This window comes from Syngnathus typhle, linkage group LG2, assembly GCF_033458585.1.
Source record: "Syngnathus typhle isolate RoL2023-S1 ecotype Sweden linkage group LG2, RoL_Styp_1.0, whole genome shotgun sequence".
Lineage (NCBI taxonomy): Eukaryota > Metazoa > Chordata > Actinopteri > Syngnathiformes > Syngnathidae > Syngnathus > Syngnathus typhle.
Genome location: NC_083739.1, coordinates 11,490,839 through 12,012,445, shown reverse-complemented (window position 1 = coordinate 12,012,445; position 521,607 = coordinate 11,490,839). Strand labels below are relative to the sequence as shown.

The 521,607-nt window shown below is 41.4% G+C and overlaps 32 protein-coding genes, 1 long non-coding RNA gene and 1 other non-coding gene across 66 annotated transcripts; 18 read left to right on the top strand and 16 right to left on the bottom strand.

Moving 5' to 3' along the window:
* Positions 1–10,932: 10,932 nt before the first annotated feature.
* Positions 10,933–58,393, top strand: nlgn4xa (neuroligin 4 X-linked a). 2 transcript variants are annotated; one of them, XM_061272952.1, is made up of 6 exons: positions 10,933–11,041; positions 19,359–20,029; positions 27,843–27,995; positions 52,289–52,474; positions 54,088–54,877; positions 56,303–58,393. In XM_061272952.1, the coding sequence occupies exons 2-6, from the start codon at positions 19,585–19,587 to the stop codon at positions 57,195–57,197; spliced, it is 2,469 nt and encodes an 822-aa protein (XP_061128936.1). In that variant the 5' UTR covers positions 10,933–11,041; positions 19,359–19,584; the 3' UTR covers positions 57,198–58,393. The 2 variants fall into 2 exon arrangements, with proteins under 2 accessions (XP_061128936.1, XP_061128935.1); XM_061272951.1 differs by lacking the exon at positions 10,933–11,041 and adding an exon at positions 14,074–14,300.
* An 18,289-nt stretch (positions 58,394–76,682) lies between these two features.
* On the bottom strand, positions 76,683–83,496 carry LOC133150469 (solute carrier family 15 member 1-like). The gene is made up of 23 exons (XM_061273014.1): positions 83,326–83,496; positions 83,152–83,186; positions 82,956–83,040; positions 82,677–82,818; positions 82,481–82,600; positions 82,310–82,409; positions 81,815–81,905; positions 81,641–81,724; positions 81,103–81,185; positions 80,918–81,004; positions 80,114–80,203; positions 79,982–80,026; positions 79,876–79,908; positions 79,712–79,800; positions 79,212–79,293; positions 79,009–79,125; positions 78,794–78,934; positions 78,671–78,717; positions 78,505–78,612; positions 78,296–78,410; positions 78,068–78,205; positions 77,668–77,775; positions 76,683–77,592 (listed from the first exon to the last, which is right to left on the bottom strand). Exons 1-23 carry the CDS (start codon positions 83,330–83,332, stop codon positions 77,353–77,355), a joined length of 2,187 nt encoding a protein of 728 aa, XP_061128998.1. The 5' UTR covers positions 83,333–83,496; the 3' UTR covers positions 76,683–77,352.
* Positions 83,497–84,455: 959 nt separating this feature from the next.
* On the bottom strand, positions 84,456–109,211 carry LOC133167490 (dedicator of cytokinesis protein 9-like). Of its 4 annotated transcripts, XM_061298353.1 has the most exons (52): positions 108,937–109,200; positions 107,335–107,451; positions 104,788–104,877; positions 104,309–104,391; positions 103,590–103,659; positions 103,261–103,356; positions 102,779–102,913; positions 102,508–102,682; positions 102,340–102,395; positions 102,050–102,124; positions 101,826–101,966; positions 101,392–101,739; positions 101,229–101,311; positions 100,599–100,721; positions 100,431–100,510; positions 100,153–100,340; positions 99,690–99,755; positions 99,195–99,287; positions 98,936–99,047; positions 97,905–98,023; positions 97,667–97,753; positions 97,458–97,547; positions 97,257–97,372; positions 97,111–97,180; positions 96,899–97,024; positions 96,460–96,531; positions 96,233–96,379; positions 96,055–96,138; positions 95,860–95,971; positions 95,478–95,656; positions 95,198–95,305; positions 94,649–94,742; positions 94,162–94,268; positions 93,284–93,392; positions 92,909–92,975; positions 92,785–92,832; positions 92,391–92,527; positions 92,024–92,139; positions 91,682–91,819; positions 90,750–90,932; positions 90,560–90,673; positions 89,818–90,033; positions 89,689–89,746; positions 89,489–89,595; positions 89,093–89,215; positions 88,254–88,367; positions 87,834–87,980; positions 86,915–87,125; positions 86,450–86,640; positions 86,203–86,303; positions 85,949–86,087; positions 84,456–85,465 (listed from the first exon to the last, which is right to left on the bottom strand). In XM_061298353.1, exons 1-52 carry the CDS (start codon positions 109,051–109,053, stop codon positions 85,367–85,369), a joined length of 6,177 nt encoding a protein of 2,058 aa, XP_061154337.1. In that variant the 5' UTR covers positions 109,054–109,200; the 3' UTR covers positions 84,456–85,366. The 4 variants fall into 4 exon arrangements, with proteins under 4 accessions (XP_061154337.1, XP_061154329.1, XP_061154322.1 ...); XM_061298345.1 differs by having other exon boundaries at positions 89,489–89,746; positions 94,162–94,226; positions 108,937–109,203; XM_061298338.1 differs by having other exon boundaries at positions 89,489–89,746; positions 108,937–109,201.
* Positions 109,212–113,253: 4,042 nt separating this feature from the next.
* bmpr2b (bone morphogenetic protein receptor, type II b (serine/threonine kinase)) lies at positions 113,254–131,136 on the top strand. Its single transcript, XM_061298372.1, has 13 exons — positions 113,254–114,182; positions 121,356–121,541; positions 121,676–121,855; positions 122,830–122,928; positions 123,098–123,189; positions 124,422–124,652; positions 125,311–125,425; positions 126,222–126,382; positions 126,502–126,649; positions 126,753–126,889; positions 127,107–127,279; positions 127,375–128,693; positions 129,213–131,136. The coding sequence occupies exons 1-13, from the start codon at positions 114,101–114,103 to the stop codon at positions 129,458–129,460; spliced, it is 3,171 nt and encodes a 1,056-aa protein (XP_061154356.1). The 5' UTR covers positions 113,254–114,100; the 3' UTR covers positions 129,461–131,136.
* A 3,826-nt stretch (positions 131,137–134,962) lies between these two features.
* fam117ba (family with sequence similarity 117 member Ba) lies at positions 134,963–138,983 on the top strand. Of its 3 annotated transcripts, none has more exons than XM_061271347.1 (8): positions 134,963–135,423; positions 136,060–136,269; positions 136,346–136,429; positions 136,511–136,621; positions 136,805–136,948; positions 137,106–137,319; positions 137,748–137,868; positions 138,420–138,983. In XM_061271347.1, the coding sequence occupies exons 2-8, from the start codon at positions 136,249–136,251 to the stop codon at positions 138,643–138,645; spliced, it is 921 nt and encodes a 306-aa protein (XP_061127331.1). In that variant the 5' UTR covers positions 134,963–135,423; positions 136,060–136,248; the 3' UTR covers positions 138,646–138,983. The 3 variants fall into 3 exon arrangements, with proteins under 3 accessions (XP_061127331.1, XP_061127329.1, XP_061127330.1); XM_061271345.1 differs by having other exon boundaries at positions 134,964–135,423; positions 136,105–136,269; XM_061271346.1 differs by having other exon boundaries at positions 134,964–135,423; positions 136,027–136,269.
* A 1,333-nt stretch (positions 138,984–140,316) lies between these two features.
* On the bottom strand, positions 140,317–145,884 carry ical1 (islet cell autoantigen 1-like). 4 transcript variants are annotated; one of them, XM_061271341.1, is made up of 14 exons: positions 145,715–145,884; positions 145,129–145,160; positions 144,895–145,048; positions 144,403–144,475; positions 144,192–144,315; positions 143,916–144,114; positions 143,708–143,833; positions 143,013–143,111; positions 142,853–142,935; positions 142,518–142,564; positions 141,965–142,255; positions 141,797–141,895; positions 141,604–141,725; positions 140,317–141,434 (listed from the first exon to the last, which is right to left on the bottom strand). In XM_061271341.1, the coding sequence occupies exons 2-13, from the start codon at positions 145,134–145,136 to the stop codon at positions 141,610–141,612; spliced, it is 1,419 nt and encodes a 472-aa protein (XP_061127325.1). In that variant the 5' UTR covers positions 145,137–145,160; positions 145,715–145,884; the 3' UTR covers positions 140,317–141,434; positions 141,604–141,609. The 4 variants fall into 4 exon arrangements, with proteins under 4 accessions (XP_061127325.1, XP_061127324.1, XP_061127327.1 ...); XM_061271340.1 differs by having other exon boundaries at positions 140,317–141,725; XM_061271343.1 differs by having other exon boundaries at positions 140,317–141,725; positions 141,797–141,892.
* Positions 145,885–146,261: 377 nt separating this feature from the next.
* wdr12 (WD repeat domain 12) lies at positions 146,262–150,076 on the bottom strand. Its single transcript, XM_061272864.1, has 13 exons — positions 149,898–150,076; positions 149,616–149,710; positions 148,934–149,028; positions 148,739–148,845; positions 148,548–148,663; positions 148,241–148,395; positions 148,125–148,170; positions 147,584–147,669; positions 147,368–147,508; positions 147,172–147,277; positions 146,961–147,093; positions 146,576–146,648; positions 146,262–146,491 (listed from the first exon to the last, which is right to left on the bottom strand). Exons 1-13 carry the CDS (start codon positions 149,936–149,938, stop codon positions 146,414–146,416), a joined length of 1,272 nt encoding a protein of 423 aa, XP_061128848.1. The 5' UTR covers positions 149,939–150,076; the 3' UTR covers positions 146,262–146,413.
* Positions 150,077–150,720: 644 nt separating this feature from the next.
* On the bottom strand, positions 150,721–155,203 carry nop58 (NOP58 ribonucleoprotein homolog (yeast)). Its single transcript, XM_061272044.1, has 14 exons — positions 155,011–155,203; positions 154,514–154,590; positions 154,148–154,200; positions 153,790–153,914; positions 153,573–153,709; positions 153,290–153,354; positions 152,899–153,179; positions 152,566–152,692; positions 152,214–152,377; positions 152,009–152,143; positions 151,587–151,648; positions 151,343–151,485; positions 151,119–151,237; positions 150,721–151,045 (listed from the first exon to the last, which is right to left on the bottom strand). Exons 1-14 carry the CDS (start codon positions 155,053–155,055, stop codon positions 150,995–150,997), a joined length of 1,584 nt encoding a protein of 527 aa, XP_061128028.1. The 5' UTR covers positions 155,056–155,203; the 3' UTR covers positions 150,721–150,994.
* Positions 152,765–152,857, bottom strand: LOC133150591 (small nucleolar RNA SNORD11B). The gene has a single exon (XR_009713808.1). It is a non-coding gene; the product is annotated as a small nucleolar RNA SNORD11B (small nucleolar RNA).
* Positions 155,204–155,373: 170 nt separating the features above from the next.
* nufip1 (nuclear FMR1 interacting protein 1) lies at positions 155,374–159,834 on the top strand. Of its 2 annotated transcripts, XM_061272043.1 has the most exons (10): positions 155,374–155,700; positions 156,450–156,520; positions 156,817–156,921; positions 157,010–157,072; positions 157,151–157,227; positions 157,306–157,398; positions 157,603–157,775; positions 157,998–158,138; positions 158,270–158,517; positions 158,602–159,834. In XM_061272043.1, exons 1-10 carry the CDS (start codon positions 155,478–155,480, stop codon positions 159,301–159,303), a joined length of 1,896 nt encoding a protein of 631 aa, XP_061128027.1. In that variant the 5' UTR covers positions 155,374–155,477; the 3' UTR covers positions 159,304–159,834. The 2 variants fall into 2 exon arrangements, with proteins under 2 accessions (XP_061128027.1, XP_061128026.1); XM_061272042.1 differs by having other exon boundaries at positions 157,151–157,398.
* Positions 159,835–160,305: 471 nt separating this feature from the next.
* On the top strand, positions 160,306–188,870 carry LOC133149981 (cilia- and flagella-associated protein 47-like). Its single transcript, XM_061272229.1, has 65 exons — positions 160,306–160,449; positions 161,247–161,404; positions 161,475–161,590; positions 161,791–161,929; positions 162,129–162,213; positions 162,294–162,434; positions 162,504–162,673; positions 163,105–163,205; positions 163,492–163,721; positions 163,844–164,054; positions 164,300–164,528; positions 164,600–164,752; positions 164,837–165,024; positions 165,110–165,190; positions 165,505–165,721; positions 165,801–166,045; positions 166,417–166,547; positions 167,012–167,134; positions 167,208–167,339; positions 167,413–167,490; positions 167,917–168,064; positions 168,149–168,228; positions 168,697–168,877; positions 169,116–169,135; positions 169,448–169,671; positions 169,748–169,948; positions 170,778–170,889; positions 170,968–171,068; positions 171,593–171,693; positions 172,016–172,235; positions 172,301–172,372; positions 172,476–172,613; positions 172,935–173,016; positions 173,146–173,241; positions 173,366–173,552; positions 173,660–173,757; positions 173,882–173,998; positions 174,589–174,723; positions 175,472–175,584; positions 175,985–176,135; positions 177,510–177,598; positions 177,675–177,761; positions 177,892–178,102; positions 178,448–178,550; positions 179,238–179,467; positions 179,637–179,772; positions 179,895–180,022; positions 180,488–180,553; positions 180,653–180,796; positions 181,138–181,311; positions 181,433–181,544; positions 181,631–181,684; positions 181,834–181,931; positions 182,033–182,208; positions 182,535–182,642; positions 183,020–183,131; positions 183,255–183,359; positions 183,491–183,647; positions 183,802–183,885; positions 184,467–184,593; positions 185,080–185,258; positions 186,071–186,230; positions 187,590–187,751; positions 188,209–188,377; positions 188,453–188,870. The coding sequence occupies exons 1-65, from the start codon at positions 160,306–160,308 to the stop codon at positions 188,630–188,632; spliced, it is 9,000 nt and encodes a 2,999-aa protein (XP_061128213.1). The 3' UTR covers positions 188,633–188,870.
* Positions 188,871–193,482: 4,612 nt separating this feature from the next.
* Positions 193,483–200,883, top strand: LOC133150486 (transmembrane protein 47-like). Its single transcript, XM_061273034.1, has 3 exons — positions 193,483–193,793; positions 197,925–198,065; positions 199,394–200,883. Exons 1-3 carry the CDS (start codon positions 193,565–193,567, stop codon positions 199,570–199,572), a joined length of 549 nt encoding a protein of 182 aa, XP_061129018.1. The 5' UTR covers positions 193,483–193,564; the 3' UTR covers positions 199,573–200,883.
* A 1,724-nt stretch (positions 200,884–202,607) lies between these two features.
* On the top strand, positions 202,608–297,295 carry dmd (dystrophin). Of its 8 annotated transcripts, XM_061304329.1 has the most exons (84): positions 202,609–202,855; positions 226,882–226,943; positions 228,092–228,184; positions 228,273–228,353; positions 228,949–229,041; positions 231,547–231,648; positions 232,057–232,127; positions 232,347–232,465; positions 233,308–233,507; positions 238,442–238,570; positions 239,889–239,984; positions 240,059–240,157; positions 241,108–241,289; positions 241,928–242,078; positions 242,594–242,713; positions 244,594–244,695; positions 244,870–244,977; positions 245,204–245,383; positions 245,648–245,817; positions 246,200–246,323; positions 247,118–247,196; positions 247,694–247,806; positions 248,490–248,618; positions 249,555–249,747; positions 250,507–250,652; positions 251,713–251,813; positions 251,883–251,994; positions 252,236–252,349; positions 252,417–252,572; positions 252,643–252,813; positions 253,514–253,696; positions 254,085–254,216; positions 255,326–255,475; positions 257,615–257,776; positions 258,098–258,208; positions 258,283–258,456; positions 258,534–258,689; positions 259,320–259,490; positions 259,632–259,811; positions 259,940–260,062; positions 260,122–260,292; positions 260,407–260,529; positions 260,619–260,753; positions 260,998–261,150; positions 261,608–261,778; positions 263,317–263,439; positions 263,526–263,698; positions 263,774–263,909; positions 265,300–265,475; positions 265,838–265,985; positions 266,151–266,264; positions 266,462–266,611; positions 266,689–266,787; positions 266,902–266,998; positions 267,094–267,263; positions 267,586–267,703; positions 267,941–268,152; positions 268,271–268,425; positions 268,998–269,187; positions 271,507–271,679; positions 271,778–271,934; positions 272,979–273,090; positions 274,213–274,481; positions 274,567–274,713; positions 276,123–276,174; positions 276,752–276,812; positions 278,699–278,734; positions 284,580–284,641; positions 284,784–284,858; positions 285,624–285,825; positions 285,899–285,984; positions 286,576–286,733; positions 287,047–287,213; positions 287,597–287,708; positions 289,581–289,717; positions 290,423–290,461; positions 291,384–291,449; positions 292,735–292,800; positions 293,521–293,679; positions 293,856–294,099; positions 294,245–294,359; positions 294,652–294,741; positions 294,885–294,910; positions 295,619–297,295. In XM_061304329.1, the coding sequence occupies exons 1-83, from the start codon at positions 202,774–202,776 to the stop codon at positions 294,905–294,907; spliced, it is 10,842 nt and encodes a 3,613-aa protein (XP_061160313.1). In that variant the 5' UTR covers positions 202,609–202,773; the 3' UTR covers positions 294,908–294,910; positions 295,619–297,295. The 8 variants fall into 8 exon arrangements, with proteins under 8 accessions (XP_061160310.1, XP_061160313.1, XP_061160307.1 ...); XM_061304326.1 differs by lacking the exon at positions 294,885–294,910 and having other exon boundaries at positions 202,608–202,855; positions 293,584–293,679; XM_061304323.1 differs by lacking the exon at positions 294,885–294,910.
* A 137-nt stretch (positions 297,296–297,432) lies between these two features.
* Positions 297,433–304,273, top strand: gtf3c3 (general transcription factor IIIC, polypeptide 3). The gene is made up of 19 exons (XM_061304439.1): positions 297,433–297,831; positions 298,464–298,536; positions 298,718–299,085; positions 299,178–299,301; positions 299,372–299,563; positions 299,767–299,932; positions 300,302–300,449; positions 300,527–300,674; positions 300,790–300,890; positions 300,961–301,132; positions 301,288–301,490; positions 301,559–301,660; positions 301,746–301,878; positions 301,957–302,182; positions 302,250–302,304; positions 302,877–303,012; positions 303,094–303,218; positions 303,290–303,442; positions 303,980–304,273. Exons 1-19 carry the CDS (start codon positions 297,739–297,741, stop codon positions 304,100–304,102), a joined length of 2,841 nt encoding a protein of 946 aa, XP_061160423.1. The 5' UTR covers positions 297,433–297,738; the 3' UTR covers positions 304,103–304,273.
* A 934-nt stretch (positions 304,274–305,207) lies between these two features.
* hecw2b (HECT, C2 and WW domain containing E3 ubiquitin protein ligase 2b) lies at positions 305,208–321,603 on the top strand. 3 transcript variants are annotated; one of them, XM_061304386.1, is made up of 33 exons: positions 305,208–305,689; positions 305,924–306,019; positions 308,751–308,887; positions 309,453–310,234; positions 310,547–310,654; positions 310,862–310,956; positions 311,094–311,169; positions 311,255–311,424; positions 311,492–311,634; positions 311,719–311,819; positions 312,357–313,126; positions 313,660–313,783; positions 314,367–314,540; positions 315,158–315,250; positions 315,734–315,884; positions 315,974–316,077; positions 316,179–316,303; positions 316,741–316,926; positions 317,006–317,158; positions 317,249–317,354; positions 317,440–317,536; positions 317,619–317,702; positions 317,776–317,885; positions 318,085–318,205; positions 318,282–318,395; positions 318,730–318,882; positions 319,012–319,110; positions 319,189–319,318; positions 319,387–319,533; positions 319,622–319,736; positions 319,864–319,949; positions 320,023–320,135; positions 320,495–321,603. In XM_061304386.1, the coding sequence occupies exons 4-33, from the start codon at positions 309,859–309,861 to the stop codon at positions 320,604–320,606; spliced, it is 4,536 nt and encodes a 1,511-aa protein (XP_061160370.1). In that variant the 5' UTR covers positions 305,208–305,689; positions 305,924–306,019; positions 308,751–308,887; positions 309,453–309,858; the 3' UTR covers positions 320,607–321,603. The 3 variants fall into 3 exon arrangements, with proteins under 3 accessions (XP_061160370.1, XP_061160363.1, XP_061160380.1); XM_061304379.1 differs by lacking the exon at positions 305,924–306,019; XM_061304396.1 differs by lacking the exons at positions 305,924–306,019; positions 314,367–314,540.
* A 132-nt stretch (positions 321,604–321,735) lies between these two features.
* stradb (STE20 related adaptor beta) lies at positions 321,736–325,824 on the bottom strand. Of its 3 annotated transcripts, none has more exons than XM_061304476.1 (13): positions 325,616–325,824; positions 325,299–325,422; positions 325,128–325,194; positions 324,936–325,016; positions 324,755–324,869; positions 324,453–324,574; positions 324,247–324,355; positions 324,044–324,167; positions 323,772–323,943; positions 323,597–323,701; positions 323,199–323,461; positions 323,082–323,124; positions 321,736–322,909 (listed from the first exon to the last, which is right to left on the bottom strand). In XM_061304476.1, the coding sequence occupies exons 3-13, from the start codon at positions 325,137–325,139 to the stop codon at positions 322,745–322,747; spliced, it is 1,311 nt and encodes a 436-aa protein (XP_061160460.1). In that variant the 5' UTR covers positions 325,140–325,194; positions 325,299–325,422; positions 325,616–325,824; the 3' UTR covers positions 321,736–322,744. The 3 variants fall into 3 exon arrangements, with proteins under 3 accessions (XP_061160460.1, XP_061160451.1, XP_061160468.1); XM_061304467.1 differs by having other exon boundaries at positions 325,299–325,383; positions 325,616–325,822; XM_061304484.1 differs by having other exon boundaries at positions 324,755–324,854; positions 325,299–325,383; positions 325,616–325,820.
* Positions 325,825–325,832: 8 nt separating this feature from the next.
* On the top strand, positions 325,833–336,579 carry trak2 (trafficking protein, kinesin binding 2). 3 transcript variants are annotated; one of them, XM_061304408.1, is made up of 16 exons: positions 325,833–326,004; positions 327,366–327,497; positions 327,599–327,790; positions 328,987–329,046; positions 329,767–329,843; positions 329,931–330,047; positions 330,152–330,367; positions 330,438–330,516; positions 331,064–331,194; positions 331,298–331,372; positions 331,441–331,578; positions 331,650–331,729; positions 331,937–332,077; positions 332,143–332,876; positions 333,148–333,247; positions 333,674–336,579. In XM_061304408.1, exons 1-16 carry the CDS (start codon positions 325,848–325,850, stop codon positions 334,383–334,385), a joined length of 3,141 nt encoding a protein of 1,046 aa, XP_061160392.1. In that variant the 5' UTR covers positions 325,833–325,847; the 3' UTR covers positions 334,386–336,579. The 3 variants fall into 3 exon arrangements, with proteins under 3 accessions (XP_061160392.1, XP_061160402.1, XP_061160411.1); XM_061304418.1 differs by lacking the exon at positions 328,987–329,046; XM_061304427.1 differs by lacking the exons at positions 325,833–326,004; positions 327,366–327,497; positions 328,987–329,046 and adding an exon at positions 328,811–328,851 and having other exon boundaries at positions 327,651–327,790.
* Positions 336,028–341,513, bottom strand: trim25l (tripartite motif containing 25, like). Its single transcript, XM_061304455.1, has 16 exons — positions 340,911–341,513; positions 340,302–340,397; positions 339,545–339,778; positions 339,310–339,469; positions 339,076–339,108; positions 338,952–338,984; positions 338,828–338,878; positions 338,690–338,743; positions 338,581–338,622; positions 338,454–338,513; positions 337,960–338,139; positions 337,767–337,847; positions 337,647–337,682; positions 337,502–337,570; positions 337,029–337,094; positions 336,028–336,711 (listed from the first exon to the last, which is right to left on the bottom strand). The coding sequence occupies exons 1-16, from the start codon at positions 341,511–341,513 to the stop codon at positions 336,137–336,139; spliced, it is 2,373 nt and encodes a 790-aa protein (XP_061160439.1). The 3' UTR covers positions 336,028–336,136.
* Positions 340,642–341,569, top strand: LOC133171285 (uncharacterized). Its single transcript, XR_009718730.1, has 3 exons — positions 340,642–340,784; positions 340,965–341,120; positions 341,193–341,569. It is a non-coding gene; the product is annotated as an uncharacterized LOC133171285 (long non-coding RNA).
* Positions 341,570–341,997: 428 nt separating this feature from the next.
* nudt15 (nudix (nucleoside diphosphate linked moiety X)-type motif 15) lies at positions 341,998–342,774 on the top strand (the record flags this gene model as incomplete). The annotated part of the gene is made up of 2 exons (XM_061304516.1): positions 341,998–342,250; positions 342,546–342,774. Coding segments are annotated over 2 exons (378 nt in total), but the record flags the coding sequence as incomplete, so codon positions are not given.
* A 153-nt stretch (positions 342,775–342,927) lies between these two features.
* On the top strand, positions 342,928–359,582 carry cckbra (cholecystokinin B receptor a). Of its 2 annotated transcripts, XM_061304510.1 has the most exons (5): positions 343,302–343,551; positions 348,798–349,046; positions 353,519–353,780; positions 355,374–355,504; positions 356,408–359,582. In XM_061304510.1, exons 1-5 carry the CDS (start codon positions 343,416–343,418, stop codon positions 356,995–356,997), a joined length of 1,368 nt encoding a protein of 455 aa, XP_061160494.1. In that variant the 5' UTR covers positions 343,302–343,415; the 3' UTR covers positions 356,998–359,582. The 2 variants fall into 2 exon arrangements, with proteins under 2 accessions (XP_061160484.1, XP_061160494.1); XM_061304500.1 differs by lacking the exon at positions 348,798–349,046 and having other exon boundaries at positions 342,928–343,551.
* A 5,805-nt stretch (positions 359,583–365,387) lies between these two features.
* Positions 365,388–375,890, bottom strand: nalf1a (NALCN channel auxiliary factor 1a). Its single transcript, XM_061272226.1, has 3 exons — positions 374,702–375,890; positions 369,519–369,690; positions 365,388–369,125 (listed from the first exon to the last, which is right to left on the bottom strand). Exons 1-3 carry the CDS (start codon positions 375,377–375,379, stop codon positions 368,827–368,829), a joined length of 1,149 nt encoding a protein of 382 aa, XP_061128210.1. The 5' UTR covers positions 375,380–375,890; the 3' UTR covers positions 365,388–368,826.
* A 2,201-nt stretch (positions 375,891–378,091) lies between these two features.
* On the bottom strand, positions 378,092–382,273 carry lig4 (ligase IV, DNA, ATP-dependent). The gene is made up of 3 exons (XM_061272397.1): positions 382,041–382,273; positions 379,581–381,648; positions 378,092–379,504 (listed from the first exon to the last, which is right to left on the bottom strand). Exons 2-3 carry the CDS (start codon positions 381,641–381,643, stop codon positions 378,835–378,837), a joined length of 2,733 nt encoding a protein of 910 aa, XP_061128381.1. The 5' UTR covers positions 381,644–381,648; positions 382,041–382,273; the 3' UTR covers positions 378,092–378,834.
* A 5,435-nt stretch (positions 382,274–387,708) lies between these two features.
* LOC133146084 (insulin receptor substrate 2-like) lies at positions 387,709–398,573 on the bottom strand. The gene is made up of 3 exons (XM_061269444.1): positions 395,765–398,573; positions 395,145–395,614; positions 387,709–389,859 (listed from the first exon to the last, which is right to left on the bottom strand). Exons 1-3 carry the CDS (start codon positions 398,371–398,373, stop codon positions 389,855–389,857), a joined length of 3,084 nt encoding a protein of 1,027 aa, XP_061125428.1. The 5' UTR covers positions 398,374–398,573; the 3' UTR covers positions 387,709–389,854.
* Positions 398,574–400,515: 1,942 nt separating this feature from the next.
* Positions 400,516–407,201, top strand: acp2 (acid phosphatase 2, lysosomal). 2 transcript variants are annotated; one of them, XM_061303178.1, is made up of 13 exons: positions 400,516–400,709; positions 402,085–402,180; positions 402,295–402,381; positions 403,303–403,363; positions 403,440–403,531; positions 403,604–403,702; positions 403,800–403,889; positions 403,963–404,046; positions 404,122–404,170; positions 404,636–404,724; positions 404,809–404,915; positions 405,124–405,299; positions 405,943–407,201. In XM_061303178.1, exons 1-13 carry the CDS (start codon positions 400,623–400,625, stop codon positions 405,981–405,983), a joined length of 1,158 nt encoding a protein of 385 aa, XP_061159162.1. In that variant the 5' UTR covers positions 400,516–400,622; the 3' UTR covers positions 405,984–407,201. The 2 variants fall into 2 exon arrangements, with proteins under 2 accessions (XP_061159162.1, XP_061159152.1); XM_061303168.1 differs by having other exon boundaries at positions 400,520–400,709; positions 405,860–407,201.
* gpr137c (G protein-coupled receptor 137c) lies at positions 406,249–416,367 on the bottom strand. Its single transcript, XM_061303155.1, has 8 exons — positions 415,584–416,367; positions 411,457–411,506; positions 411,219–411,326; positions 410,571–410,709; positions 410,241–410,387; positions 410,008–410,133; positions 409,084–409,202; positions 406,249–408,876 (listed from the first exon to the last, which is right to left on the bottom strand). Exons 1-8 carry the CDS (start codon positions 415,959–415,961, stop codon positions 408,648–408,650), a joined length of 1,296 nt encoding a protein of 431 aa, XP_061159139.1. The 5' UTR covers positions 415,962–416,367; the 3' UTR covers positions 406,249–408,647.
* A 488-nt stretch (positions 416,368–416,855) lies between these two features.
* Positions 416,856–425,819, top strand: txndc16 (thioredoxin domain containing 16). Of its 5 annotated transcripts, XM_061272407.1 has the most exons (21): positions 416,856–416,924; positions 417,239–417,319; positions 417,979–418,163; positions 418,249–418,331; positions 418,453–418,526; positions 418,622–418,696; positions 419,005–419,126; positions 419,208–419,298; positions 419,419–419,566; positions 419,657–419,826; positions 419,906–419,966; positions 420,067–420,202; positions 420,286–420,432; positions 420,733–420,792; positions 420,908–421,112; positions 422,109–422,245; positions 422,335–422,422; positions 422,737–422,878; positions 423,140–423,327; positions 424,309–424,499; positions 425,109–425,819. In XM_061272407.1, the coding sequence occupies exons 3-21, from the start codon at positions 418,004–418,006 to the stop codon at positions 425,309–425,311; spliced, it is 2,481 nt and encodes an 826-aa protein (XP_061128391.1). In that variant the 5' UTR covers positions 416,856–416,924; positions 417,239–417,319; positions 417,979–418,003; the 3' UTR covers positions 425,312–425,819. The 5 variants fall into 5 exon arrangements, with proteins under 5 accessions (XP_061128391.1, XP_061128392.1, XP_061128393.1 ...); XM_061272408.1 differs by lacking the exon at positions 417,239–417,319 and having other exon boundaries at positions 416,872–416,924; XM_061272409.1 differs by lacking the exon at positions 416,856–416,924 and having other exon boundaries at positions 416,945–417,319; positions 422,338–422,422.
* A 4,845-nt stretch (positions 425,820–430,664) lies between these two features.
* Positions 430,665–438,384, bottom strand: ptger2a (prostaglandin E receptor 2a (subtype EP2)). Of its 2 annotated transcripts, none has more exons than XM_061298984.1 (3): positions 437,115–438,384; positions 434,311–435,233; positions 430,665–432,710 (listed from the first exon to the last, which is right to left on the bottom strand). In XM_061298984.1, exons 2-3 carry the CDS (start codon positions 435,130–435,132, stop codon positions 432,423–432,425), a joined length of 1,110 nt encoding a protein of 369 aa, XP_061154968.1. In that variant the 5' UTR covers positions 435,133–435,233; positions 437,115–438,384; the 3' UTR covers positions 430,665–432,422. The 2 variants fall into 2 exon arrangements, with proteins under 2 accessions (XP_061154968.1, XP_061154977.1); XM_061298993.1 differs by having other exon boundaries at positions 434,311–435,229.
* nid2a (nidogen 2a (osteonidogen)) lies at positions 437,300–472,196 on the top strand. Of its 2 annotated transcripts, XM_061298961.1 has the most exons (55): positions 437,300–437,417; positions 443,139–443,366; positions 444,450–444,635; positions 445,098–445,217; positions 449,475–449,576; positions 449,728–449,867; positions 450,958–451,093; positions 451,394–451,711; positions 451,784–451,892; positions 452,348–452,387; positions 452,467–452,576; positions 452,658–452,791; positions 452,911–453,022; positions 453,122–453,322; positions 453,394–453,624; positions 456,830–456,976; positions 457,585–457,713; positions 457,848–457,970; positions 458,540–458,676; positions 458,742–458,847; positions 458,933–459,066; positions 459,137–459,242; positions 459,350–459,477; positions 459,568–459,673; positions 459,853–459,986; positions 460,056–460,161; positions 460,257–460,381; positions 460,781–460,886; positions 461,017–461,150; positions 461,229–461,334; positions 461,422–461,546; positions 461,623–461,728; positions 461,817–461,941; positions 462,010–462,115; positions 462,205–462,329; positions 462,409–462,514; positions 462,603–462,727; positions 462,801–462,906; positions 462,972–463,096; positions 463,170–463,275; positions 463,363–463,487; positions 464,868–464,973; positions 465,062–465,186; positions 465,247–465,352; positions 465,439–465,566; positions 465,669–465,774; positions 467,006–467,135; positions 467,236–467,336; positions 467,420–467,592; positions 467,669–467,798; positions 467,876–468,047; positions 469,632–469,789; positions 470,165–470,288; positions 470,379–470,491; positions 471,612–472,196. In XM_061298961.1, exons 2-55 carry the CDS (start codon positions 443,160–443,162, stop codon positions 471,620–471,622), a joined length of 6,936 nt encoding a protein of 2,311 aa, XP_061154945.1. In that variant the 5' UTR covers positions 437,300–437,417; positions 443,139–443,159; the 3' UTR covers positions 471,623–472,196. The 2 variants fall into 2 exon arrangements, with proteins under 2 accessions (XP_061154945.1, XP_061154954.1); XM_061298970.1 differs by lacking the exons at positions 437,300–437,417; positions 462,603–462,727; positions 462,801–462,906 and having other exon boundaries at positions 443,049–443,366.
* rtraf (RNA transcription, translation and transport factor) lies at positions 472,184–475,215 on the bottom strand. The gene is made up of 8 exons (XM_061299006.1): positions 475,049–475,215; positions 474,104–474,228; positions 473,886–473,985; positions 473,482–473,562; positions 473,295–473,383; positions 473,125–473,193; positions 472,687–472,735; positions 472,184–472,593 (listed from the first exon to the last, which is right to left on the bottom strand). Exons 1-8 carry the CDS (start codon positions 475,107–475,109, stop codon positions 472,439–472,441), a joined length of 729 nt encoding a protein of 242 aa, XP_061154990.1. The 5' UTR covers positions 475,110–475,215; the 3' UTR covers positions 472,184–472,438.
* A 159-nt stretch (positions 475,216–475,374) lies between these two features.
* On the bottom strand, positions 475,375–477,617 carry sap18 (Sin3A-associated protein). Its single transcript, XM_061299016.1, has 4 exons — positions 477,416–477,617; positions 476,809–476,918; positions 476,318–476,440; positions 475,375–476,222 (listed from the first exon to the last, which is right to left on the bottom strand). Exons 1-4 carry the CDS (start codon positions 477,485–477,487, stop codon positions 476,066–476,068), a joined length of 462 nt encoding a protein of 153 aa, XP_061155000.1. The 5' UTR covers positions 477,488–477,617; the 3' UTR covers positions 475,375–476,065.
* Positions 477,618–482,048: 4,431 nt separating this feature from the next.
* LOC133150291 (gap junction alpha-3 protein-like) lies at positions 482,049–483,736 on the top strand. Of its 2 annotated transcripts, XM_061272733.1 has the most exons (4): positions 482,049–482,117; positions 482,260–482,804; positions 482,953–483,226; positions 483,287–483,736. In XM_061272733.1, the coding sequence occupies exons 1-4, from the start codon at positions 482,049–482,051 to the stop codon at positions 483,734–483,736; spliced, it is 1,338 nt and encodes a 445-aa protein (XP_061128717.1). The 2 variants fall into 2 exon arrangements, with proteins under 2 accessions (XP_061128717.1, XP_061128716.1); XM_061272732.1 differs by having other exon boundaries at positions 482,953–483,736.
* A 3,702-nt stretch (positions 483,737–487,438) lies between these two features.
* On the bottom strand, positions 487,439–490,530 carry hpxb (hemopexin b). The gene is made up of 10 exons (XM_061272735.1): positions 490,405–490,530; positions 489,953–489,978; positions 489,295–489,393; positions 489,038–489,195; positions 488,806–488,959; positions 488,521–488,733; positions 488,341–488,433; positions 488,130–488,260; positions 487,810–487,957; positions 487,439–487,743 (listed from the first exon to the last, which is right to left on the bottom strand). The coding sequence occupies exons 1-10, from the start codon at positions 490,458–490,460 to the stop codon at positions 487,478–487,480; spliced, it is 1,344 nt and encodes a 447-aa protein (XP_061128719.1). The 5' UTR covers positions 490,461–490,530; the 3' UTR covers positions 487,439–487,477.
* Positions 490,531–517,525: 26,995 nt separating this feature from the next.
* On the top strand, positions 517,526–519,864 carry nhlh2 (nescient helix loop helix 2). Its single transcript, XM_061272740.1, has 2 exons — positions 517,526–517,877; positions 518,387–519,864. The coding sequence occupies exon 2, from the start codon at positions 518,419–518,421 to the stop codon at positions 518,791–518,793; it is 375 nt and encodes a 124-aa protein (XP_061128724.1). The 5' UTR covers positions 517,526–517,877; positions 518,387–518,418; the 3' UTR covers positions 518,794–519,864.
* The last annotated feature ends 1,743 nt before the right edge of the window (positions 519,865–521,607 follow it).

Sequence of the window (521,607 nt, the reverse complement as noted above, 5' to 3'; positions counted from 1 at the left end):
AAAGAAAACGTCGACAAGACAGCAAAAGTTAATTTATGCTGAAGTGAAGATTTATACAACCCACACTCAAACACATGGCCTAATTTGTGTCAGGTAGATTTGCCCTAAAAACACACTTGGATCTCATAACAAAAACAGCTCATGATCTAATGGCATTTCTTAACATAGTATATGAAAGAAAACATGCTACATTTTTCACAATCTAAATGTTTGATTGAAGCGATCGTAAATCCAAATGCATATACTTCTCTTAACTTGACGACCGGATTATTCATTGTTGACAATTTTGTTGACGATTTTGTCACTCTACAGAACAACATTTCTGACCCCCTTAAAATGCTGTTTTTTTTTTTTTTTTTTTTTTTTTTTTAAACAAGGCAACAACCAACAAAATCAAGTTTTTGTGATGGTATTGGAGATTCTGAGACTGCCTCCACAGCAGGACCACTTTTGCATCTAGACTTTATTTTAATTGCACCTGCAAGAAGCTACGCTTGGCCATATGCCCCCCCCCCCCCATATTACAACGATATAATATGTTTTCCGACAGCCTGAATATCTTTTTCTAGAACTTTCCTTTCATCCTGCAGTACAAAGGAAGATGCTGTGAAGCCAGCCATTAATCTTTTTTTTTTTTTTTTCCCAGAACTGTCCACATACTTATTTCTGTAAGACTCTATTTATCACCCTGCTGTAATCTCTTCATTGGAGCGGAAGATACGACATAATAAAGAGCTTTAAGCAATGAGATGCTGTATGGTTAGTATGTCCTGACTTGCTTTTACAACTTTTCCTCAGCATCTATCTTTGATTGCTTATCACACCTTGCTTCCTGTGCCTCAGCTATAATTTTTTCATATCCGGACACCTAAGTTGCTTGTTCGAGACAAATGATGATAGACTCTCGTTTATCTTAGGTTGTATAAAGATGGTGTTTAAATGCTACCAGTGCATTATTACACAGCCTGTGTGCTCTGTTGCAATTGTCTGTACGTTTAAAACAAATGCTAGATTAAAGTTTTAGAAAGGCAAACCTATTTTTCTCAACTGATTTGGATAAATTATCACCGTAGGGATAATATGTAAAGCCCTTAGTTTAAGTAAATGATGATGCGGTGGAGATATTGCAATGGATAGTAAGTGATGGGTGTATTGATCGCAGGCCCAAACTCATCTAAGCATTCCAAGAAAATGTCCAATGCATCCAATAACCCGTCGAGGAGACCCGTATAATTCCCTGGGTGGCTAATGACAAATCTGCAGCTATATCCTTTCGAGCCATAAGACAGGCAATAGGCAGGCATTTGTCACTGGCATGATTTTTTTTCCTGCTCATGCTTTTCATCTGAAGGCAGACTTGAGCCACGTGTGGATCAAGTGTACTTGTGCAGAAAAATGTTGGAACATACAATCAGATATGTGGTGTAAAGGGTTTGAGCTCAAGGCTCTCAAATTCTACACCATACACAACTAAGCATCCTGATGATTCTGGAACATTGCAGTGTCTCATCAACAACTAAAATAATACTTTTCATTGATAAAGTACACAATTCAGCCAACAATGATCAGTCAGTACTCAGATTTAGAAGTCTTCAATTTCCTAGTGTCATTGCCTACGTTTACAAGGACAAAATCTCTTTAATCCGATCAGATTTCAGATTGAAATTACGATTGGATGCACTAATATTTTTGGGGAAACTAAAAATATGAAGACTTGCGTGTTCATGCATCACGCTCTCGATCGGAAGAAATTATTTTGTCTTGCCCAGATTGACCAAATATAACGGAAATAGTCGTAGCAGAAGCCCTAGAGACCGTCAACAAAACACCGCTCAGTCCATTTCTACTTTCAACATTATTTCGCCTTGATTAATGAGTAAATTATGATGTATGATCAATGAGCAAATTATTATTAACCCTTCTAATGGAGACTCGATCAACTAACATCCAGGTCTAACAGAAACGCATACACTGATGTCACAGACATGCACAGTAAAGACGTTTTGTTCTAAAATGTCAGTGTTAATGTGTGCACCGATCAGATTATCAATCAACATAAACCAGCCCTCTCGTTTGGAATAAAATCTTGATTGGAATGGCCTTGATTGGGTCAGAATATTCCTGATGATGTGTGTACATGAAGCAGTTTTACTCCGATCAGGCTTTTACTGGGAATAAATGTGACCATGTTAACAAAGCCAATGTCTGTGTAACCAAACTTGTGGCGTAGAAATGCCTCCAGACCAAGGCACACAGGCTCATACAAATTCCGTTTGTTGTTGTAAGCAACACAAAGACAAATTCAATATTCAACCTAGATGCATTTGAACACATACAAGCGAGAGGTACGACGACTGACCGCTCACATTAAATAACACTACACCAGAACGAAAGGCAAGAGTGGAGCCGGTTTGCTGGATCCAATTATCCACCTGATCGTCTCCCTCACAACTGATTGGCGGGTCAATTCCCGGATGAGGGTCACCAATCAGAGAGGATCAGCTGGCACCTCCAACTGCACATCCCAGCCGAGTACTAGGATGCGTGATAGTTCCCCTTTAAGTGGTTTGGGCAAGAATCAGAGAATAAGGCATCAGTTCTCATGTCAAAACAGGTAAAGTTTTATGGCTCCTTGAATTATCTGCTGAATCAAGCTTTTGTTGATGCTGAGTTGCAGTGCATTCCTCAAAGTCTTACCCTAGTGCTGTGCAAATGCCTTTTCTAGGAGTTTGTTCCTCATTGTTTTTCACAGGGCTTCCACTGTGAGGTTTGTCAAAATAGATCCTGTTTTGATCGTACATACATTGTATGACTAAAAACAAACATCTCAAACTGGAGCTGAACTTTAGTTGTGAACAGAAAAGAAACTCTTTCCAGGCAGCAATCTTGCAACACCCGGCCAACCACGGGCAAGTGAATAATATGCTTACAAGAAATGCAAAGCGTAAATTGTCAAATGTTGATGTCCACACGTCTGTCAGAATGACACCTGAAATGAAATAGAAGGCAAATGTATAGTCACTTTTGGGACATCCTTTAGAAGAGTATCTAAATCAATTAAGTTGAGAGACTCATTTTATTCAGCAAATCATCAGTTTCAGCAAGCCGCTCTGCTTCCTCAAAACCAAAACACCATTAGCGATGAATCGGAATCATTGAGCCATAGTAAAGTTGACCAACTTACTAGTTTGTACATCAAAGGAGTGAACGTTGGTGTTTGTGCGGGTGTGAATGTGTGATGCTCATGTGCAAACTGGAAGATTATTCAATACTTGGGCATCTTCCACATTTTTCAAAAAGTAAGAAAGCAACTGTTTGATAGGTCTCAGACTCATAGGTCTGGGCTTTTGCTTTAAAGCTGTCAATTTTGTCACGTAACAATTGCACACGCACACACAAAAAAAAATCATATTCAGCATTTTAATATCAATATAAAAATATATAAATGTTATTCTTAAAACTAGATCATATGAAATTTCCTGGCTGTCCTTTAGGATCTTAATTATGTAAATTGTATCGTGGTAATCTCATTACAATTGTTGCTATAAGCAAATAGGAGGCGTGAATGTAGGTTTGAATCATTTCTGTCTCAGTGTGTCAAGTTTGTGATTGACTGGCAACCAGTTCCTGCACTCTCCTACTCACGCTAAGTCGTCTGGGATACAGTCCAACAATAATGCATTGTCTTTTTCTGTTATTTACTGCTATACTCATGTTCATTAAAACAACATTTGGCGACGTCAAGCCTCTAAGATGCGCAATTCAAGGAAGATTTAGGACCATTACTGGAAATCAACATTTGGCGACTACGATGCGCAATTCAAGGAAGATTTAGAACCATTACTAGAAATTAGTGCTGATGTAGGTTGGTCGGATTAGTTGGTCAGAAAGGCATTGTCCGATCAAATTCTTATTGGTTGAGCAATCGCTGATGGTAGTTTCACAGGATGAAAATGACCTTCGATTGTTATGGGTTAGGGAGGTGCAAAAACAGGCTATAAAATTGATTATACATCAACATAAGAATATTAAAATTGAATAAATCTGATGTATTTTTCTTAAATATAAAATTCATAGACCTGAAATCATTCACCCCGTTATTTATTTACCCATTGTGAACTGTGTAGGAGAGACCTCTGTGTTAGCTGGTGCCAGTGGCCTATCTGACGTTTGGATAGCAGACATGATTACTAAAATTGTGACTCCACCATTCTGCGAGTGATAGATTACACCCTGACGAGCCTGTCAGTACCGATATGCGTAACCAGTCCGCTGGCCCATGTGCTTCGTCGCGCCAGCGGGACCCGGTAGCAACGCAGAGCGACGCAGCTAATTTCTTTTATTCACCGTGTCTGAGAACTATCCTCTTTGCCGCATTTCATTGTTTGGTATAATTTTGTGTTGTGTTATGGACCTGTCAGGTAGAGACCACGTAGTGCACTGTAGTGCTTTCAATTAATTTTTGGGGGTTGACCACAGGGTGCAGATTGGCTGCAAAAAGACTACTTCCATCAGACACTCAGCAGGCTTTGCTTAGGCTGTTTCATTTATGTGTATGTTGACACGTTGTCCCCAAACATAATGTCTGTTATAAACATGAACAATATCAACCCCCCCAGCCCCCCGTTACGTTTCACCATGTCGACCACTGTTATTTATGTGCGTCATGCTCGGTGTGCCCAGCCCACTCTCCCCTTGCCCTCCCTTGTTTCATAAGAGGCTTTCTATGTCAGTGAATTCCGTCTGCTTGCAGTCCGCACACTAATCCCAGGAGTGCAGCCTTGTTTTATGCATGTCCTCTCCCAGTCACAATGCCCATAAATGGTCTCTTGGTGAGGAGAATTGGGCCAGGCTGCTGCATGTCACTCACGTTGGAAGCGTCGAATAACTGCATGGCATGGATGGTCTGCTGTGAGCCTCACCAAATGTGGATGATGATTCTCTCCTGAACCTGTTGAAATGAAAAAAATCTGATAATATACGTCACATGATGACTACACATACAATATATCTATGTTTTGGAAGTGCAGATTGCTGACCGCTATGGTTTTTCCAACCACGCGGTTCAAGCTGGTATCCATTATACATGACCTGACATATTTTCACCGACGGGAGGGGAGAGAGGTGGGGTGAGGAGAGACCTTTCTGCAAGTATATGGCCCCTCTATCCCAGCAGAATGGCCCTTTGACATGTGCATTAGTCTATTATTGATCAGTGACGTACGTAATAACATTTACACCGTTGAAGGGTTGGGGTGGCTGCGGATGCCCGTGGCCACTGCCCTGTCGGTCCCACCGTCTGCACGCCCATAGTGGCAGAGATCAGTCCCTACCCCCATGTGGTTTCGTTATATTGCGTATAGTTTAGTAACCATTACTCTTATGAGGCTTACTATCTTAATCTCCCTAAATCAGGGAATAAACTCCATGCCTGCATATATTTCAACTGAGCTGTGTCTCATCTGTTTCCCTTAAACATATTATGACTTGACTTTCAGACTGATCTTTTTGTTCATGTTTGTCTTTTTTGCTGTTACCCTGTTTGCCCAATAAGCTTCTTGATTTAAAAATGGGTATTCCTGCTGTTTGCCAAATATATCAGCATTTCACACTATCTCCGCTATTGAGCAAATTGTTCACTCTTGACACTCATGATGGGAAGACTGGCTGTGTTTGTCATCATTCCGTATTCACCACAATGCGCCCTATTTTGTGAGTTTCCTATTTTGTAATGCTGTTTGAATGTGCAGTAAGTACACGTTATCTCAGTGGTTCCCAGCCTTTTTAAACTGAGTATAATCCCAAAAAAATAATTGGCTCTCCAGTGTATACATATATATATTTAATGATTAGGGAGTTGGGAATGAACGAATGATTTCCAACAGCCTCTTTCTCAAAAAGTAGCCTTCCTAACCCGTCACTCTTCTTGAGCCATTTTCTTTTACTTTACCTTTATTTACCCAAGGCAAATGAGAACAGATTGTTAAAAGCATGAGTGACAGGTTTCAAAAATAACAGCAGATATTTTGAAAGATTCCATCATTATTGCAACGGAGCAAAGAGTAGTTTATAGCAGGAGTGAAAATAAATCACAGCAAAGCTGGAAAAGAAGAAACTTTAAAAGTATAGGTCGTGACAAATGTTCTCCGCAAAAATGGAAACAAAAATTTAAGCTCTGGAAACAAAAGCTTGAGCCTGGTAACGTGAAACAATCATTCTTATGACAGTGCCTTGGTCAGGACATGACAAAAGACAAAGGACAAGCGGTATATGCAGACTATGTGCACATGAGCGAATGGGACATGGGTGGTAATGATCAGTGCAAGGAGTAAAGCTTCTTAAGGGTCAGCTCAATTGCTAGAAAATAAAAGCAGACATGGAAACATGAAATTCTCTTACAAATGCTTCTAAGGTATGATGCTAGTGTCGCCTCAATTCATTTGTAATAGCTATTCTGAATCTTGTGAAGTGAAGGAAAATGTGTTGTTGTTTAAAATGTAGCACTGTCTTTATTGGCTTAATCAATGATATGAGATTTTACGCTCAGTGGGCACAATTCTAGAGATGCTTGGCTCCACCGACAGCAACCAAAAAAATGCAGTCGATCCCCTGAATTGCATCTTTGCATCACTTTTGAAAAAGATTTGGAGTGTGTCGGTCAGAGGTAACTGTTAGTGGACCTGAGGGAGGGCTTCGGCAGCCATTTTAATTTCACGCCATGCTCACTCAAGTTCACCTCTTATTCAGGAAAAGAATAGTGTTCCCACAGTTGAAAACATACTGGATGCTCCATCTGCAGTCACATAAATGAATCCAACTTTCTCAAAACAGTTGACAATACTAATAATTGATCCTTGTTAACCTACCGTATTTACCGCACTATAAGGCGCACCGGATTGATTATAAGGCGCACCTTCAATGAATGGCCCATTTTAAAACTTTGTCCATATTTAAGGCGCACCGGATTATAAGGCGCACCATCAATGAATGGCCCATTTTAAAACTTTGTCCATATATAAATCCATATATTTGGACACGCCTGCTGTAGTGGCTCAATATTGGTCCATATGTAAGGTGCACCGGATTATAAGGCGCACGCTTTTGAGAAATTTGGAGAAAAATACGGTACTTCAGCAGCTTCTGAAATAACTCTGTCTCAGTGATTTGCTAATCATGTTAGCCGGGGCGTTCCGTAAGTCAAAGTCAAAGTCTGCTTTATTGTCAATCCCTTCATATGTCAAGACACACAAAGAAACCGAAATTCCGTTTCCTCTATCCCACGGTGACGAGACATAGTACACGATGGACATACAAGTAGACGACACAAAATAAAAACAAGAAGGCACAAACAATAAATAATAAATAAATAATGAGTGATGAATAAAGATTAAACAAATACCACAATAAATAAGAGGAGCAAAACTGAGCCAGTGTGCATACAGCAGACAGTAAGCATAGCGCAAAGTACAGGACGCTACGCAGAAAGGGGGAGAGAGTTCAGGATCCTAACAGCCTGGAGTATGAAGCTGTTGGTGAGTCTGGTGGTGCGGGAGCGCAGGCTCCTGTACCTCTTCCCAGAGGGCAGAAGCTCAAACAAAGAGTGAGCGGGGTGACTCACGTCACTCACAATCGTGGTCGCCTTGCGGGTGAGATGGGAGATGTATTCTATTCTACACTATGATTTTGGCCCAATCATAGAAAGGATGTCGATGAGGAAGAAAAGTCTAGCAAGGTAGCTCTGAAATGGTGAATTAGAGATACCTATCAATCAGTGAGAGAAATTTAGATGCGTGTTTGCTATGATTGCTGACAGTGAATTAACTGATAAGAAGACACCATGAAATGATGGGAATAAAGTCATAGCCAATCCTAAATCCTCCTAAATCCTAATCCACTATCATCAGCGCCAAATACAAAGGAGAGAGGAGAGAAATAAAGTCTGAATATTTCTATGGGACTCAAAAATCTCTAAATTTCTAATGAAAACTTGCATTGAAAAGGTGACTCATCTCCAGTTCTTTTTGTACCACGACATCTCAAATTCACATATTCGTCCCTTTATTTCTTCTCCTTTCAGCTAACATAAAAATCACTCCGGCAACATTTATGCTCTATGTCCTCGTGAAAAATGCCTAGGGTGAACCTGAAATAATTTCAATGGGAGTGTGAACATTCAGTAAGGTGGCGATCTCGCCATTTCTTTCATTGTATAAGACAACATCAAAAGCTGGTGATAGCCAGCCTCAGTGAGGGTCTCAACATCATAACTAGATCATATCCTTCAATAACCTTTGGTGACCTTAGTCACTCTGTCGGCAGTACCCTTTAACGAGAAGAATACCTACACCATGTTTCCATCTAAATTAGTACAACGAATCTATCCAGCTATGCAAATTTTATTGAATTGCAATCATTGCATGGCTTGATACAATTAGGGGGAAAAAAAGAGGATGCTGCTTGGGGCAGATGGGCAGAGAATGTTACTGCAGGGCAGCTGGCAGGGCACAGTTGTGACAGCCGGTGTGCCTTCCAACTGGTGGTGACCCAAATCAAACAAGCGCGAGTCATCACAATTGTCAATTTGAATGAAAATTACAACAGCAGCCCAATGGTTCATTCCCTCCAAATACAAGGCTTTTTATTTGTTCCTACTAAAGGTACTAGAGAAAAGCATGTCATTGTTTTACCCAGGCACGGCGCCAGGTTTTGGTCTCTCCCGCGGCTGAAAAAATATAAAAATATATATAAATATACTATAAATATTTATATACATATAAATATATAAAAATACCAAACATGCATACAGAAGTGCCAACTTGGCATAGTTCAGATGCAAAGGTAGTTGTGCTTTTATTGACTCTGGTGATATTCTCACCCTGTTAACACCGGGCCTGCCGACTTGGCATAGAAGTACGACTGTGCAGCAAACTACAAGCATTTCTCTTGTTTTGCAAAAAACGATCCTGCTCACTGTGAAGGGAAAATCATTTCTGGCCCCACTGCATAATAAATAGACAAGCGAATCCTTGGCTTATCCCAACTGTTTTGAACTGCAAGCACAATTTAACATTATTTCAATTCCAAACGGTGAATATGAAAATCAAGTGCCCTGTGACGTGCTCCTTTACAATTTTAAGACTTTTTTTTTCTCAATCCAATGCAAAGCCTGTGCTTTACTTTGAAAATAACAGACTTCTTTGGGTTTCCTACTTCTGATGTCTCTTTCACTCAACTTGCTTTGCACATATTTGATGTGCCATCTGCCAAAAATAGACTGGCCTCTTATCTTCAGCTGAGGAGAGCAGAGCAGAGCAGAGAGTTTACCACTGGATCCTCACAGACAATCTTGTGTGTCACAACACTGCGCAATAATGTATGCACTCTTGCACTTGCGTGTGTGTGTGCGTGTGTTTCACTTGGAACAATAAGCCATATAAAATATGTTTTACTGCCAACTTGGACTGGTAAAGGGAAGAAAAGTGGAATTTATCTTGTTGATGATGAGAATAAACATATTCAGAATCTAGAGGGTTATTTGGCAAAAAATTCAAATCACTGATAGGTTCAAGTATTTGTTAATTCATCATAGGTGTGAGATGCGATATATACATTACATCCATGCCTGTCCAACAGACAACAGACAAACTTTTAAAGATTTTTAACCCCTATGGATTTCATGCCGCATCAGCAAATATAACACCTGATACTGTCTGTGGCACAATTGGTTATCGTTTTATTATTTGGCAAGAATATCTTTTTACTATTTTGCAAAATTAGTTTTTTCTTCAAAACACAGACACTTAAGGGATTCAATATTCCCATCACATCTTTGCCGCAAGACGACTGCGCTAAAAAATTTTTTTACTGCTGAAATTATTTAAAAGTCCACGTTCATTTAAAGAAAGAAAAATAAATAGTACCTTAAGATCAGTCCATTATCAAACATTTGCTTGCAGTAATATTTTCTCATGAGAAAAATATAAACAGACCTAGTTTCCCTCTGAGAGGAAAACCCACACCCAAGTGTTGAACTGAAGCAAATGCGGTAAATTTTGCATGACAACCGCGGTGGAATAAAGGCAGGGATTAGAAGATAATTGCCCATATTTTGGTGAAAGTTGCAAGAATCATACCTATCTTTAGTGTGGCTATCACAAATCAACAAGCACAGGATTAGCCCTCAGACAAATAACAACTAATCCATTTTAATCCGGCATGGCAGCTGTGCGACGGCGGCCTCCCTCCCACCTTGCTGTCTGCCATCCAACAGTTGGAGCTGTAATGCTTTTCTAATTAACATTAGACATAGTTTGTTTCCTCATTTCGCTTCCTCACACGACCTGGAGACCTGCGTGATTACATAGACTAATACAGCTTATGATTTTAGGTGATTAAACAAAATTCCTAAAACCAGCCAGTGAGAAGTGTGGTTCCTGCCAGACGCTAATGGGCTCTCGGTGACCCTCGCCAGTGAGCTGAACGTTCACGTTCATGACTGTCTTTACATGTCAAGGTCATAGACTGCTGTTTTGTTTCTCTATAAGCCTGTCCCAGTTTTGCTAACTTAAGTGTCAGACACTGTTTGTCTGCTTGATAGGTAGAAAAACAAGCCAGGACATCAGTGGGGCATCCACCTGCATTGCATTTAGCATCTCCCCAATGAGAGCTTGCTTGCTTTGCAATGTTTGCACAATAAAATACGGGGAAGAAAGAGAAAAAAAAAAAGGGGGACTCAGACAGTTGTTTGCATTATTTACGTAGGTACAGTTGCTGGACAGACAGTTGCTTAAGGCAACTTCTAAGTGTCCACACAGGCAACATGTTTGGGGCCTTGGGTTGTTGACCATCACCCCAATCACTTTTTTAAAGATAATTTCTCATCTCTTGTCTCAGGTAGGGCCAGCTCCGGTCCTGGAGATTCCGCTATCCTGCTTGTTTTCCATGTCTCCTTGCCGCAAGACACCTGATTAAAAAAACCTGGATCGTTTTCAAGCTTCTTCAGAACTAGCTGTTCATGCCCGCGTCCTGTTCAAGGTCACAGGTGAGCTGGAACTTTGTCATAATTTCAGTTTTGCCCTAGCTTTGGCAACGCTTAAAGTCCAAAAGTTTACTTTGGTCTGAAGCACAGATACAGATCCACCAATGCAAGGCTTATGTGAGAAGGTCATAGGGACCAGAGGTTAAGACAAATTCAGGACATTAAAATGGTTCTACCTAGTGAACTCGAGTCACACAATGGATGGAGGGGCATCCAGGATAAGAAATGAGATGTCAATGTTTAATTCGTTGGTGAGCTTTAAGTGTACGGGCATCATTCCTTTCGTGCTTGGAATTCACAGAGGCACTCTCCCAGATACAATACAGGGGTGGAATTTTGTCAATCTAACGTTAGCGACGGGTGGATGAGGAGGAGCAACATAGCTCATTTGGTAGAGTGGTTGTCCTCCAAGCCCAAGGTTGTGGTTTTGATCCTGTGACCACACTGAAATATCCTAGTAAACCCAGTTGTTCCTGATGCTGCGTCACCAGCAGGTGAATGAGGAGATGGCATTCAAGCTCTTTGAGTGTTTTGTAGGTGGAAAAAATTGGATCGAGAAAAATAGCCCTTTTAGAGTACATTACTGATCTTTGAAGCTCTTGGCAATTCTACAGACTTCAAATTGAAGTAGAAAGCTGTTCTCTTTCCTCCTAAGCAGCGATGTGCAGTATTCTTTGAGGTTTTTGTCTCTAAAAAGGAAGCCGTCTGTTTCATCAACCTTTGAGCTGCGATTTATCAAAACATCTAGCCAAACACGGACTTGTTGCCAAGCGGTCTGAGTGAAAAATCTTCTCATTCATGTGTCAACGTTACACTCCCGAGTAATCCCGTCATCATGCCTCATCGGCCCTTTACTGCTTTTTGTGTCTTTTCTCACCCGTGAGGTGATGGGAGTCATCTGTGCCCAAACACAAAGGAGAGAAAAGATCTCTCCCTTCTTCGCCGACTGCCACTGTTAGTCTTAATCGTCAGCGGCAAGCTTGTCGCTGGTGAAGTATTTAAAGCCGTGCTGCCCTCATCCCCCGGCACTGCTGTAAGTCTACGAGTCTGACAGTCTATTCACTCAGCCGGGAAGCGCATGGCTGCATCCTCCATCCTTCCTCCAGCCATTCTTTCCCAGCTGCCGGCTTCACCTGGGGCCTTCACTTTGTCTCCATGCTGTGCAGATACAAGCTGACTGAGGAAGATACTGTGTAAGGCCTCATAATGACAGCTGTGTGTCTGGGTGTGTGTTTTGAATTCAATAATGTGAATACTCCCCTTCTCACTTTCATACCCGGTGAAAATAGGTTTGATCTTCACAAATATGCATCAAACACTTCTAGCAGTGAGCAAAAGTCTTACTGGGGTTTGCTGTACACGGCTACATGAAGAGCTTTTACAAAATTCGATGCATCCGTTTTGATTATTCCGAGGAAAATGACATTGACCAACAAAATTTACAGGCTTCAATTTTATTAGCTAAGGCTGGTGTGGTATTTTGAGAAAAGGAAAGCGCTTGCATGTGGCTACCTTGATGCTTATATAGATCTTATTAAACGGAAGCTTGAGGAACGGAAGCTTGCGAACGTGCCAGCAGGAGCCGGCTTTTATTTCTTAACATAAGAATATGGCTGGTATGTTATGTTATTATGCAAGAGTATCTGTAAAAAAAAAAAAAAAAAGATGATAAATAATATTAGCATACGCTTCTACTCATCGAGGTACCCCCGTGAGCGTTGAGGTAGCCACAAGCCATGCATACCTTATCAAGGGCGGGCTGACACGACCCATTTCTGTAGCGCAGAAATACAGTGGGTTTGGTTTGCCAGACTAATACAATGAACTCCCACAAAGGTCCGACAATGGTCAGAACCCCCTCTAACGGGAAAATGCGGTATTGTGGGGGGGAAAAAAATGAAATGATTGAATGATTTTTTCTTTAGTTGGACAAGGTCAGAGGACTGGATTAAAAAGCCTCGTGGTTTGCATACGGCCTGTTTTCCCTATTTTGAGACCATTCTATCAGATAATTTTGCAGCGCACTGCATGACGGTTCAGTCATATTGAAACGTGGCACTCCGTGTGCAGCAGGCGGTATCGCTCAAACATCTTTACCTACCAGAGCGGTAAATCCCAATGATCATATTTTCTTGTAATTCCCAGAATCTCTAAAAAAAAACTGTAGTAGGCAGAAACCTCAATTACAAGGCTTCTAACTCCTGTGGAACTATATTCGGTTTTGGTCCAGGGGTATAACACGCCGACTATGAAAGGGTAGGCTTAAAACCTTGCTCTTTGATAGCTTGGATGAATCAACTTTGTCCTGAGTCATCTCTTAGTTATGCTGCCATCGGCCAAGACTGCCGGGGGATCTTCTGTGATGCACCAAGCCCCTCTCACTTCCTCTCTATCGCTACCTTTTCACATTCATATACAGTACTGTCTGTGGATATCACCGAGCTCTCACTCTTGGGAATTATACGGTTAGAGAAATTATAAACCGATCTGTTCTCTATTCTTCACGGTGAGGACAATCCGGTGTTCAAAAGCAGCTGTCGTTTTAGCAAGACATTTGAGCATCTATTCAATATACTGCTAGCGCACTGAATTACCAAACTAATAACATGTATTTGCACTATAGTGGAAGGGAGTAGTGTAAAAAAAACATCTTTAGCAATACATGTCGTTGTATTATAGTAAACCCTAGTCGTCCTACTAGTGTGCAGAAAAGTTATACATTGTGGAGAGAAATTGTGGGGAAAAAAAAAATCACAAACAAGATGTTTTTTCTGTCAGCATAGAAAACTGTTATATAGCCATGAGCGAGAGACAAAATATTCAAACCCGATTGTTACTGCATACTTGACTTTCACCTTGAAATTGGACTGTCCCATTTATATATATATATATATATTATACTGATAGTGACGCAAACAAATGTTCATTACTACATAGAGAGAGAGGGGGGAGAGGGGGGAGAGAGAGGGAGAGAGAGGGAGAGAGCGAGAGAGAGAGAGAGAGATTTTTTTTTATCGCTAATCTTGTCCCGCCAATGCACTGCCTGGCATCACAGTGGGCTCCATCAGTTTCCATTGGCGCTGCAGTGACTCAATGAAACATCCACCACTAAAATAAACGCGCAGGACAGCGGAGGATTTAGAAGAGTTGTGCTGCATCTGTGCGCGCTTTCTCACTTTGGATTTCAACACCAACGATTTCGTGAACCTGGATTTAAATGCACGTCTGTCTGGACCTGCAGAAGGGAGTTAACAAGGCTGAGGTAAGACATTTCTGGACGAGGTTACGGAGCCTTATTTTGACGCGCGGTGCCGTCATTTTATGCGCACTTTTTTACGCGTGTCAAAATGATCTATTTGCAGCACGCATGTGCTCATTTGAAAACCTTTTCATTTTGCAAAGCGAACCGTTTTCTGGCAGGCTTCAAAATGTGCTAGTGTACTTTAGTCCGAAACGCAGTTGCGATTGCGCTCAAATTGTCCGAGAAACGGCGCATCGGCTGAATGATTGAATGACAGCGCAGCGGAGGAGACTCGTCACGTGGGCGCGTGCGTTCACTGTTTGTGCGTCTGCAGGACACGGTACGATGTGCGTCATTTTCCCTTTAAATGGGGCCAACGCAACAGCGCGTTCACTTTTTTGGGAGGGGGGTGCATTGGAGGCAGGAGACAGAAACATTTATGATCCCACCCCCGCCCGAGTGTGATCAAAATGCATACTGGCACCCCTCTGCACGCACGCTTTTTGCCAAGCAACCACAAGATGGTGGTGTGTGAGAGTAATTTTCTTTTTTTTGGGGGGGGGGGGGTGGTGGGGGGGGGGGGGTCATGATTCCTCTACGTATTTTATGCAGCACCCCAGCTATAGGGGTTCAACTTTCAAGTTGTGAAAATATTGAAGCGCTGCCTCTCCCCATCACTTCTAAACATTTGTTCAGTGGTTATCATTTCTGAAGGGGAGATTCAACTGACACTCTGCTGCGTATTTTGTTTTTCACAGAACGAAATCACACCACACACATGTAGGCATGCAAGGTGTGATGTCCGACGGAAGCAGCAGTAAAGAGCGTTGTACCTCCTGCACTGGGTGTGGAGCCTTGCTCAAGGGCACCTCGGCAGTTACCAGGAAGCAGCCAAGCCTTTGTCCAATAGATCAATATTATTTTTTTAAATATACATTTTGTCAGCGCTTGAACCGATGACCTATCTGTCATGATCGTGATCTGTCACGTCACATCATCCCTTGTCCTTAAGGTTGTACCTACATACATCAGCAACCTGGCTTTTAAGCGTCTCGATTTATAAAAGCTTCTTGGTAATGATTCTTTGCAATGTCAGGATTTTGAGAATGTCTTTGTAGCTCACCCTAGGCCTCCAGTAAAATTAAATTGTGCTGTCCCTGTCCATTTTGCGGTTTTATTTGGACTTTAATGGTCTGTAATGTGGTGGCACGGTGGCACACTGGTTAGCAGTCTAGAGATTGTAGGTTTGATTCTGGCTCTGGCTTACTTGTGTGGAGTTCGGATGTTCTCCCTGTGTATGGATTTCTTTTGGGTACTCCGGTTTCCTCCCACGTTCCAAAAACATGCATAGTAGGCCAATTGAGCAAATTGCCCGTAAGTGTGATTGTCAGCGTGGATGTTTGTCAACGTGTGTCTTGAACTGGCTGGCAGCAACTTCAGGGTGGCTCCTGCCTGCTGCTGGGATAGGCTCCAGCACGCCCGCGACCCTCTCGAGGACAAGCAGTTTGGATGATGGATGGATGGTCTCAATTGTGAAGCCCCCATATACTCGCAGTTCGGCACACACAGATTCACCTAATTGCAGATTTTTCCCCCCAGTTTTTTTCAGTGCAAAATAATAGCTGCCAGTTATATGAAGATCTGAGGTTAGGGTTTAATTCTGTCCCAACCCCAGGTATTGTCTGTTTTATCAGCACTTGATGGTTTGCCAGTTTGCCGGATAGCAGAAATACACAAAAATCCATCCAACCGATTTCTATGAGCTTTATGCAGGGGATAAGAAACACCAACAAATAAAAAAAACTCCATATTTTAGATTGTTTAGATATCAAACAGCTACTTCTTTCAGTGATGGACAATTGTAAAATGCTATTTCTCAGGATTTACGCCAAAGTTAACACTTGAAACACATCAGTATCGGTGTCATGTATCGTATTTTCCGCACTATAAGGCACACCTAAAAACCTCCACTTTTCTCAAAAGCCGACAGTGCACCTTATAATCAGGTGCGCCTTACATATGGACCAATATTGAGCCACTGCAGCAGGCGCGTCCAAAGTCCGGCCCACGGGCCAAATGTATATATCTTATATACGGACAAAGTTTTAAAATGGGCCATTCATTGAAGGTGCGCGTTATAATCCGGTGCGCCTTATATATGGACAAAGTTTTAAAATGGGCCATTCATTGAAGGTGCGCCTTGTGATCCGGTGCGCCTTATAGGGCGGAAAATAAGGTAGTAAGGTTCATGTCTGATCAGGCACTTACGTTAGAGTCAAATTTACACACTGCAATTTTTAGAAAATTACTGTGGCCAGGCAGCCTAACTTTAAAACATGATAAATAAATAAAAATCTCTCCATAAGGAGCATTGCTGTTCCAGCAGTTTAGAGGAGCGTATTAACCAGTGCAACTTCTTTCTTATTCAATAGACATAGTAGGCTGCTTTGCTACACCGCGGCCCAGCTGAGTCAGCATAACCTAGATTACAAAACCGGTGAAAACAAAATGAAAGTGACATGAAGATGCGTAAATGTTACCAACACAGTGCAATAGTATGATGAGAGTGAAGAGTATTTATGTGCGTCACATGTGATCAAGTGTGAATCATTGAATGCAGGAAGAGTGCTGTGTTTGTCTGTAAAATGTTCCTGTTAAGATGATGTAAATCACCCGCCTACCCTGACCACATGTCCCTGTTAAGATTTCACACGAGTGCTAAAATGCATAATTTGTGTATGTTCCGGCGTGCACTGGTGGCTTCTACCACAGAACTTAACAGATACTAAAAGAAAAAAAAGGCTGAAGTCTCCAAATTTATTTTCTGCTTTAGTAGCTTTGTGATTGTGATTGCATGTGACAGACTTTCAAGGGCTTTTTTAATCATCTGTCTTCCATTTTCCTGGATTCAGCATGTCATTTCAAAAAGAACAATAAATCACTTGACCCATACACGGTGCATCTGTTCAGTCATTTGTGATTGTGCTCCCAGATTTGGTAGGATTTCTTTTCTTTTAGCAAAATGGAGATTGTGGTCAATGCTGAGTAACACTCTCGTCTTGTCAGATAAAAGAAGCAGCCTTACAAAGACCATGCAATGTCCAACTAAACAAGTAAACAAATTATAACGCGCATGAAATGTCATCAGCGCCAAAGAGTCTTGCCCAACTTTTCCCATGCTCATAAAGTCACAGCACATTTAAACATCAAACCAAGCTAATGTATTTTTCAAAAATACCGTAATTTTCGGACTAACATCGTTCGACACACCCTCCACTGTATGTACGTAGTATATCATGACATGTATATGTGAAGAATTGTTAGCAGCTGTAGTTCAAAGTGTTAGTAATATTTTCCAGATAAGACCAGAGCAGCCTCAGGCTGGATCATGCTGTGATTGAAATGCAAATGACAACGTGCCCCTTCGTTGGTATTCAGAAGACTTAGCTTTTATAATCAGGAAGAGTGAGAACAATGTACGCCGTCCTCATCCAAGGAGAGTGGGAGCGCTGGCGGTCTCACATTCAGCCCCCTCACTTGCCGTATTGGACAATTTATCATTATGTAGCACATTAACACAAATACTGTACAATGTCAGTTCATGAAAAGACATTTAGAAGCCTATTACCTTGCATGCACAATGAGCAGCAATTGTAACAGGAAAGTGGAGCCGCATTTATCCTTTTTTAACTTTTGATGTATTTGTGCTACCATGAGACCAAGTGTGCAGACGTGGCTGCTATCCTTCCTCTGCTGTATATAATGGTTGCTCATCATTATACAAAAACACTCAAGTCAGAAGCAATTGATGGAAGAAAGGTCGTATCAAAACTGCTTGAGGTGAATAGCATTCTGCTATAAGTATGCTGAAGGAGAAAAAAAAAACTTTGAGTACTCTCATATTCAAACGTATATCAATTACCTGTTGCATTTTTCTTTCCGCAAATGCTTCTAAATGTGAGCTGGCTGTGTTGACAGCCACATTACAGTGTAATCATGACAGACTCCGAATCATTTAAATGCTTCACCGAGTTGCATGTGTTGTATAATACGATGGCAATTTTTGCCAAAGTGACTCCAACTTGCTTGTCTTAATGGTTTGAAGTACACTTCTGGACCCAGACAAGAAATCACTTTTGTTGTTAACATTGGATACTTTTAGGTTAATATTTGTAGTTGATTCAGCTTTATGGTATTAGTCTACCAAGTGGCAACAAAGATTACAATGGCAAGGTTTATTTTACAGCATGTGAGGTCTTCTGAGGTTGGACGGCAAGAATTGTGACTTCAATACTTGGCAAATCCATTGTCCATAGTGATGCAGGAGACAGAGCTTCCCGTGTAAGCTTCAGACATCTCCAGACATCATATTCCATCAAGCTGAGTTGAAGCATGTTGAACCCTTTAGTCCCAGATGATGCTGTGGCTTTGTTCTTGCCTGCGCACAGCTTTAAATCCCACCGGGAGGCTTTCAGAAGTGGAGCGTTTTGTCTGCCCATTAATGGTCTGAGGGGTTTTAGTTAAAAAAAAAAACAGAAAATACCCCGGATGCTTTAACCCACACATGCATGCTTCCTGTAAGTTTGACCAGGCGTGTGTCAAAAATAGAGCTGCTGCATATTTTTAGGGCAGAAGGGGAGGGCCGCTGGGATTCTTTTGAAAGGCATCGCGCCACTTCTTTCGGATTCAAAGTAATTGTTTAGATTAATCACGGGTAGTTGTGGTGACTGATCCAGAATTACTCACCCAGCTGGTTCCGTTTAGCCTGTGTTCTGTCTCAGGCAGCAATCAGATTTGGAAAGGTACTCAAATGAAGAAGGTTGAGTTGGACGTTCTGCAATGTCCTGCACCGGCTTTGAAGACCACCTGTGAACATTTCATTAAAAAGTCTTTGGTGTGTGCGTTTAGGGATTGGTGCTTTTTATCGGCAGTGAGATGTCAAGTTGCCTGATCGAATGTGTTTTAGATCATTTTTTGACTCATTTTAATTGTTTAATGCATCTAAGATATGGAATAAATGTTGGCTTGTTTATTGGCATTTAACACCAACAACACTTTTGTTTTCTCCTCCTATTTCAGGCTCCCATCAAGCTGGAGCTGAGGCACCCACATCCAAGATCCTCCTCTCTTCTGGGTGTTTGGACCTGAGCGACTCAGATTGGCAAATGCTATGCAAGCCACGTTGTTTTACCAGGATGCTGTCTCTCCCTTCCAGCTTTTAGCCTGAGGAAGAGGAGACAAGGGGCGTTGAGGAACCCAAGGGTGGACTTTAACCACTACAGACTTGGCTCAACACAGAAGAAGCATGTCTGCTTGCAGAGGCTTTTCATGGATGTGTTCCATCATGGCTTTCCTGCAACTCTGGATGGGATTCGTGTCCATCTGTGCAGTCGCAATCCAGGGTCAACACTACCCTGTGGTCACCACCAACTATGGAAAGTTGCGGGGAGTGAAAGTCACGTTACCCAATGAGATCCTGGGACCAGTGGAACAGTATTTGGGGATCCCATATGCATTGGCCCCAACAGGGGAACGGCGGTTTCAGGCACCAGAGCCCCCGATGTCCTGGCCGGGCATCAGGAATGCTACTCAGTTTGCTCCCGTTTGTCCTCAGTTTTTGGAAGATCGCTTCCTACACAACGACATGCTCCCTGTGTGGTTCACGGCCAACCTGGATACACTCGTAACCTATGTGCAAGAGCAGAGCGAAGACTGCCTCTACCTAAACGTCTACGTGCCCACCGAGGACGGTAGGTCTGAGAATTTTCAGAAGGGTCTTTTAACACTTGTATTTTGCTGGGCAAAAGAATACTGGGTCTTTTGCATCCACAATGATGAACAGGAGCCAGTTGGGCCCTGGAGCGTTTACTTGATGGATTTAGCTCAAGTTGGACTACAAAAAGAACCTGTTTTGAGGCAACAGCTCATAAAGCGTGTTGTCGTAAGAACAGTGTGCCGTGAGCACATCAACACTGGGCAGAGTTCCCTGTCCGCCCTTTCCTGTGAATTTAACAATCTTTGAGATATGGTTCAAATGTTTACTGGACTAATTTACCAACCTCTCCACATGCTACTCCACCCTAACTGTGTTGCTGTCTGTCTTCTGTTGATCAATCTTGTCATCTATGACATTGAATTGTTAGTTAGGATCGTTGTGTCACCTTTGATTGATGTAGCTGCAGGTTTGCAGTTTTAGGGGGGCTGAGACAATTTTTAAGAAGCAAGACTGCCTGGTTATGATGTTAAACTGTTGTAGAAATGTAAGTATGCAGATTGAGAGTGTCGTCAGACAGTTTGCTGTTGTTGGGTCAACATTGTGGCAAATGAATGTTTTTTAAGATCAGCAGGGACTGACAGGTCCATCCCAATGTACAAGAAGTGCGCCCCTTCACTTGCCATCATCTTTTATTAACCCCACCCCACCCTGTGGATTGTCCCTTTTGAAATAAACTGTCAGTCAAGCATCAGGGAAGGATTTGAAAAAGGGCCTCATCTCAAGTGGATTGACAGATTAACTGACACGTATTCTTTATTTGAGTGTAGATTTGATAGTAAACGTGCACTTTAGAGCCAGTGCAGTGTCCATGTTAAAATAACTGTTGTCACAGTCTGTCAGACTAAAAGCCAAAAAGAAAAGCCCAAGGAAAAGCGAAAGTGGAGATAATCCTTTAGGCTGGATTTACAAAAAAGTGCTCAATTCTGATTGAATACTGTATTCACATAACCAACAAACCACATGTGCCATACTTAATAATATAATTAGTACATGTTGCATATCGTTTAGTTAACCTGGATTTATTCTTGCCTTCCTCCATTGAAAGTCACCTCAGCATCACACATGAACACACATCCACACAAGAGCTGCTGCTTGCCACAGCTCACGCCGAGACGCCTACAAAACCAGTGGACTTGCCAGCATTACACGCCTGTACGATCAGCCTCATAAAGGCACATGCACGTACACTGACGCTTCAATCACAGTAAAACTTTCCGTCAAACAAGCATGTCATTTACTTCCTGATAGTAGAACAGCAAGAAGAAGACTCCCTAAGTATACTAGCTTGCTGGCTTTATGAGTACCTACTGCATTGAAGTCAAATACTGGCACAATACTGGTACACTGTAAAACAGACAAAATAAATGTGTGAACTAAAAATGTCAAGACAACATACAAGTTGAAGTTGGCAATTCAACAAAATAAGTTAAATTTTACTCTTGTGAAAAAGAATTTTATCATTTGCAAGATTGAAGGAAGAACAACAAAGGAAATTTCTTTTGGAGCAAACAAGCATGCTTTGTTGTCAGTGGTGCCACAAATGTCAGGAATTTTTAATTTAAAGTTTCTCCCATGACTGTTTTAGCCTAAAACAAAAATAACAAGTTGTATTCAACCATACAGTTGAAGTCAATTGGAAGCAAGAAGTAAATAAATGAAAGGAAAATTGTTTCATTTGAACAATGGAGTGTAAATTCATTATTTGATGCTAACTCAATTCAAATCTAATGAAATAAGCTAAGATTTTTTTTCCCTCACCAAAATATTGGTTGAATTCTGAATTGTTTGAACGGTTCGCCAAAAGCCATTCAGGTCAAAAGCCCAATTATCATCTTTGTTGGCACAGATGCTACCAAATTTTAAGAGAGCTTCGAAAATTTACATATATTATCTCTAAAATTACTGCAAGCACTTTGACCTCCCTGTGTGGAGTTTGAATGTTCTCCTTATACTTGTGTGGGTTTCTTCAAGTCCGCCTGCTTCCTCCCACACTCCAAACAGAAAATGGCTGGGATTGATTTGATGTTTATAAAAGTCTTCACACAATTTTGCTCCAGGTTCCTGCTTCACAGACAGCATCATGTTCCAGCCGTAATTGTGATTCATTCAAAGAATCACCTGAACCAAAATACACTTCTCCCAGACATAGAAGCAAGCTGTTCCTTCAATCCAAGCAAGCAACCTTCCGCAGGATCCCCAGGGCGGCAAATAGCCACTTTATGTGAGATACAGTATTGCTGCTCCGCTCATTTCTTTTCTTTTTACAAAACCGCCACCTGAATCACTTGGTTTTTTTTTTTTTTAATGTCAGTGATTCCAAGTTACGCTCTTGTGCTCGTTCCCAATTACTTGGCAGTTACTTCCGTGCAAAATACTGAATTTGTGCAAAAAGTTGCATTTCTTATAAACTATCTTTCTAATGAATGCAAATGCACTTGAATGCTTCCTCCAGGCATAGGCATGGTAAACTGAAACACAAAAGTGTCGCTAATGTAATTGCACAGTCTAATAACATCCAATTACATTGCATGACAATTACATATCTCTTCGCACATTCTATTTTATTCGTTTATGTTTTTTCTTCAACACTAGGAGTGAACTATCACAGAAAAGGTGCAGATTTCAACAGTAATGATGGTGGAAGTGATCAAGGTATTATTCTTTTTTATTTTGCCCAGTAAAATTAAAGCCTAATGGTGTTGCAATGTTTTTTTTTCTTTCCATTACTAACTTCAAGAAAACAACTTTTTTTTTTAAAGCCTGACTGCAATGCATGGTGTTGCAATATATATATATTTTTTCCATTATGAACAACATCCCAGTCATCACGTGATGTCTCTTCTTGCTGTGTAAAATATAGACTTGCATGTTATTTTGCATTCTCCAGTGAACCAAACGAAAATGCTCACTTTCTAACACAGCTCCACTCTGCATGATGATAGCATAAATTACAGAGGTTTCTTTCTTGCATTGTTGGAACATTAGAAGACGTTTTAGTCAAACGTCACCCTCTTCAGTTGGGCAAGTTGCCTAGGAAGCCAGACTCAATGCTCTGCCAGTGATTGAGTTTAATAGCCAGTATTATTTATCTTTAAATTCTATTTAAATATGTAATTACTGCAAGTTTTTTTTTTTAAAGTACAACATTAAAAGAAGATATTTTTGGAATATAGCATTTCAATTCATCTCAATGGGGCAAAGTTACAAGCGTGATCGCGGAACAAATTAAACTACAAAACCCCAAACTAATGAAGACAATATTTTTAACTGAATACTTTTTACAACATTCAAAAAAGGTTGACTATGTGGAAATTTGGAAAACTATCGGAACGTGCGGAAATTTTGGAAAGAAAGGTGTCCATATTCAAATGCCTTTTTCTCCGACATCCATTAAATACACCCGCACTTCGATAGCCAAAGTCCATTTATGAGTGCTGGGTTACCCCCGAGGCCCATTTTGCTGTGCATGTTTTATTGCCTGTCAGTGGTAGAAGAACAAAATCAGCATAAATAGAAATGTCTTACTTATTGAAATACTCACGCAGCTGACACAGGCCGGGCATAATGTTGATGTTATAGCCTCCCGCCTGTCATCAGATGAAGGATTTAGGACGATAAATTGAGCCCGTGTCTAAGGATAGGGAAACAATTGAGGGATGTGTATCTGTGATTATTTAAGCATGTCACACAGAATGACAACAAGTACTTAATATTGTGATTATGTTGGGAAATCCCCGTGACCCTCTATACTGAAAGGCTTTGCAACCGGAAGAAGATGTAGTACATTTTGTTGTCGTGATGACAAGGACTTGCCACTTTCGCTTATAATACTTAGTATAGAAAGTCCTGCTCACCTTTAATACTTCAAAAGTCAAATGGCTGCATCTTTTGCCCATCATGTACCTAAGTTTCTTTTTGCACCGATGAGACTATGACTAGGGCAAATTTTAAATACAATGTCCTTATTTTTAGACTGGTCATTGTTTTTAAATTGTACTTATGTACATTGTACTTTTCCTTCAATACTTATCTATAATTCATTCAAATTCCTCTTTTATATTCTTTGTATTAATTGAGAAAGTGAGAATATCATTGCTCAACGCTACCGTTGTTATTGTTGTGCATATGACAAATGAACGCGTTGAATTTTGAATCGGTTTGTTTCAAATGAGCTAATAACTTTGTGGTTCTGACAAAATCATATTGACTTCCGATAGTCTGGGCTGCGCTCTCTTTATTTACAGAAGCATGTCGGCACTTACACTTCACGTCCCTTAGCTAATATTGATAGTAGAGCAGCTTTGGCCTGACGGCCTTTAGTTTGACGCCTGTGTAGTTGATCAATACTGGTAAGGTAAATGATTCTAAAATAAAATCCATAAGGATTTAACCAACTCACTATGGCACCAGATGGTATATTTCATGTGATCTTTTGTCATGCACAAAGGCTGCACTGTCAGTCTAACTTATGGAAAACTTTTTTTTTCTTCTTTAAATTGACCCGAAAGTGAAGTGGCTCACCAGGGATTCGCCCGAGTCTTCTCATTTCCCACCTGGTGGAAGGTGACACAGATGAGAATGAACTGAAAAAAATAGCACCAGACACACACACATATGAGGGCAAAAAAGACGGCAGTGGAATGAAAGTGGGCTGCCTGGTCAATTAAAGTGTAAGGGAGACGTGAGCAGTGTACGCAAATTTTGTTTTCATACTATTACTTATTTGTACCCACGGACAAGACATTTGTTTGCCAGCTAAACATTTATTTTCTCCATTTGCCTTTGTAGCCAAGAGAACGTAAACATCAGCACTATCGCTGTGAATCTTTTCACCCTGCTCCATCCGCTAATGATGATGTTTCCTTGCTTTCTCAGCTCCATTTATGAAACCGCTGTCACTGGCAGCAGGGACAAATGCTGAACACACTGATGGTGTTTTTATCCACTGAATTTCTTTTGCCACTTGCTGTAGGCGCCATGCTTTCTGTGAAAACTTCATCTGGTCCTCTTCGGGTTGAGTATGCTAGTTGAAAAACACGTCTCGATACTGTGGTTGAGGATGAACAAAATACTGAAAACGAGCAGCCTTTCCTTCTACAATGACAGCTGCCTGAGGCTCTGCCATCTTTTGCTCGCTGTATCACAGGATACGCTTTCCTCATCTCCTTTCAGCACTTGACTCATCCGTAGCGCATGTCACTGATAAGAATGTAGACACGTCATGACTCGGACTGGAACGTTTCAGTCGATGTAAATCCCAATGTTTATAATAGTTGTTGGCATTGCATTCATGCGGCATGATGAGCTCTAGCATATTTCTCAAGATATAATGTTGCCTAATGTTAGCATCATTCTGAATACGCTTCAGTAAGTTCTTCACTATGATAGGGAATAAGTGGAGAAATCCTGCTTCATCGGTGCCCCTCCTAAAAAGTCTACATTGTTTATATCATTAATAAATATACCACAAATGATATTGAAATGGTCTAATAGTTAACATTAATGTTAAAAACATGAAAAAATGGCTTACAGACGATTAGAAAAATACACAGGAAGCATTTGTGCACATGCAGAAAAGTCTCATCATTTCTTCTGCATTCTAATCTTGTCTCTCAGTCGAGCTGTACCACTTCAACATAGCTCCTTGGCGCCAATGTACTACTTTTCTATTATCTGGATATCATAGTATGCTATCAACCAATGTTCTCTGTGTTTTCTAATCGCACATGATGAGATACTAACTGTTTTGTCTGTTACTCCTTGGCTGCATTATCTTATTTTTCAGCAGCGGATGGCTCTTTTGCTCAAGGGTGAAGCAAAAATTGTTATGAGGTTAAACTAATTCGATATATAGCTTCTAAATAATTGCTTGGGCCTGTTGAAAAAAAGTACGTTTGCAGCGACCTCCGATAACATTTTTCTCTTCAGCCTGACATTTTCACCCTATTCTAGAGTCTTCCTTCTGCCCATACTCACAATTTCTTAGTGAGACAGTACAGTCGGGGTAAGATAACTAATTAGAAAACACAAGCTCCATGGATCTGAGCGGATTATTTTGAATACAAAACCGATGGTGCAATCCATCCAATCTAATATTGTACAGAGATGCTGAACAGTTAGTCTAATTTATGGGACAAGTATCTTTTTTTTTTTTTTTCTAAATCCATTTGCCCTAAAGTGAAGTCAAAGTAAATTTAGTGAAATGGGCCAAAAGGAATTCTGCAGAGGGTTCCCAGATGACATGGAAGGAAGAACTGAAACATTAGCATCAGGTGCGCCAATGAAAAGTAGTAAAATGTAAAGGAGAATAGACCATACTGCATAAAGAGCAGTTCAACGATTATGGGCAAGCTGATTGAAAAAAGCTTGGCATCTAAATTTCCACTTAAAGGGATTGTCAGAGTTGCCAGAGACATGTCAGAGAAAGGCATCGAAATGGACGTCCTTGATATATTAGTGGCTGCATAAAAATGTGCATTTTAGAAAAGATCAAAATAAGTTCATCTCTAAAGGTTTTAGTGTGATTTAGGGTCTTCCTGAAATTTCACCCAAAAGCCTAATATTGCTAAATTTATGTATCTGCATTTATTTATCTGCACATACTGTAGAGACTAATTTGTGTAATTGGTGATCAAATTTCTTTAGAATGGAGGTCACAGTGACAGATGAAGACCACCATCTTTTTTCGAAACCATTTACATGTCTTTGATCGATAAACCACTGTAGACTTTGACTGTCAGTTTTACGACACCATAAAACGAGCATATTAACAGCTCGATTTGCCTTTTTCCTTTTTTTTCCCCATTTCTCACATGAAGAAGAGCTGGCCTTAACGGACTGTGGCGTGCATTGAATCAGCTGGAGAAGATGACGCCTCATTTTATGTTGACTAATGCAAAAGACACGCTGTTTAATTTATAATCACCACCAACCCGTCAACTAATCACCAGGTTTAATCACAACTGGCCTAACTGCAAATTAAACAACAGGGACAAATGGGCCGAGCAGCAGACGAGACAGATGTCGAAATTGTCGCCTTAAAGCGGTTAGGAATGTTTATCAGTCTGGAGAAGCCATCTGAGCCATCCCATTGTTGTCCTGTAGAAATAATTATTCACCAAAAAAGAGAAGATTCAAACAAATGTCTTCTGTTCAGAGTCTGGGTTGTTGTTTTGTGACAGCCACTGCAATGAAATCCTATTTCCATTATAACGGGAAAAACAAAACAAAACAGAAGCCCGTTTATGGCAGTAATTTTTTTTCTGGCACGTTCAGGATTTTTCTTTTTTTTTTTAAAACTTGCAATGGTTTTCAATGTGGAGCACAACAACATGTACACATATCCCAAGGTAGTTTCAAACGATGCTTACCTTTTGCATGTCAACCTGTTCAGATTTTTATTGGGAACAGGCTGCCTTCCCTTCATGTAGATATATGAAAACTGGAAATATAACCAAAACAACAATCACACCTGATCGAGCTTTTCAGAGCAAAAAGCGAGCCAAGAAAATGAAGGCACAGTTTTATTTGAAGAAATCTATGAACATTGAAAATTCCTTTTTGTCTTTATGGGTCACTAGATGTAGATTAATGAGGTGAGAAATGAAAATGCGTCTCTACGCGATCTCTATGTTCTGCCGTTTGCAACGGTGCATAAACTTTGCTTTACTTTGTAATGCCAACTGAATATGCATGTTTGTCATTGAATGAAAGAATATTACCACCAGCGGCATTACAGTCAAGTTCAGCATTTCAAGCCTTTTTCTTTACATGCCTCTTATCTGCAGATATTCACGACGAGAACGGGTTGAAGCCGGTCATGGTTTACATACACGGCGGCTCCTTTATGGAGGGAACTGGCAACATGATTGACGGCAGCATCCTGGCGAGCTACGGCAACGTCATTGTCATCACAATCAACTATCGTCTCGGCGTTCTGGGTGAGTGCCCCATTGGGGACCTTGTAATTATTTTACTGATGGCTGATTGAGTCTTAAAGTGACATTGGAAGATCAATTTAATGACTAATTCACTCTCACTATTTCACCAGTGAGATGATCATTGAGGTGGAGGACATTTATAACAGTGCAAGCAATACAGACAAGAGATCCAACCCTGCTGTTAAGCTGTCTTTAATGACATTTTTCAAATATTTAATGGCTTAGTGTGTGAGCGTGTATGTTACTTGTAAATCTATACTTCTTATTTCACCATGAAAAGGGGACGGATGCACCTTCTATTGTCTTGATTGCCTTAAGACTGTTTGAACTTTATATACGTATACCGTAGCTGTTTACATGAGTGCCAACATATCACGGCTTTCACTCATTTTAGCCTAATCCCCTCTTTTTGCTCTACAAAGGAGAAACACATCTCTGTTGTGGCCATGGCAACCCTGCATGGCTCACTCGTTAACGCCTCTAATGTTGTGTTAGCAAAAGTCACACAAGAGGTTTAGTACCCATTAGCAAGATGTCAAATACTTGCTGCACGTCTTCCATGTAGAGCCATCTGAGAAGCTTGCTTTGAAAATGACCCAAATAATAATAAAATCATTTACAGTATAGTATATGTGAGATTGCTGTGCGAGTTATGCATTTATAATAATTCTGCACCGCAATGCTGAAGGCCTGATTTACTAAAATCCCAAATTGCAAATGCAAGATTGATCGTACACGTTAACAGACTGCACATGCTGTTCGTGGGCATGATTTACTCAGATTACGATTTTCATGCAAACTACAGCAACACATTGTTCTGTTTCTTATCGTCCTTCCGTGCCCAGTTGAAGTGTATGTCGCGCTTCGGTCAAGCAGCGAGTTCTCCGGGGATCTGAGAGCCGTCTGTATCCGGAATTACTTGCACGGGAGCCCAGCTCGTCATATGCATTTTGTGAATTCGCTCATTTTGCGGCCAATGAACGGCAGTTTACCTTCGGTCAAGGATCCCAGGTTTTCTCTTCTTAGACTTTATGATGAAACCCTGCTAAACATAATGTAAACAAGGCGGGCAATTTCAAAAGCATAATCGCATAAATAATTTCAATATCGAACAAAATCATTGTGATTTTTATTCATAGTCGAGCAGCCCTACCTTCTTGTGAATGACTCCAAGTCATTCCTTGGAACATTTAGAAGCTCCAGAATTACATTTAATACACAATATGTGTACGATATGATATAGTTTGTTGGTATTTGCAAAAAATGTTGACACGAATGGAAAAGTTCTTCCAGACGCTGAGAATTTTGCTCTAACTCTTCTTTGTGTCTGTTTTACACCTGCTTTTGGGATGCGCTATTTTAAGGCAAAGCCAGAGCAATTTATCTCAGATTTGATAAATCGCATTACACAGACTAATTTCATCTATTTCTACTTCTCCTACAACACGCGAATCAACTTCTTGTGGATGATACGCTTCCGTATCAGTTTGCGTGAACAATCAAGTTTGCACCTGTTTTTGCACATGCGCATTTTTATAACTCATGCTCGACATGTTCTAAAGGCCCATAACTGCTTTGTCTTTTCTCAACCGAGGTTCATTTGGGTACTGGCGATAAAAAAAAAAAAAAATCTTTAAATTAGAGGCGTTAAAGTGAAATTCTCTCACTTTAATTAATTTACCTGCTTGCTAGTACATATTAATTGTATAAATGAAATTATTTGTTCAGTAAACATCCCCTTTTCTCCATAGCTTGAAGGCATTTATCCTTCCTTAATGATGCAAGAGATTTTCTGTCACACTGACACCAGTTTGCATCTCTGTGCGCATGCTACTGCTGCTCCGCTCCGCTTTACTTGCCATTCATTACAAGGCCGGGCCTGTCTGCACCACACACTATATTTAGTTGCCTGGGAGCCAAAGGGAGAAGGTATCCTGTGAGAGCTTTACCGTGTGGAAAGGGGGAAAAAACGAAGAGATTGCAGATAAAGAAGCCACTGAAGAAGCAAAACGCAGCGGAAGATGGAACGTTGCGGGATAATGTGAAGCGTTGGGAAACCTGCCAATTTGATGCAATGCAAGCAATGAGAAGATAAGAGCCTTTCTATTGCCATTTAATTGGCACTAAGTTGAGCCACAGAATGTGTTTCTCACTGGCTTGCATCATAGGGACTGCAGTGCATTTTATATCGCATGCTCTTATACCACTCCATGATGTGACTTATTCGCTTATTCGGCTGGAGGAACTAACCATTGTTGTCATAACTGATCAACCCAATTATTTTCATTTGCCTCTACTCTGCTCTGCTTCTACATGCTTCCGGGTCTAACAGAAACACGTTTACTGACGTCACAGATATGCACGGTAAAGATGGTTTCTTCCGACATTTCGGAGTAAGTGTTCTCCTCCGCGCTGATCAGATAACCAATTGATATAAACTACCCCTCTCGTTCGTAATCAAATCTGGATCGGAACGGGCTTGTTCGGGTCAGTAAGAGATAACACGATAGGTCACAGCCACTGTAGTTTGGCTACTTTTTGTGGCTACTTTAGTATTTGTTTTGTAACCATTGGTTAATGTACATTTCAGATATATTGTGGCTTATGCATGCTGCCTAAAAGGCTTTGTATCGCAGAAGTACGCATTCCTAATGAGTTTTTTCCACTGCACCGTTGACTGCATAGCGGTACTCAACCTCACTTTGGTGGGGGTCAGTTCTCACTTCCAAAATAGCACCACAGCAAACAAAGGCATGCATTAGTTAGAGTGAGACGGGCAAACAAACAAGGATGAAAAAGAAGGTTATTATTTCCCCGTTGACCATGGTAGGGAGGATTTTTATTAGAAAGCAGATTGAAGGCAAAGTAGAGACTCCCGCTCGAGTATGGAATGTGCTTATTTTTGTCATTTCAATCTTGAAATGTGATGGGTTTTGTGATGACAAATCGGACCAATAATCATATTGTTTCGGTAGAAATTGTGCATTGTGAGACCTGGGTAGAAGCGAGTGAGCAGAATTCCGTTGAGCTAAGTAGTCACCATGCAGTGAAAAAGGGACAGCTTACATGGGCAACAATTGGCTACTTGGCACCATGTGGCCTTTTCATCTTCATAGTGTGGCCAACTACTCAGTGGTTGGCTGCAAATAGGCTCTTATGAGCTCCATCTAATTGGTAATTACTCAAATCACAGGCAAAAAATAAGGGCAAGAGTCAGAGAATTATGTCAAGATGTAAGAGAGGTGATTTTTTTAAAACTCCTCTGTTATATGTCTGAGAATGGAATCAGCCATGAACAATTTCAGATATAGTCGCTGATGGTCTTGGGGTACACTCGGCTGACTTGCGTGCGGGCAGAGTGGGATGGCGGTTTGGTTTGCGTCCCTATATGTACCCTGTGTCGTCTGCCTTCCGCCTGATGTCAGCTGGGATAAATTTCAGCGCCCCCCCCCGCAACCCTAAAACAGGATGAGCAGTGTTGAAAATGGATGAATGGAAGAATTTCAAACATATTCATTACTACAATAGCAACGAAAAAGGCATATACGATTGAGTTCTAATTCCAGCAGAGCTGTGTTGCTCGTCTTTTTGCATTGCTTTGTTATCCTGTACTGTTTGGCTTAAGCTTTTGCCAGAAAATAATCCCTTGACATATATTGGGGAAGTAGTGTGTCATGAAAATTGCAAATGCTTTTGGAATATATAGTAAGGGTAAAACCTCTGAGATGGTGCAGAGGACGCTATAGCTAGTCATGAATGGGTAGTACTTCTTTTTTACTTTAGATGAGGCTACAAATGGGATGGGATGATGGACATTTAGCTACTTATATTCAGAAGGCAGTTCATTTGAAGCACATGAGTGCTTTTACGGGTCTCGTCCAAGGTCACACACCTTGTACTTTCAACACAGTTATTAGTGTTGCTCTTAATATATCTCATGTAGAACATCTTCTAAAGAGATGAATGAATATATCTTTAAAACATATGTATTACTTTTTGTGGCATTGTTGATCATCAAGGTTGCCCATTTGTGTTCTCGGTTATATCAGTGATGGACAAGCTCTGACAGGACACTCTGTAGCATCTGTTGTCGCATGAGCGAGAGCCTACTGAGGATGAAGCTTCATTCCTCAGATGTGTCAGGGCCACATGGCTCTCATTGCAGCATCACAGGCTTCGACTTGCTAATGAATTCAACACGAAAAGATACGTCATACTGGACCGCACAGTGATGTTGCGAGAACAGCTTTGGATTCTGCGATTTGAAATCACACACTTTAAAACACATCCCTTGCTCACCAGTAAATATGATATAATGTCAACATTTTGCCAGGCATCTGTGTAATGGTGGGCGTTCATAGGCCAGGTGTGCCTTTCCCGTCTCATTTGCGCATCAGCGGGCCATCAGTGGTTGTCCAAGCAGTACAAATGATTCTAAACATGCAATAAGATGTACAGCCTATGAAGTTCACAAGAGGAAAAGGCCTTAAGTCCTTGGGAGTCCTTGTTTCCTGGTTTCTTTCAGTCTTTGTTGGTTGATTGTTGCCGTTTGTCACATGAATCCAGTCATCACAGCTTGACTAATTCTGTTTTGGCACCTAAAATATTTGTCCTCCTCGTGGTCTGCTTATGTTGACTGCCTAAAATAGCAGGGTTAAGTACTTTTTACAGTCAAAAGCAGATCAGACAATTCAGTGCAGTAGCCTTCCCCACTAAACCGCCCCCTGGGGACATATTTGCAAATTTTGAGGGAGTCAGGAGTTTCTTGTACCGTAGTACTTCCCCATCTAAACAAATATTTTCCCTTCTGCTGATGTTCTCTTTCAAAGCATGTTCAACTGCCAGAGGGCAGGTAATCGCCCTCCCCTCTCCCTCCTTTTTCTGCTCCTTCTTAGCGTCTCTGACTCTGCAAGGACAAAAATGGCTGGCAGGAGGTCACGACCACTCCAACATTGTCTCTGCCTCGTGGTGATGGACTGACAACAGCAAGAAATGTGCAGCCGTTGTCTCATGGCCATTGTCATCGGCAACTATCTGCTGTGGTCGTGATTCATATGATGAGGTGATGCCTTCTGACATGACACAGAAAGGCTACAGCTGCACTTCAGACTCTCCCTCTGAGCAGGGGAAATATGGCCGGCACACATGATTGGGATGAGAGTTGGATCTTCTGTGGATTTGGCACAACAATCAATACCAATCAAACCGATCTCAGTGTGTGCCTTCGACTATATGTGGTAAATCCCGGTTGAGACTCCACACCACTGCCGGCCCTCTTTCTTGTTTGTGTTTGTGGAGTCTTCATCTGGCATAAACATAGTTATGTGCACAGGATAGTTAAGCGAACTGCTGCACCAAATGAATTTCCTGCAATTGCAGAATCAAACCGTAGCACGCTCATCTACTGCCGCGATTCAAAAGTGGTACATCGTGTATGGAGGATAATGAAAGGGAACAAGAAATGGCTCTCACAAATGTAACCTTTAGCAAAACCTTGAAAAGACAACAACAAAAAGTTTGACATCATTTGCAAATATACTTTATTGCCTCACTAACAAAGTTGCTTTAAAGACTAAAACTGAATAAACAAAGTAAAAAAATGAAACAACTGTAATGTTGAAAACAATTCTATTATACGCCGAGTGTACAATCAGAGTGACAAGCAATCACGCTATAGCAAAACACCTTATCAAAACATTTTCATACTGTTTGAATGCTAAGACACAACCAAGGTCATTTTCTTATTGACTGGCTTTATTGTGTGACACTTTGACTGCATTTCAACGATGACTTTGTATGTTTGGGATGATGAGCAAATTCTTTCTTGAAGCATTCGATTTTCTCTCACATTCATTATGGTTACTCTTCTTCTATCGTTCCTCTATTTTCTACTGTTCTTCCATTATTCTTCCGAGAGTGTTGTGCATCTTTGCGTGTAGCCGTTGTTCCTTTTTGTTCATTAAGTCTTTCACAAACAGTAAAAACCTTCACTCGCAGTTGCTTCGGGGCATTCTTAAAAGTTCTCACAATTTTTCTGCTATTGGCTGCTGCATTCTTTATTTCAAGTTTCCAAATGGTGATATTGGCTCTGCTTGTGCAATGACTGCGTGAATTGCAGCTCTGCTATATTCTCGATGTCCACATTTACAGTATATACAATAATATAAAACCGATCCGAAGCCAAGGTAATAACATGCTCCCATCAGAATGCTTGGATTTAAGTAATAGTATTTTTTTGTTCATTAGATCCCAAAATAAATACCTATAAATTAAATCTCCTGTCCCATTCTTTTCAATCTAAAGAAAAAAAGTAAAGCGATCGGCCTCACTGTTCCAAGTCGCTTCGAGAAGAACATGAGTGTGAATTGGAATTTTCAAGTTTGGGCACGTTTTTATTATAATTTAGAGATATTCTAGACATCACTGCAAATACCACATTGATATTTTATTTTTGAAAGCATACTCATCTGTGGCCTTTCAGTTGATAGCCAGCTGGACAGTCTTGAATGACAGCTGAGGTAGAAGTGGTAATATGAAACAATAAACAGTAGCCTGGCCTAGTCGCAGCCACTCAAGTGTGACTGTGAATATACAGATGTCATTTGGGGGCTCGAGGCTGCAGATTGCACTCCATTTCTGTCCGGAGCGCACATGAGCTCGTCTGCGCAAGCTACTCCACTCCATCAATAGACTCCCCCCCGAGTACATCAACACAGCCGGCCAGGCCTTTTAACGTGAAAAGAAGGGCTGTCATGAGAGGATGTTGCAAATATTTCTGTCTGCAAGATGTCACATCCTCTTTTTCTTCACCATCCCCAACTCTCTACACAGTCACAACTGCACTTATCTCACTTGCTTCAATACCAGCAATTTTAATTTTTGATTAAATACAAGTGAAAACAAACTTCTGCCTTTACTGTGGTTTAAATAATCTCCCAAAATACACTGGCTACATTAACATAGACACATTTATTCCCAATCGAAGCCTGATTGAAATAAGAATGTTTCATGTACACACCCCATTTGGAATATTCTGACCCATTCCAATCAAGATTTTATTCCGAAGGAGAAGGGTGGTTTATATCGATTGATAATCTGAATGGCGCACATGAAAACACTGAAATTTTGGAACAAACCTTCTTGGGAAGTAGAGCTAGTAGAGCGAGGGAAACAAATGAACCGGGCTGGTCTGGAATTTTGCAGCTCCATTTGGAAGTGTTCACACGCGAAATAACATTCCTGTTTAAAATGGAAACAAAGAGAGCAATGTTTTATTGACACGCAATTTAAGTCATTCCAATATTTACAATTACAAAAAAGGAGCACCTATTGAATTAATGAAAAAAAACATGTTCATCTTTTCAGCATTTGTGTGGTCCCAGGAAAAATTTACAGCAATCTTTAAGGTGTTACCTATAGGGCAATTAAAAAAAAGGTAGAAATAGCCAAAAGCTAGTGCGAGTATTATAATGACAATGAATTTGTAATTACATTTTGATAATTTATATACACCAGTGTCTATTAAATATGCAGAGAACTTGTTAATATGCACTACTATATTGTACATATAGTGTGAAAAATATATTGCACAGTGTGCAGGAGAATTGTAATATGAGTGAATGGTCAACAATATAAAACCAGGTCTGAAAGTGTTTTTTTTTTCTCAACAGCGAACCTGAATAAGTTTGAGAAAGTGCTCCTTTGCTGCCACAAAGTGTCGCAGAGAATATGTGAAGAATGATTGTCCCCAGTGGAGAGAAGTTTACTTGCCTGATTTAGACACAGTGGTCAAGAAACAAGCAGTTTTAATAGCAGTCGAAACACTTTTTTTCCCTTGCCATTTATTTCGTGTGTGTGTGTGTGTGTGTGTGTGTGCATTGCTGAATATGCATAGCCAAAGGGTGATTTTCAAATTGGCAGCATAAGAGCCACGTGTAATAATGTAGGCTGGTACTTGGGGATATAGTATGTATGTTGCTGAAAATTAGTTTTCCGAGAGAATTGTTAACCTTATTTTGAATCTTATTTTTGGTCAAGGAGACTTGGATTGAAATATGCAATTGACATATGGTCCGCTAACGCAAAACGAGATCCATTTGTAGAATTAACTGAGCGAGCGCAACGTCTGTTTACACGTAGATTGCCTGCCTTTTCTGGGTACTCACATAACGACCATTTAGCTCAATATAAATCTTGATTTGTTTTTTTGCGGATGCATTATCAGATCAAACAAGAGGTCTCAATTTTGGAACTCAAAGGAAAACACTTAAGAGTTGTTTTTTCTTGCCATGCTCTTCAACAGTCCATAAATGTGTCATCATAAATATACACACAGGACCCAAATAGATTTTATATAACATTTATAGTGTGCTTGCTTACGTTTCTCAGTCCATTTCGATGTTTTATTGTACCATGTTCTTTGATGCTGTAATGGTAAATTGACACCGTTTGATATTTTATTGCAGTTTCGAGATCCATCCACATCATGAATCATGACTGTTTTTTATTTATTTATTCATCATTTTGTCACATTACAAGGCCGAGGGGGTTTTTCAAAACACAGACAGAAGGCGAGTACAAATCTTTTTGGAGCACATCACATTTAAGATTCTGATTCTCTTTTAAGGACATCGTCTCTGCTATGAGTACACAAGCTATGAGTTCAAAATCAAAGTTGAACTGAAGGAAAGCCTTTCAATATGTCTGGATCTAAAATTTTGATGATCATGTTTGCAACATGCACGCCCCTACAAAAGTATTGGAACAGTGAGGTCAGTTGGATTACTCCATTCCGTTTCCTTTATGGCAGGAAAAAACGGGACCTTTACTAAACGTTAATGTTTTTCCCCATGATTTTAATAACGAACAAAGCCACTGGCCTCACTACAATTCCTCATGGTTATGCCTACTACAATTTTTTTAATCTGAGCGTTGGTGTGACTTGATACCATTCGCTTGAAGTGTGGCTGTGAAGAGCAAAGTCTTTCTTCCACAATTTCCAAACAGCAAATAAACGCTGAACCAAGTCTCCTTCGTCTTTTGCTTAATGCACGTCCGACGAGCAAAGGAATTGTTGACTCTTGAGATTCATTAAGATGCCAAGTATGAAGTAAAATAACAAATACGTACTAAATGCTAGAGAACGTTTGACTTTGGAATAAATGCTGTTTGATGAGTAGAAACCTCTGAAGAGTAACATTACCTTGAGGCATTTCCTTTCACAACTCGACAGGTTTCCAAGATTTTCCGTTTCACATTCTTACTCCTCACTATGGGATGATGATTCCAGGAACCAAAGACTGACACGGGCCCTAGATAGTAGTATTTCCAATTTGCAGCAGTGACATAAAGGTTCCCAAAGGGACTTGTTTTTTTCTCCTGGCGACACATTCACCCCTCAATATCTTCCCCGTGCACACCCACTAGTAAATACCCGTCTGCGGTATCCAAACAACTTCTGAGGGCATCCTTTTTGTTGCCAGGTTGTATCACAGGCTACCACACAAGTGGGTTATGCATGGCTGAGTTCAGATTTGCCCAAACGAGGGAGAGCATCCTTCCTTCCTTAGCATAAGCAGAAAACGAATCAATAGTCCTATTCTTCCTTGTTGCATATTTTGCAGGTGGCAGGTGTGGAGTCCAGGCTAACATGATTATAATCCTCGGGGATTATATTAACTGCTTCGGGATAATGGCTTTGCAGTGCTGTAGTGTAGAATGAACTCGGTCCTTGTTGGAACATAAATACAAATGTTGGTGGCACGTGAACACATCACGCTATGTGATATGGCTGGCCGGGTGCCAACAGCCAGCATATCCGCATTGCGACAGCGTCAGAGTTTTTCCAGTCAAATGTCATCTCTTGTTAACATAAAGAATTAGAGCGCCACCTTGACTTTTTCAGCAAGTGTTAGTGTCACAGCTGTAAAGCCTTGCGGGTTCATATTAGCGTCTGCTATGAGAGTAGCTCCTGTGAGGATGACTGGTCACACTGCTTATTCAATGCCGTCAGTTTTTGCATCTTGTTTACAAGGCATTAACAGACACAAAGGGGCACGCACGGTGGGGCTCAAAAACTGCTGCCTCATTTTTAAATTACACATTATACTGATTATGATCCCCCCCCAAGGTAATTTTTGCCCAAATCATAGTATGGTATTTTTTTCATAAACACCCGCTTCAGTTCTGGATGAATGAGGTGACAAACCCTGGCTTTTCCGTTTCTCCTTAATGCCAGAGATTCCATACTCGCATAGATGTCTATCATTACTCAATGCATTACCACGATACGGTAAAGGCTGTATATAAAAGCAAAACAGATAAATGCAGAACTACTTTTCTCTACACTACCACAAACATGCCTTCGGTGAAAGCGCCATATACTATCGCATGAGGGCTAAGCCTCCAATCTGATGTATGATCAGTGAACTGAGGTTTAATCTAAGAAAGATGTTGCTTTAGCATTCCACATTTCCTTCCTTTCAACTGCATTCTCTTCTTTTATGGTCACTTGCCATCTGCATAGCTCTTCCAACAGTCATGGCCAAGAATGGTCATGCTAATGTGAAGTGCGCTCTGAAGAAGACAGTGGTATTGATGTTATACACTGTGATACAGTGTGTGCGTGTATTACAATACATGTGGAGAGCTGGGGCGTTTGGGTACGGGTGTAGCCAAAGCAGTCTGAGCGCAAGATGTTCCGGTGCACAAAATGGGGAGACATGGACCTAGAGTAGGGTTTTATTCTGTAAGTGTAATGGAAAAGAAAAAAAAGCAGTTAATATCCCCCCCCCCCTTTTTTTTTTTTTTTTTTTAAATAAAAGCTCAAACTAGTAAGAAAATAGTAAGTACCCAAAATAAAACCACAATTGTTGAAAAATAACTCAACAAGGATTTAGGGGAAATGAACAACTAAACAAAATTACAATAATAGTATTTGTTTTTTTATCAGCTACACAGAGACAATAAAAAACTGTCTGAAGAAAAGAAAAACTTGAACAGACTTGAAACTCTCTCTTGGACGGTTGAGTTGTGAGACAGGAGAGAAGAGAGACAGAGAGGAAGAAAAGCAAAGAGGAGAAATAGCAACTATTTCTGAACAATGAATGTGCTATGGTGATTGGCAGTCTTATTCAAAGCTAATACGATCATTAAGTGAGTCAAAGCAGGCAAGCACATGCGCCTACTACAATAGAAATGGGAAAAGGAACAATACATTTAGCTGGGTTGTTGTCGACAGCTCTACAAGGAAAAGGAAAGAGTTAGTGAGAAATTTGTCTGCTTAACTAATAGATCACTAAAAGACAAATCTGTACTACCTGTCCATCATCACAGAAGTCACACTGAACAATGAGAACTGTCTTAGCTTTCAATAATCACCGGGAAAAAGAATGATATCAAACTTTAGAATCAAACTTCAGTCATTGGAGAGGAAAAACAAGAAAATGTCAGAAGTGTCCATCATCACAGAAATAAATCATCAGTTCTCCAACCTCACATAAGTTGTTGACAATGCTGCTTGACTTAAGCACAAAGTAATTTTCGAACAACCATTTCTTGGGAGACCTTGCTTCTGGGAATCAATGTCCTTTCCTTTTATATCTGAATTTACAAGAAATACATTCATTTTCCTAGTATCTTCTGTTCACATTTGAAGCTTGGATAACAGATTTCATTTTTTTAAGTTTTGTTGATAAATTAAGTTGTGTGTAGTGACTTGAACCACATCATTATTTTGAATCTTCTATCAACGATTATTGACAAATGGTAAAATACTGGGCATATAAATGCCCTATATACTGTTACCGGACACTAGTCAGATAGAGCGAGCAAAATTTTAAACCTAAGGAGTTATTATTGTCTGATAAAGAAAGAACTCTACTGATAATAAGCAAGCATACTGAATGAATCTTTTCAGCTGGCTGGTTCAAGTACATTCTCCTTGACCTGTTGTATCACCAATGGATTTGATAATGCCGAGTTTGGAGGACAGATGGTATGCAGTGCGGGTGACAGTCGTGGCTTGTGGTGTGTGTGTTGTGCCCGCATGTGTGTATAAGGGCAGCTGTTGAACAAGAGGATTTAATAATGCCTTGTGACCTAGATCTAGCCTAAGCAGTTCTGCTCGATGCTGTTGTAGAAAAGAGAATAGGGATGAAACGCTGAAACTGTGATCAGATATAGTATCAATTCTAATTAAAGAACGTTAGCGTATGAGAAGGATAGTTGAGGAGTTCCAACACAAAAGCCGCCAAGCGCCATTTCGACAAAACGGAGCCACGGCTACTAGCGACATCGTTCCATTTAGCAATTCCTACTCCTGCAAAACCTTGCTAAAAACTTATTTTAGAAACTGACAAGTGCCAAATGTATCTTGCTACATATTTACGTCATCACACACTTAATTAATTCTGTACGTTATCAAAAATGTCTTTGCCAACTCACTGCGGTTGCTGCTAATGACGATTTAATTGTGCTTGAAAGTGAGCATAAAAGGGAACTGTCAACTATATTTTGCAAATATCCATCGTGTGATAATGTCTAAGAGAGACTGAAATTTCATGAAATTTAACGGCAAAGCAAATCGGCATTGCAAATGAGAATCTTTTCTCAATTGCCTACCCCAGACTATCAATTTAAGAAAAAACTACTAATTGTATTCCAAATTTCAAGTTCCAATTCCAATTCAAGGAGATCCGGCCGGGGGGGGCATCCTGTGTCTGAAAGTGCCAGGTGTACCTTCAATACATCAATTTGAAAATGAGAAATAATTAAACTCATTTTCTACATTCACAGAAAATGAGATATCTGCCTTAACATTTAAATTCTTCAATTGATGTCGTTTGAGTTCTCCCATCTGGTGTGAGATGAACGTACAAAAAAAAAGGTCATTCCTGTTCCATCTTCGATAACCCATTAAAATTTTAACTTTGCGGGTTCTTCCTTGCATGAATGTTTACTTGACTTTTTGCCCAATTCAAACCCGCTGCAATTCTTTTAGGTTCACACATCTTACATATTACGATAATATTGGTATCATTTTGATCAGTACATTCATGTTGTGAAATGTTCATAGCGTTTCATCTCCAAAAGTGAAGGAGTATCAAGTGATTCATGCCATCCCCAGTACTATGTTATCGCTTGCTGCAGCACAAATCTGCAAACACTCCTGGGTTTGAGGCAGGACATCTGCCTAGAATACAAATGACTGCGAGGACGTGACGGCAATGTGTGTCGAAGCTGCTCACACTCCATCACTGTCCCCCCTCGCTGTCTCCTTCTCAGACCAACTGTCACGACCTGGAGCGCCCCAACTTCACTACCCCTGTAGTAATGTCACCTTAAAGTAACACCATTTTTGTATGCTGTCTTAATTTGGAATAGGCAAAATACAATCTCGCTTGCAAGTGGTGTTCTCTGAGGGCATCCAAAGCTTGTAAACAATTTTATACATTTCTTTTTCGCTTTAAATTTCTTTGCCCCTTAAGTGATTGTAGTTCCCATGAATTTAATGTCCCACAATGTATTTTTTTTATTACTGGGAAAGCTTGCCATAATAAAACCAGAGATAAAAATATTCAGTTACTGCTAAAACCAATTAGATGGAAATTAAGGGTTAACACGTAAAGCCACGGTGGAGTGTGACAAAAGGTAAAAAACACAAATTGGAGTTAATTTGATACATTCATAATAATTTAGTCAACGAACGTCTCAAAAGTACTGAGACAAATATATGCTGTTTAAGATAGTCTAAGTGAAGAAATAAAGGAAATGGGGCAGAAAAGTGGACAAGTGTTTAGCATTGCCGTCTTTCTTCTTTTCGAATCAGACTTTTCAGAGTGGAGTTTTCGTCTTTTCCCTTTGCCTGTGTGGGTCCTACTCCAGCTCTCTTTGACGATCCAAAAACACGACTCTATATTGTCTGCAGATGGCAGTGGCAATGGTTCAGCCGTGTGACTTTACATGTCCTCCTCGCCTCCTGCTAGATGAAAATGTGTGGACTCGTAATTATTCCCGTCCTTGCAGGGGTAACCTCGCTGTTGGTGTGTATCCATTGCCAAGATTCTGTTCAAATGGCTTACTTTCTAAAGACATGATGCACCGAAACATTTCATTTTGGAAACCTGTACCTCTGCGTTTGCCCTCATTCCGTCCTCTGGCCAGTGCAGATCTGCCATGGCTGGCTAAGTTTGCGAAGCAATTTGAAATTGCAAGTAGGGAGCCGCCATTCCAGCTCTACTCAGTGATGGAGAAAGGCTATGTGGGGAGAGAGCGAGAGCAGACTCACAGGCTTGCTTGCGATTCCTTCATTCTGAATATGTAGTAGGCGCTTTGTCAGATATTCTTTGCCAGCCTTGTCAGTTGCTAACAGGCTGTGTTTGAATGCGTGCCATCACATGCCCATGATGATAACACTTTAATGATGTGGGTGTTGGAGCAGCAGCAGGCCGGCCCCGGGCCGGCCCATCGCGGTTGCAAATGAAAGAGCGGAGGCGGAAGACGCTATTTGGGAATGACACATGGTCAGATCTGACAACTGCTCTGAAGCTAATGGACATTCACTGAATCCTATGCCTTAGGAGCTTTGCCTCCTTTTTTATTCTTAATAAAACGTCAAGTTATTCATTTGACAGTGTAGAAGAACATTTTGCCTTGATTGCATCTCTTATTCAGACATCTACTCTTTTATCTACCACAAAAGGAATGCATGACTTTGACATTCAGAGGATAAAAAAAAGTCTACGCAACCATGTTCAACTGCTAACACATTTATGTTTAAGTGTCGTCGTTGTGGTCCCATGAAATAAAGATAATCCCAAATGGTATGCTTGCCACAATACTGTGAAGGACGGTAATAGCAGAATCATGCTTTGGGTGGTGTCAGAGTTAGCATAAAACCTTAAAGATATGTTTGAGATACTCAAGGAGAAATTTACATAGAATGTATAATTTGCACCAAAGACACCTCAACAGTAGCCAGGAGGCGGACTAACATCAATCCAGAAACTCGATGCCATTTTAGAACATTTGAACTTTTATTTTATTTGGGGTTAATCTGTGGCATTTAAATGGCTTCTACATTAGCCACATCCCAGGTTTAATGAATGCTGGGGGGGTGAAATGATTATCTTGCGCTCATTTTTAGCTCCCAAAAACCTTACATTTGAAAAGGAGGCTTTTTACAGACAAGACTGGCTTGGCAATTGGGTTCTTATCAATGAAACAGTGATGATTTAATGAAGCAAATGCAGTAGAGACAACTTCAGTTCCTCAATCTCAGTGCTCAGACAGAAGACAGACTCTATGCCCTCAAACTGCAAACATCTTTAAGATGCATCAGCAACTCCCTTCCAGCAGTTTGCCTCACTCCCGCTCTGATACTCAACATTCTCTTCTGTCACTTTCTGTCACTCTCTTCCCTCTGCCGGAGAAATCTCAGTCATCATTTGTGAAGTGCAAACTTCTACCTGTCAGCTGGAGCCTCTCAACTTTGCTTCAAACTTGTTCTGCTCTGTCTTTTCACTGTCGCCGTACATTCTCACGACTGAAGTTCCACCCAATAGCCACGATAATGGTGCAGTCCACAACAAGTTTGTGCCCCGAGGCTGTGTCCTCTGGCCTTACACTACCTCGTTTCCATTGGCAATCAGTCAAATTCTTATTCAATGCCAGTGTTGTTAAACGAGAAAAGTGAAATCCTTCTTGTTGAGTTTTACGATTCATGTTCAACAGCACCTTATCATTTTGGGATTTCGTAAATAACATCACATGATGTGCATCTATTCATCTCCATAATATTAATCGCCGTCCCCCCTCCTTCATTCCTCGTTCCACTGCCATCCTTGTTCACAGCCTTGTCGCTTCTGATGGATTATTGCAATTTCCTTCTTCTTGAGCGCCCCCGTGATACCTCCATAAACTCAACTGGTCCAAACCAAAAAAAAAAAAAACACCACATGACCAGAGTCTCAAAACTCCTTGCTGGTTCTATTAGGAACCTATTTGAAAATGTGTCTGCAGAACAGTAATCATGATTACACAAAAAACAGTGTCGTTGAGGAAACGTGAATTAAGAGTCACTACATATTATATCAACAAGAGTTGCGTACCTAATCACGATTGTCCCATACCTGTAGTATAGCAGGGTCGCCTCGTACCTTCACTAAACAATCACCCCCTTTATTGTTTTATCGCGATAGTTTCTGGGAAAATAAATCGTCCTGGCCCGCACGAAATGATGCCAAACTTTTATTTACTTGAAGCTATCTAACAATAAACCTTGTGTGCTGTAACAGCATCTTTCCCTATTTAAAATGGCTGCAATGCACATGGCTGCTTGTGCCTGTGAGTTGTTTGTGCAGCTCTGCAAGCTGTGCAAATGTCTCCCCATGGATGTCAAATAGATTCTAATTAGCTCTGCAGAATTTAATTACCATACGCTGGTGGATCACTAGGGTAGCGTCCCGGCTGAATGGATGTGTAACCAATCACACTTTGCCACAGTTGAGTGCGGCTCACTGCAGAGAAATACGTCCCCGGCACATGAATGCTCCCTTTTTTTATGGATGACCTTCCTTTATTTATTGAAATTTGCCACATTTAAAAATATGCACACGTATACCTATGGATCAATTTGAAGTATTTATTAATTTCCGTCAATGAATGAATCACATTGTAAACATAAGAACAACCTTTATGAAAGGCCCCCTCGGAAATATTTACACCCACCCAAATAGAAATTGATTTTTTTTCATGAATCAATGGCCTAGCAGACGAATAAATACATAAATGCTCTTGACAACAGCGCTTCTTTCGAGACCACACAACCATTACTGCCAGGATTACGTATTTATCAAACAAAAACAATATTGATTTTGAACGCCTCTCAACAGAGGATTGTAGTGAAGGTTATGTTCCTTGAGGAGTCCAACATGTGTCGTTTTCAACCAAGCTTGTTTGTATGTCTCGAAAAATAGCCCTATGGACTCGTAAGGTTATGTCGAACAAGGTTACGTTGATATGGGCTCAAACATTAGGCAATGACATCATCAGGCTTATTTTAGGGGGACTAACGCATTGCTTGCCTCAGCACACTGGGCGATTAGAGGCAGGAAAGATAAAAAGAACCGTGAGGCTCGACTAAAGAACGTTTTTCAAGAAAGTTTGCCTTCATTACTGCAGGTAGTAAAAATGACTTAGCTCATGCCTAACAGCACAAAGTCTCATAATACTACTAACTAGCTTGTCAATTAGTCTATAAAGCTCCAGGGTGTTTACATTAACCCGAAAGTGGTTAGTGAGTGGATTCAGAGCATAAATTCACACCATAGAACAGCTGAGCTCATTTACTACGACGTCATCAGAGGATAATTAAAGCAGCAATAATGGACTCACCATGTCACTCATCCATTCATATTGAACAATAGAAATCAGGGCATGAATTGAGAGAGTCACAAGAAAAGCGACGTCTGGAGACTGAAAGATTTCACAGAATATGTTTGATGCAGACTGCCTCGAAAGCATATACAGCTCAAGGTGGTTTTGGAATATAAAACATTTCTGGCAAGGTGCATCATTTAAGACGTGATATTACTTCATGTCATGACTAGAAAGTGGAGACAGACAAGAGATAAAGACAAGCCAAATGATCCTGTCCTAGATATTTCCACACGCATTTCTTATTTAATTTAAATATCATTGAATGATTTATGGTACGTCTACACCAAAATGTAATCCCTGTGACTTCAAAAGTATTTTGGAGCGAAGGATTAGTCCCTACACACTGAGTCACAACAGAATTTGCCAGCCTTAAATCAGACGACATTTTATAACATTCTTCCACCAAATAAGTCGTTGGTGATTGTAGTCATTAATTCCATTCAATTTCGCATTCATACCTTTTCAAAGGGAAACTTTCTCCATATTGTTATATTTATTTATTGAAAATGATGAGCTTGGCTCACTTTGTGACAATGCAGTGACCTTTGCATAGTTTTCTAGACAGTGTAGAAATGTGTATGATTTTTTTGTGGTGAATGCTGTACATACACTTCCTCTATTTGTGTACAAACAGACTCAAATAACACAACAAATGTAATGCTGACTAAAGCTTTACACTGTAGTATGAGTCTTTTTCTGCTTGTTTAATTGAGTGCTTGAAGGCTGCATTCACTCACATCTCCTAGGGGGGCTTAGACCATCATCCATAAAATGTCGAGATACCCTTGGTTAAATGGCGTGTTGTAATTCAAAGTACTTAACTCTTGTTTGTCCAATCCAAGCAGTTCCTTTACCATCAGTTTTTGTTACAAGGAACAACTTTTTGGGCGAGTTGCTTTATTTGTACCAGTGGTTTTTAACTTGGGTTCGATCAAAGCCTAAGGGCTCAGTGAGACAGCCTCAGGGGTTCAGTGGAGATGAAGACGCATTGTGTGTGTGTGTGTCTGCCATGTTAAATGAGTGTGCGTCAGTTCTATTCATCTCACTAATGATTTGTGACATCAAGCTCAGAAACAGGTCTGCCATGTATAGTGATGCGCAACCCATGTAATCTAATGAGAGACTACTAGACCTACGATTTCATTACAAAAAAAGGTACATTGATGTGATAGCTCATATATACTTTTTTTTTTTTTTGCATATTACTGAAATGAATAGATTTTTTAAAATGATTGAATACAATAGCATTGAGAACAATGTCAAGTGGATCTTCTATTCAATTTTAAATTGAATCAAAAAGTCATAAGTCTTGACTTGTACTTGCCTTAATGTAGATAATGTAGGAACCCTATTCTATCCATAAGTTTAAAAAGTATCGACTGAGAGAATTATTCAAGCATCTTGCCAAAAGGCTAATAAATGAGACATTACAAGTTACTGTGCTAATAAATGGTATATGAGAGATTAGCAACAATTTTAAGTTGAAACCCGCCCCCTGGCTCTCCCATAAAATAACAGCATAATATAGTCATTAAGAACGCTGGCATTGTGTTCTCATTTCTCCTCCAATTCTTTTCCTTTCAAACTGTTTTGACTTCTCCTCTCTATGTTAATGATAAAATGCGTCAACTTATTCTGTATCGCCTTACAAAAGTTATTATTGTTTGGTTACAATGACTGCACCCAGGGAATACCAACATATACAGCCGCACTTATTGAGCATGCCAAAAATTGCCACTTCTTATAAAGTTCTTGATATTGGCTCAAAGGAAAAACTCTATGTTGTTCTGATTAAGAAAGACTTTCATCCTCCATTGCTGACTATTTCACCAGTGCCGCAGGGGTGCTGGAGCCTATTCTGAATGAAACATTTTGTTGGTTAATTATTTATGACCACATACCAATGTCAAACCTTGCAGAAATATTCTGAATAGATGAACTTTATCCTCCAAGATGACAACCCCTCACCGCCACCCATCCGAGACCGGTTCCCAAATTTGGGAGTAGACAAAGGATAGAATGTCCTGACCTCAACCCGACTGAACATTTGTCAGATCAGCTTGGGCCTGCTGTGTGTGGCAAAGTGACTAATGCAACCACGTTGGCTGACATGCGAGAATGCTGCTAGAAGAATGGGATGCCGTCCCACAGCAGTGTGTGGTCAGGCTGGTGAGCAGCATGAGGGAGAGATGCCAGACTGTTGTGGCTGTGTAAGCACACACACGCGATACTGAGGCTCTCATTTGTTCAATGAAGAAATTACTTAATTGCCAGTGTGTCTTGTTTCATTCCGCCAAAATACCTGACAAGTCAGCCCTGTCATTTTTTTTTCTCTCGAGCATATCATCGTACTCAATTCTGCTCATCATCCTACTATAAATGTGGCACCATTCAAATCGTAGCAGCCTTTTGACAGTATTAAGATTATTGATGAGAAGCAAATTACAACCATGCAATCTAGCCAACACAAATTTCTTTACTTTCAAATAGCGTATATTTTTACTTTAACACCTAAGCAGTCAGTCCACCCCCCGCCCCCATACTCAACACACGCATGTCTACTTCAGCTGTTGTCACAGATTTCACTTTCAGTCATAGTATTGAGTTCCCATGCCCTTCTGCTGGTAGGTTAGGACATTTCTCATTTTTGTAGCATTCAATTGATGTATAATTGACCCGAATCCTGATCATTGATTTTTAGAAACAAAACCCAAATAATAATTTGTTCGCTTAATATTTGTGCTACCACAAAAAACAAAAAGAAAACGAGAAACAGATAATAACCCATTTTGTGATTTCCAGCTGCGCTAATGAAAAACAAACAGATAGGCACATAGCTGATTTTGACTTTTCAGTCAATATTTTTCAATATTTGTATATGCCAGAACTTGCTTGAACCCTAACTTGGCTCATTTATTTCTATTGAAACTTATTCATGAGCACACAAAAGAAAATCGTTATTCAGCAAATCTTTAAGCGGTTAGGGTCATGCATTTTATTGTGTTTCAAAGATCAGGCTCCAATACAAAAATAAGTGTGCATTGAAAATGTTTCTTTCCTTTTTCAGCGATAAAAGTAAATTCGATAAAGTAAAAAAAAAAAAATCTTTTTGAGTGAAGAAACGATTTCACGCCTGATTTCGTGTTTGTGTGCACGACTTGTAAGTTTCTGCTTGTTTTGACAAACACATGAACAAAAGATACACCTTTGTTTTGCTACATTGGTGTTCCTCTGCCAACATCCTGACAATAAGGTATTGTGACACCTTCAGCAAAGTAAGAACACTCATTTTGGATTTATTCAATCCAAAATGCCTGCGGTGGCTGTGTCAAAACATCAATACATATTTTCTGTCAATGTGTTGTGTCACTCTTCGCGGTTTTTAGACTGTGAGACGCAGAGGTCTGTTTAAGTTACAAAAACATTGAATTTTAGAATCCTGACCTGGTTTTAGTCTAGTCCTAGTTTTATTGCACATGCAGAGTTCAAGCATACAAGTATAGATGTGTGCATGTGTGAAAAACAGGCTTGCCCTAGATCAGCATATGAACTTGTTCTTGTTTCTTCTGATCTGATGCAGAACATCCAGCCTTGTCAAAAGTAAACAGACAACTTTTCCTTGTTACTGGAACACAAGTGAAACATCAAAGATGCTCAGATTAAATGAGAGACACACACAAAAGCATGGTGTATAATCTATTCGAAAAGAACACCCAGAAACTCATCTTTATCTACATGTACACCTGCATTGTTGCAAACATTAAGTGTGCAGAATTAACAGGGTTTTTTTTTCTTCACAGAGCTACTTCTTATCTGTTAGAACTTTGGAAGGATTCCGATTCGCGCGAGTCTCATTTTAAGAAATCTCCCCGCAGTCCCGTTGGGTAGCCCCAAGCTGGTGCCTCGCAGCTATCGTGGGGAGATCCAAAAATATCTACAGTATGTGCATACTGAATAGATTAAGCAATGAAACAGAGCAGAATGAACAGCAGCGGTGTATGAGAGCAGCACATATAATGATCCGTCTCATGTCAAAATGGTAATAATTAAAATATTTAAAGTTCAATTTTCTATTTGAAATTGGGCGAGGTGTTTAAAAAACTTTCTATTTAATTTCTAAGTGTATGTAGAAGGCTGAGTAGGGCAAACTCTGCATGCAAGAACAGCTGAGCAAACGCTAAGTGTTACTGGGAAACAATTTCAGAGTATTGCGCAAAGACAAATTTAGGGACGATGATGAAAAGCAAAACCCCAAATGCGGCATCTTCCTTTTGGCTTCGGCTGCCTTGAAATACTCGTCCGATGATCAGCAGGTGAGACACAGCAGGCTCCGCCCAATAACGCTCAGCCGGGAGACTGGAAAGGGAAAAAAACAAAGCAGCAGACGGGCAGGCAGAGAAAGAGGAACATGACAAGCAGGAGATTATGTTATATAAAAACAGGCGTGTCCCGAGGTCTCTTGCGGGTAGCAACACTTCCAAATTACAGCGTTGCTGGTCTGGCATCAACGCTCACTGACTGTTGGAGCTGAGCTGGCTTTGCTCATCATATCTCACACTTGCCTTCCCTGTCTTTCCCTTTGTTAATTAACATTTCAACGTTCAGCTATGGGGGGAATTATCTTCTGGACACAGAGCACAATTAACTAGTATAACCGTCATGTTGTCAGAGTGTGCTGTCTCTCACTCGAATAGTGTGATGTAGGAAGACCTCTGCATGGATGATGAGCAACCTCCCTGTTATATTCAAATGACGCCAAGATGAATGCTATCATCAGAAGTTTTTTTTTTTGTTTTTTTTTTTTTGCTTTAATGAAGGAAATTACAGTCCCTGGGTCCTATTTTGTTCAGAACATTCAAGAAAGGAGTGACGCACGCACACTGCTCTGCGTCACATTTTCTCCTGTGAGGAGATAGAAAGCTTTATTCAAGTTTTCCGGATAATTGATGATGATTTTGTTTGTGGAGATTAAGTGCAAATGGCACTACCTTTTTTGTGTTATAAAAAAACGCTAACAATGATTTTCTGTCTTTGGTGCCACATCATAAGCCAGGCTCTCTTATCTCCAATGTTATTTACATCTCATTAGTGTCAGAGGGAAACGGTGGTAGTTCAGGAGAATAAATAACCTCAGCTGCAGAATGGGCTGGAATGGTGCATTGTGAGTTGAGCCAAGTCTCTTGCTGAGAATCTCCTTTCCCGGAATTGTGTATCAATGTTAGTAAGAAAACCGAATTAAATATTCCTCCAGCCGTTCATTTCTATGTCATTTGTCCTCATTAGAGTGGGCTGGAGCCTCCATCCCAGGAACTGCTGTAAACTAACTTAATTAATAACATCATCATTACAAAATGGTACACTGGTAAGAGATTTACTGTTTTCTTTATTTACTGTCCTACTGGGACCCAATCTGTAACATCAAGTCAGGCCACACAATTGTTGTTTCGTTCCTTTTAATGTTATTCATACAATCTTACCATAAATCATTCCTTTTAATGTTATTCATACACTCTTAGCCTAAACATGCAGACGAAAAAATGTTGCATGGTGTTACCTACCGTGTGTTATCTCATGTACAATAGACACTTGTTATGTAGTGTCATTTTTTATTTCGCGTATTGATATGATACCGAAACTTTTTAAGCGTGATAATAACCAAGATAATTTATCCTACCATTTTGCTCCTGCAGCACTCCCCTGTTGTTTTGGCACACTGTCTCCAAATGAGTTTTCATGGAAAATATCCCAATTTTAATTATTGTTATTATTATTATTATAATGAGTATGATCTTACCATTGTGCCCGCTTCGCCATGCAGTAAGCGCATAGATATTAAGATGTTTTAACTACATGTACACTGAGAAATAATTTGGACCACCAAGCCAAAAGTAAGGTTTTGGGATGATGCTTGCAAAAAGAACTCCTCACTGGACTGCGGCGATGCGTCAGTTGCCACAGTCTATTTCTGATTTTCGCATCCTTACACATTTCCAGAAGTGCCTTGTGGGCATAAGTCTTAACACTTTTGCAAAGAGATGAGAGAGAAGAAGCTGAGAAGGTACAAAAAGCAAGTGGTTCAAGCGAGTGGAGTTGGAATACAAGAGTGAGCGCGGTCAGGATTGGTGGTCGCACCGCAGGCTAGAGAAGGCTGCCAGAGGCTATGTTATTCTCACCCGCCCATTTGCTATCATCCCTGAACCTTTCGTTGACAAACTTGAAGCTGCTCTCAGTCATTCAGCCACAGGCTACGTCTCTCCTGCCTATTCTCATCTTTCTTTCCAACCTGGTAACCCTTTCAGTTTTAATTGACGCTGTAGTTTTGTTAGGCTCACGGGGAAAGACTTTTGTCGCCAGGCGTTGCCAGCCAAGCCTTCGGGCCAATATTCAAGCCAGGGCAGCCTTTTTAATCACTTTGGGCAAGTTTGTCTATCAGTTGTGAAAGATTGTGGCTGAGCATGCCAGCAAGCTAGACAACCTCACGTTGTCATCATTTTGTCCCCTGGACACATTTGCAGTGAGCTACTTATACAAAAGTTGCACATTCAAGTATTCCCTTCATTGAATTTGTCCTTAAATCTTTGTTTTCAGGTCATTGATTAAGCCTCCCAGTCATATCCAAAGTTGCTGGGTGAATTACACCCCTAAACACCTCAGCAAACAAATAAATTGCAATAACGCTTTTGCCATGACTATTTTCCGTAACAAATTGGAATTTAGATGGAATCCTAACCATGTGATTTACTATGGCCTGTCATTCAGCCATAAAGTAGAAATATTCGCTTCACAAATTCATGCGAAAGTGCCAGTTGTAAAACGGGCCTCTGCTTATCTCCTGTTTTTATTCATTATTCCAGGCTTTCTGAGCACTGGAGACCAGGCGGCCAAGGGCAACTATGGCTTGCTTGATCAAATTCAGGCTCTCCGGTGGATCAAGGAAAACATCCAGGCCTTCAAAGGAGACCCAAAACGAGTGACCATTTTCGGCTCCGGTGCCGGGGCCTCATGCGTCAGCCTGCTCACCCTCTCCCATTACTCAGAAGGTACGTCTTTCCGCTTGCATACGCTTTGACAAGATCTGCCAACATGTGAACATGTTTCATCATTTGCTCGTGTCTGGACTTATTTTAACTCTGGAGTCTCCTTTAGAAGTTCGAATGAAGTCATCACACTGCATTAAAGCTGCAAATAGCCATGAAGAGGTCTTCTCATTTTCTCTAGTTGAAGGAAATGAAACAAAAAAAAAAAACTGACCGCCGTGGGGATTATTACGACATCATCATATTTCAAAGGTTGTTATCAAACTGTTTTTTTGTGCCAGTTTAGCAGCACGGGGTGTGGGTTAAACCCAGGGATTCATTAACTATCATATTTTACCCAGTCCTTTCTCATTCTTTTAAATTAGTCCAGACGACAAAGATTGAAGTAATAAGTAGAATTGCAGGATGCTAATCCCTGGATTGTGCTGAAAAGTACACGACGATACTGTTGTTTAGCAGCTACCACGGCACAATATTGTAATTTAAAACGGTGTCTTGTTTGACCTCATAAAAAGTATTCACAGGCCATATATGGACCATGTTCCTTAAAAGCACCCTCAAATGCGTCCTTCCTTTCAATTCTTCCCAGTGTGTGTTTGACAGGTTCTAAATGACTGCTTTTGATAAGTCCTCATTCTCTAGAGGGACCTAAATATGGTCGATAGCCGACATCTTAATTAACAGTGGCAGCAGCAAAACCTTGGATGTTGCTTAACAGGCCTAGGAGGCGGGATGGGAACGGGAGGGGGCTTGGAGGTGTCTAATGTGAGGCCAAAACGTCCTTTTGAAGTAGGCCTCGTTAAGTCAGCATTTCTGCCTGGGTATAAATAGTGCTGCAAAAATACAAATACTGAATCTGAAACAGTGAGAGTTGAGCCAACATGTTAGATTTAAGAAATTGGCTGAATTGTTGTGGTGTTACGGTGACGATTTAGTCATTTTAATATTCCATTGCACCCAGGAGTTACACGGTATTATCTGTTGCCGAGATTTTATGTGTGCTCAGTCAGTTCGATTTGGATCACATTTGGTGTTCACAGTCCATGTTTGTTTTAAGATCATTATCAGAAAACAGCTTTCGTTTTAAGAGTCAATTTCTGCCATAGATTCAATTTCATGCCTGGTGAGACACAATGTCATCGACGACTATGCATTTTCAGTTCCATTTGAAACTCTTAATTCATTACAATAGTACAAACGCATTTTTTTTAATCTGACAGAACAAATTATACCAAGTGTCTGCCGTTCTGCACCGTTCATTGAATGCGACGAGTAAGCGTTTACCTGCCGCTCTTATCATCCCACCTCATGAGCAATTCTATATATAATGGTGATATTTGTTGAGTCAAGAGAATTGATACTTTTTATAATAAGATGTCTTGGTGTATGGTTTAGATATAAGCATTGAAAACGGGCAAACTGCTTTGTGAGCTTGGGCAATTCATCATCCCATTAGGTAAAGAGCCAGTGTAAAATCTTATTCAGCGCACAACAAAAGACTTGAAGTGCCACTGTAGAAAAGGCCACTGTGGTGTTTTAAACATGACATATTAACGTACTCCGATGTGCATTGAGTGACCTGCGTGAATTGCACTGATTCTCGATGCCGTTTTCAGATATGTTCCAGAAGGCGATCATACAGAGCGGCACGGCGCTTTCGAGCTGGGCAGTCAACTACCAGCCCGCTAAGTACACACGAGTCCTTGCCGAGAAGGTGGGCTGTAACGCGCTGGACACATTAGACCTGGTGGAGTGCCTGCAGAACAAGAACTACAAGGAGCTGATTGAGCAGTACGTGACGCCGGCAAAGTACCACATTGCTTTCGGCCCCGTGATTGACGGCGACGTGATACCCGACGATCCCCAAATTCTCATGGAGCAGGGCGAGTTCCTTAACTACGACATTATGCTGGGTGTCAATCAAGGCGAGGGATTCAAGTTTGTCGACGGCATCGTGGACAGTGAGGATGGCGTCTCCGCCAATGATTTTGACTTTGCTGTGTCTGACTTTGTGGACCATCTGTATGGCTACCCTGAGGGCAAGGACACCCTACGCGAGACAATCAAGTTTATGTACACCGACTGGGCGGACAAAGAGAATCCAGAGAACCGGCGCAAGACCCTGGTGGCGCTGTTCACAGACCACCAGTGGGTGGCGCCAGCAGTGGCTACAGCTGATCTCCATGCCCAGTATGGCTCCCCCACCTACTTTTATGCTTTCTACCATCACTGTCAGAGCGACATGAAACCCAGCTGGGCCGACTCAGCCCACGGGGATGAAGTACCGTATGTCTTCGGGATCCCGATGATTGGCCCGACGGATCTCTTTAACTGCAATTTCTCCAAAAACGATGTGATGCTGAGTGCAGTCGTCATGACCTACTGGACTAACTTTGCCAAAACTGGGTAAATATTTTATGATATCATATTTATAAGATCGCCGGCAACATTCGTACAACATATCATACACCATTCAATGAAACTGTTAGTTGATGGCAGTCATGTCACTGTTATTACAACAGACAGGATTGAAAGCTTAATGGCACCGTATGTAAGGAAAGCTCAAAGTTAAGTGCACAGTGAAGAGAAGGCCCTTAGCGTAGTGTTAATGTTTGTTAATTCATCTGCCGAGGAGCGGCATATTGTCGGAGCATATGTTAAGGCTGTGATGACAGGCGTTGTCGAATCCCGCCACATGCTAGGAGCCTTGCGTGTACGCTCCCTAATGTACTCACCATTTGAAGAGCTGGCACTGTATTATGGCACACTCCACTCTGATCTCAAGCACCAATAGGTAGTTTGATCGGATCATTTGAATGATGCACTGGCTTGTCGCTGCTGGCTCGGAAACTAAGACTATTTCTGCTCAAATATTACTGGCCCATTCTGTGAAGTTGATATACGCATGAGCCACAACTGAAGTGGTCCAACTGCATGTTCAGCGTGGTGATGTTCCACTTCACTTCCACGATGAATATCATTCTGCAGCAACTCAAGCGCAAAATGTGAACTCTTGCTGGACTCCGAAAATGCTAATGCTGCGCTAGGCCCCATTTTACCCAAATTTCAGAGCGTAAGTATATTCATCCGATCGAGAGCCCTTTGTTCGATCTTGAAACACGATGACTAAAGGCATTCCATAATTCAGACAATGCATGTTGATCTTTACAACTCCTTCTGTGCAAATGCTGCAGTCTCGTCATTGGAGTGAACCCCAAACTCCTTTTTTTAATGAAACATACTATCCTGTGCTGCAAACATATAAAAACCAGGAAGTGAGATAATTGGCCACTAACATCATCCCTCATTGAGAACCTGTGGCGCAGGCTTTAAAGGAAGTTTTTTGCATCCTGCAATGAGATACAGGAACAAATTATCAGGCAAAATATTGTAGTTTCATCACATGTGATACTTTATCTAATGTTAATGTGTAACTACTTTGACAAAGATGTTTTGAGGTTGGAGCAGCCTTTTACGTATCTTATGAAATAACACCAAAGCTTTTCAAGGTTCCATACAACTGTGATAAAAATGCAGATTTTTACAGACACTTGCAATTGTCGATGACTACAAGATTCAAAATCTCACTGACTTCATTATATTACCCTAAAAATTTAGAACATAGAGTTGACACAGTTTTATAAGAATCTATTTGAGAAGCCCTTTGAGGCTTTACATAGATAAATTTGACTTCTTTACGTTCTGATCATTTTTGACTACACTACCGGTCTTACCACTTTCAATTTTTATTACCACAGTGGTAAATGTAAATCATAGCCCAGGAGTCAAGTACCATTATTCATCATTACGTCTTGCCTGTTCCTTTTTCAGGGACCCTAATCAACCAGTCCCACAGGATACAAAGTTCATTCACACAAAGCCCAACAGGTTCGAGGAGGTAGCCTGGACAAAGTATAACCCCAAAGACCAGCTCTACCTTCACATTGGTCTCAAACCTCGGGTCCGTGACCACTACCGTGCCACCAAGGTTGCCTTCTGGCTGGAGCTGGTGCCTCATCTTCACAACATTAATGAATTCTTCCAGTACGTGTCAACCACCACTAAAATACCTCCGCAAGACACCACGCCGTACCCTTACACCAAACGCTTCCCGGGAAAAAACAATTGGCCCTCTACCACTCGCCACCCGGGGGTGCCATCCGGCAACACCAAGCACACCACGGACCAGCGCAAAAGCGACGACCTCATTGACGAGTCGACCGTGTTGATCGAGACCAAGCGGGACTACTCCACCGAGCTGAGCGTCACCATCGCTGTAGGCGCCTCCCTCCTGTTCTTGAACATCCTAGCCTTCGCGGCGCTATACTACAAAAAAGACAAGCGGCGTGCTGATTCAACCCGCCACATCCCCACCCCGCAGCATAACTCCACGCCGGTCAATGCGCCCGCCGCCGCCAACGACGTGTCCCACCTGCAGAGTGAGGAGTTGATGACACTGCAGATGAAGCAGCAGCAATTGGAGCACGAGCACCAGCGCGAGGCCATGCAGGTCCACGACACGCTGCGCCTCGCCTGCCCACCCGACTACAGCCTCACGTTGCGCCGTTCGCCCGACGACATACCGCTGATGACACCGAGCACCATCACCATGATCCCTAACTCACTGGCTGGCATGCAGCCTCTGCACAACTTCAATACCGCTACTTTTGGGGGCAATCAGAATAGTACCAACCTGCCACATGGCCACTCCACCACACGGGTATAGCTCTGTTGGGATCGAACCATAGTGGATTCCCACACAAACTGATTTGACAAAGGCAAATGGAAGCGATGGACTACATGAAGCACAGACTCCAACATTTCAGATAAAAGTTATTTTGCTACGCTGCCTTCTTGACAAAGCATATATAGGAGAAATTGATGTCTTTTTAACAAAGAAAATATGAATTGTGAATGTCACTGTAGTAATAACGATTTGGAGCTAAGCTTCATGGAGCTTTATCAAGAGAAGAACAAAGACAGCAAATGACTGAGTTGCTACTTATCTGATAAAAAAAAAAAAAAAAAAAGCTAACTAATGCATTGCCACAATGGACTTACAAAGAAACCCTCTGTGATCTCCTTGTATTGATTTAAATGTTTCAGACTCATTACTGGGCAACAGGAAAGTATTGACGTCAAAAGAAAATAAATACTTTTAAGAAATGTCCTATTGGTATTTTTAGTTTGGCTGTTTTGTTATGAGCTTTCTGTTGAGCTGTAAATATTGTATATATAAGCACAGGTTATCTTTCCCTCTTCATTATTTTTTTTTCTGCACAGCCAGCCGACTAAAAAAAAGAAAGAAAAAAATCAGCCTTTGAAAGTGAGCATATAAGTAAGTAATTTTTTTTGTGTGGAATTCTTATCTGCCAATGCAGGATGTCTGCAAGGAACTTTAATCTCAATTCCTGATTAAGAATGAGGACTACTCGAATCTGCTGTTAGGTGTTTTTTTTTATTTCAGCGTTGATTTTGAATTGTATTTATATTATTTATTTCTGTCTGCTTCTCCATTGTGGCCAGAAATATATGATTCCATTTGTTTGTTTGTTTTTAAAGCGGTATCATTATTAGTTGTCAAGGAAAAATGTTGGAATATATGTTACATAGTTCAACTTTTACTCATATGCTAGCAATATGTAAAGTATTGTGTGAGGCTTGTGATATATTTTGGGTTACAAAGCAAGTGAATGAATGTAAATAGTATTCTATTTATTATTATAAAATGAAAAGAGAAGAACTCAATGTTAGTTTTGTTTTGCATCTGTTATGCTACCACTGGGAAGACGGGACGACTGCTAAATCTATTTAAGAAAAAAACTTTTGAAGATGAAGACATTTCAAAATTGATACTTTCTTATAAAGTATTAGTTTGCTATTTTGCCTTAAGTGATTATAGAAATACTATTTCTGGCTGGACACATGTATAAAATTTTTCTGCAATGTTTTTAATAAAATATCAGTATTTTCTATTGGGAGAGAGAAGGGAAAACTCATAGGCTCATATGAATTTTATTGGGTTTGTACTTTCAAAGATTCAAATTTTTAACAGAAATTAAAACAGCTGCTAGGTCTCAACAAAATGCCTGTGACATGCTTTGGTGAAAATACCTCGCGGCTCAAGAATAACAAACCAAGAAACACACACACGGCATGGTGATTAGTGAAATAAAAATAATAGCGCTCCGGACGATGATGGATGTTGCGATACACCAAATGTAAACAAATTGGCTTTGGCAGTAGAGAAAACATGTCTCTCCTTTGAGTAAATGCAAAATCCACACTTTGAAAATGGCAGACAACAGGGGTGCCACTGCAAGAAGAAGTGACGAGCACTCTACAGACTACCAAAACAAAAATCAAGACATTGTAAATGGATAGCGGCCATAAAAGAAGGCCGAGAAATAGACGTCAATGTGGCATTCATTTCATAGTGGCGGTTACCACCTGTGAAACCATCACTTCAGATCAGGTAAGTCAATTCCTCAATCAATCTAGACACGTGGCTGTAACGCATTTGTATAGTTCTTTACGATTAAATGGTGATGAAAGCTGTAAGATACATATGTATATATATCATATATACAGTATGATTATCATCATCATCCGTTTAAAGTCCGCTTTCCAGGCGCCGCTGGGTTGGACTGGGTTCTCGATATGGGCTTCTTCCACCGGGAACGGTCCATGGCCATCTCGTGGTTGATGCCGAGTGCCTTCATGTCGGCTGCCACGGTCATCTGCCAGGTCTTTTTAGGTCGGCCACTGGGTCTTGTTCCCTCTACGTTATACGACATAACTTTCTTCACCCAGTCGTTCTCGTCCTTCCTCACTACATGTCCGTACCATCGCAGTCTGCCTCTCCTCACCACATCCACTATGGCCTCCACTCCCATCCTCTGTCTCAGCTCTGCACTGGTCTTTTCTTATGATATATGATATATATATACTATATATATACTATATGTATAGTATAGTATAGTATAGTATAGTATAGTATAGTATAGTATAGTATAGTATAGTATAGTATAGTATAGTATAGTATTGTATAGTATTGTATAGTATTGTATAGTATTGTATAGTAAAGTATATATATATATATATATATATATATATATATATATATATATATATATATATATATATATATATATATATATTTGTTGTGGACAACAAAACAATGTACAAAATCTATTTGAGTATAATTTAATCATTTATTACACACACAGTAGTTAAGCCAAAATAACATGCCTCCAACAAAAAAACATGACTAATCTAATCATTAAAGTGTTACTGGGTATCCATTAAGGTTGGACACACTGTCCTTATAGTTCACTTAAGTGTACCAAATCGATTCAATCGTCTTTAGACAAGGTCTTATTCATTTTGAGGAGGAAAAATAAAATAGGTAAAAAAAAAACTAAACTTCTTTGTACCCAGACTTAATGGACACGCTGTACAAATGTTTGGCCATTGATTAGACCTCAAGTTTTCTTTCGTCTGCTACATTTTCATGATGATTGAGGACACGGAGATTACCCTTGAGAGCGTTTTTTTTTTTTATTACTGTTAAGAAATGAATTAAAAATTATTTCTGTTTGTACTTGAACTCTTGGTCATTTGGTAAACTGAAATGTGCAATAATGTTGTTGCTCTCTGTACTTTGGACCAATCAGAAATGTGCATGAACAAAATACTTTGAACCAAAGGGACATGGCAATTATGCAAGTTGTTATTAAAAATATTTTATGATGAATACCTATTTAATGTCCCCACGCAAAGAGAAACCTTTTTAATTGAGTTGTTTGTTGGAGTTTGGGAGCTGGAGCAGCACTTTGTGTATGGGTTCATTAAGCTGAAAACGATACTCCATCACTCAACAGCGGTCCCAGACCTGTCATTCAAGCATCCCAAAACAGGCATCATAAAACCTTTATGAACTGAACAAGCAGTTTTAAAGTAACATTCAAGAACCTAATGAAATATCTTTCAAAAGCATATCCTTCCACAAAGGGTTGAGTTTTTTGGGTCTTCACATGTTTTTTCATGTTGTTGTAATCTCTAAATGTTTCTTATGCTCACAATTTCTTTCAGTGTTTATCTTGCATTGTTGGTTTTCTGTTATGTATTCTTTGTATGTGTCACAGGTACTGACAGAGGCAGAGATCATTCAGTCAAAATATTCACTCCAGACCTGCAGGGGGCAGAGAAAAAACAGCCACATCACAATTCACCAAACTTCTTGTCAATTGCAAGGGATGGCCATATTGCCGGTACAAACAAGGGAAAGTATGTTTGTGAAAGAAGAAAGCAAAGAAATAAAACCCAAAGAGACTCCTCAGTTCCTGGTCACACGCAACTGGTAAGAAAATGACTTGGATGCTATAGTTCTAAATTTGGTTTATGCTTGGTTTGTTTGAAAGGTTTGGTTTGAGCTGCAAGCTGTGTTTATCTGATTTTTGAGTGGCTCAATCAATTTGAGGTATTCAAGTGGATGTTTATGTTTGACATATGCTTATGTTTAAGTTGCTTATTTACTTAGTTGCTCATGCTTCATATCTTCCTGGTATATGTATGCATTTACTGAACTTAGTTAAACTGAAGATAATGCAATGGTTTCTTTGTTTAAGGTTATCAACCTAATCACCCTCTAATTAACCTTGCAATTAACTGCAAAAAGAAAGATCTGGATTGTGAAGCTATAGTAAAGCAAATGTCAGTCACATTGTCCAACAATTTGTGGAGATGCGTGACCACAACTTTGTACAAAGAAGGAAGGGAAATGTCCGAAAAGTATCGCTGACTTGGCAGGGTATAACGGGGTTCCATGTGCTCCATCAACCGCCGAAATCCTCGGTCACTATGGAAAAAGGCTGATCATCAAGAGCAATCATCTGCATTATCTTGTTGGGGTTTGACTTTTGTGGTGTCCTTGGCAAATCTCTGGTTGAGTACCTGCTGTATTGGACTGCCGCGGATTTCGTTTTTGCTTGCTGGCTAATGTTAGTGCCATTTTTTTCCAGCAATTATTTGTGTAGATCTGCGTGGCGGTTTTTAAAATGACACATTAAATTTGTGGTGTTGAATGATTTCACGCAGCATCCTCACATTTGATGAAAACTAAGCAAAGTTTTGCGACTTTCAACATCGTTAGATTTTTCGGGTCACAAATGAAAAGCAGCTTGTCTTTATAATGAGTGGACAGATGTAAGAGTTTAATTTGGCTTGATGCTACTTTTCCTCATAATGTGACCAGTGAAATAAATTCACAGCAACAGTCATGTTGCTATACAATCTGCAGATAGTCTCCAGTCCACATACTGCAGATGCATATTATGGTCATTATAGCTTGTAGGACTTGTTAGTCACTGCCAGATGTTATTTCATCTTGTTGCAGCTGCTGCTGCATCGACAAATGAAAAAACGATGCAGGTTGATGAATGCTGGCTGGCTGGCTTGGAGCAGGGCGGTCACCAGCATTTTCATTTGAAACCAGACCATTTGGCGGACGCAGGAGGCAATATATTGGGTTCCCCTCTTTGAATGTAAAGGCCATACGTTGAAATCTAATCATGATCATCTTTCTTTCAGACAGCACTATTACTTGGTCTTAATTCTCCTCACAATAATTGAAGACCCAGAGATATGTGGGTATGTTTTAATCTTTACTTCAGCCAAACCACACACCTCAAAGTACAATCAATCAAAGGTCTGGTGTCAATCTATTCAATTAATTATGAAATAAAATGGCAGTGAAATAGATGAATCGTAAAATAAATTTGCCCACATTATGATTTAGAGAAAATGGGTTTACTGAATAGAATAACACAATGTCCTGTTGCTGGGAAAGTGGAGAATTTAGCACATCGGACTCACAGTCCCAGGCAGGGCTGTAGTCAGGTCCACGTTTGTCGAGTCCAAGTCAGATTCGAGTCACTAAAGACTGAGTCAAACCCGAGTCCAAAATGTCCAAGTCCAGATGCAATTAAGAGTAAACCTTGAGACAGACAAATAAAACTTTCACAAATTTAATCCCGCTCAATTTTTTTTAGAGGGTATGGATCTAAATATCATGACCTGGCTGATGGCTGACATACAGGTTAACAAATCACAAATGTAATTTGATAATCTGAAAAAAACTTTATTTCAAGTTTCTTTTAAAGAAGGAAATTCATTTTCAGGAACAAAAATGTATTGGTTTCAGTCAAGTCAATAAAGTCTGTCCTTAATAATGCCGACCTTTCTTTCTTGAGCATTTTGCTTTGTTTAGGAAGCCTATGAGTCTTTATCATACACATTCAGAGACTTACTGTTTTCAAAGTAAGCATGAACTCATTTGTCAGCACCACAGGATAAGAAAGCAAAGTGGCTTTTTGTTCATTGAGACAAACTATGATTGTGCCTGCTATACACTTCATCTAACAGAATTAATTCCTGCAGTGAGGGTGAATGAGTGATCTCTGGTGCCTCACACCATTTGTTGTAGCGGGCAATTTTTATTCCAAAAGTACCAGCAATGTTAGTCTTCACAGCATTTCCAGTGATAAAGGAGAAGGCATTTTATTACCTGACCAACAGTAAACAATAAGCTGTGATTAATGAGATGGCAAAACACAAGTAGTAGAAGTAACTGAATGATAGAGCATCCCTGGAACATAACTGATCTTATTTGAGGATTATTTTCATTCTATGCTTCATTTTGGGTCTGTTAACATCTTCCATAAAAGCTCCAGTTTTGTTTCATCAAAAGGAACCCGGCTTAGAAGGACATACGGAGGCGTGTCGCTAAGGTTCTAGTGCTTCTTTTTGCATCTGACAAAGGATATCTTGTATCTATGCGAGGTGCAATGAAATCTCAAGAGAATCAGCGCATGCTGGAGCAAAATTTACTGGCTAGTGTTAGAAAGCTTTGTGTCAGTCATTGGTCAACCAACAGGATAATGACAGTGGACTTCAGGAGAGACCCTTCGCCACTTCCACCCCATTGTACCCATTGTCTTTTTCCTTTGTGGTTGCAAATGGTTCGTGAACTGGTTCCGCCACTGCTTCCCGACGCAGGCTTTGCATTTTATTAATATACTAATATGAACTGGGAAAGCTTGCACGACACACATTGATCAAAAGATGCAACAATCTGCCAAAAATGACAAGACAAAAATTGGCAGTGAGCCTTGTAGTGCAACGAGTGTGTTGTGGGAGCGCTCAAATGAGCTGCCAGACATGGAAAAGACATCCTATCTTGAACACGGCCTGCATGAATCTAATCAATCCACCTTACACCTCTACCATAATCAGTTTAGAGCCCTCTGTGGGCTCCGGGGAGTTGTACTGTCCTGTGTTGAATTAACAAGAAAACATAAAGTATTCCCACAGCAGCAAGGTTAAAGCCAAAGTTCCGTTAGCCATCGATTCGATGTCATCAGGGCAAGCTGTCGGAGGCGAATTATGAATGTGCTCATATACAGTAATTTTCGGACTATAAGTCGCGTTTTTTTTTTCATAGTTTGGGTGGGGGGGCGACTAATACTCAGGAGCGACTTATATACATACATATATATGGTTTTTTTTTCACTTTTTTGGGCATTTTATGGCTGGTGCGATTTATACTCAGGTGCGACTTATAGTCCGAAAATTACGGTAGTAAGCATCATGAACATTCGGCTCCATCAGTTATTTGATTAGTATCTCATGATGGGCAGTGTACCAAGTGGATGCAAAATGAGCACACATTGCTCAAGTGCCCAGCCCCCCCCCCCACAAACAAACACGTTTTTGTAGTATTCTTCTACAACGAAAATACTTTATATCGTACATTACACAAGGTAATAATTATATCAAATAAAAATAATTACGATTTGTGAATCATGATTAAGGCACACTATTTTCAGAAAATTAAAAGAAAGCAAAGGTACTGGATCCTTCAAATGCTACCAAATGTCTTATTATTTTGGTCAATGTTGTATGCCACCTGTTTAAAATGTAATTTTGGCTTGTTTACAGTGTTGCTTGAATGCTAATTGGTTGAAATATATACGTATGTTGCATCCTGCTAAGAACGAAAAAAAACAGGCATGACACATATAGCAGTTTGGAATGGAAGTTTGCAGCCCATTTTAAAAAGGTTATATTGCTGCTTGACATAATATTGGCATGACACTGATAACAGACTACGAAATAAAGTACAGTTAAATAGAATTAGCATTTCTGGAAAGGGGGCTCCTCTGTGGTAGTGCACATTTCTTCTTCCAACAAATTAGAGTTTTTACAAATTAAATAAACAAAATCAGTTCTCCCACCTGAGCAGTGACAAGCAGGGATTTCTCTTCGCTGTCTTGGATTTGTCTCATCTTTTGTGTCTTGATGTAAGCCAGGTGTGAAGAGATTTACCCACTTGCAGTCTTGCAAATCCTCACCTTCAAATTTAATTAAATCAAATCGATTGGATCAAGAGCAGATGTGCTTGCCGAGCGGCGGTAATCAGAACAGACACGGTATATGTGAAGGATTATTCGTTGGGTTTTTCCACTGCCGTTGCCATAATCCACTCACTGTTTAATTTGCCGTCTGAAAGATCCTATTGTTTAGGACTCGTTTGCTTTGTGGATTACTGTGTTTAGGAAGTATTTGTTAGGTTTCCTTTCAGGACACCCTTAGTCGCATCTGCCAAGCGTGCCCATTCAGGCTGATGGGAGCCTCAGACCAACTCACAAAATGACATTCGAGGCATGCAGTTACGAATAAGATAAGACACGATCCACAATTTTGATAAACGTTGATGATGTCTACATTTGATGTCTACTCCAGATGACGATTGATTGAAAACGGTCCCGTTTTTTTAAGCACGTTCTGTACATAACGCCAAGATTTGGGCCTGAGAGATCTGTTTGTGGTTTTAAACTGTGATACATGTCGCTTGACTTGTAGGTTACTTTGGAAGTTTCTCTAGTAAGGGTTCTCCGCACAATAAATCGCACCTAAAAACCTCCACTCTTTCCAAAAACTGAGAGTGCGCCTTATAATCGGGTGCGCTTTATATATGGACCAATATGGATTCGTGGATGAGGACTAATTTAGTAAAGTAAGCTTTACGTGTTTATTTCGTGTGTTGGGTGATATTAACGTTTGAGCAACATTGAGTTATTGATATATTATTGTTTTCACTATTTGGAGTGTTAGTATATTGTGATTGCATTAATGTTTGAGCAAGTTTGAGTTATCTATTCTATGCGCCCTATAGTACGGAAAATACGGTACATGAAACATGCAACATTTTATTTCCTATGGTCCACATTCACGTAATCCTAGATATGCCAAAACACACCACATACGTATATGTGTCAATGGCAATAAATTATGTTTTAATCCATTGAATCCTTCATTAATCACAGATTGGTGCCTGTACGTAGATGTATAATGAGCTTCAGAAGCAACGATGAGGTTTCCGATCAGCCTGTCAGGTATAGGTGGAGTGGAATAGAAAATCCCAAAGCTCATTTTAGTCACGTGACACTAAAGGACCTTCATTTACATGCCACCGCATAATCCTCAATCCTCTACCAAATGGCCTGCGGTGAACAACCAAGGTGAATAAATTGGATGGTTAACTGGTATGGATATTTCGTTTCAGGCTCGGTGAGCCTGCTGAAAGTGTGAGTGCTAATGCGCTCACGCAATTTACAACTCTCTTCCTATTATGAGCTGCAATCAAGTCCTCTTTCTGTCCTGTCAGCTCAGTAATATACTGGCTGGTACAAATCTAAAAAGTGACAGCACTCGGCGTGCATAATGGATTAAAAATGACAAGCGGAAGAATTGAGCTATGAAAGGTTGATCTGAGAAACAAAAAAGGGCTTTGTTCAAATCGTTGTAGTGCTCTCTCCTTTGCTACCTGCCCAATAATGTCCTCGGCATGAGAGCCATTAGCCTCATGTTCCTTTCTCCGTAATCAGCGTGCGTGGTCGTCTTATGGTTCAAAGTACTTGACTAGTAGGTGAAGAGTGGAAAAGTGCTGCTCTCTGATTCTATGGTTAATCAGCGTGCCTCAAAGATTATGGTGAGTAGGATCGATAGTCCAACAAAAGACTGTTGTGTTATCATTTGACATGATTGCAGTGCGGCCATGACAAGGTATTCACTTCTGAGAGGTATTCATTCAACAAAATGTGAATTGAGCAAAGTATTAGATTGTATTGCACCAAATACTGTAGCCGGACATGTTGCCGTAGTGGGCACCCATAAATATGAGATGGGCTGGGGTTTTTTTGTCTCTATGCTTGTTGACTGCCAATTTGCTCAAGGCTGTGAAACTGCCAAGTTCATTTCAAATAACTTCCAGAATGCTGGTCGACCTCTGATTTCATCATATTAAAATTTTTTCCAGTATACATTAAGTCATGAAAATAGAAACGACCCATTCCACAGTCAAATTGTGATAAATTAAACAACAAATAATAAATGATTGGAAACAAAAAATGATTTAGGAATTCCGTAAGACGAAAAATAACTGAACGGTAATAAAAGCACTTTCCCTGTCTCTTTTCCTCACTTCTCTTTGAAACTTTGAATTGAATGTGCCAAATTAGTCCTATTCAAATGCAATGAACCTCAAGCGCCTCAGCTTTTAATTATCATTTGATATTGGCGCACCAAATGAAGTCATTTTGAATGTCATCTGTCCATCGATCTTTATGGTCGCTTGAGATGATCGACACAAGGCCTCTGGTCATTTTTTCATTTAGCTGCTGGATGTTTGGTTATCACTGAGGCAGCCCTCAGGCTGCACAATATTTTTTATTTTTTACCCAGGCACAGGTAAAGGGAGAGGTGGGGAGAGATAATGATAATTTCTTCATGGCAGCTGAGTTCTCCGTGTATGACCTACTGAGTATTGCTCCTGGCAGCTACAATTATCATTCAACTCGACTCAATGACTCTGTTTGATATCTGTCAAGGTAATTTAGTGGGAAAGATTGAATTGAGATTTTTTTTTTGACACCCCTTCTGCATCACGAATGATCCTTGCGCATGGAATGAAGATGCTTTCGGCACAGGCAACGTTCCGCATCATCTTTCTCTGTGACATTTTCTCAAGGGTTTAAGAACTGACAGATATAAAAGATATAACAATATTTACCAGACTTGATGTTAGTTTGAATAGTGGCAGCTATAGGATGCACACACGGAATGAGGAAAAGGTTGCAAATTTTAAGACCGAAGCAACTTTTTTTTTTTCTTTGTTAATGTACTGTACTTGTGAGACAACTATTGTATTATTTACGTTCTTACATTGAGAAGATAAAATATAGTCGTGCATGGTAGATTTTCCATCGCTTAGAGGTGGAAGCCCAAGAAGGTAAACAATCTATGAAGTACCCTATTGGCCCGAATATAATGTTTTCTGCATTGAAATAAAACTGAAAATGTGGGGGTGGTCTTGAATTCGGCATTATACCCATTCACAACGCTAGATGGCGCCAGATACCTTTAAAGCAAATGCTGATTTTAACTCCTCAGGCCAAAGTGAACTCCTGTCACGAAGAAATAAAATAAAAATAGCGGTAGCACGGAGAAGAAAAATAAAAAATAGCCGTAAGACATAAAAGAGAAGAAAATAAGAGAGGAGATAACAAAAGCCATTCATTTACAAATGTGATTGCACTTTAGTTTACATATTTAAATGTTCAGATATTAAGATGTGATAGACAGTTTTTGCATGATTTGAATGAGGCAAAATAACATGCTTTGTCTCTCGAATATATTGTTATAATCATTTGTTTCAGATGTACTGTAATTATTTTTTTATAAAAAATAATTTGGTGTTCAAAAAGTATTTTTTTCAAACTTGAGTCTTGAAAAAGAGGGGCTCGTCTTATTATCAGGGTCGTCTTATATTCGGGCCAATACGGTAAAATACAAGACCCTGAACTTGGTTACTTGCATTTGAATGCAATATGGTTTTCTGTAGTAAATTAGTGATTTAGATAATAAGCAGTCTGATTAGATGTGTTGAATTTCATGTGTGAATCATACAGTCCATGTAAAGGTAGTCAGTAATACATTCCAAAATATTTGTGTAACGTCAACTGCACTTGTTGTTTCCAACCATAAGCATGATAAACAGTACATTACATGGGCATTTGTTCCCTGAGCACATCCTGTGGTAATGTTCATCGTCCTCAACCAATAATCAACAACTACAAATCTGCCGCTGTTGCTTCTTTCCACAGATGCACATTAATCATTTCCACATCAGCCACCCCGGCTGCCTCTTCCGTCTGAAAATGACGCCAGTGCTCTATTTTACCGACAATGTGACTAACTTTCACCTTCAGCTTACTGTTGCACCGGAATAATATTTTGTACGATATGAATAATTCAATCAAACTAATATCATTGTTTTCTCCAATACAAAATCAACCGCAACTTTACATCACAGTTTGACCATCGCTTTAATAAGTATGCAAGTAAGCTTTCCCTAATTTGCATGTACTTTGCCAGTGCAAAAAAGGATGATTAGAATTTGTGTGAAGTGAAAAGTGCTTACCAAGCAAGCTCTTGCATCTTTCCACAAGAAAGAGAAGAAGAAAAAAAGAAGAAAACCAAAGGATGGTAAGCAGAGTCAGTTAGAATCCCAGAGACAGTGCACTTTGTGTGAAGACAGTTTAATCGTTACTTGAGACCAATGCACAGGTTACAATTACTTATTTTGCAGTTGATTGATTTCATTTTCTTTTCTATCCCGGGGGTCTTTTGTGATTGTGACGAGATGATGGACCTCTTTTGAAAGGTGCAACAGTCATGCACCAGCTGTGCGAATGGAGGTCTGACTTCTCTTCCATTATCCATGTTCCTATTAGGAACATGTCATTAAATTACAGAGTCCACTTTTTGTCTCCTTAATTCCAGCTGGGCTTTGAAAGCTGAAAATTTAAAGGCAGTGCTCCATTTCCCTTTGACGTGACAAATTGAGTCTGTTTAAAAAAAAAAAAAAAAAAAAAAAAACCACAGGTATAAAAGTTTTAAGACCCTGCTGAAAAAATTGCCAGTAACAAATGTTTCTGGAAAAGACATTTCAGCAGGGTTCTCGAGAAGGCCATCTAACTTGGGTGTGCAAGAAAACTCATTTGTGTTCTGCATCCATCAAGAGTGAGTGCTTTGGTGAGGTAAATAGCTTCAACCACGTTTTGCAAAACACTATTGAGCTCGGGTGACATTTTCTACCTTGGCAGCAGTTAGGGTCACATTCCTAACTTATACGTATGTCATGAATGTATGTCCACCTGCTTTGTGCGGCATATGCCGACAAAAGACAACTAATATACACGTCGTCCCAATGTGCACATTTGTGAATACATGGCTCAGCAGTGGTGATTTTGGTACATACAAATAGTGCATTGAACAAATCCTCATGGCCATCATCCTGAAAAGAAATATACTGCAGAAAAAAGGCAGCATTGTCAAGATCAGCGATTCATTTGCTTGAATCACATCATTTTTTATCCTCTAATGCCTGCACCTTGAGGTCCTCCACTATTTCATTAATTTGTCATTAGTTTTTCTTCACCAAGATTACTGCTAAAGTCCTTGGAAAAGACTAAATTGGTTCTTCCCTTATCGTAAAGGGCTTCTTTGCTTTAGCGCAATGTATTTGTTGAAGGGGTCGACTCAATGGCTTTTGTCCTTCAAAAATTTTGAGGGCTTTTAAAGCGGGGTGTTTTGTCTCACTATGCTGAAGCTGATTCTGTAGGGGTTTTATTTGCAAGGTTACCGCAAATTACATTTAGTATTTGTGGAGCTAGTTGGTTAGCACATCTGCCTCACAGTTCAGAGGGTGGGGATTTGATTTTCACCTCCAGCCCTCCCTGTATGGAGTTTGCATGTTCACCCTGTGCCTGCCTGGGTTTTCTCCGGGTGCTCCGGTTTCATCGCAAAAACATGCATGGTGGGCTGATTGAGCACTTCAAATTGTCCGTTGGTGTGAGTGCAGATGGTCTGCGATTGGTCGGCAAACGGTTCAGGGTATCCCCCGCCTACTGCCCGATGACTGCTGGGATGGGTTCCAGCACGCCTGCGACCCCCGTGGGGGCAAGCGGTACAGACAATGGATGGATGGAAGTTGTGGAGCTTGTGTGTCACCTGTTGGAGTGAACTTCTAACTTGGATAGGAATCTTGCTAGTTTTTTTTTTTTTTTTTATGCGGCTTTCTTTTTGCAGGACGTATTTGACCCTTCTACGTCCCTCTATCTGTCTATCTGTCTATCTATCTATCTATGGTGGTTTGTTATTGGCCCACTTTTGGTTCATTTTAGCCTGCTTCCCAGATGTGTGAAATGGTGTGCCAAAATCAAGAGTGGCTGTAAGGTAAGGGTAGTAATTGTCGTTTTTCATTGCCGGGAATGTCTATATGCACTTTCCAGTGCAATTTCCTTGAAAATCAAATCATCTGTATGCCACTGAGAGTTGGAAAACAACATGAAGATTCATGTTCATCAGCCTTCTCTTACTGTGTGACAGGGTGTTAGATGACCGACTGCATCGCTACTTCACTTTTAGTACTTGATGAATCGAGCTGTCCAAACACAACTCGACCCAGCTTCATCGTCGGGAACGAGTGTGAGAGCTGATCCTTGATAGTTTTGACTTTTAGGAACTCCTAACGTTGCCATTATCTAGTGGGGATTCACTTTTACCTTTGGCTGTCCTTCAATCAAATGGTAAAGATTTATGATCACTGATTTTTGCATGTTCATCTAAGAAATGATTCTCCTCTTGCGTCCTTAATGCAGGAAAACAATGTGACGTATCTTTTTTTAAATTTGGCACTTGTATTCTTGCTCTCTTGTACGCTGCTGTGACAAGTAAATTTCCCCGCTGTGGGATGAATAAAGTTCTATCGTCATCATCATCATCATCATCATCAAACCCTTATTTAAAACTAAACACCCATCTTGAATTTCTAATTAGAAATCTAACCTTCGGGGTTGAAACCTTAAATTGAAATCCTAACCCAAGTTTGAAACCCTACTTTAAAATCTAACCCTAACCCCAAACCCAATTTAAAACCCTCGCCCTACTTCGAAACCCTACCTTAAAAATGTAACCCCAGTTTGAACTCCCTAGTTTAAAGAATTAATTAGAAATCCAATACTGGTGTCCGCTGTGCAACCCTAATTTGACAAGCAAATATTGTTTGAAACCCACCCCCAATTTGAAACCCTTGCTTTGGTTTAAAACCTTATTTTGAAACCTTAACATGAGCCGCTAACAGTTGCCCATATGAGAATGCCATATTGTGAATGCTTGTTCATTTTTATGTGACTGACGACCAGTCGAGGTTGTACTGCGAAATTCTGGTGAATAGTTCATGAAATTCAAAAGTGGTGAAAGGCTGGATTTTGGTGAATAGTTAATGAAATTCTGAAGTGATCAAGGGCTCAATTATGGCCGCTTCTATTTTGAATTTATCGTGGGATACAATGACCAACTTTGGGTTTTTTCATTTCTCCTTTCTTCCTCCATAAGAGTCTAAACTGAGTGGCCCGCATTGAGAGTGCGAGCAGACAAGTGACCATGCTGTGGCTCAACAATTTGCCGTGATTTCTCCCTCTATTCATATTCCAGCCTACTGTTCAACAATTGCACTTCAGGAAAGTCACTACTTGGAGACAAAAGATGCTTTCAGACCTGATACTACGATTTTGCGGCATAAATGGAAGACAGCTTAGGTTGAGTGATGGACCACGGTTAGGCCAATCTAAGTCTTCAGAATAGTGCTGACTTTAAAGCAAAAGGTAAATGCTAATAAATTCTCAAAGTGAAGAACCATTACAGGGGAAGCATGCAAATGACAGGTGAAGAAATAATCTCCAAGGGGGGGTATTGATCACTCAATTTAACATGGAGGGGGGAGGGGGGGTCTGTCTTCACTCTCCCACACCAGCACCTTAATGTTCAGCGTTTAATTAGATATTGATTTGCATTGTCAATGAGTATTTCAAGCTAGTATCTTCCTTGTTGCGGCAGTACTTGTTAGGACTCAAATGTAATGTCTTCTTTTTGTAGAGGAGAAGCTGAGCATTTTTATCTTTATCTAAAGAGGTCAAAGTATGACGTAAAGTTATATACAAAGTACGTGTGTCCTTTTAGAAAGTGGAACAATACATTGGCAATGACGCCCCGTTATGCCCAATTCTACGAGCAAAATACCAACATTAAAAAAAACCCCACCATGCGCACAGTTACAGACAGCGCTCGAACTAGGATGTGAAAGTGAGTGTGAATGGTATTAGAATGTGTGTCAGAAAAGTTCCAAGACTGATTACAGTGTGGTTGTTTAATTTTTGTTTGTTTTCTCAAAAATGATAATTTGTTTTGTAGTGTATAGCTAGACATCCATTTGAGCTTCAAACAAACCTACAGTCCATATTGAATCTCTGTGTTTGACTTTATTGACTTTGCCCTGCAGAGACGGCTGCTATTTAGTCAGAGTCAGAGAGTCAGAGTCAGCTTTATTGTCAATTCCTTCATGCCAAGACACACAAAGAAATCGAAATTACGTTTCCTCCATCCCACGGTGACGAGACACAGTACACGAGTAACATACAAGTAAACAACGGGGGAGAGAGTTCAGGACGCCAAAAGCCTGAAGATCACAAACTTCGCCAGAGGCGAGCAGTGCTTGCATCCCACCACAGAGTCCCGGCACCATTCGTCACGGATGTAGATGATTTAAAGGATGCCAATGTGTTTCCTGCAAAACAGGGGGACATTTATATCAATATGCTCTTGTTCCCAAAATGATTGTGCCAGCGTCCATAAATCATTGATTTTTTTTGATGGAAATTGGCCTCTGAAATACTTGAGATGGATGACGAGTCAATTTGATGGCTGGGCTCAAGTTAAAACCCCACAGCTCAATGTGTCAATATTCATGAAGGGTCTGAAATTGGGTTTGCTTAGCAAACAAATGTGTTGTTACAACACAACATTCCTCCATACAGTTATTTCCATTTTCGTTTTGCAATTTTAGACTACCGTATTTTCCGGCCTATAAGGCGCACCGGACTATAAGGCGCACCTTCAATGAATGGCCCATTTTAAAACTTTATCCTTATATAAGGCGCACCGGACTATAAGGCGCACCATTAATCCATCATGTCAGATTTTTAATCCAAATCAAATCATTCTCCATTTTATCTTTTTTATTTCAACTTCAGACGGAACAAATTACTTTATAATCATAAAATAATGATCCATAGTCTTTTTGATTGATGATTCATAGTCTTCAGTGGGCCACTTATGATTGATTTCATGACACAATTATTCTGGCCAGTTTAAATTTAGGAATTTGGCCCATATATAAGGCGCACCGGACTATAAGGCGCACTGTTGGTTTTTGAGAAAATTTTAGGTTTTTAGGTGCGCCTTATAGGGCGGAAAATACGGTACTATGCAAGAACATCATGGTATTTGATAGCTACTACTGTAAATTTTTACAACGGATCTTCATTCTCCCGCACAATTCAGGGTTTTGTTTTCGGCTGAAGGACACGTTCACTGGAAGTTAGTACAGAGAGATCACTGACCCTATGAGGACACTAGAGGAATTTTAATTTCTACAAGGTAGCATGAAGGTTATCAATAAATCCAACCGTAAGGTTCAACCGTCAGGGGGTATTTTTGTTTGTGAGCTCCTCCTACAGGGATGAAGTCCAATTGACTGAACGTCCACCCAGCCATCCATTTTCCATGCCGCTTATCCTTTTTAGGCTCATGGCGAGACCCAGCCTATCCCCAGCTGACTTAGGGCGAAAGGTGGACGACACCCTGGACGGTGGCAATGCACAAAGAGCCAGACAATCATTCACACTGCCACTGTTAAGATACTACTCCAGGAACATTCCAAACTCAGAAAAGAGATCATTTCTTTCTGTTGTTAGATAATTGCAGAGCCCTAAAGCCATTCCTCCCAAATTCACCCTACTCAGTGAGCTCACAGACCTGATTAAAAAACACCGATGCACCAGATAGTCCAAAATAGCGAGCTTTGACTGAGAGCGTCACAACCGCAGGGCTTTTTCTTTTTTTCTTTTCTTTTTTTTTTTTTGCCCAGCAAAGCTTTTGATTTCTGTAGGTCCTATTTTAAGTATTCCTTTTGATGACTTCTTTTATATCCTTCTTCATTACGTTCTCACATATAAGCTTTTTACATCTCCAGTGGGCATGTAATTATCCATGAATCCACAGGGGGAAGAAAAAAAATCAGCAGCTCTCCAAGAGTGTCTCACATCTTGTGAAGATTTGTCTCATCCATTTTTTAAGAGTCGTCGTGGCAGGTCCCTTTTGGAATTCCCATGTGTCATCTCCCACACCGTTTGCTTTGTTTTTTTATTTTTGGTTTTCGTACCTTTGGCTTAGAGAATACTGCATTGCTGGTTACAAGGAACAGTAGTGTCAAAAATCATCTCTGTATTGCTATTGAAAATTAGCTGATGAATAAAAAAAATATATATCCTGGCCATTTGTTATAAAATCTGGAAGATATTAAATCTCCCGTTCAATTGGATTTATTCAAACACAAATGTAAGAATGTCGAAAATATTCAGTTTCAGAGTAGTTTTGACCAAATGTCTTTGCTCTAACAAAAAGTGTTTCTCAACCCTCACAAACATTTGTTGCTCAGTGAGGTACCAGCTTTCAAATATTAAAGCAAGATAGAACGTAATTATAACGTACTCAAACGCAATATAATATCGTAAATACAAAACAATATACGTATGTAATCCCCATTAACCCAAAAATACGGATTACGTAAATGCATGAAAATGAATGAAAATATTCATTGGTAACTAAATCATATGCACAAAATATCATGGGCTTGATGCTATCAATGTGAATGGTGTGTTACTTCACACACACCAATAATTTATTTTCGCTATAATACATGCACCTACTTTGATGTGCCTTCAATCTTCCATATTGGAAATGGTCTCATTCCCCCACACTGATTTATATTTATGGCTCATGTCACAGTGACTTTACCACACTAGTATTTTATTCTCTTTCTACCATGCACCACAGTTGCCGTGATGTGAAAACTTTCCTTGGCAATAAACCTAACACTTTTGTATTAACATTCAAGTACTGCCGAGGGACCTTTATTTAAGCGATGCATCGAAGCTAACACAGGAGCAGTATGAAAATAGTATGGACAACCAACTCCCGGAAATACAGAACAAAATACTTATATCATTTATGGATTTCAATTATTAGACAATGATACTAAACAGTTACATTTAGCTACAATATTGCCTTAAGGTAGAAATGAGTTTTTCTGTGTTAGTAACTCAAAAACCTCATTTAGAATCTCCTTTCCTCATTGAAATGAATGGAAATAATAATAATCCATTCCAGGGTCATTTAATATAAAAACACACGGATTTTGTGCGCAGAACTTGGCCACTTGTTGTATGACGGTAGTATATAGTATGTGGTCATGACAACACAAATGAAAAAGGTGTTTGCAACTACCATGACTAAACTGCAATGGTATAGATTCTTTTTTTTTTTTTTTTGCAGAGTCTTTAGACTATACGGACGGATGGATGGGGACTATATGCCTGTGAGTATTGTTATATTACCTGTCTGCATGGAAAATAGAGGATGTGTTTGGAAAGAATTCTGCGATAACTGAAACACGTGGGACTTCAGTGAACATAAGTCATAGTTAAAAGGCCACCCCCTTATTTCTATATTTCTATGTATGTTGGTGAAAGCAAAGAGAATGTCCTAATAAAGGAACACAAACTTCCTTCCTTCAGATTGTCATCATCTATCATGGTAAATGTGCTGAGTGGCCCTTCGTTCTTCCTCAGGGAAATAAATGCCTGATTACAGAGTCAGCTTGACTCGGGAAAGCAGGCTCATTCAAAGACTCATAAATTACATTTCTGAGTCAATAAACAAGACTCATTTTGGAGTAGTTCTTGCTCTTCATTTGCTTTTTTATTTTTTTTATTTTTTTTATTTTATTTTCAACTTGGAAGCTGACCTTATCATACCAGACCAAATGCAAAAAAAGGGGGAACTAACTTTTCAAACAAGAGTCATCAAACAACCATGGTGAGAATGTCCAATCAGTCTGAAGGCTTGGAATAAATGTTGAGTTGGTTTTTAACATGCCTGGAATGAGTTAAAGAAACGGAAAAAAATGCACCAACTTACAACTTCTTTATTCACTGTTACTATTAGCAAACTAATCCCACAATATTTTTATTTCCTTAAGATTACGATGATATTTACATTATGCTGCATCCTCTTTATCTTCTAAATTAAATCAACAGGTTCCTGTTACTTTAGTTTTTCACTTATCTTTTACCAAGCTGCACTTAAAAGACATTAGAATCCTGCCAAGTTATCCTGGTACCCCAAACTATAAAATTACCCACGTCAAATTGCTACATAAAATGGTTTCAAATGATATGTCTTGTTTGTGGCATGACATGACATCCGTATGGGAAATTTGCGTCAACATTCCAGCCCAAATGATTCATACTCCTGGCAACACCTGAAATATGCTTGGACGCCTGGTGCCAGACCAGTGATTACAAAGCGACAATGCCATTACGTGCCAGAACATTACAAACAAAAATAAAAATGGCAATGATAAGTTGCTGCAACACAGTGCAAAATAAGCCATTTGATAGTGAATTTACAGTAACAGGACAGAGTAGAATACATCTGCATAGAAACGTACCTCTTGCAAATCGTAAATCATTTTACCGAACACGGATCGGGTCACATTCGACGAAAGACAATGAACACAGAACCAGCAGCGTGTGAATACAAAGGTAAATACTGTGGGTCTGAACCTTTCCATTTTTTCACAGCTTGGTCTGTGTGATATCTTCCTCCTCATCCGAGCTGGAATCTGAATACTTTTCTTCTTTACCACGCTCAACTGAGTCCTTTCCATCCATGTTCTTCCATTTATCCTCAGGGTCCATCCTTCTGAACTGAGCTTCAATCTTGCTTGGGTCAGTGTACGTGTAGAAGTGGGCCATGATTGCAAAAGTGATGCACACCACCACCAGCAAGGATGCAAAGAGAATATACTCGGCCCACTGATGAATACAACGATTATTATTACATGTATAGATATCCTTCTGATGATTATTTACATTTCACCAAGCACTCACCTGATCTTCAAGTGTTGCTGCCTCGGCAACAATGAGCACAATGATATTACCAACAGCAACAGTTAAGAGCCAACCGGCCTGCAGCACTGATTTCATGTTGCTGGGTGCCTGAAAAGGAGTTACAGTTGGGACATAACTAATTTGAACAGAAAGCCGTACCACAAACTATCTGTGTGAAATAATACAGTAAGCAAATCGTTTAAAAAAAAAAAAAAAAGAATTGCTTCGGCTTCAGAGCCAGTGAACAATATTCTGTAGGTTCTGAAACTTATGGTAAGAACCACAAATAAATATTCTTATGTAGCAGTAAGTGTTCACTAAAAACAAGGCTGAGGTTTTATTTCTGCCAAGAATATTTCAAAATATTGTCAGCCACTGTAACAGAGAGTGCAAAGAACACCTGTGAGTAGGAGAATTCCAGGCCTGTAACAGAAAACACCACTTCTCCTGCAGTGATTAGGAAGTACTGCGGAATCTGCCAGGCCATGTGGACCGAGTTTGGTCTGATGTCTATCACCTGACGGATCTCCTGTCCGCACTGGATGACAAAAACAAATCACTCTGATGCAGAGCCTTAGTGGAGTGCTGTAGCTCTCCTGAGAACACGTGTCAATAAATATATTGTTACATTTGGTCCAAATGTGAAAGTGGGCGGGATGATCAAGACGTAAGAGCTGCCGAAGCCAAGCTGCTCGTTGTAGACACACTCTTCTCCTGTATTGTTCTTGATCAGGAACTCCGCACTGATTGTGTGAAGAGAAAAAGCAAGAATTAGAGCATTGTTTGTTTATGTTCACATATGAGCAGAAAAGAAAAGAAATAAAACTCCTCACGTACTTCCCGTGTGGTAGTGTCAAATATTTTGACATGTCTGAAGCACTAACCCCCTTGAAGTCCAGATTGCCAACTGTTATATTTAAAGTACAGCCTAGGCCATTGAAAAATCTGCAGAATGAGAACAAATTACATACATTGATACTCCAAGTTGAAATGATTAACTTGCCTTATAGCATTAGCACCCTGCTCCGGTTTGGCCGTGATGTCATCAAACTGTAGATTAAAAAATGTGACTTTACGTTCAAGTCATAGACATGCTTCCTTGACCTCACGTGCCAGCCTTCCTTACCACTACAGGTCTAGGCAGAGGCCCATCCTGAAGGATCACAACAGTACTCCGAGACCCGTCACTTGGGGTGATTGGATAAATGGCGCCCGGGCCCAGTTCCAAAGAAAATGAGTTTTCGAAGGTCAGGTAGTCATTGTTGGCCTGACAAATAGAAATTAGTGAGTGGGTCAGGTGAGATGCAATACGTGGCTCATGTCGTCTGTGCACTTAATTACCGTGAAAGCATCCAACTTAAAAGATTGTGGCCCAGCCTTGATGTCTAAAGGCTTGTCCAGCATGTTGAGAAACTTCACTTGGCTCTCAGTGCCGGATGGAAAGGTGGGCAGGGATTGCTAAAAGAAAAAAGGTGAAAAAAGGTGTGAAAATTCTAATGAGTTTCCTTCCTGTGTGTGAGTGTTTTTGCAAGTGTCAAGCTCACATCAATCTGGATCTGAACCAGGCCTGCAGCAACAAATGCCAAAGCGGCGAGGAACATCCCCACGGTCATCCTTTTCAAAGGACTGCAATAATATAGTAAGCACAAATTAATTACACTGATAGTCATCAAGCCAATTTTCCTCTTCATGGCCATGAACCAGCTACATTGGTAATTCCCAAGGTGAGATAAGCGTATCGCTCGTGGTAGGCAGTCTCCCTTTAGTGGTACGTGAAAAAAAAATCACTAGGTAAAGCTCGGTTATATTTAACTTAGAGAAGCGTATTGTGAATAAATATTGAATTATTAAAGAAAAATGAGCAGGTATATCAAATGAGGATTTGAAAAATTGCATCTCTTGCATTAGTGATGGACAAATTTGAGCTATATCGTCACCATGCAAACAAAACTCTTTCATGGAATGACGACTCCCGGAATAATGTATTTCTCATCAAGATGAAAGGAGTCTAGCAGAAAGCAAAGAACATGAATGCAACACTCACGTGAAGTTTAACTTGCACTTGGAGATGAGTGGGTAGACCACACTGTCCACGATTGGCACCAGAACCAGGATCAAGATGGGGTTGACCGTCTGGCGGGCCGCAATTTCATTTGCTTAATTTGTCGCAAATAGGTCCCGGCTATGATTATTCACAAAAGAGCTCACCTGCATCTGGTCAGGCTGGATGACAAGGACTCCCTATTGAAAACAGAAATGATCTTAATCAGTTACGTGTGAACTAAAGCAAGTATTGCTATCACTGGAGACTTACAAAGTCACCGTTCATGGTCGTTGCCTGGAGGGTCCATCTCGATCCCTGTGAAGGAGACACAGAGCTGCCTTGCTTATGTTTGCTCCCTTAATACATGAATAAGAGTGAGGCCGGTAGTAGGGGGTTAGTCACCTGCTGGTCAAAGAGAGCCCAGAACATTGGTAGAGGGATGTAGAGGAACAGCACCTTAACCACCATCTTTACTTGGGCAATCAGAAGTTTCTACAAGAGCAAGCGGGAGAAGGAATGTTATTGTTGTATGATAACAAAAAAAGAAACAACAAAAAAACATCTACGCAATAAACATTTTACACAGAGGCAGAGAAGCCAAAAGAAAAAAATGTAACGGCCTTTTGGGGTCAGGGGGTTTATTTTTCCATACAGTCAAATGCTCATATTTCACCATAGAAATGAATGGATATTCCATGACTACGTTCCATTGAGAAAATGGCAGCAAAAACTCTTGCATCGTGTTTTCTGACACTGTGAACTGGTCGTCAACCAAACACAGGGCACATGTATCTACATGACGACAATCACAATTCTTCAGTATGATGCAGTGATAGAACTTGCTCTTGGCAGAGGATAAAGAATATATACCTCTGAGTATCATGACATTATTTGTCTACGTATGTTGAATTGCTCCAAATATCAGTTGGTTAGGGTTTGTTCGTGTAGTGTTCACGTTTTGTACTGGTGTTTTTCATTGTTTGATTGTTGATCTGCCAAACTGCTGCTTGTCAAGTGTGTGAGCAAGTCATTCTTTACTGCTTACACTCAGTAGGCGGCATATTTTCATCGTATAAGGGGGAACAATCAAAGTCGTATGTTTTAGCTCAATTAATTTTTTAGTTGTTATTTGGGCTTGGCTTTCACATCCATTTTCAGGAATATTTGTGACGTCAGGTGTTTTATGTGTGAATATTCTGATCTTACATCATATTTTTCTTCAGCCCAGTCCATCCAGTGTGCTCTTTTCGGGTATGTCGAATGACGATGCCGGAAACGGTTAGCGATAGCAAACTGCAGCAGAAGAAAATGATTCCATGAAAACACATTGTGCACATTTGAAAAGAAAGAACCAAATTGTCAAAAGGTATGGCTTTTGTCGGTGCACGTACCCCGATGCAGTTGCAGACTTTTACCATGATGTTTCCTTGAGGAGCCGTCTTATTGTACATTCCACTTCCCACAATGAATACAACTGCATAGAGACACACAGACACGCACAAAATAAACACAATCATTGCCACTGAGACACTACACAAAAAGTGTTCTTCAATCTTTTCTCACATCATGCTAGAAATTGTTTTGTGGGATCAACAAAGTCAAATAAAATATTTACAGTTTGGAGGAGGAATTTAGTTGAAAATGCGGCACCTAAAAACAAAAACATTCTTCTCGGTTACGACCCCAGGTGCTCTAGGCATCTGTCTAACTTTGGCGAACTCTCTCTGACATTCCAAAAAAAAAAAGGCAACTTTTCTATATGTTTTACATATATTCAAGACCGCTATGTTCTTGCTTTATTTATTTGTAAAACAGTCTCCCAAGCAATGAGCGTGTGACCAATTTTTGTGATGATGAATATTCAACATTAAACATAGCTAATATGTACTAATAACCCGAATCAAGCAAAACAAACTGATGTGTTCTTACTCAGAGCAACAACCATGAGGGCTGCGGGTACACCAAAAGCCAGCGGGTAACATTTCTGTTGGCTGTGTATTCCACACTCCTGAGCTAGAATACAACACAAACACACACAAACATTATTCCAGGTACCAATTCACCAACTTCATTGCTGTTTTGATACAGTATGTCCAAGCATACCTCTGAGGATAGGGGTAATGACAGTGGACAGCAAGCTGCCTGCATTGATGGACAGGTAGAAAATTGAAAAAAAAGTGCTTCTCTGCTTCTCCTGATGGGGACAAAATGTTGAAAGGTTCAAGCAGTGTTCTTATGCAACATGCAGTAATCTTTGTACTTGGCCTTGGACAATGTTCTCAAGCCAATGAGACAGAGTTTCCTATTGGTAATAAACACCTCAGCAGAAAAATGCTGAGAAGCATCAGATAAGTGAGCTGGCTATAGAGATAATAGTCATCTGGTCAAAACACATTGGATGTACCTAGCAGAAAATTGGCACTGAAGTTAGGATAACATGTCATGTAGCCAATATTTCCTCAAGTGCCTCTGTTTAGCCCCAAATAAAGTTCAGATCTTCTAGTAAGCTTTTTCTGACTCTTTTTGTGTTCTAGTAAAAGCCCGAAGGTTTGTGCCATCTCAAACTTCTGATTAATATTCTACTTAAGATGACCATACCTGATGGTCTTCAAACTGGTCTCCGCCAAAAGCTGCAACACAAGGTTTGATTCCTCCTGTTCCCAGGGCTATGAGCAACAAACCCACCACGGACAGAGCTCTGCGGGAAGAATGCCACCGGTCAAGCTGATGTGTTTCGCATCTTGTCCAACACGATGCCCGAGCGCTTACACGTGGAAGGTCATGTTGTCCGGGGTCCCGTCATGATCGGTGTCGGTGATGTCATGGATGGCACTGACTGCCAAGACCACCTGCCCCAATGCGTACACAATGGACAGGTATACAATAGTCCTGCGTGGAGGAAAGAGCGATAAGGTTTTGGACTGTTGTGTTCTGATTGCTCTCAGACAAAACCCGTGAGACCCACTTGAACTTGCCGAGCCAAGAGTCGGCCACAATGGCACCCAGGATTGGGGTCAGGTAGCAGAGGGCAACAAAGGTATGGTAGATTGTTGTGGCCAAGTCATCATCCCACCTCAGAAAGTACTTAAAGTAAAGCACCAGCACAGCTGCACGCAGGGAAGGGTGAAAGAGTTCAGAACAATTTTATAACACGAGCGCGTCATAGTCGCACTGTCTGATTATAGCTTTAACTACAATGCTTGCCACAAATTGAGATTCATTGTCTGTCAACAAAAATACTCACCTCGCATGCCATAATACGAGAAGCGCTCGCAGAACTCATTGACCACAATAAAAAAGATGCTAATTGGGTAGCCGCACACCAAAGCCTGGAGGAGAAGACATTTAGATTGCAATTAGTCCTTTGTTGATGCCGGACAGATTAATTGTAGAGTAATCAAGTACCGTTGAGTACAACATATGATACTTTTAGTACTCACACTTTTTGACTTGGACTTCCCCTTTTCATCTTTTCCTGTAAAAAAAAAAAAAAAGTATTGAATAAATGAAGTTTAAAATATGAGGAAAGATTAATTTTACCCATTAAAAAGACACTGTGTACACATACTACTCATGGGTATAAATTTAAGTTGGTCATTGACGCAGTGACTAACCTGCCATGGCTGAATGTGTACGATATATTTTCCTCTCACAGCTCAAATCCCTTCATAAGTCAAGTCTCTTCAAACTTGAAGCGAACAAGGCGAGCCTTTATAACCTCCCATCTGTTGATAGCTGGAGTGCAAGTCACACACTGAAAATGCACGTGGATGAGCCGCGTATGCTCGTTATCAAGGCTAAAGCTACAGATAAGGTAGGTAATATCCTGGCCGATCATTCACAGTATAATTGTGCAAGCATACACGTATGCTTGCACTTTATGCGTGTACTTTATCTCACACGGTTATTTCAATTGTAAGAAAAATGCATCTCACAATGATAATGCAACTTTGTTTGTAACTTTCAGATGAAGAGTTCAAGTTGTGTGGGAGACAACAGGATACCTGTGACCCCACGAATCCAGAAAGAATCAATGGAGCTTTTCAATCACTTCAGCAACTTCAGCCTAGAATTTGCTTCCTCAGAAAGGCATGTCGGTGGAATGGTAGAGGACTTCCAAATATTCTCCCCACATCACTAGTCAAGGTCAGCAGCATTCCATTCCCACTATACACAGCGGTGCACTGCTTCCCCCTCCTGATACACTGAAGGGTAGAGCAGATTTTCCTCAAAGCCAAATGATTCTGTAGTGTTGACACTTCCTTTGGTGCCGTTGGGAAAAAACATCTAATTCCTTTATCTTGTCTGATCCCCACCAAAATTAAATTTCCCTGTTATTGAAATCTATTTCATTACCAAAGGTAGAAGCCATATTGGGATTTATACACTGATAAATAGTGTTGGCGGTTTGTCTAAAAAAATCTTTATTAGTCTGGTAATTGGGGCTGCTGCAGAGGGAGGAAGACAAAAAAAACATTTAAAAGTCATCCTCCAGATGTGTGTGTGTGTTTCATTCGAGGGGAAGGATGGGTAGTGTACTTATATTGTAAACATTAAGAGGAAAAGGTCAAAAGCACAATTTGTGAGTCAAGCACAACAGTAGCACAGTCCTATCTGGACTTGTTTGCACACTTTTCTTTCTGCTGGTTTTGTTTTGCATCTGTGCCCCTTTACGTGCCCCCCCCCCCCATCTAATTATCAGTTTACACCCCTGTCCTGAAGACATAAAATAAACAGAATCATATTTATTTAAAAAACACTTTATTTGAGGTACAAAATATTTTTTTGAATTAAAACAAAAGTATATCCTTATGCCTCAAATGGGGAATTGTCATGATCTGAAAAGTATTTGAAGGCATCATCAACTAGACAGAAATCAATTTGACCATGACAAGCCATCACGCACGTGTTGTGATGATCACAGCAGTTGAGTGCCGTGACGATATACAGTTTAGGTATTGCACGTGTCCGCTACACAAAAAAGGTACAATGGTGGCTTGAGACACAAGTAGAAGTTGTTACGTGACCACAGTGTACATCATAGCACAATCGGAATGTATTTTTAATAAGTGACAGATAGCACGCTGTAAAACTCTACTTTCTTACTTCATAGGACATTGTGGTGCTCCTTCTAATGTGAAGTCCTTGGCAGTAAAATACAGACATATGAATATACATGGAGATGTTCAATAAGTAAATTGCAGTAAAATTATTCATAGAGGATGAAGAATATATAAATGTGAGTATTGTTATATGCTCTGTTGATCACAAGTCAAAGCAAAAAATGCCCCCACTAAAATAATAATTCTATGAGGATCTAAAAAGGTTGCACGCATTACATGCTCCATAGAAATTATACAAGATGGAAGTATGGCTGTAGGCGGGAAAGCTCTCCAGTCTGTACTGTAGCTACGTGATCAATACTCGTAGACTGCTAAACACAACTGTTGGCCAATGGAAATTTCAAAACGTCAGTAACAATTCACTGTTGTCTCCATGGGAACCAAGAAGACAAGCACCTCCAGATTACAACAGGGGAGTGCATCAGAAAGAAATAACAAATGCCAGTTATTAGGACCGGCAATTTATTTCCGGACTTGAGTGGAGAGGTGACTGACTGCAAAGATGAGAGAGCCTGATGATTGATGTGAAATGTCAGAACATGGTAGAGCTGTTGGGTGTGCCACTAATGGCACTGAAGATACCCATTGAGTCTGACAAAGAGCTCCTCATGCCATCATTCACTGAGTTGATCTGGAAGAAATAGTTGACTATTAAAGACTAGGAAATGCGTTTGTTTTTTCAGGAAGACTATGCAGTTTAATTCGTTCCATGACAACACTTTTTATTTTGGATCATCTCTCACTTTTGAAATAAAAATAAAAATGGCAAAATAGCAACAAGTTGTTTAAAGGGACACACCACTGATTAATTTGGAAATTCTCTTTCCAAAATTTGATTAAAAACTAAAACATTAACCCTACAAGTACAACATGTATTTTATTTGCCAAACTGTCACTTGTGAGTTTTCACGTTTTCAGTCAACTCAAGCAATCATCATCAAGTGTCACTTGAATCAGGTCACTTGTATTTCAAGGCATCACTGTGAAGCATTTTTAAAAGTGTAAGAGCATATTGATGTTCGAGTCACATTTTTCAAGCAGTCTCTATTCTGCTGTAAACAAAAATAAATATGCCTCATCTTAAACGACTCTCCACCATTAGCATCCCGATTACCTGCTCATGCATAATGTTTGACAGCTCCCGGGTCAGATCCCTGTAGTTGGCCTTCATTTCATCATGATACTCCTGCTGATCCTCTTTAATCAACCGCTCATTTATATCCAGCGCCTGGCCGCAGGCCTCTGCAAAATGCCTGCCAAAGCACGGCCTAAAGTTTTAGTGCCAATTGAAAGTGACAATAAATCTATTCACAATGAAAGATATAAAAAAAGGTAATGGCCTACGGGAAGATGTCCCTCTAAACTTACCTGAAGACCTCTTTGAGCTGTTTGACCTTATTGTCTGGATATTTCTTGGCACTCGTGTCATCTAAGAAGGCTCTGGCATAAGCAAGAGGACCGGCGTTGACCTGGCGATGATTTGTTGATCATTACAGTACATATCATTGTTATTAGCAAATGTGTTATTTCTAAATCACATCCAAATTTTGTAAAAAAATTAAGTTGGACAGATCAGCCTAAAATGTTGACCAGTTATCTACAAATATACACGCACCTGAACACAAACGCTGCCTTGCAGTTTGAGCTGTAGCCGGATCATGTCCACGTCGGAGGCCGAGCACACCAAGCGCAGTTCAGCCACTTTTGCGCTCATCTCATCTATAGCAACCTCGATGGGGCTGAGGTCACTCTGATGTTGGTACATGACAGCGATTCGCTTCTTCACATATGGAAAACAGTGGGTGGCTAAAGGGGAAAATAAATGATATTGTAGAGAACTTCTACTTGTTTTGTTTGGCTTTTCTATCTATGGTGCTACATTGAGCATGAGAAACCATACTAAGGCCAACAGGACAATCGTCGATCTTTCACTCTGGAAAGAAGTAAACAGGATGAGATTTCTGATTTACTTCCATGCAGTGACCTAGGGTGAATAGCTGGGGGTCATTTTGGTAGACAAACACACAAGAACAATGTTTTTTGTCAGTCAGCACGTGGATAGAAATACTGTTCAACCTACTGGTGAGAATGGTCCGTCGTTTACACTGCTCCTCCACGCCACCCTGCTTCTTGCCTGACACCGTAAAGGGCGTCTCAAACACAAAGCGACGGATGTTGTGACTTTTTTCAAAGTCGGTCTTCCTCTCCTCCAACTCCTTGTCATCGAGGTATGGCACGACATGTGTCACCTGTATGTAGGCGTACTTGGAATCCAGGTCTTTTGGGTTTACCTGTGGGTTTACATTAGTCATCAATGCTGACAGAAATATTGGGATACCTGACAGGGACCAACTCAACCCATTTTTTTTTCTTTCGAATATTTTATTCCGTGCAGCCCAACTCGTCAAAACACAGGGTTCGTGGAATATGTATTACACAGGCAAAATCCACTTGTTTTTATCATTCTCTGAGGGCAGACATCTTTCCATTTGCTGTCGACTGAAAATGGCATCACAGTCGCCAGGTCTGAGGTCACAACCAATCACGACTCACCGGTTTTCTGAAAGTGAGCCATGATTGGTTGTGGCCTGAGCCCATGCTACTATAATGTCATTTTCAGTCGCCGGTAAGTGGCAAAATGGCCATCCCTGATAAAAATGGGTGAATTTTGTTGTTTAACTCGTATTCCACAAACACAGAGAGTAATCAGAGTGCTGTGTTTGGACTAGTGGGGGCACATTTTATTGAAAATAATATTTTGGGATTGATCTCCCCTTTAAAATAGACTCTGCACTGCAATGTGCTCAACTCAAACATACGTACTAAATCTTCAGTCAACGTGAAGAGTATCAGGGCCACGATCATGTCACTCAATGTAAACTAAAGTCACAGATTACTACAAACTAAATCCTACCAAATGTTCCCCTGGGACTATCACCCAACAGTAAGTAAGGCCCAACTGTTCATTTGTAGCGCTCTTTATGTAAACGTGTTCCCACCTTTCCTGAGTCCTGGATAATCTTGACATTCTCTTGACCAAACTTGTACGAGTAGAGCTTCACCAGCCTCTGTGAAATCTCTGACAGAGGTGTGAACTTTGGCTCCTTGTAGATGTATTCTTTGCCATCTTCATCCTCAAAGAAGCCCTACATGCAAGTGAGAGGCTGTTAGAAAACGCCGTTATCACAATTCCCTTTTGTCCTGTGCAGTTCTAAGCATGCTCATTCAAAGGCATAACATAACTAAAGCGTCTTTGGGTTTTTGAAAAGCGCTCTACAAATTTAATGAATTATTATTAATGCACATGTCTAGAATGTTTGTGCACACTTACAGCTGAGCTGGAATGGGATGTGAAAGAAATCAATAAGAACACTTTGGCACCACAAAACCATGAGTCACTCTTAAGTGTCGTGCATTACCTGTCCAAAAAAGGCCACTCTGAAGTATGTGCCCAGGAGACGTTTGCCGGTATGCATCACCTCCAAAACTTTAGTGTAGGCACGATGGAGGGTATCGTACACGTGTGTCAGTTTCTGCGGCACCAAAACACAAACACTGGATTGTTTTAGTGTTATTATACGCAGTAAATGTTTTGGTCCTTTCCTGGTTGAAGAGGCTGCTGACTGGCAGTGATAAGTGAGCTAACCTGTCAAGAACAACATTTTTTTAAGATTGGCAAGTCAGTCTTTGTCTACATCAGATATCTTAGCAATGGAGATATCGATCCATTTTCTATTCGACATGATCTGCTCTGGTTCACAATTAAGGAAGCTGGAGTAATCCTGTCTGATTCAGACAGATACCAGAAAGCAAGTACTGTACTGTACAGGGAATAAAGATGTTGTATTCGTCAGAAATAATATATAATATGCAACCTGCTGAAAATGGCAACGTTCCCGTTAATCACGCTGTGCGGTTTGTTTCATGTAGCTCAGGGAAACGGATTTTGGAAATAATTGGCACTCGAGTCAAGTCTCAAGATGGAGAGCACTCATAGCGCAGAAAGCCTTCACACCAAAAACTAACAGACTCCATGAGTCATACCGCATCTACTGTATAAACATTATTGGGTGTTACTGACAATATTTCCTTAGCTAAAATATCCATTATAGGCAGAATTAGGACTGGCCTAGGGCATCTTCTTGTTGTGTCTTCATCAGAACTTGGATTTTCAGGTAAATCTGTTTTCACTGTCCAAAATAGGGGTACAGTAAGAGTCTATTTGTCTCCCATGTAAAAACGGTATAAATTTGTGTACCTCAAAATCTCTGCGTTTTTCGTGTATGGGAATGATGAGCCTGTAGATATCAGCAATGAGCTCATAGCGCTCTGCATTCCAAAGACCATCAGCACACTCCTCCAAAAGCTCCATCAGAACCTCCTGTGCAAATGTAATCATTGCAGACTCATTTTATTGTCTTCTTAAAATTGCCCATTGAAGTGTGGTTCCCTGACACGACGCCAGAAGTGTGTGCAACCACACATGGACCACACCCTGTGTCAAAGTCTGTTTTGAGTTTCCCATCATAATTTCACAGCACAATTCACACTCTCGGCAGAGATAACGGCGATGGTACAGGCATTAGGTGACACGTGAGATAATGAAGAAAAAAATGCTGCATCAGTGCATTGGAATGACGCGTAGAACGCAGACCTCGTTAAAATGTACGTCCTGCATCCCTACGTCTTCCATCATGGCAGCTTCTTCGTCAATATTTGGAGTGATGACGCGAAAGGCTGAGCATCCGTGCTTCAACATTCCTTCCAAATGAAGAGAATGAAACAAAGCTGTACTTGGGCAATCCACAGTGTTGTGGGGGGTTCTAAAAATATCGGAGCAAACAGTAAGCTCACCTTTCCTCCACAAGTACTCGGCAACCAGAGCTGCAACGTGCACGTAGCAAATGGCTGCCTGAAAGTAAAGCAGACGAAACAGATTAGCTCCAAAGTGCAAGTCACTATCTGTTCTTTTTGTGAAGTCACCTCTGAAAGGTCGCCATTCTTGTTGTGGATCCGCGCCATGCTATCCAACCAGGTCTTGCGTAGCTCTGGTGTGCTTGTGTACGACTTGGCCAAACTATATTGGAGGTCCACCAACATCTCCGGGTCGTTCTCGTGCTCCTTCATTTGCTCGGTGGCCATTAGCACCGTTCTGATTCGTTTGGTCAGGTCTTTCACATCTGATGGAAACGCAGTGTGCTGGAAAACACAGCAGTGCACACTCAACTACATACATTAGTCCACTTAAGCATAGAAAATGTTCCTTTGAATTGATTCTAAATCTGGACTGCTACGTGAAGTAGAAGTCAACAAAACAATCAGAACTAACTGAGCTACCATTTGGTAAACTGAAATCACCCGCAGAAAGTGACACAAGACTTTAAGTTGACTACCTTCCCTTTTATACACTGCTGTTCTCATTCGGGTCAAGGGTAAGTTGGACCCTAGCCCAGCTGGCTTTATGGGCCAAAGGTGAACTACACCTTGGAATGGTCAGAAGCCTATTGCAGGGTTAATGGAAATTCAAAAAGCTGCTGCATTTGTGCTCCTGGAGGCTGGCCAGCGTGTACCTATTAGGACTGTGTACTTTATTATCCATCCAATCATTATCCGAACCGCTTATCCTCACGGCCATTTTTTAATCTGCTGTTTGTATTGGTTGTGTACAAAGCCGTAAAAACAAAGCTGATTTTATTGTATCATATATCACCAACCCACGACTGACCTTGATGCTTTGATCACCATTTGCACAGTTGTTAATAATAGACAGAGACTGCTGGAAGCGCGTGCTACCGATGCCGATGACATCGGCGATCAGTTGGCTGACAGCAATCACCACCTGAGCAGAATAAACAAAGCTGAGATACAAACAATGTGTGGACAGACCAAGGATGCTTTTCATTAGAAACCGGTACCTGCAGGTGGGTTCTGACAAACGATTTACGTCCGGTGTAGTCAAAGTTGCTTTTCATGAGGATGTAAAGGAGATTAGCGGCGGCGTTGCGGAGGGAGCTCAGTTTGGAGTTGCAACATTTCAATATCTCATAACATAGGGAGGCGCACATGTCAGCCCGGCCATCGAAAAACGCGCAGGGGAACTGGAGTTTACAAGGGAGAGAAAAAAAAGAATCAAATCAGAAACAAAAATCTGATTTTGCAGAACATTATAATGTGTGTCAGAAAGGTTCGAGGACTGGTGTTGCAAAAGACATTTGTAAATCCCCTTCAGTGCATCCAAGCAACTCTATGAAGTAATCCCGCATCGTTTGCTTCATTCAATAAACAAGGAAGGTGACTTGTGGCTACTTCGCCATGTCAGAACAAACTTCCCACTCCCCCAACCTGGCTTCATATGAGTTTTTCTCCTCTTTGCGAAGCTCAAGTAGATCAAGGGGACCCATTTTAAAAACATCAAGACGGTTGTGATGTCGGAGCTGCAGAGAATCCCGGAAGAATCCATCTAGCAGTACTTCCGCGCAGAAAACTCTTACAAAGGTCTTTTGCAATGCCTATCCTGGAACTTTTCTGACACATAGGAAAGGCCTTAGCGACACAGGATACAAAAAAATGGGCATACGTATTGAGAGGCCATTGCACATATAGTTAGGGAAGAAAATGTGGATCTGTGATCTGCGTTAAGCAGCCCACAACTCTCCAATCTCCACTTGTTCATCCCAAAAGTGTTTGCTCTCAAACTCTTTCACAGCAAATTCATTTAAATTGCTTGCTCTGTGCCCTCGTTAACAGTCATGCTGCGGTGAGAGGGAACTAGGAAGCCTGGCCTAATCATGAATTGATTCATGAATTAAAGAGTCCATGGTGTATTTGAAATGTCAAGACGGTTCACCTTGTAGATAAAAGTCCTCAGTGAGATGAAGACCTGCCTGAGAGCAGCCTCAGATTGAGCAATCTGCAGAAAGCACAGATGCACCTCAAATACTTTCTTCATCAGTGGGTTGTGGCCAAGATCTGAGTTCAGCTGGCTCTGAGGAAGGAAACAGGGGGGGTGTGAACATATTGCATGCGGAAAATAATACGATATAATTGGTTATATCTCATCACAGCCACAGAATCCACTAACAATCTGTAGAAAGAGTATTTTTGATTCAGTTTGTTTTCGAACTGATTTGAAATGTTTTAAAAGTCCCAGTCTTAGTTTTCACGTTCAAGGTATTTCCAAATAGTGTACCTTGAATCCCATGATGAAAATGCTCAGCGTGTCGAGCACAGTCAGACACACCTCTGTGGATACGTTGGCCTCCAGTAAACATTGGGTGGCCACATCGGCTTCTGTATGGGAGTACACTGATGGCAACAACACAAGGTCTTTGTAGATTATTGCTGTTTATGTGATGCGTCCTGAGATATTGCATGATTGCTCAATGTTGCTTGGAAGAAGATAAGTGTTATTGTAATTTGCGCAAGCTATCATTAATATTTGATTGCGTTTCTCGTTACAGATATGACACAACCCCTTATTTTCTTCTTGTTTTGACATGGATATCGAACCTTAGACTCCAGTAGTTTACAAGAACTTCGTCAAACGACAGTCTTACTGTTGTTGAGCGTGCACAAATTCTCCACTGCCCCAAGCTGTTGTAAGCGGGCATGCAGAATCCCTGCCCTGTTTCGAGACACGGGCAAAGTCAACGACTTCCTGTCTGGACTCAGACACATTGCCGTTTCGTGACTCCTGTTGGCAGCAAAACAAATGTGCGTCAGAATTGCTTTTACAGGAAACAGATGCGTAGTAGAAGAAAGCAATTACGTCATAAAAAGAAGCATCAAGCAATGTTAGTGGACTCTTACCCATGCAGGGGTGGTTAAGGGACATAGTAGAGCATTAACTGTTTTGATAGTTTGCTAGCAGCAGTAATGACAGCAAAAGGATTCAAGAACTCGAAAAAAATATTTCTTTATTTTTTATTTGATGAACAACATTTACTCCACCTGACAATGACTCGCTTCCCCATGTATCTAAACTGATGAAGGCAGACTCTGCGAATTGAACCGAATGAATTAAAGCATAAGGGCCACTTGCACACAGTGTTGTATGCTTTTGAGCCGTACTTACTCTAGTAGTGTCAAAAAGTCCATTAGCTGGGACGATGATGCTTTGTTCCAGTATGCATAAAGGGCATCTGAGGGGAATAAACATGAGCTGCTGTGTTCTTAATGGAACAATGCTTAGGCATCCATCAATTTCTGAACATCCTGTGCAGTCACAGTAATGGCTGAAGCCTAAAACTGGTTGCCAATCAACTACAGTGTGACAGTAATATCATAAAACACATGTATCCAGAGTCAAACACAATCAATAGATACAACCATACTATATAATGCAAGTTTTCGTCTATGCATATGCAGCAAATCAAAAGTGAGTCTGAATTGATTTTTTTTTCTAAATACTGATATATTGATACTACAAAGAAATTTGTTTTCTACGTACCATCTGACATGCTTTTGAGGACATGCAGAAAACACATGAGCAGGTTTTTGCTCTCATCTCGGTCCATTTTGTCAAAACGCAGCACGGCACTGCCCAGAGCACAATGGTTCTGATGCAAAAGAGTGGGAGAAAGTTCAATTGAAAATGAGAAAAACATATTCTTAGAAAATCAATTTCACTCAAAACCCATGAGCAGGAGGCAAAACAAAAGATGCATATTTGCTGCCAGGGGGAAACAAAAGACAAAAAAATACAGGAAGCTGAAAAGAGGTGCTGTAGCTATTTGGCTAATATAAAGCATACATGGCAAGTTTATTGAATATAACTAAACTTTAAACCTCTATAACCTAATGCACGCTTTAAACACCGGGCTCAACTATAACAAAATAAATAACTGTACATGAGGATAGATTCCGTCACTGACACTTGAATGTTAATTAAAACATTGCACCCAGATACAAGTTTAAAAACAAACAATTCGTGAAGATGAGATGACAAGAATTGAACTTAAAAGTTAAATACAACAGAAGGCAGTCATTTCTTCCCACGCCACTAGAGGGAGCTCGCATACCACTGGTATGAAGCAGAACTTGGCTTTATAAGGTCCAGGGGGGAGAGGAGCCCCATGCAATCCATTTTCTCCACGGTTTATCCTCATTAGTGTCGGGGTTGTGCTTATCCCAACCCTAGACTGGTTACCAGCTCGCAGAGCACATTGACACAGTGACTCCTACTAAATTTATCCAAGATGTTAGAGAGGTGGGGCTATGGGGCATCTTTACCTGAAGGCTAATCACACAGCAAAAAAATCTAATAGAACTGTTCTGTGTTTTGAAGAACAAGAAAAAATGCAGTGTGCTATTGGTGGCACTGTCTACCTTCTCGGAACTCTTTTCCAGCAGGCTGCTGTCAGAGTCGGTGGAGACCAGGGAACCTCTGGAGTCTGCAAGGTGAATGGCATTGGGAGTGCAGCTGTGAGGAGAAGCTGCAGACAAATCAAGGTTAGCGCACAGCTACATTAGAGGCTCAAGCTAGAATTATCAGCACTCAGACATGAACAAATGATACGATATTGTTCCAAGCTAAAAAAAAAAAAAAAGGGGAACTTCAGACAGGACTCACGAATGAAACATTGTGGTCTAAAATACGTAGACTAAGATTGGAGATGTACTCTTACCTGTGAGTGTATCAAAAATAAAGCAGGAGTCCAGTTGTTTGGTCTGAGAAAATTATCCTTAAAGAACTTGTTAAGTATTGTGGAGCTATAGCAATAAAATGGTTTTCACCATTTCAGTTATTCCGTGCTATGAATTTAAAATCCTAGTGTGCAGCCATACCCAGAAGATGGTCTCAGAAGGAACTCACTTGCTCCAAAAACATCTTTGTGAAGAGAACCATCGATGCTATGCTTTTGGGGGGTCACCAAAGAGTTCGGCACAAGTAAGTCCTCTCGTGGTTTCTGGCAATTAGACACAGCAAAAAAGACAAGGGTGCGGCTGTTTTTCTTCACAAGACGAGCCACATTTTAAAATGACAACTTTGGCTCTGTCAATAAGTTTGCTCATAATAATCACAATTGCAGCAGCACAGTCTGATTATAATGAACTCGTGCGCCTGTCTCAGGTTGGAGATTCTGGGTTCGAATCTTTGGCCTGTGTAAAGTTTGCATCTGTTTTCGTCAGCTTCCTCCCACACTACAAAAACATGCATCTTCGTTTAGATGAAAACAAAATCTTCTAAGGTGCCCTGAATGATACGCTTAAACTCACTCACGACTCAAGTCAAGACAAACACAGTGGAAAATGGCTTGACAAAAAAATAAAAGACTGATTTTCAAAATGAGCTTTTCTACTCTCTAGCGTCGTTGCACGTCTCGCTGCCGTTCCTTGTGATACCATCAGATGTCTCACTTACATTGTGGTGGCTTGGAAGGATGGACTCCTTGCTTTCCAGCCTGTGTGCGTTCTCCTGTAGTAGGCCAAACAAGGGAAGGTACAGGGTGGCAAGTCTGGCCTGATGGCTCTGGAATAGAAGTTATTAGATGAGTCATTCCAGACTTGGAGAACCAGTGAGACTTTTCAAATAATTCATGCACAAAATAAAGGAATTTACTTGTGGAGCTGGGCGTATCAAAGAATGATTTACCTGGTTTTCCGACTACTCAATTTGACTAAAGTACGAGCTTGACACTCACTTTGGCAGCGTAGCGGTCATCAAATGCGTGTTTAACCATCAGTCTCTTCAGAACCTGGATGGCGATCTGCTGGACTTCTCGGCTCTCTTGTAAGGCGCTTCCCACCTCCCTCAGCAGAAGACCCACCAGGAAGTGGTTTCGACAGAAGTCATCAGTCAGTGAGTAGTCCAATTGAAAATCTATGAAACAAAATGAAAGCAAATGAAATAATCATACTGAAGAAAAAAAATTCATTTATGAAATAAATAAAAAAGGATAATTAGCTGAAACTCTATTTCATACTTGTTAATTTGATGCACACACTTTTGGGGATTATTTAAAATGACTGCAACTCCATCTTGAAGATATCCACGGCAGTAATAAATACTGTAGTCAAATTTACCTTGGAACCTGTGTATGCGTCCTTTTCCAAGTGGCATGGGAAGATTGAGTGGGATGTAATGCTCATGGTTGCACACAATTCTCAGAAACTCAAACTTAAACTCATACAAAGTCTGGAAGAAAAATATGTGAAATGTTATATTCTGTGGCTTTAAGGCCATTCATAACAAAGTCTGAAAGTGCTGCATTTCCAAACCTTGGGGTCACCAGGTATGAAGCAGTTTGTGTAATTATTGATCTGTTTGAACACGAAACCACGGTCCATAAAGGTGAAGCAGCGCTGGTGAGGGAATAGAAATAACAAAACAATGTTTTCACACACCTTCAACAAAGGAGAAAGATAGTTTGTTCTAAATTCCAGGTTTGAAACCAACCTTAATGAAAACTGCTAGGCTGTGATTAGCATTGCGTGCCGCATCCAGGTTGTCTTTGTATTTCTGTGTGATGTGAGGCATCAGCATGTTGACCAAGATCTCAACAGCATGGTAGAAGGAGGCAGAAAAATTCTGCTTTCTTGACACCTGCACCAAGATAAGAAATTAAACAAATAGAATTTCAATTTGGGACATGGAGACCAGGGCTCTTACAATAAAAGACTTACTTTGACTCGACCACTCTCAGCGAGATAATGAGCCATTGATTTGACCAACGCTTCAAAGAAGTACCAAGAATGCTGCAATGCAAAGTAAACATTTGTTAAAAAAGAAGCAGGAAAAACAACAACAACAAAAAAGAGGATTACTTAATTTCTTGGTCTATTCATGTTTAAAGGTTAATATAGTCCAAACCTGTGGAAAACGAAAAAGTAGCAAAAACATTGTAGAACATTCTCAAAATAATCCATTTATTTCAAGGTAATTTACTTATTTATTTTAAAGTTGTACAAATACCACTATCATTGTATGTATTTTTGTTTGAAAAATGTCAGAAACTCTACTTAACCTTTCTAAAGAAATACTTTGGAACACATTGATGATTGCTTCTTCACTTCCACATGTATCAAGGATATTTTTTAATAGCTAGCTGTGAATATAGTTTACCTTCAGTAGCTTGTTTCTTGTTAGGAAATCTGTGGATGGCTTCAGAATTGCTGTCATGGCTTTTGTCACCTCCTCGTGAACATTCTTTTCATTATTGGAGGAATACGGCTCTGGTTTGAAGACAAACTGTTCAAAGGAGAAAAATATGTCATGTTTTCGAATGGAGAAAGCATTGCCGTTGTTTACGTTGTATCCACAATACACATTGCAACCTTGACATAAGACCTCAGGTAATGCTCAAGCCCTTCTTCGTGGCATTGCGCTACAATGTGCACCATTACCCTAATGGGAAAGAGAGATTGTTAAATGGGAAATAAAAGTGCAGTGTAGCCCACGGTGCAGAGGGTTGTGGCCTCGCCTCGTCACATTGACAGCCACATCTTCATGCGTGGCGCTGGTGAGGACACAGAACAGCTGGTTGAGGATGGTGGGAAGAAAGTTCACCATGATATGCCCTTCAACCGCGTGGAGACTCTGGCAAAGAAGGGAGTAGTTGGCATTTATTACGACATGAACACATGGCGAGTCTCATTGTCCCTGAAGAAATGAAATGTGTAACCTTTAGGAATTTCACCAGCCCGCCCTCTGTTGCTTGTTCTGACACTTTGAGGCTTTCACAGTGGTTGAAGAAGTTGTGCAAGTGTTGATCCTAATGGAATTCGGAATTGTTGGGGAATTTTAGAAGAAATAGTGAATGCTGAAGATCTTAAATTAAAGTTTCCAAACAGCAAGCAATGAGAGGTCTTTATGTGGTTATTGACATGATACCTGAGTGTAAATTGTGGACACAAGATGTGTTGAGACTTTGAACAGCGGCTTTCCTCCATCAACCCACTTGATGTCCAAGGTAGAATGCTGCAATGACAAAAGGTATACATGACTAGAATAGTTGGTGGTTCGTAAAGGCTCGCAATCAAATCCCACTGGGTCCTTTCAAATCGGAGTAAATGGAATTGTGTAGCTAATGTCCTTTACAAATGGACTATTGTTCATTTATTATTTTTACCTTTGTGATAGCATCCTGGCAACTGAGGTAGCCCGCAGGCAAATGAGCAGCCACGGGTAGCTGCTGTTCACTCATGTTGACCCGACCATCTCTTAGCAGAGGCCACCATGCTGAGCCCACTGTAGGAACAAAGCAGATATTTTTACCAGTCCTCTCTGGATAACAATAAGCATGAAACTAAAAGGGTGAAGAAATACCTTATGGATTTTTCATCTTTGTGCTCTTCAATATAGTATAGTATAGTATAGTATAGTATAGTATAGTATAGTATAGTATAGTATAGTATAGTATAGTATAGTATAGTATAGTATAGTATAGTATAGTATAGTATAGTATAGTATAGTATAGTATAGTATAGTATAGTATAGTATAGTATAGTATAGTATAGTATAGTATTATTTTGTTATTTATTTTGTTATTTATTTTGTTATTTATTTTGTTATTTATTTTGTTATTTATTTTGTTATTTATTTTGTTATTTATAATTCATTATTTATTATTTATAATTCATTATTTATTATTTATAATGTTATTTATGCATCTTATGTGCCCCATGAAGGCAATTCATGTGCGTCAACTTCGTATTGCAAGCATTTTTGTTACCAGTCCCTTTCTAAAGTCAAATGAAAAATAGTTGAACAATTATTTACTGGCTTCTGAATTTGTACAGTTTAAATTTTATGATATAGATTCACAGTCATAATGTACCTCCAAAAGAAAGCATAAATAACTACAATGTGGCCCGCAACAAGGACAAGTTCAAATACATCTATATAATAAGTTACCACACATTTGTTCTTGGTAATTTACTGCTAACACGTGTATCCTTGAATTCGGACCAAACGTTGCCCAGCACAAAGCCAAATAAAGTCACAAAATGAATGTTGCCTTCTAGGTAGATAGTATCATACTCTGCAAATTCCCAATTTCCCCACCCTTTGACCCACTTCCACAGCAATGGTACGAGTTCATTGTCTTTGGCAATATTTTCACCAATTTAGTACGTATGTGGTGCTCGAGGAACAGCCTACCTGGAGTCTCCACCACATCTTTCTTCTTCTTGTTGCTGTCACAGCTAACGTGATAGAAGGTGAAAAGAAGGTGGTGCTTTTGGTGCAGCTGAGTCGGCAATTCTATCTTTATCTGGGTTGCGAGAGAGTTAGCGATTTCTAAATGATAGTTTTTCATTATACTGCAGAATAGACAAGTGGCACTGGAAAACAGTCTCATCTTGTCACACGAGCACAAAGATTACTCGAGTGATCCATTGTGCTGAGACGAAAACGTCACCTCGTCATAGAATTCGGGGTTCTGGTGGTGGTGCAAAACAGCTGCGTAAGCTTGCTTGGTGAATAGAGAAGTTCCAGAACGACCATAGATGCGCTGAGGTTAATTGAAGAAAGCAGATATGGTCCGTTAGGCTAAAACAAAAAGACTAAACTCATCTGAAAACTGAAAATACATCAGACAAGGTGTATGGCAAGCATGGCTCAACTACGACATCTACAGTAATTTCATCCTTTTTTTATATTCAATTTGTCCACTAGCCACAGTAACTTGGGTTAAGACTTGAAAATCACTCATGATTTGTATCCCTCCCTCATGTTAAAACAATTTTCCATTAAGTGTCCATTTAATCAATGCCAATGAATCCAATTGTGTCATATTGCTTATATGCCAATTTCTGAACTCATATGCTGATGTATTTATTTGGTGTTTTTCTCTGCCAACTACTGACCTGGCAAATATTTTATCTCTGCAAAAAAAATCCTCATGCAAACATACCCTTAGCGGCTGGGCTTCTTCTTTGTCAGAATCCTTGAATTCAATGCAAACTGCAATATTCCTGGCCTGAAGAGAGAGGGCATACATTGAGGGATGGATGACTAGAAAATGTAAAAAAATAAATAAATCCTCAGCCTGTGACTTTCAGAGATGGGAAATGCAGTAAAAACCCTCCCATAGTTTCACAGATGATTCTACTCAACCTTCTATAGGGAGTAGAAGCACCAGTGGAGCACCTGTGACTCAAGCCAAACTGTGGCAGGGTATTTACTTTCTGGACCTGGATTTCTAATTTCTTCTGAAACGGCAAAATCCCGCTGACAGCTAAAATAAATGGAAACGGAAATGTCCCAGACCAGTGAAAAAAAAATATTGCGGAAAATGAAAGCTGCATATTTCAATAACAATGGGGCAAATAAGAAGAGGGAAGAAAACTCTTTCAAATTGGCTTAACTACACATACCTTAGCAAAAGATTTCTGCCCATCATATTTGAGGTGCTTTGGGTGTACATAAAGATGGTTTTTATAGATGGTAAAGGGTTGGGAGCACTTGGCTATGGTGGGTACAAATTCCTCCACCTCCAGAGCGGCGCTGCTTGACCCATTTACGTCAAAGTTCCTCAAAGGGATGTAGGAGGAAGTGAGGCAATCTGCAGTAGGGGGACAAGAAGGTGCTTTGATATAAAGTGTCTTTTGGTTGAGGATTACATTATTTTTGTGTCAACATTTCGTAGATTTACTGGTCACATCCGGGGCCACGCAATCAATGGTTATATCCAGGTTCCCCAACAGCACAGGGAGTTTAGCCATTTTTTCTGGTCTGTTGGGAGAGTCGAATAATGAAGGAAAACAGATGGAAGAATATCTTGGAGGGATATTAGCATATAGAGAGTGAGGGGGAAATTTACTTTCTAAAGTCAGCGAGAAGTTTGAACATGTCGTCATCCGACAACTTGCTGCTGTCTTGACGGTAAAGAGCCGAGAAGCGAGCGTTTTTGTCCAAAGTTCCCGATGCATCTTTGAATACGGGCCTGTGAGAATAGATAATGCCGCAGTGAAAATGACAGTTCAGTTTAATATCTCGGGTTTTAGTGTAAATCACGTAGATCCTCTTCTATGCAACATTAAGTCGGACAGAAATTGCAGCGAGCAATGGAGCTTGGGAGCCTCACTCTGACCTAATCTAGCTGACTTGTGGCCCACACAAATGTCATAATAATGGTACATATGGGATGCTTGCAATATATCTTATGGCATGATATCTTAAAGTGGACTAACCTTACTAAATTAAAATTTTCGAGATTCAAGGAGAACCAAAAATCCACTGCATCCAGGTGAACCCAAATTGGCAAATTGTCTAAAAATATTGAAACACTGAACCATTAGAAATAGACATGAAAAATTTAGAGAAGGTCATATTAAGTTCATTTGGAAATGTTGCAGCACATTCTAGGTTCAACCAGAAATTTCGCCTGGAATCTTAATAACCCGGAAATTTGGTAGTGTTTGGAAGTGTTCAGTGGGGGAAAAAAAATGACCTTGCAGACCAGGCGAACGGCATTCGGTACCGGCCCAATCTGCTGCAGGCCGTCTTTGCATTCTTCAGCACCCTTTGAGCCACCTAATCAGGACAGGAGATTGTTTTTTGGGTAATAAACAAATCAATCAAGGAGGTACATGCTGTCATTGTCATGCGGGCACCTTTGTAGAGTCTGAGCTCTTCATGTAGGGTTCAGTACAATGGGTGATACCCCCTTGGAGGACCTTCTCAATCCTCGCCACTAGGAAGATCTCAGGATGGGGGCACGTGACTGAAAAGATCCCCTGCTTGGGGTATTGGAGAGCTGTCTCCGGAAACCCGCTGGCCAGCCTTTGGCGGCCAAAGGGGTCCTCACCCTGACAACCGTTCATGTGCAAGTCGTGGCCACAAGATGAGCCTGGTGTCATTTGTCGGACCGAAGGGTGGTTGAGATCCACGTGGAAATCCGCTGAAATTTTTCTGCTGTTCTGAACATCAAAGAGGGACAGAACCACATAGAAAGGTTCCACCTTTCATGAGAGAAAGAAAACAATTAAATGATTCATTGAAATCTAAATTTGCATATCAACAAAACTACTTTTGTACGAGAACGTACATTGGTTATTGGTCCTGCTTCGTTCTCTGCAATGCAGCACTGTAGGTTGAACAGCAAGTCATGACAGCTGACCAAGATCCTTTTCCCGAATTTCTCCTCAAACTGATGCACATCTGGCTCAATGCGAGTGAAATCCAGTTTCTGTGAGCAGAGGCACCCTTGCCAGAAAGCCGTGGCAGCCATAAATCATGAACGGAACATATCATTTGGATTTGACACATTACCTGTGCGTCTGGGTCCAACGTAAACAACTTCAGCCTGGTTTCACTCCTCGTTTTAAACTCAATATTGCTGGCCGTCTGAAATGAAAGCAAAACACCAAAAATTCAACAGCAGCGAATAGTTGTAAAATTGAGTTTCACTCATTTTCATTCTTCTCTTGTAATGAACAGTTATGATTTTTTTTTTCTAAATTGCTGCACGGTACAACGCTAATGTGCCTGAGAGAAAGTCAGATGAGGCGCTAACAAGTAAAGCTCCACCTAATAGATGGAGCAGGAAAAAAACAACCCACCTGGAAACTGTCCTGAAAACGTCCAGAGCAGAGGTCGGCTTTTCCGTCATCCTCATCTGTGGAGAAGATCAAATAGAGTTATTTTGCTTGATAATATTATGAGGAACTTTTAGATGAATGAATGGAAGAATATTATAATATGACAAATTTGTAGAAAAAAAACCACACCATCTTCTAAGTCCATGTGATGTTTCTCCTGCATGGCCTGTTCAAAGCTGCTGTGGAGAATTTTGTTAAGTGTACTGATCCATTCCTCCATCTCCAGTTCACTCTCTGCAGCCAGCAGGAATGTGCTCTTATCCTGCATCTTCAGCTCAAAGCCAAACCTCCTCACTTTATTGTTCTGGAAAACCAAGATAAGAACAAAAAAAATATCTGACTTTTTTGGGCATATTTGCTCATTTGTGTGTATTTGTGTGAGCGGCGCTCCTCTCCTAACCTGAACGACCCCCATGCATGAGTCAAGGAAGATGGTTCCTTTCGGTTCCTTGGAGGTGTTTTCATCTTTGTAGAAATTTAGATTGTATGATCCATCTCCGAGTTGAGCCAGATGGAAGTATCTTCTCTTGAAGGACTATAGAATGACAATTTGCAATGAGGCAGTGGTGGTAAGAAAAAAAAAAGTTAGAGAAATATCTTCACACATAACTGAAGGGAACAGCTTGTGTTGTTCTATAACTCCCTAATCCATGATACCCTGACCTAGACCTCATTAAAGACAACTCCAGGTCTGAAATCTCCAGTCAGTGTCGAGACAAACCCTTTAAAGCAAAGTTGCAGGCCAGGAAAAGCATAAACATGAGCTGGAAGAAGATAAGAAAATAACGGCCTGTACTGATCTTTAAGACCTGAACAGCTAGCTCTGACCGACCCTGGAATGGGACATACACTATTTGTGAAGAACATTGTTATGGTACTCACTCGCATAGTAACACTGATTGCACCGTTCATGTTGCCTTTGTACAGCCAGCCGTGTTTAGACACTCCTCCCTTGTGAGACCCAAGAGGGTCTTCATCCTGCAGGAGGGAGTGCCAAAAAAACACATCAAGGCTTTTACAAAAACATCCTAAAATCCAAAGAAAACAAGTCAAAGCAGATATGCAGTGTCCATTCATATTCAATTACTAGGCAAATTTGCTGAATGTGCATTTAAGATGCTACTAAAGTTGATTTAGAAACAATTAGGAGTTTCTATGGGTGGTCTGAAAAGGAAGGAGGGTGGGGTGGGGGGCATTGTAAGATTTGTTACCTCATCTTTTTCCACATCTTCATCCACCTCAAAAAGATGAGTGGCCAGCTTCTCGGGTCTTAACACTTTACTGAAGGCAAAAGTAAATTTGACCTGATTTGACATATTTATTAAATAACAGCACATTTAAGAAATACATTGGTAAATGATCTCTTCATCATGGCAAAATGATTTGATACGCTTCACTTTTTCAAAGGCACTTGGTGCAGGAATGCTTGTCAAGTATTTTGTTGGGCGGTTGACTCTTTGACCTTTATTTTTTTTTTCCAAAAGCCAACTTCCTCTGGGGATAAAGTCAAGGCCAAGGCCAGTGTTTGTTCAGTCTTATCTTAAACATGACTCTCAACATCTGGAAAAATAATCTCCTCAGATTCATCTTTCATTCTGAGTTTTTGCATATTAATTAATTTCAGGTTTGAAATTTTATTGTCACCGATTTTTAATTGGAAGAGGAATGGTTGTTGTGCAAGTGAAAAAACGTGATCTAGCAACACTTTAGAACTTGTAATGAATGATATCAAGGGTTTATAGCAATATATATCAGTGGATGATAACCAATACAACCTCTATTGTTTTGAATTGTAGCTCCAAAACAACAAATTTCCCTGTGTGCTTTAAATCCGAGATAAAACATTTGCAAGACCTGCAAACTTCAGCTGTGCATCTCTGAACACATTTTGCAGATTTAACCCGACATCCATCATATGCTAAAGACTTACTTGGGAAGCTGTCGGAAGTCCCCAGAATATTCTTCATACTTGTAATTGACCACATGCCAGTCTGACTTGTATGTTTTTATGCACTGTGGAGGGACAAAGTAAAATTATGCATTGTAGAATAAATATATAGGTGCCCAAATACAATGTACCTACTTAAAGATATCTGTTTTGTCAATTCATAACATGAGGAAAGAGGCACATGTCCTGAAAATATTCCCATTTGTATGCTGTCATTTATGCCATAAACTAAGGCAAAATGTGTTTTCCACTTTCAATCATGCCGCACCCTCATCACAGTCAGCTGAAACATGCGTAGCATCAAAAACAACACCCATCTGCTGTGTATTTCACAGAGAGTGGAAAAGTTCAATCCCAGGCTAACATTTGCAATCATTTCTGTTTCATCTGAGCCGCTCGACTCTTCTTCAGCCTTTGAAACCAAAATGAACGTGTTAGCGGGGTTCATGTGGTGTTTTTACCTCTTGGACAAACAGTGAGTGTGTTTCTTGGTCTGCATTTTCTGGCACAGTGGAAAAGACAGTGCGGCCCTGGCGCTTCAGCGTGCAGATCTGATGAGACGAGCACAAAATGAAACAATCAAAATCTCCTGCTCAATTTTGCTCAGAATCAAATGATAGTTAAAAGTCACATCAAGTCATTCGGAAGCAGAAATTAACTAACGTTTTGATGTAATCTAGTAGGCCTGATAAACGGTTCCGGTTGTAGAGTCCCTGCGACTGATTTTTATGGTTTTATAATTGGAAAAACATCAACAGTATATTAATTTGCAGATTCTCCTGCTAATTCGCAGAATCCAAACCTACCACATTTTGTTCTATTGAATTACCGTAATTTTAAGTCGCACCAGCCATAAAAAGCCCAAAAAAGAGAAAAAAAACATATATATGTATATAAGTCGCTCTTGAGTATAAGTCGCCCCCCCCCCCCCCACCCAAACTATGAAAAAAAACGCGATTTATAGTCCGAAAATTACGGTAGATTCTCCTGAAGATTTGTAATTTCTCAGCATTGCCACATAGCGGATGGAAGTTTCAGTGTAGGATGCCCAGTTCAAAATCTCTTTAACCTTATTAGACTTATAGAGCCAGACAGGGGGAAATCAATGCTGGAGCCGCTGGGTTTGGGCAGTACAACACCATTAAATGTTACTCAACACACGCAAGTTGTGCTGGAAAATTGAGCTACAATGACCTAGATTTGTCATTGCTCTTAAATGACTCGTATGATGCAAGAAAGCATTATTTGCACTCATTGATGAGTAGACCATGAGCAAAGTAATATTTTTAGAATTAGCGTGGCACCGAAAGGGCTTTTTTTTTTTTTATAAAAGAAGAAAAAACATCTCAGCTTGTCATTCCAACTAGAATATGTAAACGCTAACGTGATAGTAATGCCAAACATTGCAACGGTGTGAAGACTCTATTGTTTAAGGAGTCTCGATGAAGGACGGGCACTTATTTGTCGCCATCTTGCCACTCGCGCCTCGTGTGGGCTCAAGAAGCCGCTTTGATTGGCCATAACTCAAGTCGTCTCTGACCACTCCCACAAAAGCGCAGCCCTCCCTCTCGAAGCCTTATTGATCTGCGCTCATCCACAAAATGATGAACATCAGGTCTAACCCGCCTCCGCAGACAGCAGTGCACTGTGGACAAGTGAGTTTCTAGTCAAATTGGCATGCATACTTTTGAACCGTCACAGCTCTAAACCCAGATCCTAGTAAGTAAGCCTTTTCTTGAAGAAAAGGAAATGCAAGATCATTCAAAACGAAACCTCACACACACACTCTCATCAATCAATTATGGTCCAATTAAGAACATTCCTTTCCATGTTGGACTTTGAGCAGCATGTTCCAAAAGGAAGAAGGGCTTGATGCATAAAAGAGGCACGAGAAGGTTGGTATCTTGGCAGCTAAATGAAGCAGTTCTAATTTCTTTTCTTTTTTCCACAGTCAGGCCACAATCTTCTTGTGCGCTCACATGCACTTGCATGAGGGCGGATTGTGTGCATGTAAACTCCTGAGAAACTGCCAACCTCACAGCCCCTTTCCCTTCTCCTCCTCTCCTTTATGTGGCCAGTGATGGAAAACATATGGCAGGTTAGGCAGGAGAGCACAAATTTTATTTTTGAAGCTTCTGTCCACTTGGGCTTGTGAGCACCAGCTCACCTGCGACCCTAATGAAGACAAATAGTATAGAAGATTGATAGTTACGTCTGGTTTTGAACAACCTGCACCAAAATATTCACATCTGTCTCAACTTGCCGAATAGATGTCGATTGCTGCAGCTTTTTATCTTTTTTTTTATTTTATTTTTTAGTATGAAAGGAACTCTCATACTTGGTGATGCTAAAATCACAAACTCAAAGCTATAGAGTTACAGAGGCTACTTGAGGATTTACTATGCCGGCTAAGCCCACACTTATCTCCTAATGCCAAATCGAATATGCAGCAGAAAATGGGCTGTATCATTGTGGCAGCAAATCGGCTCTGGCTGGTAACATTACATTGTTTTGCAAGTAAAATGCTGTATTGTGAAGCAAAGGGTTGAAAATATTTACAAAAGCGTGTATCAAATACAGTTTTATCTGATAATTGTGTATGAATGCTGGCAAATTAAAGAAGCCCAACAGTGGATATTATACCCATCACAGCGTTTTAACTATGAGTAGTTTTGTAATCACATTTTAGGAATCTGATTGGATGTTTGGAAAAAAATTGAGGAAGATGCCATTTTAACAATTTCTGCCCATGATCTTACGTTTGATCTATTTTGTTGCAAATGTTGCGGGGAAAACAAGCAAAAGTCTCTAGACTGCTCGCTATTATTGTTGTTGTTGAAGATAACCGAGTCATGATTATCCTAAGTTAAACTTAGTTATGGTTCATGCCCGCATTTTTGATATTTGCATGTTATGAAGAGAACAATAAACAATACAAAACTGTTGACACTGTCAATCCCTAATTAAAGTCACCGTTGATAAATAATGTCGGAGTAATGAACTTTTACCTGAAAGTCATCCAGGGGGAACTGTAGCATGTCCCGCAGAGCATCACTCATTATATGCATTTTGTTTTGTATGATCACACTCTCATAGTCCAGGGGGTCGATGACCTTGGGCTTGACCTGCAAAAGTAAATAATAGCCTGGCATTAACATGTGGCAAAACAAACTTGTGACCGGTAACTGTAAAATGTGTCAGAGAGCTTGTTGTTAGTAGGAGAGGGTATTCTTGTGTGGACAAGTTGCCATTGTTCTTTCACAAGTGGTCATCAGTTGGAACAGTTTGATAAGTGAAGGGAGCGATGGAGGGATGAGCCAGTGCGCACGGGTGCATATGACTGTACCAGTCACTATGTCATGATCTCAAATGCAAAACTGTAATTAGTGGAGCACTCGTCTCATAATTAGAACAATGGACTGGCGCCGGGGTGAAAAAAATACTACTGCAAATACTTCAAGACTCTACTTCAGTAGATGCTTCAGGAATCTGCACTGAACTTGCGCAAATACTTTTCATACAACATATCTTTACACAAATATCAGCACTCTTTTCTACTTTGTACTCTTTAGTTTGCACATTACGTTTTCACTTTCATATTTCTACTCATTCTTGTATTTGCTTTTAATTGAATATACCAAATCATTTATCCTTACTCTTCAGAGAACCACCTCGCATGTCTCACACATGCAGACGCAACGAGAGGCGAGTGAAGCTGCAAGTGTGACAAACATCTTGCCAGCCTTTACAGTAGTTGCCTTTTTTCCCCCCACAACACATTAGAAATTGTCCCCCATCTCCATCCGTCAACATTCAGATGGTATCAAATATTGTCAAAATTATTACGCAAGGTTGTTTTAAAATGTGTCAAATCTGTTTTTAATGAACTCTTAAGCCAAGGTAGTAGAGCATCCCCAATTTTTTGTGTTATGCGAACAACAAATTGAAACCTTTTGCCATTGTGTCAAAAGCATATGGTGCTGCTGCTGCTGCAGTGACATGCATCTATTTTTCTGGTAAAGCGGGTGTGCTTCAGTTACTTCTGTCTGAAAGCGCTTGCAGGCAAATAAATGCCAGCTCCTGATACGCCAATTTGCCGAGAAGATGTTGGCCTGAATAAGCCCTGCTATTGACTGGCAATCAGTTCTGGGTAAACATGTTGTCTAAAATTGGGCTGCGATAGGCCCCAGCAATTGTTAGGTACATCATCATCATTTGGATTGTTGACTGGCTATAGCACTGATACCTCAATCCCAAAACGTTTTCAAACCAGATTGCCATTAAAGACCTATTGGATGGTCAATGAGTGATATTTTTTTTCCTTGTCTGTGTGTTCAAAGCATGTGTGAAGTTTTTCAAACTTCCAGTATCTGTGGCACAGGAAGCAAGGGAGCTCTAGTTCTTAAAAATAAGGATCAACATTCAATCCCCTTTGGGAGGTATACCCTGGAGCTGCTATTTCCCTTTTCCGTCCAGTTGCTTTTTAAAGGCATCTTCAAAGCTCCTCTTGAAAGTCCATCAGAGAGATGAGGAATGTGTTTAGAAACATTCAGATTCGATTACTGTTCAGCTCACTCAATGAAGTGTATGGTGGGTGAACATCAACTTACCAAGGATACCTGTGATCCAGCCTCCGCCTCCGCCTCAATCTCAGTCAAGCACTTGTACTTCTGGGGTGACTCTATCACCATCTCCCGCTTGGGGGCTTTTCCTGCCCGGCTCTGCATGGCGCTCAGTGCCCGATACCGCCGGTCCGTGATCAGGTGTGAGCTTCACTTCCCTGCACAGGCTGTCATGTTGTGGGGTGGACTGTGAGAGCTCCAGTGAACTTTTTCTTCTGTTACAATGCCTCCTGAGCTCTCAGCGGAGGGCCCCTCCCACCTTTACAGCTGGAAAAGTGCGTGCGTGTATGCGCGTGTGTGTGTGTGCGTGTGTGTGTGTAAGTAGGAGGAGCTGATGCCCTTCCTACATTCAAACGTTTACTTAAAAAATTGACTTGTTCCTGCTAGATATAAGGTTAAAGGACAGAACATATTGTGACATTACTTGAGACCCCAAGTCGTTTATCATGCTGTCCACAGCCTCCTGCTCTGGGGATATATTTAAATAGTATCTGGGGAACCATTTGATTCCCAGTGGAACAATCTTGGACTAAAAATAAAATAACCCTTGATTTTTTTTTTTCTATCCAAACCCAGAATTACTCATGCACCATTGTTGTATGCACAAAAATGACAGCTCTAATAAAAACACTGGGTTGTAGTAGAGTTGTAATAACAAAAAAGGATGAAATGATGAATAAAATAAAAAACATTACTGAGCCCACACAATGGACAATGAAAGAATTGAGTAACCTCCACCAAAACAAAAAAAAAATGGAGCTTTAAAGGCATTTTGTATAGAAATCTTTAATGAAATGACCATCAAGTCCTGAAAACTAAATAACATACTGCCTTTTAACTCCTAAAAAAAAAAAAAAACTATTAAATCACAGCTTTTCAGCTATTGACTCTAATAACTGTGATTTAAAAACATTGAAGTGCCCGATAAATAAAGCGAGGTGAGACTATCGAGTCATCCGTCATCGTTCGACTGTTCTGTTATTCTCCTTTTGCCAGATAGCAAATGATGTATGAGGTCAGTTTTGTTGAGCTTCAGTGATGGCATAGCCAGTTGTGCATGATAATAACCCTGTTGTGAAAAGGCCTCTGCTGCATGACGTCATCCCTGCGACTTTCACCACCATCCGAGCAGCACTCCGAAGGTCATTGTTGCCACTGTAACATACAAATTGTGCATGCTAGCAGACAGGAAAGTGGAGTTTACATTAGTTGAGACAATTATAAATCCTCCTTGTAAAAGTGGAGAAAGCAGGAAATGATGATCTCCATTTGCTTTTTGCGCAGCTTGAACCCATTAGGAAGTGTTAGCTTTCCACACCCTTCCCAAGAGACTTTCATGCTCACTCTCGCATGCGGGAATGACGTTAAAGCTCTTAAACATGCACATGCGCACACTTACCAATCAGGTTGATATAATGTTTGGGAACCGACAATCACTCCATCCAGTCAGAAAGTGCCAAGTTATCAAAGTTCCTTCTTTGGCTGCAGTAGTAGAAATTCGGTTACAGCAGGTAATGCATGAAAACATGTGTCGATGAAGCAATTTGAGAGGGGAGTTCCCAGCGTCGCCATGATGTCAGCGCTCTCAGTGGTGCTAATGTCCCCGGCCGGGATTTAGTACGGTTGTAGGAGCTGTGATTGATTCACCAAGACGCTACAATATGCAGAGGTCTGTTTCAACCGTAATTTTCAGACTATAAGTCGCACCGGAGTATAAGTCGCACCAGCCATAAAATGCCCAAAAAAGTGGAAAAAAAAACATATATATGTATATAAGTCGCTCCTGAGTATAAGTCGCCCCCCCACCCAAACTATGGGGAAAAAAACGCGACTTATAGTCCGAAAATTACGGTAATTACCTCCAAAGATGTATTTTTTTTGTTGCCACCTACTTATTGTTACCACTAACATTTTACCTTGGGATAAGAAAAGTAAGATTATAAAACAGCTTTCAGAAGGATAATGTCATTTTTATTCATTGAATAGCCAGAAGCTGCGGCAAGACAAAAATATAAACATATGGACATGACCGATCAGGGTGGAAGCCGGTCAAGTGTCCACTGTAAAGATTTGTGATCTCACAGGCCAGCTTAACATCATCCACCTGTGGAGCCCTCCTTGCAGTTCTGACTGGTTTGTTTTGTCTTATCAGTTTCTCTTCTTGTGTCAAGGTCCGCGTGCCTCTCCTGCACCGATAGTAAAGGGAATGAAAAGAGCCACTTCGATTGCTAAAATACCCTGACTTGGTCTAAGCTGCCTCGGCACGGATTTCGGCCACACCTCATGTTAGACTTGCACAAAAACATGGCTCTATGAACTTTGCATGACAAGAGTGATCCTCGACGATTTGGAAGCTGCACAGACTACACATTCTTCAGAGAAATGTGAAGGAGGAGACCATTATTCTCTGCATTTTTTTTTTTAGCTCCCTGTAGGCTGAGTAATTCCCCTGCTTAATGAAACCTGCTCATGTTGTCAGGATACTTGATGGTGAGAGTCTGGGGTAATATTTTCTGACTGGGGTAACATCGGTGCTTCCAGCGGGCCGAATCGAGGCCTTTAGTTGTCACAGTGCGGAAGCCAGTCCCTTAAGAATGGCATGAGGGCATTCTTGAGGGTTTGCATGTTCTCCCCGTGCCTGCGTGTTCTCCCACGCAGGTATGGGGAGAACATGCAAACTCCACACAAAGAGAACCCTGTACCTTAAAACTGAGGCAACATGCTAGCCAGCTCACCACCATAATAAGAGGTGTTTTTAAAAATATATCCCTTTTATATACTGCAGATAAGCTGTTCTGCATCATACAGCAAAGGTGGCTGTTCGGGTGTACCTTGTAGACTACCTATTATTTTCGTAGGTGATTTATGATTGGCTGGTTGCAAGTACAGTATACATGATTGATGGACCCTTGGGTGCTTATAGCATAACATCCATTGAAGATAAAGGAGAGGTTTAAAATAGCCTGAACATGTACCATGAATGTATCCATGATATCACCCTGAGATATGATCCCACATCAATTGTGCCACTCAACACAAACCTATTAGCACACATAGTGGTGCTGTGTGGCAAAAACGAAGCATTTTTTGATTATTTAATTTTGCAACTGTTTTAATATTGTTGCAGCTACTGACAGCACAGTGGATACAATGAATGAATACAGTTCATTAAATGACGTGTATTTTTTAGTATAAATTCCTAAATATTGCTTCTCCAAATTTGATGTTTGTTTGCACTAAGCATAAACGTGTTTGTTGTTATGCTTGGTATTTCTGTTGCAAACCCTTCATTTAAAATCCTGTGCCGCACTTGTTGATTTATTTCTCAGTACAATACATTTGAAACCCGTCAATTAGAATAATTTTATACATTTATAACAATTAAAGTTTATAAATTTGCATTAGATATTTACGTAATACAGCTTGATTTAGGATCTGCAGCGTGCAATTATTGAAGCACTCAAAGACTCTTAACCAATTAGTTTCTACATCCAACTATGGACAGCGGACAACTTTTCAATCTGTTCAATGCAATCTTACACTGCCATCTGCTGGAGGACTTACAGATGTACCAAACGGAGGCTGGAAAGTGTCAAATACAGTAGAAGTTATGGAAAGACCTTTGAATTTAAATGGTCTCAAATACATTATGAGGTCAAGACATTTAAGATATCAACTCTTGATAATGCACAGCTATAAAGTGAAAGTCATCATAAAGCTGACTGAGAAAATATCAAGTTTTTAAAAGCTGCCTATAATTAAGAATATAAGAATCTAAATGATAAACATTCTGTTTTGATGATCACTTCATAATGTTGATGCCTATAAATAAAAAACATAATTGAAAGTATATAAAAACATATTGAATTAGTGTTTCAAAAATTGTGTACGTGCGTACGTGTGTGCGCGCGTGTATGCGTGTGTTTGTGCGCGTGTGTGCGTCTGCGCAAATTAACAATTAAATTCAGCTCAATTTATATATTGATTTTGTTTTGAGCAGGGATGCGCAGACAAATTGGAACACAAACATGGGTGCATGGAATTGTCCAAGATCTTTTTCCAGTGAAAGGAATTCGGAATGCTACACATACCAAGAGATAATTAAGGGGCAATTGCATGCTTCCAACTTTGAGTAAACTCGTGCAAAAATACAAGTACAGTTGTTGTTTTTCAATTAGTGACGCTATGGAGCCTGGAACCTTCCCATCCTTTCGTTCCAGGGTGTTATGCGCACCGTCTGCGGCACAGTGGCGCTGCGGTACCCGTTTTTGGCTCAGTTCTACTGTACTCCTCCTTCTCCGCCCTCCCGACGCCAACCCACAGCAACACGATACCGGACACGAGCGGTCCAAACAAGCCTGCAAATAAACGAGGCGTTCCCATCCGCCCCAGCCTGTCTGTCTAACGGAGCTCCAAAGCGTCTGGAACCAGCGCAGTCGACCGCCCCGGGGAAGATCCGCTCCAGAGATATACGTTCTCCCCCACCTCCGTTTGCAGAGCTCTCCAGCGATATTCCTTTCGTGTGTGGAAAGACTAAAAAGTCGCTGCGATTGGAAGATTTTTTTTCCCTTCAAGACCGAAAAATAAGCTGGGACGCAGGAGAGGACGAACTCGCTAGCAGTCGGCTACTAGGGAGCTTCTACTACATTTAGCTACCTAGCCAAGTAATTGGCTAACGTGTAATTACATGGGAACGTCCTGTTTGCAGAGCAGACGCTGGGGTGGACATCAGCGGATGGTGCATGGATAATTAAATGGCCTATCCGTCGTTTTAGGCGACATTTTTCGTCCTGAGCCAAGTTTTTTTGCAGCAGCAGCAGCAGCGGCGGCAGGAGACTGGCGTCCAGTGGCTAGCATGTCAGCTTGTATAGATGGCTTGTTTTCGCAATTGCGTTTTATATACGCCCGACATCTCAAGCGCATAGTTTTTATGCAGCAATTAATCACGGAACGGCGTTAACTTAAGTTGTTTACTCTCCTCTTGATGGCACGGCGAGCATCAAATGTATAGCTGTACGCCAGGAAGAGCATTTCGACCTGAGGACTGAAGGAAGAAACATTTATGTGGTGACTGCAAAACGAAGAGGACCAGAAAGTACATCGAGTGTGTGGATTAGCTCCAAGTGAAAAACCAAAGTCGATCAATACGATCATGCCTTTGGGCCGAACTACAACGATGCAGTGTCTGGCAAAATTCGGCTTTTGCCTGGCTCTTCTCCTTACCCCGGTGGCTGGTAAGTGGCTTAGTTGCGTATAGATTATTGTCTTGTAAATATTTCATGCATTTACTGTACTATAGTGTTGTGTACACCGAACACGTCACTTGATATTACTTAGTGTGGTTCCGGTTTGAAGTCTCCACAATCTCGAATCCCTTCAAAATATCATCTGCCTGCCTGCCTGCCTCCCGGCCCCCTTCTCTGGGATTTCTGCACAGTTCGGTGGATCTCATCTCATTGTTGTCTAGTAGCCTTCACAGATAACTCATCTTGAGCACTGAAGCAAATACCCACACTGGCTCTTTTTTTAATCGTTCTGTGTACAAAGGCCTGGAAAAACACTGCCAAACATACTGCAGGCCTTGTCTGCCAACTTGTGCCCCAACCCCCTCCTCCGTTTTCCAGACATTGGGTTGAGGCCAGGCTTCTGTGACACCTTGAGCATGATAAGATGCTCGCTTGGGCTGTGCTGAGATGGAGGAACAGTGTATGCAGGGAATGTGTTGGAAGATTGTTTTTAATGAGCATAGTTAATGGTACGGTCTTCGCTGGTGTGCTGGAATTATTCGTATTTTTGGTCATACATATGTGTGTTACCAGTTATCAAACGTTTAACACAGTTGTGTTTGATTTGAGTTATGCTCTGTTAATTTTAGTGACTAGAAGTTGTGTAATATAGTTACACCCAGGTCAACTTGCATTGCATTGCTTGGGGGAAAAAAAGATTTGCTGTTTTGAATGACAGGTCCATACAATTACCTTATTAACGAATTTCATGATAAATATTTCAGGTACATATTTGTAAGTAATGAGTCAAGTCTTGTGTACACTTAATGGTTAGAGTAGATAACAGTAAAACTATCGTTCAGTTGGCCAATGTTTGAAGGGCCATAATCAGTTGATTTAATCATCCTATTTAACTTGCATCTGCACTATCAATTTGAAATAATGTTATTTTATTAATGCAAAGATGGAAACGCATCTTTTTTTCTGATTCGTTGAGTAATCGACAAACTAATCAACAGATCATTAAAATAGTCATTAGTTGCAGCCCAAATGGCCCAGGTAATAATAAAACAAATTGCATGTAGTATATAAAATATCCTTGAAAAATCAAATGTAGAAGAATGTTGTGACTTGCACTTTTGTTGGACCGAGTATAAATATACTGAATTTTGTGTAAGCTCACTGAGTACTAACACTTGATGATGTGATTGACTTGGAATTGTGATGAAAATGTTTTATTTCAATCAAATATTCTTATATTGTTATTGTTTTTATTGAACACGGCCTTCTGTATAACCCTCTAGTAAAGTCTTGTCATTACAACTTCGCTACCAGAAAAATTCCCATATTAGCAAACAAAATAAACAAAACTAATCAACTAACCAAACATTCAAATAATAAATAATGCTTGTGGCAAATATGTCGTGTGTTACTTTGGGTGCTGAGATGTCACAGGTATTAAAAGCAGTGATCACATGTGGCCGGCAAGGTGACTATTGTGCTCTTGCCGGTCGATGTTAATCACAGCATTCAAAAGCAGTGTTTTTTTTGTTTTTGTGTTTTTTTGGAAAGCCCATAGCCTGCAGAAAAAATGGGAGATGAGGTATTTTCAAGGTAACAATACAGCTCCAAATAAACAAATGCATAAATAAATGTGTCTGCGTGATTAGTCAACTAAACTTGGCAGCCATTGATAAAACCATGACTTGTACTTGAGGATTGGTGTTTCTGTTTTGATATGCACCCGCATCCAAAAATGCTTGTTTTTGGATTCAATATTTGGGTTATATCACAGTTTGTTTTGGTTTAGCTTGTGTTTCCCTCCGAGCAGAAAATATATTGAGGAGATGAGTGAGATGTGGAAAGAGGAGAGTAAAACGTATTGACAATTTCTAAGCGCAAGAGAGGTCGGGTCAAAACCTATTTATCATTATTGCAAATGTGAAAACCTATTCTTATGGAATTTGAAAAAACTATCAAATTAATTTGGATTGCATATCATATGCGATATGGCAGAAAGATCTTATGCCATTTATTTTGGGGTAAGTCACAACATGTTTCTTAGCAACTGTGTTTTTATGGTGCAGAAAAAGAGTTCTGAATAACAAACGGGCTGTGCCATTCCTTCTGGCAATCGTGATGAAAGTGAATGTTCAGAAACATAAAACATGAACATTTCTTGGACAAAAGGTTCACTTCTTGGCTCGTGTTCTCATCCATGTTTACCTTGACGTACGTCTACAATGCTGACGGCCCTCCAAGCCGACTTGTCTGGAAAGTGTACACTTGACTGTATGTGACGTTAAAGTTGTATCAATATTGTTGTGTTTTTCGAGTACGAGTACAGATGTACAGCGTCCTTCTTTTCAACAGCAGTAACCACTGGAGTGCGATAATGGCTTTTTCTCCTGCGAGCAAGGCTTGAAAGGAAAAGGAAAATCTGTCTTTAGTTGATGCAAATCTGTGTGGGCCGTTTTAACAAATTTTGAACGGGTATTCATTTTTCAAATGAAACGCTCCAGCAAATTTGAATGCCTCGCAATGATACAAGGCTAACTGTTCAATTCTGGGCACCATAGAAGAACAATTGGGACGGCGCTTTTACTGCCCTTTTCGAAATGCTGTGATTTGCACATGTATGGTTTTAAAGCACCAATGTGCTTAAATGTTACGACTTTCACTCAAACTATATTTTAAACATTGCTATTCTTCTCTGATTCTCTGAACATACTTATATATTTTGCTCAAAATAGAATTTGCCGATAATTCCGTTATCAATATATATCACGATTGATATGTGATCAACACTTCATTTGTGACATTGCATGAACAACAAATGAAGTTTAATGGGACGATCAATGAGAGGGTATTGCATCTCCATATTTATCGATATCGACCTATATAAATGATATCTTGATAGAATCTTCTGCCACAAAACCTGTTTGGGAAAAAAAAAATGATGTGGCAATATTTTATGTGCTGAAGAGAGACAAATTCACCTTTAACAGAGTGACTGCAAGGCAAAAGGTTTCAAAAAGAAAGCATCTGCTCATGATCCCAACCATGCCTGCAAGGCAAGCCAAGTTGTAAAACTTGAAAATGTCTTTGCTTTGGCTTGCATGGCTTCTTCTGAGACGTGCTCATTAATCTGGAGTTGTAAAACATGGTGGCACCAGAGTGACTAGGGGAGCTTTTACCATGCAGCAAGATAATGACCCAAAACACACAAAGGACTTTGTTAAGACCAGAAGTGGAAGGTTTTTGGCTGGCCAAGTCATGCGTAGAGCTAGGAGCCTCCTTAAGAAGAGATTGAAGGGAAGTAAGCCCATCAAAGATAATCAAAAATAGCTGAAAATCAAAATCAGGTGAAGTTATTTCATACTTGAGGAAGCCATGATGTCCTTTTGTTTTCAGCGGCATGTGGCAGTCATGTGCGCTTGACAAGAAGGGTAACCGAAGCCTCCTTTTCGTTTCCCTGCCTCTCCAATTGTAAGATTCTTCTTCAAGTATTTAATAATTGAAACAAGAGTAAAGATACAGTATCACAAGAAGGACCTAGGGCAGAGTTTCAGCAGTTTCCTTTGAAGAGTAGCATTTTAGGAAAAGCATGAATTGCTGTCTGAGACATTTTATCACACTTAATTTGATTGTCTGGTCCAAATAAAGCAGAATATTTCAAAATCATCAGCTGAGCTCCATATGCTTGCTGAAAATGTGTTTAACGGAGCTATTTTCACCATCTGAAATCAAACATTTTAGATACCAAACATCATTTTAAATAAAACAATGGCTTGATTATTAAAATAGGTGTCGATTAATTTGATCATCCATTAGCTATGTATTCTACAATAAATGATTTGATGCGTTTTTTTGAGGTGCGGGCTGCCAAACGAAGGACGGTTCAATTTGAAAGTGGACAAATTAGATTTGGTCTGACTTCATGGGATTATGATTTGAGTCAACATGGTACGACTCAAATCGAACGGGTATGATGCAATGACTTTTTGGTTGACATTTGAATGACCTTTTCGTATTGTAATTGTCCCTATAAGACATTTGGGATAGACCAGCGGCGATCATCATGTGCTTTGTTCATAAATGATTTGAGACTATCCCCTTGTTGTGTAACAGCACGCCACCTCACTCATCTGTTTTCACCACATATTTGTGAAAGTTAGAATACAGAGGGTGGTTGGGGCAGCGGGGGTGGAAGCCAGGTTCTGGCACAAAAGCATTGTGGTCAGTAATTGCGGCCCTCCGATTTGAGGGCAGTATCAACTCTGGGATTAGCCTAACCGTACCAGACCCAGACAGACACAGACTGAGTAGTGGTGGCGCTTTTAGGGGGTGGTTGTCGTTACACAACAGATGGCATGGATTAAGTACGTACTTGCCCCCACTTCATCCCTGCCATCCTTAAACAAGATTGGAATATCGGGGGTGTCAGCAAAGGCCCCTGAATCCACCTCAGCAACGAGAACACACCCAAATAAAAGCTGCAGCAGGTAGATTAGCGCTGATCAATAAATAGCTTGACTTTCCGCAATAATAGGAACGTCAGATCCAAGTGGTAAGAGTAATCACCCAAAATACTGTCTTTACTTTCTTTAATTGGAGTTCCATAGATACGTACGGATCCTTATAAAGGATTTAATTGCAAATCTCCTCAGTAGGATTTCTGACACGATTGCTGCGTTTTGCAAGCTTCCCGTGAATTCAGTCCAATAACTCCACATTGCCGTCAAGTGCCCATGTGTCCAGACTTTAAGGACACCCTGTAGTATTCTAACGGCTCTGTCTTGCATGACTCCTCTGGGCCTTGGCAAATAAGGTCAGATTAGATTTGTTGTTATTCACCAATGAGGCTGAGCGGAAGGGGGGTTGTTTGTGGGGGAGGGCGGGAACACCAGCTCCGGGGAGGAGGGTTACTGGGCTAGAGTGGGGGAGAGATGGAGGGGGTGAGTTTGAACAAATATCTGGGCCAAGGGGTGCCCACTAAGTGCCAGTCATCGTCCAATGAACAAGCTTGGAAAGAGAGCCACACACAGCCTTTTGATATGACTTTGCCTTTCTCTCTCACGTGTCACGCTTGACCGGGTTTGCCAGTACAGCAGTGGAAGCTGGGCTCAAGCTCCGCAGAGCACGACCGGGAGGAGAGGCTGCCATGGCCAATCAGAGATAAACATTGGGATTGGCCGCCAACCAGAAATGTCCCCAAGAGATTGAAAGAATTTTGTCAAAGCAGCAGCAACAACAACCAATGACCTGCAGAAATGCGCTTGAAGTTGAAATTGCAAAAAGGTCACAGCTATAGTTTGAGCTTTTCTGTTTATTTGCTTTGTTTTTTATTCAAGGATCGAATTGGGCGGTTGAGTTTTAGGGCTGCAGCTGTCAAATTTTTCAACATTCGAACCACGTACTGAAAATGATCTCAAATAATTGTGTATTCGGAAACTACTGGTATATTTTTGCTCACTACAATTAATTTAATAATGCACAACCAATTGGTTTCTTTTTGTAGCTGATCAACATTTGACTCTTCAGAAACACTTTCAGAGTGGCAATTTTAAACATACTTTAACCTTAAACTTATTATTTCTTCTTTAGAAAAAAAAAAGGGCAATAAATATGAGAAAAATATTTCACTTGAGCACCTCGCCTGTGACTTAATACAAGCTGCAAGGCTGTGCGTTTCTGGATCTATGATAACTTGGACAATAATTCGAATAGAAGTTTTTGTAATGTGGAAGTGCGAAATCCATCGATAGAATAATCTGTATTGCACAACACATTGATCATACACACTTTATACGCACGTCGCGGCAATACGCTTCAGTATGGTGGAAAGGCTTTTACCCTAACCCAGGCTCTCCTCCCCAAATCAGTTATGAGCGACCCCCCGGGGGTGCTGCGTTCCCCTCCTGCCGAGATACGTATCTAAAAAGCCCTCGGATTTTTTTCAATTCTCATTGTATTATGGGCATACCGTGTTAGCTTTCAGGGATTTTGTAACATTTGGCAGCTCTATCTATTTTCCGACATAAACGCCCATTTGCCGTGTTGCATGTTAATGTGCTTGGTTAGGAACACAATGCGAAATTCGACTCGCAGCTGTGATGAGAATCCGCTTATTTCGAGACTCGGGTCACGGTACTGTACAGGAGAGTAGATGATGACAGTAGATGATTTTTTTAACATTCCAAAAGAGACGGGAATAAAACCAATTAGTGCAAAGGATAGGTGAAACTTTTGAATTCTTGTCAAACCACTAGCAGCCAACAATGTCCGTGTGTTTGTTTGACTGTCTCGGGTGTTGTCACTTCCTTCCATTGTCCCTATATATTTCCTCCATTGCAGCATGTATCCTGATGTCCGCCAGCCCTCCCTTCAGCAGGACATTTCCAGGAATTTTGAAGCGTCGTCAAGGAAATTGATTCATGGAAGGAAGGATTTTTGTCTTTGGTTACTGTATATGGCGTTAGAAGAAAATTTGGCCATTTGGGAATAAGGAATCGACAAATGAACAGATTTTACCAATTGAAGTGCCACTATGAAATAAATATGATTGTCTAACATCACACGCCGAAGCACTGCAATGTGCTGTTTACAAAATATGAATAATAATGTATTGCACCAGTGAAATAAGCGTTTGGCACCTCATTACATCTGTTTTGAATATTTTAGTTGTTGTTTTTAATATTTGCGTAAGCAATGGAATGACGCCTGTTTGACGTCTGTGATTAGTGTCGCCTGTGAGTTTACACTTGCAAGCATGCTGGATTGTGATGTCCTTTCTGTGTGAGCGCTTCCATATGGGTTCTGACCTTTAGGACAGAATTTAATTGACATTTGCATCGATTTTTGACTGAAAATAGAGAAGCGCACTTTTGCGGGGGTGGGGGGTGAGTCGAGCAACTCCGAGTTGAAATGTCTGATGTCTGGATGGGTAACAGTTATACATTTGCTTGTAACCCTGAAGAGCTATTTTCAGCATACTTTTAAATAGCGTTAGTATAAAACTTACTGTGTGCTGAATAATGTTATCGGCGTCCACGGTCTTGTTTATTTTGTAACACGTAGCGGTGTGGGCGAACGATAAAAACACACTACTGCTTATTAGATGCTCGGCAAAAGCAGTGCGCTTTTGAATAGGATTTATGATGATCTCGTCTCTCTTTTTAGCGGCACAGGGCGAAGAGCGAGAGTGTGCCTTCATTGACCAGCAGCAGCAGTCGGAGGTGGAGCGATTGGCCGGGGGCGAGGGTCGGGTCTCGCCCGAGAATACCACCATCCGATGTGCCAAGGGCAGCCATTGCTTCGGCTTGTGGGAGAAAAGTCCACCGGGCGAAGTCCGATTAGTCAAACAAGGTAGAACATGCGGCACAAGTTACAATGTATGAAATAAAGCACGCACACATATGTAAACCTAAGAATCAGGCACTTTGATTTAAATTCTCCCCTTGTAATATTGCCACATCTGTGTCATTGTCTACCCCAACCAGGTTGTTGGTCCCACCTTGGAGACCACCAAGGATGTCGCGATGACCGCTGCGTGGTGAACAATCTTTCGCCTCAGACCCAGAACGGGACCTACCACTTCTGCTGTTGCGGCACTGACATGTGCAATGTCAATTTCACAGAAGACTTGACGACTCCCACTCCCACCACTGCACAGCCAATCTGTATGCACACACACACACACACACACACAGACACACTAACAGTTCAGCATTGAAGTCTTCATACTTTGGAACGTTAACAAGCTCGGCAAGCAGCTGTATAGTCAATTGTTCCTTCCTCTTAATCGAGCAGTGAATAAAATGTAGTGTGTGTTCTGTCTGAGGAGGCGGAGCACATACATACACGCACTCACGCTGCCATTTATGTTGCCACTCCGCATTCCTTGGAATGCAAGGCGTCTGTCTGTGTTATCAGTCTGCGGGTGCTTTGGTGACTGTTCTACTTAGCAGACAGGTGACAAGGCAAACATGGGAGGAAGTCAGAATGAATGATTTCAGCATGTTGGTTTATAAAACATGTATTAATTTGTAAGCGTTTTTCTGTACTTTTATTCATTCTTACCTCATGTTTTAATTTGTAATCATTTTTTTGCACTTCTTTTCATTCTTGCCACTATTGAGGTAACGGCTTTATTTAACTTTAACTCGCCATTCATATCATCGAATGCCTTTAATTACTCGTCTTGGTCGCGTATTTCTTTAGTTACCAAAAATATAAATGTGCTCTATGTCAAGTGAAATATATGATTTTTTTTATAACTTGTGATATTCAGTGAGACATTTATACAGTATACCAAGCCCCAATTTTATGCATTATTACTTGTGCTAAAAAAAAAAAGGTAATGTTACCATTACTACACTCCTCTACAATCCATTATTGATTTTGCAAATCAATTTTATAAGGCTTGGTTTTGTTCTGGGGCTGCTTGGTTGCCTCTGGCACAGAGTGTCTTAAATACAGGGTCCAATGAAATTTCAAAACAATCAAGGCATTCTAGAGTGTGCTACTCAGTGTTAGAGCTTGGTTTTAACCGCAGGTCCTCCAACAAAAAGCGCTGTATACAGATATATATTTGTGTAGGTTTGTTGTGGCCATTTTCTATCTGCTCAATATTTTTAAACCGTTATCCGCACAGACCCGCGCTATGAAGAGACAATAAACATTGCCCTGGCAACCGTCTTTGTGTTGGCCGTCATCGTGGGAGCTGCTTTCTTTGGTTACCGCATGATGCATGGTGAGTTTCCATGGCGCCACACTGAGAGCAAGAACAGACCACATTCAGTAGCTAAGTTTGTTAAATGCTTTGGTGGAGCCGTAATCACTGTATTAAATGGAATCTGAGAGGACCTACTTTAAAGTACTTTGTGTGTGCATGTTTTTTTTTTTTGTTTGTTTTTTCCCAGGAAATAGTAAGCAAGGTCTTCACAATCTGAATATGATGGAAGCTGCTGCCTCTGAGAGCTCTTTGGACCTGGATAATCTCAAGCTTCTCGAGGTCTGTTTCTGAAATAGCATCCGTTTTTTGTTCTACAGAGAAAGCATGCCACTTATTGTATATAACACATAGTGGGACAATTTACAAGGCTGTTCAGTTTCACCACACTCCTCAGTTTGAACATTTTGGCAGAATTAATTGCGTGGGGGGCATCCATAATAAACACAGTTTAAGTACGGTAGTTCTTGTGGTGTTCTGATCCGGGTTTTATGCTGTTGATTTGATACCAATGCCAATACCGATCACAAATTAGGTGTCGAATTTGCACTTTTGAAGCTACAACTAACAATTTTTTTTAACTCATCCAATGTTGACGATTATTCAAAAACAGAACATTGCTTCAAATTGACATAAATTGTGATTCTGTAACGTGTCAGGAAAATTAGCAAATTTTCTTTATGGATTAAACACAATAAAAATGTATTAAACAAATTTAATGATTTGTTTCATTAAGTATAAGGAGATCCATCTATCCATTATCAGAACCACCTAGCCACACAAGGATCAAGATGTTTGAAGTTGTATTTTTACCTTGGTGTCAAGACACCCTGTAGAACACACAATAAATGAATTAAAATAATTAAATCAAATAAAACAAAAGTACCCACTGGCCATAAGAGGTACCAATCAGATATATTTATATGTACGTATATATGTACATATATATGTATATATATATATATATATGGATATATACGTATATATATTTAAGAACAGGAGGAATCACCATTGTTCATTTTCCAGACTCCAGAGGAATGGTTTTCGCCTTTTACTTCTTCCAAAAAATTAACTTGGAACTACCACCCACAATGATAAACACGCTTACAAAATGACAACACCACCTCAAGCTTCAAGTCTAGGCATGCTTGTTATCAAACTGATGAGGTGAAAACAGCACCAGTAACTGAATGCACATAAGAAACGACAGCATATTCAAATGATATGACTTTTATATGACTATGGATGGCTCACTATTATCCAATTCTCACTCTGAAATGCACCGTTGTCCATTTTTTTTCACCAACTTCACTTCACCACCAATAAAAGAAGCCCAGGAGGCAGATACCTCTGATTTGAATTTGAATATTTGTTATGTGTAATTTTAGCAGTCATGCTGTGGTGCACAGTCCCCCATCCAATTCATGGAATAAGGCAGACAGCTTTTGAGGCATGAATTGAATTCCTTCCATTAAACCACCCACCCCCTTCCCTTCCCTTTTTTTTTTTTTTAGCTGATCGGCCGGGGTCGATACGGCACTGTCTATTGCGGCTCCCTCGATGAACGACCTGTCGCCGTTAAGGTCTTCACAGCCGCCAACCGACAGAACTTTCAAAATGAATGCTCCATCTACCGGCTGCCACTACTGGAGCATGACAACATCGCCCGCTTTGTGGGCGCTGATGAGCGCACGGGCCCAGAGGGGCGCACCGAGTACCTGCTGATCATGGATTACTACCCACATGTAAGTGAAGTGACTAGTTTAGTCACTGTTGTTTGTATATACGTACCTTTTTCTATGAAGACAACCCAAAGCCACCTCTTGGTCATGGAAAGTATTGTAAGGAAATGACAAAGTGTGCATCTCAATCAACTGCCAGAGTTTGCGCACGTAGCTAATGTTGCTATTTTGTCAGGGATTCTAAAAGGTTGCAAATAGTTGTACACAGTTTTTCTTGACAAAAGAAAAACAGTTGACACTATTAATTACGTCTTTGCGACAGTTTGCGACTTTGAAAGGACTTTGCCATAAAAAAATCAACATTCAGGCCATGAGCGAACCATCACGAAGGTTACTTCGCTGCTCAGTGAGCCTTAAGAAGGAAGCAGTTCATGATCAAATAGAACTAAAACATGACATTGAGGGTTTTAAGAGCTACCATTAAAAAGTCGAAGTATAATAAAAGCTGAATTATTTGCTCTGATAAACAACCTGTGTCATCACTTGGATGTGGTGAAGCAGCTTGTCACTTGTTTTGAAGTGGCGGCACAGACTCAGCAATCCCCTCCGCACGTCACATCTCGTTTTGTCAAAGCTTAAGTGCTATACTTACGATTGAATTGACTTTTTCCGCCTCATCAGTTTCCCATCGGTGCTTCTTTTTTTCTGTCTTTTACCCTAGGGATCTCTAAGCCGCTACCTGAGTATTCAGACCAACGACTGGGTCAACACATGCAGGCTTGCTCACTCTGTCACTCGTGGATTGGCATACATGCACACGCAACTCTTCAAAGGAGGTGAGCTGGCAGAAAAATCACACCCACAGGTTTTTAGACCTACGAGCATTTTAGAGCAAGATTTTTTTTTCTCTTTTAGCCAGTTTTATTTGACTTATTTGGAAATTCCTGTCTTCCTGCCTGCACAGTACAGCTCCGTGTACCCGGGCCTAATTATAGATTCAAGGAAAATTGGAGAGAAGGTTGAAGTGAGCTGATGTGAATATTCCCCAGGCTTAGTGAAATCATTCTTGGTAGGCAGAAGTGACAGCTAAACAGAGCTGCAACTCCTTTGGCCCTCCTCATTCTTCGGAATCAGCAGGGGTGCTCATCACAGTGTCAGCGAGGCTTACAAGCCGGGACAGCAAGTGACAGGCGAAAAGTAGAAAGGAAGGACGAGTTGCCCGCTGTTGGTGGAGCTGCGATCAGGAAAATGGATTCAGTATTTCTAGTCAGTAAGATTGCTCAGGCAGGGGATATTAGGCAGTATGACCATATTAATAAATCTAATTTTTATCGATTTTTCTTTTTTAGCAGCTTGTACATTTTGTTTCGATAGAATGTCAAGAGGAAGCGATATGAGAGGATTTGTTTGAAGCTTTGTGGTTCAATACGGAACCTCTCAAGTTAGGGCAAGGTACCACCGTGCGTTTACTAACTAATGGTGCCAAACCTGTTCATTTTTCAAGTGGTGATCTATATTGTATTTTGTTCTAATCGGTCACTATTATCCAACCCAGTGAACTATAGAAACAGCCTAACCGCCACGGCATTGTCTGGAATTTTATATCGCATTTCTTCTTTCCTTCTTTCAAAGACATGTACAAGCCAGCAGTGTCCCACAGGGACCTGAACAGTCGGAATATTCTCGTTAAGGCCGACGGCACTTGTGTAATCATCGATTTTGGGCTGTCCATGAAGCTGACGGGTAACAGGCCAACACGCCACGGCGAGGAAGATAACGCTGCTATCAGTGAGGTGAGAGCAGACTCCTAGTTAGTTACAGGTACTCGAAGGAGAATTTAATGAAAGAGATGGTAGTGGAGTATAGCAATAAGGACTCATTTTGTTTTCTCTCATTCTTAACCGCCTTGTAGGTGGGCACTATCCGCTACATGGCCCCAGAGGTGCTGGAAGGAGCAGTCAATCTGAGGGATTGTGAGTCTGCGCTGAAACAGGTGGACATGTATGCTCTGGGCCTGGTCTACTGGGAGACTTTCATGAGATGTACAGACATTTTCCCCGGTAAGACTTCACTCATGTACAGATGCATTTTTTTTATATAGTATGAGCATAAAAAAACAGCCCCTAAATTGCACATCTTTCCTCCTGACCTTACCACCTTTAGGCGAATCTGTACCAGAGTACCAGATGGCCTTCCAGGCAGAGGTCGGGAACCACCCGACGTTCGAGGACATGCAAGTGCTGGTGTCAAGGGAGAAACAGCGGCCCAAATTTCCAGAGGCCTGGAAAGAAAACAGCTTGGTATGTGCGTATGGAACGTCTGAGTCGGAAACACAAATAGGAGTATATCAAAAAATTGAAAACAAAAAAAAATCATTCAAGTAAAAGGTTTGATGCCAGTGAGACACAGGATAAATAGGAAAGGAAGTATTTGCAAAATATTTTGCGGACTCTAAAGCCAGTTTGAGAACGATGAGTATTCTGGCAATTACAATGCGACTCATCTCTTCTCTGGCAGGCTGTTCGCTCTCTGAAAGAGACAATGGAAGACTGCTGGGACCAGGACGCGGAAGCCCGCCTCACAGCCCAGTGTGCCGATGAACGGGTGGCCGAGCTGCTCCTCATTTGGGACCGCTCCAAATCCGTCAGCCCCAAGCTCAACCCTATGTCTACCACTCTGCACAATGAGAGGTAAAAATCTTAATTAAGGTTCTCCTCTCAATGAAATGCCTGTCTGCCTGCCTGCTCTTTAAAACCAGAAATACTTTCCCGCCGTTTCCATCTAGAAACCGCGTGACACCCAAGTCTGGCCCATATGCTGATCACTCCTCCACTTATATTGAAGAGCATGAGGGCGTGGCCAAAAACGCGCAGGCCGATACTACGAGTTCCGCAGGTGTCCGAATCGGGGGTGGGACCGGGGAGAGGAACAGGAACTCCATCAACCAAGAACGGCAGCAGCAAGCTCAGGCCCGCCTGCCCAGCCCAGAGGGTAGCAGCACTAGTGGGGCTTGCTTGGGTCTAAGAGGGAGCCCCTCAGAGTCCACCACAACCACCACTATCATTTCTGAGTCTGAGGGGCCAACGGGCTGCAACACGGTCCCCGTTTGCCTCCACCTAACTCAGGACGACTTGGAGACCACCAAGCTTGACCCCAAAGAGGTGGACAAGAACCTGAAGGAAAGCTCGGACGAGAACCTGATGGAACACTCGCAAAAGCAGTTCTGCTCGCCAGACCCGCTAAGCCCGGGTAGTTCCAGCTTGCTCTACCCTCTCATCAAGATGGCGAGCGAAGCCTCGGGTACGGCCGAACCATCCGCCCCCATACCTGCCGCCGTTTTCCCTCTGCCTAAGCAGCAGAATTTGCCCAAAAGGCCGTCGAGCTTGTCCCTGCGTAGCAAGCCAGCCAAGAAGGATTCGTCGTCCTCTTCGCTCAGGTTCAAGTTTGGACGATCGGGAAAGTCCAACCTTCGGCAGGTGGAGGGATCAAAGATTAACGGCGGTGCGGTAACGGGCCCAAACGTGGATACAGAAGCTCATCGGGGCACGGGCATAAATAATATACCTGCCCTACGGGACGTGCACGCTAACGGCAGCATTAATTGCGCCATCAACGGTCACAACAGCGGGCTTGTTTCTTCTGCGGCCATTGGCGGAAATGCAGGATTCGTAGGATCCGGCGTTCCCAACGGAAACGGAGTGTTACAGTCCGATGACAGTCGACTCAGCCTGGGCATCATCACGGCCAGCCCCGACGAACACGAGCCGCTTCTAAGCCGTGAGCAGCCGGATCCCAGGGACGCGTCTTCGAGCGTGGCCGCGCTGCGCTCGGCTCGACCCAATACCAACAACAACAACAGCAACACTGGCCACGATGAGAGCGGAGGCGAAAGCGAAGGAGGCGGAGACGAGGACATGGAAGGAGGAAGCGGGGCTCCGACGGGGCCCCCGACAGATAGCGCGGGACTCGCTTCCGGTGCCCCGGACCTCCCGGTGACGGTCACCATGCGAGAAGAGTCCCTGCTTAGGCAGCCCAGAGTTCGCAGACCAGAGAGACCAAACTCCTTGGACCTGTCCTTCACCACACAGGACCTGGCTTCATTAGGTGAGACACCGGGTCACACTTCCACTTTTTTGTGTACATGAGTAGCTGTCCATATTTAAAAATGAAAATGACATCACAGTTGCCAATCTTAAAAGATTGAGGACCCGGTCGTTTTCTTGGTTTGGCTGGAGCTGGTGCTTAGAGAGCAGGAAATGAGCAGAAATCCTCAGAGATGGGTGAATGGAGACACACACTACTTTGGCTGAGGACTTGGCATTTTAACATGGCTAAAACCTCCCAAAAGTTGATTTTGCATGATTTTGCCCTTTAACGACTTTTGTTTCGCTTCCCACATTTGTGGTTTGGACTTTTCTCTGATAATTGGTTCCCTTACTAACGCTCAGGCTAGAGAAGATCATAAAGCATCAACAGCACACATCTATAGCATGCACACAATAATCAGCCCATGGTACATAAACAAGTAAATTCACCAGTTCAATTATCAGACACGAACAAACCACCTTCACATGAGGCCAGTAATAAAAGTGTTCATTTCAAAAGTGTCATTTCTGTTTGCAGGTGACAGCTTAGGGCTGGGCACCGGCGATAAGATCAAGAAACGAGTCAAGACGCCATATTCCCTGAAGAAATGGCGGCCCACCACTTGGGTCATCTCCACGGACGCGAGGGGGCTCGAGGTCAACAACAACAACAACAGCGGGTCCGGCCGGGGCCAAGGCCACAGCCACAACCGGCCCAAGTCCACTTCAGCCATTTACTTGCGAGGTGGAGACATGGTTGGCGAGCGTAGCGACACTCTGGTGTGAGTGCACGGCCACCAGCTGTTGAAGACTGAACAAACACACAAAGTTTTTGGGGGACGGGGGAGGGGTGGGGTCTGAATCAGCAAGAAGAAGCTACGTGGAATAGTACACTAAGAGTCGAGTCCCATGTACAGTACACTAATTAGGTTTTCTTGCTGCGTCTTTTCCGATGAACATCATTTGCTTTAAACGCAATCCAAGCTATGCAGCATTCTCTCCCGCTCGTCTGTCCTGTTCTAGCCGTTCCTCACAAGCATCCGAGTGTTGTTTTCTTTCCTCCCTACGTGCACTTTGAGCCGATGAGATCGGCGTTTGGTCCTGCCCTGCTCGTCGTGACGGCGCCACCGCACGGAATTCAATCATGTGCTCTTGTTTGTTTTCGTTCAAGCACAAAGACCCTCTTGAAAAGAAGAAATGGTCTTAAAAGGCAGAGCGATGTTTTATTTGTAATTTTTTATTTGATTTTTGTATGCGAGACCTGTCGTCGTGGACTATCTGCGTTCTGTACCATCGCATAAGTTTAATTGTGCAATAGGATGTCGCTTTTAGATGCTAGTCATGCTTCTCCTTTTTTGTTTTTAACCCTCAATCATATTTTGAATATGTCAATCTCCTTTGCACTTACGATTAGTCACAATCATCAACCTTGCCCCCGCCCCTGTTTGAAGTGGAAAAACAAATGACAATCCTTCGTTCTCCATCCCAGGGGCACCAACAATCGAGCTCGTTTGACTGGTTGAGAAAATTGGGACTTTCCACACAATCGCACCATGAATCTCTTTTTTTTTTATTATTCAATCTATTTCAATTTTCAATCAATTTTTAATTCAGTCTCTTGTCTCAGTGTCACTTGACTTCATGTTTGATTGAATCACAACCAGAAGACTTTGTGCTTCTTGGAACTGTACTGGAAATGAGAAGAAAAAAAAAAGAACGACAAAGAATACCAAACCCCCTTCCAAACACGCTGAATATTGTTTGTGCTTCTACTGGTCACATTGCTTAATGTTTGAATGGGTGGTTCTACAGTATGTTTGTTTGTGTGTTTCTTTAAAGGGGGAACCCCAAAATTGTCTTTACATTAATATGTTTTATGTGCCCCCATTAGTTATTCTGATTCCATGAAATATGGGTTGCCAGGTTCTCAGGTCACAACCAATCACAGCTCATCTTAAAAAAACTGGTGAGCTGTGATTGGTTGTGTCCTGAGACTTGGCTGGGCAAAATGGTCACCACCCCTGAGATGGATAAAAACTGGTGAATTTTGCCTGATGAAATATTACTCAGAGCAATGTGTTTCAACTAGTTGGGCTGCACACAACATATTATTACAAAGAAAATGTTGGGGTTGATTTTCTCTTAAGTAATTTTGTTATGCTGGAGCTCAGCACTGTACAGTGACTGTACTACAGTCTGTAATGTTGTACTCATTCTGTATTCTCTGCGCCACTTCAGGATCAATTAACAAGTTTTCATTTATGTTTTTGTAATCTGTAATTTTATGCAAGAAAAAAACCACTATTGCATTTATTTGCATATTTTTATTGGATTCTGTGTTGCATTCAATGGACATCGATGACTTTTGATTCCCTTGCGACACGTTTGCTTGATACAATTTCCCTAAACCTTTTCAAGACACTATGGAAGAAACAAATATCAATAAATGTATGAAAACTTGAGTTTTATCTGTTTGGGTCATGATAGTATGAGCTTTTATATTCAGAAATATTACATTATTGTGCGGGCCTGGCCAAGAGAAAAGCATGGCTCTCTGCTCCATCTGAAAATGATCCTGGGAAAAGGAATAATCAACACAAACATTTTCTTTATAATAAAATGTTCTATGCGCCCCCACAAGTCATACATGCCATTTTTATTATTGCATTTGCAGAACATGAATTTGGTGGAAAAATAGATCTTAGGAGGTGGCCATTTGACCATTTAATGCCAATTGAAAATAGATATAACAGTTACTGAGGTTATTACAAATAGCTCGTGTTCTCTGTGTTTGGTCATGTGACGTTTGCAAACGGAGTCATAATTGATTGTACATATAAGAAAGGTAGCAAGCTCTGCTGTGAAAAGCCATTCCACAAAGATACATCCAGATGGCGCCAAACAAAATTTTTGAGGTCTGAGCAGCAACTAGGTAAGCTTTTCAGATACTAACAAATAGATTTTCCTTCCAATAACAGCAAATATGTGAATGCTGAATGTCTGTCTGTCTGTCTCCCCGTCCGTCCATCCATCCATCCATGGAATCAGGAGGTCATCAGTAAAGGAAGAGCAACTCCGGAGTTAAAAGGTTTGATTCGGACAGCGGGACTTCGGAACGGAGTGCTCCGCACGATCAAAATCAAGTTTTTGATTCCATGTGCTTTATTGAGTGTTTTTATATGTGAAGACTGCTGATATGATTGATAGATTCAATCGGACGCAATGCAAGGGATAGCCACCAGGGGTGCCCTAGGGTGACCTGACGGCGTGGCGGCCATTTTGGAAACATCATGGTACCGTGAGTGTAAGGGACACCCAAAATAAGGACATTCAGGTAAGATAAGATAACAATGCAAGATGTTGTAATGATTAGAGTACCTTAAAAATTCACAGTAAATAAGGTACTCTGTAAGTGGGACCCCCAAATGTCAAGTACAATAATAAAATGAAATGTAATAGTTAGAAGTTTGAATTAAAAAAGAAGTGCAACATCAATAAACAGTAATTGACCAAATAAAATGAACAGCTGAACATTAAAATCAATGAGATCAAAAGTGTAGGGAGATAAATAAAAAAAAGTAAGATAGTGGATGGCATGAAGTGGATAAGCAACTTTTGACCTCAACAGGGACAAAGGACGCAGCCATATTTGAAGACACTACTCAGGGTTAAGAATATTAAATAGGTTTTGACTAATAATCGGAAATCCAATGAAGCTACGCTCACGGACGCTCGAAAGTATATCCAAATTACCTCGAGTGACTTCCGGAGAATGAGAGGTAGTACACAAGGGACCCACAAGAGGGAGGAACCTGAATGAATGGGAACCGTGAGTGTAGGAACTTTCTGAAATAGTGACCCTCTGGCAACAACAACAGCTTGACCTTCCCTGGGGCCTTGCGGTGTATGAAGCACAGGAAAGTGGAAGGAATTAAATCCAGTATCTCCTTAGGTCGTGGGTTGACATGGGACAAAGAAGAAAGAAGCTTTTTTTTTTTTTTTGTAGGTACAACTGGCAGGAGAGCACTGGGGAGGCACTGTTTAGTCAGGGCTGGCTCCAATGCTCTTGAACCCTGATCGGAGGAGAAAGGCAGCGGTTCACCGCGGCTGGTTCTCACTCTGATCGGCATGGATTGATCCCCAGCTCTTCTGCCCTGAGTGGCTTGACCTGGATACCTAGCGGTGTTAACGAAGGGTCAAGGCGACTCAGGGGGTAAGTATGCGGCCCCCCTGAGTTCCGACTCTAGGAACAAAGCACGCAGGGTGTGGTGGTCCAGAGCGGAAGGACCTTAATCGAGGCTCAGTCTTCTATGAGGGTTAGCCTCGCTCATGCAACAGCACATTGCACCACACACGTTAATATTGGACTCTAAATGGCCAATTAGCACAGGTTCCGAATTCTTACCCCTAATATTCACATCCCCTAGTCCAGCTTAGGTGACTAGGCCGAGGATGCACCGGGACCTAGGCGAAGTAGAGAAGGGTTACTTTTTCAGCTATTCCCTCCACAGGTATTGCAATACAGGTGAGTTCCCTCTAGGTACTTTGTAGGCAGATTTTCCTTCCCTGGAGCCTAGCGATGTAGGAAGCACAGCGAAGTGGAAGGAATAAATCCAGCATCTCCTTAAGTTGTGCGGTGGCATGGGACAAGGAAGATTTCTCAAGAAGAAAGAAGCGGCAGGGATGTGCGGTCAGAGGAGGCAAGGGAGGCTACGACGTCAGTGCCTCCCCAGTCTTGAACCTCACCGCACGTCGTATGTATGTGTACAGTGACTGTACTACAGTCTGTAGGTTGTACTCGTCTGTATTCTCTGCGCCACCTCAGATCAATAAACAAGTTTTCATTTATGTTTTTGTAATCCGTAATTTGTACGCAAGAAAAAAAAAATTATTGCATTTATTTGCATATTTTTATTGGATTCTGTGTTGCATTCAATGGACATCAATGACCTTTGATTCCCTTGGTACACGTTTGCTTGATACAATTTCCCTGAACCTTTTCAAGACACTATGGAAGGAAAAAAAATCAAATGAATGAAAACTTGAGTTTTATCTGTTTGGGTTATAATAGTATGAGCTTTTATATATATTCAGAAATATTTCATTATCGTGCGGGCCTGGCCAAGAGAAAAGTAAAGCATGGCTCTCTGCTCCATCTGAAAATGATCCTGGGAAAAGGAATAATCAACTTAAACATTTTCTTTATAATGGAAATGTTCTATGCAAGTCATACATGGCATTTTAATTATTGCATTTGCAGAACATGAATTTGGTGGAAAAATGGATCTTACGGGGTGGCCATTTCACCACTTAATCCCAATTGAAAATTATATAAATTACTGAGGTTATTACAAATAGCTCGTGTTCTCTGTGTTTGGTCATGTGACGTTTGCAAACTGAGTCATAATTGATTGTACATATAAGAAAGGTAGCGAGCTCTGCTGTGAAAAGCCATTCCGCAAAGATACATCCAGATGGCGCTAAACAATATTTTTTGAGGCCTGAGCAGCAACTAGGTAAGCTTTTCAGATACAAACAAATTGATTTTCCGTCCAATATCAGCAAATATGTTAATGCCAAATGTCTGTCTCTGTCTCCCCGTCCATCCATCCATCCATCCATCCAAAATTTGCAGAATAACAATGGATTCGACCACACGAGGGCGATCTTTTCCTCCAACTCTAACCCCCACCTCGAAAAAAAAAAATTTGTTTACGTCTTTGCTCTCTGCTCCCGCGCCCTAGCAACTGCAGCATCAGCGCGAGCAAAGAGCGTCGGTGAGCGACGTCAGCGCTCGATTGTCGGCATCAAAGTCAGGCAGACCGGAAACACATTTTCGCCCTTCAGCGTAAAATAAGAGGCGACTACGAGATATGACATTACCTCAACTACAATTTGTCATGTACGCCCGATGACGCCCAAGTATGCAGTATTCCATTTACAGCGCTTGTTTTGTTAAGGGTCATCTAGAATTGGGGGGAACCAATATTTTTTTAAAACTAACATATAAAAAGGTAGAATTACTATCGAGCAATTTTTATTCACCCACCTTAACCATGATTGTCCACTGCTTTAATGAGAATTTGTTTCATTTTGCTGTGTTTAGTGCAAACTTGTTGTTACTGGTACTCGGGCAAAAAAAATAAAATCTAAACTACTCAGCATTATTTCTCATAGAATTTACTGGAAATGATTGAGAAACATTTAGTAATCATTCTACAACGCTTCTTTTTATTACCTACAATGAAAAGGAATCTATCGCGAGGGTTATATCGAAAGCCGTCGCCGGAAGTTGCATCTAATTCGTCTTGCTTTACACTGGTCCTCCTCCCATCGTGCCAAGCGAAGCTAGTCGAGCATCACCGCCCTTCTACCTTCTTTTTATCCTTTCTGTCTTTCCCCGTTTCAGTAAATTTTAACCCCTTCCGAATACCACCAAATGCCAAGAGCGTCTTTTTTCCGTTTCCCACATTTTCCCTTCGATCGCAAAGCCCTTTATGTTTTATTTTTTTGTTTTTGCTAGCCGCCAGTGTAACGCGACTACCAAAAAAAAAAAAATCCAGTGTCGCTTATGTTGACGCCATACGTGTCACCAATTTGATCCTCCTTCGCCTTTTACGTGTTTTTTAAAATCGGCAAATGTCCTCCTCGTTCTGTTACTACCCTCGGTAGCATTTTAGAAGCATCAGTCGGGTGGACAACGAGATCCCATGCTACTTTGCGCACCGCGCATCTACTCACCTTTGCAGGTAAGTCACGCTGCGCACTCGATCCCCTTAAGATCCAGCTTTAAGGTCCAGCAGGCGTACTCAGTAGTAGGACACCTACAGTACATGTCACTAGTGAGGTTAATTGGTTCATTTATTTAGCTACTATTTAGAACTACTCTAAAAGGTTGCTGGCAGTCGTGGCTCAGAAAGGGTGCATGATTTACTTTTAATGGCCAGTGAGCTAAATTGATCATATATTATATTTTGCTCATATAATATTCGCATGAAACTTGTGAACTTTGGTCTAGTGTATTTGTTTCTTAAATGAGAAACATGCTGTTAATTGAATTTTCTGTGGAGAAAGTCAGAGTTTTGTCTAACTTTACGGAAGGGGGGGGGGGCGCTAGTAATTTTGGTACATGTGCTCTATGGATATCTGTTGTTTAAAATGTTGATGCTAGAAGATGGTGTCAGCAGATGCTTATCAGGGTCAGCCGAGCATTGCCCCCCTGTGTCTTCGCACTACCCCCTCCCACCCACCTTAAAATGTGTTAATGCTGGTGGGGATTAACATCAATCTGGTACCATGACGCACAAGCCGACTAACTAAGCAGGTGGGCAATGTCATGTTTACATTTCCAGGACAACCTTCCACCTCCTACTCTCCTTCCTCAGAAATCATCAGTGGCCTTAAACTAAATCATCCGTCCTCCCCTTCAGCCACCCTTGGAAGCGTCCGTCCTCATTCTCCTGTCTGTTCCTCACCATCTCGCCCAGCTGTGGCCCTCACAGGGCGCGACCGCTGGCACTCACCTGGAAGGTCCTTGGCCTCAGGACGACTGCCAGCACCAACACCTTTCCTACATGAGGGACAAGGCCACACAGGTAAACCTTGTTCAAGCGCAACTTGGAAGTCAAGGTCCTACTGTACTTGAGTGTTGACTATTATTTTGTGTGTCAGACCCCCAGGGCCTGGGCAGATGAGAGGAGGCGTGGTTCTCACAAGCGTTCGGCCTCCTGCGGGAGCACCGATCAGCTCAAGGAGGTCGTTACAAACTTTCATTTTGTAATTTTCCATTGAAAATATAAAGAGAGAATGAAAGTGAGAAGCAAATGTGTCGTTCAGATCGCCAAGCTGCGTCAGCAACTCCAGCGCAGCAAGCGGAGCAGCCGTCATCGGAGGGACAAAGAGCGCAAATCACCTTTCAATGGCAGCCATACCATCATGCAGTCGCAGGTGAGCAATAGTGCCCACGTGGAAAGTAGTAATCGGTCTCATGGAAGTGCATTGAAGTTATACATCCTGACTGTTGCAGTCATTGGACATTTTTTATCTTTAAGGAGAATGTTTGAAATCATTATAAACAGGAGGAGTTTCCCTACTTTTCTTCTTTTGACGTTTCGTGTGTGCCTTCCGCAGGGGCCCATGCCCAAGACCATTTTGATCCCCATCCCCATAGCCAAGTCCTCCGCTCCTCGTTTCCGCAACAGTGTGGAGGGTCTCAACCAGGAGATTGAGCGCATCATCATTCGAGACACCCCCGAGAAGGATGAGGCCATCGCTGTGGGTGACATCCGTCTAACACTTTGAAAAACAGTTGGACTTGCCGGCTTTTACGGCTTTTCTACGATGTCGCCAAATTCTACTGAACAAGTGTGGCACAAACATAAATCAGTCAATCTTGCCTGAACACTGTGCCTTGTTTGTGTTGGCTTGATAGCCACAGGACGTTCCGGACGGGCACCGCGCGCCACCTCCCGTCCCACCGCGGCGCAGCAGCAGTACTCGCAGCATCGACACGCAGACCCCCTCGGGGGGCGGCCTGAGCGGGAGCCACAGCAACAGCAGCAGCCGCCCCGACTCCATCTCACCATCCTACCTCAGCGTCCTCAACGACGCGGTTGGCGGTCGGGGCAGCCCCTATGAGGACAAAGGTGATGATTTGTCCCACTTCTTTTATCTTTAATACTCACTATGCTAATAGTACTGACCAGGAGGCCTTCTCAGTTTAAATATTTCATGTATGCCAGAAAGATCGAGACACAGCTGTGCAGCCTTCTCTGCCCCCACCTCCAGGATTCCTCCTCTGTGTGATAATGTGTGACCTTGTAGTCTCAACTCATGCTATGTGTGTGCAAAGAGTGTTACAGAGAAAGGAACGCCAGTAAAAGAAAGGGAACGAACGCCATAGCTCAAGTCACCGAGATAATCACATGTGCCAATGTGGCCTATTCTAACAATGAGATGTGCAGACACAAACTTGAGTAGAAATACATATTCTTGTGTACTAATTCAAGTCCTGTACTTAATTGCAGTGAATGTAATAGGTAGGTATAACCTTTTCCAATGTGTATGTCCTCAGAGCTGGGCCCCTGCTCACCGCTGCCAAAATATGCCGCCTCTCCGCGGCCCAACAACAGTTACACGTTCAAGAGAGAACCTCCAGAGGGTTGTGAGAAAGTCAGAGTGTCCGAGGAGTCTCTGTATGTGGAAAAGCAGTATGTTTTTGTTTTCCAGAGCCCCAGACATGGCCTCAATTGTTGCCATAACATACAGTCTGTGAAGTGCACACGCATTTCATGACCATGAAGTAAATACAATGTATGCGCAAAACACAAATTCTGTCATTCCTTGACAGTTGGCAAAGTCATTTGAGCACACATTTTAGTAGTGGTAAGGCGGTGTTTCCCTACCTTCATTGAGCCAAGGCACATATTTAGAAAAATCTCTTGGCACACCACTAAACAAAGTGAAACAAGAAGAGAGTTACACACCATTTTTTACAAGCAATCAAAATAATTTGCCTTTGGCTAGTTAATGCTAACGCATGATGAAAAACACTGTAGACATGCTAATGATTCACACTGATAGTTGCAAACAATTTAAGCAAATGGTGGAGCAGCACATGTATGTTTAATTGAAGCATAAAATCAGGATGCACGGATGTTATTAGTCTTTGTCATTTCTGTGGCTCTGTAGTACTGTTTCAATTTGACTGACAATCAAAGTACTAAAGTGTACTTGTTTGTTCCAGCCCCAAAAGCCTACAGCAGGTCCCGCCGTTTCTCTGTCCCGACCGCAACAAGGTCAACTTCATCCCCAACAGCGGCTCCGCCTTCTGCCTCGTCAGCATCCTCAAGCCCCTGCTTCCGGCGCCGGACCTTAACTTCCGCTCCGGAGTGGGCCTGCGCAGTCTGTCCCCGTCGCTGGTACCTCTGTCCACCCAGCCCTGCCTCCTGGAGGAGCCCGAGAGCTTCTAACGAGCACCTTCAAGCTCGGCAAAGAAGAAAATCAAAAAGGCCTTCAGCATGCTAGCTCTCTGATGTCTTTGGTCAAATGACGCTTCCCACTGCCTCGCCTCCTCCTCCTCCTCCGTGAAACCGATCTCATTGCTGTCTTATTGTTTTGAAAGGAAAAGGGCATAACGATTTTTTCACCGTATGATACCATGACGCCTTTCCACAGACATATCTTTTTTTGTATCTCTACTTCTTTCTATATAATGCCTTCCACGACAAAAGACCATGGTGCTGCCAGATTGTAGCCAAACTTGAAGGGTTAAAAGTTAAAAAAAATAAAATAAAAAATGTGCCTGACATTTTTGAGGACAGTACTCCATTTCCCAAAACTGATGTAGCGCCTCCACCTTTTCCTTAAAGTTTCAAGGGGGCGGTGCCAACCAAATTCTTTCATTTAGGCCAAAGCTAACTCCAAGCTGTGTAACTCCATCCTCATTTCACATTTTTGGCTTGACCACAATTAGAAAAAGTCCACACACACTTCTAAAAAAAATTTGACCAGCCCCTTAATTCTCATCCATTTTTCTCATTGCGATCTGCACGTCATCCAAATCCAAAGAGGCCGTCTCGGCAGTGTCCCCTACGTTGGATTAACAAACTGTGGCGCAGATGGCAGTGGTTACCATGGCAATGAACATACTCCTTGAACTGGTGTTGACCTGCTACATCTTTGGACAGTAGACTGTCATCAGCAAATGACTGCAGTGCTACACTACACCCAGCACCACTACCCTCAAAGAAAAAAAAAAAACCAGCAGAACACACAAAGAAGCCGATTATCGATGACCTTATGACACAATAACGTTCCGAGAGCACCCCAGCCCTCCATGTGCCATAGGAATGTACTGGGATGTACATAAATATACCGTATGGCATATATTGTATGAGCTGACAAAGATGTGTATCGAGTGAAAAATTGTAAAGGCCCACTCATGCAGATACAATTCAACCTTGCCCCTATCATCAAATTGCGCCACTGAGTACTGTGAATTACATGTTATCATTATTGTGAATAGTAATGTATTTATTTACCTGACTGCGGTCAAATTCAGAATAGCCAATGTCATCATCCATCTCAGGTTGAGGTGAATTGAGAGCACGCCAAGCAACAGCCGCAATGTATGTCAACAACAGTAAACACAATGGGAACGTCTAGCAGACGAGCAGTACAAGGACAACCTGATTTGGATTTTTTACATTTAGGTTTTTTTTTGCAAGAATTAAATTGTCATGTTCCAAAAATGTTGTGGTTTTTTTTTAACTTCATAACCATCATGTTTGGAATTTGTATCATGACATTTTAGGCTGAAAACTTGAGCATTTTAATACAGTATTTCCACCATGATACTATTCATCATTTTTGGACAGGGATATTTTATGGAATAGTTTTAGTTGCCAAAATAGTTTTCTACATTGCAAAATGGAAAGTGAGTTAAAGAAGCAAAATCACAGAATGAAAAGTATGATTGGTTAAAAAGAAAAAAAAAAAGACTAGTGTTGGGTATGGTAAATCTATTTCTTGCAAAGGAACAGGGGGTCAAATTTACATATAAATATTAAATGGTTATAGTGTAGGTTGAGAAATAAATGAGCTTCCCCTCCATCAGCCACCACCATACCACCAGAAGCACAAACGTTTTGCTCCAGTTTATTGTTAACCTGATTCCATTTGTAAATTCTGAAGTTAAATAAAATACGTGAAACAAAGCATATGTGATTAGATAAATACATTCTTAAAGAGTAGACAGCAAGTGACAGAGTAAACAGTAAATACTACCTTCAGTATTAAACTTTTAACTCTTTCAAGCTCAGGTAGAAGTAGTGTCCTTGTATCACACAAAAATGAGTTCAAATACAGTAGTAACAGTAATAATAATTGTATTTCACTCCACAGGCCCTTCCCTTGCAATCTTCCAGATGCACTCAGCCAGGAACACATATGGAGAGCTCATTTGGACATTTCAAAATAATTTGCTGTCATATTGTTGCAACCAAATTTAAAAGTGTAATCTTGCCCTTTAGCACATTTTCTCTAATTTGGGAGAAAACCATGTTCAATATGTAAATGTTGTATTTACATAATGTCATGTCATCATTTCAACATTCACAGTTCAGAGATAGTTGTGTATTTTCCTTTTTTTTTCCCCATCTGCATATAAAAAGGTTCAGTCCTAAACAGAAGTGATTTGCAGGTGTACTGCCATGGCACATCCTTAAAGTAAATTACAGAAGAAAAAAGGTGTGATCAATACAGGAGAAATGAGCGTAAAGCTGTACTTACCAAAACATCAATTACTGGCCCTCCTGGTGTCAAACTCAACACTGGTCAGGAGTAAACATTTTTTTATTTGTCAATTACTGATTCAAATATTAGCAGCGAGCTTAATTCATTGAAAATGACATCTCATAGAGCATATAGAGTCCGATTCTTCCTGGTTATTTCATGGTTGGTGCAATGCCCCTTTCTAAATCCTTCTACTCATGTCAGTTTGTCACATGAATAATCTTAATGTGTTGTGTATTAGTTGTGTGCTCTTCACCACATATAGCCAACAAATATTATCCTGATGAGCATTTTACACAATTTAGTAATGCAGAGGCAGAACTTTGTGGAGCTCCAATGGGCTCTGGGAATGTGCTCAGGCACATATGTACACCACAAATGTAGCCGTGTACGTGTTCAAAATCTTCTTTGGAATGTGTTGTGTATGCGATAAAGCCCAGAACTCATCCAGGATAAAAGCTGCACCCTGCAGGCACAAACACAAGAATGAAAAGTAATGGCAAACAAAAAAAGAGTCTGTAACATTATGTGCGCTGTGAGGGTGCAAAAATGTATGCAAAAGACAGACATCAATAGCTCCCAAACTAGAAAGTTGGCTTTTCAAAAGGTATCTTAAGTGTACTTCAAGACCATACACAGTTTCAGGCGTTCAGAAGCTCATCTGCGGAGCGTCCAATAGCGTCAGGGTTGGAGAGTGGGTCCAGGTCCGCAAACAGGTTGAACCAAGCAGACATATCTCTAGATCCACCTGTAGTAGCTAAACCCACGTTGACATTTGAATACCAAATCATGATTTTTATAATAATAATTACTCGGTTTGCGGTTTACCGTTGGCTACAGAAGCAGGAGCCGGTGTAGCTGACTGGTTCTGTGCGAGAGGCGGCTGAAGGGGCGGTGCTTGAAACATGGGTGGCGTCGACCAGCCTGCTAGAAAAAACACATGGGCAATGAGAAGAAGCAATATCAGCCTCTCACCAACTGGGGGACAAGGCCCACCTGTAGAACTCAGACTGTGATCAAGGAGCTGGGAAGGCAAGAAGCCAGTGGGGCTGAGGGAGGTGCACTGTGGTGCAGGGGCGGCATGACCTGCCGGTTGAGCCGGCTCAGTTGCAGCCGACCCGCCGGCAGGAGCGTCGAAGAGCCCAAAAGCATCCTGCCATTCCCCGCTGAAGTCGTCAGTCGGCCCCAAGCCGGGACTGAGCAAGTCTTTGAGGAAAGCCATGTCACCCTGTTCGCCATCTTCATCCTCGGGTCTTGACTCCATGCCAGTGGAGTTTGGAAAAACACCTTTGAGATGAGGAACAAGTCATGAGGTAACGTGAGTCATTCAGTGACTAGCAGGTTCATTACAGGGAACCGTTGAGAAAAAAAATCTTTACATATTAAATTACAATTGCGACAGCCACCCGAGTTATGATTCTTAACAGAAATTGAACGCTGTATTGGCGTAAGGCAGAAGCGCCCCCTAAAGTCAGTGATTTTAACCAGACAGTGACACATCAATATTAAGTGTACCGTAATTCATCAATTGAATAAAATCCTTCTATACCTGGGTCAGCTGCATGTCCCGATGCATCGTCATCCAAGCACACCAGACTAGGGAATATTAAAATAAGGCTAGCCTGAATAATAATCATGGATTTAAGAACAACCAAAGTAGAGAGACTCAATCAGAGAAATGTTTGTGGGCGAGAAGTCTAAACCAAACTCTGTTGGGTTCTTCCAACTACAACTTTGGTAGAAATTGGTTATCAATTAAGACACCCAAAACAGTCCTGACAAGCATTTGTCTTCACAGAATAAAAAAAAAAATCTAATCTAGACAGCCATCTATCCATCTACTGCCTTGGGCAATTTGCGTTTTAGTAGTTTGGGTTACCCCACCTTTCGGTGTTTCCCTGTAGAATCTGCTCATCTTGCTCTTGTTGTTGCGCTGCGGTTATTTGTTCCAATGGGTCCCGCAGGTCCTGCCAGGGGATTGGATGAGTAATGAAGACCGAGCGAAAAAGATGGCTCCATGGCGGCGCATCATCCATCCACCCACCTTGAGTGTGGTGAACTGGTACGGCACGTGTCCCTTGAAAGCATCATGGATGCTAGACAGGGTTTGGGCTGTCCTTTCCCAGAACTGAAGCAGGGTGGTCTGCGGGCGCAAGGGAATGTGTGTGAAAAGCAGACAAATGAAGAACTGCAGACTTTGCTTGCACTAGTGATGGGACTACGCCTGTTGCCGTTGTGCCCATTGTTCTCTTGTCCCTGCGCTGACTTTGCATCTCCTCTATCTTGCTTTATCACTGAGTCAACCTTCTATCCTTCTTCTCTGCCTCTCGGTTCAAGGCAGACGCTCACTCCACAGGTTCTGGGTTTGGTTGCAGATTTCTTCCTAAGGTGGGCCAATGCAAAACGTCATAGCCGGGCTAACAAACATGATCGGTTTTGCTGCGTTATATAAGCAACCAATATTTGAGCACAAATAGTGGAGCAGCACATGCAGCAAGACAATCTGATAAGACTCACTGGCATATATTCGTCATTCTCTGCGACAAATGAGTGATATGATTGCAGTTTACCAAGGAGGACAATCTCCTTGTGTGTTTGTATACGGGGTCAGGCATTTTTCATGGAAAGAATGATACTCTCATGGGCACTGCTGTATGTCGAGTGCAGCATTTTTATCTTTGATCTACTTAATGTGTAAGGTGGAATATCTAGTAAGTGAATTGTAGTATTTGGGCCAACCTGATAATTGCAAAGCGAGTGTGAGAGCATGTTGCAGCGACTGGCACCCAGCATGTCCACCTTCTGGCACACATCGTTCTTTAGCTTCTCAAAGTGGCTTTTGGTAGCCCTCACTTGGCCTTGGACCTGCCATGAGATCAAATTGCTTAGTCCAGCCACCGTCCACAAACAAGGACCAAAGGGGGCAATAGTGAACTTAAATCCTGACCTTGCGGAACTTTTCCAGCTGTTTGTACGTGTCGGGGTCGAGTTCTTGAGAGATGTCTTTCATCCAGAGCAAAGCTCCTCTGTACTCCGTGCGAGCCTTCTCCATGCAACCGACGGTCAGGAACGTGTCGGCAATGGCACGTCGTCGGAAAGTCTCGACTTCCTGGTGCAAACGTTTCAGCGGCGCACAGAGCGCCATCCTGTAGCGAATAGAACCAAAGCTCGTTTAAATGCCAAGTGTGGCGTGCCCTCATCTACTGATCCTCGTGCCTCTAACCTCTTCTTGGCAGAGGCGCAAAGGGCCTTGCTGGTGGCATCCATCATGTTGCCAGCCTTGGTGCGGTCGTGTTCAGATTGGAAGCGGAGGAAGAGGCCGAGCTCGTTTTCCTCCTGGGACAAACCTTCAGAGAACAAACGGTTTGCCGGCCTTTGCTATTGTTAGTTTGGGTGAACTGAAAGCTTTGCCGACGTCGGGACTCTCAACTTACGTGTGATCCGATGCTGGTACTTTTCAATCACCTTGAGCAACTCGGTGCAGGTAGACTGAACCGAGCGGAAGAACTGCAAAACCCAAATGAGAAAGATGGCTGACTATGACCGTTTATTACCAACAGGAAATAGGTTAGGGTTTCAATTGACAGCAGAGGGGCATATATACGTATAAATGACTTAACATATTCCATTTATAATGTCTGCTATTGGGAACACATCAATGTACCACAAGTTATGATTTGTGATAACAAGTTAGGGATGTTGTCTATGTTAACTTATGTTGGCTTTTAACAGCAAATATTAATTGGTATTATGGAAAATGGAATGAAAAGTATTAATTAGATATCGACCAAAATCAAAAGCAGGTCCAGTGAACGGTTTAAGTTTGTGTTTTAAAACCTTGTGTGCAAGACTAACAAATAAGGAAACAAATATTTTCTTTGACTCTCTGTGGTTGATTTGTGTCAGTCTTAGTGATCTTTTTGTACCTCAAGCTTTGCATCCAGGTCAGCATCAGATGCCACCACATACTCATCCTCTTTCTTGCCCGTGGCCTTGATGAGGACCTGTTTGGTCTTCCAGAACTTCTTCTGCATGCGTGCCACCACTGAGCTGTCCTCACCAAGCAATTCCCCGACAAACCTACGGTGAGAAAAAACTGTCATTTATAATTAATTGTTGATGACAATATATTCTAAGTTGACTATGGATGTATAACATACCCATCCATGATTGGGTATCGATCTTTTCCTCTCTGCAAGTAAGGAGGTATGACAGTACATTGATGATTAAGTTCACTAATGGTTTTGGCATGGTAGATTAAAATCAATATTTAGAGAAAGTTCATTTTCTTTCATTTCCATGGTCTTGGGTAAATTACAGCTTCTCCTAACCAAATAATCACAGGATTGTCATAGTGGCCGAACTACATTGTGTGCAATTAATATTCCTTTCAATTTCTAAAGCCATCAACCTGCCATAGTCTCACTACAATTTGTTATCTGCATATTTCTTCAACATATTCCACAAATTGTCAGCTAATGTGTAGCATCTGCTACTCGCGCACTGGCAACAGCTGGCTGTCATAGCAGGTGTTCATTTCACAGACATCGGAGTTGAGGACAATTTAATCCTCTCGGGATTTGTTTTTATAGTACAATAATTTAAACCACGTCGACGGTTAATAATCAAAATAAGCTAAATTAGTTGTCGACGCCTGCCAGAAAGGAAAACGGGATGGTGTACTAGTAGGACGGCTAGCTAGTTAGCATCTATGCTCTGTGTTACATTAGAAGTTTGCCAACTTACGTTGAAGACAGGAAACAAAAGACTCCCTTCTTATATGATTGTCATGAGTTTAGCGAGGCAAAATGAAAGGTTGTTGAATTTGTCGTGAAGTGTCAAACTAGCAACATCTGATAGGAGCTCGCCTAATGTCTTCTCGCGAGATCCATCATTGCTGTGTGTGAGTCAGAGAAACAGGATATGCAAATTAAGCCTGACGTAAAGCGTTAAACTAAATAATGACGAAAGGGACATGCGTGTCAATTTTGCGCCCTATCATCTAATACATGCGACAAAAAGATTATCGGTGTTCGGTGCGCAAGAAGAGGTGGAAGTTGTTTTAGTATAAATAATGTTAGAATATAAATACAGTATAAATAATTCTGCAAATATAAAACATTTAAAATGTGAATTTTGTGTTGTCTGTGACTAATATTCAAATTTAAGTTTGACATATATCAAACATGGGACAAAACCCTTTTTCACACCACTGTATATGGAAAAACTGCAATTGATTTAACATCATTTTTTGAGGTGGGGAGCAACTCTGATTGAAATGAAGAGACAAAGATTGGGAGACTAAATACATTTATACCTGTTAGGGAAATTACATGGCAACAACCCCACTGGAAATGTGTAAAAAAAAAAAAAAAAAAAGAAACGAGTCACAAAAGATTTTCGTGCAGATCGCATGATTCCATTGACAGAGGATCTCTGATGTGACTATGCTCCCATGTCCGTCGGATAAGCTGGGTATTGATAGGTGTACAATTTATTATCGGCTCCGCCACTTAACATCAGCTGAAAGCAGAAACATAAGAGATAAGAACTTATTACGGTTTTCCTCCAACAGTTTCTTAAAATACACATCGTCGATGATCTTACCCCATTTTCTGTCCAGTCGACACAGAACACTTTATCTTTATGGGCTGCCAAGTCATACAGAGGAGCTTTGCAGCTACAAGATAAAATACAAGCAATTAAAAATAAAATTATAAAAAATAAATTAATAGTTGCCGCATTGTCCCCGCAAACCAGACAATTGAGGACTGCACTAGGACAAAAACTGCCATCCTGTACTGGGCTTTGAGGCTCCACATTCATTACGCAATACCTTCAATTCATAAATGTTAATAAATATATTACTATATTACATACGTATTGTATTTTTATTATTATCAAAACAGAATGCAATTAAACAAGGGAAGATTAACAATTGTTAAAAAATACACTTCCAAAGTTACACAATAATAATTCCACTAATTCAGACCTTCTGGTGTCCCACAGTTTGACCAGGTTGTCCAGCGATCCGGAAACCAACTGGTGCTCGTGTGACGGGGACCACTTGACAGCGGTGACCCAGCCAGTGTGGGAGGTCAGCGACAGCAACACCAGTGAGCCATCTGAAAGAGGCACAGTGGGTTGAGTTTTTTTACAAAGATGTGGAGATTGGCCTGACGCCGTACAAAAAGTGCCAAAACCTTTGGTGCGTGGGTCCCACAGCCTGATGTGTCTGTCTGTGCTGCCGGATGCCAGCCGACGACACAAAGGAGAGTAGGAAATGCTGTTGAACACTTTAGTGCCCGTCTGCGAATGACACCGTTTCATTGCAACGTTGTCCAAAAACTCAGATTCAATCACAGGAGTTGAAGTCTAAGATGGAACTGGAGTAACTACCAGGGTTGTTTTCATCTCTCCCGTCTCCACATCCCAGAAACGAATGGTGTGGTCCCAGGATGAGCTGCAAATCTCCTCGCTGTCACACCACAACACTGAAGAAATAGCCTCGCTGTGCCCAGATAACGTCATAAGAGGCGTCTGTGTGAGGACACAAGAATGTTTAAGGGCCATGTCAGCTTCGGCAAAACCAAATTGCGAAGGCCGTGTACTTGCCCGAGTAAGGCCCATCTGCTGGGTCTTCTGTTTCTTCCGTGGCCTGTCCGAGGGCTCCTCGACCTCATCTGCTTCATCAGAGGGAACTGGGAAAGCAAGCAAATCTTGAAGCATGAAATCTGGCTTATTTAAATTTATTGACTGTCTAGTAGTGGTGTCATTTAATCGAGTTAACTTGATTCATCCAACTCTTTTTTAATGCCACCAATTTTCTTAATTGCACGATTAAGGCCTAATACAATTTGTACTCTTCACATACTGTTGCTGCAGAAAAACTACAACAGCTTACTGGATCTTGCGAGACCTGAAATCAACAAGCACGCCGCACTGGTGACACTAGTCTGGGCTTGTTAAATTGAGATTTCCTTCCACTTTAAAAAAAATAAAAGCATCATGTTCTTCATATTAAGGGTATCAAAATTTGCTAGAATAATGTGATTTCTCACAATGACTAACTATGAGTTAACAATACAAAAAATTTTGATTAATCGTGATTAAATAATTTAATGGCTTGACAGCACGAGTCTCAAGAGAATGATACCTGCTGACCATATCTTCAACATTTTGTCCCAGGAGCCGCTGCAGAACTGGAAGGAAGAAGCAAGAATGACAACCAGCTTCTGCTTTTTCACATTCTTCTCAGCATCTGGGCTGTACCTTTGAACCAGTGGGGTCCGCGGCGACCGTGTCAACGCTCCCCGTGTGTCCCCGGCAGCAGTGCCTGGCCACTATGTAGTTCTTCTCAGAGTTCCATTCCCACAAGAGGATGGTTTGGTCAAGCGAGGCAGTCAGAAGCAGACAAGTCAGGCCATCTGCACAAAAAATTTTTTTCCTCACTCAGCATGGAAATTGAAAGACAAGCCTTGATCAATGAAGCCCAAATTGTTCTGCATTACATTAGAAATTGTGAACATAATTATTGGAGTAATTGCATTCAAAATTAAAAAGATAAAAAAAATTCTACCCTTCTTAACCCAGGCGACATCTTTGACGACATCAGTGTGTCCGACCACTTTAGTCATAGTCTTGCCCTCCAAGGACCAGATACTGGCAGTCTTGTCATAAGATCCAGTCAGGATCCTACCAAAATACAAGTACATTATTCTTTTAAAACGCTGTTTGGAAGCCAGGACTTATCAGTATCTATCATCTCACCACTCAGCATCTGCATCTACAGAACTAATCCAGTCATCGTGCATCATACACTCCTCGGGTTGTGGCGCCGTGATCCGCTCCACATATTCAATCTCCACAACATCTTCCTGCAACACACACACACACATATACCTAAACATTAGAGCTTGAACTGAATGAGGGCAGACCATATCAAGCATCGAAGCTGAGCCAGACCGTTGATATTCCTTCCGTTTCCATGTGATTGAGAAGTGACGTTCGAAGGAATTGGCCCCTGACCAGGAAGTCAAAGTCCACCTTGCTATGAGATCCTGTGGTGGAGAAAACCAACAAAAGTATTTAAACACAGATTCAAAATTCACTATACATCAGAAACACTCAGTCATAGTGAAAATATAGCAAAAGAATTGAGGTCTTATTATAATTGTCCTTTATACCTCTACAGTGATAATCCTCTTCAATGTATTTCCTTCAGTTTATACAATTTATTCAATCTTTGGATGTGATTTTGGCAAGTCCGACACACTGATTTGATAACTACAGTGGGTGTAATGAGTGCACATGATAATAAGAAGTGGTTATAAAATACTAAAGCAATGTTTAAAGAGATTGTTTTAGTCGTTTAACAGGACATGGGTATCTTACTGACTCAGTCATGTGGAATGGCTGTCAAAAGCAGACCAAGGCAAAAATGTCCACCCCGCCACAATACTTCTATATTTTACTATTTGCAGTTATTTTAATAAGCAGCAGGGCTTGGCTAGTATGAATTTTAAAATCGTAACATCTACTTTAAAAAAAAGTAACATGAGGTTAAGAGGAAAACCTGCACTTTCCTTAAGACGCTGAGAGTTTAAATGACCACAGCAGTACTGTATAAAATGAAAAATGATCAAACCATTCTTGGCCTGTAGTAGCTTGTTGATGACATTGCTGAGATCATGGACTTCTGAAGTGGCTGGGATGGAGAATGGAACATCATCTATTATGTACCTACAACGAGACATTTTGTTAGACCCAAGATATACAGTAGTAAACATCAATAGAGGCAACAGTAGAACATAGCGGCGTTAGTTGGAACATATTCCCCACCTATATATTAATTTACTGTACTACATTAGTGTAAGTTAGCTATCGGGCTAGGTATGGTGTTTTAATAGCATGTTTTATGTTCTCTTACCTTGGGTTTTCTGTGTAAAACCTAGCTTGTAACTGCGACATTATTAGAACTTATATGTATGTAGTCAACAAACATCAATTTAAAACAGGACGCAAAGCGTGCTAGTTAATAACATTCTTCGGAGTAAACGTGCGGCAGACATGCCATGTGGTAGCGAGCAGGAAAAGCAACAGAGTTCAGAGCAATCGATGCGCTACGTAGTCGTCCATCCCGAAGTGCATTGTGGGAAAGGATACCCGATGAAGTGATTTCTAGCCACAATTTTGACTATAAACCACTAATGATTTATTTGACAAAGTTTTGCTTGTATTGTGACTTCTGTTTTCTTTCTTCTGTGAGTCAATTGAATGTCTGTTTAGAGCACAAGAAATAATAGAATTGTGGCTATTAGGGGGAAAAAGGAAAAGGTCTTTATTTATAGAAAGGCAAGCCATTTTAATTTGAAAATATTTAAATACATTTCTAAAAGAATAGTTTAAATTTGTCCTCAATTTGGTACAAATCCAAAGTTAAATACAGTAAATTCAAAGATTGTTTTAAAATAAAATCCAATTAATTTAATTAGTATAGACTTCTTTACAGAGAAGCCATTGTCACTGGATTGAAAGATCACATTGAAGTCATATTTATTGCATTGTTCCAAAAAAATCCAAGTCTAACAGAGTCAAAACTTGAGCTACCTTGGACAAAAACATGTAGTATGTAAAAGATGGCAGAGGCTCACCTTTCAGCAAGATCATCTTAAACAGTATACAGCCAGAGCTAATTTATGTCTCACAACAATCATTCCAAGTACTGAGAAAGAAATGAGGAGACAACACCGTCTTACTGCAATGCATTTATTGTGATTGCAGTCTTCCACTTGGTTTAGTTTTGAATTTGTATTTGATACAGATGTTCAAATACTATAAAGAAATCTTAAATTGATACTATTGAAATTAATCACATTTTACTTTTTCAGTCTAGACAAAGTTCTGTGAGACAAATCATTTCATAAATGAGACGGCGTTACAATGATATACAGGGACTAAAGACCGCTTTAATCCAGTTTAAAAAACATGATGGAAAGAAAAACACTCAAATATACACTGTTCTTTTCAATCTTCCTTCTCGTTCTTGATCTTTTTCTTCTTTTTCTTCTTTGGTGGCTGAAGATGAAAAGTTGGCAATTAGAGAAAAAAACAATTCAAGTGAAAAAGCAGTTCTGATCACAAGTTGTACCTCCGTCACCTCAGCACTCTCTTCCTCCACTTGTGGCTCTTCAGCACTATCTTTCTTCTTTTTTTTCTTTTTCTTGGGGGTGTCTTCGGTGGCAGCTGTGGACGTTTCACCTTCTTCCTCTGTTAGACATTCGGTGAAGTTCGAAAAATCATGTAAGTGAACTTCAGATAATAAAAAAAGCAGCCATTCAATCACATTGCATTTTGCCCTTACACTTCACCCACCTGTTGCTGCTTGGCGTTCCTTTTTGGGCTTTTTGACTTTCACCTCAGGGTCCTTTTCCTCCTTCTCCATCTCTTCAAGTTTCCTCTTCTTTGAAGTGGAGGGGATTAAAGAATCCCCAGATGGGTCGTATAATCTCACTTCACTGTTTTTTTTGGATTGGTAGGAGGAAGTGAGAAGATTTCCTCGGTTACAGTCATGTTGTTTGGAGAAAATGCGAAAAGTTTTGACGAATCAAGGATTTACCTCTTGTGCATATATTTGTCGGCCTGGGGTTTAACTCTTCCCGTTCCACTGATTCGTTGAATCTGAAGAATATAAGTCATTAATGTAGAAAAGATGTCAGGCACTTGTAAAGTCAAAAGATTTAACAATGAACTCAGTCGTTTAAAATATAGGCCCAAAATATAAAAAGACAACAAATGACGACCAGATCCGATTAGATTTAGCCAAGATTATCGATTAATTCTATGCATAAAACTTCTACTTGGCCGTTACATTTAAAACCATTTTACGTTTTTTTGTTTAAAAAATGTTGCTCATGAGCAAAAAATATTCTTTAGGTGTTACTGGGGGAAAAAAAAATTGAGAATTACTTCTTGAATGGGAGGATGCCAACAAAACAAGCAATCAAATAAATCCTGCTTGTAGGGGACATTTGGACTTACCCCTCTCTCCTCTAAGTACCGTAACCTGGCCTCCACTTTGGCTCGGTTTGCCACACTCATTTCTGCATTTGTGTCCTCCCCGAGGGCATCATAGCGGACGGCAAGGGATGTTTTGGCTGCTAACATTCTGGAGATCTGGACAAAAAAATAAATTCATTTCAAAGCAACCATGTTTAATGCTTCAGGCAGTTTAGTGTTACTGTACCTTGCCCTTGTTCTTGGCACTGGTCTGGCCCACAAGAGAGGCATGGTAAAGGAGACCGTACTTGGGCGTGTCTTTGCGGGTCTTAAGCGCTCGGAACAGTGCCTTTTCTGCCCCCAGGATTTGAACTGTGGAGGCTGGGTGCTTTGCCAGATTCAATAGCGAACCTGGGAGACAAAAAGTCAAAGTGAGCAAGGCGCCTGGCTCTTAAGCCAAACTTCAAATTGGATCAGTTTGAAAGCTCAGTGGAGGTAGTGACTGAAAACCATCAGGAATGTTTCAGTTTGAAGCGACAGAATGTCATTGTCATCAGTGCTCGAGCTTGCTTAAGTGTTGAAACTGGACAACGTCTCACCGGCATGCGAGATGAGACGAGCGCCAACCAGCTCGCCCACCATCACCGTCAGATTGGGGGCGATCGCCATCATCCGGTTCTTCAGGTAGTCGTATAGCTGAGCGCGGTAATCAGATATTTCTATCACCTGCAAACGACAAAAGAAAGCGGTATTCAGAAATTTCTACCGCCTGCAAAAAACACAGATTTACAGCTAAAGAAACCATTCAGAAGAGGTAGTGACTGAAAAACCCACATTGTTGTTTTTTTTTCAGGAAAAAGACATTTAGTGTCATCATCATCACCATGGCGGCAAAAATCCTAACGATCCGAATATTGCTGCGGGACATGTACCTGCTCGCAAAGGTGGCGGATATTATTGATGTCTTGCTCGGACACTTCAGTCCCCATGGAGATCTCGGCTGCCAGCTTCACCTCCGTCTCTATTTCCTCTGGGATCAGGTCCGATAGGTCGCTGCCGGCTACGTTGGTGCGGTCGCCAATTTTGGAGACTGTCTTACAGTAGGCCAAGTTGTCAGTGATGACCTTGCCAAGCTCAGGGAAGTGCCAGCCGTACCACTCTCTGCAGCGCATGATGTAATTGTTCAATTCCTTATCCAGGTCATCCAGCAGAGCTGCAAAGAGCCAAAGCCAACGTGATCAAGACTGTGTTTCTAGCAAGCTGAACTGCTCTGTGCTACTTGGTGGAAATTCAAATTGAATATTCAACTCCAATCAAACTTACATATGGCCTGCACGATCATGGTGTCCACCTTGTCAGGGCTGAACTTGAGCTTGTAGCGGGACAGACTAGAAAAAACACAACCAAACAAACCGATCCAGTAAAAATACAGTGAGGAACACAGCTCAAGACAAAACATAACTTTTGGCTTTCCCATGAAGGAAACAGCTGCCTCAGTGGTAGTGACGAATGCTGAGGAAAATCTACAGGGGGTTTCAGACAGCAATGTGTAATCATAGACAGCGAGCGGTTGACAAAACGACACCAAAAGCGCACCGACGCCCACCTGTGAGCCAAGCCGAGGGACATGGCGCTCATCTCTCGGGGAGGAAGTCCTGAGATTAGGCCCTCCATCTGGCTCCTGATGCACCTCATAAGTTCTGCAACAGCGGGGCTGTGGATGCAACTAAGTTCCAGCTTTTCCTATAATTCGAGGGAAATTCAATTTTTACAAATAATGTTGCAATTCATGACTATTACACATTTGTGGATGAATCACTTACTTTGATGACGCCACCAAGTTTGGCGTCACTGATGGCCAGCTGTTCATGGGCATCCTTTGCAACCATCTTCTTCAGCACTTTCTTCAAAGTTTTACTCACTTTACCCTCAACTAGTGCAGTGGCAGCTGAGTGGGCAAAGTAAACAAAATGTATAACTGAAATATGTACAGGGTTTTTGAAAACAAAGTCTTATTGCCAACTCTGACTACTCGATTACGTCATGTGGGCAAATGCGCAGTTTGTGGTCTCAGTGGTAATGACGCGTAAGATGTACTTCACCATTAACTCAGAATTTTTTCAAAAGATTCACAAACGATACATGCGACAAGCTTTATGATCTTAACACAGTGTCAATTACCTGCCAAGGCCTCCGTGGTGTCCTGAAACTTCTCGAAGTGTTTTAGTTTAACGCTGAAAAACAGTAAAAGACAAGTGGAAAAAATGATTGCAATTACCAAATAAAAAAACATTAAAAATAGATGCAGCAGAAGGTAACAGTGACAAAAAAGCATTCATTATACGGTGACACCTTGTCTTGTTATGAATGACCCACTTTAGAGTTTTGAAATGAGGAATCACTTGATTTTTTGGGGTTATTTGAATTTTAGTGTCCCACGGGACACTGTCCAGTGAGATTCATTATAACGCGCAAACATGAGGGATGGAAACATTGCATAACGTGCAATAATAAGGGAAAACTGCATTCCATATGCTATATACTTACATTTTATTTGCTTTTTCAGGAGTCTCAAACTCCTTGTACAAACTGTCGACCTGCTGGAGTTTGGATTCATCAAGAACCTAAAAAAGAAGCAGACTTGTAAGGACTCATAATGCACCTCTCAGACTGGCACTACAAACAAGCTTTTGTTACAAAAATAAAATAAAATAAAGTGTCTACAGCAAAAACTAACACGTGAAATGATTGACGGAACCAAATCAAGTTTCGGTTCGGCCACATGGGCTCACCCACGTGGTTGCAAGGCCTGCAGACAGCCCGTTGAAAACTTTTCATCAAATTACATATAAATATATAATACATATGTATGGAGTCCAGGGGCGGATTGCAGGCGTACAGATAACAGAATATCAGACACAAGACACATATTAAAAAACGAAATCGACGCTACAAATAATCTCGGCAACTAGCGAAAATGCTAATGTTAGCCAACACACGTCGCTACACGACTTAAGATAGAAAAGAAAGATTTTAAGACGTACTTTAAAAATGGCATAGCCAGCAGCGGTCTCAAACAAGACGAGCATTTTCGCAGCAAGGCGTGGATTGCTCCTTGATTTTTCTAAGGTCTGGCTTCTCTTTGAAGAATTTCCATACAAGTTTTGTGCAGTTCGAAGCAAATGCTGCTCGACCGCACGTATCAGCCACGCTTTGCCGTTTCTTCATTGGGTAACTAAAACACGCAGGCGTGGAGGAAAGTCAATACGTGACTGCCCTCCGCAGGACATGAATGTAATTGAACATTGACGTTCTTGTCCATTTGCCAACTCGTGATACAGAACAGACGTTCTACCAATAGGTGGCGGTAGCACATCTCAACGCTAATCGTCAACTGCCACATACCAAGTGAAGAAGAAAAAGCAAAACAGCACATGTGAGACCAGGGCAAGACGCGGACTGTAACATTTATTTTCATGTTAATCCCTAAACAAGACCTCGAGTGTGAATCATGGATAAACTTAGCTTCTATCCTCCACCTAACTTCGACTGTCCGCCTCCGAACTCCATCCAACAACCTCAGCCGCCCGCCGTTTCAAAAAGCAGCTTCCACCCCAGCATGTGGAGTTGGAACGAGTCACCCTGCGAACCTGAGCCCAGGATGGCTTACAGCGGCCAAGCGAATTGGAACTATCAACCAGCGTCAGGAATCTATGGATCTCAATATTCATACGGTGAGCGTGTTTTGATTAAAAAGAGCCACCCAAAATGCATATTGATTTGGTCCAGCAAGTTGCCAGTGTACATGAAAACAGGAAAATATGGGAGTTTGCTGAGATGGACCTTTTCAGCAAATATTGTTTAATGTTGTGTTGCACGTCCACTTAGCAACACGCTTTAGACAACAAGCTGCCATTGCATTGATTAACACAATGTTTCAGATTTATGAAATGTTTTTTATTTCACAATGACAGAGTGGGCATGTAAAGCTTTACATTTACATAATCCAACAAACATTACAAAACCAGTGTAAATGTGTAAAACGTTTGACAGACCCTAAACCCCAACTTTTCATTATTCTACATTTTCTTGATTGATTGATTGAAACTTTATTGATCCTGGAAAATTCAAGACCCAGCAGCATTCATACCACAGAGCGGGTAAATAAAAGACACACAATTCAATAGGCTCCTATAAGGCTGCCCCACAACGGCGCCACAAAGAAAGCCAACAAGTGCCAAAGTAACAGCAGCCAACCGGCCCCCCTCAAAACACACGAAATAGCCTCCACAGGGTCCACAAACAGGTGTAAGGGCAGCCAAGACCAACGGTGCCCAACGTGTGAGCAGCGTCCTGGGCACACAGTTGCGGCACGTGCAGATGGTCAACATGGGGCAGGCACGGCGAAGAAGCGGACATCTCACTGGGGTCACGGCTGTGAGGTCAAGGCGATGACTGAGTGATTGTCTCTTAAATTGGACAGGTCATCATTGGTATCAACCCAGACAACAAAATTGGAGCAATTACGGACCAGCATGGAACCGTGGGAAAAAGGTTAGTGTTGTTACTGTTGTATTGTTTTTCTATCATTTGCTGACTTTTTTTTTTGGGAGGGGGGGGTTTCCATTTACCTCCTACAGGGGAGAATCTTTTTTTTTTTTAAGGACCACTTCATCGTCCAAATACCAAATGTGCTCTTGTTACTGCCTACTTTGTGCAGTGTCGTAGTACAAAGTGCATTATTATTTATAAACATCTAAGAGAATCGGTTAGCCGTCCGGTGACCTGTCCCCCTCTGTTGCTCTTTTTTTTTGGGTCCGAACAAATAAAACTTGCCTTTTGTCTTTCAGCGTCAAAACAAGAAAGAACCGGATTATATGCATTTTTGTGACCCATGCGACAAAGGATTTAAAACCCAGGAGAAATATGAGGAGCATGTCGCTCAACACATAAAGGTATTTTTATTATTTTTTCCATTTCAGTCCCAGATTTTGATTGCTTCACAGTGTGCTGGCTTTTAATGCCCAGTCTCCTGCCTTCTAGTGTTCTGTCCCAGACTGCAGCTTTATGGCACATGAAAAAATAGTCAGCTTTCATTGGAAAAATGTAAGACACCAAAACACTTGACCCCTGTTGTATCCCTTGTTGTGCCCTTTGCTGATGTCAAAGCTTGCTGTTTTTCAGACCCACGCACCCGGAATGAAGAGAATTAAGTTGGACACCGCAGAAGAGATTGCAAAATGGAGAGAGGAGAGGCGCAAGTCTGTTTTTACAAATGGATGCTGGCTAATCTTGAGATTGGTAGTCACTGACAGCAGCTTTGACCTTTTTTGTCCCAGGAACTATCCAACTTTACAGAATATTGAGAAAAAGAGAAAACTGATGCAGGAACGGGAAGAGACGGGAGCAGTTCTGGAGACGGCTCAATTTGGGTACTTTACATTAAAATACCCTTAAAGCATTTTTCACGTACTGAATTCTAATACTGAGGGAGGACCCCATTAAACTCTGGTTTGAGATTTAATTACTGGTGTGTATCAGGGAATTTTCCAATACATATATGACGGGACGTGAGCTAATTATAAAGGTTTATTGTCTGGCTTTTTAAAAATTTATTTTTAAATGCTGTTATATAGACGCATGAGAGGCAGAGGATGGCGTGGGAGAGGTCATCGCGGGTTTCACGGTCAACAACCCCAAGGTTTGCGTTCATCCAATGCTGACCCTGCAGCAGAGAGACCGCCACCCCACACCCAGCCAGCAATTCATAATGGTGATCCACTGGGAGTTTTGGCCAAAGGTGACATTGGTGAGTTGACTGAATTCATCTCAACATTGCACTGTAGTAAAATGCATTTAGTGTTTTTGCGACAGGGACTAATTTATTGCTTGTGTTTGTTAAAAAAAGAAAAAATGATTACATATTAAATCACAATTGCAATATGGAGGGTGAAAAACAAACATGATTGGATTATGTTTCACAGTCATTCAGCCCTGGGTCATTGAATTTTTTCTCACACCTTCCCATTAGAGTCTGATAAAGATGATGCTGACACTGACTCCAGGCCCGCCGGCATTGTTGTTGCCCCAAAACAGATGAGTGCCGCACTCGGGTCTCTTGCAGCGAACTATGGCTCCATGAGTGAGAGTGAAAGTGATGAAGGAGCACAGGGTGAGCTCGATTACATTTTAAAAATTTGCCATTATTTCCACGTGCAAGTAGTAAGATTCGCATGGTTTTGATGTGTTTGCATATTGAGTGTGGTGATTTGATCATGATTCCACATTTCTCTTTGTTTTCAGACTCGACTATACAAAAAACCAAAGAACTGATCCAAGAAAACAAGGAGTTGCTTGGCCAGAACAACGGCCATTTCATAGACACCAGAACCGTGACACAGGACACGCACACTTCCAAAGTGTCATGTCCTTGGTCTGCCTCGAACACGTCAAACGACCGAAGAGGACAAGGGAGAAGAGGAGGAAGACGAGGAAGGCAAGGTCGCCGTGGATACCAAAATATGTCGCGGCGGCCCACTCTCCTTGAGATGGTGAGGATTTGTTATAGATTGGACATGCATGCAATATATTTATTTTTGAGAGATTGATGAGCGTGTTGTTGTCGTTTTGTTCAGCTTCTTGCCCCGGATATCCGCCATGAGAGAAACGTCCTCCTGCAGTGCGTTCGCTACGTAGTCCGAAATGACTTCTTTGGGCTGGAGAGCAAAACTCAGCTCAAGCTGGGGATCAAGCGGACACAAGGTGCTGGAGGTTCAGACCGGGAAGTTAAGAATGAATGCAGGACTTTGTCCGATTCCCTAGTTGATAGCAAGGCCTGTTCTGTTGAGGGTGGGACTTTAACTCAAAAAGCCAACACCATGCCAGAAATATGGACGGAGGAAAACATGGCGATTTCTCCAGCCACCGCCACAATCGATGTCATAGTTGATCACAGCTCAGCAGAGAATAGTCTGGATCAGGCGCCGCTCGGTGACCAAGCTGCTGCTGGAGTCCCTGATGACACAACTCGACTTGGTTCACTAGACACTTTGTCTGGTACAGCATGTGACCAAGCAGGCTTAAGTTTATCACATTCAGGAGCAGGCTGTGAAGCAGCAAGTGACCAAGGGGTCCAGGCCACACCACCAAATGAACATTTAAACATGCAAAAATCCAATGATCCCCCTGTGGATTCTTTTGCAAATGAAGAGCAGGTTACAGACGATAAGGAAGAAATGGCAAGTGGTCACAACCACGACCATGATTCAATAGCATCTTGTGAAAGTACATGTACCAATAATATTTATGATGATGAAATATGGGAAACGGCAATTTGATTGAGATCGTTTAGAGAATCTCAGTGTTTTTGTTTTGTACTTGCTAAATTGATTTGATCATACAACTCTTTTCAATGTACATTGATCAAAGTATTTCTTTTCCTCTAGCAAAAAATTATATACATGAAATTTTCTAACTTTTTTCCCCATTTCATATCTATTTAGGTATAGTCTTTTGTTGTCCCTTATTTCCTACCTCTGCCTGCCTTTAATTTTGGTATAAAGTTATGAAGTTACCATCGCTGTCTGCGTTTAGTTTTGGAAGAAGCGATCTACCTAAGTACCGTAAAATGTTTGTGCTTATTTCCCACCATTTTCAGTTTTGGTGAATATTAGGTGTTCTTGTGACTAAATAACAGTCTACAGATATCTGAAGTACAATTTAAAAAAAACACATTTATCCATAGTTTAGTTTACATCAGGGATTGTCAACCGTACCCTCTTGTGGTGCGTGTCGGTATTGCAGGTAGTCCGCGAAATTGGAAATGGAAAGTTATTGTAACACATCTAAAAATAAAATTGATTTCGTTATTTAGGCTTGATTTATTTCCCAACTAATTTTTAAAATAATTTATCCACCCAAATGATGTCAAATGTAGCGAGACAAGTTTTATTTTACCTTAGGCCGATAAATGTAAAGGTTAGGTTAGTGACTCGTTTCTATGGCAACAAGCGTAGCGTCGGACCTGTAAAGGTAACTACGAAGTCGAAGAAGATAGTTTATTAACGGTCTACATTTGACCCGATATTTTAGAGAAAATAATGCTCCTCATTTAGAAGACTGCCGAAACGTCACTCGCTATACGTACTGCGGCGTAACACCATTTTAAGTTGTCTACCAACGCGTGGACTATTTGATCATCTACGCAATTTGTGTTACCATAGCAATTGATAAGTTGGACGGTGACTCAAAATTTTCTCGATGTCTCTAGAACCGCGACAAGCATAGCTGACCTTTGTTTGGAGTTTTGGATCGATTTATACGTTCCAACAGACTTAATAATGGCCAAGAATTCCATTCACGTTGAACCGCCGCTCGTCGAGTTCAAGGACGTGGAAGTGGGCAAGCTCTACACGACTGTCATCACTGCCACTAATGTTGGCAGAATCACGAGGGAAATATTCTTTGAAAATCCCAAGTTAAAGGTAAAGTATTATGACATTTTGTCAGAATGTCTCAAATAACCTGTGAATTTGAAGGCCATGGCAAAGACCACTTTGTCGAGTGAAATAATGTTTGCAGCTTGCAGTGGAACATGCTGAGAATTGTGCAAATAGTTTTCTATATTTGAAGAATTGAGGAATATAATGACGGTTTCAAGAAAAGGTCGATAGACCCTTTTCATATACGACATTCCGGATTTCTGCAAAACATAAAGCTCTCATCCACTTCCCATGTACAGAGACATTGAAGGTAACATAATTTTTTATTCCCTGTAAACTTTACAGTGTAAAGCGTCTTTGGGTCATTGAAAAGCGCTATATAAATCAAATGAATTATTATTATAAATGTCACCGTGCAGCATGAGAAAAATTATGTGACCTTTTGTATTTAGTCTGCCAACCTGTTTTCTGGATTTGGTCATGTGGCATTCCACATACAGTGAATTGCCCCAGACAGACGGCCATAAATTCTTGATTTAAGAATTCCTTTTCTTTTGAAGGTGATGGAATTGTGGCCAGGCCTGAGGAAGCAAAGCAGCCCCAAAACAATGTTGCCCTGTCCACACATAGCATTGTGTCTTCCCTCCAAACAACTCAATTTTAGTTTGCATCCGTCCTCCAATGAGACCCGTTCCTGTTTATTTTTTTATTTTTTGTATGATCAAGCCATGCAGAAATCCAGGCCATTCTTAAGTGGTTCCCGTATTTTCTTTCTTGCAACTGTATGTACGATTTAGATGAGTGGATTTGTATTTTCCTTTTTTCTTGTTTTCTCACAGGTGTTTAAGTTCTCAGCACCCAGAGTTGCCAAGAATATACCGCCTGGTTTGTCTGTAAGCGGCACACTGGAGTTCATCCCCGTGGAAGAGGAGAAGGTCACAGACTACATTTATGTTCATATAGATGCAACGGAAGCCATTGAAGTCCCACTGCAGATGTAAGAAAGTATTACAGATGAAACAAAACATAGTCAAGGTGCGTGATTTCTTTTTGTCGTGTTCATGTAGTTCTCCTCGGGCTTGCTCCCTATCCATGGACTCGGAATTGGACTTTGGCTTTCTTCCTGCCAGCAGACAGATCTTCAGAAGATACATTCCTATTACCAATCAAGGATCAGCATCAGGTAATTCAAGGTCATCAGGTGGTTATAACAGAACCTATGAAATAGTGGAATCCAAACCCCTGTGTGTCATGAGAGGTTACATTGGTCTGAAGATTTTTTTTCCTACTGCTAGTAATGTGTCTTTGTTCATCTGTCCTCGTCAGCAATGTATCATATCAAGCAGATATTGTTTATCTCATGTACGTGCGTGGTGTTTGAAGGTGTGTTCCAGGTGCTGCACAATGGAGACTGTTTGGTCCGACTTTCTCCTTGCAGTGGAGTTGTAGCACCTGGCGCTACCAAGCGGTTGACAGTCGAACTGCATGCCGATAAACCAAGACAAGTTGATGAAAAGGCCCTGTAAGTTTGTTTTCATTTCATTTGGTCTCAAACCCACATGCTAATTTATTAGAGCATATCATAAAAAATCAATAATGATCATTGGAAATTTGTGTTGTAGTTTGAGCTTTTTATTTATTGCTAAAAAACCAGCGAAGGCAAAAGTTAACATAAACATTTGTCTAATTCCGCTTTGTTCCCATCATGTCTACTTTACCAGGGTCAGGCTTCAGAGTTTCTCCACTGTGATTCTCAAGATCAGAGCTCAAGTGGTTGAACAGCATCTTGAGCTCTCGGACGTACAAGTACTCCAGCCAGTTATCATCACTCACAAATCGTGTCTTCATGATAAACATGTAAATATACATGACGTTTTATTTGACAGGGGAACCCCTTGTCTCGTCTGTGTTTCGGACCAGTCTACTATGGGACGTCCCGCGTGGAGCGTGTGGTCTTGACAAACAATGGGCCTCAAGCATGCGACTGGGTCAGCTTACTTAAGGGTTCTGCTGCTGGGACCGAAAGTGTAAGTGATGTCCTTGGGAAATGAGTGTATATCGGAAACAAGTGTGATGACGATGCTGTTGCTGTGTAGGGAGCAAATCTTGACAAGAGCACAGACTTCGCTTTGCTGCCCAAAATGCAGCGGTGCAACCCAACCCCCCGCTGCCCATGTCCGGTGGTGAAGTGTATTCCCAATCAAGGCAGACTGGGAGCATATAAGAAAACTACTGTAACAGTACGCTTCAGCCCTGTTTTCCATAGGTAAACCCAAAATTATGTGTTTAGAAAATTGTACGTATCAGTCAGGAATACTGTCAGCTATACTTCATTACCTTGAATTTGTTAAACGACCGAACCAACAAGATACAGAGATGCCTTGTTGGATTTGGCAACGTTATAATCTTGAAGAACAAATATCTGAGCAGAAACTTTGGCCATAAACAAACATGGCTAATATAACAATATGGGCATATATTCTTCTTTTCATAATACACATAAATTTTTTGTTGTTGTTTGTTTTTGAGCTAGGGGGCTAGAACACATTAAAGGCATTTCCGTTCATCTCAATAGGGTAAAAGGATTTGACAAATGGCTCTTTTGCACTACACGTGTGGTCGTGGAACTTGTTAAATCATTATCTCTAGTCACCACTGTATCGGTACTTGCAGAAATGGATAAATTCCCGCCCTCAGATTACAGGTGAAGCCTCAAGGCCAAGCCAGTCGGCAGGACTACTGTCTTTTTCTACACCTGGACTCAGTTAGAAGCCAACATGGATTTGCTCACCAAAATGGTATTCACAAACACACATCCTTTTTTTCTTCTACATCGACCTGAGTTACCTCGTGACAAAATTGAAGGCACCTGTAAAGTGCAAATCTGTGAACGTGTTAGTTTTTGTTTTATTTGTTGTCAATGCACGATTTTTGATTGATGGCACGTGATTTGCAGGTCTCCTTCAGTTTTGAGGTTCACATTCAAATCTCTATGGTTCTATTTACGTTTGTGAATCACAGGTTTAGTTGAGTGACATATACTTATCAAATACAGTCATATTTTTTTTTTTCCACTCGTCTCAGGTAAAACCACTATCGAGTTGGCGGTTACGGGCACCGGATTGCCTGTGGATCTGCATCCGAGTCCCTCCAATAAATTTGACTTTCCCACTTGCGATGTGGGCCAGCGTGTGGAACACCTTTGCGTGCTGCAGAATCTCTGTCTGCATCTTCCCATACACTTCCGCTTCCGAAAGTTGGCGCTATTTGGCGCTCAGCCTTCCTGCGGCACTATTGCCCCTGGACTGTGTCAGGTAATCGTATTGAGTGTTTCCCGACCGTGAGACTTTTTTATCGTCTCGGGCGGTTATTTGAATACAACACCATATACATATAATGGATTGGGATGATTCTGTTCTTCGTCTTTCTTCATTAGGAAATAGTTTTGTTTTTCAATGCGCGGCAGCAGGGGACATTCCAAAAGTGCCAGAAACTTGATGTTTTGGGTTACGTCGCGCGCCAGAAGGCTAATGACCCCAGCGAGGATGATGCTAAACTAAGGCTTGGCAGCTTTTACACCATTCCACTACACCTATCAGCCATCTGCAAAATTGAGAAAACACATCCTTCACCTAAATTAAATCCTGGTAAATATCACAAGTTTTGGATAATGAGTCAATTTGAAGAAATGAGCATTCAGTGGAGGCCTCAGCCAACACTGAAACATTTTTTATCGCTATGGTGGAACGTACTGTAAAAATGATTATTTTTCCTTCAGCTCATAGATTTTATGGAATATTTCCAAAATGTCATCATCGTCACCAGAATTGTCAATGAGACCCACCTGAGCACATGTAATATGAGTAATTTGTAATGTTTCTTTTTTCTTTAGGTATTACACCAGAGGTGAGCAATCCCACAGGTTTACGTCCTCACGTCCCATCCAGTGAATTGGGCTGCTGCTATGGAATGGCGCGCGCTGCTGTGGTCAGCGCTCGTAAGACAAACTTCCACATGCAGGACAGGAAGAATGGTCGAAGGTTCGCTGACGAGGAGTTTCTGGCTTTGCCAAACGACCGAATCAGTAGCGTCAGACCGGCCTCACCTTACACCCAATATAGGTAAGCTCAGAAAGGGAATACTGTGTAAACATTCCCACCAAAAGATGACAAAACACCCTGTGTTTACTCAGGACTATCTTCACCGGAGTACAGCGATACACCTATTTGGATCCAGACTATAGCTTCACTCGGGAGGAGATGGAGAAAAAACGTCTGCATAAACAAAGATACACTGACTTCATCGGGCAGCTCAGACAAACACGCCTGCAGAAGATCAAGACAAAGTATTAATAAGTATCCTTGTTGCTGACAGAATGGTTAGGATTCAAATATGTGATGAAAATGTATCACTCTTGTTTTGTTACTAGACTTGAAGAGCAAGCGGACAAGTTTGGGATTATACCTGCACAAGGGCTTGAGTCACCTAAACTTGTCCTGCACGACGTGAAGCCTAATCAGAAGTCAAGTAGCAGGCTGAAGTATTCTTCCTGTAGACAGCCCAAGAGCAAGACCCCCACGGCCAGACAGGTCAGCAGCATGCTTCACAGACTAGTCAATCAATGTCATAGGTTGTTTTTTTTCTTTGCCAACTATCAAGAAAAAATTGCTCTTATTATTAATGTAGGTCTCAATGGATTCACATCCAATACCAGCTACTCACCAGGAGATGACAGACTGTGACAAGACTTTGACACCTCAGGAGCTTTACCAGGTTATCATAGGTCGGTAATAATAAAGCAGTTCTGAGGATGAATGAATAAATGGGAACTAATAACAATTGATTCTATTATTCCTATAATTATTATCTCATTGAACTGTATATCCATATATATTTCATTATTTATGCAAATGGACAGTATCACCTCCCAAAAAAATCTTATGGTCTGTCTGATTTCCCACAAAGCCCTAAAATTTGTGGAGTTTGAATTATTATTATTTCAATGAACTGTATATCCAGATATATTTAATTATTTATAGCAAATGGCCTTAGTATCACCTCCCAAAAAATCGTATGCTCTGTCTGATTTCCCACAAGGCCCAAAATTCGTGGACTTCGGCGAAGTGTGTTTCCATTCGGTGTGTGAGCAGAAAGTGGAGCTGATCAATCCCCTGTCAACGTTTGTGCTGGTTCAGTTTGAAGTGGACTGCTTTGAGCTGCAGGGCTCATGTCCTCTGTCTCACGTGCTGCCACCGATTTCCCACAACGCAGTCACCCTCACGTTTCAAAGCAGCAAGCTGGGTCAATTCTACAGGTTGGAAGAAGAACTCATATTACACCTACCTTACTTGTAACCACACCAGTCATGTTAAAATATATTTCTTGATCTCCAGACCTGTGTCTTACACAGTGAATCAGCAACATCCTGGACAGATTCTGGTCAAGGCTCAAGTCGTACGAAACTACTTGCAATTGTCCACCCACCTGCTGACGCTTACTCCCAACGCAAACTGGCTTGCCTCATCGGGCTACCGAAGCTCAGTTACTATTCGAAACCCACGTAATCAGCCTGCAGAATTCACATGGTGGCCCATCGTTCCAGAGTGTGGCATCCTGTTCTCTATTCGACCAGCCACAGGTTCTGACAGTGTCTGTGACAGATTGCTGTGGCGATCTGTATATTCGCTCCCAGGGCCTTTAGAGGGGCTTTATCTGAGTCAATCAAACTTTTTTTAATACCAGCAGTATCACATTAAAATAGAAACTAATAAAAAAAAGCAGCTAAGTGCAACAATTTCACATGGTTTGGAGGGTTTAAGAATCTATAACTCTGTGTTCAGAATAAACAAGTCAGATTGCAGCTCAAGTTAAATGGGAGTCACCACACACTTAGTGTTAAAGGTCTTACTAGCCCTGACTGTTCCCTACTGCCATTGGTTGTGTGCACTCTTTTGCAATAGGTTTACATTGGTTTAAATAGATTGGGTCCAATGTGTTCCTCTCCCCCAGGTACAGTGGAGCCCTACAAAGAAATGGATTGTGAGGTGGTGTGGCATGCCTCGTTCTCATCACCTCTAGAAGGCGACTTTGACCTCTATTGCACCGATGGCAACGTACAACGGCTACACTGCATTGCCAAGGTGCTAATGAAAACATGACTGTAGTTGTGGTGTCTGAGCGATCTTGCTCAAACTAAATGAAGTGACTAGGTTGAATATTTCCTTAACTTCCAACTCACTTCACTTCTTAATTTACAACACTATTCTTCAAAAATGACCCGACAAATGTTTAAAGTTAACTGTCATAACTATAAGGAATTACACCGTACTTAAAATGAACACGCAATTTTGTGCGGGGGAATGATTTTTGGAATTACTGAATGCTTAAATGCTCCAACATCTATTTCTTGAAGAAAATAATTTGATTCTTATTATTCACATGATTTCACAGTAATCAAAACGGTTTAATTCTTTACATTGAATTTAATTATGTTGCTACTCCACACAATATGTGACATCATCCAGATTGGGATGCTACGTTTTGTCAAATGAGAAAAAAAAAACAGAGTTGGCAGGGCTCTCTTTCACTGTTTGTGTCCTTTCAGCTTGGCTCCACTTGCATCCGACTAGCAGAGAACAGGTTGATGTTTGAGTCTGTGCCTCTCAACATGCCCTCAGTCAGAACGATGATCGTACACAATAATGGCCACAACCACGCCTATTATCGAGTAAGGCCATTGTCGTAGGTCTCGGCTCAAGTTCTCATCCACATTGAGACAGCAAAAGATCTGTCTGCTATAGGTGCTTGATGTGTGCCCTCTGCCGTGCTTGGTGGTCATCCCGTGCGAGGGAGTGGTGCCCAGCCGAGGGAAGGCTGTCTTAAAGATCCACTTCCACCCTGACTCCGTCATCAGATTTGAAACCAGAGTTTCCGTAAGAAAAGTCCGAGTAGTAACTGAGACAAAACTGATATTTTTCTCAAAGTAAATAAGTGTGCTTATTACAGATAGCTGTGAAGAACACGAAGCCCATTGAGGTGCGAGTCGGTGGGTCCGTGGAGCCTCCTAATGTTGACATCAGTGTGGTGAGTGTGTTGACTAGTGAAAAGATCATCATGTTTTTACTGTCTTTGGGTTTTTTTTTTCTTGAGGATCTGGCTGGGCTTTTCGTGATGTGTTATAGTTTTTCGATTCTTTGGGTTGTGTGTCAGATAAAACCAGAGGCGAGTATTGTTTTGGTCAAGCGGTGTCTAAACTTTTTCCTTTGAGGGCTTAATATATAAAACAACTCTGCAAGGGTTAGATCACATGACATTCTTCACTCTGAATTGAAAAAAAAAATCCATTATGTAGTAGCTCAGGGATGGGACACTGGGGACCACACTCACAGAATTTCTTCTTTCTAGGCATTAAAGCCTTGATCATTAATAGATGAATCGACTTGCATGGTACGGTGCTCCTATATGTCTTGAATAATGTGTCGTCTGGTTGACTCACTACTTTCTATCTAGTCCCTCTTCCATTTCTACGGTGTCCATACTGGTTCTGAGAGAGCGGTACCTTTTGAAGTGATCAATCACTCAGCAGCTACAGCTCGGCTCACCTTCAACCTGTCACAATATCCAGACTTCTCTCTACAGGTTCCTCAGCCTGCTTCACGTATGCTAGCAGCCACACTTAATTATTATGTAATTTTTGCAACTACATTTTTTAAATTCAATCTTTTATTGAAATATTTAGAAGAGAATTATTCAGTTGTGAGGGTACTGGAGGCACGGGGACGCCAGACAGTCAAGTGCTATCTTGTCTTCTCCCCAACCCAGGTAAGAAGCTCACAAACCGTGGAGCACAGTGGTGCCTTGAGATATAAGGGACTAGCCATCATTCGGTTACAGGCAGTTTGGCAGAGAATTAGCTCCTCTTTTGTGTGTTTCGGTTCAAGGATTTTAGTGCTCACTGAGCCTGCAGATATGATCTTTAAAATGTCGGCCTTTATTCAAATATCCAGGATTTTTTTTTTTTTTTTTTTTAATGGTGTACCACATGACTGGACAAGTAGCCACAAGGTAGCGCAAATCTCCTGGATGGTTCCATACATAGCAGCTGTCCCATATTATTAAACAAACACTAACTTTTACCATTAGAAAAAAAAAATGGTGATACGTACGGGCGATTTAAATGGCGAACGTGGTTATGCAGAATATTCAACATGCATCCTATCTCAAGGCACCACTGTATACCGTATGTTAAATACTTTTAATCAACAACTGTAATTAAATGTCTGTTTGCAGTCAGCTGACTATGACTTTGAACTGCCGTTGATGGTTAACGGAATGAGATGGCCTGTTCCTTCTCCACCACCTTCCCTGACGTCCGGCTCACCCCATTTTTCATCTAGCAGCAAGTGTGTTATGAAAGTGATTCCCTGGTCTATCAACATGGCAATGCAACAACCACGCATACAAGCCACAGGTGGGCTCCCTCATGCAGTGATGATGATGGTGATGCCTTCACATGCAATCATCTAATGAAGAGCCTTTCTTAAAACAGTTTTGTGTGCTCCGATCGAAATGTCTCCGTTGAGTCTACAGTTCAATGTGGAAGCTTTTACACAACCTTCACAGTCCTATTTAAAGGTATTTTTTTCTTTTTTCCAACTAGTTTCATTGCTCTCAAGAAGGTAGCATTTTCATTTCCAATCTTTCCTCAGGGGGCATTCATATGCTGAAGGTGATTTTGTAAAAACAATAATGCAGAATCTGCTAATCCAAATTTGGATTGTTCGGCTGTAGCCTTGGTCTGCATTTTTGAGTACCAGTGTACTGCAGCTTTGTTGTATCCATCGATAGATGTCACGGCCGTACATGAAACCTTATGTAACACTGGACATCAAAAGACTCAGTAGCTCATTCAACTAGCCTTCACCTCAAATGTGTGAAGGACAGGTCCCGTCTCTCTCGGTGTCAGACACTACACAACCAACACTCCTCTCATCGTTTATTATGGTTCTTCATTATCATGACTTTCTTATTTCACCCTCAGACAGTGGAGCTCAAAGCAGCATGCGAGCAGAGCGTCTATTGGCGCAGTACCCGAAAGGAAAGCGTGCACTGGCGGTTCAGGCGTAGCGACACAACACCGCCAGAGGGTAGAGGAGAGGGCGAGCTACATTTGTCTGTGTCTCCATCATCTGGTTGTCTGGGGCCTGGTCAGTCCATCTGCTTGGCAATCGGGATCACGCCACAGGCGTTCAGAACATGTGAGAAATGACAGGAACCGCACATTCATCTCTAACGGTCATCCTGTTCTCAATTTTCATTCATTTCTCGTCCCGGTAGACACGGTGACCAGACTTTCCCTCTCACTTTACCTGGGAGAGAAAGAAGGGGGCAAGATGGGGCATCCATTCAAAAAGCTTCCTATCACTGTGATCCACCAAGTTCCCAGTATAACCATCACCCCCCCTTATTTGTTCCTGACCCCAGTACCCTTGGAAAGCAGCATATCAGCCAAACTTACCCTGGTTGCTTCAGAATACATCAGGTGGGTTCACAATTAGAGATAAGACATGTACAGAGGTAGATGAACACTTTTTTTATTTTTATTTATAAATTGTTACATACACCTAAAAACTAAAGTATACCCACCCCGGTTCAATTGCCATTTTTTTGTGACATCAAGAATGGCACCTAGATAAATATTTTCAAAGTAGCTTAGGTAAACTAAAGAAATAATGTGGTAGCTGTGGCTCATCCGAATTAATTATTCACATTCTAAATCATGTTAAATGAAAGTCATTTCATACCTGCCACCGTTTTAAGTCGGCTGAACATCGGCACAGATGGCACGGGGGTGGGCAACGTCTGGACAGGCTTGGAGCCTGCATAGCGTATGTTGTCAAATCAAATTAAGTTATATAGACAATTTATATCGACAATTATTCTGGACATCCCCTGATCTTAACTCCCAGGAGGGCAAGGAAAAACTCACAGACTCCCATGTTCCTGTGCTCATGTTCCAGCAAAAGTGTGGGAATTTGTAACTGTGACAGAATTTTAATGAACCCTCTTCCTTACATCGCACCCCACACACACCCACACACATAGAATTTCAAAGCATGAACCATTCTTTATACTTAAGCAAACGTAGTACTGTTTTTTTAAAACTAGCAAAAGTCAGTCAGGCAAAAAAAATAAAAAAGGCAAGAACCTGCCAGTCCAAGATGTAGCCCAAACTGAACTTGAATTCGCTCCAGCTGACCTGCGAACCTAATGAGGATAAGCACGATAGAAAATGGATGAAAACGTTTTTTTGACATGTTCAGTGCAACGTTACTTTCCACTAACGCAGACTTTCAATATCTTCTCTGCAGTGGAACCACTTTAACAGCTGAGATAGATGAGGTGGATCTGGAGGACGGAACTAAGGTGCAGCCATTCTGTATCTCCTTCCCAGAAGGTAACATCATCCCCCTCCAAGACCAGGTAGGGTTTTGACTGATCAGATTTACACTATTTTGCTTGCACTCTTGAAATAATCAACCCGTCACTCATCCATACCAGGCAGCAAGTGTGAACTCACTGACCTGTCGAGTGTCTTTTTTTTCTGCGGTGACTCTGTCCATTCGCACAAGCATTACCTTCACTGACCACCTAAACAACAGGTAACTACATCCTGGTACGGTATCTTGAAAAGTGAAAATACCTTTCACAGTCTTGTAAATATATTTTTACAACGGACATTATTGAAAACAATTACACATTATATAAGGAAGGAAGAAAGGGAGGAATTGTGCGGCTCCCATTTCCACCATGTTGTCCAATAAAAAGATGATAAAATCTGTTCAAAAATGCGGGATGTACTTATGTGAGATACTGTTTGTATCATATCAAGTTATTATACAAATAACTCCATACAGCTGGTAATTTCCATAACCATATCAAAAATAACCATGACCATGACCAATTTAGATTGGTGATTGGAATTTGGTAAATTCAAAGAAACACTATTTGTTAACTTTCATCAAGTATTTGCAAACATAGGAGAGACCACAATTTATCTCCACAACAACAGAAATAATATTCTCCTGAATCCAAGTAGCGGTGAAATGATTTTGGAGCTGTTATTTTGTGGTCAGTTGACAAGGTATTTATTTGTCTTTGTTTGAATGGAATGTGTATGTTGCAGATTCAAGGTCAGGTTATGTGCCACAAGTGACAATTGTTTGTTGACTGTGTGGCCCCAAATGGCTCTTCAACGCTCCAGGCAACAAATAGTTCTCAGGGCTGGTACTGTATCACAGACACACTCACACAAATACAAACGCACGCATCCGCATTTACGAGTGGGTGCCACCTGCGTCTTCTCAGGCAAGCTATTCACTTTTTCTCTATTTGGGTTATTGCCATTTAGGGGCAGCAGTTCTTGAAACCATCACACATCACACACCAAGTCTTGGATCTGACCCAACGTCATCGTCCTCCTTGTTTGACGCCATCAGCTCAATATCCAAAACCTCATCAGCAGGTTATAAAAAGCCCCTGGTTAATTGATAAATGTAATGTTGTGGTGTTGTTGATTGTCCAACTCAGCCAAAATATTCTCGTTTAGACTCCTTTGAACAAAGCGACAGTGGGAGTCAGAGCAGCAGCCAAAGTTTACCGAACACAGAGACCCCGCAGTCTGACATCGCTGTGCCACTGTTCCCTGCTGCAACATCAACGGAGGGCCAATATTTCCAGCATGTTTTACTCGCATTGGAGAGGTGGTTTAGCTTCTTTGGCTGGGTGACTGGGCCACACCCCATCACGATACCAGTCACACTCAGAAGGTTTGTTAGATACACCCATACATATAGTTGTGTTTGTCAGTTAAATACCTTGTTTGCTTCTTTAGAATTGTGTCAGAAGATGAAGTCAATAATCCTGACGGCCAGACACAGGGAGTCAGCCAAAAAAAAGACCCCAGGTATGATACATTGGCATAAATCATAAAAAAGCACCTTATGCTTGGTTGTGGATTTAAAACTTGTATGTTTTGTAATATATATATTTTTTATTTAATTATCTAGGTCTGCAGTGGAGATGATTCATCATCTGGCGGGCAGACAGATTCCCAACATTTCTCACTGTCAGACATTTTCCACAGATTTGCACCAGCGCACTCTGCAGCTGCTCCAACAACATGAGGCCATTTTTGCTTTTCTCAGGTAAGCTCATGTTGCAACACTAGTTAACATACCTGTTGAGCATCTTCACACAAGTTGGGGGTAAAACTTCATTCAATTCAGCCAATCATATAGCGTGACGTCATTAACAGGCGCTGGCCCCCAAGCGGATCAGACAGCCCGAGTGCATGTGGTACATACAACAGTATTAGGGTTAATCTTAACCGTTACTCGAGATAGTTTGGTGAAGGTGACTCTACATTTTCTCTTTGTTCCAAAACTAAAATGCAACATGAATGAATTTTTAGCTGAAGTGATTTGTTTTGGAAGCTTTTTGGCCACAATGTTTAATTCTGTGCTCAGAGTACAAGGAGCTTGTTTGAGTCACATCCAAGCTGAATACCTACTGGATGTGCTGGAGTTCAAACACTGGTGCACCTTACAGGTATATTGTACGCACCCTCACTCAACTATTGGCTTCAACAGTACAATAAAAAAATTAACCAAAACAAATCATTAAAAGCCCCATATTGATATGATATTCATACATAATATATGCCTGTGTGTGTTTTAGACTGAGAAGAAACAGCCAGGTGTGGACTATAACACTGTTGACTATGAGTCTCTGAGCAAACGATGCTGGACCGATTTTCTCCTGCAAATATACAAGGTGGTAATGTTTTTCATTTGCGTTCCATTTTGTTGGGTTGTCAAATATTTCCAATCGTAACATTTAGGTACATAAGTTACTCAAAGGAGTGATTGCGGTTTTGTGCATGAACCATGTCACCCAGGTCTTGGTGTTGCGCCGCGTGTCAGAGTGCCGTCCCAACCTAACTAATGAGCAAAATCAGGAAGATGAAGGCGGAATCCTCAGCATCCACTCACTGCCCAGTAACCTCTACTCTCGCCACGAGCTCCTGGTTCTCTCATGGCTTAATTCAAACTATCGTCACATGAGGGACATAGTGTGGACTTCAGGTAGTACGAGCATTTCTAATCTTGCTCATTAAACCACGTCCTTGTGGATTGATGGCATCTTTTCCCCAGATGTGTTTTATTGATTGGTGAGTTCCTTTCGATGTCAGGTACTGTCCCGCCAGTACGCTGGATTGTCAATTTTGACTTGGACTTAATGGACGGACTGGTACTTGCTGCGTTGCTGGCTGCCTATTGCCCATACCTGGTCAGTAAGTGTTGGTGTACAATTTTTTCCAAGGCGAGAATGCCTTCATGAACAAATTTATCAAAGGTTTATGTCACTGCTGCCCCAAATTAAAAGCACGGTCAATTTTTCTTGATGTATTGAGGTCTCCAGCCACTTTCAGAGGATGTACATCACAAATCCCAGCATGGGGCAGATTCTGCATAACAACATCATTATTGTCCAGGCCTTAACCATGCTTTCTCTCAACATGGATCTGCAGGTACCATTCCGTAACCGTGGCCATTTTGCTTTAATGCCTTCAATTACTGCTTGATTACAAGGGGTTACTTTATTTAAGGAATGTCAGCTTGATGATATGTGATTATCTAGATAGCATAACTTGAGCTAAAACAACAATTAATCATGCACCATATTAATTCTTGATTTTACGTGTTTGATATTTTCCCCACTCTTGTGTAATTCTGCTGATAGGCAAATTAATGTGTGTTCCACCAATAACACAATTTTAAGACTGGCTGTATAAAGTCTACGTGCTGCTGTTCAAATGCCAAGTGTTGTGATATTAAAAATGAGGCCAAGATAAATCAATTTAGTATTAATTTGACATGTGCAAATTAATTGAGAAGACAATTTTCTCTCATGCAATTGGGAGATATTAGTTGTCTTTTATTCTTATTGGGCTTCTGTCATTGTACAGAAATTAGCTTGGTCCCCAATTTATAAGCATTGAAAGCATTTATTCTTATTTTTTTATATCGCACAAACCTGGCATTTGAAGAAGTGTATGCAGAATCTTGATATTCTTTGCGACCCAAGTATAATATGTTATGAGTGACTTTGTGCATGCAGCCCACAGACTTGTCAGATCCCAACCCGGTGCAAATGCTGATGCTGTGTGTTCATTTGTATGAGAGGCTGCCTCAGTACCAGCCTGTAAACACCATTACTCTCTCTGGAAAACTGCACAGAACTTTGAGCAAGCAGGTAACACACAATAATATTATACAGTCACGCCTACTATTATTGCGCAATAATGCAAATGGCTTGCTTGAGGCTACAAAAGTGTAGCTGCTATGGAACATAAACATCAGGGATATAAATTGATTTACATGCTTAGGAGGGAAACGAAGAAGAAACTTCAGATGGAATATAAAGCATGGTCAAGTTACAGTTACGATGAACCTGTGTAGTTTTGCCTGAAAAAATGGAGAAATAAAGGATATGTATAAATTAGTTTCCATTTCCTGGAACTAAGCTCCAGGGCTTGAATCTTGAAAAATATTAATTTCCAATAATTACAGCAAATATCCAGAGTAAATCTTTGGGTCATTGGACAAATTAAGAAAACTAAATACTGTGCATCTTATGACAATATTTTCTCTTTCTTTATTGAAGCAGAAACTCATCATAGATTCCCTTGCAAAAGAAAAATCAAACATTTTACAACCAATACATTTTCAGAATGAGAAAAAACGTATCTACTAGAACACGCCAAAGATTTCGATGTAGATGTTTTAATGCTTGTTAAATTTTAAACATTTCCCGATATAGACTGAACAGGATTCCAAACATAAAAATACTTAACAAAATAGAGGTTGTCCAAGATCTATGGAATATTGCTTCATTAGTAAATAAGTGGCTAGATGAAGTTTATTAAAAAATTTTCTTGTTTTTTTTTTCCTCTTGCAGCATTATACAGACTGTTTGCATGCGTCTGGTTTGTGTATTACAGGTGCATTTGAAAAACCCATCAACTTCACCGGTCAAATACCGAACCATCATTCTCGGACAAGATGCCAGCCTGTTCTCCCTGCCCGATGGCTCTGCTGTCACCATTCCTCCAAAGTAAATGAGAACTCCAAATAGCACAAACCAATGATTGGTTGTAGCTCAAAACAATATTGATCTGACATTTTAAATTGTAAACTTTTGTGTGTGATATCCCAATAACAGTCGTGGAAATGATTAGACATCTTCTGTTTTTGTTTGTTTCCCTAAATAGTCGATGCAATTTAAAAATAACACTTCTCAATGGCAAAAGTTTAAACAGAAATGGCTTCATGTGTCCTTAAATGTATTTTTAATTAAAAAAAAAAAAGCCAGATCAGGATTTTGAGATATTTCCATTCTGGGATTTTATATTTGACCTATAAAAGCTTTTGATATCTGGATTTAATATTTAAGGACAAAATCATTCCTTTAAAGCAGAGGGTGTGTTATCTAAGACTGTCTGTTGTTTTGACAGCGCCAGCACTGATTTGACGGTGCAGTACTCCTGTTCATTCCTGCAGCCTAAGGAAGCCGTCCTACTGCTCATCTCTAGTTCAACATCTGGTCTGCATGGCGTCACTTTGACGTTCAAAATCAACACGTGTGTTAGTCAGATCACACCCACAGTGAGTCTCTCAGCTTTGACAGCGTTATTATACTGGAGCTTTATCGATAAATTCAATAATCAGTATTTCTCAAATTGGGGTCCCCAGACCCATGGGGGGGTGTGCACTGGAGCTTGGGGGTTACCAGTGCGCTAATAAAACAAATGCTAAACCAATCACTCCTCCCTAAATTAGTTTTGATCAACAAGTCTTGGCATAATTGCGACATGTACACATATATAAAAGACAGCACTGCTTGAATAATGTTTTTAAAGAGGAAGTCAATCCCCGTATGTTCTGTGCAGCTCAACTAGTCAAAATGGATTTGTTCTGATTGCGAATCCACCTATTTTTATTCATCTCAGGGGGCAGCCATTTTGCCATTTGCTGTTGACTGTGTGACATGACAATTGCCAGGTCTCAGGTTCCAACAAATCACCAGCTAGGACTGGTTGCGACCTAAGACTTGGCAACTGTGATGTTATTTTGAGTCAAAGCAAGTGGCAAAATGGCTACCCCTCGAGGTGGATAAAAAAACGGTCAATTTTGCTGCTTAACTCATATTCTACAAAAACAATATCAATCAGAATGAATCTAAACTAGTGGGGGCACATACAACGTATTGTAAAAAAAAAAAAAAAGAGTTGTGACTTCCTCTTTAGCAGTGCTTCTCAATTATTTTCTGTTACGCCCCCCCCTGGCAAGAAGAAAACTATTCGCGCCCCCCCTCCCCACCGTGACTATCCTAACTTGTCTTGTAAGTCGTAAAATGTTGCTTGTCGCAAACGTGACAGAAGTAACAATGAGAGCGCCACTGCCCCCTGCTGTAGTAAACGCGCAATTACACTTTATTCTAGTACTGCCAAAAAAAGCCTGTTCCCCAGGGTCACACGCGCCCCCCCAGGAATAGCACCGCGCCCCCCAAGGGGGGCGCGCCCCACTATTTGAGAAGCACTGCTCTTTAGGAACATATAGGGTATATATGTATGTGTATGTATATTTTTAAAGAATAGTCAGTGCTTTGTCCAAAATAAAATGTGTAATATAATGGGAATAACATTGTACTGTTGAAATTCGTTGTTAAAATGTGTTTTTCTTCCCCTGTTAAACCTTTATATATTACATCTAGATCTTTGAATCAAACAACTTTAAAAGGATCACGATTTGTCCCAACAAAATACATCCTTTTTTCATTTTCATAACATGTAAGGCATGCAAACAACTTAAGAACCCGTGCTCTATTCAAACAATTTTTTCGAGGATTTCTGGTGGATGAATTCAGAATTCACTTGGTAACAACGCATTCATATTGTTCCTTTCATGGTATTTATCAACTACGTAACACAGCACAAGAGATTATTGCGACTTACTTGAAGTATCCACCTTTCTTCTCAGGAAAGTGTCAAGTGCAAGACTCCTTGCTATCTTCTAAAACTGATTAAACTTCCAATAATAAACACATTTAATACGGAAACTCAATTCAAGTAAGTGACTGGATTTGTGGAAGCAATCTGGCTTTCTGCTAATTGTTGACACAATTGAGACTGTCTGCTTATTTAGGGTGATGCTGATAGAGTCGACAGTTAACCCGTTGGAATCAGAAAAGGAAACCACAAGTCTCATACAGCAGGCATCCTTCAAAGTCAAGTAACGCCAGCCCAGCATTTGTGCACACATGTGCTTCTGTCTTCTGTACGGATGAAACCCACTTCCGTTTGACTTTGTTTCAGGAATGAGAAGAACCCTTCACAGAGGAGCTGTCATGAAGACATGGCAGGAAAGGGCTTGGATGGCAGTTTACCGGTGCACAATTGCGTGCGAGTGTGATGCATGTTTGTGTGTCTTCTGCAGACGGTGATGGCAGCGAGTTCATCAGCACAGTGAGCAGTGTTAGTCTGAAGTCCGGCCAGTCTGACATACTCAACCTCCACTTCCTTCCCTTCTCTCCAGGAGCCAAGTATTGCGTTGTGTTGCTTATTTGTCCCCAGGTCAGGGTTGTATGCATTTGTGTGTCTGTCTATATCGACGCGGGGCTCCTATTTTAACAAAACTAGATTGGTGTTTTAGTGTTTATTCTTACCACTGTTGTGCTTAAAAAACATTGGATTTGAGTAATTTAAAAAAAGTATCATTGTCATCATGATTGAATAAAATCCAAATGATTACAATTGTATGTCACTGTATGCAAATGAGTTCAATCCCCGCAAAGGCATTAGCTATGGAAAATAATTGTCTTAATGAAATCTCAAAGCTCTGATTGAGCTCACAGAAAGTTCATACTGTCAAGTGCAGACAGGAAAATGTATTCACAACAAGTGGATGTGTTTCTCCAGGTCGGTGATATGGTCTACCTGGTGAAGGCAACTGCAGACTTGCCTCTACCTTCCCCTCTCAGAGTTAGGCACAGTTCAAACATATTCACCATCCCTGGGAACTGCGGTAAGTGATCGACAGAAAACCTCTGGCGAGCCAAATGAGAAGCCTCAAGGAGAACTTCTATGCTTGTGTGTACATTTTTGAAATGCAGGCATCCTGGTTTTTTTTTCTGTGTATGGTGACAATGCAACATTATGCAGAATGGGCAGATCACATTACACCCGCACAATCTAGAAATTATCTCCCACTATTTAAGACTGAGTACATCTGGCCTAAACACTACAAATATCAGATAATCTTTCATTTTTTGGCCCAGTGCAAGTCTAGCGCAAAGAGCAGTCTGACTGCAAATGGGTGGAGTTTTCTATTTTCATAGACAAGCACAGGTAGAAAGGGACGTTTGCGCCGCTGTGGGAGTGAACACAGCCAACTTGTTTCCCAAACAATTGAAGCGGCTTCTCTCATTCCTTTTCAATTCAGCACAGGTGAGGTGCGCGGTCCACATTGCGGAACCACTTACAGGTGGAAGGTCAGCATGGTGTAGCGTGGTCAGCCAAATGCCCAATCACAGTAAAGTAGACTTGCCCTGAAACAAAAAAACAAGATGCGGCAGTTTTTACGCAGTGTGCACGTTCGAAAATAGAGCCCAATTTGTTTGTTGCAGTGAAGTACCTCTGCACTGGATCATTCTGCTAGCTCTTCTATTCTTGCAGTCAGAAAATCTCATCAGTGTATTTCCCTCACCAGTGGGCTCGAGTGGCTTTGTGTCAGCCCTGCGCCTGCGCTGCACCGTCGGAAAGACGTGCGAGGAGCACATCCGCCTACCCCTGATCAATTCGTCCTGGGAAAACGCCCTATCCATGTGGGCGCAACACAGAATGACTGCCATTGAACTCCAGAGACGAATGCTGACTTTCACTTTGCATAGCAGCAGTGTGAGGGCAAGCATGGCAGCATGCATGCTTTCTAAAAAGCAGGTACACACATATTCTATTCACCCTTGAGCAGTGGGGACTTTAAAATCCGCCCAAGCAAATTGCAATGATAGAAACAATTACTAGATCAACACAATGCAATGCAAAAGGGCATGTGATCACTCTCAACTACCCACTTGCCTGATTGACCTGACGTCTTCCCTTCCAATAGAGCCAAATGAAAGACGTTGATTACAAAAACGGGGTAGTGTACAGCATGGAGGCTTCATTGCCTCGATACTTTACTGTACCCAGCAGTGTTACGATGCCCATAAAGAAAGAGACCAACATATGGAGGAATCCTACAGGTACACACATGGCACATATGAATTGTATTGTGAACTTTGTTAAAGCCAACGATACTATGCAGTTGTTATTTTACACACCCGTTTTCCCTTCAGTTGAACGATGTCATTGTTTGTCCATCTAGATGACGATTGTGTGGAGATCCCCTTGCGGTTCAAGGCGGACACAGTAGGACAGTTCTCATGTCAGATCATTCTGAAGTCCTGCTTTGACACCAGAGTCTACTTGATGGAGGCGCTGGTCACCTCGCCGGTAGATATGGACTTAATCAGGAGCTTTTCCAAATGTGTAAAAAGTAGCCACGTTGCTGGTGGTAAAGTCTGATTTGTAAATTGAGGAGCCGAACAAAATGACCTTAGAAATGGCCTTGGCCATGTCACCTTGGCAACGAGTGAGCGATGTTTCCTTTTATTAAAAGCAGTTCAGCATCAAAATGAAGAAACTGACATTTTCATGTTAAACTATACAGTATGACCGAGCTCCGTCATGAATAGTGAAAAAAAATGATGCATCGCCAAAATAATTAGAATTGATGCATGAAACCACAATCATACTCCCAAAACTGTAGAGTGTCATTTCAGACTCATTTCACATGACCATTTACAATAAACGGTTGATGAGTTTATGAATCGTGATGCACAAACATATGAGCGATTACCGGATTTTGATGGCGGTACTTTAATGTTAATCACAATTTTATAATATTTGTTAACTCAGAGAGGATCTGTTCATTTGGACTTCAGTTCGCCTGCACAGCATCCAGTCACACAAGATATCCCTCTGGTGAGTTGTTAATCTAACAACCCACATTTCTCTGCGATGCTCATGTTTAATTTGAAAAAGTGAAAGAGAACGTGTATCATGGTTTCCCATTTCTTGTAGCAAAATGAGACCCACCAAGATTGGACCTTGAAGGCTGAGTTGTGTGGTGAAGGCTTCTTTGGCCCCAAGGTTTTGATTGTACCAGCCGGAACAAGAGCTTGTTACCCTCTCACTTTTCATCCAACGACACAATGCGTTGTCATGGTTTGTTTTACCTTCCTCTTTTGTGTACTTCAATTCTTGAATTATGTCCTCTTTACACCATTTTATATGCTTTCATATTCATTGATGGACTGAAAGGTTGCCTGTGTCAATATGTGCCCTCTGATGGGGAGGTAACCAGTCTAAGGTCCCGGGAAATGCCTTGGGAAATGATCAGATTTCATCAAATTGATCTGAAAATGATGATTTTTATTCATATATTAAACAGGTCTAGATTCAACACTTCAGTAAATCTGTGCATAAAGAGAGATACTATTTTTCCCAGTAGTTCTTTGAATTGACAAAATGGATAAAAGAGATCATCCTAATTTGTACTCTTATAGGGGAAGCTGTCTTTGCATAACAGCCTCAACGGGGTGGATCATGTCTTCACTATTCGAGGAGTGGGTGAGCGCCCCCTGCCTGTGGAGTACCTTGTACTACGATGTCCTGTGGGCAAGACCACTCACAGACAGCTGAGTGTCCCCAACTACAGTCGGAACGCAGTCTTGCTTCAGGTTGGTCAATTAAACCCATGCAGCAGATTGTGAAATAGGGGAGCCTCATTCATTTGTGAACCCGTGTGTGTGTTTGTGTGTGTGTGTGTGTGTGTGTGCGCGCGTGTGTGTTTGTGTATAGGTGGTGACAGACCTATCTATTATCAGTGGCAATTCATCCCTAAAAGTTCCACCTGGTCAAAGCACTCTGTACACCTTAGCTGTGTCGCCACGGAAACGAGGAGAGTTATCAGGTGATGTTTACTTCCATTGCTACTTTTGAATAGAATTTGATTCAAGGAAATTAAAGAGGCAAAGAATGTTAAAATGTTTCCCACAGGTTATGTATCATTTGTTGAGATTGATCAGCCGGATGTGGGAAATGCTAACAAAGGTAATTTTTTTGTAAATTGATGAGCCGCTAAATCCTTTTTTGTTGCAGGGGAATTTAGAACATGTTCTAATTTTCCTCGCGACAAATGTTGGCACCTCTACTTCAGTGCAAAGTGTGATTTCTTTGCCACTTGTGCAATTCCCTTTCAGTGAATACCGTTGGGCACTATGAGGTGTTCTACACTCTTGAAATAACTTGTGAACCAGAGGCACCAGTGAACACCTTTAATGTTCAGTGCACTGTTCAAGTAAGCTCAACATACTCACTGCCTTTCTTTCCTGTCTGACATCTGAGTATTGAAATTGATGCAAATCCTGAATATCTCTTTGCCATGTTAACGCTCTCCAGAGCTCCGTCGCCATAGAGATCCCTGTCAGTAACCCGGGAGAAGAGCTCCTCATGCTCAACGTGGACCTGGGAGGAGATGATTTGTGTGGAGCGGACTGGGTTTTCATCCCCCCACAAGAAACGCTGACCTACAAAGTCACATTTTCTCCAGTAAAAGTTGGGAAGACCAGAGGCAGGTTTGGAGTTTCACTTTTGGATTTTCATACCTCTGCTCAAAGTATTTGTGGTCTCTGTAGAAGCATCAGCAATTTATTAACATGGCCTAGGTGGTAGACAGCTCTCAACTTGAAGGGTGTTTGGCGCATTTCTTTTGTAATAAATGAATGCCATGCAAGTTTAAATGTCATTATCTTTGTTATAGGCTGTAAAGTGTTTTTTTTTTTTTGTTTTTTTTATGAGCGTGGTCACAGAACATGTCATGGTAAATTTATATCACTTGTAATATTTTCCAGAACAGTATAGTCATTATCACTTTTTTGTTTGTATGTTTGTTCTGTCCCAGCGTGGTGTTCCAGTCTGAACCAGTCGGAGAGTTTTGGTATCAGTTGGAGCTTTATGCTATTCCCTCTGCTGTTGTGACACTACCACAAGCTAGCTGTCCATTGGGAAAGTAGGTAGCAGCACAAAAAGCCACAACCACACTGCAGTTATTGCATAATATGCAAAAATATTCACCATAGATCTAGAAATGCTGAGGGTCTTTCAAGCTATTGTTTTATTTTTCAATTTTCAACACCAGCACTTTCAAATTCTAAAAGGGAATTTGTTCAGGTCATTTACGGTAGAGTTTTACCAATTTCAAATAATTATTGCTGTCAAAACGCTGTCATGGCGTTAAACATTAAACTTCCCACCAAGGGTTCAGATTGCTTGATTTCCTATTCTACTCGATTAGACTTGATCATATTTTGCTATGGTGTGTTTCTTTTATCATTTTGACTGGGAATTTTGAATGGAATTGTATTTTCTCTATAATGTATATTTTAGGTGGACTCGCCAGTTCATTGCGGTGGTCAACCCAACAGCAGATACAATCAAGGTGAACGTGACCAACACTAACCCTCGGAACTACACGCTGGAACTGGGCTCGGAGAGCACTGTTAGTCTTTTTTTGTTTTGTTTCCTTTCTTCTACTGAACTCTGTGTCTACTCCTCACAGTTCTCGACTACTGTTTTTATTTTGTTTTCCATGTAATCTATCATGTGTGTGTATGTGTTTCAGCTTACTGTAGAGCCCCACTCTGCCAGCCAACTTGGGGTCCTCTTCACTCCATCATCTCTTGGAGAGTGTAACCACGGAGGAAAGATCACTTTCACATGCCCTCAGGTGTTTAGACTCATACAGAAAACAAACAACTGAAAATTTGCACAATATTTTAATGCATTTAGCCTTTTTTAATTTTGTTTAGGCAGTTGCTCTTTTTCCGACATTATTTTTTGCCCTCTTTCACACGGTAGTTGCAGCAATGGTGTGTGTTGTTGTTTGGCTGGGGTCTCGAACCCAGACGAGAGGAACCTCTGAGCATCTCTTCTACAGTCGGCGCCAGCGAGTCTTTAACCGTTCGCTTCACAAATCCCACCGAGCATCCAGCCACAGTTGGAATCACACTTACAGGTCACATGAGAAATGTTGTTCTTTCACATGCACCCACTTAAACACGCGCTTATGTGCATGTATACACGTATACGCACACACACACAAAGACACACACACAAGATATATATTACTTCATCACTTCATCCCTTGTTTTTATTTGTATGTGTAACAGATAAAGATCCAAGTGCTGCCCCTGACTTTGTTCCTGTGACTCCTGACAAGAATGTGTTCTCGCTATCTCTGAGTCAAGTGGAAGGTTTGTTTACTTATTCCATTTGACTAAAGAACAGATTCTCTTTTCAAACAAGCACTCTGAGAATGCAAAAAAAATAATCCTTTACCGATTGAATGGCTACAGCAAGTCAGAATTTCCATTAGAAATGCAAGCCTTGGCGTTTCTACATACATAAGTGTATATCCCAGCAAATTTGTCAGAAACTCCTGAGCTTCCTTTCAGCATAAATATTTTCTGTGGCAGTGAGATATGAATCGTGACTTTTTTGACAGTTGGAGCCAACATTTGGCAAATTTGACTTGCAGGCAAACTTGAGATACCATTGCTGGATGGTTGCAGTGAACTCAACGCACCACTCATTCGAGCAGCTCATGAGCAAATCCTTTAAGCAAGCATCCTTGGATTTTTTAAATAATTATACGAGGCTTTGCATGAGATATCTATTTAGCTCAGCGCTAACAAACAATGCAAAATACCATAGACAGGGTTGTTGAGTTGCTTCTGAAATTTTGCTGGCTATTTGTCTTTAATGCTTGCGATAAATTGGTGTGGTTAATATTGGAAGTTGGAAAAAGTGTTTGCTCTGGATTTTTTTGTCGCAGGTATACAGATTAGTGAGGGGGGAGGTTTGGATGTGCCGGTTGTGTTTGCACCCAAGTCTATGGACCCGCAGCAGGCCTGGTTGTGCATCTCTATGACGCCCCTCAACAACGTTACGAGCGGAAAAAGGTGTGTAGTATTTCCATTCTGACAGAATTCTACTTTGGATGCAACTTGTAACGTAAATTGTAAAATTGTCCAACTCGATAAGGCACAACGTGTGATGACATTGGGGCAAATAATTTTCCAGAATAAATTAATGCCATGACATAATTTACACATCCTTGCTGTCATATCTCTATTTCCTATTCTTTTATTTATTTTTTTACTGAACATCAATTAAAAACTGCACTACCATTAGGAACAATGAATAACAATGGTGGCCTTAAAATGGAAATGTCGCATGTTTGTTTCTGAAATAAAATCATTATTTCATAGGCCTTACTTGGTTTTGCAAGGTCAGGAAATACAAAAGTAGTAGCTTTGACTCTTTTTTTTTTTTAATCTTAATGGCGCTTGTCGGCTTTTTACGCCCAAACTCCTCTTAATATGTTCACTTGCTACTAATGACAAATAGCGAAGCGTTAAGCATGCTCCACACTCATAATTAAACAGGGCAAGGAGGAAGCTGTCGACCATCTGTTGGATCTACCCTCTCTGTGGGATTCCCGTGAAAGCGCCTGTTGATTACTCACCACTCTGCGTGCTCCAGTGTGAAGTGGGCTGCCAGCTGGAAAAGAGGCTTGATGTCCAGCTCACTGGATTAGTGTCAAATGCTCCAAGTGGACATGAAGGTGTGGCTCTCAAGCATCTGTATCTTTTTTCCATGACCGACTGTCAACACTGGAGTAAAATTTGTTTTTGTTTGACTTGGACCTGACGTTGACTTTCAAATAAGGGGAGGGATGTCTCTCCGGAACATGCAAATGTTAATTGTCAAGGTCACAGCAATGTCTAATAGGCAGAAAATAATGCTGATTGTTGAGCACTGATGATCAAAAGAAAAATTTCAATATATTGCATCAGATAGTGTGTTTTCTTAAAGTCCCCGACGGAGGCTTTACAGGGCTGGAATTATTGCGTCAACAAATCTTCAAAAGCTATGGTGAAAAGTGACATTCTGGCCACATTATAGTCTGGTTTCTCTCAAAGGGCTGTAAAACCCATTAAAAGTTTAGGTACTCTATCATGTCATTATATATAAACAACAAATTAGTGGATGTATCCACGAGGTGGCATAATGATTTTGAAAACACAAGTCTAGATAATAGTGTTCCGCTATTAAAGTTAGGGAAAAAAAATGCTTGCAATAGCTGAGTTATTATTCATTACATGTGACAAAGTGAAATGTGGTGCAAATTTTAATTAGAATCCTGGAAGTTGATGCATGTGATTTACTTTTGTGGGCCACAAAAAAAATACGTGGGTCAGATTGGGCCCCTGGACCTTGAGTTTGACACCCGTTTTTACAAGATCCCAAGTGAAATTACTAATTTGTATTCCTGAGCAATTTAACATCTTGATATGCTGTTTTTAACATGTCCATATTTTGCATCTCCATCCTTCTGCTGGTCAGAAGAACTCAATATTTTTTTTACTTTTCCAGTTTCCGATGTGGTTGTGGAAGACTTCCAATGTGAGGTGTGTTTTGAAAGTGAAACCGTGGACTGCCTGACCGCTTCTATCGAAGCTGGGAAGAGGGACCCCGAGACCGGCGTTGTAACGCTCACCATCAATCTGCTCCACAGTCCGGTCGAGCAATGCAGGTGCTGGCACAAATATCACCAGCGAATGCTTTACGCACAATTACAGGAGGCAACTATGCGCCCATTTGACTGATACAGACACACACAAACATTCAGTCTCATACTATATCCTCACAGCTTGAAACGTAAACGCTTATTTTCATATTAATCAACGCCTTCAATATGTGATGAAAGATGGCAGATTTGGCTCCCACCCCCCTCTGTGAAGAAGTAAATACGAAGCCATAAAAAGATTGTCAGAATCCAGACACACAGCAGGAGGGAGAGCGTTCAATCAGTTTGTCCTCGTGCTTTGTCAATAACAGATGACACGTTGCATAAACACTACATTATTTGTTTTTTGCCTCATCTGTCTCGTCTGCATTCATTTTGGGCCTTTTCGCTGTACTCTGCTTCTTCTTACTGAGGAAGATGTCAATGTTGGGGTGATTGAAGACTCTCTTGATAGCAATTACTCCAAGCATCATAAGACTTCATTAATGACTTTGAAAATCATTCAACTCATTTGATGGAAGACACTTTTATCAGCAAAATAAGCAGTGTTCATTAGTTCTATTCAGTGAGCCAAGCAATGCGCTTTAGCTTCTCCCATCATGTTGTCATCCTAACGTTCTGATACGCATTATTATTGTGTCACCTCAACTCAGTTTTATTGATAGAGGACTTTAAAAAAAAAAAAAAAAACTGAGGCAAAGTCCTTGACATGAACAAAATTTAGCAAATTGCACATTTTCATCACTACACTTTAAAATCATTCAATACCATTTGACAGCATTTCATATTTTTCAACATCATCATTCAATATCATTTTATTGATAATCCATTCAGCATTCCAGCTTTCACATGAGATTTCTTCAGAAGAGAGAATGTGGAAGAAGCCGACCCCACACACAAACTACTTGCATTTTTCTTCGCCCATCTTTTCAATCTTGAAAACACAACCTTCAAATTCCACCACAGTTTTGAAGATTTTCACGAACCAGCTGGAATCCGTTCTGTGCATACTAGATTCACCTGTGTAATGACAACATTTAAAGCAAACGATGTCTACAACTGTGAACCCTTGAAGCATTTCACTGCAAATAGCACAATTACTGTCACAAATGCCCAATTCGTGTTTGCCTGGAACATTGCATTTGGCTTCCTGTTGAGGGAGTTCATTCATCATGCTCTGTCTTAATCTGCAGCCGCATTAATGTGCCTGGCGGAGTCGATACCTTGCCAGGGTTAGCACGCTGTGAGAAAATGATATGGGGGTGCACCACAGCCCCCACATACACACACACACCAGCATCCTACAATTTCTAACAATCGTGATGCAAGATGTACATATTTACGTGTGTATGTATGTGTGTACAGGTTCTCAGCTATTCTAGTGGTGCGACATGCGTCCGGACAAATATGGAAGTTTTCCCTCGATGTCATGGCCACAGAGCCCCAGGTTGATGATGTCATGGACACAGATGTAACGGAGTTTGGTCAAACATCCGCGCTGGGCTTCTACTTGACCAGCACCACTCGGTGTGTATGTTTGCTCTCTTGCATGTACTGTAGGTTGAAAGCAAATGTTTGCTGTCTCGATTGCAGTTTTTTCAAATTAAGACTTGTTTTCTATTAATTGTGGAAGTGATGTAGAAGTTAATTCGTTGTTGATAATTATTGTGAGAAATAAATGACATGATCGGTGTCATTGGTGAATGTCATCAATTACTTAAAAGGTCATTTGGGCAAATTTGTTATTTCAGAGGTGTGTATCAAATTGGTAGCCTTGGTAACCAAAAGGTTGGTGATGCCTTATACTAGGAACCAAATACTGCAGTACATATTTTCCCTCAAAAGCCATTCCACGGTTAAAAATTAAGATCATCAATGTGGCCCAGCTAATCATGGAAGAATAAATATGCTTAGTTACTGGGTTAACATTCTGGTCACCTTATCTGTCCTTCTGTCTAATTTCAATGAATATTCAAATTGTCAGGAGGCCGGAGCCCTTTACTGCAACGTTCCTGCAAGGCAGCAGCAGTGAGTTTGCTGTAACTCCAACCTCTGGAATGTTGCCGCCTGTTGATTCCAGCGGTGCCCTCATCAATGTGTTTTTCACCCCCGCCATCAAAAATAAGTGGCACAACGCAAGACTTACCATCCAGGTACTTCAATGTAGAATTTACACCACACTGTATATGAAAGTTGCATGATAAACAGCTGACCAATCATTACTACAGGCAACGGACATGCTGTGGAAGTATGACATCAGAGGTGTGACGCCTCCTCTGATTGAAACGTCACCTATCAACGCGGTTCCGGTGCCTAGACCCACCAGAGAACAGCATCCCAACTTTGTAACAAGGAACCTTCGTATTCCGGCCCTGGCAAAGTCATCACCGCTGAAATTTTGTAAATAACTCTTCACCTTTTTTGTCATTACATGAGGTGTCAAACATGATTAAATAGCACAGGTTTAGTTCATGTTAACAAGTTTACACAGTTCTCTGAATTTGCCTCATCCCCAACAGAGGTACAAATCAGCTTGAGGAGGAGAGTGGGCTTAATTAGTACTTTTATTTATAGAAATGATAAGTGGCCATTAGTTTAAAGTGTTTAAATGTGCTACTTTTTCCATTTTTGTGCTTAAATAATAATAACAAGTTTTAATTGTAATCAGTAATATTGAAGATGAATCTTTTTCCTGATTTTTTTGCACCCACTGGAGGCCTAGGTTCCCTCAACGTTTGTCTGGATTGATTACGTTAAGAGGTTTAACCCGTTCACCTGATGAATCTGGGTGTGAGAAATTACAACTAATACAAGCTACAAAAACTTGCATTGGGTGTATAGTCCTATCAACTGTGTTTTCAGGCGATTAATTTATTACACTTTGGTTCCGGGTCAATTTTAACAATATTATAGACATGGAGAAAATTAGTTCTTAAGGTAATTCAATTTTAAAGTGTGATACAGTTTTCTTGAGTTCTAAATGCCTATTAAGGTTTCGTGCCACAGTGTTCACTCTGCATTAAAACACAAACTTCTTGTTATTGATGTGATGATTTTACAGGTCTGGCTCACTTGACATCTAAATTTGCTCTGATAGCCTCTCATCTATGAGTTTGAGACCCCTGCTTTTTGTGGCTTGCCGCAAATTGTTGTTCCCATTCATTTCTGATAAAGCCCCACAAAATAATGAAGACACAAAAGTTGAAGCGCAAAGTGGTGAGGGATAACTGTACATCTTTCCTGAATTCTTGTGATTATGTTTTTTTTTGTTATGACTACTTCAATTTAACATGCCTTAAAATGAATCCCTTTTATTAAGATTGCAGAGGTTTTACAGTCAACTTTGATGAGCAGGAAATCAAAGAAATGGCCATGATCTACTAGTTACTGCCTCGGTGCAAATTAAATGTTACATCTTTTATTCCTTCTTTGTTAGATAATAACATTGTTCTAAATCACATTATAAATTACGTCCCTTAAAATGAGAGCTTTTAAATCATATCTGAAAACTTGCTTTCCATAAAATAAATCACTTTAGTTGAGTGAGTGTGTGTGTAAGGGGGGTTCTTGTAGTATACTTTGTAATGTGACACCAAAGGTTGAAGATAAAAATTGTGATGCAATAGACGTGCCTATACTGGTTTGACCTCAGGTATCTTGTGTCCTCAAAAATGTGTGATGTTCCACAAGGCTTTATTATCAGTGATAGAAAACTGAAAAGTTTCCTCTTCTGCTCGACATCACTAACAACAACAACTCCAATCAACTTGTTGGGTCGTGTTGAAAACTATATACATTTTGGAAAATCTACTTTTAATTGCTTGTGCAACTCCCCGCCATCTTTAAAAGAAATTTACAAATATGTATATAGTCTCCTCCAAAATTCTATTGTTGTATACCGAAGACATTAATGGGTTTCAGATCAAAAGATGGATGTGAGACAAAAGTTTGGGAGTACAGCTTTTATTTCATGGTATTTAAATCTAGATATGGTAAACAACTCTGGGTCAAAGCCACCCACTTTTCATGGAAGCAAAAGTATTGGAATGAGACTAATGATTGTTTGTTGCCTTTTAGACTGATTCCCTAAATGTTTGATCGTGTTTGTTTTTAGCTTTACCTGTGAAAACGGCATTTACTGTTTAGTAAACACAAACATCAAAAAGTTGTCTATGGGAGAAAAACAAACTTTTTGAAGCTGAGAGAAGAGGCAAAATCAATCAAAGCTGTTGCACAAACATTGGCCGTACCCAATACAACAATTTGGAATGTAAAGAAAAACAAACTACTGCTGTACTGAGCAACAGACATCAAATGGGTTTTGGTACTTTTGCTCACATGAAAAGTTCAACCAAAATGTGTTCTGTTTTGAGTTGCCTAACACATCTAGATTGAAATGCCATCAAATAAAAGCCGGACTTTGGTCCTCTATTCATCTTTTGATCTGGAACCTAATGTCTCCAGTATACAACAAAAACAAAGGATTGACCTTGGTGTTCCGATAATTTTTGGACAGGCCTGTATGCACATACAGAGTACGCCAGACCATGAAATGATGTAACTACAGGTGGCGTGTAAACAGTGTGTGTGTGCGTGCGTGTGTGTGCGTGCGTGTGTGTGCGAGAGAGAGAGAGAGAGAGAGAGAGAGAGAGAGAGAGAGAGAGAGAGAGAGAGAGAGAGAGAGAGAGAGAGAGAGAGAGAGAGAGAGAGAGAGAGAGAGAGAGAGAGAGAGAGAGAGAGAGAGAGAGAGAGAGAGAGAGAGAGAGAGAGAGAGAGAGAGAGAGAGAGAGAGAGAGAGAGAGAGAGAGAGAGAGAGAGAGAGAGAGAGAGAGAGAGAGAGAGAGAGAGAGAGAGAGAGAGAGAGAGAAAAGAGAAAGAGAAAGAGAAAGAGAAAGAGAAAGAGAGAGAGAGAGCTAGGTTGACAGTGAGCGATGATAGCTGATTATTATTTCGGTTCATTAGCATATTTCATATCCTGCTGCTAGAATTCTAGCTCTTTATCAGACAACTTATGCATACACACACATGCAAATCTGTTAAGTCATCATAACGATCGTCCTTGACATACACACACAAGTGCAATGAAGCATGCCTGAACCTTTTTTTTTTTGTACACGAGAGAAGAGCTGAGAAGAGATGAAAGCCTTGTGTATGCATAATACAGTATGTGCATATGCAAGTGCGGTTGGAAATTGATTTAAAAAACAATTTAATATCTGTTAATTCAGCACAGCATGTTGTAGCGATTCAAAAAATACCACATAATTGGAACTTTAAAATTAAAGTACAAAATGAGTTATTTCAAGTCACCTGCATTGCCTTGCTTTTGTTTCTTTGGGTTGATGTTTTGCCATATCTCGATTGGATCGGGATTTTATTGTCCTATTTTCTTATTGTACTCCAGGAAACAGAACAGCCATTAATTGCTTACGGCTTATCTGTTGCTATGGCAACACACCTGCTAAAAAAGAGGTACTGGGTTGACTTGGTTGTGTATTGCCTTGGTTTGTCAGCAAGTACTCAAGATGCATGCTGGAATCCTTGTTCTGGCATGCGCCTTTGACTTGTTCACCCCATTACCACCTAGCAGTTGACATTTCTCTCGATAGTGTTCTTTTTCTGTCTGCCGTACCTCAGCATAACATTCCTGCACCATGACAGGTTGTGTCGGCACAACTGACCGCAAGTAATTCTACAAAGGCCAGTCGGACTGTTTTTCTTTTCTTTCTTTTGCTGGAAATAGGGCTTTTGACAAGATGGAAGGAATCCTGAACAGTTCAAAATTGCTGTCAGCAAAATCTTCAGGTTTTTTTGCAGGAAAGAATGAAAAAAAAGTTAGGAAACGTTTACCAGAACTTCTGAATTTTATTTGGGGTAAAACGTTGTCTCAACTGAGCTGATACAAAGTCAGCCCATGAAAAATACAATTATTACAAATTTGTACTTTAAAGGGAGACTTAGCAGTTTAAAACTGCTTGCAAGATTTGAATGTGGCCTCACTTTACTAATTGATTGACAAGTCATCAATTCCATCTTCCCTCTCTGATTGGTTGGGTGTAGTGGTTTCTCAAAAACTTAATTAGAGGTACAGGAGTGAGACAAAGAGGTCGATTTTTTTGCTTTTTTTTTTTTTTTTAATGATTTCCCACTGTCAGGTCATATCAATCCTAACAAAAATGACAAAGCAACCCCCCCAATGAATGTTTTTTTTTTTTTTTAATTGCGTGATTAAGGTTCATAAAATGTGTCCTCTTTTCACATACTGTTACCACAGAAAAACTCCTCACCGGATCTTGCGAGATTGGAATTAAATATCAAGCACGCCACACCGGTGACACTCGTCTGGGCTTGTTAAGCAGAGAGTTCCTCCGCTTTTAGAAGTAAATGGTTAATATGGTGAATCAGGATCATTTTACTGTTGCTAAGTTTGTTTAAAAATGGTTTGTTGCACTATAGGCTGAGTCTTTGTTTACATTTCATACGCATGATATATATTTTTTAAATTGCCCAAATTTTGAATTCTTAGAATGGACTGTTGAGGGGCCATTTGTAGGACCTGTTATAAATTGAATCCAATTCAATTTAAAATTGTGTCTGCATAAGAAAATCAATTCTGTTCTTTATATTATGAGTATAAAAAATTGCTAAAATAATGGCACAAAAAATCAAGGGATTTTTGACGAAACAAATGTGTGATTAACTGAGTTAACAATACAAAATGACAGACAGACATATAATTTTAATAATAATACATTGTAATATATTTCACAATATTCGTGAATTAAAAGTCAGGTTCAGCACTAGAACTATCCGCCCCCCCCCCCCCCCCCCCTGTTATAGCTTTAAATTAAACCTTGCGGTAAAATGTGTATTGCGCCTTTTATTGGTCAAATTTAAAGATTAAAAATGAAAATACCTCAAAAAGCTGATGTGGTGGGGAAAAAAGTAAAGACCTTCCTTTTAAACCAACATCTAGGGAGAGACACAGTCATTGATAATAATGTGCCGGTGACCATGCAGTGTCAACTTAAAAAATAATAAACACAATACAAATACCTGGGGGGGAGAATTGCACTTTATTACATTACAGTAAAAAGTAAACTAACATGCAGTAGCTGAAAAACGTAACGAAGTATATTGATACTTGGGTTACTTGCTACCACTAGGGACCAGTGACGTCAGTGACTTCAGGTTAGCCTATCAAGCTCCGTTGCTCAGCTCCGGTGATGCCCACAAGGCAGGCACACGTCCCGTCCTGCGTGCGGGATACACCCACGAAGAACAACGGACTTGTCTTCACCGGGATTTTTTTCGTTCTGCTCGCATCCTCGGCCCACGCCATGTCGTCGGCTGTCACCGAGACAGAGGAGTCAGCGCGCAGATCCCCGCTCACACCGCTCAAGCTGGTGGGGCTGGTGTGCGTTTTCCTGGCGTTGTGCCTGGATTTGGCCGCCGTGATGAGTCCCGCGTGGGTGACGGCTGACGACCAGTACTACCTGTCCCTGTGGGAGTCCTGCTGGAAGCCGACGAGCACCGACAAGTGGCAGTGCAACACCACGCTAAACTCAGGTGAGTGACAGAGAGAGGAGGGCGACCCTGCGGATGCCTCATTAGATGCAGTTGGACGCAAGTGGACACATTCCAACAATGCAATATCATTTTCCCCCGTTTCATAATTTTATTGTTGAGAAACTTTTTGGATTTTACGGGCCTGCAAGTTAGACCAATAATTAGCATTTTTTTGATTTTGGGGGTTCGAATATCTGTTTGCATGTCCTTTCTGAGTTTTCCTAACGTGCATGTTTTTGGAATGTGGAAGCTGGGGGGAAAAATGAATTGAATATTTATCTCGCAAGTTGATCTGCATGCTTCCACTAACAACGTGGCTGCAAATAAACAGGAGGTAACTTTCGAAAAGCAAAGCGTTCCCATTTTTACCAAATTGACGTTTTACGGATGCCACACCCCTCCCGATCCATCTCTTCCGTGTCCGACATTTTAATGATCACTTGCATTGCAAAAGAAATACCAGCGCTGATCAGTGATTGCTTTTAAAGATTGGTTTTGTCTCATTAATATGCATCCTATACAAGTGACAGAATGTGACTTTTTCAGGCACTCAGGCAACCTTACGACATCAAGTAAATAAAAAATATTGAGAATTTTGTTCTGATATTTTCAGACAGTGATTATCACGCCCACACTTGCCCACATATATTTAGATGATGTGCGGAGTTGTGGAAGGCTTGCAGACAGGCTGCATTGTCAGCCATCGCAGTGAAAGACTTGACACACTACCTAACACACTTCACCATTTTGCTTGTTGAAGGTCCACTACTTGTTGGAACTGTTTTGGGTATAGATTCATGACAGCTGACAGAAACGTTCTGGATCGGTGTTAGAATGGAAGTCGATGGAGCGGACAGGAGTTTGACAGACCTTGACTGTTTTGCAGGATGGTTTTGTTGGTGAATTCTGTTACTATATTTAGCAACTTTAACAATAAAACATTGAAAACAAAACAGAACTGAACAATGTTGCCTATTTTCAAACAAACAAAATTATTAACTGAATCATCATTACTGTGTTCTGCACTGCATCATTTTAAAATAATTCAATTCATTGATTATTAGAATATCCCACGCCCCTGTTTGCCCAAAACACTCCAAAATGACATTGGCACTTATGCTATTATAATATGCTATAATTATACACCTGTATTTACTGCCACTGCCAAGTGGGAGCCGACTGGTACTAATTGAAAGAACACCATATGCTGCAATTATTCGACCTACCATTATAGAATCCACTGTTGCTACCTGGAGACTCCATTGATATGCATTTGTCTGCTGCTGGGTTTGTTTGTGTGTGTGTGCGTGCGCGTGTGTGAGTGTGCGTGTGCATATATATGTGCACCAATATTAGGCGACCATATTGAGTTGACCTATTTGTGGACAGACTCCTGTGAGGGCTAGTTGAATATTTTATGTCATACTTTGATTTCTCTGTTGTTGCAACCCTGCACCTCCTTTCCTTTTCCTTTTGCACTACGATATTAAACAAGCAAGTTGCTCACTGCCATTTGCCATCTCCCTTGGCGACTTGGCTGCCTGGCAGCTTGTGCTCATCCTTTAATTGGCACTCAGTAATTTTTTTCTAGAGCTGCTATGCACATCAAGGAGGACAGTTCTAACAATACCAAAAAAATATAAGCAGTCTTTTCATTATCATTCTATACCATTTTCAATCAATCAATCAATCAATCAATCAATCAATCAATCAATCAATCAATCAATCAATAATTTATTGTGACGTTGTGCGTACATATTTTTAAATCACAAGCACCAAAGAATATGCAGTAGACTGCAAGAAAATCTTACGTTACTTATTTTCAAATAAACATTTCTTGGGATCAGAATGCAACTGTATTAAATTTAAGATTAAATACAACTGAACTCTATTGAGGAAGTGATTCTTCCACTAGAGGGAGCTTCTGTACCACCGGTGGGTCACATCTCAAGTTGAGAAGATGGTCTCAAACAAAAGTATTCTTAGTCTAATGATGAACGCACTCTTACAAAGACATAAACTGTCTTATTAATGGTAATGGATCTTCCATGGTGTTTTGTGACTCTGCATTCATTAAAATATTTTGAGGTCATAGGTGACTGTTTAAAATAGTTTCAAATTCAAGCCAATCTGCTCCATTTAATCTAATCATCCTTCTCCGGTCACTCGCCCTCCCCTGCCAGCAGAGAACCTGACTCTTTTTATTTGTAGCAGCCAAAGATGGAGCGGTAAGTGATGCATTCAGCTGTGGTACATTAAAATTCTGCGTGACCTCGTGTCACTGTGAGATGCTATTCTTGGTATTACAACATATGTGCATTGTTACATCACATTCAAATCAATAGCAGTAAATTATTTTGATCCTGCATTTGGGGGATGTTAGGTGCAGTGTTTATTTGCATACAGAAAATATGCTGTCTTGTGTTTTCTTATTTTGGTCCTTTTATTTCCTCCCTTCCTTCATTCATCTTTTATAAGGTGCTTTCTATTGCTACACATAGGGTACTATTTGTAGTAATGTTAAAATAAGGCTGTAATGGATTCACCTAATACATTGTGATTTGCTTATTTCTTGAAATGAATAAGTTATTTAAAATGTTGACACCACTGTCAAGGAACAGTTTACTTGCCTTACTTAAAACTGTGTCATTCCAGGAAGACAGAATAGAGTATAGGTAGAAAAAGAAATAGTTAATTAAATATTGCTGAAAATAGTCAGTTCCATCAGAAATAGCTTGAAAAGCTAGTGAAATAGTGCCACTGACTTAATTCCTAACGAAATGGAACTATGAACTGTTTGTTATTGTTTTTTTCTCCTCAACATCTCGGCTTTTGAGTTTGCTTCCATCTAGGTTGATGAAAGATGAAGGGAACAGTAGAAACTAGAGCTTGATGTCAGGATATGGAACAAGGTCTGCGTGCTATTTAAGTGCACACCAAACTACCCTGCCCACTATCTATATCTATATAAATATGGCTAGGAAAGATTTTGTAGCGCAGGCTTTTTGGCAGCCTAAGTGAACTAAGTGCTCACTGTCTTCATTACCTTTCTTTCACCTCGCTTTTTCTTGTCTCGTCTGCCCTCCCTGTCATCTTTTTTCATGCTGCCCTCTCTGCCCTTGTAAGGGTACCACCCTTGTTTTCCTCTTATATTTGCTACCTCCCCCCTAGCGCTTCATATTATTCCATTTCCTTGCCTTCATGTGCTTGTCTACCTAACATATTTCTCAACCTCCCGTCAAGGTAAAAATAATTCTCGTGGGTTCCTTCGTTTGAACTCCAAAATGATAGCATGAGCTCATCTTTTATTTTGGTATTAGAGACAGTCTCTCAGATAGTAGATGGAGCCACCGAGTGTCATAATCGTACGGTCGACCTTGTCCTGACATATGGAGTCAATACTGAACACTTAAAGTCAAGGCACAAATGTTCTTCACAAAAATATGGGCCATGCACCCCAGCCACTCTAATCACAGCATTCCGATGAATATTGCGTTTGTAGAATAGAAAACGCACCCGTTTTTATCTATGTCAGGGTCGGACATTTTGACACTTGCTGTCTGTCGACTAAAAGTGACACTAAAGTTGCTCAGGAATCTGCTTTCGCCCGAGTTGACGGCGAGCTAGGAGACAAAATGTTCTTTGGGTTCTGTTGGCTTTTTAATAAGGCCCCACAGGGTGGGGCGTGTAAAGGCCACTGGGACCAAACACCATAAATCCTTCATAAATAGAATATAGTCATACTTTGGCATGATTTTGGCTAGAAGATTTTAAGTCATTCAAAAAGACCTTACGTCTTTGCACAACACAGAGACGGCTCGGTGCCCTTCAAAGAAGGTGACTTCAAAGCCGATGATAACGAATGGAAAGATTGGATTTCAAATTTGGATTCTTAACAATGCTATTTATTGCATGATGAGACTTTTCAAGTTGGCACATATCTTTTCCAGGAGCTGCATGCATTTCAGATAGGTTAACCTTGCATATGCATCATTTGACTTCTGTTTGATCCACATCCATGGTGGCCATATGAGATCATCTCCATCTTTTATCAAAGATCTCCTTTAGATTGACGAAAAATGTTCATCTTACTGTTCTTCTGTTTCCACCCTCCTTCCATCCTTTTTCTAGACTGGCAAGTTGCCACACTGGCGCTGTTGCTAGGAGGCGGAGCCTTGGTGCTCCTGTCATTCCTGGTGGCTCTGGTGGCCGTGTGCATCGGCACCAGACGGCGATTCTACAGGCCTGTCGCATTCATGCTCTTTGCTACAGGTGGGTTGACACACATCACAGCAACACCTCCAGGTCAAAGGTGGCCGCTCACCATATGTGCAATCTCTCAAGCGCAAACCCTCTTCTACACATTTTATAGTTAAATAAAGTATATACTGTAAATGTCCTTGTTTTTCTTCCGGCATCTTAGTTCTGTCCTTCATATATTGTACCTCCATAAAAGTATAGAGAAGGCCAATGCAGACATTGACTTAGTAGGTTTAAGCTTGACAAAAAAAAAAGCTAAGCCCACTTACCTACTGTACATATTAAATAGTTATTTACTTGTTTCATCATAGTTTTTATATCATTTGGACTTCTGTTGATAGTAAAAATGTTGATAGTAGTACCGTTTTTTTCCGTGTATAGTGCGCCCCCATGTATAGTACGCACCCCTAAAAATGGCATGCTGATGCTGGAAAAAAGCTTGTACCCATGTATAATACGCACCCAATTTTTATGAATTTCTTTTAAAAAAAAAAATTATGGGTTTTTTATAATGCGCACCCCGGATTTTAGGACAATAAATTGGTAAAATCTTGCGCACTATACACGGAAAAAAACGGTAATTTTTTTTTTACAGCAGGTTTGTTAGCGCAAAATTTTAGTAAACAAAAATTCCTAAAGGCCTGCTCACGCTTCCCTCTCCTGTAAGGCTGCACAGTAATGCTGGAAAAAGTACAAAAGTATTTGGAGATAACAATAACAAACAAACAAAAGTAATTAAAAAAAAAAACATGTTCATAATCAGAGTAGTTAGTTTTAGTTGTAAATGTACTTAGTCCATTATTTAGGTTTTTTAGCTTTCATGTTTTTTTTTTAATTTCATTTTAACAAAAATGTTGTTCTTTTTCTATTTTAGTTTCAGCCATTTTCATTTAATTGGTCATTGGGCACCGATTTGCATTTAAATCTCTTTTCCGTTTTAAAAGTCAATAGTACTAATTAAATTCTAATCAAATGGAAGGTAAATAGTTTGCAGATTTTGTGGTGACCGCGGTGCCCATATTATTGCATTAATGGCTACCTGGCTCTGATTTGTTGCTTATTTTGTGTCCCTTATTTTCTACCCTTTTTATCTTCCTCTGACTTGATTCCTTCCTTTCTTCTTGCATCCTCCTTAGCTTTTATTCTCTCCTTCATTCATTGTTTACATCCCTCCTCATGGCCAAAATTGATCGATGCTAATGACAAACCATTATGCAGTGTGCAATTTTTTGATGATGAACATTTTCTGACATCTTTATGAAATGGCACTTTTATCCCTCTTGCCAGCTCAGCCCCAATGGCTTGACGTGTTTTTTTAAAGGACAATATCTTCTCCCCAGTGGTCCTGCAGGCCTGCAGCTTGGTGCTCTATCCCATCAAGTTCATTGAGAGCATCAACCTGAAGATTTACCACGAGTTCAACTGGGGCTACGGCCTGGCCTGGGGCGGGACCATCTTCGCTTTCGGCGGTGGCGTCCTCTACTGCCTCAACCCCAAGAGCTACGAGGAGTACTACTAGCTCCCATTCACCATGCTAGGGAGAGGCCTTCGAGAAAGCGGGAGATGTGATGGGGGAGGTTTGATCCACATGAATTACTCATTTCCCAAGAGCTCTTAGAGACTAGTGTACACAAGTTCACACTGTAGCCTCTATTGTCATGTCAGCGGAGAGCCGAGCCATCAGGAAAGGTGAGCATGGAACTTATCCCCCAACATACGTAATCAATAACAGAAAAGAGAAAATCTGTACAGAATGACCATCCTCATCCTCATAAATGGACTTCCAGGAAGTTCCTCTCTGTCAATCTATTGACTCTTGTTTCAGTCACCGTAGCAACCTTGCAGGGTACACGCGCAGAGCCGGTACGATTTGATGTGCTCTCATCTCCCGTAAAGTCGGTCAGATTGTCATAAAACAGTGAACACGTTCATTGAAAGCCGTTGTGATAATTAAATCAGCAGGTACGTTTGTCTAGAAGAAAACTGGATATTGTCTGGTAGACAGCTTAGTATTTTTGTGCTTAGTGTGAAAATTTTGAGAACCAATGAATGGGCAAAAGAAGACAACACACAAATATAGGGCTGTGCAATTAATCAAAATGTAATTACAATTACAATTATTACACTCCAAGATTGTAAAATTGACATAATCATTAAAAAACATGATCAAAATGCATTAATATGCAACAAAACAATACTTGAATTTATTCATTTGCAACTTTTTTTTAATTAAAAAAAAAAAAAAAGTTTCATAAATTCAGTTCAGTCCAAAATATGGGTTTCAAAGAAATGTATTTATTTTTTAAATGTTTAAACATTTTGTTGTTTTGCACAAATGATCGTTTGAATAATTGTGGTTACAATCAAAATAATCGTAATTAATATTTTTTTCATAATCGATCAGCCTCACACAAATATATTGACTTCCAAAACATGTCGAAACTATTAAATTGAAATGACATCAAACAACACTACAGTAGGTGTGATTCCATTTTTTTGTTTTATGCAGCTACTCGGGATGACAGTCATTCTCCGTAAGCGATACCTCATATCATGACATCGTCCTTCTCACCTGACCTTCATCACTTTTGAGCGATGCCACAGCTCAGTGCAGGTCACGGTCAAACAGGGTGCAGTATCACCTGATAGGAGCTAGCTCGGAACAACTCTTGTGTGTGCTTAGCGGTGTAATAGATCAGCCTTAGACTCTGCCAACAGACCGTGATGTCAATATGGGACAGTTTTTGTGCTAAAGAATCTAAGTGAATGACTGATACATCAAATATGTCTGTGTTTCCTCGTGTCTCTAAATAAACATTGTTTGCAGAAATTTGATTGTGGAAACTCAACGCACATTCGGGATGTCCAAAATCCAGCTTGAGGAATTTTAATGGCCCACCTCATAATTCTATTTAACCATGGCTTGCATTAAAAGCTCCCAAGTAAAAGATACAATGTTGAAAAATAGCACAGTATTATTTCAAATTATGAATACAAATATTTTAAAACCTATTTTCAAGTTGAATGTTCCATCACCTGTTAATTATTTTAAAAACTGCAAATACCACATTATTACTTTACCTACGGCTATGCTGCCCACTGCTGGATTAATTGAGCAAGTGCAGAGGCACCCTTTCCATTTCATACGCAACAAAGCTGTTCCATCATTTGTCTTTCATTTTTTTTACATGATTAAAACATTTTTATTCTACCCAAATACATACATAAGATAAGGATGTAATATTCTTATAGCTGAGTGTGATGTATTCTGCTGCTCAAATAGATTGTGCCATGTGACCTGCGGTTCTAAACAGAATATGCAGTACATAAAATGGACATAGACACTATAACTTTACACAGTATATTCCGGTATTTTTATTTATTATGATCATCCAATTTTCATGCATGACATCAGTACAGCCTCTCAGTTTTTTATGCAACTTGAGAAGTTATTCCTCAGATATTTTCTGCATATAAAAATTCAGACCTCATCTTTCCCTATTTGTAATTTGGGACTGATACAAGTGTTTGACTTGCATCTTAAAATAAACATTACTTCAGTTGGCATGTACACTATTCTAGTTGCAGTCTGACTCCAATTTCAGTCCAAATATCTTCCTGACAGTTTACTGTATCATCTTCATTTCAACCAACAACTTAGTAACAAGCACTGTGTAGAATACTTGTCACGTGGGACAACAATGCCTGTAGTAATTGGCACCAGGGTACTAACGACCGGATGTAACTAGGCAAAACGTGACTAACACTGACCTGAACAGAAAACGATGACAAAAACGTGCTGTGTTCGGGGTTGCCAATTAGTTTTTGTTGTTGTTTTTCTTAGCTTTTCTTGAAAAAAATATATAACTATGACTGTAGCTTTATTTTTTAAATGATGTAAAACAAAATAGAATAAATTATCTGCACAATCTAAAGGGAGGTCAAATTCAAGGCCCGCCCCCCCCCAACCACCTACCCCCACCCCTTATGTATATTTTGCAATAAATTAAAAAAGATGTGAGGGCAACCCCCGAGTTTGTGTGCCAAAAGCATCATGGAGGTTTTATCAACATCTTTTTAAAACATTGGGTTGTTAAAAAACAACAACTACAAACTAGAATATCCCGAATGTGGGTCAATTCTAAGCGGATTTTCATATTTGCGGCCAGGCCTGGTCCCGATCACCCGGGTATAACGGGGGACAACTGTATATAGCTTGGAATTTTTGAGGAATTTTAGAATGTAAATTTGCCAAATGTCATGCAACAGTTCTTGTGAAAATACTTTGAACTGTTACCATCCGGAAGTACGTGACACGTCATGGTAACAATAAGTTCTACTGGACCTGCAATGTTTAGAATCCCGGAAATAATACTTTTGCGCCGCGCGGTGTCGGTTTTTACGCATGGAGTCTGCCGACGACAGCCGCCAGACAACTGTCTATTTAGAGCTGGGAATGCTGCTGCTGCTGCTGCTCCTGCGAAGACCCCATGCCACCCCACTCCCTGGTCCGCACACCTGCTTGGATCCATCTTGCTGGGCGTGATACTTGACAGCTACTTCTCAGGCGTCAACGCCCCCGTCTTGGCTGGAGTTGGGCTCGCGCGTCCAGTCTGTGGCCGTTGCCTGTGGAGTCTTTGGGTCTATCCAGCTCCCCTTTGGATTATACGATCGTTTGACCCAAAACATTACATTTTAGACCCTGTTTCCCTGTGCACCTATGGCGGAGGCTGTGCGACCCGAGGACTATTGCGACGAGGTGCTGGAGGACGAGTTTGGAGTAATCATCAAGTGTCGATCTGGTAGGAAAGATAACTTGGTGTGCGTGTGCAAGAGCATATACAAGAAACTTGACAAGTTTACAATAAAAAAAAACGGAGGCATGCTTTTTAAAATTAAGTGCACAAAGTGGACTGCATGCACAAACAGTATGTGATGGATAAAGTGGACTGGACTTTCTTTCACTGAAATCAATGGAGACACTGATTTTCAGTGGACAGCAACTGATTTAAAAAAAAAAAGATTTTTGCCCCTAGGACATTAATGTTTCAACTATAATTTTGCTTGACCGATAAAATATTGATTTTATGCGGAATAATTAACAGCTACGATGTTTCAGAAAAATATTCCATCTGTTGCTGAACTTCCTTAATTCCTAAATGTTACTAGTAAAAATATTGTATTACAGTCATTATTATTATTTGGACCTTATATGCTAGTGAAAAGAAAGATGGAAGTTTGATAGTCATTTTGAATTCAAGTTGAATGTCAATCACACTTTGTTCTGTGTACATTTAGTTGTGATGCACAGTTTTGATTTCTGGTCCAAATATTCAGGAAACTAGGAGCACTATAGTGGTGCAATTAGCTTCTTTGGTCAAGAGAGCGTGCTGAGTTTACATTCATGTCCTCCAAGTGTTTACAGTGGAATAACAACAACATGATTTGTGTCTACAGGTGGACACTTTCACTTTAAAATGATCTCCTCACTTGTAAACAAATCATTTTGGAGATATTTGCAGCACAATATACAAGTTGTGGCAAAAGTCACTACAGAGACTTCTTCATTTCCCGTATCATTCCCTTATCATTGACAGCTTTAGACTTGGCAGTATTTGTCAGCATGTCCTTCTCCTGCCCTCGCCTCGTCATTGAAGCAGTATTGAAAAATTGCCACCTGGTAAGAACTGTTGCATAGTTTGCCATGAACCGATTTTATTTAGAGAATCTTACCAGCGATAGCGAGGATTGTACTACGCGTTGGAAAAGTGTGGAAGCCATAAAGCTTTGCAAACTGGCACTGAACTGCCTGCAGTCAGAGACTGAAAGACTTCTTGCCGACAATGCTCCGATGCTGCTCAACTGGCAAAGAATGATATGCTCTCAAACTGCATAGCCGAAGATGTCACATGCTGATGGCCTCATTTCTGTCTGAACGATACCTGAAATAAAACAAAAAAAAAAGGGTTGTGTTGAATACAGTTAAAAAATAAAAACAACAAAAAAAACGTTTGGGAAGCAGCTGAAGTGGTGTAGTGTTGTTTGCTTGGACACTGAATCAGTCACATAGTGATGAGATGAGGCCTGGGGTCCTCTTTTAGATCTTGTAAATTCCGAATGTCCTTGAATGGTGTTCTGGTGGACGAGCTCCAGCGAAGTATGCCGTCTCTCTCTCTCTCTCTCTCTCTCTCTCTCTCTCTCTCTCTCTCTCTCTCTCTCTCTCTCTCTCTCTCTCTCTCTCTCTCTCTCTCATGCTCTCATGCTCTCATGCTCTCATGCTCTCATACTCCTTCTCTCACTCTTGCTCCCCCCCCCTCCCTCATGACCAACCCGCCATCAACCTCTACCTCCCAAGCTCCAGCTGGAGGGTCATCTCATGCTGGAAATAGCAGTCAGCTGGCTTGTTGGGCTCGTGGTGTGAGAGTGTCAGATAGCTTACTGGGAGGCTGCCATGTTCTCTTCCTTCCCCTTTTTTTCTTTTCCTAAATTTCCCCACCACCATCTTGTTCATGTCCCATACATTTCCAATGCTTCCTATTTCCTACTTGAGATGGTGATTCGGCGCAATGAGAGAAGAAATAGAATGTGACCCTTTGTCTTCTTGTCTGCACCTCCTCATTTCATCTTTGACCACCAATGTTGGCACTCGGTTTCTATATCAAGCTGCACTCGCATTTCTCAACCCCAGCCCACACCCAGCCATAACATTCCACATTGTCTGAGTTACTCTAAGGCAAATCACGTTCTTTTAATAAGTCAGAATTCGATTCATTATCTTTTTTTTTTAACTGTTTGAAACGATTGAATTGAAATGTTTTTTTTTCTTCACTTCTGCACACCATGAGAATAAGATGAATCTCTGTACTATCGCGCTGTAAAATATCCAAATAAACACTCTGTGATTCTCACTTTCAGCTTACGCAACTGTTTGAATTGTTCAACCCGAGAGATTCATACTGGTGCAACATCATTGGAAAGTTGACTGCAGTTTTACTTGCACCTGCTAGAGAGATGGTCAAAGTTGCCCCCTTGCATTTCCAGGCAGCTGAAGGACCACCACTGTTCCTACTCACTTTGACTCGTGACTGACAGTAAATACCACGTGTCTCCATCTGACATTGTAAACAGATGAAATACAATATTATTTTATTGGCCAGCATAAGTAATAGCATTTTAGCCCAGAAGATGGCAGCACAGTCCTTTGGCCAGCAACCACTGTACTTTTCAGCATAAAAGTTTAAAAAGAAGGTAAACCGGGTGACTGGCTGTTATCAGCAGAGATCATCTCCAGCGCACTAGAAGATGGTCCGATCAATGCATTACCAAAACAATTTGAGCAAATAGTTGACATTGTAAACGGGCTGGATTAAAGACCAGCATGGACTGTAGTTTGCTCTCTGGTAACAGACATTTTGGACTGTATAACAAAGCCATCAATCACAAGACCCTAACATTTTTTGCATTTGGCTAAATCATATTGCAGAGAGATGTATCCGGCCTAAAACTCACGTGGCAGTCATAATAACGGCCGCTGTTGTTGGTTGGTGAGAGCGGAATAAAAATTTGTACTGTTGTACTCTATCTATCTATCTATCTATCTATCTATCTATCTATCTATCTATCTATCTATCTATCTATCTATCTATCTATCTATCTATCTATCTATCTATCTATCTATCTATCTATCTATCTATCTATCTATCTATCTATCTATCTATCTATCTATCTATCTATCTATCTATCTATCTATCTATCTATCTATCTATCTATCTATCTATCTATCTATCTATCTATCTATCTATCTATCTATCTATCTATCTATCTATCTATCTATCTATCTATCTATCTATCTATCTATCTATCTATCTATCTATCTATCTATCTATCCTTCTATCCTTCTATCTATCTATCTATCTATCCTTCTATCTATCCTTCTATCTATCCTTCTATCTATCCTTCTATCTATCCTTCTATCTATCCTTCTATCTATCCTTCTATCTATCCTTCTATCTATCTATCCTTCTATCTATCCTTCTATCTATCCTTCTATCTATCCTTCTATCTATCCTTCTATCTATCCTTCCATCCTTCCATCCTTCCATCCTTCCATCATCCGTCCATTGTCCATCTGCCCGCCCATCCGTCCATTTTTTCCTTTTACGTTCACTAATTAGCTCCTGAACGCATTCAATGGGAAAGGTTTTGTTATTGAAACATTAATTCATTTTAGAGCTGTAATTCATTTGACATTTTTGCTCATGGAAAACTTGCCACCATTATCTGCTAGCGACTTGGTGTCATTTTCCCCGTTTGAAAGCGTGCCTCCATTATCTGATAGAAAATGCTGATTGGTGTCAGCGGGTCACATACCTTCCAGTTGGCCCGATTCATTTAATGAGGTGAGCTTTAGTTAGTTAATTTCCTTGCCATTCATTTGCTCGTCTCCTCACCCCTCACTCACCTCTTGCCTCTGCCTCTCTTGCTTTCAAACCAATTTGTTTGTCTTATTGCTTCGAGATCGTGCACAGTTGTCCGGTTTTCATTCATGGGCGCACGAGCCTCTGCCTCATGTTATTAAACCATTGTCAGCAACACTCTTTCCACTTTAAATGGGCATCTCGAGGCTAATGAAAAACAAAAGTGGAAGAGGAGCAATGATTCAGAGGGTGCAATTGAAGCGAGGGAAAGGTGAGATTGAAGGAACGACTCGGAGAAATGAGACAGATGGCTGGAGGGCAGATCGAGGTGGAAGGTTTGAATGGCTGATGTGGAGATGGAGGAGGCTGAAGTCGGCAGAAAGAATGAGCAACTCAGTATTTTTTTTTTCTAGAAGAAAAGCAGGGGACGTGTCAGGCTTGACAAAAAAAGGTGTTTTAATAAACTGGACAGGTGGAGCTATTTTCAGAGGCTTGTGCTTACATTTGATTTATAACTGTTCAATTCTGCTGCCCTTTTTTTTTTTAACCCCACTCCATATATATCTATTTCGATCACGTTAAAAGGACAAACCAACTTCTCATCTCGGTGACGTCTGATATTTGCTGTGCCGAAACGGAAGACCTCAAAGTCCAAACATAAAGCGGTTTAAAACCCATAGACTTGAACAAATGAGAGGGGCTGCCTCAAAGATAAGAAAGTAAGGGCTGAAAGACACGGGGGTGTAAAGGCTCGGATTGCACTTACTAATTGCTGTTCACATGCTGGGATGGTTTTATCGTAATCACTCGCCAACTCCAGCATGCTCGTTCTCCCGCCAGCCTCTGGGTTTAGTTTGGAACTCAGAGGAGCAGCAGCAGCACGGCCACGCTTTAGCCTGGCATTATAATTAGCATGTAGATTACATTTGAGCACAACCACTGCACCCTCCACGCCTCCAAATTAGACAGGGACCCTCCTTGAAGACCGAGAACAGGAAACCAGGACGAAAGATGACACCTTTTCAAAAATAACTTTCTCCAACTCTTTGGCGAGACTGTCCAGTTAAATGGTGCCTCAGGAGGTTGTCTACATGTTATGCAATACCGTGTAGAATTAGTTGCTGCCAGTTAACCACCGGCTGACTCTACGTTCTAATTTCCCGGCACCCACATCACTCACCATGCCAGGCCCGGGCCTTTAAAGCCATACACACTCAAAGTCACAGATATGTAAACAGCAGAATGTAAAGATGGTGACCCTAAGTGGACCAAAATAACTCACATGCATGTTATTGTTTAGTTATGATTTTTTTTTAGGATTTACTCAATCGATAGAATACACAATTTAATGACTGCAGCCGCAGTTCACACATCATTCAAACCCTAGCTGGGAATTGCTCATCTCTATGCTGTGAATGTGTCTGCTGGTATCTGCCAAATAAGTTGGAGCATAATAAAGAACCCAGTGATTTGCATCTGCTGGTTATTTAATTCAATTTAATTTTACCCAGGCAAAGGTGTAACTCAATTGAGGCCAATTTTAATTAGCCATTTCGACTCCACTCACGTTTCCCGGCGTAGGGGCGTGAGTCGTATTTTAGATTACAGTAATCTGTTAAATAGAAGAATTAAATTAATGATCGAGCACATTATCAAGATCACATTTGAGAGTAAAACGCAATACCACTGTAGTTTCTTTTTTTCTGTTATCTGATTGGTGCCCTACCAAATGACTTCTTCCTATAGAAAATGCCTGTGCATAAAAGTGCTCAGAAGGTGTTTTGTGCTCTCTCAAGTAACTATTGGCAATTTATCTTTCAGTTCCTTAGAAATGTATTTTCTTGGTCAGATTAGTGCTACTATTCGGTTCCTCAATCAAAACTTTGTGTCATAGCCAGTCTTTTAAATGTGACACTATGAAGAAGAGTGTTGTTAACAAACCACAACAACATACTCATAGTCTTATTAATCATCTTCAGACATATAAAACTCAGTTTAGAGGATCGTCAAGGAAACGGTAGAAAAGAGACAATCTTGCCACTTGCCCCCCTGACTACTTTAAAAACTTTTATGTCACATCTCTCTAGTATGGTGGGTGTTGTTTTTAGCATATTTTTCAGATGACTAGCCGGTATCCCCCGGGGTGTCTGCCATTGCTTTACTACCAAATCACTCCACCAAGAGCGAGATCATTCTCCACAGGTACATGCTTTAACCACACAATAAAGATGCCCTAGCAACTGGAGCCAGAAGGCAATCTAGAGATCCCACAGCAACCCAGGTACCCTGCCCTAAAAATATGTTTTTCCTCAAGACGTGCTGCAATGCACTGGTTAAAGAAATGGGATTGCCAGTAAATGGTTGTATACTGTGTCATTATTTATTGCGGGCTAAGGGAACAAGGTTTACTTTGCTCCTAAACAGACCCATCAGCGAAGAATATAAAATGGGCTGCATTCTATATTTTTTACTGATTAAGAGCTTCCGTCTCGTTCTTTGATGCGAATCAATCAGTCGGCAGTTCAGTCCGGTTCAGTTTGACGCACGATGAATGATGGAACAGTAAATCAAGGACTCCAAAGTAAACTGCGATGCTGCTTGGAACATTGTTTCCAATAAATACTTTTATAGCGCACATGAATTAAAACAAACATTACTAGCAGAAAAGTTCAACCAAAAACACTTAGGAAGAGCTAACAAAAAGGATTTTTAGCTCACTTATGATGTCAATTAATTGCAAAGGTGGCCTACAAAAGACAGCAGTTACGTGAACTACTATACTATAATCAGCTTCTTTTAATGTTAACTATCCATCCACACTGCAGGGAACATCGCAGATACTTTTAGGCAAGAAACAGTGTACTGCCTGGACTGTTGCAGGGCTCATATAGATAACCCCTCACACGCACATTCACACTGACTGGCAATTTTGAGCCAGCAAATTACATCAGTTCATTCAGAAATGCACAATTAAGGGAATATTGAGAATTGCAATGAATTATTTTAATAGCCTGCAAATTGCTTCCGTTTTCTGTAGCAAGAACGAATACGAGTGAGTGCGCAAGAATGTGTGTGTGTGTGTGTGTGCTACAATATGGGCAGGTTAAGCAGTGGCTCATTTGCAGATGAGACCATGCCATCAAAACAGGCAGATTTGATTTCCCCTCTGAAAGAAGGTGGAAACTGCTGCAATGGTTTTGGTGACACAGCCAGGTTTTGGAAGCATTGTTAAAGAAAAGGCTATACATGGTTTGGACAATTACGTTCCATTTCAACAAACCCATGTGTTGTCAAACTGCAATAAGAACTATTTCTAAAAGTGTTGTCTTTTCTAACGAGCAACATAATTGACCCTAAAATGAGTACAGCGCTTTTTACTGGTGCTGTGGTGAATTGTGGCCAATTTGGGGACTAAATTATATAATAAATTTCTAATAGTGGAGCCAAGCATTATTATCTTGGTTAATATTGCATCGTATTGAATCTCATTAGTGTGCATGTTTAGCCAATGATGTGTTGCATAACAGACATTCATTCATGTGGATTACATTTTTTTTTCTAAACGGAACTGGAAATGATAGATGGCCTGTGTGTGTCAAGCCTGCTAATGAACGCACATGAATGCAAGGGGAACAGAATCAATTCCAAGTTCACAATGGGGTCTTAGCATCCCGCAGCCAATGAGTGCAAAGGAAAGCCTGGCATTTGCAGCCCTGGTTGACACATGGAGGATTTTTAATGACGTTTGTGATTGCGGTGAATAATGGCATATGGTAACTCGTGCCCAGACTCCGGCAACCAGCGCCAAAGAGAGGTTTACTCATCTGCTGGCAATGATGTACCAGACAGTTGCTTGTTGTTGTGCTTGCCTTGGCAAAGTTGACACAAGCAGTTCCAAAGCAGTGCATAATCACAATGTGCTAATGTCTCCGGAGGGGTCATTACTGCGCATAAAAGCTCGAAAGATTGCTGTGCACCGGAGATTGAACTAAAGATTTTCTTTTTTCTCAAGATTGAGCTTCACTTTGTGGTGCTGCCGGTCTCATATTCCTGTCGGTGTGAATATTTTAAGATAAGCAGTGATTAGAATACCCAAAGCTAGTCAGGCATCTGCGCAGATGTTTGCGGACCTTTTCGTTTTGTTGGTTGGACAGTCGGATGAGTGTTATGGTAGACTGGCGAGTCCAAGGTCCTTTGTAAATGAGCTGATTGTACAATAAGATGCCAAAAATAACTTCAGATTCAGTCAGTCCAAAAAGCAACCATTTGACCAAGGAAATTTCACTTAATTTGTAAAAAAATATATAATAATAATAATATTATTATTTCCTACGTAGATTTATTTGTACCGGTAAAAAGTTCCGGTAAAATGTATTTGCCTAATTCCTGGTTTCTGATCTATTTGTGTTTGAAATCATCACACCAATTAACTATAAAATACAGTTTCTCAATTATTATTTTATTGGTTACTGGGGTACATCAAAACCCATTTGATCCTACTCGAATAGCTCCTGAACCGAACAACCGGTTTTGTAACAACAGAAATCAGGCATTTGTGAACTGCTGCCGAGCCTTTCGCAGCATTGCAGAGGAGTTCAGCCCACTCCTCATCATGAAATTGTTTTAACGTAAATATTTTGGAAAGTTTTCAAGCCTGAATTGCATTTGAGGTCATTCCAGAGTACCTCAAGCGGAAAACCTCGACTAGGCCACTCCAAAACCTTCATTATTTTTTTGGAGCCATCCAGAGGTGGACTTGCTTTTATGTTTGAAGTTGTTGTCATGCTGCATAACCCAAGGAAGCTCGAGGTTTGAAGGCAAAAATGACCTGACGTTAGCCTGCAGGATTTTCTGGCAGACAGTCGCCGATCTTCAGATAACTGATGCGTATCAGAAAGAAGGATGCCTCCCATTGCAGCTAAAAACTCTAAAAAAATAACTCTAAGTGGCCCCTCAAGATATCTATTGATTTTATAGGAAATATTCTGTACTTTTCTAGCCTAGTTTTGCATTTTGGTATGCAGCTGCACTGCAGTCTAACTGCATCAGTCTGTAACAGGAAGAGCTTAAATGCCTGTTAAGTGCTTTTCCTTCCTGCTGCTCCTATGGATGTTTGCCATCTATCCATTATCTGTACCGCTTGTCCCCACGGGGGTCGTGGGCGTGCTGGAGTCTATCCCAGCAGTCATCTGGCAGTAGGTGGGGGACACCCTGAACTTGTTGCCAGCCAATCGCAGGGCACGCAGAGACGAACAACCATCCGTACTTGCACCTACGGGAAATTTGGAGTGACTTTTTTGGGGGACTTGGGAGGAAACTGAAGTACCCAGAGAAAACCCACGCAGGCACAGGGAGAACATGCAAACTCCACACAGGGAGGCGGAATAAAACCCGCACCCTCTGAACTGTGAGGCGGACGTGCTAACCCGTGCGCCACCTATGCATGTTTGCCTGCAAGCTAATTAACACGACATCAGATGACCCAAGAAAAAGTTGATATTCCATCTATGAACCAATAATTATTTTTTACAGCCAGCTTGGAAGCAAATCACCTTAGCGCCGATCCTTGCTCTCAATTAATGTCTCTCATTTCATTTTTAAATCCAGAAATCAAACAATGCTTGGCAGAATAGGTCTACCGTTACAGCTGGTGGTTTGATGGATTTTTGGGTTCGCATTCACAAAACGCACTCGTGAGAGCATTGGCGGGAGTATCGCCTTTTGCCGAAAGTCTGGGACAGGTTCCAGCTCACCTGTTACACTATCGAGAACAAGTGGTATAGAAAATTGAGTGATTGAAAAGACATTAGCATTCTCATTAAACAGTTCTGCACTTTAGGGAAAGATGTATTAGTGTGACATGCCCTCAAGAAATAAGCCAGGTATTTGGAAAAAAACAAACTGTGGTTTCCACATAGACACTGGGAAACTGAAGAAAAATTGTCCCCACCTGAAAAGTCTTGAGGTATTTCACAAATAGCGCAACAATGGATACAAAATTGCTGGTTAATGATATATAAATAATAAACAAATATCTAGAAGGTAAAAGCAACCGCTTCTTCTAGTCTAGTCTAGTCTATGCAAACTTGAACCCAAAACTTTGGCAGGGCGGTCCAAGGTAGAACCCATTTACCTGTTGATACTGAGGAATGTGACAGGAGACAAGGTGTCACAGTGAATAATGCATGAATCCTAATGAATAAAATCTGGCATATGCAGCAGGTGGGTGGGAGTGCGCGGAGGTGAACCAATTTATTGCTGCTGATCCAAAGTTAGCCCACTTGTGTGGGGATGTGTTGGGACTCCCCTTTGGCTGCCATCCAATCATATTGAACTTTAAAGTATCTCGGGGATGGACAGCTCGCCTAATCCGAAGAAAGAGAGAGGAGGAGGAGGAGTCAACGGAACCGGGACTTCAGTGGGACTAGTTGTGATTTTGGAGAACCCAGTGGGCTGCTTGACTCCCACTTGGCCCTTTTCAGAACCTTGCGGACGTTGTGATACTGGCGGAGCCCAAGTGGCCAGTGGATTATCGGATTTTCCGTGACGCGTCGTTCACCTGTTCGGTTCTCATGAGCGGCTGGATCGGATTCAAGGCGGACAACATGTTGGAGACATGAGGGAGCGGCGCGTTACTCAGGTAGTCCAACAAAGCCCGCTTGGATGTCCGGCATTTGTTGTTGCGCAGTTGACCGAACCGAAAGCTTCGGTCCGAAGCGAGCCGCTTCTTGAATAAAGTATATATGCGCGCACCCGGCACGCTGCAAAACATTCCTCTGCATGTGAGGCGCGCGTGCCTTTGCAACAGGCGTGCGCGTTTCGCTTCTGCGACCTGTCTGGCATTGCTCTTGTTTATGAAGGAATGACTTGCTCGCATCTTCTCTCTCCTCCCGCACTTAAATAAATGCCATGGTGCTGAATTTGTTCTGTGACCAAGCTTGGAACGCAAATGGCCCGTATAACAAATCAATATTTGCCTTAAAATTGCACTGATTATCCAACAATTGGTTCAGCCCCCCCAACTCCCGCCCAAGCACCATACATTTTTTTGTTTAATGTTTTTGTTCAAACAAACCTATATAGTGGAGCTTGCAACCTTCACGGTTTGGCACGCTCTGGTTCACCTGTTTTTTTTAAAAATGTGTGTGTGTGTGTATGTGTATATATATGTATATATATATGTATATATATATATATATATATATATGTGTGTACATATATGTATATATGTGTGTGTGTATATATATATATATATATGTGTATATATAGCCCACTAGTCACGCCTATATATATATATATATATACGTATATACGTATATATGGAGAAAAAGAAAAAAATATATATATATATTATATATATATATTTTATATATATATATTTATATATATTTTATATATATATATACGTATATAAAAAAAAAATATATATATAATATATATATATATAATATATATATATACATATTTATATATATATATATATATATATACATAAAAATGTATATGTGTATATATATATATATATATATATATATATATACATGTATGTGTGTGTGTGTATATATGTGTATGTGTGTGTACACACATCACATACACGTAGCAGTGATTATTTTGAGTTAATAATATTACACCCTTAATTTGGACTGACCCAGGAAATTGTTTTGCACAAAACAAACAATTTTCATCCAAAACAACCCCGCGTAATTGGTTGGAATAAAAACTGTTTTGGTAAAAAAAAGAAAAAAAAAAAAAAGAGGTCCTGATACTTGTATTTGTATCAAAACAAACCAGAATATTGGGTCGGATTCACCCCAGAAGTGGATTATTCCATTAAAAAAATTTTGTTTTTTTGACCCAAAAGTTTTAAGCATATACCAAAGTGTTTCTTGTAAAACTGTCCGACTGAAGGATGATTTAGTTCAAATGCCAGGCAGTCAAAAACCCAACTATTTTACAAAAACTTTAGACAAACCTTTTCTAGCCTACCCACAAAACGTTAAGAGCTTTTGAAAAATTGTCACCATCCGGCCGCATCTACTCACTTGTATCCCCACTAATGAGGGAATGGATGCAACTTTTGGAACTCGCTACATGCTTGTTGATGACGCATATAATGAACAATCAAAACAAATATAAGTAGAAAAGCAACTGCTTGTTAAATTTAGGGAGGGTGAAAAAATGTTTTCTATTGATTCAAGCTCAGCGCGGCCATCATCCCCAAGTGAATAACTAGATGGGAGTAACTGTAACTTAAAAAAACTTATTCGGCTCAGTGTTCTGAGAGAATGCTCAACATTGCAAAATCGTCATCCTGCGTGAAAATCCGTGTTTATGCGGTGCGATGCATCTCGGGCCATAGGTGCATGCTGGGATTTGCCACGCTGGCTCAGCTCAGCTCCACTCAAGTCCGCCATGATCCTCTTGTAGACAAGTCCACACATAATCTCTGTCTTCTATCCTCTCCTTTTCTACCTTATGTGCATATTTTTCATTTAGCCAACCTCGTACTGTTTTAGTTTCTTTCGTCCATGTTAACCAACGTCTCTCTGTCACAGTCTAGTGTGTGGGTCTAGAAAAAGCCCACTAGTCACGCCTATTTTGTGGGGTGATCCAGCTCAGAGGCATCGATGGCTTAAATGGCTCAGTCCTAATATGGTTCGGCATCATACTTAGTGCACACCTTCATTAATTTGCATATCTGGCGCTTGCACTTTGTCATTGCAATAAATTCATTTACTGCCAGCCGTTTTCAAAGAGCAGCTCTCCACAGATTGCCAGCTGCAGCTGGCTTTGAAGCATTTGGACTGATCTTTCAGGACTCGCAAAATATCGTGTTCTGTGGCAATATAAGCAGCACTGAACCTAGCACAAGAATGAGTAGACTGTTCTGTCACTAGAGAGATACAAATGTTTGTTTCTTGCTTTTGTCATTCTTCAATAATCAACAGTAGAGCGTGGATTGGTTTCACAAGGAAAATAATTTATGACAATAAAAAGCCGACCAAAAAAGACTGTGAAAGAGATTTTTATGGTGAAATAACAATTGACTGTATTTACATATATACAATTAAGAAACATACTGGCTCACCGCATGGCTCGGCTGTGCCTTTTCTGCATGCCGTGTTCAATCCATGAACATGGCCATCGTTTCCCACCGATTATTCACAGACATTTGCTATTCACGGTTGGGCTCCTTGTATCTCGCACATAATGGGGGTTCTCTGTATTTATTGTGTGTACTCTAATTTCGATTGAGTTGATAGTTCTACCAGACTTTAACGTCAAAATAATGTATTGTCATGCCCAGTTATAGTGAAATAAATTTAGCCATTAGCACATGTATTAATTAGACCATCCTGTTTATATATACATAATACAAGTTGTGGGATCTTAAATTGGTCTCTTCAAAATAGTTGGTGGGAAAAACTTCAGTTTAGAGTTTACCACAAAACTTAATATATTTTGCAAATAACTGTTGGTTGCTACATGGCCTTGTAACTCAGGGAGTCATTGAAGGTTGTTTTCCAATATAAAATTCAAACACCAATTAATTCATGTTTGGTGCTTAACACTAACTGCAGCTGTTGACTTTCCAAATGGTGTACAATTCTTCGGACATAATTAGAATATTTAATCATTATTTAATGACCGTTTATAGTAAAGCAGAAGCAGCCAGATTGTCTGAGACTGGTGGTGGTGTTTGAACTCTTACGGGTTTATCAATTGACCAAGTCGTGGGGCCATTAGCTGCCAAGAAAAGCTATTTAAATAATATGAAAATATTTTTGGGTGGATTCTCCGTGCCAAGAAACTATGTTGAAATGAGTGGAGGAGCTTATTTTAGTCAGATCATAGGTTTCTTTAGTTTTGCTGCCCTCTACTGGCATCTGTTGGGCACTAGCTAGGCAACCTTTTTTGAGGAAGGGGATGTCAATTATTCGAATAGCAGCCAAGCGCTTTATGTTCTGCTTGGTTACAGACTACTAAAATTGAGTATAGTCAGCCATCCTATTCTTTTCATTGCAAAAACATAGACCGATTTTGCTATTTTATGATCATGATCCTACATATTGTTGCTTTAGGGGGCTGAAGCGTTTCAGGTATGTGAGGATGATGGAGGAAGTGAGACTAGGTGGAAAATAAATGTTTACAGCCCATGTCATAATGTTTACTTTATATGGCTGCTCTGGTGTGTGTGTGTGTGTTTGTCTGTTTGTCTCAGACTGTCTTAGAAGAACAGTCGGGCTGCTGCCGTTTTCCTCCCTTCATGGCCAGTGAGAACATGTGCCTAGCAGGCGTTCACTGTCTAGTTAGTCAGAAAAAAAAAATCACTGCAAGCAATTTTGTACTTATTTATTGTGACGTCATTAAGCTTCAAGGAGGATGTCATCACTCCCATCGTAAAAGTGACACACTTGGTCGTTGCAAAGTGTTGCCTCACTTTGTCAATTTGAGTCCCCTGAACTGCAGCACCCCCAGTTCAAGGTTTGTCATAAAAGACTATCTTGGGGTAGTGTGAATTCCATGAGCAGAACATCTTAAAATTGTTTGTGGCTGCTATGGTCATTTATTTTTCTTGAAGGGAGGGGGGATTAAAACTGTATAGATACAATTTGAAAGAGAAACTGTAGGCAGGGGAAATATTTAGCAGAGGAGATATTTCAAAATTGGTATGTTCAAATGTGTATTGGAAGTCTCACCTTAATGACCAGCAAAACAAAATTTTAGGCAAATGTACGTACTTCAAAGTTAAATACAACTGCCCTCTAGTTCACAACCGTACTGTACTTGAAAATTAAAAGACTACAAAAACAGGCTGTATGCATAGCTAGCTTCATTGTAATGTTTGTTTGTTTTTTCTGTTGTATTTGACTTCTGTTTTGTTGGCAGTCCTGGTGCACCGTCAAAAGTGAAACTGAAAGTATGTTTCATCTTTCTCCATTCAGCTACTTCTAGCCTGTATAGTCTATTTCTATGTTTAAAATGTCAAAAGGTGAGTTTAATGACTAACGGCCCTTTGAATAAAATACTAGTGCACATATTTGTGATATTAAAACTTTGCTCAAGTGTGTTCAACAATTTAGGCTATCATCCGAGCTCATACAATTAATAAGTGACAGCCTGGTGATTTGGTTGTTCCATAATTTAACTGCAGAATTTCGTTTTGTGACATATTCATTGTGTATATACAACAAATGCATGGTGTTGCTGCTTTATTCTATTTTTAAATGCTTTGTAACCATCTTATGGCATCTGTATGGAACCACAAGCCCCTTCTAGGGTGAGTGTCAGTTATTTGTGGATATTTGCCACAGGGCTATCCCTGTCCCTATCCCCGCAAATAGCAGCGCATAATGGTGCTCCCTGGAGGAATTGTGCCATTCAAGAAGCAGTGGCTTTATATTCAAGTTAAGAATCAACAGAACATGCCAAAGTGTCAAGGGAAAAAAATAGAAGATGCTCTCTGATCAGAATACACTTGACTGTCTCCATCTAAAACAAAAATGGATTAGGCAGTACACCGGTGTGAGGCTCATCATCCCGCAGTGTTGAATTCCTGAAAGAAGGTTTTATTAATACCACAACAGATGAAAAAGAAAAATCCACCTTTTAAGGTCACGAGTGGGCACGCTTTCAAGCTGCGCTCAGCATGAAGCTCTCGTCCCAGCCCCTGCTTTTGATTTATTTTCCATTCAGCTCAGCTCAGCTCAGTTCAACACGGACATGATAAACAAAGGCTGCAGCAAATTTTGACAGTCTCCAACTATTTGTAGGATAAATGCACCACATCATCTTCTTTGGGGGATATTTGACAGGCAGAAGATTCCCGAAGCCTGCCTTATAATATGAAGAGCATCTTGTTACCATGATGAGCAGAGATCTCCTACATTAGTAGACCGCATAACTGTTTGGTGGGCACACTTTTCGTTACCATGGCAAGTCGACAACAACGACGCACTATTTGTGTTATTGGAAACCTCCGGAGACTCTGAGATGTTCCCCCCTCCTCATCTATACTGCTAATGGGGGGGGGGGGGGGGGGGGAAGCCCTAGCTAATTTTACGATACCCCCTATAAAGATTTGATTATACTTCATGTTCAACTGTGGAGGAAGCATGTCATCATCAAGCTAGGAAATTAATCAGTGTCAATTAGTGTGGTGGATTTATTCCCGCAGCCCACATAGCGTGCTTATTGACGCATTTTTTGGGGGAAAAAAAATCGCTCTTCTTTAATTATTTGATAATCGATGTGTTGTCAGCCCCCAACTATTCGTAAAATACGACATGAAAATGTGAATATTGCCTAATGTATCCCATTATACACCAAGCCCCCCCTCGAAGGTATGCAAATGTTTATATTGACAATTAAACGGTAAATATAGTCCAATGATCCCGGTACACTGCGATGTAATTTTCAAACTTCTAAAATGTTCCTAAAAATGAATGCATACAGATGATTTGATTATGAAAAATTAGCAAAAGAGTCTTTTAACAATCCAGGCTGAATTTGATAATTTCTTCGAGCTGTAGCGTACTTCTTTGACACCAATTACTACTTTTTTTTTTTTATTTACTCTGGCGTCACCTTGCGGCATGTTAGGGAGTGACGGAAAAAGCAAAAAAAAAACACTAATTGGAGATTTCTTGAATTGGTGGTGGCTCACTGGAGAGTAATTCCTGCTCCTCGTGCACTGTTGGACAGCTAAGATGGGATCACTGTACAGAAGGAGTGCAAAGGTTAAATACTCAAATGGTTACAGCGTGCTGTCCTGCATAATCTGATGTTTTAAGTGGCCTCGATGGTCACCGCCTGCCTGCCTGTTCCCCTCTTTGATTATGTGGCACTCCAAAAATTCGGGCGCCTCCATGTTTTCCTGTCTTGAGGAGCCCAATTAGACATTTCCTCTCCTTTGAATTTTAGCACTGATGTGACGGACCAATTTGTTTCTAGATAATCATCTGTCAAGCCCACTCTGAGTATGACTTATTTGCTTTTTACGATTGCCAGAACACAGAAACAATTTGAACAACTTTTGCCAAATTTGGACAACGCTTTACAGTCTGCCGTGACACTGGATTGTGTTTCTTGATTTTGACAATACGCATAATCTGAGTAAATTGAGTTAGAAGGAACCATATTATGGATTGTGAGGATTACTTAGGTTTTTTGTTACATTTAACCTACAACACATTGAACAATATTGTTTAGGTGTTTTTAACAAACACTCTGAGTCAGGTCATAATAAAGAACCAATATTTTAATCTTCTGCATCTTAAGCCTCAATTTAAATACTTTAAGCAATACTCAATTTAAACTGTAGATTGACAAAAGTTGTATACTGATAGAAGAAGAGCTCTTTTAGTTGTAGTGAGAAATAATCGCACACAGCAGACATATTAGTGTTATTGATTACTCCTGCCGTAAAGCGCTTTGACGCCGCCAAAACACTTGAAAGAGGATCGAGCCGATCCTGTGATTTAATCAAATTCTGTCCGATACTCAGAGCCGATACCGATGCAGAGTATCAAATCAAGACATCCCTATTATTTACTACAAATAATGTATTTTATATCGAGAGCCAAATGATATAAAAGGGCCAGATGTCACATGCGTGAGTGTTGAGATGAGCTCATTGTCTACATTTACTCCCTTGCCTTGTTCACATGTGATAGCACATCTTCTTGTCACTGCGGGAACAAGAATAATTAATCATGAGTCACACTTTAAAAGTGCCCTTTTATGTTTGGGGGAAATGTTGTAGCTTCCTGTATTTGCAAGGTAGTTGTTAAAGTTGCTAACATGCCAATTTGTTGGGGTGAGGAAGTAAACATCAGAAACGGACAACAACAATTGTCAGGGCCAGTGAAAGCAAACTGCAGATGTGAATCCACCTGAATTTTGCTGGTCTTGTATTTCATTTGCTCCTCTGTACAATTTGTAATTTTCAGTTAAGAAAACCGGGAATAGCATGGAAAGATGGTGAAATTTGATTACAAAATGTGTCATATGGTGGTTTTGACACTGTAAGCAAATATTCAAGTTGAAAAAAAAAAAGAGAACATATGGCTAGAGATGCCTCTGCACTGGTTCACTCATTCTACTGAGGAAATTTCAGCATATTCGTAAAGATGCTGATAACTTTTTTTTTTAAATCCGTTTTGCAAACATGGTGACATTACACAGGGATTATTTTCACTTTGACAAGGATGGACCATTCCAAGTGTTTATCTCTTGCGTGGCTTTTAGAGCGTACGAGTAAATAATCCCCCACATTATCCCCACAGACGTTGCACTCCAGAATACACATGGATTTTCTTTTATTTTTATTTGCAGCATTGAATTATTTTGTGGTGAAGTGCTTTAAACACAAAGTTGCATTCCTTAGACCCTGACGGCATATTTAACAAAATAATTTAGCCTCGCTTTTTTATTTCCTCCTTGCAAAGGCCTAGCATCGCCCCCACTTATGGGAACGAAAGCGGTGGAGTGAACTCACAAATATTTAGTTGCAGATTTTTTACTTGATCTTAAATCCATCCTCGCAGAGATACTCTCTTTTTTGCTGTTTTTGTGATCAGGCCAAATTGGGAACAATATTGCTTTTAGTGCCATCTGGTGGCATCTTGGTGCCAAGGCAACAATTTGTGACAGCAAAGTGAAATCACGGTGACCCATATTTTAAAAATCGGCTTTTGGGATTGTCAAAAAATAAATAAATAAGATGAGCTTTTCAAAAATATATCAAGCATTGTGCTATGCTACTCATTAGATGATTAGTACTCATTCCATCATATGAATAGGAAGGTACACGCCCCCTTTGAGATGTGTGTGCCTACAGCTTCACTAAGCTAGGTGGGTCAAAGTCACAAATTTTGTGTGTATGCATGCCAACAAAACAAGCACTTTTTAATCATTTTTTCCCTCCTTAAAATGTATTTGTGTATAGCCACTTTAAATGACTGTGGTATGTATCGTCTTAATAATCATGTTGAGTAGAGTAGCTTCGAATTTTCAGGTTTGGCTTAACTTGAGCTTTCAAAACGTGTCTGTGACAACAGTGTCATATTTTGATTTTACTTGCTTTTGTGTGGGCAGCAAGTCCTCCTTGTACTGCCGTCTTTTCTACCCTATTTTACATCTGGTTTTCCAATTAAACAAAATAAATAGAGAAAGGGCACCACGTACAGATAGAGGCAGAGGAGATGGGAGTCTGGGCTTTTTGCTGAGCTCCACCCCTCCACAAATCCTCTCTGATCCCTCAAGCCAATTAGGGCAGAGAGAAGTGAAAATCAGGAAGCAAATTGCTCTTTTGGTGAAAGAAGGGTCAGCATGTGCCTGTTCAAATCAGGTGTCGGACTACTGTGCACTTTTGGCCAATATTATTGGCAGCCTTGATTTTTGAAAGTTACGATTTTTTTTAAAAATATTTACAAGGTTCCACCATCAATGCGCTATTTGTTCGATTATTCCAAATTGGAAATGTAAACTAATTTATGGAAAAACACATAATGCAATAAATACATGTCTAGCGAAAGATAAAGCAAGATGGATGAAGCAACATGCTGCTGTCTGATTGTTTTTTAAATTAGCCACTTTGCCTCAATTTTAAAACCCCATCCTTATTACTCTTTCAATACAAACCCTACAAAATTAGTATTGCATGCATGCGTGATGATTTATTTCTACACTTATGTATAAATGTCACAAATTCTCATATTGCAAGTTACAGTTGTGATTATCTCAGGCTGGTTCATGAATAAATTTATTATTTGGGCTATAATCATTGGCATTATGCAGTACCAATGCTATTTTATAGTTGTTTTTTTTAACTTGTTTTATAGTATTATAACAACTACTACTACGTATTACTAACAAAATGTACGAAATGCAGATTATAATCATGACAATAACAGCCCATTAAGTATGAGGTGCCATTAAAAATTGCACATTATCCAGTGGACCCCTGGAGTTGATTTATAAACAATAGCAGATAAATAAAACATGTGCCCTGGGACTAAGGGTTGACTTTTGAAAAGATATACTTGTGCTACAGCATCTGTGAGGGTGCTTACATAATATCAGGACCAAAAGAAATCGGTGCGGCTAGAGTTTGTGTTGGAACAGTTTATAATGATGATGATTATAGTGTATCGATTTCTATCTGCTGCAAATCGATTATGGATGAATGGATATTCCTTCCTGATGATGCAGCATAGTTTTCAAACATTTTAAGCCAAGTACCACCTCAGTAAGGACTTAACTCCCCTGGGATTTCCATTGTGACTAAAATTAAAATACAGTAGTGTAGCAGGCCCAAGTGTTTTTAAAGATAGAGACCTTTATTCTTGAACATTGGTTTAATATCATTGTAAGCCGCTGTAACATTATGCATCACGTGAACATGATTTGAAAGGAATGCACAAATGAACTTTTTGGATTTTTTTTTTTTTTTGCACCAGAGTAAAATATACCTCTGCAAATCTTTTTGAAAGCAATATAATATATGCTACCACATTTTTTAATTATCAGCAGCAGAGCTGTGAAAAAGCTCTCTGGTATTTCCAAAAACCCATTACCATTTTAATCATTCAATAGATAAAATTGTGAGGGTATGTTGCAAGCAACAGAAAAACTCCAATTAGCCATATTCGCCCTATTTTACCTGAGATTATGATTATGTGCGTTCTACATGTTGAATTTTAAATAGATTCTTTTTCCAGCTTCACTTTTTGTTTTTGAAAGCATTTTGCCTTTATGATACATACATTTGGTATCAGTATGATTAATCTTTATTTAAAGAATATACTACAAGCAGTCTTCCAGTCAGCAGGATATGGAGGAAATAAACAGAGCTCCGACTGGATAACAAAGAGGTTTGATAGAAAGAGAAATTTGATGCGGGAATGTGATCTGATTGAAGAGCTTGGACATACATTGCAGGAGTTGCTAGACAAACCTTTTAGCCGGACAGAGCTATCTTGGTCGGAATTGAATTCTGACCCTGGTGATATGACGAGATAGCGCATTGCCCTGCTTCTAGTCCTTTATACGTACATGGTGTAAAATATTTTGCAGAGTTCATAGCCACTTTTTATTTTTAGATATACTGACTCAAACGGTGGCTGTATAATCAAAGTATATTTGTCTTTCAAACAGTTACATTAACACCAAATTACATATTGCTGATTTAAACAGGGCACATCCTCTCATCGGCAACATTTTTCCAATTTGATAAAGGCATAAAAAATTGTCAGGGGAAAAAAAAACCTTTATTGGCTTACTCACTGATAAAGCACAGGAAGAGGTAGACCTGCTTGTTTCCTAAGGAAGTAATTAAAGGAAAGTCTAATTTTATGAAGACGTAAACTGCTGTGGGAAAGTGTTGGTAGGATATTGGATCGAGGGATTCAGATAGGATATGGCCTGAAATGGACTTTTAAGATGTAAACATGTCCAATTTCAAACTCATTTTCAGCAGTGGCATCTAGGAAATGTGATTTGGACTCAATTTACATAAAGACTGATCATCGAACCGGATGGATGTCTTAATCGTGTTCTACAGTTCATGACGGCGCTTTGCTTTGACTCAAAAGGGTTGCAAGCCGAAATACTGGGAATAGCATGACAAATCACCACCTAAAATGGTAGTTGGACAAAGTTATTTTGTTCCAAGACCAAGCTTGCAATTTGTGTATATGCTTTGCTGGAGCTACTGTATATCAAATTAATGTTGCCCATTGAAATGAATGGACACAGCATTAATGTGTTCCATCCCCCCAAAACATACTTTTTTATGCTTTTATTAAATAAAAATAAAACTGCAATTTTCTAAAATCATAGTCAAAAAGAGTGTAAGCAGATAAATGGTTGAAAATAACTTCTTTATGGGCCTCTTATCGCTTAAAACAAGGAAGATAGGAAATGCAGACAGAACATTTTACTTAATAGATTTTTTTTATTGTTGAGTTTTTCAGCAGGGTTCATTCAAAAATAGTCAAACATTCACCAACAGTTTTAATGTTTTTTCTTGTCATAAGTACCTGGAAAACTGTTGGCAACCATCAAAACTGTTGGTGAATGTCAATTGCCTTTGTGACCTTGAATAACTCGGACAAAAAAAATCAATATCCGCTACCCTTGCAAACGTTTGCCGCTCATTGGCGTATGGGCTTTAGCAGATGCTTGCTTTGTCAAGACTTCAGGCTTTTCATCACTTTTGGTAAAGAATCATCAGTCCAGAAAATTTCATCCCAGAATATTTGAGGCTCTAATCTGTCCTTTTTTCCGGTGCCAGCCTGGCTTCCAACACCCTTAAAAATGCTGCGTTGAAAACAACCCAGCATAACTTTCTGGGTTATTTTGCCAACCCATTCTTTGTTGTTTTTATTGCAAGTATAATATAAGGTGGAATAGTAATACAAGTTGTCTCATGACGTTCATTTTTGCAATTTTGTTTTTGGACGCTAATTTGGCAGTGGTCTTAATCTTTGCAGAAGTGTAATGGTTAAGATGGAACAGGTAGAAGTGGGGGAAAGCGCCTTAAATAGCTTTGCATTATGGTTGTCATTTGTTTTGTTTTGCTGTATGCCTATATGACATTCATTCATTCATTCATTCATTCATTCATTCATTCATTCATTCATTCATTCATTCATTCATTCATTCATTCATTCATTCATTCATTCATTTATTTGTGTGTGTGTCCATATATATCTACATATATATATATATACATACATATATGTATACATACATATATATATCCATATATATATTAATACATACTCATTTACACACTACTGTAACTTCACAATAATCACAAATAACAATTTAACAATTTAATATTTAACATGAAATGACCATTTCAGGGTGTCTACATGTGCTCTTCAATTGGCTGGCGACCAGTTCAGGGTTTACCCTGTCTACCACCCAAAGGTTTGGAAGATGAATGAATGTATTCGTATTGTTGCTTGAAAATATGTATTCCATCCAAATTCCCCTGTTTCTTCTTCACCTCTCTGTCCCTCTTCCCTCCCATCACTTCCACCTCTAGCACATTTCTCTGTAACAATTCCATCTGATTGGATTTTGGTCTCATGATTTCATCCGTGGCTTACGGCCGTGACCGTTGCCAGGCAACTGATGCCCAATCCGTGACAAACGTGACAGTTTGAAGTGGTGCCACGTGGACCGCAAACGGATCACTTGTTTGCCCTCATGGGACTTCTGCTTACACTTTGCTGAGCTCCATTAGGGTGGTGACAGCCCATGTGAGACTGACTCCTTTAGACATGAGACTGACTCCTTTAGACATGAGAAACTCAGCCACTGTAGTATTCTGAAATATTTAAATGATACCATCTGCATATAATATATATAAATATTGTTATATTGTATTGCATTTTATTGCATACATAGTCGTTTTTCATTCCAGTGACTAGTAAGTAAACTAAAATGCAGACTGTTGTGTTTCTTGCTCCAAAGTTCTTACTAATGTGCTATCTTAATAGTGTGGTATTTGTAGTAGTTCAATTTGCTGGTACCATTTAAAGACCACTGTTTATGTGGAAATGAGGCACTAATTCCCACTCAGTGATTTGATTGTGAGCGAGAATGGTTCTTTGTCTGGCGTCCAGTTTTGAGAGAGAAAGGCCTCTCCTTCAAAGTCAGCTGGGATGGGCTCAAGTGCCCTGTCAACTTGAACAGGACAAGCGATGGATAGATGGGTGGAAGTGACGGCCGGTGGGACGGACGGATGGATGGGAATAAAAATGTAACTTTAATTTACTTGTGGTGGCATCGCTCAGAGGTAAAGTGGTTGTCTCCCAAGCCAGAGGTTGGGCGTTTGATCCCCAGCCGTTGTTACCATGGTGAAGTGTCCTTGAGCAAGACACTGAAGGCCCAGTTGCTCCTGATGATGTGGCATCAGTAGATGAACAGCGCTTTGAGTACCAAAGGTAGAATATATTGTGCTATATAGTATGTATTCTACCCTCTGTAGAGCTTCAGAGTGAGGACAGCACAATAAGTGACAGACCATTTAATTTGTCTTTTTTTCTTCATATTTTGCAAACTGTATTGATTTTGCAATGACTGCAATCTATATGAAAATATTCATGAGTGGACCGGCAAAATGTTTGTTAGTAATGTGATGATTGATGAGCTGACAATGCAATTAACCCTGAGCTAGATTGGAGAAGCCTGTCATACTGAGGACACTATTTGTGTGCGTGTGTGTGTGTGTATGTGTGTGTGTGTGTGTGTGTGTGTGTGTGTGTGTGTGTGTGTGTGTGCGTGCGTGCTCGCGGCCCCTGTGTAGTTTGCATTGATAATATCCTTGTATCTATTTCTACCTGCCTTGTTACAATCCCTGCTGATGTACTTTATTGTGGTCCTCTCACTGTCAGATGAAAGAGAAGATGTGCAGAAGAAGACTTTCACAAAATGGGTCAACTCACAGCTCTCTAAGGTACGACAGTTTCCGCCTTAATGCTTCATGATTATAATGTGAAATAATATTTAAGTCATTTTAAGTTAATCAGACTTTCAGGATGCAAAACTGTTAGGAAGCATTGATAATTGTGTGAATATTTTCATTTCCTGGAGCGGAACGAGACTCGACTCCCAAGACAATCCCAATGAAGGACTGTGGTCATTTCTCTCTCTTTATTTTCGTTTGCATTTTTCCAGTACACTCGCCACTGTAGCTCCCCAAAGTTGCTTGAGCTGTAACGATTAAACAAATAACTTGAATAACGCCATTACAAAATATTGGAAGCAAAATCTTTTATTCAACAGTCGCACGCAGAAGTCAGTTGACAAATAAGTCGCCGCAATCGTGCTAATTCTCTAGAATAACATTGTAAAAGACTGGGAATGTCCAAATTATGGAATCATTTCGCATTTGACAAGATAAATTGAAATGTATAACGCAGCAGCATGTCTATGAGGTACCAATATTATCTAATCTATTGTAGCCTACCATGGCTAGTTGGAATCTATTGTAATGCCCTTGAAATTGGTCAAGGATGGACACGCTTTATTGAACAAACAATTAAAAAAAAAAAAAAACACTTGCATACTATCTGAGATGCCCATAGCTACAAATCACACTCAGTCACGCAACATGCAGACTAGCTAACAGATTTGCTAGTCAGCAGCCAGCCAACTCTACTTTCTCATTTGTTGATGCCCATGTCCATATCCAATTTTCTTTTTGACAAAACCCAGTCTCTCTCTCCCTGGTCCACCGATGTTGGAAACCACCATGGTAGGATCACCATGGCAACACCTGTGATTTTCATTTTTCTATTCTTCCGACTTTATTGATCTCCAAAGGAGGTCAATGAGGCTAACCCTGAATTCAATGCATACAGACTGGGTTCAATTCTCACACAATGACACTGAGTCATTGACACCACTCAGTAACATGACATTCCCTTTATCGCATTGTCAGCTGGCAAAGAAAAGCAACGAATGGATTCAAAACTTAAGGTGTTTGTTTTTTTAACCATGTGCACAGTGAGCATGAAATAACCACAAACACGAAAGTTGTATCATGAATGTTTCATGTATCTTTAATTTGACTTAATGTCACTAATTCCATACACGTTCCAGACAGGGAAACCACCTGTGGAGGATCTCTTCTCAGACCTGTGCGATGGACGACGCTTGTTGGAGCTCTTGCAGGGTCTAGTTGGAAATGAGCTGGTACAATTTCACATTGTAGATGTTGATGTTGAGAAGACTTTTCATTGCATGGGTGGCTGAAGTCCTGCGTGTCGGTGTGTATTTGTAGGTGAGGTTGGAAAAGGGCACCTCACGGGTACACTCGCTCAACAATGTCAACCGAGCTCTCCAGATCTTGCAGAAGAACAATGTAAGTAACCAAATTCCTCTTTGTAGTAGATATTTTATTGTGTCTGCAGGCTTGTAAAAATAAGAATTGTGTAGTGAAACAGTGTAGTTTACTGTGGAATAATGTGACAAACTTTGAGCTTCTAACTAGGGCTGAACTATTAAGCAGATTCAAATCGACATCATTATGTAGTAGAATGCAATTTTCAAATCGTAAAGGCTTCGTTTTAATCAGTTGGTAGCCTTCATTTTATAAACTATTTGATTAGATAGTGTCTAGATAAGGCCAGTGCCTTAAAATTTAATTCCACGTTTACATATTATTTCATGAAAAACAAAATGTTGAAGCGATAAAGTGAAAAATTGCAAATTAGGTTAAGTGAAAAACTGTTCTTAGATGTGCAGATGAATGTTTTTTGTTAGTTAGTTAGTTAGTTAGTTAGTGGCTAAGTTGGCTGGTTAGTTAGTTGTTTAGTTAGTTGGTTAGTTGGTCGGGTGGTTAGTTAGTTAGTTAGTTAGTTAGTTAGTTAGTTAGTTAGTTAGTTAGTTAGTTAGTTAGTTAGTTAGTTTTTGTTTGTTTTCTACTCTGCGATTTAAGTAATTTCACCTTTCTGTAGGTTGAGTTGGTGAACATTGGCGCAACGGACATCGTTGATGGCAATCACAAACTCATTCTTGGCCTCATCTGGAGCATCATTCTCCACTGGCAGGTGTGTGTGTTTGACAGTTTTTTGCTGCTTCAGTTATGAATAATTACTAAATATAAATAATTGCTTACATTAGCACAACTAACTCTAGGCTGAAGCTAGCTCGTAGCCCATTTGCGTTAGCTGATTGATGGAAAACTTGAACCCAACTGTGAAATTTACGTCATTGTGGTTGTTGAGTAACATATTTGTGAGTTCTTGAATATATCATTCTGTTTGGATCACCGACCTCATGCGTTTTTAAAATTACCGATAGACAATTTGAAGGATGGGTCCTTCAAAAGCTCCTCTCATGTAACCTCTGTGGACTGCAAAAAACGTGCAGCCGAACTTGTGCCCTTTGGAGGACCCAGCCTGTGAATTTGGGCACAGCCCGAGTGGTCTGAATCAGGTTGAGTAATACAAAAAATGGAAGTATTGATTTTGGGGTTACAACGCCACCTGTTGCCTTGGCATATGCTTGACTGCCTACAAATTCAGTTTCAGTTTGTCCTGTGAGAGTGAGTGTGAGAGAGCGTGTACGCTGTAGCCGTCTTTGTCTAAGCAACCTTTTGATTAAAGTGGAAATGAATACAGTGACCTACTCTCAAATTAGCACCAATTCCTCTTCTTTGCCTACCTAGACCGTGGTCAGTGGAGAATGGCCGACAAACCGTGTGTACATCCAATTGTGTTTGAGCGTGTGGGGGAGACCCTTGACTGCAAACTCTATTAATAGATTTAGTTGGTTGGTGTGCTGAGGGATAGCGGGAGGGTGGTCGCCCGACATATGGCATAGAATTGTGTAATAGCATTTGTCTTTGGGCCTTTGTTGTGGTTGTTTACACTTTTCAGAGTGAGTGTAAAGCAGTGCTTCTCAATTATTTCCTGTGACGCCCCCCCTAGGAAGAAGAAAACATTTTGCGCCCGCCCCCCCCCATGTTATTAACATTAAAGGAAAAACAAAAAATAAATAAAAAAGAAAGATCAACTTACAATAAAGAATAACTTTATTAATAACAGTGTTTTTTAGTCTGTAACAGAACAGATTCAAAGTGCTGCTGTAGCGCAAATACTCTTCCAGTGATACCGCCACCCCCACCTACTGCAGTGGATGTGTAATTACCCTTTAATCTAATACAGCCAAAAGAAAAACATGTTCCCGCGCCCCCCTTGGTATCGCACTACGCCCCCCCAGGGGGGCCCGCCCCACTATTTGAGAAGCACTGGTGTAAAGGCACATACCAAATATGCAGTTGCTCTAAAAGTAACACACGTCCGGCTGGGGAAAAGCCTCCTCCTTGGATCTGAACAAGTGACCCAAATATGTCACTTGCACAACTGACCAACCAACCACACACATATACAGGAGATGCATGCATATACACAAGAGTTACACTGCTGTCCTTTCCTTTCCTTTATGCACAAATAATGAGATACACAAGTGTAGACCGCACTAAGTGCATTGTATTGTGTGTTTGAACGAAATACATGTTTTATTTTGTCAATGCCATTATACTGTATATAAACAAACAAACATAATCTAGAAGTGCCAGACTCCATAGGCAGACCATTAGCACTTAAGTTACAGTGTTGTTACCTTTTAATTAATGGATGTCGAAACACAAACAGTAGAGCAACATGTTGGAAAATGTAAAGATAGCTTCCTGTCTCCCCCAATGTATTTTTGATGGTAATTTCATAAATGTTTTCATTTGGTTTTAGATTTTTACCATCTGTTGTAATTTATATTTATGTCACCTCAAAGAAAAAATTGTACCTGTTGCTGAACACAAGCCTTAATTCACAAATGTTGCTAAATGTATTACTAAATTAAATACTATATTATTATTATTATTATTATTATTATGAAAACCTGAAAAAATGAGGGCAGGTTCAGAATCAGCGCACACACAAAATTAAAATAGTAAAGCTTGTTGGACCAGTGTAATGTAAGATCAGACATCTTTTCTTGATCTTCTGCAAAGAACAACTAAAAGTCATAATTCAGAAGCCAAGAGAGGAGCTGATCCTTTAGTACAGCACTTTATAGTGCATTTGTCTTATGTTGTCCACTCGTAGCTGAGGGGCATACAGAAAACTAGACATTTTTCATGACGAGGGCGATCCATAACTGTAAGTAAAGTGGTTTTACAAGGTACGGCAATTAGCAGCCTCAGCAGTGGAGGGAACAGATACTCCAAATCCCCTGGCCCTCTCTGGATGGAAGCAAATTCTGCTGCAGGTGTGTAGTTGAAGACTCGGTGGGAAACTCTGCCAGACGTTCCCGTTGCAGCCTCACTTTGCTCACTTTAGGCCTGCCAGGTCTGTCTGGCATCCTCCCTTGCCATCTAATCCAGCTCCTCAGTCAGGATTGGTTGAAAGGATCATTCCAGGGGTGGGCAATTAATTTTTTCAAGCGGCCATGTGAGAAACAAGGATAGTTGTCGAGGGCCGCGCCAAGAGTCACTCCTCAATTGAGGTTAGTGTCTTCATGGGTACCCTTTAATTTTTTTTGTGCATTTTCAGGTAAAGGATGTGATGAAGGAGGTGATGGCTGGCCTACAGCAGACCAACAGTGAGAAGATTCTCCTGAGCTGGGTTCGTCAGAACACAAGCCAGTACCCTCAGGTCAGTATCATTCATAGCAACCGCTTGGTTCTGTGAAAAAAAGCGAAGAAATGTTTCACCCGGTTCGCTAACGTGTTGTTGTTTGTTTTACGGTATATCATTCACTACACATAACGGACAAGTGATCAGAAAACAAGTTCGCCTGATTTCATTTAGTTGGCCTTAGAAAGATAGTTATTGGAAATGTCAGAATTAAAGTTTACATTTAATAAAAGTGTAAGTTGCCAAAAATAATGAAGTGCAGAAAATTCTGCTTAATTACAGCAATCAAGCATTTGTACACCATCAAAAAATGTGTACACCATTTGTTGTTGTGTGTCCGGAGTGCTTGCCCACTCATTGTTTTGTGCAACATAACAAATTAGTTTGACAAATGAGGTCATTTTTGCCCATTGTCTGTGTCGTCAGGTCAATGTGGTAAACTTCTCCAGCAGCTGGAATGATGGGCTGGCGTTCAATGCCCTCCTGCACAGCCACAGGTTGAGTAGCATTTCTAAGTGGGTCTGCTAGAGACCCTTTGCCCTTGTTTTTTCATATATCATTCATTTAAGGGTCTTTTCCATGTTGGTCATCGTATTTCATTTTGCTATACGTGGGCTATCAAATTCATTATTAAACCTTGGGCAGATTATCAAATAAAATCACTATTCGTTGTTGTTGTCCCCCCACCCCCCGCCCGCCCCCCTTTCCAACTCAAGACCAGAACTGTTTGATTGGAGCTCTGTGGAGGCCAAAGAGTCGGCGATTGACCGACTGGAACACGCTTTTAGTAAGGCAGAGCAACATCTGGGCATCGACAGACTGTTGGATCCAGAAGGTAACTAACAACGGCACGCACATGCACACTCCAATGAAGCTACATTCAATTGGTGCTGCTGTAATCAGTTTAAGTTTCTGGCCATGTCTTACAATTGTGAAAAATAAAGGTAACCCAATCTGCTCAAAATTCACAGCTACCCAGAGAGCAGGTTAGCAAAATAACGCAGCATTTTTTTGTCTTTTCAGTTCACAGTGAAAATAACAACTGTCCCTTAATTTTGATTTAAAAAGGAATCAAAGTTGACTCCTTAACAAATTCCCTCTCTGCAGCACAAGTGGCTTCCAAACACTGCTCTGATCATTTTTATACATCACCAGGACAATTTGCTAGTAACCAAGGGCACAATCATCTGTGGTTTCAACATTCTAGCCAGCAACTTAAGTGAAAAACGAAAAGGATAGAAAGAGTAGAGGCCAAAGTAATAAAAATGAGGGGCATGTTTCAAAATGTATCATTACCCCAGAGAGTCCACTTTGGATCGATGCTTTGCATTAAAATCTGTTTAAAAACAAAACACTATAAAAACATCAGACTTCTGCAGGGCTGACTTTAAAGCCATAAAGATACTCTAGTAAGCAACTGGAAAGCTTTCATGTTACAAATACAATTTTAAAATGAAAATGTAATTACACAAGGACGCCTCAAATGCGCTTGTTAATGAACGATATAATAGTGAGTGCAAATTTTAACACAAAGACGTTTGTGAAGAAATTCAGTTGGGTTTTTTTTTTTTTTACGTCAGTCATTATTTGGTATGAAAACAGTGACGGAAGAATTGTGCAACCAAGAAGCAGAGCATTTCAAAATTATAACTTGTCCTTTCCCTTGTCATTGTTCAGATGTGGCAGTGCCTCATCCCGACAAGAAGAGCGTCATCATGTACGTGACGTCGCTCTTCCAGGTGCTTCCGCAGAGCGTTACCATGGAGGCTATCCAGGAAGTGGAGACGCTGCCGCGGCCCGCTAGTTCTGCCAGCAGTTCCCATGTAGTGACTGGCGATCACTACCAGATCCAGACCCAACAGCGCTTCTCCCAACAGGTCTCGCTCACGCACACGCATGCACATGGTCCCCCTCTTTCCATTTGAGGATGTCCCACTTCACTAATCCATCACCTTTATACTCAGGAAAGTTGGTGGTCATCTTGGAAAGGTCGGTATGATTAATCGGGCCCAATTAGGACATTAGGTGTGCTCACATTTATCGAATGATTAATTGATTGACTCTATTTGAGCATCATGTTTAAAACAGAATCGATAAATTACAAGGATGAATAAAGTATAGCTGAAGTCAAGGATAACGCTCCAATTGCCACTGAAAGGGACGAGGTTGAAGTTCAAATACCTTTATCTCCTCATATTGATTTTACATCTTGTTCATACAGTTCTTGATTGAAACCAAAAAGATTAATTTGGTCATTTCCATAGATTTACACCACATCTCTTAGCATACATGCTCTGCTTTAAAGTGGTTTGGAAATATGTTTTTTTGTCAATTATTTAATTTGACTTGCTCATTCCTTCTTTTGTGCTGCGCATTTGATTTAAATTCTACAAGGTCCTTGAACTTTTAGATGGGAGAAAATCACAATATCCTGCAAAACTGATCATTTCTATTGTTTTTTTTTTTTTTTTAATACAATGCTTCAATGTTACTCGTATGAGATCCCCTAGGTCTTTGCACAATTTGTTAAAGTGGGTAAAATAAGAGAAGAATATATCATTCATAAGGCTTTTTGATGATATTTGGACTTAGGCCACAATCTTTCGATCTTTGTAATATATGTTGCCAATGGTTTAGCCATTAATGGCTGTGCACTGAAGTGACCGTCAGTTTCCTTGTGTTATACAAGGTGTACACCGACAATTTGACATTGTAGCGAAATGTAATTTCTTTCGTCCTCCCTTGAAAAGACATGACTAAGTCGTCACAGAAAAGTAAGTTGTGTAATGGTTACCACACTGTAATTCTGTCTGCGGCAAGGTCAAACACAGACGTTGCCTGTCCTCTGTAAAGTATGGACAACAATGGCATCATTGTGTGCTCCTCGTGGCATTCGGCTGATTATTTTCAGAATGGAAGAAAATTGATTTTTCTTCTCTGTTGTTGAAAAATCAATAGGTATTCTTCCTATTCCATTTCTATTGCTGCATGTTATTTTGGAGGGGGGGAGGGTGTGTATGAACCACTCATGATCAACAGTCTTTGTCTTGCTTTGGAGAACTTAATGTGCTTGAATAAGTGGAAATGGTATGAAACCAAAAGCAGTGCTGCTGTGGAAATAGGGCTAAACTAACTTCAATGTATGCTGTTCATATGGAACAGAGAATCCAAATGAGCTTTGCGCTTCTGAAACAAAAGCTTTCAAATGATACTTTTGGTGTTTTGGGACAGCTTTTTCATCAGATATTGACTCGATCTACATCCCACCATTGTGTCAGCCCTGCTATTTTCTGCCAAGTAGATTACGCGATTGTTTGTGTATCTGTTAGCAGGATTAGACAAACTCATTTAGGCCAAGCGGGAGGCACATTACATTTTCAAGGGGATCTGTTCATTCAAATTCAATTCACTCTCAGCTCATCAGGGCCCTCCAAATTTTGGGAATTTTTCACATGAGGTACGGTTAAAGCATATTGTCTCCTCCAACCCAGATAAAAATCCAAGTTTCAGCAGAATGACGAGTGTGCAGTTGCAAAGACATCGAACCATGAAGCTGATGAGAAAATTGATTGGGGGATTAAAGGCGTGAAGGAGCCTTCTTGGTGAGCCTTAATTAGGGCCTCAACTTACAATAAAAATCTATCACTGCTGCTGCAGCTGGAATGGGGATGGCAAGCCAGGTCCAACCTGAGTGGCCTTTGACCACACACAAACTCATAAATCTTGAGGAAAGTCTTTCCCAGAACAGTTGTTATGATACAATTCCATATTAGGTTTCATTTTTTTCAATGCGGAACGATCAGATGTCCCGTCAGCAATGAGAATTAACTGCAAATTGAGACAGAATCTCAGAATGGAGACGCTGCGGTGAGGCTAGGGCGGAGATCATATTTCCACTGGCAAATTGGATTCTCCGCCTGTGACCTTTACTGCTCAGTAATGCTGAGGTCAGTGTCCGGCTATCCCGCTCAATCTGGCAGAATTTAGAGCACTTCCTGGAAGTAATGGCTGGTAATATTATTACTGCTCGGTTTAATGCCTGCATCAGCCCTCCACGGACGTGCTCATAGAGGGGAAAAGGTGTCAACTTCGCCCGTGCGAGCCTGTGTGGTGAATTAAGATGTCGAGCGCAGACATGAAGAGTTGGCGCAGACAATTACTCAATAAAAGCGAACGGCAAGGGAGGAGGAACAAAAAAAAAAAAAAGGGTTACTCTTATCTGTCTCCCCCCTCATATGTCATCATCATGGTGAAGCTGTCACCACCTCCTTGCATCAGCATGTAGGATGTGTGGAGAACCCAGACCAGATGTTGAAACTATTCAGTCAGCTTTGCTTTGCTCAATACACTGGCGGCTTTATATACGTGTGACCCGACTTTGATGCCAACACTGTATGGTAGACGTGAATTCAAATCAAGTAGCTGCACAACAAACAGCAATTGGTCAATTAGTAAACAAATGTTCAAAAAATAAGGCTTACTAAAACAAAGCGATTTACTACAGGTGTATTTAAACCCCAAAAAAAATATTTCGTCCGCGAGCTTAAGCCTAACGCATTATGGGAAACGCCATCGACTGGTTTACAAATGTCCTTGGTGTTATGGGGTTATAATCCTTCAAGCAACGGCAATAATTCCTTTACATTTTATTTAATCATGTCATTACTGTATGTTTTCATATAGTGCAAAATTGTAGAGAGATGTTATTTCCTCAATAAAAACTTCTTTTTTTTTTTTTTTTTTACAAAATGGAACAGATTAATGGTATTTCCATTGATTTCAACGGGGAAGAGATTTTGAGATACAAGTATTTTCCTTTACGAGCTTGGTCTTGGTAGGAATCCAACTCGTATATCTCAAGGTACCGTGATATCTTCTGCAGGTTAAAGGAGATGGTTTTGGCAATTAAACAAGGACCAACTGCTGAGTCAGCATTTTGCTCTTGGTTGTTATGGCAATAGAATTACCTGAGCCACCTTGAAAGATCCAGTGAAACAACGTGTGGCAGGTGAAGAGGAAAGACAGCACGTAGGCCACAGTGTAGACAAGATTAGGGAGGTGAGTCATGACTCCAGAGGTGCAAACAGAGACGGCGAGACAATAAACACTCTCGAAGCTCACCTGAAAACTTGGCTCGTTGAATACTTTTTAGAAGCCGGTGAAGTGAAACAATTTGGACTCGCAACACTCATGGTTAGTTATCTTGGTTAGCTTCTTACGAGTCATCTCTGACTATCCGAAACACCTGAAACGTTTGATAGAAGTACTTGGACACAATCTGAGTCCATTTACTTCAAAATAACGTCTGGAGTATATTCTTCTCAGTTTCTTTTTTCTTCCCGTCATAGCTCTGAAGAAAAAAAAAAAAGGCCAAAGGCAAAACACACATGCAGAGTTAATCCTGACATAAGTTCAACTAAGCATAGCAAATTGCCTCCTCACATCAGCCTGGTCATTAACCAGCGGCGTATCATTATCTCAGCAATCTCTTGGCAAAACATTGAGTAAATGTAGATATTTTCATTCAGTATCTCCAATTAGTGATGAAATAGATTTTGGTTGTAGTTTTGCCTCCAACTTTCCAAATGACAGCCCCATGAAAGCTAACAAAAACAAGTTTGATGATATAACATGATTAGGATGTTGTTGCAGTTCTGTTGTGGACTGATCTGATCTTGCCAGTGATGGAAATGACAACATTTATTTCCAGTTAGCCTCCTGCTCCATTCAAAAGGGACAGACACAGAAACGCTTGGGCTCTTAAGCTGCCAAGAAAATGAGGAAATGTGACATTCCACAAAATGTTGATTATCTTAAATTATCTGTTTGTCACTTTGGCACATATCGAGTCTTCATAATTAGCTAAATTAGCTTAAATTGTTTACCTAACGACCCCGTCATCCTTGCCAACTGGAAACAAAATTTGCAGAATGGGCTCTGTTGTTAGCAGACATTTCAGCAAGGAACAAAATCGTCTGCAATATTTACTTCCACAAATAATACATTGCGATGAACATCTCTTTCTTCTGCTCATGCAGTTCACTTTGGGGACACGTATGTTCACACGCCAGACGGACTGGGAGTGCATTTAAATATAGAATTTGAATGCTTACGCCCAAAAATCTGATTTTATTAAAACAATCCAAATTAAACATTAGAACCTGCGGGGTAAATGTAGTGCACAGTGTGCGTGAATTGATGAAAGCCTTCTCTGATGGAAGGCAAAACATCTTCTTAGACAACTTGAAGAGTCCATTTGTGATCACTGAAATCACCAGAAGTGGGCATTTCCTTTTATTATATAATTTGTTTTTCATTTATTATGCTATTTTTTGTTTGTGATGATTTCTTGATTTTGGGTATGTTTATGTTTATTATGTTTTTTCATTTCATTGTTTTTCCATTGGTTATGTTTTAACGGTGTAAAATTGCTCATTATTTTCCGACAGGCATTCACAAGAGTCTCGGTTTGAACACTCTTAAAAAAAGTGCTCTTTCAGAGAATGAACAAAGATGAAAACAAAAATATAACCATCCATCCATTTTCATCAGATTTAATCGGGCAGGGTATGAAGGCATTTTTCGAGAAGTGTTTTCCCTTCGTTTGACATTCAAGATGCAAACAGAGTTGATGTCCTGTTTATTCATATTAGTTTTTCATTTTTTTCTATTCTTTTCTGTCTTTTGTGTGCTTTCTTGTAACCCTCTCCTCTCCCCCCATTCCAATGCGCCTTTTGTGTCGTGCGCGCTTCTGCCTCTCTGGCTTTCCCGTCCTGTGTCCGTCCAACTGTGTCCTCTGTCTGGCTCTCAGATCACAGTGAATGTGGCTCAGGGCCGAGTGAGAAGTCCCTCCCCTCAGGCTCGCTATAAAAGCTATGCCTACACCCAGGCGGCCTATGTCAAGTCTCCTGAGCAAAAGAGGAGGCGCTTTACTGATCAGGTCCGTGTCTCACCATGCTAACACCTCATAGTGACTGTCCATCTGTCTGTGTTATTATTTTGCTGTGTTTACTGCAAATGTCAAAGTCAAAAGATATCTCTTGTGATTATATTTGCTGAGACATACTAATGCTGATAAGCAACTCGATGTAGTTAATGGGGTCCATTAATTCACTAAGTCTCCGTTTATGTTTGGGCTTTTTTTCTTAAAGGTTAAAGCTCCAAGGGGACATCATGCTGTGACAGTGTAATGATTTCATGGCAATGCCGTTAGAGCACTTACAATAGGCACATACGGTATCTGTGGGTTTCTTGGTTTGTGTGAACTTGGCACCAAAACAAAAATATTAGGAAATACGTTTTTGGAGTTAGGCAATTCAGCAAGCTTAAGATGTCAAGCAAAATCCAACTCTTGGATTTTGATTTATTTAAGCAATGGGATATTTATTGGGGTACACTGGATAATTGCAACAGGATTACATTTAGTCTTGTTTACTGAAGAGGAACTAACTACTAAGTATGCATCAAGATTTAATTACTTTATAAAACATGGTTATGTTCATGAGTCGTTTTGGCAAGGTGTTGTTTTGCACGGCAAAAGTAATACAACTGCTACGACTGACAGAAAATAATTCATGATTCTAATCTGCTCCAAACCATCACATTGCAGTTTGAGTATATTCACAAGAATGATACGTCACATGACATTTTGTCTCATTAGAATGAAACAATAAAATCAAAAAAGTAATGTGTTGATGACTTATATCATAATTATTTGTTCTCCTCTTGAATTTGCTCACTGTTAAGAAATGAACTGTCTTTAATGACTATGGTTGCTTGGTGATTATATACAGAATAACAATTCGTAGCTCAGTTGCCAACTTCGCGATTCCTTGCAATATTTAGCGACTATCAAGAAAACAACAGGCGAGTTAATCCCTGCTACGAAACAGACAACGTGAGGAGAATAATGTTCAATAAGTGATTTCTCCGCATTGTTACACCTTTGATGCAGGATAAAAAGAGCATCAAAAGCAGCACCATTAGAAAATGGATTTTAACTCTAAGAACAAAGTGTGTCTCATGCATGATGGGTAAACTACTACTGCTGCAATGCTGCTCTACTGATGACCTTTTGTATTTCTGCTCAGCTTTTGTATCTTTTAGCATTCACTTTTTGTTAAGAAACAACTTCTAATTCAACGTGTCTCTTCTCTTTCTTGTTGTGTCCTGCTTTGTTTGTCCCGCTGTGTATCTGGCTCCAATCATATCCCCATCATCCCCGCCATTTTCTGCCACCTGCCTGCTTCGCTCTCCAGTTTCTGACTCCCAGCCAAGAGGAGCTGCAGCGAGGCCTCAGTCCTTTGCCTCCCGGCTCCACCACTCTGGAATCATACCAGGCGGCCCTGGAGGAGGTACGCGATATGAAGACGACTGGCTTTGTTTTTTGGTCTTTCTTTTCACGGGCTTTTCAACTGCAAATTTCAAGGTTCTGACGTGGCTGCTGTCGGCCGAAGATGGACTCCATTCCCAGCCCCCCATCTCAAACAATGTGGAGGAGGTCAAGGAGCAGTTCCACACACATGAGGTGAGGCTTTTGATGGATGTCTGTAGCTAGAAACTAAGAAAAAAAAAAACAGGCAAAGAAAAACACGAGACGTCTTGTTGATTTTATTTTAACATTTCGGTTGCATCTTGTAGTTTCCATCACCCGTCGTTCTCAGTGAACTCCAATACATCGATCCCTGCTGCCTACCCGCTTACTTGTTAGCGCTCAATAAACCATATTGCAGGGGTCACCAAAGTAGCAGATACAGACAGATGTAACGCATATATTCTTTATCCTCTTTGAAAAACAAAACATTTATTTATTTATTTATTTGGGTGGCCCAGGCGCACACACTAGACTCACTGCACAATGAAGTCATGATGCGCAATTAATGTTGGTATTATTGTGTGATTTTATAAAATAAAATACTGCAGAGTGATGTTCTCATGAAAAAAACATTTTTTTAGTTACATATACGGGGGACTGAAATAGACTCATGGTACTCCCGTTCATTGTTTAATGTTTGGTGTTTTGGGGGCTGGGATCGATTGCCATTTCCATTTGTTTCGTTGAGGAAAGTTAATTTTAGGTTAGTGTGATTTGATTTAGTCGGTCAAGACACCATTGTCTTTACCAACCTAATATTTTAAGGTAGATAATACGTTTTTCATCCTTGAGAAGGCACTAAACGTCCTCAGCTGTCAAAGACTGGCTTGCGGTTAAAATAGATTTTGTTAGTAAACCCTTTAAAACTTCAAGCCCTACAGATTCAATGACCCCCTGTTGACTGTTCACTCACATGCTGTACAACAAAAGCGCTTCAAAATGAGACAGGTAGGGGCGGCTTAATGTATTATGAGAGCACTTAAAACAAATGGAGTCAGGTCATTCCGTGCGGAGTTGTAGGAACGGCGCTATCAGTTCATTAGCGCTAACGAGCAGAACTTTTCTGCAATGCTGAAGTGTTTTCTCGCCTGTCTATTTCACAGGGCTACATGGTGGAGCTCACTGCACATCAGGGCAACGTCGGGCGTGTCCTCCGGGCCGGCGCCGCCTTGCTGGCTGAGGGCAACCTGAGCGAGGAGGAGGACGCTGAAGTGAGGGAACAGATGAACCTGCTGAACTCTCGATGGGAGCACCTGCGGGTGGCCAGCATGGAAAGACAAAGCAGGTGCTGATATGCTCAAACTTTCCTCTCCGCTAATACACATAGCAACAATAACCAGTGGCACTTAGGGCTGTTTTTTAGGTTGCCTAAAAATCTACTTCGGCTTTTATACAATGTTGCGATAACTGTCAGGCTGTTTTCGCACGGCTGTTTGTTTGTTCTGCATCGTAAGCCATAAGAGGAAGTACACATATATAAATACAGTAAACCTCCGTATTAAAAATCCCTTTAGCAGGTTTTTGTTGCATTTACGTCACTTACTTTTTTTTTAAGTTCTAAATATATTTTGAAATGATGCACGCACATCAATAATCATTCCCAAACATTACAAAATGAATCTACAGCTATCCCTTTTTAATTTAAATGTGCAGTGTTGAAGATAATAGTGGACCATCATTGGGAAGCTGACAGTGGAGTTGTACTTAAAATAAACATGAGGCACAACAAAATTGAGTTATAGTTGGACCAAAAAAAAGAGATTGTGAACCTGAAACCCGCAGTTTCCAAAAAAAAAAAAAAAAAGGCATCTTTACATTTTACTCCTCTTCAAATAAAGGATTAGTTGTCCTTTTACTCTTTGTTCTACACTTGGACCAAGAGTGTATCTTTGCCACCTCTGATCGCTGGTGTTGACTCACCAGACTCCACCAGGTCCTCATGGACCTGCAGCACAAGCAGCTGCAGCAGCTCACAGACTGGCTGGACGCAACAGAGGCGCGGGTGAAGAAGATGGAGGCTCAGCCGCTCGGCCCTGACTTGGAGGATATCAAGCACCAAGTGGAGGAGCACAAGGTGGAAACCTTGATTTTATTTCTACATTTTGTTGCTTTATACAGTGTCTAGTTCAGTCGCCGCTTAAGGAGTTACATATCATTGATTGCGTTATTGTTGTCATGTGACTGCGTTATTATTGTAATCTGATTTATGATGTGCTGATTTCTGCTTGCGCCACACTTGTTTGGTACAATTTTGTGAAGTTGTCATAGTGAAGGCGTAAGAGATTTAGTGAGTTAAAAACTATATTTGAAATAGAAACAAAAACTTTTATATTAAACCATGGTTCATTTGCCTTTGGTTTAATGTAACTCTAACTTGCATGCATTCATGTATATTAAATTTGATATTATTTATTGTAATACAGGTTAATCTTTGCTTGTGTTTGTTAAAAAGCACATGGGAAGGAGACCTTAAAAAATAATCACATATTAGATCGCAACTCCAAATTTTGTTGATTGGCAAATACATCCTTATACTGTAATGTATGTGAAACAAAATAAAAAAAAATTGACTTGGCATATTTGCTCCAGCTTTTGCAGGAAGACCTGGAGCAGGAGCAGGTACGGGTCAACTCGCTGACCCACATGGTGGTGGTGGTGGATGAGACCACTGGGGACAGTGCCACCGCTGCCTTGGAGAGTAAACTTCAGGCAAGTTGGAAAAGCACTTCTTTATTCCAGACTTGAAAAAATTGATTCTCAAATCTAAGTCAGGATCTCCTACTGACACAATAGTGATGCCAGTGTGGTAAATAATTCACTCACGCTTGAGAACCAGAACACGTGCCAAACCGAGATTCTGCATATAATCACGCACATATATTAGGAGCTGTTTATTTGTTTCAAGTGGGGCTTTTGTTGTGTTACCGCCTGCAGAGCAGTTTATTGCAGAATGGAGCCTACGCAAGCTAAATAGACTGGAAGACGAGGAATGGAAAAATGCTAATACAAGTTGACTTCCTCAGGTTTCCCCCTGCTGTGGCTTGGCATTTTTGGGGAAGATGATTTGACTCTTAAATCGTGGTCGCCTCGTGCTTTTGGACATTCGTGGCCTTGCGTGTGTGTGTGTGTTTTTCCTAACAACTTGATTTAGGGACCATTTGCTCAGGACAATTTTTCAGCTGAAAAATGTATTCATAAGAGAACGACCGGGGTATGAAATCATCTTTATGTTAAAAACAGAGGACATGTTTGAGAACAGCACAACTGAAACAAATTAGCAAAGGGAGTGTACAGTGCTGTCACACTATTCATATTTGTCAAATGACTTGACTTGACTTGAAATGCTCAATATTTCAAATTCACACACATTGATAAAAGATATTTAAAAGCAATGTTGGGTGAGTTGCTTCAAAAATGATTTTCATGATAGGGTATGACAAGCTTTTGACATTATAATTAAATGAGCAAGCAACAAGTCGTTGTACTGGCCCTGCATGCACAATACAGAGCAGGGTTGTCCAAAGTCTGGTCTGGGTGCCATTTGGGGCCCGCCACCCATTTGTAGCGGTCCTTGTCATATACATGTACTTCTTACTTTCGACACTGGGAAAGGAGGCAGGGCAAACACAAACAAAGAATATCACTTGTCATGCATCACCTAAATAGTAACAACATTTCTATTCCCAACACCCTGACAAGTATGGATAATTCAGTCGCAGCAGTAATACAAAACCACAAAGGTAATTAAGAATTTAGATTACAGGTAATACTGGCTATAGATCATATTCTTTATCATTTCTTATTGTCTGAGGAAATGCAATTATGCAACTGGGTTTAACTATGCCTTTTTAAATAGAAGATACAACATGTCCAATATGGACTTATAATATGCAACATAAAAGAAAACTAAGGGAATTACTTCTCAAAATATGTCAAGAGACCAAAATGCTTTATGCAGTTTTTGCATTCAATTTATCAGAGGGCCTAATATGCAGGTCTGCAGTTACTGAAATTGGTTCCCCCAAAAATGTTTTGGTTTTTAAACTCAACTGATAATCAACTGGAAACATTGCGACTGACAACCGTCAAAGGAGTGCTTCTAACTTTTATCCTTCCTGCCAGAAAGTATAATTTATTTATTTTTTTTGCACTGGAAATGTTTCCCAATATGTGACACATTTGAGAATATTTACAGTTCTCCATTTGCATTCGACCTAATTCCAAATTACCACAGACATAATTAGAATTTTCCTGGATTGGATTGATTTTAGCGTGTTAAATTAAATAAATTAAAGATGAAGAATGTTAAAGGAGCCCTTACATCCTTTCATTTTTCTTCATGCAGCTTTGAAAGATTTTTTTTCCACACCTCTGTTTTAGATGATCCCCAATACATGATTGTGCTCCTTTTTGTCCCTTAGGGAGAGCAGTCACGCTCCAAATTAGGCAGCTGTAAGAATTTAATTGCCACGTGGAAAAGTGTAACTACAACATGAGCCTTTAGGGCACCCTGATGGAAAGCTACACTGTTTTAGTCTCTCCGATGAGCTAATTTAAGCGTAAATGTGTGTGTGCGGGCACGCATGCAGGTTCTTGGTGACCGCTGGGCAGCCATCTGTAGATGGACAGAAGAACGCTGGATTCTGCTACAAGAGATTTTATTGAAATGGCAACACTTCACAAATGAACAAGTACGGTCTGTGTGCGCATTGCTTGTGTTTTTCTTTGGTTCCACTTAACCCGTTTGTGAATGCCGTCCTCATCTGTTTTCAATATTGTACCCCAGGATATTGGATTTGTTTTTCGTGGGATATTACAGTGAGCATAAAACCGTTGCCTTTTGTTGTTTTTCCCATTTCCATTAGTCTTCATTTGACTTGTGGCTAACTCAGAAGGAGGAATTGGTACGCTCCATCAAGACCCCCGCTTCAAAGGACCATGCCGGCACAATGGCCTGCCTGCGCCATCTCGCTGTGAGTCAAGCAAAATCCTAAACCTTCTGTTTAAACTGTTGTCAGCATTGAACAGTGAGCCCCAAAGATTATAGATGCGCCTCTTTATGGTACGGGGAAAAAAACATCTTAATCATGTAAAAATGTTCAAACTGTAATGTTGCAGTTGCTTAATCATTCAAGAATGGACATCCCTATATTAATCAATAAATGGATGTGATCATTTATTTCGTTTGTACCCCACCAGATTGTAAAGACTGAGCTGGACATGAAGCGCCCCGCCCTGGATAAGATGTGCTCCATGAGTCAGGACCTGCTGTGCAGTGTCAAGAACAAGGAGGTGGCCAGTAAACTGGAGGCCAGGCTGGATACCTTTACTCAACGTTGGGATCGACTGCTTCAAAGTCTGGATCTCATCAGCACCCAGGTACAACAGACGTAATTTATTTACATTATGCAACACCTAAGTACTTTAGCCACCTCTAATGCAGTCGAAGAGACGAGGACAATTTCTAAGGGAATATACTTTTTCTTTTTCATTATAAATTGGAGGACCAATCTAATGAAAAAACGGCATTTATTCTATTTAATACATGTATAAAATCCTTTTGGAAAAAATATAAAAGTGGAGGGGAAAATGTGCTGTGAAAGGCAATGTCAAATCTCACTTTCTTTGTGCACCCACGTTCAGCTCTCATCAGTCGTCACCACAGCAGCCCCCGAGCCCGAACCGACCCACTCAGTCGCGACGAGTGTGACCAAGGTGACAACGAGGGAGAGCGTATCTGCACTACGCCAAGCCCGAGAGTCACCGCCGCAAAAGAAGAGGCAGGTGGTTGTAGATTCTGAACTCAGGAAAAGGTTAGTGCGCTTCTGGTGGATTTTGGTTCAGCTGTCAATCACATTGCACTTGTTTTCTAACTTCTGCGCATTATTCAGTTGCATGCACCCGTTTCTGCTTACATACCTTAGCAGGTAGGTGGTAAAGATTAGCTCAAACAGTATGGCTAATAAAAAGCAATCTTGGTGTTTTTTTTATTCCGAGCAGACCAGGCAACTTTAATGTACCTTCCTAACAACGTTTACACCAAAGAAATCATTTTTCCCAGTTCCAGCCTCCCTCAAGAAAAACAATTTCAATTTTAGAAATGTGATGCGTTTTAAGAAGAACATAAATGATGTAAATACTTGAGCAAAATGAGCGAATTTAATGGTTAATAATAAGAGTTTATTCATCCCTCAGATTTGATGTGGACTTCACAGAGGTCCACAGCTACATGACTCGGGGCGAGGCAATCCTGCAGAGTCCTGAGTTCTCTGTGTCCCGCAAAGAAGGCAGCATTCAGGACCTTTATGACAAAGTGCAGGTAAAACTGTATGTGTACTAAAAAGTCATTATTAAGTGGGCATATGTGTTTTTATTGAACAGTAAATTGTATGCATTGGACCATTTGAAGTGGGCCGTCCAGCATTTTGACTCCTGACTGGATTTTGACATTATTGCACTCACTGCTTACATTTGGAAATAAAATAGAATTAATCTGTCTGACAGCTTGAACTTTGGACATCTTATAACCTTAAAACAATTCCCGAGGGTACGTTTTCTCACGTTTTGGTGAGCTTTAAAGATGATGATGGTCAAAAAACTGACATTTGAAAAATGACATTTTCTCATTTGAACATCATCTTTTTGGCAACCTCATGCCAAAACAGTTTAATTGAGGTCTGCTGCATGCAAAGTGATGTGATCAAAAGTGACTAAACTGGACAATTGTAGAAAAAATAGCGGCAACTCGCTACCATGCACACATCTGGTGATTGACCCTTATGCATATAAACAAATAGAAAATGATCACTCATAACCGAAAACGATTATTTTAGTTGTTAATGCTCACATAACGTATTTTTGATTACTACCTGTTACATCTGCATCGTTACATCACAGTAAAATCTACGACCAGCAGTTGGACAGTTCCACTTGCCGAACCACCGCACAACAGTTCGGTCGGTTTCGGCCACCTCGCTTGGCGTGCAACAAGCCTTACTAATATTCAACACAGACCATACAGAAATAGAAAATGTCAATTTTTATTGTCTTATTAGTCATTTCTTGGAAAGAAAATATTCTCAGTTTTACTTTTCTTGTCACTTACTACTGTAGCTGATAGAACGGGAGCGACCAGAGAAGTACCGGAAGCTTCAAGAAGCGACACGCACAGCACAGACCCTTGTTGAGCAGGGTATTGTGTACACACACACACACGCGCACACACACACACACACCAGCATTTCCATTCACACCTATTCAACAAGCACCCCGTCTGTCCCCATGGCAACGCCTCCACCTGTCCCACCCTTTTCCTCGTCGCCATAGAAACACTGATAGTCTGATCCGTGCTCTTCACTGCCCTTGTTGGGGCCGTGTAAAAGCTCAGAAGCTTTCAACTTGTACTTTCCCAAGGTAACCTCCATCCAAGAAAAAATCATCTTACTCCAGCTATGCCTCACTTGAGTTATGCAAACAATTTGTACTTCCTTTCAAGCTGTGAAAATGCACGCTATGATCTCGCTGACCGCATAGACAGTATTGGCTAACGTTAGCTAATTGAAGCCATGGAAACATATTCGGTGGCTGGAATGTATCCCACCGAGAGGTGCAAAGCAATAGTGTGTCTGTCGTGCTTGAACACTTAGACACCCTTTTTCATGTAATACCTACACCTTGTATCGCCTCCAGAGGGGACTCGGGCTGAGGACATCGCCCAGGCAGCCGAGCAGCTGAACCAGCGCTGGGTCGGCTTTTGTGCTCTGTTGGCAGACCGGCTGGTGTGGCTGGCCTACCAGACAAAGGTACGCACACTCATATACAGAATGATTTATTTTTGACCCAAAGAGTTCGAGATAGCCCAGGCAGTTATATGTTCTCTCGGTGCGATGCCAAACGACCGAATACCAACATCAAAATACAGTAGGGTAGTAGCTCGAGTGTTTGTAAACATTTAATTCCGTAATCCTTTCAACATATGACAAGTACGTGGGCTCCCTATGTACGACTTTAAGAATCACAGGTCCAAGCAACATAGTAAATCTTTTCTCATTGCCATGATTCCTGGAGTGAGTAAAAACCCACCCCCCGACTTTGCTCATCTCCGAAGCATTTCAAGGCCAAGCTGTCACGTTAATGCTAAACATTACCGTGAACACAGACTCCGGTGCTAACCTTTTTCGTACGAGCAAAGAGAGAAAAAAAAAGAGAATCCATTTGGTCAATAGATGGTTCTCTCAAAGTGAGGGTGTCTAAGCGAGCCTTTCACACGGTGTAGGCTTGAATTTGATGAGGTGTGTGGTGTGACAGGACTCAATCTGAGGCCAATGCAGGTGGAGAATGAGTTCACTCCCGCTGACATATGAAGGAAGTAGTTTGTGAGCCAAGACAGATGGAGTCTGGCTTTTTCTTGTCTTATGAGAATTAAATTGAAACTTCCTCATTTGAACGCGCGTGTGTGTGTGTGTGTGTTTGCGTGTGTGCGCAGGTGCTCGCATTCTACAGCTTGTATGAGCAGTGTGTGCAAGCCGTAGAAGTCAGTGAGAACTGGCTCAAGGTTCAGCTGCCACCATCGCCAGAACCCGAGACCCTCAGGGTGCAACTGGACCGATGCAGAGTGAGTCCGTAATGCATTCGTGCACTTCTCATTGGGCAATCTGTACAGTCACAGAGCTGGTCGAAAGGTATTGGTGTAACTAGATTCTCATTATTATGGTTGTATAAACTGCACCACATACTGAGAAGTGTTGTGTACTGGTACCTTGTAAGAAAAGCACACTACTATAATGGTGTACATAACGTATGAACATAATCCAGTGGAATGTAAAGAACTTGTGCAACATAATTAATGACACTCGTGTCACTTCTGATGTACATGACTACGTTCAATGTGTTCTTTCTTCTTTTACTTATTTACATTTCTTTTTCATTTATTTTTTCACGCATCTGTGTTAGTATTTTTCTGTGAGTATGACATGTCCATTTCTTATTTTAATTAAAAACACATTCCTTCCTTCCCTTCTTCCTTTGCTCCTTCCTTCCCTCCGTCCTTCCCTTCTTCCTTTGCTCCTTCCTTCCTTCCTTCCTTCCTTCCTTCCTTCCTTCCTTCCTTCCTTCCTTCCTTCCTTCCTTCCTTCCTTCCTTCCTTCCTTCCTTCCTTCCTTCCTTCCTTCCTTCCTTCCTTCCTTCCTTCCTTCCTTCCTTCCTTCCTTCCTTCCTTCCTTCCTTCCTTCCTTCCTTCCTTCCTTCCTTCCTTTTTTCTTTCTTTCTTTTATTTCCTTTCTGTCTGACTGTCTGTCTGCCTGTCTGTTTGTCTGTCATTTTATTCTTCCATTTCTTAGTTTAAGGTCCAGAAAAGCATCTCAGTACAATTTGCCTTTATTTTTTTGCACTCCTCCAATTTCTTGCTTGGCTTCCTGCTTATTAGCATCGGGGCCTTTATTTAAACGTTTCCGTAAAAATAGATTTAACATAAAGCCAACTGAGTGGAACCCAGGAAATGAAAAGCCACTATATTTTCTGACTAGCTAAACATTGTCTCTCTATCTTGCAGGAGGAGGTGGCCCGTCTGGCCTCTCTACAACCACAAGTGGAGCTCTTAAACAAACGTTTGAAGGAGCTGAAGGGGGAAAAAGAAGGGCAGGAGGACACGTCGGCTTTCCTGGATGCCGACATCACCGTGTTCAAAGAACACTACCACAAAGTTCTGGAGGATCTGAGGGCGAGAGAGAGGCAGCTGCAACTAAGTGAGACCTTTGGCTTAAAGAAAATGGGTGTTAGGCCTGGCCACTCTTTTGGGAAGTGCTTCATTATTGTGATGAAGGTCAGAGGTTTGTTTAAATGAATCCCAAAACATGGAGGTGAGGCAAAAATGTTTACTTCACATTCGCAGTTCCACGCTTCCGAAATATAAAGGTACATTCCGTGTAAAAAGAAAGTAAACGTTTAAATTCTAAGATAAAAAGTAATAAAATAAAAAATGCGGTACGGCTGCAAATGTTTTGGTAGCTACGTCTCTACTATGTGACGTAAAATCAGAACTGAAACAAGTTGATGTGAGCAATACTAGTTCGCTCGTTAGCCGCATTAGTGGGTCCAGAGTATTTACGTCAGCAATTGTAACAACTCCTGGAGATGGTTGCCAACGTTTATTTAAAGGCGGTGCCATTGTAATATTCCAACGTCACCCTTAATCTGTCAAAGAGTGATGGGTGGCAATCTCGTCCTTCCTCTACCAAGCAAAGGAAAAAGGTTTCATCAGCTCAGGCTGGATTCCGACGCACTTCCAGTCAGAGTTAGGGGATTTCAACCATTTGGTATGTGCATCACTGTTAACAAATGGAAACTGGACCATATATCCCATTATCATGTTCTCTGGCCTAAAGCTTTTGACTAAGCACACTTGAATGTCCAATTTAGCAGGAAAGATTACATTTCATTTTCTAGCACACAGCAGCTTCAGCATATTTTTTGTCTGACTGAACTTCTCTTTTTTGTTCTTCCAGTTTTGGAGAGCTTGCCCCCAGCTCGTTATAAGGAGACAATTTCCTCGCTGTTAGCGTGGTTACAGGAATGCGAGGCCAAACTGGCGATCCCATCCACCGCTGTTACCGAGTATCCCATTATGGAGCAGAGACTGAAGGACATGGAGGTACGGTGATACATTTTATCTGTATATATAGTAATTAATGACAACTGCTCTTCCCTCACAAATTGCATATTTAGAGCATATTTTCAGTTGTTCGCATACCATGCAAATATGCCTATTAATCTGCGAAGGCCATGTATAATGTATTTTGAATTTGCATACATTTTATAGGGCACACAACAGGATTAGAGTGAAGGCTTGACTCATCCATCCGTCTATCCATACATCCATTTATTTCCGACCACAGGCACTTTAGTGCTGGGTTACATGTCAGTGAACTCGCTGACTTCACTACATTTAAAACAAAATGGGCAATTTATTCAATTAACCAAGCATGTATTTTTTTTTATAAAACCCACACAAAGGTGAATTTGAGGTAAATATTGTTAATGGAATCATTTGTATCCATCAATACAGGAAAGAAACAATGTATTTCTTTGAAAAAGCCAATTAGCATTTTTATGACAACCACAAATAAGCGTTTCAACTTTAAAGGGGACACACTATGGAATATTGATTTCTATTCCTTGTATACAAATAGTTGGGTCTCTGGAGTGTGAAATTAAACAACCCGGTGAAGCTTGTATGCAGTAAAAGCCACGCTGGCTTAGATAATATGCTTAACATGTCTCCTTTAAGCGGAAATCTGTGTGAAAATTGGCAAAGGCAACTGTCTGCTCAACACGCGGCAAGCCAGCCGCCTCGCTTGTCCTGCTTTGTGTGTTTGTCTGCAACGCTGTAATTACGAGAGGCAGATGAGCGAACTCCCGGTGGAACAAAACAGTCCCTGGTAATGATGACAATATCTGCTGTCAACACACCACTCTAAACTCCTAACAAATATCAACATGTTCACAGTTGTATTTGCAAACGTGTAAACAAAGTCTAGTTAATTTCTACAAAGTTTGTGGTTAATTTCCATGGGAAGTTAAGATAGAAATATTCCAAAATTTAATATTGAATTTTCTATTCAAGCGTAAGTATAATGATTTTATTATCTCATCAGATATATCCATGGAAAATAATAGCTCTCGAGTTGTAATACTCCTTCTAACTTCTCCAGACGCTCCAGGTAGCGCTGACTAGTCACCAGGGGCAAGTAGACTACCTGACATCTGCTGTGGAGCAAGTCTTCCAGAAAGCTCCACCTGAAATCTGTCAGAAGTAAGTTTCTCAGAAGAAACCAAATTGACTTCAGATACACCGAATAACCCTCTTCAATTATTTTTTTAGGTATCGCACTGAAATGGACAACATCATGTCACGCTGGAGGCGACTCGGCACCACGATAACAGATAACATCAAGACAATCAAAGAGCTTATGGCCAAACTCATGCAGTTTGAGGTGAGACTGCAACACAAACACAAAAAACACTGGAATGTATAGCAAGCTATCAGTGAGTGCAAAACTGCACTAGTTGACATCAATGTGCTACTAGTGCCACCAGTGATGAGCTACTAGTGATGTTGTGCCACTAGGAAAAGGACAAGGGCTATATATCTTCTATAATTCTATCACGGGCTCGATACCATCAGTTCATTACGGCTCCATTGCCCTTTACACCTAACCAAGCTTTTCCCATTAGAACGATGTGAAGACGTTAAAGAAGTGGATGGCAGATGTGGATGTCTTCCTGAATGAGGAATGGCCAGCGCTCGGAGACTCTGAAGCACTGGAGAAACAGCTGGAACAATGCACAGTGAGAAGAATCCTATTGCCCATTGTGAGTTAATCCTCTGAAATGCTGACCCAAATTGATTGGGCAGGCATTGGTGAACGACATCCACACTATCCAGCCAAGTGTCAACGGAATCAACGAGGTGGGCCTGCAGCTAAAGAAGGAGGCGGAGCCCCCATTTGCCATTCACATTCAGAAAGAACTGGACGACCTGAACGCCCAGTGGGAGAACGTTTGTAAACAGGTGGGTAGATTTGTCCCTCTCAGGCCGATTCAACTTCCTGCTGTCTTCATGTGATGTTTCGTCCGTTCAGGCTTATGCTAAGAAGTCAGCTCTGAAAGGTGGCCTGGATAAGACCATGGCTCTGAGGAAGGAGATGCAGGAGATGCAGGAATGGATTAACCAGGCAGAGGAAGACTACCTGGAGAGAGACTTCACTTACAAAACACCTGAAGAACTACGCAAAGCTGTAGAAGAGCTCAAGGTCTGTAATAATACAACAAAGTCTTCAAAATACATCTTTCTGAGTTATAATATACAATGGACCCTTGCATAATTGTGCTTGAGTAGTCGCAAATTTGCCTTATTTGGGAGAAAGAAAATGAATATTTGCAATTTTCGGTACCAATGGGAATAAAAGCCAAAATACCATAGGCCCACATTTTAAGTACATTTTACAGTCATTATGTGCTTCCTTTGAATTGCATTTCGTTTGCATATCAGGTTTTGTTTTTTAAATGAGTCAGTAATGTCTCATATGCCTGCATTAATTGATATTGGCATAATCAAAAGCTGTTCACTGCTCAGCCTGTCATGGACCCTTCGGCCCTCAATTTTCCAGCTGCATCGTTTTACTTAACATAATGTAATGTATTTGTGATGTGGATTGTTGGCAATTTTAGTGCTCCCACAAGACTCCCGTTCAGCCCTTCTCCTTGCTCGAAAGAGTCGAAAATGGAATTTCCCCGCGTTTTGTAATCTTGTGACTTCTCATTCCTTCTCCTTGTGCTCCTTTTATTATAAAGCATCCTATTCCTCCTTCAGGGATGTGTGGGCGAGACTAGTGTGGCGCACAAGGCTTTGTCAAGTGTGATGTGTTTGATGGTGCATCCTTCCCTCTTAGGCTTACCCCATCAAATCTCTTCTTCCTCTCCTCCACCATATACTTGCTTCTCCCCCACCAGAGAGCCCAGGAAGAGGTCCACTCCAAGGAGCTCAAGGTCAAACTCTTGACTGACAGTGTGAATAGTTTCATCGCCAAGGCGCCGCCCACTGCTCATGATGCCCTGCGCTCTGAGCTTGACGTGCTGAAGGTCAACTACCAGCGCCTGTGCAGCCGCCTGGATGGAAAATGCAAAACTCTGGAGGTGATGTTCCTTTTTAACTAGTCACAGCAAAAGTGAGTAAAGATGTGGCCGGTTGTCTGTTAGTGGTTTTGAACTTGAAAAAGGGAAAAAAATCATTTTTAAAAGATCTATTAAAATGTATTGCACATAAAAGGTGAGGGAAAATTGAACACCCGTGAATGAAAAACCTATTGATCAATGTCTCTACCGCCAATTGTGGCAGCAATATATAAATAACCAGGAAACAAATATTTCATGACAGAAATTGAGGTGCTTATCGGTAAGGTGGAGATTAAAGAGAAGATATTTTAATTACGACCCCATTTTCTACCAACTCATTTTTCACTCGTGCTTTTTTCCATAAATGAATTTATGAGGTTTTTCTAATTATGGCTGGTGCATGATGCAGGAGGTTTGGGCGTGTTGGTGCGAGTTGCTGTCCTACCTGGAGCAGGAGAACGCCTTCCTGGATCAGCTGGAGCAAAAACTTGATGAAACTGAGAACCTCCAGGGAGGAGAAGAGCTGCAGGAGGCACTAGATGTGAGTATGAGCACAAAAAAAACAAAAAACATCCTCCTTAGCTTAAGCAAGAGTAAGAATTACATTGCACAACAATGACCGTACAATGGAGAAATCATTTTGGGAGAGAAGTGTTTGTATTTTATTGTCTTTATTATAAGAGCAAAGCCAAAAATTAAAAATAAATAAATAAGCTTCTGTATAATTGGATCCCACTAGGTCTCTTGCCAAAGTGAGATAAAGCTCTGGCTCCCGAGCAGCAATTTATATGGTCTCAAATAAAGTCAGAACAGTTACACTCCTGTTGCCTATGCATGGAATGTCAAGGCAATGTCGGTTGTTTTGAAGTGAAGTGGATCCGATTCAGTTTACATGCGTCACTCTAAAAGCTACATTATGTGTAGTATAACAATGTAGACGCTCAAGTATTTCATCTCATCAGCCTTGAGGTTAGAATAGAAGAATAATGAAAAAAAAGTGAAAAATCAAAGCAATGGGTAGAAAAATAAGTGACACCCAAGTACACGAAGCAAAGTACATAATGCTGTATTAAAAAAAATAATAATGCAAAAAATACTATTAAAGATGATTTGTTTTGTGCTGATTCCGATTGTGTTGTTATTTTTCCCTAGCACATCAGATTTTCATAGTATTACCACCTCTAATAATAATGATAATCATAATGATACAGTATATGTAATTTATTTCGTTATATTCACAAATTAAGAGTTAGGTTTAGCAAAACATTTATTTTTATTAACTTTTTATAAAATCCATATTGTGCAAATAGGTTTACAAGTCAAACTTAAAATAACGCAAATATCTAAAAAAAACTCAGCGCTAGAAAAAAGTATTTGGAAGTCAGTATCAAATATGTATTAAGAGACACACAGCTATTTCTGATCAGAATTAGCCATTGACCATCATACTATTAAATGAATATCTCTCAGACAGTGGAGGTCCTTAGACAGAGCAGGTGTAGTTCCTAATAAAATGTATCGCCAGTGTAATCTCATCGGAATACACAATGGAATCATTTATAAAGTTCTGGAAGGGCAAATGATAGACGTGACATTCAAAATAGTCTCAAGGCACACACTGCTTGAATGCTAATTGAATGGCTTTAACAGGGACTGGAGGTGCTCCTGCAACACCCTGAGCACAACAGAAACCAGATTCGGGAGCTGGCCCAGACTTTGATGGACGGTGGTGTTTTGGATGAGCTGATTCAGCAAAAATTAGACGCCTTCAACGCACGATGGGATGAGCTCATGGCGAGGGTGAGACATGATGACTTTGCACTTTATCCATTTGATTCATCCTTAGGGGTGTGAAACTTTACAAGCCACGTCATGCTCACGGTTGCAGTAACACCTAGTATTCTAAAACTTGCTGGGGGAAAACGTTGACTTTTGAATGAAGGATGTTGAAAAGTAGAACCATAACAGTTTGGCTATAAAAACACCAATTATTCATCTGTTATTGCGCCATCTGAAGGGCCTGGGAGTTTGTACTGCATTAGTAGTATACAAATGGCTAGCCATGGCATCTGCTTCCCCTACCCCATGACTCACTCACTTTGTTACCAACTCCCTACCTCCTCTTCTTGAGCCTTCCTTCTGGCCACTGCATTTGTCCCTCATAGCAGATTATAGTCACACGTTTAAATACACACAGAGACACACGTACTCAAACCCCGCCGGGTTGCTCCTCCTTCACAATAGCACCAGATTGATGTTCTCCTTGCAGCCTGATAAGCTTCCCTTTGTTTGTCAACCCATTCGAGACGTTTGTGTGTGCGCTTTTGTCACGTTCTCGTATTTCTGTGTGTATTTTCTGGGGTGTGCGTGTATCCCAGACACTCATGAGATGAGAGCTGTCATCTCAGAGCCGCTGTTGTCCCTCATCAGTGAAGGCGTCCCTTTCATTTAATTTGAAGTGAAATTTATAAATGTTGATACGGAAGAATGACAAAATGATTATACGTGAATACAATACATCATATTTTTTGCTCGGTTCACATTAGAAATATTTTTGTTGGTTTAGCCCTTTAAACATCATAATTGTGTTTTTTGCTCTGTTCTGTGTAAAATTGAATATTTTTTTTTTCATAGTTTGGCCATGCCAACCTAACAAGAAGTTGGCTATTTTGAATTTAATTTTTAATACGCTGTAGCTTCTAGCTTCATCTACTGTGACATTACGATAGCTCTTTTTTTTTTTTTAACGTTTCTGATCCAGAGAAAGATACAAGTGGTGCAAGTGCAAATAACATAGATAGCCAGAATAATGACTGACGCGGTAGGATAAGTATATAATCCCATTATACCGAGGTCCCAAATTTAAAACCCCTGCACAAATAAACCGGCCCTTACATACTCTAAAATATCCCGCAAGTTGTTCACAATACAACCTTGTTTGTGAAATCAAAAAGTGCTTATTGGCAGTTGTGCATCAACACACGAGCCGCTTAAGTGAGAGAGTGAAGCAGCGCACTGCCACGGGGGATGTTTGTTATCTGTGTTTGTGTGAATATTTCATATCGCACAAGTTCTCATTTCATTTATTAGAAACTGAAAGCCCACCGGTCAAATAAATGTGTGCATGTGAAGAGGGGGGTGGAGTGCTATACTTGGTGATGATCCTTCTGTGTGGGATTAGTATGCGTACAGTTTGCCTGGCCGGGGCACACATGACTTTAAACGGGTTTATGATGTAAGTGATCAGACTCTGCTAATCGCCTAAGCAATCGCTCAAGAAGGGAAGGTGATTTTTGTCAATGGTAACGTTGAGATGAGAGAGATGCCTCGGAGTCCATGCGGCGGGAGGGCGCACACCGGGCGTGGGAGCCTGCAGGCGGTGGGTTGTGTTTGCTTTGGTCATGTGTGTGTTTGTTCCTTTGTAGCAAAAATGACTCAGAATGCCTTTTGTGCCTTTACAAGTTGTGAACGTCAGTCTCGAGTTCAAATAATAACTTTTAAAGGCCGTGCTGGCTTGTAATAAAGGGGATAGCAGATTTGTTGTTGCCATGCATCACTCACTTTTTTTTTTTTTTTTAGTATCCTTGGAGCAGCCTGAACATCTTGTGTTGTGTTTAGCACTATCATCTGTGCTAGCATGTGCGGGGGTTAATGTTTACAACTATGGGAGGTGACAAGTAACTGACCATGCAAATGCTGTTAGCGGCTGATATGCAAAAAAAAAAAAAAATAGGGGTTACAGTTTTTGGCTTTGGGTTGAAATGTCAGTGTATTTGGACAAAACAGAATTTGCTAAAAAAAAGAAAAACAAGATTCACCATATATTTTAATGCGAGAGTAAGATAAAATTATATTATCTTATATATAACTGCTACAGTAAATGATAGCATTATATTTTACAATCTTTTCATGGGACAATTCAATTGCTATTTTATCCAGGCATCCCTCAGGCAGAAGGAGCTGGCCAAGAACCTCCAGTGGGCCCAAGAGAATGACAAGACGCTCAAGTCCATCCAGGAGTCGCTGGCCAACACTGACCGCCACTTGAGGGCATACTTGGCTGACAACATTGATGCTAACCAGATACCACAGGAGGCTCAGGTAGCCACTTGCCATCAATTCAGTGACCTGAATATTTATGAGCATTTACTGTGGATATCTGACTTATTCACCCAACATGGAAGAAGCCGGTGTGAAATGCAGCTTAACAATTACTGGTAATCGAAAACGGCAATTTTATACAATACAACTTTATTTATATCACCCTTGTAAGTGCTGGTGTAAAATTTATGCTTGGTACAGTGGCTCCATTTCTTGCTCCTCTGTACTGACTTCTCGTGGTCCAAACAGGGAGAAACAACTCTAGTGAAGAATCTCATCTCAAATCTTAATTATAAAATGCTGTCACTTTGTAATCTGCAGAAGATCCAGTCAGATTTGAGTGGCCATGATGCATCCTTGGAGGAGATGAGGAGGAAGAATCAGGAAAAGGAACCGTCCCAGAGGATGACTGGGCAGATAGACCTTACACAGGTGCCACTTTTAAACACACAAACACACACACACACGAATGGCAAAAGTACTCATACACTGTATTTCCAAACTAGAAAATGCTGACAGACGTCTGGACGAGGTTCCGCCTCTTCCAGAAGCCGGCCAACTTTGAAGCTCGCCTGGCCGAGTGTGAACGAGTGCTAGCCGGTGTCAAAGGTCAGATGGGGATGCTGGATATTCGCAGCGTAGAGCAGGACGTGGTGCAGTCTCAACTGGAGCAATGCATGGTGCGTGTTCAAGCTCACAGTTGGATCACCTGACGGACAAAAGACGATGACGTCCCCCTCTGTTCTGCGGTTTGTAGAAGTTGTACAAGGTGCTGAGCGAGGTGAAAGGCGAGGTGGAGACGGTGATCAAAACAGGCAGGCAGATCGTGCAGAGGCAACAGACTGAGCATCCCAAAGAGCTGGACGAGCGTGTGACAGCACTCAAACTGCTCTACAACCAGCTTGGAGCACAGGTGTGAGAACACACGCAGACACATCACACACATTTACTAGACTTTGTAATCGCCACACAATCTTTATGCAAATACTGAGATGTTGCAGTCCAACCAAAATTAGTCCCGGGTTTTTGCAAAAACATTTTTAAGAAATATAGCACTCACCCATATACTAGTAATGACAAATGAAATCGCATCATTGCGACACGCTTTGGTGTGCACGTCTTGGCCACAAGGGCGCGGTATAATACAGTCTTGCAGACACAAACTAAAATGATTTTCAAAAGAATCAATGTCTGTGAAAAGTATTATTTGTCTGTGTTGATGCAGCATTTGTATTCAAAAGTCTGGTGTGTAAATTGTCCCAAAAGTGTCCCAAAATGTCACAAAAAGCCAAAGAAAAAATAAAAGAACCGAGTTAAACCTTTGATGTTTAACTTTAATAGCACTTTAAATGATAATAAATAATAATTGTGGAAATTCTTGTGGCCGTTAAAGTTTGTTTTTTGGCCGAGATTTTTATTTATGGTTGCTAAAGTGCTAGACATTTAATGAATCTGAATCAAAAGAATTTATATCACTTTGAGTCACAATTGCATTGGTCGAAATTGTTGTCATTTAGTATTCTGTCAATTTTGTTTTGCACAGATAACAGAGAGTAAACTGGAGCTAGAGAAGAGTCTGAAGCTGTCCAGGAAGCTTCGCAAGGAGCTCAATGGGCTGACAGAATGGCTCGCCGCCACTGATGCCGAGCTGACCAGGCGCTCTGCTGTCGACGGTATGCCCAGTGACCTTGAGGCTGAAGTGGCGTGGGCACAGGTACACTTGTTACAGAAAGAATATTAGCACATACAGTATTTCCTTGACATAGACAAAATATGTTTTTATTGTTTTCAATTGCAAACCGCATTGTAATATCAATTACTCATGCATGTACTTGACTCAATGTTTTCCCTCCAGTCCATCCATGGTGAGACAGAAAAGCGTCAGCCGCAGCTGCAGACCGTGGTGGAGCTGGCCGAAGCCCTAAAAGCCGTTCTCCGGGTCCACGGGAGCCTAGTAGACGACAAAGTCAGCCTGCTGCACTGCAACTGGATCGCTGTCACATCCCGAACGGAGGAATGGCTAAACTTACTGCTGGTGGGACTGCACGTCAAATATCCGTTTTTCATTTAAGACTAGCTTATTTTTCTCGCCGCAGCAAAAAATTACACAAGTCATCCTGAAAATAGCATGGTTAGTACAAAAGTCTGTGTCCTTGTCTTCAGGCCTACCAGCAGCAGATGAGGAAGTTAGATGGACAGATTGAGGAAGTGAACGGATGGATAGACGGAGCGAATCAAAAGATGGATGAGATCGACAACCAGGGACCTAATGATGCTACGCTAAGGGTGGGTATATTTCTTCCCATTATATATCAGCAATTTTGGATATACTATGTCCTGTACAGGTACTGCGAGCGGAGCTGGAGCTGACGAGGAAAAAGATGGAGGAAGTGAAAAGTTTGGCACAAGAGCTGATGACAACCAGAGGGGAGAATTGCCAGGCCCAAGTGGGGCCTAAAGTGGAGCTTTTGACCCAGAGGTTTGACACGGTTGCGCAACGCATCGCCTCCGGACAGGTGGGACGCAACAACAATCAGCAATAATTCCCTAAGAGCTTGTTTTGTTGTATTTATGGCAGCGTCATTGTGTAGTGCGCTGACAAAATCTTTCCTGACAAAAACGCATTTCAGGCGGCAGCATCAGCCAAAGAACTGGAGCAGTACCACCGTGAAGCTCAAATCTGGTTGGATCTCCTGGAGGAAGAAGCAAAGCAAGGGGAAAACCTCAAGGAAGAGGACTTCCAGGAAGGCAAGGTCAGTGAACTAGGGAGAACCGCTGTATCATCTTTGCGACATTTCAACTTTGAAAGAGTTCATTACACGTGTGTGTCCGGGGGCTGCAGGACTGTGAGGAAGGTGCGGTGAAGGAGTTATTGGTGAGAGGAGAGAATCTGCTGAAGAGAGCCCCGGATCAGGACAAGAGAGAACAGATAAGACTGAAACAAAAGCAGCTCGGCAACAAGTACAACACTGTCAAGGTAACAGGCACAGCGAATTAGAAAAACTGCTCTCACGTGCTCAGTAAGATGAAATTGAAATCATATCGAAGAGTTAGGGGATCTAATTTTTAGGGTACATCCATCCTTCCCCAAAGGCTGTTTTTTTGCAAAACAACCCAAAGTTGGGTCAGACCCAACTTCCCGGGTCATCCGATTTTAACCCAGCACTTTAAAGATGTAAATACAGTCAATGTGAGTCTTTGAGCCATGTGTACATGTGCAGGACCTTCGCGTGCTCAGGAACAGGAAGGCGCTCGCCATCGCTCCCCAGTGGTACCAGTACCGAAGGAAGTCGCATGACCTGCTGGCCTGGCTTGACGACATCCAGCGAAGTGTTGACCAGCTGCCCGACCCTCCTGAGTGCGAGAGGGTCAAGGTGACACTACACGCGCACAGACAAACAGACACACGCACACACACACACACACACACACAGGCAGTGCTCAATTCTCTTGCTTTATTTTGTTTCTTGGAAGCCCCCTCCTCTCCCCTCCACACTGCTCTTCACTCCCCCTCCTGACTCTACATGTTTGTCTTTCACTTTCAGATGATCACTATGACATTTCGCTAAGTGGACATCAGCCTTGCCTGTCATTGTCGTCACTGAAATTCCTCCCTGCTCTCTTTTATTTTGGACCGCATGCTTTATCATGTCCCATTCCCTACCCACACAACACATTCCAGTGATTGTACTCATCATCAATGCTAATAAAGTCTCAAGAACTGTCCCGGCCGTACTTGTCTTACTATGCTTCCCCGTACAAGTCGCCAACTGCTCCTCCCACAATAAATAAACAAATCAATGACGCCCTTGGTTGGTTTTCGCCCACTAGGAAATTGTCTCACAGATGTCCCAGAAGAAGGAGGCGCTTAAGGAGTTGCAGGGCTTAGCCAATCAGCTCTCAGAGGCTGGAGCCGCCGGTCTCGTGGAGCCTCGGCAGCTCCAGCTCAACACACGCTGGGCTGAGGTGGAGAGCAAGCTCAAACCCTTTCAAAGACAATGTGTGAGTTCCAGTAGGCACCACCACTCCTACTGTGTGCTAACAGAAAAATTGAAACTCCATACTAACGCAAGTTTCCTACTGCACTGTGTGAGTAACTATTACTAACACTTGCCATCCGTGCGCTCAAAGGTCCTATTTTAAAGACCTGGTGCCAAAATGTTTACATCCATGGGAATTGCAGATATATTTAAATGACCCAAATAGAATGCAGTTGTATTTACATCTGTTGGAAAAAAAAAACACAGGACACACTCCTGTGATTGAATGAATCGGTCCATCAACAAGCTCCATGGCTGGGTCATGTTAATATATAAAAGTTAATATAGTATGATTAATAATATAGGCTGTTTATACCAAACAAGTAAAATCAATTATCACTTTTCAGGAGACCCTAATAATGGCATATTTGCGCAACCCTTAACTTGCATATTATGAGATCTGAGGTTTCGGCCCAATGCAAAAGCTGTGCTGATCTTAAAATTCAAAGCGATGCTACACCGCCACCTACAGGGATCTATTAATCATTACATTAGTTTACAAATCCTAATTTTACAGACAAGCTGTATGAAACCCTTTTTCACACCTACCTGTTGAAAATTGGCTAATGGAAGTAAGTGGTTGGATTCCAGTTGATAACGACGAATGTCCATGGCAGTGAATGAGAGTTAATGCTTCCACGCAGTTGACCCTCGATTGCTATTTTCTACCATTATTAATCTTTAGTTATTTTAGTCATAACTTTGGTCAAATTCTAATGGCAGTTCCTGCTTGAGTCTCTTCACCAAGTGTTAAATGTTACTTTGACGAAAAATCACGCTTGAATCTCATTGGTTTCTCTGTGTGGTTCTGTGTCACCGCATGCCAACCAACATTACGCAGTCTGCCGCTGTGCCAATCACTGACGACGTATGTACCCTTTCATCTAACCATGTGCATCCACTACTGTGAAGACTTTGGGCAAAATGTACATCTGATTTGTTTGATCTGAGAACATATTGCATGTTCTCAGAAGAACATATTGCATGTTCTCAGATCAAATGTATGTCACTAAGGTGCAACTTGTCTTTGACTAACTTCTCACTGGTCAGTATACCTCGTGTTGTGTTAGTCTTAAATGGCCCTTATGTTGGGGATGAACTTGGAGATGTGGATTTTGTCCAAGTATGAAGGGTCATTGTGAAAGCAAAGGAACTTGAGTATCTTTTTGTCAGTGACATGTACTTGTGAGCCCAGACACTTCACACCTAAGAGGGATCCACTTGAGAGCGAAATTGCCAACATTATCTACACTCACACGCCCTTTGGCCTAAATGTGTTAATAGTAGTAGTCTGGGAATTTGGAAATCTTTGTTGTAGTATATAGTTCAGAAAGGTCATTTAATTGCATGAATAATTGTGTGTAGTAATTTGTGTTCTAGAATAATAGATTATATATATTTTTTAATCGGCTCTATATTTGTGGGACACGTGCTCAACTCTGGACTTGTTAATATGGTGCATGCTCATTTGTGTGTGTGTGTGTTTGCGTGCATTTGCAGGATTACCTGGCAGAGCTGCAGGCACTGTTACGTTACGTGGCCGAGGCGGACTTCAAACTGAACTCCCCAGAATACTGGCCTGCAGCTTATTACAATTTACCTCAGCAGGAGCACTGCCTAAAGGTAAGTGCCACTTTGCTGGTTCACCAACAAACCTGGGAAACATCATTTTAAAAAGTACATTATAACCTCGAGGTATGCTCATACAGGAAGTGAAGGCAATCATTGACAAACTGCGTGGTCCGGTGGAGGTGGCGCTGTCTCGCAGACAGGAAGCGGCATCTGCTGCTCGACCTATGCAGGGCCAGCGGATCCACGAAAGAGCCACTTTTCTTGGAACCAACTGGGACAAACTGAATAAGCTGCACAAAGACCGGCTCATGTAAGCAAGAAGAAACGCGAGGGAGATGATTCGCAGGGAAAACTGATTGGTGTGTGTGTGTTACTGCACTTGAAGGCGCTGGCAGGACTGCAACAGCAAGTGGCAGAAGTTTGTAGCAGACCAGAGGGAGCTTGAGGAATGGCTTCATGAGGCTGAGGGTGCACTCAAGATGGCCGAGAGTGAGCCCGCAGCACAAAGACAACACCTCAGGGTATCACATACACAAACTCAATACAAATACACTGTATATTTAGTACAGACAATTGATGTGGAATACATAATACTTCAAACGCTCATTCCGTATTGATACCTCGCACAAAGATTTTGTGTGGTGCGATTACCACTTATGCTACACTGGCTCTCTCTTGTGGCATGCAAAAGTATCACTGCCTTTTAATTTTAGATTCAACACATTTGCATTGCATCTTTATGGAATGCTTGGTTTTAAGCATTTGTTTCGGTACACTTTCGATGTGACATATATTTTAATTAAATCATTATTTAAGCCCTGTTTTTATTTTCCTTAGGCGCAGTGATCATGTTTATTGGCTTACAATAATGTAAAATATACTTTTTAGGAATTCAGTCTGACTTGTTTTTACACTGTATTATGTTCTTCACAATGGTGGTCGTTGAAGAGCTGAGTCTTTTTTTTTGAGGTTGAGGTTTGAGAACAGCATACAATAAAGCATGCGTTTCATTTACTCAAGACAAAAGTGAAAGGAGGGAGATGCTATAATTTAAAAAATGGAATATATCACGTTTGTGAAAACTTTTAATTGGAATCACAACTGTTTATTTTAAATGATACCCAACATAAAATAGCCAAGATAATGAAGTACGTCCACTACTCTGCAAAATTTGCAGGCCAAACTGTCAAGGAAGGTTGTCCTCTAACAAAGTTAGAAACCATAAAGATTCTGAATGATAGCCAGCACAAGTTGGCCAAGGTAGCTGAAGTCGCTGATCAAAAGAAATGTGTCCAGTCCACTTTGTGGGTGTCTGTGATCAGCTCTCACGTTCCTTATGCACAGACAGTGATGCATCGGAGACCATCTGCTAGTTGATGCCCAATCTGCCCCCAACCTCTTCGAATGCATTGACTGCATATTTATTTTTAAAGCTCTCCACAGATCTTTTGTCAACTTCTGGATTTAAAGCAACAGCAATGTTCGGCGTGAGACCAACTAGCTCTTGATTTAGTCCTACTGTCCTATTTAGGGTCTGATTTACTTGAGGTTTATGGACAATGCAAAATCTTGACTGCTCTCGCTAACAGATAATCTACTAACCGGGAGCAGTTAAATTGCATCTGGTGAAAAAATTTAAATGCCAGCGAGAAAAACTATCGCAAAAAACAATGCAATTTGGGAGCTTCTGTATGATTCAAGAAGCAATTGCGTCATATGACCAATGATAAAATGCCTTTCTGTGCATCTGAGTCATTTCAGCGCACTGAGATGATAGATGCTGACTTCTCCTACTTTTCAACACCATATTACGATAGTGTGTGAACATGCAATTTAATGCCTGTTGTTTTAATTTCAAGTCATTTCAGAGCAATGTAGAAAATATAATATTGTGTGCGTGTGCTTTTACAGGATCTGACAGAAGCCATACCACTGCAGGAAGTGGTCTTGAACCAAGTGACCTCTGCGGCCGAGGACATCAGCCGGATGAGTACGCCAGATGATGTCTCCCGCCTCCGAGCACAACTCAAATTCCTAAATGCTCGTTGGGCACATGTCTGCGAGCAGCTCAACGAGCGCAAGAGAAGGTGCGTGCGTGCGAGCGTGTGTGTGTGTATGAAGGCAACTATTTTTGGAGAACCACAAAACTTCAATTTGTCGGGATTTGATTTCATTTTCTCTGTCGACATGCATTCTTCTACTGCACCGTGGCTCACGTTTATGTTTAAGCACCGCCTTCTTTTCTGCACGCTATTAGTCAGCCCTCATTAGGTGACATTTTCGTTCCTGTTCATGCAATCATTAGGTGATTTATAGTACACGTCATTTCACCAGCACCACTGATTAAGAGGGTAGATGAATAGAAGTTGAGAGACCGGGGGGGAAGGAGAAAACAATGGGCACAACAACGCTACCAATGCCCTAATGACAGCGACGTCCTGTCCTGCAGATCAGCGGAAGCGCACACGACAGCGGCACATCTACAGGAGACCCTGGGCTCGATGCTGGGTTGGCTCGACAAGGCAGAGGGGGTTCTGGGCATTCCTCTGCGGCCTGCTGAGCCTCAACACATCAGAGACACGCTGGGCAAAGTGCAGGTACCCACACCTTATCATCATTCCAAAATTGCCTACTGTCCATATTTGTCTAAAATGCATTTTACTGTTGAAAAAGCATTTATGCTTAATGCATGTTACCATTTTTATTTATTTATTTACATCTACTGAATTGAATGTGTGTATATTCCTTCATTTGTGTGTCAGATGTGCGTGGAGGAACTTCCCAGCAAGAAAGCAGCGGTGGTAGATCTGAACATGCGACCAATTCCTTCTGACAAGCAAAAAGACGTCAGGATCATCAACACTCGCTGGGAACAGGTTAGCATGCACAAATCAGAATTCTCTGTAGCTGTGTCATTTAAAAGCGTTGTTCATTTTTAAAGCGAGCTCGTGATCTCAACAGACAGAAAAGCTGCCCTCCTTATAACAAGATCGGCTAGCATGCAAACAATTGTGATGCAATGAATGTTGTGGTCATGTGGTAACTTTTTAAGCACCACTTTGGCCTCACTTAGGTGTCCAAAGCACTGCCTGAACGACAAATGGAAATCGAGAGTCTGCTCAAGGAATTGGAAAGGCTTCATGTTCAGTTGGACTATCTCTCTGTCTGGGTGTCCAGAACCAGAACCCGGCTAGAACACAGTCCAGATGAGCCCCCACCCGGTGTAGGACGCACACGCACATTTCAGTGTTTGCGTGGTGAACTGTGTACATAATGCACATTGTTTGTACATTCTGGCAGCTCATCGAGGAAGTCCAAGTCAAGCAGCCCGAAGTTGAGTCCGTTCTTCAGCGAATAAATCAGTTGTACAAAGACATTACTCCGCATCAATCAGATAAGGTGTGACAATCAAATACAACATGCATGCAAAGCACACCTTGAACATGCTGGATTTTTTTTGTGGGAAGATGATGGCTTTGTGTGTCTTGTGTGTGTATGTGTTGGTGGCAACAGGCCAAGTTCATGAAGATGAGAGACGACTGGACTATCATCTTGGAGTTGCTGAGGCAGCATCAGGAAAGAAAAAACCTCCTTGTGGCCAAGAAATCCAGTAAGCCATCAAAAGATATATTACTATAAAAGGCAACATTACGCTTTTTGGAACTCATTTGTATGTAATTTGATATGAAATTGTGTGTGCTCCAGGTGACATGCTCACAGGGAGTTCCCAGGCTGATTTTGCTGCCCTGGCACAGTTTAATAAGTCGTGGGCGGAGCTCACCGACTGGCTGACCATGCTGGACAACATGGTGCAGAACAAGCGCGTAGTGGTGGCTGACCTGGATGACATCAATGAAAATATTGCCCAGCTCAAGGTCACCAACTCGCACTTCCTTTTATCCAAGCATCTCTACCCTCAGTTTGGTAAACCATCCCCCAGTTTAGTCATCTGTACCCTACCGTTTAGTAGAACCTGAAAATACCCTTCACCATCAATTTCTTCATTCATTGAGGGGTTCAGATTACTAAACTTGGCGGTACGGTGGTGCACTGGTTCAATATTATTTTTCTCAAGCCTGGCACCAGGGGTCATTTGTGTTCATCAAGCAATCAATTTTCCGAACCACTTATCCTCGGTCGTGGACGGTAACCAATTGACATGCAGAAATACCTAAAAAGTTGCTACTTTGGTTCCAGGCCTCCCTGCAGGAGCTAGATCAGCGTCGCCCTCTGCTGGAGCGACAAGTCACTGCAGCCCAGAACCTAAAGAACAAAAGCAGCAACCAGGATACACGGAATGCTATCACTGAGCGCAGTAAGAAACATCCAGAATTGGTTAGAGGTGGCAAAAAAAAAAACATTCTGTACTTAAGTAGAAGTGTAGTAAACAATCCAGCATGGGATGGACGTCTTACTAAAACAACCCAAGTTGATGGGCGGAAACGTTTGCATGATTGTGTTGAATGAATTTTCTTATTCCATTTATTTAAAGATATTTCGTGACAAAAAAAGCATCCTGTGGAATTTGCTAACGTGACATTTTGTCTGCTAGTTGACCGGCTTCAGACACACTGGGAAGACTCTCTGGCTAAACTGTCAGTCAGGAACAAGCAGCTTCACAACATGCTGCAGGACTCCACTGAGTGGTTAAATTCCAAAGAGAAGGCGGAGGCTCTCATCAAGCGGGCCAGCGAGAGGCTGGAGTCCTGGCAGGAGGTCACCTACACGGTGGATGCTCTTGCAAGACAGAATGCTGAAATTAAGGTGTGCTCGATACAAAGCTTGGTCACTCCTGCTTGTGCCAGCTAATTGCTACCAGAATAGTAATTCATTATTATTTGTTTTAAATTATTGTTGTTGGTTTCAACTTTCCTCCCCTCAGGGCTTCGCAAACGACCTGCGACAGTGGCAGGGTCAAGTAGATGAAACCAATGCGTTGGCCGACAAATTGTTGACACAATACTCCAACGACGACACGCACAAAGTGACCCAAATTAATGACAACATGATGGCCATCTGGACACACATCAACATGCGGTGCGTGCGCGTTTTCCCAACACTGTCACCATGCGCAGTTGTGCCCATCAGGCAATATTGGCAAATGCCAAGGACACTGCGGCCTCCAAATGGGAAATAATTACTCTTAACTCTCAAAATGAAAGAGTCAACAAATTTGAATTTAAAGCAAATGAGACACTTTGACACTTTGTTTTTTGATTGATGTCATGGAGAAATTACAATCGCACAGCGTCCGAGCAGGAAGTCTCGGAGACACACCACCTCAAGAAAAAAGAATCAATTGTGCAAACGATACATTAGTAAACTGATAAAAATTAAAGTAGCAAATGCCGGAGATTAAACCAACTCTTGTCCTAATCCATGGTTCAAGTTTTTGTGTGCTAATAATTTTCCTGCTTTTGATAGTCAATCAAATAGCTCAAATAACATGTTTGAAATCCGAGTTTTTGAAATTTGACCTTCATTTGGATTCAGTGCAAAATGAAGTTAACCAGGTTATAACTTTTGTAATATATATTTTTTTACATCTGAATCCAAAAGACAAATCCAGCCTCTTTAAATCTTCGGTGTGTATTTTTGTACCTTTCCAGCGTTTCTGAGAGGGAAGCAGCTCTGGAAACGGCTCTGAAGCTTTTGCAACATTTCCACCTGGATCTAGATAAATTCCTAAACTGGCTGACAGAGGCTGAGACAACATGCAATGTTCTAATAGATGCCACCAATGAAGAGAAACTGGCAGAGCATCCTGAGGCAGCCCGTAATCTTCTGGCACAATGGAAGGTTGGTCACCATTCGCAAATTCACATTCTGTTGTATTTTATTTATTTTTTCCGACTGTCTATGATCCTAACTTGCGTATAGGAGAAAGCAGACTCACAGTGCAAAACTTTCGAAACATGCCAAATTGTGAAGTGGTCATTTGGGCTTGCAAAAACATTTCATGATTTGATCCAGGCCCCAAGTCTTGACTTGCTGCCCTGGCTGGCGCGACAGGAATTCTGAAATGGCAACATGTCGAAATCTGATTGGCCCCTGTCAGACAAATGAGGGGGTGGGGAGACCCCACAGCTTTGTGGGCGTTGAAAAGTGAAAGCTCTGTTCTATCAGCGGACAGATTTTGACCTTTGACCCCCCCACACGCACATTCTGGTGGAATATTACGCATAATTGATATGCGCACACATAAAAGTATTTTGGGAAATGATTTTCTCGTACATGCTGGTTCAAATTCCTGCCTTTTCACACATCCTTCACATCACACTGGCAGATCCTTGGGCACAACAGCAGCCCTGTATGCACTGCTGAGATAGCCTTCTGTGCCCAATTAGAATGGCGGATTGCACCACAGTCTCATTTCCAGGGGGATTCACACACACACACACACACACACACACACACACACACACACACACACACGGGCTTCAGTACTGCGGGCAGATAACATTTAATTGGAAAATGAGTCCGCTCCTAGTTGGTTGCATCCTTTCAAGTTCTGTCTCTTTTTTTATGTCTTCCTTCATTTCTTTGCTTCTTGTCCACGTCTCTCTCCATTCCTCTCGCTCTCTCACACTCTCGCTCTCACACACACATGGAGAAGCACACACACATACGTACACGCCTAAACAGATGGCATTGTTTCACCCACTGGGAGCTAATCTTCCTGAACGACAAGACGCTATAGATGGTGGAGCTCTTTCCTTGTTTACATGCGGGACTCCTGACGTTTTTTCAGCATGTTACGAAGAAAGGTCTACCAAGTTCAGGTCGGCAAAAAAATAAGACTCTCTTCTCTGTTTCTCCGACCTCATCGACTTGTCTTCATACTAGCTTTCCATCAACTGCTGTTCTTCTTTAGTCTAGAAATATATATTTTTTTCTATTTTAACGACAATCTAAATGGATGTCATGAAGCTTTATGCAAGTTTAGAGTTTCTTTGCTAATAAAGCTAATAAATACTAACTGCTGAATATTTTAATGGTCATGTGGGAGTATGCTGGCCTTTCCCTTTTATCATCAAGCCTTTTATTGAATAATCAATGCTTTTCTTGAAGAACAAAAAAGTTTAGGGTTGCAACTAAAGATTATTTTATTAATCGATTGTTTTATAACGAAATTGACGAGTTGAATGAAAAACATGTTTTTGCATGACTTGTTTTTCAATTGACAATGCAGAAGTGCACAGATGTAAATTAATTAAATATTCTAAAGTAAAAGTACATGTTTGCAAATGTCTTATTTTAAAGGAACAAATAAGGTCATCAGACTGCTTTTGATGAGAACTACACCAATCTGAGGGGTTTCTTTTACTGGCGAGATGCTGAAATTCTGAGGATTTGAAATTTTTTAAATAAAATAGGGCATCTGAGAGATTAATCATTTTCTGAAAATAATAGTTGAATAATTTGCTAATCAGTTAGTTTGAGTCAATTAATTGAGTAATCATTGCACCTCTAGTTAAACAACCCTGATTCTACCCATTGGAAAAAATAACATGAATGCACCCATGCATCCAATCATACCAACAAAGTCACATTCAAAATGTTAAAGGATATGAGGACCTCTTCCTCCAAAAACAAACATGTTATTCACCATGCAATTAGGAAAAAAAAAATCTTCCTTCACACTTGTCAAGCCTATCCCTCAGCATTCTTGCGTAACCCTTTCAGGCAATGAGCTTGTCATGTCTGATTGCATTTGCATGAAATTTGGTTGTTTTAGTCACGAGTCCGAAAATATGCCTCAATGTATTTCTCCCAACTAGATTAAAATTCCTTATTTTTGCTTCTTCCTATAAATTACCATAGGAAGATTCCAACTTTGAAAATTCATACAACCCGGTGACCGGGATGTCAAAGCATTGCATGATCCCTTTGGATTTTGATGTCGTTGGCTCACACCCTCTAGGGGGGGCCCGCTCGCTAATGTACTGAAGCCCTAATTACGTAATTTCTTTCTCGGGTATTTCAACATGCACTTGAAAGTTGAGACTCAAGTGCATGACATCATATTAGATTTCAAATGTGCCACAATTTCTCTGCATATTTGATGAGTCAAATGCACTTGCTGTGTTTCCATGATGACTATCTCCGTGTTTCCAGGACCTAGAGGCTGAGATTGATGGCCACACGGAGCTATACCATTCCCTTGACGAGAAGGGCCAGAGGGTTCTGAGCTCACTGGAGGACTCCGAGGATGCCGTACTCCTCCACCGACGTTTGAACAACATGAACCAACGCTGGACTGATCTGCGCAGCAAGACTCTCAGCATGAGGTGAAGGAAAGGCAAACTTAAAAAGATGCTTTGAATATGTTCACTTGGTTAATGAATGCATGTGTAGGGATGACTGAGTATCCGTTTGGGTTCTAAAGGGCTCACCTGGACTCAGAAATGTCACCTTGGAAGAGGCTGCATATGTCACTGCAGGAACTGCTGAACTGGTTGAGGCTGAAAGCTCAGCAGCTGGAGCGGGAGATGCCTGTAGGTGGGGATGTCCCTGCTGTCCAGAACCAGTTGGACACTCACCGGGTAGGTTGACCCACACCTGTAATACAGTACACATGTACTTGGCAAAATTTGACTTGCTTAGTGGTGGTGGGGGTAGTTTTGGGGGGTGTTTACAGAAGAACATTTGAACCGACAATGGATTTAATGCAGTGTTTGCTTGGCAGTGGTCTTAAACCTGTGGCCTGGGGGCCATCTGCAGCCCACATGATGATACTTTGTGGCCCTCTACTTGACATCAAAGTTTAATGTTAGTGCGGCACCCACCTTTTTTTGCCGTGTTGTTGCCGTTTTGTTTAATCACTTATGGGCTACTGTAGCATAGACTCATTAAAGCTTTTGGTGAATCATAATTCTAACATCAAGTGGAAGGAAAAGCTATCCTGTCTCCCATTCATGTCTTTTTCAAAGCATGCCATGAAGAGAAAGGTTGGCAAGAAGAATGTCGATTTTAAAGAAAACCAGACGGAATGTTTTGTTTGTTTGTTTGTTTGTTTGTTTGTTTGGTTGGTTGGTTGGTTGTTTGTTTGTTTGTTTGTTTGTTTGGTTGGTTGGTTGGTTGGTTGGTTGGTTGGTTGGTTGGTTGGTTGGTTGGTTGGTTGGTTGGTTGGTTGGTTGGTTGGTTGGTTGGTTGGTTGGTTGGTTGGTTAAAAGGGGGGTAGATAAGATCTTAAGCAACCCTGTCTACTGTGACAAAGGAACAACATTGCTGTCATTTTCACCCACAGCATATACATAGTAGAAAGGTCACATGACCATAAAACAAGCAGCAGACCTTTTTTTGCAAAAGAGTAAAAATCCCTTATGGTCCCTAAATGATCAATTGTAAGTTTACTTCTCAAATAATTGTCCAACCCCCCAAACCATCTTGTTATATTTTTATCAACAGAATCAGACCTCAAGTTGCTGTGACATTATGCAAATCAAAGGCATGAGTAAATGGAAAATGAAGTACTGCAGGTTCAATTAAAATCCCATTTTATGCAAGTTCTGTTTTGCCCCCAAAACGAATCGCAATGTAGATTTGCATTGCATGTCCAAATGAAGCGTGCGGATGTCTTGTTGCAGGGCTTCAGGCGGGATGTACGAGCCAAAGAGCCTGTTGTGACCAAGGCGCTTGATGATGTTGGAGTCTTCCTTTCCCAATTGCCCCAAGAGCAGCCGTCACCCGAGCAGCGAGGTAACATACCCAAAAATTAATTTCAACACACAGGCACCGTTCAGGCTACGTGACTTACTTTGATGTTTCGAAAAAACAAGAATGATGTTTAAAAAAAAAAAAAAAGTGTTAATCATTGAGGGCATGATTGTGCAAGTCATGCTGTTGAAAAAGAATGTGTTGTGAGGTGACTTTAAAAGAGGAACTTCAAAAACATTTCTCTGCCCCCCCTTTTTTTTTTTTTTTTTTAAATGTACTACTGCTTGTCCTCACTTTCGTAGATTCACAAGCAAACTGGAGCCTATTTTGGCCAGGTTAATTATTGACCTTCAGTCATCCAGTGGAGGAACATTTAATTGTTTTGCCTGTTACTACTACATGGTTGGCATAGATGAATAAAAAAAAAAAATGTTATACAATAATTTCAAAATGACCCCATCACTCACTCTAACAACAATGGAGGAACTAACTGTACGCAATGTACAGAATGCTATGTTCATAAATAATATTCTGCGGTTTGTGACACAGCCCTGTCATCGGTTCTCCGACGTTGCAATGTGCATTTCTTCATATTATTAGTATATGTAATATTTACATGAGTGCTCTGCAATAACAGTGTTTTAGTCCTCAATTTATTTGTTTGTTGTGGTAGGTCAGCACCTCTCAGTGTTTGAAAGAATTTCCATTATAGTTATTCCTTGTTGGTTCTTTTGAAGAATTGTGTAAAAGCGGCCTCCTCATCGCTAAAGGGTTGGACCTTGGCATTCACATAGCAATGGTCACATGTGGAGGTTAACAAACAAACTTTGTGGCACCATGGCAACAACCCAGTTACTGCTGAGGTTTTATAGGCCACTGAGCAGAATGGAAAGGGGGAGGTCGGAATCCAGCTGTTTATAACTGAAGGCACAAAGCACCCTTCAATTGCACCGCGAAAGTTCACACCGTATCTTTTGAGTTGTGTGACATTTTATTCAGTTTACATGTAGGTACTGAACTTGCGTCTTTTTTATTTGACCTGCTCAAAGTCAGCAGTTGTCATTGATTTTTGATGGAATTAAGTTTCTGACAGAAAATATTAATATCACAAATGACATTTGTAATAGGACTTAAATATGATTTGACTCCCTGTTTGTATCTCAGAATTTGGTTCCCTGGAGCGTGCCCAAAACGTCGGGCGAATCCTGCGCAAGGAAGCAAATGACGTAATGACCAAATGGGAGCAGCTTAATAGCAACTCTGCTGATTGGCAGAGGAGGCTTGAGCTTGCTCTGCAGCGGTTGATGGAGCTCCTGGAGGTGGAGGACCTCGTGGATGGGCAGCTGAGGCAGGCAGAGATGGTGAAGGACGCCTGGGAGCCTGTTGGTGACATTCTCACCGACTCGCTGCCCAAGCACATCCAAAGAGTCAAAGTGTGTTTTTGTCTTTTGTCCACACAGACAGTCGTAACCATGAAACTGCGTCTAACTTTCTTGTGTTGGCATGTGTGTGACAAAGGAATTTCAGGAAGAGATTGCACCCATTCAGGAAGACGTAACGCACATGAACCAGTTGGCCTCCACTTTCACTTTGCCTGAAATTCAGCTGTCTGCCAGCAACTTGAAACGCATTGAAGAACTCAACACACGCTGGAAATTGTTGCAGGTACAGAGAAAGGACTCTCAAACTGATAAGTACCTGGTTTTGAAATCGGAGACTAGTAAGAACTGTTCAAATTTGTTAAAAGAATGAATGATAATAAAAAAAATGCTATCTCTATTTTGTGAAGACAATTGGCAATTTTAGTATCGCACAATATGTCTTCGCGGCCCAATTATAATTAGTTGAGCAAGCATGAATCAAAAAGAAACTTGTAGCTAAGGAATGAGATTCCCTCTTGCTGATCAGTAAAATAACTTACAATATTACTATGAAAACACACGGCGCGATAAAAACTGGAGTCGCAATCCCTTTGGAGAAACCAAATTCACATTTGTCAGTCAAAACAATTCTTCCTGCTTCTCATAGGCGCCTTTCACCTGCCTCCCATATGCATAGTAGATTGATTGATCATTGTACAAGTTCCTGAAATGGTCATAATGGTACAGAATATTTCTACATAAAATGAAATATATTAATTATAAAAATATATCAAATATTTCTATTTTTTCCAACTCTTACTACCATGGTTCGTGGACGCTTCGAACAAAACCTCATGGTCTTTGCTCAGAACACTGTGAAGCTGGCTGGTCGACACAAGCATTCACTTATTGAGTAATTGCAGCAAATTCCTTGCGCTCCTATTCATTTGTACGATTCTATTCGGTTACTATAGATACGAGGGGGAAAAAACAACTGGAGCCCAAATGGCTTGAGTAGGGTGAGCATGAAGACACAAAATAAAAATCTACATCTGAGCCTCATCACACATGTCCTCATCCTCGCTCCCGAGTACGGCCTGCAGACTGCTTGAGAACAAAATATGGTTAATTAGTTGAACGCTTCATTCCGGCTGGATTACATACTTGTTCTATTAAGGAAACGCTGAGACACTTCTGGTGATTTTTTTTTTTTTAAATGCTTCCAAAATCTTCTTCTATATCCTTGTGGGGGTCCCACGTAAGGGAACATTATTGGGATTAATACGGCTTGTGCAGACATCTTGCGGGTGCTTCCTGCAGAGAACCACGCCCTCACGCATCAGCTGGCTCTGCGTCATCTCGCTTCCCATTTGAAAGGTTTGATTTCATGAGGAACGTTAAAGCATTTGGGTGCCGCAGTCACCGAGTGGCTGAATAATTATAATTTTAATGAATGCCAGCTCACCGTAGGAGATATGTCACACATCCTACAGGAAGCTGAAAACAAACCGAGACACCTCCATTAATTTTCTCTATCTGTTATTCCCGTAAAATAATGACTTCTTTTAGAACTGTTTTCAAATGTGTGTTAGGGTTCAACTGTTCAATTGCCAAAAAAGGAACATTTCATTCTAATAGTTTTGTGACTTTATTTAATGCGATGGGCACATTTTAACACATCATTATTGTTATTATTATCTTTTTCTCCCCGAGGTCTCGGCCAGTGACTATCTAAAGCAGTTGATGGACTTTGGCCTCCTTCATGGTGAGTGAAACAATCTTTCTCATGGTGGTCTATTAATGTACTTTTCAGTCAGGTCAGTAAATTTCAATCTGACCCTGCACTCTTGAATCCATTCTTCTGTCAGGTTTGAGTTTTACATTCACCCTTGGTGATGTGAATGTGCTCTGAGCCATCTGTCAAATGATACTCTTCAACTGGTACTGTTGATCGATCGTGCGCCAATTGTAACTGTCCACTCCTCTTGTGCTGAAGTTAGAAGTCCACGGTAGCTGCTGGCTACTCCTGTTATTGATTATTATTGAACTCCTGTCGCACTCTTTGCACGAACTGCAAAAGTGTCGGGCACCGAAGCAGGGTCGTAAATTCACAATGTTTAACAAGATGTTTGTATGTGCTTGTGCACGCGTGAGGAGTTTTGACTCCAGGAATGTTACCTGCGAGGCACAGTCCCGCTGACATCAGGTCGTTTTAACATAGCTGACACGGTTTACGATTGTTTCGCTTTTTATGAGTCAGCTTCTCTTATGATGAAATACTTTGTAGATTGCACACAAGTGGTTTCTTTGAAACAGTTGAAAATCCAGCCCTGTCTCCGCAGGATCTGTTGACAGCCCCTTCGAGCAGAGTGTCTCCCCGAACAACGTGCCCTACTATATCAAGTAAGTACATCTGTTCCAGCAGCAAAAATATACCTCAGGTCAAGAAATATAACATTGAATGCAAATTTACTCTTGGATGACCCCTATTCGCTTTTCTAGCTGCTATGTATTATCTAGAAAAAACACTGTGTGGGTTGTATTGGTTAATATTTCTGCCCAAACAAAAATCATCATGACATACTTCATTTTGAAGCTTTTGAATAAGTGTTGACTAAGAGTCGGTCACACGAAGGAGTCATGGTGGATGTTTTCTCCTTAATGATTAGAGCAATCTATAACTCAGTAATCGGCTTGTTTGCCTCTTCTGCTAGCTTTTAAATTTCACTATGCACGTGAGGTGCTCTCCCCAAAATTTCCATAGTGATGATTTGGGGAGCTCCTGCACCTCAAGTGAAGAACCTTCTTTTATGTATTGCAGCTGCCGCCATTCTTCCGCTTGCAGCGAGTGCAATTTGTTAGTTTGTTAACCAGCAAGTTGCCACCCACTAGGATGTGCGTAAAACAAGCGCTAAGTGTGAATGAAATGATGTTGCATTGTCTCAGCTCGAGGGGGGTACATATCTCGTCTTGCATGGCTGCATGTGTGTGCTCTGCATCTGTGTGTGGTGGACAGTGAAAATCAATAGTGGTGTGTAAATTGAATTTCCCTTTGGGGATTATAATAACACTGTAATTTGAGACCGTGTAAATTTATAGAGGCGGTCCTCCAAGACTGTTATAGGGCAAGGAATCATATTCAGTAAGTCAAAATGTATACCACAAAAGGCGATAGAATCAATTTGATTCCTCCCAGTTGATGAAAACAAAATACATTGTGTCTCGAGCTTAACTTTTATTTAAGTAAGTATGGTCTATAAAGACCGTAATTGAACGGTGGGGTTTTTATTTTTTTGCAGTCTAAGAGGCACATTGCTCAATGTAAAACGATTGCATCATTCCTCCGCTAATGGTTGACGCTGTGAGATGAAAATTTTAATCTTTGCTATCATCGAGTGAATTTTAAGCTCTAAACGTTTGTGTGTGCTACCTCAAGGTATAAAAAAGAAAATGAAATATCCACATCCACACACACTGAGGATTTCAGAAAAAAGTAGATAATTGCACATTTCAAAGGAAAAGTTAAAAAGCAAACACGTTTGTCTGATAGAGACTGAGATTTCCTGGCAGGAAATTCCAAAAGCCATATAACTTTTAAAAAGTTTGCTTTTTGAACATATCTACTTTGTTGTCTCGAGAGAATAAAAAAAATACAAATCACAAGTATAGTGTGTTTCGATTTCACCGTGATGTAAACGTGTAAACGTATTAATTACAGTTTTCATTGTTTAAATTGCTGCTGTTTGAAAATTTGAAGTTTGTATCAGGTACATGAACTTAGTTTGACTTAACATTTTCGCAACTTCTGTACACATTGTTTTTTTTTTTGCAGATTATATTCTACAGTGATCTGATGGTTTAAAGTTGTAAAATATTTTTTGTGACACCTAGGGAAATTCTTCCTTGAAATCCTCACTGAGAAAAAAACAAAACAAAACAGAACATGTGTTGTGTTCATGCATGTTTCTTTGTGTTCCAAAGAAGCATGGCATCCATGTCATTGCATTGTTATGCATTTTTCTTTCAAGACGTGATCTCGGGATACTCCTCGACTAAACACCCACCCCACCCCATCTTTCATTCTAAGCTTCTTTCTTGCTTCTTCCGTGAACTAACTTGCTAAGCGCTATGCTTCATGTGATTCAGCTACTGGCATCTTTTTAATGTCTGTAGTAACTGACTGATGGCAGTGATCAATTCACTGGAAACAGGAGAAAATCAAGGTTAATGCAAAAACTTGTATGGAGGAGGGAAAGTCAAGTGACAGGGTTTTTTATCTCCAAATACAGAGAAAAGGCTGGACCTGACCTGATGACCACGACGCTGTGAGTCTGCAATTCGAACGCACGCACACATACACACACACCAGTAACTCCTGTGGCCATTTTACAAACTAGATATTACAAATGAGGAAAATAGAAAATTGCATGTAGTTTAAGGAAAATTGCTTAACTGTAATCTAGAGATTTTTCTTTCAAATTAAATGATATCGGTATCTGTGACTACTAACATTTGAGTACTCTTACTGTATAGGTCTGAAAAAAGTTATATCAAACGTCACTAAAAAAAAAACAACATGATGATTATCTAAAAAGGTTTGGGACCACCTCTGCAATGTATTACTGTTTAAATAAGGACTTTACTGAAGCGTGTACGTCACACATGCACACAGGTAGAAACAGGCAACCGTTGTGGGGAGATCAAAGTTGATGCTTGGCAAATAACTTTGCTGTTTTTTTTTTTCCAAGACACAGCAACATTAAAATAGGGCGATACACTTAAGGTTCTCTCTATTTGACCTGTCAACTGTGCTTCCACATAAGTATTTCTTTCCCTCTCGCTTTCTCTCTTTCTCTTGCTCTCTCTGCCTCTATGTTGATGTTGAAAAGCAGAGAACTTCTTGGGAGCACCTCAGCCCCTTTCTTTTCACTAACACCGATGGGGGAAGGGGGGAGCTCCACCACAGCTGAGTTAAGCACAGAAGTAAACCGAGCTTGAATAGAAGTGGGACTTTTTTTTTTTTTTCCAAAATAAATGCTTCAGCTTGACTGCATTGGGTCTTGCTGGTAGTAACACGATTCCCCAGTGCTAGAATGGACATTCCAATTCACATACATTTAACCAAAATAATTACTCTTGCTCAATGAAATTTAGTTACATTTTATTTCAATACTAGTTTCTGTTAGTCTTACGGTAACTACATAACATTTTGGGTTGCCTAAGTGCTCGAGCTGTCGATTGCAATGCTAAGCTGTTAACTGGTCAAGAACAAACATTGCTATATTCTAAAAAAAAAAAAAAAAAAGAAAGCTGGTATGGCTGTATTTTTTCTTTTACAAATGGGTAAGCAGGTTGAATTCATTCGACTGACACACACCATACTGAATATATTTGTAATGTAGTCATTTATGATTAGGATGTAGTGATACATTTGCCCGACTTTCATGCAGATGTAAAAGAAGATGACTTAAAGTTGAATTCGTGCTTTTTTCATTAGTAACTCATAAGTGATATTGAGTGCATGTTGTGTCTGCAGTTTCCGTATGGAATAGTTTAACGGGAGGGAGACAAAAATGTCCTCCAATAATTTAGTTGTCCTGAAATGAAATGTTTCTAGGTGTGTATTGCTGAAGATACGTGGAGATTTATTGCGACCTCCTCAAATAACAAGGACATTTATTTTGGAAAGAGTTGAGCGGAAGTTTTGTTTTGTCGCACCTTGGTGGGCTTCACTCGGGACATCCATTCAGCCAGCCAGCCAGCCAGCCAGCCTCCCTCTCCTCTGCATAGCCACCAGTGTTAACACGCGAATAATCACAAGCACGGGCAAGCTCCGGCAAGGTTGTCCTGGTGCTGCAAAGACGCTGGGTCGAACCGTGGAAAGGGGTTTTTCCGATATTGGGAGCGAGATTGGCGGCAACATTGGGTGCTCTGTTCTGCTCGAATCGTTGGCGACAATGCGGGAGCAGCTTCGGAAGTGAGTACCGGTGATTGCTTTTATTAATTGTGGTTCAATAATTGTGTGTTTTTTTTCCCTTCTTTCCCTTTGGGGGTGTTTTACGCCGCTGACGTTGGCTGCGAGTTTTCACGGCGAACACATTGGCGCTGATTTGTCTTTTTATTTGAAAATATCCGATATTTGGTGTGTGGTTCATTTGACAATGTGGGAAAAGATGTATTGATTTAACATTTGGAACGTGGCATAAAATCGATGGGTACCCCCTTTATTTTATATAGATTATATAATTACATAATGCTGAAGGGATCGAGCGTCATAGGATGTAATACAATGCTTTTAACTTGTACAGTAATAGGCTCATAACTTCCGTAGCGGTGGTCTTACGAGTGTGGATACCTGGCTCGGGCATTTCCTCATTCGGCGCCTTCTGAAGCATGTTTGTGGCCCATTTTCAGAATCTAAAGAGGCTCCATTGTGCTTAAAAGCAAACACACTGCAACCGGATCTTTAGGTGTGGGTGTGCGTTTATTTGCGCGCGTGCGCGCCTGTGTTTGGTGGGGGATTTGTGTTGATTTGTCCTGATTTGTGCACGCAAGCCGCATCGCCCCATTCTGCAGGCTGATGCATCAGTGCGTTGCATTCCTTCACATGCACGCAATCGCCCTAACTCCACCCCCGTTGTGTCAGTCAGCGTTTGGAAATGTTCATGCATCGGATCCAATGTAAAGGTGGGATGAAACGTGCTGCGGCCGAAGACAGTGCACGTCATTGTGTGTGCGTGAGTGATGCTCAGCCGCAGTGTTGAGTCTCGCGCACTCCCACGGAGCTCAACGTGCACCCCCGACACACACACACGCGCGCTTAGAGTTGTCGAAAATAAGGGTGCTCGATGCGGGATGGATGGCGCAGAATGTGGGCACCAGTGTGCATCCGTGCGTGCGTAGCCAAAACACAGTTGATGATTTTCACACAGTTGGACCTAGACGTATTCACTTGCTGATGGTTAATATTTTTAATCATTTACAAGACCCTTGCTTGATTTAGGTTAAGCTTGTGGTCCACCAAATATTGCTTGCTGGTGTGTTCAAAAGGTCGTGTACCAGTGTTTCCTAAACTTTAAAGAGCCAAGGCGCCTAGTTTTTAAGATACAATTTTACACCACACCATAGAAAAAAAGCATGAAAGTGTACATAAGTTAATTGTAGGGGTGTAACAATGAAAGCTGGGCTTGTTTACAAGGATCTTGACCATGCATTGACAGCATCATTTTTGCACCGATTTAATTGACATCATTTTTGACTTAAAATTCCTAATACCATTTTATTGTTTAGTTAAGTTTGAATGTTATTTTTAATCCATTTTTAGTATTTTTTTTCTTTATTTTTCTGTACCTGTTTCTCAGAAAATATATCACGGTAACTTGGTTCCGCTGTAATATGTTTTGTTCTGGAAGTGAATTGCAGCCCTAAATCTATTATTTAACAGCGCCAGACCAGGGAAATGGCTTGAATGGGTTTTTAGCCGTTTTTTTTCTTTCTCTTAACCCCCATATTTTAAAAGTGTGACATGTCAGTCAAAAAGATGCAGGCAAAATTGCTTCCTGGGGAGATGGAATAACACCTGTAATTTATATTTCAACTGTTCCCCGTAGATTTAAAACAAAACAAAAAAGACATGGCGGAAATGCAGACTTAGGTAGCATGATTTTTTGGGCCACTGGGCAATTGATGACTTGACTGGAGCCTATTCAATCTGACGTGGGGCAAGAGATGTGGTCCACCCTGAACTGGTCGCCAGCCAATCACAGGGCACAAATACTGCACACAAACAGCCATTTATATTCATACCTATAGGCAAAAGAGTTTTTACTTTTTACACTCGAGTGTATGAGAATAAAAATAAAACCTCTGTTTGTTTTTATATGAACACTTAGGCCTACTACACTATTGTACGTTACTGTTAGTCACAATAGTGCTAAGTCTTTTTTTAGGTGGCACTTGCTGCAAAAAGGTTTTGAGAGAACTACTGCAGTCGAGATAGCTCTTGAAAGCAAAGACCTCCATCAAGGCTAAACAATCCCAAACACATTTTTCGGACTCTCCTTGAAAAAAATACAAGTATTAAGGGTGCCCCTGCAGCTTCTTCGACTAGGTATAGTCAAAAAAAATGTGTGTAAGTAGTTGTTCCGATGCCTAACAAACTTAACCTCCCTTAACATGTAATAAAAGCTGGTCATGAGGAAGATCACAACATGTAAAAGAACAAGAGTGTTGTTAGTTGTAGTTGGTATTATTATGTGCAAAATTGTGTGTGGGGCTGCAGCATAAACTCAACTCGGTGTTGACGAGAGTCAAACAACGGGCTCAAACTATGCGTTAAAGTATTTAAACATTCATTTGGCTTTTGTTCGAATAATATTGCAGAGTCCATTCTATTTAGAATTTTGAAGAGCAGAACACAAACGTGAGCCGATTGTATGCTTAAAAAAAAAAATCGATTTTTAAAATGCCCGTTTGGCTCCTACAGCTTCAGATTTTAGTTTTTTCTTTCTGTCCCCCCCCCTTAAGCCTCCACTTACTGTCTTTTCTCTAGCCTTCAGGTCACAGTGGTGACAAATTTAATTGCTCCCGTGAGAAAATAATTGCTGCCTTTCATCTCAAACTGAGGATGTTGGAAAAAAACCGTTTTTTTACAGTGTTAAAATGTAGTGCCAAAATGTTGGCTTGTCCTTGGACTGGATTACCTTTCTTTGATATGTGTCGACTTTACAAATGTGTTGGTATGATTTTTATGTGTGTGTGTGTTACTGTGTCCTCGTAATGAATCTCAGTGAGACATCTGCTCGGGTGTGGCTGAATTGCAGGCACTCATATTGCACCGGTGTTTGTCCGGTGCACATGTAATGTATAATAATGAGGTAGGTGTTCAATGTTTGACGGCATCATAGCAATAATGAGCTGAGTGGCTCAGCTATTTTTGCGCGGCTTGTGATTTTTTAGTGCCGCGGGACCCATCTCCTCTTTAGTTGGAGTGCAGGGGACATGCTGCAAGGCATGTGTATGGATTATTATTTTCAAGCGTTCTCCAGACATAGGTTAACTGCAAGCCACGCTAATGTTTGACCGACTTTGACATATGCACTTTTAGAAGCTTATCTGGACATGAGAAGAAAGGAGGCATCGTTGTCATTTTTTATGGGTTGAAAGCAAAACTATGTGTAGTAAAATGTTTTGTTTTGTTACGCTGTCCCATTTCAATTCTGATCATTCTAGATCGGTGATTCCTAACCAGTGTGTTGTGGCACACTACTAGGCTATGAGAGATAATTACCAATAAATGTGCAAATCAGAAAATTCTGCAATCTTACTTTGGTGCATAAATTATTTACTGGGAATATTAAATTTTTGTTGGTCTATCTATTCCAGTGACATATTTCAATGGTTTTAGAAAACAAGAAAAAATACATAGTTATCACACTCATTGATATTTTTCAGTGACACTGTGACAAAAAGTTGATGGGTGAACACACTTTATTGATTTCTTTGCTTTACATTGAACATGCTTGGGCTCTGTAGGTCCTGCTTCCATATATTCAGCAAGGTCCAAAATGTCTTGGAAGCTCATGAAATTCCTCCATCATCGTAGCCACCACGAGTCTAATCACTTCAGGCTAAGGCAGAGGATTAGACAAGATTTGTCTTCGTCAGGCCTTACCCCCACCCACTAACTTTGACAAATAAAAAAAGAAACAATGTAACACAGGACCAAGAAAATCTTAATAAAATAAAGAAACAATGTTATATGCATAAAATCACTGGAAATGTAATTAATTTCTATTTATTTAATGGTACATTTAACTATTTGATGGCACATTTATCATATTCATTGTTTGATTTAATTGATTTAACATTTAATTAAAAACAATGAAACATTGAATTAATAATGACTTTTTTTAATTAAACATTTCATGGTTTGTTTACCTAATTTTGGCACTTTCGGTCCTCTGTAACCTGATGACTGTTATCTGTAAAAGAATAACTGATTTGCATTCAATTAAACAGACTCAACACGGAATAAATTGAGACAAGATTATTCGTTAAGTATTTCTGATTTTGGTTACATTTTGTTTTGTCGCTTTAAGTGAGCAAGGCTGCTTAAAACAATCAGTAATGAAGAATCTGGTTCTACTGTGTTTTCCACTCTTCCAACAGCCACCAGACCCAGACAACATGCTGGGACCATCCCAAGATGGCGGAGCTCTATCAATCACTGTGTAAGATGCTTTCTTCTTTCTCATTTAGAGGACTTTAACAAGGACGCTTTTAACTGGAAACGGTGTTTTGTTGTTTCAACCTTTTGTCTAAATGTGAATTGCATAAAATGCTGTCTTTTTATGACTCATCTTTCTTTTTCAGCTGACCTGAACAATGTTCGATTCTCAGCCTACCGAACAGCCATGAAACTCAGACGCCTACAGAAGGCTTTGTGCTGTGAGTGCATCCAGGCATTTTTCTGCAGCTTTTGTGCTGGTCAGGGTCATGGGAGATCAGGGGCCAAGAGGCGAGGTACACTGCGGACCGATCATGTGTCAATCACAGGACTGAGCTCTCTTTTGCGGAGGCCCACGAAGGCACTTTGAAGATTTGATCATGGATCATATCTATCATGTTTTTTTCCTTTTGCCAAATACTGTCCTGGTCTTTTCTTCATTTCTTGACTTGATTTCTTGACTTAATTGTTTTTTGTCACTCCCAATTAGTGTTTACTGTCGAACTAAACAATACAAAGAATCACTCATCATGTATTTAAAACAACCACATAAGTGACTTAGGCAACTCTACTAGCATAATACTAACCACAGGTTTTGTATTTAAAACAACCACATAACTGACTTAAGTGCATAATGCTTACTAACGCATGAAATGCAAAACTCTGGAGATGGGCGTTGCGGCGTTACTACCAAAAGGAGCACAATGTAGGGATGTTACAGAATAATTGAATTTATTGCCTTGGAGCATTGCTAAGACTCGTTACTTTTATTAATGGCTATAAATTGCAAGCTTTTAAAGTTGAATTAAATTTCGCAAAAAAGGGAACAACCTAACCCAAGTTAAAATGTCAAATGTGCGGTGGGAGTCGTCATTGTGAGCAGCACCTTTCCATCTGCGTTTTAAAATGTCATCTCTCCACCACCATCCTTTTTGCCGGCTTGATGGATCGACCGGCGTTCTTACGCTCTTCTCTTTTCACGTCAGTGGATCTACTGAACATGCCAATAGCCTGCGAAGTGTTCGACCAGCACGGCCTGAAGCAGAATGAGCAGCTGCTCGACATCTCCCAGGTGGCAGCCTGTCTGACCAGCCTCTATCAGCGGCTGGAGCAGAGTCATGCACACCTGGTCAGTGTCCCTCTGTGCGTCGACATGTGCCTCAACTGGCTACTCAACGTCTATGACACGTAGGTGCACATCAAGTTGTCGACTAGTTTGAAGCCATGCCAGACTTTTGAGTTGTCATGTGTTATTTCACAGCGGTCGCAGTGGAAAGATTCGCACCTTATCCTTCAAAACTGGAATCATCTCACTCTGCAAAGCCCACCTGGAGGATAAATATAGATGTAAGTCATAGTCACACTTAAATTTCAACCCTAGAAATTGTAGATGGCTTATAAATCCTATAAATACTTGGTTGATGGTATACAAATGAGCTCTTAAAGCGGATGTACTTCCCTTCTCGACCTTCTCCTCTTCTGCCGTCATTTCAATGTGTGAAGTATCAGTCAAAAGGATGTAATTGCTTCCAAGGGAGACAGAATGTATGAGGTTCGTTGATTTAAAAAATAGATGTGGTGGAAACTACCAATTTTGTTATCGGGGCACTGGGAATTCATTGAGTTTTCCGTTGCTCGGCTTAATGGCATGGACTTACTCTTTGGATGCCGAAACGGAAAGCGCAATGTCGCCATCTATCAGGTTAGCCGTTATGTCGGTATGTATTAAAGTAGATACGTTTAGAAAAAAAAAATCTTCCAAAAACCCAATGACGGAAAGGTTTGGGTCCTTAGTCTATTGCACAGATATCTGGTAAATAAGAATGCATCGGAAAAACTACAAACACCTAAACGTATCTCCCCACCATTGGCAAAAGACAGTTGTGATGACACTAAAATAAATAACAATGGTACTGAAATGTTTCCCCCCTTTGACAGTCTTGTTCAGGCAGGTTGCAAGCGCCACCGGTTTCTGTGACCAGCGTCGCCTCGGTCTCCTCCTCCACGACTCTATTCAGATCCCTCGGCAACTTGGCGAGGTGGCATCATTCGGCGGCTCCAACATCGAGCCCTCTGTGCGAAGCTGCTTCCAGTTTGTAAGTGCCATCCATTGGCTAAGTGCTCTTGGTCTCAAGTGTTTGTTTTCTGACGGGATATTTTTTGGGGGGTGGGCTTAAATCACACAGCAATATAACTTAACAAGAGCCTAGCCCAGCCGAGTGGCAGGCAGGATTATGTCACAAACTGATCTTGTAGTAGTGACCGATGTCAGTCATGCAATCAATCTCTTTAAGGTCATTTTCTGTCTTGACAAAGTTCAAGCTGAAATAATTATTGAGAGTTTTTTCCTGCCAAACCAATTTGATCATGATACTGTACACTCCAAATTCTTCCTTTGACCCTCTCCAGGCCAACAACAAGCCCGAACTAGAGGCTGCCATGTTCTTGGACTGGATGCGTTTGGAACCCCAGTCCATGGTGTGGCTGCCTGTGCTTCACCGCGTGGCTGCTGCAGAGACAGCCAAACACCAGGCCAAATGCAACATCTGCAAGGAGTGTCCCATTATCGGATTCAGGTCAGCACAATGTATCTCCTTCGGAGCATGTGGGGGAATTTTGGCGCATCATCAATTCCCTTACATAAAGGACAATAAAGCATGAAATGAATTTAGCTTTCCATGCAGCCTGATATAAAACAAATCGAGACTAATGCTCTTGTCTATACATGTTGTTGAGTACCGTGCGTGAAGCGATAAAAGCACCCAGTGGTCTCATCACTACGGTCTTAATCATGCAGCTGTTTTTTTGTAAGGGATGAATTGTATTCTTCAGCTACTGCCTCTGTGGAGAAAACAAGGACAAACGGCAGCTCATTGTCATTGATTGATTCTGTCTTTCATAGTTGCCTATTTGGGCAGCTTATTTTTTTGATCTCTTCCTCGGTTCTCTCACAATCCAGATACCGCAGTCTGAAACATTTCAACTATGACATTTGCCAAAGCTGCTTCTTCTCTGGTCGCGTCGCCAAGGGACACAAGATGCAGTACCCGATGGTGGAGTACTGCACTCCGGTATGAGCACATCTATATTCATCCTCTGTCAATAAAACGCCACGCATACTTGGTGCCTGACTCTGAAAAGGCTGCCTGTGACAATGGCCGTCCTTGTTATGAAAATCCTCCTCCTACTCAGATGTGCAATTACCCAGGCTCATTATAGTGCTGGTTTACTGATAGCTTTTCTTTGAGCAAACAGGATATTTTATTCAACAGGCAAACCTTGCAAACTGAAGTCTTCCTGCATTTGTAGTTAATAGCCCAATTAAAAACAAAGATTTAAAGCAACAACCTCATTACTACGAAACACTTTTTCCCAAATGTCTTCATTGCACCTTTTAAGTTTTATTGTATGCGTACTGAGGATCAAGCATTCCTACCAATTTCAATTATTGTTGATAAAAAAATAAAATAAAAATGCAGCCATATTTGCTTTTTTTGGTAGAGCGCTGTGTACAACCAGTACGGATCAACAAAATCACCAGTTAATCCATAAATAAGGCGCCCCAGATTATAAGGCGTGTTAAGGTTAAGGTGTTTTTTTTTTAGTAAATCAAAGGCTTTTAAGTGTGCCTTATAGTGCAGAAAGTACGGTAATTGTATCAGTGGCTTTGTGTTGGTCTCGCTGTGTACACATCAGTCTAAAAATATTTCTATATATTTAAGAAAATCTAAATTATTGCGAAAAGTTTTATTTGGGAAAACAAAATTAATAAATTGACACACTATGTACTTTTCCACCCATTAGAAATTGTAATCGGCAGCAGCCAAAATCCATCTTCATGCATAGTAGTACCGTAATTTTCGGACCATAAGTCACGGGTTTTTTTCATAGTTTGGGTGGGGAGGCGACTTATACTCAGGAGCGACTTCTATACATATATATGTTTTTTTTTTCACTTTTTTGGGCATTTTATGGACGGTGCGATTTATACTCCGGTGCAACTTATAGTCCGAAAATTACGGTACATGCAATACCCCACAAAATTGACTAGAATTGACTGTGAGCTTGGTGGATAAAATTGTCCAAAAGTCGGTGACACTTTTCCCCCCGAGTCATGAAAATACATCTGCTTAAAGCAAATAGCTGGCTGGAATATATCACACCAAGGCGCCACTGGGTTTTCCTTGTCACGACAAAAGGTGCGAGTCACCGGCTAGCTCCCAAGCTAACGGGCTTCAAAGACTCCTCTCAGCCTGCGGACAGAGTTTGAGCTTGTCTGCATCTTCACCTCCTTGCTTGGGGATTAACATAACGGCACTGAGCGAGCTGTTTTATCAATTGTGCCATACAGAGAAGATGCGTTTTCAGATGCTAACTGCGCTGCTGTAGTTGTTAAACTGGGTCTTGTCATAAAAGTAGCACCATTTTGCATGAGGGTTGACTCATGCCAGCTGCCCACTGAGCTCTGTTTTGGCCACACACCAAACAAATAAAGCAGAATAGTTGATGTGGCGGGTTACATCCAAACATTTGTCATAACAAGCCTGCAGTCACCAAACGTGTAATATAATTGGAAACAAATATCGGAATTAACCTGACATGGTCCTTAGATGAGATGAATAAATGGAGGCCATTAATGCTGGGTCACACCCCTTTAAATCCCTACAGTCTAAGATGAATCAGAATTTGACATTGGGGAAATGTGATGGGGCGCCGTGATCATCTAACAAAGCCTTGTTGATTGATGCATCATTATTTTTCTGTCCATGATCAGTGATTTAATCCTCTTGATGAAAACGTTCAATCTTACAGAAATGATGTCGCTCATCCTTGCCAAGCAAATCCTTTGTTTTCTTGTTTGAGTACATGGGAAATGAAAATTTCACTGCAATGATCATTATTGGTTAAAAATACCTCTTTTTTTTTTGTTTGTTTCTCTCCAGACTACATCTGGTGAGGATGTCAGGGATTTTGCCAAGGTGCTGAAGAACAAATTCAGGACGAAGCGCTACTTTACCAAACACCCACGCATGGGCTACCTACCAGTCCAGACCATTCTGGAAGGCGACAACATGGAAACGTGAGTTTCCTATAAAAATGCCCACTTACCACCCCTAAGCAGAACAATGGACATGAAGTCTGTATCTATTGGAGGCAAACGTTTTTTTTTTTGTTTTTTTTAAAGCTTCCCCATGGTGTCGATACTCATTCCAGCTTTTTATCCCACAAAGATTTCCATAATTCCATCTGTTTTTTTAGCAGCCTGATACAGGCCAAGATTTTGATGAAGTATGGCTGTAAGGTAATTCAGTAATTATGGAAACCAGATGGTGATGCACACTGTAATTAACGTTGCATTGTAGTTTAGGTTTTATAGATAGTACTATTATTACACCTGGAGCTGTACAAAAAGTTGTTTTCAATGAGGTGTTTGTTATAACAGTGGTCCACATTCCTTTGACAATGACATGACTTGATTTTGTATATAAGATAGTCTCTATCACTAACATAGAGCAATGCAATATTAAAGTCATAATTACAGTAAATATGTTCGTGAGAAACATGTTGGTCGTAAATGAAAAATACCAGAAATAGACGTCTAAAATAGGTTGATTTTTAAACCTAAAATAGACGTCTAAAATAGGCAAAAATATTACATGCCTGTCCATTAAAATAACAATAATTCAACACAGTTTATTTGTTTGTCAGTCAGCTCCCATCATGCCTTTGAGACACCACCAGTGTCATCTCATATATTTATGTTAATTTGTTTTCTGTCTTGCAGCCCTATCACACTGATCAACTTCTGGCCCGTGGACCACGCGTAAGTACCTGTAATCAGTTCTGCATCTGCCCTCATAGTGGATGAACTAGAACAGTTTCCGAAACCATTACTGAGCCAAGGCACGTATTTCATAATGGAAAAGCACCAATCAAAAATTAAACATAAAATAATTATATATAGTAAAGCTGGAGTATGTAAACTCGAAGCTGTTGGCAAAATTTGAACGTAGCCTCTCACCTCACACTTAACGTTCCTCTTTGTGTCTTTGCCCAAAGAAATACATTCCTTCTTCTTAATTTGTTACTAACCTGAATTTGGCAACCGGTCAAGAAACCACGTTAATCTCCTTTGCTATAGCCCCACTGCGTCCCCCCCACCCCCTAAGCTTGTGTCAGCAGCAATGCACGAGCAGCATAATAATAATTGACCCATCCCCCAGTCACGCTTTTATCTTTACACTCTTAGATTAGTTAATTTTATTCATGCCATAAAAAGTTAAGAAATGAAGATTAGAGGCATGAAAAGGGACCAGAGCGTGATAATACCCCCCCGACACACACACACATACATACACACAATTTAAAATTCGATTGTCAGATTGTACTTTTTTTTACCATACAGTAGATTACATTTAATCCTTCTGGCTGTCACGATGCGTCGCTTGCATGGATAGATGAGCAAAGATGCATTGTTGATAGTAAATCATTTATTTCCTTTCCATGTGTAATGGCTTTACCATCTTAATGCACAGGCACAGTTCCAAAGAAATAACTCTAGTGAAATGTGTAATTTCACACTGCATAGTGGTTTAAGTCCTCTGAGATGGCTGACTTTTATTTATCTCATGCCGACACTGCCCTTCTGTGGGCTCCTGTGGCGTAACTGTGCGTATGGATTAATGAGTCTCCCGGTTGCATTTCACCAAGCTCCTGTCTTGTCTATTTTTAATTTTTTCCGACAGGCCCGGCACATCCCCTCAGCTCTCGCATGACGACACACACACTAGGATCGAGCACTACGCCAACCGGTAACACACACACACACACACACAAACACGTACACAGTCAGCACCTGCTGCCGTGCGCAGCCTTATGAGTCTTGTGCTCCTCCAGAAAGCCTTCTCAGACCTGGGAACATTTTGATTGATGTGATTTGGAATCATCATTATTTTTAGAGAAATTATAAAGCACCGCAAGGGGATGCGCCTCCTCCCTTCCCCCATCCCACCTATGTAACCCACATGGGATCAGCTGCCCTGATTCTTTACTGACGCAGTGCTTGTCCAAGTTCCAGTCCATATTATTTCAATTAACGAATTTGATGCAATTGATGCAACTTTTCAACAGCTTCTCTGAGTTTTATCAATACAGTTTTATTCATTCAGGGTCCCACTTCAAGCCTCTTTGGGTGGTGAGTGACCTGACAGTGGGCCCATTCAAAGCATCTTTACCTATTGAAATGAATGTAAATGTCATTAATCTGTTCGAGCCCCCAAGTACTTGGAACGTGTTTTTAATGAGAAAATTGGCACTCTATAATGTAATACTTTGTAAAAACATACATTGGCATAATTTAACTAAAATGCATTAAATAGATTCCATTACATTGCTCATTCAGGAGTGCTCGCCTTGTAGTGAGTTAGCTATAGAACTGGATGTCTCCAAAAAATCCATATCCTTTCCAAATGTCTTTCTGTCCAAATAATGCCGAGCTCATATTTCAGTTACTCTTTTTATCATTTAACGTCAGCGACACGCACCATGATCAATGTTACATATGTCGTGGCTTTAGAAGCTGTGATGGTGCCATGGTTATCGATTCATTTAAAGATGGAGAGTCTGGACATCTTGCATCATGCAAGGTGTCAGCGTGGGCTCTTTAAACCTCGGTCAATACGCCAACTCAGAAAAATCCATGAATATTGTTAAGGTACCACAAAGGGTCAAGGTCGTAGCCATTTAGAAAAATATTGACGAGGTCCTGAGTAACATCCATTTTGAGTCAACTGCGGACTGTTCAACAAAGTCGCGAATCGGTGCGGACCTCCTGGTATTTGCTGGGTCGCAGTCACATGTTAGATCCCCAAAAGTTCTTATCTATAATTTTCTTTCTGATCTCCTGAGGCAACACTTTGCTTTTTCTTTGTTTGTTTTAAGAAACCAAATCCAAAATCAATCTAGACTTTATAGCCTTTCAGACACTTTCTCATCGGGCTTATGTTGCCATTTCTTTCTTCGGTACAACATGGTTGTGAAGGGACACTTTCAAATATAAAGTAATGTTCACAACTGACTGCTCTGTTTCTTCCACAGGTTAGCAGAAATGGAGAACCGTAATGGCTCTTATCTGAATGACAGTATCTCACCCAATGAGAGCATGTGAGAAACACTTTCTGTTTGCTTTGTTCTTTATTTTTGTCATCGCTGATGAATTGGCTGACTGCGCTTCCTCCTTTGCACACATGAATTGATTTGGAAAGATAGACATTCCTGCTTTTGCATTGTTTGCATGGCCCTCAATGCACGTGCATATTAGCATTTTTCTTTTATGTCACTGATTTGGTTTGTATTATGTACATTTTAAATGATGTGCAAATATTATTGCACGTGACATACAGTAGGTCATTGTAATTTGCTTTCTCAGCATTGTTAGCATTTGTTTGTTTTACTTGCGGCTAATAGGATTCTGAAATTGTGACATCTTTAAACATACTGTTAGCCAAACTTGTCTCTAGCACATTACTCTTCTCCATTTCCCTTTTTATTACCTAATAACAAACAATTCATCATTGTGCTCAATTTGAACTTTGTCCCACCCCTGCAAGTGAAAAAAAAAAGGATGTGTGAATATTTTATTCTGACAATATTTCTTGCAAAATGTATTTTGTATAGAAAGTTAGGAACATGGTTATTTGCTGTAGCCGGAGTATGTATCTGAAAACGTTGGCCCAGTTAGAAGACTTTGTGTTGATGAATTGCTGTGCAATCCTCCTAACAGATTTTGCGTCCTTTTTTTCTTTTTTAACAAAGCCCTGTTAGTTGCTCCGACAAGCGCTTCATGCTCATTTTTGTGCGTGTGCTGTGCATGTTTGTTTGCAGTGATGACGAGCACATGTTGATCCAACACTACTGCCAGTCTCTGAACCAAGGCTCTCCCCTCAGCCAGCCCCGCAGCCCGGCCCAGATTCTCATCTCCATGGAAACAGAGGAGAAGGGAGAGTTGGAGCGGGTCCTCGGTGACCTGGAGCAGGAAAACAGGTCAGTGGCAATCGCCTTTTGACCACGTCCCTTTTCAAAGCCTCTGTCGAACCGCTGCCAAATAAATACCTTCAGCATCTTGGAATGGTGCCTTGTCGTGTCTCTCTGGCTCAGTTGGACTGAGCAATCACATTGCCAGATTACTAATGTCGTCATCGGGTCTGCCTGGTCCGCAGGAAGCTGCAAGCTGAATATGACCGTCTGAAGAAGGCGCACGACCGGAAGGGTCTGTCCCCGCTTCCGTCGCCACCGGAAATGCTGCCGGTGTCGCCGCAGCGAGCGCGGGACGCTGAGCTCATTGCCGAAGCCAAGCTTCTGCGGCAGCACAAGGGACGCCTGGAAGCCCGGATGCAGATCCTGGAGGACCACAACAAACAGCTGGAGTCTCAACTGCATCGACTCAGGCAGCTCCTGGAGCAGGTTCATCAAGCTCACGCACGCGTCTTTGTTCCGTGACCATGCTCCTCGCACAAATCACTTGCATCTCAAGGCACCACTGTAGATTGTGCTTTGCAGTGAGTATTTTTACATTTGGCCGTGTGTCTAACGTGTGTTGTGTTGGCAGACGGACTCCAAGGTGAACGGCACCGCTTTGTCCTCCCCTTCCACCTCATCTCAGCGCTCTGACTCCTCCCTGCCTCAGCTGCGCGTGGCTGCCAGCCAAACCACTGACACAATGGGTGAGAAGACACGCTAGCGCTCACGCTTTAATCCTTTCATTTTCAGGATTTTATGAACTGGAGGCTATTCGGTTGTTGTCCATTTAAAAAATAAATAAAAAAGGAAAACCCCTCAATGATTACTGAAATAACTCATCTGTGAAACCAGATGTTCATTTTTAATGAATCTGTCATTGTATTTGTAAGAAAGATGAATTTATTAATTTATCAATTTATTTGACTTTGTATGAACAAAAAAAAAGAGCTCAAGGAGCAAATGGCCTATAATGTACGTATATCCTTGCGGTTTTAGGCGATGACGAGTTTTCCACCCCTTCCCACGATGCATCTGGACTGGAGGAAGTGATGGAACAGCTCAACAACTCTTTCCCTCATAGCCAAGGTGAAGAAGTTTGCTTTTTGATCAATTATGATGCCCAGTCCATTCTTGTAGATCTTTCACTTCAACTTCACCTTTCCTCTCTCTGACTAATACTGATTTTCCTTCTTCCTTATCTTCCTTTCTTACCTTTTTTGGGGGGCCAGGAGGGAGAAGGGGACACCAATGAGAGGTTAGTGGTTCTATATTAACGGCCCTTCTTGGCTTATTGTTTTTTTTTCTGGGGGAAGGGGGTGCACTTTTCGTACAGTATGGGTCCTGTAAGCATAAAGGGACCAAAAAAAAGATAGAATAAAATATTTTTAGATGTGTCCCTGAATTTGTGTAAAAAGCAGGTGAATTGAATCTACGTATGTATGTACTATGTTTGGACAATAGTGCATACATACTACAAACAAACAGCAGTATTATGAATTAAAACCGCAGTGAAAGCATGAACCATTAATAGTCTAACATAAATATGGTGCTTTCGAGATTCATTAAAAATACAAAATAACTGGAATAATGCAAAGGGTCCCACCAGTTCTGCCTATGTTGGGTTACCATCACTCCACTCCAACAAAGCACTATGTCAGTTTTAATATGCTTTTTCTTCATTACACTGTCAAGTTCATGCTGTTTTAATGTATATGACATATAGTATTTGTATAGTATGTTTTTTTTAATGGCTTGACAGCTCACATTGATGTATTTAATTTCAAATCCATTGTGATGGTGTATAAGGCAATATCATAAATATTTTCCAAAGACTTATGGTGCTTTAAGTGTAGCGAACAAGAGTCGAGTAAGAGCCCAATGGTACTGAAATTATTGTTTGTGTATACATGTATATACATACTATTTAATTATTGCTCACTTTTCCAACTCTCTCACTCCGCAGGTCCTAGCATTGGAAGTTTGTTCCACATGGCCGACGATCTGGGCCGCGCTATGGAGTCCCTGGTCAACGTCATGACGGATGAACAAAGCGCCATCAAGGACCCGCCCTTCTGACACTGCACCCCCAAGCCCCCCACGCATCCACCTCCTCCCATTTCTTAGTCAGTGGAGCTGAATTGGAGAAAGACTTTACAAACAAAATATAAAACGTCTATTTTTGTGAAGGATTGCGGTTCCAGCAATGACTTAAAATAAAATTTAAACAAAAAAAGTAACTTATAGATTTAGTAGTTTCTTAAATGTCCCGAAATTGTTTTATTGGGGGAAAAAAAGGCTGGTTTTTAAACTTCTATGCAATTGTATAAAAAAAAAAAATTTCTCGGGAGAGGCAGGCAACAAAGAAAGATATGTGTGTTTAGTGTGGTTCTATGTTTGCATCGCTTTGTAACGGGAAAATAAGCATTTCAGACGTTTGTATTACAAAAAAAAGAGAACGATTGTAATAATGAGGGTGTTTACTAAGAGGAAAATGTCTTTATATAACAACGTACAATACTGTTAAGGTAATGCAGGCATCCTGTAACTTTACAGTACGTTGTGTGTGTGTGGGTGTGTTTCTGTGTATTGGTGGTCCCAATGCAGTACAGTACTCACATTTTTGTTTCCTTTGTCTCCATCATCCATCTTGAATAGGCTTCTCACTATTTAATATCCGTATCAAATAACTAATTTAGTCATCCTTGGATGATGTGGGGGTTTATGAGGGGAGTGAAAAGTGCATGTCAGAAAATAATCAGACATTGGATTGGAGTTCATGATTTTCAGAACACAGTTTATCTATGTTAGTCACGGCTTTGATACGTTGAGTAAGACTCATGGCCGCCCAAACTTGAGTTGCAGTGTAGCCTTGCCAAAAGTGTTTAGAGAATTTGAAATCCTTTTGATTTTTCGAGATTGTAAAAAACATGCCGCTTCTTGCACTGGCACACATTTGCATTTAGTCACTGCCTGTTGGTTACCAACTGCACACTGGTTTTAGTTTTGTACTAGTTCAAGATCTTCCTGTATGTTTGTTTTTGTTAAGGCTGCTCACTTTAAAATGACTCAAATTGATCAAACGTTATTTAAGTTCCCACTGAGTGCAAACTCTACTTGACCTCACTTATGGAAACAAATACAGAGGTTGTTGCTCTACTGTAGCCAAGTCCTTGAATGGAGCTTGAAATGAGAATGTTTTGAATGTATTCACTGCATTTGTCTTCTCTGTCGAGACAATTCAACAGCTACTACTGCTACTGTCATAGCTGGGACATACAGTACCTGCATATTATCTGTGTATTCATTTTAATTGTGCTTATGTCTTTGTTTTCAAAGTGTGATTTCTTTTGATGTTGTGGGGTTATTATTAAGCATGCATGAGTGGCTAAATGAAATCCATCTGTAATCGATGAAAGGATGATGATAGACACACGCACACACATACTCTGCTGCATGACCCATCATTATTTTATTTTGAGCAAGACACTGAATTAGTTTCTCGTTTTTAACTTTTGTGTCATTCTTGCAACACAATATTTCGCAGCATATCAGATTCCACCAACTATATGCCTTACTACTACTGTATTATAAAAAAAGAAAATGCTTTACTGTACATCAATAAAGCACGCAGTTACATTGATCTGATTTGATGAGGTTCAGCGTTACATCAGCAGGTTTTCTGTGGAAAGTCAATGGGGGGGTCAGCATTAATGCAGTGCTTGAAAATAATGAAGGGAATACCAACTATTGACAGTTTGGGCTCATTTTATATATTGGTGGTGTGCCGTGAGATTTTTGCAATGTAAAATTAAAATACAGTCCGTACGATCGACAGTGCCCACGACCTTGCCGTCGTTTGTGACGTTACTATTTACCACCACTAAGTGTCGCTGTTACAATTGCGTCACGTTCGACCCTGCCAACCCGGAAATGTTAAAGTCACGTGACTAACTTCCCGGAAGCAAAGCGACGGCAATAACAAAGTTTAAAGCGCGCTCCGAACATGAAATTGTTGGGTTCATTAGAATGTGATCATTTGTTTATTTCGGGTTGACTGTCACCGGGCACCTAAAGGAAAGCAAGATGTCAGGTTTCAGTGCCGAACTTATTGACTACCTGGAAGGAAGGATTACATTTGAGGAGTTTGACAGGAGGAGAGACGAGAGAAAAGCCAAGGTAGTTTAGACTAGTTTTGTCCTGTCAACAATATCAATTAACTAGATGTCATTCATCCACCCGGAACGGTGTTTTCTTTTCCTGAAGTGACACAAAATGAGAAGAAACAATTTCAAATTTCAATGGATGGATTTTTAAATTTGTCACTGCGTTAAATCAAGGGGATTGTGGATATTCTGAAACTGTGATGTTGTACAAGTCATTAAACACATTTTTGTATTTTGGTTCTCGGTTTTCTGGAGCGAAATTGAAACCGTCCCACGAATTGTACATTGCCACATTTGCAGTTGCAGATGTTCCCATGATGTTAGAATAGTGTACAATTAGAAAACTTATCTCAGAATAACTTCGCCATAAAAGAAGCAACATGAAAGGAGAATAGAAAAAGGTCATTTGCACCCATGTAGCCCATGAGAAGTTTACTGAAGGAAAGAAAAAGGTTTTACTCAACAAGAATGTATGATTATCAAAAACAAGGTAGTTGTGGAATTCCTTGATTACTAAAATATGGCTAAATTGCAAATATGTAGAAGATAAACTCAGTCGGTTACTTTGGACCTATGTTTAGCATTAATGTGTTAATTGTTATAGTACAGTAGCTCGCAGCTAACAAAATTTTGTTTGTCTTTCAGGAGTTGCTCGTGTCAGTTAAAAATGACGAGGTGGTCCAGCCTTGCACGTCCACGCACAATCATGGAACAATTGGTAAATTGTAGCCTCATAGTTTTCTGGATGTGTGCCCTTAAGTTTGAATTGTAATGCCCATCTTTGATGGAGGAACATCTTGATGATTCTCAGAACCCAAGAAAAACAAAAGAGTGTCGCCTTATTTGAGTCTCCTTATTAAAGTTGTTGAACCCTCATCCCCCCCACCTTCTCTTCATAGGGTCAGAAGAAGAAGGAATCAGCCCTGGCGTTCAGCAAGCCTTTGCCTCAATGATTGGCGAAGCCACCGACCAAGTATTGTCAGATGAGGATAATGACATCTTGGGCTACGTTGATGACAAGAATGACGAGGATTTCGCAGTGGAAGAGGAGGACTATGTGGAGGACGATGAGGAGGAGGAGGAGGAGGAAGAAGAAGAAGTGGTGGGGGAGAAGGGACATTTTAAATTGAAAGTGAAGCGCGAGAAGGCAGAGGGGAGGGGGAAGAGAAGTTTTGAAACCGAAGAGAAGGAAAGTGAGGACATGTCAGTGGGAGACGTGCTTGCACTGGAGATGGAGCTAACCCGTGAAAACAAGAAAATGATGAAGGTGAGTTTCAAAGTTGAAGACTTCCCATGGGAATACTGTCGGATTTGGGGATGGCTCTGACTTCATTTCATTGCCTCCTACTCTGCTTGCAGGAACGACGCAATCGCAGTAAACTTCCCCGAGCGCTCAGAGGCCTGATGGGTGAGGCGAACATTCGTTACGCCAGAGGAGAGAAAGACGATGCCATTGCCATGTGCATGGAGATCATACGACAAGGTAGGAACATGTTTTTGCTTTGTTGCATCGCCTGTCACCATCCGGTCATCATCTCTCCTGGCCCTTCCAGCCCCGCTGGCCTACGACCCTTTCTCTACGCTGGCCATGATCTACGAGGACGAAGGCGACTTGGACAAAGCTCTGCAGTTCAGTCTGATCGCCGCCCACTTGAACCCCACCGACTGTGAGGAGTGGATTAGGCTGGCGGAGGTCTCTCTGGAGCAGGAGAACGTCCGGCAAGCTCTAGTCTGCTACAACAAAGGTCTGCCTGGCATTTCTTCTTCTCGCTGTGTTTTTGCAATGTTAAGAGTTACTGCTTATTTTTGCCAGTGACGTTGAGTGACAGGTGCAGCAAAATGCTCTTCCATGAGATGGCAAAAAGTAGCCTGTACACTCAGAGTTTTGTTCAACTGAATAAAAAATACTTGTGGGAACATCTCTGAAATAATCAATGCCATCCCGCAGCCGTCAAGTACGCTCCCACCAATATTCGCTACCTGTGGGAACGCTGCAGCCTCCTCATGCGTCTGGGGGAGCACAAGCAGTGCATGGATGGCTACCGCCGAATTTTGTCCCTGCTGCCAATGGACGAGGGTGAACACTTCATGCAGCTCTCCAAGGACATGGCCAAGTAAAGAAGTCACACTAGTTGACTCAACACAGATCTGGTCGGCTGGCTAATATTTTGCATTTTATGCACATTTTGTCATCACCTGTTATGTTTTTAACTCACAATGGATCAATGACATAATTGATCGCCTTTGCGAAATAAGACATTGCGGCTGCGGTGCCACATACGTATACATTAAATGAAAATACAGTGATCGGCTCAAATAATCCTGATCATGTAAAAGTGAACGCCCACATTTGACCACACCACATTTTGGAGATGTGAGGATTTGGGCCGAAAGCAACACTATATTGTATTATTATACCGTACCAAATTGCATTTGGTTATGGTTGCGCACGTCTAAATTGCTTACACATCTTTATTGCTTAGGAGTTATTATGAAAGTAGCGACCTGCCCTCGGCACTCGGTGTAATCGAGCAGGCCCTGGTACGCCACCCCGACCTGGTTAGCGATGACATCATCAACATGGCAGCCGAGCTCTACATCACCAACCGTCAATACGAAAAGGCTTTGGAGGTACTCCGGCACGCATTACAACGGCAGCAGATACTATACACTTGTGAATGGAGAATCATCCTCGTCTCCTCCTTCAGGTCTTAGTCCAGTTTGTGGGTGTGGTTCCTATCCGGGATGAAAGTCACCCAGAGACGGCAATTAAAGTTGAGAATTTAATTGAGAACGGGGTAAAGAACGATGAGGCGCAGCCATTGATTGTAGCAGAAGTAGCGCCAACGGACAAATGTAAGTCATGAAAAATTGAAAGATTTTGCAAGAAAATTGAAGCAATTCGAAGCTTCAAGAGACTCCACGACGAGTGAAAGGCAGTAAATAAAACTGAGCCTTTGTTGTTCACCAGCTGACATCAAGGATGTTCAGGTTCCAGACGGCATCCCAGTGGACCTGAAGGCCAAGCTGATTGTCTGCCTCATCCATTTGCATGTCTGTGCACCCTTGGAGGTAGCAGAGGATTTTGCCGTGACCATTTTCTCGTTCGAACGGGGATGTAGTCAAAGCCTTTTTCTTCCAGGCTCTAGTCTCCTCACTGATGGAGCAAAGTCCAGAGGACATTGGCGACTTATACCTGGACGTGGGAGAGGCCTACCTAGAGAAGGCAGCGTACATGTCTGCTCTACCTTTGCTGTCTGCGCTTGTCATATCCGAGAAATACAACCTGGCTGTCGTCTGGCTTCGCCACGCAGGTACACTCTCAAAGACCAAAATCATCATTGATTAAGGAAATGAAATCCGGTGGCATCAAAGCCGAGCTTATCCTTGTTTCCATCAGTGGTGGTAAAAGTCAGCTTAGGTTAACCACTGCATCTTAAGCCACCAGCTACTTGTAACTCCATGGCAGAGTGTCTGAAAGCACTGGGTGAAATGAAAGCAGCGGCCGAAAGCTTCACGAAAGTAGTGGAGTTGGCGCCACAGCACCTCGAGGCGCGGCTGTCGCTCGCCACCCTGCAGCAGCAGCTCGGCCGGCCAGATTGTGCCCTCAAGGCGCTGGAGTCCATGTACGACAACGACACGCTTGCACGGGACTCCTCTGCAGCGCAAAAGGCAGGTGATATATCTCTAACGCTTTGCTTTGATTAAGAAGCAGATGTTTCATCAGTGCATGTCTGCAGGAACTGAAGCTGCTCCTGCACCGGTCCGCGCTGCTGAAAACGCAGGGACTCATCCAGCACTACTTGGACACTCTGATCACCATGATATCAATCCTGCTTAAGGTTGCACATCTTATTTTCTCGAGTGTTGTCTCCTGCCTGTACGGCACGTCCAAATAGGTGGAATGTGTGTTTTTGTGCATGCCAGGTGGCCATGCAGCGTGCCCAGGTGTGTGTGCGCTCTGTCTTCATGTCAGGAGAGAATCACCTGCGCTTGGTGAAGGTTGGGGACATGCCGTCGGACATCGATGACCCGGAAGCGGCCTACTTGGAAATCACGTGTATGTCCAGACCTTTTGGGGCCTGGTTTATGAGCGATGCTATACAACCTCCAATGTCTTTGCTGATGCCTACACCAGGTAAAACCAAAGTCCTGTCCAAAGAGGACTGGTGGCAGCTGCTGCTGAGCTGCGTGCTGACAATGTGCGATGTGCAACGTTACGAAGAGGCGGAGCTAATGGTCGAGTCCGCTATGGAGTTCTACTCCTTCTATGACATCAAGCCCAGAAGAAAGGAGTTGGAGTACCTCGGCCTCTCAGCCAACATCCTGGACCGCAACCACCATAAGGCCTACAACTACATCAGGTATGAAAAGGGAATTGTTTCATTCGTGTATCACGTCTCTTATTTTTTCTTCACTCTTTTCCATCAGGTTGATGCTGTTAGAGGATGTGGATCAGCCTCAGCTTTGGAATATATTTAATCAAGTAAACACACATGTCTTTGCGTTTATCTTCTTTGAACATACAATGCAGTGATTCCTAACCACTGTGCTGCAGCACATTTAGCTGCCATGAGAAAACCTCAGGTATGCCATGGGAAATTCCATGTAGAGGAATCGTTTGATCTTTTGAAAGAAACCACAGTGCCCGACAAACAACAACCAATAAGTGACTGAAGACATGACTCGATTTGACGTGCTACTGTCAACTTCTGTTTTGAACAAATATGACAAAAAACGATTGTCGTCGCAACCTTCTCTTTTAATTGTTTTTCCAGCAAATAATTGATCTTGGTTAATCTATCCATGTCAACTGACATATAGTGACAAGTAAAACAAGAAAGCTCCTTCAGGAGATGACAGAAGGTACAATCAACCTGTTGTCTTCACTTCACACAATCGGCTCAAGATTTTACACTCTGGTACTTTTTGGCGAGATTTTTGTTGGACTGTGTGCCATGGCAGCTTTTCTAATGTAAAATATGTGCCTTGGCACAATTAAGGTTGGGAAACACTGAATCATGTCGAGCAGAATACTCACACTTTTTCTTCCTTTAGCTGACGATATCCTCCCACCACCAACGTCATCATCGCTTTTGTCTGCGTCAGCTTTTGAAACATCCCGACAACCGCGCCCTGTGCATCCTGTGCGGACACAACGCCATGGTGTCGGGCAGCTTCAAACACGCCTTGGGTACCACCGGCCGACTGTGAATAACGCTCATCCAGTCGCAAATGGAATGATGTGCGTGTGACGTGGTCTTTTTGTGTCCAGGTCAGTACATCCAGGCCTTCCAGGCTCAGCCAGATGAGCCGCTCCACAACTTGTTTGTGGGCCTCACCTTTTTCCACATGGCATCCCAGAAATATGTGGCAAAGAGACACCTACTGGTTGTTCAGGTATCTTGCATTTGACTGCATCTGTGCTTTTGGCAATTGCGATGACGGCAAATGTTTTTTTTTTTTTTTAGGGTTTCACCTTCTTGCGCCAGTACGTGGAACTGCGTGGGGAGTGTCAAGAGAGCATGTATAACTTGGGCAGAGCATTGCACCAGATGGGCCTGACACATTTAGCAATTCATTTTTACCAGAAGACTCTTCTACTGCCTATACAGACACTAGAGGTACTTTTCCAATTCATGCTTGGCGGCGGCATGAATAGTAAAATGACAAAAGTTCTCTTTTGATACTTTTCTCTGGGCAGTGGGTGCCAAGGTTTTTTTGGTTCACGGAAATTCATGACGTAACTCAAACTATAATCATAGCTAAAATATCCTCCGTTTTCATCTTTTACATTTGATTTCATACATTACCTTTTGAGGTGTTATTTTAAGTTGATTTATTTCTGTATCAACGTATGTCCATACAGAAGAACAAAGGTAGAACATTTGTTCAGAAATTGTACTTTGCGTTACTTTATTACCTTATTTCTACTAGTGGTAAAAACCAAACCAAAACAAAGCATGTTTGAAAAAATAAAAACTACCAAGCCCACTCTTAAAACCAAATTAAAAGTTACCTAATACAAGAAATGAAACAAAACAAATAATAACTGTAATGATAAATCCAAAGCCATTATGACACTTTTCCATGCACATTCTTGAATGAAGTTCCTCTGAGATGCTTCCTCACAAGAACCTTTCCTCCACCCACACCAACAGGGTATCGCTGATGACCAAGTGGATCTGAGAAGGGAGGCCGCCTTCAATCTGTCCCTCATTTACCAGGCAAGTGGCAACATTGAGATGGCCCACAATCTCATCAGCACCCATTGCATCATCTGACAATGGGCCAGGCCTGCAACAAGGAGAATGAGTGCCACTGTTAAATTATCATTCATGCAAAAACAATTATGATCATGTAAAAATATCATGTATGAGTATTAGTTCTTTTTTTTAACATTTTAAATCTAAAAGTCGAATATATTTAATAATAAAAAAAAAAATTCCTCTTCATTCTTCTCTGTGCTGCTTATCGCCATGGTATATGATTTTATATTATTGTGACAAAAAGATGGATGGACGGACTTTCTGTTGTTGCGAGGATTAAGGCGCTGGGGATTACTTTCCAAATCCCTGCATCTCAGATATCCCATTTCCAACCTTCTGCTTGCTTCTTCTTTCCTACCCGAGTCACTGCACTGCATCTGGCCACTAGTGCGTTTTTTTTTTCTTTTTTAAATCCACCCACAAATAAACATACAAATTACACTGAGAAGATGACAAATACCTTGCATTTTCTGTTTTAGCGCTTGTGGCGGATCTCACCACACACACACACACACACACACAACCCGTACAACTTTTTCAACCATCTCGAAGAAGAGAAAAAAGTAAGCAACATGACTCAGTAGAAATGTCATCAAGCAAATTGTTCTGACCGTGCAAATGTTACGCTGTAATGGAGCGAGTCATTCAAACTAATGCAACCCTTATCAGATAAAGAGTTAAAATTAATATTGTTGGTTTTCTTTTTTTAGAGTATTAGAATGCAACTTACACGGCTAACATTTTGGACAAAAACTCCAGCTCTGATTTGTAACCATTTTACAGTCATTAGACATACAACAATTTTGTATTTTTGAACATGTTTGCCAGATTCCTGAGTATCTATAACAGGGTTGCTGTAAACACTACAAAATATATAACAGAATATCTTATTAAAAGTGTACCAGTGATAATTGAGCTGGACGGAATAAATTATTTCTTGCTTTATTAATTGCTTTTCTTTCTAAAATGTCGGTATTACTGTTAGACCTCGGTTTTGAAATGACCCCCTAAATTAAAATGAACCCCTTCCCAAACAATAACAGATTTTGATGTGAGCCCCCGATGCGGCCTCTTAAAGGGGCCTGAATCAGCGTCTGGACACGTGATCCACCAGAGGGGTGGAGGGGGGCGGTCTTATTTTGACGTTGAACTCGACTCCTGCACACTCTGAACTCGGCTCAGCAAACATTCGAAGTTGTTCATCTGCACTTTTCATCCCAAAATAGGGGATAACATGGCTGCGTCTCTGGCTTGTTTGCACTGATCACGCCGTGAAAGAGCAGCGGAAACGGGGCGCCGGATGTTGGCAGCTCCGCTCTAATAAATAAGACATGAGCCTGGCTGGCTGCATCGCGACGAGAGGGAGACAACCAGCCATGATGTGAGACTTCCAACATGATGTGGTTTTTACTGTTTTTGTGTGTTGGCAACGAGTAGACTATCACAGTCTCGAGGGGGAGGCGGCACCTCGCGCGAGTGCTGGCCGCTTTGGACGCTGCTGCCAAGTCGCCGAGCACCGGAGCAAAGCGAGGCTCCGTCGTGCATCAGTGAGGGACTTTTGTGGGGTGTATTTTGTCACGCGTTGAAATCAGCACAACTAAGGTGAGCAATTGTTTATTTTTCTTCCTTTTTGTTTTTGACATTTCATTGTTTACTTAAAATGCTTGATTTATGATGTAAACCCATTTTTAAAGCTTCTGGGCTGATCTTGCACTTCAAAGTAGCACAAAAGGCCTAATGAGTGACATTCATCAACAGTTTTTTTTTTTCTTTGTTCTGTGTTGTTGTTTTTATAAAGGCCGACCTGATCTTATTTCTGTCCATGTTCCGACATAGCTAGCAGTATTGTGCTTCTACTACCACATTGATCCCTGAATAACAACTGGGCGGCTCACATTTCCTTCCTCAACAGCCTCCTCCTCATCATCTCTTGTGAGAACCTGATTGTTCTGAAAGACTGTAGTATGCCATATTGTGTCTCACTTATCACTGCACATGACATTTTGTTTTCCTCTTATTGCATTGAGTATTTATATATAATTTACAGTGATTGCTGAAATATAGTACGGTATGGCTCCTGTAGTATCATAACATTATAATGTGGCTTAATTTGTAAATGACATTCCTTGTTGCTTTTAAATGCGTCCGAATATTTGTTAGAATAGATAAAAATGAGAGTTACGGTAGCATAGCTTCCTTTTCTGCAAAACATTACATCTTGCAGACTGGTGTTTTTCAACCTTTATTGAGCCAAGGCACTCCACCTTGACACGTAGGTTAATTATGTATAATGTCGTGTCGTGCAAAAGCATTTAAACATTCTACCTATCACCATACATCGCTTGCATAGACTGATGAACAGAGAAAACATTAGTTATAAATAGGTCATTTTCGGACCAATAAAGTGACATTTGATGATTTTCCCGTGACGCACCTGATCATTGCTGACACCGGTTGGGAATTAGTGACTCACTGATCATCACTAAAATTAGTTTCCCAAAAGAGTGGACATTTCCAGTAAAATTTCATCTGACGTTCAGACAGGGTTTTATTGGAAATATCCCAGATTGAAGACTTTCCAGAGAATTTATGGGAATCAAGATTGCAATTTTTAGCCTCACTACATTTATAACACCACCCACACACTCGAGTCTGCCCAAAGCTTCGCTCATCACTGATGTGTACAAGTGGGATTCTCATTCATAGTTGTAATAAATAGTTCCAGAAAACGCCATCCACCTTCAACAAAATAGCAGCGCTAAGAATGTTAAAATAGAACTGGCGCCACTGTTGCTTACATTGGTTGCGTGACCTAGTTGTGCTGAAGGTAAAACAACACTAGATTTGTTGATTTGAAGTTTTACTAAAAGAGATGACAAACGTGGCGTCTGTGTCCCTTCTAAATCCTCTCAGCTGCACTAAGTCCCTTTGCTCTGCTTCTGTTAGCTAGTCTTGCCCAGTTATTAGCAAATGAGGGATGAGCACCCAACATGAAATGCACTAAATCTGGTTGTTTTAGTCAGGATTATGCTCATAATAATTTAGCCAACAATATTTAAATTATGGCTGTTTAGATCAGGGTTGTATGCTGCCGATCCCGATACTGAATATCCAGTGTGGATCCAGTGAATGCACACATATTGGCGAATGTAATTTCATAATGCTATAGACTAGTACCTTATGTTATTATGCTACAAATATACAATGTTTTGTGACATAGCATTGACTTTGGAGTCTAATTAGCACTATGTGACCAAAATAGGACAGACGATGTTTTGTCGACTGTGTAACGAAGAGTAGAAAAGCATGGCTCTGTGCCCAAGGTGTGTTTTTAGTGGCGTTACTCTTTAGTTGAGATGTGTTAGAGAGGCCTGGGTACACACAGTGCTGTCATGTCTCGTTGGTTTGGATCAATGGGTCAGAAAGGCATCAAGTCACCTCTGACTGCCCTGCTTTGTCCTTCTCCAATCCTCTTCCAAAGCCTTATCGTGTTGGTGAAGTATAAGAGAGTTTGTGTGGTATGTCAGACTGGAATAAGTAGGTCACATTGCTGCCATATCTTCGTGTCCCATTCCATATTTGTGATTTCATCTTTTTTCATGCTCGTAGGTTGTGGTACTTTATGTAGCCGTTGACTATCCCTTGCCTGCAACTCGCTTAGAAGATGCATAGTGTTTTTAAGCTTGTTTTCTTCTTGTTGGAATCCAAAGGATAAAAACATCCCCAGACCACAAAAACATTTGTTTTCGGTTTTATAGGAAACACGTGTGTGTGTGTGCGTGCCCCCAGATGCCATACAAGAAGAAGCTTACTGCATAGTGAATATTGTTTTGCAAAAAATGCCTGGCTCGGTTTTGCACTTATGTCTATTTTTAGTTGCAAAGTCTCACCATTTATAAATAACCCACATACTTGATGCTGGTGCCACTCACTTGGTTAGACTGCGCCCACAATTGCGCTCATTGCATGTTTTAAAGGCACCGCAGACACACTATGTCGTTCGCCCCGCAAGCGAAGCTATTTGCTTTAATGATGCACCGAAGACATCAAGGAAGTCATGTATACCATGAGCCTTTTTCTAATGAAATATTCAGAGGCAAGGATGGTGCTAATTATGTTAAAAAAAGTTCAGGGTGACTCGTCACCCTGTCAATAAAAATTATTTATGCTTTAGCAATCCATTTTCTAATTACGCTTCATTGGCTTGAGCTGGAGTTTTTCTCAATCCACTTTGTGTGGGAGGTGGACTGCATGCTGGACTACTCACCAGACAATCACAGGACACATATAGACCAGCAACTATTTACAATGACATTCACACCTATGAACAATTTCGACTCTTGAACCTAACACGACTGTTTTTGGAACGTTGGAGGAAGTACCCGGAGACATCTCATCCTGGTGCAGGAAGAACACGCACACACCACGTAGAGACGAGAGTTAACATTTGAACCCTTTAACTGAAAGGCAGATGTGCTACAGATGTACCACTTAAGCTCAACACATCTCGAAAAAACATCAGAATTTGCAGGGACTAGTCATTGACATTTCAAGTCATTTTACAGAGATGTTATTACGACTTGAAAACATGTTTTATTGTAAGAAAAGGTATACAATATGTCTCGCTTAAAGAAAACTGACTTTGTAATTTCTGGTTTTCAAGGAGTTGGGTCTCAGGCGCACCTGCCCAGCCATCAAGTGTGAAACTAAACAGCCAAGAAAAAAGATGCACCATTTCAAGAGATGGTCTGAGTCCACCATCCTGATGACACGAAAGCAATACCATGTCAAAGCCAAAAGGTAAGTAGAACTGTAATGCTAGCACAGATTAGCGTTACCTTATAATCCTTATCGGTCATAACCCTTGCTAATTGGCTCTTACTCGAATATTGGCACCGGTTGTCTTGCCTAATTTGGAGGCTTGGCGATGAAGTGAGGTGATTGTCTTGAAATTAATGAAAGTCCTACTTGACATTGACTCCGCAATACTGGGGTGTTTAGTGAGCAGAGATTGATTTGGGTGAGGGTCTTGAAAAGTAGATGTCTCGTGTGTTGTACCCTCTATCCTTTGCGTTGTTCGACTAATGAATGCTAGACACCTCTTATTACTTGGAACTTTGGAAATTGTACCAGGACAAGAGTTCATTCATACTGAGTACTAATACCACCAGAGAAATCCAGGTCCAGGAGGTCTAAAGTAGGTAATTAATTAATTAATTAATTAATGTCTGTAATGAAAAAATTAAAGAAAGAACCTTGATGTAATGTTCATGATGGAGAAATATATTTGAACAGAACTCAAGAAAAGGAAATCTGGCAACTCACTATCATTTCTTCTTTTATCCTACCTCTTGTTTCCCTACAGGTCTCCAGCCGCCCTCCTCCCTGAAGTGAATAACGGCTATAATATTGGATCATGTGCAAGGCCCTTAGTCATCTGCTTGTGTTGTATCAGAGACTTTTAGAAGTTAGGAGAACTACATGAACAACTAAGACTGGTACTGGCTTGTCTCTTTATACCTCCTAGACACAAGAAGAAATGTGTGGCAAGGATATCGAGACGTTTTATCGTGCCTTGGACAGAGCACTTAATTTTCCATAGTCTCCATTTGTTTTGCCCTTTTTAGTTTTATTGACTTCTGTTTCCCTTCACCTGTTCAACCTCAACCTTCTGCCCCAATCATCTGCTTCCTCCTCAACACCCTCAACACTGCCATAATCCTCACACTCAGCAGCAGCCTCCGCTCACAGCTTGTGACGCTGTGGTAACCATGGCAACAGCCACAGCTTCCTCCTCCCCCCCGCCATCCTCACCGGGAACCAATGGCAGCGCACGGGAACACCTGATGGCGGTGAGGCGCCGTAACCCTCACGGCCGGCCGTACACGATCGGGCCGGAAAACATCCGCAGCCTGTCCGGGTCTTCTTGCCCCTCGCCGTCGGTCTTGACATCAGGTGACCAGCCGGAAGCAGCAGGGGTCGGGCTGCAGAGGGCCAATAGCGACACTGATCTGGTGACCTCAGACAGTCGCTCCTCACTAACGGCGTCGACGTATCAGCTTGTCCTTGGCCATGGCCATCTCGTCATCTCTTGGGACATCAAGGAGGAAGTGGACGCCACGGACTGGATTGGACTATACCACATCGGTGAGCAAATACAGAGAATGAGTAACTGCAGGAAGGCAACATCAACTTTGAAGTGGTCATGCGGTTTGGCATTCACACACTCACCACTTGAAAACGTTTTCACTGACAAACTCCCCTGTTTGCAGTTTTGGGCTCCACTTGGTAGCATCTTAGTGCTGAACTTAAGTGAGGAGCTTCACTTAAACAAAAGAAGTCATTTGCTGCCATCTTGTGGCATTTATAGTGAAATTACATGATTTAAAGCTGAGGTAAATGTCTTCTCATTGGAGACAACCAACTGCCATTGAGACAATTGCTTTTGCGTGTCTCCAGACGAGACCTGCGTTGCTAATGTGTGGGACTCCAAGAACCGTGGCGTGAATGGTACTCAGCGAGGCCAGATTGTGTGGAAACTGGAGCCGGGGCCCTACTTCATGGACTGTAAGTACAGTACAGTGTAAAAGTAGGACGTGAAGTGGGTCTGGGTCATGTGCTGCAATTCCTAGTTTGGATGACTGGACGGACGGATATAGTAAAGCATGACCAAACCATCAAGTTAAACCAATGACCGTATATATCTACAGTATGTGGCAAATAAATGACACAAATCCCTCCATACGTGTATATGACTGTGTTGTGTCTCTGCAGGTGAGACTAAGATCTGCTTCAAATATTACCACGGTGTGAGTGGAGCACTAAGAGCAACAACACCTTGCATCACCGTCAAAAACCCTGGAGTGACGGTACAGCACTTTTACCTTAATAGTCAGTCTTGATATGAGCCAAACTCTTCATTTGGAATCTTCATCACTCATTAGGTATTTTTTCCCCTTGAAGCAGCAGTGTTGTGATGAGACATTTGTTCTTTCCTTATCCCCAGGTGGGCACTGAAGGTCTTCCTGAGAGCCAATCAGGCGCAGAGCACAGTCGTAAATTGGTCAGCTTCACTCTCTCAGGTGAGAGGCCCCGCATCAGCAGAGAAAAAGCTTTTATGAACACATACAAATGCAAAACAAGCTAAGTGCGCATTGTCCACTGCAGACATCCGAGCAGTGGGCCTGAAGAAAGGCATGTTTTTCAACCCGGACCCTTACCTGAAGATGTCCATCCAGCCTGGGAAAAGAACCGGCCTCCCCAAGTTCACCCACCACGGCCAGGAGAGGCGTACCTCCATTATCTCCAATACCACCAACCCCGTGTGGCACGGAGAGGTTAGAAACGAGACGCATTGTCGTTCCCACAGGACAATTTTAATTGTCTTTTCTTGTTGCCCTGTAGAAATACACTTTTGTGGCCCTGGGGAATGACGTGATGGAGATCGAGGTGAAAGATAAGTTTGCCAAGAGTCGGCCAATCATCAAGCGCTTTCTGGGTCAGCTGATCATACCCGTGCAGCGACTTCTGGAGGGGCCAACGGCAGAGTGAGTTCATATGATTTTGTGTGCAAACGCTGTCTTTGCTGTTTGTTTGTTTTTTTTGAACTCCTGCTCTTTTTGTGTGTGCAGCCAACACCCAGTCAGCTACAGCTTATGTCGCCGCCTTCCGACAGATCATGTTAGCGGGCGGCTGCACTTCCGGGTGAACATCACCTCCACTGGACATGAAGGTATGTGCTGATTTCACACCGTGTCTGTCGTTCTCGTTGACAAATCCAGCATACAAGATTTCTCGAGTAAATGTTAAGAGGAGCCCGGTTTACATGGAGACCTCTTCTGATTAAAGTCAATCATTGTCAAGGTTTGTTCGATGTCGCAAATATTCGGCAAATGGTAACCAAAAGTTCACCTGTGCTTTTCTTTTCGCAAAGGGACATGCTGAATTTTTATTGCAGACGAATAAAAACGACTGAAACTGTTTGTGACCTTGACCGAACCCAGACGTGAAAAAATTGTTGATTCATTTTGTTATCGATTAGTTGCCGATGAATTGATTAATTTTGACTCCTCTTGCAATGGTCCAATAAAGGTTGGGGGAGCAGTGGCTTGACAAGAATGAATTAATTAAAATGAGTGAATAGTTACTGATAGGCTCTGCTGAAAAAAATGTGGATAGAATAATTTGTGATTTCCTTTGATATGTGCCGTATAATATGTGGCATATACTTCTATTGTATCCTCAAATTTTGGTCTGTATTCCTCTCCAGATGCAACGGGAACCATCTTGGGCAGCACAGTCAACAGCGACCCTGGGAGTCCCTCTGATGATGAAGACCTTCCGCACCACTCCACGTCTTCTCGCCTGGCATGCGGCGGCGCGTCCCTTACGGGCTCGGACGAAAGCTCCCTGTTAGCTAACGGTGCTTGTTACTATGGCAACAGCAGCGCATGGCAAGAAAACACAATTCTAGCGGCTGCGGGCGGCCACACCCACAGGCAAGTTTCCCTCAATGACTACTTGGACGCCATTGAGGCCTCCGGTAGCGCCGTGGAGAGAGTTCCCGCAGGGCCGTCGCCCAGACTCCGCTCCAGCTTTCCGACAGACACGCGCCTCAACGCCATGCTCCACATAGACTCTGATGAGGACGAGGAGAGCGCGGGGCAGTGCAGTAACCAGCAGGAGTCAGGATTGCAAAGGACTACAAATGCGGATATTTCCGGAGGGAGCGAGGGCTCCAAATGTGAGCACACCGGATCACAAGCAGGCTCTCCTGTCGCTGAGTCGGCTCAGGCCGATGGGCCGGGTAATGCAGCACAGCTACAAATGAAGGAGGGAACGTCGATGATCGTCCATGCAGAAGATACTGGCGCTTCGGCACACGTTAGTGAAGGAATGGAAGCCAGTAGTTTTCCTGAAGCTTCGCAACTAGAGTCTGCCAGCGATTGCACATGCGGCGAGCGAAGTTCAAGGCTGGACACCAACTTAGAGGCACCCTGCGCTTCTTCATATAGCTACGGCCCACTTTCACCCATTCCGGTACGATGCAGTACATTGAATCGGATTTTGATCAATTCGTTGCTTCTGGTGCACACCATAATTACTAGAGAAGTTGATTACGAAATGAATTAAGAGTTTGCAGACCGCTACGGATGTGTTTTGTTGTTGGTTCTGGTGCACAGCATAATTACCAGAGAAGTTGATTATGAAATGAATTAGAGTTTCCAGACCACTACAGATGTGTTATGTTAGCCGAACTTGGCTTGCTCTGACAAAGCAGTCAGAGGACAGAAAAATGTTGACATTATTTTGGACCAGCGAGTTCACTCACCGAGACAAATTCGAAAGCTGATTGTTTATAAAGTCACCACCATCGTCCGACTCAACTGATCCTGAATGCCATGGGTAGATTAGATTGGCATGGTTGCACTAGGCTGGGATCTAATTAGGGAAAAATGTATATCATATCATTTTTGGAAGATAGAACAAGCCAGTATTCAGAGTTGGACTTCTGCAATGAATGCATCAATGAAATATCACTGCTTGATATTCTCTATTTGCTTTTGTCCCAGGAGGTGGAGATGAGGACGGAAGTGGCTCCTAGGGCAGAGGAGGAAGCAGCGGAGCTATCAAGCAGCAACAGCTTGGCAACTACTGCTATGACAACCGGCAGCGACTTTGGAACCTCTGAAGCAGGTGGGCGGGAGCTCCAGCAAACCAGTGATTGATCACTGAGACTCACCTTAATCATGCTGACTTTAGTTCCTCTCCGATTTGTGTTCTTCTTGAGGTGGCGCAGAGTAAGTCAGGTGCTATGACAGGGTGTGCTGTGAGAAATTCCCTTCCATTTTGGTCTCACATTATTTTGTGCAAATATTATACTCATGAATGTGCCGGTGACGTAAAGAAGTCAAATTATCTTCCAGTAGATCAATGTTTCAATGCAAGTACCTCCTCAAAAAGTACTTAATAGCACTTCAAGTGTGACCATCATGACGAATAGCAGAAGCATCATAGGCCAAGTGTTCATCAAACTCATATTTGATGTTATTTCAAGCCATTATAACATTACCGCTATGCTGAAAAATAAATGATTGAATCAAAAGTCAAAGTGACATTATGAAGTTTCAAAAACAAATAGTCCTTAAAAATGAAATACAAATGTATTGATTTAAAAGTTAGGCTTTAGGTTGGATCCAGAAGCGGCCCAACTGGACTGCGCTATAACTCCGAGAAACATAATGAAGACAATTTGTCAATCTCACTTTGTCTACTGTAGGGGCTGTCGGCCCAGAAGTGCAGGGAGAGGAGGCGGATGAGGAAGAGGAGGCGGATGAGCGGGGGGAGGTGTGGAAGAGACGCTCTGTGCGGGCCACTGAAGTTGCGAGCCACAACCAGGTGGCATGCAGGCCCAGAGAGGGACTCGGCACCACTTTATCAGAGAGAGAATCCGGTGAGATGACTTCGAAAACAAAGACCGAAAATGATTGCGTGAAAGAAAAGGGAATCAGTGATCGAAAGCTTTTCCAGTTTTTCAACAAACCTTAAAATATACTTGGCTCTCCAAGCGCCTTCATAATGTCCAACATTAAATTCAGCAGTGACGAACGAAGGTCCAAGAGGCAACAAAAACACGAGGCAAAGTTCAGTAGGATTGTAAGCCAATATGTAGTTTAACATTAATACTGTGCATAAATAGAGGAAAAGAAAAAACTGCACTCAAATAATGATTCAATAGAAATTTATTTCACATCAAGTAAAAAAAAAAAAAGGAATGTTTGGTGCTATGCACATATAATGGACTTAACTGTACTTGACAAAAAGATTGGATAAAACTGTATTCTAAAAAGCTGTCGTGACATAGAATGAACTTTTAATTCAGTTTTACTCTCGTGCCACTGAACCTTTGAGAATCAGATTTTTATTTTATTTTTAAGCGTGAAATGGTCAAACTGTGGGTCATTATATCACTGGAGGAATGATGTAAGGTATTTAATGGTTGGAGCACCGTTACTAACTGCCCAATTATTGTGTTTGTGTGTACGTATGCATGCTTGTGTGCTTCCACAGCTCAGCTCAATGGCCATCATTCTGCTCCTACGCTGCCGTCTGTCCGCCATGACATCAGTCGCTACCAGAGAGTAGATGAGGCCCTCCCGCCGAGTGAGTGCTCTTCAGTGTTTTCCGTATTTGTTAGCTTGAAAAAATATACAGTGGAACCTCCAAGGTCAATCACAGTTGGTTCCAGGATGTTGCTTGACCTCCAACTTGTTTGGATTCGGGAACACCCCCTACTCCCATAGAAAATGATGAAAATACTGGAGATAGGAATGTGTAATAGGGCTAAAAACTCAACTCAGTTCTATTTTAAAGCACGCCAAAAACAGCCACAGTTGCTTGCAAAGTAAATGCAGGCATATTAAGAACAATTGAATTGCTTCCTCTCGGTGAATCTGTGTATACATCCACCGGTTTCCATTCATATGAGATCATCATTTTTCAGTATCTAGGTTTTGTTTTGTTCAAATGTACCTGTGTGTTTGATTTTTCATTCATACATTGTGATGTTGGGATTACGCAACATTTGAAGTTCTTTTGCCATTCAGCTCCAGCTCAGTCTCCATAGGGCATGTGTTTGCATAATAGACTGGGAGGCACGGATCGACAGCCACGGGAGGATTTTTTATGTGGACCACGTGAACAGAACCACCACCTGGCAACGTCCCACTGCTCCGGCTGCCCAGCAGACACTTCAGAGATCCAGTTCCATCCAACAGATGGAGCAGCTGAACCGCAGGTTGAGACCACTGAAGACCTGAACCTCATCAACGCAGAACATTTCTTGTGCGACTTTGTAACCACGGTGATAACCACACTCGCCTTCAGGTATCAGAGCATCCGAAGGACGATAACCAATGATGGTAGAGCAGAGGAGGCTCCGGCCAATGAGCAGCCGGCAGACGAGACCGATCTGCACCCCGGCTCGCAAGGTAAAGATCAAATTACAATACAATCAAAACATTACAATGCAATACACAATCTTATGCAAATGATTTTTATATGGACCATGTGCTGCGCTCACCCTTTGCAGAGCTGCGTCGAGACAGCAATGCAGCCCAGTCCAGCTCCAGATCCCGCCTCTACCTGCTACTCCAGTCTCCCAGTGCCAGGTTCCTCACCAGCCCCGACTTCTTCACTGTGCTGCATTCTAACCCTGTATGTGCAAAAGGACTTTCTTTCATTTTAGTTTATTGTACTCATTGTCATCGTTCAAAGGGGAAATTCAACTGAGCTGTAGGTTTTGGGTTTTGCACCCCAAACAACTAAGTCGTACACATTTAATGATAGGGATGCCGCATTTGTTTCAACCCGCACTCCCAGATGTGGCTAAAGTGCTCGCACTCTTAAGTTAGAGATATGGATATTGTTAAAAAAAAGAGACTCTGATAAAAATAGAAGTACTGACTCAAGTCCTGTTTCGGTTAGTAAAAGTAAAATGACTAAAATGAAGTTTTGTATGCGATAGAACCTATTCACACAAACAAATCTGGTAGATTAAATACTCAAAACAAAGAAGCAATACAGTCGTAAAAAAACACCCCAAGTGACAAATTTGTCGAACTTATCCTGCTTCTCTGCTTCCTTTCTGCCAGAGTGCCTATCGCTTGTTTACCACCAACACGTGCTTGAAACACATGATCAGTAAGGTTCGCCGGGACACGCACCACTTTGAGCGCTACCAGCACAACAGGGACCTGGTGGCCTTTCTCAACATGTTTGCCAACAAACAGCTGGAATTGCCTCGAGGCTGGGAGATGAAGCACGACCACACCGGCAAGGTGGGCCCTCTTCATCATCATTATCACACACAGCTTGCATTGTTTTTATAAACATGAGAGTGAGTGTGTTGTTGCGCAGCCTTTCTTTGTGGATCACAATAGCCGCGCGACCACCTTCATCGACCCTCGGCTGCCCCTGCAGAGCTGTCGACCGCCGAGCCTTTTGACTCACCGCCAACACCTGACCCGCCAACGCAGCCATAGCGCCGGTGAAGTCAGCCCGCGTCGCCTGGTAAGTTCTGTAGAACAGTGGTCGGTTTTTCCAGGACCAATGTTTTCTTTCTAAGGGTGAAAATCAAGTTGAAAGGATCCAACTCTGCAGGTGGGCGAAGAGTGCCGTCATGCCGGACCGCCCATCTTGCCGAGGCCGTCGAGCACCTTTACGTCGTCGGCCTGCAGGGCCCAGGCACCGGATGTCATGCCAGTGGGTCAGTACAAAGTGGCACATTAAAAGAAATCTGTCACTTTATCGGTTTGTATTGACTTGCCTTGTTCAACTTTGTCCTCCTGTAGCGTACAACGAAAAGATTGTGGCATTTCTACGGCAACCCAACATCTTTGAGATTTTACAAGAAAGGCAGCCAGATTTCCACCGGAACCATTCGCTCAGGTAAATCCACTGTGTAGTAGGCCATCTTGTCGAAGATGATACTTTGTTCACATAATGCATTACAACGTTGCCATGACAACAGGGAGAAGGTCCAGCTGATCCGCACAGATGGAGCGTCGGGATTGGCGCGGCTGTCAGGAGACGCCGACCTCGTCATTTTGCTAAGGTGAAGCCTTTTTTTTTTTTAGGCAATCCCTGTCTGTCTGCTTACTCTTGTTTTTTTTTCCTCTCGTCCACAGTTTGTTTGAGGATGAAGTCATGTCCTATGTTCCTCCTCATGCCTTACTGCACCCCAGCTACTGCCAGTCTCCTCGGGGCTCTCCCGTCTCCTCCCCTCAAAACTCACCCGGTAACCCACACAACACTTACAACTTAAATGAAATGTATTTATTATGCAAACTTGATGGTGCATGCAAACAAATATGAGAACTGATCGACAAACTCTACTAACCAGGTCCAACCAGGACTGGCTCGATTAAATATCACCATCAATAACGCAATTCCTAGACAACAGAAAGATGCCAAAATGCCTCTTTTCCGTCTTGTAGGTACTCAAAGAGCAAACGCCAGAGCTCCAGCACCCTATAAGAGAGACTTTGAGGCCAAACTGCGAAACTTCTATCGAAAGTTGGAGACCAAAGGCTACGGCCAAGGACCAGGGAAGCTCAAGTAGGTGCTGCCAGTGAGCGAGAAAGCGAGCGAGTGTGCACGCCAGCGAGTGACAAGACTTGTATGCACGTGGCAGGTTGATCATCCGCCGTGACCACCTACTGGAAGATGCCTTCAATCAGATCACATGCTACTCCCGCAAAGATCTGCAGCGCAGCAAGCTCTACGTCAGTTTTGTGGGCGAGGAGGGGTGAGTATAGCATGGCCTGACACCAACAACAAGCTTGCCATGTGTATCATTCATTCTTTCCATTTTAAATTGGCAGAAACTCCTTTTGCAGACTAATGCAAGATAAGAAAAAAAGCCAATATTTCATTTTTGAGTTTGTCTTTTTGTGCAAACAAAGTGTTTGAAGAACAACCTCAAAAGGTATTGTTTGGTGTCAGATGTAAAAACAAATTAGTGATTCACGGTTACATTTTTGGAGGAAATTCCAAAGCGCAAATGATACATGAATTGTGTGTGTGTGTGTGTGTGTGTGTGGGCGAAAGAAAACATACATAACAAAGTGTGATTTTCGCAGATTGGACTATAGTGGACCTTCCCGAGAATTCTTCTTCCTGGTCTCGAGAGAATTGTTCAACCCTTACTACGGTCTCTTTGAATATTCGGCCAACGACACATACACAGTCCAGATCAGCCCCATGTCGGCCTTTGTGGACAATCACCATGAATGGTGAGTGAGTGGTGCATTTGCGGTTAATCTTAGTTTCTCTCATAAAACTTTTATTTCGATGAATTTTCTATTGAAATTTTATGTGCAATACGTTCAAATTGAATCTTTGCTGTGTTTGTGCACATGAAGGTTTCGCTTCAGCGGCCGCATCCTGGGTTTGGCACTGATCCACCAATACCTTCTGGATGCCTTCTTCACCCGACCCTTCTACAAAGGATTATTGCGCATGTACGGCATGAGGGGGAAACACACAAACCTGCAACTAAATATTCCGGCAGCAACGTCTAATATTTTTGTTGTGTTTAGCCCGTGCGAGCTGAGCGACCTGGAGTACCTGGATGAGGAATTTCACCAGTCACTTCAGTGGATGAAAGACAACGACATTGAGGACATGCTGGACCTCACCTTCACTGTCAATGAAGAAGTGTTTGGGCAGGTCAGAGCCAGAAAAGGGCCATTTCCTTTAAAAGGATGGCTCCCGTGACGTGTCTTGTGTAACTTCAGATAACTGAGCGGGAGCTGAAGGCTGGTGGAGCCAACATCCCAGTGACAGAAAAGAACAAGAAGGAGTACATCGAAAGGATGGTAAAGTGGCGAATCGAGCGTGGTGTCGTACAGCAGACGGAAAGCTTGGTCAGAGGCTTTTACGAGGTATGAGCCAAGCTCTTTTGAACGACATCGTCATGGACTCGCCGGCAATTACATAGAAGTCCTGGTTTGCATTCTTGCGTGTGAGCAGGTGGTGGACGCAAGGTCTGTGTCGGTGTTTGATGCCAGGGAGCTGGAGCTGGTGATGGCGGGCACGGCAGAGATTGATTTGTCGGATTGGAGGAACAACACCGAGTATAGAGGAGGTAAGAAAGAAATTCCTCAACTCACTTCAACAAGAACAGACTATAATAGTTCAAACAAGAGCGCAAATATAGTAAAAGATAATATTGCATCCTTGTGCTTTTAACATCTATTCTTGATGGCATGTAGGTTACCATGACAACCATATAGTTATCCGTTGGTTCTGGGCCGCAGTGGAGAGATTCAACAATGAGCAAAGACTTCGGCTCTTGCAGGTAAAACTGAATTGCACTATGAAGGGTGACTTGGACTAAATCACACCTCTGCTTGTGTTTCTATTCTGTGAAGTTTGTGACTGGGACGTCAAGTATTCCCTACGAGGGTTTTGCATCTCTGCGAGGAAGCAATGGACCTCGACGTTTCTGCGTGGAAAAGTGGGGCAAAGCCACGTCTCTGCCCAGGTATGAATGAGTAGGAATATTTGTGTCATCACAAATGGCTTAGGCAGTAGAGCTGGTCGTTCAGAAACCGGAGCGTCGGCGGATGGAATCCCGCTCTGTTTGAACCTAACTTTAGTTTAAAACCTTACTTGCGAACCCTAACCCTAGTTGGAAACCCTATTTTAAGCAAAATGAAATTTAGGATTAAAATGATGTAGCTACATGAAAACCATATTTTGTGCATGCATCTTAAAAAAATCTTAAATCTCAACTAACTTGCATATCGGCAACAGGACGATTTATTATCTTGGTTGAACTCCAAATCGTACAAATTTCAAGGCGTGTATGGTCTGAGTCTCACTCGTGTCTGTTTCATACAGAGCTCACACGTGTTTCAACCGCCTGGACCTGCCTCCCTATCCATCCTTCTCTATGCTCTACGAGAAGATGCAGACTGCCGTGGAGGAAACCAGCACTTTTGGACTGGAGTGAGATCCCTTTTGACAGAGAGAATCCAGATTTTCCACCCTTCACGTGAGGCCATGTTCCAAAGCAGTTTGCATCAACGTATGATTCGGCTTTGGAAGTAGGGCAGCCTTCACCGTTTGTTTTGGGTCACGGCTATGACGTAGAAACAAACAGAATGAAGAACCACAGCGCCTTGCGGACCACAATCAGGAAGCGTGAACGGACCTATCAGAGCGGAAGGCGTGGTGACATCTTCAATGTGAGTAGCGGACACAGTACTTTTAAAGAATCTATTATTTGTGATGGTTGTCATGGCGATCTCTCGTGCTGACAAAGACTCATGGCCTCTCACTACATGGTGTTATTTGAATGTGGTGATTTTAACCATGTAAGATATTTGTATCTTTTGTGAATCATATGGTTTCATTCAATCCCGACGTTATTTAATTATGGGCGTTACAATCTTGCACACGTTTGAATAGTCAGATGTTTTTCAGTCCATCGAGGAGGATTGAAGAAGTACATTGTTATAATTTGTTGCTATCAGTATTCGGGCACCGCGATGGCCCACCATCACGTTGGATTTTCTTAAATCACACTTTTAAATTATAACTCTTCTTTTTAATTTTCTTTTTAATCCAGCCAAGAAGTCACAGTGGTTATGTATGCAGAGGTCAGGATGCATTTCACGATTCATAACTCGTCTTTCTACCGTAAGAGAATCTTGCCAGTGTTTCCCCACTTGTGTTTTTTTCCATCAAAAGATTTGATTGAACACGGTCAGAGTTGTTTGAAGCATCGTTATTGTTTTCTCACAGAAGACACTGCCTGTCCTTTTGATAAGAACTAACCAAAGTTTTGGGCACAACCGGAACCAACTCTGTCTATGTAGACACCGGACCTCAATTTTGCATATGAATGTTGGCAGCACTGTCCTAAAATAAAATTCCATCTTTGTCTATGCAAAATACTTTGTTGTCAAGGATGCCAACTTCCTTAAGTAAAATGTTTTGGAATTGTTCATTTTGCCTACCAGAAACATTTTGTATAATATGATTACAATAGAGTCTTTAGCGAAAATAATGATACCACCAATCTCAAAGGATGGATAAATTGTGTAAATCTGAGGATGAAACAAAAGCACATCACAGACTTGTCACTTTCTGTCCAGTTTTTTAAAATGAGAATATTTTCAGTGGTCCAACAGTCCTTGGAATGAAAAACACGCTTTGATTTTTGAGTTATTTACTGTAGATTTGTATTTACACTTGCATCGAACGCAATGCTTCTCATCTACCACAGTTCCACTTCTTCCTTCCATATTTGACATCAAACAGTAAATAGCTAAGACACAACGTACAAAAACCAAACCTACTTGCATATTGGTTTAATACGTCTAATTGGCTAACTTATCTTTGCTATATAGTTAACATCACAGTGCACTTAGTCACAGTTACACAGAGGTCTCCGTGTGAAGTCAGTCGAGCGTCGTTGCTCACTCACTGCCACACTTCTTCTTTGGCTGCTGCTCAGGGCAGAAAATGGTGCTTGTCATAAATATTACACACAACATAGAGGTCACTTCTATTGAGCGGGATGCGGCTTTTTCTCCACTTTTGTACACGGCGCCTTTTGTTGAAATTACTCAAATGAGGTAGGACACCTCCATCTTTTAATCACTTAAACAATTTTGAATTTCCTGTGATCGCTGAGTGATTCTAAAAGATAAAACATGGAGGGTAATAGGGAGGAACCGTCGAGCCGACCGGGTATTAAATAGGATGGTTGATTCCCTTTCATTTGCTCAATTCGCTTTTGAAGTTTTATCCGGCAGAAGAGAGCTTTCATTATGGATATAAAAAGTCTACAGATCCATGTTCAAATACTTGCTTTTTGTAATATAAAAAATAACTAAGACCACGATAAGGCAATGTTTTCCACCATTATATCAGACCTGTAACCTCTACAACTCAAGTAAGGAAGAAAAGAAAAAAAGACATTTGAACAGGAGTGCAGTGTTTCAGTGACATCAACAGCATCTCACTGCTTTCACAACAAAATAACTATTTCTTAGATACAGTATGGAGGATGTAACAAACAGTATCTTTTTGGTTCTTTTAACACAGCAGATGAGTGTTTCTTTTCAAACTACACAAGTTCGTTTATGAGAAATCCCAGGTGGCCTCAGCACAGGCGCCCGTGCTTGCAGTTTGAGCGTGGCAGGATGGGGTGGGAGGACAGCAGGATAAGATCGCCACTTGGGAGCTTGTGAGTGGCACGGCTGGGTACACAAGGCTGAGGAACGAGTCTCTGGTGTGCTTCTTCACCTGTACAAACACAACATGTTCTGAGCTTTCCCCAAGCGGAGACCAAAACATTTACGCAAAGACATTTGATGCCGTTTACTGCAATACAGATTCATGTGTTGATTGTGTTTGTTACCAAAAAAAAAAATGAATTGGCTATGACATCACCATATTGAGGAGAAAAGAAACCCACCTGTTTGAAGAAGGTGTGGGCCATGAGGGCAGAAGCTGATGGTCTGAAACGGGCACAAAATAATATATTAAGGCAAGGTGACGGACTCCCCATTGATTTTCGATCGATGGGAAAGACCTGCACTCAGGGTGCTGCTGCAGGCACAGTTGCACCAAATTGTGCAAAGTGGCAGAGTGATTTTTCGGTCCGGGACTTCGAGGTCCTTCCGTGGCGGGCGGAGGGGCACCAGTGCTGTGAGTGGCGCTTCCGGTGGCTGCGCTCTCTCCCATGCCGGAGTCCACCCCGGACCGAGACGCCTTCAACCCGCCCAGCTCGCCAAGTGGTAAGAGAGGGGTGTTGGGCAGGCAGCGGTGCAAACCGCGTAGCTTCAGGAGCAGAGTCTAAAGGCCACACATTGCCGAGCATTAGACTAGACTGCTCTTTTCACGCTTTTAGGATTAGGGACCCTGTTGTGTTGTTCTGTCAAATTTAGAATTTTCAAGGACTTTTTAAATACTTTTGTCATTGCTGTTTACCTGAGTTGGTGGCATGTCCTGGAAAGGCACCCTACCGCTCACCAACTCGCAGGCGGCAATTCCCAAACTGTAGATATCAGACTTGACTCCATAACCTCGGAGATCCTACCGAGGGAAACGGCAACGGGGAATAAACAAGAGTGCGCACCCGTCATGCGATACGGCGAGAACTGACCTGTTGCAGCAGTTCGGGGCTTAGCCAAGGCAGCAGGGCGGGACTGTGGTGGGGCATGTCGAACACCACCCTCATCCTCTTCCCTTCACGCATCATGCTGTAAACGCCGTGCAGTCCCGACAGGTAGACGCGGCCTTCTTCTGACAACAGGATGTGACTGGCCTTCACACCCCTGATGTTAACAATGAAGAGCAGCATGTCAACTTTTGATTTTCCTTTCATGTGGTTTTACTGGCTAGATTACGCTAACTTAACCTTTCATCGAAAAGTACCTGTGGACGTAGCCCATGCGATGCAGATACTCCAAGGCTTGCAACACACCATAGAGAAGATACGCTATTAAGGACTCGCTCATTCCGTCGGGGAAATATGTTCTCATTAGAAAGTGCGCGGAGCCTGTGAGCCACAAGTCAGGACAGACAAGTTCAACGCACAGATGCCTCAACCGGGGGCTTTTGGATCAGGACTGACTGACCGTAGGCCATGAGCGGCGTGAGAACCCACAGTTGGCAGCAAGAACTGAAGACGAGTCGGAACGTCAGTAGGTTTTGGTGACGGATCCGCCTGGACAGGAAAACCTCATTCTGCGGGGAATGAAGGGTAAATCCAACATTAAGAACGTCAAATTTCCACTGGGATCAAAAAACGATCACCCAAAGTCTAACGTGGACTGGGTCTCACCAGGAGCAGTAGCAGCTCTTCCTCTGTGCACTCATCCAGGTTTGTTTGTTTGATGGCCACCAGTTGCCCGGTTGGAGTGTGGCGCGCCATGTGGACCTGGCTCAGGTTGTTGAAGCCCCACCCTGTCACACACACGACCAACGCATCACAACTTTGACGTGATTTCAACACGTTCCGACATCCACTGCTATGTCAAGTGACTTTAACTTTTGCCTTGGCAGAATTAACATTGTATATCAACAAGTTCTGTCTAACTTGTCATAGTCGTGATCGCATTATGAACCGAGCGCCACTTCTCTCACCCAGCTCAACGAGGAACTGGTAATGGGCAGGCTCCGCCGACAATGCTGAGATGTCCTCGCTGCGTCCCACTGTCACATTTTGAGGGGTGCTCCCTGAGCCCTGCACATCATTCCACTATAGTTCAAAGGTGAACAAGTCTTAACGTACATCAAGTGTCTCCGTCTGTCCAGAGCTACTGACCAAGAGATGCTGACTGGTGTCCTCATAGCACTCCTCTATGTCCATGGGCTGGACCTGAGTGTGGGAGATGCAGGAGCAGTCCTGGTGAACAAGGAACAGGAAGGCAAACACAGGTGAGACATCCCGCACCGGTTGAGGGTGAACAAGGAGACAGCGATTGGGCCAGATGGATGCAGCCATCTCAAGTCTTACCAAGAAAGACATTGAGTCTTTGAGGTGACACTCAAATCACAGCTTTTGGCATTTGTCCACCCCAGAGCTGCAGAAGACAGTTGTAGACACACACTGTTAAGTTAAGCAGGCAGAACACATCCAGCCACTCAGCTATCACTCTACTTGAGTATCTTGAAGGGATCAGCTTACCTGAATGTATCAGCTGACCTGGAGGAACCCGCCAAGATGGTCAACTCTGTAGCTCGGTAAAACTGCTACATTGAAGTCTGTAGCCCTGAAGGATCAATTTGGGATCACATGGGATAATACAACCCTTGACACACAGAAAAAAATAACAATACCACTCGCTGAACTTTGACTTCTTTGTTGCACGATTTTTTTTTTTATCGGACGAAACTATCCAGTTCTTGGGATGCCCTATCATGAATATATTTTCCTAACCCACCTACTGCTTTAAAACCGTGTAAGGTATCGTAGAGCAATATAAAAAAAAAAAAAAAACTTACCTTGTCCTCACAGCAGTCGTATTTACGTCAAACACTGCGTAGAACGTGTGTTTTTACGAACACACTTTCAAATGACATCAATCATGTCATGATCAAGTTATATACGCTCAACATTTTCAGCACAAATGGGGGTATATTGCGCAATACTTGTAATTCAACACAGATGACCGTCGCGTAGTGATGACATCATGTTATGTACTTGTAATTTAACACAGATGACCGTCGCGTAGTGATGACATCATGTTATGCGCCGTCGCAGTTTAATGTCGCATGCTCCGCTCCTCCCCGACTTCCTCTCTTGGTGTTTGGCATTTCTTGTCGAGAGCGACGTTCCTGGCAATCTCTTGGTACCCGTCATTCCTCATGTGGCAGAATCATATCGACAAAGGGTAAGGCCGCCTTTAAATCATATATTACAGATCAAGCATGGACTTATTATTTTTACTTATGACTTATTTCCGTGCGTGCAAATGAATCTGTCATCATCGCCCATCCAAGCAAAAACGATTTGTAATGCATAAAAACGACGAATGCATATGTTTGAAGGGAAAGGAGATGAACAGTTTAGTATCCATCAACTCACCCAACTGTAACATTGGGTCAGAATCGCAATGTGTTAGCGGTGACAGTGGCTAACGAAGGGCTAGCATCATTGGGTTGAATAGTTTAGTATCGTATTTCACATTCATGGTCACCTGTTTGGTTGTTTGCGCCGCACTGGTCCAATTATTCTATTGTTATTATAATTATCTATTTATTAGAGTCAAGTAAATGAGTTTTTGTTATTTCTGAGATGACTTGATCGTGGGTTCCCCGAGTTCCGCTTCCTACGCAAATTCAAATAGATACTTCATTAAACCCCAAGGAGAAATGTTGGTTTTGATTACAGCCCAAATTGCAAATATCATAAAAATCATATGAAAATGGCTGCAATTGAAGCAAATGTCTATTTGAATGTGACTCATGGGATGACTAAGACACTCGATGGCCCAACATCATCACTAGCTCTTTTAAACGGGACAAGAAGAAAGCTCAACATTGTTTGCTGGACTGAAGTTGCTCAAATGACCTTTAACTATATGGTATTGCTAATAATGGAATTTATTTTTGTGAAGACATGATCATGTTACTGATTTTTCAATTATATCAACAAATCAAATAATGAAACAGCCAAGTTTCTGCAAATGTTTCAGTTTCAACATTCCTAGAAATTTGCAACCTCTCCATTTCAACATTCTTGGGAATTTTAAAGATCCCATCAATGAGGTCTTTTTAGAACAGGCCTTTAGGTTACTCGTGTCCTTGGTAGCAACCCGGTTTCCATGGGCAACATGATGGTGACCCCTGGTCTACAGATAGTGCCAAAACTAATGTACCCTGAGGTTTCTTGTTCGTGAAGCTATTCATTAGTCAGTCAGATTGACAGATGTAATCGATGGTATTGTCCTTCAAAACATGGCTGCAGCATTTGTAGTATGCGTCACATCAATCTGCCAAACACTTTCAAGCACCCTTCTCTTATGTAAGCCGGGGAAAGGCTTTTCCCAAGGATTTGCAATCTCTCACTTACTCTCTCTGTCTGTCTCTCTCGTGCACGCACAGACACGTGTTCATGTGCGTGTGTCTGGCCACAAGGTCAATGTTGCTTTTCACGTGTTCTTCAGGAAGGGCATCTTTCTTTTCAACCAAATATCACTTCAGCTGTAATGTCATGATTTCATGTTAGAAGTAACAACAACTTTTTCTGCAGATAACGGTGTGAGGCCATCATCCATCACTCTTGGGTCAGGATGTGATGTGACCTCGCGCCACCCTCCTCTTCCTAACATGTTTGAAGTCAAACCGCGAGCCGTGGCGAAGAAGGAGTCTAGCACCGAGACAGGTGCGCATGTGGTAGAATTTTGTATCATTCACCTCCATCTACGGAGCGCCAAGTTACTATTGATGACATCATATCCTGACGTCATGACTTGTAACACACAGACGAGGGCCTGGGGAGCAGCAGCAGGAACCAGGGCTCCAGCTCAGTGGGTTCCTGTTCGGTGGAATCGGGGTCGTTCTACTTGTCAGACAGCCAGGACTGGGTGCTTTCCCCGAGCTGCTCTCCAGATGACGGCCCCGCCCAGCACACCGCAATCTCCCCCATGCTGGCGGAGGAGACGTTCCGCTACATGGGTAAGCATGTCTGTATTTTAAAATAATTTTGTGTCAGGTAGAGAAGAATGCACAAAACAATCATATGTGAAATCATCTTTGCCCACTGATATGAAAAGAAATGGCATTAACCCGTATGATTCGAAGTATTTGACTTTTTAAGAACATATAGTCACAGTTGTGCTGTGTGTGTGTGTACACGCTTAAAAAAATGTTGCATGAACTGTCCTGAATGTATTTCTGCGTAACCCCGGCAGGCAGATGCAGCTAAAAATAGATGCTGCTTTAAACACTATATTAGGGATTTGTGTGCATGTGTGTGTTTGTGTCCACTCCACTGGACACGTGAGGGTTCTCATTTCACTTAATGTACATCCCCTTTAATTCCAATCACGGGAATTACACGGGATCTGACTCAGTCTGCACATGGGTGTCACATGTTGGCTTTGACATTATCCACTTTTACAGCTGCAGATTGGGTTAAGGATCACTTTAGCATGTAGGGCTGCAACAATTAATCAAACTACTTTGGGGAAAAAAAAGCAAAGCAAACGTTTCCCAAGGATTATTTTGCTACAGCAGTCACTCGTACACAAACTGCCTTTGAAAACCATACACACTCAAAGTCACAGATACTACATCAGAACAGGAAGATGGCGACTCCAAGTGGACAAAAAAAATGACCCGCACCCCAACATGCACATTGTCATATTTAAAAATGCAAAATACATTTTTATCCAATTTGTCAATTAATCAATGTTTTAAAAGCTTGATTTTTTTTACAAATATTTAATAGGAGAAGGAATGTAATCATATGTAAGTCAGATTGTTTTTACACTGAGCTTGCTTGCAGTTCAGTGTTCTTCGTCCATAGGTCAGAGTTCACCTTGGATTACAGCACCATCTGTTTTGCTTGAAAAACACTTCTCTGTACTTTGGAGAGATGTCGTTCTCCAAATGAATATGAAGCACACATGTTCAATAAGATGGTCTATTGGTCTCCTGGCCGATTGAATAGATTTACATCTTGTTTTCAAACAGGTGAAAGGCAGCACGGCGCACAGCTGGTGACGCACACTCAGGTGCTCGATGTAGATCGACGCGTAGCACTAACATGTTGACTGGATTTACGACGCTTCCGCCTCCCCTCTGCATTTCCTCTTTGCTCTGCTTCAATGTTTTTAGCATTCTGCTCTTTTTTTACTCTTTCTCACTAGCATATCTCTCTTTGGACCGCCCCTCTCACTCCCAACCTGCCTCCCACAACTTCTCCCAAGGTATCTTTCTGGACCGACTTGATTAGCGTTAGCGTGAGGTGTAGTAGGGGACTTTTGCGTGGCTTTCACATCTGCTTTTCACGTGCTTCTCAATTTTGTTTCAAAAGTTGTCAAATCAGTCTGGTGCTGTAATTGTTCTGTGTAACGTGTCACAAGATGACCACCAGCAACGACTCTACATGTACATGGCCATGTTTTCGAAGCATGCCAAAGTGGCATGTGTGCCCATCTCTAAGATATGGCAAATTGCGATTGAAGGATTATGATTTCTAGCTGCGTTTTGCTGTCAAATGACATTTGGGCAACACAAGCCTCGGCCATTCCAACATCAGATTGTGCTACTATTTACTATTCTTCCACTCCACAGCAAGAATTGCTGCATCACTCTGCACACAACAATACAGCAAACTAACAACTGTATGACACATATTAAAATTTCAAGTAATTCTGTGAAACGTTATCACTGTTTATCATAACTTAAAACATATACGGGACCAAATATCAGTGAAGTCGACAATGGATATGATTTTTTTTGGCAACGGGCTAATTCATGTTGCTTGTGGTCAAACTTTTCTTAAGAGCTGACATGTTCCACAAGTGTGTCTGTTAGTTCTTGTCAGATGTTCTGAACGCATACATAATGCATGCACCTTGCTACATGATACTATGCCAGTGCCATTTGTTGAGATGTTCCTCCTAATGATCCCAATGTATTGTCAGTCCTCAGTTCTGATCGTGCGGAGCAGATGACCAAGACGTACAATGACATCGAAGTGGTCACTCACCTACTGGCGGAGGTTGGCATCGTGCCGTCATTTTGATTCCCACTTGTGTCCGCATCGGATCATTCCCTTGATCCTGTGTCTTTTGTTATCACTGTCCAGCGCGACAGAGACCTGGAGCTGGCGGCTCGGATCGGGCAGTCTCTTCTGCAGAGGAACCACCTGCTACAAGAGCGTAATGAAGCTGTGGAGGAGCAGCTAGCGCAGACCCTGGACCAGGTAGCTTGAAGTTAAATGCTTCAGCAGATTCAGTAAAAAGTTCCTTTTGATATCCTTGTATTTCAAAACAACGCAATGTGAAGTCACTCAATAACCATGACCAGGTTCACCAGCTGCAGCATGAGCTCGGTAAGAAGGACGAGTTGCTGCGCATGGTGGCCAATGCCTCGGAGGAGTGCGAGGCAGACTCCAGCGTATCGACCCCGCCGAAGCAGCCTCAGTTAGCCGGTGGAAATGCCGCTGCCGCGCTCAGCCAGCTGGAGTCGATGCAATGTAAGCTGCAGGAGCTCGAGGAGGAGAACTTGGCTCTGAGGTCTGAGGTTGGTGGCAAATCAGGACTTGAGTGTTCATGTGGAGTTGGGCAAGCATTAACATTGCAACTTATCCTAGGCCTGCCAGCTGAAGCGGGACACCATCACCTATGAGGAGAAGGAACAAAGACTTGTGAGCGACTGTGTCAAGGAGCTCCGTGAGTCACCTTGATGTGATAGAATTTTGGGGAGGATATTATAGAAATTAATAATAGCTTTGAAAAATGAATGAACATTGAAAAATCAAAACATTTTACCCACTGAATTGAACTGTAGCCAAGCAAGTGATTTTTTTTTCTGTTACCATGAGTTTCTCCCACTCAGTACTATAAATATCTGCTAAAATTGCTACCATTATTTCTCTTAACAAGTAGATTGTTCCCATTTTTAGAAAAATAAACTTGAACGTCAACTAGAAATAAACTCAGTCCTCACAATGTCATGTCCATTTTAACACATTTTTGAAAAGGTCCTTTTCAAAACTTATTTTACAAACAAGGCTTTATTATCGATATTTTATTTATTTATTTACTCACTCACATCTTGTTTTTTTTTTTAATCTTATAGTTTAATGTTATTTTGGAAAACTGTTTTTCATTGCTCGTTGGCAATTAACCACGCATCATCAAAATAAAAGTCACAATATGACATTGTGAAGACAACAGTGGCGTTTCAGTTCCTGTGTTTTGTGCTCACTCACCTCAGGTCAGTCCAACAGCCAGATGGTGTCTATGACTGACGAACTGTCCCAGAAGAACGAGGAGCTGGTCAGACACCAGGAAGAGATTGCTCAGTTGCTCTCGCAAATTGTTGAGCTGCAACATCGGGTGAAGGAGGTAAGGAACCAGTTTCAATTTGATCATTTGTTCAGCTCTAATGCACACTGTTGCTTTGCTAGCTCAACCAGAAGTCACTAACATTGTCACTATTATCATTAAGCTGGCTTTGGAGAAAGAGGAGCTGAGGATCCACTTACAGGCTTCCAAGGAGGCCCAGAGACAACTCACAGCAGAGGTAGGCACCGTGTCACAGACACCTTTTTGAAGATCTTTTCACTGAGCGGCAAATCTATGCCGACGTAGTTGAACGAGCTCGCCGAGAGGAACGCCGAGTGTGTCGAAATGTTCCACGAGTCCCAGGAGGAGATCAGGGAGCTTCGCAACAAAAACACTCCCCCTTCTGGCATGCGACGGCATCTCTCCTATGGCCTCTACCCGATGGTGAGAGGGCATCTTGTCGAAGAACACGCGGTTCTCATTAACATTATGCTCATGAGGGTGTGCATGCGCAGGATTCGCTGGCTGCAGAGATTGAAGGCACCATGAGGAGAGAATTGTGTGTTGAAGAAGAAAGTGCATGTCAGGACCAAAGGTATGATGGCCACTGTGTTCCAAAATATTCCACATTTGAATGGGTAGTAGTAATTCCTTCAGAAATTGTGTCTGAAACGCAACTTGGTGTTGCTTAAATTAAATAATATTCAATAGGTTGTAATAGCAAACCACAAGTGAGCTCACGATAACAGCGTAATTGTGTCAATGCTAATGTTAGTCATTACCAATGGACTTTCCACTCCAGGATTTCCCAGAAGCGAGTCTTCCAGACAGTGCGCTCCATCAACGCTTCAACATCCCGGCCCCATTCGGCAACCCCGCCAATTCCCGGTTCTGGACGCAACTCTTTGGTGATGACCGCACAGCCCTTCCCTTCTTCTCAGGGGTAAGACTCAAGTCGATCAAATCAAGCAGGATGGATTTTGATTGATTTTGTTTTCGTGTTTGAAGCGATGAAGTGCCAACGGGCCAGCCGGGCTACCCTGGTGGGAATGACCTCACGAAAGCACTGCACCGCCTGTCGCTTCGACGGCAGAACTTCTTGTTGGAGCACCAGTTCTTCAAGGCGGAACGGGAGAGAAAGCTGCAAGGCCTGGCTGGGGCGGAGGCTCACGATGCAGGAAGCGGCTGCAGCTCACCAATGGGCAGTGTGTTCTCCTCCTTTTCCAATCTGTCGGACATCTCTATAGGCTCCAGCATCTTCAGGACCTTCCTGCCAGAGAAGCTTCAGATTGTCAAGCCCATGGAAGGCTCACTGACACTCCATCATTGGCAGCAGCTTGCCAAACCTCACTTGGCCACCATCCTGGACCCGCACCCTGGGGTCGTCACCAAGGGTTTCCGGCCGCTTGCCCAGGATGCCGTTTACCGCTTGAATGACATGGAGGAAGACGAGGCCGGTGAAGCACATCGAGACGAGGAGGCTGGCGTCATGGAGAAAGGCGCAACCGAGCGGGGTAAAGAGGAAGACGAGGAAGAAGGTGGTATTGTCTTCAAAGTGCGCTGCTCATCTACACCAGAGGAGAAGAAAGAGAGAAAGCTTTCGAACCCGCCCCTTCCTGCCGCTCCTCTCTCACCATCCCGGCCGCCGTCCGCCACCGGAGTCGCCGAGACATCCTACACATCGTCTCAGTCCGCTCCGAATGTTTCCACAACAACCGTCCAATCCAGCACACCTGTCTCGGGTAAACATCATCATGCAGATCGATCATCATATATTTATTTTATGTGTTTTTATTTCTACATTTCATAGAATCATTCACTATTCACTCGTTGGCCAGGTCCACATAACCGACGAATAATGGTGCTTCACTGTTTATGTAATCAGCCAATTTTAAGAAGATAAATGAATGCAAAACGTTTTACAGGACTTTTGACAATGTAAATGCATGGCCAGCTGGATTACAGAATCAACCCCAGCAGTCAAGATTTCATTTCAGTTTTGTTTGTGTACAGTCCGAAATCCAGTCAAGTGTCAGAGCTCCACTTTCTCCACCTACACTTTCACCACCTGCCGCATCCTACACCCTTGTGATGTCACACAAGTCACTGCAAGGTCAGTCTTCCTTTTCCATATACAGTATTTTATTTCATAAATCGAATGATACTTTTCAAAGGTAGATCCAAAATCTCTTCCTTGTTTTGAACAGATCATTTTTCCAAACAAACTGAGGTTACACACCACTCTCTGTGTAGAAATATTTTTTGTCCGATTGCTTGATGAAACGTTAGGACAGGCAGTTTATTACATTTGATGGATGTCTTTGAACATAGAAGACTGGCTGCTTGCGTAGTAGCCACTTCTAAAGGGATAGACTGGGAACCAAACTCAGCCCAAGCGATCAAAGCGCCTTCGTTAGATAATCATAATAAGACCATCATCTCCTAAAGAGGAACATTTGAATGTTTATCAAATGATGCCACACTGAAATGGCCTATAAGTTTTTTTTTTTTTTTTTTTTTTTTTTTTTTTGCTGTGTAGTTCACAGTCCTCTGTCAATGGCAACACGCCCAGCTCCATGAGGACGGGTCCCAGTACCCCCCTGACTCCCTGCCGACTCAGCCTGGGAGACTTCTTTCCCACCCGGCGTCCCCCTGTGGCCGCCAGCGGTTTGGCCAAGTTGGTCCTGGAGAAAGGCATCTCTGCACAAGTCTCCACGGAAAACCCCCCATCATGTGCCAGATCCACGCCCCCCAAGCCACTCCTCCGCCTTCTTCCGGGCACCCCCCCCAACTCGCCGTCGCATTCACCCGGATCCGAGTGCCACCAGCGCTCGGCTGACAATTTCCTGGCATCAAGGCCGGCGGAGCTGTTTCTGCGAGATGTTTATGGCTTGAACCTAGGCCGCTCCCCGCATCCTGACCTACCTAGCCCCTCTCGAGAGAACTCCGCCCGTGGCCCATCCCCGCTTAATGTCAGCCTTCTGGAGAGGCTGCGTCAGATGGGATTCAGCAAGGTACCCCAGGCGTCCGCTACCTTCGTGTCGGCGGGTGGCGGGAGCCTCTTGGATGGTCTGAGGCGCAACCAGAGCCTTCCGGCGATGATCGGCCCACGGGTAGGAAAGCCGACAGGTCAGCCCTTGCCTCCCCCTCACCCCACTTCCCTGGCGCTCCCACCACCAGCTTGGGGAAATCTCAAACAAAGATGCACAAAAGTCACCTCGAATACCCCACCACATTCGGGTGAATCCTAAAGCGCATCATTTCCCTTATAATCCACTTTATGTTGCCTGATTTTAACCCCCCGCGTCCCCCACCCTCTTTTTTGGACTTGATTTTAAAGCACAACAGATTTGAACTGAGTTTTTAATTACCAGCTACCTTTTGGCCATGATTCTATTTATTAAGGCCTTAGTTTTTGTCTCAGAGGGTTTGTGGTACCTTGTCAAAAGGCTCTGTATGTTTTGTAAAGGGGCCCGATATACCACCTGGACTTAAGTATAGGGACGCCGTGTATCGATGCGGCGTAACGTTCATGAGAAAAGAAGGTTTTGCGGATGTGAAAGAGAAGGTGTTTCAGGGTGTAACACTTTTAGAAATGAAAGTCTCTGTATGTTCATTCATGTTTGAGTCCAGACTCATTACAAGGGCTTCTTCAATCGTGGCCTCAATATAAATTTAGGAATTCTTGTAGAGGGTGTCCCCGAAAATATCCATTTCAAATATGATTGTCTGAGCAACTACACATACCCTAGACACGTTCTTTGTCTTTAAGTCGGGGGAAATAAGACATACGTCTCATTTGCATGAGAATTGTGTGTTATTAGCCCAAACTTTTTAACCACGTAGAAATACTTAGCTCTCCATGTGCTATCTTAATGACCGTTTTTAAGTCATATCGTTACTGGAGTAGAGTAGTGGGCCGAACAAGGTTTTATTCCTTAAAATGTATCAAACATTATTGTAAACCGGTATAACATTTGGTTTCAAAGTGACGTTTTTCCCCTGTTGTACCACAAGAGGGAGCCTACACACCTCAATTTACAATCACCATATTAAACTGCCAAATGATAGTGGGACTTTTTAGAGACACCCTGTGTATTGACAGTGAAGCCGTTTAGAAGAGAAGAGGATCCTTTGCCAGCTTAAATTTAGTCATTCCCCATCTCTGGCGTCGCAACGTGTATAACATTTCCCAATGCACTCCAGCGTTTTTGGATGGCTACATGACATTCTTGCATCCAGGTCCCAGCATGTTTATGGAACCTGGTAAAAGTCTGAACCAGACCAGGCAACTTGGGTATTGTGTGTGGTGAATCAAAATTCTTTTTAAATTATAAGCGGCCTTATATAGAAAGCAGAAGTGTTGCTCTCTTGCCTCGTCGCCACTCTGTGTGTATTATTTACATGTTTTGTTTTTCAGTCTGTCCAGACTTCCACTGAGTCACTGCACTATGTTGTTTCTATTTAAAGTTTGTTTTTCCTACGCTCACCTATTGATGAAAAAGATTCCAGTCACCTTGACTACGAATATTATGTGGTCTCCTTTTCTTTTTTCTTTTTTTTTCAAATCTGGAAGATTACCAAAACCATGCCATTCTTTTATTTATTTTTATTTTTTAATGTAATGTCTTTCATGTATTTTACCTCGCCATTTTTTAACCCACATGAAATGTTGGTGTGTTTGTAAGACTGAAGGTTTATCTCTAAGATTTATCGTGCTTGGATGTCACATGGCTACAGCTAATCCTGGCTAAAGGTTCTGTAAGCAATAGCTGTTAATTATTTGCCCCCATTTTCCAATAAAGCGACGGAAAAAAAACAATGTCCAAATGTAATTGATGGAAAGATTCACACTGATGAATGTAATGTGGAAAAAAGTATCAATTGACAAAGTATGTGTTGAACGATAACTTTATACAAAATAATCAAATACAGGGGTGTGTAATAATGACACCCCTGTCCTGCTCAACAGGATATAAAACAAATTCTTCGGTATAGACATTCACATGGGACACAGCTTAATGCTGTCAGAGGTGGAACTGAATTGTCCACGTGCAAAATCCAAACCCACCCCGACTCCGCTGCCCACCCCAAAGACTGCATAGAGGGGCTGGGTAAAGTTTGCCCGAAATGTGTGAAGGTGCGTCAGGCTCTCAGCCACGCCGTAGAACCCCAGCGTTCCCTCGGACAAATCCACAAAAATTCCGAGACGGGGGGAGTAGGTGACCGGGATGTCCCTCTTCTCGTTGTCGTGCAGCGCTGAGCAGCAAGTGTCGGAGAGCTCCAGTGTCCACGACTGGGCGTTGTAGCCGATTCCCGCCCTGGCGTCCGAGCCCTTCCTGCTCAGGGATGCGTATGCCACGCCCATGGAGGAGCCTCGGCCTCGCCACTCCACCTCCCAATAGGAACGTTGCGAGTACACCGGGGTCCCGCACATGACCTGGGTCCAGCCATCAAAACGTTGGGGGGTGTCCAGATAGGCCGCCACTTCCCCTTGCAGGGTTGCCTTGGTGTTGCCCTCGGAGAGAATCAGGCGACGATGTGCGCTGTTTGGATCAAGGGTGAAGTTCACAGAATCTACAGGAAAGAGAGAGAGAGAGAGAGAGCGCAAGAGAGAGAGAAAAAAAAAGTGTCCTTGACTTTCAGTTACTGGTTTGTTGTCCGCACAGTCCATAGAGTGCTAATTGTCCATCCACATTGACATACAAAGGCCTTGACTTGGACTTCTTTAACATGGAGTTAAACAAAGAAATTTTCAAGTCTGCAAAAATCCCAATTCGTGGTGAAAATGTCCACACTTTTCTCCACTTGTACAATATCATACAAAGGCATGATGATAGATTTACATAATTTCCAGTGTGGTGGCTCTATTATCAGGTACAAATGAGACTTACATTGCAGGAACTCTTCCCTTGCCCTCGGTTCTGGAGCCTGAAAGCTGGCAAGGCTGATTTCTCTTACTGATGGCAGAAAAATATAAAAGATGTCAGCAAAAAATGCCCAGATGATGGTGGCCACAATCTAGCTAAACAGATTTTAGGAGTTAGTGGTACAATCATTAATTTCTATGTGCAGAATATTCTTATTATTCGGGTGTGTTGCAGCCTTTTTCAGCTGACTGTGGCCAGTAGGCAGGGTACACCCCAGCCAATCGCAGGACCCCAATAGACAAACAACCATTCACACTCATAATCACACTGAATGACAAACGAGCTCAATCAAGCTTGCAAACTCCGCAGAGGAAGCTTGAAGCCCGAATTCAATGCCAGAGCCCTTCCAATGTGTTAACCAGTCGAGCACCACCTACATAAATTCATAATGTAATTACTAACTCATTATAGACAGATTGCTGTGTCATTTCACTCACACGCAGGGAAAGCAGGAGTATGATTATTGCCAGTGGGGGCGGGTGAGTCCAAGAACAGACCCGGGTTAACTGTAATGACAAAACAGATGGGATCTCATTCAATTGATCAAAGTGGATTCTGGCAAGATATGACTGTATTTTTGACCTTCTACTGGTGTTTCAGACACGGTTGGCAGCGCCCCTGTGAAAGAGGAGAGTAACGTTGCATGATTAGGTGTCAACGTTGCATCAACAACAATGAAAGGTGAAGTCTGAGGTCACGTGCCTGCCAACGCTGCGGTCGCTACAGGTGTGTTGCCACGACGCGACCGGAAAATACTGCTGATCGATGACATGCGACTAAAAGCTGATCAGACAAGACAGGAAAAAGATGTAGTTCTTGGGTCAAATTTGAAAAGTTTGACTTTTGACAGAAATACAAATCCCATAAATAGTAAGAGAACAAAATGATTTTGCACCTCCGGTGGATGCTGGCGCAGGAGCAAGCGTCTGGGTCGGGTTCGGGCTCACTGGTGCGGGACTGGGCGGAGTAGCAGGGACACCCTGACTCTGACTGGACCTGTTCCACAGAGACGGGGATTCTCTCCGGCTTGGAGTTGGGCTGGGTCTGGGGCTTGGTCTGAGGTTGGCCTCCCGTGCTGTTGACGATGATGACAAAAGTCAACAAATAAAATATTTCTTCATCAGCACTATTTTAACTCCTAAACCTGACCGTTAACCCTTACCCACCTAACCCCTAACTCTGACACCAACCCTAACAATAACCCTAAGCCTAGTTTGAAACCTTAACCCTTGTTTGAAAGCAATCGGTTTGTTCTTGACTGCATGGTATAGAAGCATGTAGGACCTGGGCAGATTAGATTGACATAGCAACGCGTAGAGGCTGAAATGTGATTGGACCAAAAAAAACAAATGAAGACAATAGGCTCTTGAATAAAACTTTCAAACCTACTTGACTCTCTTTCATCTCGGCCCCTTCTGTCCCATGGCCTGGGTGACCTCTGCGCGACCTCTGCAACAGGCATGATCCATCATATTGATTGTTCTCCCTAACATTTTCAAATGAACAAAACGCTCACCTCGTGATGTGTCTCTGCTCCTCACATCTTGACCTCTAATGCCTACAATAAAGATTGTTACCGGTTTGAACACCATGAAGCACACAAACACTTTGGTGAATGGCATTACCCAGTCCTCTTCTGTCAGTACTTCGCGACGTAACTGAGATACTTGGTGATGACCCTGTGGAGCCATTTGAGTATTTTTTTATGTGAATTCGGATGATGATGATCTTTGAACTTGGACAGAAACGGATGAGGGTCATACCTGCCGAACGGTTGTTTGGATTCGCATTTCGTGATCCAAGGGCTGAAAATACTGGAGTGGGAAAAAAAACAATTGTGGTCATTGTGATGATGTTGATGTTTTTAACATGCAGAACACAACTCACATTTTAAGAGGCCACTTCTCTGATTACGATTGGCTGCATGACAACAAAAACACACGATTAGTTCTCTCACCATGTGACTTTTATAGAGGTACAATCCTTTTACATTTAATAATTACATTCTTACCAGCGCCCAGTGTGAATAACGTTGTCTCATTGACTGTAAATAGAGAAAACAAACATGGGTTAAAAAAAAAAAAATCTGCAGATACGCTGGCTTCTTCACACAGTCCAAAAACATGCATTTTAAAAAATGGATGGATGTCAATTAAAAAATGCATAACTGTTAATGACTATTTTAATTTACTTTTAAAGTTTAAAATTTTGAATCGTGTCCATAAGATGTGTGTTTGATCCAAACCTTTTTTGGTGATATTGCCCAGCTCCAGGTTGCACATGTCCTCCACTCGCTCCCTTAGGTCTAGGATGGCTTCCCGCACAGGCTCAAAGGAAGCGTCAAGGTTGACCTGCACGGCTGGAAGGTCTCCTGACTCGAGTGGACTGCACATGGTGTCATACGTCTGAAAGGAAGTGTGCAATTGGCCTTTTGTAAGCAGAGAATACCATTTTGGCCCTGCAGTAAGTACGCCTCATACCTGCAGGTAGTAGATGTGATCCTGGCATTGCGCTAGGTCCTTCATCTGAGTCTCCCTCCTCTTTAGCACCTTGATCTCTGCCTCCAGATTATCAGTCACCTCCTGGGCTTGCTCCATCTTCTCTCGGCCGACCTCATCCAGCAACTCTTCTAATAGTTCCTGGAGTCTCTCCACCGAGTGCTGAAGCTCCAACAGCACCTTCTCTGAGTCGCTGTGAACGCGGTCTGCAGAGCGCTGTACGTGAAGCATGTAAGTACGCCCCATCAAGTATGTTGTCATGTGGGGGAAATTTCAACTTTTACACCGCAACATAAAAGAAATATTTTGCTCAGCATAAGGCATATTTTGAACATTGACACTGCACTTAAATAAAGAAAAGCCAAAACTATACTTTAGTAAAGATTAAATTAAAATTATATTTAAGTAAAGGTTTGAAATGTAGTGAAAGTAATTATGAAAAAAATATTGCGCAATCCCTCTATTTACAGTAAATAAATGTCATGCATTTTGTATTGTTTGTTTGCCCCCAAAATAAGAAAGTTTTTTTCTCACAATATATGTCAATAATCGTTTGTGTTCCATGAGTGAGGTTGGTTTTTGAAATGCATCCTGTTTTCTCTCTATTTCTTTGAATTTGTGTTAAACACAACATTTGGCTTCCATCTAGAGGCTGAAAGTCAAATTACACCTCAATCAACTTAAAAAAAAAAAAAGTCTTGCCTCCTAGCGGGAACACTATTACTCTTTCAGATCCTACCTTCATTCCGTCCATCATCTTCTTCATGTCCTTCAGCTCCTGCTGTCTATCTTTGAGCTTCTTCTGATTTTCCGCCTGCATCTCAGAAAGCCCTTTCTGCAGTGGAGGAGTATGATGAATGAACAGGAATGGTGTTAGGAATGTACTAAACCAGGGTGCTGACTATGCAAAAGTCCAGGAGTCTCTAGTCTAATGCAATGATTCTCAAAATATGGTCCTGAAGTCTTAGCTTGAGGGCTTGCATGCAATTGTTAAATGATGGCATCAGTTTGGAAAATCGTTTGCCAATGGTATGTGGAAGGGCATGCCAATAAAACAAGCATACTAAACCAGTTAGTGCGCCCTCCCTTAGCTCCGCCCTACTGACAGCGCTGACGTGTCATCAAACAAATCTGACATACAATTGCAGGAATAAATTCCTATTTTTGCAGAGAACAAGAGGTACATTTTAGGGGAATGAAGGTGTCTTTTCCAAAATGAAAGGTATAATATATATAAAGTTGTGTTTTGGAGATACAATTGTGTTGTTACAGAGAAGAAACATTCACTGTAATGTCATAAATGTACAACTTTATCTTGAGTTTGTTCTTTTAAGTTGTTCAGTCTTACCTCTTTGTCCATGCGTTCAGCCTTTGTGGACACGCTCTCGTGGCCTTTGTGCAGGTTGCTCGTGCACAGCCAACAGATGAACACCTTGCATTGGCGACAGAAGAACTCCTGCAAGTACTTGTGCTGAGTGCAGATCTTCTCAGTCAAGTTCCCTGTCGGCGCAATCAGCTCGTGCTCTCTCAGGGCCTTGGTGGTCTGGTGAGGCTTCAGGTGGCTCTCGCAGTACGAACTCATGCACACCACGCAGGTCTTGACCGCTGCCTTCTGCTCTCCTTTGCACAGGTCGCACTGCACAACCGAGGAGGGGAGAAGGTTTGGGGATTTTAATTTGATGCTTTTAGAGACCTCAGATCTTGGGATTCCTCTGCGGAGCTGCTCCACCGCTTCAGCCAGCATGGTGTTTCTGGAAAGCGAGGGCCGAGGGCAGAAAGTCTGACGGCACTGGGGGCAGCTGTAGATACCCTTGGGATCATCCTTGCTCCAGTAGTCCTTAATACAGCCCATGCAGTAGCTGTGCCCGCAGGGGATGGTGACCGGATCGTTCGGGAGATCCAGACACACGGGGCAGTTGAACTGCTCTTCTGTCCACAGTTTATTACTCATGGTCCAACAAGCGAATAGAAAGCAAAAAATGTCACGGTGGTAGACAACCAGTGAAATCAGGACTTCCTCGCAGTCTCAGGAGGAAATATTAAGTCGGTTGAAAGGGCGAGAGCAGGGAGGGGCCTGAGCCACCAGGCAGGTCGAGCGGGTACGAACGGGTGTCGGTGGAAAAACTGTGACATAGGTGAAGGAAGCAGTAAATTCTTTCATTGTGTCTGTGAGCCAGAGAGACATATTGTGAGATTGAATTTTAGATTGAAATTCCTGTAGAATCATTTCAGAGATTTGTTTTTAAATACACTATTCACATTTGAAGATAATAGTAGAAAATGTGCATAAAGTTATTGGGTACACCTGAAAATGGTGGTGTACCTAATGGAGTGTCCGCGTGACGTCACAGATCAACCGGCAAATGAGGAGGTGGGGGTGAGGGCGGGTGTGGCACTTTTCACTTTCACTTAAGCTAGGGGGGGGGGGATGAACCTCACTGTTCCAATGTTTTTGGAAGGAAGCATACATTTGCACTGTGTTCTTGTTCAGAGAGACTTGGGAAGAGTGTGCTCAAAGGGAGGTGCTCGAGGAAGCTGGCCTGCATTTGGTGAACATCCGTTTTGCCTCTGTGGTGAACTCCATCAGACTGGAGGAGAAATATCACTATGTTGACATCATTATGCAAGGAGAATTGGACAGGAGGCGATCCACAGAGCCCCAGAACTTGGAACCCGAGAAGAACGAGGGTGTGTAATCGATTATTTAGCACTGACAATCATTTGGTCCCCCATTCAGCGTGACAACCATAAGTCATGATGGTATAGAAGACTCTCACCCAAAATGCCCCCAAATTGTCAGTTGGGGTGGTTGGTGGATCGAAGTATTTATTATGTCCTACAATCTATGATAAAGAGACAGTGTCTACTGAAGGATTTAGTCCAGTCTTTGCTTAATATAATCAAAAAACATTTGTCCACATATTGTACATTTGTCCATAGTGGTGGCTAACTGGAATGACTTTCTTTTTTTATCCCATCTCAGGCTGGATGTGGACACGGTGGGACGAGTTTCCTCCTGACGACCAGCTCTTTTTGCCGCTGGCTCATCTGCGAGCACAAGGATATCAGCCATTCACAAGCACAGAAGGAGAAACTGTCAATTTATAAATTACATTTTTGTACATGCATTTCCCAATGTGACGAAATGCATCCGCCACCATCATAAAAAACATTTCCTTTGAATCGATAAAGAGGCTGGCATCACTCAAAAATCTTCCCGTTGTTGTTTCAAAACGTTCATATCCAAACACTGCCAGAAATCATTCATGTTTTGCTGACATTTTTAGAAGACTTCTTGATTGTAGACCTTTTATACTGTAGATGGCGTAAAATCAGGTAAAGATGCACCTTTACCTCAGTTGGTTTATGGCACTCCTAAACCTCTGCTCCTAGTACTTTCACGTCACCTCGCTTGGATAACAAGGGAAAGTTCCTGTATGGAAAATCAAGAATAGAAGAGGGCCCCACTTGGCTAAAGCAGTTATGATGCTGATAATGACACTTGTAATGTCAGTGCAGCGTGTAACTTGGAAGCAGCATCCTGATTGGCTCTTATGATGCCGGGGGTGGCAGAGAGAGAGGAAAAGAGCGAGCTCGAAAGCTCGAGCTTCATTCCTGCACTGTTGTGTCTCAGTCTCTGCAGTGGACGTTGCGCGTCACTGCTCCATCCTGCTCACAGAGCAATCACACTTCCTTCAACCGTCTTTAAACAAACAAAACAAAAACATTAGTACTATTTAACTCTGTTTCCAGCCCAAGTTTTTCAATACCTTGACGTCTTGAATCCATCCAAGGGCAACGGCGGCTCCGTGATCGCTAGTGCGTGCAGGTGCGAACCCAGACGGCGCAAGGAATGTCCCTGCAGGAGGTAAACGTGAGCGCGTTGGAGTCGCCCGGCTGCGTGGAGATGTGGAATATCAGCGTGGAAGTGGCCGGTTTCAACATGGGCTGCACAAACAGATCCGCCGTCCCGAAATCCAGACCTAAAGGTAATAATAATGACACTAATAATTACAATAATGATTATATTAATAATGGAAATACTGTAATAAATAATACCATTTCTTCCCGCAACCCCATTTACTCCTCACAAATAAAATAAACAAATAAATAAATACACAAACACATAAACAAATGAATGAATGCAAAATGAATACATTAATAAACAAATAAAAATTATGAATAAATAAATGGAAATTATTTTTCTGATCACCATCTGTGTAAAGAAAAACATGCCCTAATAGTCCTAATTTGTGATCTGTGTAAAGGAAAAATACCCTTCATGCTTTATTAATGTTGAATTAATGGGAATAATAATAGAATAAAATGAAAATATTTTTTCTGGCCACCTGCAGTGGAATTAAATTGAAAGTCTGTATAAAGAAAGTCATCAAAAAGAAAAAAAAACATGCCTTAAAAGTCCTTTTCATTTATGATCAGCTGTGTAAAGAAAAAACCCTTCATGCTTTATTAGCGTTGAATGTTTGTTCTGCCTATTTCATAGCAGATACAGAAATGTTGTTTTTGTGCCAAATTATTCATGTTTCCCTTGCGTACTTGAATAAAAGGAGCATAAACTGCCAGAGCCTTTGACTGTGACTTCTAACTCTGTGGAGGTTACTTTATATGTAGTTTTTTTTTTTAATGAGAAACCCTGGAGAGATGTGAAAACTTGTTTAAAGGCAACATACTGGACTTTTAAAATGGACAGATGGGGAAAGTCATTTGTAGCCTACACGAGTAGCTCAAGAAAAGACTAAATATGCAAATATGAAGGAAACAATTTGTTACCAACGACCAACTTTAAAATACCACAAGCCACAATGCTTTTTTTTTTTTTTTTTAGGTTATGCAGCTTGAACAAAATGGTCAAATTGAAGAGGGGTGATAAATTGCGACGTTTCAAACTAGGCAACTTCAAAGATTGTAAAAGCACCTCTGAAAGATTAACTCCAAATGTTTTAAGAAAAGCTACAGCAATGCAACAAATACAGCGCGTAATGTAAATGCTTGGTGGACCGGATTGAAGAATGAGCGGGCTGTAAATGGCCCGCAAGCTATAGTTCCACTACCCCTGGTTGAGCCTATAGAGTACGGTGCTGGATTGGTTCTTTTACGTGTCATGCTTCAAAGCATTCTTGCCACAAAGCCAAATGTGAGAAATCACGCACGTTTAATTATTTCCCACAATGAAGAAGAAAATGGGTCCATTTCTACCTTCCTCAACTTCTTATTGATCTTCTATCTGCCATCTCGTAGTAATCATGCTATAGAGCCTCGGACTTGGCCGTCTGACTCCACAATCCACAGAAAGGCCGCAGGGGTCTAGAAATAAGATTTACACCGTTTATTTCACAGCCACAGCAATAAATTATTCATGGATTTCACTCTCATTTGCACACATACTGTTGTAGACAGACAAATGGCACCTGTGCGGATTGTCCACTTGTTGAAAATGAAAGCATTAATTATTGCTAAGCAGATCAAACAACCAAGTGAATGTTTTAATCCGAAAGAAGCCTTTTGACATAATTTGGGAATGATGTGTTCATCTTTTGCAGATCGATGCCACTTTTAGGCACGTATAGTCGGCAAGATTAAGAAAGCTGACAATGAAATAAACCATCAGCAATTCAAAAGGTCTATTGGAAGGAGACATGGACATGTTTTCAGGCAGATTGCGGACGACACTTGGACACCTTAGCTTGTTAGATTTCAATGGAAGGCGATGAATGCAAAGGAATGGTTCTAATTGGCTCTTGTAAGAAGTAGGGATTTGGTAAAGAATTTGAGCAGAGTGGCAGAATGAAGCAATCAATTTTGCCACTTGGAACTGAATAAAAGGAATCGTCCCACAGCCGATAATTGCTAAGAATTAATTGTCTTTAAGCACAAATTTGTCTAATAGCAAAATCAGAAATCAGGTTTAGTGTATCGTGTATGTAAAACCTATTAGCATTTAAATAATAAATCTGCAGCTTTTTTTTATTAAAGCGAGTCAAGTCAAAACAAAAAAACATCAATCCCAACAACGGCTTGTATCTCAAACAACTGGTTGCAGGATCGCCACATGCCACTTTTACAAATGCCCATCTCCATTATGCCATAATACTGAGACAATATTAGACCTTTTCGCAATTGGTTGCCCAACCAAAATGTAATGGGTTATGTACGGGTAATGTATTTGCTTTTGCTATGTGATCGTGTGATTTTTACGGCCATAACATGGGCAGTGGAGAAGGCTTACACAGACACCGTGGCCCCTTAAAGCTTCTATTTGTTTGTAGGAAGTGTAGTGGACGCATAATTTACTCAATATGTAATCCTCCAGAGAGGATGCAGTGCTGTAATTCAGCCTCCGCTGGTCTGCAAAAGGCTCCCCTTTAAATAGATGTGCGCTCACGCCTACAGTACATGTCTCTTGCTTCTTACTGTTTCCTAGTTAACAGCTACTCAACATTCTCACTCGCTGACAAATGACAGAAATGAATAATCAAATGATTAACAAAGTCTCCCGGCGAGGCCTGGTAACTAATTGAATATGTGCTGCGCCCGTCGTTAACGTTACCAATGGCTCTCTGAAAGAGCAAAGAATGTTCTCGCAATAAAAGATCAATATTTCTCCCCCACGGGACGGCACTGTGGAAGAACTAATTGAGTTGAATACTGCTGTATCAGTAAGTTGCCTTACAGAAATGAGTTTGCCTTGCACACCCAGTGCTGTCAAAGGACTCATTTGCTAGTTCTTTAACAAGATCCTACAAAACTGTGCAGCGCTAAGAAGGCGGCGCTATGTATGAGTATGAAAAAATATGTCTTCATTTACAAAAAGGCCATTTGTTTCGAAAGAGTTACTAAAAAATGCAGTCCAATTCGTGTCGGTTAACATGTTTGGCATTCATGGCAATGTTGATCGAGCAAAGCGGCCAAACTGGCTTTTCCGGTTTTTTTTACTTTCCCTCCCCTCAATTTTGAAACACAAGTGCTGGCAGTTAACTCAACTTTATCCTCATGGGCATCCTATATCATTCTCAACGAATCCTTTCACATGTCACAGCACATCAGAGCAATCCTAACAAAATATGCAACAATGTCGCCTAGCTTTGAGCTGTGTATTTGGAGTGTCAACTGTTAGGTTGCCTGGTCTTTGAATTACATGCTGCCTGTGACATTACCTTATGCTAATTATGAAAACATTCATTTTGGTGGCTAAAAGAAATATTAGCTCCAGCGTTCTGAACAAGAGCTGTATTGAAATACTGGCATGCAAATTTAGAATCTGTTGCGAAAAATTGATTGATTTGTAGTGAACCAAAATGGTGTGAACTACTTGTGTAGTGCGTCATATTTGGAGAATATAATGACAGTTATTAGTAACTACAGAAATATTGCAGTCTGGCCTCGTCGATTACTGTTCATTACCAGACGAGCTTTGCCGAAGGTTATTCGGTCAGTCAGTCAATCATGCCTGGCGGTCTGCTATGAAGCGTCTCATCGTGGCTCAACGATAAAACCAAACGACATGAGGCGTTGAAACTTTAATGACCCCCGTGAGGCAGCAGAATTATGTGGGTGTCAGCCATGATCCTCAATCGGACATGAAGTCGGGCATTTGTAAGCTTCGCTCCATTGTTTTGTGTCAACACTTTGGAATGCGTCTTGTCCACCCAACATCTATAAATGTGGGACATATTGTCAAGCTTGAGGGAGTCAATGGTGGCTCGCCCAAAACTGGTGAGGCCCAAGGGAGCTTGCACAGTGCTCAATGAAGATAGTGCCATTATTTTTCACCACACCATCACAAGGCCGACTGGTACTTGGAGTCAGCCCAGAATGCATACAAATAGGAGAAAATGAATATTGCTCGACAAGAGACCTGTGGTTTGTTTTTTGTTTTGTTTTCCTTCAGATTTTAAGTGGTCAGGAGGCATATTTATAATGCCATCTGCAGATTAAAAAGAAAATATTTAGCATAAGAATTTTAGATGCTACACACTCCGAGATGTCCCGATCACATTTTTAGGCCGTTTAAAAAAAAAAGGTCTCTACTGCCATCAAGAAGATGGTCTCGACTGCCATCACTGCTGTAGAGAATTGGAGGAAAGTAATGCTGCTCATGTGGAAGGGAGTGTGCTCGAGAACAGCAGATTCGAATCACGTTTGTTTGATGAGCCCCTATCTCCCTGATAGTATTTTCGAAGGCGGCAAATGTTGCGTTCTCGTCAGAGTCGGTCGGGGTTCGTTCAAGGTCGCAAATGTCAACACCAAACGTTCGCCACACGTTCACTAACAATTTTCGTGAAGTGCAGACAAACGTCCGGGAAAATTTCTGTCGTTGACATTTGCGAATAAGTGGGAAAACATCGAGACAAATATAATTCACCTGGGATTGGGTAAATAGAAGCTTAGATGGATCGGTTAACAGGTCGCCACATTTAGTAGGAACTTTAAATGTCATTCTAGGCATTAATATTCGCGTGATGGTTAATAAACACCAGTACCAAATGTAAATGCTTAATCAGCATTGGTCAGGATGCAATGCAGGAGGACTTAGCGTGTCTCGAGGCTGTGCCGCAGAAGTCACCATCGTTAATCAGAGTGCCCAGTCAGCACGATGCTGGGCCGTTCTCGACCTCGTCCTGTCACATGCTCTTACTCTCAAACTGAGTGGCAGTGACAGGCTGGGGCCAGCGAGGTGCGGGCCCCTAAAATGATCAACGACAGGCCGCCGTTGGAAAAAGCTTTCAACTTAGTTGTATTTTTACTGTCGTTTGGGAAAAAGACAGTGTACAAATATTGGTTCCAACTCGTGAGGCGGATATTTGATTTTCATCTCCCCTTTCCAGTTTGTCAAACGCTTGCTAAAGCAGTATGCAAAACCTTGTTTGTTGTGCCACCTTCAAGCGGGTAAATATTGACATGAAGACATTAATCTGGATATTCTGTGCCTCAAGTCTTCAATGTAGAGCAACAACTGACAAAATTGCTCCTTTTTGAAGTTGGCATGTATCAGATGTGACCCTGCATATGAGAGGCATCTATTTTTTTTTGTCAGCTGAGATTTATATGCCAATTATCTTCTGACATTTTATTCAGTCTTCTCTGCGGGCCGGAGCGTAAGAAATAATTTTGATGAATGACTACTTTCTAATTGAGTGCGGCGCTATGTGCTTTCTTTAAATGGAATGAAAATATGCCGCTGTAGATCACATTTGTGGTTATGGTCTCTCCTCAGAGATGGACACAGTGCGCATCGTGCTCTACACGCTCATCTTCCTCCTCGGCGTTTTCGGCAACCTGCTCATCATCGTCGTCCTGATTCTCAACAAGCGCATGAGAACGGTCACTAACTCCTTCCTGCTGTCGCTCGCTATCAGCGACTTGATGATGGCCATTTTCTGCATGCCGTTCACGCTCATCCCCAACATCCTGGAGGACTTCATCTTTGGGGCGGCCATGTGCAAGACGGTCGGCTATTTCATGGGTGAGAGAGCCGCTATCTGGTCCGGTGATTGATTGTTGATTAGGACAACTTGGTGAATTTACATTTGCTGAGAACTCTAAATTGGTGGCGTTTGTCTCGTCGTGCACTGCACATCGACAGGGCCTGGCGCTGATTCAGAACTAATGAGGATGAGCGTTATACAGATTGGATAGACTGATGCAAACGGAGACCACGACCTAATTGTGATCTGCAGCCAAGATGTTAATTCAGTCTCGACTTTGCGGTATGAAGAAGAAGACACGGTTCATTTGGAGTACGTTGTTGCAACAATTGGAAGAAAGTTGGCTCTCGAAATCGAGGTTGAGCCTTCATCTCTTACCTGCATGGATTACCCCACGGACAACATGTGTTGCCTGAGCGCCTGGTCAAAAAAAGAAAAAACAGCTAACCAGCTATTCGGGGGGGAAAACAGTCTGCCTTTTGTTGCTGTTTTTACTTCTTTTGACAAATAATTTACAGGACCTTAATTAATAATGACACCACTGGTCTTTTAGTTTGAATTGTTGTCCGGTTTCTCTAGTGCTTGTTCTCATTAGATAAAAAAAAAAAAAAAAACAATAAAAAAAAATGAAGGAACTTAATTTGAAAATTGAAGTGATCAGTTAATTCTCCAAGCACACCTTTTGTAGCATTACATTTTTTTTTCTCTATAAATAATAAATGCACCAATTTGGGTTGATGCTTTTGTTAATTGTTACATTTTTACTTCAAAATGGTGAGGACAGCTGGAGACCGTGGAGCCATTACTGCAATCGATAATTTCACCAAATGGCTCTTTAAACCATTAGTTAAAGGGAACAATAATTAGAAAGTGAATTTTGTAATTACTTCCACACACATAGTTGGGTCTCTTGTGTGCCTGCCTGTAAAATTACACAAACGATTATTTAGACACCTTATTTCCCAAGAATCAAGCCATTCAGTTTTGCATGATTGTGATATTTTGCATTGAATGCTTTTTTTTTTGCTGCATGCACAGATTTCACTTTAAGTGGATTTGACACTTGTGGTCCTAATGCTACGCAAGCAAATATGAAAGCGACCGTTGATAGCATCGGAATCGCCATCCACACTATGCGCTGATCTGAACTGTACTCATTTCGACTTAGTCGTGAATGAAAAAATTGAGTGTGAATGCATTTTTTCATTGCGCTTCTAATTAGCATAACGAGGCCTCTTGCTGTGGCTGACAGCCCGTCAGAAAATGTGCTGTAGCTTCAGCAGACCTCTGACAACCACTTGACATCTAACAAGAGCCAGTCTCTCAAAAAAGGCTTCACTGAGCTTGTCGGCGGAGGGTAACCGTCGTGCTGTAAAAAAAAAAAAAAAAAAAAAGCGCAGACGGTCGCACATTCGTCTTCACAAGTGTGACTTGGCAATGAGCTGTCTCCCGCTGGACCAAAGTCGAGCAGGAATCCTTGTCAGGCTTTTAGTCAGATTGAAGCGTAAGGGATGGTTGAGTGGAATACTTGACATCTTGGATGTCTTGCATGTAGCTTTTCAAGTTTGATGGTGGAGTTCGACAATCTCATTTTCACAGAGTATCTGAGAGATGGCAAGCCAAAGCTATAGCCCCGGTGGAACAATATACGAAATGAAAACCTGGCTGACATTCCCAGCTGGATGCTTGCATCCTTTCATCAAACGTCAATAATTACAGCTTCTTACACCACATCTGCAACTTAAATGTTGTCTTATTTGGCTTATCACCTAACACATGAGCCGAGAACCCTGCCGTGATGCTCGTCACGTAAATCAATCATGTAAATCAACTGGATTTCAACATACCTTGTTCAGACACAAGTATTTTGTTATTCAGCTCTGTTACAGAACAGCAAGTTGTGCAGAAAGAGCTGAAACATTGGAAATGCATTTAACTTTTGAAGAAGCTTAAATTAAGGTTGCCTTCAAAGGCGATAGTGTGCGTAGAAAAGGCTTACTTTGAACCCGAAGGCTAAAATAGCTACATTTGGTGTGTTGTGTAAATTTCGACTTTACAAATGAATCCAGAAGGAAGTTCTTTTTGTCCATGCTGCAGTTCAAAATAATTGATCACTTTGATTGTTTGTTAACCACTTAAACTTTATAAAGTTCCAGTGAAATGCAGAGCGATCAATTCAAAACATTTCTGACAGGGCTGTACCGAGTGACATTTTAGGGTGTCAGTTGATTTTGAGCAATTAAGAGCGCATCCAAATTGTCCGAATTTTTATTTTATCTTATTCAAATAAAATTAGGCTATTTCTACATGCTATCTTCTTACATGGCCCTACATACATGAAGTGTAACAGTAGTTCTTTGCTTATCAATGGTGCGCCACCTAATGATGCATTCAATCTACATTTAATCTCTCCATCATAAACTAAAATGACAAGTTCCACTTAGTGCTGTGTCACTAAGTCAGTGAATCAATTTCATAAGTTATCATTACAGATGTGAAATTAGAGCGGCCTGCTGATGAAATGATTTGATGTGGCTGTTTTAATGTGATCAACTTACCCTCTCATGCCCAGTCGTCTTGCTTTTGGTTCTGTAATGAACAAATAGGTGCCATACAATCATTGTTACTTGAAAATATGACAAGCATGTTCATGGAATCCCAACGTGGCTTTCTGCATTTAATTTTTTTCACGCGCCATCATCTGAAAATTATACGATTGTCCCAAATTTCCAAGGACATGATTAGACCACCCGGACAGTTCAAAACAGTGGGAAGTGGTCTCATTTCATCCATTTTTTTCTATTTTTGCTGTAAATGCGAGTCTGCAAAACCACACGGCCTTGGACGGATTACTTTTATCGGATGAACAATAAAATATAACTTTGAGCTCCCGCCTGTAGTCCTTCTGCCAGTTTTCTTGTTAAGCATCTTTCTCGGAGCTTGATAATCACGTGAATCATAGCACCACTACTCAGTGGCAGTTATTAGGCAAATTTAACATTAGGCTGTGGATGCAAGTGTGTTGTCTTTAATCAAGTTTATGATGCCTTACGCTGCGGTCGTTGCTGCTGATGTGATGCAATTAGCAGTCAACGTCTCAGTCTCACTTTCCCCCAAAGCTACCTTTTGCATAATGTATTTTGGTCTTTTGTGCTGTCCAATGAGCCCGTGCAGAACTGGCTTTCAAGGACAGGGATTGACTTGAAGTCATTCATGTTTTAGGGCATCATTAGCAATGAGCTAAGTTCATTTGCATAGTGGAGGCAAAATTGAAGCACGCTCGAGATGTACAAGGCATCAAGAAAACCTTCACTGCAGCTGTTCAGCCGTTCGAATGCGAAAATGGGTTTGTATTTTTTTTCCCTTGAAGACTAAATGATTAATAAAAGAAGCGAGGCAATTCTCTTTGGTTGAGGAATGATCTTGGAGCGCTTTCAATGTCCTCGAGCAATTGATTCAAGAGAAGAGCGCGCATCTCGCATACAAATGTTATTTTCCAGCATCAACTCCACTCTGCTAATGAACTACAGTGTCGCCAAAATGGAGGCGTGTCCAAAGAACAGTCTGAATGAATCTGGACCAGATGTTAGTGACCAATGTCCTAATCCAGATCATAGGCAAGTTAGACACTTTTGAGGTATGTGGTAGCTGTTCACTGTACAATCAACCAATCGTACTTTTCCCGGTACTCAACTTGCACTGTTTTGATGCAGCCTATACGGTAGAACCCCGACCTTTGACTACCACTCTACCGCTTGGCCACATATCGACATGACATCACAGCTGCCTGGTCTCATGTCTCAACCAATCACGGCTCAGATTCAGAAAACTGGAGAGCTGAGATTGGTTGTGACCTGAGACCTGGCAACTGTGATGTCATTTTCAGCTGACATCAAGTGGCAAAATGGCCGCCCGGAGATGGATAAAAACCAGGGAATTTTGCCTGTTTAATTCATATTGCAGAAACCAAACATTAATCACAACATTGTGTTTCGACAAGCTGGGCTGCACAGACTGATTCTGTAGCCATGGGCTGATCTTGACGACGCATCTAGTATCAGCACTGAAGCACGCAATGCGGTTTTGTAAACTGATATAAATGACATAACGTAGTGCCACTCAAATATTTCTTGCATGATTTCAGGACAGGCTCTCTGCTGAATGATTCAGGTCCTCCTGTAAGGCGTTCCTCTGCTCTCTTGTAGAGTGCAGCCTTATTAATGTTATTTATCACATCCAGCCTGTCTGTATGGACTGGCTGTCTGCAGCTTGTGCCTTCATCTAAATGCATGGTGGCCCACAGTCATTCCTGAGAGGATTGCTTTGCTGAAGTAGAAAGAGGGGGACATCTCTTGGTTGATGATTTTTTTTTAAGAGCAAGACTATCATTGAATTCTTTTTCTTTGGACCTTTTTCTGGTGTCGAGAGTGTGAGATAAGTCAAGTGGTGATGCGCTTCGTCAGAACTGGAGTCCAAGTTGTGTGAGGTGTCACTTGTTTGCTTCCTGTAGGGCTCTCTGTCAGCATTTCCACCTTCAGCCTGGTGGCTATTGCCATTGAGCGATACAGTGCCATCTGCAACCCGCTGAAGTCCAGAGCGTGGCAGACGCGATCCCACGCATACCGTGTTATCGCCGCCACCTGGGTGCTCTCTCTGCTCATCATGATTCCCTATCCGGTGTTCAGTATCATCAAGACTTTCCCCAAGGCCAACGGCACCGTGGGCCACATGTGTCGCCTCACCTGGCCCAGTCACCACGCCGAGCAAAGCTGGTATGTATGCGTGACTTCCATTTTTGGTGCATTCACTTGGGAAAAATAAAGTTAATCACCTTTCTATGCTTTGCAGTTGCAGGAAAAATATTGAATACTTTTTAATCAGTGAGCTTGTTCAAGATGAACAAAACTGACAGACTCAAATCAGAATGAATTAACTGTAACGTGAAATGAGTTCTTAGAGTCAAAGATGATGAAACTTAAACTTCCAAAACAAAAGCGTTCAGTTGTTATCTATGCGGGAGAAACTTTTAATTGCTAAGTGTCTACAAAGCAATCCATCCAACCGACATATTCCCCTAAAAGGTCTTTAAAAGGCCACGCAAGTCGATAGAGACAGAAAATACTCTCCAGCATGGGCTGGCTCAAACTGAGGCGTAATAATGGAGGAGGGAAGGGAAGGTAGACTTATGGTGGACCAAATTGGGCTCGCTTATCTGAAGGTCGTGGGAGGCGAGACATCTCAGATGAGCAGTAACTACTCAAGTCTGTCGGCTTCCTGAACTTAATTGCGCATTCACTTTTAGTTTGAGGCCAGTGAACATGACCTGAACCTGCCTGGAAACCTGATGAAGGCTTTCCTCACCATCGGTTCTCCAATTTGTTTCACGTGCTAAGAAATAGAAAAGCATTGATTCTGCTGTGTATCTGCTCATTTGACCTGCTTTATGCATCCGCTCAGCCACTGTGGTGATGTGACAACAATGTGAGACATCTTCTAAGGGTTTAGGCCCTTTTTAAACGAACAAATGCTAATATCCTCTGGGCGGTTTCAAACGGCCAGCGGACCCCAGACCGAAGCCCTCTGTTCTTTCAAAAAGGGTGTGATGTGTTCAAAGGATGGCCTAGAAAGAAATTAGAATATCAGAGGGCGAATGTCTGGGCTAAACCTTGATTTATAGAATTATTACCATCAAAAGACAGCCTTCATTCATCCATTACACAGGAAGGCTAAAATTAACCCACGCGGTACTGATTGTTGGATGACAGCTATTCCTTTTTTTTTTTTTTAGTAGGAAATGATTTCTGTGAAAGCGGATCACAAATTGTTAGTTGTAAATTTCAAGGTTATTGGTTTTTAGTGGGCGGGCACTCCAGAGAGCCAACAACTTGTAGCGTGTACAAGTAATTCGTCGGGCCACATCTTCCAGTTTCTTCTGCACTACTCCTACAAGAAAAATTAAATAAAATGTCATACAACCGTATTTTTGGCAGCTTTTTTCCCTAGTCATTCACCTCATAATACGATGAAAATATATCCAATAAGATGCAACAAGTAGTCATAAAAATCAAAAGTTTATTCAGCCTTAAAGGAAAATACTCCTGTCATGGAAAAAAGAGCTTGTTTCAGTTCCTCTTCTTACAAATTGGAACGAGTCTGACTGTTAACGCATTTCTTTACTTTGATACTGTCAGAATTGTGACATCAGCCAAGTCAGTGTTTTACAGAATTAAGAATGTTGAAGAAAGTTGGGTGTGTCAAACTATGAAATGACTGCACTTTATGGGTTTGGGCACAATTGTCCTTTTCCGTTAGCTTCTTTGCACTTGACCCACTCAATAGTGACCGTGTCTCCACTGTTCTTCTAGGTATGTGCTCCTGCTGTTCATTCTGTTCTTCATTCCTGGCGTGGTGATGGCTGTAGCCTACGGCCTGATCTCCAGAGAGCTTTATCGAGGCATGCGCTTTGAAATGAAGCAGAACAAAGCAGAGACCACTGGTGAGAGCCCGACTGCAAACTAAAGTGTTGCGTTCCTCACAACGCTTTTGTTTTATTTTTTTATTTTTTTATACAAAGTATACAGTGAGATGATGTCACCTGGCACACTGAAAAAGAAACTGGTTCGCTTCGTATGCTAATGAGTTTGCCTGAGGCGGAGAATTAATTATGTGCTACCCACACTAGATTTTGAAACTTCCTTGTACTTCACTTTCTGAACATGTTTGAATCTCTCCCTACATGGAATAGCTTGGGATACAAATGCACAGGCTACTAAATGGCCCCTTCAGGTGAAGGTTCCTCATTGCGGTTCATTGACGTCCAGCTGTTCGGAGATTGTTTTTAATTGATTTCACAGGATAATTGCTAGCGTGCACATGGGAAAGGAGAGCCGATATCAGCAATTTGTTATCCGTAGGTTTGTAACATGCATACAGAAGGAATGCTTTGACACTCCCTCTACATTTAGTCCTCTTTCTCGCATAACTCTTCTATATTGCTGGATCTTCTCTCCTTCTCACTTCACTCGGAAGGTTTTCTTTGCAGAGTGGGTGTCGTCGGCGAGCCCCATGCTGGGGCGAAGCTCCTTGCGTTGGTGTCGTAGACAATTGGGAAAATTCCATTCGTGTCAAAATGCCTCAATAGTGCTAACGGCCCAGCATGACACAAATAAATAACATAGGTGGGAAAGAAACAGGATGCTGGTGAAGGCGCATGCAAAACCTTAAGCATTCCAAAACGGGTTTTAATACGATGGAGAAGAAACGACAAATGATTAAAAAATGGAAAGGTATAAGGTGGTTGATTCTGGATCATGACGTGTTTACTGTATGCAGTCCCCGTGCCAACCAGCCCCAACAAAGTGGTTGGGATCCGCAATCAAACATGAACTGTCCTCCACAGAGCTGAAAAATGGAACTATCCCAGAGTCAAATGACGAGGACGACGATGACGGTTGCTACGTTCAGGTTCCCCCAAAGTCCTCCGCCATGGAACTCCCTCCCCTCCGGACCTCTGCGTCGTCCTCCACGGCCACGAGCGCCGCTTCGGCGCCGCCCAAGACCGAGCGCGCTCGCAGCAACACGTCCAACGCCAAGTTGCAGGCCAAAAAGCGAGTCATCCGCATGTTGCTGGTGATCGTGGCGCTCTTCTTCATTTGCTGGATGCCGCTGTACTCGGCCAACACCTGGAAGGCTTTTGACCTGAAGGCGGCGTCCAAAGCCCTAACGGGCATCCCCATTTCCTTCATCCACCTGCTGTCCTACACGTCGGCCTGCGTCAATCCCGTCATCTACTGCTTCATGAACACGCGCTTCCGCAAGGCCCTGCTGTCCACCTTTGCCCGCTGTTGTCGCAATCGCCTGTGTCGCAAGTGCTGCCCGTCTCTCCTGGAGGCGGGCGAGGAGGGCACCACCGGTTATTCCATAGCCACAACGATGGCGACTTCCGTGTCCAAGTACAGCTACACCACCGTCGGCTCCACGCCCACCTGACCAACCTCCGCAAGAGCCGAGACGGGTGCCGTTGTTTTGCTTTGTATTTAAAAATGTCATCATCCGCTGAGCAATGTTTTTTTTTAATGCCTTTTTTCCCCCATTACTCATTTTGAGAGGATGTTGTAGAATGTTGGACTGATGAATGCGCCGGATGAATCTGCAACAATTGCTTAGTTATTCTGAAGGAAAGTGCCTCACTTTTTGTTTTTTTTCACAGATTATTTATTTCATATTATTCTCCTAGAAAGACCAAAATGGATCGTCCTCCCCTCAACGCAGGTCTTGTTTTCTATCAACTTTTTTGTTGTGCTGTCTATTGTCATGGGAAATGTGCAACCTACACACTTGAATTTTGGGCAAACGGAAGACTCCACACTGGACTGCTTGCCTGTCAGTGGGAATTGATCCATCACCAGCCTGTCCCAAAGTCAGTTCTGCAAACAGATACCACCACTACCTTTGGTGTATCTGAATTCTCAATTTGGGTTCTTTTACTTCCTTGTTTCAAGTGTCTGCAAAGTCTGAACATGTGGGTAAAAATACAACGTTGAACATTTTCAATGACCAAAATGTTCTTGGACTCGATGGAACAAATCCGCATTGCCTTCAATTTTGGTACATTAGTCGGTTGATTTAAATAACCACTGGGTTAATTAGTTAACTCTTTCTTCCCTTGAAGAAAAATGTGTTGAATTGAATGGAAAAATGTTTGATTGTCCCAAGTGTCCAAACTTTACCCACACCCTTGATGTGGGCAAATATAAAACCCAACCGAGAGCAATTTTGCCTTATTACCTCATATTTGTAAGAGGCTTGTTTTGAAACAAACCGCAGCATTCATGTTATTCCCTAACGCAGCTGAATTTCGAATGTTCTGGGAATACGTATGCTTCCATGCAAATCTGCTTTCGTCAGCTTGATTAGCTTTCCCGGCTACTCTCTACCTTTGACCCCGGGAGCCAAATGTGCTTGTTTTTACCTAAGCTGTTTTCGTTCAATGCATAATATTTTGGCTCGGCAAAGAAAATTGGCCTTTTCAAATGATGTCAAATAATGAAAAGGTGCTTCCTCTCCAATATGGGTAGGAAAAGTGGTGTTGAATTTCTTTTTCAAGTATTGCTGATGCAAGTCTCGAACGTGAAACTGCAGTAAACTTTTGTTGCTTGACCACAGCTGCTGCAAAGGATGATTGGTAGCCGAATATCATCTCCCTAAATGATGGTAGGCAGTAACCGATGCTAACAGTGGGATATTGAATTCGATCGACGCCCCTTGTGAAATACAAATAGCCTTGTACTAAGGGACATTTCGAAGCAAAAACTAGAATCGATATAAAAGCAGATGTAATTAGGCAAGTGGTCTTTGTACAGGACGTTTATTGGGATTATTTGAATTAGTCATATCCAAATTGCATGTTTTTTTGTTTTTTTTAATTATAAGGTGACATGGTGACATATAGGAAGAAAAATACTGAAATGATCTCCTTTGAGATATCGTTTTGGCAGCATATTGCAAATCTTTTTCAATTGATGGAAGTCATAACATCGCAGGAGAATTCTAATCCTGATCTTGGTGTTGCCTTTTTAATTTATTACTCTTGTAATCCCTCAAGGTGAAATTCAACTGGCGCTCTGCTGTGTACACTATTTGTTGTTCAACACACAGAAGCACACACGCAGGCATGCATCTAAAGAAAGGGGCCATACAAACGCTTACATGGGACCCAAGCTGTGACCCTCCATTCCAAAGACAAATCCAATTATATCTGCCTTTCAGATTGCGAACAATTCAGAACTGTCCGTAGGGACAACATCCGTTTTTACATGTATTGACATTAAGTGCTCACTAGGGACATTTCCAATCCAGTCCACTCAATCTCAATGGTTAAAAAAAGTAGTTTTTGTTGGTGTTGAAATGTAGAAGTAATGTAAAATAAAAGCAAGGCATCACACCAATGCTTGGAAATAGTGAACTCCAACTAGTTGTTCAGTAAAGTAAAATCTAGGACTTGCAAGCCGTTCAAGCAACCAGCAGTCAATTGGTCGTCTATTATTCATACTGGCCTGCTGAAATGAGTAAAAATTGCTTTTGGGTTTTTTTTGCTCGGTTTGTCCCCGTGAAACATCTGTCATGGAATTGCTATGTGGCTCATGTCTGCGTCAATAAACATTGTGTGAAAAACAAAACCAGGTTTGGAGACAGGGGAGGGAAGGGGAAGGGCTTGCTGACCTCATATTTATTCATATCAAATAATATATATTTGTTCGTCTATGTGGATGGTAACCAAAGCTTGGATTTTTTTAATAAGAATTTGCCACATCTGGTGCCTGCTTGTACTATGTTGTTCAATTAATGTTCAATTAAATATATTTGTTTAACGTGAACATGTTGAAAATAACTCTGTGGTTGGTTCTTGAGATGAATCGTGTTCAATGTGATGATTGTGTCCCGTGCTTTACGCTTCTGTCTTGTTTATATTTCATGTAATAAAATGGGAAGTTGTACTTGTGTATGTGTACATATAAAAACAACAGGTTAGTTTTCTTAAAGGAGTTCATTCCTTGCCTTTCGCCTGTCTAATGTTGAATCGTATCATGGAAACTTACTCACTGAAACATTTTTTTTAAATAAATAACAGTTATTTACATGTGGGTAGGTCAGAAATGCACAAAAAAGTTAGTTATGAAATCTATTAAAATGTTTAAAAATGTTCTTTTTCATGTTCACTTTGACGCTGAGGTTTAACTTGGATTCCTCAAGAGATATCAGTTACACCCTAAAATCCATAGTAAGCCTGAAAAGGAGTCGCTGCCATAGCAACGCCGAGTGCTCCATCATTAATCAGATGTGTTAGACCAGAAAACAGGAGCAGGGAGGGAGATTTTTTTTTTTTTTTTTAAATCCGAGTTGTCCCTCAATGTAGTTTCTATCCACAATTTGGCTTTTTCAATATTTTATACATTCACAGTTTTAAATTTCAGGCATCAATACCAATGCTTAAGAATTCAGAGTGGATCGAGTGGTGATTGACACTTTGGCAATGTCGTCATTGCATGGAGAGGCACCCAAGCGCTGCTTTTAAATGAAAACTGATCGCAATATTATTTTTGTATGTTTACATGACAGCAGTGTTTTGTAGCCTGTGAAAATGGAGCACAAGGAAGTCAACCCCAGACTTCTTTACAATAATATGTTGTCTGTGCCGCGACTAATCAAAACACACCGTACTGATTGATATTGCGTTTGTGGAATATGAGTTAAGAAGAAAAAATCATCTGGTTTTATCCATCTCAGGGGCGGCCATTTTGCCACTTGCTGTTGACTGAAAATGACATCACAGTTTCCAGGTCTCAGGTCACAAGCAATCACGGCTCAGCAGTTTACTGAAGTTGAGCCGTGATTGGTTTTGTTCTTTGGGCTGCACAGAACATATTATTACAAAGAAGATTCGGGAATTTACTTTCCTTTTACAAATGGACCACGTAATTGTGTTTGTGCTGATAATGCTTCTCTAGCATTTTGGACACAGTTAATGTTTACTTAAAGATGCCCAACGTTGATGGTGATGCTGTTCTTGATTAATTGGTCTGCATTGACAGGCATGCAACACAATGGCTTCATCAAATTAGTGTTCTTAAAATCCATGCCAAATTTGAATGAAACTTAGAGACTTGCTATATACTGTCTATAAACTTCCTATTTGGCCCAACTCAAGACTATTCATGCTATTAAAGATTGTGGGTTTGTTGGCTCAATGCCTGGAACCACCCTGCACTGAAAAAATGGATGCTACTTTCATAACCCATTCATATCTTCATTTTTCAATTCAGTACCATGTTGTACTCATAGTCTTTGCACGTTTTCAGAAATGAACCTCAAACCTGTATCTTGAAACAAGTCTGGATTTACTTTACAGGGTCTTTCATATGCGGACTTAAATTGGTTTAAATGCAACTTTTAGACCGCAGTGCCGCAGGGGTTCATGCTTAGAACTGTATTTTTTGTTTGTTTTACGAACTTAGGCTTTCTTTAGGCAAGACCAGCCAAATATTTCAAAACACACTTTTTACCCTTCCAAGTGTTTCCGTGAAAACAATGTACTAAAAACTAACTATCATTTGCTTTTCCCCACTTTCCCTGTAACAGGAACATATACATCATAAACTTTCATCTCTCCGAGCTATTTGTTCAAACTGCCATCTGCGACCGAGTTGAGTAATGAAAGCTAACAGCAGAGTGTGGAGTAAATGGACACAACCTATTTTAACCCCGCCCATTTCCCCTCAGCATCACCCTAGTGCCATAGACAGGTCGTTTGTCTTCTTTCCAACCCTCTTGCAGCAGTTCCTAATCATTTATTTACCCTCTTGTGCATGTTTCTCTCCTTCCTCTGAGCTTCCTCTCTCCTTTGAGCAGTGCAGCACGTACCAATATGTTTTTTTTAGCTAAGGGAAAACATAGAATACATACAGATTTCATCATGGAGCAAGGGCGGGCAAATGTTACACAGCTGAGTGAAGTGCAGTGACTTGTTTAAAATAGACTTTCCAATTAAGCCCCCAATAAAAGGGAACATTTTCACAGAACATGGTTTCACCAGACAGCATTTTTTTAGGGGTCATTGGAAGTGCAGAGTGTCCAGCCAGGGTCATACACTTATTTTCAACCGTTTGGTATTAAAAGGCAACTGGAGGCAAACTCAGATAACAACAGGTCATCCAGTCAATCACAGGGTGGCCAGGGATCAATTCCCATTCAATAACCTGTTCAATCGCCTTATTACTAGTGACCAGGGCAGAGTAGTCCACTTTGCACTGTCTCCGGGAATAGACTCAAGCTTCGGGATAATAGCAACGGATGTACTGTATTGACCGGGGTTGGATGAATGCTCCAATGGGCAAGATATTGTCCTTGGGTTTGAGAATTTCATCCTGAATCCACTTTCTATCAAATTTGGCCCACTTTGACATTCGACAGCAATAAAGATATATTTTATGAGGTGAGCTCCAGGGGTGAGCCCCAGGGGTGCTTGAGATGTGGAGGGCGTTCCAAAAGGCTGTTGATGTTTTAGGGCATTCCTGGTTAACACGCCTTCGTTGCCTTCATCACGTCATCAACTCACGCTGGAGTGGTTTGCAGCTTCGTGTGAAGTTGTTGGGGTGAGAATCACCACCTTCAAATATGATACCCTGGTACTCAGTCAGGAAAAGGTGGAGTGTTTGTTCCAGGTTGGGGATGAGATCTTTCCCCAAGTGCAGGAAATCAAGTATCTTGGGGTCTTCTTCACGGGTGAGGGTAGATCACAGGGAGATGAGTGCAGCGTCTTTCTCCGTTTATCAATGTCAGACAGGCTATCAAAATATTTTGGGAAGATTTGCCCTTCCGCTTCTGATTGAAATGACAAGTATGGGAATATTCTCTGTATGTGTCCTAATTTGTAAGGAAAATGAATAGTATGTGAGAGTTAAGAAATTTAGATGCCCTAGAATGTAGTAAAACTTGCTGGCAGGTTTCTCTCTTTTTTTTTTCTTTTATTGTACTGCAATGTATTATGTATTACAGGAGTCTCATTTTCCACAACACTGCCTCAACACCTTTAGGATACTTGTCGACCAGCTTGCTGATGACATTGGTGAGAACCTCTGGCGCGACAATTCTCACAGCCTGCTGGGTTACTAATAGGAATGGTAAAAGATGGAATGTGATGGCAATGTATCATCTGTGTTGGTTATCAACAGGTTACCTTGCTTAGCTAGTTTGCTTCATTAATGTCCGACGGTGCCAGGAAGAAGATTTGAAATGAAGACTCTTGAAAGGTTTGTTACGACAGAAATGTGCCCATAGAGGGCATTCGGTATCCGTATAAAGATGGTAGACTAAGAACTCCTGTGGAGAGAGTTAAGAGGCGCTGGAGTGTGTTCATTAGGCGAGCAATAAAACGCCGAACGATAAGTAACTGCTATATTTCTCAGTTATTTTTTCGCCGTAGCATTCCCAAAGTAATTTATCTGGACACATCAAGGTACCACTGCATTCATTAGGATACTTCTCTTGTTTAAATATGTTTGTTCAATATGGGCCTTTTTTAAAAGCAGATAAATGAAAGCACTTAACAAATTTACCATCAGCCCTTACAAGCAAATATCCTCAGAAAATATTTGAAATGATCTGACTGTTCCAATGCTTTTGGAGGAGTGTCTATATTCTGTGAGCATTTCGTGGCAATGCTTGTAATAATCTATATTTTTTATCTAACCTGATTTAGATTCCACCTCCATCTGCGCATGAGACTGACTTTCTAATTAAGAGCACCAAACCGGATGAATAATCACTGCGAGAAAGGGCACGGCAAAAAAAAAGAAAAAAGCCTCATAAAAAGATCGAGCAATGCTTTCCGCAAACCAGCCGTGAGAATGGCCCAGGCTAAGTTTATGATTTGTGATTCATTTGATTAAGTTATGCAGCCTTTGTGTTACACTTATTGAACTTGCATCTGGATTCATTCTATGAATATAAATACAGTACACCCTTGCTGCCATTATGACTTCACCGCCAGACCATGCAGAGTTAATGTGTCAATTTAATTACAATCTTTGCAACAATATGCATTGGCAAGAAAAGGCTACGATGATTAGGAATTATTAGCAACAAATGAACAAGCATATGTACATACATACATACATATGTACGTACATACATACATACATACGTACGTACGTACGTACGTACGTACGTACGTACATACATACATACATACATACATACATACATACATACATACATACATACATACATACATACATACATACATACATACATACATACATACATACATACATACATACATACATACATACATACATACATACATACATACATACATACATACATACATACATACATACATACATACATACATACATACATCCATCCATCCATCCATCCATCCATCCATCCATCCATACATACATACATACATACATACATACATACATACATACATACATACATACATACATACATACATACATACATACATACATACATACATACATACATACATACATACATACATACATACATACATACATACATACATACATACATACACACACACATAAGAATGACAACTGAAATTGTTCCGTAAAGCACGTTGTTATGGCAACAGCTGTTGTGAAAGCGTAATAAAAATAAATATGTATTGCATTATGTTGTGAAGAAGCGAGGGAAAGTATTCTTTTGTGCAGTCTTTTTTTCCATTGTGAAAATGGTTAAAATGCAGAGAATTGACAGAATATTATGGCCTTTTGCCATCACTGTAGGTATCGAATTACTGAAAATGTCACAATAGCATTTTACACAATGTCTGAGTAGTTATGACAACAAGACCCTGGCAGAAGAAATATCTTAGATTACTGTTATTCCATTATGTCTCATCCCATATTTGCTTTCTCCAAATAAAGTCATGTGACGTCCAGATTGATATGACAGCTCCGTTTTCCAGCAATAGTCGATCAATATTGAGTTGCCTCGTTGGAGTCACATCAGTAACTCGTGTGCTGTGTAAATGTTGCCTTTTACCTTTCAGCAGTGTATGACCAAAGGGAAAGAATAAATTCAACATCATTTGACTTTATCCATAAATGTTTGAAGTCAATAAGCCTGGTTGGCTTCAAATATTTGTTCTACAGTCGACTTGCGTGCAAGCCCTACAGCACAAAGTGTTTTTCTTCGGGTTTTTTTGGGTGGACACCTTTTTAGTGACACACGAGCAAATATGATAAAAGAAGCAAATTCTGTAACAACACCAAGGCATTTATAGAAATTAAATATTGTAGTTGTCATTCCAGGGGAGGAGTGTCGCCCCTTCTAAAGCTGACAGCCGAAAATCCAGAGTTGAAAATCGTTTGGATATGCAATCCTCCATTGTAAAACGAAATGTCATTAATGGATAGAAAAAGCCTCATGCTGAACTATGTCATGTTTTATGGCCTATTTTACCTTAAAAACAAAATAACGGAATAAATAGGCTATATTTAATATGTTGGTGCCTGAATTCTCCTTCAATTGTGGAATGACTGGTTTATATTTTTATAGATGTAATAATGTAACGGGAGCAACATTGTCTGAGAGCTATGGTACTCATTTAACAATTTGTTTAACAGCAAATGTACAATGAGTAGTTCAAAAAAATTATTGAAACAGTTTAATGAAGGCCTTTCCTAGGGCACCATCTGCTGCTTGAAATGGGTAATGTTAACAATGACCAAAGATGCTATTTGATGTCTGGGTGAGGGTGTTTCTCTCTCCCTCTCTCTCTCTCTCCTAGAATATCACCTTTTCTTCTTTCATCACAGCAACTACTCACAAAAAATAAAAGATAAAAATAATGTGTAACATAATTTTTATTTTATTTCGAACAAAATGTTAATAAATACATTTTTTTCCCACATCCCCAAAAGATCATGACTCGAGGGACGACTTTTTATAAATAATTTCATTTCATCAAGTCTTTCGTAGAAAAGAAAGGAAAATAGCAAACTAAAGCATCTCTAGTATGACAATATGATAACATTATCATTTTTTGTATTGGAACCCTTTTCATAATTCAAGTGTTGTTTTTTGAAGTTTTTTTTTTTCACGACCTCTTCATCACTTCTTTTTAAACATCCAACTTAGTCCTACTCATCAAGTCACACCACTGCAGTAGACAACAGAAAGATGCGGCAATAACAATCTCCAAAAGCAGACAAAAACTGAGGAGGCTAACAGAAATCACAGTGAGATTCAAACAGAGGGTTCGAGAAGGGCAAGATGTAAGTCTGCAGAGGGCAATGGGAAGCCATTTTGCAGCGACATATTTACAACAGAAAGCATCTTCTGCATAGATGCACGCAACATGAACTGTTTAGAAATCAGAGGAACAAATACATCCGCTGCTGTCTTCCGGGGAATGTTCTTAGAGATGGGCAAGGAGGGTCAGACACGGGTGGTAGTCCGAAGGTCGGGAAGTAAAAGTCTATATGGGTTTGAAAATCTACAGGCACAAATGTACATTTAATGAGGACCGAAGTCGGGCTGGAGTCAAACGGTTCGTGGTTGCATCTAAAAAAACAACAGGAAGGAAACAAAATGGCAACAAGAGAAATAGCAAGACAATTTGAAATTTTGAAATGGAATTTCTTCGCACGAGAGAGAGAGTGAGAGAGAGAGAGAGAGAGAGAGAGAGAGAGAGAGAGAGAGAGAGAGGAGGGAGAGAGAGAGAGAGAGAGGGAGAGAGAGAGAGATCCAAAGTAAGGTGCAAATGTAATAAACAACAGTTAAAGGCCCATTTGGGTTGCGGGCCAAGTGTGGTAATGACCAACCGGATCCAGCAGATGGCGCTGTAGTTACAGGACTGGGATTGGGCAGTTAGGCCGTGTGCCTTTTTCTTTTCAGACAGACCAGATTAGGTAGTTCTTTCTCAGAAATTTCAAATTACCCGGCTCTAACTCTAAATTTGCTCTATTCGTTTCAGTGTCACCATTCGAAGATTTGTTTACCACCACAACCATTGTTGGGATTGGCACATTGTGGTTGGATCAGTCCTTTGCTAGCCTAATCAGGCTGCACTTCTCACTTTATAGGACGCTAACTGATGATCTCATAACTTTAAACTCAGTCACCATTGTGAACTTTACACAGACAGCAGATGGCCACAAGTCAAAATAATTCACACGGGTGGGATGGATCAGCCCTTGAATTCTCCTCACTTTCCTCACATGCCAATGCAAATGGAGCCCTTTGCTTGTCGGGGTTAAGGGTGGCATGAATGTTGCAATACACACAACTTTCTTTGATTCCTTTTTAAATGAATATAATATTGCCCCATTGCCAGTGCTGGCCTGACTTGGGGTGTAACAGCATAGAGGCACTCAAGATGCGGGGTGTCAATTATCAACCTGCGTGTCGAAGAACAAAAAGTGTCTGGAGGTAACGTAGTATGTCTTCTACATATCAGGTTAAATAAAAACATCAATAGCGTTAGCAAGAAGATGCTATCGTTTGATTTTCTGAATCTTACATATTTTTGTCAACTAAATTTAGTAGTGCTGCCTTAAAATATGAGCTCAATCCATTAAGCGACCATACCTTTAATGCCGTAATCTGTTTCAGTCCCCCCGAAAAAATAACACCAACAATTTGTCATGTTTTTTAATAAGGAAACTTGGGCTCTACGAATTTTTACTTTATAAAACATATATTGTTGTGATAACCTAATAAAATAGAATGTAAAGAATAAACAATTTGAGCATCACTCTTAGTTCTTTGCAGTTCCTTCTGGTGTGTGGCCACCAGCTGGCAGTATAATAATCATGCAGACAGAATTTCACTCCACTTACTGTGACTCTACTATGTTACTATTCGTGTTTCACAGATGATAACAAATGTATGCCAGTGAATATTGTAATATTGTCTGGCTACATGTGTTGTGACACCGTTTGTGTTCAGATAGCCATTCCTTAAATCGTTAACCAATTAGCATAAATATGGTATTGGGCAGCCATTCTACGGCATTTCTTATGATGCATTAGTATTAAGATAGACTTGAAGGTGAAATGAAATGGTTTTAAATGTAGAAAATGTATAATTCAATATTTCTTTTACGTTTATCATCTATGGTTTACATAATATCGAAAAAAGATTTGTTGGCAAGTCAAAGAAAAAAAACGAGCGAACGATAGCTTATATCTGGAAACAAATTGTCACTTGCATTGTGAGGCACAACTGTATTTTTGGATTTGTTGAAATATAGCATTGTAATTTGTGTTTTCGTGTTTTTAAGAAATGGTACAAAAAATGTTGAATATACTAAACACATTGAGATGATGAGAAATTGTTGCGGTTTTGCGGCTAAACATGCATTCAGATTGCATTTATGTTGAAGGAAATAATCTGGGCTGTGACATAGTATTTTTTGTGATTACTCTTAAGGTGAAACTACAAAGGTGGAAAAAGAACGTCGTGCAGAGTAGTCTTTTGAAGTAGAATGCGATGAGTATATTTAATTGATTCCAAAATTCTAAACCTACACAAGAATATGAGTTGGTTTTGTGTGTGTTATAGAAATAGGTCAACTTTGTGCACGCAGAAGTTGATAAATGAGGCCCCCTGGGGTTTTGGTTTCAATAACTTTCCTGTTTTCATCTTCCCACTTGTTTTATTCCTACAGCGTCAGAGTCAACAACGTCCATGAGCCAACTGTCAATTTAGTGCCACCACTGCCTCCATCATGAGGTAAATTTAACACCACCTGCCGTGCGCTGCTTAGCGCCGTTACTTTTAGTCTCAGTGCACTTGAGGCCAAAACTGGTGAGGCATGTAGCATCAGAGGGAGGGAGGGGAAGCGTTAACAAAATCTCTAGGAGCTGAATTTTGAAAGACCAAAATGAGTGATGGGTGACTTACTACAAGGTTGTAAGGAAGAGGAAGGAAGGGAAATAGTGTGGAGGAGTCAAAAGAAGGATCAAAAATTCAAACGACAAGCAGGGGTGACCACCTCGTCGCTAACCATTCGGACGTGCAATCCAGACACAGAAACCGGGGAAAACATGACGAAACATGAAGAGAGGAGCGGTGGAGGCACGAGATGCTCCTGAACATATGGCTGGAATAGAAACAATGAGCAGGTTTTAAGTGGCAAGAGGTCACTTCTTTAAAAGGGCGGTGCAGTCCACGCCAAGCCCTCCTCGCATCCTGTGCTGGGTGTTTTTTTTTTTTTTTCAGAGGCAATCCCAGACGCGTTTGCAAAAGCGACAAACCTCAAGCCTGGACCAATCCCGATGTTCAATCCTCGTTGGATGTGCTCTTCTCCGGTGAGAAGGTGACAACGGGGCTTGCCAACGTGGAGTTATGGGAGGCCGATATGATGATGACAGTGTGCAGGAGGACGAGCGCCAGCAGGCAGATCTTCAGCCGCCCGCTGTACAGTCTCGGGGTGGCGGCGGAGGTGACCGAGGCTCCCTTGCGCCGGCAGGCGGAGCCAGTCCTTTTTAGCGTCTCGCCCGAGGGGCCGTCCGTGTTGGAGTCCCATCGGACGTCGCAGCAATCCTCCTTGCTTTCTGATGGATGCTCTGTGAAGAGTCCTGAAATGGCAGACAAAATCAAGACACATCTTTTCAATCATCGTTTAAACAGGACAGAGGATTATTGAGCTCGATTGGAGAGAAGGGGTCAGACCGATTTTCTGACATTGATGTTTAAAGCTTTCAATTGAATTTTAGCATCTTCCAATCGACCAATTTACAGAAGAATTTTCCACTCGCCTGTCTGCTCTTGTTGCCGGACGAGAACGCTGTGTGGAGCAGCAAAATGTCTGCCCAAAATGTCACAGTGGTCATACTGGGGCTACTTGAGAGTAAATTGAGATGAGCTCAACATGATTTCAGTAGAAATACCATTTGTGAAATGTTGCTCATGTAAATCGGGTGATTTGGTTCAGTGAAAGAGGGCAACGGAGAGACAAAGTGGACAATAACCCGTGCAGATGAAGCTGGGGCTGCCGCCATGGATCAAGTCGTCGTTGTCCGGCAGGATGTACGGACAGCTCTGTTGGACCTCCAGGCAGTACTGGTGGCACGATATCTTTCTTTGACACGACAGTTGCGCGGTGGGGAAGTACTGAGCACACAGCCAGGGCTTGTACGCCGACTGTAAGGGACAAAGAATAATTTATGATTAGAGGGGGGAATAACACTATGATACAATCTTTGGCTGACTTAAAAAAAATAAAAAATAAATCCCTTTTTGCAGTCCAACCGTTTGCAATCTTCTTGGGAGACTTTCCGCAAGAATTTGGGAGTATGCTTTGCCCATTAATGATGTTGGAAACTGAGAGACCTGGCTCACCATCTCTGTGCTCCCTAAATGTGTTTGATGGGACTTCAGTCGCTTTACAGAATTAGAGCTGAGCGATTATGGGGAGAAAATAATCATCACAATTGTTTGGATTGATATTGAGAAATCACAATTATTAAATTAATAATATCAACATTTAGCACTTATTCACTTGTCAAAACTCAACTTTAAAATAACAAAGGTATAACCTGAAAAGGAACAAAGTAATATATAATATATACATATATATATATATAAAATAAAAGAATAGAAGAAAAATGAATGTATAAGTGAATGAATAATAAGAAAAAAAAAATTAAATACTGGTTGCTCCTAAAAGCTCAGCTGAGTGGGTCGGGAAACCTTCAAAATATAGTTATGACTAGGCCCTCTAAGCAAGGTAAAAGAAAAGAGTTTAATTTTTCCAGAAAAGAAAAACCTTTTTCTGTGGAAAGGAAAAAAAAAAGTCAAGCTGTGTGTATTTAGAGGGCAAAAAATATTTTAAGCTTTATTATGTTTTTTCTGCTTTGCTTAATTGGTAATCAGTATTTTATTTCTGCCAAAAATCGGCATTGACATTAACCTGAAAAATAAAAATATCGATCAGAGCCTACTTTGTGTAAAAGGTTTGAGGACAACCTCTATAGGGATTTACTTGCTCTGTAGAACGTAGAAGACAAATGGAAGCAAACATTAAAATCATTTTGCGCCTAACACCCATGCTGCTTGGCTTTAATAGCAGTATTGAGTTGCAAAGGAGAGAAAATGGATCACGACAGAGTTTGGACTACGCCTTAACATACCTCTGAAGATACAGTAGCGGCATAATTCCTGATGGTGAGATGTAAGATAAGTCTAGGGATGCCATGGCTACCGAAATAGAACCAAAACAATGCTAGTCAAACAGAAAATGTGGGTCCTCCTGAAAATGTAAGCCAGCAGTTTCCAAGGTAACGTCAGTCTCTGCTTTCCAAGGGACCTCGATAGGTGCTGCCCCACTCACTGCTGGTTCTCTGCTTATGTGCACAAGTGCAACGGTGCAAGCGTGCGTGTGCATCTGTGCGCGCAGCGTGAAAAGGGAAGCAAATTGAGTTAGTCAGGAAGCAGGCCTGCAGTCTGATTTGATCAGCCTAATGTGTGATCATTGTGAATGGGGACCCGGCACTCAGAAATCCTCTGTCACCTTGGTGGGCCGCCAGCTATATATCAAGACATTTCGGACAGTATTCAAGCGCAGACGCTCTTTTGTGAACATTTCGGACATGGGTGGTTCACAGAAAGCAGGGTCCCACTTGATTTGTGCTGTATTTTGTGCGTGAATGTATTTTGAGTGGTGAAATTAGCCGTCGCGGCCATTCCTGGACCACACTTTCTGAGAACCACCCACATACCAACACTTCCATGTTAGTTAGAAATGTATTTGCAATACTTCTGCACATCCAAACTTTGAAGCCTGCACTGACACATCAAACTGTCAGTGTAACGAAGAGAATAAAGAAAAGGGATCTGTTCTGTTTGGGCTGAAAATGACAGCCGAGGCATGCATTCCCAATCTTTAAGCATGAGTGGCTTTAAAAGCAAGAAGCGAAAAATGATGCAAACTTTCTTGGACAATATCATCAGACCAGAGCAAAATCCTCCTTGGATGCTGAAGTGACCCACGCTGAAGAAACCTTGATGAAGAGCATGAAGTTGACCATGGCTGGCTATAGCATTGACTACGTTTTCATGTATTCAATTCAATCTGAATGTTGGCAGTATTCAGGTTTTTAAAGCAAAGAAATGTGCATAAAACCCCAAATGTGCAAATACCCCCGAATTAAAAACTTTTTCTCGCTAATGCTCCATTTTCCAAATCTAGAGGATTACTGTACTGCACTTTGTCGCAATGTATGTTGTTGAAAATATGTGGCCCAACAACCAAATTTCGCATCCACAACATACTGTATGTTTTTCCTTTTTCAAACCGTTTAACTAAACCAATCAACAACAAACTTAACAATCAACAAAAGCCAATCTAAATCATTTTAACCTCTCACCGTCTCCATTTTGGAATAAAAATAAATAAATAAAGTACTTCTTGTGAAAATGTATGCGTTCGCATGCCCGTGTTGTCGGATAGTCTATAATCATCCCAAACACACATACAGTGCTATTCCACAGGAAGTGGCCTAATTATTGGCGCCTCAATTTTATTGACAAGCTTCCAAGAATTTCCAGAAACCCGAAGCTGTTTACTCGAAGTGGCCCACTGAGCGCTGATGAAACCTCAGCTGTGACTCACATTTAATGGGGATTGGTAGAGATGCTGTTCTGGATAGCTTTTGGTTATTTTTTGACACTTGGTGCCTTGCTTGTAATTTTTGGTTAGTGTTGCACCGTTTTTTTTTTCTGTTTTTTTCCTGTGTCACTGTATTGCTCATGTCTCTTTTTCTTCCGGAGTTGTCTCGTGGTCACCACGGTTTGAGTCATAAGTCAAGCTTTGTGGGTGTCTCTACAAACTTAGGCGGCGCAGTGACGTGCAAGCACTGGACCATCAAGGCACACATGAGAGATGGTTGTTAAAAAAAAAATATGACGGGGGGAGTTCACACACCACATTAGAAAAGGGGTCATTTAATTTAAACGGTAAATATGTTCATCTTACTGCAGATAGAGTGACATCGGGCTTCAGTTGCAGTGCAGGAGCTCATAATGTTCAAGTCTGATGTCCCTTTAAAAAAAACAAAAAACAAACAAAAACTGACTCACTCATTACTGAGTGTATAAATGACCACTACATACCGGTCGGTGACCATGAAAGCTATTTATCTATTTTTGAGCTTGCGTCCGATTGGTTCCCACAAAACTTAAACCCTTATCCTCCTGCATCTGCATCAGTTATCAACATGCAAAAAACTGTTTAAAGGTGAATTCGAAATGTTATATGAATATTTGGTTGGCACTTAATTCTATTTATAGATTGTGTTTTTGTTTCAGACCCTACACCAAAAATAAATTGAAAGATCGCGTAATCTCGTGAACTCATTCGGTTTTGATTGATTTAAGTTCAGATGAAGCAAATACGTAACTTTGGAGAAAGTTGATGTTGGAAAATCTAATTTATTAACTGCTGTGGATGTCCCTTGTGGATTTGCTGGTTAATTTTTATTTTAATAGCTTTCAGTTTGAATAGTTCTTATGAAGCTAGCAGATCTGAAATGAAAATGACTCCTAATATTTACTTAACATCGATTTTATGCGGGGGGAAAAAAAAACGTTTAAAACAATTATAAATACATTGACGAAATAAGGTTGCATTCTGCCATTTTGTACTGCAAAAGGGACTGCACGGATAATAAACGCAAATGTGTGATGAGATGATGACATAGCACATACATACGTCCAGGTTCTGTCAACGGTTGACTCAAAAAAGTGCCTGCGCGCAGACGCTGTAGAGTCGCATTATTCAAAATGAAGGCCGCGTTGGCATCCAAATGTGTTTGTGTTTGGTTTTTAGAGGCAAGCAGATGGCTTGCTGGGGTTTGTGACATGTATGTGCAGCTTCCCTGTCGGTGTTTGGGTGAATAGAGCCCATCTGGGATTGGCTGGGGCTTCTGTGAATGGAGACCGGCATCGCCATTCACGAAAACCGACAGCTCCTCTGTTATTCAGCTCTTCACTCCTGCTGACAAAATATATTTAGATTGGGAACACAGCTACAACAATCAGTATGGCAAGTGAATCACGTTAACCTCAGAGGTACAATTTGGTCCAGAGATTAACCTTTGCTGCACCCCTATTTTAGGCAGTAGATATGTGTTAAATTGGACGCCCTCAAACCTTTTTTAAACTGTGGCTAGCGATTACATCAAGCCAGTTGAGAGGCTTTTTAGTGTGTCTGGCTCGAATGAGCAAACAAGAGCCTCACGCCACATTAGGCCGCCAAACCGCCTCTTGACTTCAACGACTCATTCTCCACGTGGAGTGGCGCAGAACACCTGGCGATTGGTTGATCATTCAAAAAGGGGAACAAGGTTGTCTGACTGTCTTGACTGATTGTGGCGGCTAACGTTGGCAAACATCAGTTACCTCCAGGTCACATCATCCCATTCACAACCAATTGAATATCAGAGTCATGCGATACGTGTAGCGCCACTCTTTGTGTTCGAATATCCCTTGCTTACACGGTTAGCAGTGTGGTAATGGTTAGCGTGTTTAGTTTGTCATCAACGTTCACAGTTTGAAATCAATTCTTTGAAGAATCGCTCGCTATCTGCCGAAGTACGACTTTATTGCGAAGTGAGTCGCAGTTGCTACCACCAATGCGGCTCTTGATAAGTTTGCACTTACAAGTCAAAGCAACAATTCATAGTTCATGTCACTTGTATCTCAAAGCACTGTACAGGCCCATCAATTTGCTGGCGACCAGTCCAAGGTGGACCTCGCCTCTTGGCCAAAGTCAGCTCCAGCTTGCCCGTGACCCTGGTGAGGGTAAACAGCCTAGCAAATGTGTGTGTTTGATGATTTTTCAACTGGCAATGTAAAAAAGAAAAAGTGATACACGGATTGGAGGTGTCCTGTAGTAGGGCCTCCGTGTGCACATTAGCATGGGACTGCCAGGCAGCTACATGAATGAACATGAGGCCAGTCCATCTCCTTGAATCTGTCATTCGTCGCCATGGGGACGAGAGGAGGGGGAGGACCACAAAGCTGGCGTCTATCCGGATCCAAATCAACAGATGGCCACCGCATCACCCTCGCCATCAGCCAAAAACCAGAAAGCCGCCCCCTTTCCCCTACGCACCCCCACCCCCCCCAGCCCCTCCCCTCCGCACCGGCCTACCTTGCACTGCTCCATGCACGTCCGTACTGAATACTCAGACGGGTCGTATTTCCAACTGAGGAGCTCAAAGTCTTCGTACTTCTCCTGGGCGTGCTGGTCGTAGCGCTGGAACGCCTGCACACATAAGCTGCATCGGGTCGTGTCGCCGTCGTCAAACACGTCCAGGCTGCAGTTCAAATTGTCCGGACTCATCGAGCCGCTGAGCAAATCCAGCAGCGAGTAGGAGTTACAAAAGGAGAGGTACAAATCGCTCATATTTACACCCTCTTGACTGAAGAGGCCCCTGCACAATTGGTCGGCGTCGGCGAAAGTCAAGCAGGTGTTGGACAAAGTGTCCGCGTGGCAAGTTTCCAGCCGCCACAAATCTTTGCTCGAGTTTCCTACAAAAATAGCGAGAGGGTTTTCTCGGAGGCTGCTGTGTGCTGAATGGGTCTGGGGAGAGAGGAGGCGGGACGATGGGAACTTGTCCCGGGTCCTGGCCAGTTTGGCCTCGGCGCAGAACCACAGGTGATCAGAGAGGAGGATGGTGAGAAACAAGAGGGATGCCAAGGACAGTCGCCATCTCTGTGCCCTCTCGGAGTCGGTGAATGGCTTTTGGTTCTCGCGCGGGGGTTCTAGCCAGATTTGGAAGCCGTCGTCGTCATCTTGCTGCCAACACGTCCCAGCACCCCTGGTCATATTTTGGGAACCTGCCGACTCCACCGTGGCGGCTCCTCTGCCGCAACAGTCATTGACGTGGGGTCCGCTTCGCGTTCCTCCCCCTTCAGGTGTCGACCGCTGGCTTGTCCCGGCTTGCCTTGGCCTCCACGGCTAATTCCCATCCAAGTGAGCGTGGGCCGGCTGGCAAATTAGACGCTGGCAAGCCCGGGCCGCATCCTCCATGGCTGACCGACCGGGGGGAAGCCGCTGCTGTCCTAGCCCCGCGCCGAGACGAGCCGAACGCCGCTCCGCTCCCCCTCTCCTCCTGCGTGGCCTCGCGAGCGCGTCTTCTCTTATCTGCACGCTCACCGACACCTCGGTCGCGCGACGCTGCGGCGGCTGTCCTCTCCCAACATGGTCTTGGCTAGGTGTCGGCGGATGGGCCCGCAACCTGTCACGGACCTCTTTGCTTTTTCAAGCCCTCACCCTCTTCATCCCGCTGCCTTCGTCAAGTCGCCGCCATGTTGGCCAAGGAACTGTGCGTGTTCGCTAAAAGCTGACGGTAATAAGGCTGGCTATTTCCGATTTATTTCTACAAAATAAAAGCTACCTCTGTTCGAGGTCATTCGACGGTGACTATCAATTGCGTTATCAATTGCAGTGATGCAGGGGGGCCCCATATGTCAAAGCTATTTTTGACACCTTAATTTATTCATTTTTATCTCATAAATATTACCTGCATCTTTCTTTTTTTTTTTTAAATAAAATAAAACAATTTGGCCAGTGTCATAGTCCATTTCACTGTATTGGCAAAACGCCATAACTGCAAGACATTCACTTTAATGTTAATGTCATTTACAATACAATTGTGCCTTGAGATACGAATGACCTGGCACCTGAATATTTCTTATATATGCAAGCAATTATCTCGGGCCATTAAGTGCCATGTTTACATTCTTGCCACTGTTCGTCATTGTATTTACATACGGACCGGAAGTTGACGTTCCACTTACATAAAATGCGGAAGTGCCCCGTGAAACGAATGTATATATCAGTTTATTTTGAAAATCCACTTTCCCCCTTATCCGGTCACGACGCTCCTCACACTTGCATGTTTGATAATCCATCTCCAGCCCTGACGTTATGCCGCGCAGCGCAGTCGCAGCATCCTCTCCTCCGCTTGAGGTGAGTCAAGTCCAAGAGCGTCAGACAGAATTTCCACTGAAATGTGAAGACTGCGATTTCAAAGTTGCAATTACACAGTCAATTTTAAAGTCATAAAATGAGTGTGCCAGCCAAGAAAATAATTGTATTTGACGAAAGCTTTTATTTTACCCTCAATGGACAACCACCAAACATTGATGATGATAAATCACTGAAATTACAAGGCTGCATTTTTTGATAGTAAATGTTGGAAAACGTTTTTTCAGGTGTTTGAAATATTTTTGTTTATTTTTGGGCAATTCATTTATTGCTACTATATTTCCTTTTGGCTGTTTTGGCACCCCGCTGCCCATGTGCCGACTTTCGTAATGGCGTTACTCTCAATGGATTTGCCATCTTTCAGCTTCTACTTCTCAGTTAGTTTCAAAGATCAGAAATTAGGCTTTAGGCTCAACAATATGCCACACGCACGCACTCACGCGCACGCGCGCACGCACGATGCCCTGCAGGAGTAAATACTAGTTCAGTTTCTCTAATTAAAGCCTGACAGTCATACTAAATTCTGCAATATCTGGAAATAGTCCAGTGTGGGAGAAACATTTCTGTGTTGTGCGTACTCAAGCACAAACTACTGTAGCTGTAAGAAGTATTGAGTTGAAAGCTCCATTCTTATCACAATTGTTACTTTTCTCTTAGAATGCTAAAATGTTTAGGATGGAAGTGGGCATTAACATGGCTTTTAATGTTACATCCTTGAAAATGAAACTGTGACATTTTGCAAACTTTCCTTTGTGTTCATGTATCAGGTCAGTTTGTACTCTATCTCGATTTGATCAAATGTGATGAGCAACTGTCTGAGAATCACTAAACATGGAACGGTTCACACCATCATGACACTTTTTAGAACATAAAAAGAAGATTTATTTTTTTTTTTTTTATCCACGATCAATTAATTCAGGTCAAGACGTTCGTTCCCGGTCACGTAACATGTTTCCCCAGTCGAGCCCACAAAGCTACGGAGCAGATACTTAATGGTGAGTTTTATCTTTTTCTTATAAATTATTATTTATTTATATATTTATATAAAGGCCGGTTCGTGAAAATATTGTTTGACATGTAACCGGTCAGTGGCGCAAAAAAGGTTGGGAACCGCGCCTCTAAAGTGTCTATGAGCATTTAGAAAAATGCAGTTTCAAAGGTAATGCGAGTTGATTTATTTTAATGCAATCCCGTAATATTCACTGCAGAGCATCCTTCAATGTTGCTGAACTTGCTGCGTATTACCTGGATTCTTTTTTTATCCGTGTCTCAGTAGAAACCATCACTCAATCACTCCCAAAATATTATTTTACATCCAACAATGCCCAGGACACCACAGGTAGCACCCCAGAGGCTGGAGAAATGAAGGTTACAACAAAAACTAGTCCCATGACACGTTGATGACATTTTGGAAGACAGCAAACACAAGGTTGTCTGTGTTGTGAAGTGCTTTACCAGTTTCAACGCGCCATACGTGAGATCTACAAGAGTTGATGCTGAAGAGAAGAAAAATGTGGGGGGAAATCGTGAATAATAATAAGAACAATATTAATGCATCTATGTAATTTATTTTGTTCAAAACCTTCAATCATAAACCCAGCCATTATTGTGCATTGCAAAACAATCAATTTTACAGAAGAAATTTAGTTTGTTCATGTAGTAATACAAATGCACGAGAGCTACATGAATCTGCAGGGAGATAATAAGAATCACAGTGGAAAAAAGATCATGTCGCAGACAGGCACGGTCCGAAATGAGCAATGCGAGATGAGCTATGACGAGTTGCATTGTGGGAAATATCGGACAGTACAGAACATTGGCAGAAATGTATATGCAATCTTATTGGGGGGGAATTTAGAATAATTGATTCAAACCTGGTAAAATGCAGCTGTGGCCAAACACACACACACACACACACACACGCAACTCTAAAATCTAAGTAAGCACTTAACCCCACAAAAAGCAATCAAACTTGTCATATTAAGTTCATCTTAACTTAAATTTTTTAAATGTATAAAACAATATTTTTTTCACTTATACTTCTTTCACTCTCCATATAATGTATTGGTTTCTATAAGACAAGAGCTATAATGCACGGCCAGAAAAGTTGTGATGTAAAAATGATGTCCTGGCTATCTCCAGAAATTGGCTAAGCTAATGAGTCCAATCAGGAAAATCCGCAGCATGGTCCTTAATTCACTTGACTACAGTACGCATCTATCAGCATTGCAACTTCTAGAAGTGAGGAAGGACTTCAAATGCAGTGCATGGTGGGGGGTAGGGGGCTTTTTTCAAACCAAATAGTTGTCATCGTTCATCAGATGCCCTGCTCCGATTGAGTCAACCACCCAGGTGTCTTTGACAATTTTGAACTTCTTTCGAAAGCTGCGCCTCAATCTCTTCAAATCCTCAAGTCTGGTTTCTGCCGCAATAACAACGTGGGACACGCCTTCCTCCAACTTGTCCACCACTGTGCCTCCGTGGTAGCGAAACTCCATGGCCCTGATATCCAAACAACTTGCGGAAATGGCGGTTGCAGGGTCGTTGAGGTCGGCGTAGTCATCCATGTAAACTGTGAAAGGTCGGAACATACTGGTGGGAAGGTCACCCCAGCCGTATCGCTCTTCGACTTGGCAAATGTCGACGGCTGTTGAGCTTTCCATCCTTCCCGTGCGTTCAAACACCTCCCGCAGCTGCTGTTCGTCAGTGTCCTGGAAGTAGCTGTCGCCGTAGCGGTCGTAGCTCCTGGCAAAGTGTTCCTTGGTGGAGGGCGACATGTGGATCATGTGGCGTGGTTGCCAGGGAACAAATCCCTTCTGCTCCAGACATTCCAGCAGCCACGAGGCCCGCACCACATCGTGCTGGTTGGACAGAATCAGGTTCTTCACGCGCATGTTCTCCAATCCGGCGATCACGCAGTAAGTATCTGGCCCCGGGTTCTGAACGACAATACCGCCACACCTGAAATAGATGCAACACACGATGTAAGTTGTTTTGCCCGTAATCCATGGTGAATGTACATGACTAGGCAATTTACCTGGCCACGCCTTTCTCCAACTCAGCCTTGGGGTGATCCTCCATGCCGTTCAGAATGCAAAACTCTACATCCTCGAACATGTCCGTCTCCTTGGTAACCCCAGAGAGATCCTGCTGCTTATACAGGTCACTGACCGCCTTCTTGGGTTTGGCAGGCAGCTTTGGTCTTTTTCTCTGTGGCTGACCGGCGGCGTCGATATGAAGGTGCCGCGAAAAAAGTTTCCCTGACGCCTTGCCGCGAAACTGCTCCAGCTCGGCGAGGGTGATGCACTGGTGCCACTCCTTGTCGTGGCGGATCTTCTCGATCCTCGGAAAGCGCAGCGTGCAGTTGGTTTTATACATGTCGCTGCCGACTATCTCGGCAGCTTTCACCTGGAGGATGACCGAGTTGCGAGGCTCGATGTAGACCTCGGGCTTCTCGGTGGCGCACAGGATGTTGGCCGGCGGGTCGTTTTTGCGATAAACCTTCCAGTGCTTGGCGAGCTTCAAGCCAAGGTCGTACAGCTCCTTCATAGTGTAGCCGGAGCCGATGCGGCAGAGCGTGTGGAAAACCGAGGGTTTCTCGCCTGGCTTTGGCGCTTCTGCAACGGCACATAGAAAATGGGACATCATACCACCCCTTCTCCCTTTCCCCCAATAGCCGCCAACGATCAGAACATCCAGCTCATCCATCAAGCCGCCCACATATTCCGGCTTGATCTTCAGCCAGCCTTCTCCCCGCTTGTCCGGTTTGTAGAAGGATGACGGATCTTTCACCATGATGCCCTCTTCGCGTTGGTCAATGGCGTCATTGAGAGAATTCACCACGTCCTGCGTGCTTCGGGCCTCCATTTTCTGCACCAAGTGAATCCTGCCGATAACTGGAGTAAAAATCGTCTGCAGGATCTCGTAGCGCTTTTTCAGCGTTTCCTTGCCAAGCTTCTGGGAATTGACAAGCAGCACGTCAAAGATGCAGAAGCAGGTCTGTAACTCTGAATCGTCCATCAGTCTCTTGATATCAAATTTGCTGCCTTTCTGCATAAAAGTCTTGGCGGTCGGGTTGTAAGCCATCATCTCCCCATCGAGAATGCAATTGACAACGTGCTTTTGAAATACGTTGTGGATGTGAGGTGTCAGGGAACCCTCCAAAGGAGATGCACCAAACTGCTGTGTATATTCAAAGGCGTTCCGACTGAAGTACTTGTAAACGTCGCCATCCTTGTGGAGTTGTATTCGCTCACCGTCTAGTTTGGTTTCAATGTAAAAAGGGCTGTTTCCCATCTGCTTCTCAACGTTGCCGATGTTAGCGACGGCGGCCAACATGGGTTTGAAGGCAGAGAAAAGTCCGATGGAAACGTCACTCAAAGACACAGCGGGGTCGTGGAGCTGCTGACACACTTTGCTCAGGTCCGTGTTGACATTGTAGAGCTCGGCGGCATCCGGGTGGAAGACTTGGAGGACCGTTTCCTTGCTGATGCCAAGCTTCATATCCTTCAGAATCATCCTGATGAGCCATTTTTGCTCAAGAGCCGAGCTTTGCGTGATGAGGTGCAGCAGACTTTTTCTCACAAGGTCTTTCTTCTTGCTCGCATTGTTGATGGCGACGGAATCCAGAAAGTCATTGACTTCTTTGATGCTGAGCTGTCCTTGGCTGGTGCAGCGTTTCTTGAGCACAAAGTACGCCATGCCGGCAAAGTCTCCAGACTCTCCTTGAGAAGAGCTCGGAGCGCGGTAGTTTAATAACTTGTTGGCTTCAGGACCGTTTTTCGGGAGGCACAATACGTCAATGTAAAGTTTAGCCAGCATGTTTTCTTTAATGCCGTAGGCCATTCGCTCTCGCTCAAATGAGGGAACTATGAGACGCATTGCCGGGTAGAAAGAGTCAGTTGTTTTGGGCTCATCCTTATGCAGTGCACGATGAAACGTTCTCCATGACTCGATGAAATCCCCGAGGGTCTTAGACTTTTCTGGACGGAGTTTCAATCTCTGAATTTTTTCTAAAGTATTACACAGGCGAAGGAAGGGGACTTGAGCAGCAACAACAGAAGATTGGTTGGCTGCAGCGCTTTTGGACGTCTCCTCCATTTTATCTGAAAACAAAAGACAACTTTTTAAAATCAGACGACATTCTGGGAAATAATGAAAACTGGGTCTCATCGAGCCAAACTAGAGAGAATTTTGTCTGAAAAATGTGTGTTGCACTCAATTTGTTTTTCAAAGTGTATTTTCTTCTCCCCATGTACAATATCTGTATATATATAGTATAGTAGCTCTCTCAAGCTCTTGTTCAAGCGTTTGCTGATGACGTCATTCTGTTTTACTATCCTCATCGGTTTCAACGAGACGCACTCTAAATTCATTCATCTGCCAAAATTTTAAACAGGAAATGCTAAAGATATATTTATATTAATAACAATCAATAGCAAAGTTTTGAAGTCTTGGTTAAAACTATTGTTAGTGTGAGAGAATGTATTTTGTTTACCTTGTGAGTGGACTTGTCCGGTTACCTTCCCCGAGTAAACACGTGGGTTCTTATTTTGCTAGATCTTTTGAACTTGCATGAGCTCAAGCATAGCTACTCAATCATTTTCTGATGTTTTAACATGTATTTAGTTGTTGTTATCATTTTTTTGCATCCTCAGAGAGAGGGACAAGCCCTTTAGGATACTTCCTGGTTCATCGTTCTGGAGCTCGGCAGAAATGTTCCCCTCGAAACAAAAGCGGAACCAATGTGGATCTATATAGCTCCTGGAAAGTAAAAGATAAACGTGCATCTCAAATAATAACAATCTTGTGGAACTTCAGTTGTTCCATTTAAAAGCAATAACAAATTATTTTAATACTTTTTTGATGATTGTCATGGCTTAAGAGCTACAATAACTGGCAATAAAAAATACTACATCTAAATGAAGTTCATTATAGAAATTAGACAGGAATTGGCCTTCCGCAAAGTACTTTCTGTGTTTAATGAATCTCTACAATAGGAGTTTAATTGTTTGAACTACTGAAATAAATGGACTATAATTTTCGATTAACCAAAATAAAAAAAAGGTAAAATCATAGAATGTGTTGAATCTATGTATAAATATCCTTTTCAATTTTCAACGGACCTGAAACGAATTAGGTTTTCGACGATTACTCATTTTTAGTCACACTGCAACTTCAACAGAGCATACCGCAGGAGCGTGTGTGTATACGGTACTACAAACCGGCCAACAGGAGGCGACTACTGCTCGTCCAATGGAACGTGGGAAGCGCTGAGTTGCGAGAGTTGTTTACTTCGCTGATGCTGCCCCGGAGGATGCTGGGAAGTGTGTGCGCGCGCGAGTGTGCGTGGGACTGTCACATGGATCTATGACGTGCGCTTGCTGTGCTTTCCACTGTGCTTTCCACATGCACGTACCTCGGGGCGGGGGGCGAGGGGGGCACTTGCGTCCATTGAGCTGTGCGTATGCGCGCTTGTTGTATGCGTGCGTGTTGCTACGGGATTGGGTGACTCGGTGCCGGGGTACTTCTGCAGCAAAGTGCCTCCTTCTCTCGTGTTGGGCTGCAGCACGCATGGGATTTTAGTTACGTAAATCCTGTCCGACTGCAACCTGCTACAAGATAGTAAACAGATGACGTCACTGTCAAGTTGCAGCCCGGGGGGGGGGTTGCACGCTTGTTTACAGAGCTTTTTAGAATCATGATCCTCCAATCGTGGGCAAAAGTGTTGACAAAAAGAAAATACTTGGTTGATGTACTTTCATTCATTTCACACTACTTGACATGGACATCATAAAAATAATTGACCGAATATTGGGCAACTTTGCCTTAGAAATGACCTCACTAACTTAATAGAAAACGCCAGACATGCATACTATTAGCATCAACACAATAGGAATGATACAGTAATACCAGAGTGCAGTACAGTGTATGTATACAATTGTTATTTAAGGTATACCTTTAATTTTCCCCAATATCCCAAAGCTCCTTGCAACTTTAGATGTAATTTATTTGTAGATTCCACCAAAGCTTAGAGTCAATAATGATTTCTGAGAATTTATTAACCTTTAATCATTTATTAAATGATTTATTAACGAACCCTATTCTTTAGTTGCCGGGTTTGCCCTATTTCCAAAACTCATAAATTTTGTTTTTTTTAAGATTCAAAGATATTTTATTTTGATCAAATCACAATTTCAATCTGGTTAAGACAATTGAAATGACTTTTATTAGCTGTTGGCGATTCTCATTTATGTCATCTGCGAAAATAACACACTTTAATGTGCTAGAATAGATGCTTTACATGTGTCGTTTACAGACAATATAAATAGTTTTGGGATGAACGTGACACAGAGCAAATTAAACCTTATGCACTGTATAATGAGACTCCTGCACCAGCTGCCATTGGAACACTTCAGGCAAAAGCTGTAGTCACAAATAAACACAACAACAGCTCGAGGTGGGTTTCCGAGTACAGTACAGTGTGTTCCCACTCCCCGCCTTGTGTGTTTAGCCGTTCTGTTTTACCAACAGGAGAACAGTGGAAAAGAAAGAAAGCGCACCTCACTGCTAATGCTGTAATTTTGATTTACAGCAGTCTCAAAGCACAAATAAGCTGCTCAAAACAAATATATCAAGAGGTGAGAGTAGCACTGGCATCGTGACTTAATTACGGCCAAGCTACAAATAAACGAATAAAGTGGTGATTAGTTAGTCGTGGCTGATAACGTTTGGTCATTGTTTGACGTACGTTCATAGCAACCACCATCATTTAAAAAACAAAACGGTTGCTGTAGAGGAAAAAACATGTTACATAATTACTGGTAATTGTAGTACTACATGTAAATTAGAAGCGCACATTGGAATATTAGCTGAGAAGAGGGCTCATAGATGGATACAAACTATTCTACATTGGTGATTTCTGGGAAGAAACTATTAAACTGAATAAATGTCAGCCAGTGACGTGGTGTTCCTCAGGGTATGGATTGCGTCTTTTCTGTTTCATCTATCCATCGCCACAACAGGAGCCATGTTTTACATTTTAGTATTGTAAAAAGCTTTTTGTGAAAATGTTCTTACACTCAGTGACCCGGTATTTTTATTTCTTTTCCCCAGGAGCAGTCAGTGACCTTCAGCCAAGTTATGTGGCTATCAGCGTCCCATCCAGAAGCTCAACTCATATCAACATCCACCTGGAAAACAGCAACTCTGCATCTTATGCAACCTTATTACCTACCCATACGATGCGCTGCTCCTCTATGAGCAAAACTCAAGTCATTATATAACATTCAGTTTGTTGATGCCAGTTGCGATTTAGACAAAGCAGCACTGCTGTGCTTAATGGGACTTTGAACAATGCTCCAGCAATATAGTTTAACTCCTTTTATCTAGCTATCGTCACAAATTATCCACCCATTATACAAACCGCTTATTCTCACGAGGGTCATTTGAATCAAATGTACACCACTGCTTATATTGCAACAATCAGTAATTAATACTCATCATTAATGTTTCATTGTTAGCAACTTCTATTTACCGTAATTTTCGGACTATAAGTCGCACCGGAGTATAAGTCGCACCAGCCATAAAATGCCCAAAAAAGTGAAAAAAAAACCCCATATATATGTATATAAGTCGCCCCCCCCCCCCCCAAACTATGAAAAGACCCGCAACTTATAGTCCGAAAATTACGGTACTTACTTTAGGGCAGTGCTTCTCAATTATTTTCTGTTACGCCCCCCCCTAGCAAGAAGAAAACTATTCGCGCCCCACTATTTGAGAAGCACTGCTTTAGGGTGTGTGGCAAGATGCATCAATCTAGCAATAATGATTGTAGTCTTACTTTTTCGTCCACTCTGCCCACCTCTAGTCATGCAACTGTACTCTGAGTTTTTAGGCACATTGTCTTTTCATGAAATGCAAATAGGATGAAAATCAAGTAGACACAGAACTTTGGACCAAGACTGCAAAACAAGATGCAGGCATGTGGGCTGGTTGCGTAAGCACGACACATATGAAAGGTCAGGCTCTCGTTGTCAACATGTTATCTCGGGTTTACACCACATTTTTTCTTCGTCATTTTGCTTACAAACGGCCCAGTTTCCTGATGTTTTTAGGCCAACATCTTAGTGTGCATGCACTTTCCATTAAGCCCCCCGAAGCGTGTGTGTGTATGTGTATGCGTCTGTATTAGCTTTAGCCTTGGAACTGGCATGTTTGACAGACACACACACGCAAGCATGGCCCCCCGCGTGACCTTGGTTCTGTTGGTGTGCACGTACTGCTGAGTAAGATAGACACTTGCTCATTGGATTAAGTCCAGTTTCAATCTTTTTCTGACACCTTACGAAGAAACAATAATGTTTGGCAATATAACAATAATTGTTATTACGTGAAGTCAAAATCACCTTATTAAAAAAGATAAATTATATGCAATTTGATTTATTAGGATATTGTTGAAGTTGCTGCAAAATCGGGCTCATTGATGGGAACACTGACACCTCGGAGTTTCTGATCTGCATATGAACATTCTGATTTGCATATGAACAGAAGCGTGCACTTGCATGCTTTGCCTGAAGCCAGTTGAGCTAGCTTGTGCACCATTTCCTGACATGATTTAAACCCGGTGAGGAATGTTTGGAACTTTAAAGATGGGAAATATGCACAAAGGAGGTACAAGTTGATCAGTTCGCATGCATGTGTGTGCGTGTGCCTGTGTTCACAGTATGATTTTACATCTGCATTGTCATTCTTTCAAAACATGTTTACAAGCTGCGGGAGCTTTCTGATAAGCAGCCTGTATTTGTCCACTCTGCTGTGTGTGCGCTAAAAACAACAACAAGCGAGCCAGTAGGCTCCTCATGTTGGCTGAGCACGTGGACTTTGTACAAAGACACATAAATGGAGATGAGAAACACATTGTATTCCATACCCTCCCATGTTTTTTCCAGGAGCAGATTTTCAGGGCTTCCCAAATCTCTGATAAAAACAGATTCATAAAACCGTATGCAGTCATGAGGAACATTCTTATCTAATTAATTCTAATATAGGCTAATCAGTTGTATAAACCCTGTAAGTGCTTTTGCTTATTGTGGAGAAGGATTTGCAGGACTGCCTCGGTGGGAGCCTGGCATATCAATGGAATGCTATGCATTCATTGCCGAGATATAAAAGTCAGCCTGTGATGGAAGGGCCGAGCAGCCTTTGAGAAAGTGGGTCACGAAGTTCATTGAGGCGGGCTGAAACCTTCCTTAGGCTGATTTGGGGAGAAATAATGAGGCCATCCACTTTCAATCCCCTCTAGCACGGCAGCGAGCTGGCAGGGAGGCGAAGGGCAGCAGTTTGGATGCGGTTGCCAAAGGAGCAGCTCGAGTCGTCAACCTCTAGAGAGCCTCTTAAATGCTTGTAATCTGTGGTGTTTGGCACAACCATCTTCTTTGCCATGAATGATCTAAAAAGAAGGAAAACATAGGAGGAACTGCCGTTGTCATTACCAAGGAGGCCTTTGCAGTCCACCATCACAATCGCCTCTAAATATTCACCCGACAGAGATTCAGGATTGGAAAGTACTATTGTTATTCAAAATAATTGAATGCCCGCCTGCCTCATTTGGGTGCCGCCCCAAAATTCAATGCTTGGGGTCATCTATTCCGCATGTCGTTTACCCCAAACACAACACTGCTCATTGCTTTATTTACAGTGAAACAGCAGCTTCATTCTTTGGGTTTGTTTTGCTTCAGCAAGAACTGGGGACTTTGTCAAGGTAGAAGAAACAACAGTTCGAACTTCCAAATAGCAGTCAGTGTTGTCACAAAACCTTTAGGCTGCAGGAAAGCAAAACTTTATCTGAGGCACTTTAAATAGTGCCAATGTGTATACTGAGTCCAAGTTTGAATGCGAGCGGTTAATTCACATTTTTTGCAACCACCTTGGAAAGATTAAAAAAAAAAATTTTTGATTACATTCTTCAGGTTAAAGGTCACATTATCAATGCAAAATTTTAGATAAAAATAATAATAATTTCAGCCTTGTCGCTTTTGAATCACAAAAACCTGGCATGGAACAAGGGTGTTTTTTTAAAATCCACTGTATGATGAAGTGAAAAATTTCCTTTTATTAATTATAATTAGAGGGTTACGTCATAAAGGTCAAAACAAGGAAAGTAGTTGTACTGGTGTAAATAAATGATTTATTCAGGTCACTATGCACAATCTATACAGATCAAAGCAACAAATGACCCGCAGAATCCATAAATTGTTAAAATAACTTCTCGTGAGTGTCACAATAGAAAGAGCATAACGTTGTATGTACAATGGAAGACAATAGACAACAACAAAAAAACACTTGGAGAGGAGGGTGGGGTGGGGTGCGGGGGGGGGGAATAAAAACAAGGGACAGCAGCAAACCATAGAGACGTTTGTTACATTTGGTTCCACCATTACAAACTAGATTGTATTCATGTCACTATATTGCATACCATTAGGTTAAGTCTGTCAACAAGGCAACTGATTTTTATATTAAAATATTTCGCTTTTACACAGTGAAGGAGAAAGCATACGATACACGGTAAAACCTGAAAGCAACAATAAGGGTAGCCAAAATCTTTTGACATAAATACTGTATATAGTGTATAGAACACAGGTAAAATCTATATTTATTAATTCTCAGTAGAATAGTTTTCTCTTAAACTCTGTCTATTTACACCCTATTCACATCCAGGTAGTTAATAAATACAAACACCAGTACCGTCATGGTATAGTTTGAATGTCATATACCTCTCTCTTTAACCTGTCGCCGGCTCACTGATATTTTGGGACCTGAAGGTTTACACGTTCTACAGTACCCTGAAAGTCTGGAGGTGGAATCGGCATGTGTGCATGATACCATGGAGGATTGACATCTAATATTTATCGCTTGAATAAACTGTGACTGGATCAAATGAATGGAGGTCTGAGAAGTGACATTCACTTTTAAGCTAATGTGCGACGCTGTGTCAGAAGCTACAGTCGCTAATGAACGCTAACAGAACACAGATGTATTACAATTACAAGTGACATGTGGCGCGATTTGTAATGTTAGCGTTGATGCTAATGCAAAGATGAATGATGTGCATAGACCGTACAGTACGTTGGTAATCAGATGCAGTTTGAAACCAGTGAAGCAACTCTCCTAAAGCTCTCAAATACACCTATTCCATTTTGTCATTCTCATTTCTTTTAAGACTTTCAAGCTGTTTTATGCCACTCCCAATTGTAATTTACTGTCAAAGTAAGCATAAAACAGGAGAATTACACATTGTGTATTTGAAGCTAGCGCATAGGTTTGCCTTAGGCAAGTCCGTTTAGTCATAATAGCACAATGCAAAACATCAAAAGTCGAGCTAACAGATAGCATCTGTGTGGCGGCGTAAAGATATTTGAACATAAAGCGATGCCTTTGTATAAGAGTATTCCCAAAGCTAAGGTCAGGAGGAGTATTTGGCAAAGTATGTTTGTTGTACTGGCCTATCCTCATAGAAAGATAGGTATGTACTTCACTCTTAACTTTCCACACAGCAGACTCCCCTGAGAGTTTCCATGCTGATGCCAGATGTTCCAGCCTCCTCTCTACAAATCACATTTTAGCCTCCGGTGGCAACATAGCAAGACGCTCCGGGGCCCGTATGCGTGGAGCAAGCATCAGGCTGCAAGCTCACGTGACTGAGGGGGGGGAAAAAGGTCAGAAGGGCAGTGCATTCCAATGCCTCGGATAGAACTTTGTGTGTTTAGAAATATATTTTCTCAAGTTTGGTTAAAAAAATAAACTTGTGAGAATAAATAGCAAACTAAGAAAATACTTTGACTGTACCTTTCTGAAGTAATACTACTTTGCCAAGCGAATAACAATAGCGAATAACAATATAGAAGAACACAGGCAGACGTACGCCAATAGAATATTTTTACTTATTTTGTTGAAAACATAGAGAAAAATAAAGACATTTAAGGCATTGGGCGGGACCCATTAAACATTCGTCCTGATGGAATAAATAAACTCATCAAATATAGTTCTGTACTCAGTGTACTTCTCACACTCCTGGTAGTCGGGTTTCATGGGAACAGTGTCACTGACTGAGTTGATGCTCCATTACGCGCGCGCACACACACACGCTCTTCTTACCCTTAGCTAGTTCCTTACATGCATAAATGGTGGCCTACTTTACACATGCGTGCATGTGTGTGTGTGATTTCATGTAGCGACGAGGTTTGCATGCCATCTCTTGAGGTCGCCCAGGTAAAAGGGGTCAGGTTGATCACAGGAACAGTTGAGACTGCTTCAATCTGGAAGAAACAAGAGACAACACAATACGTTACATACAATTCACATAAAGCAGCAATTCAACCGCAGGTAGTCTATTTAAACTCAATTTGAAAATGGTTCAGACAAAAAATGGACACCACATTTTAAACCATCATAGCTTCTAATTTAGTCACGTCCACTTAGAATGTCCATTCCATTCCTGTTACGCCGGTTGAGTCTCCAAGAGAAGCACGCAAACGCTAGCGAGCATGGTGGTGACGCTCTGAAGCATTTCACCAACGGTCATAATTACATAATCCGGGATGGAGCGCGATGGGGGAAGGGCAGGCGCATATTGTCGAGACGCTACGGCCACTAAGTGAGCAGAGGATGACTAATTAAAACTATGGTATGAAGCACTATGTTTTCGGGAAACTGGGAGAATGTCAGCAGGGCTTGCCTAAAAGTAGACTCAATTAATTCTATAATGATGATCATAATAATGATGATAATCAATGCAATTAAATATGTGCATATATTGAGTGGATATGAAGAAAATCTGCTGATATTATAAATAATCTTGCATCCAGACATGCATTGATTCCACAGTAGGCAGCATCTGATCAAGGCCTGCTGTCTAATATGTCCCGTGCAGGATGTAAGCTCATCTGAGGCCCAGTCTGGCATCACGCTGGCCACGCACTAATAGAGCAGCTAACGCGTCTATCTGGAACATCCCAACCTACTTTATCCCGCCACGCTGGAAAATGTGACACACTTTGCCTGCTGTGTTACATTACATGCATGCTACAGTATACAGCATCAGGCGACGTGGCTCTAATGCGTTTGGATACGCATGTGTGCAGCACATGTCCATTTTTCTTCTTCTTTTTTTCCTGTCAGAGGTTTGGTGGGTTGATGAAAAAGCAATTGGGAGCTTTCACACTAATATGACTACCCAGTGGCTGGTTTGAACCAAACTCTCGGTCATTTCCCCTCGTTTCGGTTGCGAACCAAATAATTAACTGAGCGCCATGGTTCTAAACTCAATCTGTAGCCTGCCGAGCTTCTTCGTTCAGCTTTTTGCTAGTGACTTGTATGTAGACAACTAGATTGGTGGTTCTTAGCTCCTCAAGTATCACCATAACCCCTTAAAATTCATTAGCACAATAGGTGTTGATCAAAAACAAGGCAGAAGTTTTACTTCTAACTAGAGTATGCCACTGTAGCATTACGAACATTTAATTCTTCGAATTTTCTCACATAACAAGAATTACTGCCAGTTTGGGATCATTTTGTGTGAATTCTTTTGCTTCCTAAGTCGCTTATCCCTCGCTAGTCTGTACAGAAAATGTTCCTGTTTACATTCTTATGACCAATTAGAGAAGCAACTTTTCTTGACCGTGTTTACACATTCTGCTACATTTGAATTTCTCACTGTGTGGACACTAAAAGAAGCAAGGGAGACATTGAACTTGCTCACAAACCATCATCTGGGATGGACGTTAAGAGTGCCAACTATAAATGTGGAGGCACCTTTGGGGTGACTTGTGCTGTTTGAAACAAACCGATGCCATCGTTCTGCTAGTGCATTCATTTGGTCAGGTCTGAAAGGTGCGCCCCCAAAAAAGTGTCCTACAAAAAAGGTCGGGTTAAATGTGGACGGTAAAAAGACCAAATCCATGGACCAGCGTTAAAGTTCATCTTAAATTTAGCATTCTGAGGTCTGTTGTTTCTGTGCTAGTGGATCAAGTACGGAACGTAGTGAAACACGCCAACCATTGGATCATTATTCCCGAGATGACGCCACCAACCACTCTGGCTGCGTGAAAAGCGTTGACAGAGAAGGGGGGGGATTTAGTAGGAGATGGGCATGAATGTTGCTAATCTTCCAGGTGATTTCCAGAGTGCGGAATGGTCAGGTTCTCTTTGGCCTGGAGGCGTGCCAGATGGCTGCCGGTCATGACCACAGCATTGACATGAACAGACCAGCGGTTGAGTATTTGAATGGGTGTGACGGTAAAAGAAGGTACAAGCTTTGTTGCGTGGGACAAATGGAGCTTTGGAAAGCCCCTGTGCAAGCTACTATTCTTTAAATGACGAGTGAAAGCAGATAGCAGTCAAATCAACACGTGATAACGCCATTAAGGTCATCGCAGTGCTAATTGGGCAACTGGAAAAGTGCAGCATTAGCTTTGGAAAGGAGCTAGTTTACTGGAAGTGGCAACAAATGACTCCATTAATGAACGGGTCATTAGGTAGTATACTTGAAGCCATCACGTGTCCGCATCATTTCCATTCACTAATAGTCAGCAGAGATGCTTGATGGTCACAAGAATAGTCCAATGGGACGTCTACAAGTGAGCCAGAGCAGTCTTTAACCTGGCTCCATTTTACGCAGCAGTCGGATGGAATCTTCGGTAAACAAGTCATTAGGTTTGCCGTCGCATGCCAGTGTTGGGTAGCTAAAGAGCAACCATCCATCCATTCGCCTTGCCTTTTCGAAAAGCATACAATACTCTGCGGCGGCCCCTCCCACCTCTGCTTGTCTTACTTGTGCTAAGTGAAGGGCCTAATGAGGCAGAAGGGCAGGGTTTTTGCACGCGGTTTCTCGTCTCATTATGCATGCATTCATTCGCCCTTGCATCACGTCAGCCGGGCAGGAAAACAAGTGACTCTCTGAACATCCCGGACATAAATAGAAAAGAAGCCTCACATGCTCAAAATTGAGTCTTTACTTTGTAGGTGCATTTATTTAACAAGGGATTTATCAATCACGGAAAGAGTGAACATGTTACATTTGTGTCAATTCAGATTATGCCGCATTAAGTCTTGAAGCAACGTACTTAGGTCATGTAAGTGGCTTTTTATCACCACCAAAAGGCACAATTAATTCAAAGCAAGCTAATTTGGTGCCTAATCAAATAAAACCAACACAGGAAATCTGTGAAGTGTTTCCAAACCACTGCCTGTTTGTGGTTAGCCAATCACAAAACTATCCTCAGGCTAATTACTGGTGAAAAGAAAAAAAAAACCTCAAGCTATTTGCTTTTTACAGTAATGCCCAGAAATACCATAAGATGGAGCCTAAAATTTGTCTAAATAGGAAAGTAGAAATTGGTGTCGGAAAATATGTTGAAGTAACACTGAGAGATTAAGTCGAGCCCAGGCTGGATCTATTTGATAAAAAATAAATAAATATATATATATATATATATATATAAATATATATATATACACACACACACACACACACACACACACACACACACACACACACACACACACACACACACACACGCACGCACGCACGCACGCACGTTCTTATGGTGTTTTCCAATTTGCGTTGATGTGCTGGGAATAAAATTAAGACTTTCAAGATTTCGTTGATCCCATTCTGGTTTGATCAGTGACTGTTCAATAACTAAATCAACCATCAACTTGTACGGACAAATTACAGCACCTCGTGACGGCAGAGTAATATAACAGCTATGCTATAATAAAAAGGTATTTTCTGCTCAAGTCGCCTCCTGCCACAAGTGTTCCTTTCTTGTAATATAAAAAGGAATATGGTGACATCCAATTACCTGCCAGTCACATAGCAATACAACCAACCACTTTGTTATTTCCCCTTCTTGCCTTCAAGGACAGACACTCACTCGTGCCAGATCTCACATGTCAGCTCTCAAACCTCCACGCGCTGTCTCCGACCTTTGAGTGCTCGCAGAAACATGTGAGCTCACAGTGCGCTGTGCACGGAGCTCAAATTTCACGACAACATTTGGCCCCTCTCTGTTTCCGACGGACGCGTGGCCTGTTTTGTTCGTTGGGATATTTTGGAACACGCTATTGATCGTATGGCGGGGAGTCCATAGAGGTCACGTCGATGTGCAACACATCCTTAATGCCTAGCCAACTAAAAAAAACAACAGCTGGAATTAGCTTTGATAGAAAAGTCTGCTATCAATGAGATATATTCTTCATTGTAAATCTGATCCTAAGTATTTGTTTCAAATGCTTGAATAACTGACGTACTGGAAAAATAACCATTAGCTTTGGAGGGATTTTTTTTTTTCTTAGGAATTATGTACAAACTGTACAGTGAGTGAAAGGCAACACATGCATGTAGCGTTTCCACTCTCTCGCAAGGTTGTTTACTTGACTGTTCTCGGCCCGGTCACGTTTCACCGCAGCCTCGTGTTGCCTTTGCTTACTTGGAGTAAATGCTAGGATTGAACCACATAGTTTACATGGTATGTAATTGACAAAATAACCAAGGTGCAGAAATTGTAACAACATGCCACTCGTTTGAAAACAGCACATCAGCATGTCCAAATGTAAACGAGTTTAAAAAAAAAAAAAAAGATTATGCTCACAAGCTATCCGGGATGTGCATCCCTCCAAGAAAAGAGGATTTGATACGCGCGTTACGATTCAAGGAGGGTTCCATTTTAAAGTGGGGTGTATCGATTTAGCGGGATTACGATTTGCTTTGACGTGGGACGGCTCAGTTCGAAAGGGAGCCTCGGAATCTCGGTTCATCGCTTTTGCCGAAGATTGAGTCTGGTGAGTAGTTGGATCAAGACAGTAATGAACCAATCAGTGAAGAGCGGACGTGATGCCGTCTTTTTTTTGGAATAAGAATAATTGAGTTTAATGCTGAATAAACCCGTCATTTTGAATGATGGACGGAATGAATAGACGATGTCACTGCAGATAAACAAATTTGATTGGACGGTTTGTTTTGAACGGAGGCCCAGCCGTGGTGAATGGCGTGCCCTCCGGATCCGCTTTCTTCGTGGGTGTGCCTTGCCAGGCAATTCAAAAGGAAGGGTCTCACGCAATGAGTTCTTCACATCCCTTCTTGTAAACCAAATTCCTCCATAATCTGTTTTTGTATATCTCTATGGCAGTGCTTCTCAATTATTTTCTGTTACGCCCCCCCCAGCAAGAAGAAAACTATTCGCGCCCCCCCTCCCCACCGTGACTATCCTAACTTGTCTTGTAAGTCGTAAAATGTTGCACTGTCGCAAACGTGACAGAACAATGAGAGCGCCACTGCCCCCTGCTGTAGTAAACGCGCAATTACACTTTATTCTAGTACTGCCAAAAAAAAAGCCTGTTCCCCAGGGTCACACGCGCCCCCCCAGGAATAGCACCGCGCCCCCCAAGGGGGGCGCGCCCCACTATTTGAGAAGCACTGCTCTATGGCATTCCCTTGTCAATTCAAAACAAGCTAAAGACAAAAATCATGTTCCATCTGTGAAATTAACAGACTATTCAAAGTGCATGTTTACCACCTTCATCACAAAAACAAAGGTCTCACCTTTGGCAGTAGTCGCAGACTCCTTGAAGCCCAAGCAGACATATGGCGAGCTGTGTAATCCATTGATATCCTGTTTGCAGCTGCTAACTGATTTGAAGCCATCCAGATCATCACATTTGTTGTCCAGCAGGTTCAAGGCAATGTAGTTGAGTCTGTTTGGGTACCGGTTCACGGGGCTGCCGTACTCCTCGTCTGAGCCCTCGCTGCTCCGCGAGGAGATGTTCTCCACAGAGCTGTGTCTCTTGCCGGTATCGCCGCAGGCGAACGAAGGGAAGACGGGCGTCACGGTGGCCGTGGAGGAGAAGGTCTCCGAGCTGTGGCGTCTACGTCCTTGCGGATTGGCCCGGATCACTTTGGCCGAGCAGTCGGGATCCAGTGTGGATGAAGAGGCGGCCCCAAGGAGGAAGACACCGATTCCTTCTGGGACAGCCGGCTGTTCCAGGGAATGCCTCCGTCCTCTGCTGCTCTGACTGAGAGATGCCAGAACAAAAACAACAGACCTTTAATATTAAAAGATACCTCTGCAAAGCACAAGAGACAAGTTTCAGTGTTGTCTGTATTCTTGTATCATATGTTGAACTTCTTTGAGCTGAATCAAGGAAAAAGAAACACACACATACCTTGTTGTAACTTGAGGAACAAGCTGCGGGGGTGAGTTGGTCATCTCAAACGTCATCTGCGTATAGTCATTATGCCCCTCTTGGCCTTCTCTCGTCTGTTTCTGGCCACCCAAATGGTACAGCTCGTCCTGCTCCGACCGCGGACACAAGGAGAGATCTGAGAGTGCGTCTGGGTGCTCCGCAGCAAGAGCGTCAGCCTCCTTGGGCTGGTGCAGGGCCATCTCGAGTTTGATGTAGGAAGTCAGACAGGGCCTCCTGGAACCGTCGTCACAAGAACTCAGAGATGACGACTGGCTCTCCGTGGACTCGGTCGAAGGCGGAGAGATTCGGGTGCCGCTGAAGTCAATGTTAATGTACTCTCCGGGGCTGCGGGGCTCACCGGGTACTGGGTACTCCTGCATGCTAGGCAGCGTCCGGAGAGTTTCCAGGGACAGCCTGTTGGGCCTGCCGAGCCTCCCTCTGTGGGTTAGGTTGTGTCTGGCCGGGGAAGCGGTCAAAGGGCTAAGCGGCGAGTCCTGGGCCGAGGCAGGTTGCATCACGGAATAGTAGTCTGCATCTGCCGCCCTCTGCCTGGAACTTTGAGGGCTCATCAACATGTACTGGTTGCTGTCGTCATTCTTGGAGCCTTGGACTTTAGCGGGGAGGGAGAGGGAGCCGGGCTGGTACACTGGCCTCACGGATGTCGGTTCTCCAGCCATCAAACCCATGTAGTAGTCAGGGGGGGTCTGGAGTGCAGCTGGATTTCCGGGTGACATGTTCATGTATTCACCATGCCTGTCAGGGCTCTCCGTGGAGGACTTGGAGCCACACCACATTCGCATGTAGCCACTGTCCTCCAGTGAGATGCTCGAGGGGGAGCTGGTTTTGTAACCCCTGCTGGTAGCCCCGTGAGGGTGCACTCTGGGGTTCACAATCTGCTTTGGTGCAGAGACGCACATGGGGCTCATGGGCACGTAGTTGTCGACTTTGCCGGAATGGGGCGCCACGCCTGGAGTCATGGGCATGTAGCCATCGTCACCGAGGTTACTACTAGAGCTTCTGGTTGAGCCAATCTCTATGTCTCCATAATCTTCTGGGTAGCAGACTTTAGGTGAGGCGGAATGAGAGTTGTGTCCATCGCGGGCCTGGATGAGCGTGTACTCATCCAGGGATGCGGAGGATAGCGGCGTCACAGCTTTTTGAGGACGTGGCGTGGTGAGGGAGTGAGTTCGCTTCCTGTAAGCTTTATCCATGAACATGTAGCCACAAGTGTCGCTCATGTCACGGGATGAAGGGGTGCTCGACAGGGAGTCTGGGGTTTCGCTGCGGGTTAGGGGGAGGAATTTTGCTTCAAGCGGACTGCAACTGTAATCGTCGCACAGCATGAAGCTGGTGTCGCCGAGCGACCCGCTGCAACTGTAAGCTTGTCCAGCCTTGTTGGGAGTGGAGAGATTCTGTCCGGGTGACATACTGATGGGGCTGGAGGCGGCGGGAGGGGAGTTGGAACCTGGCATGGACAGGCTGTGATGCAGGTTGAAGGACGACTCGAGCATCCTGCAAGTGCGCCCATTGCTCAGAGTGTTGGATCTGCTGAGTTGAGCGGCGACGTTCGGACTGGCGGGTCTTCCGTTCACGGGCATTGACATGGACACGGGCCGCGGCACGCTTCCGTCGCCCTCGCTGGAGGTTCTCACGCGGCAGGATGTCAACTTTCTTCCTGGAGATGTGGCGGCGGCGGCGCTGGCTGTTCTGGATCTCCTCACCAGGCCCGTCTGACTTGGGGGCAAGTTAGTGAGGTTGCGTCGCGTGGGCACAGAGATGGGGGTGGTGCTGGCTGACTGGCTTTTGCTTCTGGGCCTGAACTCTGAGAGCTCCTTCATGGCCTTCATAGCTTCCAGGATGGTCTCATGGATGTTCTGGGCAACTACAGAGTCCTCCGCCTGCATCCAGAACTCCCCGGCCCCGGTTACTGCTGATCGCCCTACCTCGATGAAGAAGAAGCTGTCAGAGTGGCCGCATCTCCTGATGTTCATGAGCTGTAAACACACCGCGGCTGTCTCGGAGTTCAGCTTCACAAAACTGATGGTTCGGCTGGACAAACAGAGCCTATAGACTCCCGTGAGATTCTTCACTTGACCCAGACCTTTGGATTTTAAATTGACCTGCCATACCTCCTTGTATGCCTCTGTCACTGGGGTGACGAGTCCATAGTTGGCCTCCTCAAAGCCGACAAGGGAGGAGGTGGAAGCGGGGCTGTCGTACACCCTTCCCTCGGCGAGGAGGTCGGTCAGAACCTCGTACCAGCTCTCCTGATCCTGCTCGCTGTCCGCAGCCACGGCGAAGTACTCGTCCTTAGTGTAGAGGGCGATAAGGTGTTTGTGTTTGGCGTCCGCCCGCTTGTTGACGCAGAGGCAGGAGTCCAAACTTATCACCCGTTTGGCGGCGCCCTTGTTCCGCCATTTCTTCTCACTCTCGTAGTACTCCAGCCGAGCTGGGGAGCGATCGGCGGGCTCCCTCAACACGAAAAAGCGCCTGTGTCCGTGTTTCTGCTTCCTTAAGTAGCCGCACTTCTTTACGCCATTGACGCCATTAGATAACAGGTGTCCCGCCACCCCCGGAGGACTTGCCATCTCTCGTGACCGAGGACCAGAATGCGCTCAATTCCAAAAAGCAAAATTAAAGATATTACGACGCTACTTTCATTTAATCCAAAGCGGACGTGTCCGCTGCGTTCATGTTAAAAAACGGTGCGCGCAAGAGGACTGTATGACTGATCCCGTTGTGGAGAAAAACAACATGTGACGCGCAGCGCTAAAACCACGGGAGAACACTGAGTCATAGGGGGGCGTGCCTGTCCATCAACCAGCTGCGAGGCCTCTCATTGGCTATGCCGGTAATTCAAACGCTGCAAACCCCGCCCCTTGTACTTACCCCCATTTCCAAAGAAAAACAAGATCCGTTGACAGCCATTGAAACGTGTCTTCAAAACACAGTGAAAGTTCTGCCATACGATCGCTAAATAGATTGATAGCAATTAGATATGTGACGATCGGTTGATGTTTGGATTATTGACGCAACATTAACCCTGGCTTGTTAGAATAGAATACATCTTTATTGTCATTGTCACACATGTACGACGGAATTTAAAAAGGGCCAACCGATCAGTGCATGAATAAAAAATAAATAGAATAAAAAGATTTTAAAAAAAAATACAAGCTAAAAACCCACAGAAGAACATACACAGACAATTTTGAGCATTTAGTAGGCACTGCCACTTGTAAACAACCCTGACGTGCTAATTGTTACATAAGCGATGTCAAGGCGTATTTTTAAACCAGGGATTCTTCCTCTCATCTCGCTTCTGTACAACACAACACATTTTTTCCCAGGCAGCAAACCGGGTTACCATTGACTGCTTTTAACTGGAATCCAATCGAAAAAGAACAACAAACGTCGAATAGTTCCAAACGTAAATAGCAACAGTTAAGATTGCGTATCATGCGTCATAAACGTTACTGCTGGACACAACATCCTCACATCTGAGGGAGGATGAATGTGTCAAAGGGTTCAGTTCGCTGTGCTGGAGCCATCAATGTGCAGAAATGCTGCCATCTTCTGGACTTTTAGCTACACTGTAGACGATCTTGAGCAAAGAGAATATTGGATGGTGTAAAATGACGCCAGAAAAACCACTGGCAAGTGCATAGGACATCAAGGATTTAAAATGTCTGAGCCATATGTTTCTGCGAATTAAGCAGAGATTTACTACAACCAAATTCAACAATAGTGGTTCTTTCATCTCTCTGCTCCATTTTTTGTCTGATTGAATGTGTTTAGCAGTATTGTGTCACTAAATCAGAGTGGTGTTTATGTGTTTGCTTATCGATTAAAGAATGTTGAACATATGCTGCAATCAGGCTTAACCCTGTTGAATCAACACTTTTGCAAAACAGACCACGCAGAGGTCAAATGTCACACACAAACAAAAACTGGCATCACATGACCAGTCATGAGACATCTTGAGACAGTCCCTCTTAGAAGGTTATACTCTCAAATATACACATACAACATCCGTTTTGAGAAGTTGGAACGATGTACGTCAAAAGTTTTTCTAATTTTGTCAAATTGTATATTTTTTGCATTGCGTAATAAAAAAAAGTGCATTATTGAAATATGTGTGAAGTAAATAAAAATACATTCGCGTTTCTAGCAGTTACATTATTTTGTTTTATTTTGTTTCATCACATGCTGGAACTACATTAAAGTTGAATTTGGATACAGGAGTATTTTATTTTATTATTATTTCTTAGGGAGAGACTGATTTAAAATTTAATTTTGACAACTTTAATTTCCTTTAATACAGATTTGTTGTGAATAATAGTCATTAGAATTATGTTTGTTTAATAGATCGAAAGAACAGAAGCTTAACGTCGTATTAGGTCGACCTTATATGACGTTAAGCTTCTGTAATGGGGTTTGGATTTGGTATCATAGTAAACATTAAGCAAACGTAAATAAATTGACGTTTATTAGTTATTTGATCGCCTAAGATTAGACGCGGCGTTGCTTGAAGTTGGTCCCCCACGACCCCACGCAAAATTTAAGGGAAGTAGTCTGTCTCATTTGTGCCGTAAAAAAATTGTCTGTGCTGCTACGTTTTTTTTTTAAGTTAAGAAATATTATTTTGTGAACGAGACACAATCTGACACTTCTAATATGGCGGACGCGCTGTCGCATCTTGGCAACGGTGCAAAGTACAACCTTCTATACGTGTATAACTCGTGTGTAACGCTCGCGTCGTCACGTGACCTATCGGCGTCGTCTTTGGCTAAAGCTGCCTCAGTTTGCCGAAGAAAAGCTCGGCTTCACCGACTTTGTCATGCTCCCCACATTTCTACTGCTTTTGACGGTGGGCGCTCTCTGCGGGGAAGTCACATCGGAGAAAAAACTGGAATACGTAACCGTGGTGAGTATATTTAGTCCTCTGTGAGGGATCCGCGCCAGGCAAAAATCCCGAGAGGAGGGTGAATATATTGCCACGATATAAATAGAGCGTAAACGGAAGATGTTCATATGTGTCAAGTATCGGGTATTCAACCAGGGAATATGGATATTTTGCGCACTAATTTGTGCCCACGAAATAACTGGCGCAAAAAAAGCGAATTTGTGACTGGTTATTTATTCCCTTGAAGAATCTAGACGTAGGGATTAAAAAAATGATGCGCCCCTTCGCGAGAGAAGACAATGCGCGATGTCCTCCAGCAACATGGCTCGCTGTCAAGTGTATTCCAATTCTTGTGGCTAAACATTCTTTCCAATACCAGGGTTTAAAACGTTTATTAACTCGCCCCTAGCTCCAACCTTCTACGGAAGAGGATTAGGCCCAGTGAAGAAAAAAAAAACTAAGGGTGACAGGATTCTGACTTTTTTCTCAGTTATTCTGACTCAGAATTCTGAGAATAAAGTCAGAATCCCCACCTTCTGACTTTAAAGTCAGAATTCTGACTTTAAAGTCAGAAAGTGGGAATTCTGACTTTAAAGTCAGAATTCTGACTTTATTCTCAGAATTCTGACTCAGAATTCCGACTTTAAAGAAAAAAAGTCAGAATCCTGTTGGTTATGTGAAGTGAGATCTGTCATATGTCAACATAAAAACTTCCTATGTATTGAAACTTACGGCAACCCCCCAAAAATCCCGTGTCATGTTTGCGACTCGTCGTAGTAGCTGTAGAGACACAGAATCTGTCAGGGAAGTGACAATTAGAATTTTTTTTGGACCCAGTCATAATCTGCCATTTTAACACAATAGCATCAAACATCTCACATACTCCAGTGTTACAACATGAAAAAATCCACTCAGCACAATGTACAGCAAAGGCTTTTGCAAAAGCATAAGAACACCAACACACTATTTGGGCGGTTTTCGATGGCGGGTTATTTGCAAGGGATGCACTTTTACCTCGATTATCCCCAATGATAATTTATCTTTGCAGAAATGCACCGAGACTATGCAAAATAATGCTCCGCCTCTGGTGGCGATGACCCCACAAGCCCCATCGGCAACCATCGACTTTTGAACATTGTCGCCTTTTTTAATCAATTCAATTTGTAGTTAACACACAAAGGTAACATGATCTACTCATTCCCACTCGTTTGTGTCCACTGAACGAAAATGCAAACTGACACCCTGACTGTTCTCAAAGACTAAACTTCATGTGTGGGTGAATGGTGGGGGCGCGGCTGATAGAATGATTGTACGAAACAGGACTGACCAAGATAAGGATTTTGTAATCCACTCATGGGGCCATTTGAGTCTGACACACAGTTTCCCTGTCTTGCAGTTATTCCGACATGGCGACAGATCACCGGTCAAAGCCTATCCTACAGATCCATACCAAGAGAGTGCCTGGCCTCAAGGCTTTGGACAGCTATCACAGGTCTGGAGATAAAATATCTATTTTTTTTTTCAGAATGATTCCCTTTGTTACATCACTTTGGTAATCCGATGAGCTCTGTGCACACCTTCCAACGGCACTTTTGTTTGTCCTCAGGAAGGGATGCGGCAGCACTTGGAGCTGGGCCAGTTTCTGAGGAAGCGTTATGACGGCTTTCTTAACGAAAGCTATGTCCGACATGAGGTAAATGTTTAGATGGGTGACCGGGTGTTTTGGAGATCAGAGGAGATCATGTCATTTCCATCTTAATCGGGTGAAAAAGATCAAACTTTAAAATTAAGATATTACTGAATGGAACAGTTTAAAGGTTTGTGTGATGGTGCAAATATGACACAAGGCAGAAAACTGCATCTACAAAAATGCTGGAATGCTAGCCTGCCATCAGATAGTCATAGTCCGCTCACTCTTTCAGTGTCCGAGGACTCGTAAAACCCAAAAGGCAACCAGTTTAACAGGTACCTCTGTCACATCCCACTTGAATTCAAAGCATTTTACCTCAGGCAAAACGTATATGTCACACATTATAACTACAGCAGTGAAGAAGAAGGCTAGATTGCAGTGGTTTATATTGGCTGCTTGAGCTGAACTGTTGCAGATGATTATATTATACTGTGGTGTTTGCATACAGAATTCCCCATAGAACTAAGGCTTGAAAGTGAATGTGGTGTTTATGTGCTAACGCACTTGCTTGCACATGATTGTTTCAGTTCCTCATTTTACGAGGATGTTCAGTCAAGTCAGTTTGTGACAAACTTCCACCACAATATCGTTGTTCTATGCCAGTCGTATCATTTTATGTCTTTTGTTGTATTCATTCTTCTTCATCATCGGTGTAAAGTCCGCTTTCCAGGCGCCGCTGGGTTGGAGTGGGTTCTCGATATGGCTTTCTTCCACCGGGAATGGTCCATGGCCATCTCGTGGTTGATGGCAATTTTTTTTTTTTTCCAAGCATACTACCCAGACTTGTACAACATTCAGTCATTCGCCACACCTTGAAAGCCGGTCCGTGAAACTATTGTCTGACGCTAATCCTGTCCGTGGTGCCTATAAGGTCGGGGACGGCCGGTTTATATGATGAAAGGCTTTGCTTACTTGTGTCCTCAGATCTCAGTGCGCAGCACAGACTACGATCGTACCCTGATGAGCGCCGAGGCCAACCTTGCCGGTAAACGCTTCAACCTAAATGTTGACTTGTAGGTTTTAGGACTTAAAATTGTAAGCAAGCCTCCTTCCTTTTCCAGGTCTTTACCCCCCCAATGTTGAGCAGGTCTTCTCACCAAACATCAAGTGGCAACCCATCCCCGTCCACACGGTTCCGCAAAGCGAAGAGAAGGTAGATATAAAAACATAGTGGCCTTGAATGTGATTTCTTGTCTTATTGATTGAATGTGTTTATATTTTCCAGCTGCTGTCCTTTCCTCAGAGAGATTGCCCTCGCTTCGAAGAGCTCCTGCGTGAAACCGAGCAAACGGAAGAATATCGTAACGTCACAACGGCTAACCAGGTCTCCCCTCCCTCCTTTTTTTTACTCACAATAAGATTGACCGTAATTGAAATCGATTAAACAAATTCTTCTGGGGTTTTTTTTTTCTTTCATCCAGGACATCATAGAACTGGTTTGGAATAAAACGGGACTCAAGTCGATGAGTGTGGATTCTGTCTGGAGTGTGTATGACACCCTCTTCTGTGAGGTGAATACTTGCCTTCTCCACTCCGTTGTGTCAACTCGCCTCTACAAAAAGTGTGCTTGGGTGTGTTTCTTAGTCACGTCATAACAAGTCAGCTCCAGATTGGGTGACTCCTTCTGTTTGGGAAAGGCTCCGCTTTCTGAAAGACTTTGGATTCCAGGTATAAACTCTTTTCTGGAGTTCAAGCCATTGAGACACTACTACTTGTAACTCGAGTATGCTCCGATCTTTCTAGGTTATATTTGGTGTCTACAAACAGCAGGAGAAGAGTCGGCTGCAGGGAGGTGTGTGTTGAGCCTGCGCTCCCGTCATTTCACAAGCAGATGATTAACAATTGAAACAGTTTTAAGCTGTTTATTGACACTCGCTGTTGACGCTTACTGCCTAACTAAAAAAAAAGACTCAAAAATGTGGGTTTTAAAGCAAGCACAAACATTTGCCTCAGGAAATTTGGCTAGCTTAAACAATGCAAAACGCTGCAGATGGCAAACATAGCATTGCTGCAGCGCATATTTGAAGATGTAAAGTTCGACAGGAAGACTCACAGGCATATATTTGCCACAGTACAAAGAAGCGAGAGAACAAACAGCTTAAGGTTGCTTCTTAACCGTCTTTCCTTCCATCTCATGTCCCAATCAGAGAGAGGTTTGTGGCTCCACTGACCTCTGTTCTGACATGCATTGCCTTCATTTGTGAAAACGGACTTTGACTTAGTCTGGCACCTCGCGTTTCTGTTTTCTCTCTGTCAGGGATCCTGTTGGGCGAAATAGTCAAGAATCTTTCCCGAGTGGCTTCATCAAAGCAAAGTCAGCGTCTGAAAATGATGATGCTTTCTGCGGTGAGATGCATATCATGCAAGTAGTGCATTTTGTGAGCGATTCACTTTGTTTGCGTTGGTTAAAGTTTGAAATGTGTTGGACAGCATGACACCACTGTGGCAGCTCTGCAGGGCAGCTTGAACGTCTTCAATGGCAGACAACCACCATATGCCTCCTGTCACATGATTGAGCTATATTCAGACGACAATGGGTACATTTTTCTTTGGTGTTCCCATGTGTAAGAATGTTGACGGTCTCGTTTTTGGTCGTGGTGGTGAGCCAAGTATTTTTTGTCGGTGTAAAAAGTTTCTAAACTGTGGTTTCCCTAAAATACTGTGGTTTCAAGTCTGGGCATGATTAGTCAAAAAACAAAATCGAACATACAACTAACCTTCCGCTTTGTGTGCCCCCACCCCCAGGTCTCTGTCAGTGTCTATGTTTTACCGGAATGACAGCGGGGTTGAGCCGTATGCGCTTCAGTTACCAGGCTGCGCCCTAGAGTGCCCCCTGGAGGAGTTTGTGAAACTTACTAAGCTGTCTATTTCTGAGGACAGACAGAAGGAGTGTCAGTTGCCTTCAAATGGGAGCAGTAAAGGTGAGCTGTTAACGCTCCTACACAACAACAACATTACTGTCAAATAGTTAACCCTCATATTGAAACGATGTGACCGAACTAGAACGTCAGGAGCAAGTTTCATTCATGCAGGCGACATTCTTTCACACACCCACAATCTGCAATGTAAAAACTGCGTAAATGTAATGTAAACTTCGAAGTTTCATCAGGAGACACGTTTCGACATTTACTGTCCTGTATTTTTATTTTATTTTATTGAACCGCAAACAAAATAAAACGACTCAAAAAAGATCCTGGTTGCGCTGGCCTCTTTGTAAAACAAAGAGGAAATGTGTGAGAAATAATGACGCGAGTGGACTTTTGGGAAGCGCCATTCATTGACTGCAATCGTCTTTTCAAGTGCCAAAAGAAGTCTTCTGGCCATAGGTGTCTGCTGTACATAAGCAACATAACGGGCCGTCTATTCGTTAACCAGCGCAGTCTAACTGCACGAGTAGAATTTTCCTTTCTTTGTTATCGTACTCGCCAGATGATAGCCATCTTGGCCAGGTCACTGATTGTCGTCCGTCTCCGTCCCTCAGAGGTGATCATCACTCTGGTGGTGTTTGGCTGCCTGTTGTTGGTCCTCATCATCATCCTCTTCCTGTCCATTGTTCGCCACAAGGAGCCGTTGGGCAACCAGGGCTATTGCCACATTGGTCCTGAGGGGGGTGAGGAGTCCTGACAGAAATGCAAGGTGGTCCTTTGCAGGCTGAGCAGCTCCTCACCTCAGGGCAGCAGCGACGATGACGATGCCCATGATGAACTTTGACCCCTCTTTTGGAGCTCAAGTTTGGTTTTTAACTCAAATTGGCTGTTTTGCTTTTATTAGTTAACAGCTTTTATGAATGTTTCAAAGCTGGCTTGATGACAAATACATGGACTCGAGTTTTTTTTTTTTTTTACCCTTTAATACCTTTTTTTCCCCCCCCTCCAGAATCCAAGTTGATGGGATCAGTGGTATTTCTATTGGGTGCAATTGTGTGAAGGAAAGTCAAGAATGTTTACTTTGAAGGCTTCTTTTATCTGGAGAGGCTACATTTATTGCAAATGTGTTTATTGTTTGAATTTTGCTAAGTGTTTTATCATCAAAAGTCAAATGACCAAAACAACCATTCTGCCTTAAAACAATTGCAGTTGTTCTGATGTTTGTGAATTATTAGTGTTTTATTTCAATTGTCAAAATCTGAGCAGCTTTTTGCTTTAAAAATGAGCAAATGGTTTGATATCATGAGTTGCTCATATTTGCTTTCTCAGTATGTTTCAAACTGCTAGTAACAATACTATTTTTCTCTTTGCTGCAGTTGGTTTGAATTGTAATGTTTTAATTCATAATTTTAAATCACTTCATGGTCAAACTATGTTAATGACAGTGACTACTACTTTTCAGTTAGGCGTAGATTTATTAAATGATTGTGTGCCATTTTTGCCACCCATGTTTTCTTGGTTGCTCTTTTTAAATGTAGCTAAATTTAACCTATCTAACCTTAAGTCCACAGTGACAAAAATCTGTAAGGGAGTACAATGGTTAGACTTTTTTTTAACATTGCTTATTTTAATGTCTGTCACAATACAGGTTACATTCAGTATGGTCCTAGTTAAAAGAACTTCTTGTGAGGGACTGGATCATAATGTTGACTTGTTGCATGATGATGCAGAGCCATGGACTGCACAAGCAACTTTCACATGTCAATAAATGGAACTAAAAGCGTCCTTAATTCGCAACAACAAATGTTTTGCAGACTGACCACATTTTAAGAACACGGCGGCAGCAACTTAGGAGTTTGATTTTAAACTTGTGGGTCCATATTTGTGACAAGCATTCCTTCTCTGGAATTTCCCTTGGGATCACCTTTCACAATAAACAATGGGTGCGATTGAAAATGCGAGCAATGTTTTTTTTCTTTTTTTAGTTTATATCTATGAAAAAAAAAAAAGCCTCGAACGAGATCATTCCACTTGCAGATGCTGTTTGTCAAGTCCGGGGATGCATAGATTCCTACAATTGTCTAATTCAGAGATTTAGCACAAAATGTTAACGTGGTTTTGGACACTACACAAATGAAATTCCCAACAACGGAAAACAATGAAAAAGTACAAATTTGTTAAATCGGTAAAGCTATATGGTGAATTAAAAAAAATACAATATAAAAGCATCCACATTGTTCAGATCACAAACATACTGACTTTCACCAATAAACATGCAAATGATTCCATACATACATCATTGATTCTATCTTGTGCAAACATTTTCCAAAAGGAATGTTAAGTATGAGACTGACGTGACGACAGAGAGACATCTCCTTCCTCTTTCAGAGGATCAACACATCTAAGTGCAAAAGGTTGCAGAAAAGCTTATAACGGTTATTTTTGGCCAAACTGTCCAACCTGTGGACCACTACAATCTCATACTCGATTTCGGTGACATCCACAATAGATGGTGCAAATATACTTTTGTGGCATTGACATTTCCATTTATAAGTCGATTGTTCAGTCGTAATGTGTTGGTGGAACCTTATCCTGTTTAGCTTTAGCCTATTCTAGTTGCCAAACAATCATTCACACATATGAGTCATTTTGAGCAGTAATTCTGAAAGTGTTTACTATTTCTACTATTGGCACGCGAAGCTCAGGTGTATTGACCTTTTTAGTCCAATTCTACTGGCATATTTAGCCACAGTTGGCATCTTGCAGTGACAAGACATGCTAACCACATGTTCCGCAGTGATGCGGTCAAGCATCTGCACATTTCACAAAGGGCATCCAAAATGGCCCGTGAGTGACTGGCGACTGGTCTCAAATTCTCCAAGGATAGGCACCAATTCATCCGCAACCTCAGTGAGGATAAGTGGAAGCGAAAACGAATGTGTGAATCAGATCCAAAGTGTTACACTAATACACCAAACTATCAAAACAATAATACACATCCTTACAAACCTCAACATTGCTATTCACTCAGAAATTAGGTGTGAATGCTGAGGGATGAAAAAAAAAATCTGGACACATAGCTACAAAGACATAGAACCAAGCTTTTACACTTTGGTTAAAGTTGAACCTTGGATGAGATCGGTCTTCTATTGACATTTCAGCTTAGCAGTTTGTCCGAATGTCCTTTTTGTTCCTTTCACATGAATTTATTTTGCCTCCCAAAATCAACACTGACCATTGATTGTTTTTAAACCCTCATTAAAGCATGACCTTGAGGATTATGGTCAGAGCTACATTCCTGCTCCGCAATCTGCACACAGGATCGTGCATTTCGCATCAAACGATCCTTGGTCCTCAAACTTCCAGGGGCAAATGGTTCCAAAATGAAAGAGCTTTCACTCCTCAGTTCTGAGGGGTGGAGTGATAATAACCGTGATGGTGCTGGTGACTTTGTGGGGTGGAGTAGTAGTTGTGGTGATGGTGCTGGGTACTCTGGATGTTTCCGTAAGCGAACAGGAGGGGGGCTGTGGTGGAGGGCGCTGGCTGGCTTGACGCCGCCGGGGCCTTGTTACACTGGATAGAGCCGTACCAACTAGACACGCAACTGGGTTGAGCGGTGGAGGAGGGCACGCTGGAAGACATAGTGAACGGTAGCGAGGGTGTGACTGTGTATGTGCCAGAACAAATAATCAACTCATTTTAATCTGTTCTGAATGTGGTAATGTGTATTTTAATGAGGGCCCCTAACTCATAACAAATACATAGTAATGACATAATTACAATAGACACACCACACTACATCAATGTTGTGTGTATATGTGTGTGCGTGTGTTCGCACCTGGCCCGATCGCCCCTGCTGCTTCTGGACAGGTCGTCGTCACTGTCATACCTCCTTGGGTTGTCCAAAAAAGAATCCCTGGAGCCAAATGTGTGGCTGTTGAGGATTCCTGCGGGAACCTGGCACACATTCAAGATTTGTTCACGCTGTTGTTTTAGATCATTTTTTCAACCTTTGTAAAGAGATCCACACCTCCCAAATATTAGTTAAATATAATATAAATACAAGTTCATTACAGTATTACAGTATTAACTGTTACTGTTACCTTTGAACTTCACGACGTTCCTGTTTCGACGTCACATGACCAATGGAGCGTAACTTGATTGGCTGAACGTTGGATGATTTGATACAGGGATCGATTACTTCTCCCTTGGTTACCCCGGATGTCCGCGCTGAATATTTTTACACTGAATTTTTGGAGACATCGAATTTTTTTACACTGAATTTTTTTAGACATTGAATTTTTTTACATAGAATTTTTTGAGATGTCGAATTTTTTTACACTGAACTTATTAAGACATTGAATTTTTTGACACTGAATTTTTTGAGACATTGAAAAAAATGTCTTAGGGAAAAAAAAATTCAGTGCTAGAAATTCGATGGCTTTTAAAATTCAAAGTCTGATTTAGATGCAAAAAAAAATTCAGTGTTAAAAATTGGATGTAAAAAAATTCAGTGCTACAAATTCGAATTCAAAATCCGATGGCACAGATAAACTTCCATAGTATTCGTTCATTTTAAGTCTTAGTCACTGTGGTCAGTTTTAATGTTCCAATACATTAGCTCATCGTATAAGGTGTTGTTGATGTGAATACACGGAAATAAAAAGCTGAACAGTTGATTTCTCCGTCATTTTCTCATGTCTCACTCAAATGTATTCAGTGTGCTACAAAAGAAACTGCTTGTAATGAGTTTTTACTTTACCAGGTTCTGTTTGGGCTTCTGGACTCGGAAGAAAAGCACCATCAAGCTGGTAGGTAGTAGCTCCCAGAAGAACAAAATAATCCCATACACCATGTAGGCCTCGTCGCTGAACTTCAGCACATCGGCCTGGAACACACGAAACTATGCTATCAGTGAGCTGTGATAAGCCCTGTTTATTCTGATGTTACAACTTTTACTGCTACGCCTCCCCAAATTGAGGAGTGACTATTCACCTGATCGGAAACTGTGTACCATCTGTAATTGCACAAATCAGGTCTGCCCAGCGGAGACAGCGCCACCACCAGGTTGTAACAAGCTCTCGACGTGTAGAGGAGAATCACCATCGCTCCCACAGCTGTCGCCTGGCACACCGATGTCCCCTACAGAAAAACAAGACGTATATTTGACACATCTTCATCGCGTGCCATCCATTCATTTTCTACATTGATTAAAGCTAGCTAGCTAATGATACAATGATGATGTACGCTGTCGGTCAAACCTTTAAAACATGCATAATTGTGAGCTACCAGCTGCGTGTGAAGCTTGTTTTCATCTTCCCCTACCTTGGATTGGAGGAAAACATTGGCAGAGGACATCTTGGCAATGCGGAAGATGCAAATGGCCAAAGACACGGCACACAGGACAAACAGACTGTCGTTGATCAAGACGCGGGCTAGCACGGCATGTCTCACACTCCTGTCGCTAAACACAAGTCACTTGTTAGACATTCAGTCATTTTCAGTATCCAGATCAGACTTATGGGTGAGATGAGGTGGCTTACTACTACATTCTTGGTGTCTGCAACTTTCTGAAAACTTTTTCCTTTGACACAAAGTACTGTACTTTTGTATTCGCGTATGCAAAAATCTAAATCCTGAGACATTATGGGACGAATGCTATACGCTTGTAGCGTTAAATGTTTTCAAGTACGTTTAAAGAGATTTGCGAAGAATTTGTTTTACTCCAAACTGGCCACTCCATGTAAATGTTGCATTTTTTTGTTTGTTACGTTGATAAATTAATGTACGGGAATGTGTTGTTTTGATTGAAACGAACTAGCTAGCATTTGGTTTAGTAAAAACAGCTTCTGTTTTTTAGGTAAAAAACGTGAATAGTTTTGTCAAGTCTGCAATGATACAGATGTTGAACCTCTGGAAAGCAATACATATTCTTGATTCTAATTATTCACTTGTTATAAGATTACCACTTACCTTGGCAATTCCGAACGCTCCAAGGCACCTTGCACCAATAATGCGCACGTTAAATTCACCACAAGGAAACATATACAGAGGGACAGGAATAGCAATGATAGTGCAATCCTGGAGAAAAACACAAGTAAAAAAAACAGTATAGCAGAGTATTTTCAAGTTTCATTCTATGTATACATTTACTGGACACTTCTTTAGGTACAGCGGCACTCAAAATATTTGCATTTCAACAAACTTTTACCGGTATTTGGTGAACTCTGGGGAATACTTGGCTTTAGCCTTGAACACCACCTAAGAAATACATGGGAAAAAGTATTATTATACAAACACTTCATGAGCTGAAATGTAGTGTATGAGAAGATGGTAGGAAGAGGAATAAAACGTTCCCTTCTTTTAGTAGAGCTACGTGAACTTGACAGTGTCTCAGGACATTCCCGGGTAATTAAATGAACACGCATACGCACCGCTGTACAAAACTAAAGTCTGTGAGGTGGAAATAAATTGGATTTACAATGTGCTCACACAGCTCCTAATTTGACAACTGTAAGTTAACATACACGTGTTACACGTCCAAAAGCAAAAATCACCATCTCAGTGTTTAAGTCATGTATAGGTGTCATAGCAACCTTATACTTAGTACGTGTTCTTAAGATGAATATTGCGTGTTGTGGAGTATTTTTCTATATCAGTCTACAGATGCTAAGCGGGAATTTTAAACCTACTAAGAATGTATTTCAATTATACTTAAACTGCTTACTTCTCTTCTGCTCATTCCTTTTAGGGTTCCACGACTATATCAGTTTGTGCAGTGAGCTCACTCAACGTTGTCTTTGCTGACTTTTCATGTTGCACAACGGCATATGTGTAAACAATCTGCCTTTTGTGTCAGAATGTAGGTCAGAAGTCGACCGCAAAAGTAGGCGACTGGGCCAAGCACAAGAAACTGTAGGTTCATCTATCCTAGATGTGTGTCTTTGTGCTGCAAATACAGTGAACAATTCATTACTAGTATACGGAAGGGAAGGCGAAGAAGTAAATCATAAGTAGCTACAGTATATAGTTTGCAGCTTGAGGCTTTTATTGCATAAAGTGGCTTCGTTCGCCTGTGGTGTGGGAATGCAAGATGTGTACGTACACCAAAGTCCATGTAGCAGAGTAATGGGGCTTTGCGCGATTTCACTTTTGCACACAGGGGAGGGACAGAATATGATACAAGATTATGTAATGTATCAATATAAGTGTCCTCCTGTGTCCATGTACTCTATAGTCATGTTAAAATTCTAATATAATGTGAATCTCAGTGTCTTCAACTGTCTTTCTCTGCATATCTATCGGAACAGTGACTACAAAAAGTTTACACTACCCAGTTCAAATGCCAGATTTTAGCATACAAAAAAAAGTCAAAGTCAAAGAAAAAGATTTGTGATTTTTGTTTAAAATTAATATTTCTTATTATTGATGATTTAATTCGGGACCGTGTTTAGCCTAAAATTGTCCAAATCTTCAAAAGTCCAGCCTCACAACAGTAAATAGTCTCAGATTTTTGTAGTCCTATATTTAAGAATACTTATTTTTGTGTTGAATAGAAAAGTAAACATTTGCACATTTTTCTGCTTTTAATTTGGAAAACAAGGCTCAACGCCTATTTATGGACCAAGTGTGTTTTAGCAACAGTTGTTATTTGCTTCGGGAAAACCTAAATTGCCATTCCCGTGTAAAGTTTCCAATAACATGAATTGTGCATTGACTACTAACTATTCCATCAAATAATCGAATATACAGATGGGCTTTTGGAAAGTCTGTGTGGCTGGTGCACCAGCAAATCCTTTGTGCTTACATTTGTGGTTTACTTTTTTCCAATATTTTTTTTTAAATTCTAATGTAAAAACATTAAAATTATTACCGTAATTTTCGGACTATAAATCGCGTTTTTTTTCCATAGTTTGGGTGGGGGGGCGACTTATACTCAGGAGCGACTTATATACATATACCGTTTTTTTCCGTGTATAATGCGCCCCCATGTATAATACGCACCCTAAAAATGGCATGTTGATGCTGGAAAAAAGCTTGTACCCATGTATAATACGCACCCAGATTTTGACTCCTACTTAAGTCCGCGAACGTAAAATTATTTCAGAAAAAATATCATCTTTGGGAACAACCGGATGTTCTGCCGGTCAGTATCACTGCGCATGCGCTAGCATACTCAATAGCGAAGAAATGTTTCGGATTTGTGTAGGGTACATTGTGACAGCAAACGAGCAGGTGATCTCGCAAGCGTCTGATACGAGAGCATTGTGTTCGTATGGAGTGTGTTTGAAGTGAACAGCAGAGAAGAAAGCACATCTGTAATGGCGGCCTCCGCATGATATCCGGATTTAAAAAAAAAAAAAAAATTGAGAATTTTTTTTTTTTTGTACCCATGTATAATGCGCACCCCAGATTTTAGGACAATAAATTAGCTAAATTTTGCGCATTATACACGGAAAAAAACGGTATATGTTTTATTTTCACTTTTTTGGGCATTTTATGGCTGGTGCGACTTATACTCCGGTGCGATTTATAGTCCGAAAATTACGGTAATTCCAGACCATTGTAAATGAGAGAGGATTAGCTCAGTGGCTAACGTCGAATGAGTAATGACCTGTATGAGAGCAGGGATTTAAGCAATTCGGCTCAGCAAAACTATATGCCGGTGATGTACGTAGAGGAACCATATTAAATCCGTGCAGCGTTTTTTTTTTAATGCGGTCCTGACATAACATTTATGTCGACAGAAGGCCAATATCTGTTCCTGGCGTAACCAAGTAACAAAAAAGCAATAAAGATCCAGTCAAAGTCTTCAGTTTACCGCTTGTGAAAACGGATTATCTCATGGGCCACAGTGTTTGATCAGATGTCATGTGACCAGTCTGAACAGCCTCATTACTTCTTCCCCGCTTCACTGAGATTTGAGGGAATATTCCTTCAGCAGCAGATTTAGCAGCACTAGTGTGGAGGTGTTGTGCAGACACACACAAACAGCTCTTTGCTAAAAACTGTGACTCACCCAATGCTTGGTTGGGTTCATTATACCCATGTCTTTTCTATAAGCCACCAACAAAACAAACGTTACATTTTGTCTTATACATGTTAATACCAAATGCTGAAGCAGCTTTATGAATTTTAATGAGACAGGAGGAAAGAAAATAATCAAATTTATTACAATAATCCATTAATATTAGTTGCTATTGTTTTGGTCTATCTGACTTAAAAAAAGACGTTCTCCTTGTAATTTCTTTTCTACAATGCTATGATACAGTATCCCTGCTTTTTACTTGCACTTCCGGTGATTATTTAAAAAAAATACTAAAACTATTTTAAGGCTAAACTTCTATTCAAGTGATTATGTTGCGTGTTCCTGGTCTATACATCACTGCATGATTAAGGTCCTCAATAGTAAAGTAATGCTAAGAGAATATAAACCCAGTAGGTCTGCAGACTTGGAACAATTGGTTGAGCCCAGAATTCAAAGCAGACATGGTGGAGGAGTATTCAGCTGTTATGCTGCACAGAAATGGCAAACAGAGGTGAGGTCAGGCCCGAGTGTGAGTATCTTTAAGTGCAAATTGAAAAATGCCATTGATCGAGCTCTTTACATTTTCTAAATCTTCCGCTTGAGTCATTATAGTAAAGTATCTTATATTTCTGTATTTTCTTTTTAATTCTTTAGTTGTTTTGATTTTAAATGCTTTGAAATGATGTAGAAGTAAAGCACATTGACTTACCTTTTAATGAACTGTATTATGTAAACAAAATTGGCTTGATGTCCCTAAATAAATGTTCTATGTTCATAAACCTTTCAAATAGTTTGAGATGGCAGGTTTGGAGGCGTGGCGTGAGTGTTGGATAGAGGATTTCGTTGCTTGATTCATGAGTCTGTTGTATTGCTCCGCCACAAACGTTTGGATGCCCGTTTAATAAAGATGGGGGGGGGGGGACATGGGAGGCTGTATGTCCCTTGTCACCCCCCCTCTGCGCAGCCCTGGTGCGTCATCAGGTGTGCTTTTTGAATTTATTTCTTGACATATACTGGATTACTGGCGGGTTTTCACATTGCATTAAAATGAGGTGCTTTTCTACTGTACTAAGATTTTCTCAGGCGTGGTGGTTTCTTGTGCAAGAAAAAAATGATGACGTCTAAAATGTTCACAGATCATACTTATCATGTATTACTGTCAAGTCATAATGACTGTTCTGTTTAACCAGTTCTGTTTTTGACAAATTGCAAACTCTGGATGTGAGCAATAAAGTTGATGGAGCTGCAAAAAGGAACGACTGTACGAACAAACAAAGGGAATATCCCAGACGGCTGCACGGAGTGCTTACCTGCCAAAAGTAGAGGTTGAGCAGGCAGAGGGTGAAGAACTGGAGGCACACCGGGCAGCAGTAGAGCAGCCAGTAGGCCAGCGGCTTCAGATGCACGGCCTGCGCCGCATTTTCAAAGTAGAAAGAGAAGAGAGTCGTCCTAAGCGCTGCCCACAGCAAGCACAGGAACAAGAACGCACTCTGATAGCTGAAGCGCTTGTATCCGTAGTGCAGAATGAGCCACAGCTGCAGGTACACGAAGCCGAAGAGGAGTGAGTAGAGAACCGTGTACGCGGCGGTGAGGCTCAGCTCCAAGGCTGGCGAGATGGAATCTCCCGCGGGGTTCTCCTGCACGGAGCTCAACAAGCTGGAAGTGCTCGCTTCTGCGGCCAAATACATCTCCGCTGGTGACTAACACAAGCAAAGTCGAGAACCCCAAAACTGGGTCAAAGCTGATTTGAACTCACAAAAGATTCCTTTGAAATAAGCGGTCAAAGCATGTTTTCTGAAAATAAGGGGCATCGTGGAATTGCGCGAGACTGTGTGAACTAAAATTCTAGCCTGAGGAAGAAAGCTAGTCCCGATTTTTGACAATACAAAGACGCTAAGACGGGCACTGAGAAGATTCTCCAGTGACTCTGATGCAAAAAAATAACGGGGGGAGGAGAAGGGGCTCCGGATCAGCTGTGATGCAACTTCAGACCCGCCCCCAAGCTTTAGTTTTAAACAAGAAAATAGCGCTCTGTCACCGCCATCTTGGCTCAATAATCGAGCCGCTTCAATGTGATACAGATGACTCAGGAGCCACCGAGTCGAGATAGTTTCCTAGCAAAATTGACCACGTGGGAGACACGCCCACTCAACAGTGGGACATTTTATTGGCTGGCCTTGGCACCGGCCTCCACAATTAGCTTATTCCATTGGTTTGTGATGATGTCAACTAACAAGCTCCCCGCCTTCTATTTGCGGCGATTGCCCGCCCCTCCGAAACCCCTCGAAGACCCAATTGGTTTAGAAGAAACACGTGGTTATCCTACCCAAACATAAAGCTGAAATGGAAACGGCGCTCTAAGAAAATGCCTGAAAAATAAAGGTTTATTTAAATAATGCAGCACGTTTTTATCTATGTTTGAAAACACGGAATCGTGTCAATAAAAAAACAAAGTTATATATATGATTCAATTGATTTCTTTTACGTGTTCTTCCAGTTTTCACGTGCATATCGGCACTCAAATAGTTTTATTTTGACAACCTTATTCGGAAGTTATTTATAACACGTACGCTTAATTGATTCGAGTCAAAACAATAACAGAATCTACTTCTCTGGTGATGAAGGCGGAAGATTCCGCCGAAACATGTCAGGTAAATGAACCTAAAACAAATTTGTTTGATATAGAAGAACCAGAGAAGTAATTGAAAAAGAAAAAACAAGATGAACCTAGTACAACCAATAACAGAATCTGACATTTGGATCCCAATGAGTTTCTCAACGATACAATGTTACAGTGTAGCTTCTCCAAATTATTTTTCTAATGGTGAACGATTTTTCCACAGTCTTGGTTTGGTCGCTTATTAAAAAAAGACAACCGCAAGCAAGCAACTGGTAGCTAGCACGCGATGTTGTCACCCGATTGTTCTTATTTGAACCCAAAGCACATTTTTTTGCATCTTTCAAGTGTTTTCCACTGTGAGAAATGAGGTAGCTGCTGTCGTTATGGTGAGGGTTCTTGCCCTTTGTGCACTTTAACATTCCTCAGGTAGGTTATCCATCACTTCCTTTCTCTTCTAACTTTAATTTACCATACTGTTGAATCATTTTACGTGCACCTTTTCCTCATGTGGACTTACATCACTTTATATTAATTGTGTAAAAAGTGTTCAAGGTGCCTATTTGATTATTTATTTTTCCTCTTTATTCTTTTTAGTCATACATCCTGACATCTTGTCTTCCTTTGCTGATACATACTTCCTTTGTTTCCACTTAGACTCCTTTCAGACATGAAATGTCCTCGCGGGATCTTTCCCCTCCTGACCTCCTTTCTTCCCACTTTCTTTCCTTCTCTCCTTCCTTCCTTTGCTGACCTTTTTTCTGCATTTCCATTTTACCTCAATCCTTCCATTTAATATCTGCTTCTTTTGTCTTTTCTTACTGACCTATTTTCTTCCTTCCTTCATACTTCCCTTGGACCTACCTTTTATTTTGCATCCTTCCTTTTTTACTTTAATTCACTTTTCTTCCTTCCATGCTTTGGTATCTGCACCAAACCTCCTTTCTTTGTTATAGCCTCAAAAGATTTGCCATTAACATTGGTACTTAAAAAAATAGGCCCACTTTGTACAATTAATGTAACATTTCAAAGTTTGCTGTACGCCTTTACTTGCAGTTCATTTCTCTTCTTCACTTTTTCCCCTGTAGGAGGGACAAGCAAGGCCAAGTTGGCATGATGTGGCTGCGTGTGACTTTCCTGCTGCTGTTCACAAATGCCGTGGGATGCACAGACATATTCAACACTTCAGGCCTGCTCCTAGAATTCACAGCTGTGGACTTTTATGAAAAAATTAATTCTGGAAAGATGATCTTCATCTATTTTGAAAATCAAGGTACTGCAGTGCTCTTACTAAACCAAGCCGCTTATTCCTGCCAATTATGAATTGTGTCTTTCTTCCTCTTCTTTTCTGTTGTTAGTCTCCCAAAGCATCTCTCTCTTCTTGGGGGAATTGAAAAAGTCTGCAGATGTTCTGAAAGATTATGGAATACTAGTGGGCAAGGTAACGCACAATGTCATGCGTCTTAAATACTAAGGATGGGTGGAAATATACAGACTAGCATTATTCGTGTGTTGGTATTGGGAATGGCTAACCTGTGACATGAGTATCCATTTTTGTGTAGATCAACTGCAACAAGGAGATGGTTCCCTCATACTGCATGAAAGAAACGGCGCAGCATACTGCTTTTCTTTTTAGGTATGTGGAGTGCACGGTGGGTTAAAACTAGTCAAAATGATTCATTTCATTGGTGATGTTCAATTTAATTGAAGTCCAAATTTCTCTCTTTGAAGGGATGGTAAGGAGTTTGTGAATTTTGATTTGGACACTGTGTTTGACGTCAACTCCGTTGTCTCTGAAGTCTTGTTGTAAGTAAGCAAACAGTCCCTCAGGCTTTTTTTTTTTATTCAAAATGTTTTATTTTCATTGTTGTTGTTTTAGTAATAGTGTGATTACCTTTTTCTTTTTTCCCTACAATCAACATCCCTAATCGTGTTTAATTTTTTCCCCCCAAATAATTTTTCTTTCGAATATATAATCACCTCTTCCTTTGGATCCCCATGCACACGCAGTCACACTTGCAAATCTTTGTGTTTACCTGTCACACTTCTTGTTTCAGAATCAAGTTAAAGTCACGATTTAGATTTGAACGAACAGTCTCTAATTTGCCTTTCAGTGCCATTCTACGCGACGAAGTAAAGTACGTGCATTCAGACGCCGACCTCTCGGTCATGGAGAAATCAGTCAAAGGGAAGAAAGATATTGTGCTGTCTTATGTCAATAGTCTTGGCACACAAGGTATAGACATCTTGGATCAAATATGGTGGACTGCTGGTTCAATGCAATCAACCTTAACCTGCTGTGTCCGCATTACTTTAGAGCACAGATCGGTAATGGAGACTGCTTATGTGTATGGATCGAAGTATCAGTTCATCCTCATAACCGGGGGCCCTGTCTTGAAGCATTTAGGGTATGTTTGTCTTCTCTTGTCACATTGTGAATGAAGAAAACAAATTGGAATTCTCTTTTTTGATTTACAATAATCAAGTTGATTTCAATGACCGTCAGCGCCTCTCTGGTTTCCTTTCAGTGTTCACAGAGCCTCGCCGTTGTCTCGAGTGTGGTTCCTCCACTGTACGGCTCCCTACTCTGAGCGATGCCCTTTGACACCAATGAGGACACCACTGTCCACACTAAGCCTGCACACATTCCTGCAACTCATGGAGGCTCCGCTGTTGGTAACCAGGCTACTTTGCATACTCACAAATGCAACAAATCTTTAACAGACTTGTGATTCATTTGACTTTTTGTGTCTTTTCAATCACCAGGCCGAAGTGTACAAAGACCCTTCAGCTGTTGCAAGACCTCAATTCCCTTACCAGCAAACACCTCAGGTCTTTCTGTTCTCAAATTCTGAAACAGAGCAACTTGACAGGGACACAGCCAACACACTGGCCTGGAGGCTGAGAGGCATCGCCCTGCTGACGCTTGTGCACAGGTAAGATGCAAAGTTAGTGATCTTGTATCATATTTTTGTGGTTAATTGGACCATTGGAAACGATTTCATGTGTTCTCAGGAAGAGCCCTGCCGTGAAAACTCCTGTTGAATATAACGTGGCTTACAAGTTGCCGGATAAGGTTTGATGATTATTTACAAGCGTGGTCACAGAATTAATTAAACTTGTATACTATAGTTCAGCCCTCTTTATTTACCGTGTTGCCTGTTTCACACTTCTAGGGGTTTGAGGTCAAATATTTGACCTTGGACAACCTGGATGCGCTCTTGGAGCTCTTCTACCATCATGAGGCAGATGAAATGCAAGATGAGGAGCTGGAAGGAGAAGAGTGTGATACTGAGGATAATGTCTCTAATGGTATTGTTGAAAAATTGAGATGAATGAAGAGAAGCAACAGCAGGATAACGAGGGAGATCTTTTTTTCCACTTTTGTCCTCCAGGGGATTTGGAGGATGAGATCGTGGCATCTGTCTATGAGAACCGAGGCCACTTGGTGCATATGGACTCCATTACCCAACTGACGTCTGACGACTTCCCCAATGCAGTTGCTCAAAGCGGCCTCACAGTGGTGCTTTTCTACCTTAAATGTATGTTTCGGTCCCGTGGTTACGCAGATACAAAATATATTTTGACAAGAACTTTGTTAATGGGAAGTACTTGAGACAAGGAAAAAAAATGTCACTCTGGTATGGATACAGATGTTTTTTACTGTTTGCATACAACTTCCCCAATTTTATTTCGTGCTTATTTGGACAGGGACAAATGCCACAAAATATACAAATGGAAAAACAATCTCTAATACACAGCATTTACAGTTGATGTTAATACCTTTCTGTGGGGTAAAACCTTTATGGTTTGCTAATTGTAGTTTCTAATACTACCACCAGGGGACGCTGTATCAACAGCCTTCATCAGCTCATTTACAGAAGTGGCGGAGAGGCTTGGAGGTAATTACTACGAGCTGACAGACTGGCATGTGTTTTTGACTCCCAAACACGTAAATATGCGTGGGCTCATTTACATTTCCATGTTGAAGCCGCTTTTTACTACCACATGTTCTAGATGCTGGCGTCGTTGATGTTCACATGAGCGCAGTGGATTGTGGAGAATGGACCGACCTCTGCGCTGCTCAGCCTGTCGGCTCCCGCCCAGTCCCATTCAAGCCAATCACTGCTTTCCCAAGTGTCCTGCTGCTCAGCCCTCAGGAGCTGATTCAGGAGTACAGAGGGATGCTGGGATGTGAGCCGCTACTTCGCTTCATTTTGCTGTGAGATGCTACACTATGACTTCTCTTAGTTTGTGTATTGAATGAAAGGCAAAGGTGAAAAGATAGTTTGGAATCTCATAGAAAGATAAAATGTAAAAGTTTCTCAAATTGTTTTAATTTCAATACACTTATATTCTTTATCCTCTAGCTAAAATGACAACATCTGATGGAGTCATTGACAGTAGTTATAGTAGAAATACTTATACTCTATGCTTTTTTTCTGCATAAGTGCCTTCTGGTTGCCATAACAGAAGGAGCAGCACAATGAATCGGACTGGAGTATTAAATCTTGATGCACACATTCTTTAATACTTTCCATTTTATTTGTTATGAAAAAGCAATTTTTGGTACCATCTCTGCCAAATTGAAATTAACAAAACCATTTAGCAAGAATCATGAAGTAGACAATGTGTTTAGTTGAGCATCAAATATGATGTCCTTTGCCTTAGGTTTGACAAAAGTGCTCTAAGGCTCACTAAAATATCATCAACAACATCTCAGCGGATGCCTTTCATAGATGAAGCAAATGTAACGCTATCAGAAGACTTTCGAAGAAAGTTGAGGGAAAACTGCATCTCAAAGGAATGTTTGTCTTGGACATCATTGCAGATGTGATAAAGCCCAATGACTCCACAGAATGTGTGTGTGTGTTGAGGGCTATTAAAGATATCTTCGCCACCCCAAATAAACACACACAGGAAGCATATTATGTGCTGAGCTGTGCATAAATCTACAGAAATAGTTGATGGAGGGGTTTTTAGTTTGAGAGAAAACACTGGTGCCGACTCACTTCCTGCATTGCGCAATTCATACGGGTGTTTCTTGATCTTGAAATTATGTCCAAGGATGTAAGGGGAGGAAAGTGATGACATGTCTGAGGTCCCATGACAGAAAGGTGCCCTAGAAACTAGTGTTTTTGTTATTGAAGGAGTGAGGCCCAAAGTAATCAACTTTTCATGGGCTGTTGTGTCCGTATGTCCATCGTCCTTCAACCAGGAGCCGGCCGTCCTCTCCCCAGATATTGTCTACTCAGCAGGAAGTGACATCATTCCTTCATGTGACGCCTCATCATGAGCTAGCAGGCTTTATCCCTGACAGAATAGTCGGACTGTTTAGTTCGCATGCACATGCAGGTAACAGATCGATTGTGTGATTAGTCTGTATAGATAACCATGAACTCAGAAATGAAGCTCAAACCATGTCATGTCTCTGATTATGTTAGCAGGTCTGTCAGCTTTTAATGAAGCGGCAAAGTCATTGCGAGGGAGGGTGCTGAGTGCCCTGCTGACAGACGTGCTGGCACAGGAATGGTAGGCGCTGTGAATTGTTCCTCTTTTTCAAGGTTGTCTGCAACTATTAAATTCCACTGCTTGCTCTAGAAATCTTCATGGGAAAAACACAAAACACCAAAAACTCAAAAGGCCTGTCTAAAATGCTGGCAACAAAAGTGAATACACCAGCAGCATTCCTACATCTGTTTTTCAAAAACAACCCCTTGACTTGTGAGACCTATTAAGGTTTACTCATTTTGTTGAGGTATTAGGAAATGGGAAATCATACAGTCGTTGAGTCATTTATCAGACCCTTTTTTATTTGTGTGTTTGTATTCATATGTACTTTGTAGGGCTGCCGACCTGTCAGTCAACCTTCCTGCCGTTTTAGTGTTTCCATCCTGGAGGAGAGACTCCCAGCCCTCTGTGTTGACGCTGTTCTCTTCTGTAGATAACTTGGTCTCCCAGATTGATGCAGCACTGCTGCATCCTTTGGTAATTCAGATTTTAAACTTTGTGACTTTTAAACTTTGTGACCACGTCTGTCTTTGTGAAGAGAGGTTGATGCTCTTTGGGAGTGACGTGCTACTAAAATGAGCTTTATAAGTAAATCTGGTATCGAGTTGCCTTTTCTTATTGTCTGGTATTTTTTTTGCAAAGAACACCACAAAGTTTGAGCATTGCTGCTAAGGTTATAAAAAGATGAATACTTTTTTTTGCCTTTTCTTTCTCCCACCTTCCCATGACTGACTTCAGCCTGAACTGACAGTGGAAAACCTGCCATCCTTCCTCAGCTTGGGAAAAGCTCTTCTTCTGCTTTTTGTCGGAGAAGAGGAAGACGAGATCGGTCTGAGGCAGAACAAGGCGCTGCTGGAGGAGATGAAAGGCGTGCTGGAATTGGGAGGCGAGAGAATGGAGCCATACTTGACCTGCTGGATCCATCTGTATGCTTTATTTACATTCTACAGTATTATATGTTGACATTTTTTTAATTGTGTTTATTAGTGAACATTGGACCTTATCATACATTCTTAAAATCTGCGCGTCGGAACATTGGCTTTTAAGACCCCCAATGGCTTTCACCGCAAGCAATGTGAAATGAATGGAGCGTAAATCAGCGAGATAATGTTTGTATATCTTATAATATATCTTTAGCCCTGCGGTGGGCTCGGGCTCTCTTGGTAATGACTAGCCGCTTGTTATTACCAGGGTGACAAATACAGAATATGCCCGCGACCGTAATTAAATCTTACAGGGTGCATCGAACTTTTCCTCCAGTGCAGTGCTCTAAGTGGTGATATTTTCTAGTGTTTTGGTAAATTCAAATTAGGGAAATATTTTGTTTCCTCACAAAGCATAAAGGCTTTAAATTCCGTCTCTACTACAAAAATGCTATATTTAAAGAAAAATGTATATTTATGGTTGGAATTCTCCTATTGGGAATCCTTCTAGACCAAAAATTAGTGTGCTCCAGTAAAAAGTAAAAAAGTTGTTTCGAGCCAAAAAAATATGAATCCGCATAATAAAATAGGTCATTTACCCACCCAATTTCGATCTGCATGCATCAGTTAGACATGCTTCAGAGAAAATAGACCTTTGGTGCCAGTCGTCTGCCTAAAACAACATTCATTGTGCAAGGTCGTCAAGTTTGAAGGACAGTTGACAGCGAATACTCACCGTGAGCTTTGCTAAGTTATTTAGCTACAACATTTTGAACAGTACACGGAGGAAAAACGAGAGCTGCATCATTGTGTCAAGAGGTCAAAGTAGCAGACCTATAAGATTATCACCCAACAGGGATGGCGTCGTTCTGTCCAAATTATTAAAATATTGTAGAACAGTTCATTCATTTCTGTTGTTCACTTCAATCTCATTTGTTATTCATATTCGACAAACAGAAAAATAGTAAACACATTTTATTGCAGTGGTCGCACTCCAGCTGGTATGTCAGTCCTGGGTTCATACCTGGGTTCCATGCCTCCTCTTCCTGCCCTGGTTCTCACTCATTTGCCCTCCGGACATGAAGTTTACGAGTATCCACCCAACACACCCATCACGGCCCAGTCTGTCCTGCAGTGGCTGCAAAGAGTGGAGGAAGCTAGAGAGTCCCCTGCAGGTACGGTTCCCAAAGTCTCACTCAGTTCCAGAGTCTATTCTCATAGCAGATGTGCACTTTAAAAGCTAAGAGAGCTGCTAATATGGACGGCCAAGCATTATCCAAAGAGCATTTTACTTCTAATGTGTACTGTCCCACAATTTGGCCATTAAACTAATAATAGATCATCAGTCAGCAACTCTGTCAGCAAGTCTGTCATTAAGCTTGCAGCGGAACAGAATCCCGAATAGCTGGCCCCATTTAGCTTCTCTGCCTCTTGTAATGGCTCGGAAATGCTTTTCCAGACCCATTAAAGTAAAACTTTAATTGTGCCTACTGTGAGTGTGGACTCAGCGCCTAAGTGCAATGTGTTGTTGTTTATACCATCATCAACTTAATGTGTGGCAACACGTTCCTTGTACTGTGCTCATCACCGAACTTCTTATTACTTGGAAAGCAATGTGAATATTTTTCTCAGGCACTTTTCACATACATTACATTACTATGGCTACCATTATAGTCATTAAAATGCAACCTCACAATGGTACATTTTCAATATTATTGTATTGAACCAATATTTGAATTATCACATACTTCAGATTTAATTGATTCATTGGTCTCTGTCTGCAGGGATGTTAGGTAAAGATGACTGGCCTCCCTCCGTTGAGTTCTATGACTTTCTGAAAATCATGGACGAGGAGGAGCCCGGCTTTGCAAAACAACGTGGTCCTAAAAAGCAGGAAAAAGAAGTGGAGATGGATGAAGCAGGGTTGGACGTGGAGGAAGGAACAACAGATTCCTCCTACCGCACGCCTCATCACTCTGAGTTATGACAAATCATTTACAGGTGATTCCATGATAGTAACATTCAATGCCCAGTGCTTGAGATGTTAGAACTCGGTCAACTGTGATTGTATATTAATTGTATTTAAAAGTGAAATACATCTAAACGGTACTTAACAAATGCATTTTATGAGATTTAAAAAAGAAAAAGAAAAACAGCAGTACCATTATGTACTGTTTGATTGTATTTTAATTTTCTTTGTTTTAATTTTGTGATTTTTGCCATACCACTAGAGGGAGCCTGTGTATTACACAGGATATTTTAATCGCCAGGATTATTTTTCAGAATTATACTTTGGTATTTTTGTAATGCTGTATAAAAAAAAAACTACATGAGAGGTTTGGTTGAGGAGCATGCTTTCACTAAATCACCCAAATTCCAGTGCCCTTATATTAAGGTATGTCTGTATCGCATAGGCTCAATTTGTTAAAGGACACCCTTAAAGTGTCCAGTTTCAACATGGTAATAAAATTCTGTCAATATTTGTATAAATATCACATCTATCTATTTGCGTGTGTGTGTTAGCTGTTTTTTGTTGTTGTTGTTTTGCAAGTTTCAATGTGCAATCGCTTGGGTAAACAACTATGAGGTTCATTCAGATACTTGCAGCATTTTGCAGGTTTCTATTAGTTATGCACTGTACTTATTTTTGACAGATTTGAAGTTAAACAGTCCCAAATTAAATTCTTCCTTACTGATGTCAGAGTTCAGCTTTCTGGCTGATGCTAAAGTTTAGTGCATGATGAGAGCTGGATTAGAACGCTCCTTCACTCTCTGGCCACTTTTAGGAACAATTGCACCATCTAAAGAGTCCAAATATATGCACTGTATCCAAGATTCCAACTTTATGCTTGATTTTCCTTGACGCTGTCAGAGAGGTATTCACGTTACAGTATGTTTATTATTGCGGAGTGGGCCACCGCTGCTCTTCAATGTCAATCTCAAGAAGACTTTTTCCAATGTGCACGTGGGCCAATTTTTGGACAACGCACTCTTTACGTTAACGTTTCGTGACAAGAGAGGGATGAAAACTTGACCTCTGATTCTCAGAAAGTGTGCCGTTTGTGTTTGTCATCCATGACAGTCAGCCCCAGAACGACTAAGCGCTTGAGCCTTAAATTAGAACGAAATGCACGTTGCCTCAGTATGGGTTGACTCTGACTGAGGTTTTCGTGCTAGACAGACACATACAATTACCCAAATCACCTTGTGTGCAGCGGCAGGCCCTCTGATTAATGGCCAATAATAAAAAGTCACTAAATATAGCCACAATGTCATTTAGTCGGAGCAGAGAAACCTGCGTAGGCATTTGTTATGCAAATTAACGGCACTGGCACAATGGGGTGTAACTTCCCAACGGTTCTTCTCACAGACACGTTTTTAAAATTAGCCAGATAATAGATCGACTTGGTGTATTGCACCATTAATGGCAGTGCGGGCCAATTTACCATGTACCTTACATAATGAGGGACAATGTCTCACTCGTTTCACTATTTACCTGAGCCAATTTGGAATCAGGGGTAATAAACACAATTTCTTGAAGCTAATTCCTTTCAGTAAACACACATATCTCTTTTCAGGTCAATCTTCCCCCTTGGAGGGCACCACGGAGGTGATTGAGCAGCAAATTTTAATCAGAAACATATTCTGACTCTAATTTCTCTTTTGATGACTTATTCCCAGACACCTTGAAAGCTAGCAACATGCCATGTGTTGCTATTAAGTAACTTTGAATGAAGCTTTCGCAACATTAGCATCCTAGTGAAACGAACCGTAGGCCCAACGACAAAACAATGTGACAATACGGCGACATACGTTAGCTCCGGCTTCGCAAACATGGACACAAATGAAATTTACCTTAAAACACTTAATGTGTTGTCAAGTTGACAATGTGATGTTTTCTTTCGGTCAATATTTACCCACGCACTTTATTTATAGCTGCTAAACATACCAGTGCCAGCAAAACTATTATTAGGTACTTTTGTTTTTTAATCATCCAAAGTTTCTCTATTTTCCTATTGTAGCACATCTAGCTCGAATGTTAAATTGACAAGATACTTGATATTAACTAATCACAAAAGGCATCTTCTCAGAAGAGTGCAACCAGAGCGTATCCATTCACTGATCACATTTGCTGATTGAATTTAAAAAGCATTATTTTTGTCCCTGTTTGACTGAGGCTAAGTAAGTTTCAGCAAGCGTAAGTGTACAGTACGGGTTGAAGGGGTTTAAATGATTGCTGCCTAAAAGAATAAATAAATAAAACAAAAACAAGCAGAAAGGAGGAGGGGGGGGCAGTAAGAGGAAGAGCAGAGGTCAACATTCCTGCTGCTCTTTGGAGACTCAAGAGCAAAAGATGAGACATCGTTCGTTAGCAATGAATACAAAAAGTCAGCAAGATAAACATAACAGTTAGGGCACAAAGTAAAAGTTATTTGTATTTATAACTACAGCAGAGTGGGCCCAAGTTTTCGTCTACGTATGTTAAGCATAAATTGTATCCCCCCATTACACCCCCCCCCCCTCCAAAAAAACAGCATCGATCTGTTCATCAGTAAGACTTATCTAACAGGCAAAGTGTGTTCTTCACTTTTACTGAGTGCAACCAGCACAAGCGGTGGTTTAAATTTAGACGTGTACTAAATAATACATCATAATAATCAAGATACTAATTACTCTCATTAGTCACGGAGACACAATTCTCATCAAGTAATTTGATCTCCATTGAGAACAGCACTAACGCTAATTACACAAAGGCATTTGCGTGCATTTGGGAGTCAAATCGTAGCATATGCGTAATAGTCAAGTCCCATGGCGACGATACCGCAAGGGTTTCCTGGAATAAAATGACATGATTTGCTTTGCCGGACCTAAACTTCCTTATTAAGGAAAAGAGGGGACATCTCAGGAGGATTAGTACTGTCCATGATTTGACTAATCTGGTTGTTGTTATTGCTCATGGAAATAATTACTGAAAACACATATAGGGAAATAAACATGATAAATTTGTTAAAAATTATCGCATATACATAAAGGTTGCATTGTATAAATCTTGAAAAAAAAAAAATTCTTAAAGGTATTGCACTAAAACGTTAATCCAACTGAACTGTAGCTAAAACAAAAAGTACTGTCCTGGATTTAAAGAATCTAATCAGATTGTGTGCAGTTCAATTGCATTTCATGTTTCTGAATGTTCACTATGCAGTCACTCTTGGGGTGTTTCCTCAAATCACAGCTTGGACTCTTCTAGGAGAAGTTTACAGATTGGCGGCATGTGTTCAATCAGATTATGATGGCTTGGTCTGTCCAGTATGTGTACATCAAAGTGTATATATTTCCTTTTATGAGGCTGCAGGATGGAAAACTTCCTCCTCTAGTGGCCTCCTTTTGTCTTTTCATGTACAATCTGCTTAACATCTTCCTGTTTCAGGAATGTTCACGACTCCAGAGAGCCATGCTGGTGGATGCATGTGTATAACGGGCCGTCAGGGATGTAATTCAGGATTACCGCGAACCAAGAATGAAAACTAACAAAATAACCACAACCAAAAGTGACAAAACCATTTTGTTAACAAAATAACCCCCCAAAATGTGAGTAATTTTTAAAAAGAAAAAACTATAACTGAAGTTTTACGGTACAAACTAAAGTACCAAACACTAACTGTAATTATGACAAACATATTTTTGATTTTCATTCATTAATTGCCCTCATGAGACTTTGCATTATGCACTCTTGAGATGCTTCTCAGTAACTGACTTATTTACATACCAGTTCTTCCTGTGCTTGCCTGGGTTTTTCTCCAGTTAGTTGTCTATATGCGCCCTTTGATTGGCTGGCGACCAAGCCAGCCAGGGTGTTCTCGGTCAACTGGGATAGACTCAATTCAGCTCACTTGCGACCCTAAGGAAGTCATAAAAAAAAAAATCAAGGTGTAGATTCTGAGCCACACCTTTTGAAAGTTGGCGAGTCTGGCCATGATTCATGATTAATGCTTGATTGCTCCAGGCTATGCTGGGGTTACTGGGAACCAGTTCTGACAGGCCTTCCACGAGCACATGCATATGCACTCAAGAATGTGCAAGCAGTTAGCAGCGGGACACCTATTCCGACATCTTGGAGAACATTTTGGAGCAGTTTATTATGTTGATTATGGTTCAGGTGGTCTAAGATCAAAGGTCAAAGATAAGAAATAATCCAAATCTTTGGACAGCCCGCAACGGGGAAACGGCAATGCAAACAGGACAATTGTTCTTGCTTGTCCTCTTCCCCCACAGCTATGCTTTTCTTGACCCCGTGACCCATGACTGGCGGCCTCTTTTGTTTGACCTCTGACCTCCTAAATAATCAGTACAAAACATATTTTCGCTAAAGCCCCAAGAGAAACCAGGACACCAAACACATGATCTCCTTCCTTCCGCAGATCTCGGAGATGATCCAATTAAACAGACAATGCAAATTAATCATCAAATCAATTGTGTTGCATAAACTCAATTAAGTTTGTTGGGTTCCTGGTCGCTCGTTGCTTTGCTAATCATTTATTAGTGCGGCAGTACATTTGTAGGATACGTTATGGGTCATTGTGGTTCGGTCGACATTACTGATCTAACAACAAGCGTTTATTTATTTTGATTGGCTAATTTGGCTCCCGTGGCTACCAGCGTCGAGCAGAAACTAATAGCGGCATTTCTATAGTGCAGGTTTAATGGCACAGTGTTGTTTGTTGCCTCAGGGTGCATTTTGCTTATTACATGATGAAAAGACCAAATTGAACTTGGAGAAATGTGCATGACAATTGGTACTGGCGTTTAGTATCTCCACTGCGGGATCATAAATCTTGATAAATTGTATTATCTCACACTGAGTGGCTAATGGCTGTGGAAGATGAAGTAGGGGAGGATTGGGTGAGGAGAGGAGTGAGACCTTGCATTGGGAAATAGAATCCATCCTCTGATAAATGTCAGAAAAACAAACTATTATTGCAACACACCAGTGACACTTGCTCTGAAATAGGGTCACAACCTTCTGTTGAAAGGTCTTTTTTTTTGCTAGTGTGACACACTTTGAATGAGTCATTGACATGCGGTAAGTTATGAGTAGGTTTGAGAAAGATGTCAGCATGTTTTTGTTTTTAGTAGAAATGGTCTGACAGTTGAGCGGGCCGTGGTTTCAGTGTGTTCAGAGGGTGTTTTTTCCAATTTGTGAAAGCCTCATTTTATTCACTTTATACATTTTTAATCATTCAAGTTTGGCAGAGTTATTAGGGGTGCTTCAGCTATAATCTTCACAATATGGAATCAATTTGATTGAGCATGTCGGTGCGTGTGAGTAAAGGGTAACGAAGCAGGTTGGACCAAATATTTACTGGATGACAGACACACTCAGTGAGCTCAGTTTCATCTAGTGAGTAATTGTATCGTTACATGCCATATGACTTCCGTGTTACATCACCATATACAGAGCATTATTTTCAAGCATTATTCATTTCTGAGATAAAGATTTCAAAGAAAGCATGTCCACGTCACAATCTAATATAATACAGTGTATCATTTATATTATCTTTTGGGAATTATTTATATTATAAGCAACTGATATTTTAAAGAGACAAAGAGAGAGAGAAAATAAACCATCATGACTGATTATGCTATTCAGTAACACACAAATACACACTACTCACACATCCATTGCATGTACACTAAAGCAGTGAGCAACAAAAATATCTGTTTTAAGCAGCCTTGAACATACACCTAAATAGAATAAGAGTCAAACTCCTGGCCTGTGGGCCGCATCCGGCACGGTAAGGATGATTTAAGTGTTGTGAGGATGTGTGCCGATGACAGAATACAATAAAGATCAAGCCCTGTTGTGAATAGGGAAAATCTGCCAATGATTGACAGCCCTCACTTAAAGGTGATTTGTAATTGTGTATAGATGCTCTAAGATAGCAGCAAAGCACTTGAAAAAGAAATGCAGCTAGCATGTACACAATCAAAGTCAGAGTCACCTTTAAGGTTCAACTGGAGTTAAAGGTTCAAATATTCAAACCAACCAAATATTAGTATGAGCTGGCGTACTAGCCTAAATCACACACTAGCACAAATTGATGTGACTCATGGACAAACAAATACGCGCACTAGCACTTCCCACAAACCCTAACTCACCTTTTGGCCTTTAGACACAAATAAAAGTTGGACAAAATATAAACGGCAAAGTAGAAGATGCTTTCAAGGACTGCAGTCAATACAAAACCTAATGGCTTAAACCTATAAACAATACCAAGATGCCGCCAAAGTAATACTTTATTTTCTTTGGCCTGAGCTGAGGCAAATGGATGAGTTCTTCAGTAAAACAGAAAGAAAATCCACAAGTAGGAATTGAATGCATGAAGTGCTTTTCTTTTTAATATCCTTGAGACACTTGTTTTAGTTGTATTAGACTACACACTACTGGCCAGACCAATAATCGGCCAGCCGGTTTAATCGGCCAATATTAGATCTTTTAAAATCCGTGAAAAAAAAAACCCCTCATAAACCAAAGATAATGGCATTCAAACATTTCCCACGTTCCTAAAAAAAACTCAGCGAAATATTTTACCATTATTCCTCTATGTTGTAAACACTCAAGGACAAACTATTGCAAAGCAGTCAAATGTTTTGCCTGTAATTCATACTGTCTCGTTATTGTTCTGTGTTATGAGACCAAAATATTTTCATTTAATAAATACGTATTTTTTTTTATATATGATCTGCTAATTAATTAGTTATGAAAATGTTATTCAGACAAAAAAAATCCATGCTGCCCCTGCTACACACAAGCCTTACTTACTTAGCCTTTAAACAAAAAAACACTCTAAAACACATTGTAGCTTGACAGAATTCACACACACATGAAGATATCGGAGCACAAAGTAGTTTGGAAACAACCCGGACATGATAAGGAAGTGGCAGCGACTGATAATACTCAAACTGCCCCAAAAATAGATAAAATAACGCTCAAAACCTATGTGCCTTGTGTGATTAGCAGGGAGATCCATCTCTGACCTTTCAAGACCGCAAATAAATACAACTATCAAATTACCGACACACATACACAAAAATCCGCATCATACATTTTCAAGAGGTGGAAAAGATTCTGTGTATTCCAGTTCTGGGCACGAAAGCTCTACGTTTGCCTCACTCTCTTTGGCCTCTGTGGATTTGAGCCGAGAAGCCTTCAAAGTTCTTCGACGGGATCTGCAGATGGAGGCCCAGCAAAAGTGCAGCACGCCAGGAGAGAGGAGGATGAAGACCCAGGGGTCAATGATGGAATTGACCGAGATGAAACGGAGGGCGATCAGGTCCAGAGGGTGAGACTCGTCGCGAACCTTAACTGAGTTGATGTACACACGAATCTGAAATGGGACCAAATTATGGCGTTGCATCAACTTGGCTGCACACACATCAACTTTTGACATTACGAATGAGATGCATCAGATGTAAAAGAGGCACTTGTAGCAATTCATACAAGAGAATAAGAGCTTTGTGTTCGGCTCAACCCGTCTATATTTTATACCGAGTAAAGACATTTGAGAATATGAATCAAGATCATTATTTCACTATACATTATCAGTAACTTCATTTTAGTGCTTTTTAGTTCCGTTTTTGGTAAATTTGATAGACAGATTAGATTTTAGTTTCCAAAAAAGCAGGTGTAACTCCACACAGGTGGTGTAACACCATTTTGGTTGGATTTGTTTAATGGCGACGCAGATGAACAAATCTGGTGCTCTGCAGACATGTATTGGGCTCTTAGTCTTGCACAGTTGCATATTTTTGGTGGGAGCGGAAAACTTAATTGCACTCTGATGTTGCGAAGACTAAAAACATTGGAACTATTTTCAGTATTATTCAGCTTTTAATTTCCATTTGACATGCAGCTAAAAAACACATTTCACATACGGAACAAAAAACAAAGGAAAACAAAAACGGCTCCAATTGAAGTGGTATCTTGTTTGATTTCAATTTTAACATTGTTTTCTTGTAGTTCCCGTGCAGTTCAGCCATCTGCTTTGTGTTTCCACTACAGGGTGCTGACAATTAGCCCAAAAGAATTTCCTGCAGCATTCTTTTGTCACAGCATTGACTCTGTTAAACCTGTTTACAGAAAAAATAATTTTGCGTGTATTCCCCCCCCCCCCCCCCCTCTAACATACGCCCTTACACCCGACGTACTACCGAACTGTGACTTTCAACATAGCATTATCCCCCAGCGATTATTTCTACGTAGTCACTCCAGGAATCCGCAATTCAGCGACAGCGGAATGTACTGCTCATTTCAAAGCCCTGCATGGAATTCAAAGCAGTTGGTAGAATATAGAGCAAGGTTGCACATTGCACGTTTTCATCCCAGCAGCTCAATGTCACGGTTAGATAAATGGGCTTTCACCGCAGGGGCGTGATGCCTAGTTCAGATTTGGTGTTGGATCCAATTTTTTTTTTAACGTACAATCATAACTAACTGGTGGCACATAACATCGACAGCCCTGTTATAACTAACGGCTGAAAACGGCAACTTGATCCTGAGGGATCAGATCAAGGTGAGGTATCATATTGCTCAATTCATCAAAGTACATAAGAAGCTGGTGATAAATTATACATTTCTAGTCATTTGGAGTATTGCCATTTAATGTCACTGTGTTGCAATGTCTGTCTGTGTTTCTGTTATGTTCTATGTTAGCTTATTGTGATTAATATCAAGTAGGCAGAAAAATCCATTTCAGTGGGCAACTGTTTTGCCTTGTACTGTTACTTGCTGTTGACTGAAAATGACCATCTTGCAAACATCAGATGACCAAACCCAGCACATTACTTTAGCAGTTTGGCACCGTGATGTCATTAGCAGTCGACACCAATTGACAGTACAAGACAAAATGGGCTCCGGCTGAAATTGACAAGAAACGGTGGGTTGACCTGAAATCTGTTCTTATTGTGCTGTTGTGTCTGTGCTCTTACCACAAGGGGAAGCGTGCAGATGATGAAGATGGTTGTCATGAAGACCAAGAGGATGAGATGCTCCACTTCTTCCGCTATGGACAGGGGCCTGCGTTCACTGTTGGAGCGTGTGCTCGCCATGACGGAGCCGCCGTTCCTTCTCCGCCGCTGGTACATGCGCAGCAACTGGTAAGCCACAAAGGCGTTGCACACCACTATTGCAAGCACCAGTACTAACATGACTGTGGCATAGAGGTTTGCGTAGACCCGGTCTTTCTTCTTCTCTGGATTCATGTCAATGAAGCACCAAGTGCCAGGGCAATATTGTACATATTTTCCAAATCCCGCAAAAGGGAGGAGACAGAATAAAATACACACTAAAAACACCACGGGAATTGTGATGTAGGCTAGCTTTTTGGTGACGTATCGAGTGTACAGGTAGGGGTAGCCGATAGCCGAGCTTCTTTCCAGTGCCATCGTTAGGAGAAGAGACATGGTTGCCAAGCTGAAGAAGGTCATGCTGAATCCAAAGTAGGAGCACACTCCGTGAGTGTTGGGTGACATTCCCTCCAAGGTAATGTTGCGAGAGTACGACACCTGCACAAGTGGACTGACTAGACATGTTCCGCCCAAGTCCGTGACTACCAGCGACGTGATGAGGACGTGGAATAGCACGCGCCGTCGACTGTCTGTGGCCTTTGCGTCTCGCCGGCGCCGGATCTCCAGAATCACCAGGGCGGCCACGTTGCCCAGGAGGCCCGCAGCGAACATGACGGCACTGATCGCGGGACTCTTCCTGGAATCGACGTAGTGCTTGCTGTGGCAGGGGTCGGGTAGCTCCATTACGCTTGAAAACGATGCCACCGTTATCCCAAAGTACGTCTCTCGCCTTCCAAAACGGTGTCAAGAACATTTCATTAAGTTGTTGTCGGCAGCCATCCTGTCTGAACACAAATACGTATGACCTTGTGACGTCACTTTTATCGATGACAGTGTCAAGGCAAGTTACAAGTAGAGTTGTAGAGAAACATTTGCCAAGCTTTTAAAACATTTCTCGATTAAGTGTCCCCGAAAGTTAATGCACAATATGTAGCTCTCGCCGTTTAATGGAATTAATTGAAATGTTCCGCTTGTCTCTTTTCATTGCTGGCATTGTTGAAAAGAGCGAAAGCTATAAATTGAATTTATTCTGTTCTCAACTAAAATGTCATAGTTTAAATAATCTCTCATTCTCAAGGATATTCATAAAATGTCTTAACATAAATAACACTACAAAATAGTGTCAGTAAAACTGACAAAATAAAATATAAATAGTCTGAAACGTTTTTTTATGTTGCTCCTTCCGTTCTATATAAATATCTGATTTGACTTTACATGTGTAATGGCCACAGTTGAATATAGTATTTTAAACCAGTTTTCAATTCGCAAAACTTTCATTTTAAGAAAAATAAAAGGTCAACTGGCTTCATTAAATTGAGTGTTTGACGGTCATACAGGTTTTGCACACTAGAGTTTTTGGCAAAGGTCATGAAATGGCGTGCGTATCAAATGACTGACTAAAGCCCCAGATGTATAAACGCATTCTAAATGCAAAAAGCACATGACACTTATTACATTGCTAATTTATTGCCTTCCTTTTACAGTAAATGACTTTCAGGACTGTACCTTTAGCCTGAACTATTTGATGCTTGTAAAAAGAAATAAATCATTTTAAGGTTTGAGACTCTTGAGATGAACATTTTAAATCACAATAGTAGTAACCAGGATATCACTTTTAAAACAAATATAAATGGCAGCAACTTAAATCATTTTACATACAAAAAGTATTACATACTTAATCTACATTTCCACAAAATCAATGCAACTCCCCACAAAACAAAGTCAAAATGACTCAGCGTACCATTTACAGAAAATCACGAGGTTGCAGCTAAATGTCAAAACCGTTAACGTATTTTCTGATAATCCGACTAAGCGCCTTACTTGGACTCTTTCAATTTGTGCCCAAGTGGGACACTAAATGGGCATTCTGTACTAACTAAATATGCTCCTCTGCCCTTTTGACAGCTTACAGGTGGCAGACAGCCTGGAGATCCATAAAAGCTGTCTCGTTAGAAAAATTACATTCAAAAGGAAATAATGTTCCTCTGGAAGTTTGAGTGCACCCATTGATCTTTATATACACTATAGAACCCTTTAGTCAATATAGTACCATTCACTACTGGACTTCTTTAGCTGTTTATTACGTGTTCTTTAGACAGGCATACTTCTGTAAGACACCTGTGATTCTGTCTAAATTGAACGCTTCAGAGGTTCATAGCCTTTAACTGCCATTCAGCTCTAAGAAAGGGAGTGAAATATTACGCGGAAACTTTTAGTCTTTAGATTTTAGTCATTGTGTCCCATTAAGTGAGGCATCTAAAATGAAACGCATTTTTCCATTGGTAGATATGTCAATACTGGGTCACGCAAACCTAGGTTGCTGGAATGTAATTTATTTTTTGCATGCAAGAACACTTTTAACAAGACCTTGGTCGTAGGAAAAAATAAAAACATGTTAAATGTCTGTCCAGTCACCACTTAAGCATTGCGCTAAAGAGCGCAACTTTCTGCTGAATTGAAGATATTTACAAAGTTTTCGCGAGTGAATGCTAAAACGTGTTCATTTGTTTTGTTTTTAATTCCCTACTTCCATGTCGCGTAAAATGAGAGCGTGAGCGAGCTGTTTTTTGTTTTTTAATTCCGTCCCTCCAATGCGCGTCAAATGAATAGGAGAGCACCGAAGTGCGCCACCAAATTAACATCCAAATATTAACAACACTTATCACCTATCGCATCGGATTGCTCCTCTTGGTCATGTTTCCAGTCCTCGGCGTGGAGAAACGTAGCGCAAAGGTCCGTGCGTGCATGGAGATGAGGACAAATGGAGAAGCCGCTGACATGAGGGGACCCGCCGGGCTAGTGGGAGAGGTGCGGTGACGTCTGGTTTGTCCACGCCCACCACCGCAAACGCTATAGCGCTTGAAAAGTTAAGTATTCGACAGTAGAACCACATCATACAGTACTGTAGTCATTGTACTTCCCGAAAGGGACAGCGGCTACAGACGCTTCTGGTAAACACAATACTCACAGTTATAGGCGTAAGTACAGATATTTGTGTTAAAAAACAAAATTAAAGTACTGATGTTTTACTTGCAGGTAAAAGCAAAAAAATCTACTTATTGTTCAAAGATCAAATAATTCACTGCGCAGTACCCGTTTTTAATCTTGATTGTGAATAAATATAAAACGTTTTAATCTTAAAAAAGTGAGTCTATGTTGACAAATTAAGAAATGGAAGGTATTACATATGGCTGTTTTCAAACGTAGGGACTAAAAAGGCACAAAAACTGAACACTCAAAGTCTAAGTACCATAAAATCTATACAAGTAGCATTGAAAAGAAAAGTCAAACACAAACAAGGACATGTTAGATGTTGAGTCATGAATATAGAATAGTTGTACAGCTGGTAGAAAGTAGAGAAGTACACGATGTCGCAAACATCACCATATACACTTCCTTTTTTTCTACTTCAGCTTTCATTCAGGCTTGAGGCAATCAACATTTGACAGCTTTGGCTTTGCAGGTTTTGCAAGTATATCGTTCCCTAGCCCATTGCTTGCCAATTGGCATTGGAACGTTGACGCAAAATTGTCACCTGGCAGGAAGTCGTGGAACTCCCCATTCAACACCTATTTGAAACGCTCCATGGCTGTCACATGATCCAACACGTTAAAAAATTGGAATTAATCATTACAAAAGATGTTCAAGATTGATAAAGCTTTATCCTTACAAACTTCTGTCACGGATCGGAGCAGGGCGACCAAATGCAGCTTAGACGCAGGGTTTATTGTGGGAAAAGGTAGTTGGAAAACAGGATAAGGGGAACAAACTAACAGAACCGGCAAACTGACATAACTTAACTGACCGACCGACAGACTGGCTAACCGAAACAGACTTGACAACGACAGGAATAAAAAAGAATCAATGATCGGAAAAGGGTGAGACACGCAGACAGGACTTATATACGCGACAGGTAACGAGAGGCAGGTGACTGTGATTCATTAGTACATGGATTGTGAGTTGACACAGGAAGGGAGGGGCGAGTACACAGACGCGGACAGAAACCATGACAACCTACATATAATAATACAACCCGGGACGAGTCGTGACAACTTCAGAACATTCAAATATCTTATTAAGCTTTGTGAGAATGTCTGTGATACTCCTACTCTATGCAATTATTATATACAGTATTCATTATTCTCTCCAAATATTAGGGAAGGGCGTGTACCGATACCAAATATCGGTACCAGGATTCGCCCCCCCCTCTTGCTTCCGTTTGACTATCAGGAAAAGGGATGTATGGCTCACAACATGTTTTCCCCATTTATTTACATCCACGTCAAACCTTATAGGCTCAGTGACTTATTTTCAATGCATTACTTTTGATAATGTTTGTATTCTTTAAAATGATCAGTCACTGGTTTAATAACAACTGTTTCAAAAAGTACTCATGGTATTGGTTCTTGCTATCAGTATTGGTGACTACTTGTGCTGGTATCGGGCTGACAAAAAGAGTGGTATTAAACATCTCTATTATTCCTGTCATGCACATGGGCTGCCATTTTCCTCTGATCCATGCTTGGGTCTGCACTGATCCAAGTAAATGTAAGACAAGAATCCGGTGCCCTTTGCTCTTTGTGTGTGCAATCCACTTATTGATTAAGGCTTAAATCTGTGAATCCCCTGCGTGTAAACAGCTTTTTGTTGTGGTGAAAGCTTCGCGGCAGGTGCTTAAAGAGCTGACAAGTGCACACACACACACACGCACACATACACAAGCTTGTGTGATTGTGTGAATTTTTGGTAAAGGCTTATGGTGGCAGTGATTTTCCCAGAAATGACTGCAAGCGGTGTCTCAAAGGTGACAGGAAAATATCATTTCTGCGCATTCTGTGCTGTGTGCACTAATGGCCTCCATCTGAATTATTGATGAGTTTATTGGATTTTTTTGTGGGTATCCAATTCCGCAAGTGCAAGCTGAGGTCGGAAGCATCATATATTTATCGCAGTCTTGATCATTGATTACAGGGTAGAACATTTGCATTTCACTAAAGCAGTTTTCACAGATATTTTTTGTTATCCTCCCTTCCAGGAAGAAGGAAATATTTCACGGCGCCCAACTCTCCTCAGTGACTATAAATAGTAACAATTGTCTATAAAATGAAGATAAGTACACCATGGCATAATATCGTATCCTAATTAACATGTTCCTAATTAACATGAACACTGATTTAAAATATTAGGTTTGTTACCCGGCTTCTTTAAATGTTATGGGCTGATCATTCGTATTGGGTGTGATGGAAGAGGACTTGGAAAACAGGGAGGGCAGTCGCCCTTGAGGATCGAAGCTGCACATGCTTGCACTAGTGCTATGTGGGCCTCCTCTAGTGGTATGTGGAAGAATCACTACCAAATGACATTTTAATTGAAGATTTAACGTTTAAATTGAAAACATCTGCATTTATTTGACAAGAACAGATTATTTTAAAAGCCTTTATTTACATAGATATAAAATGTATGTGGCATATATTTGAATTGAAACATTATTTAGGAAAAAAAAAAAGTTTGATATTCCAGCCCAGTTTTGATGTTCAAACAGTATTATCACAGTGTCTTATAATAATAGCTATTAGCTAATATTGTATACTTTTTGAAAACTGCGCCGCACACACGATACATAACAATATGTAATGTACGTCTACAGACGCAAGATGGCACCCAAGGCCAAGACTGTCAGAATTGCAGTCGTCACATGAACAATGTTCTCATTAAAGATTACTCACGGTTTTGGGATAATGCAAGATTCTTGGGTTCATTCCTGGATTTGTTTTTGTGGAAGAAGCGAAAGAAAGCATTATTAGATGTTATCTTAAATCATCGAGGTGTTATGAGAATGATTTGTGGCAGATGAGTTGTGTTTTGGACCAGCCTAAAATCTCCGAGCTTCAGTCTGATTCTGATTCTGATTGAAACAGAATTTAAGGTTGTAATGTGTCTTTTCAGAAGCTATTTTTAAACAATAAATGTTGGTTATTGTTTGTAACATTTATAAGAGTCATAACTTAAGACTGCAATATGGAAAGAATGCCGGTTTGCAACATTTGAGAACCTCTCACTTAATTACAGTCTTAAGTTTTCAGGTTTTCTGCCCAAAATAAACTTGGTTTTAGGGTTCACTAGTTTAATACCAACAGTGCCACAAATGGTCATCTAAGTGTTGAGTTTAACGACAACTTTTAAGACATAGTGGTGACTATTTGAACACAAATGGTGCGGCAGCACACATAGACAGACAATATACCAAGACCCACAGGAATATATTGCCGACATCTAGTGGAAATCTCATGTCTAAATATGGTCAAATTCATTTTTTGTCACAAATTGCTACTAATGGCCAGTCTCTGCCTCGTCTGTATTTTTCTTGCAATTCTAGCCAATCGAAAGTGGTGAAAATGGCTTGAAAACAAATAATCACTGCCAAACACTGCCGCTCGTGAATTCAATTTAGTTGAGCTCCGGCCAGGTCGCCCTCTGAGGGCACACCTTTGCCAGACCCCCGTGTGCGAGGGAGCGCATGGAACGAGGAACGGTGGAGAGTGCAGCTTCCGCCGGACCTGAGTTGCCTCTACTATCTGAAGTCTTTTTTTATTTTTATTTAAACAATCCACTTAACACACAGGGTTGGTCACTTCATTGTTTTATGTATTACATCACTCATGACTTTAAGACCTTAAAGAAGGCGTTTATGGGGAACATTCGTTTACTTTTGTGATGTTTTCAAAGGAGCTTTGCACGGTGGGTGCTTGAAAGGCATTTCGCCGTGGGCGTTAGCGGACTTTGAAGTTCTGGCTGCCGCCGGGTTTTGTTTTGTAATCAATGTCATTTTTTTAGCATATTACATGATTTAGGTAGTATCCAAGTGTGTAATGGTAATATAAAAGGTATGATAAAAATTGAACAAAGCCTGGGAACCCACGAACCATTGCACAACCTGCTGCTATCTATTCATCCATCCATTTTCTGCGCCGCTTACCCCCACGGGGGTCGTGGGCGTGCTGGGGCCTATCCCAGCAGTCATCGGGCAGTAGGCGGGGGACACCCTTAACTTGTTGCCAACTAGTTGCAGGGCACACAGAGACGAACAACCATCCACACTCACACTTACGGGCAATATGGAGTGCTCAATCGGCCTACCAGGCATATTTGTTGGAGGAAACCGTAGTGCTCGGAGAAAACCCACTCAGACAAGGGGAGAACATGCAAACTCCACACGGGGAGGTCCCGAGGTGGAATCGAACCCGCACCTTCTGAACTGTGAGGCCACTGTGCCGATGCTATTCATTTATTCATTTATATGAACTATTGATAGTCCATGTTTTTATGTCTTTACATATATCAATGCATATAATTTCTTTTACTTTTTAAAAACTGCACTTTACCTTTTTTATGAACCTGTTGTGGCAGAAGGCAGGAAGATGTCTTTATTCCATGACTGTCTGCCAACGTGGCTGGAGAAATTCATCAAAGATAGAAAGAGAGCATGACATCACAAAGGACAAACCCATCACGCCACCCATAACTGTAGGCCTGCTGAGTGCGAGGCCTGGTACTGAGGTCCGCCCTAATGTATCTGTTTGTTGCCAAATGAAACTTAGTTGTCAAGTTGTCGTTATGAAGTTTTCTGCCCGACAGCGATGATATTCTTTATCCTCTGAGATAAACAACAAACGCTATCACATATCACTGAGCTAGTGAAACTCTTCCTCATTTGCCTGCATCACTGGAACGGATTAATGGCATTTCCATACACTTCAATGGGGTTAGATGATTTGAGTATTTTTTGCTACGAGTCTGAACATGGAACAAATTAAACCTGTATCTTAAAGCACCACTATACTGAAAATGTAATACTATGTTAAAAATAAAATGTTGTGTGTCAAAGTCATATTTTTCGCAGGCAGAATCGTCGTCATAGTTTTCTTTCGGAGGGCCATCATGACTGTCAACCCATATTATATACAGTATAGGTTACACAACAAACTGATGCATAACTAGTTTTTAAATCAGCATCTAGTAAAACATTTTCAAATATTTAAAAAAGATGAATGGTAATAAAAATGACTAGCAATATCTCTATTTTTTAAATGTGAAGACAATTTATAATTTCAGTATTGACCAATGAATTTGGCAGGTCGTATCTGGACCCATGGCCTTGAGTTTGACACCTATGCTGGAAATGTTATAAAACATGCTTGGATGCAGGTCATTTAAATGGGGTAGTTCTATATTGTGGATTTCATTTATTATGGGGGTGGTCTGGAATGTAACCCTCACAGTGGGGAGGGGAGTTTTCTTGTATACACTCTGAGTAAATATATATTAAATTTATAACGTGGGGGGTATATTCGTGTGAAGAGCGTACAAGCACTCCCTGAGGAATATAAATATGGCGAAATGTGTGATTTGTATCGCGGTGGTGATGGGGTCCAAGTGTGTGAAAGTCATTCATGGTTTTAGTTGTTGTGAAACAGATAAAGTTACATCTGGATTAAAAATGCTCTATTTGTTTTGTCTTAATTCGAGACAGATGTTGCCTCCGCCGCTGTCGCCACCCCCCATGGCCCCCCCGAGCATCCCTTTAACTCCTCCCTCTCTCTCCCAGAGTATTAGCGCCTCTGCTGAGTGGAGTTGAGGAGTTCTTCCTCTTTCTTTTCCTCCCCGTGAGTGCAGCTGTCTCCTTGTTGCAGCTTCTTCTTTGGCCCTCTACAATGGAGAGAGGGCAAATGGTGCCGGTCTACCTTCTGGGCCTGTGCTGCAGCCTGTGTGTGGTTGCAGGGATCCAGAGGTCCCAAATGTTTCCCTATGGCATGTCAAGTGGAGATTCACTTTTGGAAGAAGGAGACGATGAAACCTCCAAAGTCTTATCTCTGCCTAAACCCTTGTACTTCTACGATACCCCCTTCTATCAGCTTTATGTAAGTACATGTGCATGCCTTTACTTTTGGCACACCATTTTTGCCACATGGATCCAAATGTTCTCACTTGGAAAAGTGAACATGTCTGTTTTCTCGAATAGCATGTAATTATTTTCTTTATTTAACATGTACATGCAGCGGTTGAACGAGGCCTGGACTTGAGCGTTTCCATTTAGTGACAAGTAAAAGGAGCAGAATCATTGTGAACACATCACAAATTATTCTTGTTAGGTTTATGTTCTTTTCTGTTTTCTTTAATGACAGGAGTAGGGTTTGTGAGCGATATAATCCCATGGTGGTCTCAGTAAAACATATGTAACACCAGATAGGCGAAAAGGAATCACCATTGGACCACATGAGACTGTAAAACTTGTTTAGTGGATTAAATATTGGGTTCCTCCTAATAATTAAAGTAAACCAAGACTACAAATGCAGCGGACAATTTGGAAATTCAACCAAAACCGGTTAGTAAACTATAAATTAAGATATAGTACTTGGGTAAATATACCACACTCCTTCCATCACTTACTGGCTATAAAAAGTCTACACACAAAAAAAGAAATGGACCAAGCTATTTTTTTCCACCATTAGTGACCTATGTATAACCTGCATAACTCAATAAATGTTTTGCAATTATTGTAAAAGGAAATAATAAACTTGGTTACACAAGTAAGTGTGCACGCCCTCTTCTAACCGGGGATGTGACTGTCTTCACAATTAACCAATTACGCTTAAAGTCATGTTAAATGAAAGTCGGAAATCACCTGTCACCATTTAAAGTGCCTCTGATAAGCCTCAAATAAAGTTCAAATATTTTGGATTTGTCTTTCTTCAATTAAGTTGTACAAATTATAAATTGCATTAGTGATTGAAAAGGTTTTCAAATACTGGTACCCTTTTTTTACATCACAGCAACCTGGCATTTGAACAGGGGTGTGTAGACTTTATATACCCACTGTACATGTAAGCAGCACAGAAAACTCAAATTCTCAACAATGTTTGTGGTGCAAAAAAAAAAAAACCTCATGTTTACACTGTTCAAAAATAACATTGGAACAATTATTTCATTGTGACATTGTCCAGGTGGCCACCAACGGGATCATATCAGCTCAGGACTTGCCGATGGAGAAGCAGTACGTGGACGACGGGTTTCCAATAGATTTCCCGGTGCTGGCGCCGTTTCTGGCTGACATGGACACCAGTGGTGGAAGAGGACAGATTTACTACAGGGTGACTGAGACGCCCAGTGTGCTCAACAGAGTGGCCCAGGTGTGTTGACTCAAGGAAAAAAGCTAAAGGTTGTTATCACCTCAAAGGCAAATTGCTCTTCAACATCCAGTTGTAGTAAGCCGCCAAGACATTTTTCGACTGACTGATTAAACTTTTTATTTCGAACAAGCATGACACAAAAAAAAGGCCATACACTGCGTGCGGCACATATTCTCATTCTTTTCAACTGTTTCCCATTTTAACATTGCTTTAAATCCTCACGCTTACTTTTCCACAGTTTCACACCACAAACTGTCAAACAAAAAAGTTTTTTCCGGTTGTGCATATGTTTAATATTGTAAAGTTGTGTTCAGCCCGCAATTCCTTTCCCTGTCCAAAAAGGATTTGGATTGTGTCCTGGTCTTGTTTTGGACTTGTTCATGCTGAGTAAGTAAAATACTTGCCAACTGTATTCTACTTTTCTCTTCCTCCATGCGCTCATTTGTTCACCCGCCAACCCAGGAAGTTCACCAAGGCTTCCCAGATGCCAAATTCACCCCCACCCATGCTGTGGTGGCAACATGGGAGAATGTGGGCGCCTACGAGGAGCCCACTCGGACCAGTGGGGGGGCCTCGAACAAGGTAAGATGGATATGGAGGACTTGACCACAGGAGTAAAACAGAATTAGCCCGAATTCCTGGAGGTTTCATGTATTCGTCCTCAGGGGTAGGAGTGTGAGGTCCATTTGTCCTCTATCTTCTCATCTACCTCTTAACCTTTTCGAGAGGTCAGAGATCATCTTTGAAGGGTCATCAAATTGTCCTCTCCTCCCTTCTCTTACAATTTCTATGCAGGTAGACAAACTATCCCACTCCCAAGCTCTGCTAGTGGCCGCTTCCTTTTTTTTGTTTGTCTTCCCGATATCAGTTAATAACTAAACTAATTGTAAAATCTGGGAATAGCTACCCCAGGGCTTATTTTACTAATTCATCGAGGAAGAAATGTTTGAATTCCCATGTAGGAGGAATGTATGTAAGATGATCTAAATTAAGATTGGTCACCTCTGCCAGCTATGCATCTGCACTTTACTATTTCATGGAGTCATATTCCACATTTTTGCATGTTAAGACAACCTGCAGTACATTAAACTAATATTTTGGAAGGCCACAAGGCAGAGCCGCCATCCACTTGAAGAAACAACAAGATCTAGTGGAATTCAAAATGTACCCCCCACCCACCACTGCCAGCACCACCAAATTGAATAAACACAACCTTTGAGCGATGTTACTGCTACCACTTACTGTACATGTAGAATATATCAGTGCTTGAGGTCAGAGTCAGGAGTTTTATTAAAGGAGCTCTATCATGGTGAATAACTTTGGGGAGTTTTTAGCCATTGAAACTGCTAGTTCGTCACCGCACTTTGTGACATCACAAAGTGAGGAGCAATATACCCCACCTACAGACTAAACACACTTTCTCAAAGTAGCTGTCCCAGCAACTTGAGTTGACATGCATCTGTTCTGATTTTGGTGCATCAGTTAAATGATAAGATGAATGGCTAGTTCTATTCTATCTGTTTATTTAACACATATGTTTGTTCTACTTCAGTACGAAAGGTGTGAGTGGTTTTGAAATGTTCCGGTTCTGCAGAAGCTCAATAAAAGCACATCTACTAAAGTTGCTGTGCTATCTTTATGTTTTGGGCATATAGGATGAATAGATGGATGATGAAGGGAGTGGTGGAGGCAAACCACAGGAGACCTCCCCGTGTCTGGCCTTCTCATCTGTGTTTGTCTTTGCTTGTGTTTCTCGGGCTGTTTTATCTCAATCCTCAGCATTCCTCCTCCCCCAACCCGGCGGAACAAAAGCCAAAGGTGCAAATATTAAATGCAATGCACAACCCTGGCTGTTGCCTTCAGTTGATTAGGACTTTGTGACATTCCAAATGTGAACCAGTGAATATATTTGAATTGTTGAACGAATGAAAAGGAAGTTAGGGGCTTAAACAGCCTGGCCCATCATGGCGATCTGGGGGTCTGTAGACTGATAGCATCTTGCTTTGAAGAGATTAGCCGGAGGTGCTGGGTGGAGTTCAGTGGGGAGTCGGGAAGAGTCGGGGGGGTTGATTATGTGGAGTCCTGCGTGCCACACAGAGTCAGGATGTGTGTTGGAGGTGATGGTTCTTCGGGGGAAGGGGATCTATTGTTTGCCGTAGAGATGACACTGTGAAGATTTCATAACATATTGACCAAAATGATCATTGTTATCAGTATTATCACTAACACGACAAACACACACAGCTCAGAATGTTGGTAAATTCTTAGTTTCACTGATTTTGCCATTTTCGGTGGTGCCCTAAAATACGAGTGATCCGACATACAAGATATAGTACAATTGTTTTGCTTTTGACTTGTGAACACAAACTTGAGACACGAGTGCGATATGGCGACAGTAAGCTCAACTCAACTCACTTCACAACATGCAGAATCTTGTCAGATTTTTTCAGATTTTTAGCATTTCCATTCATTTCAATGGGTAATGATGGCTGTTTTGAGTTATGAATGTGGTCATGAAACAAGCTGAACTTCTCAGAGCAGTTCTGTATGGTAAATCTATGTTGGAGTCTAATGACATTTTTATTTTCTAATTCTACAAACTACTGACAAGCCCCCAAATTCTAAATACAAATATTGTCATTCATTTGCAGAAAATGTCATTTTGGGTCAAATGCCAAAAGAGATCCTTTGAGTTTTGGTCTTAATTATTTCCAGAGCTGTAATTCAATTTGATTATTTTCCCATTGTTTTTTAAGCTCTGTCCCCTTTATTATTTATCAGATGTCAACTAAGATGTACTTTTGCCTCTTCTTGATGTTTATTAATCCTTTCATTTTCCCCCCCCTGTGTAAAACAATAGGAACTACTAACCCTCCTAGTTCTATTTGTTGTTTCTCAGGGCCCCCTTGATCGACACGGGTGTTCTTCCTGGCTCAAAGCTAACTGAACATATGCAACTCCTTTCTCACACAATGATTGCCGGGTGATGAGGGAATAATAATCATAATGACTGATGATAATTTGCCCAGTTTTCATGGAGAACACTAAATTGTCTAGGTGACCCCAAACTTTTGAACGGTAGTGTCCATCAACTTCCTGCATTTAATTTCTTAAAAGAATGCGTGGGCGCTTGACCAACAACTTTTTTTTGGATGATCTTGATGACAGTGAGATCTAAAACTAAAGTAACAATGTTACTTCAAATTTACGTGTCCTAACAAGGTACAGTGCATGTACATGTAGTAGAAGCAATGGTTGAGTTGTTGGTCTCAAGTGAGTGTCCATAGGTCAATGTTCGGTCATCGGAAAGCAGTTGGGTAACTTGCTTACTACTAAAGGTTTTAGTACTCTTTTAACTGAAGACAGATGGCAAATGTTATTTTGGCGTGTATGTTTGTTTGATATTGAGCCCTAAAAAAAAAAAAACATTTAAAAAACAAGTCTGAATGTAAGTTTTCAATATTGATGATCCATCTTTTCAAAACGTCTGCCTCATGGGCTTACTGTACTTTTTTTAGTCCCCTGTCGCCTATAAAAAAAAAAAGTTTGATACAGTCCACAACACGGCGACTGCTACAAATACTTGGTTTTAATATCATGAACTAAAACACAAGTGACTGAAGTGATCCACTTACAGGAGAAGTAACGACACTTTCCACCACTGCTGCTCTCATTTGCATTATACGTGTTTGTGTTGTTTTTTCAGGTCAGCGTGACTTTGCTGTCTATATGTGAAGCCGTAAAAAGAAATACTAAGTCGCTGTCATCAATAAATAGCCAACTAAACATTTGCAGGCGGTCACATAGACATAAGTGTGTGTGCATATGCTTGTGTGTGTCTGTGTGTGATGTGTGTATACACCCACACATCCACTGTCATGCTTGTAATTGAAAGGTGAGAAAAGAAAGCCTTTGTTTTTTTTAGTGGGGGTGCAATTACTAGTTGTCTTTACCTTGAATGCCAAACACTCACACAAAGAGACACACTAACCCCAGCGCAAATTGGCTTGGACTGGGTTTGGAAGTTTGTGGTGTGGTCAGTAAAGATTGAACGACACCACCATTCATAAAAAACACATAAAAAAAGTCTGAACACAAAAAGAAAACAATATCAGGAAAGTCTACTTGAACATTTGAAATTCATTTGGGGTGACTTTGAATGGTGGCAGGTGTGTACTGACGGGCACTCAATATAAATTTGAAAGGTATTTACAGGGATGTTTAGATATTTTTAATATCTAGTGTAGTTCCGCCGTCGACATTACAACATGAATGTCACTGTATTTCCGACAAAGCAAAAGCAGATTTCATATAGACACTACGCAACCGCCCGGACCAGACTCACTAATTAAAGCAAGCCCAGAGGCGGCAAGCAAGATGGTTTAAAGATGTTGTGCTAAGCAATTAGGAGCAAGAAACATGTTCTATAGGTGAAGAGACGTCTGAGTCCTGCTCACACATCTTTAACATGATCATGAAAGATGTGTGCACACACAGGAAGACAGCTGTGCTCTTCATTCGCTTGGGAATGTGCGTGTGTGTGTGTCTGCTTGTGTGTTCATGTGTGTGTGTGTGCAGATGTGCACATGGAGTCACTGATAGTCCTCCTTCAAAATATAGACGCCTTTTGTCTGTGCTGACAATAGTTGTTTATTTCAAACAGTGCTTTTCAAGTAATATATAAGATATACTAAGCGCAGGTGCACAATGCAATTTTTTTGTTGGCCATTCTGTGAGAAGTGTTATGTTAATAACATTTACGTTCTTATATACGTGCTTGAAAGTAATTGAAATCAAACTGTAGTTTTTATTGAAGAGCAAACTTCCTCCCTCCTACAGGTCAACACCTTCCAGGCAGTGATTGGTTACGACGAAACCGACTCGTACGTTCTCTTCCTCTACCCCGAGGGTGGCCTGAACTTCTTTGGGACGAGACCCAAGGTAAACTGTGCAGAAACAAGGAGGTGCTTGTTTTTGGTGAACACTCCCTCCTGCAGATGCTTAGCATCATAGCTTAGCATCCCCCACACACCAGTAAAAATATGACCTTGACTGTCCAGACAACTTTTGCATTGTTTGCTTCTTTTCCCAGGAGTCATATAATGTGGAGATAGAGCTGGCCGCTCGAGTCGGATTCAGCCGAGGAGAAATCACATATCTCATTTTTTCCCGAACTGACGGCCCTTACTACAGTGTGACCAGCAATGTGCAAAGTATCAAACATCTCGACCAGTTAGTATAAACTGCCTCATTCCATTTTCTTTATGCTTTTCTTGCTATACACGTGTCTGGAGTAGAACTAGGACAGAACAAACCTACAACAAACTGGAAGGAGCACTTTGAAATTCTTCAGTGTCAATCCATCAAATAGTTTTAAATAAATTTCCTAACTTTATGTTGCTCCACCGTTTGTGTTTAAACATCGACCCTTTAAAGTGTTTAGATTGAAAGAAATTTCAGCTAGAAATTGCGCAAAACAATTTGAAGCCTCTTTTTTCAAGTTCTGTTCACTACGGCAAGCTTTTTGTGAAGCGAATTGAGTTCAGTTTATTGCCACTGCAAAGCACTTTTTTGCTAGGAGGTCAAAGTAAAGCAAAAGCTCACCCGCAAAGGCTCTTATTTTGAAAAACTCACCACCACCACTGCCACTGCCAAAAAAACAAATTCTTTATTAGTAGTAGTTATGGTTAGGGTTAGTTATAGTTATTAGTCCTAATGGACAAAGGCTTCGACACTCCCACTTTTTAGGCTGCCAAGTTTTTCTTTCAAAAGTGATATGAGTCATTAAGGTATGCTTTGATGAGTTTAGTGTGGACGACCCTAACCTGAGCCTTGACCTCAATTCCACGAACCATCTTTGCGATGAACTTAAATCGAGATTGTGAGCCAACATCAGTACACCTCTGACCTCACAAATGTTCTTCTTGATGAATGGACCCAAAAAAATCCCCCAGAATGGCGGTCATTCTTTTTTGTTCACTTCCAGATGTCCCGATCTTTCAGTCCATATTGCGGCACTAGAATGTTAAGTGTGTAAGGCTATTGTTTTTATTCAACCATAAAATCATGTTGGATTGGGACTTGTAAAATTGCGTGGACTGCACTTGCTGACAACCACGCTTTGAGTCATCTCTCCACTTGATTTGTTTTCTAATGGCACATACAATTGACTATTATTGTCGAGAACTAAGTGTGCTCTTAAGGGTCTAATGAAACTGTAGTTGACACTGTGTACCCATCCCAATGGTGTACTTAAATGGTAGTTCAAGGAAAATATTCAATGTATCGCTCTAATCACTGTTTTCTTCCCACTCCATTCAAGGGTTGGCAACACTGGAATTCCAGGTGTTTGGCTTTTCCACACTGGGAACCGCTATTCTTTTGACAACATTGTCCCGGCTGCATCTATTGGTGATATTCTTGCTACGCCTCTCTCAAGAGAACACAATCAACCTCAGGTAATTTCTCTCTCTCTCGTCTGTCAAATTTCAATGACTGAGGAAAATGGCCAACTCAATGTATACAATGTATAACAAGGCTTCGAAAACCATGACAACTCAGTTGTTTCTCCTCTGAACGCTGTCAAACAAATGTCACAGATTTGGTTTTATTTATTTATCCAGATTAGGCAATTGAGAACAGATTTTCATGTGCAGTCCGATATGAAATCAAATCGCAATCCCAGCGAACCGTTTCGCTTAAAAAAAAAAATCGTATGCCTCTGCAAGGCATGATTGGTTTGTGGTTGTTCCTCCCAGAGCGCCACTACACCCGAGTACAACAACTTTGAAGAGTACCCAGACAACAGCAACTTCGACCCCGGTCATCAAGAGGAAGACAGAGATTTCCCTCTGACAGTTGAAGATGTGGAATTCCAACCGGTAGCCGCTGGTGAATCTGTCCAGCCGGAAAGCTCTGACCTTCCTTTGTCAGCATCTGAGGCGTCGCATAGCGGTGGAGATGTACCTTTGACATCTGAACCCAGGCACGGTTCAGAGGTGGCTGGGCGGCAGTATGCACCGCCTCCTTCTCGAGAGGTCATCCCAGATGGAGGTGCTCAGCGGTCCCAAGAGCAGGTAAACTTGGAATAACCAATATTGGGAAAGTTTTGTTGCAATTTTGGCTCCACCGTATTTTTCCTCCTATAGATCCCTGTGGATGTCGGAGATTTGTATCCCTCTCACAGAAATGAGCCACCCCTGTCCCCTGGAGGTCATGTGGTCAGTGTGGAGGAAGATGTGGACTTTGACACAGGAGGTAAGACACCTTCACAGAAATGCGTATATATGGCGTGTGTACGTAGTCGTAAATGTATGAAAGGAGGATGGCTGACAGGAAATGGAGGGAAACGATACCTCATCCTCAGCAGCTGCACTAGAATATGCCTGTTATGCAACTCCTAGTGCGTGTGTATGTATGCGTGTGTGTATACTTACTCGGGTTCATTAATGAAGTATGTCCTTTGTTACGTTACAACGTGGCAAGTTTTTTTTTTTAGCAGTATTTACAGATCGGCAATGACAGGCTGTATACTTGTATTGAAGCATTTTACATGCCTGTGAGATGATGGTCATGGTATGGAGCAATGCAGAGGCTGTTTTCTCTCCAAGTTCTGTACTGTGTGTGTGTGAGAGAGAGTGAGAGAGATTTTTCTGCAGTATTTTCCCATCCTCCTACCGTGCTGTATATTTACCATAATGTCTGTTTCTCAGTGATTCACTACACTACAGAGAATAAGGAAACATGTGCAAGGTATGTTATCAATCATATATTATGATGGGATATTCCCTGTGTGTTAATATTGAGGGTCATTGATTTGTGTTGGTCGCAGGTTCCAGCAACAGTGTTCTCAGAACGCGTTTTGCTCTGACTACGCTACGGGTTTCTGCTGTCACTGCCGACCCGGCTTTTATGGAAATGGCCGCCATTGCCTGCCGGACGGTTAGTCGTCAGCACCCGCTGCGTTCTTTTCATCATTTTTAAATTCAGCAAAATATACTTATCCGGTTTGTTTGTGTTCAGCGGCCCCTCAGCGCGTCAGTGGCAAGCTGAGTGGAACGGTAACCGTGGGTTTGACTCCCGTGGAGCTGAACAACATTGATCTGCATGCTTACATTGTGGTGGGAGATGGGCGTGCTTACACAGCCGTCAGTGAGGTAGCAGAACTTTCCAAATAATTGGGAACCACTTGAAAACAAATGAAAGATCACTCATTCCATGAATTGCATTTTCCACATTTCATCTTCTGGGTTCTCTACTGGCCTTGCTTGGTTAGATCCCCGAGCCAGTGGGTTGGGCCTTGATGCCGGCTGCGCCGATCGGTGAGCTGTTTGGTTGGCTGTTTGCTCTGGAGTTACCCAATAGCCAAGCAGGATTCAAAACTACAGGTACAGAACTTTTCACTATGAACTTTCTCCGCAACTACCGTTTTGATCTAGACAGAAAGGTGGTTGTAGACAAACTAAAATAGTTATTGTTGTTACCAGGGGCTGAGTTTACTCGTCAAGCCGAACTCGTCTTTTACCCTGGCAACCAGCGGCTGTCAATCACTCAGACAGGACGAGGCCTCGACGAGAACAACCACTTCACTGTCGACACCGCGCTTAGCGGCAGTGTGCCTTTCCTACCTCCTGCTGCTGAAGTGACTATGGAGCCTTTTAAGGAGACGTACCATTACTACCCATCAGGTAACCACGATGGCCGCTGAAGACGCCTAACTCCACTGTGCGTTAATAGCATCCTTTGTGTTTGGTTCCAGTTGCTACATCCAGCTCCGTGAGGGAATTTACCGTGGTCTCACCAGACCGAGGATCCGAATCCTTTTCGTTCCAGCTGAAACAAAACATCACCTACCGTGATTGTCGACATGACAACCGGGCTTCGCCTGTAGAGACCCTGCAGATCACCATGGAGAGAGTGTTTGTCATGTACGTCAAGGAGGAGCGGATTCTGAGATACGCCATCACCAACAAGATCAGCCCAGTTGGAGGTTGGTGGTGGACACAAAAATCACTAATTGTCCCATAGAGGTCTCACTGTATTCAAATGACTTATTTTTTTAACCTCAACCATGCATGAAATGGTGAAAGGCGTTGTTTGGATCACTGGTAGATGGTTTGGGTTAGATTACAGAGTTGCTTCCATTTACATGGGAATTGCAAATAATGTGAAAACGCTGCAGAGAAGTCAATGTATTCAAGTTATGCCGACTTGAGCTCAAGTGGCAATAGAAGATGCCCGTCAATGGCACTTGAAAAACCAAGATTTTTGAAAGGCTTATTGACTGCATGTAAACATAGCGTTTGGCCAACACAAATGTGTTTGTATTTGTCTGGCCGGTTGAATCAGCAATTCTCGCACCAAGCCTTAATCAACTGCAGCAGAAAGTCATTCAAATGCTGATCAAATATTGCACCAATACCCCGTGTTCTTTTTCCAACAACACAACTTTCTATAAGTCAATCTGATTTAAAAACAAAACAAAACGAAGAGACTGAACAGAGAGACCAAACAATGGAGATGTCACATTTTGATGTCACATTGATTATAAAGGTCCTGACACATGCACAGGCTTGCAAGTGCGTACACACACAGTACACACCCACTCTCACGCGCGCATGCACACACTCACCCAAACACACTTGTACACCCAGAGCACAGCTGGAAGAGCTTTGGGGGATCAGGGGTTTTGTAAACACGGGTTAAGTGCTGTGTGTGCGTGCATATGCGTGTGTGTGTGCATATATATGTGTGTGTGTGAGTGTGTACATACACGCACGCATGCATGGAAGGGTCTCACACTCTGGGAAATAATACCCTATCCAATGACAGATTTTAAGGAAGGGGGTGGGTTGCCGGGCAGAATAGCTTCCTTGTGATGTCATGAGAATCCCCGGACTGATTTGAATGGCACTCAATAGACCATAGGCCTCCTCCAAGGCCAAACAATTGTAATCTGTATCAGTACCAAATTCCCTCACTGGAGATTATGAAAGCGCAAATGAGAAATTCCTCACATGCATACACAGTGGAATCACTGATAATATCGGTTAATGAGAATAAATTGCAAAACAATGTTCATGATGGAAATACAGTGTTTGAAGGGATTTATCAAGCAAGTGCAGCTGATGCACTTCGAAAGGGGGAAAGTGAAACTTTGGCTTGGGCCAGCAGTGTGCAGTTTAAGATTTACCCACCTGGTTCCCTTAGTCAGACAGGACCAGCTGCAGCACATCCATTTGCTTTTTTTCTTCTTCATGGATTTGGAAAATCAGAGCTGTTTGTCAGTCTAACAGACTGGTCACTACAAAACTATGAGAGGGTAGTGCAATTCAAATACAAACTTTAGTCTGGACTCTCGGTAATCTATCTCACTTTTGCTTTATCAGGTGCATGAATCCAATGACAAAAAAAACAGTTGCTGACTTTGTTAAAGTTCAGAATCTTGTTCTCTTCAAGTAAAGTTGTTGTTCCAAGGCGGTGCACCACAGCCATGTTATTGTTGCTTTGGTATTTCTCAACCATGACCCCTGCTGTGACTGAGTTTTGAGAAGAAGAGGGAAGCTCTTCTTAAAAAGTCATACGAGTTGGTGGCGCACCGCAATTCCGTACGCATCCTCTGAGTGACTTTAAAGTCTGTGTAAAATGAAAATAAACGTCTTGTGAATTTGACACACCACGGAGAAGAACGTTTCTAACAATCCCAGCAAATGTGACTGATTAAAACAATCCCAAGTGTATCAAATGAGGCCTTTAAATCATGAAAAATCAAGCCCTTGTCTCCGCTCTCCAGCATTGCGGGTGTGTCCGCTGAATGTTTAAAAAAAAACAAAAAAACAGCATGTTTCTTATACCTACACATAACTACAGGTTTCAGCTGTGAAAATACGTACATCATCATAAAATCTCCAGTGGCTAGAATATATCGTGGTGGAAGAGGGGGGCCTCACGCTGCAACTTCCTTTGGCGCCATTTTTGCCACACCCTAAAAAAATCAAGAGAACACAAATGGTGAAAAACAGTCTCCATCTTTGTCAGCAATCATCTTCAGACGTGTATAATGTAATTTGAAACAAATCTCTAAATTCTCTTTACAGCATCTTTAATGAGACAGCCCTCTTTTTCCATCTGCTCATATTCACGTAACCCTCTCATGTCCACATTTGGGACGTGTCCTGATTAGAAGCACGTATCAAGCTCTGGCCTCAGGAGATGGAAGCAATCTGGAGTAAACGTCATTGTCTGTGTGCAGGGGATTTTCTCTCTGTGTAGTTTGTACCATCCATTTCTGACTCACTCCACTGTGACTTGGGTTTACTATACTACAATATTTTAACACTGGTCATGATGGAGGCCTGAGATGTTGTTTTAGGTGGTAAGACTTGAGAAACATTAGGGTAGTGTATGAGAAAAAATATTGTACTTCTTTTTGAGCTCCTTTGTGAAATTTAAGATATTATTTTTTTTCTTTGCGGTTCCAAAATATTAAGAATATGAAAAACACTGGCAGTGCATCAGGAGCTCTATGTAAGCATCCAATCAGATTTTACTTTGATTTGATCCTCCATATAACTAATCAGCCTAAAATGGGATCCGGAAACTCAGAAAATAATTTATTCAGCATTCAAATTGTTAAACAGTGAGCCTACACTTGTGACTTGTAATGTTGTGTGCCAATCGGCAGTTGAGAGGTAGAAAACATTTCATGTTGTAACACATGGTCGATGTGAGGTCACGCTGGAGGAAACCTTTCGCACACATCTGCTCACTCATCATACTGTGTGTGGGTGGGGGTGTGTCTTGGTGTGTCTAACTTCAACCATGTGTTGAATATTGAGAACATGAAGGAAGTCACTTCCTAAAAGAAAGACATCCTGTGGGAATTGCTCTGGTGTGTTTACATAGCCTTGCTGCCATAATCATTCTAAGTACTTAACACTAAATAGTCCAAAGGTCAACTCACTGTAAATTTGGCATTTTTTTCAGGGTTTTTTTTCATATACGGTACTCTTGTTGTAAGCTGCAGTTTTTGATGTTTCAACTATTTTTAGTAACAGATTAATGGCATTTCCATTTCATTGGGGATAGATGTTTGGTATTAATTTGAATGTATCATCTCATCAATGCAAATTGACTCGTATTTTTTTTCAGCAACACAACTAATAAGGGGACACAATTTTCTTGTTTTGCTCCAGCTGAGTTGACAGGACCAGGGTTGGTTAACCCCTGCTATGATGGAAGCCACGACTGTGACACGACTGCCCAGTGCATCCCACTGGAGGACAAGGCTTTCCAGTGCCGGTGTGGAACTGGTTACAGAGGAGATGGACAAAACTGTTACGGTACCTAACTTAGTGTCCTGTGGGACTCCCGTGTATTTTTCTTCAATGGTGTCACATTAACATCGGTGGCCCAAGTAGTCTAACTGTGTTCCAGGATGGGGAATATCTTACCTCCCTGAATTGGTTGGATTAACAAAAAAGATCGGCCCTTGTCTTTTTTTTTTTTTACACCACATCAGGATTTCATCATCATAACCTTACTTCCCACCTCCAGCACTTCAAACATGCACACAACTGAAGGTGCTGCGGCAGTTTTCAACATCTGTCCAGCAAGTGTGTATGAAAGGAATAATCGTTCCCTCTTCTATTTCTTGTCGGTCCCCCCTCCTTGTTTAATGATCTAATTAAGAAGGACCTCCATTGCTTTAAGCTTGTCCGTGGCCTGTCATTAGGCCAGCATTATCTTTGTGTCCCCTGCTGACAACACTAGAAAAGCCCCAGGCTCTGCCACGGTTCCCATGGATGGGCCCCAGTGTCTCTCCATGACCACATAATCACAATGTCTTGTACAGTGCTAAGAATGCAGCCTTGTCTCCAGGTGTTTGCACTCAAATATGGATGGAGAACTTGTTTCGGTTGACATGTTTTCTCTCGCTCTCTCTGGTTAGATGTTGATGAGTGTGCAGAGGGCTTGTCTTCGTGTGGGGCTCATTCGCAATGCATCAACTTACCCGGTAGCCATCGCTGCCATTGCCAGAGCGGCTATGAATTTGGTTTTGACGGACGTACATGTGTGGGTGAGTTGTTAGACACAACATGTTATGTTAAGAAATAGAAGACGGATTCTTCGTGACTGTGGGGATTACCTATTAACATCTTGTCATTTGCACATCTAGCAGTGTTCCTCTACTTTTTGACTGTATGTCCACAGACATGGATGAATGCAGGTCCTCCCCATGCCACATCAATGCAAGATGCAGCAACAGCCTAGGCTCCTTCCACTGTCAGTGTGAGAATGGGTTTTATGGAGATGGTCTCTTCTGCTCGCAACAAGGTCAGTTGACTTGCCATGGTTAAGTTTTTCTGTGCATTTGCATTTTCTGTGCATCTGTGTTAATATGTAGACAAATCCAAATTCCAACTTAGTTGTGATTTTGTGCAAAACGTGAACCACTTCTGGTGGAAACATGCATATCGGCTGAGGTAATGAAATACCAGCAAATTGTAGCCAGATTTCACATTTTCGAAGGTTCCATAAACTGGAGATGTTTAGGGAAAATCTGACATTTTGACACCTTTGCCCTTCACATCATCGACTTGAATCAATGTGATTGCAGAGTGCAATCGTGCTCATAAAGTTGAACACATGTTTGAATTATTTACAAAACATCAAAATCACGGTGGTGTCAAACTACCGACTGTGGAAACCCAGTCTGTAGACTGACTAATCCTGCTTCAATCAATTCTCTTCCCGTTAAATTCCCCAAAAAGAATTCCGAAATCCTGAAGGTTTTCTGAGAACAGTGAAGAGCCTCCAACAGTGTGGAACTACAAGACATCGTTTTGTTCATACAGTGTACATTAATTGCAAAAGTGTTAATAATTATTATAATTCATCCATAGGACCGACAGGTGGTACTAAAAGTCAATGTGAGCAGCACAGAGACAGTCTACAGAGCGGGCCAGAACAAGCTGGTCAGCCGCCGGTTGGGATTTTTATCCCTCAATGCGACTCTGATGGACGATACAGACCACTGCAGGTGGGTAATGAAAGCCAGAGCAAAATGATGACCACTGATTGGAGCTCAATTTTACTCATTTGCAGTGCCATGGCTCCACGGGACATTGTTGGTGTGTGGATAATAGGGGACAAGAAAGAGCAGGAACCAGGACTCCCCCTGGTATGGCACCAACAGACTGTGACCGACACGGTGAGGACCACATGTACAACACGCCTTGAGCATTGTCTTGCTGTGCTGTACTTACAAATAAATACTTTGCCTCTAAACCAACCAGAGCAACCACAGAAACCTAAAACCCAATGCGAGCACCACAGAGACAGTATTCAGACCACCAGTCCAGATGGTTATCCTCTAGTGGGAACTTTCGTACCTCAGTGTGATGCTAACGGACAATACACTCCTCAACAGGTAAGCACTTTTTAAATCGTAGACGCAATGTGTTTACCATATGAGACATTCATAAGTCTTGTTATTTTAGTGTCACGGCTCTACCGGACATTGCTGGTGTGTGGATAGCCAAGGACAGGAAAGACACGGAACCAGAACTCCACCTGGCACAACTCCCATCGACTGTGAGAGACCAGGTACAAAGCAGGCTTTTATCAGCAAGACATTTCATTTGCTGTCACGGTCATTGATAGGCTGGAAGTTGACAATTTATATTTTCTAAAGTGTATCTTAATGTCCTCAGATGGCCATCCTAAAACTCACTGTGAGCACCACAGAGCAAGTGTACAGACCACCAGTCCAGAGGGTTATCCACCCGTGGGAGCTTTTGTTCCTCAGTGTGATGCTAACGGACAATACACACCACTGCAGGTCGGAAGAAGATACTTCAACCACTAACTTCAGAGATGCTTTTTGATAACATTAATCTCCATGAATTTAATCTCCACCCATCTGCCACAGTGTCATGGTTCTACTGGGCATTGTTGGTGTGTGGACAGCCAGGGACAAGAAAGACCCGGAACCAGAACCAGTCCCGGTGCACCACCCACAGACTGCGACAAACCAGGTGAGAGAAGGAAGAGTGCCCACAGAAAGATGGACTTCTTTCAGAAGGCTGTCATGCTGCATGTATTGTTTTATTGGCATGATGCTACAAAAGGTTTTCTTTGCTTCCAGGAATTTTAACAGTACTTTCAAAAATAATCCTAAACTCACTTGTTTTCACATAAAATCTCCGTCAACCAGAAGAAGCAGATCATTCAAAAACCCACTGTGAGCGTCACAGAGACAGTGTGCAGACCACCAGTCCTGAGGGTTATCCTCTCTTGGGAGCCTTTGTGCCTGAGTGTGATGCAAATGGGGAGTATATTCCACAACAGGTAATTATGTCCTGAGGCATTATGTCTTTTGTATATTTTGGTTGCACTAAGACCGAATGCACATTTTAGTGTCACGGCTCCACTGGGCATTGTTGGTGTGTGGACAGTCAAGGACAAGAAAGACCTGGTACTAGAACTCCTCCTGGTGCAACACCCATCGGCTGTGACAAACCAGGTGCCAAAGCAAAACAAATTTCAGTGCGGCAGGAACAACTTTATATTCCCTAACATTGCCAAAAAATCTATATAACTTTACGTTGCAATTTCCAGAGCAACCTAAAAGCCAATGTGAGCAGCACAGAGACAGTGTACAGACCACCAGTTCAGAGGGGTACCCAGTAGTGGGAGCCTTTGTTCCTCATTGTGATTCCAATGGTCATTACACACCTCTACAGGTAAACTCTTTAATATTGGAGATACTGTGTTCAGTGTATGATATGCGCAGTCGCTATTGTTTTTATACTTTAAAGCTGTCATAAATGACAACAAAATGAAACATTGAACACACATCAGGCTTGTCAAAATGACTCAGTAGCGCTTTGAGCATTATTGTGCGATTTGAAAAAAAATCTGTTTAATTGCACACTGTTCCAATTTTTTATGAAACAGCATTGCAAGCTCATTGAAAAGATAGTGATTTTATTTTGAAAATAAGGACATTTCTAAGTGACCCCGAACCTTTGAATGGTAGTGTATATCTTTTTTTTTTTAATTCCAGTTCCAATCTGCCAGTCTGGTATCCCAATGTCGATAGGACCCTCAGAGCTCTAGTTAAATGTTAATGTTCATTTCAGTGTCACGGCTCGACTGGACATTGTTGGTGTGTGGACAGCCAAGGACAGGAAAGACAAGGAACCAGAACTCCACCTGGTACAGCACCCACTGACTGTGAAAAATCAGGTGCATAAGCCAAATAATTCCCAATATGTTAAGTAAAGTATACTGCACAGTACTATGGCAGAGTACTGCTGTCTTGTATTTTAAAATCATATGGTTGGCTAGAACTTGTATTGTTAAATCAATGTAACAGAAGAACCGGAACGTCTTAAAAGTCATTGTGAGCAGCACAGAGACAGTGTACAGACCACCAGTCCAGAGGGCTATCCACTAGTGGGAGCATTTGTACCCCAGTGTGACGCTAATGGAGAGTACACTGCTCAACAGGTACATTTTAGATGGTTTGCATTTTTCTATATAATCTGTATATTACTGATAGAATTGACAGTCTATTGTGTATTCTAGTGTCATGGTTCTAGTGGACATTGTTGGTGTGTTGACAAAAAAGGACAGGAAAGACCTGGTACTAGAACTCCTCCTGGTACAACACCCTTTGATTGTGACAAACCAGGTGCAAAAGTTAACTTTTCTGGTATTTACAGTCTGATGACTTGTCTTTCTTTTCAGTTCAAATATGACCTCAAAATGTTCTTTCCAGAACGTCCTAAAAGCCACTGTGAGCAGCACAGAGACAGTATTCAGACCACCAGTCCAGAAGATTACCCGCGAGTTGGAGCCTTTGTACCTCAGTGTGATGCTAACGGACAGTACACTCCTCAGCAGGTACAATTCGAGATGGTTTGAGACATTGTATCTTTTGTATATCATCAATCAGACTAAAACAAACTGGGTATTCTAGTGTCACAGTTCTAGTGGACATTGTTGGTGTGTGGACAGCCGAGGACAAGAAAGGTCTGGTACAAGAACGCCACCTGGTACAACACCCTTTGACTGTGACAAACCAGGTGCCAAAGCTAACCTATCTTCGTCTACACATTCTTAAGACTATCTTATAATTTCAATTAGAGTATAACTTTACAATATGATTTCAAGAACGTCCTAAAAGCCACTGTGAGCAGCACAGAGACAATATTCAGACCACCAGTCCAGAAGGTTATCCACCCGTGGGAACCTTTGTACCTCAGTGTGATGCTAACGGACAGTACACTGCTCAGCAGGTACAGTAAACAGATGTATTACATGTATGTCCATGGAATATGCGACTAAAACCCAATCTGTGTTTTAGTGTCACAGTTCCACTGGACACTGTTGGTGTGTGGACAGCCAAGGACAAGAAAGACCTGGTACCAGAACTCCTCCTGGTACAACTCCCTTTGACTGTGACAAACCAGGTGCTGAAGTTTAACTTTGCCTTGTATTTACAGTCTATTGACTTGACTTTTTTTTCAGTTCAAATATGACTTCACAATGTACTTTCTAGAACGTCCTAAAAGCCACTGTGAGCAGCACAGAGACAGTATTCAGACCACCAGTCCAGAGGGTTACCCGCGAGTTGGAGCCTTTGTACCTCAGTGTGATGCTAACGGACAGTACACTCCTCAACAGGTACGATTCAAGATGAGGCATTTGAGGCATTGTCTCTTGTATATCATCAATTTGAATAAAAACAAACTGGGTATTCTAGTGTCACAGTTCTAGTGGACATTGTTGGTGTGTGGACAGCCGAGGACAAGAAAGGTCTGGTACAAGAACGCCTCCTGGTACAACACCCTTTGACTGTGACAAACCAGGTGCCAAAGCTAACCTATCTTCGTCTACACATTCTTAAGACTATCTTATAGTTTCAATTAGAGTATAACTTTACAATATGATTTCAAGAACGTCCTAAAAGCCACTGTGAGCACCACAGAGACAGTATTCAGACCACCAGTCCAGACGGTTATCCACGAGTGGGAGCCTATGTACCTCAGTGTGATGCTAACGGACAGTACATTCCTCAGCAGGTACAGTAAACGGTTAGATGCATTATGTCCTATGAATATCATCCATGCAACTAAAATAAACTGGGTATTTTAGTGTCACAGTTCTAGTGGACACTGTTGGTGTGTGGACAGCCAAGGACAAGAAAGGTCTGGTACTAGAACTCCTCCTGGTACAACACCTTTTGACTGTAACAAACCAGGTGCCAAAGTTAACCTACATTCTTATAGTTTCAATTAGAGTATAACTTTATAATGTAACTTTCAGAACATCCTAAAAGCCACTGTGAGCAGCACAGAGACAGTATTCAGACCACCAGTTCAGAGGGTGAGCCACTTGTTGGAGCTTTTGTACCTCAGTGTGATGCTAATGGACAGTACACTTCTCAGCAGGTACTTCCTCGACCGTTTAATGCACTATGTATTTTTATATCATCTATGTGACTAAAAAGAAGTTCTATTGTAGTGTCACGGGTCTAGTGGACATTGTTGGTGTGTGAACAGCCAAGGGCAAGAAAGACCTGGTACTAGAAGTCCTCCTGGTACAACACCCTTTGACTGTGACAAACCAGGTACTAAAGCTAAACTTTTTTGTTTTTACACTCTGATGACCCTTTTATAGTTTCAATTGGAGTACAACTTTACAATGTAATTTTCAGAACGTCCTAAAAGCCACTGTGAGCAGCACAGGGACAGTATAAAGACCACCAGTCCAGAGGGTTATCCACTTGTTGGAGCTTTTGTACCTCAGTGTGATCCTAACGGACAGTACACACCTCAACAGGTAAGCAGTATTAGGAATGTGTATGTGACAGCCCCACCCACGATGCAAAGTTGATGTTAAAGTCCCACTTCCTTAACTAGGAAGATAGAGGACATTGAGTGATCATTAGCCATATTTATGTCTGCAATGCAAACTCCAAGTTAAGTTCTTTCAATTTTAGAAGATGCCTTTCTTTGTAAGCAACCACCAAATTTAATCTACCAATAGACTGAAAGCAGACATAAATGACACATAATATTTGTTGGCAGAGTAGCCACAAAGCAGCAGGTACTTGTGAGAAACCAAATTGCACCGAACTCAGTGGAATAAAAAAAAGAAAGACGAGGAGGACAATCAACTCTGTTTGCACACCATTCACTGCAACTACTACGATAACAGCTAGTAGGAACATTGCAGCATGCAGGAAGGCTTTTTATTAAACACGCCCACTTAATTAACACAGGTGTCTTCACTGAGACCACAGGTGTCAAACTCAAGGCCCAGGGGCCAGATACGGCCCGCCACATCATTTTATGTGGCCCGCGAAGACAAATTGTGCATCAAATTCGTGTCATTACTAGAATTGCAAATTGTCTTCACTTTTAATAATATCAGTCAAAAATGTCTGTCATTATAACAAGAAAATAATAAATACAATAAATCAACATTTGGACAAAACATATTAGAAACCATATAATTGAGAGCATATCTCAACAATGTTTAATTACAAATAGTTTCTTGCAAAAAATCTATCAAGCCTGTGACCTATTGACTTCACTCAACTTTGGCACCCTTCTTGATTTTTCCAAGTTAGACTACTTCCTTTAGTTGTTGTTGTTTTCTTTTGTCGATATTTGGTCAAATCTCTCTTTATTCTGGGGATTGACTTGGCCAGCAAAAGCTCTCCCTCCCACTTCTCCTTTTGGCCCAGATGAACTCCTTTGTTGTTTTGGGAGTGTGTTCTGTGTCATTATCTTACAACAGGATGAAGCGGCTTCTTATCAGTTGGGTTGCATATTTCTTTAAATCGAGAGACAAATAGTCTCAGTCTGAGCTAATTTATCTGCTCGTCTGTCCCTTTGTAAATGAAGATTAATGAGCCCAAGCAGGATCAAGTTCCAGTGAGATTCACAGATGGCCTCTCTTTTTTTAAGATTACGAGCAGAACCTTTCTTTCTCAAAGCTTTACTCTTTCTATCACTCAGGTAAAGATTTGCTTCTTCTCAGTATTCTTTACTTCATGAAATGTTGACAGTGATTGTCATCAATTGACAGAGTCCGTCGAAAAATAATTAATTAGCCTGTCCGCTCCAACACTTTTACATGACAGTGAACATGGATTTGATATTTCATAAGTAAGAATAGAGGAATGGTTGGACTGAAACATGTGGTTTGTTCTAGTGTCATGGTTCTAGTGGGCATTGTTGGTGTGTGGACAGCCATGGACAAGAACGACCTGGAACCAGAACTCCTCCTGGTGCAACACCCATTGAATGTGACAACCAAGGTCATAATTTAAATGTTTGCGGATGTTTATTGCAAAGAATTAAGCAAGAATTAAATAAGGTTGCCAACCAATAAATTCTACTTGCCAGAACGTCCTAAAAGCCACTGTGAGCACCACAGGGATCGTGTACAGACCACCAGTCCAGAAGGTTATCCCATTTTGGGAGCCTTCGTGCCTCAGTGTGATACGAATGGACGATACACAGCTCAACAGGTAAGTACTTTTTAAATTACAGTCATAATATAATGTTTTAAAATGTTATTGCTGTTCCAGTGTCATGGCTCCACTGGGCATTGTTGGTGTGTGGACAGCCAAGGACAGGAAAGACCTGGAACCAGAACTCTACCTGGAACAACACCCGTTGATTGCGATAGACCGAGTAAGAATTTAGAAATAGACTCTCAGCAAAAAGCGATTTCAGTTGTCACTTGCTTGTTCTTTCCATTCTCTCGTCCGATTTTCCAGTTGAACGTCCTAAAACTCACTGTGAGCACCACAGAGCAAGTGTACAGACCACCAGTCCAGAAGGCTATCCCCTCGTGGGAGCTTTTGTCCCTCAGTGTGACGCTAACGGACAATACACTCCTCAACAGGTAAAGGCAAACAGGTTTCAGGTATTTTTTATTATAGACACAAACCGACTGACATGTTTCTACTTTTGCTTCATATCAAATGATTATCATTCTATGGAGTAGTGCCATGGGTCCATTGGGCAATGTTGGTGTGTGGACAGCAATGGTCAAGAAAGAGCAGGAACAAGAACTCGACCTGGTGTTTCTCCTGTGGACTGTGACCGTCCTGGTAAAATGAGACCATTTTTTTAATCTCTGGATTTCATGTCTTTGTGAACATTTGCCCTAATGTCTTCACTCACCCTCTCTATCTGTCTGTGGCACACACACGTGAAGGCTAAAAGCAGCTCTGGCTCTAAACGTATCTACTTTTTATGGCTCTCCAAACATCTACAGTCTTGTGGGAAGACGGATGGGCTGTTTCCTCAGCAACCAAACCATAAGCAACCCTGCCTTTTTCAGGGTGACGCCTCGCACCCGAAGACTTGTTGTCACCTGACATTCAATTTTGTATTTCTCCATGTCACATTACAAACGACCATCATCATCCTCCTTGTCTGCGTTTCGAAACATATGCAGTCTTTCATGAGAACCAGCTGTAGCTTTTAAAGTTCTCTAATAAAGTGAGTTATTAGAGGGATTTTACGAGGCAAGACAAAGTGTGTGTGTGTGTGCGTGTGTCAACAAAGGGACACCCCACACGATTAATCACACTTCACATAAACTGGAGATACTATGATATACTGTACCCTCAAGCCAGAAACATCATGAGAGTATGTATTTGAATCAAGACAGCTGGAATCTTCTTGTTCGTTGAAAACATTTCACCTTAAATCCAAAGAGTTTAGGGCGTCTCTGGTGGTTGGGTTCCCAAGGAGTGGTCACAAAGTATGGTTGTTGCCGATCTGGTTTTGCTTCCGTTATATTCCCATAATTCTTTTGACGAGGGATTTCAGGACTCAAAGGAATTACCTTTCTTTGTTTCCTTTTTGTTCGAGTGCTAAGACCGCTGCCCGAAAAGGCGAGTTGAAAGAATCCATCAATGTCAAACTATATGGGCTCTCCCCAAACAGAGAAGCAGCTTTTAGCTATCATTTGATGTCAACGTCTTAGATTGTCTCATCTAAGACACGGCAAGAGTGGCCACAAATGAGCCATTTCGCCTGCTCGCAGCTGGTGTGCAAGAGTCAGCCTGACAACGACAACTCCATCTATGGTGACCACTCACCAAAGCCATAAGAAGGATCATGTCACATCTAAACTTTAGAACTGAAAAAGTCTTTGGGATGTAAGGTGAAGCATGTTCCATAAACAAGGAGAGCAAGTCAAGTTGGTTCCATTCAACATTTGCGGATCATCATGACCTGGATGACTGCGACTCTACACTGACGCCCTTAAAATAGAACCAAGGGTTTACTCTAAATAACGTAGATGTTTATCTTTGTTGATGTGTCTCGCAGTCCACGTGGCTCCGACAGAGCGTCCCGAGAGTGTGTGCGAACGCTGGAGGAGCAGTTTAATGGAGCATTACCGTGGGAAGCCCGAGCCGCAACAGTACTTGCCTCAGTGTGAACCAGACGGACAGTTCAGGTAGTTCATTCTCTTCTTAAAGACATACACATATTTTGCAATATCACTTCCTCATGCAGCACACATTCTTGATCTTGAATTGCCTTCTGATCTCTCTCAGTCCTGTCCAATGCTATGGGGAGACCACCTATTGCTGGTGTGTGGACCAGGATGGGCGAGAAGTTCCTGGCACCAGGTCAAATGATGTCGTCAAGCCTGCATGTGAGCGTTGGATCATCCCTGCCGCATCTTCTGTCAAAAGCACCCAATATATATGACACATTTTACCTCCTATTCTGTCGCAGGCCTTCCCTCGGTGGCCCCGCCAATCGTGCGGCCATTACCCCGCCCGGATGTGACCCCTCCGCCTAATGCTGATACCACACTGCTATATGCACAGGGACAGAAAATAGGAGCGCTTCCTCTCAACGGGACCAGACTAGATGCAAGCCGGTCCAGAACACTATTGACTCTACATGTAAATGCACAAATGGGAACTTTAGCCCGATTTAATTTCTCTATAATTGATCATGTCCATGCGTGTGTTTGTGCAGGGCTCCATAGTTGTTGGTCTGTCTTATGACTGCAAGCAGAATCAAGTGTATTGGACCGATTTGTCTGCACGGACCATTAATAGAGCATCAATGGTGCCAGGAGCTGAGCCAGAGATTCTTATTAACTCAAGTGAGCGATCACATACGTATTTATACATTTTGGATGATTTTTTTTTTCTTCATGTTTTAATGCTCTGCTTTGCGTAGATCTGATCAGTCCAGAAGGTTTGGCTGTGGATGTTAATCGAAGGCTGATGTTCTGGGTGGACTCCAACCCCGACCTGATCGAAAGGTCCAACTTGGACGGCAGTGAGAGAAGGACGCTGTTTGACAGAGACTTGGTCAACCCCCGGGCCATCATTGTGGTCTCATCCACAGGGTAAGGTCTACATGTGTCCTCCTACTAAACACTCACCACCCTCTGTCCCGCCCTGTGGGCCTAAACAATTTAAAAAAATATGTAATTGTGACTTTTTTTTTAATGCAGTTTAATATGCAATTTTTTTTCAAGGACTAACAAGCAATAATTTAATCTTTATTACGAGAAACAGTATCAGACTTATTGGTTATCTGGTTTTGGTCATTTTAGGTGAGGCTTGCGCTAAATTAGTGGCAAATGAACCACGAATTAATATGAACGACAATTTATTTCAATTCGAGGTGTCGACTTACGAAAAACACTTTGACTTGAAGTGTTTGCAACAACAACTTCACGTGTGGTATAAACATAAATCAGCAAAGCCAAAGTAAAATTACAACAATAATGACAAAAGATCTTTCATCCTTTTATATCTCACAAAACAATGGAATATATGTGGATTGCACATCTTGAGCATTACACTATAAAACTATATGAAATATTAATAATGAAATAAAAAACAAATAACAGCTTAACGCCTTTGAGATTTAAAAAAAAAAATGCATTCCATTAGATCGCGATGTTGATTTAAATTAGATTAATTGTTTAGCCCCACCCTCCAGCCAGAACCCTTCAGTGATGCTACCCAGAAGTGATCCACTGTGGCGCTATGCACCAACAAGGCCTGTATCTCATTAATTAGCGCTGACATTTTGTTGAGTCTGGTTTGTTCCACACCAGAGAGACGGACGGGAGCGTCCATACGGGGCTATCACCAGCTGATAAAATTTCAATCACAGTTTAGTTTTTTTTTTTTAGCAACATCTGTTTACTCTGTGTGAGACATGAGCAAATTTTAGCGCTCTCTCTTAATGACGAACGCCAGCGAGAACGCACAAGACCGTCATCAGTCAGCTTTTCAGGAATAACATCTGCTTTTCATCACTGCAACTAATCACAGATCATCAACATTTATGGATGTGTGTCTTATAAAGAGGAGGAACGTGTGTTTGTGTGTTTAATCCATCATTAAACACAACAGCAATAAGTCAAAGTTTAGTTTTTGACCTCAGGCCAACTGTACGCATACGTACGTGCGTGCTCGTGTTTTCGTCGTCTGACCAAAAGCCAAGCACCATTATTGCCTCACATGGGTGCACTTATGTTCCAGCTTGTTCTTGTTGATTTCCGAATGTGCGTCTGTCACGCCTACACGCACTTGAACGCATATGCACAAAAGCACATACATGCACACTCTCACACAAAGCAATGAAATAATGCATATGCGTGAACGCTCTTATACAATCATCTGCTCATAAAGTATTCGTAGCTTGTTTTTCAAACTGATTAAGAAGAACTTAATACTAATAGTAGTACAGTAGTGGCTTCAGAGAGAAGTGAGACAACATTTTCCAAAATAAGAGACATCACTGGACCAATTTTTATTTTTGATTTGCGTGGCGAGGTAAAAGAGGACACAACAGAAGGTGGAGCACAACGAGTTCAAGCATGAAATCATGATGCAAACTCATTGTTTGTTTGTTGTTATCATTTAAAAAAAAAAGCGAATTGGTCCAGTCAAAACTATCTTGTGTCTCTTTGCAGTTCTCTGTACTGGACTGACTGGAATCGAGAGGCTCCCAAGATCGAAAGCGCGTCAGTGGATGGCCAGAACCGCCGGGTGGTGGTTTCTGAGGGGATCGGTTTGCCCAACGCTTTGACGTATGATTATTCTTCCGGGCACGTCTGCTGGGCCGATGCAGGTAAACAAAACAATTGGGAGACTGTATTCAATCTTTGGCTAGACACATTGTCTTAACTACATCGGAAATATGTTGAAAAATATTTCTTATTTGTTACAAATGATTATTTTAAGTGTAACCCTCGACAACTGCACAACAAATGCGTGGCTTTATCGCGTCAGTTTTCCACGTTTGATGGCACAATGATATGTAAACATGTGGAATGCACTTGGGCGCTGACCTTATCTAGACACTATAAATAAACAAATTACACACACACACACACACGCACACAAACAGACAATAGAAATACACTAAATGTCATTCTTTTGGATTATGGTTAGGATTGAAGGGTCAATTGCTTACCATGTGGATTTTTGTCTCTTTCTGTGTTAGGCACTAAGCGGTTGGAGTGTATATTCCCAGATGGTTCAGGGCGAAGAGTAATAAACCCCAGCCTCAACTACCCGTTTAGCATGGTTTACCACCGAAACCACTTCTACTACACTGACTGGAGGAGGTGAACGATTGAATTTGTTTTTATGACAACTGAATTTGACCCATTAATCAACTGCTGTTGATACTGAGCTACCTGACCACCTCCTTGCAGGGACGGTGTCATCACGGTCAGCAAAGACAGTGGTAAACTCACCAATGAATATTTACCGGACCAGAGATCTCACCTGTATGGCATCACCATAGCAACATCCCAATGTCTATCAGGTGAGCCAATAGAATAATTTGCCTACACTTTATTTACACCATCTGGGTAAAGTTGCTGGGGTACCTTGGTGCCTTGAGATATGAGTGATTTTTCAAATAAAAACTGTTGCTTGGCCAAGTTAAAAACTCAAAACTAATGAACAATTCTTCAAAAATGTGGCTTCAAGATTTTTGTGTCCAGAAGGAGCAGCAACACAATGTCCATTCAATTGAAGCATTTATTAAATTGTGTTTTATACTGTACAAAATTATAGAGTACTATTTTTCTCTTTGAAAAACACAAAAACTTTTTATGGTTTAAGTAATTATTGGTTTTCCATTCATTTCAATGAATTAAACTTGTATTTCAATGCACCACAAAATTGTAATATTTTTTGGGCACGTCAACAAACTGTGCTAAAAATATGCATTAGTTATATGTCTATTTTCAGTATATTTTTGATTGGAGCATACACACAGTGATGCATTGTTCAGTGTAAAACAATGTAACCACTGTATGACTTGACATCCAGTGATAAAACTTGCCATGGTTAATGCGACTTGTGGGGCACAAAACCAAAGAATACATCCATCTGTGTCATTTGATGCACTGATGTCATATTGAAGACTTTTGTAAAACACCTGTAAAGAACAAAGTATGACTCTAAACACAACTCGCACTCCCACCCCAGCCCTGACACACAATGTGATGCGTCATGTGTGCTTGACACTGGCTAAAGCTGTAATAACAGCAAGCTGCTTCAAAGAGGTTGTTTCGAGTGTGATGACAGCTTCAAAAGCTTAAAAGCTGTTATTGTTCAACACGCACAGACACACTTGAGTAAAATTGTTGGTGTCACTTGTTCAGGATGTCAGTTGTTAGACTGCTCTGCAGCTTATATATATATAGACTTATAGTCCAAAAATTACGGTATATATATATATATATATATATATATATATATATATATATATATATATATATATATATATATATATATATATATATATATATATATATATATATATATATATATATATATATATATATATGTGTGTGTGTGTGTATAAATATGTGTGTAAATATGTGTGTATATATGGTTTTATACTTCTTCTAAATTGTGTTGTATGCGTGTTTCAGGGAATCACTAACAGCTGAATGGCAGCCAGACGGTCCTTTGGTGCTAAAGTTCTTGGGCTATTTTTGAGCCGAGGGTGTAACAAGCCCTCTTGGTGTCCCTCAGAGTAAAAGGATGCTCTCAAAGGGACACGGCTTCCTGTGGATCAGCTCTCCCCCCTCCCCACCAACCAAGATATAACCGCACATTAAAAGTTCTGTACATTTTTTTGTACCTAATTTTTTTTTCCTACTGATCTTTTGTATGCAAGTTTGTTTTTCGTAGCCACAAAAGTCTAAGAGTAGTATCACTTTTTTTTTTTTAAGAGTGTTTAAGCATCTTTAAGAGTCTTTAAGAGTAATAAAGCACCATGTTAATATGCAGGCTCAATTTAGATTAGCATAAAGACAGGAAACATGGAAACAGCCATCCAAAATGAGGAATGTGAATCAGATTACAATCATTAAGGCTTCCCTCCTCTGTGTGTCAGAATGCAGCAGCTCCATGTATGCCATCATTTCCCAGCACCACTAATAGTCCCCCAACTCCTGTTTTTTCTCTTTATAAGATGTGATATTTATACCATTAAAAAGTGTTTTGGTACTGGACTCAGTTTATTTTTTTTCAAGTTGGCCACTCTGTGGAAGCACATAAAAAGGGTGAACAAGAAGCAAATTAGTCAAAAGTGCCCCCTTTTAAATCAGAACAAATGGTTGTCAATTTCAAACAGTCTTAGTAAAATACGTAAAGTTAGCCATCTGCACAAAAAAAAAGTGTCACAGAAGAAAAATGGTATCAACCACAGGCTTTCAAATCATTCCACCAGTCCTCCAGAAGTTCCTCATGACCCTCATCTGCCGACCTTGCCCAGCCTGTGGTCTGTTTTGGGGTCGGCAATGACGGCTTGGACTGCTACGATGGCTTCGTTGATCCTGGTCTGAAGCTCCCTCAACTCCTCGATGTGCAGCAGACGCAGAATCTGAGCTGCTTGGTTGAGTATGGCATCTAGTGAGGAGACCACAAAGCAGATCCATGTTTCAACATCTAAAACATACATGCATGCAATGTCCTTCAACCAGAGAGAATAAAACAACTCACCACCAGTATCAAATCCCAGGTTGTGCTTGTCTAAGGATACTGGGACACCCTGAGTGCATGCAGAGAAGACATACATCCATAAACTGCCTCAGCAATTAAAGCACAGAATAAACCACAGAATGTGGTTTTGTAGATATTGTGTCTTGAAAAGTGGAATGACGTTAAAAGATATTGAAATATAGAATTTGAGACGTAAAAGTTGGAATGTTATGAATTAGTCAAGAAATGAGGTATGAATAAATAAATGTAAAATATTTCTTAAATTTGGGATTTTTACTGTGAGGATTGTGGAATTTGGGGAATGTGTGTAATGAATTGAGTTGAATTCTCTAACATTTGGAAAAGAAACTCAACTATTTTATTAAAGCAAATTTACAAATTAAAGCAAAAGTCAGCATTAAGTACACGGCTTCTTAAGTGCTCTGACAATGCATTTACCTCTTTGCTGTGGCTCGCTTTAGCGATAGCCTCTGGTGAAAGCCTTTCTTGGATGAGGATTCGAACAGCCTTTTAGGTGGAGACAAAAAAAAAAAGTCAATTAACTGAAATGGAGTGGTGTACACATTCAGTCTGGCTGGAGCGGGTGGGGGGAATCTTTCAGCACTCACCTTGAGCATCACCAGGTAATCGTCATGCCGCTGTATCTTGAGGATGTTGGCCAGGGCGAGCACGCCCGCCTTGAAATCCGGTGAGTCACCTGAGTCGTGTAAAGACACCACAAGAGCCTCGGTTCATCCACAAGAACATTTGGAGAAAAGGCAACAAGGCGTCTGTCCTGTTGTGATTGATGCCTACTGTCCAGGTTGATGAGAGGGTCTGACGTAGCTCTGCTATCGCTGGAGGCTTCCAATGATGGACAGTTTCTGTATTTGTCCACTAGGTGGAGGCACATAACACACAATCATATTTAGAAACCGTTAAATTGGTACTCCTTTGGGGAATAGGGATGGGGCACAAGTGAGAAATCTGCAACTAGTCTCTATTTCTGTCTCACAAAATTATTTAGCTAGTTAAAGGGTAAGTAACACATTTGTATTTGAGGTTTTCCCGTAAAGAAAATCAGCAAGTACAGCACAGTAATGTGTTTTTGCTGTCAAGAGAATGGATGGATGCTTGCTGATAAGGTATTGATTTTTCCTATGGCGTCATCTATTGACGGATTTCTATACTGCAAGAGAAATACAAGTCTGCTCTCCTACCATTGTCTCCATATTCATATCGCACCGCCAAGCCCAGCAGCCAATCTACAGCCTCGGCTCTTTCAGGCGCTCCAAATGGACAGTTGACGTCCTGCAAGTACTACGCGCAAAACAAAACAAATAATCGGAAAAAAATATAAAAATAATTATTAATCCTATTAATCACAAGATTGAGTTAGATACTGTCTCTTGAGTGAGCATCAGTTGGATGAAGTCACCTTCTGGTATGCTTTGGGCCAATCAGAACTGGGGATGTTTCGCAGGTTGCCACGATCTTCAATTTTGTAGTGCCGAATCTTCTGGTCCTCCAGCCACACTACAAAGTTCCTGAACTGAGTTTCATCTAGGAAAAATATATTTGTGGTAAGGATGATTTTAACTTCAGTACTGTACTGTGTTTATTTACACATTAGAACAACTGGCAGAATGTCACAAAGGGTGCACGTCACAAGGGTTGGCACCTGTCGAGCAAGTAAGACAGACTTGCATATATTATATACGGCAGCGAGTTGAACTTACACCTTTTTTTTTTTTTTTATACAGCCCTAGATTACAAATTAGTCTAATATAGTTTTGTGTGAATTTGGAATGGTATACAGGAAAAACACAGTGCCGGAATGTTTTGAGCAAAATTTCGAGGGACTTGATTTTTATAACTCAAAATGCAGCAAATTATTTCCTACGTTTAATGATGGTTTCTTGTTCAGCGGTTTTGTGCCATCCATTAATTTTTTTTTTTTTTTTTTTAATGCTAGTGAGCCCTTTAAAATTGGGAAAACAATAAAATAAAAATCACACTAGTGGTTATTTTGTTGGTTGCTTCAAACCCTGTTGTTGGGTTAGGATAGTGGATTTTTTTTTTATACATTAGTTAGCAAATGTAAATTGAAAAATGCATTAAATTTCCCCAAACCCTTTTTGGGGAAAATTTGCATTTAAGGGTGCTGGTAAAGGTCAGGAAAAAAAAAATCATACAATGCATGCCTTTGCAATACGCATACTGCATGTGTGAAATGCTCAATGTCACTAGGAGCGCTTGCGCATCACGTAGTTATCAAATAAGGCTTCGGTTTGACTGACTAACAGTTGTTCTGCTCGTGTCAGGAGTAAACGTCACAGGAAAGACTACTCGTGCGGCGCATTGTTCTTTCAATTTTTCTTACCTGCACAGTCAAATCCGCTCGGACTGTGATAGTCTAAGGCAGTCAGTTTTCTCTTAAACATTACTACGTTAGAATTCAGACTTCGATAGTAAAATCGGTCGTCACGTTATGAAGAAGCAAATGCCACTTGCTGTCAGATGACACAGGCACGCATGCGCAGAATTGAATGTCCTGTTTGAGCTTCCGTCGTGTTCTTCTTCTGTGGTGTCTATTGGGGGTTGGACAAACGGCTTAATGGTACACTACCGCCACGAATTGAACTGGAGTGTGTGCTGACAATTTACAGAAACTGCACAGAAAGAAAATGTATACTGGATGTTGATCAATCAATTTGAATAAGAATCGTTTATTTTCAGGTGAACGTTAAATTATGCTATTTTGAGGGTCTAGACAAGGACAAAAAAAAACTTTGCACACATATCAGGCCTAGCAATGAAATCTATATTTTAGATGGTTATTGTCCTATGCGCAAGTACTGCATTGTGCAAGTACCCCAACATGGCCAGGGTTGCGAGGGCTCACCATAGCCAATCACAGCTCTGGCTTAATTTGTAAAACAGGTTGTCAACGTCAATATGCAAGCACACACTGGTTTACTGCGACTATTTGGAAACTCAATGTGTTCCTCAAACTTGACATTTGTTCAGAGCGTCAAAAACAGAATGTCAATTCATAAAATGGAATGGCAGTGCGCGCATGAGGCGCTCCGATTGAGGTCATGGTGCGGCAGTAGCTGTGTTCGGAAATGAATGGGAGAGGAGCTAACCCTGCCGCTCCAAACACATCCACCGGGAGCGTTGTGCACAGGCGTTTGTCAGAGAGAATTTGTGCCACGCACTTAATGAGGATGCCAACGGCAGCTACAATACGTTCACTAACATACACTGACAACAAATTAAAACAATCAAAAGATGTGTTTACTGAACATCTTATTGTACAAGATGATTTAAAAAAAAAGATTACAAAATTAGGGTAACAATGGGGGTTGGTTTTTGTATTTGTCAAGAATGTATTAGCTCAAAAAGGCCTCATGCGTGGTCCAAGGGGTTGGGCTCTATTGGGAGGCGTAATGGCTATGTCGAGATAGTCTCCAATCTGGAAGCGCTGAGACTGCAGCGTCATGGAGTCGTCAGCACACTTCTTGCCAGACACCGTATTGCCAATCTCTTTAAAGCTAAAGAAGGAGGTGGGGGAAAGGGACATTTTTTTATCAATACTGCAAGCAATGCAAATACAAATTAGCATACCAAGTGATGCTGTGGCACTAACCGATACACTTTCCCTCGGAGGTCAGGGAAGACGATGGCAAAGCTGAAATGGGTTCCTTTTTTCCTGGCTTCTGGATACACTTCCTTCACGAGGCTGGTCAGCTCCCGCAGTGTAGCGTCCATCCTGGAAGAAGCACAGACATCAGAAAAAGCTGTGTATCGGTTTTACCTACCTTGGGGCAGGGGGGAACAAAGTTTCTTTATGGACTGCTGTATGTTGGATAAAGTTGCATTCCTTGGCAAAAGAGGCTACAGAGGGTCCTTGGTTCACAACCGTCCTGACTATTTCAATAATACAACTGACATGTGGCAGAAGAATTTGGGCTTGTGGCCCAAGACAGTCACTATGGGTGTATTCACTGTTTGCCCAACCTTAAATGGACCAGGGTTTGTCTCCCATGCTGGTCCGGCCGGACTTTTTAGGCAAGTGTGAATACCCACAAAAGAACCCTGGTGCGGACCAAATAACCGGCCCGAGAACCACAGTCTCACCATGTGTATATCTGCAGTTCACTGGAGGGAACATTGCCACGGGCAAATTCATCTTGGCGGTGGTGTCGGCCATTGTTGGTGGTGAAAACTCGCAGGAGAAGGGGACAAGTCTGTGACAGAGCATTTGTAAATGAAACTGTAAATGAAAAGTGTTGTTTTGTTGATATTTTCAGAAAGGTTGTATTCAAAAATGGCAAAACTCATTTAGAATAAAAATAATTACGGATAACATTTACTGTAAACTAAACTATTATAATTTGCCCTTATTTGAGTGCAGTGATAATCAAATTTTTGGATTGCGACTAGTGTGGCTAACGTTAAACGAGTAAGCATACTTTTCATATAAATCCGTTGGCTAGTTCAAGATGAACCTCGCGAGCTACTGTATTGAAATGGTCAATGGTCAGCTATGGTAGCACCAAGTAGCCTATTTAATGCATTTATATTAAAGGAAAATAAACGCGGCTTTAAAAGAAGACATGCTTTTTCTTTTTTGCCTACTGCATTTGACCAGAAAACAAATCATAACACGCATAACACTTTCGGCGTCGTGTCCTGAGCTGCGTGCTAACAGTTAAATGCGGCGCCCATGCGTAACACGCCATACCTTTTCTCTATCGATTGGCTTCTCGGATTCCTTCTTAATTTCTTCCTGTGTAACACGCGATTCAAGGGCCATTTCTCGTTTTGTTTTAACTGCTTGATTTACGCAGTTTATTGAAACTTTCCACCGCCTTGTTTGGATAAATTCGCTACAACGCCGTGCACGGAACAAAACCGTGGAAACTGTTTCCGTTTGCTGATTGGCGACTTTGCGCCCTCTGCTGTCTGGGAGTTGTCATTTATACACACATAAGGCGCGTTTGGAACCGCACTCTGAGATTGCGTGTTTGAAGAGGCATAGTTGCGCTCCGTTTCCATCAATTTTCGAACACAGTCAGCTCTGCCTTTTTGCACTTTTTGCAAATTTGAGCAACGTCCTGAACTTCCTAACGATCATAGTGAACTTGTGCGCGCTCGGGTGCCCATTTCCGAATGCGTCCATAGGCACCACGCGGGTGGTGTCCGTCCCCTCCTTAAATGCGTCAGAGCGGCCGCCATATTGTGACAGTCATTAGTTAAACAGTCAAGCAGTATAAATAAAGGCTGCATGAAAGTAATGTTTTCTCAAGAAATTGTGTTCACATTTATCTGGATATTAATAATGATTGGATTCAGTTAGTTAGAATCATGCTTCACACTTTAATTACACACAGCAATAAAAATACTAGAAGATCCATACATTTGAGAGATTATCCCACCGTATAGATTCACGACTGTTGGACGATAAATAAAACCCCAAACAAAAGAGTGATGCAGCACCAATTTCTAATTTCATGACTTTATTATTATTTATTATTGCAACAGTGGACCCAGGCCTCTCACCCAGCTGGCCTGCAGTTATGGGGGGGATTATTTGTACATTCCTTGGTACATCACATTATTTTTATTGCTGTGATCACTTGTGTGTTGTCTCACTTGTCAGTCTTGGAAGTCGTTATTGCTTTGATCACTTTCTTGTTGGCAGTCAGTCTTGTAATAAAGACGTGTTCCTTACTTCTGCCAAAATGTTACCACCAATTTCCTTTTCAATTTGACACTCTGCCTCACTTATGGACTAGGACAGGAAAAAGTAAGTAACTGCAAAATAGTGGAGTGTAATGAAATCTATAGTGTGTTGTAATTAAAAAAAACGGCATTGCATGTTTGCTGGGCTTTGTCGACTGCATGCAGTCATTGCCATAGTGTCTCAAGCGACAGAAAGAATGTAAACATGAATTTGTGCGTTAATTGTCACTGGCCACTTTTATGCCATCCTCCTCCTTGCTACTTCAAAGTCAAAAAAGTCAAAGTCAGCTTTATTGTCAATCTCTTCACATGTCAAAACACACAAAGAAACCGAAATTACGTTTTCTCTATCCCACGGTGACGAGACATATTACACGATAGACATACTTGAGTAGAAAGTGTGATTTCTTGGTGGGAAGCAGCACTTAAATTTCCTCCACAAGTTGGTCAATTACCGTGTAAACAAAACGTCAGTTCCAGTGACATCACACAAAATTATAAATCGATATGCCGTGCCCAATCGAACAGGTGAACGAATTTCGACTCATTTGTGCACAGCACTAGTATGATGTAGACACAAGACTCCTGCAATTATTACTATTAATGGCAATTTTTTATTTATTTTTGGGAAATACCTAAGAAATGACGAATCCGATAAATTTGGACTAAAAATTGCCACTCCCTCCTCCCTCCCATAAAACATGCCACCCATCCTTATCCGTACACCACACTAAACCCCCCACCATCCATCCCCCAGCCCCCACCACCCCAGGCACCCCCTGCACGGGGGCACACTATGTGACAGAGGCGGATGGCCCTGGCCACGCGGGACGCAACCGCTGCGCTTGGCCTTGGTGGGACCACACGCGCCGTCTTCACACTGGACTTGCCTCATTCCTTCTTTTGCTTCACTTAAACTTTCCCTTGCTCTCTCAGCCAGTCTTTTGCTCTCTCTTTACCCCCCATCCCACTCCTTGCCCCCCCACCCCCATCCCTACTGCTCATCACCCCTACTCCACGAGTGGTCGCCTCCTACACACCTGTGGGAGAAGAAGGATTGGAGGACTCGCTTGGGCAGATGTGCTCATAGGAGAGTGGGAAGAAGGTGGGTGTTGAAAGTGTGTGTGTGTATGGCGGGGGGGTCATCTCCCATGTTGATCTACTTCTTTGATCATGGTGATGGAAAACAGGCATTTGGGCATCTCTTGGAAGAAGAGTTGAAAAAATGTGAACAGAATAAGTAAAAACCATTAAAATGTGTCTAATCCCCACTCAAATTTTGAATGATCATCTTAATGATGAGCAAAGAAATCTTGCAACTTTTTCAGCTTAGTTTTTTTCTTTAGACTATAGCGATTGTTTTTGAAACATGGATGCTACTTAGATGAAAATTAGGAGTAATGAAAAAAGATCGGATTGAATATTCGTATTACTTCCAATGATTGTTAGTAATGTCAAGGGTGAAGCTTAATGATATTTTTTCCAAAATATATTTTAGCAAGGTTAAAACATTTGTGTCTATTTTCTGTCTCCATTTTTTCTTGCATAACGCGCAGTGCATGTTTGTTTGCAGTTTTGTCATGTAAATCGGTTCTCATATTAGGAGTGTAACAAAGAACATCTGTTTTGATTTAAAAGATGTGAAGGAAATGCCACATTTACAATAGCCTATTGACAACTTACAAGTTCATTCATGTGTGCGTGTGTATACCATTTAAGTTTTTTTTTTTTTTGGTCAAGTAGTTAACCTGAAAATGAGATATCAGACTGCTAAATTGACAAAGATATCCAAAGATATTTTTGAGCCATTGAGAACATCTTTTTATGCACAGGGTAGGAGAACTTCTGCAGCTAAGATCTTGTTGTGTTTACGTCCACCCGTTAACGTCCAGCGCCTCCATATGAGTCGAAGTGGAACCAAGAGAGAGTTTATTGCTTATCTTTAAAAATTTGTTGCATGCTTGTTTTTTGAGGGGATGCAAACAGTTGGCCAAGAGTTAACCGTTTGACTGAGGACAAAGACCTCGGCGCCATCAATAGTGCACGGCGCCGCTGGGACAATATCCATCTGGCAGCTTCTCTATTATTTGTAGGGCGGGTGGCATTTCATCACGTGAACACATCATGTACATGTCTGTATGCAAATTAGTCACAGTGGTGTAGCTGGCAAATCTTTTGGAATATATTTTGATGTGGGTTCATTTGCAAACTTGAAATGCTTTAAAAGGGGGCGGCATGGCTCAGTGGTAGAGTGGTCGACTTTGGTTTGATCCCAAGACCCTGAACCTGCTCCTGATGTCATTTGCAGGTGAATGAGAAACCAGTGTAGTTTTTAAATTCCTCTTCATTTAGCAAATCTGAACAAAAAAATATGATCTTGTAATTTAACCGCTATTCTTGGCATGACATCTCAGAAGTAAACTAGAGTGTACAATCACTAAGGTCACTCAGGTTCATTATTCCTTATATTATTATCGAGTAGTTTTTGTGTCGTATTGTTGACTAACAAACAACCAAAACGTAGCGTATCAACCAAATACATTGTGGGCAACCTTGCTCAACCTCTTAGAATTTGATGCGTTAGGCATACTATAGTCGAGTAGGCTACTGTAAGTGTGTGTGTGTGTGTTTGTGAATATCAGTTGATGCCAGGCAAACATTTGCCCTCCTCAGCATTCCTGGGATGTGATGAGTCCAGCATTCAACAGGGACAACCTGTTATCCACTCATTCACTTCCCACAGATGGCCGGCCATTGTCCAGCGGCCAGCCAGCCAGCCCTGCAGCGCGCACACACACGCACAAATTCTTGCAAGCGTTCACATGAACAAGTCTGGTGTATAAAGTTGATTTCAAGGTGGCATGCATTGCTGTGAATGTAACATTGGTGCATTGCTCTTCAAAAAAAGCAATTGGGGTTCAATGTAAAGACCCAACTGTCTCCCATGAGTTCATCTATACGTCATGTATTTTGGGATTTAATCGTACACAAACAAACTTTGTGCTTTTTTCTCTTTTGCAGATATCCTTTTTCTTCTGCTTTCTAGTCGATGGATTTGTCACTGGCAACGCAACGATATATTTGTAAGTTTTGCTTCTTTTGTGGTCCCATAATACTCCGTGTTCCACTGCTTCCAAACAAATCAATGGTAGATTTCAGGCAAAATTACACGACCAATTAAAAGTTATTAATTCGGACATCCTATTGTTCTCAAACGTCTCACACCTAGTACCATCTAAAAAGTTCTTGGCTTGCCAGGTACCACTACTATAAGGACTAGGCTTCATCCAAAATTCTAAACTAAAGTATATACATCTAAAATGGGGAAAATAAAGCTGCTCTCAAATAATGATTCAATTATAATATAAATGATAATATTTTATTTACTTTTAATGAGCTCAAAAGTTAAATACAATTGATCTGTGTTTGGGCAGTAATTCTTTTGCAAGCCTAAATACCATTCATTAGTCAATGTAATGTTTTTCAAACAATGCTATTTGATTTTTGTCAATTGCAAATGAAGGAGGCACCATTAAAAATCTCTTTGAGGGTTGGCTCAACTACATTTAAGTGGTTAAGTGTCTTAACTACAGACCAATTTCTCTCCAGGTTGAAAAAAAAGCGTGTGAAGCATGGGTGACTGGAGCTTTCTGGGGCGACTGTTGGAGAACGCTCAGGAACACTCCACTGTGATAGGAAAGGTAACGGTTTACGCCAGTTCTGTGTTCTCCCACAACTTCTGCCTCTGTCGAGCTCCATTCCAAACTATATAAGACACACTTTGAGGTGTTCTTTGTTGTTTGTTGTGTGTTCCTCAAACCTTTATGGTACTTGCTTCCCAAGGTTTGGCTGACCGTCCTCTTCATCTTCCGTATCTTGGTGCTGGGCGCGGCGGCCGAAGACGTGTGGGGCGACGAGCAGTCCGACTTCACTTGCAACACGCAGCAGCCCGGTTGCGAGAATGTTTGCTACGACGAAGCCTTTCCCATCTCCCACATGCGCTTCTGGGTGCTGCAGATTATCTTTGTGTCCACGCCGACCCTAATCTACCTGGGACACGTGCTGCACATTGTACGCATGGAGGAGAAGAGGAGGGAGCGGGAAGACGAGAACAGGAAGTTAGGTCGGCACCCGGGGGACCACGACCCCCTCTACCACAACGGAGACAGCGGTTGGAAGAAGGAGAAGCCGCCGATCCGCGACGAGCACGGCAAAATCCGTATCCGCGGGGCCTTACTGAGGACCTACATCTTCAACATCATTTTCAAGACCCTGTTTGAGGTGGGCTTCATCCTGGGACAGTACTTCCTCTACGGCTTCCACTTGAGGCCACTCTATAAATGCCGCCGCTGGCCCTGTCCCAACACAGTGGACTGCTTTATATCCAGGTCAGTTCTTTGATAACTACCCACTGTAAGTACCTTTGTTTGTGTACAACCTCCTGTTACTCTGATCGAGCGTCTATCAATCAAATCTTAGCAAATTGCAATGCAGAGTTAGAAACCGGAATGAATGTCCCCTGATGTATTTTTGCAGGCCAACTGAAAAAACGATATTTATCATCTTCATGCTGGCGGTGGCTTGCCTTTCATTGGTCCTCAACCTGCTGGAGATCTACCACCTGGGCTGGAAGAAAGTCAAGCAAAGCGTCACGAATGAGTTTGCGGCCGACAACGAGTCCCTGCTGCTGGGCGCAGTGCGAGCCGGAGACGCCAAGACTCTTCCCGAGGAGGTCAGTCCACCGGCGCTCGACTGTTTGCCGAGGTACGCCAGCGTGAGTGTGGTCGGGGGCAGCGTAGCCGAGGGGGGTGCCGACAGTCCCGCCGAGGTAATCTCCTTAAATCCCGACACGGCAACCGGTTCTGTCAAGATGGACCGCACCTTGTTCCACTCAGATGACCTCCTGTTACAGTCGCTGCCTGGTTCCATTTATGGAGGAGTCCACAGACAGCTGACAGAGGAGAAGCAGAACTGGAGGAACATGGCGTTAGAAATGGAGGACGCCAATGGAAAAAACTCCTCCGGCTCTTACCCTCCTCCCTCACCTCGAATCTCCTCCTCCTCCTCCCAGCCGGAGGAGTCGAGTATCCCCCCTCCGCCGGAGTCCCAACACTCCACTTTTCCCACGCTCCCTTGCCACGCTCGTCTCTACCTCCTCTCGCTGGAGGAGGCTTTGGCAAGTGAGGAGAAAGCAACGGTGAGCGACGACTCCACCGTGGTTACCAAAGCGGAGATGCATCAGCCTCCTGATATGCAGAAGTCAAGACGGGTGGGCGAGAGCAGCGGCGCCAGGGCTCGGCCTGATGATTTGGCTGTGTAACCACGGCAACGTCAACAAAATCCTGCATCAATCTGGATACAAGTACACAAGGTGCCCATCAGTCATCAGCAACAACATAAACTGGACAAAGTCAAGCCAACGTCTGAACATGACCATTTGCTTCTAAAATGGCCCTCTGAGAGCAGACCTCTGCCAAGGCCAAACGATCCTCGCTTATCCACAAATTCATCAATTCACTGATTCTTTGGTGTAACTTGTTATTCGGATAACATTGGCGCCATCTTGGTGCCAAGAAACTATAGAGATGTGAATTGAGGAGTTTTCTTTAGACAACAGTAATGCTTCGATGCCGTTTTGTGGCACGTCAGTGCCGAGGAACAATGTGGAAGTGAGTTAAGGCGTTTTGTTTTGGACAAAAATAGTGCTTCGTATAGGTAATTACAAAGGTTTTGGTGGCAGTCAATTACTCAGACAAGGTCACCTCAAAAATCACCCTCAAAAAGCATGGGTTCAATCTCCATAGATAACCATTTCTGGGAATGCCTGAAAAAAATCAGCACCTTTATCCAGATCTGCACTGATATTTAATGGCCCACCCCTACACAAGGTCCTGTGGAAATCAGTTGAATATTTTTTTGGGTGGACTACTGCCAACAAAGAATCCAGCAATGAGAACACAACCTTCTTGGCGGAGGTAACTGATGTCGCTTGCTTAGATGAACAAAAGAGGAGACAGAATTGTAGTCTATATTTTTCTACTGGAGGGAATATTTGAAAACATTGAGGAAAAAAATGTTTAAAATCAACAATCAGGAGTTCCTTTAGATAATCTATTCCCAATTATAAAGAGAGACGTGAGGTCCACGTTCAAAAGGTCATGCTAAATGTTGACAAGGCGCATCTCCGAGCTTGTACCAGAATCTTGACTTCTCACACAAACGCTGCAACATTTGATACGTTGAATGTGTACGATTATGTTATGGAAAAATAAAAAACAAAAAAGTCGTGTAAAGGATGTAGCTGCGGTATCGTAAAGCTACAGCTGGCTACAGCTAGCTGTGCTGGGAGGGACTATTCTCCTCACAAATGTTTTTTTTTTGCAATCCAAACTTGTTGGAGTAGGTTTGCTACTTCTCCTACTGCTTCACAACCACGACATTTGGCTCATCGGTTAAATCTCATTGGGTTTCACCTTTTTCGCAATATTAAAAGCAGTTCCTTTGTGAACCCATCACAAACATTTTGACCATTCATATTCACAAGATTATTGCCTCGTTTTAACTGGGGCATCTCAGTTTTGAACGTAGTGTCTCGAGGCCCAGCATATTTCACAAGCCCTGTTGTTTTATCCCGCTTTTACGCAGGTCCTGTTTTTCTAGTCAGCAAGCCAGTTGTCTCGCTTTCACGCAGGTCCCGTCCAGGCGTCACCTTTTTTTTCCCCCCGGATCTAGTCAGCAAACCAATTGTTTGAGCCATTGATGTTGCCGTTGCGATTCATACGGGAAATCAATTATAAAAAGGAACGATTAAATTCCTTCCTAGTTCCTTTCACATTTGCGTGAGCGTTGCACTGGAAATTGGACTACTTCCTGCTTCCATTTTTAAGAATCATGGAAAATAAAGTCAGAGCGGTTTTTGGTGGACAATGTGGGCGGTCCCACAGTGAGGTTGCTACAACATGGCAATGTTCTGCTTGGCTAGGAACTGTCAGATGCTCGGGGTATTGTGAGCAGGTGGGATTTGTCCTGCCGCGACTCTGACCTTGTTTCAAGCTTTGAACTAAGAAAACGCCACGGGATCTTTTTGTAGACGAGCTGCTTGATCGTCTTGTCCACATTAAATGGGAAAACTCATACCTTGTGGTTTGAAAAACCATTTATGATAAGAAATCCTGGAAATTCCCTGAAATACACCAGTAAGCACACGCAAGCTGATTTGGACATTGATGATAACTGGATTCATTTAAAGTTTAAGATCTTAGGGGCAGCAGTATGACGTCTTCATATTTGTCTTTAGTGTCTTTGCTTGGAGAGATAAAGACAGGTTTGCACTTTTGTTTCTTATTAATGATCATGACGGGGCTGGACGGGCCACATGGGTGTGTTGGAATTGTGTTTGTGTTCATTAACATTGTTTCAGTGTTGATGCAAACACATCTCTACTGTTACATCAGGGTCAATTATAAATATGTATACAGTATAAATACGGGGTAGAGGCTATCCTAGGTCAATCAACGTGTGATGCAGAATTACTTTTTTTTCTTCCTTCCTGGTTCTATTTAGAGATTTCTCACTATTTTACTGTAAGAGGACATTGGCAAGAAACAAACCTCTCCAGCGGTCATACTGTAGGTCATTGAGCGATTGGAGCTGAGCATCTCCGAGGGTCCAAACCCAAATAGGCTGTTTTGGTTGGAGGACTTGTACAATTTCTTTCTGATGCTTGTGTTTGCAGTGTGTTACAGAACGGTTGACTTCCTTCTAGCTGTTCTGTATAGGACAAGTTTCATTTTCTAGACTAGCTGTAGATTATCATTGTGACTTTTAGGTTTCGGGGTGGGGGTCGGGGGATATGATCCTTTTTTTTTTTTTTTTTCCCCCGTTTGTTTTTTTACAGATATCCCATGTGGGTTGGTATTATTTTCCAGTCCCTCTCACAAATTCCTGCCTGTCTCACGGAATTTCACTTGCAACACTGTACAATGAGATAAGATAGCTATTTAGTTAAATAGCTAGCTAACTCTCTTTTAAACAGATCACCATGGTTGAGGGTGAAGTGAGGCTATCTCCCGCAAGAGTGAATGAAACCACCAGATTCTGTTCTTCCAGCACTTTGAAAATTACAATTCAACCAAAAAAAAAAGACCGTTTGTCTCTAAACTGGGCTTATTTTACAAAATGTTAGCGAGCTGTTTTCTAACCTTTAATAAAGGATTGCACATTGACATTGTAGCCCGCTATAATTAGGGGATGATAATAGAAACACAGAATTGTCTTTAAAGAATTTAGAAATTTCATTTGTAACGATGAAGATATTCATCTAAAGTCGTTATGTTGTTGCTGTATATGTGTATGGATCAAGAGACTTCCATCTTAAACAAACATGTTTGAGGGACTTCCATGGCAAAAACCTAGTAGTGCAAACCCTGCTTTTAATCCACACTGTGTGTGTGTGTGTGTAGTCTTTCTATATAAACTTTTGTTGAAGAGCATGTTGATGTAAATGTTCATTTACCTCAGATGTTTAAAACAGTGTTACTCAATAAACTTATTTTGTACCGTTGCCCATCTGCTTCGTTTGTCGTCAGTTGACAATCGGCGTCTATCAAACAGTTTGGTGTGCGTTTGTGAGCATTTGTGTCAGTGTGTGAGTGTGAAGCCATGCTGAGGCCAGCACTCTCTTTATTGTTAGTGAAAATCACAGGGATTTTAATTGAACAAAAAGTGTGGAGGGAGTGAAAGGGCCTTGAATGCTTGCTAACGCCAGCATGACCTCTGGACTCTTGTAGGCTGCAGTTATACTGACTGTTATGCTCATTCTTTAACTTTTACTAATGTGGAATTGGGAAAGCAAATTTCTGTGATGTTTAAACCAGTGTTACATTTCTCAATGTCTTCAAACAAAATCCCTGGCCACATCTGAAAGAGAGTTTATTTTGCAATGTCTAGATTACTTTAGAATTTTTAGCCGACTTTAATTTTCAATCACTGGCGATAACACAGACATGATCGAAAAATGATGGAACCTTTTATAAATGTTTATTCACCAAAATGGAATTATTCACATGACCTGCTTTTGATGGTGAGCTGAAGTTTGTGTATACTCAAGGCATCCCATCATATCGGGGGTTATACTGTCAGCCACAGGGGCTATTCTAGCCATACCCAAGGTGAAGGCAGTCTCATAATGGTAATAATATGGTCCTTTGAACACATAAACTCCCTTTGAATCGCATAAAGCAGCGTCAATGTCAGAAATGGGCAGGAGGTAGTCTTTGGTCACATGTCTTGGCGTGGCCGACAAATCAATGTCGTAAAGCTTCTTTCCTGAGAACAGTGAAGTGAACTGTTAACACTCTGTTTGATAAATGTGTCAAATCCAAAACGTTTTACCTTGGATTATGGAAACGGTATTTTCATCCCCGCACAGAAAAGCAGCATCGACATGTCCCTCGATGCCCAACTCTTCCTTAAGGGATTTAGGGTAACCTTCGATGAGGGTCTTATGCGGGTCCATTTTATAGATGTACACCTGATCGCCCTGCAGGTGAAGTATTGCACCTCTGTTAGTGTGTAAAACTATCAAATAAAAGCAGGATTTTTTTCTTCTCTTTGTATTGTTGAACAGCATCACTTTAAGAAGGGTTAAGGTTATATTGTGTCATTGGATCACGGTTTTCAGTGGCCGCAAGTGCCGTTTTGATGACACCTACCTTAATCATGTAGTGTTTATCTTCGTGCGAGAAGACAGCATCCACACCATTGGTCAATTCCTTCCACGTCCTCGCTATGGGGAATGCGTGAAGACCATCACGCTGACTGTCCAGACGCATGTAGATGGGTCCTTGGAAGTAGATCAAATTCATGCACAATCTGTCTGTCCTTGAGGTTTCAGAGAATATTTATCGGTATAAGCGACCTTACCTGCAAAAAAATATTTTTTGCCTTGGTTGTCCGAGGTGATGGCATCTATTTTGACTTCGCTGCATTTAGGGATTTTATAATTTCCTCCGTGGCCTGTAAACCCACACATGGAATAATAATCATAACAATAATAACAACTGAAAGCTAAAAAGACATTCGCGGGAACGTTTATGAGCTCACCAAAGTTGGGGCAGTCCGTGAAGTAATCGCGGACATCCTTTGGGTAGGTGCCGTTCACCTCACCTGAGACCGGGTGGAATCTAGTGAAGTTGTGACCGTGGAAGCAGTAGTAGTGCTCCAGCCAGCGCAAAGCAGACGTGCACACGGGCAAGTCGGACCACGTCTTTGTTTTAACAGCTTTGGTGGCGATGTCATAAACATGCACGTCATGACCTGTGAGAGCAGCATGAGCCATTTACACTTTTTGGAAAAACACAATGATCACAGGTTGCCATACCAACATACCCTTGAAGAAGAGAACCGAGTTGGTCACACACTCTCCTTTTGGACACTCCACAGCTGCATCCAGGTGAGATGGGACTCCGGGGAAGTCGTCCTGTATTGATTTCGGATAGCCACTCTCCAGAGTTTGATTATAGTAGCTAAACACCTTGTCATCCTTGGAAGAAAAATCGGACAAATTTGTCACACCTCAGCTCGAGCAGCTCACGTCACCAATCCAAGCGTCAACTCTTACCAGGAAGAAATAGATGTGATCGTGGTCATCGTGGTTCTCCGGATCGTGCATGCGAAAGGCGGCGTCAACGTGGCCAATGTTATGATCATCATCAAGTTCCTTGAATAACTCATTGGAGAGCTGGGCTGGGCCGTGGAAGCCTTTCCACAAGTGGGCGCCTACAGGAAATGAATCTCAAGGGTCATCACATGACAATGCGCCCATGAATGCACAATGTAAATGATGATGTATGTAATGTTATATAAAATTTAGCACACCTTTGAAGAAGATTATTTTTCCTTTCTCATCTGGAGTGATCGCATCAAATTCTATCCCATCACATCTGTTCGGCAGGGCAGCATCTTGGACAGCTCCATCTTTATTATAGCATGGAAAATACAGAGACACACCAAATGAAGTCATAAACACCAAGTTGGAGGTCAGGCTACACCTTAATCCCCCAAGTAGAGAATGTCTAAACTAAAAATGTTTTGCTGAAATGTGAGGAGAATGTGAAGTTGGAATAGTTTGAATTGGTTGAGTTTTGTGCAGGGAAGAGATAAATGGGTCAAATCTTACGACGGGAATTTGATAAATACATTTTTGAGATGAATATTTTTAAGTTTGCTTTGAATCTGTAAAAAATGAGAAGAGGAATATACATATGTACTATGTACTGAATTTGATAATTTATTGCACGGTGGACTGTCTCATGTTGTTAATTGCAAAAACAAGAAAATCAAATGAATGTAAAGTTGGAATGCACGTCATCAGTTACATTATACTGTCCAACAGCATGTATTTATTTTAATTATGAAAACTTGATGTGCTCAAGGGAAGAAAAAAAAGAGGACAAATTTAATAATCGGTGCAAATCATAAATAATATAAATATTTAAAAAATAAAAAAAATAAAAAAAAATAAAACTCTGCCCACCTTCTTTGGTTACATCTGGAACGGGCCTGTCAGGGATGAAAAAAAAGAAAACATTTTTAAAGTTTCCCATTCATGTTCGTAAAGTTTCTAATTCAACTCATAACAGGATGAGTCAGCACCTTGCACAAGTCAACGGTCAACACACCCATATTTGTTCAATTGAACCGCTTTGCAAACAACGTTTTGAAATCAGTGCAGGGTCAGTGACAGACCAATCGATCTGTACTGTACCAATTTAGGAAAAACAAAGTCCAAATAATGCGATTCATTTTAAAATAAATCTTTTTTGACAGAATGTTTGGGTTGCATGATACGTACACACTACTAAAAAGAACTAAATAAGAATAAATAATAAAAGTATCACTAAAATCAAGTTGAAGTTATAAATTATAAGGACATTGCAAATATAGACAGTGTTGCATTTCAATGAATTAAACAAAAAAATGACTTACAGTGATGCACTGAGGCGGAGTACGAGGCCCAAGCAGAGAGTTGCGAACAGCTTCATGGTGAGCGATCTTGATCAGATGGCTACCAGTTGGGCTTTTATACTTGGAACTGTGTGTCTTTGAATGTTTACAAATGGGAATCATTAGCATGTCAGCGGTTGCGCCATGCAGTGCCGGTCAGGGGCGGTCGGTTATTCACACTGAATGTCTCGTGGTGGTTTCGCCCACATTTTAATAATTAGAGCAACTCGTGTAAATGTGGTCAAAGTTTGACTTTCTGTGGGTGTGCAAGTGATTAATAGTTTGCACTGGGTTACCTGATAAGATTAGAAGGACAGGGGAAAACAACGAATGTGTGCCAAGGCTATTCTAAATTGAAAGCATTATAATTATTACTCACATTTTAAATGTGTGTGTGTGAGAGAGAAAGTGAAACTTGTCTATTATAATATAGTCCTTCATGATGCCCACAGTTCAAATATTTATTTTAATACTTATGTTAATAACTGACAACAAAAGAAACTCCCAAATTCAGCATCTCAAAGAAAAAAATGAGATCATTAGACCAACTAAAAAAAAAGTATTGTTGGCCAAGTGAAAAGTACAAACATCAATAATATGAGCATGTACGGCACTCAGTACTTAGTTGGAGCTCGTTTTGCCTGAATGACCACAGCAACGCAGTGTGACAATAAGCACTGCTCAAACGTGCAAGGAGGAGCGATTCGTGTCAGGCGAGATGCAGAGCTCTGTGAAAAGCCAGCCTCTTGACCTGTTGTCACTTGCCCTTCTCGGTCAAGGGGTCAATGGTTGTGTATCTTTTGGAAAACTCTCACATCAGCAGTCTGTCCTACGATTGCGCAGCCGACCGTACTAGACATTGCAGGTGTTTCGAAAAGAATTTGCTGATTAGAGTGTGGCACCAGATTTCTTCAATGTCAAACTTTTCCACAATACTAAAATCTTCTGAAATGGTGAATGAGATTTTCATTAGTTGTCAATTATAATCATCAAACTAAAAAGAAAAACATTTGAAAAATATGGGGTTTTGTGTCATGAAAGAATAGAATTATGGCTGCACAATAGCAAGACATCTCATTATTACGATTACAATGACTATCGGGAAGACCAATGATAAGTTTTATATTGAATTGTATAGAACTACTAACACTAAACTTCAATGAGTGAAATTACTGAAATGAGTCAACTTTTTCATGATATTCCAATATACAAGCAGCACGAGTATATGCTCTGCAAAAACCGATTGGCGACCAGTCCCTCTGCAGACTAGGTTCATTGGGGTCAAAAGAGTTTTAGACAATCAACTCAATAACTGAAGTGTTAAAATCTTTACATTGCACTGGCCATACCAACAATATAGTGACACTTCAACGTGACTTCCTGGTCGTAAGAGGCGGATTTCAAGTGAAGCATGCAGTAAAGCGTCTTGCTATTGGTGGCGTTGCCCTAAAATAGTGGGGTGACGAGTACCCCTAGGGGTACTTGAAAGCACTTCAGGGTCTACTTGCAATCTTAAATAATGAAGTATATGTATGTAGCAGCATTGATGTAAATAAATAAATAAATAAATAAATAAATAAATAAATAAATAAATAAATAAATAAATAAATAAATAAATAAATAAATAAATAAATAAATAAATAAATAAATAAATAAATAAATAAATAAACGCCCAGTGAGTCAGAAGCCCACCTAAAATGTCTCACTAAATGCAGAATTATCTGTAGGTATCGTCTTCTTTTTTAAAATTATTAAATAGATACATTTTTGCACTGATTACAAAAAAACTATGAATAAACATGCCCTCCAGCTCGCAAGTCAAAGCATAAAAAATCAGCCGAATGATAGTTGTATAATTATCTTGAAAAACCTGTAAGTTGGATCACACTTATCTCAATAACAATTGAGGGATTGTACTATATATTATCAAATAACAAAAACAATAATAATTCAGAAACGCTCTAAAGTTTATTGCTATTTAAGTGTCTCACTTTTGACAAGATACAACAATCAGATTTGATCATATATATATACATTTATCTATCAGGAGTAAATCACATTTGTTCACTCATTTCGTGAAAAGAGGTGAGTAACAAGTAAGCAGTGCAAGCTAATTATACTGGAATTTGCATGCTGTGCTACTTCAAATGTAATCCACGAATTAAGCAAAAGGTTCTCTCCAAAACTTTTGGAGTCATCGTAATCAGCCGCATGTCATTTGTAGCGATAGATCTTGACGGAATGATTCATGCTGTCCGATACCGCCATGTGTCCATCAGGGAGCAGCGCGAGACCTCTTGGGCTGTTCAAATGATCCGTCACTAGCGGCCAGCCGACACCCTGGGACGGGTAGAGAAGAACCCGGTGGTGCTGCTTGCCCCAGTCTGCCACCAGCACATCCCCATTGCTGTCAATACAAAGGCCCCAAGGGCAGGATAGGACAGGCCCAAGGCCGCAGCAGACCCCCAAGACTCGTATTGTATTCCACCCGGGCTCCAGAACACGTATACATGGCACACGGCCAGTCTCATTGCCTCTTTCTGAGAGCGCCATGAGGCCGGTTGTGAGACAAGCTGCCACCAGGTATGGCCTGTGGTAACCAGTGACAACTGTACGTTCGAGCCTGGACCCGGTTTTGGGGTCCAGTTTCAGGGCGGTCAGGGTGCCACGCTTGATGTCAGCAACCAAGAAATCATCTTGACGGTTTACAGTAACCCCCCGGGGAGCGTCCAGTTCTCGGTTTGCGGAACCACTCGTCGCACCTCCAAACGTTCGCAGGAGACGTCCGTGACGGTTGAAGACCAACACGGCCCGTTCGGCAGCGCAGGTCAGAGCGATGATTCCTTTTGAGTTGACAGCCACGTCAAAGTAATTGCAGATACGGGAAGATCTCTCTGATCCGGAAGTGGACACTTGCTGCACAATGTTCTTTTTGGGGTCGGTCACCTGAATGCGGGCGTTTCCACAATCCACCACAAAGAGCTGGCCTTTAACAGTTGCATGCATACCGCTTGGCAGGTTGAAATCTGTGCGGCCTGATCCTTGTCTGCCAAACTGTTTGACCAGATAAGCTGAGTCAAGCGCGGGCGAACTGCCGCCCTCTTCCCCCAGCTCCCTTAAAGCTGCCACGTCGTTGTCTTTGTTTTTGTATTTCTGCGATCCCTCCCGTTCCATGTCTGGCACGGATGGATTCACAGAATGTAAACCACACACCTTTCTAACGTAAATCTGGCTACTGAAATGTGGTTCCTTGACATTTAAAATATTGCTGTCTGGTTGGGAGTCTGGGTCATGTCCCTGGGTTTGTTTGAGAGTTGGTTCTGCTGCCAGACGTATTCGATTGACCTTCCTGATAGCTCTACACTCGCTTTTGTCACCATGACTGACGGGGCTTAGTTTACCAGAGAACTTGTCAGAAGAAAGTGAAAGACGGTGCTCCTGCCTGAAGGATCCGTTGAGCGATATATTCTCAGGGCACATGTAACACGAATCCTCACAGGCCGCTGGCGAAGGAGAGCCTCCACTGTCCTTTGATGATTCATCTGACCCGGATAGGGCTTTTTGTGAAAACGAATTAGCTCTTGTGGGAAGGTATCCAAGAGTGTTCCTGGAAAAGGATTCACTTTCTTGAGGGGAGGAAGTTTCTTCACGCGAGACAAGGACGCTGGAGGTCTTATCGGTTGGTTGGTATTTGCCATCCGATTCATCACTTTCAGATTCTCCTTGACGAGAGAGTACTGGAAAAGCAGTTAAGACGTCTCTCCCATGTATGTCTGAACAGTTATTTCCGTCCTCTTGGGAGGACTCTGATAAACCACGATTTCTTGGTATGGGAGACACTGATGATCTAAACTCTTCATTCGCAGAAGAACTTAATGGATTTTGTTTTGGTCCAATTTGCAGGTTCCCACTCTTTGTCTTTGTGTTCTCCTCCGAACTTTGTCTTTGCCCCGCTTTGACTGTTGACGGTTCTTTACGGATCTCAAGAGGGGCGGTGTTTGAAAATGTTGAATCCCCTGAGTGCAATGCACACTTCTGTCCTTGGACGCCACAGACACCAATGGGATAGGTTCTACCTTGCTCATAGATACTGACCTCCCCCAAGCATACATTCTTGGACTTGGTTGGTAGGAAGCTGACCCTTTTAATTGTAAGTGAGATTTCCCATGGCTGGGTGACTTCGGCCACCCCTCTCTGCAGCTGATTTTTGTTAGCGCCCCCGGCTACACCGCCCCATCTTTGGATCTGCTCCTTCAGCTGGCGAATCTTTCGAAGTTGCTGATCGATGAGTGTTTGCACAACTCTCATTGCCGCTGAATTCTCCTTCTTCACCTGACTCAAGAGACGCTGGGCTTCTCTGTGATGCCGCTCAACCTTCTCAAGAAGACAACGCTCTTCCCTCTGTGCGTCAATCGCTGCATTGTCCAACTCTCGGTTCAATTCATCCATCTCATCTTGCTGGCGCTCCCTGAGGCTTTGCAGTTCTCTCTCCCCTTGCTCCAAGTTGGAAAGTGCCTGCGTAGCCCAGGGAAGTGGTGAGGTGAGAGAACGCAACGTAAAGATGGACTCTTTTGGGCTCCTTGGAGATGCAAGTTGTCTTTGTCGGGGAATGCTTTGCGTTAATAGTGCTGAAAACCCGAGGAGAGGTCTTCTATCTTGAGAGTGCAGTAACATTGTGGCTGGCAGTAAAAAAACAAACAAAAAACACAGATCAGTTCGTGTTTTCTGCCTATAAAGACACAAAGAGAAAATATTGCTTGAAAATGCCAAATTAGAAGGTCAGTCTAGAAAAGGTTTTGTCAAAGGGTATCACAGTGTGGTTTCCAATATGAACTAGCTCTTCTAAGGTTTCTCTTTGACCTACCCGCATACTCAGTTGTGACAAATAAACTTATGAGGGCTCATGTTACTTCCATTTTTTTTCCCTCCTAAAACTGGGGCACGGCATTGGCGGCGTGCAACCGTATCCATCATCATCGACACAATATTCAGTTTCTCTGGAAACTATAAATCGTTCTCATGTAACCATTGTTCTCATTCCCTGAGGATGTAATTTTATATATTACTAGACCTCAATGTTGGGAGTCATTGGTCACTTAAAGGTCCCAAATTGATCCATCATAAAAAAAATGATAATGTGTATGTATATATTGACTTTGCTTCCTAGACCAAGTCATGTTCTACTTTTATTTGACTTTAGTCTGATACAATGTCCACTTGTGGTTTGAAAGTCCAACCCCTCATGAATCTTCAAAACACTTCAACTGTGCCAAATAATTTCATCCTGGAGTCACACAGACGCTCATTGTTCCGCTCAAAGCATTGAAAGTGAGCTGTGTCTTTCAGATAAGACTTTCCGAGAAACGAGAGGTGCCACTAGCGAGGGGGTCACGACGGTCCCCTTGAGAATGAATTTTTTATTACAGCTAGCGTACGTGTTAAATGGATGGCAGAATGACGTGACAAAACAATTCTTGGCAGCACTGTGTTCACATTAGCAATTTCACAGCCCTGCCACCCACACGGAGGAAAAAGAAAAATGGCTTTTGCAAAGGATGAATGGCTGAGGTGTCAAATTAATTCTGGAAACATGAGAGCGTCAAAATCGTACTCACAAGATGGAAAGTAGAAAAAAGTCTGAGGTTGGAATATTTGTTTTTGGAGGGGAGAAATAGGAGAGGAAAATATCACGGATCATTGAGAGGGAATGGGGAGGATGCATATCAGCGCCAACCTCGTGACCTGTATGAGACGATGCTCACATTACACAGCATTAAAGTTAAATTAACCGTGCAGGTGGCCAAGTTATTGAGAGGCCTTTTTCTGAGGTCCGGAGGCAAAATAACAAACCAATGCCATCAGCTAGCATAAAAGGAGTGGGCAAACTCTTGGGGGCACATTTGAATTTGAAATTTGTATGTTTAATAAACAAATTTAGAAGGAAACTTCTGCGGTGAAAAATGTGTGTGTAAAATGGTTCATTTTAAGAATGAAAGAATATAATAAAGGATGAAATGGATGTGGATTTTAAGTTTATTAAGGTATATTATCCATCCATCCATCCATTTTCTGTACCGCTTAGTCCCCACTGGGGTCGCGGGCGTGCTGGAGCCTATCCCAGCCGTCATCGGGCAGTAGGCGGGGGACACCCTGAACCGGTTGCCAGCCAATCGCAGGGCACACAGAGACAAACAACCATTTGCACTCACACCTAGGGACAATTTGGAGTGTTCAATCAGCCTACCAAGCATGTTTTTGGGATGTGGGAGGAAACCGGAGTGCCCGGAGAAAACCCACGCGGGCCCGGGGAGAACATGCAAACTCCACACAGGGAGGGCCGGAGGTGGAATCGAACCCGCACCCTCCTAACTGTGAGGCGGACGTGCTACCCAAGTGCGCCACCGAGCCGCCAGGTATATTATTATTATTATTATTATTATTATTATTATTATTATTATTATTATTATTATTATTATTATTATTATTATTATTATTTAGAGTAAATCAACCTTGTTATTTAATAAGAAAAAAAGAATGTCAATTAAAGAAAGATAGGAGAAATTTGATAAGGTGGAAAAAAAATCAAGTATAGTAATCAGTTTAAATAAAAACATTTCTATTCCATTGTTTAAATTTCTAATGAATTGTTTAGCTAGTTATCAAACAATATACGTACATCCCAATATGTTCCATTTATTTTACTTATGTTTTTTTACTCTTTACATTGAACTCAGGTACCAATTGCTTGATGACATGAATGAATGTTTTTTTTCTGTTTTTCTCAATGGACAACTACTAACAAATAATAATGACCCATTTTTGGGGGACACGCTAATTAATTAATGTAGCAAATATTACAGAAGCATATTGGAGATTTGCCCACCCCTTAATCTTTAAAGATTCACAATGTTTCAAACTAAACAAGGAGACGAAAGAGGAGACGTTTACAAACAGCACAGTAGAGAGTTCAGAATGGATCAATAATGGATCAAATAGACGATACATTTTGAAAGAGAACCTACCTGCGCGCAAGGAGTTCTCCACTCTGCTCTCCAACCAGCACTTCTTCCTCTCACCAGCCTCTTCCTCGCACACTCCCTCCCAACGCGCATGCGCGCGCACACACAATTGTCACAATTAGTATACAATAACAATTTAGTTATTTAGTCAAAATAAAATGAATTTGGGGTAATGCTCTTACAAAGCACCTGAACAACATAGTATTGGTGAATGAATTATTTACAATTAAATACAGTTACATTTGATCTGAATACCGATTTAACGATATAATTTCTCTAATTGCAGTAAAAGGGTTGTAAATCAATGCTAATGTTAGTTTTTCTGCTCAAGAGCACACTTTTCTATGCTAATCAGTCTACAATTAAAGAAAATAATCTGTCTTTATGTGATAAAATGAGTAACATGGTTGTCTTTGTTTGAGTAAAATCGAGCTCAAATTATTGACAATGTAAAAAAAATGTAACTAAAGAGCGCGCTTTATTCTCAGCGCAATTAAATTGATTATTTGTCGGGGGGGGGGGGCGTTAAACCACTGCTGCAGATACTCCAGTCTACCACTAGATGTCAGCAAACACACAAGATTAAAGAGCCTAAATTCAGTAGACGTGCGTGTAAGCGCTTAATTGGCAGTACTATATTGATTCAAACTGAAATATTGTATAATGAAGCAACAAGCCCTTCTCACAGCTGGGATTTGTCAAGCAGAAAGATGCAGAAAGATCAACAGTACATCCATTTTATTTTCCTGGCCAAGAAAGACCATACCACTTTGTTGAATTTTATGAAAACATTTTTAAGAAATTGTGCAGATGGCTGAATTTTTCAGAAGCGTCAGCAATGTATGACAAACCCATACAGGACAGCCACTGAAGACTAAACAGCCAATTAGGCGCTCACGCATGCTTTCTTTAGCAGTAGAGCGCGTGGACGTCGTGTTAGTGCAATTTTCCCTCCCGTTTTTATCCAATATTTCTTTCTTATTGGTGGAAGCAAGCTGCGTGTTCACAGCTGCCGTCAACAAATAGACCCAGAAATGCATCTATCTGCACTCCAGTGGACGTCATTTGCTGTTTCATTTGTCTTGTGTTAAAGTGAGCTTAGGTTTGATGGAGAAGCTCAACACTTCTGTTCTGTTTCGGTCAAATTAGACCAGGTTGGACATTTGACATGTCACCATTCACCTAAAAAAAAAAAAAAAAAAAAGGAAAGCACTCAATCACAAGCAAGTATGCTATAAACGATAACTTATGTTAATATTAGACAACATCATATAGTCATTTCTTAGCCCATGCTGATTCACAGCAAAATAAAATAAAACGGCAATTTTGGCAATTTCACATTTAAAAAGATTATTGTCATATTTCCATTGCAACCCATGTTTTCCTTGTTGTTACTGTATTTGTTAATTGTGCTAAACTACAAATACTGTATGTTCAGCCTCAAAATCAAGTCTTATTTAAATCAGGGAAATCCATCTGCTCAAAAGGTTTGCTTCAACATAATGAAATCGTATGAAATCCTTTTGAAAGTCAAACAGAGCGAGTTAGCACGTGGCGCTCACATAGAAGCCAAAAGGTATCCGCCTAAAGAGGCCCACCACCACTACCACACAGGGGTCCTACAGGCAGTCCGGCTGCCTCTGTGACTGATTGTTTCTATCTCCGGCCCTGTCAGCAGAGATGGAGAATTATCTCTGCCTAAGGTGACGCCCGGCACACCCGTTATTATTTTTATTATTGACATAAGTGATAAACCTTTGATGCTCGCTTCACGTCCAACATCGATGCAATTAAATCAGCGCCACATCGGGGCTGGCGCGTGGCAGAGTAATGGGTCCAATAGCTGCTTCAACAAAATAATAATGTGATTCCGCGAGGGAGAATTACAGCTTGCTACTGTATACGTGCTTCCATATAGATCAGTTTGATACATGACAGGAAGGCTAATGCGTTATTATTACCATGCGGCAAGCGGGTAGACCTGTTGCTAACAAACAATTTAAAAAAAGACATCACAGATGGCATTAAAAAGGTGGTCAAGAAAGTCTGGCCTACTTTACATAAAGAAGGTAATATGAGGTGATGAATATGCTAATGGTGCTCATTCTAGGGGGACTGTCTCTTTTCAGAGGGGAAGATCTGCTTCTGCTATAGATTCGATTAATTCCTCTTCATGCCACTCCTCATTTTGGTGTCCTACTGCCACCTCGCCCCCCGCTTCCCCACTCATGCTGTCGGGCCGATGATATTAGACGAACAATCGCAGAAACAAAATGAGCTGGAACAACCAAGATGGGAACAGATGGCACGTAATTGCCTGGCGGAGGAAGCCAGGGAGTCAATTTTTACCCGTCCCAGAGGAGTTGCACTTGTGGTGGGGAAGGGGGGAGGGATGGAGGGGGTTAGTGCAGGTGCATTTGTTTTGATCAGATATGGCCTGGAGGAAGCATGTGAGAAAGATTCATCACAGGCACATTAAGCTGAGAGATTTAACAAGGCAACTGGCTGAGACTTCAATCAGAAGTTTTGACCGGGCCAAGGCATTAATATCACACTCAAGTGTTGCGCAAACTGTCAGATGGTCCCGAAGATTACTCGACTCAATTTCACACTCATTCGACAAAGTAACTCTATAGAAAAGATGTGACAACTTTGCATCAAGAGCAAAACTATGACGAGGATAGAAAATGCAAAACATTTTTTCATAGCTATCAAGCCAGGATGTGTTATCACCATTTTAGTGTCGCAATCTAAAGTTGCTGCAAAGCGGAAATAAATGACTTCTAAATTTGCCACATCACAAGGAAGTGTTGTTCACACCGACCTTGTGTAAAAACTTTCTTATGTCGACGCATCACTACATGTTTGAAGCGGGAAAATAGAGCTGCTTATTCACTGATGTGAATGAAAGCACTCAAGTTACATAGTGAGCTCTGTGCAATTAATGTGACTTAATCGTCTTTCCTTTTGAAAGGTTAAGAGTGAGGGTGAATTTAAGTGTCAAGATCCGTGTGACTTTATGTTGATTGGATTATATTTTGTTTCATATTCTGTCATGTTTTCCTGTTTCTTCTTTTATTGTGATCTTAATTTTATGTGCACATTTTTCAAATCGGATGTTTTTGACACAGTAATCTATTAAAAATTTTAAGGACATCAAAGAACTCATTAAAAAGAACTTTTCAATATTTTTTTCAGGCCTATCTCATAGTCATTTAATTTACATTAATTTACAATGTCATGAATAAAAATCGCCAGATGTAACCTGGAAACGGACAGAGATTTAAAAAAAAAAAAAAATTTGTTTGTTTTCAATTCAGCAACAGTGGAAATGTCAGATTTTGAAGTCTTCGATTCTCCTGAATTGTTTTGAAAAGGAGTGTGCATGCATCAGCACTGGTCATGTTGTTCATGACCGGTTTTGGATGGCCCAAGTAAACTGGAAGCAGCCACTCCATTCTAGGACATGAATCGGTCACACACTGTTCGAGGAAATTCTTTTTTTTCTGGGCACTTCAAGCCTTCAGACCACATCTGTTCAATTACCAGCATGGAAAGTGCATTACCATTGGCTTTGTTGTGGGAGATGCTTGATTTTCATGTGTTTTTTTTTTTCTTAAAGAAAAAAGTGGATGAATTTGTAATGCGGTGATCCCCGTCACTTCTTTTTACAATCTCAAACTTGCGCCGGCCGCCCAATATCAAACTAATAAATTACAGCCCCCATCTCCCGCATAACTGGCTGATAAATAAAAAAAAGGATTTGTCGTAGTCTGCAGCTGTGACCCAGGGTTACCTAGCAACAGGTCATGCCCAGACACGATGCACAAGGTGGAGATACACCTCTCTAAGGAGTGAGAGCAAGAGGAGGGGGGAATCTGGGAGGGTGACAACGGGTCTCATTTTTGCTCTCTATGACCCTTGGCAGATAGAAAACGCACTCAGAGGAAACGGCATTTGATTGACAGCCATAGTTAGGGAACCTACGATTCCTTGCTTGAAGGAGACACGCTAAGCTTTCCATTGCACACATAAAGCTGATGCTAAAAGGGTTGCATGGTTTATTTGGGTCTTTTACCTCAGTACATATATCTACATGTGATGATGATGTCATACGATGTCAAATTGTATACATTTATTCCCGACAGTCTGTTTGTTTTCTCGTACATGTGGAGTTTATGATCAGATTTCAGCGTCTGCGTGTTGCCATGTCATTCTAATCTGGCCGGGGCCTTCAGAATCAGTAGAGTAAGCTGAACTATAATTGCAAGGGGACTGTTGTGATGTGAAATGCGTCCTTCCGGGGCACCAATGCTGACCCTCGATGATGTCAGCATTTTCCCATCCTCTGATTGGTTGGTGAGGGCAAAAAGCATCACAGCCAACTTGTATTGTATTTTTTAAAATGTTTTATACACTGTAATGTAAAAATAAAGACAACCAAGAGTATCGCTTCAACTGTACTTGTTACCAATTATTAGTTTCCCACTAGCCAGCGCTATAGCACCCTCTTGTGGCGTTACAAAAAATAGAATATACACAAGGATAGATTCCACTAGGGGGAAAGAGTGAAATTCGTGAATAGCAAACAGGTAGAGGTTCACTGTACATTTGATGGCCCACTCTGAGGCGCATGTGTGTATATTTCCGCTTTCAACATGCGGACATGCACATTTGCCACAGTGACCAATCAGTTTTGAAAGCAATAAATGATGTAAAGCATAAGTGACAAGCCGAAAAAGATTGCACAACCACAGCGGTGTGCAAAATTTTGCCAAAACGGCACCGCATGAAAATGAGAGATGCTGCTTTTGGCTGCATCCTCCCCCTTGCAACCTCCTCTTCTTCTTTCTCCTCCTCTGTAGCCCATGTGACAAACCCTCAAGGGGACTCTGCAGCTGTGTGGGGTTAGCACATGGTCGAATGAGGGGACACACACACACACACAGAGTGACAGATTGGAATACATTCTGCTTTCATGACAATATTTTACTGGGTTGATTTCAGGCATCACCCATGTCATTGTTAAACTATAAACAGACGTCTACTTTCATCAACTCTAGACTATGTGGTGGCCAGTTCAAGTGGGGAGGTGGCATTTTTCTTCTTTACGCACTATAGACAGACAGACGGACCGACAGGCGGACGGACGGACAGATGGATCGATGGATCGATGGATCGATCAATAGCTAGTCGAAGATTAAATGGTCTGAAATGGCAAACTGTTACTCTGAAAATCGTTCTATCCTACTCATAAACTTATGCCATGTTCAAGAAAAGTTTGTGTATTGCTTTTAAATACTATATGATTGAAATAAAATAAATTTTCAACACAGTTGTCGGTATCACTGAGTTCCCTCTCCCCAGCCACTTTGTCCCGCTCATCCGGAGCATCTCTTTTATTGTACTTTATAAAAACATACTGCAAACATTTGATTTCTTTAGTGTGCTAGTTGTCCTTATTAAAACATTAAGAAAGTTTTGCCATGGGTCACATGTGACGTGACTGGACACGAATCTAATTGCAGAGCACGCACCATCAGAGGCGGGTGAGAGTAAAAACGGCATCCATGACAGATGCTAACAGCTTTGATTAAAAAGACATAGTGTGCAAGCTGCCCCCACATCCCGGGATCTAATTGCAATTGGTCTCCGATATGATCACACCTGCTCACATTTAGCCGTCGTTTCGCCGATTTTGCCTTCAAAGTTGATTTTGATCCTTCCGTTCTGCCGGGCCTTCACCACAGATGACGTCTAGTGAGAAAAAGCATGTGACGTGAAGCCATGAAGGCCAATTCACATATCACCTATGAGGAAGACCAATTTACACCTTTCTCATTTCTGCAAAGCCCATCCAACTTCGTGCCGTGCTGTCAACCTCCTGGTTGCTATGATAAGTATGTGTGAGTTTGTCTGTGCCACAGAGTGGAAGGCTGATGGAAAGCTCTTTTGTCCTAATAATTAATTATTGGAACAGGACATTTTATTTGCTTGAACTTAAAAGAAAAAAAAACTGCTCCCACTATATTTACAAAGAGTAATAACATAGCGTATTGTGTTTACAGTGTGCAGAACAGCGAGCTGAGGCGCCAACTTGATGAACAGGCAAAACATTTTCAGATGGATACTTCACTTTATTTGCAGATTGGTAGCCTCAAACACTGTGCACACTCATCAAACTCTGTGGAAGTGAAGTGCAAATAAACGCAAAATCGGGATAAAAAGTCAGTGAAGCGGCCAAAACAACAAAATTGCTTCATGCTTGCCAAGGAAGATTCAAGACTTGAGCTCTCTTTCTTCTTTGTTTTGGGTTTGATTTGCTTTGAGATTCAGGACTTATGTGTGGCTGTTGAGTTTATGTATTCAGTGTGTTCTCAAATTCTTCTTTGCCAAAGAACTTTCATACTTAGACAAAACAGTGACAAAAATGATTCTATTTTAATGTCATGATTGTTTTCTATTGTGTAATATTATGGAGTTCCATGAAAAATGCGCATTACAAATTTGATATTTGACATATCCATGCTGATCACATAAAGGTCGCATTGCAAAAAATCTGATATGTATCCGATCTATGACCACATGAATGTGGCCTAGGTAGGAATTGGAATAGAGCTGTTCAGACTGTTTTTAAAATATTAGATTATGGGTCGCATATGAGCAAAAATAAATCTGAATTGATCTGAATTAAGCTCAAGATAAGTTCTTCATTCTGATCATTCATAACAGTGAGTGTTTTGAGTGCCCAGCGTAGTCATGGAGCAAATTAAAGTTGTATTTTGAGGCTCTGTTGTATTTTAGAGTCAGGAAAACCTTTGCCATTATGTCATTGGTCATACTTGTGCATAAATCCACAAATTTTCCCTTTTAGTTGCTTTAAGCCCCCCCAAAAATAGCACTCCCCTCTGAGCGGCAGTGAATTGGTAAATGCCGATAAACGTGGCTTAAAGAACCGTAAAATGTGACTGGCAGGCGTTGAAATGATACACTTAGTGTACATGAGTCTCGTTTAAACATCTTGACGGGATTAGAGCCGAGTTAAACTGCTTTGCGGGCGCAGTTAATTGAAGCGGATGAGCTTTTTAATAAAACGTGCGGTGTTAGCAGCTGACAAATGGCTTGCCTGACTCACGGGGGAAATTGCATTTAATGGCATCAGGTATGCGCTTTGCTAGCGCTTATCACATTACACTGCCGGCTGCACATACACACATGCACATGTGCACGCATTTTTATTTGGGCGTGGACACGTGGGCGTGTTGGCCCACTTAGCGCACACACACAGAGTTGCACTCATCTTAACAACTCAGGTGAGTTCCCTTATGGTCACTGTTTGGGAGAATGCCGTGTGCAGAATTGGAGGCCTAATTTTCTCACCCCAAAAGGAAGCCGCTCTTCCATTAGTAGCCCCAAACAGCACCCCAGCATTCCACTCCACTTGGCGTTTGTTGCGTTTCAATTACAACAAGTGTGCTATGAGTTGGAGGCGGGATCAAGTGTACGACTCCCACTTGCTGCTTGTATTATTTAGCCCATGAAATTCACATGCTTTCACATATGAACACAAAAAAAAAAAAAATCAATTTCGGAGTACAAAAGTGTTGTTTTTTTTTTTGTTGACAGGACGCCATTAAATCCAAGATCTGTTAAATTGGGAACCACTGTATTTATTTTTCTCAGCTTCTGAGAATACTTGAGACGTCTTTCTGTTACTCCTTTATTTTCCAAAAGGTCAGTATCTTGAAAACAACACTGTGTCTTGGTGCCACAAAGGCAAGAAACTGTCACAAAGGAGCATGTGAATTATTTGAAGTGATATGTCGGGAGTCTACAGCCTTAGGAGTTGTCACTTTGATATCTCACCAAGTGCACATGCATCCACAACACACACACACACATGCACAGGCACACGCCAGCTTTAGGATGAGCCTCTAAGTTATTCCTCAGTTAAGGGGAGCAATCAGAGTCTTTCATTTTGCTCCCAATATCAATCACTCGCTTCATGAATAAGGAAAATTAGACCCTGGTGATTCCATACGAGCTGCATCTGCCCTTTGAGCTCTTGCGCAATGCCTCATGGGTATGCAGCATGCTCATCACCTCCACTCAGCATGAGCCAGCTCAGTCAATAACAAAACAGAGGAGGCACAGGCCCCGTTTTCAGACCCCATCAGATTCTGTGGATGCGTGTCACTCTTCATTAGAGAGGCGGGGTAGCAGGGGACGCCCTAAAGGTGAGGATGGCCACCAAGGGGGAGCGAGCGAGGGGGAGGGTGGTGTGGCGTGGCGTGGCAGCTGCGGAACAATGACAGAATGCGTGTCCGTGTCCCCCCTCAGGCAAAACACCAGCTACCCTCCACCCAGCACTGATCTCTCGCCTCTAGAGCCAATGACGGAGAGAAGCAGAAATAGACCAGCGGTCCAAGTCAGTGGACTCCCGGTTTTGGCCCGGCGCTGATGTAACATCACATCAGTCTCATGTCATATTCATAGAACGGCGATTGGTTTAGCTCAGGCGTGCAGGGCGTCTCCCTCACAGCACAGCAGCTTTGATAATGTCACGTATGAATCTTTCATCGCTTCCATTAAATCAAGCGCTTTGATTCGCTTATTATTAATTTAAAGAAATGGCAGCAATGTTGCTGTACATATGAGCCAAGGACACGCTATTAAAGATAATTCTTCGCTCGGGCGGACATTGGGATGACGCTCTCATGAGTTGGAATAATATTTTATTTTGTGATTATCAGTAAACTGTTCTCAAGATGGCTTATTAGCCTACTGTGGTTGGGAAATTGTTGTTTGCATTTATTGTAGTTTAAAGCATCACTTTGGAAAGTGAATACAGAGGATGTTTGAAGAGGATAGGGGCCAGCCCACAACTACTGTGTATTAGATGTTTGAAAATAATTGCTGAAGACTACATGGTGCTAAACTTTCAATTAATTTATAAACCCAATCTTTTTATTTCGTGATTCACAATTTGGTGACTTCTAACATGAGCAGAATGTGTCCGTGATTGTTTTGTGCTCCCTTATCCACAATAGACATGACAAAATAGGAATTGACCTGAACATTTTGCCCCTTTGTGTATAGGTGCAAAAAAAAGAGGGGTACAGCCCACCACTCACGAAAATGCTTCTCAAAGCCGCCAAGAATGTGAGAGAGGGAAAAGTCTGTTTTCTCCTGCAACCCGGACAAATTGAATAGAGAGTAAATTGCGGAAGGTTACACAAATGGTGGAGAGAAGGGCTGAGTAGATGAAAGGAGTGAGGAAGAAAGAAAGAAAAATCTTGATGATTGGAGGGAAAAAAGGGAGTTGGCTCAAGACAACTTTTTTCACCAAAACGGCTACTATTACATCAAATCTGCTTGTTTGTGGTGAGGTGTAACATCCCGAAATATTGAGTACATTCATATATCATTTTGCCCCAAAACTACCTTCCTGTGGTGATCATTTAAAAAGAGTGGCTCACCTTTTCCCCATATTTGATTGATAATTGACAGTTGGACTGGGCAGCAAATTCAGCAGACACGCCCATAGCATTTGAGGGGAGAGAGAATGGCTGGATACATGAAACTAGTTCAACAGTGGACACAAAATGGATTAATTCTACTGATTTGGGCAAGTTTACGTTGAATACTTTGCATGAAGACAGCCGGGGTTATTTGGAAGTGGCCTTATTAGACAGGTCAAACATCATCAGTGATAGGCACAGTGGGGCGGCTTGATTATGGCTGGCAGCTGGCAGTGGGGGCCCTTCCTTCAGGGGCCCAGGTTATGCCCATGCATGAACCAGACCAACCCTCCTCCACCCACCCACATGGACCCAAATGAGGAATAAATCTAACCTCCCTTTTGTCCGGAGGGGAACGCATTAAAAGTGAATGTGAATAGAATTTGGGATTAATAGACGGGAATGAGGCATTAAATCAATGTAATTGTGAGAAACAGGCGTGGACATGTACAGTAGTGTGTGAGTGTGTGTGTATGCGTGTGTGCGTGTGTGTGTGTGTCCGTGTGTGTATGTGCTTTGTTAGTTATTGAGAGAATAAAAAGCTTCCGACCCATTGATAAAACCTCATTGTCTCGGAACACCTCATAATACAAAACAAAAAAGTCTTGTAGTCTGCCTTTCTCATATTGTTTTACAATCGTGTATGTTGCTATCATGTGTCAAGTAACCCTAGTCATGTTGCCTTTTGTCGTAAATTTAGTTTAATCTCAGATTTTATTTTATTTTAGTTTAATACTTTACTATGTACTATGTATTTTGTTCGTTTATTCGCTAGTTGCTGATCTGGATTTGGGATTTTGAAGGCGCAGGACAGATTTACAATGAGAATGGCAACACACAAAATCTGATTGGACTAACTAATTAACTAACTAACTAACTAACTAACTAGATAGATAGATAGATAGATAGATAGATAGATAGATAGATAGATAGATAGATAGATAGATAGATAGATAGATAGATAGATAGATAGATAGATAGATAGATAGATAGATAGATAGATAGATAGATAGATAGATAGATAGATAGATAGATAGATAGATAGATAGATAGATAGATAGATCGATCGATCGATCGATCGATCGATCGATCGATCGATCGATCGATCGATAGATCGATAGATCGATAGATCGATAGATAGATAGATAGATAGATAGATAGATAGATAGATAGATAGATAGATAGATAGATAGATAGATAGATAGATAGATAGATAGATAGATAGATAAATCATCTAACATACACATGACTCTAAGCTGGCCAGCTAAGACAGGCTGCTATTTTGCAAGGCTCCATTTGCACACATGCCACCCCCCTCTGTATATTGATCCCCTCAATTGTGCCTGAATGAGATGCAAACAGGATAGGCACATAATGGTGAAATAGCACTCGGCTGTATTGAGGTACGCCACAAGAAGGAATAAATCAGATAATGCAACAGCCCCAGATAATGAACAATATCAGAAGATACATGGGTGTTGTCATGCACAGCGGTAATGTCGCATGCGTGTGTGGCCTCCTCTCACATTTGAGGTGTGCGCGAGCAAGCAAACATCTTTGTACTCAACACCTCCGCGCTGTGTGAGCAGGACAGCTCAAGGCCGGTGTGTGAGTGTGTGTGCGCACATGTCAACCCAAAACCACCTTCCTCTGCTCGGTTTGCCTTCAGTCAGTCTCTCCATGTCACATTATTGTGTCGTCATGGCAACTATTCTGATCGATCCAGGGCCATCTGAGACAGATGTTACTCCAAAGCAGACATACTGTCCCATAATAATAGCTCTTTGACAATCATAATAATTCATTTTTTAAATAAAAGGTGGTGCAGCACAGTGGACCACCGGTTAGCACATCCGCCTCACAGTTTGGAAGTTGCGGGTTTGATCCAGGCTCCAGCCTTCCTGTGTAAAGTGAGCATGTTCTCCCTCGTGCTTATGTGGGTTTCCTCCGGGTGCTCCTCCCCAAAACAAGCATGGTAGGCCGATTGACCATTCCAAATTTTCAGTGACTGGTTGTTTGTCTAGGTGTGCCCTGCGATTGGCGGGCGACCAGTTCAGGGTGTCCCCCGCCTACCGCCCTAAGACAGCTGGGATAGGCTCCAGCATTCCCGTGACCCTCGTGAAAAAATAGATGGATGGATTCATGAGGTGACCGCTCAATGAGTGAACTCCCACTCTCAAAGCAAATGATGAAACAGCCATAAAATGCTGATAAAATGCACTTTTAAAATTGTATTTAGAAAGTTACATTTTAATTTCCAGTATGGACCATAACACAGTGATGAGATTTTTTTTCATCATGCTGATTGAGTGTCAAAAACATGCAAAACCTATTTTACCAATCATCACATAAAAGACCAGATAAAACAGTTTGTTTTTCAAGTGTGTCCTTTACATGCCCAGAGAGCTGAAGTCTTAATTGAACTCAAATAAGAAAAGGAAAGGCTAAGAAAAATCCTCACCACTATGGTGTCTGTGTGCTTGTGTTTTTTGTATCTTTGCACAGAATTTACTGTGTGGACATTTTCTTTGTTGGTTCGTATCTCATTTGAAATGGCCTCACAAGAATCATTCATGAAACTGGAGCAAAATAATGAAACAATGAGGTCTTATTAAAAGTGCCTATACATTTGCACACACGTCTGATACAAAAAAGTGACTAGATTATACAAAATACAAGAAAACACTCATATTTTCAGTAATATTACTACCAGCATTTCATTTATTGAATGCAGGCTGGAATGATGGATATAATCATGTTTTGTCATTTTCATCATATGTGTGTAGTTGGATGTTATCTAACTTAATATGTCCAAATGAAATATCAATTTGAGTAAAAAAACACTCACAACACACAATAAAATGTACCCAGAATTGTTTTTTTTTCCATGCCTTTGTGAAAAGCGGTCACATGCTACCGCATTCACGTCCCATCGCAATTGGACTTCTGCAACCCATAATAAGATGTCATGCGAGTGTATACCAGCGCTGCCTGGAGCAGCTGTACGGGTGGGGTGCACTGGACAGTATTTGGGTTCAAAGGAGGAGGGGCATGTCACATTTACTTTCTGTCAACAGCCATGGATAGCCGGTCAGGAGTCAAGGTTCAACACTGATATTTCAGTGCCTCTCCATTCCACTAAACACACACTGCCTGTTTTTGTACCAACACGCAAATGTCCTCCTTTATTTTGTCATTTGAGGTGTTTGTGTGGACTCTGTACTGAGACGTGGACAAACCAAAGGAAAAGAACACAGACTTGAGCAAGACGAGGTGAAAGGGCGAGTGGAGAGAAGGCTTATTAGCAGAAAACAGATGGCCCCCACCATTTACAGTGGCCCCACCGGGAGGGACAACTCTGAACCTCCGGGTTACCAGCGCCACCGAGTGGGGCGGGCTGTTTAAACACCGCACGCAATGATTGTGTTAACAAAAAGAAAATTTGTGACTCCTCTGGCTGGATGCCATTCTTTCACCTGGAGCAAGACTGGGCGACTGGCGCCTCAAAGAATTGTATTTTGTTTTGAACGAAAACAAATGATTTTATTTATTAAAACATTTGAGTAGAGGGTAAAAATATAAAAATATTTCTTCTTCTGTGGTTTTCACAAGCTTGTCTTGGCATAAACGAAACTGGCAATTTATTCATTTCATTTTTTTACATTGGAGAAGTAAAATTGCTACCGTTGCACAGACGATCGTGATGAGGAAACGTTAACATGCGCAAATGTGTTAATAATTGCATCAGAGCCATCAGTCAGACATGTCACAGTGATGTGCATAGGTGCAAGTGGACACACGCATGACAAACAGTGAGTGGAAATGAAGGATTTGGACTTCCATCCAGCTACATTATGCAGCAGATGGCGTCCAGGCCAGGCCCCGGCCAGGCCTCTCCCAGGAGACGGAGAGCAAGGGAGAGATGATGGGGGAGGTGTGGAAAAACAAAGTGGAAGGGACAAAGCTGTTTTATTTTTTTTTGTTGTACTTGCACATGTTTGTTTTCTCGTTTTTATTTTTTAAAGCACTGCCTCTTGGTTGGCTCATAGGACGGAGTCATGGATGCTCCCCCTCCCCCTCCCGCTCCAGCTGAGGCTCCACCTGAGCCCATCCACCCTGGGCCTGACCCGGGTTGACCTGTGAAGAAGGGAACGCAGGACAGAGGGAGAGGAAGAAAAGAGAAATGGTGCAGGTGAAGTATGTACTATACTGTATTTGGCAGCCCAAGACCCAATTAGAATGAATTTCAATACAATGTGTCCAGTCTGAAGAGCTGATCAAGTTGGAAGAAAATTCCCGCAGCAGTTGACTTGATCAGATGCCCCAATCAATGCTCTAACAGACACACCTACAAAGCAGCCTTTAAATCTCACAGATCTGTGCCCCTGGCGCTTTTTGTTTTGTCTTTTCTGCATTAATTGTGCCAACGCTGGGAGTGCGGGCCAGATGTCCCTACGACCTGTGGGGATTATTACAAATCTGTTAGCCTCATTGTTTATGTGGACCCTTCAGAGCCCCGGCCCCTGCGCTTCTCCTGCTCAAGTTCCAGGGACGAACAAGACCCAAAGCAGATTGCTAATGTGAAAAATAACAAGCTTGGCCTCTATGAATGGACCAAGGACATGTGCGACTTTCTGAGACTTTCCTGTCACCCTTCCAGTGACCATGGCTTGGGCCCAATGGCCACCGGGGACCCTTTGATGCCTCCCAGTTTGGCCGCAACGGTGCCATGATCTTTGGCAAAGCTATGGATTTAATGAACTCATCAGCCAGATGGGGACTTTGGATCTTGGGGTTGCGGGTTGTAGGGCCCATTACAAAAAAAGGGTGCACAAAATTGGAGCTTGACAATAACAGATGTTTCAACAGAAACGGTGGTGCAAAACACGTAGACACTAATATATCAATACTCAGGCATATGTAGTACGTTCTTTATCATCTACAAAGAATGACTAATATTACTGGCTTAATGAGGAGGGGAAATCTTCTCCATGTACAGGAATGTATATGTCTGTGTTATACTGCCACAAGGTGGCTAAGGCATGTACACCAGAAGGAGCTGCACAATGTCCATTAACTTGGTGAAAAAAAATGCATACGTTCTTTTTAATGACTTACTGTATGTTTTTATAAAGCACGTGGTTGTGTTTTCTAGCAGACCTCTTACTAACTTGGGAAAGTCTGTTGGCTTATTGTAAAAAACAAAACAAAACGAAACTAGTATTGATGTTGCTGGAGTTTTAACCCTTTAGACTATTAATTTTAGATGATTGATTTTTGTGCACCTCACTTTATTCACTTAAATTGCTTGTGCACACTTAACAATTTGGTATCAAATGCAGATGTAAACGAATTAGAAGCTCCAATATTCTCGTGTGTCTTTTTCTATGTCAAGCACATGAAGTTTATTTTTGCTGACAGCAAGAATGATAGAATTGGTTTCACTTATTCCAATGGTTATATCTGCCATTTTACATTTTGAGAAATGATATTTTGACCCTCTCATCTTATTGGATTTGGACATAAGTGGGCTTCTATATATATCTATGAAAGAGAAGCAATTCAAAAGAGACGATAGGGCTCCTTTGTTGATAAAAAGAAATCCACTTCATTTATGAGATGCTTCTCCGAGAACAACTACACTTGGCCCTAGAGAGGGCCCTAACCTGCCTCCTCTTAAATAGTGGTGATTCTAAAGTGGGGTACATACCATTAGTACATTACTAGGGTCAATCCAGAATTGGAAGAAAATGTATCCACCAACATTTTCTAAAATGAAAAGAACCGTGTGTGATTATCAAATCTGACACTGTCAATCAAATTCAAGCTCTTGGCCTGGATCACATTTGATTCTACCCTTTTGTTTGTGGTTGTCAGGACTAATGATGATGAAAAAAAAAATTGTGTTTGGAGCGCCAGTTCCTGAGTGATGTCTCAGCACTCTCGCCATCACCCTGAACACATGACATGTCCCAAAATAAGTGTGTGGGAGTGTGCGTGTTTGTGTAGGGGTTGAGGGGTTGGGGGGGTCCACAGTAGGGGAAGAGAAAGTGAGCACCTTTGTGTGTCCATATGACTCAGAGCGCTCCCTGCTGGGTGCACAGATGGTGCCAACGATGGCCACATTTTCACATGGGACCAAGAGATTTTGAGATCCCGCACCTCCTGTTCTTACCCTTAGACACACACGCACACCCACGCACACACATGCACACACACTTACAAAGGTCAATGTGTGTTTAAGAGCACAATTCATTTGATATTTTGAATGCATTGATTTGCTTTGTTAATTGTTTTTCTTTTTATCATGCCTCATTGACTGAATTTGTTCAGTGACCTCGTTCGTAACTTCAATCACTTGCATTTCAAATCAACAATCCTTATTTAAAAGAATGATTTAAAAGAATGAAAAGCTTTTCATCCATTCCAAGACTACTAAGAAACACCAATAAGACTGTGTTTTCAATAAGAAAATACCACTTGACAGAATTGTACCTTTAAGAAAGTACACAGTAAAATCAACCATTATTAAATAGAATGTATAGAATTAAACAGTTGGGGGGGGGGGGGGGTCCACAGTAGGGGAAGAGAAACAACTAGAGAACAACTAGGCATCCCCAAACATTTAGCAACTGAGAGCTACTTCTAGGGTACTAATTTATGTCAAGAAATGCCAGTTTCTCTCTCACATAACTGATTTGTTCAAATTACATTTAATAATGTTATTATTGCGTGTGTTGTCAATCTGCCTTCCCCTAACCTGACTGTGATGCAACAAGTGTGACTCATCTCAGTCGTATTGTGCCTTTTTTAATGGCAAAAGCTGTGAAATGATGATTGACTGACTGACGGAAGCGCTTTTAAAATAATGAGCATGGACGGACGGACAATTATAAGTGCAGACTAACAGACTGACGATGACAGAAGTCAAAATGTAGTTAAATGGTCACTTCTTTATGTGGTTTGCTTAAATTCACTTGCACTTGTCTACTTTTTTTGGGGGGGGGAAATGTTGAACCCTCTGTCCTGTTTGTTGCCACCAATTATAGCTCGTGACCAAAGTTTTTATTAACTAACAGTGTCACTCAAATGTTTGCATGTGTCCAAAAAGCATAACACTAATTTGACAGGTGTAATTTGGAAGCTTGGTGTGATTTGATGACTCCTTAAGGGGGAAGTAAAAGAAGGCTTTCACTTTGTCTTCTTAGAGACTTGTGTTTTCTTCAGACGCTATGCTTTTTTGTCCATCCTAGCTCCGCCCCTGTTTGTCATAGTAAAACAGCCATACTCTGCAATGACTTCATCGTACACCAGGCCTTCTCAGCCGTGTTCCTCGAAGGTCTCGAAGCAGGTTTTATACGTTTCCTTGAATGTCAGACACCTTTAATTGACATAATTGTACTAGACTTCATTTTTATCTTTATTAAATTGATGTTTTCTGTTAATAATATTGGTCTTTAATCTCATGTAAATTTTTTGTTTCGCCATTTTTTTTCTAGGTCAATTATTGTAAATCAGCATATTGGAGTAAAGAAAATAGGCCTTAAGATCATTTCTAAAAAGTTGTAATAGTCCAGTACTTTGTGGGGTGATTGGAAATGGGAGAACACACTGAATTTTGATGTCATATCTTACTTACTTTGTTGTTCGTAGCCTTTTTGGCCCCTCTATCTGGCCTGTGATGTCATCGTTCTTCCTTTTATCTCCCTCCTCTGCCCCCAGCGGCTCGCCATCCACCCGAGAGTAGCCTGACAAAGTGACTAATCCTCCTCATTTCGCAGCTTCGTCCGACTGCTCCCAGCTCCCTGGCTATGTTCACATTTGGGAGTGATGGCTGACCATGTGACGCATGTCTAGGTGTTTTGGCTTTCTGTCGGCAGAGGAACAGCTGGAGTGGTCAAGTAATTCCTGTTGGCAACTTCTCTAAAATGGATGGATGGATGGATGGATGGATGGATGGATGGATGGATGGATGGATGGATGGATGGATGGATGGATGGATGGATGGATGGATGGATGGATGGATGGATGGATGGATGGATGGATGGATGGATGGATGGATGATTAATATTTATATATCTGCAAATATATAGAAGGCCTTGATTTTTTAGATGTTAGTAGTCCACAGCCATGAATGCAATTTTGAGATGCCACGTATGAAACAAACTAAGAAGTGTATGATGTGTTGAAACATGACTTTGGATTGTGCATTGAAAACATTGTAGTTTCTGCAAGTATTTTTCGGTTATACAGTAAAAATGCGGTAAATTATGAACATTTACTGTGGTGTCGGCTTCTAAATTTTAAATTAGGACCTACTCTGCTCTTAGTAATAATAAATGGTAGTCTGGAGCCCTAGTGGGGGTACAAGTTCCTTCGGTGCAATTCTAACACATTTTGTCAGGATCTTGACCAGGGGCCTCGCGCATTGAGGAGGGGTTTGGGCCACCATGGATCAAGCATCAGTGTGTGTGTGCGTGGGTGTGTGTGTGTGCATGTGTGTGGGTGTGTGGGTGTGGGTGTGTGTGGAGGTGACATGGACTCTCACAGCAGGGAGTATCGGAGACATGTCAGGACCAGGAGACAGAGGCCTCTTGACAGCTGGAGCCCATGGACACATATACACACACACTCACGCACACACACACGCAGATTTACACACTCTGAGAGCCGAGGGCAACCTGTCCGTCATCTCTAACACAGTCAATTCTCTCTCATGCATGTTAGATTTGCGCAGATTTTGTCCTTCTGGCACTGCATGCAGTGTTACTTTTGTGTCCATCACAGTGAGGGTGTGCACGGTGGCTGCAGGCCACGACCAGTCATTGAGCCTGCTCTTATAATTGTAATCACCACTTTAGGCACAGCAATAGTCTGCACACATACTGGCATGCAGCATCTTCTCCTCTTGGCTTGACAGGAAGAGCAATGGATGGCAGGTGTGGTGGTCAGCAGGACTAATAGGGCGACTGAGATCTCACAAATGAGCAATATGTGGGAGTTTGTATCGGCACTAACGTCAAGTCTATTTTTCTTCTCTTTTTGGGGGGCAGAATACAGTGGAGCCAAGGAACGAGCGTGACCGGACATTTTGCTATACCTTGAGCTACATAGCACTCTCATGACTCAACTCAATTCCCAACAAGCAACAGTTTGACAGACAGAGAGGGAAATTATTGGAAAAAAGCTTCAAGTTGTCTTTTGCCACTCTCAGCTGAAGTTTCCAGTCAAACTTAACTTAAATCAACGAGAAGGGCATGTTGTGTGTTTATACCACAAAACGTTGCCTCAAAGGCTAGAATAATGTTAACACATCGTGGGAAATGCCATAGGCACAGGATAATTAACAGCATCTATGTTGCAGTGTTATAATATCTCTAGGCAGCGGATATTTGAACTCAAATGCTGTAGAAACACATGCAGAGATACGTATATAGAGATTGCTCACACTTTACTAAACTTCCTCCTCTGAGAAGAGTGACAAATATTACAGTTATATTGAAAAGCTGAGACTGACTGTCATATTAGTGGGCCATCCTTATAATTGGCATGATTTATTTTCTTTTTTAGTGCAACTCAGATGGGATCAGGCCAGAAAATTGCAAACAAACATTTCTTTGAGCAAAACAAAAAATATAATATATTTTATATATATATATATATATATATATGTGTGTGTGTGTGTGTGTGTGTGTGTGTGTGTGTGTGTGTGTGTGTGTGTGTGTGTGTGTGCATGCTGATAATGCCATTTCCAATCATCATAAATACATTTTAATGTGGTCACAGAACAAATTCAATTCATATTTCAAGGCAAAGGCATTATGTAGCTACTTCTTAACAGCTGTTTTTCATGCCAATGCCTCAAAGAAAAAGTATGTCGGGGAAAGCAAAGAGAAATAAATGTATTCCTCGTTTATATTCAAGCAAAAAAAAATCATTTGTTTCCTTTTGTTGCCTTGGAGCCAGATGAAACTTAATATTTCCAATTTACAAAAAGAATCCCAATCCATCATCCCAAAAACCTGCACAAGTATTAAACATTGTACACTTGCGCATAAATAAATAAATAAATAAATAAATAAATAAATAAATAAATAAATAAATAAATAAATAAATAAATAAATAAATAAATAAATAAATAAATAAATAAATAAATAAATAAATAAATAAATAAATAAATAAATAAATAAGCAAACCCCTGTAATAAGAACAATACATTCGAATAAATTAAGAGCATCCATCATGACTTTATTGTATTACTTGTCGTCTCATTCACAAAAAAGGCAAATGTGCACCAACATGTCATGTTTTCCCTTTTTTTTTTTTTATCTAACACACGCATCTTTGCCTCCCCAAGACCCAGGGGATGCTGGAAGCGCCTGGGGGGGCACAACAGCATGCGCGTGCACGAGGGGAGAGAGAGAGAGAGAGAGAGAGAGAGAGGTTAGACAAGACCTCTCCTCCAATATATTCCAGCCCCTCCGTTGGTGAAGTGCGCCTTTATTAGACGGGGGTCGCTTGGATCTTATCTCATACCGGGAGAGCGATAGGAAGTGTTAATATGCACATCAAGTGACTTCCCATCCCGAAGGCTCTTTATCTCAATCATCATCATCACCTTCCTGCACGGCGATGGAGAAGTAGCCCGTGATCCGCTTCTTTTGTCTCTTCGTCATCACATGTGGAGGAGCGAACCTTCTGACGAACCCAAAAAGGTGGCGGGCACTATTACTTGTATAGCTATAATTCCTCTCCAAACATTTCACCAGCGTGCGTTCCCAAGCGTGCAAGTTGGAAAAGAAAAAGTTGGCATTGAAGTTGCATGTGCAACACCGAGCTGGAATATGACTTCAAGTTGAGCATCCTTTGAGGATATTTGCGAGAGAGGGAAAAAAAATCTGACAACTGTATCAAGGTGAGTCTCGAATTTTGGTACAGCATAAATATGAATCATGGGCTTTAAATGTTTCCATCAGGATAATCAGTAATAGTTAATATTTCAATATGTTTAATTTCTGAATGATTTCTTTTTGCATTAATTATCCCTAAAAAAAATGATATTTTGGCAAGATTCAGCAAAACAGTTGCGTTATCACTCTGACAGATGGCCGAGTCTTTTTATGTTAATTCGCCAATAAACAAACATGCATAATGGAGTTTAGAATTTCCAAAATAATAGCTTTTTTATTTTTCATTTTTCCAAACCAAACCAAAATAAACATCTGAACAGTGGGGGACACAGTTCGAGACTCCCTTGCTAGAGGACAGTCACTATTTATAATTTAAATGTCATCGAAATTTACTTATGTGCAACCGATTTAATTTAAGTAAATTCATATTTTTTCACTGCATGGTTGTATACATATAGAAAAAAAATAGAAGTGCTAAATATTTCTACACCCCCCACCCCTCACCCCATTTTAGTGTAGGAACTTCCGTTCAAAAGGATATTAAAGATGATGCTCAGTCCGGACCAAGCCGAGGCGGATCTGTCGTGGACTCAATCTGACCCGGAGACACTGCTGAGCGGCCTCAAGTCGGCTGGATGCTCGTCCGAGGAGCTCGGGGAGGGCGACGAACGGGCCAACAAGTGTCGGGCGGATCAGCCTCTAAGCCGCGAGGAGAAGCGGCGACGGCGGCGGGCCACCGCCAAGTACCGCTCGGCCCACGCCACCAGGGAGAGGATCCGGGTGGAGGCGTTCAACGTGGCCTTCGCCGAGCTCCGCAAACTGCTGCCTACGTTGCCACCGGACAAGAAACTGTCCAAAATTGAGATCCTCAGACTTGCTATCTGCTACATCTCCTATCTCAACCACGTCCTGGACGTTTAAAAAAAACTAAAAAAAAAACATGACACGTTTGGCCTTTGAGATTTTATTGAACAGTGTTTTCTTTTTCTTTTTTCCCCTCAATTTTCAAATGTTCCCCTTTGCTCCTCGTAGTGTTAAGCGGGTCAACAATGATTTGCAAACATTTGCATGAATAGGACACTCTGTGACGTCACGGAGCGGGGATCCTGAAGCGTATGCGTATGCGTCCCATTTTAATTGGATTGTTCTGTCCACAAAAAGAGTCTCAAATGCATAATGTGGGTAAATCGGAAACTAGAAAAATGTCTTATGAATTCTAGGTTTCCACGGGGGAAGAAGGAGAAAATGCGTAAGTGCCACTTAAGACGTATAAAACGGTGACCTTAAATTGTTATTTTATGAAGTGTACGGAATTATTTGTTTAATTGTGTTGCTATTTAAGACTACACTTATTTGTGTTTACCTCGGGCGTATGTGTATATTGATTTTGCTTCGATATCTTAGATTGTGGAGTTCAACTTGGAAAGTGGTGGTCCTCTTTAAAATTGCACTTTCTGTTTATTTATTTAATGTGAGTCTGATGTTTTTATTATTATCATCACTATTATTATGGTCATCATTTGATGTCTATTGTCTATCAATAGCAACGATAAGCACTTCAAGATGGAGCACCTTGGCTCTATAAATTATTTATTTCCTTATAGTTAAGAAGGTTAGAAATGGACCGCTCATAACTTTCATTTTAAAAACAATTATGGCAAACGGCTTCCATCACCGAGGGATTGATATAAATCAACCTCTTTTTTTTGCTGTGACCAAAAAAAAAACCAACAACAAATAATTTACACTGAATTTATTATGTTCAATACTTTGATGTTATTGGGGTTTGCGGGGTATTTGTTTTATTGTCTCTGCTTTGTATTTGTAAATTAATGATGTGGTTTTTCTAGTGAAGAGAAAAAAAACATATCCTCTATCCAAAGATTTTTTTTGTCTCTTCAGGGTTGTGTAGACTACTTGTTGCTTATATGCACATCTTTTGTAGTAGAGCTATTGTGTGACTGCTGGTTTCTAAAAGACAAACTTTTCATATTTTCCGGTGTTATTTTCAATTAAAAACGGAGATATTTGAAAGCATATGTTGTTTGTATTTTTATCTTCCTCTGATTGTAATACATTTCTAAATGGGGGCTTAAGAACGACTGAGTATATCGTCATAAAAAGTATGTTTATTACGAAATATGGTAAGCAACTGTAACATTATACTTAGTTTGAACACCAACACTGACTGCACTTTAAAGTTGGATTTTTTTCTTTCATATGATTAAAGATTCAATTATAATGTAGTCCTCAGAACACAGAAAAATGCACTCTAAAGTATATGCCATTATGCAGCACTTAAAATTTCAATACCACTAAATTCTACTCAAGTGTTCTGGTCAAAAAATGTTTGGGCTACCGTAACATTCTGCAGAGTTTAAACATTCAATTGAGTGATTCCTTCATGAACCACTAGAGGGAGTCCACATACAACTCATTGTACTCGTACCACATTGTGAGAAGCATTGGATGACTTCACGCTTCTGCATGTGGACGTGTGGAAAGCGTCAAAAGTGCACGTGGCAAGCGCGCTGCACGCTCGCACGCACGCACACACGCACACACAGTGTCAGTGGTCAGCAGCTAAGACAGTAGTAGTAGGCTCCTTCGTGTGTGCTCCTGGCTGAAAGGCTCGCTCCCTCCCCAGAGAGGGGGCAGGTGTTACTCCAGACGAGCCAAGACAACCAAATTACTGGCCGTCTGGCACCTCCCGTGGGAAAGCCGGGAGGGCGGGATGCGATGGGAGACATGGAAATTTATCAGCCAGCTCACCACAGAGATGTACAATATGACCAAATGGTTTGAGCAAAAATACACAAATATTTATATTCATTTGTGATAGACGTCTGTCTGTCTGTCTGTCTGTCCGTCCGTCCGTCCGTCCGTCCGTCTGTCTGTTCGCCCGTATGTACGTCCCCGTTCCAATCTTAAAATGTTTGCTGTTCGGTTCATGGAGCCTTGACTTACGTATTGAGTTGGCTTTGTGACCATGCTCATAAATCAAAGCACTCACATCTTAAATCGACTTTCCCCAGCAAAATGAATAGAAAAGACATTAATCTGTTCCGATACCATTTTCTTATGTACGCAATAGTTCATCAGTGCCAAGGGAGCGCCATATGAAACCATGCCCTTCCCATTTTTTCTTTTTTTATCAGAGGTAGGAAATCCAAGTCCAGAAAGTAAAATCCCATCCACAGTTTGGCTTTAGCCACAGGTGCCTCTTCTCAACCGGCAAGTAAATGAGCATTTTCCTGCCCGCTGAGCATCTGTGGTGAAAGCCAAATTGTAGCACTTCTGCCAGTCATATATGGACAAAATATGTGCATATGTGCAAAATACTCGAGATACTCAGGGGAGTGCAAAAGTAGGTGCAGTCATAAAAACACTCGTTAAACATAAAACAAAATAGATAATATGCATAAAAAGTAATAATAATAAAAAAATACATGTATTTTTATATGATGAAGGGTAAAATGAGCTATAGTCATTAAAAAGAGAAAATGTGCAATACTTATTAAACATAAAATACAATAAATAATTCATAAAAAGATTATATATACAATTGTCATATTGCTTACCTGCATATGTTGTCGCACTATTTTTGGTCAGAATTCGTTGCTTATGCAGTTACAACATGCTTTTTCGCATCTATGGCATTTTGTATTGTATGCCAGGTTAGACAATGTGTTATTCTCTTTTTTAATGTTTAGTTTGACAGTAAAGATTTTTCAA

Excerpts from the sequence above, each read along its gene's own strand:
- trim25l (XM_061304455.1), bottom strand. The coding sequence starts at position 341,513 with ATGAGTAATAAACTGTGGACAGAAGAGCAGTTCAACTGCCCCGTGTGT. Across the intron at positions 339,109-339,309 it reads GGGCAATATCACCAAAAAAG|TCAATGAGACAACGTTATTC; the intron begins GTTTGGATCAAA and ends CTCTATTTACAG. Across the intron at positions 338,879-338,951 it reads GAGAAGTGGCCTCTTAAAAT|TATTTTCAGCCCTTGGATCA; the intron begins GTGAGTTGTGTT and ends TTCCCACTCCAG.
- LOC133167490 (XM_061298338.1), bottom strand. The coding sequence starts at position 109,053 with ATGCAGAGCCGGGCAGGAAAAGCCCCCAAGCGGGAGATGGTGATAGAG. Across the intron at positions 100,341-100,430 it reads CGTGGCCCCGGATGTGACCA|ATTGCCTCACTTCCTCCTAC; the intron begins GTAAATCTACGA and ends CCCCTACTGCAG. Across the intron at positions 94,269-94,648 it reads CAAAGATGTTTTTGGAGCAA|CTTCTCCTCACAGCTGCACT; the intron begins GTGAGTTCCTTC and ends ATTTGTCTGCAG.
- acp2 (XM_061303168.1), top strand. The coding sequence starts at position 400,623 with ATGCTCCCCACATTTCTACTGCTTTTGACGGTGGGCGCTCTCTGCGGG. Across the intron at positions 403,890-403,962 it reads ATGACACCCTCTTCTGTGAG|TCACGTCATAACAAGTCAGC; the intron begins GTGAATACTTGC and ends TGTGTTTCTTAG. Across the intron at positions 404,916-405,123 it reads CTATATTCAGACGACAATGG|GTCTCTGTCAGTGTCTATGT; the intron begins GTACATTTTTCT and ends CCCCACCCCCAG.
- nid2a (XM_061298961.1), top strand. The coding sequence starts at position 443,160 with ATGGAGAGAGGGCAAATGGTGCCGGTCTACCTTCTGGGCCTGTGCTGC. Across the intron at positions 457,971-458,539 it reads TCTCTTCTGCTCGCAACAAG|GACCGACAGGTGGTACTAAA; the intron begins GTCAGTTGACTT and ends ATTCATCCATAG. Across the intron at positions 462,330-462,408 it reads GACAGTACACTCCTCAACAG|TGTCACAGTTCTAGTGGACA; the intron begins GTACGATTCAAG and ends TGGGTATTCTAG.
- nop58 (XM_061272044.1), bottom strand. The coding sequence starts at position 155,055 with ATGCTCGTCTTGTTTGAGACCGCTGCTGGCTATGCCATTTTTAAA. Across the intron at positions 154,591-155,010 it reads CTGGCTATGCCATTTTTAAA|GTTCTTGATGAATCCAAACT; the intron begins GTACGTCTTAAA and ends CTTCTTTTTTAG. Across the intron at positions 152,378-152,565 it reads TCGTCTCATCTCGCATGCCG|GTTCGCTATTGAATCTGGCA; the intron begins GTGAGACGTTGT and ends TTTGTCTCCCAG.
- fam117ba (XM_061271345.1), top strand. The coding sequence starts at position 135,385 with ATGCTACTTTGCGCACCGCGCATCTACTCACCTTTGCAG. Across the intron at positions 136,949-137,105 it reads AGAAGGATGAGGCCATCGCT|CCACAGGACGTTCCGGACGG; the intron begins GTGGGTGACATC and ends TTGGCTTGATAG. Across the intron at positions 137,869-138,419 it reads AGAGTGTCCGAGGAGTCTCT|CCCCAAAAGCCTACAGCAGG; the intron begins GTATGTGGAAAA and ends TGTTTGTTCCAG.
- nufip1 (XM_061272042.1), top strand. The coding sequence starts at position 155,478 with ATGGATAAACTTAGCTTCTATCCTCCACCTAACTTCGACTGTCCGCCT. Across the intron at positions 155,701-156,449 it reads TGGATCTCAATATTCATACG|GTCATCATTGGTATCAACCC; the intron begins GTGAGCGTGTTT and ends TAAATTGGACAG. Across the intron at positions 156,521-156,816 it reads CATGGAACCGTGGGAAAAAG|CGTCAAAACAAGAAAGAACC; the intron begins GTTAGTGTTGTT and ends TTTGTCTTTCAG.
- lig4 (XM_061272397.1), bottom strand. The coding sequence starts at position 381,643 with ATGGAGGAGACGTCCAAAAGCGCTGCAGCCAACCAATCTTCTGTTGTT. Across the intron at positions 379,505-379,580 it reads TTGGAGAAAGGCGTGGCCAG|GTGTGGCGGTATTGTCGTTC; the intron begins GTAAATTGCCTA and ends CATCTATTTCAG.
- hpxb (XM_061272735.1), bottom strand. The coding sequence starts at position 490,460 with ATGAAGCTGTTCGCAACTCTCTGCTTGGGCCTCGTACTCCGCCTCAGT. Across the intron at positions 489,979-490,404 it reads CTCCGCCTCAGTGCATCACT|GCCCGTTCCAGATGTAACCA; the intron begins GTAAGTCATTTT and ends CATCCCTGACAG. Across the intron at positions 489,196-489,294 it reads AAAAATAATCTTCTTCAAAG|GCGCCCACTTGTGGAAAGGC; the intron begins GTGTGCTAAATT and ends CATTTCCTGTAG.
- LOC133149981 (XM_061272229.1), top strand. The coding sequence starts at position 160,306 with ATGGCCAAGAATTCCATTCACGTTGAACCGCCGCTCGTCGAGTTCAAG. Across the intron at positions 175,585-175,984 it reads GCTGTCACCATTCCTCCAAA|CGCCAGCACTGATTTGACGG; the intron begins GTAAATGAGAAC and ends TTGTTTTGACAG. Across the intron at positions 183,886-184,466 it reads ATCTCTGAGTCAAGTGGAAG|GTATACAGATTAGTGAGGGG; the intron begins GTTTGTTTACTT and ends TTTTTGTCGCAG.
- ical1 (XM_061271340.1), bottom strand. Across the intron at positions 144,115-144,191 it reads TGCGCCTCTGCCAAGAAGAG|GATGGCGCTCTGTGCGCCGC; the intron begins GTTAGAGGCACG and ends TATTCGCTACAG. Across the intron at positions 143,834-143,915 it reads AGCTGGAAAAGTTCCGCAAG|GTCCAAGGCCAAGTGAGGGC; the intron begins GTCAGGATTTAA and ends ATCTCATGGCAG.
- trak2 (XM_061304408.1), top strand. The coding sequence starts at position 325,848 with ATGACATCATGTTATGCGCCGTCGCAGTTTAATGTCGCATGCTCCGCT. Across the intron at positions 331,195-331,297 it reads TGCAACATCGGGTGAAGGAG|CTGGCTTTGGAGAAAGAGGA; the intron begins GTAAGGAACCAG and ends ATTATCATTAAG. Across the intron at positions 332,877-333,147 it reads ATCCAGCACACCTGTCTCGG|TCCGAAATCCAGTCAAGTGT; the intron begins GTAAACATCATC and ends GTTTGTGTACAG.
- nhlh2 (XM_061272740.1), top strand. The coding sequence starts at position 518,419 with ATGATGCTCAGTCCGGACCAAGCCGAGGCGGATCTGTCGTGGACTCAA.
- LOC133150486 (XM_061273034.1), top strand. The coding sequence starts at position 193,565 with ATGTCGTCGGCTGTCACCGAGACAGAGGAGTCAGCGCGCAGATCCCCG. Across the intron at positions 193,794-197,924 it reads CAACACCACGCTAAACTCAG|ACTGGCAAGTTGCCACACTG; the intron begins GTGAGTGACAGA and ends TCCTTTTTCTAG. Across the intron at positions 198,066-199,393 it reads ATTCATGCTCTTTGCTACAG|TGGTCCTGCAGGCCTGCAGC; the intron begins GTGGGTTGACAC and ends TCTTCTCCCCAG.
- nlgn4xa (XM_061272952.1), top strand. The coding sequence starts at position 19,585 with ATGTCTGCTTGCAGAGGCTTTTCATGGATGTGTTCCATCATGGCTTTC. Across the intron at positions 52,475-54,087 it reads CCTCTCCCATTACTCAGAAG|ATATGTTCCAGAAGGCGATC; the intron begins GTACGTCTTTCC and ends TGCCGTTTTCAG. Across the intron at positions 54,878-56,302 it reads ACTAACTTTGCCAAAACTGG|GGACCCTAATCAACCAGTCC; the intron begins GTAAATATTTTA and ends TTCCTTTTTCAG.
- gpr137c (XM_061303155.1), bottom strand. The coding sequence starts at position 415,961 with ATGTATTTGGCCGCAGAAGCGAGCACTTCCAGCTTGTTGAGCTCCGTG. Across the intron at positions 410,134-410,240 it reads GGTACACAGTTTCCGATCAG|GCCGATGTGCTGAAGTTCAG; the intron begins GTGAATAGTCAC and ends CGTGTGTTCCAG. Across the intron at positions 408,877-409,083 it reads AGCAGGGGCGATCGGGCCAG|CGTGCCCTCCTCCACCGCTC; the intron begins GTGCGAACACAC and ends TATGTCTTCCAG.
- sap18 (XM_061299016.1), bottom strand. The coding sequence starts at position 477,487 with ATGGCCCTTGAATCGCGTGTTACACAGGAAGAAATTAAGAAGGAATCC. Across the intron at positions 476,919-477,415 it reads AGCCAATCGATAGAGAAAAG|ACTTGTCCCCTTCTCCTGCG; the intron begins GTATGGCGTGTT and ends GCTCTGTCACAG. Across the intron at positions 476,441-476,808 it reads GAACTGCAGATATACACATG|GATGGACGCTACACTGCGGG; the intron begins GTGAGACTGTGG and ends TGCTTCTTCCAG.
- wdr12 (XM_061272864.1), bottom strand. The coding sequence starts at position 149,938 with ATGTCGCAGTTACAAGCTAGGTTTTACACAGAAAACCCAAG. Across the intron at positions 149,029-149,615 it reads GCTACTACAGGCCAAGAATG|GATCTCATAGCAAGGTGGAC; the intron begins GTTTGATCATTT and ends TCTCCACCACAG. Across the intron at positions 147,509-147,583 it reads AGCAGATGGGCCTTACTCGG|ACGCCTCTTATGACGTTATC; the intron begins GCAAGTACACGG and ends GTCCTCACACAG.
- txndc16 (XM_061272407.1), top strand. The coding sequence starts at position 418,004 with ATGATGTGGCTGCGTGTGACTTTCCTGCTGCTGTTCACAAATGCCGTG. Across the intron at positions 419,567-419,656 it reads TCATGGAGGCTCCGCTGTTG|GCCGAAGTGTACAAAGACCC; the intron begins GTAACCAGGCTA and ends TTCAATCACCAG. Across the intron at positions 424,500-425,108 it reads AGCTAGAGAGTCCCCTGCAG|GGATGTTAGGTAAAGATGAC; the intron begins GTACGGTTCCCA and ends CTCTGTCTGCAG.
- rtraf (XM_061299006.1), bottom strand. The coding sequence starts at position 475,109 with ATGTTTAAGAGAAAACTGACTGCCTTAGACTATCACAGTCCGAGCGGA. Across the intron at positions 473,563-473,885 it reads ATATGAATATGGAGACAATG|TGGACAAATACAGAAACTGT; the intron begins GTAGGAGAGCAG and ends GCCTCCACCTAG. Across the intron at positions 472,736-473,124 it reads AAGCGAGCCACAGCAAAGAG|GGTGTCCCAGTATCCTTAGA; the intron begins GTAAATGCATTG and ends GCATGCACTCAG.
- bmpr2b (XM_061298372.1), top strand. The coding sequence starts at position 114,101 with ATGCCTTTGGGCCGAACTACAACGATGCAGTGTCTGGCAAAATTCGGC. Across the intron at positions 114,183-121,355 it reads TCTCCTTACCCCGGTGGCTG|CGGCACAGGGCGAAGAGCGA; the intron begins GTAAGTGGCTTA and ends CTCTCTTTTTAG. Across the intron at positions 123,190-124,421 it reads ATAATCTCAAGCTTCTCGAG|CTGATCGGCCGGGGTCGATA; the intron begins GTCTGTTTCTGA and ends TTTTTTTTTTAG.
- ptger2a (XM_061298984.1), bottom strand. The coding sequence starts at position 435,132 with ATGGAGCTACCCGACCCCTGCCACAGCAAGCACTACGTCGATTCCAGG. Across the intron at positions 432,711-434,310 it reads TCTGCACGCTTCCCCTTGTG|ATTCGTGTGTACATCAACTC; the intron begins GTAAGAGCACAG and ends GTCCCATTTCAG.
- stradb (XM_061304476.1), bottom strand. Across the intron at positions 324,870-324,935 it reads ACACCAGTCAGCATCTCTTG|TGGAATGATGTGCAGGGCTC; the intron begins GTCAGTAGCTCT and ends TTTGAACTATAG. Across the intron at positions 323,125-323,198 it reads CAGCAGCACCCTGAGTGCAG|ACCATCAGCTTCTGCCCTCA; the intron begins GTCTTTCCCATC and ends TGCCCGTTTCAG.
- hecw2b (XM_061304379.1), top strand. The coding sequence starts at position 309,859 with ATGGCAACAGCCACAGCTTCCTCCTCCCCCCCGCCATCCTCACCGGGA. Across the intron at positions 318,883-319,011 it reads GTGGACAATCACCATGAATG|GTTTCGCTTCAGCGGCCGCA; the intron begins GTGAGTGAGTGG and ends GTGCACATGAAG. Across the intron at positions 320,136-320,494 it reads AAAGCCACGTCTCTGCCCAG|AGCTCACACGTGTTTCAACC; the intron begins GTATGAATGAGT and ends TGTTTCATACAG.
- nalf1a (XM_061272226.1), bottom strand. The coding sequence starts at position 375,379 with ATGACCAGGGGTGCTGGGACGTGTTGGCAGCAAGATGACGACGACGGC. Across the intron at positions 369,691-374,701 it reads CGTGCATGGAGCAGTGCAAG|TCGGCGTACAAGCCCTGGCT; the intron begins GTAGGCCGGTGC and ends TGTCCCTTACAG. Across the intron at positions 369,126-369,518 it reads CCCCAGCTTCATCTGCACGG|GACTCTTCACAGAGCATCCA; the intron begins GTTATTGTCCAC and ends CTGCCATTTCAG.
- LOC133150469 (XM_061273014.1), bottom strand. Across the intron at positions 83,041-83,151 it reads GGAAGTCCAAGTCAAAAAGT|GCTTTGGTGTGCGGCTACCC; the intron begins GTGAGTACTAAA and ends CTTCTCCTCCAG. Across the intron at positions 81,186-81,640 it reads CCTCATGGTTGTTGCTCTGA|TTGTATTCATTGTGGGAAGT; the intron begins GTAAGAACACAT and ends GTCTCTATGCAG.
- cckbra (XM_061304510.1), top strand. The coding sequence starts at position 343,416 with ATGTCCCTGCAGGAGGTAAACGTGAGCGCGTTGGAGTCGCCCGGCTGC. Across the intron at positions 349,047-353,518 it reads GACGGTCGGCTATTTCATGG|GGCTCTCTGTCAGCATTTCC; the intron begins GTGAGAGAGCCG and ends TGCTTCCTGTAG. Across the intron at positions 353,781-355,373 it reads CACCACGCCGAGCAAAGCTG|GTATGTGCTCCTGCTGTTCA; the intron begins GTATGTATGCGT and ends CTGTTCTTCTAG.
- dmd (XM_061304323.1), top strand. The coding sequence starts at position 202,774 with ATGGCGGAGGCTGTGCGACCCGAGGACTATTGCGACGAGGTGCTGGAG. Across the intron at positions 252,573-252,642 it reads GGGAGAACGTTTGTAAACAG|GCTTATGCTAAGAAGTCAGC; the intron begins GTGGGTAGATTT and ends TCGTCCGTTCAG. Across the intron at positions 274,714-276,122 it reads CACGCTGGAAATTGTTGCAG|GTCTCGGCCAGTGACTATCT; the intron begins GTACAGAGAAAG and ends TTTCTCCCCGAG.
- LOC133146084 (XM_061269444.1), bottom strand. The coding sequence starts at position 398,373 with ATGGCAAGTCCTCCGGGGGTGGCGGGACACCTGTTATCTAATGGCGTC. Across the intron at positions 395,615-395,764 it reads GTTCCTCAAGTTACAACAAG|TCAGAGCAGCAGAGGACGGA; the intron begins GTATGTGTGTGT and ends GGCATCTCTCAG.
- gtf3c3 (XM_061304439.1), top strand. The coding sequence starts at position 297,739 with ATGTCAGGTTTCAGTGCCGAACTTATTGACTACCTGGAAGGAAGGATT. Across the intron at positions 299,302-299,371 it reads CATGGAGATCATACGACAAG|CCCCGCTGGCCTACGACCCT; the intron begins GTAGGAACATGT and ends TGGCCCTTCCAG. Across the intron at positions 301,879-301,956 it reads GGCCTACTTGGAAATCACGT|GTAAAACCAAAGTCCTGTCC; the intron begins GTATGTCCAGAC and ends TGCCTACACCAG.
- LOC133150291 (XM_061272732.1), top strand. The coding sequence starts at position 482,049 with ATGGGTGACTGGAGCTTTCTGGGGCGACTGTTGGAGAACGCTCAGGAA. Across the intron at positions 482,118-482,259 it reads ACTCCACTGTGATAGGAAAG|GTTTGGCTGACCGTCCTCTT; the intron begins GTAACGGTTTAC and ends TTGCTTCCCAAG. Across the intron at positions 482,805-482,952 it reads GTGGACTGCTTTATATCCAG|GCCAACTGAAAAAACGATAT; the intron begins GTCAGTTCTTTG and ends GTATTTTTGCAG.